This window comes from Kogia breviceps, chromosome 3 (assembly GCF_026419965.1).
Source record: "Kogia breviceps isolate mKogBre1 chromosome 3, mKogBre1 haplotype 1, whole genome shotgun sequence".
Taxonomy (NCBI): domain Eukaryota; kingdom Metazoa; phylum Chordata; class Mammalia; order Artiodactyla; family Physeteridae; genus Kogia; species Kogia breviceps.
In genome coordinates, this window is record NC_081312.1 from 22,100,710 (window position 1) to 22,677,425 (window position 576,716).

At 37.2% G+C, this 576,716-nt stretch overlaps 2 protein-coding genes across 2 annotated transcripts; one reads left to right on the forward strand and one right to left on the reverse strand.

The window, feature by feature from the left end:
* Nucleotides 1-12,216: 12,216 nt before the first annotated feature.
* CEP128 (centrosomal protein 128) lies at nucleotides 12,217-457,995 on the forward strand. The gene is made up of 27 exons (XM_067030654.1): nucleotides 12,217-12,364; nucleotides 14,199-14,353; nucleotides 38,912-39,073; nucleotides 40,751-40,837; nucleotides 68,791-68,917; nucleotides 69,989-70,107; nucleotides 72,619-72,710; nucleotides 76,442-76,514; nucleotides 89,893-90,009; nucleotides 121,944-122,030; nucleotides 130,190-130,264; nucleotides 131,851-131,983; nucleotides 138,186-138,337; nucleotides 164,752-165,102; nucleotides 173,001-173,651; nucleotides 180,119-180,283; nucleotides 199,180-199,356; nucleotides 203,881-203,940; nucleotides 219,027-219,219; nucleotides 379,090-379,139; nucleotides 401,024-401,047; nucleotides 423,970-424,062; nucleotides 432,161-432,238; nucleotides 435,689-435,802; nucleotides 448,573-448,681; nucleotides 456,851-456,974; nucleotides 457,249-457,995. The coding sequence occupies exons 3-27, from the start codon at nucleotides 38,927-38,929 to the stop codon at nucleotides 457,289-457,291; spliced, it is 3,441 nt and encodes a 1,146-aa protein (XP_066886755.1). The 5' UTR covers nucleotides 12,217-12,364; nucleotides 14,199-14,353; nucleotides 38,912-38,926; the 3' UTR covers nucleotides 457,292-457,995.
* On the reverse strand, nucleotides 225,623-227,747 carry LOC131752939 (protein SPT2 homolog). The gene is given in 5 exon segments (XM_067030653.1): nucleotides 225,623-225,798; nucleotides 225,801-226,294; nucleotides 226,355-227,622; nucleotides 227,624-227,642; nucleotides 227,644-227,747. Coding segments are annotated over 5 exon segments (2,022 nt in total). The 5' UTR covers nucleotides 227,709-227,747.
* Nucleotides 457,996-576,716: the final 118,721 nt, after the last annotated feature.

Below are 576,716 nucleotides of genomic sequence, written 5' to 3' on the forward strand. Positions count from 1 at the left end.
TCCTAGGGCTCTCTTCTCCGTTTCTTATGACAATTCCAGTCAGGAACAGCTTTTCTTTTGTGGGGACTTCTCTTGTTCATATTTGCTTCCAAATTCTTTCCCAAATTCTTATACCACAACTCCTTTCTGAAAGCAGGGCTGGCTTCATGCGTTTGTAATCTGTGTAACTGCACAGGGCCCTGCACTCAGAAAGACCTTGATCTTAGCTTAATGCTCTGCTGTTGCCATTTTGACATCCTTAATCAGTTTTGAACAGGGCCTCATGTTCTCACTTTGCACTGGGCCTCACAAATTATATAGCCAGTCTTATCTGAGGATCTCTAGGCTTAATGCTCAAGAGTCAGGAAGAAGCTACTCTTTTTCTTCTTTTTGTTCTCTTTCGCTTCCTCTCCCTTTCTGCTTCCTGTGGTCACATCCCTTCTCTGAGCCATAAGCACAGCACAGCTTAGCTGGCTGAAATGGAGGTGTGTGGGTGAGGGAGCCAAGGGGACAAGAAAATACTTGGGGAAAATTTGGTTAGTATTTCAAATATATTTTCTTGTCACATAGAAATAATCAGTTTTCTGCTATTATTTCACAGTAGTATGAGTTTGCAAGATATGGGTAGAAAAAACTTCTGCCCTTTCTACCTGAAATATCACTGCCTCTGTCTGCCACACAACAGCAGAGTTGGGTTGTGAGGTCCATGTCAATGCTTTCAGGCTAGCCTCATCCCACAACCTCTTCATTGATTAGCCCATCTAGATGTTTAATATTTGGTGTGGTTCAAAAGGGTTTTTGATGAAATTGCTCAAAAAAACTAGATGTGACATTAATACCTCAAATCCCACAGGCTGGACAGTTAGGCTTCACCAGTGTAATCTTAATCAAGGCTCTTTGAATTTTAGTCAGTAGAACTTATCTTAAGCTTCAAAAGGGAAATCATCACAAGGCAACATGGTCTATTCTTCATTCTAAGTACCTAAAACAAAGCAATAAACAAGGTCCCAATGTTCATGGAACTAACATTTTAGGATGCCATAGTGTATATCAGTGAAACTGGATCGACTGCTTACTATGGGCTAGGCACTGGGCTAAATCCTTCACACACATTAATTAATTTTATCCTCAAAACAACCCTACACATTATGTACTATTCTTAGCATCCACATTTTGCAGAGGCAGAATTGAAAGCACAGGGTGATTAAGTATGTGCTTGAGGTCACACAGTTGATAGGTATTATAGCTAAGATTTGAACCCGAGTGGTCTGCCTCCGAAGTCTGTGCATTTAACCACCTCCAGCTACCTCTAGTGTATCCTGGGTCACAAGTACAGGATATACAAGTGGGAATAACACTTTTAATTATACAAGTGGGATTGGAGCCAGGAACTTGGGAGTTGTCAGGAAGCAAGGCTCTCTTCTCTTTGGCTTATTTCCTCTGGGGCTACACAGTTTACTCCTGCTGCTTTACCCATTTGTTACTCTCTCTCTTTTTCTCTGGATTAGATTTTTGTTTCTCCTTGAACACAGTTGAAAATGGTCACCTCCCTACGACAACCTCAGCTTGTACCTATACATCAAGACTATTCACGTAACGAATTCAATGCTTGAGTCCCAGTTTTAAAGGATAAAGAGCATAATTGGCTTAAATTATTTCAAGTGTCTGTCCCTTGTCCAACCACCATGGTCAGAGAGATAGGGGCTTTGTATAATATAAACAAAGCTTCAGGAGCCCAATGCTATGGGTAGGAGCATTCCCAGTAAAGGGGAAATGTGGGTGAGGTATGTAAAAAATATCCAGCACATCTAATTTTATCAAGGTATTGTGTGGTGGGAGGATCACTGATGACACTAATCCTGAATAGGTACAATTTTGGAGAAATCATGTGTTATGCACTGAACTGTTGTCCCGCATCCTATATGTTGAAGCTCTAACCCTCAATGTTACCATATTTGAAGATAGGGCCTTTAAGGAGGTAATTAAGGTTTAATGAGGTCATAAGGGTGGGGCCTTATCCAACCTGATGGTGTCTTTATAAGAAGAGAGACTCCAGACAACTGCCCACACAGGGAAAAGGCCCCATGAGGACACACAGAGAGGAAAACCATCTCAGGCTGAGGAAAGAGGCCTCAGGAGGACCTGAACCTGCTGACGTCTTGATCTTGGACTTGCAGCTTCCAGAATTGTGAGAAATCAATTTCTGTTGTGTAAGCCACCCATTCAGTGGTATTTTATTATGACAGTCCTAACAAACCAAATACATCATGTAACCTCTCTGTGCCTCTATTAACATTGTTTGTGAAAAAAGACTATGCACTGCAGGTGGTAATCCTTGTGGGTTTCTGCACCTCTAAATTCAGGTGATTCATCTTGACTATGGTTTTGGAGTTGGATAATGTGTGCCCGCCATATCAGTTAAAAGCAGTTAAGGTCATTTGGTAGTTACAGGCACATTTTGTGTAAAATCTTTTTTTTTTTTAATTGGCTTTATTATTTTCTCTCTTTTGTTAAGAAGGAGAAAGAGGGAGCGGAGAGAAGATGGCGGCAGAGTAAGAGGCGGAGGTCACCTTCCTCCCCACAGATACATCAGAAATACATCTACACGTGGAACTGCTCCCGTAGAACACCCACCGAACGCTGGTAGAAGACCTCAGACCTCCCAAAAGGCAAGAAACTCCCCACGTACCTGGGTAGGGCAAAAGAAAAAAGAATAAACAGAGACAAAGAATAGGGACGGGACCCGCACCAGTGGGAGGGAGCTGTGAAGGAGGAAAGGTTTCCACACACTAGGAAACCCCTTTGCGGGCGGAGACTGCGGGTGGTGGAGGGGGAAGCTTCGGAGCCACGGAGGAGAGCGCAGCAACAGGGTGTGGAGGGCAAAGCGGAGAGATTCCCGCACAGAGGATCAGGGCTGACTAGCCCTCACCAGCCCGAGAGGCTTGTCTGCTCACCCTCCGGGGCAGGGAGGGGCCTGGGAGCTGAGGCTTGGGCTTCGATCGGATCGCAGGGAGAGGACTGGGGTTGGCGGCGTGAACACAGCCTGAAGGGGTCAGTGCACCACGGCTAGCCGGGAGGGAGTCCGGGAGAAGTCAAGAGGCAAGAGACTTTTTCTTCCCTCTTTGTTTCCTGGTGCGTGAGGAGAGGGGATTAAAAGCGCAGCTTAAAGGAGCTCCAGAAACGGGCGCGAGCCGCGGCTATCAGCACGGACCCCAGAGACAGGCATGAGACGCTAAGGCTGCTGCTGCCGCCACCAAGAGGCCTGTGTGTGAGCACCGGTCACTCTCCGCACCTCCCCTCTTGGGAGGGGCCTATGCAGCCCGCCACCGCCAGGGTCCCGGGATCCAGGGACAACTTCCCCGAGAGAACGCACACGCGCCTCAGGCTGGTGCAACGTCACGCTGGCCTCTGCCGCTGCAGGCTCGCCCCTCATCCGTGCCCCTCACACCCCGCCCCGGCCTGAGTGAGCCAGAGCCGCCAAATCAGTGGCTCCTTTAACTCCGTCTTGTCTGAGCAAAGAACAGATGCCCTCAGGTGACCTACATGAAGAGGCGGGGCCAAATCCAAAGCTGAACCCCTGGAGCTGTGCGAACAAAGGAGAGAAAGGGGACTCTCTCCCAGCAGACTCAAGAGCAGCACATTAAATCTCCTCAATCAACTTGATGTGCCCTGCATCTGTGGAACACCTGAATAGACAACGAATCATCCCAAATTGAGGAGGTGGACTTTGGGAGCAAGATATATTATTTTTTTCCCCTTTTTCTCGTTTTGTGAGTGTGTATGTGTATGCTTCTGTGTGAGATTTTGTCTGTATCGCTTTGCTTTCACCATTTGTCCTAGGGTTCTGACCATCCCGTATTTTTGTTTCTTTGTATTTTAAAAAAATATTTCGTCTTAATAATTATTTTTTATTTTAATAACTTTATTTTATTTTATCCTACTTAATTTTATCCCCTCCCTTCCTTCCTTCCTCCCTCCCTCCCTCTCTCTTTCTCTCTTTCTTTCTTTCTTTCTATATTTTCTCCCTTTTATTCTGAGCCGTGTGGATTAAAGGCTCTTGGTGCTCCTGGCAGGCATCAGGGCTGTGCCTCTAGGTGGGAGAACCAACTTCAGGACATTGGTCCACAAGAGACCTCCCAGCTTCATGTAATATCAAACGGCGAAAATCTCGAGGAGATCTCCATCTCAACACCAAGACCCAGCTTCACTCAATGACCAGCAAGCTACAGTGCTGGACACCCTATGCCAAACAACTAGCAAGACAGGAGCACAGCCCCATCCATTAGCAGAGAGGCTGCCTAAAATCATAATAAGGCTACAGACACCCCCAAACACACCACCAGACGTGGACCTGCCAACCAGAAAGACAAGATCCAGCCTCATCCACCAGAACACAGGCACTAGTCCCCCCAACCAGGAAACCTACTCAACCCACTGAACCAACCTTAGCCACTGGGGACAGACACCAAAAACAACGGGAACTATGAACCTGCACCCTGCGAAAAGGAGACTCCAAACACAGTAAGATAAGCAAAATGAAAAGACAGAAAAACACACAGCAGATGAAGGAGCAAGGTAAAAACCCACCAGACCTAACAAATGAGGAGGAAATAGGGAGTCTGCCTGAAAAAGAATTCATAATAATGATAGTAAAGATGATCCAAAATCATGGAAATAGAATAGAGACAATGCAAGAAACATTTAACAAGGACCTAGAAGAACTAAAGAGAAAGCAAGCAATGATGAACAACAAAATAAATGAAATTAAAAATACTCTAGGGCTTCCCGGGTGGTGCAGTGGTTGAGAGTCCGCCTGCTGATGCAGGGGACACTGGTTCGTGACACAGTCAGGGAGGATCCCACATGCCGTGGAGCAGCTGGGCCCATGAGCCATGGCCACTGGGCCTGCGCGTCCAGAGCCTGTGCTCTGCAATGGGAGAGGACACAACAGTGAGAGGCCCGCGTACCACACACACACACACACACACACAAACACACACACACACAACCTCTAGAAGGGATCAATTGCAGAATAACTGAGGTAGAAGAACGGATAAGTGACCTGGAAGGTAAAATAGTGAAATAACTACTGCAGAGCAGAATAAAGAAAAAAGAATGAAAAGAACTGAGGACAGTCTCAGAGACCTCTGGGACAACATTAAATGCACCAACATTCGAATTATAGAGGTCCCAGAAGAAGAAGAGAAAAAGAAAGGGACTGAGAAAATATTTCAAGAGATTATAGTTAAAAACTTCCCTAATATATGAAAGGAAACAGTCAATCAAGTCCAGGAAGCACAGAGAGTCCCATACAGGATAAATCCAAGGAAAAACACACTAAGACACATATTAATCAAACTATCAAAAATTAAATACAAAGAAAACATACTAAAAGCAGCAAGAGAAAAACAACAAATAACACACAAGGGAATCCCCATAAGGTTAACAGCTGATCTTTCAGCAGAAACTCTGAAAGCCAGAAGAGTGTGGCAGGACATATTTAAAGTGATGAAGGAGAAAAACCTACAACCAAGATTACTCTGCCCAGCAAGGATCTCATTGAGATTTGACGGAGAAATTAAAACCTTTACAGACAAGCAAAAGCTGAGAGTTCAGCACCACCAACCAGCTTTACAACAAATGCTAAAGGAACTTCTCTAGGCAAGAAACACAAGAGATGGAAAACACCTACAAAAACAAACCCGAAACAATTAAGTAAATGGTAATAGGAACATACGTATCGATAATTACCTTAAATGTAAATGGTTTAAATGCTCCCACCAAAAGACACAGACTGGCTGAATGGATACAAAAACAAGACCCATATATATGCTGTCTACAAGAGACCCACTTCAGACCTAGGGACACATACAGATTCAAAGTGAGGGGATGGAAAAAGATATTCCATGCAAATGGAAATCAGAAGAAAGCTGGAGTAGCAATTCTCATATCAGACAAAATAGACTTTAAAATAAAAACCATTACAAGAGACAAAGAAGGACACTACATAATGATCAAGGGATCGATCCATGAAGAAGATATAACAATTGTAAATATTTATGCACCCAACATAGGAGCACCTCAATACATAAGGCAAATACTAACAGCCATAAAAGGGGAAATCGACAGTAACACAATCATACTTGGGGACTTTAACACCCCACTTTCACCAATGGACAGATCATTCAAAATGAAAATAAATAAGGAAAAACAAGCTTTAAATGATACATTAAACAAGATGGACTCAACTGATATTTAGAGGACATTCCATTCAAAAACAACAGAATACACATTTTTCTCAAGTGCTCATGGAACATTCTCCAGGGTAGATCATATCTTAGGTCACAAATTTAGCATTGGTAAATTTAAGAAAATTGAAATCGTATCAAGTATCTTTTCCGACCACAACACTATGAGACTAGATATCAATTATAGGAAAAGATCTGTAAAAAATACAAACACATGGAGGCTAAACAATACACTACTTAATAATGAAGTGATCACTGAAGAAATCAAAGAGGAAATCAAAAAATACCTAGAAACAAATGACAATGGAGACACGACAACCCAAAACCTATGCAGCAAAAACAGTTCTAAGAGGGAAGTTTATAGCAATACAATCATACCTTAAGAAACAGGAAACATCTCGAATAAACAACCTAAATTTGCACCTAAAGCAATTAGAGAAAGAAGAACAAAACACCCTCAAAGTTAGCAGAAGGAAAGTAATCATAAAGATCAGATCAGAAATAAATGAAAAAGAAATGAAGGAAACAATAGCAAAGATCAATAAAACTAAAAGCTGGTTCTTTGTGAAGATAAACAAAATTGATAAACCATTTGTCAGACTCATCAAGAAAAAAAGGGAGAAGACTCAAATCAACAGAATTAGAAATGAAAAATGAGAAGTAACAACTGACACTGCAGAAATACAAAAGATTATGAGAGAATACTACAAGCAACTCTATACCAATAAAATGGACAGCTTGGAAGAAATGGACGAATTCTTAGAAATGCACAACGTGCCGAGACTGAACCAGGAAGAAATAGAAAATATGAATAGAACAGACCAATCACAAGCACTGAAATTGAAACTGTGATTAAAAATCTTCCAACAAACAAAAGCCCAGGACCAGATGGCTTCACAGGAGAATTCTATCAAACATTTAGAGAAGAGCTAACACCTATCCTTGTCAAACTCTTCCAAAATATAGCAGAGGAAGGAACACTCCCAAACTCATTTTATGAGGCCACCATCACCCTGATACCAAAACCAGACAAAGGTGTCACAAAGAAAGAACACTACAGGCCAATATCATTAATGAACATAGATGCAAAAATCCTCAACAAAATACTAGCAAATAGAATCCAACAGCACTTTAAAAGGATCATACACCATGATCAAGTGGGGTCTATTCCAGGAATGCAAGAATTCTTCAATATACTCAAATCAATCAATGTGATAAACCATATTAACAAACTGAAGGAGAAAAACCATATGATCATCTCAATAGATGCAGAGAAAGCTTTTGACAAAATTCAACACCCATTTATGATAAAAACCCTGCAGAAAGTAGGTATAGAGGTAACTTTCCTCAACATAATAAAGGCCATATATGACAAACCAACAGCCAACTTTGTCCTCAATGGTGAAATACTGAAACCATTTCCACTAAGATCAGGAAGAAGACAAGGTTGCACACTCTCACCACTCTTATTCAACATAGTTTTGGAAGTTCTAGCCACAGCAATCCGAGAAGAAAAAGAAATTAAAGGAATCCAAATTGGAAAACAAGAAGTAAAGCTGTCACTGTTTGCAGATGATATGATACTATACATAGAGAATCCTGAGGATGCCACCAGAAAACTATTAGAGCTAATCAATGAATTTGGTCAAGTAGCAGGATACAAACTAATGCACAGAAATCTCTGGCATTCTTATACACGAATGATGAAAAATCTGAGAGTGAAATTAAGAAAACACTCCCATTTACCATTGCAACAAAAAGAAAAAAATATCTAGGAATAAACCTACCTAAGGAGACAAAAGACTTGTATGCAGAAAACTATAAGACACTGATGAAAGAAATTAAAGATGATACAAACAGATGGAGAGATATACCATGTTCTTGGATTGGAAGAATCAACATTGTGAAAATGACTCTACTACCCAAAGCAATCTACAGATTCAATGCAATCCCTATCAAACTACCAGTCGCATTTTTTACAAAACCGGAACAAAAAATTTCACAATTTGTATGGAAACACAAAAGACCCCGAATAGCCATAGCAATCTTGAGAACGCAAAATGGAGCTGGAGGAATCAGGTTCCCTGACTTCAGACTATACTACAAAGCTACATTAATCAAGACAGTATGATACTGGCACAAAAACAGAAATATAGATCAATAGAACAGGATAGAAAGCCCAGAGATAAACCCACACACATATGGTCACCTTGTCTTTGATAAAGGAGGCAAGAATATACAGGAGAATACACAGCCTCTTCAATAAGTGGTGCTGGGAAAACTGGACAGCTAATGTAAAAGTATGAAATTAGAACACTCCCTAACACCATACACAAAAATAACCTCAAAATGAGTTAAAGACCTACATGTAAGGCCAGACACTATCAAACTCTTAGAGGAAAACATAGGCAGAACACTCTATGATATAAATCACAGCAAGATCCTTTTTGACCCATCTCCTAGAGAAATGGAAATAAAAACAAAAATAAACAAATGGGAAGTAATGAAGCGTAAAAGCTTTTGCACAGCAAAGGATACCATAAACAAGACCAAAAGACAACCCTTAGAATGGGAGAAAATATTTGCAAATGAAGCAACTGACAAAGGATTAATCTCCAAAATTTACAAGCAACTCATGCAGCTCAATAACAACAACAAAAAAAACCCCAATCCAAAAATGGGCAGAACTAAATAGACATTTCTCCAAAGAAGATACACAGATTGCCAACAAACACATGAAAGAATGCTCAACATCATTAATCATTAGAGAAATGCAAATCAAAACTACAATGAGGTATTATCTCACACAGGTCAGAATGGCCATCTTCAAAAAATCTAGAAACAATAAATGCTGGAGAGGGTGTGGAGAAAAGGAACACTCTTGCGCTGTTGGTGGGAATGTAAATTGATACAGCCACTATGGAGAACAGTATGGAGGTTCCTTAAAAAACTACAAATAGAACTACCATATGACCCAGCAATCCCACTACTGGGCATATACCCTGAGAAAACCATAATTCAAAAAGAGTCATGTACCAAAATATTCATTGCAGCTCTATTTACAATAGTCAGGACATGGAAGCCACCTACGTGTCCATCAACAGATGAATGGATAAAGAAGATGTGGCACATATATGCAATGGAATATTACTCAGCCATAAAAAGAAATGAAACTGAGTTATTTGTAGTGAGGTGGATGGACCTGGAGTCTGTCATACAGAGTGAAGTAAGTTGGAAGGAGAAAAACAAATACCGTATGCTAACATATATATATTGAATCTAAGAAAAAAAAAGTCATGAAGAGACTAGGGGTAGGATGGGAATAAAACATAGACCTACTAGAGCATGGACTTGAGGATATCAGGAGGGGGAAGGGTAAGCTGTGACGAAGTGAGAGAGTGGCATGGACATATATACACTACCAAACGTAGGGTGGATAGCTAGTGGGAAGCAGCCGCATGGCACAGAGAGATCAGCTAGGTGGTTTGTCACCACCTAAAGGGGTGGGATAGGGAGGGTGGGAGGGAGGGAGATGCAAGAGGGAAGAGATATGGGAACATATGTATATGTATAACTGATTCACTTTGTTGTAAAGCAGAAACTAACACACCATTGTAAAGCAATTATACTCCAATAAAGATGTTAAAAAAAAAAAGGAGAAAGTGTCTATGATCTGACTTCACTGTATTTTTTCTGGATATCATATCTGTGTATTGAGAGCTCACCATATGACAGAAAGCTGCTGTCAATTTAATCATGTATTTTAAAATTTCTTCATCATAGTGAACTCAAATCTGATTCTCTATCCATCAGTCCCAGTTGTATCCTCTGATTTTGCTTTTTTGTTGTTAATATCACTTTAAAAATGGGGTCCCTGGGCTTCCCTGGTGGTGCAGTGGTTGAGAGTCCTACCGATGTAGGGGACGCGGGTTCGTTCCCTGGTCCGGGAAGATCCCACATGCCGCAGAGCGGCTGGGCCCGTGAGCCACGGCCGCTGAGCCTGCGTGTGCGGAGCCTGTGCTCTGCAACCGGAGAGGCCACAACAGTGAGAGGCTCGCGTACTGCAAAAAATGGGGTCCCCAGAATTTAATACAATTTTCTAAATATGGTTGAACCAGGGAAGAGAGGTTGTGGAAAAATCAGGTTTTATTAATGCATCCCAAGATTACATTAGCTTTTTTTGGTAGTCATTCTTCCTGCAGTTAATCAGATATCATTTCCTCAGGAAGATTTTTTATGTCTATCTATAGAAACCTATGTGTTACTCTCACCTGGGTTTGTAATAATTTGTTTAATAATCTGTTTCCCTCACTTGACTCTGAGTAACATGAGGGCAGAGACTATGTTGTTTACCTCCTCATTTTTACTGCATCTTCAGTGTCTAATACAATGTCTGGATCATAGAAGGATTCAGCATACATTTGCTGAGTTAAATGAATGATACATTTGTTTTGAAAAATCAAAATGTGAAAAAATAAACGGAGTAATTATTATACTTCCACATGCATATGGAGCAAGTTTAAGGCTGTTCTGAATTACCTTAATTTCAGTATCAGGTGGAGCACATTCTTGAACACAACTTTTAGCAAATAGCTTGAAGATAGATGCAAGTACATAGGTAGATCTTTAGAAGAATTATTTTATATTGAAGCTGAATATAAAATAAACTTTATCTCAGTGTTGTCCAGAGAAAATATTTGAATAATTCTAATATACATTATTTATGATTTTGTGTGCATGCATGCCCCGGTGGGAGTGGGGGAGAGAGACAGAAAGAGAAAGAGAGAGAGAGAGAGAGAAATATGAAGGAAGAGTGTGAAGTGAGGAAAGGCTGAGAAGAGAAATAACAATTATAATAGGTTAAGATCCTAAACACAGGAGGGGCTTAGAATTTAGTGGAAGAGACCAACTGGGAAATGGATAATTATGGTACAGAATTATTAGAATAAGGAAACTGCATAGTTTAAAAATGTGATCTGGCTCTTCTTGAGGTAGCCAGGAAAGCTTTCACAGATAAAGTAAAATTTGATTTTAGACTTGAGGAGGAAAGAATCAATGGTCTTTTTGGCAGAGCAGAAGGGAACAAAGCTCCAGCTGAGTGATTTGACTTTCCCGTCTTCGTAGCTTTTCCAAAGTTCAATTTTTTTGTCGGGGTTTTTATCATCACCTTTTCATGACTGAAACTGACTTCTCTGAGTGGAATATGTCTCTCTCATGTTCTAGAACGACTGAGGTAGCAGCAGCCATGAAGTGACAGGCTCATCATATACCTTGGGTTTGCCATTAATGAACTGTGTGGTTTTAGGCGAGTCACTTACACTTTCCAGGCCTAAAAGGTTTAATTAGATAATCTTTCCTGTTCCCTTCCAATTCTAAGAATTTGTGAGCCTTTAGAAAAAGACATTGGGATTCTATACACTAATATGTATAGAATAGATAACTGATAAGAACCAGCTGTATACAAATAAATAAATAAAATTAAATTAAAAAAGAAAAAAATGAAAAAGACATTGGGCCCTGGTATTAAGGAGATTTTTTACATTTCAGTGCTGGTAATTATGCTTCCCTGTTCCCCAAGGAGTAAAAGAAACATAGTTTGTGTTAGTATTGCAGCTACTTTGACTTTTTCGTTATTTTTTACAAAGTAAATATTTTAGACACTTCTGATTATGCTAGAGTCAGGGCTAAAGCAGCTCTCAACTCATTATCTGGTGTTTGTCGCTTATAGGCGTTACTGGCCCTTTAAAAAAAAAAAGAACAGGGCAAGAGGGCGCGGCCGAGGGACTCAGGTGCCAGCTAATTCGGCTTCTTCCGGAAAAGTCACCCCAAGGCCAGTCGTATGGCATCCTGGGAAAAGCAGTTTCTTTTGGGCCGCTCTCCCCTAATAACTCCTTGCTTTCGAGCATGAGACGGACTACAACCCCCAGAGGGCCAAGTGGTAGCAGCGGGGCACTGTACACTTGCCGCGGCTGGGCGGCTAGTTCAAGTTGCCATAGCTGCGAGTCTGGGGAGAGCAGAGTCGGTTGCGTCGCTGCGTCCAGTCAGTTACACCTTCTGGGTCACTGGTGGCCGCGGGAGCCGGGTGGGGCCTCGGCAATGATCCGGCATTAAGGACCTGGGGTCCTCTTCTGTCTCAGGTACCTGCGCCCAACCGTCCCCTCGCGCTCTTTCTTTACCACTTCCCTATCTTATCGTAGACGTTTTAGGTCTCGCTTCCTCTCGTCCCATGGGTGGGGACGCCAGAGCCTCCCGGAGATCTGGGGTAGGGCCGTGGATGGGTGGTATACGTGCTAAAGTTGGGGGAGACGGCGTGCCGGGCACCCCAACGCGCCCCTCCCTCGGCGTGGGTGTCCACAGTCAGGTCCTGGTCAAGTTATGCAGTGAGTTTGAACTTCGTTGTTCTCTTTTTGAGAGCAGCTTGTCCTGCCACTAGCAGCTGTGAAGCTTGAGCTGTCAAGGAGTTTGGCCTCATTCTGGCGTGTCCTTGCCTGACCTGGGATATAACTGGACGTTTTGTACATGTTTTAGAGTCACAAAAATTTGCTAATCTTAGGAACGCTGTATCAAGACTTGTCTTTCCTCTGCCAACATGGGAGTTGCCCTAGTGTTAGCTGTTTAACAGCCCCTTACTTGAGTTATTTCGTAGGAACACCTGACATTGAATTCCAGCTGCATCCTTTATCGGTTTGATGGAGCTCAGTCACTGCCGCGGACATCTTGTAAAACTGCTTTGAAGCCTTGTGCCAAGTATTACGTAGAGTATCTATCTAACACAGGGCCTGGGCCATTTGGAGTGCTCAGTATTTGTTATTTATTTTTATTAACTATACAGAGCTGTGCTAATAGAAACATAGTGTGAACCACACTGCAAGGTGAAATTTTCTAGTAGTCACACTAAACAAGTGAAAAGGAGCTGGTGAAATTTCTTTAAGTAATTGGTTTGGTACAGTAGATCCAAAATGTTTTCATTTCCACCTGTAGTCAGTATGAAACTTGAGATATGTTACATCCTAAAAAACTTTAAAAAATGGTACTAAGTACTTCATCTAGTTTACATTTATAGCACATTAGCCACATATGGCTAGTGATTATTGTATTGGACAGCACAGATAGAAGATTAAAATTTTGGTAGTTTCATGTTGGCATAGAGAAATTTGAGGGTGTCTGTGACTCAGAATGAAGGTAGTAGCTGCTTTGTTAAAAGAGTTGAGCATGCATCATACCTGTGTCCTCTCTGCCATTGCATGACCTCTGGGTCAACTTGAACTCTCTCTTGACTGTATATTTTGATTAAGAGAATACCTTTTTTCTTGGGGTGGTTGATAATATATTCCCAGATCTACTTTTTCTGTGGACAGCCAGCAGTTCTGTGGATAATTTTCAGTGGATTCTTACAGACTACTTTGAAAGGCATCACAAAGAACTGAGAATATTTCTGTCTACAGCTCTTAAGACCAAAGGCATTTTACTTTTACTTATTTAATTGCAATACTAAATGTAGGAAGAGTTGGGCAGTTTATAAAATATTTCCTTTAGGAGTGCTAGCATGTAGTTCATTTACTGGCTTAGAAATACAGTCGGGCCATTAAATTCAGAAGTAACATGTTAATTTCATTACCTGCCTTAGTTAGTTTACCCACTGAGAGACATGCTTAGGGATAGTACCTTTGGTTAGACTTGGGCTACAGTTCACACTGCGACATGCTCTAGCCAGCCCAAGGCATGACCAGGTATGGGCGGAAGTCACCAGTGAGGAGTATGCTGGCTGGGCACTTGGGTGTGAAGAATTCCTGTGACTTCAGTGGGGCTTTTGCATGATCCAAGGAACATTTTCTCCGTTCTCTGACTTGATGTGATATATTCTCTGCTATGTACACAAACTGTACATAGGGTGAGCTTATTTTTATCTTTAATTGTTTAAAAAAATTAAGGTTGTGGGTGTGTTTTACTCCTTGTTTCATTTATCTGTAGGTGGTTTGGGGAAAGTGTAGGGGCAACCAAGATCATCCATTTGACTAGGCCTTTTGCCCTGAACCTCATGAAGAAATGATAGGAGGCAGACATACGTGCCTAAGAAGAGCACTGAGCTCAGAGGACAGCAACACAGAGTTTTGGGGGTGTGCTTTGTAAGTATGCTTCCTCCCTGAGTTTCTGAGATAACATATTTTTGCATATTTATAGTGGAAAATAATATGGCAACAAATAGGCTTTTAAGGAGCAAGAAACCCCTTTCTAACATGCAGTATCAAAATTAAATAGGATGGTTGTACATGCAGTATTACAAAAATTCAGGGGAACAAACTAGATACCTTAATAAAAGCAATAATAATGCACCTGCTTCTATTAGACAAATATTTGAGAACCTATTTTGTCTCAGGCCCTGTATTAGGCACCTTTTACATGTTGTATATAATACATTTATTATCCTTCTGTTCATTTTAGAAATGAGGCAGTTGAGGCTCAGATAGGTTATTTGATTTGTTTGGATTCTGGAGCCAAAAGAGTGGTCTTTATCCCCAGGTCTTCTGACTCTAAATCCCAGTCCTGCCCACTACACAGAGGCCACATTGTGGTCTCTGATTGCCCTCTAATAAGGTTTGATTTGCAGTTAGTATTTTTATATTGTGTACCATATAAGCCACGTTTCTTGTTATTCATCTCTTTAAATGTTCAAAGGGTTCTATTATCTTTCTTAGTTTTATTTTCAAGATGTCAATATAATGGTCTTTATGTTGTTGAGGTAAGAGGTAACTGTATCTGTGATTTCTATAAGTGTATGTATGCAACATAAATTGTCATTGATAATCAAGAGGATAGTGTTAACTCAGGTTTTACATCATAGATTTAAAATTCTGGACACTTTAGCATTTTCAAGTTGCATTTAGATAAAGGGCACTTAAAAATGTAGGGAAGACTGATTGGGGTCTTTTAATAACACTTTGTCTAAGATAAATTTGTAAAAGGTTCTTAGAATTAAAGAATATTAGAGCTGGAGGGGCCTGTTAGGGTAATTTAGTCCAGAAATTTTCAACTGCAGTCTTGACACATTTGGGAGTAATATAAAAATAACCTAGAGTAGATTCACTGTAATCCATGTAATAATGTCACTGGGTTGATTCTAATATGAAATGTTTCAATATATTCATACTATTCTATAGTGTTTTTCTTTCTTATAAGAATGTACATATAAAATTTTACCATGTCTCTTTTAACTGCTACATAGTATCCCAAATGACTAGATACATTTAATGGATCCCTTATCAGTGGATTTGTGGGTTTTTTTTTTTTTTTTTTAACTACTGTAAATCTGCAATGAAGCTCTTTTACCTACATCTACATCTAAGGGTATACATACATCTTATACATACAACTCCTTCTGTTTTCTTAGGGAAATAGTTATAGAAGTAGAATCTCTGGGTCAAAACATGTGCATATTACTTATTTTTACTTGCCAGATTGTTCTCTAGAAAAGCTATCCTAGTTAATACTCTTACAGCAAGGTGTGCCCTTGGTGGTAGAACTTTCTTTCACAGGTACAAAACAGATAAAAAAGAATATCATTATTTTAATTTGCAGTTCTTTAATTAGCGAAGTAGAATATATTACACATATTCTGTGAATTGCCTGTTTATCCTGTGCACCTTTTACTACTGGAATGTTCTTTTTTATATTTTTTTAAAGAGATGATGAATTCTTTGGTTTTCATATAATCTAAATATTTTTCTGAGTTTTTACTTTAGTTCTTTAACCTTGTTTCTGGTGTTTTATTAATACTTATGAATGATCCTAAGAGGCTTATCAGGTCTTTATCAGATATTAGCACCTCCCTGAAATTCATATAACCCTTGATGTATATCTGTACAATACCGTTACTTGGATCGTTTGAGAGATGGGAGTATTTGTGGTTAGATGAATCCATTTAGCTGATGAACATTTAAAATCTACTTTATGCATAGTGTTTGCCATGAAACAGGTACTCATGAATGAATGAGCTCACAGATGAATGAATAGGTGAATTAAGGCTAAGCCTGAACTAGGCTTTTAGTGAAGACAGACTTCTTGGAAGAAGTGAACTCTGATTATTTAAAAAAAAGAGGGACTTCCCTGGTGGCGCAGTGGTTAAGAATCGGCCTGCCAATGCAGGGGACACAGGTTCGAGTCCTGGTCCGGGAAGATCCCGCATGCCGCAGAGCAACTAAGTCCGTGCGCCACAACTACTGAGCCTGCGTTCTAGAGCCCACAAGCCAAAACGACTGAGGCCGCGTGCTGCAAATACTGAAGCCCACGCACCTAGAGCCCGTGCTCCACCACCGCAATGAGAAGGCCGCGCACCGCAAGGAAGAGTAGCCCCCACTCGCTGCAACTAGAGAAAGCCTGCGCGTAGCAACGAAGACCCAATGCAGCCGAAAATAAATAAATAAATTTATTTTTTTAAAAGTTAAATAAAAAAAGGAGATAATTTTATAGATTGTAGGAAGAAGGAAAAAGCTCGATGGTGGGAGAGTGAAGGCTTTAAAATGACGAAAATGGGTTAGCTTATGAGTGGCAATTGGTACATTAAAACAGTACTGAGAATGCACACAGTAAAGAGCCTAGGTAATCTGGAGTGTGTAGAGCTTTATAGTACCAATAAATAATTGAGGAATGTAGGTAGTTGCAAATAGCAATGAGAAGGTGATTTGTAATAATTCAAGCAAACCTAGGTTTGATTCAGTTATAAGTTTTAACACATTCAAATGAATTTGAAATGATTATCCTTGTTTACTCTAAAGACATATCAAGTATTCATATTTATACTATTTTGCAGTTCAATCCATATTGTCTGAGGACTTAAGATAATTTTTTTTAACATCTTTATTGGAGTATAACTGTTTTACAATGGTGTGTTAGTTTCGCTTTACAACAAAGTGAATCAGTTATACATATACATATGTTCCCATATCTCTTCCCTCTTGCATCTCCCACCCTCCCTATCCCACGCCTCTAGGTGGTCACAAACCACCTAGCTGATCTCCCTGTGCCATGCAGCTGCTTCCCACTAGCTATCCACCATACGTTTGGTGGTGTATATATGTCCATGCCACTCTCTCACTTCGTCACAGCTTACCCTTCCCCCTCCTGATATCCTCAAGTCCATGCTCTAGTAGGTCTGTGTTTTATTCCCGTCCTACCCCTAGGCTCTTCATGACATTATTTTTTCTTAGATTCCATATATATGTGTTAGTATACAGTATTTGTTTTTCTCCTTCTGACTTACTTCACTCTGTATGACAGACTCCAGATCTATCCACCTCACTACAAATAACTCAGTTTCATTTCTTTTTATGGCTGAGTAATATTCCATTGTATATATGTGCCACATCTTCTTTATCCATTCATCTGTTGATGGACACTTAGGTTGCTTCCATGTCCTGGCTATTGTAAATAGAGCTGCAATGAATATTTTGGTACATGACTCTTTTTGAATTATGGTTTTCTCAGGGTATATGCCCAGTAGTGGGATTGCTGGGCCATATGGTAGTTCTATTTGTAGTTTTTTAAGGAACCTCCATACTGTTCTCCATAGTGGCTGTATCAATTTACATTCCCACCAGCAGTGCAAGAGTGTTCCCTTTTCTCCACACCCTCTCCAGCATTTATTGTTTCTAGAGTTTTTGATGATGGCCAATCTGACTGGTGTGAGATGATATGTCATTGTAGTTTTGATTTGCATTTCTCTAATGATTAATGATGTTGAGCATTCTTTCATGTGTTTGTTGGCAATCTGTATATCTTCTTTGGAGAAATGTCTCTTTAGTTCTGCCCATTTTTGGATTGGGTTGTTTGTTTTTTTGTTATTGAGCTGCATGAGTTGCTTGTAAATTTTGGAGATTAATCCTTTGTCAGTTGCTTCATTTGCAAATATTTTCTCCCATTCTGAGGTTGTCTTTTGGTCTTGTTTATGGTATCCTTTGCTGTGCAAAAGCTTTTAAGTTTCATCAGGTCCCATTTGTTTATTTTTGTTTTTATTTCCATTTCTCTAGGAGATGGGTCAAAAAGGATCTTGCTGTGATTTATATCATAGAGTGTTCTGCCTATGTTTTCCTCTAAGAGTTTGATAGTGTCTGGCCTTACATGTAGGTCTTTAACTCATTTTGAGGTTATTTTTGTGTATGGTGTTAGGGAGTGTTCTAATTTCATACTTTTACATTAGCTGTCCAGTTTTCCCAGCACCACTTATTGAAGAGGCTGTGTATTCTCCACTGTATATTCTTGCCTCCTTTATCAAAGACAAGGTGACCATATGTGTGTGGGTTTATCTCTGGGCTTTCTATCCTGTTCTATTGATCTATATTTCTGTTTTTGTGCCAGTACCATACTGTCTTGATTAATGTAGCTTTGTAGTATACTCTGAAGTCAGGGAACCTGATTCCTCCAGCTCCATTTTGCATTCTCAAGATTGCTTTGGCTATTCGGGATCTTTTGTGTTTCCATACAAATTGTGAAATTTTTTGTTCCGGTTTTGTAAAAAATGCGACTGGTAGTTTGATAGGGATTGCATTGAATCTGTAGATTGCTTTGGGTAGTAGAGTCATTTTCACAATGTTGATTCTTCCAATCCAAGAACATGGTATATCTCTCCATCTGTTTGTATCATCTTTAATTTCTTTCATCAGTGTCTTATAGTTTTCTGCATACAGGTCTTTTGTCTAGTTAGGTAGGTTTATTCCTAGATATTTTTTTCTCTTTGTTGCAGTGGTAAATGGGAGTGTTTTCTTAATTTCATTCTCAGATTTTTCATCATTTGTGTATAAGAATGCGAGAGATTTCTGTGCATTAATTTTGTATCCTGCTACTTGACCAAATTCATTGATTAGCTCTAGTAGTTTTCTGGTAGCATCCTCAGGATTCTCTATGTATAGTATCATGTCATCTGCAAACAGTGACAGCTTTACTTCTTCTTTTCCGATTTGGACTCCTTCTATTTCTTTTTCTTCTCTGAGCTGTGGCTAGAACGTCCAAAACTATGTTGAATAAGAGTGGTGAGAGTGTGCAACCTTGTCTTCTTCCTGATCTTAGTGGAAATGGTTTCACTTTTTCACCACTGAGAACGATGCTGGCTGTTGGTTTGTCATATATGGCCTTTATTATGTTGAGGAAAGTTCCCTCTATGCCTACCTTCTGCAAGGTTTTTATCCTAAATGGGTGTTGAATTTTGTCAAAAGCTTTCTCTGCATCTATTGAGATGATCATATGGTTTTTCTCCTTCAGTTTGTTGATATGGTGTATCACGTTGGTTGATTTTCATATATTGAAGAATCCTTGCATGCTGGAATAAACCCTACTTGATCATGGTGTATGATCCTTTTAAAGTGCTGTTGGATTCTGTTTGCTAGTGTTTTGTTGAGGATTTTTGCATCTATGTTCATCAGTGATATTGGCCTGTAGTGTTCTTTCTTTGTGACGCCTTTGTCTGGTTTTGGTATCAGGGTGATGGTGGCCTCATAGAATGAGTTTGGGAGTGTTCCTCCCTCTGCTATCTTTTGGAAGAGTTTGACAAGGATAGGTGTTAGCTCTTCTCTAAATGTTTGATAGAATTCTCCTTTGAAGCCATCTGGTCCTGGGCTTTTGTTTGTTGGAAGATTTTTAATCACAGTTTCAATTTCAGTGCTTGTGATTGGTCTATTCTGTTCATATTTTCGATTTCTTCCTGGTTCAGTCTCGGCACGTTGTGCATTTCTAAGAATTCGTCCATTTCTTCCAAGCTGTCCATTTTATTCGTATAGAGTAGCTTGTAGTATTCTCTCATAATCTTTTGTATTTCTGCCGTGTCAGTTGTTACTTCTCATTTTTCATTTCTAATTCTGTTGATTTGAGTCTTCTCCCTTTTTTTCTTGATGAGTCTGGCTAATGGTTTATCAATTTTATTTATCTTCTCAAAGAACCAGCTTTTAGTTTTATTGATCTTTGCTATTGTTTTCTTCATTTCTTTTTCATTTATTTCTGATCTGTTCTTTATGATTTCTTTCTTTCTGCCAAATTTGGGGTTTTTTTGGTATTCCTTCTCTAATTGCTTTAGGTGCAAAGTTAGGTTGTTCATTCGAGATGTTTCCTGTGTCTTTTTTTTAATAAATTTATTTTTATTTATTTATTTTTTGGCTGTGTTGGGTCTTCATTTCTGTGCGAGGGCTTTCTCTAGTTGCGGTGAGCGGGGGCCACTCTTCATCGCGGTGCGTGGCCCTCTCACTGTCGTGGCCTCTCTTGTTGCGGAGCACAGGCTCCAGACACGCAGGCTCAGTAGTTGTGGCTCACGGGCCCAGTTGCCCCGTGGCATGTGGGATCTTCCCAGACCAGGTCTCGAACCCGTGTTCCCTTTATTGGCAGGCAGATTCTCAACCACTGCACTACCAGGGAAGCCCCCCTGTTTCTTAAGGTATGATTGTATTGCTATAAACTTCCCTCTTAGAACTGCTTTTGCTGCATTCCATAGGTTTTGGGTTGTCGTGTCTCCATTGTCATTTGTTTCTAATTATTTTTTTATTTCCTCTTTGATTTCTTCAGTGATCACTTCGTTATTAATTAGTGTATTGTTTAGCCTCCATGTGTTTGTAGTTTTTACAGAGATTTTCCTGTAATTGATATCTAGTCTCATAGCATTGTGGTCGGAAAAGATACTTGGTACGATTTCAATTTTCTTAAATTTACCATGGCTAGATTTGTGACCTAAGATATGATCTATCCTGGAGAATGTTCCATGAGCACTTGAGAAAAATGTTTATCTGTTGTTTTTGCATGGAATGTCCTCTAAATATCAATTAAGTCCATCTCATTTAATGTATCATTTAAAACTTGTGTTTCCTTATTTATTTTCATTTTGGATGATCTGTCCATTGATGAATGTGGGGTGTTTAAGTCCCCTAGTATGATTGTGTTACTGTCAATTTCCCCTTTTATGGCTGTTAGTATTTGCCTTATGTATTGAGGTGCTCCTATGTTGGGTGCACAAATATTTACAATTGTTATATCTTCTTCATGGATCGATCCCTTGATCATTATGTAGTGTCCTTCTTTGTCTCTTGTAATGGTTTTTATTTTAAAGTCTATTTTGTCTGATATGAGAATTGCTATTCCAGCTTTCTTCTGATTTCCATTTGCATGGAATATCTTTTTCCATCCCCTCACTTTGAATCTGTATGTGTCCCTAGGTCTGAAGTGGGTCTCTTGTAGACAGCATATATATGGGTCTTGTTTTTGTATCCATTCAGCCAGTCTGTGTGTTTTGGTGGGAGCATGTAATCCATTTACATTTAAGGTAATTATTGATATGTATGTTCCTATTACCATTTACTTAATTGTTTCGGGTTTGTTTTTGTAGGTGTTTTCCATCTCTTGTGTTTCTTGCCTAGAGAAGTTCCTTTAGCATTTGTTGTAAAGCTGGTTTGGTGGTGCTGAACTCTCAGCTTTTGCTTGTCTGTAAAGGTTTTAATTTCTCCATCAAATCTCAATGAGATCCTTGCTGGGTAGAGTAATCTTGGTTGTAGGTTTTTCTCCTTCATCACTTTAAATATGTCCTGCCACTTCCTTCTGGCTTTCAGAGTTTCTGCTGAAAGATCAACTGTTAACCTTATGGGGATTCCCTTGTGTGTTATTTGTTGTTTTTCTCTTGCTGCTTTTAATATGTTTTCTTTGTATTTAATTTTTGTGTGTGTGTATGTGTGGTATGCGGGCCTCTTACTGTTGTGGCTTCTCCTGTCGCGGAGCACAGGCTCCGGATGCACAGGGTCAGCGACCATGGCTCACGGGCCCCTGACGCTCAGTGGCATGTGGGATCTTCCCAGACCAGGGCACGAACCCGTGTCCCCTGCATCGGCAGGTGAATTCTCAACCACTGCGCCACCAGGAAAGCCCTGTATTTAATTTTTGATAGTTTGATTAATATGTGTCTTAGCGTGTTTTTCCTTGGATTTTTCATGTATGGGACTCTCTGTGCTTCCTGGACTTGATTGACTGTTTCCCTTCATATATTAGGGAAGTTTTTAACTATAATCTCTTGAAATATTTTCTCAGTCCCTTTCTTTTTCTCTTCTTCTTCTGTGACCCCTATAATTCGAATGTTGTTGCGTTTAATGTTGTCCCAGAGGTCTCTGAGGCTGTCCTCAGTTCTTTTCATTCTTTTTTCTTTATTCTGCTCTGCAGTAGTTATTTCCTCTATTTTATCTTTCAGGTCACTTATACATTCTTCTGCCTCAGTTATTCTGCCTTTGATCCCTTCTAGAGTATTTTTAATTTCATTTATTGTGTTGCTCATCATTGCTTGCTTCCTCTTTATTTCTTCTAGTTCCTTGTTAAATGTTTCTTGCATTTTGTCTATTCTATTTCCAAGATTTTGGATCATCGTTACTATCATTATTCTGAATTCTTTTTCAGGTAGATTGCCTATTTCCTCTTCATTTGTTAGGTCTGGTGGGTTTTTACCTTGCTCCTTCATCTGCTATGTGTTTTTCTGTCTTTTCATTTTGCTTACTGTGTTTGGGGTCTCCTTTTTGCAGGCTACAGGTTCGTAGTTCCTGTCGTTTTTGGTGTCTGTCCGTAGTGGCTAAGGTTGGCAGTGGGTTGAGTAGGTTTCCTGGTTGTGGGGACTAGTGCCTGTGTTCTGGTGGATGAGGCTGGATCTTGTCTTTCTGATGGGCAGGTCCACATCTGGTGGTGTGTTTTGGGATGTCTGTATCTTTATTATGATTTTAGGCAGCCTCTCTGCTAATGGATGGGACTGTGTTCCTGTCTTGCTATTTGTTGGGCATAGGGTGTCTAGAACTGTAGCTTGCTGGTCATTGAGTTAAGCTGTGTATTTGTGTTGAGATGGAGATCTCCGGGAGATTTTCACCATTTGATATTACGTGGAGCTGGGAGGTCTCTTGTGGACCAGTGTCCTGAAGCTGTTTCTCCCACCTCAGTGACACAGCCCTGACGCCTGGCTGGAGCACCAAGAGTCTTTAGTCCACACGGCTCAGAATAAAAGGGAGAAAAAATAGAAAGGAAAGAAAGGAAGGAAGGAAGGAAGAAAGCAAGGAAGGAAGGAAGAAAGCAAGGAAGGAAGGGAGGGAGGAAGGGAGAGAAGAAGGGAGGGAGGAAGAGAGAGAAGAAGGGAGGGAGGAAGGGAGCAAGAAAGGGAAGAAAGGAGGGGAGACGTGCCCCGGACGTCCCCGGGAGGGGACGTGTGGAGAGTGACCTGTGCTCGCACACAGGCCTCTTGGTGGCGGCAGCAGCGACCCAAGCGTCCCACACCTGTCTCTGGTGTCCATGCCGAGAGCTGCGGCTCGCACCCTTCTGTGGAGCTCCTTTACGCTGTGTGCTTAATCCCGTGTCCTCATGCACCAGGAAACAAAGAGGCAAGAAAAAGTCTCTTGTCTCTTCGGCAGGTCCATGCTCGTCTCTGGAGCTCCTTTACAGGGTGTGCTTAATCCCCTCTCCTCTTGCACCAGGCCGTAAGATAATTACTCTAGGCTATTTACTGCAAAAATTATTTCATCCAACAATTATTTAAGTAGAATCACCAGTTGCAAAGTCCTGTACTTGAAATTTGTCTCTGAATTAATCAGACAGTGTAATAAGGAGAATTTCATTGTAAATTCATTAAAAAATATTCCAGTTACACACCAGCCGCTATGCTCGGTGTTGAAATACAACCATGAACAAAGTAAATGGAGTCTATTGTGAGATTTAGAGACTAGAAGGGAGACAGATAAGTAAACAGCCAGTTACCTATGTCTGGGCTGTGAGGAGTTGGTTGTGGGGAAGGAAGGAAGGCTTTCTAGGGGAAGTTTCCTCTGAACTGAGACTTGAAGGACAAGTAAGAGTTAGCCAAAGGAAAAGGAGTGAAAAGAATGTTCTAGGTGGTGAGTCCAGCATAGGTATAATGGTGAGATGAGCATAACATATTTGTGAAATTGAAAAAAATTCTGTGGCAGGAATAATTACATATTATGGACATGTTTAATTATTGTCTTGCTATAAGTATGGAACTTATAAGTATGCAGACAGAGAAAAGATCACTTCTGGCTGGAGATGGAAGGCTTCGCTGAGATTGTATTATTTGACCTTTACCTGGAAAGATCGGTGGAATTTATATCGGTGGCAATGGTCGACAGCAGATGGCATTTCAGTCAGACCTAATGACATTAGTGAGGGATGGAAGTGGTAGGAGAATAGCTGGTGTAATAGCTAAATGTAGGCCTTATATTTTCTATGGATCTTTCATTAAGAGAAGGGTGGCTTGATTAGGGTCTTGAATTCCTGATTCAAGAATCTAGACTCAATCACATGGGCAGTTGAGTGTTAGTGAAGGTTGGAATGGATAGAAAAAGTCTCAGAGAAGCCATTATAGTGGCTAGTAATGAGTTAAGAGGAGTCCTGAATTATGAATGGTGCCAGTGGTAATGAGAGGGCATACATACACGGTTAGGAATATGGGCCTTGAAGAAAGGCTCACGACTCGGCTCTGCCGATGGAAGCTGTGCAACCTTGGGTACCTTACCTAGCTTCTTTAAGCCTCTTATCTACATATCGTGATGACCATGGTACTTACTTTGTAGGCTTATTGTCATAGAGCAAGCTGTGATGTTAGAGCATTAGCTATTCAGCATTATTATTTCAACTTTTGCTTTTTGAAAGTTTTTGAAATTGAGGTTCTTAACTGGAGTTTACATCCATGTACTTGCAGTAATTCAGTGTTTCAATGTAATTGGTTTTATATGATATTGAGCTGTGTTTTATTATAGTTGGATTCCTTTCTAATTCTATATCTTTAAAATTTTTATATATACATTTAAAAACATTAAAGGAAACAGTTCATGGTACAAAGAATTCCAATCACCTTTTAAAAAAAATTAGAAGTTTTTATTATATCTTGGAAAGAATATACACATTATTCTTTTTACGCACTTTAAAAATTAAGAATAAAAAATACCAAACTCTTGAGTAAGCATATTTCTAAGTACAGTAAAAAAGTATTCCAGTTCATTATTATAGAAGAGTTAAAGGGACATCTAAAGATATAAAGTAAAAGAAGAGTGGGGAAAGAAAGAAATATGGGGATTGAGAAAGAGTGGAGGAAAAATATTAATAATACTTTTTTTTTTAAGTTTAAGGCTTTAGGGCCTGATTTCAGGGAAAAAAAAAAGGGAATGCTTTTCGGCTTGAAAGAGGTTGTAAATATTCCTAATACGAGACAGGATTATTTAAAACTCATCTTAAAATAGCTGTAGAAAATTGGATGTATAGCAGATTTACATAGATAATACTTTACTATCTTATACTGTATTCATTATATAAACCTTTAGTTCTGAGTAAATGGGTACATATTGAATAGTTTGGCCTTAAATGCACTGGTTGTGTGTGTATAGTAGGGGGAATGGATCGGAAGAAATATGGTAGTGAAGGACAAAAAAAACCCCAGACATTTCAGTGATTGGGCAATGTATTTAGAATTTACACAGTTCTTTTGCATCTAAGAATGCTGTGGAAAAGGCACTGGCTTAGAGACACAAGATCTAGGTTCCAGTTCTGTTATTGTAACTTTTTATCAAAGCAATCATGGATAAGTATTTTACTTAAAACTTTATTTTCCTTTAGCAACAAAAGTAAAGGGTTGTAATTATACCAACTTTATAGGATTCAAGTGGAGATCAAAAAAGAAAATGCTAATGAAAATTATTTGTAAGCTATAAAGCAATATGCAAATTTAAGGTATAAATAGCAATAAGAAATATTTACCTTTCTTAAAATTTTTAATGTTTTGTTCACTAGGAAAGTCAAGAGGAGTTTCTGTTTCTACTTGAAAAACTAATAGGAAGAAAACAAATAAGCTTTATGATACACTTAAGAAATAGTATGTTTCTTTTGAAAACCTTAATGTTACAGGGAACAAATAAACAGCCCCAACTAATATTTATGATTACTTTCTCAAAAATTCGTGGCTTGTCACTTGTTATATCAATGGTTAATGCTTATTTTGTGCATCCTAATATGAACCTGTCCTTTTTTGCTTCGGTGGTTAGAAGAGTCTGAAACCAACCTGTTTTCTCAAGGAGAGCAGGCTTGAGAGGAAACGTCAGGAAATTAACCATCTTCTGAACCAAATCAAATGACTTACTAGTAAACTATATATATATCGGTTGGCCTTTACTGCATAATAAATAAAACCTTGCCAGTATACAACAGTACACTTTGTCTGCTTATCTAGGCTAGACTCGTCTGTTTGAGCTCAGCTGTCTGGTCTGCTGATCCAAGCTGGAAGCCAGTGGGGCAACCATGTTTCCCACACCTTCCAGTGGGATGCCGTGGGCATGTCCTCATGGTGATGGAAGAGTTGTGGGGGAGTAGGTTCCAGTGTGTAATCCCATTTCAAGCATCTGCTTATGCCATGTCAGCGAAAATCCACTTGGCCAAAGTAAGTCAAATAACTGAGTTCAGAGACAGGGGGTAACTCTACCTATGGTAGGAGGGCAGTGCATCTTGGGAGGGGTGAAGAATTGGAGCCAAATTATGCAAGGTACAACACTGTGTTCTGCATTTAATTTCTTCTATATACAATAGTGTGAGAACATTCTAAGTAGTTGGCTGAAAATCAAGTCCTTATGCCCGATGCTTGTGTCTTGTTCAGGTTTTACAGTGTATAGGCATGGCTAATATCGAAGCTATATCGAAGCTGTATTACTCAGTTTCCCTTCTGGTCTGTAGAGGAAAGCATTATCTTTTGAGCACTTAACCTTGATTACTTCTTCACAGTTGAGTTGCTCATTTTTAACTGGAGAATGAGGCTGATAAACTTCCTTTGTCTTGGTTCTTTATCCAAAATAGGGTTGCAAACTCAGCTGCTAATTGGGTAACGCACTGTTGAAGCAGGCCCAGTGGGGACTGCAAAGGGCAAAGGGCAAGAGGAAGGTACATGACTAACTCCAGGGCAGCCACTATTTACATCTGTGTTGCCATGGGAGAATTCATCCCCAGTGTTGCCAGATCTTTGGATTTTTCAAGAGAAACTGGAAATTAGATTTTTTATGTGAAGTCTCTTTGTTTTCAAATTAAGGTTTTAAGGTAACACAATGAGTGTTATTTTAAAGCACATATTGGTTGGCTGGATTTGGTCTATAGTTCTCCACTTTTCATCCTCTGATTTAAACAGAATGGTGTTAGCAACTTGGGGATCCTAGCTCTGTCTTTGCCCAGGCTGATCTCTTGCCCAATCTGAAACAGTTTGGACAATTATTAGGGGTTGCCTACACCCCTAGAGGACTGCATTATTGTCTGCTGTTTGGGGAATAGTGTAGTTTGTATTTATTTTTTATCTGTCAGCAAATAGAGAGAGTACAGTTCTAGGGCTTAACTACAAGTAAGAAATTCATCTTCTGTTTTCTTTTTTTTTTTTTTCCCTTGGGTTTTTGTTTTTTTTATCTTGACATGTTTTAATTTAATTTTTTAAACTGCCTCATTTATTTTAGAAGTATGTGTAGGTATAAGAGTCTAAAATATCTGTGAGACAGGGAAAGAGTTGTTAAGTAACTTTATTTTCTTTTAAAACTGCACTAATTTTTAACAACTGGCAGATATATAATCAAGCAGCTACTAGTTTTATCTCCATGTCTGAGTAAACAGTCATTTTGTATGCCACATAGCCTTTTCCAGAAATGCCCCTGGCCCCTGCTTGATGGGTCCTGGTCCATGTGACTTTGCCCTTTTAACTTCAGCAAGGGGAGCAAAATGGAGCCTTGGGGCTGAGTCCTCCTGGCATCATCCATGGAATAGAGGTATGTGTGTGTGAGAGAGACAGAGGAAGGGAGGGAGGGAGGAAGGAGGAGAGAGGAAGAGAGGAAATGGATGGCAACAACAGGAATAAGTGGAACATACAATAAAAAATCAAATCTAGTGTATTTGGAATATTAGTATATGTATGTTAGTATACATATATATTCTGTAAATCAGAAGGTCTCAGCTGGGAATGATTTTACTCACCCAACCCATCCCTGTCCCAGGGGATATTGAGGAATATCTGGAGACAGTTTTAAAGCCATGCCCTGGTAGAAGAATGGGAGAGCTCTTCTTATTTGTCTCTTCTCTAGTTCCTCTGAGACAGATGGTTTTTAACTGAATCTTGTTTCTTTGTCTCATCCATCTGTCAGACTTCTTCTCATCCTTCCAGATGGGTGGAAAGATCCTAACCTGACTCCCCTGGCATTTTGTCATATTACTTAGTTCACCATATACAGAACTTTTACAAGTCTTTCTCTCCCATCATGGACTGTGACTTATTTACTTTCATCTGTCATTTCTGATGTAGTGACAATTCAGTAAATGACAAATGCATGAATCTGTTGTATCTCTTTGATTCTGTTCCTGTGGCTTTTATTATCTCCTGACTTAACTGAAAACTAGCTACTGGACTGGACAGTTGACTTGGATCTTTTTTTGTGAGGAGACTAACAGTCCTCATTATGTTTAATTTTATTCCCCAACAAAAGGTAATAAATTCAAATTGTAACATTACAATAAAACATTTAATTATTCAGGAGCAGGGCAAGACACATTATAATTAGCTCCCTCTTATGTGTCCTCATATAAGTGGTAATAGATGCCGTTGAGTAGCCCAGGCAGTCTTAAGCTAAAGATTTGGCATGAGATCTCAACCTCTCTGTCACCTTGGAAAATGTCCCCGCTACATGGAGCTGGCCTTGGGTTGTGAGCAGGTGACGACTTGAGGTTTGGTGTTCCTGATTCACTCTCAGTCCAGCGGATCTCCGAGTGCCAGCTGTGTTAGAGTTCTGGGCCTTGTGGTGTCAACAGTGCATACGTAGAGTAAATGCTTCCCCTCATGGAACTTTCCTGAGGACTGGAACAAAATCCGCACTTCTCTCAGCCTTGAAGCTCTCCATGTGCTGTCCCCGGCCTGCTTCGCAGACTGCATCCCATGCCACCTTCCTCCTTGCTCTCTGTGCTCCTGCCTTTTGCTGTTTCTCAAACCTGCCAAACTCCTTCCTGCTTCATGTGCTCTGCATTTGCTCTTCCGCCTGTCTAGAATTCGGTTCCCCCCAGATGTCCGTGTGACTGGTTCCTTCTCATCATTAAGTTCTCTGATTAAGAGACCCCCTGTCCTGACCACTTTTCTCTAAAAAAGCTCTCCCAAACCCAGTTACTCTTAAATATTCTTTTTTCAATTTTAGTTTTACTGGAGTATAGTTGATTTATAATGTTGTGTTAGTTTCTGGTGTACAGCAAAGTGAGCCAGTTATACATATACATATATTCATTCTTTTTTAGATTCTCATATAGGTTATCACAGAATATTGAGTCAAGTTCCCTGTGCTATACAGTAGGTGCTTGTTGGTTATCTGTCTTATATATATTTGTGTGTGTGTGTGTGTGTGTGTGTGTGTGTGTGTGTGTGTGTGTGTGTGTTCATCCCAAGCTCCTGACTTATCCCTCCCTGCCATGTTTCCCCTTTGGTAACCATAAGTTTGTTTTCGATATCTGTAAGTCTGTTTCTGCTTTGTAAATAAGGTCATTTGTATCTTTTTAAGAAAAATGTGATGCCACATATGAGTGATATCATATATTTGTCTTTCTCTGTCTGACTTACTTCACCTAGTATGATAATCTCTAGGTCCATCCACATTGCTGAAAATGGCATTATTTCATTCTTTTTTATGGCCAAGTAATATTCCATTGTATATATGTACCACATCTTCTTTATCCATTCCTCTGGTGATGGACATTTCAGTTGCTTCCATGTCTTGGCTTTTGTAAATAGTGCTCCAGTGAACATTGGGATGCATGTATCCTTTTGGATTATGGTTTTCTCTGGATATGCGCAGGAATGGGATTGCTTGATCATAGGTAGTTCTATTTTTAGTTTTTTAAGGAACCTCCATACTGTTCTCCATAGCGGTTCTGCCAATTTGCATTCCCACCAACAGTGCAAGAGGGTTCCCTTTTCTCCACACCGTCTCCAGCATTTGTTGTTTGTAGACTTTTTGATGATAGCCATCCTGACCCATGTGAGGTGATACCTAATTGTCATTTTGATTTGCATTTCTCTGATAATTAGTGATGTTGAGCATCTTTTTTGTGTGCTTTTTGGCCCTTTTCTTTGGAGAAATGTCTATTTAGATCTTCTGCCTATTTTTTAATTGGGTTGTTTGTTTTTTTGACATAGAGCTGCATGAGACGTTTGTGTATCTTGGAGATTAATCCCTTGTTGGTCTCTTTGTTTGAAAATATTTTCTCCTATTCTGTGGGTTGTCTTTTCATTTTGTTTATGCTTTCTTTTGCTGTGTAGAAGCTTTTAAGTTTAATTAGGCCCCATTTGTTTATTTTTGTTTTTATTTTCATTACCCGAGGACAGTGGTCCCAACCTTTTTGGCACCAGGGATTGGTTTCATGGAAGACAATTTTTCTATGGACCAGGGCAGGGTGGGATGGTTTTGGGATGATTCAAGCTCATTACATTGATTTGCACTTTACTTCTATAATTATTACATTGTAATATATAATGAAATAATTATACAACTCACCATAATGCAGAATCAGTGGGAGCCCTGAGCTTGTTTTCACTTGCCACTCACTGATAGGGTTTTGAGATGAGTCTGCAAGCAGTTGATTTGTTATGGTCTCCATGCAGTCAAACCTCTCTGCTGACGATAATCTGTATTTGCAGCTGTTCCCCAGTGCTAGCATCACTGCCTCAGCTCTACCTCAGATCATCAGGCATTAGATTTTCATAAGGAGCATGCAATCTAGATCCCTCACATGTGCAGTTCACAGTAGGGTTCAAGCTCCTATGAGAATCTAATGCTGCCACTGATCTGACAGGAGGCAGAGCTCAGGCGGTAATGTGAGCAATGGGGAGTGGCCATAAATACAGACGAAGCTTCACTTACTTGCCCGACGCTCACCTCCTGCTGTGTGGCCTGGACCCCTGCTCTAGGATGTGGATCAAAAAAGATATTGCTGCGATTTATGTCAAAGAGTGTTTATGTTTTCCTCTAAGAGTTCTATAGTGTCCAGCCTTACATTTAGGGCTTTGATCCATTTTGAGTTTATTTTTTTGTATGGTGTTGGAGAATGTTCTAATTTCATTCTTTTATGTGTAGCTGTCTAGTTTTCCCAGCACCACTTATTGAAGAGACTGTCTTCTCCATTGTATATTCTTGCCTCCTTTGTTGTAGATTAATTGACCATTGGTGCGTGAGTTTATTTCTGGACTTTCTGTCCTGTTCCATTGATTTTTATTTCTGTTTTTGTGCCAGTACCAAACTGTTTTGATTACTGTAGCCTTATAGTATTGTCTGAATCCAGGGAGTTGGATTCCTCTAGCTCCATTTCTCTTTCTTAGGATAGCTTTGGTTATTTGGGGTCTTTTGTGTCTCCATATAAATTAAAATTTTTTTTTTCTAGTTCTGTGAAAAATGCCATTGGTAATTTGATAGGGATTGCATTGAATCTGTAGATTGCCTTGGGTAGTATAGTCATTTTGACAATATTGATTCTTCCAATCTAACTTTGATCTTATATAAATTTACCAAAAGGGTTTGAGGAGATTAAGTTACAGCGGAGGACTGACATAAAGAAGACAGATACAGGTGATAATTGTTTGTACATGGTAACCTCTGCTGGTTTGTTAACTTTTTCTCTTGAAGGATGCGTCAATCACATGTCCTACAGCTATTGAAACAGTGAGAAATGTAAAAATTTTGAACGTGGTTAGTGATTAGGCTTAAAATACACTCCCTAGCTCCCCTGACCTCCTTTAAATATCAGCATCATTACCTTGAATATGTTCTTTGAGGACAGCTGCCTTGGACAGGGACGTTTGAGGCACTTGGAGGCCACAGAGGCAATCACCTACTTAACATGCACTAGTCAGCCTTTGTGAAACATCACCCTTGATGCTGGTTGCTTATCTTTTATGGAACAGCTTGCAAATCCTAATTGTTTTAAACTGGCTCTGAGGAAAAGAGTCTTGAGAATCAATAAATTACAGCTCTCATACATACAAATGTGCATCATTATAATGAAGACAATCTGATGGCTCTTTAGGTCAAATAAAAAAAGAGGTGGAATTGAGTTTGTAAAGACTCACTGCAAGTCCTCTTATTAAAGGGTTGGAATTACAGGGCTGAATGCAGTTTTCCCCTCTTGCAGTGTTCAGGTTTGCATATGGGCATTTGTTTGTGATGGATAGATCCTCAGTGGGAGAGAGTTGATGAAGGGTTCATTACTTGCTCTGGTGGCCGTATGTCTTCGTTATAAGGTTCATTAAAGCAGAAACAACAATATTTATGCCTTTAAATACTGATGTGTTGGGAGCAGCTAAATAAACTATTCTAAGAATTGTACCATCTGTTTTCAGACCCAGAGCTTTCTCTAAGTCTCTGAGACTTTCACCCAAGGTCACCCATCTTAGTTCTCTAAGAAGCTCAGCATCTGAAAAGCAGACAGTGTAAACAGTACTGCTTTCCCATCAATGGTAAATTTTTTTGGTACCAGTAGGTGGTAGTAAGCTGCAGAGAGTATTTACTGCTTTTTCTCCAGTTAAAGGAAATACCTTTCTCACATTTAACCAGGATTTAGGTGATTCAGTTTCTTTACATTGTTCTTTAAGAGTTCTTTAATCATTCTTCAAATTTAGCAGTTCTTTCTTTTCTTTTGTCAAAAACATCATGCTGAAATTTCTTATGGTAATAAGAATGAATTCCTAATCCAACTGAACTTTTTTCTTTTAACGCTTTAAAAATAATGATGAAGATTTTTCTTGAGCATATAGGTGTTTTTCTACTAGTCTTAATAATTCTTTGGAATTCAAATTGTAGTAGTGATTAAATATCATTCATGAACCACTTTAAATTTGTTTTCCAAAGCAGAATTTGATTGCATAAGCCGTTCCAGTACACATTAATATATTTTCACATAGTCCTTCAATATTAAGTTCATTCCAGTATTTAGGATGTTTAAGAGAATCATTTTTTGAATCTAATGACTGTCGTTCAACAAAATTGCAAAGAAAGAATCATACATAATTTTAAAAAAATCATTCTTTTAGCTCACAATCTCATGATAAATGGTTTCTTTGGCCAGCCAGTACTCTTCAGTATGAAACATTAGAGATTGTCATTGAAATCCTGATTCTTTAGCTCATCAGTCGGTGAGAACTGGTGACACGACCCTACCTAGATAGATGTTAGGGGACTAGGAAGAATGGTCAGGTAAGTTGCCAGGAAGGAAAAGGAAACAGCTGCTAGGAAAAAGGGGGTTCTGAATGTATAGCTTTTATTTAAACACATTTTCCAGGTTATCAACTTATTAATCTGCTATCTCTGAAGGGGATCTTTATATTTGTTTTTCTTTCTTTTAACTATATATTATATTTTTCTTTCTGATTATTCAATCATTGTAGAAAATTCAGGAAGGATAGGAATGTTTAAAAAATAGAAATCGGCTGTAAACTCTACATGGTAAATATATATACTTTTATTTTCTTCCCCTTTGTCATCATCCTTTCCTGCTCCTCTAAATTGGTATGTGGGTAATTTGTATTCACATACAGACATATAATGTTTGTTACAGAATTGGGATTCATACTTTTATCCCTTGCATTGCTGTTCAATGTCTCCAGAAACAGGATTTTAATGTCTGTGTACTGTTCTATTACCTGTATGTACTGTGTTTTAACCATTCTCTTATAATTTGAAATATAAGTTGTTTTTATTTCCCCTATATTATCACTTCTCAGTAAATATTCTTATATATAAATTTCTATATGTATTTCAGATGATTTTGTTAGGGGAAATTTTGGAAGTGTAGTTGGTAGGTTAAATGTACAAACTGCTGACATAACAGACAATTTATATCAACTTACACATATCCAGTAGGAGAGGATAGGAATGTTCCTTCCCCTACAACCTGGCTAACATAGACATAATTATTTAAAGGAAAACAAGTTAATGGGCTAGAAAAGCATCTCACTGATAATTTATATTTCTTAGGTTATTAGATAGAACAGTTTTTCATGGCCATGCATATTTGTTTTTTTATGTGACTGCTCAGTATGCTTTTATCAACATGGAATGAATCTAATACTTTGGGTACGATTTCACTGGGGAGAAGATTTTCAGAGGCCTGAAAACCTTATTTTCATTAATGCCACTGATATTAGGATAAACAGTACTTTTTTAAAACTAATATTTTACTTGTAGTATAAAATAGTACATTCTTAATGGTCAGTGAAGAGTGTATAATTGGCACTGTTTTGTGCTTCTCTTCTTAATTATCCTAAGGGGCTCTTGGGAACTATCTTCATGGGCCAACTCTAGTGGCCACTCCTTTCTCATTTGTTTCTTTTTTCCTCCATCAACTCCATGTCTGGGGAGAGGAGGTGTTGGCTGACTGGCATCTTTTGGTAAGATTGGACCCCTGCCACCATATCTGCCTTCTGCTTTGTGACATTTAGGGTCAGGTGCTCTCTCTGTTACCTATGAGAGGTGTGTTTGACCTTTTGAATTGTCAGTAAGTTTTAGAAAGTGCTAAGTTTTATCAACAATGAAATATTAATCTAATTTCTATTTTTTATTATAATCAGATTCTTTAATGTCTTTAAAGTCCTTCAACCCTTATGACACATAATTGAAGTCCTTTCATATGATGTAAAAGTGAATGTTTCATAAGCTATTAAAAAAAACATGCAAAATTCTCAGATATATCTCACCTTAAAATCTTGATATTTCTACAGGAGTTCCATCAGATGCAGGAGTTTGAATATCTTTTATTGCTCAAAGTAATTGAATGTAAAAGCTGAAGACTTTGTGTGTGAATTAGTGAAATTCATGCTGGAAAGTGTAATTTTTTTTCTTATTAAAAGTATGTAATCCTTAATAGGGGTGAGAGGTTTTTTTTTTTAATGTGACAATTACAAATAATTTAGTTGATGCTGTTGTTAATTTTGTGTAATGCTGCTAAGATTTTCTGTTTTAAATTCAAATATTCCATGTCTTTACTTGCTAATATTTATCAATTGATTATAATGTGTTTTCCATTAGAAAGACTGCAAGGTACATGTACCTGTGGTAAAAGTATAGAAGTGTGGTGTGGAAAATTAAACACAAAATCATTCTGATAGTTATCGCAGTGGAGATGGGTCAGGAGTAGTACTGGGTGGAGTGTAGTGTGCGAGGGTACTAAGACTTTATTTATAGTGTTCTAAATATTTTATTAAAAATATTAGAAGCACAAGTGTCAGAATGGGAAATAACAATATTAAGAATATATTCTTGGGGCTTCCCTGGTGGCGCAGTGGTTGAGAGCCCACCTGCCGATGCAGGGCACATGGGTTCGTGCCCCAGTCCGGGAAGATCCCACATGCCACGGAGCAGCTGGGCCCGTGAGCCATGGCCGCTGAGCCTGCGCGTCCGGAGCCTGTGCTGCGCAAGGGAGAGGCCACAACAGTGAGAGGCCCACGTACCGAAAAAAAAAAAAAAAAAAGAATATACTCTTAAAAATAATAGGGAAATAAGGTGATAGAAATAGAATAAAGAAGACAGAAATAGAAAAGAATAATAATAACATTCTAGGTAGTAGATACATGCATGCTTGTTATATTAGTCTCTGTACTATTTTATATTTTAAATATTTTCCCAAATTTTAAAAATAACTATAAAATTTTCAGTTATCACTGTTTGTGGTCAAATTGAAACTCAGACTGTCTGCTCATTAGATGAGTCTGATACACCATTTTTGTCCATTGAAGTTGTGTGTAGATAACTGATTATTATTAAAAGTTTGGTACTCAAAAAAATCAGGTTGTCTCAAAGATGGTTATCTTGTTTCCTGCTCTTACCAGTAGCCCTTATAGGTAACATCCGGTTTTCAATGTTACCTTTTTATTCTGTGTGGTTGTATCCTAACTCCAATATAGTTTCCAGAATTTTGACTTATTAAAATGAAACTCATTATACTTTTAGATACAAAATTTTGACAGATCCAGGCATAATTAGTATTTTCCATTATACAAGAAGTGGAAGGAACAGGAAATAAAAACCCCTTTACTCTGAGGCCAATGGTTTGATTTGTTTTCAAAGCTCTTTATTATATGCAGCATAGATAAGTCACTTAGTTTTTTTCTTGGTGCCTAATACAGATTTCATATTGCTACTTGATTCCCAGCCTCCCTCATTTTGATATTTTTATGCTTAAATGAAATGAGAGGGGGTTGAAGAGGCTGTAGACAACATGTGAGCCATGGCCTGCAGCTGCCTTTAATGATTTTTACTAACTGTTAAGATTGTTTGTAAGTAGTGTTTAGGGGACAGCAGAGCAAAGTAGAATAAAGAGAATACTGAAGGTGGAGAAGCCTGGCTGAATCCCGGGTCTGCATCCTTGGTCTGCTACTTAAAATCATTATATGGTGTTGGACTTGTTACTTAACAGCTCCCCCTCAGCATCCTCGATAGATTAGGGGATAACTGCCCATTTTAATAAGTTATTATGAGAATTAAGTTGGATTGTCTGTGTGAGCATCTATGTAGTACTCAGCATTGTAGCAGGCTCTCAGAAAATGTTGATTTTTCCTGTTTTCACTAATGGAAGATGTTGGAAAGTACATTTACATAGAGCAAATGATTTTAGGTCATGTGGCATACATAGATTTATGGGTATACTCACATGAGTGCACACAGGCATGCAAAGACAGACAGACAGACACACATACACCCGTGATTTCCTAAGTATAAAGGTGAACTTTACATTTAAGATTTCTTCTTAAGTTTATTGTTTTGGATTTAAGCAGTTATGATCCTGCAAAATCGTAGCCAGACAATTGCTTCAGGCCTGTTTCTCGTTCGTGTTTTCTGACGTTAGAGAGCTACATCGTGGGCACTGTACCTTTGTACTTCTAGACAGGGGAAGGGGGCGAGAACCGGAGAAGAGAGGTGAGGAAGGAAGTTGAGAGGCCTGGGCAGAGGAGGGGCTCGAGTGTGACAGGTGTTTGCTAGCCCTGTCTCAGCCAGTTCGAAGAAGTTGGATGTTCCGTTGATTCTTTTCCTGGTGCTACAAGGACAGACTGTTTTTCACTTTGAAAAACCTAAACTCACAGCAAGCTTCCTTGCTTATCTTTTTATTGAGTTTTATTTTATTTAATATTTTAAAAACATGACTAATTTCATTAAATGCTCGAGAATCTATACATATTTAGCAAATTCCCTTTATCTTGGCTTTAGATGTATGGTCATGTACTTCCCAGATGCATTCAGAATAGAGATCCAAAAATTTCAGAATATTCTTGATTATTAAAGAGAGGTTTCATCATACTGTATTTAAAAGGCCAGAAAACTGGTCATATAGATTTTAGGAAGAATATAACAATTAATGTTAAAATAAAGATTATGTTAACCTTCTATTAAGCAGAAAATGAAATTATTGGAATACTAAAACTTTACTTTTGATAATTGAATTTTCTCTGATGCTTCTTTGTTACAAATATATTTCATTTCTTCAATTTCTATAAAAGGTATTCTGAAACTTTTGAGATCCTCTTGCGTGAAATAGTTTTCTTTTGCATTAGATTGAAAATTGAGATGAGGATGGGAGGAAAGCATATTTAGAGACTTTTCTACTGATGAGATTATATTCAGGATGTTTGGCTTTCTATTTTGGTGGAGATGTTGAAGATTCCATCTTCTCACACACTTGTTATTGTAGAGTTTGTACCTCTTTTACTGCATTTGTTTAATTCTACTATATTTTAAATTAAGGTGTATGAGAGTGTTCACTGTACAGTGAATGGAATTCTTTTATTTTAGGTCATTCTGTGTGTGTTGTATTTTTGTTTAAAGATACACATGTTCTCATAGCTTAGTAGGATGGACATCAGACTAGGGCTTCCCTGGCAGTGCAGTAGTTAAGAATCCACCTGCCTATGAAGGGGACGTGGGTTCGAGCCCTGGTCGGGGAAGATCCCACATGCCGCGGAGCAACTAAGCCCATGCTCCACAACTACCGAGCCTGTGCTCTAGAGCCTGTGAGCCACAACCACTGAGCCTGTGCACCACAGCTACTGAAGCCTGTGCACCTAGAGCCCATGCTCTGCAACAAGAGAAGCCACCGCAATGAGAAGCCTGCACACCGCAACAAAGAGTAGGTCTCGCTGGCTGCAACTAGAGAAAGCCTGTGCGCATCAACAAAGACCCAATGCAGCCAAAAATATAAAATAAATAAATTAAAGAAAAAAGAATGGACATCAGACTAATATTGAGACCTGCAGGTTCTAGCCTTAGAGAATATCTGTGTTTTTTTTTTTTTTCTTCATTGTAGAGATACCAATTTATGTTTCTCATAAACCTTACAGTGTTGTTGGTAGAGTTATGTGAGAGACTGTATGTGAAAGAGCTTATAAAATTCAGGAGCATTGCACAAAACTAAGTGATTTTTATTATTTAGAGTTGTAAATGTCTGAGGAATTGCTCATAAACCAGAAAAAACAAAGGAGGGAGAATTACATGTGGAAGTGACTTGTGTTTTCAAGCTATGTGTTTGAAATTATGATATGGCAAAGGGCTAATGTAATAAATACTTTAAAAGATCAAAAAGTAAATAGTTAAATTAATCTCTTATTTCTGTGCTCTTTACCATTTGATTGACCTTGACCTGGATTTATTTTTAAGGATTTTTGCACCTCAATGGCAGGATCCTCCAACGATTCAGACCACTTCCGCTCTCGTGACCGATTGGGTCGATGGGCTGCCAGTTCAATACACAGGGAGACTCGAAATCGTCCTACTGTGGATGTTACTGAGAAGGTCAACACTATAACAAGTACTTTACAGGTTAGTTTAGCAATGGTTGCACGTAATAGATTTTAACTAGGTTGAGCTAAGAAATGGTTTCGGTCAGTATATTAGTTTTTTATGCCACGGTAACAAATTTGCACAAAACTGATGTCTAAAAAACCCAGAAATTTATTTTCTTCCAGTTCTGTAGGTCAGAATCTGACCCTGGTTTCGTTGGACTAAAAGCAGGATGTCAGTAGGGCTGTATTCCTTTTTGGAGGCCCTAGGGAAATATCTGTTCCTTTTCCAGCTTCTAGAGGGTGCCCACATTCCTTGTTTTGTAGCCCCTTCCTTCCTCTTCAAAGCCAGGAAGCGTGGGTTGAGTACTTCTTACATCATATCACTCTGACTACTCTTCTGCTTCCCTCTTCCACTTTTAAGGATACTTGTGATTGAGTCCACCCAATAATCCAGGATAATCTCCTCATCTCAAGGTCCTTAACTTAATCATAGTTGCAAAATCCCTTTTGCCATATAAGGAAACATGTACATAGGTTCGAGGGATTAGGACTTGGACATCTTTGGGGGCATTATTCCGCCTAACACAGTCAGTAAAGATATTTGAAGTATATGCTGGGTTGTGGAAATGTTTTGGGATAAGGCAGTATTTCCAAATAATATACTGTGGGAGTGAAACCAATAGGAATTATTACCATAGTTTACCTTCTTGTGGACATTTGCCTTTAGAGAAGTTGTTCATATTTTGGGTAGGTAAATTATTCATGGATGAATGATACTGAGATGCCATTTTTATTTAGAGGCTAATTTTTGGCCGTGGAAGTTTGAGTGGCAGCAGTTTATATTCCCTCCATAGGAAGGGGCTTTGGAAAAGAGGTGGAGGAAGGGCAAAAAGAAAACTCAGACTTGTTTTCCTACCCTTTAATCTCTTACTTCCATTTTGCCTGGATAAACGGATTTTGGCTTTCAATTGCTTTGGGTTAGTATGCATAGATAAGAAGAGGCTAATTTCTGGTGGAGAAACCATAATTTGATTTAAAACTCAGGAGCCTTTTTCTTTCTAAAACTTATTTAAATTAACATAATATTGGATTTTTGCAGTACAAATTCTTGGACTTTCCCACTACTGAAACATATTAGTAAGTATATATTTTTGAAAGAAATGCCTCCATTTACCTCTCAGGTGAAACCTAGCATATTTAGGTGGAAACCATTTTTACTGTAATTACAAACAAATTTTATAGCTAAAAGTTAAAGGATACTTTGCTTTCTTTTCTCTTAATGGAGTTCTTGAGGTAAAGTAATAATTGAAATAACATTGATCCTAATGATTTGCTTGTCATGACCACAATCGACTAGATTTTTCTCAGGATTTCCCTTCTGTAAAGAGGGTCTGAATTAGTTGAGGTGCACAAATTGACGATGAGGATTCTTCTCCAATTTATGGTTTTGTTGCCAACTTATTATGGAACCTTGGATAAGGATTGAAATTTTGTGCTTCAGATTTCACACAAGTAAATTGCAGATGGATTTGAGTTTCTCTGTCAGTGCTGTTAATAAGATTTATTTGATATTTATGAAGTATATTGATACCCAACTTAATTATATAAATTGTACCTTTTGCAAACGGGTGACCTAGCTGTTTGATATGCCGCTAAGATTGATTGGGGAAAACATTGTTTGGAGCAATTAATAAGGTCCACTTTCTTTCTTTAGGACACCAGTCGGAACCTGCGGCAAGTCGACCAGATGCTTGGACAGTATCGAGAATATAGTAATGGACAGGCGGAGGCTATAGAACATGTAAGAATGTTTACAAATGTTTGCATTTTCTCTTACCCACCTTTTTGGAAATTTAGTTTTTGAGGAGTATGGATGTGAGATAAAGGGAGTAACAACTGTGAATAGCTTTAGCTTTTCAACTGCTTTATTATTTTATAGTTTAAATTTAGCTTGTCGGGTGGCTTGCGAGCTACTTTATATAGATTAGATTCTATTGAATTTGAAAGCTTTACTTTTTTCTTTTTGGCTGCGCCACATGGCTTGTGTGATTTTAGTTCCCTGACTAGGGATTGAACCCCGGGCCCTCGGCAGTGAGAGTGTGGAGTCCTAACCACTGGACCACCAGGGAATTCCCTAAAATGAATATTTTTTTATTAATATTTTGCTAATTCTGTCTCTTATTTCCTTTTGGAATTTGCTAACTCATCTTCTGTAAACTCTTAGAAAACCAATGAAATTTATTCCTTCATGTTTCTAATTATGAGTATACACTCTAATAAGATTAGTATTACATGTGTGCTATAATGATAGTTTTAGATATATCTGTGCTGTACTGAGATGTCACATAAGTCCCAAGTTTAATTGATTATTTGTTATTTTCTTTTTTTTTTTAACATCTTTATTGGAGTATAACTGTTTTACAATAGTGTGTTAGTTTCTCCTTTACAGCAAAGTGAATCAGTTATACATATACATATGTTCCCATATCTCTTCCCTCTTGTGTCACCCTCCCTCCCACTCTCCCTATCCCACACCCCTAGGTGGTCACAAAGCACAGAGGTGATCTCCCGGTGCTATGCGGCAGCTTCCCACTAGCTATCTAATTTACATTTGGTAGTGTATATATGTCCCTGCCACTCTCTCACTTCGTCACATCTTACCCTTCCCCCTCCCCATATCCTCAAGTCCATGCTCTAGTAGGTCTGTGTTTTATTCCCATCCTATCACTAATCTCTTCATGACATTTTTTTTCTTAGATTCCATATATATGTGTTAGCATACGGTATTTGTTTTTCTCCTTCTGACTTACTTCACTCTGTATGACAGACTCCAGGCCTTTCCACCTCATTACAAATAACTCAGTTTCATTTCTTTTTATGGCTGAGTAAAATTCTATTGTATATATGTGCCACATCTTCTTTATCCATTCATCTGTTGATGGACACTTAGGTTCCTTCCATGTCCTGACTATCGTAAATAGAGCTGCAATGAACATTTTGGTACATGACTCTTTTTGAATTATGGTTTTCTCAGGGTATAGTCCCAGTAGTGGGATTGCAGGGTCGTATGATAGTTCTATTTGTAGTTTTTTAAGGAACCTCCATACTATTCTCCATAGTGGCTGTATCAATTTACATTCCCACCAGCAGTGCAAGAGTGTTCCCTTTTCTCCACACCCTCTCCAGCATTTATTGTTTCTAGAGTTTTTGATGATGGCCAGTCTGACTGGTGTGAGATGATATGTCATTGTAGTTTTGATTTGCATTTCTCTAATGATTAATGATGTTGAGCATTCTTTCATGTGTTTGTTGGCAATCTGTATATCTTCTTTGGAGAAATGTCTGTTTAGTTCTGCCCATTTTTGGATTGGGTTGTTTTTTTGTTATTGAGCTGCATGAGTTGCTTGTACATTTTGGAGATTAATCCTTTGTCAGTTGCTTCATTTGCAAATATTTTCTCCCATTCTGAGGGTTGTCTTTTGGTCTTGTTTATGGTATCCTTTGCTGTGCAAAAGCTTTGAAGTTTCATTAGGTCCCATTTGTTTATTTTTGTTTTTATTTCCATTTCTCTAGGAGATGGGTCAAAAAGGATCTTGCTGTGATTTATATCATAGAGTGTTCTGCCTATGTTTTCCTCTAAGAGTTTGATAGTGTCTGGCCTTACATTTAAGTCTTTAACCTATTTTGAGTTTATTTTTGTGTATGGTGTTAGGGAGTGTTCTAATTTCATACTTTTACATTAGCTGTCCAGTTTTCCCAGCACCACTTATTGAAGAGGCTGTGTATTCTCCACTGTATATTCTTGCCTCCTTTATCAAAGACAAGGTGACCATATGTGTGTGGGTTTATCTCTGGGCTTTCTATCCCGTTCTATTGATCTATATTTCTGTTTTTGTGCCAGTACCATAGTGTCTTGATTAATGTAGCTTTGTAGTATACTCTGAAGTCAGGGAACCTGATTCCTCCAGCTCCATTTTTCGTTTTCACGATTGCTTTGGCTATTTGGGGTCTTTTGTGTTTCCATACAAATTGTCAAATATTTTGTTCTGGTTCTGTAAAACATATCACTGGTAGTTTGATAGGGATTGCATTGAATCTGTAGATTGCTTTGGGTAGTAGAGTCATTTTCACAATGTTGATTCTTCCAATCCAAGAACATGGTATATCTCTCCATCTGTTTGTATCATCTTTAATTTCTTTCATCAGTGTCTTATAGTTTTCTGCATACAGGTCTTTTGTCTAGTTAGGTAGGTTTATTCCTAGATATTTTTTTCTTTTTGTTGCAGTCGTAAATGGGAGTGTTTTCTTAATTTCATTTCAGATTTTTCATCATTAGTGTATAAGAATGCCAGTGATTTCTGTGCATTACTTTTGTATCCTGCTACTTGAGCAAATTCATTGATTAGCTCTAGTACTTTTCTGGTAGCATCCTTAGGATTCCGTATGTATAGTATCATGTCATCTGCAAACAGTGACAGCTTTACTTCTTCTTTTCCTATTTGGATTCCTTTTATTTCTTTTTTTCCTCTGATTGCTGTGGCTAGAACGTCCAAAACTGTTGAATAAGAGTGGTGAGAGTGGGCAACCTTGTCTTGTTCCTGATCTTAGTGGAAATGGTTTCAGTTTTTCACCATTGAGAACGATGCTGGCTGTTGGTTTGTCATATATGGCCTTTATTATGTTGAGGAAAGTTCCCTCTATGCCTACTTTCTGGAGAGTTTTTATCATAAATGGGTATTTAATTTTGTCAAAAGCTTTGTCTGCATCTATTGAGATGATCATATGGTTTTTCTCCTTCAGTTTGTTGATATGGTGTATCACGTTGATTGATTTGCATATATTGAAGAATCCTTGCATGCTGGAATAAACCCCACTTGATCATGGTGTATGATCCTTTTAAAGTGCTGTTGGATTCTGTTTGCTAGTATTTTGTTGAGGATTTTTGCATCTATGTTCATCAATGATATTCGCCTGTAGTTTTCTTAGTGACGTCTTTGTCTGGTTTTGGTATCAGGGTGATGGTGGCCTCATAGAATGAGTTTGGGAGTGTTCCTACCTCTGCTATCTTTTGGAAGAGTTTGACAAGAATAGGTGTTAGCTCTTCTCTAAATGTTTGATAGAATTCTCCTTTGAAGCCATCTGGTCCTGGGCTTTTGTTTGTTGGAAGATTTTTAATCACAGTTTCAATTTCAGTGCTTGTGATTGATCTGTTCATATTTTCTATTTCTTCCTGGTTCAGTCTCGGCACGTTGTGCATTTCTAAGAATTTGTCCATTTCTTCCAGGTTGTCCATTTTATTGGCATAGAGTTGCTTGTAGTAATCTCTAATAATCCTTTGTATTTCTGCAGTGTCAGTTGTTACATCTCCCTTTTCCTTTCTAATTCTGTTGATATGAGTCTTCTCCCTTTTTTTCTTGATAAGTCTGGCTAGTGGTTTATCAATTTTATTTTCTAAAAGAACCAGCTTTTAGTTTTATTGATCTTTGCTATTATTTCCTTCATTTCTTTTTCATTTATTTCTGATCTGATCTTTATGATTTCTTTCCTTCTGCCAAATTTGGGGTTTCTTTGTTCTTCTTTCTCTAATTGCTTTTGGTGCAAAGTTAGGTTGTTTATTCGAGATGTTTCCTGTTTCTTACGGTATGATTGTATTGCTATAAACTTCCCTCTTAGAACTGCTTTTGCTGTATCCCATAGGTTTTGGGTTGTCGTGTCTCCATTGTCATTTGTTTCTAGGTATTTTTTGATTTCCTCTTTGATTTCTTCAGTGATCACTTCGTTATTAAGTAGTGTATTGTTTAGCCTCCATGTGTTTGTATTTTTTACAGATCTTTTCCTGTAATTGATATCTAGTCTCATAGCCTTGTGGTCGGAAAAGATACTTGATACAATTTCAATTTTCTTAAATTTGCCAAGGCTAGATTTGTGACCCAAGATATGATCTATCCTGGAGAATGTTTCATGAGCACTTGAGAAAAATGTGTATTCTTTTTTTGGATGGAATGTCCTCTAAATATCAATTAAGTCCATCTTGTGTAATGTATCATTTAAAGCTTGTGTTTCCTTATTTATTTTCATTTTGAATGATCTGTCCATTGGTGAAAGTGGGGTGTTAAAGTCCCCTAGTATGATTGTGTTACTGTCGATTTCCCCTTTTATGGCTGTTAGTATTTGCCTTATGTATTGTGGTGCTCCTATGCTGGGTGCATAAATATTTACAATTGTTATATCTTCTCCATGGATTGATCCCTTGAGCATTATGTAGTGTCCTTCTTTGTCTCTTGTAATGGTTTTTATTTTAAAGTCTATTTTGTCTGATATGAGAATTGCTACTCCAGCTTTCTTCTGATTTCCATTTGCATGGAATATCTTTTTCCATCCCCTCACTTTGAATCTGTATGTGTCCCTAGGTCTGAAGTGGGTCTCTTGTAGACAGCATATATATAAGTCCTGTTTTTTCCATTCAGCGAGTCTGCGTCTTTTGGTGGGAGCATTTAATCCTTTTACATTTAAGGTAATTATTGATATGTATGTTCCTATTACCATTTACTTAATTGTTTCGGCTTGTTCTTGTATGTCTTTTCCTTGTCTTGTGTTTCTTGCCTAGAGAAGTTCCTTTAGCATTTGTTGTAAAGCTGGTTTGGTGGTGCTGAACTCTCAGCTTTTGCTTGTCTGTAAAGGTTTTAATTTCTCCATCAAATCTGAATGAGATCCTTGCTGGGTAGAGTAACCTTGGTTGTAGGTTTTTCTCCTTCATCACTTTAAATATGTCCTGCCACTCCCTTCTGGCTTGTATGGTTTCTGCTGAAAGATCAGCTGTTAACCTTATGGGGATTCCCTTGTGTGTTATTTGTTGTTTTTCCCTTGCTGCTTTTAACATGTTTTCTTTGTATTTAATTTTTGACAGTTTGATTATTATGTGTCTTGGCATGTTTATCCTTGGGTTTATCCTGTATGGGACTCTCTGTGCTTCGTGGACTTGATTAACTATTTCCTTTCCCATATTAGGGAAGTTTTCAACTACAATCTCTTCAAATATTTTCTCAGTCCCTTTCTTTTTCTCTTCTTCTTCTGGGACCCCTATAATTCAAATATTGGTGCGTTTAATGTTGTCCCAGAGGCCTCTGAGACTGTCATCAGTTCTTTTCATTCTTTTTTCTTTATTCTGTTCTGCAGTAGTTGTTTCCACTATTTTATCTTCCAGGTCACTTATCCGTCCTTCTGCCTCAGTTATTCTGCTATTGATCCCATCTAGAGTATTTTTAAGTTCATTTATTGTGTTGCTCATCATTGCTTGCTTCCACTTTATTTCTTCTAGGTCCTTGTTAACTGTTTCTTGCCATTTGTCTATTCTATTTCCACGATTTTGAATCATCTTTACTATCATTATTCTGAATTCTTTTTCAGGTAGATTGCCTATTTCCTCTTCATTTGTTAGGTCTGGTGGGTTTTTATCTTGCTCCTTCATCTGCTATGTGTTTTTCTGTGTTTTCATTTTGCTTACTATATTTGGGGTCTCCTTTTTGCAGGCTACAGGTTTGTAGTTCCTGTTGTTTTTGGTGGCTGTCCCCAATGGCTAAGGTTGGTTCAGTGGGTTGAGTAGGTTTCCTGGTTGGGGGGACTAGTTCCTCTGTTCTGGTGGATGAGGCTGGATCTTGTCTTTCTGGTGGGCAGGTCCACGTCTGGTGGTATGTTTGGGCATGTTGGTAGCCTTATTATGATTTTAGGCAGCCTCTCTGCTAATGGATGGGGCTGTAGACCTGTCTTGCTCTTTGTTGGGCATAGGGTGTCCAGCACTCTTCGTTGCTGGTCCTTGAGTGAAGCTGGGTCTTGGTGTTGAGATGGAGATCTCTGGGAGATTTTCGCCATTTGATATTGCATGGACCTGGGAGGTCTCTTGTGGACCAGTGTCCTGAGGTTAGTTCTCCCACCTCAGAGACACAGTCCTGACACCTGGCTGGATCGCCAAGAGCCTTTAATCCAGACGGCTCAAAATAAAAGGGAGAAAAAATAGAAAGGAAAGAAAGGAAGGAAGGAAGGAGGGAGGGAGGGAAGGAAGAAAGGATGGGAGGAAGGGAGGAAGGAAGAAAGCAAGGAAGAAATGTAGGAAGGAAGAAAGCAAGAAAGGAAGGAAGGAAGAAGGAGAGGAACAATTGGAGGAAGGAAGAGAGGAAGGAAGGGAGGAAGAAAGGGAGGAAGAAAGCAAGGAAGGAAGGGATGACGGGAAGAAAGGAAGGAAGAAAGGAAGAAAGGGAGAAGACAAAATAAAGTAGGAGAAAATATAGTTATTAAAATAAAAATAATTATTAAGAAGAAAAATTTCTATTAAAAAAACAAAGAAAACAACAACAACAAAAAAATGGGTCGGTCTAACCCTTGGACAAATGGTGCAGGGAAAGCTATACAGACAAAATCTCACACAGCGGAACACACATACACACTCACAAAAAGAAAAAAGGGGAAAATAATAGTATATCTTGCTCCCAAAGTCCACCTCCTCAACTTGGGATATTTCACTGTCTGTTCAGGTTTTCCACAGATGCAGGGCACTGCAGGTTGATTGTGCAGCTTTAATCCGCTGCTTCTGAGGCTGCTGGGAGAGACCTCCCTCTCTCCTCTTTGTTCGCACAGCTCCTGGTGTTCAGCTTTGGACTTGGCCCCGCCTCTGCGTGTAGGTCGTCCGAGGGCCTCTGCCCTTTGCTCAGACAGTACGGGGTTAAAGGAGCAGCTGATTGGGGGGCTCCGGCTCACTCAGGCTGGGGGGAGGGAGTGGCACGGGGGCGGGGCAAGTCCGCGGCGGCAGAGGGCGGCGTGATGATGCACAGGCCCGAGGTGCACCGCGCGTTCTCCCAGGTAAGCTGTCGCTGGATCCCGGGACCCCGGCAGTGGCGGGCTGCACAGGCTCCTGGAAGGGGTGGTGTGGAGAGTGACCTGTGCTCGCACACAGGCCTCTTGGTGGCGGCAGCAGCAATCCTAGCGTCCCACACCCGTCTCTACTGTCCGTGCTGACAGCCGCGGCTCGCGCCCGTTTCTGGAGCTCCTTTACGAGGTGCCCTTAACCCCCTCTCCTCGTGCCCCAGGAAGCAAAGAGGCAAGAAAAAGTCTCTGTCTCTTCGGCAGCTCCACGCCCGTTTCTGGAGCTCCTTTAAGTGGTGCGCTTAAACCCCTCTCCTCGCACACCAGGAAGCAAAGAGGGAAGAAAAGTTCTCTTGCCTCTTTGGCAGCTCCAGACTTCAACCAGACTCCCTCCCGGCTAGCCGTGGTGCACTAACCCCTTCAGGCTGTTTTCAGTCTGCCAACTCCAGACCTTTCCCTGGGATCCGACTGAAACCCGAGCCTCAGCTCCCGGCCCCTGCCTGCCCCGGCGGGTGAGCAGACAAGCCTCTCGGGCTGGTGAGGTCGGCACCGATCCTCTGCAGGAATCTCTGTTCTTTGCCCTCCGTACCCTGTTGCTGCGCTCTCCTTCACAGCTCCGTAGCTTCCCCCTCCGCCACTCGCAGTCTCTGCCCGCGAAGGGGCTTCTACTGTGTGGGAATCTTTCCTCCTTCACGGCTCCCTCCCACTGGTGTAGGTCCCGTCCCTATTCTTTGTCTCTGTTTATTGTTTTTTTCTTTTGCCCTACCCAGGTATGTAGGGATTTTCTTGCCTTTTGGGAGGTCTGAGGTCTTCTGCCAGCGTTTGGTGGGTGTTCTATAGGAGAAGTTCCATGTGTAGATGTATTTCTGATGTATGTGTGAGGAGGAATGTGATCTCCGCGTCTTACTCTTCCGCCATCTTCTCGCCTCTCTCTGTTATTTTCTTTTTACAAAGCAGAAGTATAGTCATCATTTGCTTGTAATCGGAAGCTAATTGCTTGAGCACTGGGAACATATTTTCTCTCGTAAGTTTTTTTACTACTTTCATTTAGAAAATAAACTTGGACTTTCTTGCATCTACCAAATTTTTATGATTTATGGTATATTTGCAGATCGGGCCATAGATTTTATATATTTGGGTAGCTCATGAAATGTTTTAGATTTAACTACCTTGTTAATAATGGAAGTTAATTCTTTGCTGTTTAATTTATTTGTAAAAAAATAAAAACATTTTTAACTGGTAGCAGAGAGAAACGTACTTTGTCAGGTTGAATATTAGATGAATTTCCCTTGAATTGAGCAATTGGGAAATAAAACTATGTATTAAGTAAAACTTCTGTACAGGTAAGCTTTTAAAACACAAAATGTGTTCTCCTAGAATTGGTAGGCCTAGAATTGAATAATGCTGAGCTCTGGGGGAGTAGTTTTATACATGGGAAGTAGATAAGCTCAACAGGTATTTCTTTCCCATATGAGGTTTAAGTACCTAGACTGCAAAGCCACTCATTTAAAATAGGACACAGGAAAATAAGATTCTTTCCTTTTACTTTAGACTGTTCCTTGTCTGGTCTAGTCTTCCCCTTAGTTTCCTCAAATTCTTGTTCTGTTAAAGTAGTTGTCTCTCAATGGTTTCTGCTCCCAGCATGCCGGAGGGGGATGTCACTCATTGCCCTATATTACACTCCCTCAATAGAGCAATGATTTCCACCCTACCACCTGTAAGTAACATGGGGGGGGGCACCTGCTGTAATCTATGGGAAGATGTGCAACTCAGAAAGAGTATTTCTCACAAGTAAATCTGATGGGCTGCACAGTGAAAATTGCTTTCTTAGCAGTAAAATAGTTACTGTTATGTAATATAGCAGTAAAATGGGCATACCGAAAAAGGAGTATATGTAATGTGCCAACTGTCATGTGATTTATCTGAATCTTTCTATTTGTATTCTTTAAGTCCTCTAAGTACATGATAGTATTAATCCTCTATTTAAAAAATTTTAATTATTGTGTGTTCTGTTTAGGGAGGGACCCTGGAGAGTGATTTGTTTGTTTCTTTCTTTTTGAGACTGTGCTCCAGCTCATGCAAGTTCTCTTGATGTAGAACCTGCTATTTTTTTTTCAACAGCCTGTAACAGATTAATCCATTTTCAAATTATTATTTTTATTATTATTTTATTGAGGTATAGTTGATTTACAATTTGTTAGTTTCTGGTGTACAGCAAAGTGATTCAGTTATACACACACGCTTATATATTTTAATATTCCTTTCCATTATGGTTTATTATAGGATATTGAATATAGTTCCCTGTGCTATAGAGTAGGACCTTGTTTATCTACTTTATATATAATAGTTTGTATCTGCTAATCTCAAATTCCTAATTTATCCCTCACCCACCCCCTTTCCCCTTTGGTAACCATAATTTTCTATGTCTGTGAGTCTGTTTTGTAAATAAGTTCATTTGTATTATATTTTAGTTTCCACATATAAGTGATATCATATGATACTTGTCTTCCTCTTTCTGACTTACTTCACTTAGTATTATAATCTCTAGGTTCATCCAATGTTGCTGCAAATGGCATTATTTCCATTTTTATGGCTGAGTAGTATTCCATTGTATATATGTATGTACCACATCTCCTTTATTCATTCATCTGTTGATGGACATTTAGGTTGTTTCCATGTCTTGGCTATTGTAAACACTGCTGCTATGAACATAGGGGTGCATGCATCTTTTTGAATTAGAGTTTGTTCTGGATATATGCCCAGGAGTGGGTTTGCTGGACCTTATGGCAATTCTATTTTTAGTTTTTTAAGGAACATCCATACCTTTTTCCATAGTGCTGCACCTGTTTACTTTCCCACCAACAGCGTAGGAGTGTTCCTTTTTCTTCACACTCTCATTAGCATTTATTATTTGCAGAGTTTTTAATGATGGCCATTCTGACTGGTGTGAGGTGATACTGCACTGCAGTTTTAATTTTCATCTCTCTAATAATTAGTGATGTTGAGCAACTTTTCATATGCCTGTTGGCCATCTGTATGTCTTCTTTGGAGAAATGTCTATTTAGGTCTTTTGCCCATTTTTTGATTGGATTTTTTGTTGTTGCTATTGTTACTGAGTTGTATGAGCTGTTTATTTTGGAAATTAATCCTTTGTTGCATTGTTTGCAGGTATTTTCTCCTATTCCATAGGTTGTCTTTTCATTTTGTTTATGGTTTCCTTTGCTGTGCAAAAGCTTATAAATTTGATTAGGTCCCATTTATTTCTTTTTGCTTTTATTTCTGTTGCCATGGGATACTGACCTAAGAAAACACTGCTACAATTTATGTTGGAGAATGTTTTGCCTATGTTCTCTTCTTGGAGCTTTATGGTGTCATGTCTTATATTTAAGTCTTTAAGCCATTTTGAGTTTATTTTTGTGTATGGTGTGAGGGAGTGTTCTAACTTCATTGATTTATATGCGACTTTCCAGCTTTCCCAACACCACTTACTGAAGAGACTGTCTTTTCTCCATCATGTATTCTTGCCTCCTTTGTTGTAGATTAATTGACCGTCTGTATGTGGGTTTATTTCTGAGCTCTCTATCCTGTTCCATTGATCTATATATCTGTTTTTGTGCCAATACCATGCTGTTTGAATTACTGTAGCTTTTTGTAGTATTGTCTGAAGTTTGGCAGGGTTATGCCGCCAGCTTTTTTCTTTTTCCTCAGTATAGCTTTGGCAATTCTGAATCTTTTATGGTTCCATATAAATTTTAGGATTTTTTGTTGTAGTTCTGTGAAAAATGTCATGGGTATTTTGATGGGGTTTGCATTAAATCTGTAGATTGCTTTGGGCTGTATTACCTTTTTAACTATATTAATTCTTCCAATCTAAGAACATGGGATATCTCTCCATTTCTTTGAGTCATCTTCAGTTTCTTTTATCAATGTTTTATAGTTCTCAGCATATAAGTCTTTCAAAACCTCTTTGGTTAGGTTTATTCCTAAGTATTTTTTTGTTTGTTTTTACATGCAATTTTAAAAGGGATTGTTTGTTTACATGCCTTTTCTGATATTTCATTGTTAGTGCAAAGAAATGCAACAGATTTCTGTATGCTAACCTTGTATCCTGCTACCTTGCTGAATTCGTTTATCAGTTCTAGTAGTTTCTGTGTTGTGTCTTTAGGGTTTTCTGTATATAGTATCATGTCATCTGCGTATAATGACAATTTTACCTCTTCCCTTCCAGTTTGGATACCTTTTACTTCTCTTTCTTTTCTGGCTGCTGTGGCTAGGACTTCCAATACTATGTTGAATAGGAGGGGTGAGAGGGCATCCTTGTCGTGTTCCAGATTTTAGTGGGAAGGCTTTCAGCTTTTCACCGTTGAGTATTATGTTGGCTGTGGGTTTGTCATAAATAGCTTTCATTATTATGAGATATGTTCCCCCTATACCCACTTTGGTAAGAGTTTTTATCATGAATGGATATTGAATTTTTGTTAATCCATTTTAATCAGTGTTCAACTGTTAAAAAATTTTCTCCATGTTAAATATCCATTGCCTAATTGAAATTAGCATTTCTCTTTTAAAATATAAGACATTTCCTAGGAAATGGGATCAGCCATTCTGCTCTAGGGAAGGCAAGAACTTTTATTATTTCTATTTATTTATTTATTTTTAAAATTTTTGAATTTTATTTTATTTATTTTTTTATACAGCAGGTTCTTATTAGTCATCCATTTTATACACATCAGTGTATACATGTCAATCCCAATCACCCAATTCATCACATCACCAACCCCACCCCCTGCAGCTTTCCCCTCTTGGTGTCCATACGTTTGTTCTCTATATCTGTGTCTCAATTTCTGCCCTGCAAACCGGTTCATCTGTACCATTTTTCTAGGTTCCACATATGTGCATTAATATATGATATTTGTTTTTCTCTTTCTGACTTACTTCACTCTTTATGACAGTCTCTAGATCCATACATGTCTCAACAAATGACCCAATTTCGTTTCTTTTTATGGCTGAGTAATGTTCCATTGTATATATGTACCATATCTTCTTTATCCATTGGTCTGTTGATGGGCATTTAGGTTGCTTCCATGACCTGGCTATTGTAAATAGTGCTGCAGTGAACATTGGGATGCATGTGTCTTTGAATTGTGGTTTTCTCTGGGTATATGCCCAGTAGTGGGATTGCTGGATCATATGGTAATTCTATTTTAGGTTTTTAAGGAACCTCCATACTGTTCTCCATAGTGGCTGTATCAGTTTACATTCCCACCAACAGTGCAAGAGGGTTCCCTTTTCTCCACACCCTCTCCAGCATTTGTTGTTTGTAGATTTTCTGATGATGCCCATTCTAAATTGTGTGAGGTGATACCTCATTGTAGTTTTGATTTGTATTTCTCTAATAATTAGTGATGCTGAGCAGCTTTTCATGTGCTTCTTGGCCATCTCTATGTCTTCTTTGGAGAAATGTCTATTTAGGTCGTCTGCCCATTTTTGGATTCAGTTGTTTGTTTCTTTAATATTGAGATGCATGAGCTGCTTATATATTTTGGAGATTAATCCTTTGTCCATTGATTTGTTTGCAAATATTTTCTCCCATTCTGAGGGTTGTCTTTTCGTCTTGTTTATGATTTCCTTTGCTGTGCAAAAGCTTTGAAGTTTCATTAGGTCCCATTTGTTTATTTTTTTTTTTTTTCGATTACTCTAGGAGCTGGATCAAAAAAGATCTTGCTGTGATTTATGTCAAAGAGTGTTCTTCCTGGGGCTTCCCAGGTGGCGCAGTGGTTGAGAGTCCGCCTGCCGATGCAGGGGACGCGGGTTCGTGCCCCGGTCTGGGAGGATCCCACATGCCGCGGAGTGGCTGGGCCCGTGAGCCATGGCTGCTGGGCCTGTGCGTCCGGAGCCTGTGCTCCGCAACGGGAGAGGCCACAACAGTGAGAGGCCCGCGTACCACAAAAAAAAAAAAACAAAACAAACAAAAAACAGTGTTCTTCCTATGTTTTCCTCTAAGAGTTTTATAGTGTCTGGTCTTACATTTAGGTCTCTAATTCATTTTGAGTTTATTTTTGTGTATGGTGCTAGGGAGTGTTCTAATTTCATTCTTTTACATGTAGCTGTCCAGTTTTCCCAGCACCACTTGTTGAAGAGACTGTCTTTTCTCCAGTGTATATCCTTGCCTCCGTTGTCATAGATTAGTTGACCATAGGTGCGTGGGTTTACCTCTGGGCTTTTTATCTTGTTTCATTGATCTATGTTTCTGTTTTTGTGCCAGTACCATATTGTCTTGATTACTGTAGCTTTGTAGTATAGTCTGAAGTCAGGGAGCCTGATTCCTCCAGCTCTGTTTTTCTTTCTCAAGATTGCTTTGGCTATTCGGGGTCTTTTGTGTTTCCATACAAGTTGTGAAATTTTTTGTTCTAGTTCCATAAAAAATGCCATTGGTAAATTGATAAGGATTGCGTTGAATCTGTAGATTGCTTTGGGTAGTATAGTCATTTTCACAAGATTGATTCTTCCAATCCAAGAACATGGTATATATCTCCATCTGTTGGTATCATCTTTAATTTCTTTCATCAGTGTCTTATAGTTTTCTGCATACAGGTCTTTTGTCTCCCTAGGAAGGTTTATTCCTAGGTATTTTATTCTTTTTGTTGCAGAGGTAAATGGGAGTGTTTCCTTAATTTCTCTTTCAGATTTTTCATCATTAGTGTATAGAAATGCAAGAGATTTCTGTGCATTAATTTTGTCTTCTGCAACTTTACCAAATTCATTGATTAACTCTAGTAGTTTTCTGGTGGCATCTTTAAGATTCTCTATGTATAGTATCATGTCATCTGCAGGCAGTGACAGTTTTACTTCTTCTTTTCCAATTTGTATTCCTTTTATTTTATTCTCTGATTGCCATGGCTAGGACTTCCAAAACTATGTTGAATAATAGCGGTGAGTGTGGACATCCTTGTCTTGTTCCTGATCTTAGAGGAAATGCTTTCAGTTTTTCACCGTTGAGAATGCTGTTTGCTGTGGGTTTGTCTCATATGGCCTTTATTATGTTGAAGTAGGTTCCATCTATGCCCACTTTCTGGGGAGTTTTTATCATAAGTGTGTGTTGCATTTTGTCAAAAGCTTTTTCTACATCTATTGAGATGATCATATGGTTTTTATTCTTCAGTTTGTTAATCTGGTGTATCACATCGATTGATTTGCATATATTGAAGAATCCTTGCATCCCTGGGATAAATCCCACTTGATCATGGTGTATGACCATTTTAATGTGTTGTTGGATTCTGTTTGCTAGTATTTTGTTGAGGATTTTTGCATCTATATTCATCAGTGATATTGGTCTCTAGTTTTCTTTTTTTCTAGTATCTTTGTCTGGTTTTGGTATCAGGGTGATGGTGGCCTTGTAGAATGAGTTGGGGAATTTACCTCCCTCTGCTATATTTTGTAAGAGTTTGAGAAGGATAGTTGTTATCTCTTCTCTAAATGATAGAATTTGCCTGTGAAAACATCTGGTCCTGGGCTTTTGTTTGTTGGAAGATTTTAATCACAGTCTTAATTTCAGTGCTTGTGATTGGTCTGTTTATATTTTCTGTTTCTTCCAGGTTCAGTCTCAGAAGGTTGTACTTTTCTAAGAATTTGTCCATTTCTTCCAGATTGTCCATTTTATTGGCATAGAGTTGCTTGTAGTAGTCTCTCATCATCCTTTGTATTTTTGCAGTGTCAGTTGTTTCTTCTCCTTTTTCATTTCTAATTCTATTGATTTGGGTCTTCTCCCTTTTTTTCTTGATGAGTCTGGGTAATGGCTTATCAATTTTGTTTACCTTCTGGAAGAACCAGCTTTTAGTTTTATTGATCTTTGCTATTGTTTTCTTTGTTTCTATTTCATTTAATTCTGCTCTGATCTTTATGATTTCTTTCCTTCTGCTAATTTTGGGGTTTTTTTGTTCTTCTTTCTCTAGTTCCTTTAGGTGTAATGTTAGATTTTTTATTTGAGATTTTTCTTGTTTCTTGAGTTAGGCTTGTATAAGTGTAAACTTCCCTCTTAGAACTGCTTTTGCTGCATCCCATAGGTTTTGGATTGTCATGTTTTCATTGTCATTTATCTCTAGGTATTTTTTGATTTCCTCTCTGATTTCTTCAGTGATCTCTTGGTTATTTAGTAACGTATTGTTTAGCCTCCATGTGTTTGTGTTTTTTACATTTTTCCCCTGTAATTGATTTCTACTCTCATTGCGTTGTGCTCAGAAAAGATGCTTGATATGATTTCAATTTTCTTAAGTTTACTGAGGCTTGATTTGTGACCCAAGATGGGATCTGTCCTGGAGAATGTTCTGTGCACACTTGAGAAGAAAGTGTAATCTGCTATTTTTGAATGGAATGTCCTATAAATATCATTTAAATCTATCCGGTCTGTTGTATCATTTAAAGCTTCTTTTTCTTTATTTATTTTCCTTTTGGATGATCTGTCCATTGGTGTAAGTGAGGTGTTAAAGTCCCCCACTATTATTGTGTTACTGTGGATTTCCTCTTATACACCTGTTAGCAGTTGCCTTATGTATTGAAGTGCTCCTATGTTGGGTGCATGTATATTTATAATTGTTATATCTTCTTCTTGGTTTGATCTGTTGATCATTATGTAGTGTCCTTCCTTGTCTCTTGTAACATTCTTTATTTTAATGTCTATTTTATCTGATGTGAGTATTGCTACTCCAGCTTTCTTTTGATTTCCATTTGCATGGAATATCTTTTTCCATCCCCTGTATGTGTCCCTAGGTCTGAAGTGGGTCTCTTGTAGACAGTATATATGTGGGTCTTGTTTTTGTATCTATTCAGCAAGCCTCTGTCTTTTGGTTGGAGCATTTACTCCATTCATGTTTAGTGTAATTATCAGTATGTAAGTTCCATGATCATTTTCTTAATTGTTTTTTGTTTGTTTTTGTAGGTCTTTTTTTTCGCTTGTGTTACCCACTTAGAGAAGTTCCTTTAGCATTTTTTGTAGAGCTCGTTTGGTGGTGCTGAATTCTCTTAGCTTTTGCTTCTCTGTAAAGCTTTTGATTTCTCCATCGCATCTGAATGAGATCCTTTCTGGGTAGAGTAATCTTGGTTGTAGGTTCTTCCCTTTCATCACTTTAAGTATATCTTGCCACTCCCTTCTGGCTTGTAGAGTTTCTGCTGAGAAATCAGCTGTTAACCTTACAGGAGTTCCCTTGTATGTTATTTGTTGTTTTTCCCTTGCTACTTTCAGTAATTTTTCTTTGTCTTTAATTTTTGCCAGTTTGATTACTATGTGTCTCGGCGTGTTTCTCCTTGGCTTTATCCTGTATGGGACTCTCTGTGCTTCTTGGACTTGGTGGCTATTTCCTTTCCCATGTTACGGAAGTTTTTGACTATAATCTCTGCAAATATTTTCTCTGGTCCTTTCTCTCTCTCTCTTCTCCTTCTGGGACCCCTATAATGTGAATGTTGTTGCGTTTATTGTTGTCCCAGAGGTCTCTTAGGCTGTCTTCATTTCTTTTCATTCTTTTTTCTTTATTCTGTTCTGCAGCAGTGAATTCCACCATTCTGTCTTCCAGGTCACTTATCTGTTCTGCCTCAGTTATTCTGCTATTGATTCCTTCTAGTGTGGTTTTCATTTCAGTTGTTGTATTGTTCATCTCTGTTTGTTTGTTTTTTAATTTTTCTAGGTCTTTGTTAAACAGTTTTTGCATCTTCTTGATCTTTGCCTCCATTTTTTTTCCGAGGTCCTGGATCATCTTCACTGTCATTATTCTGAATTCTTTTTTTGTAAGATTGCCTATCTCCACTTCATTTAGTTGTTTTTTGGGGGTTTTATCTTTTTTTTTTTTTTTGGCAGTATGCGGGTCTCTCACTGTTATGGCCTCTCCCATTGTGGAGCACAGGCTCCGGACGCGCAGGCTCAGCGGCCATGGCTCACGGGCCCAGCTGCTCCATGGCATGTGGAGTCTTCCCGGACCAGGTCATGAACCCGTGTCCCCTGCATCGGCAGGCGGACTCTCAACCACTGCACCACCAGAGAAGCCCTGGGTTTTTATCTTGTTCCTTCATCTGGTACATAGCCCTCTTCCTTTTCATCTTGTCTGTCTTTCTGTGAATGTGGTTTTTGTTCCACAGGCTGTGGGATTGTAGTTCGTCTTGCTTCTGCTGTCTGCTCTCTGGTGGATGAGGCTATCTCAAGAACTTTTATTTTTAACTTATATTTTAGAAATGATACTAATGCTAACCCTCAGGAAATGGATACCAGTGATACACAGTTTACCTTTGAACAACATGGGGTTTGGAGCTCTGGTCCTCCACACAGTTGAAAATTTGTGTATAACTTATAGTTGTCCCTTGGTATCTGAGGTTCCTCCCTCTCTGCAGATCCTCTGTATCTGTGGTTCTGTGTTCATGGATTCAGCGAACCTTGGATCATGTAGTACTCTGGTATTTACTACTGAAAATCATCCGCATGTGATCAGTGCCGTTCAAACCCATGTTGTTCAAGGGTCAACTGTGTATGAACTTACATATTTATTTTATGGAGGTTCAGTTTTGTGAACATAATTCACCAGTGAGTGAGGGGCTGTGTAAATATTCAGTGCTATGCTTTCCTCCTGAGACAATCTGCCCTAACAAGAGAAGTGTGAGAATTATTCCTGTTGGTTTTGTAAGGGTCAGGAGTCATGATGAGTCACTTTTTTGACTACCTTTTATTGAAATGTACATAATCTCAATGTTGTTTTCTTGATTCTTTATTCCAACTCTAAATTTATTTATTTGCTTGTAATATGTGAAAGCCTCTCTCTGTGAGAGTTGAGCAGTGTTAGAGGGTCAGCAATGGGGTATGTGGTGTTTCATAGAGAAGTAGCACCTACATTTTCATATTCTCTTTGGGAATATCTTCATAAGCTTAGTTTACAGGTACCTTTTTTTATTTTGTGATAACTCATTTAATTCTCTCAACAGTCCTATTAGGTAGATACTATTAGTATCCTCGTTTACAAGATTAAAAAACTAAGGCACAGAATGGGTACTAGCTTGCCCACAGTCTCACAGTTAGTCAGTGACAGAGCTAACGATAGGATATTATCCCAAAACCCAGCGTCAGGATTCATTCATATCATTGAGTTGTGCTTGCTCACATTTTAATGATGATATGAATTTAATTTTTTTGAAAATTGGGATTTTGGATTCAAAGTTTGAAGGGTTATATAATTTACATTTATAAACTAGATTCTGGAAATTATCTTAACTGATTGAAAAACCAAAGCCCATTGTCACACAAGTCATTAATATTACAGCTGGTGCAATGTCCAGAATGAGACTTAGGTGGAACAAATACAGAAACAAAATGGGAAGAAATCTGATGCTGAGCTAAGATTGGCATTGAAGGCTTGCCAAAGTTGGCTGTTCTAGCTGTCACTTAAGGCAGTATGGTGGATTCTGAAGGTTGCCTACACCAGCATTGGTTTACCCCTTCTTCCTAAGTAACAACCACTGATTTTTTTTTTTTTTTTTTTTTTTACAAGCCTTTCTTGTAGCTGGCCCAACCAATGAGCCATATTAAGTTGGATAGTATGACTTAGGATCTTTGGTCTTAGTGAACTTCATGATCTTAAGTAAGTGTCATCCTGCATTATTTCTCATGCTGTAAATTTCTTGGGAGGTCTGAGAACATTTGGTCCAAAGAGGACCTGTGGGGTTGGTTTTATATGAAAGTTTACTGGGAATATTTGGAACATATAGTCCTGTGTTAAGTAGTGCAATTGATTAGCTTAATGTTTAGAACATTTCTAGAGCTGTGTGTTCCTATTCATGAGAGAACAGGTCTGTCTTTATGTTAATGCCATAAAAATGGAATGCCCTCAAGAAGGAATATTCAACATAAAAAGTTAATACCTTCTGCAGTGGAAATTTGGACAGCAACTGATGAGGCTAAAGTAGTTAATATTTGGTATAAAAGAAAGATACAGTTCTTTTGATTCAAATCAGCAGATTCATTAAGTACATTTTTAAGGTAAAGAGTGGTTAAAATATAGTGAAATCAAATTAGAGCTTAGAGGCTTGCATTAGTAGGTAATTTTTCTTCTAATTAAGTACTCTGATTAAAATTTCCCTTTGGGAGTAATAGGACATTACCATCTGGCATATATGAACTTTAGAAGAATTTGTATGTTAAATAATAAAGTCCAGGTTTTTTTTCTTTTCAATGGATTTCAGTTGTCAAATATACATAGTGACAGCCCAGAAGCTTAATGTTAATGGTTTGGAGCCAGGCACAAGCCACTTGTGATATCCCACAGCTGAAGGTACCCATCCCTTTCTCTCTGGCTGAGTTCTACTAATTGTCCTAAAAGTGAGAACTGTTCCATCTTTTAACAACTTCAGTGCTAAGTAGTGAGAATCTATGGGTAAGAAATTGTAATGGAACAACTGAATTCTGTTAGGACCTTTTTTTTGTAAATATATTTCAGATCTTAGGAATTAGGTTCTTAGAGTCTTATGTTTAAAATTTTATTGCCAAGTTTCTCATGAAACTACTAGACAGAAGAATAATTTTTACAAAATTTTGCTTTGAGGCTAGTGGAAAAGTAGACTTTGGAGTTACTTAAAATTGAATCCTGATTTTTTTCCACTAGAAACCATTTCAGTGTCTTTGGGCAAGTTATTAAACCTTTCTTTTTTTTTTTTTTTTTTAAATTATTAATTTATTTATTTTTGGCTGTGTTGGGTCTTCGTTTCTGTGCGAGGGCTTTCTCTAGTTGTGGCGAGCGGGGGCCACTCTTCATCACGGTGCGCGGGCCTCTCACTGTCGCGGCCTCTCCCGTTGCAGAGCACGGGCTCCAGATGCGCAGGCTCAGCAGTTGTGGCTCACGGGCCCAGTTGCTCCGTGGCATGTGGGATCTTCCCGGACCAGGGCTCGAACCCGTGTCCCCTGCATCGGCAGGCAGATTCTCAACCACTGCGCCACCAGGGAAGCCCTATTAAACCTTTCTGAACTTGAGTTTAATCATCTGAAAAATGAACATAATTATATATGCCTTAGTATAACTAACATTTATTGAAGTAGTCACGCTGTTTTAGACACTTGATAAACATTTTTCTTGTTACTTCTTTAATTCATCCAGTAATCCCTATCTTCAAGTATTTGCTATGTTCTTAATATAGATTAAGTACTTGGTACATTATAGGCACTAAGTACTTCGTATGTTATAGGCACTCAGTACTCTTCCTTTCCTTTCCTTGAATTCATTGCGCCTAACTTTAGTTTCTTTTGTGTATTTTTGTGACTATAAACAACATAATGTGTTGTAACGTTCACAGTGATAGGTGTATCTGATTGTTTTGACTTCAAAGTATATGCTAGACAGCATACATAATGCTGCTTTTTCCCCCTTATGTTCATGATTATATTGTCTGTCCACCCAAAATACAATAATGTACTATTAAGAGCACATTCCATTTTCCATGCATGCTCATTTAAAAAAAATTTATTTATTTATTTGGCTGCACTGGGTCTTGGTTGAGGCATACAGGATCTTTAGTTATGGCATGTGGACTCTTAGTTGCAGCATGTGGGATCTAGTTCCCTGACTAGGGATTGAACCCATCCCCCCTGCATTGGGAGCTCAGAGTCTTAGCCACTGGACCACCAGGGAAGCCCCCATGTATGCTCATTTAATAACATTCAGAATATTATATGGAAATACTTTAAAAAAATTTAAAAATTGTTAGAATATGTATGCTATATGGGCTGTGAATATATGAGATCTCATTTAAAAATAAAATAGTCACATAAATAAATATGATGTATCATTTGAAAGGGAATTTCTAAATTTCAGAAGTATTAGTATAGACTTATATTTCCATAAATCAGCCTATGGAGAGAGGTTAGGGATAGCAGTCAGAGCTAATGATCTTTCTGGTAAATAAAAAATAAGATAGCAGCAACCATTTAAAAAATATATTTCAGCAGCAGATGGTGGGACCAGAAAAGTATGCAAACCATAAATTTGCACTCTAATTTTATAAAACTCTCCTCCTCCTCCACCTCTTCCACCTCCTTCTTTGTCCTCCTCCTTCTCTTTGTTCTAGTTTTAATAGACTGTAAGGAACCAAAATAGAGCTGATAAAATTAACTCTACAACCAATCTATTTTGCAGTGTATTGCCAGATCAAGCTTGGCATTCTGTGGAGAAACAGGCAGTGAAGGAAAGTCAAGCAGAAAGCACTTAATCAATGTGCCTACGGGTCACATTATTACCCAGGAAAAACTTTTTAAAATGACCTCTTTTATGCCTCTACTTTTGCCCTGGATTTTGCCAAGTTGACCCCTAACATTTGTAAATCAAAGTACTTGAATTTTTTTTTTTTGTTTCTAATGTCAACATTATAGGTATATCTAAACTTACTACACAAACTGTCTCCATAGTCACCAGTGCTATATACATTGTGAATGTTTGCTAAATACTGACTCTTTACTATCAGGTGAAAACAAAACGAAATGGTTAGATGAAATATTCAGAATTTTCCAATTTCTGCTCAACTATGCAGCTAAGTGAATGCAGTTACCTATACTTTGCATGCATTTCTGTATAATCTGTGTTATGTTAGGGGATATATTTTCTTAGTATGAAAAGAAGGGATACTTTGGAATAAGAAAGTATCTGGAGAAACTAAATAGGATCTTTAATGGTTTCCAGAATTTAAGCTGACTTTGTATTGCAGCATTTAGAATTTTTATCAAGGTTTTTGTTGGCTTCTTTTTTTTAAAGTTGTGTTTTTCATTTGTATGTAAGCTAATTATTTGAATATTTGGTAGCTACTGCATTTATGTGTGAGTAATCACTGTTCTTACTTTATTTTTATTATGGTCTCTTTGTGGAAGTAATGGTAGATATCTTTTAAGAATTTCCTAGTGACTAGTTTTAGTGTGATATTTTTTTCTCTTTCTCACAGTGAGCATAGTCAAGGACATGATTAGTTTTGTTGAGAATGTGAATACATGAGATACACTGGTTATTAGTATCAGTAACTGTAAATAGACCAAGGAAGTTTACCCATGTGGTTCTTTGCCTTTTTCATCTCGTCTTATTGAAGTCAAATTTTACTGAATATGATTTATTTCTTAGACATTTTTGATAGTGTGTGTGAAGTTGGTGCCTAGTTTCTTAGTTGTTTACAGTTGCTTGGAAACCTTACCTTCCCAGAAACTGGTCAAGAAGCTTGCTATTAATGAATTTTGGAAAGTCAATATTTTTTTACTTAAACAAACAAACCAGAGTTCTGGTCCCAGGTGAGGTGGAGTTGAGCATACTCTTCCACTGAATACAGCTATAAAACCTCTCTGAATGCATGGAGCAGCTATTTTAGGACTCTGAAAAGTAGACAGTTGGTCCTTGTTGCATGGTTTCAACGTGCATGAATTTCATTACCCCTATTTGGTCAAATAACACCAGTCTCCAAACAACACAATTCACATTTCAGCTAAGACAACAGTATATTAACGATGAGTAACTGCAAAAAAGGACAAACTTTGCTGCTGGCTCTTCAGTCCACACATATTGTATAAATAACAAATCGCTGCTTTTTAAGTCTGTTGATGATGGGTCACAGACAGTGAGAATTATAGTTGTGATACCTCCTTGCCTCCCAATGATAAACCTGCATGCTGTTTTACAAGAATAAATAATAATAATAAAGGAATTGGTCAAGAAGGTGAAAGTGTGGCAAAGAAATGAAAAGTGATAATGCTGGAATGAAATTTGAATTATATTATGGAGGAGTTAGATGTGGGCTTAAAAAGAAATAGCTGATAGTGAGAATATTGATATTTTTGCTGTTTAAGAGCCTGTAGATATACAACTCGAACAATTCAGTGAAGTCATTTTTAGGGAATGACATTCTTCTAAAGAGCCTCTCCAGATTAAAACATCCCATTTCTTCATTTACTTTTGCTCTTATATTCATTGTCTGTCATCATCACAGTAAAAACTACCATTTACTCAACAAACTAATCTTCCCTAGGCATTGCTCTAATTGTTTTATATACATTATCTTATTTCCTCCTCAAAATAAAATATTAGGGTGTGAAATATGTCAACAGGAACAGAAACAAAAGGAGTAGCACTGAGGAAAGTACTGCTAGGCTTTCCTCTGGTCCTTGTGAATTATGATGTTTTTAATGATCACACTTCTTATATGGAGTACCCATTGCTGCCTGGATGATCTCTTTTCATAGATTTGATGTGCAGTATAGTCAGTCTTTCTGAGTTGTATGTATTTTTCGATTCTCTAAGCTTGACTTATATTTTGTCTCAAATCAGACTTTCAAACAGAGATGTCACAGGGCTTTCAGAGACCTCTATGAGGATTTTAAAATTTGCTATGTTAATGTTAATCTAAAAGCGTATACAGTTTAAAATTTTTTTTTTTTTTTTTTTTTTTTTTTTTTTTTTTTGTGGTACGCGGGCCTCTCACTGTTGTGGCCTCTCCCATTGTGGAGCACAGGCTCCGGACGCCCAGGCTCAGCGGCCATGGCTCACGGGCCCAGCCGCTCAGCGGCATGTGGGATCTTCCCGGACCGGGGCACGAACCCGTGTCCCCTGCATCGGCAGGCGGACTCTCAACCACTGCGCCACCAGGGAAGCCCCTACAGTTTAAAATTTTTAAAATTTATTTACTAGTTTCCAAAATAATGAGTTATTTCCCTAGCATTCTCTGCTGGTGACCAGTGACTATTTTTTTCTCCTTGAGTATCATTAGCTCACAAATTTATTCATATTTGAACTGCTTTATTCCGTTGTAGTTAATATTTTTATTGATGCCCAAATTATTTCATCTTTGGCTATAGAGAGATTTCCCACTTGACTTCTATGTTTAAAAGCATGTCTTAACAATTTGGATAAACTACCTTGCAAACAAGTATTGCCATTCAATTTCAGTGCCCAAGTTTTATTTTTATTCTTACTGGTCCATTATAGTAATGCTTCATTTGTTTTAGTCTAATGTCAAATGAACAGAGATAAAAGACTAGACCTAATATGTAAATGGTACATTTATATCAAGTTGAGGTGAAAATATGTCATAACATGTTCTGTGATGCTGGTTTTGTGGTAGTTTATATAGGGGAAAATGGGGGAAATGGAATCAACACTTGATATGTGGTGACATATTCATGACCAACTTTTAGAATCTACACCATTGCAGTCAGTACCACAGTCTGTGTGGAACACTGATTTAGTTTCAGCAAAATAGCATTATCCATCATAGTATTATATATTAATATTAAATTGAATTTTATTAGTGTTGTTTTGTTTTTATGTAATTTCGAGTTTGGTTTGCTTTTGCACCTAATTAGAAGTTATAATACTAAAAAGTTTAAAACACATTTTATATCTTTTTATCTTTTGGTTTTTGTATTTTAGGAGTTATCAAATTGGTTTTGTACATCATGACTAGATTTTGTGCTGTGTCTGTTGTATTATTGCTACGTAAAGTGTAGTTTCTAATTTTATTACATGTTTAGGTTTGTATCTTAGGTGGAGGATCTGTTTTTGCTATGATGTTTGTAGGAGTGATTAAAATAAATCTTCATCTTACTCATTTACCTTTTACAGTTCATTTTTTTGGTCTTTATGTATTAGCCTGTTCATCTGTTCAATGGCTTATGATATATCTTTTGAGAGTTTTAAAATGAGGTTGCCAAATAGTTTGTCTAACTTTTTATCTTATTTCTGAAATGATCAATTTTCCAACATCTGTTATTCCTCCTAGATTTTGGGGGCAATGTATCATTTCTGTTGTTCTGCAATATTTTTCCATATGTTCCATGGTGAGTTTTTTATTGTTGTTAGCAGTGATATTGTGTGTGTGCATGTGTGTATAAAATTCATCTTCTTAATCAGCTTTTAGTTATAGCTCAGTATTTGTTAGCAAATAAGCCCACATAAAAAGGATGCTGGCAAGTTCTGCTTCTGGCATTGGTAGATAAGATTATTTGGGGTCAACTCTCCCATTCAGATCAACTGGAAAGGCAAAAAAAATGTAAAAAATAATATTATGAAACCATCAGAGAACTACCAAGGCAGAGAGGAATTTTATAGTCAAGATCTGGCAAAAATAGAAGTCCAGAAGGAAGAGTCCTACATTTGGGACTCTTTCTCTGTCAAGGCAGTAGCTGATTTCAAAAGAGGTGGCTTAGAAGCAGATAAGATTAGAGCTATCTGTAGACTCAAAGAGGCTAGAGGGACCAAAATTGGAGTTCAGGAACCCTCCAGCTTTTGATTGAGACCCCAAAGGGTGATAGCCTAGGAAAAATGGTGAATTGAAAATAAGAGCAGTGATAAATTGAAAATTGACCATTGCTGTTGGGGACAGAAGCCTAGCTTTGAATCATCTCAGTTCTAATGAATTAAGGTACATTGGGTTTCCTAGTGACTCTAGCCTGACTTCCTGATAGAAGCAAACCCAAATCCCTTCTGAAGCAGTGTCATCATCCAGAGCTTTAAATAACTCTACAGTTTTCATATACAGTGTCTATCACATGACAAAAATATTCAGGCATAAGAAAATACAAGAGTTGACTGAAAACCAAGGGAAAAAACAGACAACAGAAACTAGTAGGAGATTATAAAATAACTATGATTAACCTGTTCAAGAAATTAAAAGATTGAGAATTTTGACAAAGTATTGAAAACTCTAAAAAAAACAAACAAAAAAAACCAAAAAATGAAAATTAAAGAAACTGAAAAATATAACTAAAATAAGCAAACAAATAAATTAGAAAAAACCATCAACAGATGGATTAAGTAACAGCTTGTATACAATTGAAGAGAGAATTAATAAATTGAGAGATAGACCAGCATAATATATCAAAAAAGAAGAATGGAGGAATGAAAGGATGAACAGTACAGAAAAGAGCATAAATGACCCATGGGATTTGGTAAAAAAGATAAAACTTAAATCCAACTGGATTTCCAGGAGAGGAAAGAAAGAATGAGGCAGAAAGAATGAAGAGATGTGGCTGAAAATTTACAACACATGAAAGAGATTAAGCTATAGATTCCATGATCTCTATGAGTCAGAAATGGGATAACTACAGGTAAAGCTGTACGTAGTCATATCATTGTAAAACCATTGACACTCAAAGTCAAAGAGAAAATCTTAAACAGAGCCAGAGTTGTAAGGGTCAAATTACCTTCAGAAAGAAGCAATAATTAGAAATGTCAACTGACTTTACTTCCAAAAGGATAATCAACTTTACTTCAATTAAAAGAAAAACAACTATGAAAAAAGGGATACTGACATCAGGCTTAGCTTGAAAGAGGCAAATAATAAACACAGGAAAAGTTAGTAGAGCTGGTTCTGTCACTAACTTCTGTGATCTAAAGTCATTTTACCTTTCTAGTCCTTTTTTCATGTAACAGTTTGGATTTGAGCTTTTTAATTTTAACATTGTACAATTTTATTCTGACTCTTTGTCATAGATTACTGATATGCTATTTTGTGTTCACTGTGTAAGACCTCTTGACTACTTACATGTTAAACATAGTTTTTTATTTTACTTGTGTATAAATTACTCTCCAGGTAGACCTTAGTTTTCCCAGGCCTCATCTCTATGTTTCCTGGATTGATAGTCTAGGTCCTACAGCTGGTGAACACTCAGGCAGGATGGTATTGTACATATGCCAATTTAGAGAAGCAGGGAACAGAGGGTATGGAAATATTAGCTTTTTCTTTCTTTCTTTTTTTTTTTTTTCAGAAATGAGAGTGGTAATAGAGATAAATTGTTGAAATTCTAACTCTACTTCTTTTAATCCAGACTATTTTAACCTTGATTCTCCAGAACAGCTAAGTCCAAACAACCAAGTGAAAAAGAATTTGCTCATTTGTGACTCATATTCTGTTTCAGCTATGCTCTTCCTTCAGTTGAAGCTACTTTCTTTCTGCACAGTTCCCCAAGGAAACCAACTTATTCCCTCCATAAGTGGTGTTCTACCTTTTAATTCTGGCTGAATTTAGGAAGCCCTCTCTTTTCAATCAATTGTTTTGTTTTGACATTCTCTTTAAAGAGTTATAGATGACTTGTTTTCTGGATCCATACATTTATTTTTATTAATATTATTTTTTATTCATCCTTGGCTAAAATGTCTAGACCAGAAGTTTCTCAGCACTTCAGGGTATGTAGATTTTCCTAAGTTTTACTCATTGTTCCTTTGGGTTTTAGTTGAATCCTCTTTTCAGGTCGATAGTTCTGTACCGCTCTGGGTGATATTCTCAGTATTAAGCGTGATTTTACTTATTGTAGCTCTTTAGGTCTTAAAAGATGTTGTCTTATATTCCCTGCTGGCTAACTTCCTAATAACCTGAAGAGATCATTTGGACAACTGTGATCCTAGTTTGTACTAACAGTCCAACATCTGACCACATGGTTTTCCGGGATTTGAAATCTTTGAATGAATGAAAGCTACTCTGATACAGAATTGGGTGGTGCACTTTTTTTTCAAAGCAGAAGTCACTGTGACAGCTCTTCATTTTCCTGTTTATTATAGACCTGAGGTTTCTGAAGGAATGTTTAGAAGAGAGGAAGGCTTTCTCTTTTTCAGATGTGTTGGCCTTGTTATATTTCTAAGGATGGGTGGCACATCAATCTGATGGTAATAGAAAGATGGAATAGGTAATGACAGATGCTATTTAAAACCAGATGTTAGAATTGGGTCTTAAAATATTTATGTTTACTATTTTTATATTTCTATTAACATAACTTAATTCAAAATTTTCTCTGATATAAATTCTCTTTGGGAACCCAGATAGTTCATAAATAGCTTTAAAATCTCTAGACTATTTGTATCTGGAAGTTTTTTAAAGAGAATAAATCTCCTTTCATTGTATCCTTTAATCTAGTTAAAAGAAAACTTGGAACAATCAATAGGCCAACTGCGGAGTAAACGGTTATTGAGAAACTCAGGAGGGAGAAGTATTTCTGTTACAAGTCTGAGTACAAGTGACCTCGATGGTGGCACTGTGCCAGGTAAACTCTTCAGATGTTCTGAAAACCTTTTCTTTGTCTTAAAAATATTCCTGAAGTGCATATTGAATACATGTAGTATTTAGACAAATATAATCCATACATAAAATCATACAAATAAGGTATTAGAAGATGCAGTCAGGATTTTAGAGTGAATATTTTGAAGTATGTTCAATGGGACTTTGATATTCTGAGTCTGTTACTTTTGTTCTTCTCAGGCTCTGTGGACCATGTAGAGCTTCACCTGACAGAACCTTATTTAATTGTCTGCCTCCAGTCAAAACACACACAAATAGGATTTACTGTGGGTGTACTTTCTGGATTAGAAGTCTTGTCCTAGGTTCATAGTTTTTCAAAAGTCTCATTATGAAATATCCTGTGACATTTGTTAATAACAGGGGAATTTTATCCTTGGTGTGCAGCTCGATTTCAATGGCTACATAAAAGGTGACAACACTTAGTTTGCATATAATTATACTTTCCTACAGCACTGAGGTTCATGTTTGAATAGAAGAGACTTAGAAAAGTCTGCAGTGAAGACAGGTGATTTAGACAGTGAACATTAGTAGCTTGTGTTGTTAATATCGTTATTGGTCATGATAATAATGAGTAAAAGTCACAATCAGCTATATTTCTTTATGTAGTTTAGTTTATACTGATTTTTAAACACCATTCAGATTTTAGATAATTTGTTATTTGAAAAATTCTGTTTTATTAGTATTATTTTAGGGAGTCATAAGATTATTTTTTATCTTTAGCAACTTACTATTTTTATGTAAGAGAAAATACTATATTGCTTCTTTGAAAAGTACAGCCAATTAGAATTTTTGATGTGTTCTAGTTCCAGGTTGCTTCAGTTGTTCATTTTATCTGCTTTAAGAGCAAGATAAGTGCCAGTTTTGTGGAATTTTATGGCCACAGCAAGATATTTGTTTGTGATTGTCTGTGGGAAATAATCCAGGTTGAGGGCACATGTATGTATCCATGTCTGCTGTGTATTTCCTGAGTAAAATTTTAGATCGTTTCTTCTCATGTGGTGTTTTTAATCCTTTCCCTTTTCTTTCTTCTGTAAAGAGAGCCACCGTTTTCCACCTACCTCACCTCTGAAGGACTATGGGGATCAACAGGGTATTAAACGAAATAGGTCCAGAACTGGTGTCCGATTTGTTCGGGAGACTGATGACATGGGCCAGGTATTTTGTACCCATTCTGTAGTCTGGTTCCTTGCATTTCTATTTAAATCACTAACACTTGAATTTTATGGTTGTATTTTAACTAAGAGTTTTATCATCACTAACTTTGTAATGTTTTTTTTTAAGCCAAGTAAAGTATTTTATTTTCAATGTGTTGATCATCATCATACATTTATTTTGAATTTTGTTATGGAGGATTATATGTTGTAGAACATTTAAAAGTGAGTTTAGTTAGTTCTATAGCTATATTTCTTTTTCTGCTTCTTTAAACTTCTATGCAAGAGCTGAAAAAAATTTTTTGTTATTGCTTTGGGTAGCTAATAAGGACTAGGAGATGTTGCTGACTTTGACATCTTTGTTTTGGTAGTTTTAAGATTGAGGACTCAGAGTTTGTTAGGATACTCATCTGTAGCTTTCCCTTATTATAACAAGATAAAGAGATAACAGAACCAAGTGCATTAGAAGACGCCTTATAGAAACTTTCCTTTGACAGTGTTATTTTTTGGTAGGTGCAACTTGCTAGTGTGGATTATGTGATAAAGCCTAGAGCAGAGAACAATATCCTAATATTACTTACTCTTTCATTTTATTTATTTAGTGCCTTTGTCCTGGGACAGTGCTTGTGCTTGGAAACAGTGCTGAGCGAAAACCTTGCCTTTTCATGGAGCTTACAATTTAGAGGGGGAGCTAGATACTAATCAAAAAGTGTGTAAATACACCCATAATTATAAGCCGAGATGCATGCTCTAACGGAAGGAAGCATAGGGCTATAAGAGTGTTTATAGAGGGACCTGCCCCAGTTAGGGGAGGCTTCCCAAAGAAAGGCTGATTGAGCTGAGATCCGAAAGTTGAGTAAGAGTCATTTGAGTAGAACAAATACCTTGGCAGGAAGGAAGATAGCACTTATGAGTAATTTAAAGAAGGCCATGTGGCTAAACAAGTGTGAAACCCTGAGACCATGCACAGCCATGTAAGAGGGTGACAATTACTTTGAAATGATCACTCTGGCTCTAGTGTAGAAAATTGAGTCAGTGTGGGTAAACCAGTTAGAAGGATATTGCTGTGTTCCGGGTGTGAGCTGATGGCCACTTGGATTAGGATAAATGGAGTTGGAGAGAAAGTGGTAGATTTAAAAACTTATTTGGTGGATAAAATGAAAGGTCTTGAAGATGACCATTTGGGGAGGGTAGGAATGAGTGAAAAGGCGGTGTCAAAGACGAGTCCTAGGATTCTGCTTTGCAAAGCTGGAAAATCATCATGGCAAAACCTAAGTGAATGGTCTGTTGTTCATCTGCTGTATTACCTCCGCTCCTGTCTTTTTAATTGTTCTTCCTTGTTTTAGTCCATTTCTTACGATGACCTTTAGCTCCATATGACTGTGTACTTTCTTAATGCCCCAGTGCAGCATTTGTGGTTCTGTGTACATGTCTGTCTCCCATGACACTTGTTTCCCAGCACAGTTGCTGGCACTGGTTAGTTGCACAATGTGAATTTGTTGAAATGAATCAATTTGTTATTTCTTCAAGTTTGTATAACTTAGTTTTTTATTATAAATTATAGCCTACACATACATGTATAGCATACATATTTACCATTAAAAGTACAATATGAAAAATCCATGTAACTACCACTTAGACCAAGAAATAGAGGTTTATAATACACCCCAAACCTCTTTTACACTCCTCCTTTCCCCAAGGGCTATCAGCTATTTTGACTTCTATGTTAATCATTCTCTTGATTTTTAAAAATATTTTTACTATTTATATCTTGCTTAGTATTGCCTGTGTTAAACTTTATATAGATGGAATAATGCAGTGTGTATTTTGTAACTTTCCTTTTCCATTTAATGTTTTGTTTTCTGAGTGTAGGTAGGTTTGATCATTTCATTTTCACTGCTGTGTGATACTCTGCCGGAGGAATATATTGCAGTTTATCTCCATTTCATTCTTTATGGACTTTGGTTTGTTTTTAGTGTTCTCATCATGAAGAGTGCTGCTCCATACATTCTTGTTCATGGTTCCTCATGCATGTGGGCAAGGGTTTCTTGGCAGCATGGGTTGGCATGCTGAGGAATGTGGTCTAGTTGAATGAAGTTCCGTAACACAGCCATGCTCATTTGATTATGGCTACTTTTGTGCTATAATGGCAGAGTTGAGTAATTATGACACAGGCCATAGAGCTATAATGGCAGAGTTGAGTAATTATGACACAGGCCATAGAACCTGAAAGCCTGAAATATATTCTGTTGTACTGTTTACAGAAAAAGTTTCCAGATCTCTTTTCGAGAGTACCTATAAAGAGTGAAATACTGCACTATAGAGGATGTAATGGTTAATGTTACATATAGTTTTAAAAACTTTTCTTCGAGAGAAAAAATTTTATTAGGTCTTGATAACATTATAAAATATGGGTATTATTGCAAAGAGCAAGTTCTTATTCTTATCCTCAGTGAATATTCATGGAAGAATTCAACAGAATCCTAAATGGATAACTTTGTTTTGCTTTTATTAGTTTCATGCTTTTCATCAGTCCCTCCGAGACCTCAGCAGTGAACAAGTTCGCCTTGGAGATGATTTCAACCGGGAACTTGCCAGAAGAAGCCGGTAAAAGCTGAATATGATTTTTGTTGAGGGATGAATTATTAGAAGAATAAAATAGGTTCTATAATTGACATGTTTACATGAATTTCCAAAAAAATGTGCTATGTTTTTATACTAGTATTTTAAAGTATATTCATAGAACAGTTCAAAACCCTTTGAATTTACAATGTATCATGACTCAGTGTTAGACAAATTAATTTCATATTTTTAAGAACATTTTATTTCATGTTGACATTATGGAGAGATATGTTGCAAGACCTTAGTAAAGAGGTAGATTTGCAAATACATTGGAGAGAGAGACCCATTGATCGACATCGGAGCAAATAAAAGCATAATGTGGAATTCGTCAGTGGACATGAGCCATTGTCGAATCTGACATTTTATCTTTCAGTTGAAATCTTCAAAAGCTAGTTGTTTATGTCTGTCCAGTTTTTGCAATTTTGTCAGTTCTGGGTAGTTCCTAAGAGGTGTCACTTTATTTAAGATTTCTTCACTGTCTTCATTTTCATCATCAGTGGTGACAGGTGACTTTCATTTAGAGAGCATATTTTTCAAGGAACAAACATTTACACCATCTCAAAAGTAATAATCTATATACAGCAATGATTAGAGAACAAAAAAGGTGAATTGAAATTCGTTTACTAGGTTCACTTGCTAACTCGTACTCGAGCTAATGAAATCATTCCACATGACAGTTTTTTGTTGCTATAGCAAAAAAGAGTCAAAGCTATAAATGTTAAATCTGAATATCAACTATAGTCTGCATAACTTACCTGCTTCTGTATGAGGAAGGCAGGAAATTTAGTAATAAGAATAAAATACCTTACTGTTACCTTTATTACTACTACCACCAGTAAATATTATTGAACACTTATTTCATGTCAGGTAGAATTAGGTTTAATTCTTACAACAGTTCTAATGAAGTGGTAATTATTATTTTCCCCATTTTTTTTTGTTGTGGAAACGGGCACAGAGAGATGAAGTAACTCAGCTTGTTGGAGATCAAAGGAGGGATGTGGTGGAGTCAGAATTCAAATCTAGGCAGCAGGCCCTAGAGTGTCTGCTCTTTACCACTTATAGTACACTGTGGCTCAAGATCATTTTCACATATAGCTGATATGAATAAAGCATTTAAATTCCTGAATTTTAAACTATATTATTGAGCTGTGTTATTAATCTTTTAAACTGGCAAGGGTTAGTTAATTTAATACTTAGGTATTTATTTCTGACAACTTGTTAAACTCAACAGAATGGCATTAATATTCTAATACAGTATTTTCTTGGAATGGCTTTATTATGTAGCTTTTCCACATTTGAAGGAAGGGTATAAATTAAGCATTAGAAACATGAGTTTCAGGAAGTAGTTATCCTGTAGGATGATACAGGGGAAGTTGCAGGGCTGGTTTAATTGACTAGTTTAAATGGTCATTTGGACATGCAGTGGTGGACTGGGAATCTTCTTATCCATGGGCTGGTACCATCTGGTAATAGTTTGTGTGACCTAGGGGCATGTGTAAGGCAGAGAAATTTTATTAAAGCCAAAATAAGAGTCAGTTTTCTTCTGAATCTTGGTGGCTTAACTTTGTGGATGAGGAAGATTTAGGATCCAGTTCTGCTTTACTTAGACTACAATTCTTAATTCATGTTTATAAAAATTCTGCGTAGGAAGTTGTTAGGTTTAACTTCCTACATGATTCAGAAAGGTTGATATTCTCATCTACTTACTAATTTTTAATTTTTTTCATGACATTTATTGCAAAAGGTACAATAAATAATAAGAGCACTTATTATTTATAATAATAAGTGCTCTTATTATTATAAGTAAACTTTTAGAAAGCAAACTTTTAGAAAGGATTATATAAAGTTAACTGAGAACTCACCTATTTTGGATGCCATGTGAAAAATTGATTAGAGGAGGGCGAACTAGAAGACTGTTGCGTTAGCATGAGAGATGATGGCTTGACCAGGATTATGGCAAGGGAGAGATGAACAGGGATGTTTCAAGTTTTTTTTGAGATCAGAGAGCTAGGATTTGGCAATGGATTGGATATGAGGGGTAAGAGAGAATAAACCAAGGATGACTCAGATTTCTGACTTGAGTAACTGAATAGATGGTAAATCCACTTCCTGAAATATGGAAGACTGGTGGGGGTAGGTGAGACATAGAAATGAAGAGTTTGGCCTTGGATATGTTAAGTTTCAGATGCCAGTGAGACATCCAAGTGGGAATGTAAAATATGCAGCCAGATATTTACTCTGGAACTCAAAGGAGAAGTCTCCATTAGAGAGATAAGTTTAAGTGTGGTAAGCATATAGAAGTGGTATTTGGAACTATGGAAATGGATGATATCTAGAGAGAAACTGTACAGAGAACATCAAGGACAGGGCTGAGTGCCCAGGAGTTCCAATATTTAGAAGTCACATAAAAAGAGGAGCTGGCTTGAGAAGAAGGAGCTAGTGAGGTACAGGAAATCCAGCAGCACATGGAACCACAAAAGCCAGGAAAGAAGTAAAGACTTTCTCAGAGATCTAAAGACTTAGAAAGTCTACCGTTTAAGATAACTTCTTCCTGAGGAAATTACTAAGGACATATGAGTAAAATAAAATGGTAACCAAGAAAAAGGAAGATATAGGTTATAAGAAATAGTAAAACTAACCCGAGACTTCAGTGAAAGTAATTTCTAGCATGTTAGCCATATAGCAGGCCCAGAAAGTAATCACTGAATTCGAGCAGGAAGTAAGTGTCCTTTGAGAAGAATGTAGTCGAGAAGAATGGAGTAGACTCTTAGTAGATGATTCAGTAATAAGTGGGAGAAAAATACTAATGATGTGATAATAAGGCCTGTGTAAGGCCAAAAGGTAACGGAAGACTCTAGGAAAAAAAAAAGCACAGGAAAGTTAGTGATCCAACTAGGAAGCTGACTAAAATGTGAGCATGATAGAATGTAAGCAAAAAGCATTAATTCTCTATGATAGAGTAATTCGTAATAGGTATAAATGTATTAAGTTACACAGGTAACCAATAGAAGAACTGAAAATACTAATAAATTTATCTGAAATTGGAGAGGAGTGTGAGTTAAATATTTCAAAACAGAGTTGAAAATATCTAGAGTTTAAAATGATGGAGGTAGCCAGCAAAAGAATTGAGAACATATTAATTGAGCATGGTTGCCAGCAGGTGTTGGAACCAGATAAGTGTGAGAGAGAAAGGGCTTTGCTTATCTTTATACATTTTCCTGTACGATTTGATTATTTATCATGTGTGTCATTAATCTGATGGGAAAAAGGTAATGGGAGATAAATGAGTGAGGACAGAGTTTGTATAGCACACTCAGATGTAATTTGATTATGAATTCCTGGAGAGGATGTGAGATAAAGAGTTTTGTCCTCCTTACCTCTTTCATTCTTCTTAATTTAAAATGGGAGATATTGAAGTGTGTTTGTTTATTGAAGGTGATCTAGTATAGCATTGTTTCTCAAAGTGTAGTCCCCAGATTGTCAGTATCAGCATCACCTAGGAATTTGTAGGGATGTACGTTCTTGGGCTCCATTGCATATCTACTGATAGATACTGTTTGTAACAAGTCCTCCAGGTATTTCATAGGTTTGCTAATGTCTAAGAACCACTGCAGCAGAGTATTATGAAATAACATATGATGTTGTAAGTTTCACAAATTATATATATTTTCTCAAATAGCCAACTTAAAAATACTCTTTTTTTGTTATGTGCCTAGGTCCGATGCTGAAACAAAAAGGGCTTTGGAAGAACTGACTGAAAAACTTAATGAAAACCAAAATCAAGAAGTGGTGAGAACTCTTTATTTATAGAAAGTTTTATTTCAAACACAGGTGGTAGAGTGATTGAGCTGGTCGTAATCACAGTGAAGTTTACTAGATTTTAACTTTTTGGGTAGTATATGCCATTTTGTCTAAAAATATGTTCTTGCACCTCTTATAAAATATTCATGAATTTTAGGTATGAAGTTTGAAATATTTATAGTGGTAGTATATTAGAGATAGAATTAATTTTTAGAGTTATGGATATTTGAAAGAGATTTTAAATTTTATTGACTCAGTGAGATTGTGGTTTTTATTAAATGATATTTGAGTAATACAGAATTTTTTGGTAGTGACTGTAGCATTCCCCATTAAGTATTTTCAGGTCATTTCACAGAAGCGTGTAATCAGCATTGCTGCAAAGAGCTCCTTGCTCTCTGTTTTTTGTTTGACGTGGTGTTGATTGAAAAAAACCCCCAATTCTCGAGTTTTATTATCTCAAACTCAGATTGTTGACACTCATTATTAAGTGATTTCTTTTTATCAAATCACTATTCTTGATGGAATTAAAATTTAAAAATGAAGTACATACATTGTCCATTGCTTTGCATCATCAGGTTGTTTTTTTTCTTTTTTTTAGGAGAAAAATATCATTAGAAATTGTTACTAAACTGTTGCAAACTTATCCACTTCAGGAGCAATGTGTATTCATTCATTTACCACAAAAACGTTGTTTTTGTAAGACGGGATAGTAGCAGAATTTTCTTAACTTGTGTTATTAAAATTGAGAGTTTCCTAATAAAAGCAGGTAATTTTTCTCCATTTGTGATTTTTCTCCAGATGTTACTGTGTTTACAGTTTCTTACACAGATGTGCTGAATTTATTTTGGAGTTTGAATTTATTGGCTGCATGTGCTAAGAGATTGATATGCTCTATTTTCAAAGAGATCAACTTATTTTCTCTTATTTTTAATTTTAAAAGTTTGGAGGTACAATGTACTTATAGAAAAGTACATGTATTATTATATAGCTTGATGAATTATTACAAGGTGAGCACACCCATGAAACCACCACCCAGATCTAGAAATAGAACATTGCCAGTGCACAAGAAGCCTCCTTATTCCCCCTCCCAATCACTAATTTCTCCTTTTCTGACCACTATTTTGACTTTTAAACCTATAGATTAATTTTGCCTGTTTTGAACTTTATATATAAATGGAACCATGTAGGGCATTTTTTTTGTGTCTGACTTGTTTTGCTGATCACGATTGTGATATTTCTGGGTGATGTGTCATGTACTTGCAGTTTGTTCATTTTTTATTGCTCCTTAGTATTGCATCATATGGATATACTGCAATATATTTTAACATTTTATGATAGGTATTTGAATTATTTCAAATTGTGGGCTATTACGCATAATCTGCTGTTACCAATCTTATTGTTTTAGTGCACGTGTTTGCATTTCTTTTGGTATGTAACATGGAGTGCAATTGTTAGGTGCCTTCCAATTTAGTAGATACTGATAAACAGGTGGCCAAAGTGGCTTCACTAATTTACACTCTTACTAGCAGCATATGAGAAATTGTGTTGCTTTTCAAAGACTTGGTATTATTAGTCTTTCATTAGTAGCCATTATGTTAGGTGCTTACAGTATCTCAGCATGGTTTTATTGGCATTTTCATGATTACTAATGATGATGAGCATCTTTTCATATGTTTGTTGGCTATTGGCTATTTTCTTTTTTGAAATGCCAGTTTGCTTCTTTTGCCCACTTTTCTACTGGCTTGATTGTCTTTTTGTTATTGATTTGTGGGAGGTTTTTATATATTTAGTATACAAGCACTTTGTCAGTTACCCGTATTGCAAATATTGTCTCCTATTCTACAGCTGCTGCTTATTTTTAAAACTCTCTTAATGGAACCTTTTGTTAAAATTTAATTTAGTTCATTTTCCATCTTTTGTGGTTAGTGCTTTTTTGACTTATTTGAGAAATTGTTCCCTATCTTAAGATCATCAAAATATTCTCTTATATAATCTTCTAGAAGGATAGTGTTTTACCTTTCACATTAAGATCTAGTATGTACTTGGAATTGATATTTGTTTCTGGTGTGAAGTAGAGGTCATACATTTTATATGGGTATCCAATTGATTCAGTTTCATTTACCACACTTTCTCCACTACTTTACAGTCCTGTCTTGGTCATAAATCAGATGTTCATATGTGCGGGCATCTGTTACTGGACTCTTCATTCAGTCATCTAGTTAATACATCTATCCCAGTGCTCCTATCACAGTCTTGATCACTGTTGCTTTGTGATAAGTTGTAATATGGTAGAGTAAGTCCTTTTTGTTTTTCAAGCTTGTCTTGTTTGTTTTTTACTCTTTGCATTTCTGTATACATTTTAGAATCAATATGAAATTGTTTAAAAGCCTGCTGGGATCTTGATTGGATTACATTGTTTCTGTAGGTCAACTTGGAGAGAATACAAATATTTACATACTGAGTTTTCCAATTATGAACATAGCAAATCCCTCCAATAATTTTTTATAGTTTTTTATCCAGAGGTCTTATATTTAATACATTGTTTATAAGATTTATGCCTTGGAGTTGATATTTTTATGCTCTTTTATAGAGTATTATTTAACATTTAAAAAATATAATTATCCTTGTTTTTCATTTGGAGGATCTACCCTATTACATTTAATGTAAATATTGATTTAGTTTGTATAAATCTACCATCTTAACTATTTGCTTTCTGTTGGTTCCACCTCTGTTTTTTAAATGTTTTCTTCCGTCCTTTGGATTTATTAGTTTTCATTTTTCCATTTTTCATATTTATCATCTTGCTAATTGTACCTTCTATTTTATTCTTTTTATGGCTAATGTAGGGATTAGAACATGCATCCTTGATTTATTAAATCTAGTATAAATTAGCACTTTAAGCCCTACCTAGCAAGTGCAAGGATCTAAGAAACTCTAACTCCATTAACCTCATTCTCCACTTTTCTTTTACTATCATGTATTTTAATTCTGTTTAATCGAGGCACCCAAGACATGACTATTATTATGTTATACAGTAATTGTTCATTTAGATTTACCCTTATATTTATTCTTCTTTGTTTTGCATTTCTTTGTATGTTCTTTACTCCTTTCTACATCTCTGAGGTTCCATGTATGCCTTAGGAACATACTGTAAAATTTCCTTTAGAGTGAATCTGCATATACCTGATAGAATTCCATTTAGAATTTTATTTAGAGTGGGTCTTTTGGTGACAGATCCTCTCTCTATGTTCATTTTTTTTTTTTTTTTTTGTGGTACGCGGGCCTCTCACTGCCGTGGCCTCTTCCGTTGTGGAGCACAGGCTCCGGACGCGCAGGCTCAGCGGCTATGGCTCACGGGCCCAGCCGCTCCGCAGCATGTGGAATCTTCCCGAACTGGGGCATGAACCCGTGTTCCCTGCATCGGCAGGCAGACTCTCAACCACTGCGCCACCAGGGAAGCCCTCTATGTTCATTTTTATAATTTTTAAAATTTGTTTCTCCATTCTTCATTTGGAATGTTTTCTTTTGACCTTTCATTTAGTTCCTTTCTTCAGTGAATCAAATCTATTAAAACCACCCACTGATTTTTATTTTCAGTTATTACATATCTCGTTTCTAGAATTTTTATTTCTTTTCTTTTTACTTTGTAGTTCTAATCCTCAATCTGTGTATCTGTGTCTCATAACTCCATCATCTGGATCTTCTATAGGTCTGTTTCTATTATGTGTTATTTTCCTGGGATTTTGATCACATTGTTTTTGCTTTCTGTTTACTTTTGATTGTCTAGTTATTTTTGATGACAGAAACTATTTCATTCTCTTCAAAGTAAACTTGCATAGATAATTTGATAATGATTATGTATGAAAGGACATGTTTCCTTTTGGTTACAGATTAGATTAGGGGCCATAGCACTCATGAATTACCTTATCATTTATTGTTGAGATATTTCAGTGTTAAACTTTAGTGCCAGGTTTCAACTATTTCTGATTCATCCTTACTGCTAGTGTATAGTCCTTCAGGATTCCAGCCCAGAGGCTGGGATGTGGGGATGGAGAAGTTTAACCAGGGACCCCCTTCCTGGGAAGGGCTCTCAACTTGTTTTTCCTCTTTAACCCTACGTGTCTGTTGAAAAACGATTTGGCTTCTCAGTGTCTCTGCTGCCTTTTCTGAAATGGGCTGATATTTGAGAGAGAAGGGATAGACTGACTCTTTGGGTTTCTTTATTCTCTTGCATCTTGGTCTCATATGTCTTTATCTCTTTAGCTTTCCAGTGCCTTAAAACAGATATTTAAAGTATTATTTCTTGCTATTTAAGTTATTTTCAGTGGAAGGATTGGTCTCAATTATCTACTCTGTCATTTTTACAAGTGAAACTCCCTGAATCTTTTTATATCTATCAGATTCCATTACTATGTTTGTGATTCTTAATGCACTTGTATGAGGCTTCTATTACTTGCTACATAGGTATACAACTCATGAGCATGCTTGTATCGAGGGCTTTGATCCAAACTCAGATATCTTCAATGTTCTGCTGAGATCCTTATAGATCTGACTAGGCCGTGGACATATCCAGTGGTCATGCTGGTTTTTGACATTGTTAGATAGGTGGGATAGTTTGAGTTTGGCGAGTTTGAAATGCTAATTTGCATAATGCACATTACATTTTTTAAGTTTCACCTTTTGCCATTTTTATAAGAGAACCTGAGCTACTTCATTTATATTTCTTTCCTATAGCAAGTAAAATTAGCAAGTACTGTCTATATAGTCTAGAGTGTCAATGTGAGTCTAAAATATAACCACCGAGTTCAATCTTAGCATTACTGTGCATCAAGAGTTATCCCACATCAGATAAAAGTTATGATTGCACAGCTATTCCATAGATGTCACACCTCACTAGTGCTCAGTTCTTTGGTATAATTGGTTTATACAACTTGCCTGTTTACTCAACTGTCCAGTGGGCCCAGCTCATCAGGGCACATCTTTTTATATTGTCAAAACCTGGAAAATCATACACACCAAACTGTGCACTTGGTTGAATTGTTCATCTGCTAGTTCCTCGCATCAAGTTGTGATGTTACACCTTGTCTTGTGCTTTCTGTAATTTGCTTTCAAAGTAGAGTTGTCTCATAACCGTACAGAGAGCATCTCAAACCTCACATGGGTGTATGTCGTTCTGTTAAGAAACAATTGCCTAATGCAAAACTTAAAAATAATATTATGGAATTTTAGAAGGTCTTCTGAGGGCCACATGATGTTTACTTTCAATCTGTGCAAGGCTTAATATAGATTTTGTGACTCACTTATTCCAACTGAAGTCAACATTTACATTTTATACTTGTTTGACATATTGTGTTGTATTTGTGAATTCATGACAGCATGTTGTCAGGGAAGATGCAGTTTTGTTGTTTGAGCATTAAACTTCTCAGAGGCTGCAGCTGTGTTCCCCCCTCCAGGTTTAAGTTTAAAATAAAATTACCAAAGTGATGCACGTTCACTGTGGAAAACTTTTAAATATTGTACAAATATATAAAGAAAAATGAATGACTGCTCCTATCTCCTACCAATTTCACTTTCTTTTGTTAACTCCTGTTAATCAGATTTATTGTGCATTATTCTGAGATTGCAATTGTTTATCATGCATTTTCTCAGTAACTAAAATGCATCTTGAAAGTTTATAGAACACATTTTTCTTTGAGGGGCAAAAAGTATTCCTATCAAACACGCCAAGATTTAATTTGTTAATCCTTTGGGAATCATAATTTTGTTTTCTTTTTTCAAACTGCCCATTGGAAGGGAGATATTATTTATAGCATGATGCTATGGAAAATATTTTCTGTTAACACTTAATCGTGATAATAAACAATATTTTGTGCGCCTCATACCACAGGGGAAATTTTAGTCTATTAGTTGTCTAGGCTTTACCCGCTTGAGTGTGATATGAGTGCATATTAAGTTTGATTATTTATGGAAGAAAAAGACAATTTTATTTTGATTTCTGTAGGAGGATCACTATTTAAATTAAAAATGTAAACGTGGATCCAGCTACTTCTGGAAGAGTTGATCATTAATTGACTCTAAAAACTTTCTCAGCACTGTGTTTAGTCAGATAGTTATTGCACAGATTACAACAGCAGGATACGTAACAAATACTTACTGGAATGGATTTTAAACCAGCAGATATTATTAAAGATCTGAGGAATCAACATATTGAAAGCCAGAATACAATCCTATAAACAGAATGCTTTTGCTTTTGTTTCACCTTCTTTCATTAATGCTAACTTTAAGGTATTCTAATTTTTATGCTGTTATTTTGCTATTTTAATTAATTAATTTATTTAATATATTTATTTATTTATTTTTGGCTGTGTTGGGTCTCTGTTGCTGCATGCGGGGCTCTCTCCGGTTGTGGCGAGCAGGGACCATTCTTCGCTGCGGTGTGTGGGCCTCGCATTGTGGCCTCTCTCGTTGTGGAGCACGGGCTCTAGGCATGCAGCTTCAATAGTTGCCGCCCGTGGGCTCAGTAGTTGTGGCTTATGGGCTGCAGAGCTCAGGCCCCGGAGCTGTAGCGCATGGGCTTAGTTGCTCTGCGGCATGTGGTATCTTCCCGGGCCAGGGCTCGAACCCGTGTCCCCGGCATTGGGAGACGGATTCTCAGCTACTGTGTCTCCAGGGAAGTCCCTATTTTGCTATTTCTATAACTAAATTTAGAGATTCAGGACTTTTTGGTATCTTAGTAGAAAATTTGATTGACTGGTATGTACTCTGATAAAAATGAATTTTTTAGTATTGGGTGATGTTGTTAATATTTTTCCCTTAGGTCTTACAAATAGAAAGTAAATGTGAGGAGGCAATAATAAATGCAGTCCTTAAAATAATTTTTATTATTGGGAATTATCTTATCATTCAAAATATACAAATATATGCTGTGTCCTTAGGTACAAAGTCCATGCCATTCTGTTTAGAACTGTTTTTACTTGCTCTTGCTTTGGTCTTCCCTGTCTCAGGAAAGGGCATCACAGTCCGTCCAGTGGTCACCTAGGATTCACTCCACATCTTTTTCTACATACCACACTTCCGATCCATTATCAAATTTTGTCCTTTTCATTTCTGAAATCTTGCTCAATTCCATCTGTATCTGTCTAATACTTCTGTTCAGTCACTTCTTTTGAGTTCACTGCAGTAGACTGCATTGAACTTGGTCTCTTACCTCCTACAATTGCCCATATCTGTGCTGACAGTTACCAAGTGATTTTTATTTTTATTTTATTTTATTATTTTTCATTTTATTTTTTATGTTTTGGCCGCACCACACAGCCTGTGGGATTTTACTTCCCTGACCAGGGATTGAACCTGGGCCCTCAGCAGTGAGAGCGCAGAGTCCTAACCACTGGACTGCCAGGGAATTCCCCCAAGTGATTTTTAAAAATTGTCATCACAGTGAATTACTCCCATGCTTTTTAAAATCCTACCTGAGCTTTTTCTTTTTCAAATTCCTTAACATAGCCTATACTGCCTGCATTATCTGGCTTTTTCTGTGTTCCTTGAATTTGCCAAACTCATTCCTACCTTATGGTCTTTGCACTGGCTTCAGTTTTATTTCCCCAATTTTTTGCATGGCTAGCTCCCTTTTGTCATTCAAGGCTCCTGTTGAATGTCACTACCCTGAGCGAGGCCTCTCGTGCTCTCCCTTTTTTGTTATTTAATTGTTAGCAGTTAGCCTAATAAACACACTGTTCTATATATTGCCTTTTTCACTTAATATATTTTTGAGATTTGAGATTGTTCCATATTAGCCTCTCATGAGCTTCCTTTCTTTTAATATTTAAAGCATTCTATTGAATGAATGTCCCAAAATTTATTTAACCAGTCTTATATTGATGGGCATTTCGGTGGTTTAAATCTTTTCTTTTATACACAGCACTGCAATTATTGATCTTGTACATGTACCATTTTTCACATGGGAAAGTAAATTGGTAGAATACATTTCTAGAAGTGGATTTACAAGATTAAATAAAGTCTATGTGCATTTGTAATTTGTTACATACTGCTCAATTTTATAATTAGTATTTTAAATGTCTTCTTTTAATATTTTCATCTGAGAATTAGCATTTATCTTACTCTTTTCCAAAAAAGGAGGAAAGGTGGCTTACCTTAAAATTATAATATGTGTGTTGAAGTTATGTTAGTTCTCATCGGCCCATTGTACTGAGTTTCTTCTTCCTTTTAGTATCAGATCTGCATCTTCCTCCCCTTATCAGCCCTCTCCACACCCCTGGCAGTTTTACCTAGGCATGTGATTACTCAGGTAGAGATGACATGTCTCAGTTTTCCTGTGTGGCTAAGTCGTGACCATGTGACTAAGTGTGAGTAAAAGTGGTACATGCAACTTCTGGGTTGTCTCCTTGAAAACAAAGCCACTTGTCTGGGACTTTCTTTCTCTTTATGTGGGTTGAAATGGGGATGTAGCACTAACCCAGCTTAAACTGGGCAGGTGAGGATAACTAGGGGTGGTGGAACAAGAGATGGAAGGAACCCCGACCGCTGAATGACCTTAGGGAGCAGAGTGGCCTGCCAGCTTGTCCTTCTTTCTTCTGGGCTGTAAGATGAGAGAGCACGCATATAATACGAATCTTATTTGAGCTGATATATGTTTGATCTTTTTGAGAGAGCCTAGACTGTACCCTAACTGATACAGAATGTAATGTAGACATAGACGAGAAGGAATAGATAAAGAGAAAACTGGAGTAATAGAAATGTGTATTTTAGGTCCTTGGCTGTTGCTGACTTAGTTAGAGTTGGGTGAATCAGTGTATTAGCAGTAGAAAAATGAAAGTATTTTGAGCATATTCATCTGCCTGGATGATTGGGTCGATAAAGATACTTTGGTGGCCTACAGGCCACCCGATTATAATTCTACCACTGTTGAAATTCATAAAATACTTTCTGTGTTTATTCATTTTCACTCATGCTAGTTTGTGTATCTGTTTTATTTTTTCTCAATACTGACTAGCTATAGTGCCTATTCATTTTATTACCTATAATTTTCTTCAGGCTTGACTAAAACAGAGCAAGATATGACTATTTACCCATGTTCCGATGGTTGTATAAGGCAGTGGTTGTATAAGGCATTAGTTGTATTTGCTTAGCATTTTGCCTTCCACTAAGTGCTTCTCTTTGTCAGTTAAGATCAGTTTCAGCCGTAAATAACTGAAAACCCCAAATAATAGTGATTGGGGAAAAAAGACTAAGTTATTTCTCTCTTGTGGGAAAGTCTTAAGTAGGGAGTTCAGGGTTCCACGTGGTGTGTACCAATCTACAGTATGTAATAGTTTCTGGCTCTTTCTGTCATGCTCTTCTTGTTTTTCGTGCTGTTATGGTCTCAAATTTATGGTCAAAGATGGCAGCATCTGTGTACTAGGCAGCAAGACAGAGGAAGGAATGAGTATGAGAGCAAAAGGCGCCTATGCGCTATCCTTTATGGATAGTTTCTTGAAGTTGTCACAACACTTATGCATGTATCCCATTTACCAAAGTTTAAGTCACATGGCCAGCTAGCAGCTGAAGAGGCCAGAAAATGTATTGATTATATTTTGTAGCCACCTGTCTAGTTAAAATTCCTTTACCATGGAAGATATGGGAGGTTGTAATAGTTTGAAATGGAGAACAAAATTCTATGAAATGGATAGAAATTTTATGGATGGAGTGGAGAATATATATATATTTTTCTTCATCAGACTCTTTATTTCTTGGGTGAGGATTTATTTGAAAACCAATTTAAAATTGCATTAGTCATCTATGGCTGCATAACAAATCTACCCAAACTCAGTGGCTTAAAACTTTTATTGTTTCACTGTTTCTGTGGATTAGGCATGCAGGCATGGCTTAGCTGGGTTGTTTGGCTCTGGGTCTCTCACAGGCTGTAGTCATCTCAAGCCTTGACTAGAATGGATCTGCTTCCTCGCTCATTCAGTTCCTTGAAGGTTAATGGACTGAAGCATCAAGCATCATGACCTGTTGGTCAGAGGCCTCTTTTGTTTCTTTGACATGTGGTTTCTCAACAGAGCATCTCACAACATGGCAGCTTGTTTCATTAGAGCAAGTAAGTGAGAAGGCAAGAGAGAACATGCTAGCAGTATTGAAAGTTAGAATTTTTATAACCTAATCATGGAAGTAACATCTCATCACTGAGATGTTAATATTTAAAAGTAAATATTAATTGTTATCCCATTATCGACAGGGAATTATTTTAATCAATTACAGAGAACTATGCCTTTGCTAAAAATGAGGATGTAGATTTGTTGTCATGGAAAGTTGTCTGTGATCTGTGGAAAAAAAAAAAAAAAATATATATATAGAAATATATATGGACTTCCCTGGTGGTGCAGTGGTTGAGAATCCGCCTGCCGATGCAGGGGACACAGGTTCGTGCCCCGGTCCGGGAAGATCCCACATGCCGCGGAGCGGCTGGGCCCGTGAGCCATGGCTGCTGAGCCTGCGCGTCCGGAGCCTGTGCTCTGCAACGGGAGAGGCCACAACAGTGAGAGGCCTGCGTACCAGAAACAAAAAAAAAAAAAAAAAGAAAGAAATATGTATATATATATATATATATATATATATATATATATAAACTGAAAAAAATCTATAAAATGCTATGTATAACACCCAATTTTTGTTTAAAAATTTAAATGAAATGGATATGTGTTTGACTGGTCATACACATGCCCAGAAAAATTTCTGGAAGTGTACAACAAAGTACTTAGCATTATTTTTTTCGTGCTAGGTGGTATTAGCAGATTAAAAAATTTTTAATTCTGTATTATTTGTTTATTTTTAATTGTTGTGAAATACATGTAACCTAAAATTTACCATCTTATCCATTTTTAAGTGTTCAGTTTAGTAGTGTTATGTACCTTCACGTGATTGTGCAACCAAATACAGGACCCTTTTAATCTTACAAAACTGAAACTACACCCATTAAACAGCTACCTATTCCCCATTCCCCCAGCCCCTGGCAACTACCATTCTATTTTCTGTTTCTTATGGATATGACTATTTTACATACCTGATATAAGTGGAATGATACAGTATTTGTCTTTTTGTGATTGGCTTATCTCACTTAGCATAAGGCCCTCAAGATTCATTCATGTTGTAGCAAGTGTAAGGATGTCTTCCTTTTTAAGGCTGGATAATATTCCATTGTATGTATAAACCACATTTGGTTTATCCATTTATCTGTCAATGGACACTTGAGTTGCTTCCGCATTTTGGCTATATGGATGATGCTGCTTTGAACATGGGTGTGGGCATATATCTCTTTGAGATCCTGATTTCAGTTCCTTTGGGCATATGCCTAGAAATGGAATTGCTGGATCATATGGTACCTTTGTTTTTATTTTTTAAGGAACTACCTCACTCTTCTCCATAGCAGCTGCCCACTTTTACAAACCACCACCAGTGCACCAGGGTTTCAGTTCCCCTGCAGCCTCCCCAGCACTTGTCTTCTGTTTTTTGTTAATAGCCATCCTAATGTGCTTGAGGCGGTTCCCTGTTATTTATTTTTGATAAGTGTTGCTATTAATTACTTTTTATATTGAGTGAATGAGAAAGATATTTCCATTTTTACAAAATGGAATGAATTAACAACTTTTTATTTTTCAGTATTTATTTATAATATTGTTTTCTGTAACAGCAGGTGCTGCCTTTATTTCAGATGCAGTAGTGAATTGTTGGGATATTAAGGTTGATTGTTAGGATAAATTAGAAGCTTGATGCTGAAGGGTATTTTGACGTTTTAGTAAAGCACTGTGAATATCATAGTAAACATCTTAATTGTTTTTCAGCACTCGAAGTTGGAAACCCAAGACTTACCAATCTTAGTAAATGTTAACTGCTAATTTTTTGATGGAATATTTTTGCTCAGCCTTTATTGACTAATTAAACTTATGTTTACCAATGTCTTTTTTTTTTTTTTTTTTTTTTTTTTCCGGTACGCGGGCCTCTCACTGTTGTGGCCTCTCCCGTTGCGGAGCACAGGCTCCGGACGCGCAGGCTCAGCGGCCATGGCTCACGGGCCCAGCCGCTCCGCGGCATGTGGGATCTTCCCGTACCGGGGCACGACCCCGTGTCCCCTGTATCGGCAGGCGGACTCTTAACCACTGAGCCAACCAGGGAAGCCCTACCAATGTCTTTTTAAAAAACAACCTGACTTGAGGTGTAATTTACCATAAAATTAATCTACTTTAAGTGTGAAATTCAGTGATTTTTAGTGAAGTACTGGGTTGTGCAGCTATCACCATAATCCAGTTTAGAACATTCCTATTGCCCCAGTAAGATCCCTTGTGACCAGGACCTTTCATGACTCTATAGAATTTATGGCAAAAGATTTCTTGCTGTATTTATTGCTTCTCTTCTATCTACTGTACCTCCTCCCTGAAATATACACAAATAGTTAAATAGTGTGTATTTTATTTAGGGGGCTATATAGTGATGCTCCTGAAGTGTGTTTGAACTTGCACAACTTTTAGCAAGGAAGATCTCGCATCAGAGAGAAAATTCTTTCATGTTTATTTTAGAGAGTCCCAATTAAACACTTTGCAGTTTGACTTTAGTTTTTGATCTTTTACAGCTGGTTTATTTTTAGCAGATCGTAGTAGCAAAGATTGACAAGCCCTTTCAATTATTTGATGCATATAAACATCAAAACCTTCCTAGGCAGTTCACGCTTATAGATATTTAAAATGACAAAGAACTAAATAGATAGAACAGTTTATCATTAATAGAGTAATAAATGCAGTTGTAGGCAAAATTCGTATTTTTCTTCTAACTCACCAGAGGGCACTCTTTTCTAGTTTATTACTTTTTTTTTTTTTTTTTTTTTTTACGGTACCCGGGCCTCTCACTGTTGTGGCCTCTCCCATTGCCAAGCGCAGGCTCTGGATGCGCAGGCTCAGCGGCCATGGCTCACGGGCCTAGCCACTCCGCGGCATGTGGGATCTTCCCAGACCGGGGCACGAACCCGTGTCCCCTGCGTTGGCAGGTGGACTCTCAACCACTGCGCCACCAGGGAAGACCTAATTTATTACTTTTAACTGATCTTTTGACATATTATATTATACTTTGGAAATTTTAAGTCCTTTATTGGGATCCAGATTTGGATTAATTGGAGACTAATGACTGTTTACTATTGCAACTTTTGGTCAGTTTTTTGTGACCTGTTTTATGATAGTGTCATTAAAAAGGATTCTACAAATAAGCCAATCTTAAATGCTTTAGGCGATAGTGTATCTGGCGTAAAATATCTCTTCAGTTTTAGTCTTTTTTTGCCTAACAGTTCTGTAATCTCACTTTTCTCTTTATTCATGTTAAGGTTTCAGATCGGGTAGAGCGACGGCTTCAGGAAATAGAAAGAGAGATGCGTACAGAAAGAGAGCTGGTGGAAAGACGGCAGGATCAACTGGGACTTATTTCTTTGCAGCTACAGGAGGTTTGTGAAAAATACCTTCTCGGAATGTAAATCTTGAGTTTTGGTGGTTATTTACCTGTTGTTAAAATGGCTATAGTTCCTTAGTTGTTGCATGTGAAAGTATAGTTCAGTCTGTAGAAGTATAGCATATTGGTTATAGTTCATTGGATGAAGACAAGCCTACCTGGTTCAAACCCAGAGTCTACGCCTTACTGGCTGTGTGACCTTGGGCAAGTTCCTTCACTTCTCTAGGCCCATTTCCTCTGTGGAAAATGGAAATAATAATAGTATTTACTTGATCACATTGGTGCAGGGGTAAATAAGTTAATGTGGGTAAAGCACTTAACTTAGTGTCTAGCATGTCCTGAATACATGTTAACTGGAAGTATAATTATTTGGATTAATTTTCTTTGGTGTGAACTAGACCAGGGGTAAACAAACTGGCCTATGGGCTGAATCTGTCCCATTGCCAATTTTTATAAATAAAGTTTTATTGAAACGCAGCCACTTCCATTCATTTTCAGTTTGTCTGTGGGCGCTTTTGGGACACAATGGCAGAGTTGAGATGTTGTGACAAAGACCATATGGCCCACAAAGCTTAAAATTAGTATTGACTGGCCCTTTATAGAAAAAGTTTGCAGATACCTGGCCTAGACTATCATCAAACCAATTCAAAATGGAGGTTACTTACACTTTAGATAACATTTTTATTTCAAAATTTTAGACTTATGAAGTTGAATAATTAGAACAAAGGATTTCTGTATATCCTTTACCTTGATTCCCCCAGTATTCATATTTTATTAGACTTGCTTTATTGTTTTATATATGTATCTCCATATATATGTATACCTAAAAATTTTTTTTGAGCTAGTTGCTGACATGATGTAAATACTTTTAAATCTAAATAATATGGTGTGTACATTCTCTTCTGTAGTCACAGGAAATTAACATTGGATCAATACTATGATTTAACCTATAGGGTTTTTTTAATTTTTAAATTTATTTTACATCATTATTGGAGTATAATTGCTTTACAATGTTGTGTTAGTTTCTGCTGTATAACAGGGTGAATCAGCTATATGTATAAATATATCTCCATATCCCCTCCCTCTTGAGTCTTCCTCCCACCTTCCCTATCCTACTCCTCTAGGTGGTCACAAAGCACCGAGCTGATCTCCCTGTGCTATGTGGCTGCTTCCCGTTAGCTATCTGTTTTACATTTGGTAGTGTATATATCTCCATGCAGCTCTCTCACTTCATCCCATCTTACCCTTTCCCCTCCCCATATCCTCAAGTCCATTCTGTATGTCTGCGTCTTTATTCCTGTCCTGCCCCTAGGTTCATCAGAACCTTTTTTTTCCTTTTGTTTAGATTACACATATATGTGTTAGCATATGGTATTCGTTTTTCTCTTTCTGACTTACTTCACTCTGTATGAGAGACTCTATGTCCATCCACCTCACTACAAATAACTCAATTTTGTTTCTTTTTATGGACCAGTAATATTCCATTGTATATATGTGCCACATCTTTATCCATTTGTCTGTCGATGGACACTTAGGTTGCTTCCATGTCTTGGCTATTGTAAATAGTGCTGCAGTAAACATTGTGGTACATGTCTGTTTTTGAATTATGGTTTTTTCAGGGTATATGCCCAGTAGTGGGATTGCTGGGTCACATGATAGTTCTATTTTAATTTTTTTAAGGAACCTCCATACTGTTCTCCATAGTGGCTGTATCAATTTACATTCCCACCAACAGTGCAAGAGGGTTTGCTTTCCTATACACCCTCTCCAGGATTTACTGTTTGTAGATTTTTTTGATGATGGCCATTCTTACTGTTGTGAGGTGATACCTCATTGTGGCTTTGATGTTCATTTCTCTAATGATTAGTGATGTTGAGCATCCTTTCATGTGTTTGTTGGCAATTTGTATATCTTCTTTGGAGAAATGTCAGTTTAGGTCTTCCGCCCATTTTTGGATTGGGTTGTTTGATTTTTTTATCTTGAGCTGCATGAACTGCTTGTAAATTTTGGAGAATAATCCTGTCAGTTGCTTCGTTTGCAAATGTTTTCTCCCATTCTGAGGGTTGTCTTTTCATCTTGTTTATGGTTTCCTTTGCTGTGCAAAAGTGTGTAAGTTTCACTAGGTCCCATTTGTTTATTTATTTATTTATTTCCATTTGCCTAAGAGGTGGGTCAAAAAGGATCTTGCTGTGATTTATGTCATAGAGTGTTCTGCCTATGTTTTCCTCTATGAGTTTTATAATGTCTGGCCTTATATTTAGGTCTTTAAACATTTTTGAGCTTATTTTTGTGTGTGGTATTAGGATGTGTTCTAATTTCATTCTTTTACATATAGCTGTCCAGTTTTCCCAGCACCACTTATTGAAGAGGCTATCTTTTCTCCATTGTATATTCTTGCCTCCTTTCAAAGATAAGGTGACCATATGTGTGTTGGTTTATCTCTGGGCTTTCTATCCTGTTCCATTGATCTATGTTTCTGTTTCAGTGCCAGTACCATATTGTCTTGATTACTGTAGCTTTGTAGTAGTATAGTCTGAAGTCAGGGAGCCTGATTCCTCCAGCTCTGTTTTTCTTTCTCAAGATTGCTTTGGCTATTTGGGGTCTTTTGTGTTTCCATACATGTTGTGAAATTTTTTGTTCTAGTTCTGTGAGAACTGCCATTGGTAGTTTGATAGGGATTGCATTGAATCTGTAGAGTGCTTTGGGTAGTATGGTCATTTTCACAATGTTGATTTTTCCAATCTAAGAACATGGTATATCTCTCCATCTGTTGGTGTCATCTTTCATTTCTTTCATCAGTGTCTTAAAGTTTTCTGCATATAGGTCTTTTGTCTCCTTAGGTAGGTTTATTCCTAGGTATTTTATTCTTTTTGTTGCAGTGTTAAATGGGAGTATTTGCTTAATTTCTCTTTCAGATTTTTCATCATTAGTGTATAGGAATGCAAGAGATTTCTGTGTATTAATTTTGTATCCTGCTACTTTACCAAATTCATTGATTAGCTCTAGTAGTTTTCTGGTAGCATCTTTAGGATTCTCTATGTGTAGTATCATGTCATCTGCAAACCTTGACAGTAGTTTACTTCTTCTTTTCCCTTTTGGATTCCTTTTATTTCTTTTTTCTTCTATGACTGCTGTGGCTAAAACTTCTACAACTATGCTGAATAATAGTGGTAAGAGTGGGCAACCATGTCTTGTTCCTGATTTAAAGGAAATGGTTTCAGTTTTTCACCATTGAGAACAATGTTCGCTGTGGGTTTGTCATATATGGCCTTTATTGTGTTGAGGAAAGTTCCCTCTATGCCTACTTTCTGGAGAGTTTTTATCATAAATGGATGTTGAATTTTGTTGAGCTTTTTCTGCATCTATTGAGATGATCATATGGTTTTTCTCCTTCAGTTTGTTAATATGGTTTATCACATTGATTGATTTGCTTATATTGAAGAAACCTTGTATTCCTGGGTTAAACACCACTTGATCATGGTGTATGATCCTTTTAATGTACTGTTGTATTCTATTAGCTAGTATTTTGTTGAGGATTTTTGCATCTATGTTCATCAGTGATATTGGTCTGTAGTTTTCTTTTTTTGTGAGATCTTTGTGTGATTTTGGTATCAGGGTGATGGTGGCCCCATAGAATGAGTTTGGGAGTGTTTCTCCCTCTGCTATATTTCAGAAGAGTTTGAGAAGGATAGGTGTTAGCTCTTCTCTAAATGTTTGATAGAATTCACCTGTGAAGCCATCTGGTCCTGGGCTTTTGTTTGTTGGAAGAGTTTTAATCACAGTTTCAATTTCAGTTCTTGATTGGTCTGTTTATATTTTCTGTTTCTTCCTGGTTCAGTCTAGGAAGCTTGTGCTTTTCTAAGAACTTGTCTATTTCTTCCAGGTTGTCCATTTTATTGGCATATAGCTGCTTGTAGTAATCTCACACGATCATTTATATTTCTGCAGTGTCAGTTGTTACTTCTCCTTTTTCATTTCTAATTCTATTGATTTGAGTCTTCTCCCTTTTTTCTTAATGAGTCTGGCTAATGGTTTATCAATTTTGTTTATCTTCTCAAAAAACCAGCTTTTAGTTTTATTGATCTTTGCTATTGTTTCCTTCATTTCTTTTTCATTTATTTCTGATCTGATCTTTATGATTTGTTTCCTTCTGCTAATTTTGGGGTTTTTTTGTTCTCTCTCTAATTGCTTTAGGTATAAGTTTAGGTTGTTTATTTGAGATTTTTCTTGTTTCTTGTTTGGTGGGTTTTTACCTTGCTCCTTCTTCTGCTATGTGTTTCTCTGTCTTCTCATTTTGCTTAACTTAGTGTGTTTTGTGTCTTCTTTTCTCAGTCTACAGGTTCGTAGTTCCCTTTGCTTTTGGTTTCTGCCCCCAGTGAGTAAGGTTTGTTCAGGGGCTTGTGTAGGCTTCCTGGTGGAGGGGACTGGTGCCTGTGTTCTGTCGGGTGGGGCTCTATCTTGTCTTTGTGTTGGGCAGGGCCACATCTGGTGGTGTGTTTTGGGGTGTCTGTGAACTTGGTATGATTTTAGGCAGCCTCTCTGCTAATGGGTGGGGTTGTGCTCCTGTCTTGCTAGTTGTTTGGCATGGGGTGTCCAGCACTGGAGCTTGCTGGCTGTTGAGTAGAGCTGGGTCTTAGCGTTGAGATGGAGATCTCTGGGAGAGCTCTTGCCGATTGATATTACATGGGGTCTGGAGGTCTCTCATGGTCCAATGTCCTAAACTTGGCTTTCCCACCTCAGAGGCTCAGGCCTCACAGCAGGCTGGAGCACCAAGACCCTGTCAACCATATGGCTTAGAAGAAGAGGGAGAAAAACAGAAAGAAAAAAAAAATTTTTTTTTAAATTAAAGTAAAATAATTATTAACATAAAAAAATTAATAATAAGTAAAGAAAGAAGAAGAGAGCAACCAAACCAATAAACAAATCCACCAATGATATCAAGCGCTAAAAACTATACTAAGACAGACGTAAAAATCAGAAACAAGACAGTCAGAGACAGCAAACCCCAAGTCTACAGTTGCTCCCAAAGTCCACCGCCTCACTTTTGGGATGACTCATTGTCTATTCAGGTATTCCATGGATGCAGGTACATCAAGTTGACTCTGGGGATTTAATCCACTGCTCCTGAGGCTTCATGGAGACATTTCCCTTTCTCTTTTTGTTTGCACAGCTCCTGGGGTTCAGCTTTGGTTTTGGCCTCACCTCTGTGTGTAGGTTGCCTAAGGGTGTCTGTTCCCTGCCCACACAGGAGGGGGTTAAAGTAGCAGCTGATTAGGGGCCTCTGGATCACTTAGGCCGGGAGGAGGGAGAGGTACGGAATGCGGGGCGAGCCTGTGGCAGCAAAGGCTGGCATGATGTTGCAACAGCCTGGGGCATGTTCTGTGTTCTCCCAGGGAAGTTGTCCCTGGATCATGGGACCCTGGCAGTGGCGGGCTGCCCAGGCTCCCAGGAGGGGAGGTGTGGTTAGTGACCTGTGCTTGCACATAGGATTCGTGGTGGCTGCAGCAGCAGCGTTAGCATTTCATTCCTATCTCTGGTGTCTGCACTGATAGCCGCTGCTCGCGCCTGTCTCCGGAGCTCGTTTAAAAGGCGGTGCTCTGAATCCCCTTTCCTCGTGCACCCCGAAACAATGGTCTCTTGACTCTTAGACAGTTCCAGACTTTTTCCTGGACTCCCTCTCGGCTAGCTGTGGCGCACTAGCCCCCTAGCCACCTCCAGGCTGTGTTTACGCAGCCAACCTCAGTCCTGTCCTTGCGGTCTGACCTCGGAAGCCCGAGCCTCAGCTCCTAACCCCCACCCGCACCTGTGGGTGAACAGACAAGCCTCGGGCTGGTGGGTACTGGTCAGCACCAAACCTCTGTGTCGGAATCTCTCCCCTTTTCCCTCTGCACCCCTGTTGCTGTGCTATCCTCCGTGGCTCTGAAGCTCTCCCTCACCTGCCCACCCCCTGTCTCCGCCACTGAAGGGGCTTCCTAGTGTGTGGAAACTTTTCCTCCACAGCTGCCTCCCACTGGTGCAGGTGCCGTCCCTATTCTTTTGCCCTACCCAGGTATGTGGGGAGTTTCTTGCCTTTTGGGAGGTCTGAGGTCTTCTGCTAGTGTTCAGTAGGTGTTCTGTAGGAGTTGTTTCACGTGTAGATGTATTTTTGATGTATTTGTGGGGAGGAAGGTGATCTCCATGTCTTACTCCTCTGCCATCTTGAAGCACCCCCCAACCTATAGGTTTTATTCTAATTTTGCCACTTAAAGTTCTTTTCTGGTCCAAGATACAATACAGGATTACATATAGCATTTGACCATCATGTCTCTTTAGTCTCCTTTAATCTGGAACAGGTTTTCAGTTTTTCTTTGTCATTCATGACCTTGACAATTTTGCCGAGTACTAGCCAGTTATTTTGTAAAATGTCTTTTGTTTTAGGTTTGTTGATTTTTTTCCTCATGACTAGATTAGGTTATAGGCTTTTGGCAGGAAACCTGGAGAATTGTTGTTGCGTTTTTCCCAGGATATCATGTCAGGGGGCATGTAGTGTTGATTTGTCCCAATACTGGTAAAAACTGAACATTGGTTAAGGTGTTCCTTGCCAGGTTTCTCTACTGCGAAGTTACTATATTATGCCTTTTAAATGATTTGTCTTATGGGGAGGCTCTTTAAAACTTGAAAATTGCTTATTTCTCATCAAATTTTCACCTACAAATTTTAGCAGCTATTGATGATTCTTTTGTGAAACAGTTACTACTATAGGTGATACTAAACAGTGATTTTAAAAATACTCTGTCATTCCTTTCACATTTATTAGTTGGATTCCTACTGTCAGGAAGGGCTTGTCTTTTTCTCCACTCATTCATTTATTCATTCATTCATTATTATTGGTATAGGTTTGTGAAATCTCATTATATTGTTTATGTTTTATAACTGTCCTAGAAAACTTGTGAGATTACTTTTAAATGTTTCTTAGACTTATAAAGTGTAAAAAATTAGAAAAAACAAGAAAACCAAAAGATTTAAATACAAAAGGAACATTTTTTTCTTTTACAAAGTGGTTTTCTCTGAAAGTGATGTTCTATAGATGCACTTATGTATGCTTGAAAATCATTAACCCTTTTAAATTGACAGATGAAAAAATTTTTTAAGTATTAGGAGACATGCCAGTTGAAAATTAGGAACAAAAATTGCAAACCTGGGGCTTCCCTGGTGGCGCAGTGGTTGAGAGTCTGCCTGCCAATGCAGGGGATACGGGGTCGTGCCCCGGACCGGGAGGATCCCGCGTGTCGTGGGGTAGCTGGGCCCGTGGGCTGTGGCCACTGAGCCTGCGCGTCTGGAGCCTGTGCTCCACGGCAGGAGAGGCCACAGCAGTGAGAGGCCCGTGTACATAAAAAAAAAAAAAAAAAAAAAAAAAAAAAAAAGTTGCAAACCTGAAATTATAATGTAAGCTGACAGAAAACAAAAGCAGATCTTTCTAAAATTCCATTTTTCCTCCATTTCACAAAAGGAAGCATACCCTTGTTAGCTGGTAATTACTTTGAAGAGGATACTTTGTTGAATAATTAGATACAGCATGTGGGTAGCCTTTTTTTTAAACGTTGATTTTTGTACATTTGTTCTCAAAGCGCATTGCATCTGGTGAGCATAAGAATAGTACTGAAATGACAATTGTTCTTTTTTGCTAGAGAAAATTAGAGAAATTTTCCATGCTTATATTCTACTCTCTTTGCAGAACGCACAAACTTACAAAGAAAGAGGGAGAGGAAGATTTCTTCCCACCCTTATTCTTGAGAAACCAGAGCCTGAATATTTGCATTATAATTGTCAATTTGACTAAAAGCTTGAGCAATGATTTGGAATTCCATCTCTAACAGTACAATAGAGGATCACTATTGATAAGAAATGTTTAATTTCATATTTTGTCACTTTAATATAAGTGGTGACCTGTATGCTTTTAATAGGTGGTTTTGGATTAAACAGTGCGATGGAAACTGGAAAGGATTAATTTAGCCTGATGCGTTTTCCTACTCACAAGTTAAGTGGCTTAGACTGTTCTAGAAAGGTCACGTTTAAGGAGAGAAAATACTTTGCTTTCTTTTTGATATTAAAAAATACTTATGGCTATATCTATACTGTATAATAATAGTAATTTATATATTTTGTTTCTGGCTATGGTGAAAAATGGAATCTGTATGTGAGTAATTAGGCCTGTACTTTTAGCCACTATGTTCTCCTGCCTCCCTAAAATGCATATTCAATGTTAGTGAAAATTATGACATTCAAAAGTCATAATCTCTTAATTAGGAGTAATTAAAAATTCCAGAATGTTGGAGATTTCTAGGTATAATGTATTATAGGGTGGCAATCTGTGGTTTTGGCTAATAAAACTTGCTTCTTTTTAGTGATCTAATGAGGTTCTTAGGCCCTCAGAGCTTTATCTGTTCCCATTTAATAAAAATCACAGTATTAGTCATTGGAAATTGGTTGAGGGAAAGCCACTCTCCTTTTCTTGTTTAGAGTTTAGAGTTTTTAAAGAATTGTTCACTCTTTTCTGTTTGTTTTTTTTCTTCTTCTTTTCTTTCTTCCTGGTCTAAGCAAAAGGGCTAAGCACACGCTCTGGAATCCACTTCCTTTGGTGAAGCTCAACTACTTATGTGCTAGTGCTGGCACATGAATGTCAGATTTTCTTAACTTGGTTAGGGCCTTCTCTCGCCTTCAGAACTCATATATACATTGCATTTTGTTTGTTTATTTATTTTTTTTCGGTATGCGGGCCTCTCACTGCTGTGGCCTCTCCCGTTGCGGAGCGCAGGCTCTGGATGCGCAGGCTCAGCAGCCATGGCTCACGGGCCCAGCCTCTCCGCAGCAGGTGGGATCTTCCCAGACCGGGGCACGAACCCGCGTCCCCTGCATCGGCAGGTGGATTCTCAACCACTGCGCCACCAGGGAAGCCCCATTTATCGCATTTTAAACAACATTGTTTTCATTTTTCAGTAGAGGTCTCTTTAGAGAGATGAATGTTTATTAGTTGTGCCATAGTATTCTTTTCACGTAGCTTTTAAAAAATATCTCTCCCTATATATTTTTAACTAAGGTATAGTTGATTAACAATGTTTTTTTGTTGGTTTCTGGTGTACAGCAAAGTGATTCAGTTTTATATATATATATATATATATATATATATATATATATATATAAATATGTATTTTCTTAGATTATTTTCCATTATAGGTTATTACAAGATATTGAATATAGTTCCTTGTGCTATACAGCAGGACTTTGTTGTTTGTCTGTTTTATATATAGTACTGTGTATCTGTTAATCCAAAACTCCTAATTTATCCCTCCTCTACCCCCTTTCCCCTTTGGTAACCGTAATTTGTTTTCTATGTGAGTTTATTTTTGTTTTGTAAATAAGTTCGTTTGTATCATTTTTCTTTTTTAGATTCTACATATAAGTGATATCAGGTGATCTTTGTGTTTCTCAAACTTACTTCACTTAGTACGATAATCTTTAGTTCCATCCATGTTGCTGCAAATGGCATTATTTCATTCTTCTTTATGGTTAAGTAATATTCCATTGTATATATGTACCACATCTTCTTTATCCATTCCTCTATTGATGGACATTTAGGTTGCTTCCATGTCTTGGCTATTGTAAATAATGCTGCTTTGAACATTGGGGTGCATGTTATCTTTTCAAATTAGAATTTTTGTCTTTTCCAGATATATGGAAAGAGTGGCATTGCTGGACCGTGTGGTAATGCTACTTTTAGTTTTTTAAGGAACCTCCATATTGTTCTTCATAGTGGCTGTACCAATTTACATTCCCACCAACAATGTAGGAGGGTTCCCTTTTCTCCACATTCTATCCAGCATTTATTATTTGTAGACTTTTTGATGATGGCCAGTCTAACTGGGATGAGGTTATACCTCATTGTAGTTTTGATTTTCATTTCTCTAATAATTAGTGTTGTTGAGCATCTTTTCATGTGTCTGTAGGTAATCTGTTTGTCTTCCTTGGAGAAATGTCTCTTTAGGTCTTCTGCCCATATTTTGACTGGGTTGTTTGTTTTTTTGATATTGAGCTGTATGAGCAGTTTGTATATTTTGGAAAATAATCCCCTGTCAGTCGCATCCTTTGCAAATATTTTCTCCCATTCCATAGGTTATCTTTTTGTTTTGTTTATGCTTTCCTTTGTTGTGCAAAAGGTTTTAAGTTTAATTAGGTCCCATTAGTTTATTTTTGCTTTTATTTCCATTACTCTAGGAGGCAGATCCAAAAAAATATTGCTGTGATTTATGTGAAAGAGTGTACTGCCTAAGTTTTCCTCTAGGAATTTTAGAGTATCTCTTCCTATTGGGTTGACCAAACGGTTCCTTTTGTTTTTGTTTTTGTTTTTGTTTTTTCTGTAAGCGGACCTCCCACTGCCGTGGCCTCTCCTGCTGCGGAGCACAGCCTCTGGATGCGCAGGCCCAGCGGCCACAGCTTGCGGGCCCAGCTGCTCCGTGGCACGCGGGATCCTCCTGGACCAGGGCAAGAACCTGTGGACCCTGCATCGGCAGGCGGACTCTCAACAACTGAGCCACCAGGGAAGCCCTCCTTTGGTTTTTAAAGTAAAAATGAAAGACACATTTTTCATTTTCACCAAGAACTTTATTGAACAATGGATTCACCATTTTGTTCCATTACCTTCTGCCATTTTTTCAGGCAGCTTCATAATTCCATCTTCCTAAAATGTTTTATCTTTTTGAGCAAAGAACTGTTCCAGGTGCCTTTTACAGTCTTCCAGGAAATTGGCATTTTTCCATTAAGAGAATTCTGTAAAGACCGAAATAAATGGCAATCTGAAGGTGCAGTGTCTGGTGAATACGGCAGATGAATCAGAACTTCCCAGCCAAGCTGTAACAGTTTTTGCCTGGTCATCAAAGAAACATGTTGTCTTGTGGTATCCTGATGGAAGATTATGCGTTTTCTGTTGACTAATTCCAGACACTTTTCATCAAGTGCTGCTTTCAGTTGGTCTAATTGGGAGCAGTACTTGTCGGAATTAATCGTTTTGTTTTCCGGAAAAAGCTCATAATAGAGGACTCCCTTCCAATCCCACCATATACACAACATCACCTTCTTTGGATGAAGACCGGCCTTTGGTGTGGCTGGTGGTTGTTCATTTCACTTGCCCCACCATCTCTTCCGTTCCACATTGTTGTATAGTATCCACTTTTCATTGCCCGTCACAATTTTTTAAAAAATTGAACATGTTCGTTACGTCTCAGTACAGAATCGCATGTGGAAATATGGTCAAGAAGGTTTTTTTTGCCTAGCTTATGAGGAACCCAAACATCAAAGCAATTAACATAACCAAGCTGGTGCAAATGATTTTCAATGCTTGATTTGGATATTTTGAGTATGTGAGCTATCTTCCACGTGGTGTAATGTTGATTGTTCTCTATAAATGTCTCTATTTGATCACTATCAACTTCAACTGCTCTACCCGACCCTGGAGCATTGTCCAGTGAGAAATCTCCAGCATGAAACTTCGCAAACCACTTTGGACATGTTCGCTTAGTCACAGCACCTTGTCCATACACTGTACAAATCTTTTTCTGTGTTTCAGTTGTATTTTTACCTTTCTTTAAATAATACATCATAATAGGCTGAAAACGTTGCTTTTTTTCCTTCCATCTTCAATATTAAAGTGGCTACACAAAAATTCACCAGTTTTGGTAAGTTTGTTTTAAATCGCACACTGATATGACAGCTGTCACAATACAATCTAACAAAATTGTTTCGAATGAAGTTAAAGACAACTAAGTGCTACTGGAGCCATCTTACGGAAAAAAGCAAATGCACTTTTTGGTCAACCCAATACATTTAGGTCTTTAATCCATTTTGAGTTTATTTTTGTATATGGTGTTAGAGAATGTTCTAATTTCATTCCTTTACAGGTAGCTGTCCAATTTTCCCAGCACCGCTTATATAGCTCTTTTAAATTTTGAATGGTTGTTCTCTGAACTTTTACTAATTGCATTCAAATATTAAGCCTGTAACCATCAGTCCTTCCTTGTTGAACCAGTGTGAAAACAATAAAGTGTTTGTTTAGCATTAGGGTACCTTTGTCGTATTACAGATTCCTTTTGATCAGACACTTGATAGCAAGGTAACTTTGATTAGTTAAATTTAGTGGCATGAGGTAGGAACAGACGTGAAAGAGGTATTTATTAGATGGTAAGCCCAAATCAGAACTCTTTTGCAGGTACAGAATTTACATAAATCTTAGATAACATTTCTAACTCTTGACTATGGCATCTTGGGAATTCCTGACTTGTTTTTCTTATTAGCTGTTTCTTATAAATTGAATGTTATTTGTTCATGTTTAATTGAATTCTATAAAATGAAAAACATGAGATAAACGCTGGGTGTGTATTTGTATATGTTTTTCAGAGCATTTTGTAGCATATTAAAATGCTAGTTCCCTGATTTTCCCCCACCAAGAATATTCCTTGCTTGCATATCACCTAAAGTGAATCAGGTTCCTTAAGGTTTAAAACTGTTTCATGGAGAAACCCATGGGGCAGGCAGGGCATGGAATCTTAATAGAAGACAGTGAAGACTAAGTGAGGAATTCAGAGTAATGTGGGAGCTAGGCTCAGTGGTTTTCAGTCTGTGCTCTGATAGAAAACCAGATTATGTGGGTCTCGTCAATAAAATAAGGCCATATACAGAAAAATTAATTGATAGATTTTTTTTCCCCCAGTATTTTCCTTCATCTTTTGGCATCTATATCAATTGTGAAAAACCTAATGAACAAATAGCTATTCGTTCCTTCCCAGAAATGTCATTGTGGCTCCAGAGATGCTGACTGATATGGCTACTTCAACTAAGAAAAGCCTTGGGTACTGTTTATTAATGTATTTAGTTTGGACTCATTAAGGGAGAAGCTTCCATTGAAGCCAAGAATGTTTTCCTAATGTCCTCTTAATAGCTTTACCATCTCCCTTGAGACTTGTGAACCAGTTCAGAGGAGATCCTAGTCCACTAAATGTTTTAACATGGCCTCCTTAACCCTTTCTCCAGCTCTTCCTTTAGAGCCTTCCCTACTTGATTTGGAATTATGGAGGCCTTTCTGAGTCTGCTAGATTTTAGACTCCCTTCACTTACCTTTCCAAGGATGAATTGCAAAACTTTTGTAGGTGTGCCCCACATTTTCACATATTTACTTCATAGTATAAGCTTCCCTTTCCCCTTTGATATTATTAGATACTTCTTTTATAAGTACACATTAAATCACCCTCACATTGACCATACCAATAGCCTCCCTGGACGTTGAGAAGAAACAGTGGAATTTACAAGTAAAGGAGAGTTTAAAAATAAAACACAAGTTCTGTGGAAAGCACAAGGAAAGCTCGGAGGAGGCACCTCAGTTTTGCAGTTGTTGGGATATGAGCTGTAGAATTCAGTCCTTTGTCAGGCTTAGGTGACCAGGTGGAGTATAATAGTCAGGGGGTGACCCAGGCAGGGTGACACACAGGGCCCCAGACTAACAAGGGTCTGAAAGCACTGAGTATCACACCAGAACAACCACATATGTACTACTCTGTAGGAGAACGTGTGTAGCAAGGGAAAATTCAAAAACGTATGCTCTAGTGTTCGTTCTTTAGGGGGGTGAAACTGTGTGTGTAGAAGAAATTTGGGCCTTATTTTGAGTCACGATTTTTATTCTTTTAATGAACCTTAATCCCATTGACTATTTTTCTCCTTCTGCAAAGATGGCTTTTTTTCTTTTCACTGTTCAGTTTCTGGTAATATATACTATCTGAGGTGAGGTTTTTAGTCTCAGATTATTACTGTTAATTACCATTTCTTGATGTTTTGTCTCTTTTAATTGTACTTGTTTTGAGAATTTTTTATTTCTAGCCTTTCACATAGTAGGCTTTTAATAAATATTTGTTGAATTCTTTAAGTAGTGACCGTACTGATGCATTGGTTTTTAAAATAAATTTATTTATTTATTTAATTTTATTTTTGGCTGCGTTGGGTCTTCGTTGCTGCGCACGGGGTTTCTCTGGTTGCGGTGAGCAGGGGCTACTCTTCGTTGCGGTGCATGGTCTTCTCATTGTGGTGGCTTCTCTTGCTGCGGAGCACGGACTCTAGGTGCGTGGGCTTCAGTGGCTGTGGCATGCGGGCTCAGTAGTTGTGGCTCAAGGGCTCTAGAGTGCAGGCTCAGTAGTTGTGGCACACAGGCTTAATTGCTCCGCAGTATGTGGGATCTTCCTGGATCAGGGCTCAAACCTGTGTCCCCTGCAGTGGCAGGCGGATTGTTAACCACTGCACCACCAGGGAAGACCCTGATGCATTGTTTTGATCCAGTGTTTAACTAGTTTTGTTTCTCATATGGTTGTTTTCTTTTAACGTTTGCATTTAGTATAAAAAGTATTTTTATATTTAATTTAAATAAATGCATAACTAAATGTGTTCATATCATAGATGCTTGTACAAACAGCCTCTTTTTTTTGTGTGTGTGGTACGCGGGCCTCTCACTGTTGTGGCCTCTCCCGTTGCGGAGCACAGGCTCTGGACGCGCAGACTCAGCGGCCATGGCTCACGGGCCCAGCTGCTCCGTGGCATGTGGGATCTTCCTGGACCGGGGCACGAACCCGTGTTCCCTGCATTGGCAGGCAGATTCTCAACCACTGTGCCATCAGGGAAGCCCTGGCCTCTTTTTTTTAATGCAACTTTATTTATTTATTTGCTTGGCTCATTTTTTTCCTGTTTCTTCCCCTCTGTTCTTTTTACCACCAATCACTACCCCTACTCCCTAAAATAAAAAGAACTAGTGTAAACAGCCTGGGATATCCCTTTATATTTTTCTTTGTGCTCTTAATTATCCTGGACAGATATGTATAAACTATTAATATATACACCTTTGTATATACATATATATATATATATATATATATAGGGACTTTTTTTAGTATGTTTTTATTTTAATAAAAACTGATCACATTGTATATACATTTCTGCATCTTGCTTTCTTCTCTCATCAATACTCTCTGGAAATTCCTCCAACTAGCTGATGCTGTTCCAACTTAATCTTTCATTACCATGGACAGATCTTTTATTATAATAGATGTTAGCAGATTATTTTTCCAAATGGTTCTAACTCTCCACGTTTCTGTCAGCAAAATGGCTGAGAGTGGCCCTTTTCCCCACATTCCTACTGTTAATAGTGGTTATAATTCTTTTTAATTTTTGCCAAGCTGATGAGGATTGTTAACTCATTTTTATGTGTATTTGCATTTCCTATTAGTGAATTTGAACATCTTTTCACAGATTTGCTGGCAGTTTTCATCTGTGCCTATACAGATAACCTGTTTATAAATTTTGCTCATTTAAAAATACTGGATTATTTGATTTTTCTTCCAGGAATTTAACTTTTTTAATGGCAGGAGGAAGGAGTCTTAAGTTATTTCTTATGTGACTGATGAGTTGCCTCAGCATCCTTTCTGAATAATTTTTTCTTTTCACCCTCTGGTTTAAAGGCCACTTCTGCTTTACAGTGTTTCATGATATCTGTCTGAGTTCTATGTGCTTTGATCTGTCTATCCCTGAACTGATAACATGTTGTCTCCATTATTAGAGCTTTCATTATAATTTGGTAAATGATCATGAAAGTCTCTTGTCATGTTCCATGAAAAATTCTGTGGGCATTTTGATTGTAATTGTATTAGATATGTAGATTAATTTGAAGAGAAGGTGTTTTCTAATGTTCTTCAATAACGTTTTATAATTGTCTGTATAACAATCTCGTACATCTTAGACTTATTCCTTGGTACCTTATGGTTTTTCTTTTTAATTGTGTGGGGGGGATATTTTCTTTTATTGCAACTGTGATTGGTTACTTGTAGTATACAGGAGTGCAGTTGGTTTTATATGTGGCTCTTTTATCCAGCATTTTCGCTTAATGATCTTATTAGCTCTTATAATTTGTTAGTAGCTTTACTGACATATTGTCTACTGTGTAGCTAATCATATCATTTGAAATTAAAGGCAATTTAATTTCTTTCCTTATAATTCTCCTTTTGTTGTGGTTTTATTTCACTGGCTAGAAACTCAAATGCAATGTTGAATATAAGCAAAGATAGCAAGAATCCTTGTTTTACTCTGATATTTATAGAAATGCTTCTAAAGTGTTAACCTTATGGTTTGGTGTTTGCTCCTGGTTTTGAGTGCTATCCTTTATCAGATAGAGAATATTGCCTTCTATTTGTAGGTTGCCAAGAGAGGTTGATTTTTTTAAAAACCATGAATGGTTTGTGAAATTTATCAAATATTCTTGCTCCTGTCTTTCTCTTTTAATATTTAAATGCATTTGACTCTATCAGTAGATGCTGAGCTCTCCTTGCATTTCTGAGAACTTTATTTGGCCATAATATATTATTTTTTTGTACATTGCAGAATTAATTTCCTTGTCTTTTCTCTAGTATGTTTATATTTATGTTTATGATTGAGATCAGTTATATGTTCTTTGCATTACCTTTTTTGGTTTTGAAAGCAAGGTTACATTAATCTCATAAAAAGAATTAGATAGATTCCTTCTTTTTCTCTTCCCTGGCTGTTTAAGAGAAGGATTGTTTATTTCTTGAATGTTTGTTAAAATTCACTCATGTAATAATCATTGGTACCTGTTGTCTTTTTGGTGGCTGAGATTTTCAACTTCTTCAATGTTTTTTGGTTTATATCAATATAACCTTTTTATTTTTTAAGTCAGTTTGGTAGTTATTCCTGATTTTATAAGTTATCCATTTGGTTGTGTTTTGATATTTAAAGAAGCAGTCATAGCCCTGCTATATTATTTTTTCAATCTTGTACTGAAGCTGTATCCTTTCTCTTTAATATTATTTAGTTATTTTTTCTCTTTTTCTTTATTAGTCTTACTAGACATGATTATTTTATTAGTTTTCGTTTTGACTAGCTTTGTTTATTACTTCATCAACTTCCGCCTTTAACGCTATTACTTTTTTTCTGATTTTTCATTTTTAGGATTGCTGTTTTATTTTTCAGACTTGCAAGTTAAATAATTGACTTGTCTGTTTTTTAAAATAAATGCTGTAAATTTATGAACAAATTACCCTGTGTTTTGAGATGCTATTATTTTATGATAGTTTGTTTCTAAATTTCATAATTTCTATTATGCTTTCTTCTATAATTCAAGGCTTAGGAGTGCCTTTTGGAATTTTCAAATATGTATGTATGCTTAATTTTTAACTTTTTACTATTTATCTTTAAATTCCTTTGAAATTTGTTGAAACTTCCCATTTGGCTTAGTACCATTGTTGGTTATTTGGTATTTTATGAGTAAAAAAAATTAAACATTTTCTGTTTTTTTTTTAATGTTTGTTTGACGCTACAAATATTTCTACGAAATACATATTCCAGGCACAGTGATTTCCTCTCATTGTCTTATTCGACCATTTTTCTTCTGATTCTCAGTGTAACTTATCCTTTTTCATCCTTCAGGTTTAATTGCCACCTCTTCAGAGAAAACATTCCTTCCCCCTTTTCTAAAATAACACCTTTCTGCCCCGTTGTTCCTTGTCATTGTCATGTTACTTTATTTTTTAATAGTACTTTACATCACCTGTAGTTGTGATTTGTTTACTTATGTTATTGTGTGTCTTCTCATATAACATAACTACTTAGGTTACTGTATTGAATAGTTCTTCCTCCACTGGCAGGAACTTCATCCATCATGCCTCAGTTTCTGGGACTGTGGTATGGTGTTTATCACACCACACACATTCGTTGGAAAATGAGGGCTGCTTTCAAATGTAAATAACCATTTAGCTGCATATAACGTTCTTGGTAAAAAAAAAAAAAAAAAAAAGTTTTCTTTCAAAGGTTTGTATACATTTTTGTATTATTCTGTGGGTCTTATTCTTGCAGAGCAGAAAGTGCAAATCAACAAGTTTTAACTTCTTTGAAGTTTAATATGTAACAGTTTAAATGATTTAAACCAAATCCCACAAACATTCTTCAAGAATTCAGACAATCGCAATTAAGTTTTAAATATTTCAACTTTATAGAAACATTTTGATATAGTAGGTTACTGTTTTTCAGATTATGTCAGAAATTTAGGACAGCTGTATTTCTGCTCTCTTTGTGTCTAGCAAACAAAGTTAGAAAAAGAATTAGAGCTGCACAGATACATGAAATCTAAAAATAAGACCTCTTAAAATAATTATGGATTTCTGAAACCATGTTAATTCAGCTGTGTGGATGTAGATAAATGACACTTTATGGAATTTTCCCATTATGGGTCAACAGCAGGTGCTGATTGACTTGGGTTTGGGGACGTTGCAAATAATGGACAGAAAAGACTTTTTAAGAGACTTTGAAGATACAGTTTTTTCTTTTGTAATTTTCAAGACGTGTAAGGAAAGTTCTTTTAAGGTGTTTCACATAATTTGCATTACATGTTTCAAATTTTGATGATAAAAATCATAGGATAAATACTTAGTATGAATGAATTAGTACATGTTTTTGACCACTAGTCGTCAGTATTGAACCATCAATTATGACCCTGCAGGCATTGTTTATTAAAGTTGCTAAACTTTGTTGAAAAATGATTATAATATATACACATACCACATCTCCTAGGGCTCCCTGAAAATACACTTGGCACAGATATTGCAACTTGAAAAATCTAATTATTTAACTATTGCTATTTGAAAACTTAAATTTGAAATGGTGTTGCTTTCCACTGTTGAAAAATAAAATATGACATATGGAGTATTACATATTAAGACATCTGTTATATTTAACACTAAAACTGTCATTTCTATGCCTTTTTGTCAGAGTTTCTTTGAGGCTTTCTATTCAGGGTTATAATTCCTTTCTTCCTCTCTCTCTCCCTCCTGCTGAGGAAAAATCTTTTCATGTGTAGTAAAACAAAGACTACAATTTGGTACGAGAGTTTATTTCACTGGAATCATATAGTCTTATGCCATTTTCCACATTTCATATTTCTAAGCTATACAGAAGTATCCCAAAGATACATTCTCTAAATTTTTATGTTATATAGATCTAAAACACTTTTCCCTAATTATCATTTTCTTCTCCTTAATAATCATTGCCTTTGCACCCTGTTGTCTACTCACCCCAGTTATATTCATTTTCCACTGATGTTCTAATGCTGTTTGTTCTTCGTCTGGCTAATCTTGTTTGTTTTTCTTTACTTGTTAGAAAAACTTTTTTTTTAGCTATCATGACTCATTGCATTTCTAGTGAATTTACATTTTTATTCAGTACCCTGGATCCTTTTTTTCTTTCTTTCTTTTCTTCCTTCCTTCCTCCCTTCGTCTCTTCCTTCCTTCCTTCCTCTCTTCCTTCCTTTCTTCCTTCTTTTCTCTTTTCCTTTTTTTATACTGCAGCTGTAGTTTTATTTATTGCTCAAGAAATGAGAAACTGCTTGGGTTTTTCTAACATATCCTTGCCCATATTATGACCAGGTTATAACAGTGTTTGCAGCTGTAACCTTATTATGTAGTTGTTTGGTGGGCCTCATATGGCAGTGAGAAAAAATTACGCCTTTTCATGTTTATTTTCTGAGGTTAAGAATCTGAAGTGCTGCTCAACCAGTATCAGTTTTGGATGGGGTTCAAGTCAGAGTGATGCTGTGATTCAAAGCCACAAAGCCTGGGCAGACTTGGTCTCTGGAGCTCCATTTCCTGATCCTTCCCCTCCTGACTTGTGAACTTGTACAGAAGGTGCTAAACCTTACCTCTTTGTGTGGTTCATCTTAATAAGTAGCTCATATGATTTATTTCTTTTTTAAAGAGATGGCTACTTATCCTGATAGTAAAATAATTTTAGTTTTATATTAAAATTTTTTTGTGTTTGTTTTATGTCCTCACAGTCTCTGTTTCTCCCGTTCTTCACATCCAGTTCATCATTAAATCCTGTCAGCTCTATCTTGAAAATATTTTCTTAATTGGTAACAACTCACTCCTTTTATCACTTCGACTCTCATTTATCATCCTGTGACTCTTGTCTCCTGCCTGGGCTAGTGGAGTAGCCTCCTTGCTTCCATTCTTACCTCCCTGCAGTCTTTTCCCCATAGAATCAGATAATGCCACTTCTTTCTTCAAAACCCTTCAATGCTTTCTTTATCACATTCAGGATGAATCTAAAATCTTCAGCCTACAAGGCCTCTCTGAGGTGATCCCTGCCTGCCATCTTACTCTGATTCTATCATTCTTCCACCTGCCTACTCTAGGCCAACTACAATCACCTGGCTTTTCCATGGACATGTCAGGCACCCTCCTGCTTCTGGACATTTGTACTTTCCATTCCCAGAGCCAGGGATTTTCAACTCTGAAAACAGGTGCATTGCTTATGCCCTCCTATCACTCAGAGCTCTACTTCAGAAAGGCCTTATTAATTATCCTACATGATATACCCCTTCTTCACTCCTGAGCCCCTTACTCTGCTGTATTTTTTTTTTTTCTTTATAACACTTCTCCTTACTTGTCATCTATCTGCTATCTGTCCCCCTGAGCAGAATGAAGGCTTTATGAAGGTAGGCACTTAGTCTGTTTTGCTCATTGCTGTATCTCCAGCACCTAGAACAGTGCCTGGCATAGGTCTAGTAAGTGTTTCTTGAAGGAATGAATGTTATATGCTGTGTTGTCAGAACTATTCATAGTGAAATATTTATTTGGCCAATACTCTCATGGACCTACCACGTGCCTGGTGCTGTGCTGGGGACTAGGGATTTAAAAATTCTTAAAATGATGTATTGCTCTTTAGGGCTCCCAGTTTAGTTGGGAAAATAGAAATGTTAACAATCATTGTAATTCAATAAGTGTGTTATTTCAGCTTTGCATAGACTCTAGACTAGCCCGTACAGGAAATAGTTACCCTTTCTCTGCCCTTTGGAAAATTTGGGTGAAAGAGATTGTGCATTTTCAAATCATTTTTGGCAGTTCTTTTATGAATGTGATTCTACCCCGTGGCTTATTGCTACTTGATAAGCACTTTACCAATCTGTGGCTGAAATATTAATTTAAATTCTGACCCACTATACTTTTGATTCACAACATAGCTCTTTGTCTTATTTTATGCCATGCTAATTATTTTCTTCTCTTTTTTGTTACCTGTGGATTATTTTTTTCTTTGCAAGGTTAGAGTAAATACTTTTTTTCTGTAAGGTTGTGAAAAATCTATTAATGACAACATGCTGAAAGAAAGGAAGTAGATGGAAAAAAATGACTGGGTATTAGGGGATTTGTCTTCCACAGCTGGTTGAACACTATTTGGCACAGCTGGAAATGCGCAAGTCCCAGACCTATCGTGTTCTTTAGCCTTCTTCCTTAGTCTTTTCCTTGATTCCCCCCCTTGCCTCACATGCCCACCCACTTATTTAACATAAAGTCTATTTTATTAGGCTTTGATCATTTAGATGACACCAAAACACTTTATTCTCTGTGTGGAAAGTATTTTTTTCCCTGAACTTCTTATAGAAGTTGGAAGAGATCTTAGATGTTGTCTCTTTCAACCTTGTACTCATCCAGTACTTGCATTTCCATTCACAGAGCAAACTTCCTGCATGGTTTGTGGATATTAAGGACAAGTCTCCACAAGCCATGTTATCTTTTTCGTATTGGGAAATATTGAGAATAATAGCTAGCTGGATTAAAGAATGTTCCATTTTGATACTGTTTTTCAGGGACCTACTGTTTAATATTGATAAAACAAAAGCTGAACATTTAGAAATGTATTCCACATCAGAGAAGAGGTAACATGTCAACTGTTTAGCCTGTGGTTAAGGCCTTTGGATTCCTTTGAAGGGTGCAGTTCTGTGAGATGATGTGTGTATGTAAGTTGTCCTGAAATTCTTATAGTCTCATTTCTGTATAATGAACACTCATGTCATGTCTTGTTAGGCTTTTTACTTTATAAGAAAACATTACCTAAGGCTTTTAATTATTACATGCTTGTAATGTACTTTCTATCCTCTTTCACCTCCCCATTTCAACTTTCTCCAAAAGTCTCCCATGTATACTAACTTACATTTTCTTAATTAGTCAAGTGTTTTCGATTAGAGTGCATTTTTCAGGGTGTCTTTCTGGGTTGATCACTTTGCTTGTAGTTTCCTTGGTCCTACCCTCATTGAAGTTAGTCCTCATACAATTTTTTGTCTCTTTTTTTATTTTCCTGATTATTTGCTCTCTCAGTTCTCGAAGAGTTACTACTTATTCTATTAGGGCTATTATGGTCTCTGACTCATTTTTTGTTTCACCTGTTCTTTAAGCATATGCATAGGAGTTCTTATAAAGCATCTCGAATTCTCATTGGAAATAGTTGAGTTTTACATTATAGATACATTGCTGCTGTGAGTTGCATTTAAATCTGACACATATTTTATGTTCATACTACATATGATTAGATCTCAAAGTACTGTTTAATCACATTTCATTTCCTATATGTGCATATTTTTTCTTGCCAATATTGTCATTGTAAATTATAACAAATAAGGCTAGCATGAGTCTGTGTGAATCTCTTTGTGTAGGGACCGTATGCAAATAGACATTTAATTCTGTTAATGCTATGATGATGATGAAAAATGTTTGTGCTCTTGTTGACTGAACAGCTGTCTGACAATAGACTGAGATTTTCTGAGTGCAGGACTTGTTTAATTTCTACTTTATGCTTTTCTTGAAGAGTGGAATGTTTCTATGTTTTCAGCAAATTTATCCTAGACCATCTGTTTATAAAGCCCTATTTCCGTCATTATCAATTAATATTTATTGGGTAACTACTGAGTGCATAGTAATATTGTGCAAACAAAGATGACTTTGCTACAAATAGGCTTATTCATAGATTTGGTGCTGTTTTATTTTGATTAGAAAAAAGCAAAAGAAACAACCCCCTCTCCCCCAAAATCCAAAGGCGTAAAATAATACTCTCTAACTCTGAACAATGAAAGATGTTGTATATTTACAGGACATTCTGCTCAAATACATATAAAACTTGAGAAATTTTAAATTAAATTTCCATAATTATCTATGATCTTCTGTTTGTCAACAATTCTAACTCCGTGGTCCTGTATTTAGAAAGTCAAATGAAGTATCATATTGCTCTGGGATTTCTAATAAAACTATGAGTCTCTTTTTTGAGAGGAAACTACTCAGATAAAAACAGACCCTCCACTAAGAGTGGTTGCTTTTTGATTTTGAAGGAAATCCTGGAAAGTGTACTTGTTGGGCTCACATTTAACTTTACTTGCAAGATTTTTATTAAGTAAAAGATTGCATAAAAATACAATCCATTCCAGTAAAAGCAATGGCATTTAGGAGAATAATACTCATTACCATTGTTGCTTTTGAATTAAAAAAGTCAAAGGACTTACATGTCTTTTCAGCATACCAACTTTGTTGGCAATAATTAAGGTTTTGTTTTGCAGATTGGCAAATTTAATAACGTTTGAAGAACGAAATCCTGACACTAGTCAATAGGGGTTTTACTTTTGCGTGCTTTTTATAGTCATGGTAATGGATTTTCCCTGATTCATCCATGGTCTCTGGCCTGCTTAGTCTTCCGTGTGGCCTTTGGCTAAGGTTTAGGGTAACGGCTATGGCCATGGAAGAGAGCAAAGGGAATTGGTTCTCATGGTGATTGAACCCATGGCCTTGGTTGGCTTCATTGGCACAGGGTGCCCTAACCAGTCACAGACTCCATAAATATGGACGTAGTAGAACCAATAAGTTTATTTATTTATCAGGGAAAATAGGTCAGTAATATGTGCCCATCTGTTCTACCACAATAATTCCTATAAAGCTTTTTGGATTCCTGAAATAATAATCACCTTATCATAAGAAGAAGGAGAAAGAAAAAAAAAAAGAAAAAGACATCTAGGCCATTCTCAAAGAGAAGCTTTGAGTTTTATGTTTCAAAACCTCAGGTATCTTTAAAGAACATTATTTAGGATTACACTTACCATCAGAAGTAATACCAATGTACTTAACTACTGATAAATCTTACTTAACCACATGATACCTGATATCACTCTACCCTTTGCAAAACAGGATGGTTGCAACTTGTGACTCTACTCACTATGTGCTTACCACTTTCATCTGGAAAATACACATAGTTCAGCTGGCAGCGAGTCTTTAGAATCTCTCCCTTTGATATCCCCAAAATCTGTATGGTGTCGTAATGGTGATGATCAATATTGGATTCTCTTCGGACTTCTGTCACACAGTTCTACTTTCACTTATTAAAGTGTTTTAAAATTGTAGATGTTGGTATGGAATTTTTGTTCCTTGGTTATGCCTGAAAAATAAATTTCTTTGAATAATTTAAGTAACAATCACTTAGCTATTTCTGAGATATTGGTTCAGGGATTTAGAATATGAATGTATTGTTTTCTGCCTTGAAAAGGAACTTAATTTTTTGTTTTGTTTTGTTTTGGTTTTTGTTGGCACAGATAATCCCCAACTGGATGAACTTAAAGGCTAAAATTTTCCATGACTTTAGCTAGTTTTCATGTGGGAGGAATCTCTAACTTGATTTAGGAAAAAACAAAATTTAGAAATTCACAGAACTTGACAGAAATAAAATCTATGTTAATTTAAATGAATAGTACTAGTTATGAGCAATAAAATTCTGCTGTATTATACGTATATATTCCTTTTCAAAATACGTATTTTTCTATTGATGTTTGGTTTTGGAGCTGTGATTTAGGTTTACAGAAGAGAATTTTGGAAATGGACACCAGCTTTTTATACTTAAAAAAAATTCCAGTTAAGTCAGGTTCCAATTACAGTGTTTTATACATACTGAGTACTTAGTAATGTTTTTGCTTGATTTGAAATATAGCATGTCCTTAAGGCTATTTAATTTTTTAAAATACATAAACATAGACAACTTACAACTTCAATTTATAGCTTATGTGGTCTAATTTGGATTAGAATATCACTATATTGTGAAGCTTAAAATATTTGCTGATTTTTATTTTGTACCTACATGAAGAATGATTATAAAATAGATGACTGTGAAGTCATGAAAAGACATAGAGGAAGCTTAAAGGAGTATTACTAAGTGAAAGAACCTAATTTGAAAAGATCACATACTGTAGGATTTCGACTGCATGACATTCTGGAAAAAAAAATATGGAGATAGTAAAAACATCATTGGTTACCAGGAGATGGGGTAGGAAGGGGAGAGGTGAATAGGTGGAGCACAGAGGATTTTTAGGACAGTGAAAATACTCTGTATGATACTATAATGATGGATACATGTCATTACACATTTGTCCAAACCCATAGAATGTTCAACAGCAAGAGTGAACCCTGTGTAAACCATGGACTTTGGGTGCTTATGATGCATCAATTTAGGTTCATCACTTGTAACAAAGGTGGTGGTTTTGTTGGAGGATGTTGATAATGGGGGAGGTTATGCATGTGAACTGTCTGTACCTTCCTCTCAATTTTGCTGTGAACTTAAAACTGCTCTAAAAAAATAGTCTTAAAAATATATATATATGTATATACATATATATATTAAGAGCAACTATTTTTATAATTCTCAATAACATGACTATTTCACTTTTTATTGTTACTAGAAAAAATATGACTTAAAAGTTTGTATCTTTAATATATTACAGACCTATTGTTCAATATGAGCACAGACTTGTTTTTCTATAGTCCTGTTGGTTTACCAGTGAATCATCTACATATTCTTGCTCTTGTGACCAAAGGCATGCAATTGTAGTGCTGCTGAGTGATTAGGATAAGACAGGATAGCTTATGTTCATAATTTTTTTTGTTGTTTTGGAAATTTCAGTGGCCTGTGTGGGTGTTAACATGTGACCTTTATTTCATTCCAGCTCAATCATTCTTACCCAAGCTTGCTGGTCCATTTAAAGTAGACAAAGGGCCTTTAATTCCCTATTTGTTCTACATTTTTGAGTGTGTTATTTTTTAGAGCCTCTTGATAAACATGCCTATTGTCAAAGTTGTGGGAGTTTTTATGGTCAGATGAGAGGTCTACAAACATTTTCTTTTTCTCCTTTCCCCTACTCTTTAAAAGGAAAGGCTGTATTTTTTTTTTATTATATTTGTGAGAATTCCGAATCATCTACCTCTAAAGAACTGCAGTAGTACAATACTCAATGTTAATCTTTTTAATGGAAATAGGCACACTTAAGGAAAAGAAGAAAAATTGTTGTTATTAGAAATTTAAATGTGCTCCAGGGACCCTCTATTAAGGCTCAGTGTTGTTGCTGTGATCTTAAATGTGTAGAAGACAATCTGAATCCAGGAGCAGGGCACATGATAGCTTTATAGCTAAACTGCTTTTAAGAAAAAAACAAGCTTTAAAGAGCAAAATAACATAGTAATAGAAATTCATTGGCATGTGATTTTTTTCCTCTTTTTATAGTTGCTTTTATTGGGTCAGTTTTAATATAATTCTAAATTGTTTGATCTAAGTCAAATGGAAAAGAAATCCAGTGCAGCCTTACACACTTAAAAAAGGTAGTAAATGAGTTAAAATTTGTTATTAAGGTTTGAAGAAATGACTTGTAATTTTGATTTAGTTAATTTTGAAACTATTTCTCATTGACTGTTACCTGTGTTTCCGAAATTTAAAGTGCATTATATTTACTAGGTCTTAAGAGTTAGATTTTCTTTCTTTGTCTTTCATTTTAAACTAGATAATATAGAAAATAGGTTCAGTGTGCTGGGCTAGAATATTGCTTGTGTGTTATTTGTTTACTGGCTTATGTTGTATAGGTAGGTTTAAAATTAATAGGTGTGTTATAGTTTGTTTAAAGTTTATGACTCTTCTAAATGATAAGGTGGAAATATAGTAATTTGCTTTGGGCTGCTCCTCAGTACCTCACTTTTGTTCCTCTGCTGAAAACAATAGAATTCAAGTTCTCATTGCCTCAATTTTCCAAGACTTACTTATCCTTAGAGTATTAGTTACAGTAGAAGCATATATTATTTTGGAAAAGTGATATTATAAATAACTGGTCAGATGTACAAGGTGGAAAGTTCAGAGGAAAGGAAATTTTATCTCAAAATTTTAGATATCCAAGAGAATTAGAGGTTCTTTTATTCAACAGCTCATGCATGGAAATTCAAATTAAAAAAAAAAAAAGTTGACTTTCAGAAGAACTATGTTTTTATAGGGCATAATTCCATGTACTAGAAAACACAGTTTGATTAAAATTCAGCTTGTTTATTTTTATTCCTTTCACATCAAGTAAAATTACTAATATTTATACTAATTATAAGAAATGAAGATTAAATATCTATTAGTATGAGAATGAAAATAATTATTTCTCAACCGCCCTTTAAGGGGAATGGATCCTGGTAACAGGTCTTTTCTTTGTGTGGTGAGGAAAGTGGGGTATTGGGCATGGTAATCAGTGTCGACATTCAAAATTGAGAGCTGGAATAGAGGCACTGCTCGGAGTAACTCGGGGAGGGAGATTTAGAAGCCTGTTGGGAAGGTCCAGAAGCTGCAAAGAAACTAAACAATGAAGCTGAAGATGATGTAGGGGAACAGGGGAGAAGGAGAATTCCTAGTTAGTGGAGTAGCACAGGAGAGTTAGGATTACATAGAGACTTGATGAGTGTACTCCATCCACTGATACGGTCTTACGTAAATTCTACATCACTCATTAACGTTTTTGGCATAAGTAGGTTATCTGGAGGTGAATACGAAGGGGTTCAGCGTTCTACTTAGTGGTGAGCACTGGGCAATGAGTTAACTTACTAGGAATCTGGGTTGCATTAGGCATAAGGTTTGATGGGGGAAAAGTTTGTAAGCCAAAAAAGTACTGATAATGTTATGGTTGGTCTCATTTTGAGCTAAAATTGGTGGGTAAAACTTTAAGGATACTTGCATAGCCTCAAATTATCTACCAAAATATTTGTTCATTACTTTAGTGATTTTAGCATAGTTCCACATATTTGATATTCTCCCTCTGGGAGGTAGAACTTAATTCTTCTCCCTTTGAGTCTGGGCTGGACTTAATGACTTGCTTCTAACAGAGTTTGGAAAGGAAAGAATACTAAATTTATGGCAGGGAGATTTGGCACACACCACCTTACCGTAATCAAACTATCAAGGTTAACATCAATAGTCCTGAGTCATGTTGGTATCACGTACCCTCCAGTGTGATGCACTGAGAACAGTACTTACCTCTGTGGTATTCTGTTCCCAAATTTCTGAGCTTTGTCTAATCATGAGAAGACATCAGAAAAACCCAAATTGAGGGACAGTCTACAAAATACCTGACTTGAAGATACCTGAAGTATTTTCGAAAGTGTTGAAATTATAAAAGCAAGGAAAGATTGAGACACTTTCCCAGATTGGAGGAGACTAAAGAGACAAGCTGTTCTGAAGTATCTTGGAACAAAAAAGAACATTTGATAGTTGAGTAAAGTCTGTAGCTTTTGGTTTTGTAACAGTGTTAACATCTTAGTTTCAATAAACTTACCGTGGTTATGGAAGATGTTAACTTTTAGGGGAAGCTAGGTGAAAAGTATATGGGAACTCTGAGCTGTCTTTACAACTGTTCTGTAAATCTGAATTATTTAAAAAATAAAAAAACTTAAACCTATTCAGAGGATTTTTTTCTAAGGAAAAGACTAAAATGATGACTTGTGAAAACAGGAAAGGGTTATTAACTCTTTGACTTAAACCCCCAAGTAAATATTTATTTTCCAACATCACTACACCATAATAATTGTTTTTACAGAAAGAAAGACAGCCTGGTGCTTGAGAAAATATGGTGGTTAAGAAGGATGGGAGAAATCTGGAAAACTTTCATATATGTGAGGAACAGAATTGGCCAATTGCAAAGTGAAGTTGTTATTCAGGAATTATAAAGGGATATTTATTATCCATTCGATAACATGTGTTTACCACCTAAAATGTGCCAAGTATTGTGGTAGAGTTAAAATATGATCATGACAGATGAGGTCCCTGGCCTTCTGAAGCTTACACCTTAGTGACACCAAATCTTTTATTTACTCTTTGGAAATGTAAACCTCTAGATAAACAATGATTATTTGAATGTCTATCTAAGTAAAAATAAGCATATAAATGAATTAAGCACATTTTACTATTTTAATAGACTTAATCAAAATTAAGTATGTAAACACTTGGGAAATGTTAATATGTCTTTCTTGTTTTTTTGACGTAAAATGTAATAGGATTTTTAAAATGTAAGTTTTGGAACTCGTGAGAAAGGGACAGAAATGGATTAATTCCAGTTAGTAAAATGGAAAAATTTCTTCACTGGAGAATTTTGGGGGTTTAAATTCTTAGTAAGTTAAACTCCTAGAGTTGAAGCATGCAGTTAAGTCAAGTTGTAAAAGCTTAGCAGGTGACTCCTTCTGTTTCTCGTACCTCAGTAAGCAGAGGACACAGGTGGAAACAACTTGGAACACGAAGAGATGTACAGAATCACACTGGAAGGATCTTAGCAGCTACTGTTTGAAGGTTGCAGAGTCTTCCAAGGTAGATTTTGAATTTGGCTTTGGAAGTGAATGGCTCTTATATTTGGGACAAGCCCATCTTGTTCGAAGTTGCTTATGGCCTCAAGTGATGTCACCGGGTTTGGGTGAGCCTTCACTGCATACTCATTTGGAGTGGCTTCTGCCCAGGAGTTTGAATCCAGAATGGGAGGCTGACTATTTACAGTTTGATGAAACTTATCAACTGCCTGAGGAAGTCTTCCTCATAATCTCCTCTCTGTGGAAAAACCCAGGCTGGTTTTTAGTTCAATGAAAAAATATTGACTGAATCCATGAGCCTTGAAAAAAAATAGTATTTTGTTTGTTTAGAAAACAGCAGCATGCTTTCTACAGTAACTTACTTCTAGACTAGCACTAGATTAAGTTTTAGAGAACCTGCAAATGTATATTTGATATGAAAAATATACTTGGCAATAAAAGGTATATGACATAACTGGAAAAAAAATATTGAAAAGATAACCAGTTAAGTTTAACTCATTAAAGAAAAACAGGTGACGGGGTGAGGTTGAATGATGATGTTGAGGAATAAGATAGTTCAAATATTGTAAAATGAATTGATGAAAAATATAGCAACAATTCATATCTTTTTAAAAAATATTTCTCTCTCCTTCCCTCTCCCTCTTCCTTTCCTTCTCTCTCACAGAAACACACACACACACATATTAGGTGGAGTTAGACCGAGGAAGCATGGAAAAAATGAAGGTGCCAGCAGTCATTTTCAAGTTTCTAGGATAATTTTGTTCAGGAAAAATTTATAAACACATCCCACCAGCCAAAACTGACTAGATTATACATACCTAAGTAAATATTATTACAAATTCCACTTAGGCTACAGTAAAGAACAAATAATAAACATCAAAATCATTTGATAGCTACCTGAAAAGCATTATGATTTGTAATACTTTATCAGTTGTTAACAATTTAGTAATCATAATAGTCATCTTTTATTGTATATTTTAATGCTTTACAAGTATCAAATTATTTAGTCTTCATATCCACCCTGTAAGCTTGATATTATTGTTTCAACGTGGAGAAGCAGTGCCATTCAATGGTTAAGAGGCACACAGCCTGAGTCTATGTCCTGTCTCTGTCACGAGCTTGGTGAATGACCTTGGGCAAGTTATTCAACTCCGTGTAACCCCAACTTCCCTCTTAATAAAATGGACTTAATCATAACTCATGGAACCATCATAAAGATTAAATGTATATATTCAATATATGTAATGTGTTTATTTAATATATGTAAGAAGAAGAAGAATGCCTGGACAAAGTAAACACTATAAAAGTGTTGTTATATTACTTATACTCAAACCAAAATTATTTTTTATTTTGATGGTGTCTCTCCGCTTTTTTACTCAATTGTTTTTTATTAGTGAGAGCAGGAGCCATGCAGAGGGAGCTGTAATCTCATGGGTAGGGGGGACATTGTTATTTTATATATGCCTATATATGCACTTTGGAGATATATGTGGATATGTGAGTTAATGAAATTGGAATATGATTGATTATACTTGCATCAAAACAGTTTTAACATGTTTTGCTGTTTGCCTAAACATAGTTTTTCTATTGAGCATCATAGAACTTGTTGGAAAAGACTTGTGGAAATTTGGCTTTTCTCAATTTGGATGGCCTCTACACATACACCTTTTAAGTCTAAATGCTAAGTGTCGAATTTTTTTTTTTTAAACAAATGGAATGTCTTTTAAATGTTATGAAAGGTTGCTCTTAATATAATTTTTTTCCTTAAGTTTAATTTTGCTTTAACATAGAAACAAACCAAAACAAACACTTATGTGGTTAACTTTTGAAATTTGTATTTTCTTAAAGTTCCTTTTTTTCCAATTTATTAAAGAGGGAAAAAATGTAGAAAAGAATGATTTTCTTTGCTCTAAGGGAAAGTATGGTCGAAGAGCCAGTTATATGTTGTGATAAAATGTCATGTATGTAATAATGATGCAACAAGCATGTTTCTACCTTGATGTTTTTTCAGAATTTGAAAAACTAGTGAACTGGTTTTAGGTATTGTGTCAAAATTGTTGAACTGATAATATAACTTTTAAATACGATTATTTCGGCAGGCAGTACAATTTGTTTGTTTCCAAGAAAACTGTTAGCTGTCTAAGCTCTCTAAATGTGTTACAAAATTCCTAAAGATGGGAAAAAGTGAAACTAAGTGGAACTTGATTAGGTAGATCGGGAAGTTGTTTATATTTGACCCCCAATGAAGTGATCTTATGACTTCAGTGAATGAGCAGGTTGTAATTCCTGTGTATATTTTGTACAATTCATAATCATCTTCCTCAGCCTTTTCTTAATAGATCCTAGTAATGTCTTTCAGTTTTATATGTATTTTGGAATAATACTGATTTTCCCATGTCTTTCTTTCTAGGCATTGAAGAAACAAGAAGCTAAAGCAGAGGAGAATGAGGGAGTAATGAAAAATAAGCTAAGACAAAGTGAAACTGAAAAGAGTAAAGTAAGATTTTGAAAATTAACATTTTTTTTGAATTTTATTTAATTTATTTTTTTATACAGCAGGTTCTTATTACTTATCTATTTAATACATATTGGTGTATATATGTCAATCGCAATATCCCAGTTCATCCCACCACCACCACCATCCCTGCCACTTTCCCCCCTTAGTGTCCATACGTTTGTTCTCTACATCTGTGTCTCAATTTGTGCCCTGCAAACCGGTTCATCTGTACCATTTTTCTAGGTTCCACATGTATGCGTTAATATACGATATTTGTTTTTCTCTTTCTGACTTACTTCACTCTGTATGAAAGTCTCTAGATCCATCCACGTCTCTACAAATGACCCAATTTTGTTCCTTTCTATGGCTGAATAATATTCCATTGTATATAGGTACCACATCTTCTTTATCCATTCATCTGTCAATGGGCATTTAGGTTACTGCCATGACCTGGCTATCGTAAATAGTGCTGCAACGAACACTGTGGTGCATGTGTCTTTTTGAATTACGTTTTTCTCTGGGTATATGCCCAGTAGTGGGATTACTGGGTCATATGGTAATTCTATTTTTAGTTAATTTTAAGAAACCTCCATACTGTTCTCCATAGTGGCTGTATCAATTTACATTCCCATGAACAGTGCAAGAGGGCCCCCTTTCTTCACACCCTCTCCAGCATTTGTTGTTTGTAGATTTTCTATGATGCCCATTCTAACTGGTGTGAGGTGATACCTCATTGTAGTTTTGATTTCCATTTCTCTAATAATTAGTGATGTTGAGCAGCTTTTCACGTGCTTCTTGGCCATCTGTTTTTCTTCTTTGGAGAAATGTCTATTTAGGTCTTCTACCCATTTTTGGATTGGATTGTTTGTGTTTTTAATATTGAGCTGCATGAGCTGTTTATATATTTTGGAGGTTAATCCTTTGTCCATTGCTTCATTTGAAAATATTTTCTCCCATTCTGAGGTTTGTCTTTTCATCTTGTTTGTAGTTTCCTTTGATTTGCAAAAGCTTTTAAGTTTTATTAGGTCCCATTTGTTTATTTTTGTTTTTATTTCTATTACTCTGGGAAGTGGATCAAAAAAGATCTTGCTGTGATTTATGTCAGAGAGTGTTCTTCCTATGGTTTCCTCTAAGAGTTTTATAGTCTCTGGTCTTACATTTAGGTCTTTAATCCATTTTGAGTTTATTTTTGTGTATGGTGTTAGGGAATATTCTAATTTCATTCTTTTACATGCAGCTGTCCAGTTTTCACAGCACGACTTACTGAAGAGACTGTCTTTTCTCCATTGTATATCCTTGCCTCCTTTGTCATAGATTAGTTGACCATAGGTGCGTGGATTTATCTCTGGGCTTTCTATCCTGTTCCACTGAGCTATATTTCTGTTTTTGTGCTAGTACCATATTGTCTTGATTACTGTACCTCTGTAGTATAGTCTGAAGTCAGGGAGTATGACTCCTCCAGCTCCGTTTTTTTCCCTCAAGACTGCTTTGGTTATTCGGGGTCTTTTGTGTCTCCAAACAAATTTTAAGATTTTTTTGTTCTAGTTCTGTAAAAAATGCCACTGGTAATTTGATAGGGATTGCATTGAAACTGTAGATTGCTTTGGGTAGTATAGTCATTTTCACAAGATTGATTCTTCCAATCCAAAAACATGGTATACCTCTCCATCTGTTTGTGTCATGTTTGATTTCTTTCATCAGTGTCTTATAGTTTTCTGAGTACAGATCTTTTACCTCCTTAGGTAGGTTTATTCCTAGGTATTTTATTCTTTTTGTTGCAGTGGTGAATGGGATTGTTTCCTTAATTTCTCTTTCTGGTCTTTCATTGTTAGTGTATAGGAATGCAAGAGGTTTCTGTGCATTCATTTTTTATCCTGCAACTTTACCAAATTCATTGGTTAGCTCTAGTAGTTTTCTGGTGGCATCTTTAGGACTCTCTATGTATAGTATCATGTCATCTGCAAACAGTGACAGTTTTACTTCTTTTTTTCTGATTTGTATTCCTTTTATTTCGTTTTCTTCTCTGATTGCCATGGTGGCCAGGACTTCAAAAAGTATATTAAATAATAGTGGTGAGAGTGGACATTGTTGTCTTTTTCCTGATCCTAGAGGAAGTGCTTTCAGTTTTTCACCATTGAGGATGATATTTGCTATGGGTTTGTTGTATATGGCTTTTATTATGTTGAGGTAGGTTCCTTCTATGCCCACATTCTGGAGAGTTTTTGTCATAAATGGGTGTTGAAATCTGTCAGAAGCTTTTTCTGAATCTATTGAGATGATCGTATGGTTTTTATTCTTCAATTTGTTAATATGGTGTATCACATTGATTGATTTGTGTATATTGAAGAATCCTTGCATCCCTGGGATATATTCCAGTTGATCATTGTGTATGATCTTTCAATGTGTTTGTTAGTATTTTGTTGAGGATTTTTGCTTCTATGTTCATCAGTGATATTGGTCTGTAACTTTCTTTTTTTGTACTATCTTTGTTTGGTTTTGGTATCAGGGTGATGGTGGCCTCATAGAATGAGTTTGGGAGTGTGCCTTCCTCTGAAATTTTTTGGAAGAGTTTGAGAAGGATGGGTGTTAGCTCTTCTCTAAATGTTTGATAGAATTCACCTGTGAAGCCATCTGGTCCTGCACTTTTGTTTGCTGGAAGATTTTTTTTGGGGGGGAGTACCCTCTCACTGTTGTGGCCTCTCCCGTTGCGGAGCACAGGCTCTGTATGTGCAGGCTCAGCAGCCATGGCTCATGGGCCTAGCTGCTCCGCGGCATGTGGGATCTTCCCAGACCGGGGCATGAACCCATGTCCCCTGCATCAGCAGGTGGACTCTCAACTACTGTGCCACCAGGGAAGCCCCTGGAAGATTTTTATCACAGTTTCAATTTCATTACTTGTGATTGTTCTGTTCATATTTTCTATTTCTTCCTGGTTCAGTCTTGAAAGGTTATACCTTTCTAAGAATTTGTCCATTTCTTCCAGGCTGTCCAGTTTTTTGGCATAGAGTTGCTTGGAATAGTCTCTTATGATGCTTTGTATTTCTGCAATGTCTGTTGTAACTTCTCCTTTTTCATGTCTCATTTTATTGATTTGAGTCCTCTCCCTCTTTTTCTTGATAAGTCTGGTTAAAGGTTTGTCAGTTTTGTTTAACTTCTCAAAAAAACAGCTTTTAGTTTTATTGACCTTTGCTATTGTTTTCTTTGTTTCTATTTCATTTATTTCTGCAGTGATCTTTATGATTTCTTTCCTTCTACTAACTTTGGGTTTTGTTTGTTCGTCTGTCTCTAGTTCCTGTAGGTGTAAGGTTAGATTGTTTATTTGAGATGTTTCTTTTGTCTTGAGTTAGGCTTGTATAGGTGTAAACTTCCCTCTTAGAACTGCTTTTGCTGCATCCCATACGTTTTGGATTGTCATGTTTTCATTGTAATTTGTCTCTAGGTATTTTTCGCTTTCCTCTTTGACTTCTTCAGTGATCTCTTGATTATTTAGTATCGTATTGTTTAGCCTCCGTTTGTTTGTGTTTTCTATGTTTTTTTCCCCTGTAATTGATTTCTAATCTCATAGTGTTGTGGTCCGAAAAGGTGCTTGATATGATTTCAGTTTTCTTAAATTTACCAAGGCTTGATCTGTGACCCAAGATGTGATCTGTCTTGGAGAATGTTCAGTGTGCACTTGAGAAGAAAGTGTAATCTGCTGTTTTTGGATGGAATGTCCTATAAATATCAATTAAATTTATCAGGTCTATTGTGTCATTTAAAGCTTGTGTTTCCTTATGAATTTTCTGTCTGGATGACCTGTCCATTGGTGTAAGTGAGGGGTTAAAGTCCTCCACTGTTATTGTGTTACTGTCGATTTCCTCTTTTAGAGTTGTTAGCAGTTGCCTTATGTATTGAGGTGCTCCTATGTTGGGTGCATATATACTTATAATTATTATGTCTTCTTCTTGGATTGATCCCTTGATCATTATGTAGTGTCCTTCCTTGTCTCTTGTTACATTCTTTATTTAAAGTCTATTTTATCTGATGTGAGTATTGCTACTCCAGCTTTCTTTTGATTTCCATTTGCATGGAATATCTTTTTCCATTCCCTCACTTTCAGTCTGAATGTGTCCCTAAGTCTGAAGTGGGTCTCCTGTAGACAGCATATATATGGGTCTTGGTTTTGTATCCTTTCAGTGAACCTGTGTCTTTTGGTGGGAGCATTTAATCCATTCACATTTAAGGTAATTATCGATATGTATGTTCCTATTACCATTTTCTTAATTGTTATGGGTTTGTTTTTGTAGGTACTTTTCTTTTGTGTTTCCCACTTAGAGTAGTTCCTTTATCATTTGTTGTAGAGCTGGTTTGGTGGTGATGAATTCTCTTAGCTTTTGCTTGTCTGTAAAGCTTTTGATTTCTCCGTCGAATCTGAATGAGATCCTTGCTGGGTAGAGTAATCTTGGTTGTAGGTTCTTCCCTTTCTTCACTGTAAATATATCATGCCACTCCCTTCTGGCTTGTAGAGTTTCTTCTGAGAAATCAGCTGTTAGCCTTATGGGAGTTCCGTTGTATGTTGCCATTTTTCCCTTGTTGCTTTCAGTAATTTTTCTTTGTCTTTAATTTTTGTCAGTTTGATTACTATGTGTCTCAGCGTGTTTCTCCTTGGATTTATCCTGCCTGGGACTCTCTGCACTTCCTGGACTTGGGAGGCTATTTCCTTTCCCATGTTAGGGAAGTTTTCAACTGTAATCTCTTCAAATATTTTCTCGGGTCCTTTCTCTCTCTTCTCCTTCTGGGACCCCTATAATGCAAATGTTGTTGCATTTAATGTTGTCCCAGAGGTCTCTTAGGCTGTCTGCATTTCTTTTCATTCTTTTTTCTTTATTCTGTTCCATGGCAGTGAATTCTGCCATTCTGTCTTCCAGGTCACTTATCCATTCTTCTGCCTCAGTTATACTGCTATTGATTCCTTCTATTAGTAGTTTTCATTCAGTTATTGTGTTTTTCATCTCTGTTTGATTGTTCTTTAGTTCTTTTTGATCTTTGTTAAACATTTCTTGCATCTTCTTGATCTTTGCCTCCATTCTTTTTCCGAGGTCCTGGATCATCTTCACTATCATTATTCTGAATTCTTTTTCTGGAAGGTTGCTTATCTCCACTTCATTTAGTTGTTTTTCTGAGGTTTTATCTTGTTCCTTCATCTGGTACAAAGTACTCTGCCTTTTCATCTTGTCTGTCTTTCTGTGAATGTGGTTTTCCTTCCACAGGGTCAGAATTGTAGTTCTTCTTGCTCTGCTGTCTCCCCTTTGAAAATTAACTTTTAAAGAGTAATGCTGTTTGGGGCCAGTGATATTTGTTGAGTACCTTTGAAAGTGTCCCTGAGGTTATTTGTTAGAGTGCAGTGAAGTCTTTATGTTTTGATGTGGAGTCACTTGGCTGAGGGCTCTGCCACTCTCTGCTACTTGCTCTTGGAAACATACACAGGTAGTTCGCTACCTTGTCTCCTGGCCGTTCTTCTTTTCTAGAGGCAAATTAAACTTGACCATTCCTTGCTGGAGAACATTTAAAGAGGTTGACTTTACTGTAGGGTTGGAAAAGACCTGCTGTTTAAAGGTTGAGTATTTTGCATCTATTCATTTTTGTTATAGAAGATAGGAACAGTTACCAGCCTAGTTCTGAAAAATCCTCTATTCTCATTAAATATTAAGTATCTTTGATATGAATTCATGTCTGTGAGGCTATAGAGCGTAGCATTTTAGAGCTAGAAAGTAACTCAGAGGCAAAACAACTCTCTTCAATTTGAAAATGAGTAGATTAAAGGCCAAGCCCAAGGTAATGAATGATGAAGTAAAAATTTGCTTCTGATATAATGTTCTTTACTCCGTATTGCCTTTTCTATCTACCCTTACCTCCTTTATTTTATTTCACCAACCTATGTAAAGTTGCATGATGCATCCATGCTGCCTTTATGGTGGTAAGCAAGGTACATCAAGTCATCAAGTTTGCTCTTTGGGAGTTGTAAATGCTGATATTACCTAGGAAACATGACCAGTATGGGCCCTGGTAGATTTTGAAACCATGTTGCCTTCAGTGCAATTTCTTCCCTTTTTATTTATTTGTAGAAACAGGAGAACAGGTTAGATAATATTTTGTGTGGATTCTCTGCTTTCACATGTACTTTATAGTTGATTTACAGTTGGCCCTTGAACAATGTGGACTTAGGTGCCCTGACCCTCTGTGCAGTCAAAAATCCTAGTATAACATGTAGTCAGCTCTCCATATTTGCAGTTTCTCTCTAGCCATGGTTTTGCATATGTGAATTCAATCCTATAGTACTGTAGTATTTATGAGTGAAAAAAATCCATGTATAAGTGGACTTGTGCAGTTGAAACCCATGTTGTTCAAGGGTCACCTGTACTTTTAAAAATATGTGATAGTTATTTTCTGAGCTGCAGGCACACTTTTAAAAAACTTATATAACTGGATGAAAAAATTATTTTGAAATAATAATAGATTCATAGGTGTTACAAAACAAAATGTACCATGGGCCAGTTATTCTCAGTGATAACATTTTCTATAATTGCCATCCAACATCAAAACCGGGAAATTGACACTGTTGCAGTGCATAGAGCTTATGCAGATTTCACCAGCTTTATGTGTATACTCATTTGTGTGTCGAGTGTGTGTTTGTGTGTGTGTACTTCTATGCAGTTTTATCTCATGAATCTCAATCTTATTGCCGTGACAGTCAAAATACAGAACTGTTCCATCACCACAGTGTTCCCTCATGCTAATCCTTAATAGTCAAACCTTCCACATGTACAATTTCTGAAAGACTAATGTATAGATAGTAGTTTGTTCAAATGAAATGATAATTTAGGATAACTATTACAAATCAAAGCACTTAATAACATCTTAATATAAATTTGTGATTTCACAAAACAACCTTACCATTGCAAAGTGCAAACATGTCCAGCATATGTAAGCTCTGGATTTTTAACAAAAGTATCCTATCTGTAGGGGAGGAAAAATAATTTTCCCTTTACCCTTCTAGGTTCTTTGGCTGGTATAATAATTAAATTGACACAAAACAGATTAACAGGAGAAAAACAAGTTTAATTTTGTATGTATGGGAGCCCCATAAAAATATGAGACTTAAAGACAGCCAGGCAGTTGAGGCTTATCTACCATCCTGAACTAAGGCAAGGAATAGGGGCTTGGGGCTTCAAAGGGGAGGAACACAGTTCACAGGAAGATGAGAAGAGTATATGTATGGTAAACAAATGTTTGCCCTGCCGTGCAGAGAAGTCTTTCAGATATAGAAAGTTATCTTTGGTAACAGCTCTCTCTCTGGTACAGACCTCCTTTTTAAATTTTTAAATGCGATTTAGGGGAAGGTAAAAAGCTTTTCCTGAGTCTGTTGGGTTTTGATTGCCATCAGCTCAGAATAATACTTGTGCCAAAGAGGCATATTTTGGAGTGGCATATTCTTCTCCCCTTCACATCCTGTTATATTTTTCAGCTTGAGGTAAGCTAGGCACATTGACTTTGTAGGGTATTTAGTCACCTAACTGGCACATTTTCTGTGGATACTTATCTAATGCAATATTATTAGGGAAATTTAAAGTATCTTATTCTGATTAAAATTTTTAGAAATGTTAGGAATATTGGAACTATTAGGAATATAAGAATATTAAGAATATAAAAAATAACCAATTGGATGAAATATACTTTGAGTCATTGGGTCCCTGAAATTTTTATTCTAATTTAGTTCATATGATACTACATATAGTAATTTAAAGAAAAAACTGCTTTAGAATTTACATTAAAATGATTTAGAACTGAAGGGATCTCAGATTATCTATAATAAAATCCTTATTTTAGAAGTGACAGAAAGGAGGCCTAAGGAAAAGAGATTTAAACGGGGGTCATAATTGAGATGGAACTGACTAGAGCTAAGACCTCCTGCATTCTGGTCTGGTTCACTTTTTGTTATTTAATTACCATTATTTTAATGGGAGCATTGATATATGTTTATAGCAAAATATTTTTCCTTTTATGTTAACTGTAAAAATCTGAAAACTTTTTCACTTTTCTCCTCTTAAACTGAGCCTGTAATAGTTTAGTTATCTTCTGCTCCATTGGACATTTTTCCTTATTCTTTGTTGGAACTCTAGCTGGAACAGGAATTGGAGCTATCTCGAAGGTTATTGAATCAGTCCGAAGGCAGCAGAGAAACACTTTTGCATCAGGTAAGTCTATGCAAGCTATGATAATCTGCTTTTAAATTAAATCAGGATTGAGTCTCTTTCCCTATTAAATGTCTTTGTGAAAGGGAAAAAAACCTTAGATCTAGAAGTTTTTTTCCTTAAGGAATGTATATTAACACACATAAGCAAAAGATAAAATCCTTTCAGGAAGATTCAGAGAAAGCCAATATAAAACACCAGCCCAGGTTCCCACTGTGACAGTGTATCTTGCTGATTGCTTTTCCAGTTTAGGAATTATCTCTCTTAGCATAACCAGTGTAAAAGTGAGACTGGATGTGTAAGATAAAGTTTTCCCAGGAGCTTAATTTTATTCAAGGAGACGTTAGAGAGTGAAGGAGGAAGTAAAATACATAAAACAGACCTTGTGTGTTCAAGTTACTTTGAATGCATCACTGTCTTATATTCACATTTTCAAGATGCTACCTGCTTCCTTTTAACCAGAGATAAGGCTTAATTTTAAAGCATAACATTTTGCAGCCCATTAGCCCATAATAGGAGTTTGGTGCTTCTGATATTTAAAGTTCAGTAACTTGAAATAGCCATTTTATACACATTGGATAAAGGCATGTGGGTTTCTAACTACCTTTCTGCCTGTGTTTAATATAATTGCAATTGTAACTTCCTCTGTTTTGAGGTGTGGGTTACATAACTCACTACATAATATGCTAGGTAGGCAAAGTTGTCAGGCATCTTAGACGTTCAGAAGGAGTATTACGTTTTGACAGTTAATCCTGAAGCATCTGAAACACCGTAGCTCTTGTTTTACAAAATGTTTAAAAATGTGTAATGGCTTTGTTTTGCAACCAGTGGTCCAATGGAATTAATGTTGGCAGAGTTTAGACTTTCTTTTTTGGAAGTTTATATTTGTATTCATTTCCTTCTGATTTTTTTTTTTTGAACTCTGCCTTGTAATTTCTAATCTTATCTTTTGAAGTAAGAGATTTATGTGTTAGGGTTGTCATTGTGACTTTACCTAAGTCTTTCTGCCACTGCTGACTTGTTTAAAGGTCATTGTGGACATGCTTGCTAGTCTCCAGATATACGAAGATGAATAAAATGGTACCTTACCTCAAGGAGTTTATATTTTATTCAACAGCTTTTATTGCTTATTTATTTTCAGCAGTACTTTGATATCACAGTGCTAAATTTTGATCATTTCATTTGACTTTACCAACCAATAGACTATGTTCACATGAAAGAAAAGAAGTGAAAAATATAAAAATGTATAGTACTTAATTGGAGGTAGTTTGGGTTAATAACTGTAGAGTGGACTGAGGTGAAAATAGGGATTTTTAAAAAGTGTGGTCAAATTCTTTGTCACAGTAGACACAGAGAAGGGGAAAGAACATTCATTGTTTGTGGAAGGAATGGGAGGAATAAAGAAATGGAGCAAGAGACTGTTCCACTGTGCTTGGCATAACAAGGAGATTAACTTGGCTTCAACTTGTGCTTACAATAGCCCATTGGAAGTAAATTTTCTTTCCCTAGAAAAATAATTTGTAAGTTCGGTTATTCTCTTCCTGCTTTTAAAACTGATAAAAGTTTCATTTTTGACTATATGTATTTAGGTAGAAGAACTCCGTACACAACTTATGAAAGCAGAAGGTGATCAAAAAGGCTTAGTACATCAAGTATCTCAGATTTCCAAGCAACAGTCAAACCATCAGGATGAACAAGAAGATGACTGGAGGTTTAGAAGAGGTATAATTATGATTTGTAAATGTCTGGGGCTTTTTTGATCTTTCTTAAATATTTCCCATTTTCAGAATCACTTTCCTTATGTTATATTCTTTTCATCCTATTTCTTGATCTACTACAAGGTTTTCCAAGTTAATCATAATTTAGCATCCAATTTTTTAAAAACAGACTTAATTTTTAAATTTTATGTTTATAGCACTATTGAGCAGAAGGTACAGAGATTTCCCATGTACCCCTGCTCCCACATGTCACAGCTTCCCCCACTATCAACACCCCTCTCCACAGTGGTACAGTTGTTATAACTGATGAACCCTACATTGACACATCATTGTCATCCAAAGTCTGTATTTTACATTAGGGTTCACTCTTGTTGTGTGTTCTACAGGATTGGACAAACATAATGACATGTATCCACCATTATAGTATCATAGAGTAGTTTCACTGTCTTAAAAATCCTGTGTTTCACTGTTCATCCCTCTCTCCCCTAACTTCTGGCAAGTACTGATCTTTTTATTGTTTCCATAGTTTTGCCTTTTCCAGAACCTAATATGGTTGGAATCATACAGTGTGTAGCCTTTTCAGATTGGCTGCTTTTACTTAGTAATATGCCTCTTAGTTTCCTCCATGTCTTTTCATGGCTTGGTAGCTCTTTTGAAAAGTTTTTTTCTTAAAGCACTGCATAATATTTCATTGTTTGGATGCACCACTGTTTATTTATCTGTTCACATACAGAAGCCCATCTTGGTTGCTTCCAAGTTTTGGCGATTATGAATACAACTGTTGTAAACTAAATGTCTACATGCAGATTTTTGTGTGGATGTAAGTTTTCATCTCTTTTGGATAAATACCAAAGAGTATGATTGCTGGATTATGTGGCAAGAGTATGTTTAGTTTTGTAAGAATTTCCAAACTGTTTTGCAGAATGGCTATATCATTTTTCCCTCTACCAGCAGTGAATGAGATTTCCTGTTGTTCTGTATCCTTGTCAACATTTGAAGTTGTCAGTGTTCTGGATTTTGGCCATTCAGATAGGTTGGTAGTGGCATATCATTGTTGTTTTAATTTGCATTTCCCTGATAACATGTGGTGTGGAGCATCTATTCATATGCTTATTTGCCATATGTGTATCTTTTTTGGTGAGATATTCATTAAAGTCTTTGGCCCATTTCTTAGTATGGTTGTTTGTTTTCTTATTGTTAGTTTTAAGAGTCCTTTGTATATTTTGGATAGCAGTTCTTTATCAGATATGTCTTTGCAAATAATTTCTCACAGTCTGTGGCTGGTCTTTTCATTCTCTTGACAATGTCTTTCACAGAGCCAAAATTTTTAATGAAGTCCAGCTTGTCATTTCTTTCTTTCATGGACTGTGACTTTGGTCTTGGCATCTAAAAAGCCATCACCAAACCCCAAATCATTCTCTTATCTTCTAAGAGTTTTATAATTTTGCATTTTACATTGAAATCTGTGATCCATTTTGAATTAATTTTTGTGAAAGGTTTAAGATCTGTGTCTAGATTCATTTTTTTGCATGTAGGTCTTCAGTTCTAGCACCGTTTGTTGAAAAACTATCTTTTCTCCATTGTATTGCCTTTGCTCCTTTGGCAAAGATCAGTTGACTGTGTTTATGTGGACCTACTTCTGGACTCTCTATTCTGTCCCATGTATCCACATGACCATTTTTTTTTTTTTTTTCCAGTACCACACTGTTTTGTTGGATAGTGTCAGCCCTCTAATTCTTTTCTTCTCCTTCAATACTGCACTCGCTATTCTGGATTCTTTGCTATTCCATGTAACTTTAGAATCAGGTTGTCAATATACAAAAAATAACTTGCTGGGATTTTGATTGTGCCTGCATTGAATCTATTGATGAAGTTGGGAAGAACTGACATTTTGACAATATTGAATCTTTCTGTCCATGAACATGGAGTATTTCTCCATTTATTTTGTTAATCTTTGATTTCTTTCATCAGAGTTTGGTAGTTTTCATCATATAGATTTTGTTAGATTTATACCTAAGTATTTAATTTTTGTGGATGCTAATGTAAATGGTATTGTGTCTTTAATTTCAAATTTCACTTGTTTTTTGCTGATATTACATCCAATTTTAATGTCTTCTTTTCTTGATTTTTAAACCCATTCCTGTTGTCAGACCTGCTTATCTCATGAGTCTTTCTTTTAGAAATAGACAGCAAGCCAGTAGTGGAATTTTTTTCAGATTCATACATACACACACACACACATTTTTTTTTCCAATATATGCATACAATTAAGATTCTATCTTTTTGTTACTTGGAGATTGGTGACAAAATTTAATCACATTGTAGAAGTGGTTATGAACAATATGACTGGCTTTTTCTTATGTTGATTAGGAAGACTTTGTGTTTGAAAACTGTTAGAATGCTTTTTCAGTGGAGGTGTTGATTTAGGCTATGGAATTTAATTACTCTGGATGTATTTCTTTTTGAAAGTTTGTGTTTAACAGAAATGGTGATACTGAAATTTTATAATGGTTTCTAGTAGACTGTTTCAGACTATTTAAATATTAATGCTTCTTACTCAGATGCCTAAATTACTGTAGAAACTCTTGTAGGCATTTGATGTTACAAATTCCCCAGGTCCCTACACATAACTCAATATGTTTCCTAAGTTAGAACTTCCACATTGCCAGAAAATCTTCACTGGATGGCAAATTTTGACATACCTATCCTAATATATTTGCATGCCATTAAGTTCACTTGAGTTTCATGTGATGTTGTAATTTAATCATATTTTAACATCAAATACTTTAAATTTATTTTTTAAAGTAAAATATAAGGTATTAGATTATTCATCAAATTTTCATAAAGATGCACATAGGAACTCTCATTTTGTTTGGAAAAAGATTCTGTGGTACATTTGTTGTCTCATAAAATCTAGTTATTTTTGGTGTCTTTGAGGACTAGAAGAATCTCTCTTTTTTTTAACTACTTCCCAGGTTAAAAAAAACCCCTTAAAGTTCTCTTGTCATTGTGACAGTGGACTTCTTCACCTTCTTTTAACAATTCTAGAGTTTTCATCTTTATAGAATACTTGTATTATTTAAAAAAATTCTACATAAGAAATTACACTCATCACGCTCTGCCTGCTGCTTGTTCCTCTACCCGCTGCAAAATGACTTCCACTTCTGCTTCTAAAATTGACTTTGCTTAGTTTACTAGTGGTCTTCTCTGTCAAATTTAAAGGAATCTTTCCATTACTTGCCTTACTTGACTCCTGTTTGTTTCCTCTTAGAACCGTTCCACTCACTTCATTGTTCCTACTCTTTCCTGGTTTTTCTGTCTTAATTGTTTTCAGTCTTTGTATTTGAATCTTTTCCTTTTGTTTACAGTTTGCCTTTTAAATGCAGCTGTTGTCTAGAATCCTATTTATGGTTTTTCTCACTTAGTACCTCTCCCTAGGGGTTGTTATTTAATCTTATGCCTTAGCTATCACCTACAAACGATGATTCCCTAAATCTAGCTCATCTCACTCTCCTAACCTTCAACCCTCCAGATGGAGCTGTTCATTGGGCATCAATATATGCCTTACCAGAATGCTCAGTCAGCCGATTTACAACTGAATTCATCCTTTCCTCAAAATCTGTTTTTATTTCCTATCTTAATTGATCATATCATTCTTTATCCAGATAAGCCTAAAATACAAAGAACATCCAAACTTATTCCTTCTCCTCTCCATCTAATTAATCTCTACATCTTGTCTATTTGTAGATCCTGATGTCTCTTGAAGTTGCTTCTTTCTTATCCCCCCTAGCCCAGTTTAGGCATGCTTCATCTCATCTCTGTTACCCTCTTAACTTGTCTTACTCTGTTGAATAGCTTGTCTGTCATCTGTCTTCTGTACTGCTACTAAAGGGACCCTTCTAAGACACAAACCTTTCATGTTATTCTCTTGATTAAAACCTCTCATTATAATTTATTGAGTTCTTACAGGGCATTATGCTACTCATTTTACACTGTCTCCTTTAGTTCTTACAACTATTCTATGAGGGGGGAATATTCTTACTTCCATTTTAATGACTTAAAAAAATGACTAAATAACAAAGAAATTGAGTGCCTTGCTTAAAGTTACATTTGTTGGAAGTAGCAGACCAAATCTTTTTTCTACCCAAACTTGAGCTCTTAACTGCTATTCTGTACTGACCCATCATTGTTTGTAGCAAGAGTTCTTTAAATTGGAGCATATAAGCCGCTGGGTGTGGGAGGAGAGTGTTTGTAACACTACTATTTTATACTTTATGTTTTAAGTATTTTAATTTTGATAAATGTTTCATTATATATATGAGTATATGTGAGTATATATATGAGTATATGTGAGTATATCTATATATATATATCCACACTCATATTTTATATCTATATTATGAAACATATCAAAGTATTGTCATCACACCAAATACATATGTGTTTTATAAATATACATATATGTATATGTGTTTATACACATATTCATATGTATTATCTCCATAATTTATATAATATATTCATACTAATGTTAATTTGTATATGTGTGTGTATGCACTAATGTTATATATATCATGAAACATGTCTATGTCTATATGTAGATAGGTACTATAGAGAGATATATGTACACACATGCATATATAAATTTATAAAATAAAAAATGTATTTATAAGATGAATGAATGTATATATTTGCCAAATGAATAAGTACATTTACACATAAAAAATATGCATATTTTCACGTTGAAGACCTAGCAGTGGTCGGCAGAGTGTGGCCCATGGGCCAAATCCAGACCGCCTCCTGTTTTTGTAAAGAAACTTCATTGGACTAAAGTTACTCCCATTCATTTATGCATTGTCCAGGTCACTTTTGCAATATAATAGCAGAGATAAGTAGTTGTGACAGAGACCATATAGCTGAAATATTTACTATCTGACCCTTTACAGAAAATGTTTGTTAACTCCTGGTCTGTAGGCTAATTTCTAAGCTCCCTGGCAATGCATAACTCCCTGCTGACTCTCCTGTTTCCCTCCCTCAAACATATTAGCTATGTAGAACTCCTGTGTGTGCAGTTACGTGAATATGAAATCCAATATTGTTCCTCTATGCTTTATGCTGTTTCCTTTCCCTGAAATATCACCCCAACTTCATCTCCTTTGCTTGGTGAAATTTTGTATCTATTTTTTAGAACTACCATAGTAACCAGTTCTTCCTACCTCAGTTTCTCATTACAATAGAGTTAACATTCTATCCTTTGGACTATTTTTGTATAATAACCATTTATTATACAGAAATTATACAGATAGAGAACTGTTTGTCTAGTATCTATAAGTGCTTTTATCACACTATTAAAATACCTATGTATCTTTCATCCAAAATGTACAATTTTGACATTTTAATATTTCTAAAATTAGGATGTGTCTTACGAATGATCTATAAATTGGATTTGCTAGTGTTTCCTTCCTTCTTTCCTATTCTGGAAAGGAAGCTACTAAAAAAAAAGAGTAGTTTTAAATTGATAATATATGTTCCAATTTTTGACATCTTAAATTCATGGAAGTACTTTATTTATATGTTTTCTTTCTATTCTTGGAATACAAGCTCATTGAGAAAAGGATTTTTGTGTTATTTATCTTTGAAAAAGATGGTGTTAACAGTGCCCTGTTCATCGTATACCAAGTATTTCATGTTGAACTAAAAATAAATACTAAGTCAGTTTATATTGTTCAGTGATACAATTGTAGGTAGTAGTCTCCAGAATTAATAGATTAAAGGTCATAACACAATCAAGATTTAGCAGCATCATTAAAGTGTTTTGTTGTGTGAACTTCAGTAACTTCAGTTAGGTGGAGAAACTTAGTTGAAAATTCTTTCAGTATTTTAGAGTTTGGGGGTAATATAGGAATGTAAGGCAAATTAAAGAAAAAATACATAGAATTTTCTTGAAATAAATTGTACTAGAAATCAGATAACACTTTAAGTTTAGTATTGAAATGTGATAATATTGGATGACACAGCAATGTGTATACTTTAGAAAGCTGTGTGAGACTTGAAACAATAGAATGACAAATTCTGAAAAGTCTGTTGGGTGACAGTGACAGTTAATAAGTGGATTGTATTAGGTAGAATATTAAAACATACCATTCGAAAGTACATTATCCTGTGAGTAACAAACAACCATCAAGCTTTACATTTTCTCTTTTAAGGGGTTGAGCGGGAAAAAGAGGATCTGGAGAAGCAGATGTCAGATTGGAGAGTGCAGCTGAACTTCAGTGCAATGGCATCTGAGTTAGAGGAAATGAAGCAGTGCTTGGAGCGAAAAGACAAGGAGAGAGTACATTTGGCAGCACAAGTAGAGGTGACTTTGCTGTTTTTAAGCTGTATTCAAGGGACTTCAGTTCTGTTTCATAGAATTGCTTAATGAAATTTTAATATAAAGATTGTGATGTTTTATGAACTCTAGTTTGGATATAGATAAGGTAAAGTTATATTGATGACCGCTTTAATTACATATAAAAATTTCTATGAATTCATGTCTCTTCATTGGGACCTCAAAGCCAGGATACCTATCAAACTTGAAAATATTCTTGTTCCAGTAGCAACTGAGCCCATCCCTCAGACAGAGGGGCCTTTTTTCTTTGAAGGAACTGTTTTTTTGGGGGTGAAACTGGCAGAAGGCACAGCAAAAGTTAATACTGATATTTTTTCTTTGGAAACATAAAGGGTTTCAAATCTCCAGCTGTTTTCCATGAGGTCGAGTTGTGATGCCTCCATCAATTTAGAGTTGTGTAGTAGTCATGAATGATGTGGTAACCATGAATGAAGTGTAACTAGGCAGCTACCATTTCCAGGTTGCCTTTTATCTAGCACAGATGGCGTAAGTATCAGAAAATATGAAAAGTCAAAGGAAAGAACGTCATAAAAAGAAAATGGCTTAATTCCTATTTTAATTATGCAAATTAGATCAAACATGGAGGACACATTTAGAAATAGATATGTATCAGTCCTACTCTGTCTGTTCTTATTAGTGAAGTTGTGTTCTAATTGTAATAAGTTGCCACATTTAAAGAATCTCCTAAATAATAATGAAAGGTAGAAAATTGGTGTTAAAAGCATATAACTTTATATAATCCAAAGGAAATATTTAATGTTACTGCAGTCTAAGTTTCTCTTTCATCTTGTCTGTGCATCAATAGAAAATGTATTTTAATTAATTAATCAATTAATTAATTAACTTTAAGCTGATAGTTAATTTTAAACACAGTCTAAAATCTCTACATTTTTTATTCCCCCCCACCATGTTTTATGTTTTTGACATCAAATTTTACATCTTTTTGTGTATCCTTAACTGTTTATTGTAGTTACAGTTGATTTTCTGACTTGTCTTTTAACCTTCCACTAGCTTTTTAAGTGGTTGATTCACTGCCTTTACTATATATTTTCCTTTACCAATAAGGTTTTTTCCTTTCATATATTTTCCTACCTTTATAGGGCCTTTCCTTTTTCACCTAAAGAAGTTCCTTTAACATTTCTTGGAAGGCTGGTTTAGTGGTGTTAACCTCTTCTTAGTTTTTGCTTGTCTGGGAAACTCTTTATCTCTCCTTCAATTCTGAATAACTTTGCCACATGAGTATCCTTCGTTGTAGGTGTTTTTCCTCTCATCACTTTAAATAAAATATATCATGCCACTTCCTTCTGGCCTTCAAAGTTTCTGCTGAGAAATCAGGTGATAGCTTTATGGGGCTTCCCTTGTATGTGACTTGATTTTTTTTTTTTTTTTTTTTTTTGCTGCCTTTAAAATTCTCTCTTTACCTTATACAGTTTTAATTATGGTATGTCTTGGTGTAGATCTCTTTGGGTTCATCTTATTTGGGATTTCCTTTGCTTCCTGGACCTGGATATCTATTTATTCCAGCAGGTTAAATTTTCAGCTGTTATTTCATCAAATACATTTTCTACCCCTTTCTTTCTCCTCTCCTTCTGGGACCTCTATAATGTGAACATTACTATGCTTGATGTTATCTTAGAGGTCTGTTAAACTCTCCTCATTTTTAAAAATTCTTTTTTCTTTTTGCTGTTGTGATTTAGTGATTTCAACTATTTTGTCTTCCAGGTTGCTTACGTATTCTTCTGTATCACCTCATCTGCAGTTGATTGCCTCTAGTGTATTTTCATTTCAGTTATTGTATTCTTCACCTCTGATTCCTTCTTTTTTAATATTTTCTAATTCTTTTTCGAAGTTCTAATTGTTTTCTTCCGTTCTTCTCCCAAGTTCAGTGAGCATTTTTACAAGCATTGCTTTAAACTCTGTATCAGGTAAATTATTTACCTTCATTTCTTTAAAGTTTTGTGGTTTTTTTTCCTGGGCTTTTATTTTGTTCTTTTGTTTGGAACAGAGTCCTCAGTCTTCTCATTTTGCTTGACTTTCTGTGTTTGTCTCCATGAATTAAGAGAAACAGTTAACTCTCCATGTCTTGAAGATGTGTCCTTGTGTAGGAGTGTCTTTATACAGACTATGTATGTCCAGTGGCTTTTACGGAAGGGCTGGAGCCGAAGTGATCCTGGGCTTCTCCTGGGGTGTACTGGGGGCTGCTCCCTGGTGTTAGGGGTGCTGGAGCTGGAGCCGTGCGGGCTGGGGCTTTGCCCAAGGCCCATAGAGGGCCACCACCTTGGCAAGGGAGCTAGAGCCAGAGGGGCTAGAGTTGGAGCCCAGCATGAATCAAGGCTTCTCCAGGGGTGTGCCAGGGATTGCCGCCTTGGTGGGGGACTGCAGAGGGAGCTTTGTGTGGGCTGGGGGGGGGTCGGATGAGGCAGTTTTGGCAGGACAGTTAGGGTGTCAGGCATTTGTCACTCTGCTGCCTCTGTTCTGGGGCTTGGAGTAAGTTTGTGTTGCCAGTATTTAAGAGCAAAGTCTCAGTTTTCTACAGCCCTCCAGCTCTTCTGGCTATAAGCCCTGCTGGTTTTTCAAAACCAGTTAAGGGGACTTGTCTTCCATGTGCCAGTCTGCAGGCCTGGGGTACCCGAAGTTGGGACTGAACCACTTGCTCCTTAGGGAGGACCTCTGAGTTTGTGAGATCTCCTTTCTCTTTTGGGTCACCTGCTGGGGGTTGACCTGCTGGGTTCTGACTAAATTACTTCTCTTCCCCTTGTACTTATCTTGGTGTGGTTTTCTTTCTTTATATCCTTAATTGTGGAAGAGCTATTCTGCTAGTCTTCTGGTCATTCTTGGAGATAGTTGTTCTATAAGTAGTTGTAGTTTTCATGTGTCCTTGGGAGGAGGTGAGCTGAAGGTCTTCCTACTCTGCCATCTTGATCTTGCCTTCCTCTCTACATGTTTAATAAATTCTTACTAGTAATATTCTCAGCAGTTGTAATTGTAGGACTTTTAAAGGTTTTTTATGAGAATTATTTAACCTTTTATTCTGCTGACAAATGTGGTAAAATATATGATTATTTTGTCAAAGTTAAATATTAAAAAAAAAAAACTATGCTAATGATGCCAGAGGTAGAAAAATCTGTTTGCTGAGTTGTTTAAAACCACATGTTGGTCTGTCCTCCATCCCTCCTTCCTCTTCTCCCTTCCTTCCCATTGTTTCTTTTTATTTACCATTTATGGAATAAATTGAAAAAAATTATTCATTCAAAAATTATTTACAATGTAATAATGCTCTCATTGAAAGAGGCTGGCTTTCCCTTTGTCCTAAGTTAATAGTTCTTTTACATTTTCACATGTGTTACCAGAAGAGTTGGAATTCTCTTGGGTTAGTTGGGATAGGTTGTATAAATTTGGATATGAAACACAATTGGAGAGAAAGATTGAACATTTGCCAGGCACTGTTCTAGTTACTGGTGACATAGCAATGAACAAAAACCCCTCAGATTTCCCTGTTCTATGAAGATGATATTCTAAAATTGATATAGAATGTTCTTTGAATTTGTTGCAAGTATAATTGAAATTCCTTTTGGGGGCTGAAAGATTTTTTTCCTAATTTCCATTGAAAAGGATATCACAAAAAGACATTGTTCATCCTGGAAGAAATTACCATTTATCAGTTTTCCCTGATTTTTCTTCTTTTTAACAGTAAAATAATTAATTAAATTTGTATCAGTTGTTTTAGATTTAGTGACACTTCTGATTATGGCTTGTCTGTTTTTTATACTTGTGGAGGCCCTTTGAATATCTTTATTCCTAAGCTATTCTCAAAGTGACATCTAGTATAGACTTTGTGAGAGATATATATAGGTCATGGTTCACTCAACTTAATCTCTAACAGTGGAAAATTTATTGAAATTTAATTGAAAAACGTTTAGCCTCTGCTTTACTTTTGGTGGTATGGAACATTGCCTTATACATTCTATAAAAAAATGGAAATTAATCTCCTTTAGTTGCTTTTTTAGAAATCAAATATAAGTAAGAAAAGATGCATAAAATGAGATTATTGATGAGGCCCAAGAACATTTGAATAGTAACATTTCTTGTGGTTTGTTTGATCATTAATGTCTTTCTCTTTAACCTTGACCTAACACCTATCCTGCAGAAGCTTATACAGTCTTGTAGACTCATTTCTTCTTTATCTTCTGTCCTCATTTCCATCTTTTGTCTTTGTTCTAGTTGTTCAGTGTTTCCATAGTGTCCTCTTTTTGTGGAAATTCTAAAGCTTTTCCTCCCTGAAGCCTTCTTGGATTGTATCCATTGCAAGTGATAATCCTTCTTTCTGAACCATCCTTTTGCCTATGTCACTGAGGATCTTATGGCACCCATCTCACACTGTCTTAAAGTAACCTGGGTATGTTTCTTTAAAATTTCAAAGCAGGTTGAAATAAAGGAGAAATGGGGCTGCAGAAGAAAGCAGTCCTGTCACCAAGACAAATCTGACCTTGTTGTCCCTACCTTGGTAAAGATACCATTTTTCAGTGTCTTGCCCGCTGGACAAGACATCTGGAAACTTGAGTTTTCTGTGTCCTAGAATTAATGTGACCCAGGATGCTGGTTCATATTAATAGTGACACTTGCAAGAGAACACTATATAAAAGAGTGCCAGTTCATTGATGTACCCTGTGGGAATCCTGTGTGGATATTTATACACTATTCTCTTGTGCAGGGAACCAGTCTCCCAATTTTCTGTACCTACATTTTAGGAAGCTGAATTAGTAACAAAAAAGTTGTTGGTGAACACAGAATCAGAGAGTAATGATGTGTAAAGGACTGTTCATAGCTATGATAAGGCTCCCCCACCCTCTACCTCTCTTTAACAGCATTCTTGTACCCAGAGATCCTGTTTACTTTAGCAGATTCTGTCTTTATTCCTGGAGTATGTTGAACTGATTTCTTCTGTCTTTCTAGCAATCTCCTCTGCTTCCACCCTGATGCTTAACCTTCTGTTTACATTTTCTTTTGATATGTTGCTGTGCACAGATTTTGCTCTGGGCCATTTACCAGTATGCATTGATGTTATAATTCAAACTTGTGGCATTCTGGGAGCCACTTATGAATTAAAGACTTAGACCGAACCAGGTCTTATCTCAGTATCCTTTTATGCAACCCCTGCAAACAATGTCTCACCCATTTTAGGCACTCAGTTAATATTTGTTGACTGAAATAATATATTGTAGAAAAATTTTACGGTTAATTTTCAAAGCTAACGTTTGTTGTCCAGTCATTCCTTGAAAGCACATTAATTTCTGGAAGAGTTGTCAGTATTCAAGGGGACCTTTCCTTTGCTCTTTCTCACTAATTGCATTAGTTTTTGTTGATCCAGAATATATATTTTAAGCAGTTGTTCTACACTGGGGAAAAAAACAATGAAAATAGCTTGTGAAAAACCCAAATGAAAGCTACATTTGAGTTTGCATAATTTACTTTTCAAATTCTATCTAAGACCTTAAATCTGTATGTGCATAAAAAATACTAAGTGCGGTTTTTCTCTTCTTCTAAACTTGAGTTGAACCTCATTAACCTTGATAGGCTATTTGTATTCATAAGAATTCCAAGCATCCTTGATCAATGATTCCTCCTGATTTAATCTCAGCCTCCATGTTCCATCAACTTACTCTTCTTGGAAAAAAAAAGAAAATTTGACTTTTAAATTCAGCGAAGAACTTCAAAGAAAGAAAAGCAAGGTGCTGTACATAATATAGATTAAGTTTTGAAAGTGATAATTGAGTGACAACTGACATGATTATTCATTAGCAGGAACTTGGGACTGTAATGCCAGCATTTCCTTTTAAGAAGAGAGAAGATTGTGGAAAATAAATGATCAATAATAACATTTTCATGATTAGTACAGTAGAAACAGAAGGAAGATTGTTCCTTTCATGCATACTTTTAGGATAAACTTTTTTTTTTTTTTTTTTTTTTTTTTTTTGCGGTATGCGGGCCTCTCACTGCTGTGGCCCCTCCCGCTGCGGAGCACAGGCTCCGGACGCACAGGCCCAGCGGCCATGGCTCACGGGCTCAGCTGCTCCGCGGCATGTGGGATCCTCCCGGACCAGGGCACGAACCCGTGTCTCCTGCATCGGCAGGCGGACTCTCAACCACTGCGCCACCAGGGAAGCCCTAGGATAAACTTTTGATTTTTGCATTTTTTGTATAAAGCTGGCCACTTTCCTAGGCAGTAATGCCCACATCAATACTACTTTTAAAGCCTTCTTAGAGACCTACGGTCTTAGACATCTTAATAACCTTGTCTGTAATTTCCTATTTTACTTCTTTTTAAAAAATCTTAATTTCTTCCTTATCCAAGGGCATGTTATAAAATAAGGTATTACCTGAGCAATAAGTAATATTTAATATACAGGTTAGATTATAAAGAAAAATATTGGTAGCAAAACTTTATAGAGAAAGGGTAAAATTGTGGAATCTAGTAGAGATCAAGTCTGCCACTATTATTAACCAAATTAACTCTCACATTAGGACAATTGCTAAGACTGTAGATGCACTGTACTCCAAGTTCTTAAAAAAGATGATTATTGGCAGAGATGTTGTACAAGTAAAAACTCTAAAACTAAACAAACCTTTACACTTCCTGAAAGATTTAGCTTAATTCCAAGGTCTTTCATCTATATGGAAAAAATAGGAATTTTAGGAGGTGTGAAGAAAGGCCGTTTTTCTATTTTCTGTAACTGAGTTGCAACCAATATTTCCATAAAGCCAGAAAGCAGAAGTGGACTGAGCATTTTAATTTTTCTTTTAAACTATCACTAATATTTATTATAACTTATCATTTGAATGTGGTGAATAAAGAAATAATTTAGGAATAAAAATGTCCATTTTTCAAGTTCTTTGTTTTCTGAAATCATGATGATTTCTGCATCGTTTTTTACATATAAATTGAATATGTAGGCCTTTGTGATTCTTTGTGTGTATATGTGTGTGTGCTTGTTCATGTGTGTGCATGCATACTTGAGGTGGTGGTGAGAGAGGGAGAAACTTACATTCCTCACAAAATAATGATGTATTGAAAACATATATTAGCTATAGATTTAATATTTAAAGCAATTATAGAGATAAAATATAGCCTTGGGAATAATGATTGAAGGACTTGCTTTAGAAAAATGGGTGATATGAAACAAATGAGGTAATGTTCTTGCCTCAGTAACTGATGGTTATTCATTTCTTGACTACCACAAATGCCATTAAAAGGGGGATAAGTAGACTTTATAATAATCCAGTTTTAACTGTTCTTGCATTATACCTGTAGTCCTAATCATTACCTTATCATTAGAGTAATTTTAATTTGATAGCATATCATTTTAAGTGGAAAACTAAATTGTTTTTTAGGTGTTTGTTTTCAGGCAGCTTTCTACAAGTGGAAATGAGATTGTACTGAGCCTTAAACCACAAAAAAGTCAACACGTTCATTATACTCTTGGAAATGTTCAAATAGTATGAATTATCTTTGTAAGAAAATTAAACTAAATTATTCATATGCACTGAGAAAATGTTCTTTTAGTTTTTAATAAGTATCCATGGCTAACATAAAGGTTAATGTTAGCAAGTTTTTTCAAATCTATTAAATGCATTTAGTCTCTAGTACTTCACTGGGTGAAGTATGTGTTTATATTATGCAATCTTTCATTTTGGGGGAACCTGTAATTATAAAATGTTAGACTGTTCGCTCTTCCTTAAAGATTACAAATTAGGCAAACTTTTGGCAATTCTGATTAAAGAAGAGTACCTCCTACTAAGAAAAACTAGAAAAGCTGGGGAAGACATATATTTTAAAAAATCTGTTTGAAGTTATCAGAGAGTTATCTGGGGACAAGGACAAGAGGGATCAAGTAGTCTGTTAAGGAGTGGAATGCAAAGTGATGGGCCTGACACTTAGCATCATTTTCCTTTGTAATGGGTTCTGAATCGCAAATTGAGCAGAGTTTACAACAGAGCTTAGGCCCATTGAAGAGGAAGAGCCCGGTGAACATCTTGCAGTTTCAGTTGGGATACCAAGGGCTAACCTTCAGGAGTCTGGGTGAACTGAAAATACACTAACAGTCACAAAGACTGTAACATAGCTTTGAATCTGCTTTGATTTTATCTGTCCTTATCCTTACTGCCCATTTACACAAAAGTACAGTTGACTTTTGAACAACATTAGTTTGAATTGCATGGGTCCACTTATATGCGGATATTTTAAAATAGTAAATATTTCAGTACTATATGATCTGTGGTTGGTTGAATCCATGGACGTGGAGGAACCATGGATACGGAGGGCCAACTATAAATTATACTTGAATTAAACATCTGTGTTGTTCAAGGGTCAACTGTAAATCTTTTGGGGAAGAAGGTATGATCATCCTGAGCCCTGATGTTATTTCTATAATTTGTCATACAATGTCTAGCCTTTAATCAAAACTTAGCAGGCAGATCAGGAAACAAAACCACACTACTTTTTAGCAAGAGAAAAAAAAATCAAGAAATAGAAACCAGCAGATAGACTATTCAGATATAGGTGTTAACAGACATCAACTTTAAACGATGGTTATTAATATGTTAAGAAATTAGGTTATAAGATATTTAATCACAGCAGAGAATAGGACATTATGAAAAGAATCACTAGATGGGGCTTCCCTGGTGGTGCAGTGGTTGAGAGTCCGCCTGCCAATGCAGGGGACACGGGTTCATGCCCCGGTCCGGGAGGATCCCACGTGCCGCAGAACGGCTGGGCCTGTGAGCCATGGCCGCTGGGCCTGCGTGTCCGGAGCCTGTGCTCCGCAGCGGGAGAGGCCACAACAGTGAGAGGCCCACGTACAGGAAAAAAAAAAAAAAAAAAAAAAAGAATCACTAGAAATCTGAGAATTGAAATATATAATAATAACTAAATTAAGAGCTGGATAGGTAGGTAGAGTTTAACGGAAGATTAGACACATTTTTTTTTTCTTAATTCTCTAAAGAATTTTATGAGGCCTCCATCCATATATATGCTTAGGATGTATAATATAGTATGTGGTTTGGTTTCTGGTTTTGTGTTCTGTTTTTTCTATTTTCTAATTGGCAATGAGAGAAAAAACTTATGCAGTCGTTTCATCCAATAAATTTTGATTAAGGGCCTGTTAGGTGTTGGGTCTGGTGCTAGGATCTGGGTGTACACAAATGAAATCAACATTGCCCTCAATAAAGGCACAATCACTGAACTTGGATTTAGCACTGAAGTGTCAATCGCTAGAAAAACCAGGCCTCTTCAGTGTAGGTGGGCAGAATCACTGTGAGGCTTAAAATGGAGAACCAGGGGTTATGGGCTTGGGGCCTTGAATCTTTGGAAGTGGGCATGAGGCTCCTCCATCCGTACTGCACCAAGATGGCTCCTACCCTCTAAGGACAGAACAATATATATATTATATTGTTTATATATTATTATTATATATTATATATATTATATATATATAAAGGCAAAGAGTCATCAGAAGACAAAACAACAGAAATATCTTCAAATAGAAATTGGTATTTGGTGATTGAAAATCTGAAACAATGGTTTCATAGTTTTAGAGGTTTAGTGATTTCATTATTATGTCACATTCTTCATTTATACATGTAGCCTTGGGTATGTGCACAGCCTCCATGACCACCAGGGATGATTATTGTTTTAGCTGGACTCTCTTTGATTGTCTGTTTCCCTGCTCCTCCCATTCAGCTCTGGCTAGGCTGACTTTGTTATCTCAATTAGCTTTTAGCCTCTCCAGTAACTGCTAGCTGATTTTCTTTTTTGACAGTGCCCTTTGGTATAAATTGCTCCACAATCTGATTCAGTTAAAGTTGGGCCTCTTTGCAAGGGTAGGGTGTTGCCAGTCTTTGGGGCATTCTCTGGTCCCAAGAGAGCTCTCCTTAGCTCTCCTTTACTTGATTCTCTCTATTAAACTTCTATCTGATTTGTTGTTTCACTTGTTCCTACTAGTGATATGGAAACCACCAGCCTCTTAACTGCTCACACCCAAGATCACCATTGTTTTTGGCATCATCCTTAGAAATGAATTTTCTTATGCTGTTGAGCTTTCTGTTCATATGACCTCTCTGCTTCTCAGCAGAACCTCTGCATCACTGTGTTGGAGCTGAATTCAGAGACTATAATTTGTTTCCCTCTGGAGTGGTACACCAGCTCTTCAAGTATGGTGTTGGGTAGGGATGGTAGTCTCTGATCTTCGCAGTTTGCCCCTTCTGTTATGGACCCTTCACTGTATTGAGTGAACTTGGGCAGGGGCAATCTAGATGTACTATGCCTTTTGCCCTACAAGTGGGGGTTGGTTGGGGGAAAGGAGACTTGTCCTTTGGCTGTGCCTTCTTGGGATAGAGCTTCTGCAATTCTGATCTGGGGACCTGCCCCTCTGTGGGTGAATTTGTAGCCCTAGACTGGGAGCTGGGCATAGGGGAAGCCCTGTCTTCTTGGGTTATACTTGCCTGGAGTGTTGCTTCATTCACACTGAGCTAGGGAAGCATACATTGGAATAGATTGTGGCTGAGATACCACAGCCTCTCATTATTCTTACCAAGATTTAATAGATTTTCTTAAATAAATGTTTCTTTATTTGCTGTATGCCCTTAGGACAATTTCCAGATGTTTTAAATGGTTTTTATGTTTTAAAATAATTTTTACCAGTTAACTGGTTGTTTTGCTGGGAATAGGGTCTGCTAACCTCCTTACATTGCCATTTGGGAAGTCTTCCTCCTTGGGAGAAATAGTGTACCAATTAGGAAAAAAATATCCACTCTGAGTCACAGAGAGACAAATGATGGAAAATATGGAACCATTTATAACAGATATGTGGGACATAATGAGAAGTTCTGAAGTTCTAATGTATATATAATTGGAATCTTAAAAGCAGAAGAGAGAGGCAGAAGCAGTATTTGAAAAGACATCAGTTCCCATAATTAAGAAGTCCTAAGAATCCCAAGCCAGACAGATACTATGAAAATCACAACTAGACATGTCATAGTAAAATTAGTAAAATCAAAGAGAAAGAGATGCAGCTAGAGGGGAAAGAAGATGTATTACCATAAATGATCAAAATGGAAACCAGAAGAATAGGAAGATGTCTTCAAAGTACTGAAGTAAAATAATTGCCAGTCTAGATCCATGCCCAGTGAAAATATTCTTCTGAAGTGAAGGTGAAGTAAAGATATTTCTAGACAGCAAAAACTGATGAATTCAATTTTAGCAGAACTGATACGGTAAAGGTAATTTTTTGAAGAGGAAAGAAGAAAAATGCAGGGAATGAAGACCAATATATGGGGTAAAAATTTGGGAAAAGTCTAAATGAATATTGACTTAAAACCAGTCATCATAATATCTTATTTAAATTATTTATAAAATTAAAATTACATCAATAATACTGCTTAATTTGGGAATTGTACATTAAGTTGAAGTGTTTTTAAAGTCCTTGGTTCTAAGATGAAGAAAGTTGTAAAATTACTAATCTAAATGTTAATAAGTCAAGGATGCATATGGAAATCTCTAGGGTAACCACTAAAAGAAGAGTAATGGATAACTAATACAGGAGAAAAAAATGAAAGCATTCACAATATCGGATAAACAAATATTTCTTACTAGGACACCAAAAGCATGAATCATAAATGAAAAAATATATAAATTTGATTTTGACAGAGTTAAAAATTTCTGCTTTATGCTTGGTACCATTAGGACAATGAAAAAAACAAGCCACATTGGGAGGAAATATTTACAGTACATATATCCAACTTAGGACTTGTGTCATCTTTATATATCATTTGTGTATATTTGGTTTATTCCAGTAGTGACTGGTTGATTTAAATAACATTTGTAGAGTAACCATCATAAGAGAAAAAAACCATTATTACCTCAACAGATAAAGCATTTATGGAAATTCAACATCCATTAATTAGGGAAACTCTTAGTTAAAAGGAAGAGAGGGAAACTTCTTGATACTGAAGAGTACCTACTGAAAACCTATAGCAAACACTATGCTTAACAGTGAATTATTGGTTGTAAATGAGGCAAGCACTTCCCCTTCCCTCTTATTCAACAACATACTGGGACTCCTGGTCCAGGCAATAATGAAAGGAAAAAGAAATGTATCTCTTTGGAAAGGAATTAATTATGCTGTCTTTATTTCCAATTGATATTTTAAAAATCCAACAGGCTATATAGATACATTATTAACATTAAGAAGTGATATATTTCAGTTAAGACACAAAATCAAATGTCAAAATAAAATGAACTTTGACCAGAGCTTTCAAGCTAAACCAAAAACAAACAAAAGAACCCAGTGAATCATTTTCAGTCACATTGCTCCCACAAAACATATTGTCCTAATTATTTATTTTTATTGAGAACAAAAAAGTTTTTTGCACTCTTTAAGTAAAATTTATGCAATTTGTTTTAAACTTAGAAAAGAAAATATACATGATCAACATTAGAAACAAGGGCTCTACCTGTAGATATAAAGGATAAGAGAAATTAGAAAAAACATCAAATGGTTGCTCTAGGTTATCAGGGTCCAGTAGCCCTCCAGCAGTGATAGAGACGTCTTGTATCTGCACTGTCCACACAAGTTAGCCAGATGTACCTATTGAGCACTTGAAATGAGGTCACTGTGACTGAATTTTTTTTACTGAACTTTAAATGTCAGTGGAATTAACAGGTGGCAATGTGATTAGATGGTATGAAATTGACTTAGGAGCCATATCTTGAATTCTCATTGGTATAGAAAGCACACTGATTTTACTTTGATTGTCTGAATGTGGTCTGGCTGTGTGTGGGGAGGATCATATTCTTTGACTTTATTGAGGGGCTGATTATAGAAGCATTTCTCAAAGCCATCCCCTTCTATGTCCACCATAGTTAAAAAAGGGATTATTTTTATTTTTCCTTTTTTGTGGTAAAGTACACATAACGTAAAACTTAACTTCTTAACCATTTTTCAGTGAACCGCTCAGTGGTACTAAATACTTTCAGATTGTTGTGCAGCTGTCACATCATCCATCCCCATCACCACTGAAACTCTACACATATTAAAACAGTAACCCCCTATTCTCCCCTCCCCCCAGCATCTGGCAATGACCACTATTTCTGTCTATGATCTTGACTACTCTAAATATCAATACCTCATGTAAGCAGAGTCATATGGTATTTGTCTTTTTGCGATTGGCTATTTCACTTAGCATAATATCCTCGTATCCTCAAGGTTCATCCACATCAGTTGATGAATAGTTGGGTTGCTTCCACATTTTAGTTATTATAAATAATGCTGCTTTGAACATGGGTATCCAAACATCTCTTCAAGACCTGCTTCCAGTTCTTTGGGGTGCATACCCAGAAGAGGAATTGCTGGATCATATGGTAATTCTGTGTTTAATCTTTTGAGGAACCACCATACTGTTTACTAGAGCAGCTGTACCATTTTGTATTCCCATCAACAGTGCACAGGCGTCCAATTTCTCTACCACTTGTTTTCTGGTTTTGTTTTTGTTTTTTAAAGTAGTAGCCACCTGAATTGGTGTGAGGTGGTATCTCAAGGGATCATTAGTTTTGTTCAAAACACTATTTACTTTAAAAAAAGAAAATAGGCCTCTTTTATCTCATTTAGCTTTCCTTAGCTTCTCTTTTCTCCTCCTGTCTAAAATAGAAAAATTGATTTCTCCCAATTGCATAAGGTTATTGTATCATATAAGATAATGTGTCTGATCTGTTTCAAATAAATCGTAATGCTCTAGAGCATTACGATAGTATAATGATGTAGAGCAGTAATGTTGTGCTATGTTACACTTAGTTTCTCCTCTTCATACACTTAGTTTCTGCTCTTAATGATATGTCATGTAATTAGGAATAATATTTCTTTAGTTGAACTACGTAATTTATCTTCATCCTCTCAGCTGCCACATCAACACTGGAAAGTCACAGGTGAACATCTTTCTCCGATACCTGCTTTGGGCTGTTGCATTTCATAGCAAGTGTGTAACCACAGGTTGTTCCACCTCCAACAAGAGTTGTCCCAAATACCAATCTGCTTAAAGCAGAACAGTTTTATCCTATCTGTATTCAAATTTTCTTTTCCCAAAGTGCCTACTTTAGTTAAACATCAGAGTTGCAGAATTAAAATTATCAGTCTATAGAGTGTGAGAAAAATTAAGAAAATGCAAGTGTACTTTGAGATATGTGTGCCAGGGTCAGAATTCCCCTAGTGTGTTGCTGGGGCCTTAAATGATAATTATATGTCCCCCTGTGTTTTAAGTTAAACGCTCTGAAGAAATGTGTATTTAAAATGTTCCGTGTAGTGAACATCACTGCTAATGAAGCAGAAGTTAATATTTTATTTCTTCACAAAGAGATGAATGTATTTAATTAATTGAACATTATTTTGTGTACTTTGCTTAAGCTTAGTATCATGTTTCATTAAAAAGTACAAGGCAACTGTAATTGTATGAAGCAGATATGTTCTCATAGGACTTGTGGAGAAATAATTATTTTTTATCGCTGAGAAAGACTGAGGAACCTATTATTTGGAAGTAATATCCTTTATGTGTCTCTGCTTCATTGGGTGAAAAGAAAATGATAATAGTATATGTGATCAAAATTAGTATGATAGAAAAGATAGAAGGTTACGTTTTTAAAGGAAGAATATTTGTGACATGGTTACCATAATGGCCCCTGATGTTTTATGTGGCTGATCCCTCACTCATTAAGGGTTTGAATCAGTTTTTAAAGATTATTAATACGTGTTTTGCTTGAGTTAAAAATAATTGACTCATAGATTTTAAAAGTTTTAAATAGTATGATCCCAATGAGTGGTGGCCTATTTTAACTGCATGTAAGTATATTTTGGTGCTACCACACTTGTTTTGATTGATTTGAGTTCTTTTATTAAAAGAGACTTGCCTTAGTTCTTCCTACTATGGAAAATTGATTAGTTGTCCTCTCGGTATCTGTTCATAAAACACCTGAATTATGCTGAAATGAATGAGTTCATCAAGACATGTAAGAATATGTCAAGTTAATTTCCCAGTAGAGGTGATTGGGGCATGGCTTAATTGAGAATCTGAGAACTTCTGGTGAAATCCTATTAAATCTGTTAGTTCTTTTATTTACTCAGTCAAGGCAAAACTTTATAATATCAGTTAGGGTTTAGTGTGGGAAATAGAACTGCTTTAGGTATTTTATACAATAGTTGTTTATAATGTTGGCAGATGTGGCTCTGCCTAGGCTCCCAAGAAAGGATGGAGGCACAAAGGGGGAGATTCACTACAGAACAGAATAAATTTTATCTTTTCTGACCTTGCTGGCAAGAAGTAAAAAGCAAAATTAGCAAGTATATGGTTCCTGCCTCTCTTCCACATTCTAAATCTCTCTGCATTGCATCTGATTTGCCCCTGGAACCTAGCTCTAGGGAGTGCTGAGCATTTGGTTTTGTAGCCTCCATGGAATACAAGAGTGTATTAGGAAGTGGGGCTAGAGGCTGACTACTATTGGGTCATATACAATGGTGCAGTAATCAGGTTTTTCTTTCTGTTGAGAAACATGGCCTTGCCTTGTCTTTTTCATAGCTTTTGAGCCTAACCTTGTAGTACTCAGCAGACGCAGGTTGAATTCATGTTAGACCTAATATCACATTTACAAACACATATCCATGCATTAGTAATGTTATGTATTCAACCTGTAGTTTCTTTCCAGTTTTTTTTTTAAAGCTTCCTGTCCCTTTTAGTTGAAACTAAATCATCTATGAATGCAATTAACTGGTCACATGAAAACGAAAATGTTCCAACATGCTGGAAAAGAGTTTAATGTCAATAAAAACAAAAAATATAAAATTTTAATATTTTTTCCGGTTACTTGAGTTAATCACCTTCCTCACTGGGCTCTTTGCATCTCGTTTTGGATATAATGTTACTATTTTCTTCAGGCAGCATTTTCATCTTGTCCCTGCTTTAAGGAAGTCATATTTTGGGCTGGAATTAGTGAACAAATACATTGTTCACATAGTGTTAAAGATGATTAACTGAATTCTATTTCAAATGGTATTCTACTTGAGGCTTGCTATTTATTAGCTTTAATGTCACTGTTTTTTTTTCCTTGTAATGAAGTGAGCTTTATGCTTTAAACATCATTTTTGTTTCAGTGTATCATTTTGATACATTCAAACAGTTACTACTTTTGCTCTATTGGGTTTCTAGAAACTGTATTGTAAAACAGATTATTCTATTGTGGTTTGTGTGTTTTTAAATGGTAAATATTGTAATTAAGAGTTGTGTTTCCAACCAAGGGTTTTTAAACCAAAATATTTTATGCTTAAAATGAAGTTGTCATTGATGCCAAGATGTAAAAATTCTTAATCTCTATAATACTTAAAATTTTAAAATATTCTTTATTTTTGGTAAAATGAGTATAATACAAATACCACATAATTTTATAGTGCATGTGTTTAGCACACTAAAAAGTGTGTATGCATAGGTAGTACAACTATTGTATTTTTCATTAGTAAATAGAGTCTTTACAAATGATTGTATTTCCATTTGGCTTGCCCCTATTTTGGTATTTTTTCCAAACATTACATAATCAAATTATTTGAATTCTTACAGAAGACTTTATTTGTGAATATTTGGGAAAGGTGTCTTATTGATCAGATTTTCTTGTTAATCTTTTTCCTCTTCTCCATACTCCTTTCAATCCTATTTCCCCTACCAACACCAATGTTAAGGGCATGTCCATCTTGAAAGAAGGCATCAGAGGGAAACAGGGCAGGAGTGCTAGGCATGCTCTTGCCTTAGTGGTGTTGATTGTTTGAGTTCTGGGATTGGCTGGCATGAACATTCATTGTCTCTCTATCTCTGTTTCTGTCTCTCTCTTCCCCATCCTTCCCTCTCTTTCTCACTTTCTGTTTATTACTTTCAGCAGCAACCATTGAATTATCTTCTTTTTGTTCCCTTTGTCACTCCCTAATGTTGTTCGGGGCTCTTTTCTTTTGACAAATAATTATTGTTAGAAAACATTACATAATCAGATAAAGACATTGAAGAATAAAACATAAGTATAGATTTGGTCGCATAAATGGGGAAGAGGGAAAATTTGAAATAGAGAAGAAAGAATTGCTCATATTTATCACATTTATTCAAAATAACTTACATGTCTGTTTCCCCAACTAGGCTGTATGGTTCTCCAGAGGAGTAGAACATGGAACCATACTGTCTTATTCAGCTTTGTGTCTTGGCAGCTTGGTTGTTGCTGAATGCAGTAAGTGTTTATTGGACTGAATGGAAATATATCTGTATTTTCTTTAGGAAGACTGACAAGTGTCAATAGTGTTTTTTTTTTTTTTTCTTGTCTCTTAAATGCCACTGTTCCTTCTTTATTTTTTTTTTTGCTACGCGGGCCTCTCACTGTTGTGGCCTCTCCCGTTGTGGAGCACAGCCTCCGGACATGCAGGCTCAGCGGCCATGGCTCACGGGCCCAGCCGCTCCGCGGCATGTGGGATCTTCCCGGACTGGGGCATGAACCCGTGTCCCCTGCACCGGCAGGCGGCCTCTCAACCACTGTGCCACCAGGGAAGCCCCACTGTTCCTTCTTGTCTGTTGTAAACCAGCTCCATCGAATTTGATTTCTGAAATTGAACTTAGATGAGAGAAGAATTGGTTCTCAAAGTCCTTTCCTGCTTTAAAAGGATGGTCTTCAAGGGTTTTTAATGTTGCTATAATATTTTACTATCCTAGTGTTAGGATAATGTCCTTTGGTGATTAATCTTTCTCAAGCACATGTCTGATCATGTTACACCCTTGCTCAAAAACTGTTGAAAGCTTAAAATGGATTTTGGCATCCCCGCAACCTGATTTCTCAACTTACCTTCCAGTCTTTTTTAGCCCTCTTGAGCTATTACTCTTCATGAGCAGCCTCAGATGGCTCACCCACTCTGTGGCTCTTGCCCATGCTATCATTGGTCATGGATGCTCATCTCCTTTACATCAGTGACCCAGTCTTTTCTCTTCTTTACACTTTAGTTTGCCCATTGTGTCCTTATTTTGTCTCCTTCTTTATGAGGTCTTGCTGATCAGAATAGTTTCTCTTAAATTTACAAACGTAAATCCTGTTTCTAGTAGTTACCATTGATATTGCTTCCCTCCTGGTTGGGTCATATTTGCCCCACTCAGTATTTCTCATACAGTACTTTTCTGGTTTTGTTTTAACCCAAGTCAACCTTATCCTGTGGTTTTTCTCTCTGTTTCAGAAAAAGTTCTAGAAACTTCTATGCATCAGAGATTGTATAATTCCTATTTAGGATTTCCTTCTGTCTCAGGAAGGAACATGGCAACTTATTTAATTGTTAAAAAGGTTGGCTAGTATCCAAGTCAGTAATACAGTGATGTGAGATCAATATTGTTTTGAATATTAGGGACCTGTGGCTGAAAACTATCTCCCTTATCTTGGATTGATCACATTTTCTTCTGCTGCCTTCAGTTTCCTTATCTCTAGAATGTAGCCATTGGATTGCTTCTTTAATTCTAACATTGTTTCTAGTTAGTTATAACAAGCTATCATTGTTGAGTTCCTGAAATGTGCCAGTCACTCTTCCAGCTGTTTTATCTAAGTGATCTCATGTAGGCCATCGTTCTTCTGTGGTGTAAATGTTACTGAGTCCATTTTATAAATTCACTTGTTACTTTGGTTCACAGATAGTAAGCAGTTCTTCTAAGGTCATAGACCGGCAGAGCTGGTATTTGAACTCAAGCCGTGCTCTTTCCAGGGTATGCCACTGTCTCCCTATAGGTGTTACTTGTGAGTCTTTTAAGTCTAGCTGTTTTCTCATTACCATTACAAGTTTCCACATGAAGTACATAATACTGTATATGGAAATGTTTATTTAAAATAAATGCCATTCACTGTACCCTGGCTTATTTGGGGCCAGGTTTTCACTTTTATTTTTTAATATCTTTATTGGAGTATAATTGCCTTACAATGGTGTGTTAGTTTCTCCTTTATAACAAAGTGAATCAGCTATACATACACATATATCCCCATATCTCTTCCCTCTTGCATCTCCCTCCCTCCCACCCTCCCTATCTCACCCCTCTAGGTGTTCACAAAGCCCCGGGCTGGTCTCCCTGTGCTATGCGGCTGCTTCCCACTAGCTATCTGTTTTACATTTGGTAGTGTATATATGTCCATGCCACTCTCTCACTTTGTCCCAGCTTACCCTTCCCCCTCCCCGTGTCCTCAAGTCCATTCTCTAGTAGGTCTGTATCTTTATTCCCATCCTGCCCCTAGGTTCTTCATGACCTTTTTTTTTTTTTTTTAGATTCCATATATTTGTGTTAGCATATGGTATTTGTTTTTCTCTTTCTGACTTCACTCTGTATGACAGACTCTAGGTCCATCCACCTCACTACAGATAACTTAATTTTGTTTCTTTTTATGGCTGAGTAATATTCCATTGTATACATGTGCCACATCTTCTTTCAGGTTTTCACTTTTAAATGTTCACTAAGGTGCCTAATCTTTTGTGTGTGTTGACTGTCAATTAAGAATAGAGGAGAAATTGTATTTTGTTGTATTTTAGTTACATCGCTGAACAAATAATCATTGTTGCCACTTACACCATAGTCTACTTTTTGTCCCTTAATTAATTCCTCATGGAAAATGTTTTAAATGTAGGCTTAGCAATTCTTCTTCATGAATATGAGAAATGGGAAGAAGGTGGGTGGAAAGATTTTTGTATGCTAGACAGAGATGATTTCTTTATTTTGTAAACTTGCTCCATTATTCTCCTACCTTATCCAATTTTTCCACTTTTGTAGTTTCAACTTGATAAATATCCCTTGTAATCAAAATATGTAAAACTATGATCTTAGATGTGTGAACTGTTAATGCTAGAATTAATGGTGGGTCCTATCCACATTATTTTTTTAATAGAATATCTCTCTTTTTTTTTTCCTATTTGTGTTTTAATGCCTTATTCTTATGAGTAGGCCATTTGTAATTTTCTTAGAATTTGAATACAACCACTGCAGCTATTAAAAAGGGAGCCAATGGCAGCCAAAGCCAACCAATTTTAAAGGGAGAGGATTCTTTTCTATCAACTTCTAAATGCATTGTTTTACAGGTATTATTTATAGTTAATTGTTTTTTTAATTAAGAACTTATTAAGGACGTTATTATCTTTTTTCCTTTCTGTTCTTTGGCCATTTTACTACTGGCAAGAGAAGAGTTAACTTAATAGGCCTGAGACAGCTTTCCTCAGGAGGGCCTGCTTGCAAGGTAGACGCTTGTCTGGCATCTAGGAACTTGAGTGATAATCATTTCTCTACACTGATATGAAACCTCCCCTAAATGATAAGGGTAGCTCACTGTGACTGGACCTTTTGTACAAACAAAATGTGGTTTATGCTGAACACCTGCTTTCCTTCTGGGAGTCTGGAATTTTGGTACATACTAGGCAGACAGTGCCTAAGTGACTAGCCCCTAATTAAACCTATGGGCACTGAGTCTCCGATGAGCTTCCCTGGTAGACAGCACTTCACATGTGTTGTCAGAGATTCAGTGCTGGAAGAATTGAGCATGTCTTGTGTGTTTCCACTGGGAGGGAGAAGACTCTTGGAAGCTTGCACCTGTCTTCCACTGGTCTTCACTGCATGTCCTTTACCCTTTGCTGATTTTGCCTTGTTATTTTTTCACTCTAATAAATCTTACCATAAGTACAAGTATATGCTTCAATATGCTTCTAGTTCTGTGAATCCTTCTAGCTATCACCAAACCTGAGACCCTCAACACAACTACCCATTAATATATTTTCCCACCTGAAGAAGGAAAGAGAAAAGAAATCCGTTCAATTGCATGAAGTTTTAGTAAGTTGGAGCTTTTATAAATCTTTTGGTAATGTATTGTGAAGGGAATCAGAACATGCCACCTGAAAATATGCCACTTTGGCATATTGAGTACTTTCAGCCAAGGGCACTTGAGAACCAGTAGGTGCAAGAAGGGCTCTCTGACCTCCTGTTTCTACCTAAAAGCAGGTCAGTATTTCCCATGAGGAAGGTGCCCTCCCTGTACCAGGAAGAGAAGAACATTGTCGTCATTGAAGACTGGGAGTTGATGCCAAAATGGATCTGTACAAACAAACCTAAAATAACCCTTATCTTTCATTCCCCCATATATTTCCTAGTCACTTTCCCACTATTGAATCCCTTTTCCTTTGTCTTGTCATCTCTCCATAAATTCTTTGTTAAAAAGGTATATAAGCTCTCAGTCCCAACCACTTCTTTGCAACTTCTTTTTTCCTGTGAAGGCGCCTATGTATACATAAAATAAAATAAAATAAAATAAAATAAAATTCACGTTCTTTTCTCCTGTTAATCTGTCTTATGTTAAATTCTCAGGCCCAGCCACAGAAACTAAAAAGGTTCCCTTTAGGATTCTAAAGTTTTTTCCTCCCCTCCAACTGAAAGGAATTCTTGGTAAAAAGTGTGTTTCTGTGTTTTTGGATTGTTCTTATCTTTGATGGTTACTTACATAGTGAGAAATAAATAATGGGCTGAATTAAGTAATATGAAATTTGACCAGCTTTAGTAGGTGAGATAATTTCACACAATTTAAGTATAAAAAGTTCTTCAGGGTAGAAGATGCTTCCAAGAATGTATGACAGTAATGTTGGCATTGAAAATAATCATAATGGAATAAATAAGAAAATTGCCTTCCATTTAACGTTGCATGTAGTACATAGGAGGATACTAATATTTACTATACGTGCGTACCTTGAAAGCATTTATCCATGCATTAATGGTGTGTTTGTATGCTTCATGTGCTCTCTCTGTGTATATGTGTGTGATGTGTGTGTATGTATGTATGAGTGTGTGTGGTTTATTGGAGGAATTGTTATGAGGGTTCTATAGCATAATCTTTTGATTGATGGGGGAGAAGTGTTTATTACAATGAGATTATTCTGATTGGTTTTTTTTTTTTTTTTTTTTTTTTTGCGGTATGCGGGCCTCTCACTGTTGTGGCCTCTCCCGTTGTGGAGCACAGGCTCCGGACGCGCAGGCCTAGCGGCCATGGCTCACGGGCTTAGGTGCTCCGCGGCATGTGGGATCTTCCCGGACCAGGGCACGAACCCGTGTCTCCTGCATCGGCAGGCGGATTCTCAACCACTGCGCCACCAGGGAAGCCCTGATTGGTTTTTTGAGGGAGATGGATTAAAGAGAGTGTCAAAACAGTGACTGAATAGGACCTTCCTATTATGTTGTTAAGCTCTGGGCTTGCATATATTAATCCTGTGATTATTCTTGTGCTCTGTAATTACAGAAGGATAAATAATGCTGAACTTATTTTACTTCTGGATGCAAAAGAAATGCTGGAGAAATTCGAAGAATTTTGTATACTCTTGGGTCCATTAGAAATTTGAGACTGTCTAACTGTAACCTCATTTATGTTTGTCAGCTTTTAAACATTTATCTCTTGTTGATTTTCTCTTTTCCTACAGCAGTTATTTCCAGCTTTCTCACTGTATTTAAATACATAAGTCCACCTCCATTTTTATCCTTCCTCAGCAGAGAGCCTTTACTGCTATTTTAAAAAGACTATTTTTTTGTTAGGAGTTGGGCATCCAATAAATTCACTTTTTTGACGTGCTGAAATTAATATGCCCGTGGGATTACCAAGTGTAGAAAGTCGTTATGTAATTAGATATTTAAAGGTTTGGAGTTGAGAAGATCAGTCTGGCTCTGAATTAGGAATCACTTATATATCTCTGTTTACCTATATACTTACCACCAAAGGCATTGTCTAGATGGAGTGATGCTTAATACTAGAACCCTATACAGTTATCTCTATTTAAAAGCCAAATAGTTGAAGAGACCCAGGGAAGGAGACTGAAAAAACAGGAAGAAAAAGGAGAACTAGTGAAGAGTATATTATGAAAGTCAGGGAGAAGAGAGATTAGGAATGAGAAGAAGTACTTGGCAGGGCCACATTCAACAAGGATATTGGGAAAGATTTGTAGAGTCCATTGTGTTTGGCTGTAGGTTATCTTTGGGGATCTTGATGAGAGTTATTTTAATGTGTATTGGGATGGAAACCTGTACCAGTGAATCGAGAGGCGAATTGGAAATAAGATTGTGGGGCATCAAGTGTGGATTGCTCTTTGTGGGAGTTTAACAGGAAGTGAAGAGTACAGGATGCTGGTTAGAAGATCATGTCAGATTGATAAAGGTTTTTTTTGTTTGTTTCGTTCAAAAAAAAAAATACTGTGTTTTTTAAGGTGGGAGAAGTAGAGAAGAATCATCCAGTAGGGAAAGAGAGGTTCAGTACATGAAGGAGAGGACATAATTGGTATAGTGAATCCCTTGATGGATGTGGAAGGAAATAGCAAAGGTAGGCTAGTTTCTCTAAAAGATCCCTTTTCCTCAGAGCCTAGAGAGGAGAGACTAACCATTGGTAAGATTCAGAATGGTACATGTAGGAAATTAGGGGGGTTTCCTGCCTAATAGCCTCAATTTTATTTCTCACGGGGAAGCTATGTTATATCCTACAGTGAGTAAAAAGCTGTTAGGTTCAGAGATAGTACAGTGGACTGGGTGGGGGCCTGCAGAAGAATTTCTGGGCACTGAGGATGGCTTTCAGTGTCCCATCGCATCACCTGATACTCATGTGTGATTTTCCTTGGGAGACTGAGTAACCTGATATAGGAAATAGGAGATTTTTGTAGTTCCTCCAGAGTTGGTGGTTTTGCTGTTCAAGTTCAGTAGATGAACAGTTTTTAAAAGGAGTTTGAGATGTGAGCAAGGGAGTGGCTAAAGTGACATTAAGAAAATTATGTTAAAGAGCCTGGAATTTAAAATCAGCAAAAGGAATGTCAAGGGAATGGTCCTCTTGACAATGAGGAACAGATGTATGAGAAGAAAAGGAGAAGAAAAGGAACTGGGAAGATTGGTAGATAAAGCCTGAGGCCTGAGGGGGAGATAATGGGGAGGGGTGGGGTTGGACATACCTTTTGCTTCAAAGGTGACAGTTCTGAAAAAAACCCTAGGATAGGACTATGGGAGTGGGTGATGAAGAGGCATGGAGTTAGGGTCCACTGGGAATCTGAAAGCTTAGTAAAAAGTTGAAAACATGGGCTCTGGAGTCAGACTCTCTGTGTCTGAATCCTGTGCCCTCACTTGTTAGGCATGTGAACTTGGGCAAGTTCCAAGTGTTGGTTACCGTTCAGTAAAACCAAGGTAGTAAGAATGCCTTACTTTAGTTTTGTGGTGGCATTGAATGAGGTAATTCATATAAAGCATTTGCACTATCCCTTGCACAACTTAACTGCTTAATAAACTTTAGTAGTAGTAGTCGTAGTTGTTGTTATTATTGCCAGCTCCTTCTCATTTAGATCTCAGCTCATATGTCACCTCCTAAGAGAGACCCTCCCCAGCCACGCTGTAGAATATAGACCCGTTCAAGTAGCTGTCTATCATCACCTTGTACTATCCACTCTTGTAATTTAGCTGATAGTCTGAATATCTCCGCAGTTAGATTATTATCTTCTTTGATGTTGTAATCAGATCTTATTAACCTTTCTGTAAACTATCTGCCTAACACATAGCAAGTGTAACCACTCTCCCAAGTCTTTGTTGTGGGGAAAAAAATGGTGTCTCTCTGTTGATCTCGAAACCACTTGAATACTGCTTGTTAATAAAGTTGATTTCTGGCATAGTGGTAAAACTTTTAGATAAGGGCAAAGGGGTAAACCACCATCACTAGGGTTTTCTGATCTCATTTTAGAATTTTCCACACAAACAAGTGCACAGTTCTCAATTTACTGTTTTGTTTGGGTGGATAAAGGAGTGACTCATCTCTTCCAGGCTGCATTGAATTTAGCAAACTGAGCAAATGCAAACCTCTTGTTTTCGAGGCATAATTTTTATGTTATTGCCATAATGTCACACCATGATTTTAATCATGAGAGAAATTTAACTTTATTTGAGCCACAGTTCAGGGATGATGAATCTGGAACTGAACATTCTGCTGTTAGAGTCATAGGAGGTTTTTAAATATTTCCAGTCTCTGTTTGTAGGTGCTTCAGGACAGTGTCGATGATATTTATTGTTTGTCCAGCTTGCAGAGTCATCTTAGCCTTCTGAACCCAATCTTACTTGGACACATGACATTTTCATGTCACCGTTGTAACCACAGGTATTTGGAAACTAAGGCTTAGGAGGGACAGCTTATGGGATACATTGGAAGGAAGCACTTGTATTTGAACTTGTCACTCCCTTCCAGAGTTTTACAAGAGTGGCTTAATGTTAATGATTATATTCATTCTTTTATTTGTATAGAATGTTATATAATGTCCTCTCACTTTTGAAGTTAACAATCCATCTTTGCCCATTCTTCTCAGATTAAAAATATGTTTGAATCATGATGATTAAGTGTAAGTTCCAAATGTATTATTGACCACTTTTGGTTTGGGGAAGCTAGCTTTTAAGGGTTTAGGTTCTTTTCTTGATTAGGTATGTATTCCACATAAATTTAAGTTTATTTAAAAATCTATCCTGCAGTGATTTATATAAGCTCGAGGTAAGGTCATCAACTTACAACATTATGTTGATTTAGCTGGAAATAACCTATCTATAAATACTTTATTCAGAGTCTTTTTTTTTGCAGTATGTGGTCCTCTCACTGTTGTGGCCTCTCCTGTTGCAGAGCACAGGCTTTGGATGTGCAGGCTCAGCGGTCATGGCTCACGGGCCCAGCCGCTCCATGGCATGTGGGATCTTCCCGAACCTGGGCATGAACCCGTGTCCCCTGCATCGGCAGGCGGACTCTCAACCACTGCGCCACCAGGGAAGCCCGAGAGTCTTTTAAATGGACTTTCACATACAGTGTTATCACTGATATTTCTATCATCAATTTTTTGTTACAGATTTTTATTTTATTATAACACAATTTTAGGTGCTGCCAAAAAGTGAAGCGTTACGTATGATTGCATATAATTGCTCTGATATCAGACAGATTTTAAAACATTGATGTTTCTTCAGTTGTACAAAACACTAGGTTCTTACTAAAGTAATGCACATTGTTTTTCTCATCAGCAAGACCTTCTATTTTAGTGACAGTCAATTGGAAAAAAACATATTTTTCCTTTTTGGATAATGAAGTAGTCTAAAAAAGAAAATGTTTTTATAGAAAATTATTCTCAACTAATGTGATCATAAAATACATGGAAAAAGATTTTATTTTCTAGATTGATTGCTAATTTAGTGACATTAGTGATTCTTGTTTGATGATATGTTATGCATCTAATTTTGACAAGAACGTGTTCCTGATATCTCACATGCTTTCTTCCTAGAATTTAACATGTGAATTGGAGTACAGGGAGAAACAGCAACTAGAGATGTTGGATGAACTGAAGGAGATCCAGAATCACTTTGAGACATGTGACTCCAGACATAAGCGCGCTGACCTCCAGATCTCAAAGCTGACTCAGCATGCTGAGGATGCGACCAAGCAGGCCGAGCAGTACCTCCTTGAGTTCCAACAGTCGGAGGCCCTGAGGAAGGAGGCAGAGGAGAGGAGAGAAGAGCTGAAGCTGAAAGCTCAGGAGTCCATTAGGCAGTGGAAGCTTAAGCATAAGAAGTTAGAGCGAGCACTGGAGAAACAATCTGAAACTCTTGATCAGCTGACAGACAAGAATAATCAGGTATAAAAGCCAAATTCCTGAGGACTGATTTTTGCTGTGACCAACCATTCATTCATTTGTCCTTTGAACAAACACTTGAATGCTATGCTGTGCATATAACCTATCAAGATGTTCTTGATAGAAGTCATTTTTTTTTTTTTTTTTTTCCTTTTTGCGGTACGCGGGCCTCTCACTGTTGTGGCCTCTCCCGTTGAGGAGCACAGGCTCCGGACGCGCAGGCTCAGCGGCCATGGCTCACGGTCCTAGCTGCTCCGCAGCATGTGGGATCTTCCCGGACCGGGGCACGAACCCGTGTCCCCTGCATCGGCAGGCGGACTGTCAACCACTGCACCACCAGGGAAGCCCTTGATAGAAGTCTTTATGTCTAGACTATTTCAAGGTAAAAGGTAACTTAGTTTTTAAAACCTTTTTAAAGCCTTTGTAATCTTTTAACATTCTGTGGCTTTTCAGAGTTTACACTTAAAATAGATCCACTCTCCTCCTCTAGTATAGCTTTTAGTTCCCTAATTTGAAATTATTCTTTAATATCCAAATGGAAGAGAATCACAAAATATTTCTTAATATCACATGCCTTTTCCCCCAATGCATTTATTTTAAAATCTCATTTATTTGTTTATTTCAACTTAAGTATTGGTTAGAAAGAAGCATTTAAAATGCAGCCGTTACTACTGGAGCATTTTCTGGCAGCTTCTATAAGTTAAGTGAGTGACATTGATAATCTCACTGAGCGGTATTATCAGATCTCAAACCTCCTTAAGACTTTTGTGCCTCTTTGATAGCAACAAAAAGCATTTCATTGATCTGTGTATGCATTTTGCATCATCTTTTCTCTTGTATAATCATTTACTTTAAATGGATTTTATGCTCCTATGTTGATTCTCAACTGTATCTTTGCATTGAATTAAACCCAGATGTTTCTAAGGTAATAAGCAGGAAAGTCATGATTGATTTTTATCCATGTTTAGTCTTGGTTTATCACTTCTGCTTTGTCATTTGTCACTTGTCAAGAACTCTGAATGTTCCAGAAGAATAGTCATTGGGATAAGTCGACTTTCTTTCAGAAGAAAGCAAAATGTAGGGCAACTATATTTATAAAATCAATTGTCAGCACTTAAGAGTGACAGATGCTTATTTCATGACAGATGAGCTGTCATGGAAAAGATGCTTTCGTTTTCACCTATGAATTTCTTGGACATACAAAAGATGGAGGAAGTGATCACTTTGCACTCATTGTGGAGTGCTTTTCACTTTAAACCATCTGACACTTACTGGATGACTAGTTGCCCCAAGGTAAAGCAGCTCTAAGCCTTTCAGGCTTGAATCTGAATTGATTTGATCCCAGGAAATTGCTCTACCTTGATTATTCTGTTGTCAGCCTGGTTTGGCAACTGGTTCAATGAGACTGGCTATAAGGGAGGTAGCTATAGAGAAGAGCGGTGGGGGGGGATTGATTGATTGAGAACCATCTGGGGCTTTTACTTAATTAGAGGAAATTTAGAAGGGTCCATGCCATCAGACAGTATCCTAATCCATGGTACTGAGAGTTATCTAGATTGAGCTTTTGAGAATATTAAAAATTGTTAAACAGTCATTTCCCAGAATACTCTTGATATAATTATTTTTATCACTTAGCATTGCTAATGATAAGCAAAGAAGTAGTTTTAAAGTGATTGCCACAGTTAGGGTAGTATTACAATTATCACAGCAGGCATTGTAATTTCCACTTTAAAAGCCTTAAAAATTAATGCAGCATGTTGCAGTTAGAGCAATGGTTAATCAAGGAAGAAAGGGTAACAGATATTTCACTGCAAATTCAAGTGTCCAGTAAGTCTGTGATGTGGAAATACATTGTAAATAACTTTGGAAAAAGTATATTTTTAATATCTTACTGAATAATGCCTCTAAAGAGTATTTAATTTTTAATAAAATCACAGAGCCACCTTAGGGCAGTAGTAATATAGCCTACTCCTTTTTTGTTTTTTAGGACTAATTATTTTCCAAAAATGACTCCAGGGTATATTTGGAAGTGTATGTTAAAATAAAAATGGTACTGGTTTACAAATAAAACACATTATAGTTTAAAGAATGAGTTAATTGTTTAATAGGTAGCCTTGTTGAGCCATTTTATATGCTCAGAAGATGCAATTTTTGCATTTTAAAAATAGTTCTGTGCCTACTTCCGTTTTTCTTTTTCCAGCTTAATTTATTTTCTGCTTTAAGATGTGCCACTTAAAAATTCATTAGAAGGCCAAAGGCTTTTATTCTCTTAAAAATCGCTCTTATTTATTTTTTTCCTGCTTTTTACATTTTGGAATCTTGGTAAGATTATAAGATATATATCATATCACAAAACTGCTTCATTACTGAAGAATATGGAATATCAAACAAATAGCATATCATTGCAGAAAAAAAACAGAAAGGTAAGGTTGTATACTTTCCTTAAGAGAAAACCAAATACCGTATGCTAACACATATATATGGAATCTTTAAAAAAAAAAAAAAAAAAAAAAAGGTTCTGAAGAACCTGGGGCAGAACAGGAATAAAAGACGCAGATGTGGAGCGTGGACTTGAGGACATGGAGAGGGGGAGGGGTGGGCTGGGACGAGGTGAGAGAGTGACATGGACGTATATACACACGTATATACACACAGGGAGATCAGCTTGGTGCTTTGTGACCACCTAGAGGGGTGGGAGGGAGGGAGACGCAAGAGGGAGGAGATAAGGGGATACGTGTATATGTATGGCTGATTCACTTTGTTATACAGCAGAAGCTAACGCACTGTTATAGAGCAATTATACTCCAATAAAGTTGTTGGGGAAAAAAAAATACAATGACATGGATGTTTATATCAGGGAATCATGATATTCTTTAGAGATACGTAGATGAACGCATATTGGAAGGTCTAAAATTCTATTGATATAAATAATCATAAATTGTGATACTTTTGCCTTTTTCATTTAAAGTGCTTTTTGAAGTCATTGGTTTTTATATGTGCTTTGAAAATGATAAAGGAAAAATCTGAACTTGGATTTTGATCATACTCTATACTTTTCTGAATGTTTCCAAATCATGTTCTTTTTTATAACATGGATAATGGGAATGATCCCTAGGTTTGGTTTGGTTTTGTCTTGTTTTTCTTGTTGAATTGGCAGAATAATTGGCTTGCCCATGTATTGAGCTTTTTGCTTGATAGTATGTGACTTCAAGAATTAAATTGCCGTCTTTTCCTTCTGTGTATTGCCTTCATGCTGAGGGAAGTAAAAGAGCTATATGTAATATATACTGTCTTTTAAAATTTGAATTTCTTAATGGTTGAAAAGTAAGAAGGATCAGTGCTGAAGTGTATACATTTTAAATGTGTAATTGTTATAAGCAATTTAAGAAAGGCTAGAGCACTGATATGTTAGTATAATCCAGTTGTCTTTCTGCATGTTCCCTCACATGCAGAAAAATAACTTTTTTTTCTTTAAAAATTTTTCTTGTCTACCTTTTAGTTAATTCAAAAAACTGTATATACTGGGCAGTCAGACCTTTGAGGAATTGGTTCCTGTTCCTATAATCACCATGGTTTTAGGCCGTATCATTCTTTTGGCTTCACACCAGCCATTTTCAATCCTCCTCTCATAATCTTCCTTTACAGCTCTTCTTCTATGGAAGCAGTGTTTGGTTAGAACATTCCCTTCCCATTGTTCCTGACTGCTACTTATTTCTCCATTTCACCTCCACATTTCCCAAGGATTTTCACACCTGGCTTCCCCTCAGCCTGTTTCATTACAGGTAATTCTTGCCAGTATCTTCGGTGATTTCCAGGTTCAAGTCAGCAACCCATTGAACTCTGTATCCTTATACTTCACTAATTTCCTATTTTATAGTGACCTTCAGATCACTCAGCAGCTAATTGCAATGGCTAAGATTTGTCATCATCTGTAATTTCTCTGTGTTCAGATCTTTTCCTCTTTTAACTATTACTATCTGATTTTGATCTTTCCACATTCATTTGGTTGACCAGCTGTTTCCTGGAATCGGTTTTTTCCTGTCAGACTCGACTTCATGAAAAGCTACTCTCATGACATGTTCACCAGCATCTTCAATTTCTTGCATCCACCTCACACATTTTACTGATCTTCAATCTGGAATCAACCCAACTCTCTACTTTTTCTGTTCCTGCTCTTGAGTGGTACTAGCAAAACTTATGTAGGATATCAATTGGCTCCTATAGTGGTCTTGGTTACCTCCCTGACCACACCGCAATTCATTCCATTCCATTAAAAAATTAATGTAGGCCAGTTTCTAGGCACATAGCCCTCTTCTGATCAAGAACTATTCTTCTTCTGAAGAGTGAACTATGAAGTCTGTTGGGGAGCTTTGGGTAAACATTTACTCATTCCTCAAAAAGATAACACTAGAAGGAGATGTTCCTCTTCTCTGAATATTGTTATATTTGGCTGTGATGCCAGAAATGGCTGAAGCTATCTTGCTATGGTCCTGAGAATGAAGCCTCACTCCAAGGGAGGGTACTGCTGAGAGCAGTGCAGAGAGGTGGATCTAGAGCTTTGACATACTGTGGAGCAGTTCTGCCTGGAATGATAATAGATTACCTTGTAGTTTAAGCCAGCTTGAACTGGAGTTTTCTCTTACTCTCAGCAGAATAAATTCAAGCTTATGTGAAACATCAGTTCTAGGAGTAAGGAGCTATAAGTTTAAGAGCCTGAAATTTAGGATTGATTAAGTGGGGAAGTGGGGTGAGGACAGGGAGGATCGTACTTTTCTAAAGGAATAATTGGAAAACCTTGCCATGGTATTGATTGAACCATCAGAAGTCATACCTTGGGACCTTGATGCTGTGCTTCAGGGGATGGTATTAAGTGACCAGTAGAAAAACTATAGGATGTTGGAGTCTGTTGTGTACTTCTTGCAGCCTTCAGAAAAGTCCTGGAAAGGAAAGACAAGTATAGGTTGAAACTGATCTGTCTAAAAGCAGAGAGCAAGATTTGGGGGCATTGGGAGACTGAAAATCTGCAATCTATAATCCACATTTACTGAGTCTGATAATTTGGAGTCTTTTAGGGTTGGAAAAGCCAAATTGTTGATCCGTGCTGAAGTTAGTCCAAGCAAGAGAGGGAGGTAGGAAACTTAGCAGAAATTTAAATGAGGTAACAAACAAGCCTAATTTTTCAGGCCCCTTTCAAGTTCTCCTATTTAAGTACTTCTGGCCAGACAAAGGAGACCCAAGTCCATTGTTTTGAATTCTCTCAAGATAAAGGCTATTCAACTGAGGGCCCCTGGGAATGTCCAGGATATTGAGGTGGCAGTTAAGACACTGACATTTTCAGACTCAGAGTCAATGTCTAGACAAAATGTTGGGCTATGGCTACTAGCCAAGCATTAACCAAAAGAAATAGAACTTACTTAGCTTTTAGTATCTATATTGCCAAAGAAATTCTAAACTTGACCAACATAGTCTGAGACTGTCCACCCAAAGGCTGTCACTTTTGTCATGAATCGATGTAATATTTGGAACACTGAAGCTGAGGGCGAAACATGGAGAGTTGTAGAGTTGCAGAGCCTGAGCTTTGAAGGACTCTTCTTGAGCCACCCCATCTCTGGTCTTCCCATCATGTCAGAAAAATAAATATCCTTGCTGTTTAAATCAACTTATGGTATTTTGAAATCAAAGACATTTTACGTGCTAGGACCATCTTGGAAATATGATTTTTATCTTCCAGGCTACATGGAAGTCTCTTAACTCAGGGCCAGGGGCCTATGTTATCTCTTCCAAACATTAGTCACTATATTTATGTACCCTCCCCTCATTCTCACGTCCCTCCCACATTACCCTTTCAGCCAAGACTGGATTCTGTCAGTTTTTGTCTTCTCTTGTGTGGTATGTAGAGTGACCTCCCAAAGCTGTGTCATCCTAACTCCTGGAACCTATGAATAAGATGAAATATCACTCCCATGATTATGATATGTTACTTGGCAAGTTGATTTTAAGATAAGGAGATTATCTGGATGGACCTCATCTAATCACAGGAGTCCTTCAAAGCAGATAAATTTTTCTGGCTGTTGGGAGAAAGGAAAGTCAGAGGGATTCAAAACATGAGGAGGGTTCAGTGTGGTGTTACTGGCTGCAGAGACAGAGGAGTCCATGAGCCGAGGAGTGTGGGTGGCCTTCAGAAGCTCAGAAAAACCCTGGCCCAAAGCTAGCAAGGAAACACGTCCTAGGTCCACAGAACTAAATTTTTCCAACACCATGAATGAACTTGCAAGTGGATTCTCCCCGCAAAGCCTCCAGCTTTAAAAGACCAGGTTAGCTGACACACCTTGCTTTTAGCATTAGGAGACCGGAGGCAGAATACCTTGCCAGGATTTACGACCTCTGGAAAATAGTGAGATAATAAATGGGTGTTGTTTTAAGCCATGAAATTTGTTGGAATTTGTTACACTGCAATAGAAAAATAATACATCCACCCTTAGGCTTATCTATATTTCTAGCCATTTTTCCTGCGTTAAAATCTTTCTTCTAGAGTGAACTCTTTCATCTGTGTTCCAGACTCTTTTCAATCCAGGGACATTGCTTTATCAGTTATCCCCTCTCTTCACAACTTTGATCAATATCTTGCATAAGTACCTCCCTGAGATCCTGGTTTCTCCTGGAACTTAAATCCCACCCCCACTTTTTGTTTCTCCCTTCCCACTAGGCTTCATCACAAGCCTGTGACGTAGCTTTTCTTACTATCTTTATAAAGATAAATAATTTCTTTAAGGCCATAGAACTGCTTATGACTGGATTGAGAATCAAATTCAGTTCTCCTGGTCAGAGCTCAACTGCTTAATCCCCTCCTTTTGTTATTTCTCATGTTAGCTTCATGCTGATTCTCCCTGTTAAAAGGAGAGGGATTTGAAGAAACTATTTTTTTTGGAGTGATTGACTCGTTACATTTTATCATGAATTGTTTCACACTGCAGTGTAAAATGTCAAGGATAAAAATGCCTTGAAACTGTTTGCATCTTAACTCTATTTCTAATTCTAAAATGAATCTTAATTTTTTTTGTTTTTTTTCCGGGTTCAAGCCATGGTAGGCATCAGTAACCAGGTACAGAAATGGTCTTGGTGCCAGTGTTGGGGTGGAGGGGGCAGTTTCAGCCTCCTTAGCTGCTGGCTTTTTTGTTTGCATTGATGGATGGTGAGGATTAGCAGGTTAGTTCTTGGCTGCTGTCCCTCAATGTTAGCCCTAACCCCCTAAAAAGGCTGGCAGAAGACAATGGCCTTCTGGTCCTTTGACTTTTCTTGTGAGTCCTTTCCCAACCTCTCCTAATCTTAAACTCATTTCTACCTTCATGGGACTTGAAGACTCCCTGTTAACATACTGGTGTGTTTCTTGTCACTGTGGACATTATTTGATTAATAATGACTGATTGTACCAAAACCTTTCGTAGATTATATTTGCATGCTTCCGTATATTATCTTCCGAATCTGTTTTGTATCTGTTTTGAGGTTTCTCCTTTTAAAAAGTGTGCCATTGAAATGCAAATCATGTTACTTTAAGTAACACTATTATTTCAACCTCTGGTAAATTATAATTGGAGCCTTTTTTTCCCCCATTCTTTTGATCAATTTTATCTTACATTTAAATAATTATTTATGATCATGGATTGATATGTTTCGGTGATGAAAATCTGAAACATATCTCAGTGTGGTACTACTTCAGAGCAATTGTATTTTTCTTCCTTTTTCTAGCCTAAAAAGTATTTTTCATTAAAAACCAGAAAGAAATACAAAATATTATTTTATGAATTTTTCTTCTTCTTGTGGCTTAAACCTTATTTTTGTTTTCTGGCAGTGTATATGGTGAATTTTACAGTAATTTTTGCTTTCTGTTCCTAACCCGATAGATTCTAAAAGAAAAGGATGAATTGAAAAGCCAGCTTTATGCAGCGTTACAACAGATAGAGAATCTTCGAAAGGAATTGAATGATGTGCTAACTAGGCGTGCCCTTCAAGAGGAGGAGCTTCACTGTAAGGAGCAGAAACTAAGTGATGTTAAGTCTCATCAAGATGACCTTGAACTAGAAGTCAAGGATTCCCTGGATACCATCCATAGGCTAGAAAGTGAATTGGAAAAGCAGAGTAAGATTCAAAGCCAGATGAAAGCTGAGAAAGCGCACCTGGAGGAAGAAATTGCAGAGCTGAAGGAGAGCCAGGCCAAGGACCAAGCTCAGCTTCTTGAGATGCAAGAGGCCATCAAGGACTTGAGTGCCATCCGGGCAGATCTCGCCAATAAATTGGCAGAGGAACAGAGAGCCAGGAAAGAGGTACTCAAGAACCTTTCTGACCTCAAGACACAGGCAAAATCCAAAGACAAAGAAACAGCTACAATCATTACACAGTTAAAGCTAGAAAGAGATGTTCACCAGAGGGAGCTGGAAGATCTCACATCCTCATTGCAGAGTGTGAAAACTAAACATGAACGGAATATCCAGGAGCTGACGAAGCACTTCAAGAAAGAAAAGAGTGAGGCCGAGAATCATATTAGGACACTGAAGGTACCCACACTGAATTATCCTGATGATACTGGAGGAAATTTTCTGGTGGCTCATGAAGTTAATAAAGCGTAAACTTTTAGAGATCATTCTGTATTCCCGAGCACTGAAGGGAAGATAGAACTAACAATAAAGAGGCGTATTCATGCCTGTTCGGCCAGGTTGAAATGAGTTATAGCAGCCACCTGGGAGCACCTATTTCAGAGCACTGAAGCCCTTTAAAAAGGACATTTAGCTATTTGGGGAGTTCAGGAAAGGCAGAGGTGGCAGTAAGTCATGGACCTGAAACGTGCCCTCATTCAACATTTATGATCTCCTAAAATATAAAAGGCAAAGACTTGTCAAGGCCATAGAAGCTATAACCATGGTCCTTATTGGTATGGTAACTTCAGTGGGTCAGCTTATGGGTTTTGTAAACCCAAGGCTTTTGAGATTTACCCCTTCTTTTCCAAATCAAAGTTGCCTGGGTAAATGCATAATTGAGATCTTACATTTGGGGAAATATTGTAAGATCTAATGGTATTAGCATTTATCACCATGCAGGGGAATTCATTTCATAACATGATTGTCAGGAGTGTGATAAATCTGTCCCTCCTTCCTGCTTTAGTTTTTCTCCATAGCACTCATCATCATATGATATAGATTCCATATTTTTATTTTTTTAATCTCTGTTTATTAGTGTGAAAACTCCATGAGGACTGGGATTTGATCCTGTTTTGTTTACAGCTATATCCCCAGTGCCCAGTTCCTGGAACATTATAAATATCTGTTGAATGGGTGAATACATGGATAAATCTTCAAAGATTAATATATTTTTTCTCAAAATTTCTTGAAATGCCACTACCATAAAAATGCTTATGACAAAGATGAAATTATTAATTATAATTAAACTGCCATTCGTAGAATGCTTTTGGCTGTTTTATTAATTCTTCTCCAGTCCTGTATAGACTACTGGCAGTAGTGGATTTGGATTCATTTAAGTGGGGTGGGCACAGCAGAATGGAGACTGAAAGAATATGTAAGAGGCCTTTATTCTATTTCATGTAACCTAAGACACCATCAATTGTAAGATGGATCATTGTTGTGTGCTAAGAAAAAAAAAATACTGCCTATGAAAACATGACATGCTATCAACTGTAAGACAACATCCCAAGACAGAGAAGGTAAAATGTGAAAAAAAAAAAATACAAGTTTTGATATTGGTGAAATATGGCATAATAGTCTTTCAGAGTTGATATGAACATAAGAGTAGAATCAGAGATATGGAGAAGAGCTGATCATAAATATATATTGATTGATTGGCTGTGGCAAAAATATACTAGCAGACATTTTTTCAGCACTTAGTTTGTGCTGGTTTTATTACCATAAGAATCTTACATGTGTTACCCATTTAATACTCACATCATCCCTGAAGATTGTGTGGTGTTAATTTTTCTTTGATGAGGAAATTGAGACGTGGGAAGTTAAGTAACTTTCCCGAGGTCTTATAGCTGGAGAGGAGTAGAGACAGGATTTGAACTCAGGTAGTCAAATGCTTGAATTCTTAACTACATTGCTGTACTGGAAGAGGTTTAGAATCTAGATTGACTGGGTTTAGATTTGGGTGACTAGTTGGATAATGAGGCTGTTTGTCAAGACAGATAATATAGACAGAACAGCAGATTTGGAGAGAATAATGCCAAATCCAGCTTTTTAGCATGTTGAGTTAGGTAGAAGGGACCTTAAACCTAACCATGAAAGTCTGGGTAGAACAGTTTAGTACATAATGGGTAGGAAGTTGAGATTAAAGTTAGATATTTGGGAGCCAGTAATCCATTGTTGGTAGTTGAAATCATAGGATTTGAATGACATTATGCAAAGAGAAAGAAGAAGATGAAATTCTAGAACACCAGTGTTTAAAGCAAGAATTGAGAAAGAGTTTCTAGCAAATAAGAATGAAGAACGATATGGGAAACAGGATGAGAGCCAGAAGAGAATGGTATCTTGGAGACCCAAGCAGGACATTTTAGAAAGGTATAGTCAGGAGTGTCAATGTGGAAGACAGGCTAAAAGAAGAACTAAAAAAGTGTTCACTTGTCTCAGATGGGTGGAGAAGGTCCCTGAGGAGATGTGAGGGGTTGGATCAGAAACAGAGTGGATAGGATTCAGCAGGAGACAGGGCCTATCTTCCTCTGAAGGTTTTGAAAGAAAGAAGTAAGCTTGGGTAAGTTGATAGGAATGGACTAGGATTGTTGATATGACTCTTGACTGATGGTCTCTTTCTTCCCTCTGAAGGAGAGTAGTGCGGTGGTGCAGTAAGGAGTTTATGGTGGTGAAGACGTAGTGCTGTGAAGGCTGGTACAAGCTGCATGAGGCTAGTCTGGGAGCATGTAATGTGCTGCCATGGGGCTACCATTGAAGAAGTATCATGGGCAAAGGGATGAGAGAGTGGACGGAAAGGAATCTATGACCACAGGCTGCTTATTTGGTAGGAATTCTTAAGAGTTCAGAGTTAAGGTCCAGGGGGTGGTAATGCAGTGGGTTGCTGTTGTGGAATACAGGTGAAGGTGGTTGGAACAGAGCAAGTCAAATAACTTTGATGTTAGTTTGTTGGGTAGATATTTGGGTATTTATGATGCTGTTGTGAAGGCATTAATTGATCACATGGCAAAAACGTCATCGAAGAGGACGACTGGTCAGTCAACTGCTACCATCAAGGAAGGTGGAGTTGATGGGAAATGGCGTGAATCTCAAAGGAAGGCAGGGCTTTTGTATGAAGATGAGTGTGTCATGATTTGTTAGGCCATGGCTTGAGAAATGGTTCTTTCAAAGAAATTGCAGTTTTCTTGGGAATGTAGTTGAAACTACACTCTCCTTTTCTTCTCGCTGTTTCTGACATATTTCTGGCTTTCATCACCACTATTTAGGTTGTGTGATAAACACACATTTCAGCAGGAGCTGGTAGTGATTTAATAGGTTACTGAAGATTCAAGGTCATCTATATAAGAACATTCTCACATTGTAAGATGCTTTCTTGAGAAGGAGATGAAGTCAGGAGGTACAGCCTGCTTGACAGAAAGTGCATTTGCTCCTGGCCGCCTAGGCATATGAGCAATATATCACGCATCATAGTAGCAAGCAGGATGTGGGCAACCAATTTGGACTATGGAGACACGAGACACAGCTCTGAGTAGCCTCCCTACTTCCCCCTTAGTTCCTCTTTCTACCCCCAACTCCTCCCTTTCAACCTTTAGATACCACCTGTTGCCTTTTTCAAAACACTGATCAAAGTGCATCACTTCTTGCTCAGAAACCTTCAAAAACCATTACTGTCTCTGGAGCAAAGTCTCGAATCTAGTCCAGTCCTCCTCAATATGGTCCCACCTGAGCTGTTCACATTTGGAGCCTTTTATGCTCCCCAGCTGGCCTCATACGAATGTACAGCTCTCCTATACATACTTTTCACTGCTTGCTGTTCTTCTGGATTGTCTTCTCCCTCAATCTGCGGGAGGAAAAAGGCTGCCTAATCTTTCAAGGCCCAATTAATTTTTCACTTCTTTTATGGATTCACTGAAGATGGCATATATCTCAGCTGAGGTTGGGATAAATCTATTCTCTGTGTTTCCGTAGCTCTTTTTTGGAACTGCTAGTACAGCACATTTAGGCTGCCTTATATTATGGTGTGTTTGTTGTGTGTTCATACATCTCCAGAGGGGCAGGTAGCAGGTCTTAGCCATTTTTGTATCCTCTTATGGTGTCTAGCGTGATGTTTGAGACATATAGAACATGTTCCGTGGATGTTGGGTTAAAATGTTTGAAAAGCTAGAAATCAAAGGATTTGCTGCTGACTTGCTTTGTGATCTGTCTGGTTTGGCTCTTTCCCTGTAATGTGGTAAAATTGCTTTCCTCATCCAAAGGAAGTGCTTTGTATTTGTGTACAGTGAGGTGACAATAAAGCTTTAAGAAATTACCTGTATATAAAGAAGACGCCGTTTAGAACTATTCTGTAGATTCTCTGAAAACTTTAGATTTTTTTTTAAATTCAGAAGACTGAGGTGTGGAGGGATGTCGTAGTTACTCTATAATGTGGTACGAAAGAAGCATACGAGCCTAACAGGAGAACCAGAGATCGTGAGAGCCCAGTACTCTTCTCTTAAACCGAATAAGTTACCCATAGGAACACCCCCACCTCATGCTATTTATGAATATAATTCCGTACTTTTGACTCATTTATAGTAATTAACAGGAGTTGATAGCAATGGTCGTCATCGAAGATTTAATATACTGAGTTATGTTCAAGAGGGCTTTAGATAAATAGCTCTGTAAATGTTACATTTCTTTGTTTTTCGGCTTCACCTTAATCTATTACTTTTTCTGAGTCTAATAAATGAGATACAGTACCCATATTTTTTTCTCTGCAGAAGTTATATTTTCCCCATCTAGATCTACCCTTCTCATGCCTGTTTTTAAATATAAATGGAAAATATTTTTATGAAATACTCTAGCTGCTATTAATATTTGAAGGATGTTGGGTTATCTATCACCTTATTATGATTTCAACAAAAATAATTTTGTAGGATCCTTTATTGGAATCAGAAGACCAAGAGTGGAGTTCTGTATTTTTGCCATTTGCTGGCCATATGATCTTGGTCAAGTTACTTAACCTTTTTGTACTTCATCAGTAGAAACAGTAATTTCTTTCTCTATCATAGGGTTTCTGTGAGTGTTACATCACTTTGTAAACCCTAAAATGAAATGTAAGTATAATAATAAAACTACAACAAGAAGTAAGTTCTTAGTCAAACTTAGGCATTAGTGTGCTGGTAACTTTTAAAAATAGGTTCTCCGGGGGCAAAGAGGGGAACCCTGATTTGTAACATTTGCCAATTTCAGTGGTATAAAACCCCCCATTTGGCTGGTTTCAAGCTATCAAACAGCATCACTGGAGACAGAGTTGGGGAGAGATGAGCACAGTTGGTTCCTGAGTGTCTCTGTGAGCTGGTCCAGACACCACTGGCCTTGGGGGAAAACTGTCTATACCTACACTTTTTATAAGACACAAAGAAAAGCTAAGTATTCTACTGAAACTTAAAATAATAACCAAATAATTTTCCTGATGAGAGACTCTATTTTGTAAGTTTATTTTGGGGTAGTGAATACAGGATTCCTCATTAAAAACATCAGTTCTTTTGTTAACTCAAAGTGGCATCAAGTCTTAGCTGAATTTTGTGGGGTGAATAGATTCTTGTCTGAAACTCCCAAAACTTCTTCCTTTTGGGAAATTGCTTCCAGTGATTATGTTCCTATGTACCTGATTATATACATGTAATAAACTTATACAAAGGAAAGAAACAAATATATTTTAGGCATTGAAACATGTATTTTAAACAGATTCTATGTGGATGCTTACAGGCTGTCAGTAACTGGTAGGTGTAACTAGTTAACACTGCAGGTTGCACCCAGCTGGTTTTTAAAACCATATGATATATGTACCTTTTAAAGGCAGTGAGGCAGAGTAGCTGAAAACATGGACAGTAGAGAGAATTCCTGCGTTCAAATCCTGGCTCTGCTTTACTCACTACATACCCTTGGGCAAATGATTAGTGTTGTTCTGCTTCAGTTTCAAAACAGGAGACAATAACAGTGTCTCCCTAGTCAGGTTGTGGTGAGGATGGAATGGGGGACAGCTATACGAAAAGGTCTTAGAGCAGTGCCTGACATACAGTCAGTATTTACATTGTTGTTATTTTAAGTCTTTAACTTCACATGCCTGGCAAATCCTTATTGAATCTCATCCACAGATTGTTCCTATTGTTTTTTTTTAAAGCTGATTCTGGTTATATTCCAAATAATAAACAAAAATGAGGTACTTTATTGCACTATTGGTACTGAAATAATCACTGGTAAACTCTTTCATATTAAGTTATTTATAGTTTTTTGGCTACTCTGATCTGTAATCTTTTTAGCCCCACAGGAGTGGTATAAATAATTACATTGTGCAAAAAATACACAAGCCTTTCACAAAAATGAGAGTGTAGCTTGAATAGGAATATTGTTAAGCTCCTTTTATAGATGAGGAGACTGATCAGGTAGTAATATCCCATAGTATATCCTTATGGGGACATTTCTCTAATAACCCTTCCCCTCTCAGCAGTTAGTGTCCCTTCTTTGGGTTGCACGTATCTCTGCTTGCACCTTTATTAAGCACTTCTTGTTCATCGTTGTCAGAATTGACTGTTGTATCTGTCTCTTTTACGGTTCATGTCTGTTCAGCACCTAGTAGAATACCTGTCACTCAATTGGTTGCTCAGTGAATGCTAAGGAGAGATTGAACACATGCAAAGAATGTTTCCTTTGCATGTATGTTTATGTGTGAATGCTTAGAGGTAGCAAAATCTCGAAGTGTTTGCCCACTGATATAATGTGGAATTTGTTTTGTGTACAGCTTGGCTGTGGCCAGTGGACTTTCTCTTTTCTCCTTTTTCTCTCAGGCAGAAAGCTTAGAAGATAAGAATATGGCTAAAGTCCAGCGTTCTCAGCTAGAGAAGTTGAAATCACAGTATGACAGGCTGACAGAGGAATTAACTCAGAATGAAAATGAGAACAAAAAACTGAAGCTAAAATACCAGTGTTTGAAGGACCAACTAGAAGAAAAGGTAAAAATGTGAATGAATTCTAATTTAAAAGACTTATTTGAATTTCTTCTAGTGTTTCTTCTAGAACATAGTTTATGTACTACTAAATGCTAATTGTTAGGCTTTCATAGCAATTTGTATTGGTGCCAGAAAACGTCATAGAATTTTATTAGAATGCTGTGATTTTTATTCTTTCAACCAACTAGTAACCTTCTAATACTTTTGATTTTAAATTTCTTCCGGATCTTAAAATAGGCATTTAGAGGCAAGGTAGCAAAGAAAGGAATTATGGTTTATTGAAGACCTACTTTATGGCAAGTATTTATGCCAATTGATTTACATATGTGTACTCATTGAATTCTCATAACTCGTTGGGTTAGATTTTATTGATCCCTGTTAACCTATGAGGAAACTGAGGTTCAAAATAAAATATATAATAGATTAAGTGGTCACTGTGCACTAGGCACTTTTAATGCTCATAGTCATCTTATGAAATTGATACTATTGTGCTCATTTTTGCAGTTACAGAGACTGAAGCTTAAGAAGGTTGGCAACCGTGGAATATTCCCAGCAGGCTCACTGCTTTCTTATCAGTAGATGTGTAAAATTTGGGGGGTGTCTGCTATATACCAGGCATTGGGTAGAATACTAGGGACTTCTAGAGTCACTACTTTTGTGGCCAAAAGTCAACTAAGAATAGAAGACAGAATACTTAAACTTGTGTTCTGGGTCTTTACCAACTTCCTAAAAGGATTTGCATTGGAGTGTGATAGAAGTCAAATAGAAAAAAAGACTACTAACATATGGATAATAGGATAAGACAGGATAAACTGGGCCAGATGACTCCTGTTCTTGATAAGGGTTACTAACTAACATCTTTGTTGAGGGAAATATCACTGGGTGGGGTGTCATCAACTGCTAGAAGAAACATTCTTCATGCTTTGCTCATCTTTTCCTCTTTTTGTTGTTTCACTGTATTTCGTATGTATTTTTTACCTTTCTAGTAATTGTTAAAAGCAAGGAAATAAAATTTAAGTTAGTTTGGAGTTATGATTAAATGTGCTTAAGTTGCTAAATTTAGGCCTACAATCTTGACAATTGTAATTTAGTTCTTAGGTCATGCTTCGTTTTGACTAAGTCTAATGTTCACACATAATTAATGTATCTGTTGCCAGGGTGTAGTTGCTTTGAAGATAATACTAAATTTTCCAACTTTTCCATAATTAAAAGTTAGCCAGAAGATTGTATTAACATGTTTTGTGTTTAATTATTTGCTTTTAAGAAAGAGTGGGGGAAATTTTATGTTGAAAGTGTAAAGTTTACCTTGTTCTGCTTAAAATAAATGCTTCTCCACTATCTGTGATGTTCCAGGTATGTATGCATTGTCATACATTCATATAAATGGAACATTCACCTTAGAACAGAGTTTTAAAATTTAATGATTGTACAGTAGTCCCCCCTATTAGTGGTTTCCCTTTCCATTGTTTCAGTTACCTGCCATGATAACTGAAATTACCAAATTTGGACCAATTGCAGTCCAGAAAGATTAAATGGAAAATTCTAGAAATAATTCATAAGTTTTAAACTGCACATTGTTCTGAGTAGCGTAATGAAATCTTGAGCTATCCCACTGTCTAACACCCGTGATCCCCACCTATCTCAGTCTTCTGCTCCTGACATCCAACCATCTACATCATCATGGCTTGATGATCCAGGATCACCCAAAGCAGGTGATCCTCCTTCTGAGGTATTATCAGAAGGTCAGCAGTAGTTTAATGCTATGTCACAATGCCTACCTCATTTACTTCATATCATCGCATTTTATGTAGGCATTGTATTGTCTCTTATCATCACAAGAGGGGTGAATACAGTGCAGTAAGATATTTTGAGAGAGACTACATTCACATAACTTTAATTATAGTATATTGTTACAGTTGTTCTATTTCATTATTAGTTATTGTTGGTGATCTCTTACTGTGCCTGATTTCTAAACTAAACTATCATAGGTATGTAAGTATAATATGTATAGGGTTTGGTAATATCTTCAGTTTTAGGTATCCCCTGGGAGTCTTGGAACATATCCCTCGCAGATAATGGGGGGACTACTGTATTCCTTTGCTATGTACTAAGCATCTAATATGTGGCAGGCATTGTGCTGGATACTGGGGATGGGATATATCAATAGATAAGACACAGATCTGCAATTGAAAGCTTCTAGTGGGATCATTAAAAGCAAAATCCCTTTCAGTTGTTAAAACTATATAGTCAAGTCCTGATAATGGGTCCTAATGCAGAGAAAAGATGTCTCTGACATCTAAAATGGTAAATAATCTTCAGGATACATAGACACACACACATATATAAATATACACAGCTTATATGCTTGCTTTTCTTTAATATTTTTTGTGTACATGATTGCTATGTAGTTTTGATTGACTTAGCTGTTTGTGTTGAGCTGTTTTTTTAGTATAGTTAGCTATGAATCAAAGTTTCACTGGGTCCAGTCATCTACAGATAGGGCCTTTCTCTTCAGGAAGTAGTATAGCATTAGTGGCTATGGACAGAACTTTGAGTATAAATCATTTTCTTGCTGTGTGGCATTAGGCAAGTTGCTTAAAACTCAAAACCTCGAGAGGGAAGACAGCAGAAGCAAGAAGAACTACAGTCCTGCAGCCTGTGGAACAGAAACCACATTCACAGAAAGATAGACAAGATGAAAAGGCACAGAGCTATGTACCAGATGAAGGAACAAGATAAAATGCCAGAAAAATAACTAAATGAAGTGGAGATAGGCAACCTTCCAGAAGAAGAATTCAGAATAATTATAGTGAAGATGATCCAGGACCTCAGAAAAAGAATGGAGGCAAAGATCGAGAAGATGCAAGAAATGTTTAACAAAGATCTAGAAGAATTAAAGAACAAACAGAGATGAACAACACAATAACTGAAATGAAAACTACAATAGAAGGAATCACTAGCAGAATAACTGAGGCAGAAGAACAGACAAATGACCTGGAAGACAGAATGGTGGAATTCACTGCTGTGGATCAGAATAAAGAAAAAAGAATGAAAAGAAATGAAGACTGCCTAAGAGACCTCTGGGACAACATTAAATGCAACAATACGGTCATTACAGGGGTCCCAGAAGGAGAAAAGAGAGAGACAGGACCCAAGAAAATATTTGAAGAGATTATAGTCTAAAACTTCCCTAACATGGGAAAGGAAATAGCCACCCAAGTCCAGGACGGGCAGAGAGTCCCATACAGGATAAACCCAAGGAGAAACACGCTGAGACACACAGTAATCAAATTGGCAAAATTAAAGACAAAGAAGAATTTTTGAAAGCAGCAAGGGAAAAATGACAAATAACATACAAGGGAACTCCCATAAGGTTAACAGCTGATTTCTCAGCAGAAACTCTAGAAGCCAGAAAGGAGTGGCATGATACACTTAAAGTGATGAAGGGGTAGAACCTACAAGCAAGATTACTCTACCCGGCAAGGATCTCATTCAATTTTGATGGAGAAATCAAAAGCTTTACAGACAAGCAAAAGCTAGGACAATTCATCACCACCAAACCAGCTCTACAACAAATGCTAAAGGAACTTCTCTAGGTGGGAAACACAAGAGAAGAAAAGGACCTACAAAAACAAGCCCAAAACAATTAAGAAAATTGTAATAGGAACATACATATCGATAATTACCTTAAACGTGAATAGATTAAATGCTCCAACCAAAAGACACAGTCTTGCTGAATGGATACAAAAGCAAGACCCATATATATGCTGTCTACAAGAGACCCACTTCAGACCTAAGGACACATTCAGACTGAAAGTGAGAGGATGGAGAAAGATACTCCATGAAAAGGGAAATCAAAAGAAAGCTGGAGTAGCAATATTCATTTCAGATAAAATGGACTTTAAAATAAAGAATGTAACAAGAGACAAGGAAGGACACTACATAATGATCAAGGGATCAACCCAAGAAGAAGATATAACAATTATAAATATATATACACCCAACAGAGGAGCACCTCAATACATAAAGCAACTGCTAACAGCTCTAGAAGAGGAAGTCGACAGTAACACAGTAATAATGGGGGACTTTAACACCTCACTTACACCAATGGACAGATCATCCAAACAGAAAATTAATAAGGAAACACAAGCTTTAAATGACACAATAGACCAGATAGATTTAATTGACATTTATAGGACATTCCATCCCCAAACCGCAGATTACACTTTCTTCTCAAGTGTTCGTGGAACATCCTCCAGGATAGATCACATCATGGGTCACAAATCAAACCTAAATAAATTTAAGAAAATTGAAATCATATCAAGCATCTTTTCTGACCACAATGCTATGAGATTAGAAATCACAGGGAAAAAAACGTAAAAAGGACAAACACATGGAGGCTAAATAATATGTTATAATAATATGTTACCAAGAGAACCAAGAGATCACTGAAGAAATCAAAGAAGAAATCAAAAACAATACCTAGAGACAAATGACAATGAAAACACGACGATCCAAAACCTATGAGATGCAGCAAAAGCAGTTCTAAGAGGGAGGATTGTAGTTATACAAGCCTACCTCAAGAAACAAGAAAAATCTCAAGTAAACAATCTAATGTTACACCTAAGGGAACTAGAGAAAGAAGAACAAACAAAACCCAAGGTTACCAGAAGGAAAGAAATCATAAAGATCAGAGCAGAAATAAATGAATGAGAAACAAGGAAAACAGTAGCAAAGATCAATTAAACTAAAAGCTGGTTCTTTGAGAAGATAAAGAAAATTGATTAACCATTAGCAAGACTCATCAAGAAAAAGAGGGAGAGGACTCAAATCAATAAAATTAGAAATGAAAAAGGAGAAGTTACAAGAGACAGAACAGAAATACAAAGCATCCTAAGAGACTACTACCAGCAACACTATGACAATAAAATGGACAACCTGGAAGAAATGGAAAAATTCTTAGAAACGTATAGCCTTCCCAGACTGAACCAGGAAGAAATAGAAATATGAACGGACCAATCACAAGTAATGAAATTGAAACTGTGATTAAAAATCTTCCAACAAACAGAAGTCCAGGACCAGATGGCATCACAGGTGAATTCTATCAAACATTTAGAGAAGAGCTAACACCATCCTTCTCAACTCTTCCAAAAAATTTCAGAAGAAGGAACACTCTCAAACTCATTCTATGAGGCCACCATCACCCTGATACCAAAACCAGACAGAGATACTACAAACAAAGAAAATTACAGTCCAATATCATTGATGAATATAGATGTAAAAATCCTCAACAAAATACTAGTAAATAGAATCCAGCAACACATTAAAATGGTCATACACCATGATCAAGTGGGATTTATCCCAGGGATGCAAGAATTCTTCAGTGTACACAAATCAATCAATGTGATACACCACATTAACAAATTTAAGAATAAAACCCATATGATCATCTCAATAGATGCAGAAAAAGCTTTTGACAAAATTCAACACTCATTTATGATCAAAACTCTCTAGAAAGTGGGCATAGAGGGAACCTACCTCAACATAATAAAGACCATATATGACAAACCCACAGCAAACATCATGCTCAATGGTGAAAAACTGAAAGCGTTTCCTCTAAGATCAGGAACAAGACAAGGATGTCCACTCTCGCCACTGTTATTCAACATAATTTTGGAAGTCCTGACCACGGCAGTCAGAGAAGAAAAAGAAATAAAAGGAATGCAAATTGGAAAAGAAGAAGTAAAACTGTCACTGTTTGCAGATGATGTGATACTATACATAGAGAATCCTAGAGATGCCACCAGAAAACCTACTAGAGCTAATCAATGAATTTGGTAAAGTTACAGGATACAAAATCAAGGCACAGAAATCTCTTGCATTCCTATACACTAATGATGAAAAATCTGAAAGAGATATTAAGGAAACACTCGCATTTACCATTGCAACAAAAATAGTAAAATACCTAGGAATAAACCTACCTAGGGAGACAAAAGAACTATATGCAGAAAGTTATAAGACACTGTTGAAAGAAATTAAAGATGATACCAACAGATGGAGAGATATTGCATGTTTTTGGATTGGAAGAATCAATTTTGTGAAAATGACTATACTACCCAAAGCAATCTACAGATTCAATGCAATCCCTATCAAATTAACAATAGCATTTTTTACAGAACTAGAGCAAAAAATCTTAAAATCTGTATGGAGACACAAAAGACCCCGAATTGCCAAAGCAGTCTTGGGGGAAAACACAGAGCTGGAAGAATCAGACTCCCTGACTTTATACTACAAAGCTACAGTAATCAAGACAATATAGTATTAGCACAAAAAGAGAAATATAGCTCAGTGGAACAGGATAGAAAGCCCAGAGATAAACCCATGCACCTATGGTTAACTAATCTGTGACAGAGGAGGCAAGGATATACAATGGAGAAAAGAGAGTCTCTTCAGTAAGTCGTGCTGTGAAAACAGGACAGCTACATGTAAAAGAATGAAATTAGAACACTCCCTAACACCATACACAAAAATAAACTCAAAATGGATTCAAGACCTAAATTTAAGACCGGACACTATAAAACTCTTAGAGGAAAACATAGGAAGAACAGTCTTTGACATAAATCACAGCAATATCTTTTTTGATCCACCTCCTAGAGTAATGGAAATAAAAACAAAAAGAAACAAAAGGGACCTAATGAAACTCCAAAGCTTTTGCACAGCAAAGGAAACTACAAATGAGACGAAAAGACAACCCTCAGAATGGGAAAAAATATTTGCAAACGCATCAGCAGACAAAGGATGAATCTCCAAAATATATAAACAGCTCATGCAGCTCAATATTAAAAAAACAAACAACCCAATCCAAAAATGGGCAGAAGACCTAAATAGACAGTTCTCCAAAGAAGGCATACAGATGGCCAAGAAGCACATGAAAAGCTGCTCAATATCACTAATTATTAGAGAAATGCAAATCAAAATTACAACGAGGTATCACCTCACAGCAGTTAGAATGGGCATCATCAGAAAATCTACAAACAACAAATGCTGGAGAGGGTGTGGAGAAAAGGGAACTCTTTTACACTGTTGGTGGGAGTGTAAACTGATACAGCCACTATGGAGAACAGTATGGAGGTTCCTTAAAAATGTAAAAATAGAATTACCATACGACCCAGCAATCCCACTACTGGGCATATACCTTGAGAAAATCATAATTCCAAAAGACACATGCACCCCAATGTTCATTGCAGCACTATTTACAATAGCCAGGTCATGGAAGCAACCTAAATGCCCATCGATAGATGAATGGATAAAGAAGATGTGGTACATATATGCAATGGAATATTACTCAGCCATAAATAGAAATGAAATTGGGTCATTTGTAGATATGTGGATGAATCTAGAGACCCTAGAAAAATGGTACAGATGAACCGGTTTGCAGGGCAGAAATAGAGACATGGATGTAGAGAACAAATGTATGGACACCAAGGGGGGAAAGCGGTGGGAGGTGGGGGTGGTGTGATGAATTGGGAGATTGCGATTGACATGTATACACTGATGTGCATAAAATGGATGACTAATAAGAACCTGCTGTTTAAAAAAATAAAATAAAATTCAAAAAACGAAACAAAACTCAAAGCCTCAGTTATATCATCCTTAAAACAGGTGTAATAATAAACTCTATTATTGAATTAATGTGAAAATGTATATAAAGTGCTTGGCTGAATTTCTGATACCTGATAAGGTATCGATTAGCAACTGCCATTATTTTGTTATTGTTTTGTTATCAAATAGATGCCAATTAATGGTTCAGCCCAGCAATAAACCAATCAGCAAGCACTGATTAACTACCCTATAATGTGTCAGGTATTAAGGGCCAGGAAAGTGGGAGTAAGACTTACTGTGGAACTACGCTGATTGGAAGTTTACAGCCCGACTGTGTTGAATCACTTGAGATGATGGTCCACAAAGAGGCACCGATGTGAGAAGAGCTGGCAGTTCTATCAGCAAGTGATATTGCAGGCATGTTTGTTAAGCAAACCAAACAGGTGGGCAGGTTTGTAATTATGTTTGCTGTTTGAAGACAGGAACCAAGTCTTGGTTGTGTTTTTTATCTCCAAGACCAGGCCGAGAGCCTGACACATGGTAGGTAATTTATAAGTAAATTGTGGTTGAAGAGATATGTGTGTATACACACATGTACATACACATGTGTTTACATGTAGATAAAAAATATCAATAACCTATGGATATGTATGTACATTCATTCTCCCTCTGTCTCTCTCCCTCTCCCCCCCCCCCATTCCCCTTCCCTTTATGATTGTGTATGTGTTGACCAGATTGGGGGAAATAAAAACAAGGAAACTGGACAAAAATATGTTTTCAATGAAAAAAAGCCCATGACTTATATCCCAAAGATTCCTACTATTTAAGCAATAGAGTGAACTTGATAAATGGTACCTAATGGATTAAAGGAGTTTCTAATCAAAAGGGTTTCTGTAAGAGCCATTTCTGGTCAGTATGTAGATTATGTAGGCTCTCTGAGATGCTTAGCTAACTCAGTGAATACTTGCTTTTTTCCATAGTTAAACTTAAGTTTTTTTAGAAGACTTTCTTTCTCTCTCTTTTTTTTTTTTTTTTACTTTATTTTCTATTATTAGTTCTTTTGGGAGATGTGAATAGCTGCAGTGAAACAATTAGGAGACAAATTGTGAGACATCTAAGGCAGTTTCAGTTCACAGGAACCTAAGTGTTGAATCGATTAGGATTTGTAGAAATCTACTTTTCCTTCTCATGAAATTCTTTATTGAAATCATTTGTGAAGTGACACCTAGCAAAATATTTAAAGCTATGGCTATGTTGGCTGAAAACACTTAGGAAATAATTTTCTTATGCAAAATGTGGATCTTTAAAAAATGGTAATTATAATTCACATTTGCAAGTGTAATTATGATGCCCATTTTTTACAGATGGTGGAAACTGAGGGCGAGAGTATAGTATAGTGACTTGCCGAACATTGCATAGCTTGTGGTGGAAAACAGGATATGAGCATAAATTCCTAGTATTTTTCCCTTTATTTACTGCCAGTAAAATGACTCACATTTGTGTCTTTTCAATGAAATTTTAGTGTTGAATTTAAATTTAGGGTTATTATATTCAACACATTACCGTATCCTCTCATGTTTTTTAGCCTGACACAAATTTTGGAATAGAAGTCATCAATGATTTTGTTAGAAAAGTCTAATTAAAACCTGATATTTCCACATAAAAGTTATCTGTGACTGGAAAAAATGAATCAGTGTTGTTGAAATTTGTGTTTTGTTTCTAATTTGACCATCTGTTTAGGATTGCTCTTTCTTCCTCATGATGTGGAAAAATATATATGATTGTCAGATGTCTCTTTTATAAAGTATTCACTACTTTGCAAAAACCACAGTTTCACATATTTTACTAAGATAGTAGCAGGAAGAATTCTCTGATTTCCATTTTTTTTCCAAGTGCTAGAAAGAAATAGAAGCAAATGAGCTGTTGACTTCTAGCATTTACTTAATGGTTACACTTTATGCCATTTTTAGGCAGACTGTGCTCTTTCTTTGGTGCTTCGTCTATTTTAAATAGTGTGAGTAGAGTAAAGGTATAGCAAACTTAAACCAGATACGTTAAATAAACACTAAGATACTATGAGTAAGTTCCTGTCAGATTTCTCTCATTTAAAAACAACAACAATGAAGATAATAATAAAATGGTCAAATTGAAGGTAACATTATAAATTTTGCATTTGTCATTTATAAAGTGCTTTTAATTGAATCCCTGATAGTCATTAAGTCCAGAGTAGTCCTTACTTTCACGGAGAATTGACAGAAACACCAGTGTTTACCATGTATGAATCACTCTGCCAGGTGTTCAGAAACAAGTTTAGAATGCAAAGATGGAGTGATTGTGTAGTGCCGGGGGAGCCCAGTTATACATACAGCTGCGGTGGAGGGAGGGTCAAGACATAAAGATGTATAGGAGGACATCTGGTCTACTTTCCAGACTGGAACACAGGCGTGGAGAAGCCATTTCCAAACTCTCCTCCATTGGCAGTGACCTCTTTACCAACCATTTACAATCAAAGAGGTTGATTTTAAGTGAATTTAAGGAGTGAAGTCCAAGTTTGTGTCTTTATGACCCCCGATTTGGACTTGATTTCGAGGCATTTAATCTTCAGCTGAGTGGTTGATAACTATAAGGGCTTGAGAAGAAAGAAGTCCTTTTGGGCACTTGCCTTTAAAATCCTGTATTACTAGTTTGATGTCATTTCCTGTGAAACTGTGAGTGATACCCATCCTGTGGGTGTAGGAGTTAGGCTAAATAATAGTACCTACAGTTGCTTGTGGTGTGGAAAGCCAAAGGGAAGAGGCCACATGAAAGATTTCTGTTGCATCTGTGTCAGTGCTGTGCTGGATGTTGAGCAGACCTAGCTTGCGTTGGTAGACCCTAAAAGGGGACATAAGATGAATGTCCTGGATTGTTTGCATTGTGTTTCTTTTATCACCATTTAAAGCACCAATTGACTCAATCCATTTTATCATTTATCTTGAACAAGCAATGTTCTTTCAATTAATGAAAAACCAATAACTAGAAGGAGCTTATTGTATACACGAGTTTTATTATTTGGAGATTTGTTTTTAAACTTTTTTCCCCATATTCTTTCATAAGAATAAATGCATGCTTAAGCACCCTTTAAGGAAAAAAATAGAGGAGAGGAAGAAATTCTGATGGTTTCCAAAGACACCGTAAGCTTATAAACATTTCTCTAGAAATGAATGATGCACTTTTTTTCTTCTGAAAATTAAACATTGTTCGTTCCAAATGCATAATTTGAAACTCTAGTTGTTTGTTTCCTTGTTCGTATTTTGTTTCAGAAATAGAAATGCATCAAAAGTGGCTTTTAAATAACTAATGTTATTTCTGTTTCCAGGCATTGACTTAAGAGAAATACATCATAATTACAAAATGGTCCTAAAAGTTAATGAATGCATAAAATACCCTTTAGAGGCATTTTTGTTTCCAACTGTGAATATTAATTTCTAGGAATGTATCCAATACATATCCTAACATCGTTTTGATTGTGCTGCCAATGATCTTTGTATTGCTCAATATTCTCCTAGAAAAAGATACTAAAAAGCCTGAGGCAAGAATAATTTCCTTAAATGGGGTTAGAAGTTTAAATTTGAATTTCCATTTTTTGACTTCTGTTTTATGGATAACTTTCCTAGGCCTGCCTAAGACCAGGTTATAGATTGGAAAGTCTTCCACACTCAAGTTTTAACATGCATTGAATCAGCTATCCAGTTTTCTAATTATGCCATTACTTTTTTCAATTAACTCTACTGTTTTTCTAATGCTCTTACTTCTTACTCTTATATACTATTAATCATAATTTCTTTCCTCCTTTGAAGGAAATAGTATAAAGTATATACTTACAGAGGAGAAGGAAGTGTATACCTAACTCAAAAAATAGTAGCATTTTGATCTTAATCTTCTAGTAGGAATTACAATGTTCTTTTGCTTTGTAAATACATGTAAAGAACTCTCTTATTCTCTCACACATAGACCTATATGTAACTCATCAGCAAATCCTATTACCTTTATCCTCAAAATTTATTCTCATTTACTTACCACTGACAGAGCCTTCACTTTGTGACATCAGCTTATTTGATGGTTATAATAACCTGCTACTTACAAGATGCTTGCCCTCAATGATTTGACTAATTAATGTATTACAAAAACAAACTTACTGAAACACAAGAAGTTATTGAGTTTAGAGATTCTGGTGGTTTTTTTTTTTCTTCATTGTTGTGTAGTTAGGGACTACTATGCTTGGCACATAGAGAATACACTAAAAAAAAAAAAGAAACACTAATGGAATGAATGGAACATAAAGGGATATTTATGTTTCAGAAAGATTTATCGATTGCTATTTGAGATACTCTATTAGATGCTGGGATTTTTTTCTCTTGTTTTAAATTTACTTTTTATTGAGCTAACATTGGTTTATAACATTATATAAATTTCATGTGTACAACTCTCTACTTTTATATACACTGCAGCGTGCTCACCACCAAAAAGTTAGTTTCCATCTATTGCCATACAGTTGATTACCCTTTACCCGTTTTGCCCTCCCTACCAGTCTTCTCCCTCTGGTAACTATTACTCTGTGTCCTGTATCTATATGTTTGTTTTTGCTTGTTCACTTATTTTGTTTGTTTGTTTTTTATCTTCCACATATGAGTGAAATCATATGGTATTTGTCTTTTTCTGACTTGTTTCACTTAGCATAATACCTTCAGGTTCCATCTATGTTGTTGCAAATGGCAAGATTTCATCTTTTTTTATGTATGAGAAATATTTCATTTTGTGTCTGTGTGCACACACACACACACCACATCTTCTTTATCCATTTATCTGTTTATGGGCATGTAGGTTGTTTCCATATCATGGCTATTGTACATAATGCTACAATGAACATAGGAGTGCATATATCTTTTCTAATTAGTGTTTTTGTTTTCTTTGGATGATTACCTAGAAGTGGGATAGTTGGATCATATGGTAGTTCTATTCTTAATTTTTTGAGGAACCTCTATACTGTTTTCCATAGTGGCTGCACCAGTTTACATTTCCACCATCATTGTACGAGGGGTGCTGAGATATTTAAATGAAGAGGAATAAGATCTTTGCACTAGAGGAACTCACAGTCTATTGAGGTGACAGACATAAAAGACACACAGAGTAGTAAGTGCTACAGCAGAAGCTCCTACAAAGTGCCGCAGGAACATAGAGAAGGAGCACCTAGTATTCCTAAGAACTAAGGTTACTTGCTGTTGCTATCATAATCACGTGAGTGATGAAGTAGGTGCATGTTATTGGACTTTCATAACAAGTAAAAAATTAAGTTTATGACCTTCCCTTGTCCTCTTTATTCCAGAGTAGTGTTGGGTTCACAGAGGGCAAAGGATATACGGAGGTTGAATTCATGGGGACTCTTTCAAATTGATCTTAACTATTGATTTTAGAATTGTTGCTTTATTGTGGTTTTAGTTTTTTGATACGCATCTAAGTGTTTAATATATAGCCATAATTTTAAGAAATCCATACTCATGTACGATCTTCTGTTTTTAAGAAATGTTTGAAAAAAGTAGTTACATGTGACAGCAATTAATGCATTATTTATTTACTTGTTGGCTGTTTTGCCAGACAGGTTGAACTGCAGTATAGTAATTTTCCAGATTAAACTCTTTTCAAATTTCCTGTAATATCCATAGTAGGTACTTCTCTTTTAGTCATGCTGCAGTTTCTGCCTTGGTTGGCATTTCATATTGTATCTTAGCTTCCTTGCAGCTGAGTCAGCTCTGTTGGCAGAAGTAATGTGAGCCTTCTTTAGAGAGTCAGATAAATGGCTTCCAGACAGATCCAATTTTTGTTCAGGGTAGTTTCATAATTTGCCTTGTAATGCTAGTATTCTGGATTTAAGGCTTAGGCATGATAGTTATCTTGAGTTACAGAAATATTCTTCCTCAAAACTTTTTAGGTGATGTGTGCAGGACTATAGTTTCAATAAGCCATGCTTCCAGTAACTTTGAATTACATTGCATTAGTTTTAACTTCACCCCTTAACTTTGACTTCTCTCTTACTGCTTTCTCTGTCTCCCACCACCTGCTCATATATTGTAGATGGCCTTGGGGCTGAAATATTGCACACTTATTCAAGTTAGTTTTCAGTAAAGGAAAAAACATTAGCTTTGTAAATTAATGATCTATTTAGTGGTGTGAGTGTGCTTTATTTGCTATAATGTTTCTCTTAAGGTGTGTGAAGAACTGTTTTCACTTTATGTAATAACCGTATTGGAAATAAAGTGGCTTTTCTGGAATACTTGAGACATTGAAGGAATCTCATAAGCTTTTGCCAAGGAGATAACATTTTGGACATGCTCTAGTTTTATTGAATTTGTTCTATTTTCATTAAGATTGTGTCTCCTTGTAATCTTTATAGCCTCTGGGAGAGTGAATGTTCTAATTAGAGGAGCACTTCTTATCCTTTGAATTACAGGTTCATTGATTAAGTGTGTGTGTGTGTGTGTGTGTGTGCGTGCGCGCGTGCGTGTGTGTATGATGACATTGTAAGTAGTATGATTTTTGTTTCCTTTAGACACAAACATCAACAATGTAAGCCTTTCCTGTCTTGAAGTGGAAGCTTCATGAAACCTTTGCTGTCTTGACAGTGGAACCGTACCTTGTTCAGTGTGGTATTAGGTATACTTTTTAACTAAAATCTAGAGCAGATTTTATGTGTACACAGGTACATCTCCAGTGTAGAGGAGAGCAGTAGCCCCTAAAGGTTTAGGATATTGTGCATGCTTGATGCGTTTTTTTCCGGCTTTTTTGTGGTCTATTCTGAATTTGCCAGTATGTCATATATTTTCATTTGTAGTGATAAGGCTTATTCAGAAATAGTTTTTGAGTTATTCTCTGTACTTTATGACTATGTTAGCCCCTATATAACTTACTGTTTTGCCCAAAGACTTACTTTCAGCTTCAGGTTCAGAGGATTCACTGGTAAAATAACCACTCCACACTTTAATAAGCAAGCAATAAGGAAATTTATTATATTAGTAGTAAGTTACAGTATGAGGACAAGCAGTATATGTATATAGAGAGATACATGTACATACATCACCAAATTGGGTAAGCACCTACATCCAGATCCAAGCAACAGCAATCTGGAGTCCCAGTGTTACAGCATAAGGACAAGCAACATAGCAAGAGATAAATGTATATACATCACCAAATTGGGGAAGCAGCTACATCCAGATCCAAGAAGTGCTGGGAAATCCCTGGAACAGTGATCTGGAGTCCCAGTTGGAAGGTCCCGAGCAGTGTGTCCACCCCACGGCTGAGACTTCAGAGTACTGCTCAAAGGAGTCCTGCTTGTAACACCAAGCCGCAGCTGATAATCACCAGCTTACGCGCAAATACGCAGCTGTGGCTATTATCAGAAATGCTTTGCTCTCTATTCGTAAGTCTCGGAATGTTCGCTGAACTGGCCAGATTCCCAAGGCCCAGGAAGCTTTGTGACTTACTCCCTTCCTTATCTGTTGGTTTTCAGGCTTGCTAGCGCTGTTTCTGCTGACCTACATAAGTCCAGCAGTTTGGCACATAGCTCCGTTCAGGGTCTTTGGTCGAAGGCCTATTATTGCCTCTGAAGCCTGAACCCTAACACCTACTGACAACTTTTTTGAGTTTTTCACATTGGCTTTCTAAACTTCCGTTTTAAGAACTCAACCTTTATAGCATTTTAGTAGAGAGCACTAGTAAGGGAGCTGGGACTCATTTACAGGTTATTGGCTCTTTGACTTAAGTCAAGTTGCTTTGTCTGAACTTTGGTTTCCTCATTTCATAAAATTAAGGGTTGGGTTTGTTTTCTAAGGTTCTTTCTCAAACTCAGTCATGGTCTAGGACTGATATCCCTTTTCCTGGATCATATAGACTGTCATAGTCAGCTTCATCTATCCCCACCCCCCTACCTGCTGCAAAGAAACTTCTTATATTCCCCAGACCCAGGCATCTGTGTCCATTTATGCTGAAACATTGAAGTTGGACTATCTGTGTCTTCCGTATTTCTAAATAGTCTCTGAAATACCGTGTCTTACTTCTGGTTCTCTTGAAATATGGTAGCTTTTTGTTAATGTTGCTGTAGAATTACTGCAGTCTCTGATCTCACTGGAAGACTAGGGAATAGCCATAATAGTGCCTAAATATTATCATCTGCTTTTATTAATCTATATGCCCCCAATGAGATGGTTGATTGAATTAATGTCAGCCAGTTTAACTTCCTCCCATAGAGTTAGCTGTGCTTGCTCCATTGGTAGAGCTATTTCTGAAACATGAAAGTGGGAGAAACAGCTTATTCTTTGCGTGCCACAATTTGTGTTTAAATTGATATTCTCAAGCCAGAAGAATGGGACAAAAGTGTTGAAATTTCAAGGAGAAATTTGTTGGCTCTGTGAGAGCAAAAGCCTTATCTATCTCATTTACTCTGTCCCTAGCATCCTGAAGAGTGTATTGCCATACTAGGCCTTCCATAAAAATTTGTAGAATGAGTGAAGAAATCAAATTACAGTTGCTTAGGTACAGAATGGAAGAGCTTATTTAACTCTTAGATTTAGGGTCTTGAAGGACATGCAGAAAGGGTGGAGAACCAGTATGATGCAGTGTCTGATACTGAGTTAAATAAAAGAACCTGGACCGTTGCCTGGAACATCAGAAGATTTAGGGGTGGAGGATTCATTTATTTACTTTAATTTTTGAGTATAGCACTTAGACTAATGGAAGGATTTTGCGGCTTTGTCAATTACTCTTTTCCTTGAAACTTGAGTTGGTCGTGTAGGTAGGGGTTGGATGACCATCTGTCAGAAATGTCAAAGAAGGGGATCCTGAAAGAACAGGTAGTTGAACCCACTGCTCTCTAAGGTTTATGTGAGTTTACAGCTCTGTGAGTTTCACTTCTAAGGGAGATTGGACATGGTATGCTGTCTCACAGAGGATAGTGAAGTGGATAATGAAATTTGCAGTCTTTGTTAAAGTGATTTCAGGATTCTTAAGAATATCAAAATGTAGAAAGAATTTTGTCTTCTTTTTAATTAGGGAAGTAACAGAGAGCACAGAAAAGTGACAATGGAAAAAGAAAGATGGCTGTGAGGGAAGAGAGAAAAGAAAGATCAATTTGAACATCCTCGTGAATTGAGTGGATTTCAAATATGAACAGTTGTCCCCTAAGTATGTCAGTAACCCCTGATAGAGTATTTTCTTTATGAATATTACATCAGCGAGAGCACTGCAGGCCTATGTTTGTTTGGAGGCCTATGTATAGAGGAAACCTAGCACACCTCAGTGGCCTTTGAGTATATAGATCTGCATGGTAGTTGATGAAATGATCTTTACAGTATTGAATTTGTCTGCCAAAAATGTTTAAATCACTTATTTAGCAAAGTGGAGGAGTTTAAAGATGACTATAGGGCTTCCCTGTTGGCGCAGTGGTTGAGAGTCCGCCTCCCGATGCAGGGGACACGGGTTCGTGCCCCGGTCCAGGAAGATCCCACATGCCGCGGAGCGGCTAGGCCCGTGAGCCATGGCCGCTGAGCCTGCGCGTCTGGAGCCTGTGCCCCGCAATGGGAGAGGCCACAACAGTGAGAGGCCCGTGTACCGCAAACAAAAACAAAAACAAAAAAAGAACAACAAAAAAATAAAGATGACTATAAACATGTTTTGTGGTCTCCAGAAAGTATCAGTTTATTAAGGCAGACAGGTGCAAGACCAAATAATTATCTTATAGCTTAGTACATTTTTTAAGAAACTACATGATACATAATATACTGCGGAAACATTCTGCATTGGGGGATCAGGAAAGAAGGGAGACTGGGTCTTGAAGGATAAACTTTGAAGGATAAGATGTATAGGTGGGTAGGTACATAACAACAATACCTACATTCGGATCCATATGGCAGTTATGATTCTCATTGTAAACTAATGTAGTTAATTGAGTGGTATTCTAGTGTGTACATTTGTCTCTTACGATCTTAATGTACTCTACTGCTGAAACCTGACTCAAATCGTAGTACCAAAAAGAAAAGAAAATCCAGCTCCTAGGTTTACAAAGCTGAGCTCCAGATTGGGATGATGTACTCATGAAGGTAAATGCTGTCTCATGACTGCCAGTTTCATTTTGAAATAGTGCAATTTCAGAGTGAGTTGTTCAGGTGAGATGTGGGCAGAGGAGACATATGTAGACCTACTTGAGAGCTGAAAGTCGTTAAAGTATGAGAGAGTGGAAAGGAGGGAGATGAGGCTGGAGAGAATGGCTGAAGACAGGTTGTGAAAGGACTCTGTTCTTTTGCGCAGAGGGTGTTTCTTTCATTTCTTAAAGTAAGTTGAATTGCAAGGAAATATCATGTATGGTTATTCTGCTCGAATGCCATTCCACTTTGCATGATTACTTTTCATTGAAAAATTCTTTGTTATTTTAAATTCAAGCTGGTTTGTTGGCCATATCATCTTCCTGCTTGTGTTGTATTTACTAGGGTAGGTAAAGATGATTAGGCTACTAGGTAATGACCGAAGGCATAACTAGCCAGCCATCATGACTTTTTGGTCCACTGTTTATACTTAGAATTCTTGTGATTCTGTTATTTTCCTCCAAGCCTTGTGTAATACCACTTGAATTTCTCTAATAAATTTTTACTTAAATTGTGTAATCATAATGATTTAGAATTGTTTTGTCTAGGGGGGCCCTCAAGGCCTTGTAATCTCTTAAAGCAGTGGTCCCCAACCTTTTTGGCACCAGGGACCGGTTTCGTGCAAGATGTGGGGCAGGGGGAATGGTTCCGGCCGTAACGCGAGCAGCACTTGAAGTTTTGCTCACTCGCCCGCCGCTCACCTCCTGCTGTGCGGCCTGTTTGTAACAGGCCGTGGACCGGTACTGGCCTGGGGGTTGGGGACCCCTGTCTTAAAGGGTTCTTTAGAAACCCCTTTTCATTAAGTATATTTGCTTACTTGAAAAGTACCTCCATCTTCTATCAGATTTTCATGACTCAAAGCATTTATGCAGTGTGACTGCATTTGAAAACTTAGACATTTTAAAAACTGTTTTAATGAGATAAAGGTAGTAGTAACACTTTTTTTTTTTCTCCTGAAATGAAGAAGCACTGTCTTATTTGACATTTTGCCTTTTCTAGTGTTTTACTGGTATTTATTGAAAGCTGTTTTCTAATACTCTTCTTTGAGTTGGTTGTACAGATACTACATGTGTTTCTTGTCTCCACTTAATAATTAACTTCTGTTTTTATTTCTTATCAATGCCTTAGGAAAAACATATAAACAATGAAGAAGAGCACTCAAGGAGGATAGAAGAGGCCAGATTGCAGCTCAAGGATCAACTTCTTTGTCTGGAGACTGAACAGGAATCCATTCTTGGTGTGATAGGAAAGGAAATTGATGCAGCTTGTAAAACCTTCTCCAGGGACTCAATGGAGAAATTGAAAGTAATTATGAGTTCTCATTGTGCCTTTCAGTTAGTTTCCTAATATATAATTATAAGAAGATTTTAATGCATGGTTACATGGTAGTCACATTTTTATTCCAGAGAGTTTTATGAAACAAAATAATATCTTGCATTTTTTAGAATGAGCTATTTTATCTATTGCACATTCATGGTAAGAGATCGTATGCTGTTATTCCACTGAATTGCCTGTATCTCGCTCTGTAAAAGAAAATGCCTTACAAGGGAAGCAGCAGTTCTGACTAAAACAAAATTGTTCAAGTGAAGAAGCCTGGATTTTGAATTTTTTATTATCACTGGCCATTTTTGTTGTTAGTATATTACTGGCTAACGTCTTTTGAGTACTAGTTATATTACACATACCGTGTAAGTACGGTGTATGCATTCTCTCCCTTAATTGCTGAAACCACCCTATCATTTAGGTACTCAGATTAAATCCATTTTAGACAAGAGAAAGCAAGGCTTGGAAGGGTTAAGTAACTTGCCTCTGGCCACATATCTAGTCAAAAGCCAGAACTAGGACTTCAAACCTCGGGTGTCCAACCGGGGAGCTTAAACAAGTAACCACTATGCTATTTGCCTTCCCTATTTAAAAAAAATTACATGTACTTTCGTTTTCCTATCTCTAAAATGGATTATTGCTACTCAATATGTAGTCCTAGTGAAATGATAAATAGAAACATGTTAATCATGGATATTCTTAATTCCTTGAAGGTGAGCACCTCTTTTGACTTTAGGTTCTAGTACTGCTATGTTACATACAAAGAGCATTGCAGTGCTTTAATATGGTATAACCATAATACATTATAATTTAGCCCATCATTTACCCCATATTTATTTCATTTGATGATATGACAGCACTTGAATTATGGTATTATGCATAAAGGTTTTTTTAAACCTCTTCAAATGTTTCTTCTTATTATTTTGTTATTCATCTTTTTTCTCATATAAAATATTCTTCCCTTGGATTTTCCTGGTGGTGCAGTGGTTAATAATCCGCCTGCCAGTGCAGGGGATGCGGGTTTGAGCCCTGGTCCGGGAAGATCCCACATGCCGCGGAGCAGCTAAGCCCGTGTGCCGCAACTACTGAGCCTGTGCTCTAGAGCCTGCGAGACACAACTATTGAAGCCTGTGCGCCTAGAGCCCATGCTCTGCAATAAGAGAAGCCACCGCAGTGAGAAGCCCGTGCACCGCAACGAAGAGTAGCCCCGGCTCGCCGCAACTAGATAAAGCCTGCGCGTAGCAACGAAGATCTAATGCAGCCAAAATTAAATAAATAAATTTTTAAAAAAATTCTTCCCTAAACTACTTTACCCTCTTTCTTCCTGCTGTTCCTCTCTTCCTGCCCATCTTTTTTTTTTTCTTAAGTAATGTTTTAAAATCAAATGATAATTCTACACTTGTGCCTTAGGATTCAACTTTAAAGGAAATATTTCAACTGGTAGAATTTAGTGGAGTTGATGGAATTTATACAATATATATTTTTATATACATTTTTTAAAAAGCTCAGACGGCAATTTGAGAGGACCGTGAGCCAAGTATGAGAAGTAATTGGCTTTAGGGGAAAACCAACTTTCAGTCCTGTTATAATGCTGGTTTATTCTTTTCCCTGTCGAATGATGCTTTATTTAGGACTTATCTTGTTTACATATATTTAAAGCCTTGAAATCCTAATTTTATCTCAAAGATGCACAGATTAACAATGCAGTATTTATTCTGTATTTAAGAATTTGTGTCAGGATGGCTTGTTTTCAGTCAAGTAGTGATGTAAAAATGGAAACATTTGGAGTGTGTTATAAGATATATAAACCTTGTTATGGCCAATTAGAGGCTAAAACATAGTGTGCAGATAGCAGATGGCTTAAATATTTTATTTCTTTATGAGGTTCAAATTATCCTTCCAATATTCTGAAAAGTACCCTTTTCTTTAATAGGCTTTCAAGAATGCGGTGACTGTGGTAATAGGTCCTTATACCTCTTCCCCTAGAGAAAGACTAATTCAGTCTTAGTGATGGGTGGAAAGTAAATCTAAAACAATAGAAATTCTATTAAGATTTTTTTTAATAATTCTTTTTTTTTCATTGTGGGTCTCTTTCCATTAATAACTTCTGTTGTTTCATTCCTATAAAATTGAAAAAAAAAAAAGAGGAATACTCAAGAACATAACACTTGCTCTCACCTCACAGAAACCACCAAGGTGTTTGTTAAAATAAAATTGATTCTTTGCTTTATAGTTCAGAAATATAGGGGAGATCGGTGGTCCTTGTAAAATGTTTTCAAAAATGGAATAATTCCAATTATTCCTGGTCATTTGTTTGTTTTTGAAATATTGCTCATGAAATTTTCAGCCATTTTATGTAGAAAGTGACTGTCTATGGAATGAATTACATAATAGATATCCAGCAAATGAGTCTGAGAAAAGTCTTTGGGAATATTGGCATTATTTCTAATTATATTTTCTTTTTTCAGTACCATATTTATTACTTATTCCACATTAGTAAGTGCATGCAGTAATTGAAAACCTATGGTTAGACACTTAATAAACCACCACTACTATGAAGCAATTAGAAAAGTATCTGAATTAAAGATACAATATTTTCATTGACCAATCTTTGATAATTCCAGAGCTTTTCCCCTAACACTGGGTTTTAGCATTTATTTGTGGAGCATGAAGGAGATAGGCTTTGGACCAAGACAGATGTGGGTTCACATTGCTAATATATGACCTTGGATGAGTTATGTAATCTCTATTCCCTCTAAGAATTCATGTCCCATTTATAAGTTGGGTTATTGTGAAGATAAAGTAAAAATAGATACAGAAGGTACGCATCATAGTGTGAAGTATCTTGCACTTAGTAGATACTCAACTAATGATAGCTGTCATTATTATGTAGAGCTTTTTTTGTGGTATACTCATATCACCATGGACATGGCTTCTGTTTCTTTAATCTTTTCATGACAAATGCCTGTTACAGTGCTCTTGTCATAATAGACTTTGAAGTGTATTTATTGATGATTACATCTTGACATGCAGTTGTAGTGATAATGGTGTTCTGTATGCCTGACACTGTGCTAACACCCATTTTATTTAATTTATACCTTGGCCTGAGGAGGTAGTTTACACACTTTACAGATGATAACCTACAGCTTAGAGGAATTAAGTCACACCACTTATAAGTGATCAAGTGACTGTTCTTAAACACTAAACTATATATAAATTTGTAAAGCAAGTCACAAAATATGAACATTGTACTTATCTCAAATTATTTTGGTCTTTAATCTTGAGCACTATACCTTAGGTCACTGAAGACTTGAGACTATGACATAGATCAATGAAAAAAGAATAATAAAAACATCATAATCAATGACAAATTGATGTTTACAAATATTCAACATGGTACAGAGGTAGAAGAGGAAGAAAACACTATGGACTAGAGTGATTAAAGGAAATCTCCCCCAAAAGGCAGGCAAGGCACAAGAGTTGAGTGAGATGTAGATAATGAGAAACATGGATGAGGGAAAGGTTGGATATAAGAATATAACACTCTTGTATATGGCATGTGGTCAGCACTCATTATGCATTCATCATATGTCTAAATGAATTACCTAATGATATTCCTTAGGGGAATGATGTGCACACACATTAAGAAGTATAGAAGTATTTGAGAATAGGAATAGACATCTCTTGCAAAGGGATAGGATATTTTTAAGCAGAAAATTTCTAGGAAAAAGTAATGCAAAAATATCATAGGGAGCACAGAGTTCAAAGAAGGTAGGCATTGAGAAAAACTTGTGTATAAAATGAGGAAGTCATTGACAACATTTGAGTATAGTTTTATCAGTAATAAGGCAGAACCAGCGGACAAGGGATTTTATAAATGAGTTGGTGTGAAGGAAATCAGAGCAGCTGGTGTAGACAACCTATTTATTGTAGAATTTTGTTACCATCATGAATTACAAAGCGATGTTGGTATGAAGTCATATTGATTAGGTTCTGTCAGTTCTGCACAACCATTAATGAGACAAAATGGCCCGCATAGTATAAAATTAAAGAAGGAAAAATGAGACAAAGAATTAGGTTTCTATGTAATTACATCTAACTCACTGTGAAATACATTACCTGGAACAAAACTGAGGAAAAGAAACAAACACAAATGAAATAAATTGGTTTAAATGAGGCTGCTTGCCATGCAGAACTCCATGGAATCAGACTCAGGGATTCAAGTAGTAATAGCACTTGAAAGGTGATTCATGTCTCTCTACGTTAGCTAAATATTTACTGTCAATACATACATACATGGATACATATATACATGTTTACATAAATAGGCATGTTAAATAAATAATGGTTTGGAATTAGTTTTATACTTAGTATGAACTTTCTTCTTTTTAAACCCTTAAGTTTAGAGACTAAACTTTTGGATGTAATGGTGAAGAATTTTCATTTATGTAAGTTCACTTCAGAGAAAAATCTACTTCTAATAGACGATTTCCTGTTTTTTTGTAGGTTTTTTCATCTGGTCCTGATATTAATTATGACCCACATCGCTGGTTAGCAGAAAGCAAGGTAATTAATCTTTGAATCCTAAAGTTTTCATAATGTTTATGACCTTCAAGGCATCCTATTTGGGCTAGTCGTATATTTTGACATATAACTGAGCATATGAAAGCATAATACTTCATTGCTGGGAAAGATATTATTGTAATGCATTCCAGAAACTTCCATGTTCTTTTAGTTTAACATTTAAAAATTGGCTTAAATATATAGGCATGGAATGAGAGAATAAGTGACATTAAGTAAAACTGTTGAAATATCAAAATTAGACTGTTGGAGAGACAAATTCTTCTGCCTTTTCCTTGGGATAGGCCTTGTCTCCGGAGGTGCACAAAGGTCAGGGCAGCTGTAACCAACCTTCATTTACACATATATACTTATATTCTGATTCTGGAGGGTTAGCTCAAAGCCTGCGGAATCTTTTTGTGGCTCAAGCAAATCATTCATCTCTCTGGCTGTCTTGTTTTCTCATTTACAAAATGGGAGAGGTAAACTTTGTGTTCTGAAGATAACTTTACCGCTTCATGATTCTTTGGCCTTATGATTTAAATTTAATGGAAGGTAACCAAAAATAAATAAATTGAACAATTTGCTCATTTTAGCAAAAAAGATTATTCTACACTGTGGGATAGTTATCAGCTATCTTCATAGATCAAATCAACTTGGAAATTCACTAATTTAAATATATAGAGAGTTATGACCATATAAGATGTTGATACCTGTTTATTCAATTATCAATACTTAAGCACTTGCATTCCTTTTTAGAATAGTTTTTTTCAGCTTTAAGTTACTAAAATCTTCCATCCCATTTAAATTCTATAAGAAAACCAACTGTACTATAAACCTCACCAATTGTGGTGGTCCAACTTAGGATTTTACTGCAAAAAAGAACCTTTAAGTTTGTACAATATCCCTTTTTAAAAAATATGAGCAAAGTGAGGTTTCTGAGAAGGTACGTGACTCTCTCAGTGCCATATAAAGAGTGGGAAAATGTATTACATGCCATGTCAGATTCACAATTAACATTCTTATTATTATGTGTATTACCATTTAAAGTCTTTGTTCATTCAGCCAAGATTTGTTGATTGAGTACTTTTTTGTATACAGACATTGGGGATATTATAAGTGTTAGCAAGCTGTGAAAGTTAATAGGGGAAATGGAAACGAATTTTAGAAATCCTTAAAGTGTTTTATATTGTTACAGAAATATGTAAACATTGACAAAAGAACACAGAAGAAGGAAGAACTATGGTGTTCATGTTGGGAGGATGGGAGGGTATGATACTGCCAGCATGTCACAGAAGGCTTCTGCAAAAATACAATGTTTAAACTTAGTCATACAAAAAATATGTAGAAGTACTCTAATTGGCTAACAGTGGCAAGAAGATGAATATTTGAGTCAACACAGATAGGCCCTGAGATTTGTGAGTAAGGTACAGGTGGGAGGTGGTGCAAAGACAGAGTTCACTTTTGAAAACCAGATATTCATTAGAGAAGCCTCTTAAAAAAAAAAATTCTTAATAAGAAACTAACAGTATTATGATTGAACATTGAAATTTACTCAGCCTTATAAAATTTTCTCTCCTACTTTAAATACAGTGATCCCGTGCATACCTAACCATTTTTGATATGCAAACTTGTACAATGCAAACTTGTATTTATGCTACCTGTATAGTAAATTTAGAATAGACATATTTTTCTGTCTCAGAATTTTTTAGCTAGAAACTTGTTGTGTATTAAGAAAGCTTTTCTCTTTTTTTCCCAACTCCACAATTCTGACAACAGAGCAATGTACTTTGGAATTTTCTTTCAATTTAAAATCTTTATCATTTCTGAACAGAAAGCTTTCACTGCTGTTGTTCAGCTAAATTATGAGAGCCAGAGATGACTCTTAATCATAGCTCTTTAATTTGGGAGCGAGTGAGCCGTTTTCCCTTATCATTTAATGGGATTGAACTTCCGATCAGACAAGTTTTAATACTGCATGAGGCAACTGTTCCTCTACAGTGTAAAAGGGTCATGATAAGCAATATTACGCTGACCAACTGACTAAGAAGGAATTGACTCTATTTACTAGAAAGATGGCTTAGGTTATTGATGGGCTACAATACTGTAATTCCCGTGAACTATGACTGGACAGCTCTATAAGTATTGAAGATAAGATCTGAAATCAAAGGACAAAAACTATATGGAAAGTAGAATTGCTATTCAGCTAGTCCATGCTGACATCTTGCTGTATTAGAAGGACCTCTGATGGCATTTGGTAATTGTTTCAGTAAATCTGCCAAATGAATTTCTTCTTTTAGTGTTAATTCTAGAAGAACTAAGGGACTGGGTGGGAATCGTGTCACTGTTGCTTTGTTGGCATTGGTGACATAACATAAACATGAAGCCCAACTAAGAGTTGGACCAGGTTCATAGATAAAATGACCAATGAAGGGTAAGAATAATACACTGCAGGGAGGAAGAGGGTTGAGGTGGTCGTTAAGTTATGCAAGAGTTCCCATAGATAAAGGGTTTGTGTTTGTCATAAATCCTGACAAGGCATGTAGAGGCCAAATTTTATTCAGTTTAGCAGAGAATTTTCTAAGTAGCGACTATGCCCCAATGTTATATTGCATGCTATGGACATAATGTATGAATTAAGAAATGATCCTTCCTCTTGAGGAACATGTTTTCTCTAGAAAAGTCGTCACTTATGTAGATAATTTCAGCATTATATGTAAGAGCTGTAACAGAGGTATGTAAAAGCTGCCTTGGTGGCTGATGTCGCAGATAAATCTTGAAGCCACCCAGGTAAAGAGGAAAGAACATGCATACAGAGTAAACAATTGTAAGAATGGCCTGGAAGAGAAACAGCATGATAAATGCAAAAGAAACCCCAAGTGCTTTGGCAATACTACATACAGTATGAAAATGCGAGTCAGGGATGAGGCTCCAGAGGAGGTAGAGATTAGATCCATCAAGAAGAGCATTGTATGCCATTTTCAAAGGTTGGGTCAGCTCTGCATTTAGTGGGGAATCATGAAGGATTTTTGAACAGGAGAGTGAAATGTTCATCTTCATAGTTTAGAAGCGTCACTGATAGTGATGTGAAAGGTAGATTAAAGGTGGGAAGCCCAAATGCAGGAACACCAGTTAAGAGGTCTTCGGGTGAGACCCGGGACTCTGGTTGAGGTAGGGTGAAAGTTTGAGTTTAGGAAATTGTAGAGATTCAGAGGAAGGGACAGACTGAAGAAACATTTTGGTGACAATGTGCAAGTGATGTTTAATGTTATGTCAGAGGCTGATGGAGAAGGAGATGTCCAGGATTTTCCATTTAAACTAGAAGACTACAGTCAAAGGTTAGTATTGGAATAGACAGACATGCAGGGTCCTAGGTAGGCAAAAGAGCAGAAATATTGGAAGAGTTTCCACCACAGGGATTGATATCCAGGAAGTTCCATCTGGACAGGAATGCCTAAAGAGAAGCAGGGTCAAAGGCATAGAGCAGAGTTTAGGTTCAAATCATGGAGAGAAATGAGAAGTAGCAAAGACACTTACAGTGAGAAAGTAGGCACAAATCATCAAATCTAGAGCCATCAGGCACTCACTTTCAGGATGGAACCACAATACTAGCAAGCATCACTCTTGATCCCAGATCTTAACTTATCATTTTATGATAGTGAATAAAAAAGCTGGTGTCAACTGCTCTTCAGCACAATACAGGAGGCTCAGTACTCTTTTGTTTAGAGAGCACATTTAATTCTGGGAGTCTGGTATTAATTATTCTCTTAAGATGCACAAAGGTGTATCTTAGGAGAATTTATATGCTTCTTTGGCTCTGAAGATCTTTTCCTTCTTGGCCTTTATCCCACTGTATTGAAACTCCCATTTACTCTTCTCTTTCTTTAATCTGTAAGCGTTATGGGAAGACCTGTGTTTATCCTGTTCCTGTTGCATCTTTAGTGCTTACCACAGGCTTGGCTAAATGCTCAATAAATATTTTTTTTAGAGAGTAATTAGGCATGCTGCATTTTCCTACTCAGGTTACTTCCTCAGCTTAAATATCACCAATGAATAAATAACACGCAGATTATATTTCAGTAAATATGTCAGTTCTCAAATATTGGTTTTCTTTGATCAATACTGTAAATTTTAAGATTATATAAATAAGAAATATACTTCCAGGTTGTTTGGGGATTTTCTTATATTATCCTATTTGGTATCATCCCAAAGAGTCACACTTTTTATAGTATCAATATAACGTGTTTCACGCGTTGACAAGCATTTGCTTTTCCCTACTGTTTTTGAAATATTATAACTGAAGCAGCGTTAGAGATTGTGAAGTTTGACTTTCTCATTTTGTAGATGAGAAACGAGTCCTGGGAGTTTTGAGTTTTATCTAAGGACATAGCACTAGTTTCTGAGAAGGGTTTGGGAACCTGGATCTCTGAACTCTGTGCCATTGTTTTTTTTCTACTGATTGTGTGACCTACACTTGAATATAAACCTTACATTTATGAATATTGTCTTTTTAGTGATGTGGATTTTAAAAACACAGTTATTGTGTGAGAAGTGTTAGACCTACTGTATTTAATTCTTGTTGAAGGATGCAAATGACCATCTAGTATTTTATCATTCCAGTGTGGACATCAAAGTGTAATACAAATACTCAGGTATCTTCATTCACGTGGTGGAAATATCCTTAGATAGTATACAGGGAACACACTCAGCTTCATTGGAGGAAGCATTTTGTATTTTTTAATATGTACTATGATTATGGGTATATTTCTTCCAGATTATTTTCAAACCAAACAGAAAAGTGGAGAAAGTATTATTGAAAGAATTATATTTTAAGGTTGATTTAGATTTGAATTTTGCAGTTCTGGTTTAATTCTTGTTTTGGTGATCTAGCACATTTTTTTAAATTGCCATCCTCTTTATCTCTGGTTCTTACGCAGACATTTTCTCTCAAAATTGTTTTTAGAGTTTTGGTGAAGGAAGCATAGTAGTTAAAAGCAACAAAATTATGGTTCTTGGTATTATTGCTAACTCTATCAACTATAATCTTTTGTTTGAATTTTCTGTTTTCCTTGGTTTTTAGCTTTGAGTCATTCCTTAGTGACTTTCGGTATATTATTCCAGTGAATCGCATTAGAGGATTCTTACAGATTAAAAAGATCATTTTGATTGTTTTACTAGATACTTCAAAATATTCCCACCTAGTTGCAAGCTGTCAACTAAGAAGGTAAAAAACTACCTTATTTTAGAAGAATTTCTTTAGAAATTCTTCTTTAGAAGAACTTAAATTTCTTTAGAAATTTAGAAGAATTTCTTTCCCTATTTTGGTTTACTTAGCAATACTTGTTGATGTAGTTAAATAAATGAGCCTATTATGTAATCTATAAGATGCTCTTGTGAGTGGTTCATAGAATGGTGTTTGCAGTGTGATTAATAGCCTTGTCAGCTAATTATTGTTTGGAATTGGTAGAGTTATTCCTATATTGTGTTCCAAGCTGTTTCTCCAAGATACTTAATGAATGATAGATAATGTGTGTTTCTCTAACAGACTCTGATTCTCTTAATTGATTATTGGCTGATTAAATTTCCATAAGTTAATTTGTTAAGTAGGATTAATAATATATTCTGCATACTTATTCAATTCATATCAAGCATCTAACTATAACCTATTTTTAATTTTGTATGGCAATGGAATAAAGGCTCAATAGGAATTAACTGGAGCCATAGGTCATATTGTATTAGTTTGCTAGGGCTGCCATAACAAAACTGGGTAGCTTAAACAACAGGTATTTATTTTCTCACAGCTCTGGAGCCTAGAAGTCAAAGATCACGTTGCCAGGGTTGGTTTCTGGTGAGACTTCTCCTTGCCTTGTAGACGGCCACCTCTCATGTGGGGGCTGGCGGTATGGTTGGAGGAGTTGAAGGTTAGGAGTCAGAGAGTGTCTCTTCTTCTTGTAAGGACACTAGCCCTATAGGATTGGGGCCCTACCCTTATGGCCTCATTTAACCTTAATTACTTCCCTAAAGGCCCTGTATCCAAATTCAGTCACACTGAGAGTTAGGGCTTTAACATATGATTTTGAGAGGGATGTAATTTAGTTCATAACACAGATCAAACGTGATTAATGCTTTGTTGCAAATAATTTTTTGTTATTGTTTTTATCAGAACCAGTAGGATTATTGTTATGACAAAACAGAATTGTTTTTTTTTATTATCATCCCTTAGCAACAGTAGTGAACACGGGCCAAAGACTGGGATGGAATAAGTAGGAAAACATTATGAAAAAGAAATGTGAAGGTATTTTCTAAATTTGCCATTAAATCATTGGGAAAGAACAGATTAAACTTGATGATTGAAGCTGGTGATCCCCAGGGACTCATTTTGTTTGGACCACATGAGTTTTAAAAAATTGATTTGGTAATGACGATTAAAAAAAAATCAATTAATTGCATTATTGCAACATGAAATTGTTTTCCTTTTGAGATATCAGAGGATCTGATAACACTAGGGTTTCATTCTGTTGTGGTAGAAAACAGAGTTAAGAAGAAGAACCATGGACATGACACCACATTAGATGTGGTGCCCTTCTTGCCCTTCTTTTTTGTGGTTGCATTTTTATAATCGAAATTGATAATGTTCAGGTCCTAAATGTGTTACTTTTGACTGTTCATTAAGCTTTCTTAATACAGTTAGCTATCATTTGACATAATCACCATCATTTTCTGTTGACTCCCAATATCGAAGAAAAGTATTACTTGATTTTATCTTTAGGCTTGCACATTATTTTTTTGAAGTCGATTGAAGAGAAGTGGATTTATCTCTTGTATCCATGCGTGGTCCAAAATGGTAAATAGTAACATAGTAGCCTAAATTGAACTTTTCAAGAAAAACAAAAGAGAACATATTTTCTATGTACTTTTACAGATGTTTCTTATCTGGCACTTTTAGCATGTACATTTGATGTGTCTGATGTAAACCAATGAAATTAACTCCTATAATATTACCTAATAGTGACTTGGTCCTAGAACATGTTGGTCTTCCTGTAAATAAGAGGTTGAATAATCTGACTCCTTTTACTCTTTCCTCACAAGGATTTTTATGGTCAACTGTGAACCTCATACCTTTTATCAATCCATATTTTATTTTTTTTAAGTGCATTCATTCTGGTTAATCTGTTTCAGATTTCATCTTTCATGTATGTATTTCTTCTTTATGTCAAGGTTATTTCATTTAATTGTCTCCAACATACTAATACATCAATTTATATTCTAATACCTAGCCATCTGTGATAATATTAAATAATTATCTGATCTTAGACTAATCCTGAGGGGATTGGCATCTGAAAGCTGCTGTTTAGGACCATGCCTACATGGCATAGAGTTATCAGGGCTTTCGTATGTACATCCTTTCAGCCCTTCTTCTTTGTGATTTTTTTTTTTTTTTTTTTTTGCGGTACGCGGGGCTCTCACTGTTGTGGCCTTTCCCGTTGCGGAGCACAGGCTCCGGACGAGCAGGCTCAGCGGCCATGGCTCACGGGCCCAGCCGCTCCGCGGCACGTGAGATCTTCCCGGACCGGGGCACGAACCCATGTCCCCTGCATCGGCAGGCGGACTCTCAACCACTGCGCCACCAGGGAAGCCCTGTGATTGTATTTTTTATAATTCAAATTGATAGTGTTCAGGTCCTAAATGTGTTACTTTTGAATATTAATTAAGCTTTCTTAATATATTAAAACTAAAAGAACTTTGGATTTTTTTCTGTTTTCAAGATACCATTCTCTTTTTCTGTTTTATTACTTAGATGCAAGGTGCTACGTCTTTCCAAAAAAAATTAACAGTATCTAATTGTTCATTTAATTACATGTGTCATAGCCTCACTATGTGCAAAACTAGCTGTAATGTGCATGTGGGTGGGTGTGCGCATGCACGTATGTTGGTTGTTTTGGAAGCTCCCTAGGAGATTTTAATTGAAGAATATTATAAAATTCTTGAAAAATATGTTGAGGGTTTATTATATTAAATTCTTTAACATACAAGAATAAAGATGTGTATGTGTTTGAGGTGCCAAATAAACAGCAAAAAGACTTTGTTGAAAATATATCTTTTCCAGAAACTATACATCTAACCTTTCCCTCTTTTCTTTGCATCATACCAATAAGAATATTGTAGTCACCGGGGCTTTTCATTTTATTTATTTTTCTTGAGGAACTGGCAAAGATTGATGAGGTTAATAGTAGGTGTGGTCTACAGATTCAGATTGTAGTTTTAATATAGAAGCAGTGATAGCATAGGCTTTTCCTTATTTTGCCTAGTTAATATCAATTAATAAATTAATTACTTAAGTAGTAATGTTTTAGAATCATTTTCCAACTGACTTGTATCAAAGTTACTGAATAATTGTCTAGAATAATTTTTATTTAGTTCATTGAATACATTCTCATTTTGGAGATTGTAACTAACTGTACACACACACATATAGCCATACAACCTTAGTTAAAAAAATTTTTTTTAAGTGTAAATTGTAACAGCAATAACCTAAAATGTGAGGGGGAAGAGAAGTAAAAGTGTAAAGTTTATGAATTCTATTGAAGTTAAGTTGTTATCAGTTTAAAATAGGGTGATACACATTTAAGATATTTTATGTAAGCCTCATGGTAACCATAAGGGGAAATCCTATAATAATTACATAAAAACAACATGATAAAGAAGTCAAAGCATATTGATACCAGAAGACAACAAAACACAACCAAAAAAGACAGCAGGATAAGAATCAAAGAACAAGGAACCTACAAAACATCCAGGAAACAATTAACAAAATAGCAATAGTAAGCCCTTACCTATCAATAATTACTTTAAGTGTAAATGGGTTAAATTCTCTAATTAAAAGACATAGAATAGCCAAATGGATAGGAAAAAACAAGATCGAACAATATACTGCATATTAAAGACTTACTTTAGCATTAAAGGTACACATAGATTGAAAGTGAAGGGATGGAAAAAGACATTTCAGGCAAATGGTAACCCCCCCCCAAAAAAAAAAACAAAAAAAGCAGAGGTAGCTCTAGTTATATCAGACAAAATAGACTGTAAACAAAAAATGAGAAAAAGAGACAAAGAAGGTCATTATAATGGAATCAATACAAGAAGAGAGAACAATTGTAGATATGTGCCCAATGTTGGAGCACCTAAATATTTAAAGGAAAAACTAACATAGCTAAATGGAGAAATAAACAGTAACAAATATGCCAGTATTGAAAATAAAATTTCGATATTTACACTCATCTTTTGTAGGTAAAAGGCATAATCACCATAAACAGTTTGGTGTTCATGCTTTCAGTCCTATTTTGGTCTAATGGGCTGAGCTGCAGTTATTTTTGACAAAAATGTATATTTTTAGATATACCTGTCCCTTCCTTTTGAGTCTTTGACATTGAGGATATCCACCTTGTTGTTTTATTTTCTTCCTTTGGGGTTCTATCACCCCAGACTCTTGTATTTTCCTCCCAACTTTCTATCTACATCTCCATTTTATTTTGAAATTCTCTTGTGTTTATCTCTCTAAACCCTCTTCTGTTTTCTCTGTAGATATTCTTTATGAGCTATTTTATCTATTCCTATGCCGTTAACTTCCTTTAGGCTGTTGATTCTTTAGTTTGTATCTCTTGACCATATCTCTTGAGCTTTAGAGCTATATATATAATTGGATATCCAATTAGTCATCTATGCTTCTGTATATTTTGTTCCTAACAACTTCTGTATGTTTCATCCTAATGTTAACTTCTTAACCCCTAAATCGTTGCTTCTTCTGGGTTTCCTGTTTCCGTTTAAGCTAAAAATTGGCCATCAATACTGATTCCTTTCTCTTCCTTACCCCCCTCACATTTAAGTCCAAATACATACATTTTGGCTCAACCCTTACCATTTTCACTTGTCTGGAATATTGTAACAGCCTCCTGACTTCCAGCCTCCGATATTTGCTCCACTCTATATAGAGAGTATGCTTTCTAAAGAACAGTCCAATTCACATCCTTGTCTCTCATATTGTGGTTAGATGGGGATGATGGTATATCCCTCACCCTCACCCTGTTTTCTTCCTAAATGCATTAGTGGAATGTTTTAGTAGAAAGTGCTCCTTTAATCTGGCAGAATTGACCATGTTTTCTGTGCTATGGAAGTTTTTTTCTCTTTTTCTATTTGCAATAGTATTTCAAGGTAGATATTGGGAAATGAAGCAGACTTAATTAAATGTTTGTAGTCATAATTGCAAGTTCACATCCTAATTTAAGTTGAAGACTTCCTGTATTTATCTAGTAACATATAGACAAGACAGAGGCCTACCAATTGTATAGCAAGTAGTAAAGCCAGGTCAGCCAGGTCTCATCTCTGCAGGGAGGTTTAATTTTAGCTTTGTTGATCTATCCCATTTTACTTTCCCCTTCCTCCCTCCCTCCCTCCCTCCCTCCTTCCCTCCCCCCTCTCTTTCTTTTGTTAAATAACAGCTAAGTTGAGATATAATTCATGTACCATACATTTGACCTATTTAGAGTCACCATTCAGTAGTTTTTAGTATATTCACAGAGATGTGCACCCATCACTACATGAATTTTAGGTCATTTTTATCACCCCATAAAGACAATCTGGACTATTAGCCATCACATCCTTATCTGCCCATCCCACCCTTCCTGTAGCACTAGTCAATAGTTATCTGCTTTTATCTCTATAGATTTGTCTGTTCTGGACATTTCCTATGAATGGAATCATAAAATACGCAATCCTTTATGGTTGACTTCTCTCATTTAGCAGACTATTATCAAGGTTCATGTATGTTGTAGTATGTATCATTACTTTACTTCTTCTTGCTAAATAACTGTCCATTGTATGGATATACCACATTCATTTACCAGTTGATGTTCATTTCTATTATTTTTATTTCTTGGCTATCATGAATAGTGCTGCTATGAACATTTGAGTACAAGTTTTTTGCATGAACATGTGTTTTCATTTCTCATAGGTACATACCTAGGAGAGAATTGCTGGGTTATATGGTAATTATGTTTAAGCTTTTGAAGAAAGTCCAGATTGTTTTTCCAAGGTGACTACACCATTGTACATTCCTATTGTCAGTGTATGAGAATTTTAATTTCTCTGTATACACACTAACAGTTGTTACCATCTTTTTTTTTTTTTTTTTATTATAGCTATCCTGCTGGGTGTGAAATGGAATTCTATTGTGGTTTTGATTTGCATTTCCCTGATGGCTAGTGATGTTGAGCATCTTTTCATGTGGTTATTGGCCATTCATATATCTTCTTTGGAGAAATGTCTATTTTGATCTTTTGCTCAATCTGTTATCTTTTAATTTATTATTTGAGGTCTTTATGTATCCTAGATACAAGTCCTTTCTCAGATATGTGATGTATAAGTATTCTCTCCTGTTTAGTGAGTTGTCTTTTCACTTTGTTAATTGTGACCATTGAAGCATAATATTTTACATTTTGATTAAGTCCAGCTTACCAGCTTTTTTCTTTGGTTGCTTGTGCTTTTGGTGTAATGTCTAAGAAATGATTGCCAAACCAAACTCACAAAAGACTTCTGCCTATTTTCTTCTAGGAGTCTTATATTTTTATTTATTTTTTTAAAAAAATTTTATTTAGTTATTTATTTTCTTTTATTTTGTAGCCATATTTTTAGCAATTACACTTAAGTATTTGATCCATTTTGAGTTAATTTTTTTATGTGGTATGAGGTATGGGTTCAACTCTATTCTTTTACATGTGACTATTCAGTTGTCCCAGCACCACTGGTTGAATAGGCTATTCTTTCCTCATCAGATTGTTTTGGCAGCCTTGTTGAAAGTCAATTGACCCAATATGTATAGTTTTATTTTTGGACTCTCAATTCTATTTGAGATAGGCATGTATACATATCCTATATGGGACTATGCCAGTACCACACTATTTTGATTACAGTAGCTTTGTAGTAAGCTTTGAAATGGGTAAGAGTGAGTCCTTCAACTTTGTTCTTATTTTTCAACACTTCATTTGGCTATTCTGGGTCCGTTGAATGTCCATATGAAATTTAGGATCAACTTGTCAATTTCTCCAGAAAACCAGCTGGGATTTTGATTGGAATTGCATTGAATCTGTAGGATGTTTGGGGAGTATTTTTGTCTAAACTATATTAAGTCTTCTGATCTTTGTACATGGGATATAGTCCCATTTATTTAGGTATTTAAAAGTTTTTTTTAACAGTGTTTTGTAGAGTTATTTTTCTTTCAGATATTTTCAGAGTGTGTTTTGCAGTTCTTTTTAAAGGTGTATTATTAAGCATATTATCCTTTTGACACTATTGTACATACAGTTGACTTTTAACTTTATTTTTGGATTGATCAAGTATATAGAAATACAATTGATTTATGTATATTGACCTTATATACTACAACATTGCTGAACTATTTTATTAGTTCTAATATGTTTTTAGTGAAATCATTAAGATTTTCTTATACAGGGCCATGTTATCTGCAAATAGATGCAAATATATTTACTTCTTTTTTTTCAATGTGGACATATTTTGTTATATTTTCTGGCAAAATTGCCCTACCATGACCTCCTAATACAGTGTTGAATAGAAGTGGTGAGGGCAGATATTCTTTTCTTGTTTCTGATCTTAGGGAGAAAGCATTGTCTTTTACCATTAAGTATGATAGTAGCTGTGGATTTTTTATAGATGCCTTTTATCAGGTTGAGAAAGTTCCCTTCTATTCCTAGTTTGTTGAGTTGTCTCCATCTTGAATGGGTGTTGAATTTCATCATATGTATTTCTCTGCACCTTTTGATATGATCATGTGGCTTTATATCCCTAATTCTTACTAATATGGCATATTACATTAATTAATTTTCAGATATTAATGCAGCCTTGCATTCTTGGGATAAATCCCACTTGATTATGCTGTAAAAACCTTTTTATATGTTTCTGGATTCTGGATGCTAGTATTTTGTTGAAGATTTTAAAAAATATCTATTCATAAGTTATATTCATAACTGAAGCCTTATAAACAATCTGGGGAAACTACAGTTGAGACTTCAGTGTTCTTAGCTTGCTTTGTCTGCAGTAGAGTGACCACCCTATTAGTAGAGTTGGTGGAGGAGGGAGTTCCCAGTATTTCTGTTGCAGTTACCAAGAATTTAGCTTGTGCAAATCAGAGCTGTGAAGATGAAAAATCCTAGTGGTCTGCCCTTCCTGTGAAATACCTACTATTATGATCTGTTTCTGCCCACTACATTTTTGACTCCAAAAGTTTTTTTTCCACATCAAGTAATTTTTCAATTTTTTGCATTCACTAACTGGGTGCCCTACAACTTAATTACAGCTCTGACACTAACTACCCAGAGTTAGTGCAGATCCTGCTGTTTAAGGTCTCAGTCCCACAAGACTCCCCCTCCCCCACCTTCAGATGCCAGTCACAGGTATTGAGTCCCTAGGTTGCCTACACTTCTATCTGAGCTAGCTTCAAATTGGGGTTCCCATAGTACATTAATTTGCTATAATGGCTCACAGATTTCAGGGAAATACTTGACTTACTATTATTACTTTCTTATAAAGGATGCATATGAATAGCCATATGAAGAGGTATATAGGGCAAGGTCCCAAAGGGTCCTTAGTACTGGAACTTCTGTCTCCAGTTCCAAAATTCTATGGAATTTTGGGTGCATCACCCTTTTGGCATGTGGATGTATTCACCAACCTGGAAGCTCATCGTATCTCATTGTTCAGGAGTCTTTATAGAGTTTAATCTTCAGTCATCCCCCTTCTTAGAGGTTGATGAGTAAGATTGTAAGTTTCAACTCTCTAATGATCAGCCCCTTATGGAGGCTATCTGGGGGCCCCACCCCAAGCCACCTCATTAACATAAGCTCTGGTCTGATCAAAAGTGCTTTGTTATTAATAAATCATGCTTTTACAAGCATGATTTCCATTTTTATTCACCCAACATATTATACATTTGTTACCTTACAATATAAGTGTATAATTTATCCATAATTTGACTAATGATATTATTTTGATCTATGTCACCACCTGTTAGACCTTCTGACCAAAGGAACTGCCTTTTTTTTCATTTCTGGGGATGTTTGAAAGCTGATGTATGTGGGGAGACCCTGGTCTAAGGGCCATATCCCAGTTCTGCTTCATCATAGGCTAATTCTATCACAGCTACTTTTAATATACTGAGGCATGTCCTAAGAACCTTCTAGACTTCTAGAGGCCTAGAACATTCTTGCTTATGGATTCATGCTATTCAGGGAAATTGTCCCTTTGCTTAATCTCTTTTTCCCTTCTAGTTCACGACTTCCCCTATTTTGCTTCTTTGAGGTGAAGACTGTTTAGATTATTTAAAATCAACTAGAAATTGGATGGTAGTCTCACTTGGGAAGGTCCTAAGGCCCGACTGAAATTCTGTTCTATTGAAGGTGGAAGAAAGATTTCTTTTCTCATCCTTGTTTTAAATATCTAAGTATTAGAGTTGGTAAGTTAGAGTCCGTGGAAAAGAGAGTTGCTTTGATTGAATTTCCTAGTTTTAAATGTGGACAATTGCAGACTTTATCTGCCTCATGCCATATAGAATCTCTCTCTCTACCTGATTAGTTGGACCCTTGGGGATATGCATTTTTAGAAACAAAACTAGGAATTTTATCTTATTTTTTAATCTCTAAAATTCCCTTCATAACCAGTTTCTAGGTCTATTGTAGGGTGTTTTGGATTTTCAAATGCTTGTACCAGACTGCTTTATATATCAAATTAGGGGGTTAATTGTATTACACCTGGAAGTTTTGGAGGCCAAACTTTTCTGTAGTACTGCCTTTCCAAAGATGATAGAGTATACCAAATATTTTATAAAAATCCAAGGAAATCATTTCTGCACCAACTTTTAACTGATATACACCATTATGCAAATTAAAACATTATGGGTATTTTAAAATTTTGCTTAAATTTGTTAGTTATTGTCTAAATTCAGATTATCATGACTTCCTCATGTTTTGAAATGCTACTGTTTTCTAGATTTTTTAAAAAATTAGATATACATGTCATATTTTTAGACTAAACTTCAATGGCTCTGTGAGGAACTGAGAGAGAGAGAAAACAGAGAGAAAAGTCTACGGCACCAGCTGATGTTGTGCAGACAACAACTCGGGAACATGACCGAAAACAAGGAAGCTGAGCTTCAGTGTCTCTTTGAACAGATAGAAAGACAGGAGCAGCTTCTGGAAGAAATACATCAGGAGAAGAGAGGTGTGTTAACTGCTCTTACTCTTTTATTTTTCTTTGTTTATATTTGTGGAATCTTATGTTTGGGAAAAAAATTCTGTTTCTCTTGGCTCTGGTTTGAACTATAGAATTTCTAAATTCGTCTCCTTTCCTTGTCTCTTGTCTCCTTATCTTCATTTCTGGGTTTGGAAGAGAAAACTGTTTCTCCTTGAGAATTTCTCCTTCAGCTACTGTATCCCTCCTGTGTACATAGATAGCATTTGTGTCTGTTGTTCATTTGCAAGTGCTAATTTGCTGAGACATGCTTGTTCTTCCCTGGTAAAATGCCAAAATTTATATTTTACTTCAGTAAAATACCCATTAATTCATTCAACAGATATTTACTTTGTGTCTATTTTGTCTTCGGTACTATTAGAGGTGCTAAGGATATTATCAGTAAATGAGAAAAAGAAATCCTACTCTTTTTTTTTTGGCTGCGTTGGGTGGCCTTCGTTGCTGCATGCGGGCTTTCTCCAGTTGCGGCGAGCGGGGGCTACTCTTCATTGTGGCGTGTGGGCTTCTCATTGCGGGGGCTTCTCTTGTTGCGGAGCACAGGCTCTACGCATATGGGCTTCAGTTGCAGCATGCGAGCCCTAGAGCACATGGGCTTCAGTAGTTGTGGCATGTGGCCTCAGTAGCTGTGGCTCGCAGGCTCTAGAGCACAGGCTCAGTAGTTGTGGCTCACGGGCTTAGTTGCTCCATGGCATGTGGGATATTCCTGGACCAGGGATTGAACCTGTGTCCCCTGCATTGGAAGGCAGATTCTTAACCACTGCACCACCAGGAAAGTCCCCCAAATCCTACTCTAGTTTATCTTACATTATATTGAGTGGGGTGACAAAATAAATGTGATAAAAGTAAATTATGTAATATATGAGGTTATAAGCACATTGTTGAAAGCAGTAGAGTAAGGGAAAGCGAGTTTGGGAGAGCACGCACAGGGTTTAATATGTAGGCAATACTTAACTTTAAAAGTTAGGCAAGAGTCATGGAAAATTACCTTTCTGTTTGGTTCTACTAGGGATGGATATAATGGGAAGAAGAAAAATAGCATCAGGTATAGGAATCCTATGTGTATCTTATGTTGTGTTGGCCTTAGGCTTTTTTTTAAAAAAATTATTTATTTATGTATTTATTTTGGCTGTGTTGGGTCTTCATTGATGTACGTGGGCTTTCTCTAGTTGTGGTGAGCAGGGGCTACTCATTGTTGTGGTGCATGCCCGGACCAGGGATTGAATTTGTGTCCGCTGCGTTGGCAGATGTATTCTTAACCATTGCGCCACCAGGGAAGTCCAAGGCTTTTTCTCTTGTTGAACTTTATTAAGAAGCATAAAGAGGAGTCATATAGTGTCCCACTAAGAAAAACTAAACATTAACATATGATAATTCTTTTCAAAATAAATTTTTTTATTTTTATTTTAGTGATCAGGATTATTCTCTCTACACATACCACTTAAAAATTGTTTATTACTGTCCTGCAGTGATTCTCAAATTTTGGTATCAGAATCATTTTACATTCTTAAAATTTTTGAGAAGTCAAAGATCTTCTGTTAATGGACATTGTGTATATCAATATCTATCATATTAAAAATTAAAACTGTGTATTTGAAAATATTTATACCTTTAAAATAATAATTATAAATCCATTCATACTAACATAAAAATCAGTGAAATTGAACTGTTTTTCAATACAAAAAAATTAAAGAGTGACTTTGTTTTTTGAACGTTTGGAAATCTCTTTAATTGCTGTCTTAAAAGAAGATGGCTGCATTTTCACTTTTGCTTCTTCATCTAATCTGTTGTTATATTACCTGTCATGTAACCCCTGAAGTAACTGCGTTTTACATTCATGAGAAATTGAATGTGGAAAAGACAAGTAACATTTTAGTATTAAATTAAGGGGTCTTGGATGGTGCCCAAACACCCTTTGAGAATTGCTGGTCTAGTGCAATTGAAAGATGTAAATTGTGCCAATAGTAAAAGTTAGGGATGCCCTTTAATTTTTTTTTTTTTAATGACAGTACAATAGAATCTGTTATGGAACTTATAGATAAAACACTATATGATCTCTATAGATGTTATATGTCATAGCCTATCCACTAATTAACAGTAGATTACAATCCCATTTTTCTTTTAGTAAATATTTATCAGTATTGGCACCCTGTAAGTCATTTCTTTGCATAAGGAATATGCAATAGTCTATTTTAAAATCATAAAACTGTCATTGGGGAGAAATGCAAAAGAACCAAATATCTGTGCAGTTAGGTAATTATATCAAATGCCCAGCTTTTTCATAAAAGCTTCAGACGGTGAGGTATAAAGTTTGTAATCTCTCAAAGTAATTGCCTTTATTTCTACATTTTAAATTTAATAAAAATTTATTGCTCGTCTTATTATCTATGGAGCACTTGAATTCCTTTATACATCTTAGAATCAGTTCATCAGTTTTATAAAAGAACCTCCTGGTGTTTTGATAGGATTATGTTAAATGTATAGATTAATTTGAGAATGGATATCTTAATATTGATGATATTTTCCAATCTGTGAACATGGTGTATCTATCCATTAATTTAGGTTGTCTTCAACTTTTCTCATGATGTTTTGTAATTTTCAGCAAACAGGTCTTGCGCATCCTTTTTAGATTTATTCCTACTTTTAAAATTTATGATATATAAAATAACTTTAAAATTTGAATTTCCAACATTCTTTTCTAGTAGGTATAAATACAATTGATTTTTTTGTGTATTAAACTTGTATTTTGTAACCTTAAGCTCATTTATTAGTTGTAGTAGCTTTTAGTAGTTGTTGTTTATTCCTTGCATTTAGAGTTTTCCTTGTACATGATCATGTCCTCTGCAAATAAGGACATTTTTGCTTTCTTCTTTCTTTTCTATTTCCCTTGTCTTAATCAACTGGTTGGAAGCTTAAGTACATATTAAACTAACCTTGTTTTCCTGGGATAAACTCCAATTTGTCAAAACGTATTTCTCCTTTTACATATGGCTGGATTTGATTTAGTGATAGTTTGTTAAGAATTTTTGCATCTATGTGGGTGAGCAATATTGGTTTATAACTTCTTTTCTTGTAATGTCTTTATCAGATTTGAATGTTAGTATAACAGTGACTCTTAACATGAGTTGTGTTTCCCTTTTATTTTTGGGAAACATTTGTGTAAAGTTTGTATTATTTCTTTGCAAATGTAGGATAAAATTCATCAATAAAATCTTCTGCACCTGTAGTTTTTGTTTTGGGAAGGTTTTTAGTTTTAAACTTGAATTCTTTAATAGATGTATGGTTTTTCAGAATTTCTACTTCTTCTTGAGTCAGTTTTGTTAATGTGTGCCTTTTAAGATATTTTTCCATTTTATTGCAGTTGTCAAATTTATTGGCTTAAAGCTTTTTGTAATATCCCCTTTTTAATTCTTTTAGTTTCTGTAAGATCTGTGCTGATGTCTCTTATTATATTCCTGATTTGGTAATTTGTTTTCTCTCTTTTTTTCTTTATAAGTCTTGCTGAGGGTTTTATTACTATTTTTGAGGAAACAGCCTTCGAATTTAAATTTTTTTCTGTTGTTTGTCTTTTTAATGTTTTATTGATCTCTATTGTTATTTTTATTTCCTTTCTTTTACTTCCTTTTTGTATCATTTGTTATTCTCCTGGATTCCCAAGTTGAAAACTTTATTTTAATACTTCTCTTTCCTAATATAGTCATTTAAAGTTATAAATTTCCATCTTAGCAATACTTCAAATTTATTCCACAAATTCTGGTATCTTGTCTTTTTATTATCACTTAGTTTGAATTAGAAAATATTTCCTTTGTGATTTCTTCTCTGACCTATGTGGTTTTTTTAGAAGTGTACTACTTAATTTCCAGTTATGTAGTTTTCTAGATATTTTATCATCAGTTTCTAAATTTAGTACCCTTGCAGTCATAAAACGTACTCTTGATTCAATGATTTTGATCCTTTTCTGAGACTTGTTTTATGGCCCCAAATGTGGTCTATCTTAGTAAATTTTCCATGTGCACTTGAAAATAAGTTATGTTCTACATTTATTGTGAAATGTTCTGTAAAAGTTACTTATGCTAAATTGTTTCACACTGTTCTATGTCCCTGGTGATTCCTATATCCCTACTGATGTTGTTAATTTCTTTTTTTGAAATTGTTTATTTCTATCAATAACTGATAGAGGATTTTTTAAATATCCAGCTATTACTTTGTGTGTGTGATTTGTTTTTTTTCTCCAAATATTTTGAAACTCAGTTATTAGATCCCATCTTAGTATTAACTGTGGAAATGCATCTAGTTAGGAGCCTATTGTAACAGTCTCAGTAAAAGCGAAAGAGGGACTGACAGAGGACATTAGTAGTGGCAACAAATGCAAAAGATTTTGTGGAGGAATTAGTGCAGGATTGACCAGTGTAGGTGAATGAGAGAGAAGACTCACAGGATACTCTAAGGTCTTAGTGGTTTTTGCCATTGGGAGAAATAGCGAAGTTGGGAAGGAGGAGCTGATTTGGTAGGAAAACAAGAGGGATCCTGTTTTTATCTGTTTCTTAAAATCATATAAAAAGGTCTCAGGAAGACTCAAACTTTTGTGACAGAGATGATATGGTAATTTCTTGCCTTATGGGTATAAGATGTATTAGGTGTAAGATGTTTTAGGTGCTACCTGGTGATTCAGAAATAATGAGGACTTAATATGGGTAATGAAGACCAAGCAAAGGCTGTTGTAGCTGCATACTTATAAATGTATCTATTAGGAAGTAGGATGAAATAAATACATTATTAGAAATATAAGCACCATGTTCCTGGTGAAAAGGGAAGTACTGATTACTTCTGTTAAGGCCCATATAGGGAGGTTTTTTGTAGGACATGTCTTTTGATTTACATGTTGAAAAATGCAGCAGGATTTCTATAAGAAAGAGGAGGAGGAAAGCTTCTCTCCAGGGGTTATCTGCATAGTTATCTCTTGCGTATACATAGAAGAGGTGGAGGACAGCCAAACTGTTGATTAAATTTAGATATTTCTGAAGTATCAAAGTTAATTGTTGTAGAAATTTATATTTGATTCCCTTCACTATCTTACAAACTTGTCTGTTAGGTAGAACAATGTTAACCTATTTATAAGTGAAACATGACAGAAACTTCCTATTCATTGGAATAACCATTCTCTGCACTAATATTCTTAGTTTGATTTAGTGTCATATTAACTGACATGTGCTCAGGTTAACCTAGGCCCATGTACAAGGAGTTTCTATCAGTGAGTGCTGCCAGATTTGTAGATCTGAGTTGTTTTATGTTTCCTGAGCTATTTTAGGCCTGTAGGTTGGAGCTGGAGTGTTCCAGAAGGAGAGGAAACCTATTGAGAAGTTAATGTCATGGAACTCTTAGAAGTTTAATAGTTATTGACTTAGAATTTCTTTTCCTTTTCTTTTTTTTAATTGGTGTATAGTTGTTTTACAGTGTTGTGCTAGTTTCTACTGTACAGTGAAGTGGAGTTCCCTGTGCTATACAGCAGGTTCTCATTAGTTATCTTTGACTTAGAAATTCTTCATTGTTATGAAATAATATTTGACGATCATGCAACTTATATAAATGTTAGTCATTGTCTAGTCTAAAAACAAGGAAAACCAATTTTTTCTGTTGCCTATTGGAGTATAATTAAACATTCTAAATTTAGGGATAATCTCTAAGTGTCATGTAATTTATTTGGATTCTGGTTATTTTAGCACTGTATTTTACATTTCACCAGTTTGTTTGGAAGTTTAGTGATTTTTTTTTAATAATGCAGAATACAATTTATTCTAGTTTTTACTTCAAAGTCACAGAAATGACATCCATATAACTATAACAGCTACTCTACATTTTCAAGTTCTCAGTCCAAACATATAGGTTAGGACAGGTCACTTTATTGCTGGCAGCATTAATGGAAGGGCCAGTTTCCTCATCAAAAGACAAAATAAATTTGATTGGGAGCCAGGCAGTGTCGTACTCACACATCAGCAGAATTACGCAAGTAAAGGGGCAATCCTTTCTTTCTTCCTTTTAGAGTAGCAAAGGAATAACATACGATTGGCTGACTTGTGAGCGGCCCCACATGAGAGTGCATAGCTTATCAGGATCAAGGATGGCACCTGTGAACAGTTAGCTTCGTAAGAGCACTCACTGGGTGTTATGTCATCTGCATTACAGATTTCACCCTGGAAAGTATCTGAAAATACTTTATGCTCTAACAACAGCCTGCAGATAGATGACAGTATGCATTCCTTCTCCTTGAGTACCCAAGTAGAATTCTAAAATGATAAGGGGATTCTTCATTCTGAAGGCAGGACTTCCTTGCAGCAGACTGTTTTCAGAATTTCACAAAAATAAATAAAAGCAGCAGCTAACGCTTCTTCAGCTTCTTGGCCTTTCGACGTCTCATTTCTTCTTCACGTCTCATTTCGTCTAAATCTTCTTGTGTATCTAGTCTTAAAATCTTTGCTTCTTCCTTCTGCTGCTCTTTCCAGCTGCTCTCCATGTAATGTAAGGCATAATCGCTTTCATCTTTGTATTTTTTCGGTCATAGCCAAAGATTTCTCGAATGTGCTTGGATATTTCTTCCTGAGGTTCTCCTTCATCTTCAATAAAATCTTCCATTTCAAGGTCATATTCATCATCATCTTCCTCCTCTTCATATTCTCGCTGCCTTTTGTAACTACCAGGGAAGGGAAGCTTTTGAGGACCTTGGGCAGATCTGTAGCCAGATAAGGAAGGCTTCATTCCGTTCATCTGTCCATTGCTGGATCGGCTGATTATACTCTTGGAAGAAATCGTTTCTGAGACAACAGTGCATTTGGGCTTCAGAGAGGGACCTGAGGTACTAACTGCTCGCCCAGGTCCAAAGCTGCTCACTGGTCTACCAGGGCCTGAACTGCTGACAGTTCGTCCAGCTGGAACTACTGATCGGCCAGAGCCATTGACTGACTGCCTAGGGGCCCCTGAGCCACCCACTGGTCGTCGAAGGTCATGTGGACTGCTCACAGGCCGCCCAGGGCCACCAGAGCTGCCCACAGGCCTCCCAGGGCCACCAGAGCTGCCCACAGGCCACTCAGGGCCACCAGAGCTGCCCACAGGCCGCCCAGAACCACAGGAGCCACTGGTAGGTCACCCAGGGCAACCTGAGCTGCCTGCAGGTTGACCAAGGCCACTTGTACCACTGACTGTCCGTCCTGGGGGATTTAAGTCACTGGTTGGCTTCCTGGTCCCACTGACTGATCGCTCGGGTCCTGAGTTGGAGCTGCCATTCTGGCACCTGGGCATGGGGCCAGCACTGACTGTGGGCTGAGCAGTCCCTGTGCTAGGCCTCCCAGGGGCTGAGCTGGAGCTGCTGCCTGGCTGCCTGACACCTGGACTCTTGGCCTTATTGTGTGGGGTGACCATGGGTCCAGGCCTGGAATGGTTAGGATGAGGAGAGTTTTTGGTTTTGTGCTCAGTAGCAGATTTTGGAGTCCCTTTAGCAGAAGTCTTTGGGATACACGGTGAACAGGTGCTGGAGTGGGGCTTTCCAGCCCCATTGAAAACAGGTCTGTCACGGCCCTCACAAGGCAAGGGTTGGGCGCAGTTGCCAGATACTACTTTGGTCCTTTCTCCTGGCGTGGATTTGGATGAAGATAAACGCACGTGTTCCTCATTAGCTGTGCTGGGTCTGGATTTCTTCTCAGCATAAGGAAGGGGAGTACCCTTGGAAGAAGGATGCGTGTCTCCAGAACCTTTGCTAAGTTTTGTGCCCACACTTTCTTTCTGAGAGGGTACTTTTCTGGTTGGTGGTAATCTTGCATCTGGCTTAGGTTTCCTTTTCCTCCGCTTTTGTTCAAGGACTTCTCACTCCCTAAGTTCTTCTGCAGTCATAGGCCGCTCTTCTGTCTTCTTCACTACCTTTATCTCCACCGGTTCGTACTGCTTTTTCTCAGCCAGCAGATCATTGAAGTTCATGAGTGGTGGGGCACTTTTAAGCGGGACCTTTGGCTTGCTTTCAACTTTGGGAGGTTCTTGCTCTTCCTCATACTCTTGCTCTGACTCTGCTTGATTGTATTCTAAGAATTCATCCTCTTCCTCCATCTCAAACTCTTGATCTGTTCCCTGGCTAGTGTGGGTTTGCGTTGCCTGCCTCTTCTTTGACTTCTCCTCAACAGGAATCCCATTGTAACCGTGGAAATTATCCTTTGTCCTCTTGGCCATAGCTCTTGCTTTCTTGTCATGTTTTAGCTCAATTCGCTTTTTCACTAGTTCTTCTTTTCTCCTTTTCTCTTCCAAAGCTTTTTGTCTGAGCTCTTCTTCTTTTCTTCTGAGAAAAGCCTGGACAGCTGCCGACTGGACACCCTTAACTTTCGGGTCTTTTTTTGGGAGGCCCCACTGCCAAACTATCTTTTCAGCACGTTGTTGACACCTTGTGCTTTGGAAGCTATCAGGAGAATTTCCCTGAAGTCCATTCTGGCCAAGGCGGAGGACTGGGCCAGCCTCTCGGAGAAGAGTGAATCTGCGCCTTAGCGAGGCGACCAGCAACAGCCGAATGAACTGCCTGACCAGCCTCTCTCCAAGTTTAGTGATCTTGATCATTAGAGATAATGAAAGATTATTTTAATTGATTGAGGAAATTATTTGAACTCATTAAACTGTTATTTTGTTTAATGTGAAATTATGTCTTCCCTCATGTATTTTCAGGCTTCCTTCATAATTATTTTCAAAAACCAATTGAAAAACAGTGGTTTTTTAAAAAATTATGTCCACTATTTGAGTCAAATCAGAATTTCATTTTAATCTTAATCTGTGTTTTTGCTTATATATGTTTCATTACAATGATTTTACTTCTCATGTGTTTAGTGTTATGATTTTAAATCTAGCCAGGCCAACAGGGATTGAAATTAAACTCAATTGGCTAAATGTTCCTAGGACCAGTATTGAATAAATTAATGATATGCCTGGAGCTCCTGATAACTAGATCTGTGCAGGTGTCAACTTTGAATTATATAATCAGCATTCGTGTTGTTAGTGAGTAAACTGACAATAGAAAGTTATGGCTAATTATTCTTTAGTTAGGTATAAATATCTCCACCCACCTGCCCATGTGGGTAATGAGCCTGATGCTTGTACTACTTCTATTGGCTAAACTTAATTTTGGAGACAAACATTTTCAATATTTTAAGTAATATAGTCCATTAGCAACAGTGAAGTATTGATTGAATAGAGAGTTCAGATATTTAAAGTTTACATTTTTCCTCTCCTAAATTATTGGATGTATTTCTGTATTCTGGAATATATTCTGCAAAATCCAGAAATGTTAAATATACAAATGAATTCTTAGTTTTCTTCTTTGATCCTTTTATAGATTATTTGTATTATTTTCTGCTGTTTCCATACGACAGCAAAGCTGGTCTACTTAAATTTGAATCATGAGCATATTCAGGGAGAAAAATAAGATAAAGTTGCATGTGCTAAAAAAGATTTGATGTGAGTTTTTAGGTTAGTAATTAGCTTTTATTAAATTCAAAACATATCTTTGCTGTGTTTGAGTTCTTTTAAGCTAACGCTTCTTTTCTATTTTGATTTGTATATATTCGTTATCAATTGTAGTAGGCAGAATAATGCCAGCTCACCTCCCCCAAAGATATCTACATCCTAATCCCCAGAACCTTTTAATATGTTACATTATATGCCCAAAGAGATTTTGTAGCTATGTTCAAATAAGGGTTTAGAGGAGATGAAATTGTCCTGGATTATCTATTTAGGCCCACTGTAATCATAAGCATTCTTAGAAGTGAAAGAGGAAGCAGAAAAGGGAGTCAGATGATTCGATGTGAGAAAGACTCAATGTCCCATTCATTGATGGCCTTGAAGATAGAGGAAGATGACCAAAGCCAAGGAATGTGGCTGGTCTCTGAGAAGCTAGAAAAGTTAAGGAAATGGATTATTCTCTGGAACCTCTAGAAAGGAATGCAACCTTGCTGACACCACGATTTTAGCCTAGTGAGACCCATAAGGACTTCTAATGTATAGAATCGTAACATCATAAATTTGCATTGTTCTAAGGCAGAAAATCTGTGGTAATTTGTTACAGCGTACATGCAAACTAATACACCAATAAAATCATGAAGTTAGAGATTTGTAATAGTTTCTCTGTCTCTTGGTTCTCAGTTCTGTTTATGTCAAGTAATTCTTCAGCCTGCTTGAACCTCTTTGGGTACATGTGCTCATCTTTGGACATTTGTCAGAGAGTTAAGAATATATGTATATTACTTTCAGTCTACTAAAACGAACTTTGAAATGCACTGAGGCAGTTCTCAAAATGTGTGAAATGTGGTATTTTCAAAATGAATATAATTTCATTATATTCACCCATATAACATTTATTGCTGTGTGCCGGATACTGTTTACGTGCTTTAAGCAATTTATTATTTCAGTTATTCCCAAATAGGTACCATCATCCAACTTTCAAAATAAATAAAACAATCAGGGTTATTTTTCTTGGAAGAAATACTACAAAGTAACTAGATACACATTATGACTTTTATGGTCCCTTAGGCATTTTTCCCTTCATGGGTCCCTTCCTCCAAAGAAAATTAGATTGTTGACTACATGGGTATGAAGATGAATATAATCCAGGCTAGATTTATTGTTATATTCATTATTATATTTGTTTTTCTTCTGGCTTTATAATCAGTTAAGATGAAAACATTTTCATTGGCTGTAGACACTGTGCCTACTGTGCTTAGTGGAAAAGTGTAGGCTGGATGTAAGAGTATAGGCTCTGCTCTGAGGTCCTCTGGGGGCTCTAGCTGTGCAGTAAGTAGGTGGTGAGGGAGACACTGATAATGGGTTTCCTTAGGAAGTTACATATGGGGAACCTGAGTCTGAGTAGGCATGAGCTAGGCAAAGGATGATAGCAGAGCTGTCCTAGCAGAGGGAACCATGCGTGTGAAGGACTGAAGTGGGAAGGAGCTTGGCTGGAACATAATGAGATAAGGAAATTAAAGTGCAGACACAAAGATTGTGGTTGACCTAATGTTATACACCTACTAGATTTTAAAAAAATATTTGTCTCTACAGTGAACTCAATTTTCAGAGACTGGTACACCTTTGGTAGATATTAAGCTTCAATTTGTGGTTGCATTCTTGACTAAGTATTTGAAATTTGATTTTTCTTTATTGTTGATGGAGGAGTTGGGATCCATAATGCTTTAGATAACAGATGTGGTGGCTGAGAATAAACATGCGTGCCGTGAAATTTAAAATGGAAATATTTTAAAATAGTGGATGGCAACATATTGTATATAAAGCTTACATTGCCTTATAGCTATGAAATTTTAATTTGAAACTCCAAGGAAAATTTTCTTAATTTATTAATTTGAAAGCTTTCCTGAGAGCATTTAAAACCTACCCTTACACTTACAATTTGAAAGAAAGATTGCTTGCTTCTACTTCCTCGTCTCCTGCAACTAGTGACTTTACCAAGATATTTTTGGTGGTTTCTCACCTGTGTACTCCTCCCTCTGCATTTAGACTACTGTCTTACTTAGCTCCTTATTCCTTCATATCTTCTAAGGTTGCTGAAGCTTCTTATTTGCAGGGTCTTCCTAACTTCCAGTTGCTATCTTCTACTTGATTGGTCTTTACCTCTGAGCCTGCCAGAGACCCCAAGACAGATGACTTTCCCAAGCAGGCACACTCCTGTGGGTGTGTTCAAGTTCACACCATTCCCTGGGCCCCAGATATCCTCCATCTGTTTCTCTGCTATTTAATAAAGCATTTGGTAAACTGACATCTTTTCGGAATAACCTTGAATATGCTTAGATTACTACAAAAACAGGAAATCATCTTAAAACTGTGGTTTTGTATTTTTTATAATGAATTACTTGCAACACACTCCGCAGTTGACCTCCACCCAGTAGTGCTTCTTCATTGGAGAAAACACACCATGTGCACACACACCACTGCTGTTCTAATCAGTTCTGCCAGATGCATCTTCATTAAACACAGCTTAGAGCCCATGACTGCTCAGCTCAGATACCTTCTGTGGCTTTCTCACTGCTGAATAATTAATGTTCAGACTCTTACAGGTGCCTCATCATTTTTTCCCTCTCTTTCCTTGTTATCACCCTTGCTAGGAACATTTTTCCTTTTACTACCCTATTACTGTTAAAACTTTTGGATATTGCATGATTTGCCATTTACTGCCTTTTCCTCTGATTATCTGCATATATGTCTCTTTATATTTTTAATCTCTTGTTTTTAGACCCTTGTTTTCCCATTGCATCTGGCACCACGTTTTATATTGAAACAGGAAATAAACCTACTTACTGAATATTTGGGTATGTGGGCAGGTGGATGGATGGATGGATAGGTGGATAGATAAATGGATAGCACAGATTTAGCATCCTGCTTCTTTATCCCATTTATTATGGTGTCTTCATCAGAAGCTATATCCCCTTATCATATCTACTCTTAGACACTTAGGTCTGTTCTACCAATCAAAAAGAAAACAAACATCAGGGCTTCCCCGGTGGCACAGTGGTTGAGAGTCCGCCTGCCGGTGCAGGGGACGCGGGTTTGTGCCCCGGTCCGGAAGGGTCCCACGTGGAGCGGAGCAGCTGGGCTCGTGAGCCGTGGCCGCTGAGCCTGCGCGTCCGGAGCCTGTGCTCCGCAACGGGAGAGGCCACAACAGTGAGAGGCCCGCGTACCGCAAAACAAACAAACAAAAAACCAAACATCTGTTGATTTATTCTTATTTCTGCTTCTTCAAGACACGGGAATGAACATGAAGTAATAGACAACTTGGAATTATCCCACCAAACTACTCTGATGATGTCCTGTATTAACTAAGCTGTTTTCAATATAGCTTTTGAAACTAGGATAATTGGCAGTAAGAGAAACTTTCTGCTATTTATCTTTCCAGAGTCAAGTCCTTCAAGTTCTCCCTTATAGTATTTGGAAAGACTTTGATACACACATTCTCTTTCCTAGTTTAGATGAATAGTTCATCACATCAGCCATGAGAGATTACAGACTTGCTTTACTTCCTATTGAAACTATTGACTTTGTTCTCTAGTATTTAAAATTCATTTCTTAATCAGGATTTTATAGGTATCTTATTTCATATTTAAAACAACCATGAGAGGTTATTAATCTCATTTTACAGTCGGGCAGCTGAGTCTGGGAAGCAGTGGAGGTAGGTTGTTTCTCACAAGATGGGACAGTGAATTACAGATGGGAGAGGACTTTGTGAAACTCCAAGTTGTGTTCCTACTATCATATCACATGTCAGTATGAATCAGCACTCCACAGCCATCTTCAGTGGGCCTTGCAAATTGGAAACAACCTGTTCTTCCTCACTTTTTGGGGATCTGGTCCCTGAAGTTGTAAAGAGATCAAGTTTTTATTAAGAATGTTAGAAAGAAAATTGCTCTGTCGAAATATCTTTTTTGGCTACCATAACAACTAAACCACTAAAAATGCTTTTCTAGAAAAAAAATGGTCAGTTTTGCTGTTTGGATGTTAACTCCCTAGTTGTGATAGCTCTAATATTCCCAGAATTTTCTTTCATGTCATTTTAGCATGTGATAGTCTATCATTTCTTGGCTAGGAATAACAAGCCTTAGGCCCATTTAATGAAGTTAATTCTAAGATGGAATAGATACTTTCTCTCCTATAAATAGGGAACTAAGTTCAAACCATATACTTTTTTGGTCATGAGGAGTTTGGCTCTCTTCAAAGGTTTCAGAGTCCACTGGGGTCAGGACAGGTGTGTATCCAAATTATGATTCACAGTTTCTTCCTTCTTTCCTCCCCTAACATGGTCATATCTCCCCCCTAGAACCTCAGCTGAGTCTGGCAGTGTCATCAATAGTTGCCTTCAGGTTAACGTCCCTCTACCTTCTTCGGTTCTGACTGTACTGACTCAACACACCTTAACACAGAGCACTTTCATCTTGAGAAGAGGGATGTAAACTGCAGCTGAAGGATTTAGCTAAGATGTAAAGATATTTTGAAACTCTGAGGTTACTAGAAACTAAAATGTCTATGGCAGTTGGAAGGAGTTTTTTCTTCAGAAGGGGAGACATCTATGTAGTATGGTTTAGCAGCAGCGAAATGCTAATGATTATGAACAAGTAGAGGAGTTAGTTTTCTTATTCTTTCTTTAACTGAAATTGTAGACTCTCATTTAAACAAGGAACTGACCTTGCTTTCCAGGCACTTTGTGGTGATGGCTGTTTAATGTGAACATTTCACAGAGGTATATTTCTAGGTAACATGATCTCTTGTTCTTCCATATCAGTGAGGCCTCCGATGGGTTGACTTTAATATTTGTATCTTTGTTCATGGTGAGGTTAAAATAAAATGTTTTTTAGGGCAGCACAGGCAAGAGAAAATGGCAGCTGTGTGTGATACATCTTCAGAGATACTCTCTAAACACACAAATTCTCATAATATTTCACTAAATATGGTTATCATAATGGTGTTCATTAAGGGAGGAGAGGAAAGGCAAATGCAATTTCAATGAAATAACAAGTTTTCAAGCAAACATTCTTCATGTACAAGTTGTTCTCAAAAAATAAACTGTTAAAAGAGGAAAAATATAGCTAATTAATGTGTGTTTACATTCCAGTCGGAAATCAATGTAAAAACACAGGCCTACTGTACTCATACTGTTCCACAATATTGATATCTGCGTATATGTTTATACTAATTTTCTACTTAAAGCTAAAAGTTATCACTTTTTTTTTTTGCTCTTCTCTCAATCAAGGCAGAGAAATAATCTGTCATTTATTAAGAGATAATAAAAAAGCTTTGATTTAAATACGTTAGGAATACGAATTAAGAATTTGAGGGAATTCCCTGGAGGTACAGTGTTTAGGACTCTGCACTTTCATTGCAGGGGGCACAGGTTCGATCCCTGGCCGGGGAACTAAGATCCTGCATGCTGTGCAGTGTGCCAAAAAAAAAATAAAATAAAATAAAAAAGAATTTGAAATATCTTTCTGCTCTTCGGATTTGAATTCAATACTAACGCTTTCTATACAGTTGCCATAGAAATGTGTACCTGCACATCTTTTCCTCTTCTTTTGAAATCTGTGGAGCAAATATTTAAAATATACTTTCTGGCAGAGAGCTGCTTTAGGGTTTGCTTTCTCTGACATCTGGAATGAGCTGGGATGAATGTCTGTACTTCCTCCTGAGGCTTCTGCTTGCAAACCTTTTTTATTGATTGATTATTTTTTAAAGGTTACTGTAAATTGATCTTCATTCCATGTTAAACTAAAGTACCTTACTGTTGAACTTCTTTACAATCCCCCCTCCCCAGGTCAAATTGTAACCTTGTTTTTGTGTAAGTCTTGGTGTAAGGCTGGCGTTAGACAAGACATAAGTGTTGTTTGGCCTCCAATGTACGTCTCCATGTAAACCAATCTGAACTTTTTTACAGTGATTTTGTATTGGTCTTTCAATTTCCACGCTTCCATAACCATGTCCAGGTGACTAAGCATCTCATTACTTTTCCACAGCTCTAGCTCCATCTAATTTTCTAGTTTATTTTTCATTTGCAATTTTTTTTTACAGTCTTTCTTTAGTTCAGTGTTTCTCCATGAGCACCTTGAAATGTCTCCCTCCTTTTACATTTCTGGTTCTCAAATATTTTATTCACCTTTCAGCAGCTCAGTCCTGAAGTCCATTTTGTAAGAAATTGGTTTGTAGGAATTAGCTATGTTCACATTCCGCCCCTTCTCCTTGAAATATCCATCTATTCTTTTTTTTTAATTTAATTTTTTATTAAAAAATTTTTTTTGAAAGAAATATCCATTTATTCTTTTTTTTAACGTCTTTATTGGAGTGTAATTGCTTTACAAAGTTGTGTTAGTTTCTGCTGTGTAACAACGTGAATCAGCTGTACATATACATATTTCCCTATATCCCCTCCCTCTTGTGTCTTTGGTAGTGTATATATATCAGTTCCACTCGCTCACTTCATCCTAGCTTACCCTTCCCCCTCCCGGTGTCCTCAAGTCCATCTCTATTTCTGCATCTTTATTCCTGTCCTGCCCTAGGTTCTTCAGAACCTTTTTTTTTTTAGATTCCATATATGTGTGTTAGCATACGGTATTTGTTTTTCTCTATATGACTTAACTTCACTCCGTATGACAGACTGTAGGTCCATCCACCTCACTACAAATAACTCGAATTCGTTTCTTTTTATGGCTGAGTAATATTCCATTGTGTATATGTGCCACATCTTCTTGATCCATTCATCTGTCGATGGACACTTAGGTTGTTTAGGGTTGTTTCCATGTCCTGGCTATTGTAAATAGTGCTGCAATGAACATTGTTGTACATGACTCTTCTTGAATTATGGATTTCTCAGGATATATGCCCAGTAGTGGGATTGCTGGGTAATGTGGTAGTTCTATTTTCAGTTTTTTAAGGAACCTCCATACTGTTCTCCATAGTGGCTGTGTCAATTTACATTCCCACCCACAGTGTAAGAGGGTTCCCTTTTCTCCACACCCTCTCCAGCATTTATTGTTTGTAGATTTTTGATGATGGCCATTCTGACTGGTGTGAGGTGATACCTCATTGTAGTTTTCATTTGCATTACTCTAATGATTAGTGATGTTGAGCATCCTTTAATATGTTTCTTAGAAATCTGTATATCTTCTTTGGAGAAATGTCTATTTAGGTCTTCTGCCCATTTTTGGATTGTGTCATGATATTGAGCTGCATGAGCTGCTTGTATATTTTGGAGAATAATCCTTTGTCATTTGCTTCATTTACAAATATTTTCTCCCATTCTGAGGGTTATCTTTTCGTTTTGTTTATGGTTTCCTTTGCTCTGCAGGAGCTTTTATATTTCATTAGGTCCCATTTGTTAATTTTTGTTTTTATTTCCGTATCTCTAGGAGGTGGGTCAAAAAGGATCTTGCTGTGATTTATATCAAAGAGTGTTCTGCCTATGTTTTCCTCTAAGAGTTTTATAGTGTCTAGCCTTACATTTAGGTCTTTAATCCATTTTGAGTTTATTTTTGTGTATCTTGTTAGGGAGCGTTCTAATTTCATTCTTTTACATGCGGCTGTCCTGTTTTCACCGCACCACTTAGTGAAGAGGCTGTCTTTTCTCCATTGTATATTCTTGCCTCCTTTATCAAAGATAAGGTGACCATGTGTGCATGGGTTTATCTCTGGGCTTTCTATCCTGTTCCATTGATCTATGTTTCTCTTTTTGTGCCAGTACCATACTGCCTTGATTACTTTAGCTTTGTAGTATATAGTCTGAAGTTAGGGAGCCTGATTCCTCCAGCTCCGTTTTTCTTTCTCAACATTGCTTTGGTTATTCAGGGACTTTTGTACTTCCATACGAACTGTGAAATTTTTTGTTGTAGTTCTATGAAAATTTCCATTGGTAGTTTGATAGGGATTGCATAGAATCTGTAGTTTGCTTTGGATAGTACAGTCGTTTTCACAATGTTGATTCTTCCAATCCAAGAACATGATATATGTCTCCATCTGTTTGTATTATCCTTAATTTCTTTCATCAGTGTCTTACAGTTTTCTGCATACAGGTCTTTTGTCTGCTTAGGTAGGTTTATTCCTAGTTATTTTATTCTTTTTGTTGCAGTGGTAAATGGGAGTGTTTCCTTAATTTCACTCTCAGATTTTTCATCATCAGTCTATAGGAATGCAAGAGATTTCTGTGCATTAACCTTGTATCCTGCTACTTTACCAAATTTATTGATTAGCTTTAGAAGTTTTCTGGTAGCATCTTTAGGATTCTCTATGTATAGTATCATGTCATCTGCAAACAGTGACAGTTTTACTTCTTCTTTTCCAATTTGGATTCCTTTTATTTCCTTCCCTTCTCTGATTGCTGTGCCTAAAACTTCCAAAACTATGTTGAATAATAGTGGTGAGAGTGAGCAACCTTGTATTGTTCCTGATCTTAGGGGAAATGGTTTCAGTCTTTCACCATTGAGAATGATGTTGGCTGTGGGTTTGTCATATATGGCCTTTATTATGTTGAGGTAAATTCCCTTCTGTCTTTCTGGAGGGTTTTTATCATTAATGGGTGTTGAATTTTGTTGAAAGCTTTTTCTGCATCTATTGAGATGATCATTTGGTTTTTCTCCTTCTATTTGTTAATATGGTGTATCACATTGGTTGATTTGCATATATTGAAGAATCCTTGCATTCCTGGGATAAACGCCACTTGATCATGGTGTATGATCCTTTTAATTTGCTTTTGGGTTCTGTTAATTGGTATTTTGTTGAGGATTTTTGCATCTATGTTCATTAATGATATTGGCCTGTAGTTTTCTTTTTTTGTGACATGTTTTTCTGGTTTTGCTATCAGGGTGATGGTGCCCTCATAGAATGGGTTTGGGAGTGTTCCTCCCTCTGCTATATTTTGGAAGAGTTTGAGAAGGATAGGTGTTAGTTGTTCTCTAAATGTTTGATAGAATTTTCCTGTGAAGCCATCTGTTCCTGGGCTTTTGTTTGTTGGAAGATTTTTAATCACAGTCTCAATTTCACTGCTTGTGATTGGTCTGTTTATATTTTCTGTTTCTTCCTGGTTCAGTCTCAGAAGGTTGTGCTTTTCTAAGAACCAGTCCATTTCTTCCAAGTTGTCCATTTTATTGGCATATAGTTGCTTGTAGTAATCTCTCATGATCCTTTGTGTTTCTGCAGTGTCAGATGTTACTTCTCCTTTTTCATTTCTAATTCTGTTGATTTGAATCTTCTCCCTTTTTTTCTTGATGAGTCTGGCTAATGGTTTATCAATTTTGTTTATCTTCTCAAAGAACCAGCTTTTAGTTTTATTGATCTTTGGCATCATTTCCTTCATTTCTTTTTCATTTATTTGTGATCTGATCTTTATGATTTCTTCCTTCTGCTAACTTTGGAGATTTTTTGTTCTTCTTTCTCTAATTGCTTTTGGTGTAATGTTAGCTTGTTTAATTTAGATACTTCTTGTTTCTTGAGGTAGGATTGTATTGCTATAAACTTCCCTCTTAGAACTGCTTTTGCTGCACCCAGTAGGTTTGTGTTGTCATGTTTTCATTGTCATTCATTTCTAGGTATTTTTTGATTTCCATTTTGATTTCTTCAGTATTCTCTTGGTTATTTAGTAGTGTATTGTTTAGCCTCCATGTCTTTGTATTTTATACAGCTTTTTTCCTGTAATTGATATCTAGTCTCATAGCATTGTGGTCAGAAAAGATACTTGATATGATTTCAGTTTTCTTAATTTTCCCAAGGCTTGATTTGTGACGCAAGATGTGATCTATTTTGGAGAACAATGTGCACTTGAGAAGAAAGTGTATCCTTCTGCTTTTGGGCAAAATGTCCTAAAAATATCGATAAAGTCCATCTAATCTATTGTGTCATTTAAAGTTTGTGTTTCCTTATTTATTTTCTGTCTGGATGATCTTTCTGTTCGTGTAAGTGGGGTGTTAAAGCCCCCACTATTATTGTGTTACTGTCGATTTCTCATTTTATGGCTGTTAGTATTTGCCTTATGTATTGAGGTGCTCCTATGTTGGGTGCATAAATACTTATAATTGTTATTTTCTTCTTGGATTGATCCCTTGATCATTATTTAGTGTCCTTCCTTGTCTCTTGTAACAGCCTTTATTTTAAAGTCTATTTTATTTGATATGAGTATTGCTACTCCAGCGTTCTTGTGATTTCCATTTGCATGGAATAGCTTTTTCCATCCCCTCACTTTTTATCTGTGTGTGTCCCTAGGTCTGAAGTGGTGTCTTGTAGACAACATATATATGGGTCTTGTTTTCGTATCCATTCAGCCAGTGCATGTCTTTTGCTTGGAGCATTTAATGCATTTACATTCAAGGTGATTATTGATATGTATGTTCCTATTAACATTTTCTCAATTGATTTGGGATTGTTTTTGTAGGTATTTTGCTTCCCTTGTGTTTCCTGCTTAGAGAAGTTCCTTTAGCATTTGTTGTAAAGCTGGTTTGGTGGTACTGAATTCTCTTAGCTTTTGCTTGTCTGTAAAACTTTTGATTTCTCCATCAAGTCTGAATGAGATCCTTGCTGCATAGAGTAAGCCTGGTTGTAGCTTTTTCCCCTTCATCACTTTAAATATGTCCTGCCACTCCTTTCTGGCTTGCAGAGTTTCTGCTGAAAGATCAGCTGTTAACGTTATGGGGATTCCCTTGTATGTCATTTGTTGTTTTTCCCTTGCTGCTTTTAATATTTTTCTTTTTATTTATTTTTTGATAGTTTGATTAATATGTGTCTTGGCCTGTTTCTCCTTGGATTTACCCTTTATGGACTCTGCACTTCATGGACTTGATTGACTATTTCTTTTCCCATATTAGGGAACTTTTAAACTATAATCTCTTCAAATATTTTCTCAGTCCTTTTATTTTTATCTTCTTCTTCTGGGACCCCTGTAATTCGAATGTTGGTGCATATAATGTTGTCCCAGAGGTGTCTGAGACTGTCCTCAATTCTTTTCATTCTTTTTTCTTTATTCTGCTCTGTGATAGTTATTTCCATTCTTTTATCTTCCAGGTCACTTATCCATTCTTCTGCCTCAGTTATTCTGATATTGATTCCTTCTAGAAAATTTTAAATTTCATTTATTGTGTTGTTCATCATTGTTAGTGTGCTCTTTAGTTCTTCTAGTTCCTTGTTAAACGTTTCTTGTATTTGCTCCATTCTATCTCCAAGATTTTGGATCATCTTTACTATCATTACTCTGAATTCTTTTTCAGGTAGACTGCCTATTTCCTCTTTATTTGTTTGGTCTGGTGGGTTTTTACCTTGGTCCTTCATCTGCTGTGTGTTTCTCTTTCTTCTCATTTTGCTTAACTTACTGTTTGGGGTCTCCTTTTCTCAGGCTGCAGGTTTGTAGTTACCTTTGTTTTTGGTGTCTGCCCCCCCAGTGAGTAAGGTTGGTTTAGGGGCTTATGTAGGCTTCCTGGTGGAGGGAAGTGGTGCCTGTGTTCTGGTGGATGAGGCTGGATCTTGTCTTTCTGGTGGACAGGACCACATCTGGTGGTGTGTTTTGGGGTGTCTATGAACTTACTGTGATTTTAGTCAGCCTCTCTGCTAATGGGTGGGGTTGTGTTCCTGTCTTGCTAGTTGTTTGGCATGGAGTTTCCAGCAGTGGAGCTTGCTGGTCTTTGAGTGGAGCTGGGTCTTAGTGTTGAGATGGAGATCTCTGGGAGAGCTCTCACTGATTGATTTTACCTGTGTCCAGGAGGTCTCTTGTGGCCAATGTCCTGATCTGGGCTCTCCCACCTAAGAGGCTCAGGTGTGACACCCAGCTGGAGTACCAACACCCTGTCAGTTACATGGCTCAGAAGAAGAGGGAGAAAAAAAAAGAAAAAAAGAAAAAAATAATAAATATAAAATAAAATAAAATAAAAAATTATTAAAATAAAGAAATAAAAGCAATTATTAAAATTTAAAAAGTGATAAAAAAAGAGAGTAACCAAACCAATAAATAAATCCACAAATGATAACAAATGCTAAAAACTAAACTAAGATAGGCATAAAAATCAGAAACGAGTTAGTCCTGTACTGCAAACCCCAAGTCTACAGTTGCTCCCAAAGTCCACCTCCTCAATTTTGGGATGATTCATTGTCTATTCAGGTATTCCACAGATGCAGGGCACTTCATGTTGATTGTGGAGATTTCATCTGCTGCTCCTGAGGCTGCTGGGAGAAATTTCCCTTTCTCTTTGTTCGCACAGCTCCAGGGGTTCAGCTTTGGATTTGGCCCCGCCTGTGTATGTAGGTGGCCTGTGGTGTCAGCTCTTCACCCAGACAGGAGGGGGTTAATGGAGCAGCTAATTTGGGGGCTCTGGCTCACTCAGGTCGGGGGGAAGGAGGGGTATGGAACGTGGGGTGAGCCTACGGCGGCAGAGGCTGGCATGGTGTTGCAACAGCCTGAGGTGTGCCGTGTATTCTCCCGGGGAAGTTGTCCCTAGATCACGGGACCCTGGCAATGGTGGGCTGCACAGGCTCCCAGGAGTGGAGGTGTGGATTGTGACCTGTGCTTGCCCGCAGGATTCTTGGTGGCTGCGGTAGCAGCCTTAGCGTTTCATGCCTATCTCTGGTGTCTGTACTGATAGCTGTGGCTCGCGCCCATCTCTGAAGCTCATTTAGGCGGTGCTCTGAATCCCCTCTCCTCGCGCACCCCAAAACAATGGTCTCTCGTCTCTCTGGCATATCCACACTTTTTCCTGGACTCCCACCCGGCTAGCTGTGGTGCACTAGCCCCCTTCAGGCTGTGTTCACACAGCCAACCCCGGCCTCTCCTTGGGGTCTGACTTCCGAAGCCTGAGCCTCAGCTCCCAGCCCCCACCCATCCTGGTGGGTGAGCAGAGAAGCCTCTCGGGCTGGTGAGTGCTGGCCAGCACCTATCCACTGTGTGGGAATCTCTCCGCTTTGCCCTCTGCACCCCTCTTGTTGCACTCTCCTCCATGGCTCCGAAGCTTCCCCCACCCACCCACCCCCACCATGTCTGCCAGTGAAGGGCCTTCCTAGTGTGTGGAAACTTTTCCTCCTTCACAGCTCCCTCCCTGAGGTGCATGTCCTGTCCCTATTCATTTGTCTCTGTTTTTTGTCTTTTCTTTTGCTCTACCCAGGTATGTGGGGACTTTCTTGCCTTTTGGGAAGTCTGAGGCCTTCTGCCAGCATTCAGTAGGTGTTCTGTAGGAGTTGTTCCACATGTAGATAGATGTATTTTTGACATATTTGTGGGGAGGAAGGTGATCTCCACGTCTTACTCCTCCTCCATCTTGAAGGTCCTCCCCTCCATTTATTCTTATTACCACCTGGACAGAAGTGTTAAATGAGATTTATTGCTGCACATATTTGGCTGTATAGTTTACTTTGTATCTCCTTCAGTTCAATTTGTGCTAATGAAACTACTTTCCTTGCTTAGGCAAGCCATAGGAAAACCAAAATTGACTTATTTTCAGTGACTACCTATCCATGTCTTTGGAGTGTGTGTTGTTTCATTGGGTTCCATATATGAAAGAGACAGTATCTTTTAAATTTGAAATTCTAGTTCAGTGAAGGATTTACAGAAGAGTTTACATGTAAGACTATGAAAAGGATTATATAGTTGTGGATGTACGCTTCAAAAAAGCAAAAAGTTATTGATGGAGTGGGTCTGGTTGGTTCTAGAATTCTTCTTTCCACATAGGTTTGGTACTTCAGAAGAAGGAGCCACTGAGGGGATTGTTTCTTCTGTCTTCTATAACTATGAATTGCTGTATATTGCACTGAGGCAATATAAATTGTGTAGATCATGGTAAAACTCATAAAAAAAAACCTCAACTTCCATCTGTGACCCCAACACTTGGGATCCCAACACCCGGGACTACCTGTGGAGACTCACGCGGAACCCTCCTCTCAGCTGCGCCATCCCCCTGTCCCCGCGACCCCAGCCCTCTCCGTGGAGGGCGTGCCGCTCTCTCCACGCCCAGTCCTGGCGGAGGGAGCAATGGCCGTGGCTCCCGACGGGTGAGCCCGCCCGCCGCCCTGCCCGCTGCCGACCCCACGTCCCCGGTGGCCTGCGCACACCCTGACCAAAAAAAAAAAAAAAAACCTCATAAAAAGAGGTTTTTCTTTGTCATTTTGTTATTAGGAAATTTCCCTATTAGTCAGATGTTATTAACACTCGTTGCTTTGGTTAAATCAGATACGTCATAGCTAGCATGGTGATAGGAGATAGGAGATATCAGTTGGTTTCTAAGATACAAGGAAATGAAGGAAGTGCCTAGCTTTGGGGTATCTGGAGATTGGGAAAGAAAAGGGGAGACATGCTGATGTACTACAAAAAAGATCTTATAGGGGTTTTTATTTAGTTTTGTGCATGGTACCTTATATTGCTTCCTTTTTCTTATTCTAGGTGAAGGAACAGAATAGTTGAATGGTTAGAGCATTTATTGGGGAAGAGTTATTTAGGGGGGATAGTAGTTATTTTTTTAAGATGTCATGTGCCTGATTTGTAATTTCTAAAGATTTGCAAATATAGATGAAAAATACCAATGTGTTATGATTCCATGTAAGTTAATTAATTGGAATTAACACCATTTAGGATCTCCAGGGGTTTTTTTTCTTTGTTTTGAATTTTAAAATTTTATTTAATTTATTTTTTTTATACAGCAGGTTCTTATTAGTCATCCATTTTATACATATTAGTGTATACATGTCAATCCCAACCTCCCAATTCATCACATGCCGACCCCCCCACCTTTCCCCATTGGTGTCCATATGTTTGTTTTCTACATTTGTTTCTTTATTTCTGCTCTGCTAACTGGTTCATCTGTGCCATTTTTCTAGGTTCCACATATATGCGTTAATATACAATATTTGTTTTTCTCTTTCCAACTTACTTCACTCTGTATGACAGTCTCTAGATCCATCCACATCTCTAAAAATGACCCAATTTCATTCCTTTTTATGGCTAATATTCCATTGTATATATGTACCACATCTTTTTTATCCATTGGTTTGTCGATGGGCATTTAGGTTGCTTCCATGACCTGGCTATTGTAAATAGTGCTGCAATGAACATTGGGGTGCATGTGTCTTTTTGAATTATGAGTGGGATTGCTGGTCATATGGTAGTTCTATTTTTAGTTTTTTAAGGAACCTCCATACTATCCTCCATAGTGGCTGTATCAATTTACATTCCCACCCACAGTGCAAGAGGGTTCCTTTTTCTCTACACCCTCTCCAGCATTTGTTCTTTGTAGAGTTTCTGATATTGGCCATTCTGACTGGTGTGAGGTGATACCTCATTGTAGTTTTGATTTGCATTTTTCTAATAATTAGTGATGTTATGCAGCTTTTCATGTGCTTCTTGGCCATCGGTATGTCTTCTTTGGAGAAATATCTATTTAGGCCTTCTGCCCATTTTGGGACTGGGTTGTTTGTCCTTTTAATATTGAGCTGCACGAGCTGTTTATATATTTTGGAGATTAATCCTTTGTCCGTTGATTCGTTGGAAGATATTTTCTCCCATTTTGAGGGTTGTCTTTCTTTCTTGTTTGTAGTTTCCTTTGCTGTGCAGAAGCTTTTAAGTTTTATTAGGTCCCATTGTTTATTTTTGTTTTTATTTCCATTACTCTAGGAGGTGGATCAAAAAAGATCTTGCTGTGATTTATGTCAAAGAGTGTTCTTCCTCTGTTTTCCTCCAAGAGTTTTATAGTGTCCAGCCTTACATTTAGGTCTCTAATCCATTTTGAGTTTATTTTTGTTTATGGTGTTAGGGAGTGTTCTAATTTCATTCTTTGACATGTAGCTGTCCAGTTTTCCCAGCACCACCTATTGAAGAGACTGTCTTTTCTCCATTGTATATCTTTGCCTCCTTTGTCATAGATTAGTTGGCCATATGTGCATGGGTTTATCTCTGGGCTTTCTATCCTGTTCCATTGATCTATATTTCTTTTTTTCTGCCAGTACCATATTGTCTTGATTACTTTAGCTTTGTAGTATAGCCTGAAATCAGGGAATCTGATTCCTCCAGCTCCATTTTTTTTCCCTCAAGACTGCTTTGGCCATACAAATTTTAAGATTTTTTGTTCTAGTTCTGTAACAAATGCCATGGGCAATTTGATAGGGATTGCATTGAACCTGTAGATTGCTTTGGATAATACAGTCATTTTCACAAGATTTATTCTTCTAATCCAAGAATATGGTATATCTTTCCATCTATTTGTATCATCTTTAATTTCTTTCATCAGTGTCTTATAACTTTCTACATACAGGTCTTTTGTCTGCTTAGGTAGGTTTATTCCTAGGTATTTTATTTTAGTTGCAATGATAAATGGGAGTGTTTCCTTAATTTCTCTTTCAGGTTTTTCATGTTTAGTATATAGGAATGCAAGAGATTTCTGTGCATTAATTTTGTATCCTGCTACTTTACCAAATTCATTGATTAGCTCTAGTAGTTTTCTGGTAGTATCTTTAGGATTCTCTATGTATAGTATCATGTCATCTGCAAACAGTGACAGCTTTACTGCTTTTCCAATTTGTATTATTTTTATTTCTTTTTCTTCTCTGATTGCTGTGCCTAAGACTTCCAAAACTGTGTTGAATAATAGTGGTGAGAGTGGGCAACCTTGTCTTGTTCCTGATCTAGTGGAAACGGTTTCAGTGTTTCACCATTTAGAACAATGTTGGCTGTGGGTTTGTCATATATGGCCTTTATTATGTTGAGGTAAGTCCCTCTATGCCTATTTTCTGGAGAGTTTTTATCATAAATGGGTGTTGAATTTTGTTGAAAGCTTTTTCTGCATCTATTGAGATGATATGGTTTTTTCCTTCAGTTTGTTAATATGGTGTATCACATTGATTGCTTTGCATATATTGAAGAATCCTTTCATCCCTGGGATAAATCCCACTTGATCATGGTGTATGATCCTTCTAATGCGTTGTTGGATTCTGTTTGCTAGTATTTTGTTGAGGATTTTTGCATCTATATTTATCAGTGATATTGGTCTGTGATTTTCTTTTTTTGTAATAACTTTGGCTTTGGTATCAGGGTGATGGTGCCCTCATAGAATGGGTTTGCGAGTGTTCCTTCCTCTGCAATTATTTGGAAGGGTTTGAGTAGGATCGGTGTTAGCTCTTCTCTAAATATTTGATAGAATTCACCTGTGAAATCATCTGGTCCTGGACTTTTGTTTGTTGCAAGATTTTTTTTTTTTTATAATGTATTTATTTATGTTTGGCTGCATTGGGTCTTCGTTGCTGCACATGGGCTTTCTCTGGTTGCGGCGAGCGGGGGCTACTCTTCATTGCGGTGCGCGGGCTTCTCATTGTGGTGGCTTCTCTTGTTGCGGAGCGCAGGCTCTAGGTGCACGGGCTTCAGTAGTTGTGGCTCACAGGCTCCATAGTTGTGGCTCGTGGGATCTAGAGCGCAGGCTCAGTAGTTGTGGCGCACGGGCTTAGTTGCTCCATGGCATATGGGATCTTCCCAGACCGGGGCTTGAACCATGTTCATTGCATTGGCAGGCGGATTCTTAACCACGGCACCACCAGGGAAGCCCAATGTTGGAAGGTTTTTAATCACAGTTTCAATTTCATTACTTGTGATTGGTCTGTTCATATTTTCTGTTTCTTCCTTGTTCAGTCTGGAAAGGTTATACCTTTCTAAGACTTCGTGCATTTCTTCCTGGTTGTCTACTTTATTGGCATAGCGTTGCTTGGAGTAGTCTCTTATGATGCTTTGTATTTCTGTTGTGTCCATTGTAACTTTTCCTTTTTCATTTCTAATTTTATTGGTTTGAGTGCTCTCCCTCTTTTTCTTGATGAGTCTGGCTAATGGTTTATCAATTTTGTTTATCTTTTCAAAGAACCAGCTTTTAGTGTTATTGATCTTTGCTACTGTTTTCTTTGTTTCTATGTCATTTATTTCTGCTCTGATCTTTATGATTTCTTTCCTTCTACTAACTTTGGGTTTTGTTTGTTCTTCTTTCTCTAGTTCCTTTAGGTATAAGGTTAGGTTGTTTATTTGAGATGTTTCTTGTTTCTTGAGGTAGGCTTGTATTGCTATAAACTTCCCTGTTAGAACTGCTTTTGCTGCATCCCGTAGGTTTGGATCGTTGTGTTTTCATTATCATTTGTCTCTAGGTGTTTTTTGATTTCCTCTTTGATTTCTTCAGTGATCTCTTGGTTATTTAGTAGTGTATTGTTTAGCCTCCATGTGTTTGTGTTTTTATGTTTTTTCCCTGTAATTGATTTCTTGTTGGTTTTTTTTTTTTTTTTTTGCGATACGCGGGCCTCTCCCATTGCAGAGCACCGGTTCCAGATGCGCAGGCTCAGTGGCCATGGGTCACGGGCCTAGCTGCTCTGCGGCATGTGGGATCTTCCCGGACTGGGGCACGAACCCGTGTCCCCTACATTGGCAGGCGGACTCTCAACCACTGCGCCACCAGGGAAGCCCTGTAATTGATTTCTAATCTCATAGCGTTGTGGTTGGAAAAGATGCTTGATATGATTTCAATTTTCTTAAGTTTACTGAGGCTTGATATGTGACCTAAGATGTGATCTATCCTGGAGAATGTTCTGTGTGCACTTGAGAAGAAAGTGTAATCTGCTGTTTTTGGATGGAATGTCCTATAAATATCAATTAAATCTATCTGGTCTATTGTGTCATTTAAAACTGTGTTTCCTTATTTATTTTCTGTTTGGATGATCTGTCCATTGGTGTAAGTGAGGTGTTAAAGTCCCCAACTACTACTGTGTTACTGTGAATTTCCTCTTTTATAGCTGTTAGCAGTTGCCTTATGTATTGAGGTGCTCCTATTGTTGGATGCATATATATTTATAATTGTTATATCTTCTTCTTGGTTTGATCCCTTAATAAGATCTCCAGGTGTTTTTTTTTTTTTTAATGCTGCATATTTTCTCCAAGAGGTTTTTATTTTAGACTTTAATTTTGATTGTGAATTACAGTATCCCCTGATCAATGTGAACTTTCTCTTGTGCGAAATTCTAGCATATTTTAATTCTTGGAATTATAGAACTTTTCTTGCTTGTATATTCAGTTTTCATCACTTGTGCGTAATACCTATGGGCGATGATTCAAAAATGAAGGAACTTGTGTTCTACTATAGATAATAGAAATAACATAGTAAATTTTTGGTAGTTAAAGGCCCTGGGAAAATAATAATGAGATAGAATATACCTGAACTTAAGAATTGAATTCCAGTGGTTGATAGAGAAAAAAAATCAAACAAATAAACAAAAAACCTTGGTTATATAACAGGGGCAGGTGCAGGTAGAACTTGACAACAGGCACCTTGGTTTTTCTTGTTATTTATAGGAGCATATAGTAGCTACACAACAAATACTTGTTGAAGAAAGTAATGAGTGATTGGACAAAGGAGCAGACACCTAGGGTAGTAGTCCAGAGTAAATAATCAGAAAGTATTAATTGCATGGGGAGCTATCCTGAAAAAAAATTAAGCCTGTTACTATATTTTTTGTAACAGCAAAGTAAAACAGATTTATGAGCATTTTAGCATCTGATAGTATATGGATACCAGTAGTAAGTCTTCACTGTTATCAGCCCCCCCAAAGCATTAAAATATCATTTGATATCTTTTAAAAAAATTATGTGTCTTTATTGTTTTTGTGAACATAAAATGATTTAAAAGGTTTTTTAGGTTAATTCTGGACCTTTAACTTTTCTTTTTCATAGAGTCTTGAATTTCACTAATATAATTTGGTCTTCTTTGGTTTTGTTGGTTTGTTTTGGTAACCTGTCATCAGTGGTTAGAGTTGATGATGAAAGTATTAATTTACTTAAAATTATTCCAAATTGGATGTTTTTATAATGGTTGTATGTTTATGAATTATTAATTATTATTAGTTAGATAATAATGAACTGGTTGAGGGCCAAGATAATTTTATTCAATGTCTTAAGTGTCTTTTATCACATAACACACAACAAATGTTGGAAGGGTAAATGGATGGCTGGATGGATGGTGATTATTCAACTTCGCAAAGGTAAAAGTAGACTACAGGTCCAGTAGTACCAAATAAAACAAAAGTGTTAGTAAGTAACAACTCACTTGATTTGTGAGCACATGGTTCCTGGGACTTAGAGTTTATGAGATGATATAATTGAATATTTGATATCAACAACACACAGAACCAGCCAAGTACCCAGTTTCCAGAAAGCTTGCTTGGCTTGTTATGATATTCAATTATTAGGTGATGGTAACTGTTTCTGTTTTAATTGTTCTGTTTTTACAAGCTGACTTCAGCACCTTTGGGTTCTGTGTCATGATGGATGATTGTGTTCCATTCTCTGCTAAGTTACTATTTGGTAAAACTTCCCAGAACACTAAGATTTCAGCAATAGCTTCCAGTTAGCTCTTCATCTCTTCTCAAGTGACCTGGCAGTCTTGCCCTTCTCTGTGAAGTGGGCTTTGTATGGTCTCCCATTGCCTCAGCCAATTAAGACCTTAAAATTGGGCTTTGAGGAACCCTGCTCATGCTTCCAGGAACATAATAGTGCCACTTTTCATTGAAGGAGATGAGAAGTGTTTAAGTTTGGCCAATGAACAAAGCAAGGATAAAAACAAGTGCTAAAATCACAATTAGCCCTGAATATTTTAATGCAAAAGGGGTATCAGTTTTTGGACACTATTCCACCATTATGCTAGATTTCCCTCCATAATTTATGGTTCAAAGTTTTTCGCTTCTTATAGAGATAATTAAATTATGTAGTAATGCGTTTTGAAAAGGGTACTACACCCTTATTTTTGACGCAAATAGCTTTGCTACACTAGATGTAAGCATGGATTGAAATATTCCTGTTGCCTCAAGCCTGAATAAGATTCTAGAATGTCAGTTCTTCAAAGGATCTTTCTTTGATTTGTGTGGGAGAGATGAGCAGGTTTGACATCGAGGCATGACATTTTTATGGATTTCATACATACTTATAAGTTATTGTTATGAAATATGAATGCCTTAATTTCTATCTGTGGTAGTTTGAGTTGTTTCTCTTTTAATGATTCCAGCATTTTGTATTGAGTAGTACCTATCTTTTGTTCACCATACTATTCTAGATTAGCAGTATCCTTTCTAGTGGTTAAAAGGAATAAAGAGTGACCTCTCTGGCAAATGACGGAGAAGATTCTTCCCTCCCCCTCTCTCTGCTTATTTCTCAATTGGGAGTCAGGTCAGAATGGCAAGGATGGTATTCCTGCTCAGTGACAAAAATATTATTTGTAAGTTGGAAAAAGTTTTTTAAAGAAGTTATTTGCTTATATATGGAAATTCTGTTTTATAGCTACTAAATGTTTCAAGTAACCTATTTTTTTCTTAGATTGAGAATGGCAAAATATGTTACTGTTGACGCACCATATATATAAGTGTATGTGCCTGAGAAAACCGTAGTTCAAAAAGAGTCATGTGCCACAATGTTCATTGCAGCTCTGTTTACAATTGCCAGGACATGGATGCAACCTTAGTGTCCATCAACAGATGAATGGATAAAGAAGATGTGGCACATATATACAATGGAGTATTACTCAGCCATAAAAAGGAACGAAATTGAGTTATTTGTAGTGAGGTGGATAGACCTAGAGTCTGTCAAACAGAGTGAAGTAAGTCAGAAAGAGGAAAACAAATACTGTATGCTAACACATATATATGGAATCTGAAAAAAAAAAGGTCATGAAGAACCTAGGGACAGGACAGGAATAAAGATGCAGACCTACTAGAAAAAGGTCATGAAGAACCTAGGGACAGGACAGGAATAAAGATGCAGACCTACTAGAGAATGGACATGAGGACATGGGGAGGGGGAAGGGTAAGCTGGGACAAAGTGAGAGAGTGGCATGGACATATATACACCACCAAACGTAAAACCTATAGCTAGTGGGAAGCAGCCACATAGTATAAGGAGATCAGCTTGGTGCTTTGTGACCACCTAGACCGGTGGGATAGGGAGGGTGGGAGGGAGGGAGAAGCAAGAGGGAAGAGATATGGGGATATATGCATATGTATAGCTGATTCACTTTGTTATAAAGCAGAAACTAACACACCATTGTAAAACAGTTATACTCCAATAAAGATGTTAAAGAAAAACAAGTGTATGTGATACATTTATCTGTGTGTATGTATATTTATACACCGAAGAATAGAGATGCTTTTGTGTAATCTTATGACTGCACTCTTAGAATGGAGTCTCTGAGTATATTGCTCTGGAATCACCCCAATGTTCAGGAGCTAGCGTAGTTCAGGGGCACTATGAATATTTTGAATTGGACAGTTCTTTGTGGTACAGGATACTCCCACCCACTGAAGGACATTTGGTTATCCCACCCTCCAAACACTAAATACCAGTAGCACTATCCATTCTCTGAAACAAGAAAAAGGCCTCTACACATTTCTTTTAGAGCTCTAGATGCCTTTCACACGGCACCGGAAATTGTTTTGCACTTACTTGTTTTCTTGTTTGTATCCTTTCAGAAAACTATGAATCACACTAGAGCATAGACCTTGTCTTAAATATATTGATATTCCATGACTGATCACAGCGTGTGACCCATAAGCATTTAATTTAATACATGTTTATTCATCAGATGAAATGTAATACTAACTTTGACCTTTACCTAATTATTTGAATAGAATTTTCCTCAAACATTATTAAGCAATATTGTGAAATAATTTATCCAGAGATATGATGACCTTTTTTTTTTTTTTTTTTTTTGTGGTACGCAGGCCTCTCACTGCTGTGGCCTCTCCCGTTGCAGAGCACAGGCTCTGGGCGCTCAGGCTCAGCAGCCATGGCTCATGGGCCCAGCCGCTCCGCGGCATGTGGGATCTTCCTGGACCAGGGCACGAACCCATGTCTCCTGCATTGGCAGGCGGATTCTCAACCACTGCGCCACCAGGGAATCTCCATAAACTTTTTAAAAATATATATTTATTTATTTACTTTTGGCTGAGTTGGGTCTTCGCTGCTGCACATGGGCTCTCCCTAGTTGTGGTGAGTGGGGGGGCCACCCCCAGCCGCGGTGCGTGGGCACCTCACCGTAGTGGCCTGTCCTGCCACAGAGCACAGGCTCCAGGCATGTAAACCTCATCAATCGTGGCACTCGGGCTCAGTAGTTGTGGCTCATGGGCTCCAGAGCGTAGACTGAGCAGCCGTGACGCACGGGCCCAGTCACTCTGTGGCATGCGTGATCCCCACGGACTAGGGCTTGAACCTGCCTCCCCTGCATTGGCAGGTGGAGTCCCAACCACTGCGCCAGCAGGGAAGTCCCTCATAAACTTATTTATTCATCCACTTATTTATTTATTCATCTTCATGTCTTTATATCTGGCTTATAAAACAGATTTACCCTGAGTTGATTTAAATAAAAATATGCAACATTACAGAGTAATGCTGCCCCAAAGAAATGAGACACAAATATGAGCTACATATGTTACTTAAAAGTCACATTAAGAAAGGTAAAGACAATGTGAAGTTAACTTTTGTAATATATTTTATATAGCCTGTTATATTCTAAATATGATCATTTCAACACATAATCAACATAAAAAATTATTGAGTTAGCTTACATTCTTTTTTTCTGGAGCTTTCGAAACCTGCCATATATTTTACCCATACAGCACATCTCAGCCCCAGCCAGTCACATTTCAGATGCTCAGTAGCTGCATGTATGGTTCATGGCAATGTATGTGACAGCACAGCCTTAGAAGACCTTCTGTATTGACTGTTGTTTCATCTCATTGTTCCTTTGATGAGAGATTCGTCTGTAGTAGTAGGATTCCTAGGATTGTTGAGAACTCTTTAGGAAGTCCAAGGTGAAGAATGTTAACAGAAGCTCATATATTCTTATATTAATTCTATTTATGAAAAATTTTTATATGTGAAAAATGATGTAAGGCATCTTACAGTAAGGCTATACCAGAATACCAAAATATGTGAAGGAAAATTAAAGATGTATAGAAATAATTTACATAGGTTAGCTTACTTGAGTTTTCTAATTTTTTTTTTTTTTTTTTGTGGTATGCAGGCCTCTCACTGTTGTGGCCTCTCCCATTGCGGAGCACAGGCTCCGGACGCACAGGATCAGTGGCCATGGCTCACGGGCCCAGCCGTTCTGCGGCCCGTGGGATCTTCCCGGACCGGGGCACGAACCCGTGTCCCCTGCATCGGCAGGCGGATTCTCAACCACTGTGCCACCAGGGAAGCCCGAGTTTTCTAATTTTCTATACATCTGTTTCAAAAGAGATGGAAGTGAATAACACAATTATTTATGCTGGGCAGTAGACAAAGATAACTTTAGCAGGTCAGAAGGAAGGACATTTCAAGGAGGTTTATTTGCCTTCTTCACCTAGATTTTTCTGTGTGTTGAATAGATTTCAGTAAAGAATTTGGATAGTTCTTAAATAGTTCATTCTTTGGAGCATGCAGGGCATATTGTGTTTGGTTTAGAGTGTAGAACTTAGTAAATATTTTGCTCAGGTCAAGGTTATTTTCCATTCAGACTACAGAGTCTAAATTGCTTAGGCTCTGTTTCAACTGCCTAGACCAAGTTGTTTGGCTCCAGCTTTTTATTTTTCAAAAGTTAGCACCTTCTAATGAATTTGGAAGGGTTTTTATTAGTTACACAGGAAGTAAATGAAAAGGGACCTAATGTTTTCTGAGTATCTACCACATGCCAAGTTCTGTGTTAGACACATTACATAATTTCTCAGAGATAATCTTTCATTTGAGATAGGTATTTTTATTCCTGATTTATTACCAAGGAAATTGAAGCTCATGGAGGTTAAGTGACAGGCCTTTGGATCAGTGGATAATGTAAAAGAGATTCCTTCGTAAAATGTGGCTTGACTGGGAGTGCAGGAATTACTTCCTCTTTATTCTGTCACATCCAACTGTGACCCATACCTGTCATTCACCACTCAGCAGCCTGGAGTAGTTATTTTGCAACATAAATTATACCATCTTATTACCCTACCTCAACCCTTCAATAACTCATGTACTTAGGGGGAAAAAAGCCAAGTTCTTTACCATGATTTGCAATATCCCTCCCAATTTGGCTTCTGTCTACTCTCCAGCTTTGTCCATTTCCCCTCTCAACATGAGCATTAAGTTCTAGACACATTTTATACGGGCTTTATTTTATTTTATTGTTTTGCCTTTTTGTACCTGGATTGCCATAATTGCATCCTAAACTGTTTTTCCCAACTTCATTTTCTTACTTTTCTGTTTCATCTGCTAATGTTGCCAAATTGTAATAAATACCAATTGGTTTGACCTTCTAACTCCATATCCCTCTCTTTGTTCCAAAGTATCTGATTTCCTGACTCACATAGACAGCTATGTAGCCAGGCCTGAGCTGGCCTGGTAGCTCACTCCCCACCACCACAGGGATTGTTTCAAGAGATCCAGTCTAGTCCATTCTGAATCCTTCCTTGATTGAAAATTTCAAGCTCAAAATAGGAGAACCTCTTTTTATGCTTTGGACATGGTATTGAAAGGTTACAAAGCTCTCTGTCAGAGATCATATTCCATGTCAAGAGGAGAAAACTGTGATAGAGAAATTAGTCAACACTCAGAAAAAAACTAAAGACTTGAGACAAGGAATTGGCTTGCTTGTGTCAAGCCCTTATACCCATTTATCCTCATTCACACCTCTGCCTTTCTTGATAAGATGCTGCGTTTCATTTCTTCCCTTTTGGCTTAAAATAGTGAACCGTGGCTCTACCTCCCTTACAAGCAGAGTCTTCTCAGATCAACATTCCCAATCTCATTCCTAAATACACACAGCAAGGGATTATCAGAATCTATTTTGTTTTCTTGTGTTAAATTAAAAAATATTTCTCATCATCACTACAAGATCATGTTAAACTAATTTTATTTTTTATTTAGTTTGGATATGATGATTCCACTTTGCTGCTGTGTATTTTCTGTTCAGAATTTTTTCTAGTATTCCTTCAATTTCTGAAAACCTAGAGAGGTAAGAGATCTATGTGCAATATATACATATATATAAAATACAAAATGGTTATAGACTTGTAGACTGTATCATTTTATTGCTAAAATTATTGTGTTTTTGTGCCTTATAAATTTTGGGTCCATTGAAACTAGTTGTTTAATTTTTTTTGAGTCAGCCTTAGTTTTACTAAAATTTAGAAGTAAATACTATGAAACTTTGTTGAAAGTGATATAAATACCTATTAATGTGAAATTATCCCTATACTAGAATTAAGAATTGGCATTGATAATTTGTACAGACTTTTATTTATACTAGTCAAGTCATTGCTATTGAATTGTGTGACTTGTTCATATCATTCTAATTTAATTCACATGTTCAATTACGTGGGAAAATAACAGACTCACCATTCTGGCTTTGTTGTGTTGCATGGAAATGAGGATTAGGAGAGACAGGCTCTGCAAAGATGCATGTGAAATGGCATACTAAATGATCCATTTGACTCAATATTCTGATTCTGATAATGGCCCCATGTAGATGTTTTATTGGAAGCACAGTCCTTATGTTTCATTTGGTCATTTGAAGAGTATACTCTAAATATCTCTAATTTTTTTAAAAAAATTAACCTGTGTGGCTTAAAAAAATCTTTCTCAGTTGCTTTTATATTTTCAAGATACATAAACCTTCTTAGGGATGGTGCCCTACCGCACATGCCACCATGCTCATCTTCTGATGCTCATGGCAGACATTACTAAAGTTACTTTCCTCTGGGTCAGGCACAACTTCAGTATCCCTCCTAAAACATTGCTCTAGGTAGCCATTGCCAACTAATTTGAAATTGACCCATGTAGTGAAACTTAGTTGTTAATATGTGTAGGAAATAAGTTCTAAATGTTATAGCTTTCTATCTAAACTGAAGATAATAGTTCTTCCTTCTTGCTTCAAGCATTCTACTTTCATCTGCTTTTTAAAATATTTGACTTCCAATTCTGCTAGTCACTCTGCAAGGGACAAATACCATTCAAAGTGAATGAGAGCAGAGTTCTTGCCCTTAAGAGGTTACAAGTTTTGTGAACTATCATGACATGCTGGATTTGGCCATTATTTCTATCTCAAATAACCTTCTCTTTGCTTAAGGTATTTTGCTTTGTTCCTACAACTCAATGATGAAATGACAAATAACTCAATTAAAAAATGGGCAAAGGTCTGAATAGGCAGTTCTCCAAAGAAGGTACAAAATGACTAATGAACGCATGAAAAGCTGCTCAACATCATTAACCATCAGGGACATGCAAATCAAAACCACGACGTGATACCATTTCACACCCACCAGGATAGCTGTAATCAGAAAGACAGATAATGACTGTTGGAAAAGACGTAGAGATATTGGAACCCTCATACACTGCTGATGAGAATGTAAAATGGTGCAGCCAATTTGAAAAGTCTGGCAGTTACCTAAAACATTAAACATAGAGTTACCATAATCCTCAGCTTTTCTATTCCAAGGTGTATACCCAAAAGAAATGAAAACATATGTCCACGTAAAAACTTGTACATGAATATTCATAGCAGCCAAATGTTCATAATAGCCAAAAAGTAGAAGCAGCCCAAATGTCCATCAACTGGTGATTGGGTAAATAAAATGTGGTGTAGTTATACAATGGAATATTATTTAACAATAAGAAGAAACGCATTACTAATAAATTTTACAACATGGATGAACCTTGAAAACATTAAGCTAAGTGAAAGGAGTCAATCACAAAGAACTACATATTTTATGATCCCATTTATATCATATGTCCCCGATAGGCAACACAACATTGTAAATCAAGTATACCTCAATTAAAAAATTGAAAAAATTGTCCCCCGTAGGCAAATCTATAGAAACAGAAAACAGATTAGTGGTTGTCTAGGGCCAGGGTGGTGGAGGGAATGGGCGAATTGGGATGTGTCAACTAAGGTATACAGGGCTTCTTTTTGGGATAATGAAAATGTTCTAAAATTGTGGTGATGGTTATACGATTTTGTGAGCACACTTAAAACCATTGAACTGTACATGTTAAATCGTGATTCATATAGTGTATGAATTATATCTCAATCTGTTAAAAACTATGAGTGTTATTTAATTTCTATTCTTTCCTTCACTATGCATATCTAATTCTTTAAACAGTATTAGCAGCTCTACCTATAAACTATATTCCAAATCTGTCTCGTTATATAGTATTGGTTCAAAAGCAACTTTTGCCTGGATATCATTGCAGTGACCTCCTAGGTGGTTTATACCTGTCTATACTCTTGCATTCATGGAATTATTTGTTTCATCTACAGATATTTGCAGGCCAGGCAGAGTGAGTATTTTTAAACTGATGATGATATGGGTAATAATAATGCTAATGAAATAGCAGTGAAGTCATTTCACAATTACTGTGCCACGTAATATTCTAAGTATGAAAATGTTCACTCATTTAATCCTTACCACAGCTCTATACTGTAGTTGCTGTTACTGGTCCCCATTTTATAGATGAGGAAACTCAGGTACAGAGAGGTTAAGCATTTTGCCCGAGGCTATACAGCAAGTAAATGGCTGTTATATAAAGTAGATGAAGGCATTCCTTGGCTTAACATTCACTCAGTTTTTTTGCCCCTCTTTATTTTACTAATTTCTAGTCTGAGAGTCTCATTCTTTTCTTGGGCCATTTGTACTAGTTCCTTTCTCTCTCTTTTTTTTAAAGCTCTAACCCCAGACTTTTCCTTTTGCCTATCACCTCCACGGGAAAGCTAGCTTCAATAATTCCAACTTGCTTTCACATTTTCATATATTTTTTTCATTGCTTCTATCAGTGTTTGAAATGATATATTTTTAATTTTTAATCATATAAGCTTTGCCCCTGCCTAGTAGAATAATGCCCGAAAAACAGTAAGAGTTCAAAAATGATTTGTTTATTGACTTGTGGGAGGTTAGGATTTTGTTTTTCAAAATATGGCTGAGGCAAATTTTCAAAGGATGAAGCGCATGTGGGAAGACTATTTTATGCCCTAACGACTTGAAATAATATTTTTAGCTATTATTATAATTACTTTTTAAAAATAAAATAATCCTATGTAATTGATGCCTTTCCAAGTGTCATTTTGACCTTCAGTTGGTTTAAGTTGGGAGCTGGCCTTTTGATAATACAGTATTTGAGTGATTGGACAATACTGCTATTTTGAAGATGGTCCATGTTTTTTTTTTTTGCGGTATGCGGGCCTCTCACTGTTGTGGCCTCTCCCGTTGCGGAGCACAGGCTCCGGACGCACAGGCTCAGCGGCCATGGCTCACGGGCTTAGTTGCTCCGCGGCATGTGGGATCTTCCCGGACCAGGGCACGAACCCGTGTCTCCTGCATCGGCAGGCGGATTCTCAACCACTGCGCCACCAGGGAAGCCCGGTCCATGTTTTTTAAGGTATTAATGTGCTGCGTCTAGGATATGGTCTGATTTTCTTGGGTGGAGGTGTGAGTAGAAAGTGTGAAGGAGTGGGAAAAACACTTCTCAGCTCTTGGTTTTATGGGGGCTTTGAAGTGATGTAGCTACAGTCAGCATGGAGAAAATATGAGAGAGCTTGGGTAATTTTCTAGGTTGCTTCCTGTCTGATATTAGTTGATTCTATGTTAGCATTGAGAAACCTTGCTGTATCATGCCTTCTATTTAGTTGGGCCCACACACACTTATGTCCTCATGTGTGCTAATGCATACACACAGAAACACACCTTGTTCATATTTCTAATGAGAGAAATAGCCTTGTGTGTGTGTGTGTGTGTGTGTGTGCACGCGTGCACGTGTGTGTGCATATATTACTCCTTGAATGAGTGATGCAGCCATGGACACTCATGTGGAAGTTTAAAGATTCCAGTTGTACACACACATCCTAAAGAAAACATGGGCTTCTTGAGGAGAATTATGTTGTACAATTAGATGTCTGAGATTTACATTTTGATATTTTGCTGGCCTCTGCTATATTGAAAAAGAATACAATATTCAGTATATTCTTACAAGTAGCTTTATTTTTTCAGAATATTAAAATTGGATCCCATGTGCATAAATAATAGTCAGAATTGAATTTGCTAACTTTTCACTACTCAGCAGAGTGCGAGAGATAAACACTAGGTGCTAATAAATAAAATAGGAGACTGCAGCATTGAATGGCTAGGCTCCAGTTGCTTTTATATAGTTTCTAATAACCAAGATTTTCCATGCAGCTGACTCTTGATTCTTTGTGCGAATCGGCTGGTTGTAGGATGATGAATACAATCGACATAAAATTAGAAACAGAATCGCTATTATTATTTGCAAGCTTCTCTTTTTTCCAGTACCTGTAAGTGATGCTAAACAGAAGTTATTCTTATTTTAAAACTTTTTATGCTTTAAATACATACACAAAAATAAACCTACTATGTGCAAGGCTGGGGAGATTCTAAGAATAATAAGACCCTGACCCTCCCCTAGAGAAGGTTATAGCCCCATAGTCTAGATATTCACTTCAATTCGCCTTTGGATATATTGCTATAGATATGAAGAAGGTGCCGTATACACACATAATGAAAACACTATCTCTGCCTGGATGAGTTGCGGGAATGGAAAGCTATTTCAATTGGACTCTGAAGGTTAAATAGGAGTTTGCCAGCTGAAGAATTAGGCAACTGAAACAAACTATACAAGAGTCATAGACTTCTGAAAAGGCCATGCTTGCCTAGGAAATAGGAAGAAATTCAGGAAGCCAAGAATAGAAAATGGTTTCCTTAGATGAGGAGCAGGAGTAAATTTCAGCAGAGGAGAAGTGGGAGAGGAAGAAGGAAATAAAATGAGCTTGGAAATGTGGTTTGGTATCAGATTATCAAGAGTGTTTTATATTAACTACCAGATGTTTTTCTGGGAATGAGTGTGGTGATTCCTCTTACTTATTTGTAGAATGATGCCAGGACATCATTCTACAAAATGCTCTTCCTCTATAATGGCTTCTGTATAAAGTGCTTTTCTTGATAGCTATTCTATTAGTAGTAGTAATAATACTGTAGCTACTACTACAGTATTACTACTACCAATAAGAAGCTACAATATTGTTCAATTTTAGTATACCTGTGTCTACCTTGATTGCCCTGTGATATGATTAAATTTTGTATTCTTTCCAGATAGGGCATTATCTGGCAAAAGATGGAGTTCATTTAACCTTGAATTTTAGAGTTTAGAGTTTGTAGGTTATATGGCATTTGGAAGTAGACTGCTGGTCCAGCCTGACCTGGATCTAATGGGGAAATACAAGACTCAGGGAAAGTACACCCTTGCTACTGATTTGGTTATTTGTCATTTCAGGATATTCATGAATCAGGAATAGCTGATGTGTTTCTGATTGAGATAGGTTGATTGGCAGAACTTTTAAGAAGGCTTCTAGTTGAACAGCTTTGGTAGTCCTTGAGATCTTGTGATCTCGAGCTGCCTTTTGAGGGTACATCTGAATGCTTGCCTTGGGTTTTCTACTTCAGAGCGCCTTCTGTGGGATGAGAAATATATGGGGCCATGGATCCATGGCTACCCACTCATAAAGCCAGTATCTCCTTTTTCTAGACCATACTCTGCATACTAGACCCCAGAATTCTCTGACCAAACTGCCAGAGTCTACTTGGAGGAAAAGTTCAGGCCCTTTCCCTAGATCTGTCTTCGCAAGGACAGTGTGAATACCTCTAGGCTCAAGAGGCGCCTTAAGAGTAGCTGTCTGAGGGGTCAGCAGAGGTCAGATGTGTGCAGTGGTTTCTGCACTCATATGCCTGAGGCCCCTTAGGGTGCTAAATGGAATCTGGGGTGGGACGGGAAGGGCCCAGGCTCTAGAGCCTCCTTTTACATCCATGAAGATGTTAAGAAAAGCCTGCCTGGATCTGATAGGGTCAGTTGGAAGTGCAGAAGCTGAAATGATCAAGAGGCTTGTCATTTTGAGCTCTTTAGATAATGTGTACACTACTTTTCATTGGAGTTATCTGTCTCAAACCCCTTATTGTGTTGGAGGCAGATTTTAAGTCTAGTTTGTTTGTATTTTCAAACTTTTCTACCCTCTTATATTCAATTTTCCCCCCAAAGTTTCAAATTAAAAAGTTTCTTTCTAAAGACGATTATTGAATTATCCTATTTTGCACTAATTCCTTAAGATGGCTATGTGTAATCATTGGAATTAGACTAGAAGGAACAAATTACTTTCATGTACTTGCGTTTGTAGTAGAATAAGATAATAAAAAATGAACTGTCATGCAAAGAGTTAAATAAGGAAATACCATAAGGCCTGTAGAATTATTTTCACTCCATTTAAAAAAACAAATACACTACTACTGCAATTTCATGTATATTTTATGCTATAGCTTCTTGCTTATGTTTGAAGGGAAATTGTTTTATGTCTTATTTGATGCTATATTAGTATCATATTAGTGTGGTAAAAATATGTATGCACATATAGTTTATATATATATATATATACATATATATATACACTGTATGTAGTCTCATATGTCAATTTTCATACCATATTTTAAAGGGAATGTTGTTTTTCCTTCATTAGAAAGAAAAAGAACAAGTAATAAAGGACTGATTTAGAGTAATTACAGGGAAGGTGTCCTAAGTGGATTCATTGGTTTTATATTGCCTCAGTTCAACATTTACCTCAGTCTATATAAACAATGAAAATCATTTTTGGAGATCAGAAAACCAAACAGACAAAATTAGATACTTCTCCTGTAAGCCAAAAGAGCTCTTTTGTTTTTGGGTGCTATACTTTGTTTTCTAAAGGGCAGGATGTTTATTATATCTGGTGAGTTATCAAGATTTACTTTAATGCTCTGGAGTTAATGATTTTAGCCTGTAAGGTTTTTTTTTTGTCACTTTAAAGAAAACTATTGGACAATTTGAATATCCAATGGTTTATTTCACAATCATATTATGATCTTGCAATTGTTTTATGTAAATGTTTTGTTGGAGTTTGCACAGTGTCAGTTCTAGTTATTCTAAATCACTTGATTTTTTAAAAATTCTGCTCAAGAAAATATCCAATTAAAGTCAATGGAATGTGCATGCGGTAAAATATCTGACTAGTTATGGGGTGTTTGAGCTGGGTGATATGTAGATCCAACAACAAGGGGTTAATTAGATGATTTTTTTTTTTCAGAGGACTTTAAATTATAAGTGGCTTGCTTTATTTTGTATTCAGTTGTATAATCCTTAATGAGAGTATGTCAATAGAAATAGCTATTCCTTTAATATTTATGATGTCCTAGAATAACTTGAATAAAAGTCTGGGAAATTAGGTTTTATGATATGGACAAGTTATTGTTACTTTTACAACAATATATTTTTCACAATTATTATTTCAGTAGGTGGTACAGACTATATATACACACATACACACAAATACACACACACACACACATATATATGAATCCAGTAAACTGAAATAGATGGGAATAGATATATCTTGTTTCATAGTGTTTAATCAGTATTTCTTAACTTTTCTTCTATACTCAATATGTTATATTGATTTCATACTATAATTGTGGGATCTCCCATGAGAAAACAAAGTCAATAAGATCTGTTGCCTAGTAACAGATTATCAAAGAAGGCAGATGAGAAGAACACAAAAACTGTTTCAGTGTGTGTTTAAAACCCTTTGGAAATGGAGATTATGTTTGCACCAATTTACGACATGATTTCATCATTCTGAGACTGTACATATCTACACTTAACAAATAGCTGTGTTTTGCAAATAGCTATAGGTATAGAATATCTGTTTCTGCCTCCCCAAAGGTCAAGGTTCAAAAATAATTATTAGTCCAGAATTAATTGTTGTACTGGCTTTTTTTTTTTTTTTTTTTTTTTTTTTTGAGGTACGTGGGCCTCTCACTGTTGTGGCCTCTCCCATTGCGGAGCAGAGCACAGGCTCCGGACACGCAGGCTCAGCGGCCATGGCTCACGGGCCCAGCTGCTCCGCGGCATGTGGGATCTTCCTGGACCGGGGCACGAACCCGTGTTCCCTGCATCGGCAGGCGGATTCTCAAGCACTGCGCCACCAGGGAAGCCCTTTTTTTTTTTTTTAATAAGAGAATTCTTGTTATAGCCATTCTCTTACTCTTAGTTACTCTCCTAGTTTTTAGATATGCCACATTGCTCTGTAGTCGGAAATAGAAAGATGACAGTCTAATTGTGGCATTTGTGAATTGTTTATAGAGACAAACGTGAAATACATATTGACCCCATTACAGCTTTCTTACAGCTCCACATTATGCTTTACTTCTTAATGTCCTGTGTACAGTTAGACGATCCTACATTGATCAGCTGTTATCCGTAAGCCAGGCAGATGTTTCATTTGATATTTCACTTGTAAACTATCAAAATTGTTGGTAATAAGAAATTGAAGCATTCAGATAAAAATACAGTTGATGGAATGAAAGTGAAGACTCTGTTCATTTATCAACAAAAGAAAATAAAATACCCAGGTGTAACTAACCTTAACAAGACATGTGAAAACCCAGATGAGAAAAACTGTAAAACACACCTGAAAGACATGGAAGTATACTGGAAGAAGTAAGAGGCATGCCATTTTCTCGAATAAGAAGACTCAAATATCATAATGATATCATTTATTTCTAAATTAATTTATGACTTTAATGCAAACCCATATGCATATAATCTCTTTTTTTTTTCTTTTTTTTAAACTTGAGCTTGGAAAACTAATTATAAAATTCATTTGGAAGAAAGAAAAAGCATGAATATCCAGCAAAATCTGAAAAAGAAGAGCAAGGGAAAAAGGTAGTTCTAAAACCTATCTAAAAGAATAATTGACAGACCAATGGAACGAATAAAAAATCCAGAAATAAACCCAAATGCTTGAAGAAATTTAGTCTACAGTAAGGTTGGAATTTTAAATCAGTGCAGATATATAGACTTTTTAATAAGTGTACTGGGATAACTGGACATCTATATGGAAAAATATAAAATTAGATCCATTCCTGATGCCATCCACTGAATATTTTTTAAATGGATCAGATTTCAGTGTAAAAAATGAAATTATACAAATACTACAAAAAGCATGGGCAGTGCCTCTATAGTCTGGCAGTAGGCAAAAGTTACCTACTAGCTAAAATTCAAGGACAACGGGGATAAAACATTGATATATTTGATTTCATAGAAGGTTTTTTTGTTTTTGTTTTTTATGGCTGAACAGCCTCCACTATAAGCAAAATAAAGAGACAAATTACAGATTGGGAAAAATATTTGCAAGTCTTACCATATACAGGAGTTTATATCCCTATTATATAAACAGTGAGGCTGGGAACTGTGAGGAAACAGGCTCTTTTATACATTGCTTGTGGGAATGAAAAATGGTACCCTTTTGAAGGTGCCTTTGAATCTAGTTAATTTTCATAAGCACTTACTTTTGACTCCTCAATCCTACTTCTAGGAATCTGTGTCACAGATACAGGGGCAACGATACAAACGCCCACTGCATAATGCTGGTTTTTGCATCACTTTTTAATAGCGAAAGAAGAAATAACCCAGTGTCTATCAGTGTGGGACTGGTTGAAAAAAGAATGTATAGTAATGTGAAGCAGTGAAGAGAAATACCTCTTCAGTGTCTGGTATCTGGGCCGGGAGAATTCAGAGGCTAGGATTGCCTACAAGAGAATCTTTGCGTGGCTCCATTTCTCCACAGCATGGCAACCTCAGGACTCCTAGCACCAGTGTCCCCGGGGGGAATAGTGCAGAAGCTGCATTGCCTCTTCTAACCTAGCCCCAGAAGTCACACAGCATCACTTTCCTGCACGCTGTAGGTTACAAGCTACTCAAGCCTATTCAGATCCAAGGAGGGGGACATAGCCCTCCTCCCACTTCCCATGTTTCACCTTTCCGTGGGGGAAGTGGTGAAGATTTTCAGGTGTTTTCAAAACCACCATATGCTCTTTATTCTTTGTGAAGTAGTCTTGCTCCCTCTCTCACACACATATGCACAAAGTTGAATCTGAGTCTGATCGAGGTTCTAGATCTTATTACCAATGTATTGTAAATATGTAGGAATCATTTCAATCAGCAGACGTCAGACTGTGGAAAACTTTACAAGACAGAAGATCTGTTTTCTCAACAAAAAAATTATGAGGAGAATAAAAAGAGCTGGAGGGCTTCCCTGGTGGCGCAGTGGTTGAGAGTCTGCCTGCCGATTCAGGGAACACGGGTTCGTGCCCCGGTCTGGGAAGATCCCACATGCCGCGGAGCGGCTGGGCCCGTGAGCCATGGCCACTGAGCCTGCGCGTCCAGAGCCTGTGCTCCGCAACGGGAGAGGCCACAACAGAGAGGCCTGCGTACCGCAAAAAAAAAAAAAAACCAGAGCTGGAAGGCGAATCTGTAGGTTAAAAGAGATTTCAGAGGCCTATCACTCAACGCAGTGCATGAAATCGCATTGCATGATCCCCAAAACCATGAAAAAAAAAAGGACAAGGAAATAAGAACACTGCGTAATAGCATTCGTGATATGCTATTAAAGAATTTTTTAAAGGTGTGACTGAGGTGTTGTAGTTATGTTTTAAACAATAAGAATCATTTATTTTAGCCAAAAGAATGTTCAAAATAAATATTTACTGATGACGTGATATAGTCTGGTGTTTGCTGCAGAATATAATTGGAATGGGGTGATGCAGATGGCTTTGGTGTACGTGGAAAAGATTGTTCAGGTATTGATAAAAGTTGTAACTGGGTAATGTGTATGTCAGTTCATTATACTGATCTAGCTCTTTGCTTTTGAATAGGTTTGAAAGTTTCCATAATAAAAAGGTTTAAAAAGAAAGGAAGAAATGAGGCAAGGAAGGAAAGAAAGAAAGGGTTGGAAATATTGAGAAAAGGAAAGATGGAATTAATGTAGCTGAAATTTTGGTATAATTCAATATTGTTGCTGTCTTAATTTTATAGAAAATTATAGTCAACATACCTTTCCATTTTTCAAGCATAAAAATGTGGGCCTAAAATTCTTCTGTAGTTTTTTAGCTCATGAGGAATAGTCCTGAAAATCTCTATAATAGTATGTTGTTTGCATTTGTTGAAATACAGATGTGGTGGGAAAATATATGTACTTGCACTAGAGCCTCAGAATTCTAATGTATATATAATCGTCACACAATAATGTATCTGTATATAAAATATGAAAACATATGCATCTATCTGTGTGACATCTCATTTGTTTGACACCTATAAATAATTATTTTCAAGTAACAAAATCCTAAATTTTATTCAGTATATGGTACCTGTTTTTTTCCTCTTAGAAAATTTAATTTGAACATTCTTTTGGCTAAAATGTTAACTTATTGGCTGGAATGTTTGCTTGATGGTTTTCTTCATTCTCCAAATGAATACCGGCTGCTTAAATCCCAGTTTAATCTTAGTAAAATCTAATGATTTACAGCTACATATTGAAATTATATCCCAGAGATACTGTCATTCCTATATTTGATTCTGTGGTAAGGAACAAATAAAGGTGTTATTTTTAGTGTGTTTTCCCCTATTACATAAGCATCTGTCTTGCTAATCTAAAACAGTTTCTTAATTCTGGTAGTTTAAAGTTTTATCAATAATTATTTTGTGGGTTGAATCTAAATTAAGATGTTATTGCCCAGACAATTTTCTCTGGTTTTCTTTTATTGTGAAAGAAAATAGGGAAGGAGGGTGGTATCTGTGGCTGTAAAAGGGCAGGATGAGGGATCTTTGTGCAGGAACTTTCTGTATCATGACTGTGTTGGTGTTCACATGTATCTGCACATGTGATGAAGTGATAAAATTGCACAGAATTAAACACACACACCGAGTGCAGGTAAAAAGTGATGAAATCCAGTTAAAGTCTGTGGATTGTATCCATGTCACTTCCTGGTTGTGGTATTGAATGGCAGCTATGCAAACTGATACCGTCGGAGGAAAAGGGGAGAAGGTTATAAGTCATCTCTATTATTTTTTTATAGCTGCATGTGAGTCTCTTATTATCTCACAATAAAAAGGTGAAAAATAGATTACATTGTTTCTAATATTTTGAATTGGAAATGATTGATATAAGAAAATCAGACATCAAACCTAGTTAAAAGAGTGAACACATTTCTAATTTATTTTTTAGCTTTTGAATTTTTAAAAGTTTAAATTAGAATAGGACCTTAACAAGTTCTTAAAAACTAATACTGTTCAGTAAAAGGATCTTTAAATGTGCCATGACTAGTGTGAAAGTCAATGACTGAAGGCATGTTAACACACTGGGATGCTATAGAGAATGAAGACTCAATGTTAGATGCTAAAGAACTTATGTGCCCAACTTAATTTGGACTAGGAGATAATCATAGTTCTGAGAACTGGAAGGGTCCCTTTATACCTTATGTGTTTATAACTGTCTCTACTACAAACGGAGGAATGGACCCAGAAAGATTAAGTGATGTTTCTAAGGTTTTACTGTTTTAACAAAGCAGTGATTGATTTTGCCTACCTTTTATCTCTGGCCTTCTTTTTCCTGCATCATCTGTCAATCTGTATATTTTCACTCTCTATTTTAAGAACTTTTCCTTTAGTTCTCTTCTGTCCAGAGTTACCATAAGAATAGTAAAAACAAATAATCTTTTTATAGTGTACATTTTTGGGTGGTGACATTTATATGATTAAAAAACCCTGCTATATATGGATCTTTTGTGTAGTGTTTTGCTTTATGTATTTGTATTACTGTACCACTCAGAAATTTTTTTTGCTTGATTTTAAAGAAATAGCTCTTTTTATAGTGTAGTTCACAAAATAAGCAGGTAGTTGCCACAAGGTATCCAAGGGACCTTCGGAAGTGCAAGGGCTCTGAACTCCCACTGTCTAGGTGCATTCCTGATTCTACCGCATTTTTGACCTTGAGAAACTTTCCCAACCTCTCTATCCCTCAGTTGTCTCATTTGTTAGGTGGGGTTAATAATATTGTTTACCTGGAATGGTTGTTTTATCAAATGCACTGATGGAGGTAGATTGATTGGAACGTATTCAGTAAATGTTAACTGTTATTTTTATACTCGGCTCTTTGTTTTGGTTTTACTCTCATTAGACATTGCTTGGTCCAAAGGCTGTACTAGGGAATGGGCAAGGGTGATAATAAAAATATGGTCAGGAGTAGATACACAAGGAATCAATAAATCATCTTTGAGCACCTGTAATGTCAAGGGCAAATGGATATATAGGGAAATGTGATTTCCTTAATTCAGTATATAACTAATCTGATTTTCCTCTTGAATCTTGAACCTTTGGTTAATCATCCATTCAACCAATAGTTGTCAAGTGCCTACTGTAATGCTGGGCTCTATTCTTGGAAATAGAGATACAGCAGTGAATGAAATACACAGAAGTTCCTGCAGCTGTGTTGGTTATATTCTCTTGGCAGGAGACAGACAATAAAAAAAAAAACAAGTAAATTATAGAGTATTTTAGAATATAATAATTGCCATGGGGAGAAAACAAAGAAGGCAAGAGGAATGCCAGTAAAGGCAAAGTGTAATTTTAAATAAGACCATGAGAGTTGGCTTCATTGAGAAAGTGCCATTGGAACAAGGAATACAAGAGAAAAATTCACATGCATATCTGGGAGAAGAGCATCGCAAGTAGAGAGAAGCACTAGTGCAAAGGCCCTGAGGCAGCTCTGCGTCCTGCATGTTTGAGGAATGGCCAGGAAGCCAGTGTGGCTGGAGCAGAGTGAGCACAGGGGAGCATGGTTGTGGAGTTCGAGGAAAAAGGAGTCAAAGATGATGACAGCTTTTAGCCTAAACAGCTGAAACGATGGATTCTCCGTGTCTGAGGTGGGGAGGCCTGTGGTGGAGCAGCAAAGAAGACTAGTGGGAAAGAGAGAACTAAGTTCAGATCGGGTTTAACATTTAAAATAGTCCCTTCTCGTCTGTCTTGGGCCAAGAAAGCTTAGTCTCTCAGACAACCTCCTCTGCATCCTGGAAGAGGTCAGCTTATGCATGGTTGAGGCAGAAGCAATGTAGCTCCCCTGCCGCCCCAGTCACTGAGTGAAGTTCTCCATCCATCCGTCTGGTCGGTGCTTTTTTCACTGCCGGAGTCCGTAGCTGGTGTCGCTTGCTGCATTTCATCCTGGGCAGCGCTCCCTGTAGCAGTGGCTGACTTGATTTCACCTCTCCTCCTGCTGCTGCCTTCAGTTTCTCTCAGACCTGGACATGTGTCCGGTCTGATTCCACAGAACTGTCTGCTGTGCAGCCTGCCTACGTTAAGGCAGCCTCTCAGGTAGGTGCCCCAGCCAGGCTCCCAGCTGCTTCTGCTTCCCTTTGAGACCTCACGGGAACCAAAGGCTAATTCAACCTGGGCTCCTTCACTGACAGTGTCCTCTGTCCAAGGTGCTGGGGCTTTGCCATCTGGGACAGTCTATGGGGGCAGTTACTTTTCAGAGTCCTGAACAAGGCCTGTCCGGCTCCATAAATCGTATTTTGTGTGAAAGAAGCTGAATATTACATTGTTCTTTTTCTTTGAGTTCCTTAGGTCACGAAATCCTAAAGTAATCCTAATTCAAAACAAAAGCCTAAGTTACTAACTGTAACCTGTGCTCAGTCAGATAGATGCTTTGGAATGACTAGGGCAAAGCCCACATTTTCAGAAAGACAAAAGGAAAAAATAATAATTTGAAAATCTACAGCTACAATATATATGGTCTCTGACATATCGTTTTTTTTTAAAACAAATACAAGTACACAGTCCTGTGAATAGCTTTCTTTGGTCATGTTTGATGCCATAACGATATGTCTGAAAATGTTGAAGTATGTCTGGTTTTCAACTTTTGCCTTGACAACTCTTTGTTCAGTGAATCTTCTTGTACTACTCCCTAAACTCTTGTTTAATAAAATAAAACAAAGCACACTCAGAGTCTGATTTAACATATTTTCACATTTTGAGGTAAGCAAATAGAGCAGATGTTCCAGCGTTCCTCTATATTTCTATTTTAAAATGTTAGCCTATTTTCTATTCAGCATTTTCCAAGTAAGCCTGCATTATTAAAAACAAAATACAAGCGCAGACAGAAAAGGGCTGTGCCTTCTTGTTTTAAGAATAAAATCCATTAAATAAGGTTTTTCAACTTCGATTTTAATAGTAATAAGTTTAGAGAGGGAAAAATAGATCATTTAGATACTATTTCATTAGAAATCCCTAATCTCAGATATTTCAAGATGTGTTCGAAGATATTCATTTGAATGACTGTTAGATACATTTTGGGAGATATAATTATGGCATGAAAATAGAAAATCCATTAACTACTCCTAGCACCTCTAAATTCTTTTTATTGTTTAAGAAGAACAAGCATTATACTCCTAGTTCATCGATAAGATATGTTTTAGAGTAAAGCTAAAATAAGAGAAGGAAACCTTGTCTCTCTGAAAGGTCGCATTGATTTCCAGAGTTCCTTACTTTCAACGTTTAGAAAACTTTTCTGTTTCTTAAATTTCATTTGTTGGCATTTGGTAATTTGCTATGACCCAAGTTCAAAGAAACTGCTGGTATCAAGGTGTCATGTCTCAGATTTCATCCAGATAATGTGCACAGTCTGGTGATGGGGTTCCACTTGAAAACCACCTTCCGTCTTTGCTCTGAATCATGATCTCCTACCTCAGTTATCCTCACTGTCTTCTATATCTGTATACGCATGTCCTTACTGCTTCCTTTCCTGCAGTATGTTAATGTGCTCAAGTCTGTCCTGTTCAAACAAACAACCAACCCGCTCTGAACCTCATACAGCTCTAGGTACAGTTTTATTCTATTCCTAGTCAAAGGCCTCTGAAGAACCATCTTGTGCATTTTTTTTTTTCGCAGCTCCCCCCACCCTTTTTCTTCAGCCTACTGAAATGTGATTTCTCATCTTGCTGCTTTTGTGAAACCACTCTCACTAAGATCAGGGGTGGTATCCTAACTGTAAAATCCTCAGGCCACTTTTCAGTGTACTTGTTATTTCATCTCTCTCTAGCCCTTGACGTTGATAGCTGTTCTCTTCTCAGCAAACTCTCTTGTTTTTTTTATTAAAATAAAGTTATTTATTTATTTTTGTCTGCGTTGGGTCTTCATTGCTGTGCACGGGCTTTCTCTAGTTGCAGCGAATGGGGGCTATTCTTAGTTGCGGTGTATGGGCTTCTCATTGCGGTGGCTTCTCTTGTTGCAGAGCACGGGCTCTAGGCGCTTGGGCATCAGTAGTTGTGGCGTGAGGGCTCAGTAGTTGTGGCTTGCAGGCTCCAGAGTGCAGGCTCAGTAGTTGTGACGCATGGGCTTGGTTGCTCTGCGACATGTGGGATCTTCTCAGACCAAGGCTTGAGCCCTGCATTGTCCCCTGCATTGGCAGGTGGATTCTTAACCACTGTGCCACCAGGGAAGTCTCTCAGCAAACTCTCTTGACACCACTTTTCTCTGTTTACTAAGTGCATTCCTAAACATTTCCCAAGCTCCTCTATCAGCTCCTTTTACTCTACCCATTCCTTAAATTTTGGTGTTTCCTAAATATTGATTATAGATCCTCTTATATTTTCATACCTTATGTGCTCCTTGGGAGATTGAATCCACTTGCATGGTTTAAATATCCAAATGCTTATGAACTCTATCCACAACCTCTTCCTCAGGATTCAGATTCAGGTGTCTTACTGTCTCTCAAATATATCAGATTTGGGTCTCTTACTGTCTCTCAAATATGTTTGCTTGAATGTCCTACAAGTAGCTCAAATGCATTGTGTCTGAGTATTAGCTTACTATATTCTTTCACATACTACTTTTCTTCCTTTATTCCTTATTTACCCACTCAGCCAGTCTAGAAACCTCCAGGTCTTTCCGGTTTCCTCTTAATCCATTCTCCCCTTCCCCTCCCCCCTCCCCCCCCCCACCCATGCCTTAGCCCCATCCCAGTAACCAAGCTATCATTAAGTGGTCCTCATTTACCTTCTTCATAGCTTGCAAATTCATACTCCTCAACTCCTCCACCACTGCTTTCTCCTCCCCCGCACCCCGTTACTACTGAATTGTTGTTCAGACTTTCCACACACTACGCGTGGCACATTCCCTGTATCTAAGTCTTTCCACCATCCAGTCTGTTATTCTGTAATACCAATCTGCTTGATCCACAAAGAATCCTGAAGATGTTTACCCCTGCTTCAAACCTTTCCATAGTATTCTGTTATATAAGGGACACATTATATGGACCCTTTGAAAGTCTCTTTTTTTTGGGCGGGGGGAGTGGTCATGGCGAGTGGCAGGCAGCCAGCCACACCTAGTGGTGGTCACAGCAGAGAGCTGGCACAGTGTCTGTAAACCTGACAATGGCACTAGGGGTGGTCTTTTTCTTCCTGGTCCAGTGTTCTGTGCTCCCGCAGAGCTGTGACCCCAGAACCCAGGCGTCTCCAGCTCCGGCTACCTCAGAGTCTCTTAATACTCTTACTCTCCCAGACACTGCCTTCCAGCAACACCGGCTTTATTTGAACACATCCTGCCATTTCATATCATGACCCTTTGCAAATGCTTTTTCTCTGTTTCAAATTCCATCTTCAACTACTGGTGAACTAATTATTTCTCAGAGCTCAACATATATGTCACCCAGTTTCTGCAACAGTGCCTGGCCTTTGCCCAGCTTCTGTCAGGACCAGTGAAGAAATTTCTGAGCCCATGTTTCCCAAACCCTATTTTCTCCTTTATGAGGTAATGTATTTGTATGCTTTCCGATGCTTTTCTCCTGTCTTGCATTTCATGTTTTTCACAGTTAGGCAATCTCTTTCTCATTGGCCCAGATGCAACCCCTGCAACAAATGTTTTCTCTTTCTACTCCAAGTTTTGCTCTCAGCAACATCTCTACTCCCTTTCCTTTTTTTTTTTTTAAACTTTCCTATTCATAAACTGTTAATAATATGATTAGCTTAATAGTTTAAGCAACAAGTAATCCATAGTTATGGTTAATGTACAGAAATTATGCAAGTGAAATCTCCTGCCTTGAGGGAAAAAAATAAAACTTTGAACTGAAGAGTCTAAAGTACTTGTTGAAGAAAACACAGATATCCTGCTATATCCCTCTTTATCCTCAGATGTCCCTTTTGAAACATTAGCATCTAATGTAAATTGAAAATGATTTCTTATTTAATTGTAGTATTTTTCTTTTAAATTATTGCTGTTTTTCAGATGTATATTTATTTTGGCAATGCAAACAACAATGTTTCAACCAAATTATTAGTTGAGTAGGCATTATGATCTATCCTAGGGACAACAGAATTTTAAAGTGGGAAATTATGGTCTAAGTTTCACACAGCTGACTTATAGATACAGTTAAACATATTAGTAAGTCTAGAGCTGCCTTTTTGTATTTTTGAATTTTAGATGTCATAACTTAATATTGGACGCTTTCTTGTTCTCTCTGTTTTTTTATTTTAAATAAAGTATGGCCTCTCATTCTTGTTTTGTAGAGCACCTTTAAAATATTTGATGACTTTTTTTTTCTCTAACAGAAATAATGATACCAGTTTATTTTTAATGACCAAAAATTAATTCCATATAGAAAAAAAATGGATTTCAGTTGAGCTTTGGAAGAGTACTTTATGTCTCATTAGAGGATAAAGTCCGTTTTTTTGAAAATAAACTCCAACTGTCAATGCTATTGCTTCTGAAATAGAACATAGCTATTTACAACCTGTATTTTCTGAGAACTACTGCATAAGTAACACATAGATGTGGTTTTCTTTCCAACTGACTCGATTAAATTGTGGTCCTAAAGTGAAATATTAACAGTGGAATGGAAATTTGTATCTTTGTTACAGGGGACTTGAAAACAAATTGAACTTGTAAATAGGCCTTAGGTTTCATCTAAAATATGAATATTTCATTGAGCTATTGCTCTACAGATTTTAGGAAATCTAGTGTACGCTGCTGCTGCTTTTTTCAAAGCCACTGAGACCTCCAGAGTATCTCAGACCTTTGCAATTCAAAGTATGGTCCATGAACCAGCAGCATTTGCATTACCTGAGAGATTATTAGAAATATAGAATCTCATGCTCCAGCCTAGATCTCCTGAATTAGAGTCTGCATTTTGACGAGATCTCTTAAGTGTTTCAAATGCACATTGAAGTATGAGAAGCACTGCCTTAGACCAGTGGGGCTATTATCTATGTTCCCAAATTAGAGAAAGATAAGAGCCTCCTTGTAAAAATGGTTCTGGGCAATTCCACAGAACACGAGCAAACTCTCCATATCTGAGGAAAACTGGGGTAGAGACGAGTTGATGTGTGGAGGGAGGAGGTCCACGCAGAATCATGTTGTTTTAAATCTGGAAGGATCCGCAAAGATAATCTAACCCAACTCTATCTTTTCATAACCAGAAGTCTAAGCCCCCCCAAAATAAAATATTTATTGAATAAAATTTATTGTTGCCTGAGATCATAGTCTGCTTCATATAGTCTAGAATAATTAATACCACTTAATGACTAACTAGATGTATAGAAGGACATTCCATGCTTGGGCTTTTTAATTTTACCTGTGAAGTTTTCTCCAGTCTCCACGATTCAGTGTCACCAGGTCATGTGGACATTCTCCTAAGTCTGTTATGATAGCCAGTTTTCATGTGAATTGCACCTGTTTATACTTTTAACATTCAGAGTACATATCCTTTCTTTGGTATCATCATGATAGCCACATGACTAATTGAACTCAGTAGGTTGATTTTACTTTTCATGCAGAGTTTATCTGAGATTTGCCAATTTATTGATGACTAATGGAAGTTGATTTCTGGATGTGATTCAGAACCATGAACTTTTTACTCTTCCAAAATTTCTTAGCCAACCAAATTTCTTCTTATACCACTTTACTCATGTCACCAACTCTTATAGGTATTGTGTTATTCCTTTCCATTTCATAATATGCTGACTGATACCTCCTTGTGGCTGAATCTTGTGTCCTGGCCTTTCCTAACAACTAGCCTTAATTTCTTTGTTTCAACAAACTGTTGAAATCCAGTTTCCACCTTCTGTTCAAAACCCTTCTAAGTAGGCAATTAGTTATACAATTTATCTTTTGGGGCCCTTTTGCATCCACCCTGACCATGACCAAGATGCGATGGTCCTGTTTACTTTGTATGCATTGCATATTTTATTTGCCTTTCATCCTGTCAAATTTCTGACTTTACCTAATTCAATGGTTTAAAATTTTTATTACATACTTCTAGGTGTGGGATATTTTAAAATTATTATATCTTTACAATAAATTCAAGATATTAAAAACCTCATTTAGTAATGGTTATGAGGTTTCCTTTGAGAATTATGAAAGTTCTAAAATTAGAGGTGATAGTTGCACATTTCTGTAAATATACTAAAACCAACTGAATTGTACATTTTTAATGGGTGAATTGTATGGCATGTGAATTATCAATAAAGTTATTTTTACAAAAGAAAAAAAGACAAACCTCATTTAGGTTTAATTACCATATCCTAATTTTTAATCTTCCTGGAATTTAGATTGAATCGTTTATACCTACAGAACTGCAGTTTCACTTGGTTCAACTCTAGAGATGTACAGTTAGTTCATTAGCCCTTTATTTATGAAGATTTAATGAGTAGTTTACTTTTTTTTCCTTTGGGTAATATTTTTTCAGTTGGAATTTTATAAGTCTGGGAAGGTCTACCTTGTTTGTGAGAGAATAAACTAGTTTGCTCTTCTTTCTGCCTGCCAGGCAGTCAGCCCCAATCAACTGTTGATTAGTTGCTGAGGCCTGTGGGTAAGGTGACCATGTCCTAGGTCTCTCTGTCACTTGCCTGTGGTTAATCCTCCCCTGAGAGTCTGACCCCAGATAATGGGGAGAAGATTGTGGTTTAACTGTGATTTGGGATTACCTATGATATTCTCTTCTCCCCAGGTATCCGCATGACTGCTATTATTTCTTTAAACAGAGAATTGACTCCTGTGATTAATATCATTTGTCTTTTTCAGCTTGTAGTAAGTTTTAAAGTAAATTTCACCCCATTTAAAGAAGAAGAAAGATAGGGACTTCCCTGGTGGTCCAGTGGTTAAGACTTCGCCTTCCAATGCAGGGGGTGTGGGTTTGATCCCTGATCAGGGAGCTAAGATCCCACATACCTCTTGGTCAAAAAACCATAACATAAAATGGAAGCAGTATTGAAAAAAAAAAAAAGAAGAAAAATAAAGACACGTATTGGGAAGGCCAGGAATCTAGGAAAAGTTTGTATCTATATTTATTGGTATGTGGATTTTATTATTATTATTATTATTTTTGTGGTACACGGGCCTCTCACTGTTGTGGCCTCTCCCGTTGCGGAGCACAGGCTCCGGACGCAAGGCTCAGCGGCCATGGTTCACGGGCCCAGCCCCTCTGCGGCATGTGGGATCCTCCCGGACCAGGGCACAAACCCATGTCCCCTGCATTGGCAGGCGGACTCTCAACCACTGCACCACCAGGGAAGCCCCTGGTATGTGGATTTTAGTACAAAATTTCTGTGTTAATGTTTTAAAATGAGATGATACTACATGTACTTATAGGTCACAATACATGTTTTAATTGAACATACAAAAGTTTGTGGAGTTACTTAATACTGTACTGTTAGAGTAGATTTATGTTGTGATGGAGAATAGGAAAAGCATTACAATATTGTCCTTTTTCACAGCTTTTATTAAGAGTGTGTTGTGTTTTAAAATTCTGTGGCAACTATTTAAATTAAATTTATATTTCTAACATTGGTTACTTATTTTTAATGAATGAAAAAAATGCAAGAAAATAATCAGTATTTCAGTATACTATATAATGAAATTATTTTGCGTTCCAAAATAGATTTATTATAAAGAGACTTAAGTTCAGTAAAGGGATGTGGGAAAGCCATAAAACAGTAGTTATTTAAGTAAGGTATTAAATAGGATATTGATAGTTGAATTTGTTGTTAATAAATTCTTACATTAAAGTGAGTCTTTATACACTGGTTTGAAATTGCACACACATGAAAAGAAATATATTTTCTTGTCACTCAGGTGTATGTCCTGATGTAGGGTTTCATTTTTTTTTTTTTTAACACTTGTCTTAAAATGTCTTAGAGTGTGTTTGCAGTGATTTTATCTACACTTGAGCCAACCAATGTGAGAAATTCAATTTCCAGAAGACTGAAGCTACTTATCGTCAAACTCTCTTCCTGAGTAATGTAACTGAGAATATAAGTCTGCCAAACTATGTTTTCTGTCAATCATGAACATAAAGCAGTATAAAATAATGAACCTAATTTAAACATTACGCCCTTTACTTCAAAAGCTTGGAACAACTTACCAAAAAGACCACTTTACTAGTTCAAGTGGAAGGGGTTAGAATAGGATGGATGGTTGATATATTGAAGATTGCCATGCCTTGTATTCAGTATCATAGACCTACTCTCTTGCTTTGGTACATTTCTCCCTTTTCTTGTCCTTTTCCACAAGGTGTTATATGATTTTTTTTTTAAAGAGTATATAGTTCAGGAAGTCACTAAAATTTGACTCTGTGATTATATATAAATTAACTGACGGATGCATAAGTTAAGAATGCTTTTGGGCTTCCCTGGTGGCGCAGCGGTTGGGAGTCCACCTGCCGATGCAGGGGACACGGGTTCGTGCCCCGGTCCGGGAAGATCCCACATGCCACGGAGTGGCTGGGCCCGTGGGCCATGGCCGCTGGGCCTGTGCGTCCGGAGCCTGTGATCTGCAACGGGAGAGGCCACAGCAGTGAGAGGCCCGCGTACTGCAAAAAAAGAATGCTTTTACTTTAAAAGATTTTTATATATTAACCATTTTAGAAAAGAACTTCCTTGGCCTGTAATATAATAAGCCTGTTAGATTATGCACAAATTATATATATGTGTATATGTACATAAATGTATACGTTTCTCAAAGCCTAGTTCTTTGTATTCTAAGAGTCTAACTTATATTTTTTGCTTTTTAATGCTTGTATTTGAAGAGTCTAACATATATTCAGTAAATTTTTGAGCAATTTTTAATTTACATACAGTTGTAGCTCCTATATAAATTTGGGAATAATACTTAAATATGTAGCAGTTTGAGTAGCATAGAATTCTTGCCACTGTTCTTGCCCTCTTTAAGTCCAAGTCTGTTCTCTCTTACTGATGGTCCCTCTAAATTCATTTGCTCGTTTCATTTCAGTGCTGCCTCCAAATCGTAGATTGATATAGCTTGATCTCCTCCTACTTAGATTGTGAGCAACTTGGATAAGAAGTGTTTTGTATCTTCTTTGTACTTCTAGTGCTTGGTGTATTGTGAGGTACAATAACAGTTTCTTTTTTTTTTAAACAATATATTTCATTTTTATTGATATTTATTTAGTGCCTTATAAAGCTTGATTAGGTGATTCAGTTGGTTACTGAGAATTACAGTGTTGGTTACTTATTGTTTTATTTTTTCTCATTAGTTATCTATTTTATACATATTAGTGTATATATGTCAATCCCAATCTCCCAGTTCATCCCATCTCCCCTTCCCATCTTGGTGTCTATACATTTTTTCTCTACATCTGTGTGAAACCATAAACAAGACGAAAAGACAACCCTCAGAATGGGATAAAATATTTGCTAACGAATCAATGGACAAAGGATTAATTTCCAAAATATACAAACAACTCATGTAGCTCAATATCAAAAAAACAACCTAATCAAAACATGGGTGGAAGACCTAAATAGACGTTTCTCCAAAGAAGACATACAGTTGGCCAAAAGGCACATGAAAAGATGCTCAACATCACTAATTATTAGAGGGATGCAAATCAAAACTACAATGAAGTATCACCTCACACCAGTCAGAATGGCCATCATCAAAAAAATCTGCAAACAATAGATGCTGGAGAGGGTGTGGAGAAAAGAGAACCCTCTTGCACTGTAGATGGGAATGTAAATTGATACAGCCACTATGGAGAACTGTATGGAGGTTCCTTAAAAAACTACAAATAGAACTACCATATGACCCAGCAATCCCACTACTGGGCATATACCCAGAGAAGACCATAATTCAAAAAGACACATGAACCTGAGTGTTCATTGCAGTACTATTTACAATAGCCAGGTCATGGAAGCAACCTAAATGCCTGTCAACAGACGAATGGATAAAGAAGATGTGATATATATATATACAATGGAATATTACTCAGCCACAAAAAGGAATGACGTGGGGTCATTTGTAGAGACGTGGATGGACCTAGAGACTGTCATACAGAGTGAAATAAGTCAGAAAAACAAATATCGTATATTAATGCGTGTATGTGGAATCTAGAAAAATGGTACAGGTGAACCTGTTTGCAAGGCAGAAATACAGACCATTACAGCTTCTTGATGAATATTTTGGGATAATTATGCTTGCTGATAAAAATTCTACCTTATGATTCCTTCATCTTTAACTCTTGGTCTTTTTTTTTTTTTTTTTTTTTTTTTTTTGCACCCACCTAAAGTCTGCCCTCAAAAGGATTTGATATAATTCAGACTTATAATAAAGTATATTAAAATTATCTGATATAGTTTTTCCAAAACTTTATGAAGCAAGGATATTCTCACTTGTTTTCCTGCAGAAATAGAGATAGAATGATAATTCCATTATTGTTTCTAAACCACCATTGGGAAATATTTGTAACATTTTAATACTCTTCTCTATTTGCTGTCATCAACTAATAGGAAGTTGAATGGGAGATTAGGGATGGGTTCCCGTGAGCTTCCTGTGTGATGCCTTAATCTGATCTAACAATCAGGGAAACAAAATGAAACAAACATGAAAGTTTGTTCAGTACAGAAACATTAGTTTTCTGGGTTTAAGAACTATTATTACAGAGAGCCTCTTGCGAAAGTTGATGCTATTTGTTAAGTCGTAGTAGCGAGTGTTGATTTCATTTATTTTTGTTAATGGGTATAGAATAAATAGGCGAGTGAATAACTGAATTTATGCATTCTTTGTACTTGTTGGCAAGGCTATTTTTACAATGAGAACAACGTAGCAGCGAGCAGAGAATTAAGGTCAGTATGGAGTCTGGACTAGTCCAGGTGAAATCATTTAAGCATAAGGATTGGAAAAAATTAGAGACCTCAAGAAGTTACTGATCATCTAGAAACATTTTTTGTTTTAAATAAAGTTAATATAATATTTAATACTTGTTCTAATCATTGTAGAGTTTGGAGAAGCATGCATTTTGGTAGAGGGTAAATATTTAAGGATGAGGTTAAATTGAAATACTGGCAAGTCTGTATTTTATAAAAGCTCTGACAGACAACTAGACATAGATAATCAGAGACTTAATCTGTCTTGTCTGTCTATTAAAAAGTCAAGCCAGAATAAAGTAAAGCAACTATTAGAAAGAAAGAAAGGGGGCAAGTAATTGGTTTAAGGTTTTCATACAGCGATTTTTTAAAAATCTTATTAATTCCAAGTCTATATATATTATATCTGTCACCTGAAAAAATGTCTATTATGTATTTAGTTTTTTTAAAGAATGTGGTGTGTCATCAGGCATTCCATGGTCAGATATTCATTTTCAAGCATGAGTTAGAGTTTCATTTCTGGGGAGAGTTCACTCTTACTTTTTAGCTTCTAACTGGTTAACCTCATACTTATTTAGTCTTCCTTTTTTTTTTTTTTAGACTGTAGTTAGAACATTTTGGCTTAAGCATTGTAAAAGCGTTTTTGATATTTTTGATAGACGATCTTTTACATGAAAGTAGCATTTGAGTTATTTCCTTTCACAGCAGGATTACATATTATCCTCAATGATTGTATCCAAGAAAAAAGTGGAATAGAGTCTGAATCTACTGTATACATGCTGTTCTATTTTCGTTTTAATTGAAATGGGGCTCTCAGGTCAACTGTGGGACTCCATGCTAACTGATGGGCAGTTCTTCATGACTGCAGCTGCTGTGTAATTTTCCCTTAAGCATATATATCTCTTAAAGAGTAACTGTCCATGTTGAAAATAGAGGGTGGATAGCAGTTGACAAACAGCCTTAAGCCAAGAAAATCAGAAAAATATAGGTTAGCTCATCCTAGCTTTCTGTATTAGGGACTCTACTATATAATTCCAAAATGTATGAAAGATGTCTCTTAAAAACATTTGAGCAACCAAACATTTTCCTTGCTAAAGCTCATAAATTATTTGTTGTGTTAATGCCAGTCTAATACCCCAATTACAGTGAAGGTTTTGTGGTTTTAATCTATTGTGAGATTAATAATACTGCTCTGTTTTCCTTTTGATATATAGCTGTATCTTTCTCTTTATCTTTCCATTAGCCTCAGCCACACTTAAGCAAGTTATGCATTTCCTGTAGTGTAGATTGTTACCTGAGGAAGAATACTCTTTCCTTTAAATATGCAAAGGGTTCTATTTCGTGTAACTGAAGTGACTTCCTTAAATTGTTATTTTAGTTTTTTTGAGCTAAATAACATTACTTTCTTTCACTCTTTGTTGCCTACTTTTGGTTCAACTTACTTTCTTTAGATTAAAACCACCTGGGTGGGAGAATTGCTTTCTAGCTCTTTTTAAGGTTATATGTCTATAAATAAGGAACAGATTATCAACAGAGAAGATGCAGAAAAATACACACGAACACACACGTGCTCCAAGTTTGAAGAGAGGTTGAAATACACTCTTTATAGGTAATTTAATGTTAAAACTACTTCATATATAAAAGCCTTATCTTAGATATAGTGCTTTTTCAGTTTGGCTCCCAAAGGTCTCAGATATGAGGCCACTATCATTTTGATACAAAAGACAAAGAAGGAGTATAAGAAAGGAGTATTTTAGACTCATTTCACTCACAAATATAAATGTAAATACCTAATATTGTATGAAAAAGATAATATGTAATGGTCAAGTTAGCTTTGTCCCAGACTCCAAAAACAGTTTAATATTAGAAAATCTATAAATGCCACTTACCACATTAAAGGATTAAATGAGAAAAAACTACATGATCATTATCAGTAGTTGTAGGAAAAAAGTATTTGATTAAGTTTGATGCAGATTCATATTAAAAAATTTTCTTAGTAAATTAGAAGACTTTTAAAATCTGATATAAAATATCTACCAAAATATTCCTTAAAAACAACATTTAAAATAGGAAGATACTTAAAAAACAGGTGTAAGGAACTCATTATCACCACTTCCATACAACCTTTTATTAGTATGAGCTGCTAGCCAGTGCAATAAAATAAGGTAAAGAAATTATGCAGTTAGGATAGGAAAGTAGGAAATAAAGCTGTCATGATTTATAGATAATCTGTTAAAAGAAAAAGAATCTACAGAAAAATTATTACTAATGATAGAAATTAACAAGTGTCTGGATATAAAATTCAATATGTAGAATCAATTACATTTGTATTTACTAACAGTGAGCAATTAGAAAACATAGTTTTAAATATTCTGTTTACAAAAGCAGCACAATGATAATGTACTTTGGAATATATCTATGAAAAGATGTGTAAGATGTTCACATGCATATTATAAAACTGCTGAAATACTTTGAATGATAAATGATGAAATATATCATGTTCATGAATAGGAAAACTTTATATCATAAGTATCTTCAATCCTTTCCAAATTGACCTATAGGTTTGGCAATATTAATTCTAATTAAAATACCAAAGTGCTTTTTATATAACTTGATAAGTTTATACTAAAATGTTTAAGGACATGTAAGTGAACAAATGTAGCTTAGAGAAATTCTGAAGCAAACAAGTATGGGGTCTTATCCTAATACATGCCAAAGCTTAATGTGAAGCTATAGTAATCACGACTTGTGTGGTATCAGTTCAAGGATAGACTATTCAGTATCAATCTCAGCAACAAAGGAAAAAAAAATATATATATATATATGAAACTTTGAAATATGTCAGTTTACATGAAACTTTAGGGGGAAATGAAGGAGTATTCAGTAAATGTGATAGGGAAAAATGGTTGATCCACATAGTAAAAATTTTTAAAGTATCCCTTATTCATTGACAGTTTTGGCAGTCTTAATTACTTCTTTTCATCAAAGGATACTTTAAAAAAAAAGAAATAAACTACAGATTAAAAGATATAAGTTCTAGGGCTTCCCTGGTGGCACAGTAGTTGAGAATCTGCCTGCTAATGCAGGGGACACGGGTTCGAGCCCTGGTCTGGGAAGATCCCACATGCCGTGGAGCAACTAGGCCCGTGAGCCACAACTACTGAGCCTACACATCTGGAGCCTGTGCTCCGCAACAAGAGAGGCCACGATAGTGAGAAGCCCATGCACCAAGATGAAGAGTGGCCCCTGCTTGCCACAACTAGAGAAAGCCCTTGCACAAAAACGAAGACCAAACACAGCCAAAAAAAAAAAAAAGAAAACTGTACTGTCAATACATAACACACCACAAATTCTATCCTTTAAAAAAAAAAAAGGTATTCTAAAATTTAACTTACTAAGGATTAATATCAAGAATAAATGAACTAAAAATCAATAAGAAAAAGACAACTCAATCAAAATGGGCAAAAAACATGAATAAATATTTAATAGAAGAAAGATATAGGTTCAATAAACAGGAAGAAATAATGAGGTAATTGCAGGTTATAATTCAATAAAATCTCATTTAGCATACATTTATATCTAACAATATCAAAGGTTGGAAAGGATATGGGGTCACCAGTATCTTATGAATTGTTGGTGTAGTATAAGTTAGTATAACCTCTCAATAAAAATTTGTATTCTCTTATAAAGTTGAACAGTCACATACTGTGTGTTCTAGTAATATTACTCCAGAGTATTTACCCAAGAGAACCTCTTACATATGTATAACAAGTGGTATGTCTAAGAGTATGTTTAAGATCCTGTAAGGGAGCAGGAAAGAGTGAAAAGGAATAGGGAGTGATTATGAGATTATAGCAGAACGGCTGTAATTAATGGTTTCATTAAGCTAGGATGCAATTTCCATTTGAACCATACAACCGCTCTGTACTTTAAACAGGATGTAAGTATTATGCTACACATAGTAGTATCTTTATGGATTGAGAATTTGTATATTATTTTCATGCAATAGAACAAGGTGTCTGGGTCTCTTTATAGGGGAAAATATGAAATAAGGTTCTCTAGTGGTTAAGCCAATGTGACTGTTTTACCTTACTGTCTCCTCTGTAATAAAGGAAGCTCAGTGCCAGAATATATGGTTGAAATACAATAAAGCAAGTTAGTATGAACTGTACCCCTTTTATTCTATCTCTTTCACACATGTACTGTTATACATATGTATTCAGTATATCACACATACATTTTTGAGACATATTTTTTTCTTCATTTGAAACTGTAGAATTTTCCAAGACTCAATAAAGAAATTTTCTTATAAAGAGAAGAAAATTAAGCTCTTGAACATTTTCTTTTCCCTGTTCCAAAATACATTTTGCATTTGACTGAATATTTTCAGAACCTCCCGATCCATTTTATAGAAATAATGTGATATGTCACAGACTTTGAGTGCTGTAAGATCACTTCTTGATGAGCAGAAGTAGAAAATATTTATAAAGATATAATATCTAAAATATCTGTAATAATGATGATAATGATGATTGTGAATAATTACAGGAATAATTATTACTATAATAACATTATTCATGACTGCTGGCTATGCAGTAAGCATAGTATTAATTGCTTTTAGTAATCCTGTTAAATGTCCTTTGATTTAGGGACTTCCCTGGTGGACCAGTGGCTAAGACTCTATTCTTCCACTGTACACTGTAGGGGGCATGGGTTCCATCCCTGTGTCCGGGAGCTAAGATCCCACAAGCCATGTGGCATGGCCAAAAAAAAAGGTCCTTTGATTTAGATATTGTTATCCTTTTAAGTTCAGCTATCACACAATTGATATGGTTCAAAGCTAGGGCTGGAATCCAGGTTTTCTGATTAAAATCTTTTAGCCCTTTATCAGTTCTCTATACCAAAAACATATTCATTTAAAAAAGTGGAATAAAAAATAGAATGAATATTCAAGAAACTTTCTAAAAAATCTTTTGTCTGAAAAGAAAGGTAAATGCACTTCTTTTTCATAATCCTATTTATATAATTATTTGTTTTATTTTCTCTGCTGAGTTGCTTCAAAATTTGCCAGTCAGAAGCATTGTCCATTTCCTATAAAGGACAAGTGATTCAAAATCCTTTATTATTTTTGCTGTGAAGATAGCATTTTGTTGGATTTATTAATTAATTTTGGGGAGTTTATGGAAGCTTATCTTTTCTAGAGTTCTGATGCTTAAAAAGAAAAAAAAGGGAAAAAAAAAGTCATACATATCTTCTTCAGGAAAACCAAAGGTAGGCCAGGATTATATGTTGTAAGCAGTTTTACATTTCTATGTATATTATTCCTTTGCTTTAATGCATTTAAAAAATGCTTATCAGTTCATTAATGAAACAATAGTTTTAGTGAGACAAGAAATGCTGACATATTTCTTTTAATGAATATCCTGGCTTTCTTTGTGCAAACAACTACCACAAAGGGTTCCTTTATGATTTCAGAATGGAGGTGTTTTAAAATGATTTATAATTATGTAAATCTTTTACTAGAATGGTAATTTTAAAATTTTGCTAAGACTATAAATTTCCTTTTTATCGTTAATTGCGGGCCTAACATAGATTTCAGGGGAAAAAAATACCCTGAATATGAGACGTGCTGTTATATAGATGATACTATACATAAACGTTTGCCTGTCTTTTCTAAGATTTCTAACAATTACATATTGTTTTTTTTAAACCTTGAGTATCTTAGAGACAAAAGTTTAGAACCTTGAGCTTGAGAACAAATTATTTTGAGAGGATAAAGACAGGAATTAAGTTGCCACTGATAGCTTTCACTTAACTTACATTTACCAACTTCGGTGGAATAATTATTCAGAAAAGTGTTATCTTTTGATTTTGCTTAGTTTTCATGTGATATAGTATTCTTCCCAGTGCTATAGTATTTCTGAACTAGAAAATAACATTATTGAATTAGAAAGCATAAGCTGTTCTTGTGAAATGAAACTAATTGATTTCGAGGTCAAAGAAATTTTAGAAAAAAAAGGGAAAATAAACCATATTACAGATGGGCATTTGATGGGCACAAATACATATCTATAAATGACAATGAAAAACAAGAGGCCAAGGAAAGTATTAAAAACATTGGAGCTTGGTTCAAAATTATGGCTCCGCACATCCCCAAACCCCCTATGCTTTGTAGCTAAATACCTTACCTTAAAAATCTTAGCTATGTTGGATTTGTTTGTTTGATTGCTGGTTATCTTTGTAGTTCCTTTTTATAGAAACTAATTTCAAGAAGTATTTTAATATACTGACTAGAATTAGCAATTCTGTGACATTCGTTTTAAAAAGATTTTTCTGTTCATGTTTAGTACACTTTTGTTGCTTAATAAAGCATCTCAAAATTTAATACTGTCAAGTTAATTTCAGAGAACAAGAGACAATTACTATGCTTCTTGTGAAAATATTTTAAAGAATAGTTTTCCCTAGTGTAAATTTCTTTTTTATAATAAATTGTATAGATTTGTTAATTTTACAGCCAGTAACTAGCTTATATATATATTCTATTGATATTGCCAGAAAAATAGACCTAGAAATCTATAATTTATAATTGGCAGGCCACTGGCTCTCAAGGTCAGTTTATGTGTCATCTTTTTGGTGTAACTCTCTGTTTTTGCTTTTACTAAATTGGAATTGTGAAAGGTGCTTTTAAACATCAAGAACCTGTCAGTTTTGATATGTGAGGATAATTTTTGTAGATGTAAAATTCTCCCTAACCTGTCCCCTCTGCCCTTTCCCCAAAACGCAAGAAGGAGAAAACTGATTACTATATATAGACAATACAATAAGGATATCAGTGATTTGTGAACAGTAAACCATAAAGCAACATCCCCTATAATAAATCAGTCCTTCTCCATGGCTTATTAAAGTAAAGCATCCAATTTGCCCAGCTTGCAAAAAGAGTGGTGAATTTCAATTCTAACTATTCACATGTCTAAACTCTTTTTGGTTTGTTATCAGTCAATTCCCTGTTTAGTTCTCTTTATTCCCCATAACTTGTCTTTGTTACAGAAGGGATTTTATCTTATTTATAAGGTGTAGAAAAGGACTGTGCTTCCTGTTTTCACTGTAGAGGCAGTGATTGTGTTGTGTTGTGACTTAGCATGACACAAGGTTTGAGAATGACTGAAATGATCTTAGGTTTAGTTTGGATACTCTTCTCCGGAAGTCTGCCTTAAGATATTTTTATTAATGATGAACCATATGTAACTAACTGATGGAGAAGTCTGTCAAAGAATGTGGCATTTGTGACTATCTGATACCTGCAGTACTTTACCTGTAATCCAAGGCTGTTTAATTACAGAGCAGTGGTTTGTAGTTCTCATGTGTTATTTTAATTCAAAAACAATCAGCTTATAAATCTGTTTACCTTTATCTCCCTAGTGGAAATATTAAGCATTCTAACTTTCAGTGTGTTATATTTAATAACTTACCATCTGATACCATGCTGGGTGTCATCATCTATGACGAACTTCTCTTCTCCTTCTGGATCTCTGTTTGATCTGATTACCTACAGCATCCTAAGGAGCCACCAAATGCTTATAGTTATTACTCTGACAACCTCTTGCTTTAAGTAAGGATTCTTTGATTTAGTAGAATTTAAAAGTAAGAAGGGAAAAGCAACTGAATGTGATATGGCTCAAGATAACTTATGCCTCGAGATAACAATCATTGAATCAAATTTATATGAAAAGGCAAGTATAGAATCTTTCTCACATAAAAATCTCTGTAAATAATAATTTTAAGATTTATATTATTTTTTTAAATGGTGATGGATCTTTATAAAAATGAATTGAAAGTTGGAGGTGAGTTAGGTACCAGCAGCTGATAAATGAAGTGTGACGGCTTTAGGTTTTAAAAATGTTGATCTGTTATAATATCACTGAATATCTGGAATTTTAGTTCTGTCTCACATTTGCAGGTTAGAAATGCTGAAACATTTAGTCCTGTGCCCTTTTATTAACCTCTCAGTGAAACTGAATAATCATGTTGTGATATCCGTGTTCTTCTAAATTTTCTAACTCTTTCTTAACATACTTTTTATTAGTAGAAATCCAAGTGCCAGGAAGCAGTCAAAGCAGGAAGAACCTTGGGAGAGAGAGTAAACCAGAGTTATGTTCCTATATGTAAAAGCAGCATCAAAATGATTTCTTTTTCCTCAAAAAACTAAGCCTCCAACAATACAATACGAGTATTGTAGCACAGAATAGCAGAATACAGTTTCCAGTTTTTCTGGAGTGAGATCTATAAATATAATAGCATTGGCCACATTAATTAGATATACGTTTATTTTCAGTTGATTATTTCCAAATTCTTGCCTTTAAAAATTTCCTGATCTCCTCAGACTTCTAACAGATATCTAGAAAGTGTATGTTCGTCTAGTCTTAAGCTTCCAATTGCCACTTTGAAGATAATGTTTACCCTTAAAACTGTTTGTAACTCAGGGTACTTAGAAATATTAGTAATTTGTTGTGATAATTTCTTTTCATTATATTTAAGATACAATGAGCAGCCAGATTTTTTTCTGGATTTGTTTTTGTGTGTGTGTTGGAGCTAGTAAAGCTTTAATTTTTTAGATTTTTATTATAGTAAAGTTGGAACAAAATCAGTAATTGAACTCAATTGATCATCTCAGTCTTCACAAAATACATCCTGAATAAGCACCAGCCTTTAAATAATCAACAAATGTTATTCCACCAAAGATGTTGGTCAAGCCAGGGTTGCAGTTCTTTAGGGAAGGAGAGGTTTTTTAAAAAATTTATTTATTTATTTATTTATTTATTTATTATTTATTTTTGGCTGCGTTGGTTCTTCATTGCTGTATGCAGGCTTCCTCTAGTTGCAGCGAGCGGGGGCTACTCTTTGTTGTGGTGCACGAGCTTCTCATTGCAGTGGCTTCTCTAGGTGCTCGGGCTTCAGTAGTGGTGGCACGTGGGCTCAGTAGTTGTGGCTCGCGGGCTCTAGAGCACAGGCTCAGTAGTTGTGGCACACGGGCTTAGTTGTTCCACAGCATGTGGCATCTTCCCAGACCAGGGCTCGAACCCGTGTCCCCTGCACTGGCAGGTGGATTCTTAACCACTGTGCCACCAGGGAAGTCCCGGAGAGGTTTAAAATGAAGTTATAGTCACATCCTGTATTTTCTTCGTATATAAATGATACTTGATCCTCTCAGAACATTTTTCTTGTACTTTACTCAAGTACTATAAATTTTGCAAATATTTTAAAATGTGTTTGCCGTAAATCAAATGTCTTACCCTTTCAGGACATTTTTTAAAGGTCTGCCAAAATAAAATGACAATGTATTAGAGAACTCACAAGTGTTACAGTGACAGAAAAGCTTAACACACACTGTCTCAATTAATAAGGAACTTCCTTTGCACATGTGTATTAGTTTGCAACGGCTTCCATAACAAAGTACTGCAGACTAGGTGACTTAAACAATAGCAATTTATTTTATCACAGTTCTGGAGGCAAGAAGTCCAAGATTAAGGTGCCGACAGGGTTGGTTGGGTACATTCTGAGACGTTTCCCCTACTTGTGGAGGCCATATGCTCCCTATTCTCTCTCCTTCTGTCTTTATGCTTTTCCCTCTCTGTGTATACTAATCTCTTCTTTTACAGACACCAGTCATATTGGATTAGGACCCACCCTAGTGACCTCTTTTTACTTTAACCACCTCTTTTTATTTATTTATTTTGGTCAAGCCATGCGGCTTGTGGGATTTTAGTTCCTGGACCAGGGGTCAAGCTGAGCCCTTGGCAGTACTAACCCCTTGACCGCCAGGAAATTACCTACCTTAACCACCTCTTTAAAGGACCTATCTTCAAATTCACTTATGTTCTGAGGTACTGGGGGTTAACTTCATCATAATGAATTTGGGGGGGAACACAGTTCAGCTCATACCAGAAGGTATGGGACTTTCACAGATACTTAGGTCTCCTATCTTTCAATGTTGTTAAATTTGTCTGCTTTATTTTTTTTCCTTAATCAGACTTGACAAATAATTTTTCATTTTTTAGTCTTAAAAAAAAACAGCTTTGGGTTTTACTGATTTACTCTACTGTGACATTTAAAGAAGTTAGTTGATGCTTCTATAACTAATTACTAAACCTTCCCAAATCCACTGTTCTTTCTGAGAAGAGAGAACCTAGAGGTAACCACTATTTGAACTTGGTGTTTATCATTCCTAAACATATTATGTCCTTTTATTACTACATATTGTCTATCAACAAAATATATATATACTATTGATTATAGATTTTTAAGCTTTATATGGATTACTTTTTCCACATAATAATCAAATTTTTAATTTTTACTCTGTTGACCGTGTACTGTAGTTTTTTTAAAAAATTTAATTAATTAATTAATTTATTTTTGGCTGTGTTGGGTCTCTGTTGCTGCGTGCAGGCTTTCTCTAGTTGCGGCAAGCGGGGGCTACTCTTCGTTGCAGTGCGCAGCCTTCTCATTGTGGTAGCTTCTCTTGTTGCGGAGCACGGGCTCTAGGTGTGCAGGCTTCAGTAGGTGTGGCAGGCAGGCTCAGTAGTTATGGCTCGCGGGCTCTAGAGTACAGGCTCAGTAGTTGCGGCGCACAGGCTTAGTTGCTCCGCGGCATGTGGGATCTTCCCGGACCAGGGCTCGATCCCATGTCCCCTGCACTGGCAGGTGGATTCTTAACTGCTGTACCACCAGGGAAGTCCTATACTGTAGTTTTAATTCATTTTAACTGCAGTTATACCATCATTCATTTTTAGAGTTACTTCAGTAACCTTTGATTACTCACTTACTTCCTTCAATGATTATGCATTTATTGAGGCTTTCTATTTCTTTTTTAAGCCAATTATCATAAAGTTCGTTATAGTACTCTCGTAATAGTTTAAGAAACTCAACTGCATTTCTAACTGGCACATACTTTTTTTCTAACAATTTTTTTTATTTTTCTTTTTTACCATTATCAATTTCTGATCAGTTTATTAGCATTTTTCCCTTTCTGAGAGAAATTTTGGTACTCTTGTCCCTCTAATCTTTTTTCATTATCTGTATCATTAATTTCTGCCCTTATATTTATTATTTCACTCCTTTTCCCTTCTCAATATTTAGTCTGTTTTTTCTTTTTCTAGTTTCTTAAGGAGAATATTTAAACTAATTTATTTCCAATATTTTAAATTAATGGATTAAAGTAATACATTTATTTATGTTTAGTTGTATTCCCTGAGTTTTGATATATGGTGCTTTCATTGCTGTTCATTTATAAATATTTTACAATTTCCATTATGAGTTATATAGGAGTACAACTTGATTTTTCAATCCCTCAAATTTTTGTTTCTGTTTTTGTTTCACTACTTTCCAATGCCAATTTTAAATTTAATTGCAGTATTATCAGATAACTGGTGTTTTTAATATTTGTCCCTTGAAATTTATTACACTTCCTTTATATCCTAATGCCTGTCATACTTTTGTATTTCATGTATATTTTAAAAATATATATGCGTATATCATTTCTGTTTGTAGTGTAAGAATTTTGTATGTATCTAATGATTTAGCTTATTAATTTTGCTGTTAGAATCTTTTTTGTTTTTTTCTTAATCAATTCATTTATGATAGAGTATGTTAAAATTTCAAATAAAATCTTGGATAGGCATGCGGAATCTTATAATAGTAACAATTTTCCTGTTTTCCGTAGTGGCTGCACCAATTTGCATTCCTACCAACAATGCACAAGTGTTCCGTTTTCCCCACATCCTTGCCAACACTGTTGTTTCTAGTCTTTTAGATAATAGCCAGTCTAACAGGTATGAGTTGATATCTCATTGTGGTTTTGATCTGCACTTCCCTGATGATTACTGATGTTTAGCATCTTTTCATGTACCTATTGGCTATCTGTATGTCTTTTTAAAAAAATTTTTATCTTATATTGGGGTATAGTTGATTAACAGTGTTGTATTAATTGCAGGTGTGCAGCAAAGTGATTCAGTTATATATATACGTGGATCTATTCTTATTCAATTTCTTTTCCCATTTATGTTATTACGGAATATTGAGCTGAGTTCCCTGTGCTATACAGTAGGTCCTTGTTGGTTATCTATTTTAAATATAACAGTGTGTACAGATGAATGGATCAAGAAGATGTGGTACATATATGCAATGGAATATTACTCAGCCATTAAAAAGAATGAAATAATGCCATTTGCAGCAACATGGATGGACCTGGATATTATCATACTAAGTGAAGTAAGACAGAGAAAGACAAATATCATGTGATATTGTTTATATGCGGAATCTAAAAAAATGATACAAATGAACCTATTTACAAAACAGAAACAGTCTCATTGACTTAGAGAATGAGCTTATGGTTACCAGGGGGAAGAGTGGGGGGAGGGATAGATTGGGAGTTTAGGATTGACATGTACACACTGTTTGTCTTCTTTGGAAAACTGTCTGTTTAGATTTTCTGCTCATTTTAAAATTAGATTGTTTTTCTGATAGTCAGTTGTATGAATTATTTATATATTTTGGGTATTAGCCCCATATGAGATATATGATTTGCAAGTATTTTCTCCCATTCAGTAGGTTGCCTTTTCATTTTGTTGATGATTTCCTTTACTGTGCAGAAGCTTTTTAGTTTGATATCATTCCAGTTGTTTATTGTTGCTTTTGCTTTTAGTGTCATATTCAAAAAAATCATCACTAAGACCTATGTCAAGGAGCTTTCTGTCTGTGTTTTCTTGTAGGAATTTTATGGCTTCAGGTATTATATTTAAGCCTTAATCCATTTTGAGTTACTTTCTGTGTATTATGTAAGATAATGGACAAGTGCTTTTTGGTTGTTTATTTTATTTTGTTTTGCATATGGCGGTCCAGTTTTCCCCAAACCATTTATTGAAGAGACTGTCCTTCCCCCACTGTATATTCTTGTGTCCTTTGTCATAAATTATTTGACCATATGTGTAGTTTTATTTCTGGGGCTTCTATTCTGTTCTGTTGATCTTTGTGTCTATTTTTATGCCAATGCCTGCTGTTTTAATTACTGTAGTTTTGTAATACAGTTTGAAACTAGGGAGCATAATTTCATAAACAAGATGAAAAGACAACCCTGAGAATGGGAGAAAATATTTGCAAATGAAGCAACTGACAAAGGATTAATCTCCAAAATTCACAAGCAGCCCATGCAGCTCAATATCAAAAAAACAAACAACCCAATCCAAAAATGGGCAGAAGACCTAAATAGACATTTCCCCAAAGAAGATATACAGATAGCCAACAAACACATGAAAGAATGCTCAACATCACTAATCATTAGAGAAATGCAAATCAAAACTACAATGAGGTATCACCTCACATCAGTCAGAATGGCCATCATCAAAAAATCTACAAACAATAAATGCTGGAGAGGCTGTGGAGAAAAGGTAACCCTCTTGCACTGTTGGTGGGAATGTAAATTGATACAGCCACTATGGAGAACAGTATGGAGGTTCCTTAAAAAACTAAAAATAGAATTGCCATATGACCCAGCAATCCCACTACTGGGCATATACCCAGAGAAAACCAAAACTCAAAAAGACACATGCACCCCAGTGTTCATTGCAGCACTATTTACAATAGCCAGGTCATAGAAGCAACCTAAATGCCCATCGACAGACAAATAGATAAAGAAGATATGGTACATATATACAATGGAATATTACTCAGCCATAAAAAGAAACGAAATTGGGGGCTTCCCTGGTGGTGCAGTGGTTGAGAGTCTGCCTGCCGATGAAGGGGATGTGGGTTTGTGCCCCGGTCCGGGAAGATCCCACATGCTGCAGAGCAGCTAGGCCCGTGAGCCACGGCCGCTGAGCCTGCACATCCGGAGCCTGTGCTCCGCAATGGAAGAGGCCACAACAGTGAGAGGCCCATATACCAAAAAAAAAGAAACAAAATTGGGTCATTTGTAGAGACATAGATGCATCTAGAGACTGTCATACAGAGTGAAGTAAGTCAGAAAGAGAAAAACAAATATCGTATATTAACACATGTATGTGGAACCTAGAAAAATGGTACAGTTGAACTGGTTTGCAGGGCAGAAATTGAGACACAGATGTAGATAACAAATGTATGGACACCAAGGGGGGAAAGTGACAGGGGGTGGTGGTTCTGGTGTGATGAATTGGGAGATTGGGATTGACATGTATACACTGATGTGTATAAAATTGATGACTAATAAGAACCTGCTGTATAAAAAAATAAATTAAATAAAATTCAAAACTTATACAAAAAAGCACACCATTTTATGGTGAACTTAGTGGGAAAAGAAGCTGATATATTATCTGGAGACATGAAAGTAAAAGCTTGCTAATTATAATAATTAATAAGAACCTGCTGTGTATAAAAAGAAAATAAACGTCAAAAAAATGCTTCCAGCTTTTTTGTTTTTCTTTCTTGTGATTGATAAAAAGTATTGCTTCCCACTAGCTACTGGTTTACATTTGGTAGTGTATATAAGTCCATGCCATTCTCTCACTTTGTCCCAGCTTATCCTTCTCCCTCCCCATCTTCTCAAGTCCATTCTCTAGTAGGTCTGTGTCTTTATTCCCATCCTGCCCCTAGGTTCTTCATGACCATGTTTTTTGTTTGTTTTTAGATTCCATATATATGAGTTAGCATACGGTATTTGTTTTCCTCTTTCTGACTTACTTCACTCTGTATGGCAGACTCTAGATCCATCCACCTCACTACAAATAGCTCAATTTCGTTTCTTTTATGACCGAGTAATATTCCATTCTATATATGTACCACATCTTCTTTATCCATTCATCTATCAATGGACACTTAGGTTGCTTCCATGTCCTGGCTATTGTAAATAGAGCCACAGTGAAGACTGTGGTACATGACTCTTTTTGAATTATGGTTTTCTCAGGGTATATGCCCAGTAGTGAGATTTCTGGGTCGTATGGTAGTTCTATTTTTAGTTTTTTAAGGAACCTCCATACTGTTCTCCATAGTGGCTGTATCAATTTACATTCCCACCAACAGTGCAAGAGGGTTACCTTTTCTCCACAGCCTCTCCAGCATTTACTGTTTGTAGATTTTTTGATGATGGCCATTCTGACTGATGTGAGGTGTTACCTCATTGTAGTTTTGATTTGCATTTCTCTAACGATTAGTGATGTTGAGCATCCTTTCATGTGTTTGTTGTCAATCTGTATATCTTCTTTGGAGAAATGTCTTTTTAGGTCTTCTGCCTATTTTTGGATTGGGTTGTTTGTTTTTTGGATATTGAGCTGCATGAGCTGCTTGTAAATTTTGGAGATTAATCCTTTGTTAGTTGCTTCATTTGCAAATATTTTCTCCCATTCTCGGGGTTGTCTTTTCATCTTGTTTATGGTTTCTTTTGCTGTGCAAAAGCTTCTAAGTTTCATCAGGTCCCATTTCTTTATTTTTGTTTTTATTTTCATTATTCCAGGAGGTGGGTCCAAAACGATCTTGCTGTGGTTTATGTCAGAGTGTTATTCCTATGTTTTCCTCTAAGAGTTGTATAGTGTCCGGTCTTACATTTAGGTCTTTAATCCATTTTGAGTTTATTTTTGTGTATGGTGTTAGGAAGTGTTCTAATTTCATTCTTTTACATGTAGCTGTCCAGTTTTCCCAGCACCACTTATTGAAGAGGCTGTCTTTTCTCCATTGCATATTCTTGCCTCCTTTATCAAAGATAAGGTGACCATATGTGCGTGGGTTTATCTCTGGGCTTTCTATCCTGTTCCATTGATCTATATTTCTGTTTTTGTGCCAGTACCATACTGTCTTGATTACTGTAGATTTGTAGTATAGTCTGAAGTCAGGGAGCCTGATTCCTCCAGCTCCATTTTTCTTTCTCAAGATTGCTTGGCTATTCAGGGTCTTTTGTGTTTCCATACAAATTGTGAAATTTTTTGTCCTAGTTCTGTGACAAATGCCATTGGTAGTTTGATAGGGATTGCATTGAATCTGTAGATTGCTTTGGGTAGTAGAGTCATTTTCACAGTGTTGATTCTTCCAATCCAAGAACATGGTATATATTTCTATCTGTTTGTATCATCTTTAATTTTTTTCATCAGTATCTTATAGTTTTCTGCTTACAGGTCTTTTGTCTGCTTAGGTAGGTTTATTCCTAGTTATTTTATTCTTTTTGTTGCAGTCGTACATGGGAGTCTTTCCTCATTTTCTCTTCAGATTTTTCATCATTAGTGCATAGGAATTCAAGAGATTTCTGTGCATTAAATTTGTATCCTTCTATTTTACCACATTTATTGATTAGCTCTAGTAGTTTTCTGGTAGCATCTTTTGGATTCTCTTTGTATAGTATCATATTATCTGCAAACAGTGGCAGCATTACTTCTTTTCCGATTTGTGATAATCCATTTTGATTCTTACAATGACTGAGGTCACAGTCAATAATAATTCGTTAAAGATAACTGTTTTTTTAAAAAACTTTTTCATCGGTAATTAATTAGAAAATGTAGTAAAATAACCATCTCTAGAGACTGCAATATTATTTATGTTTTAGATATAAATTGAATTGTAGACTTTAAAATCTAATGTTTGAAACTATGCTTAATATTTTATATTCTAAACAGAAATAATTACCACTGTAAAACATGTAAGTCAGCCACCTTTCATGACATAAACTATTTAGAGTACCTTTCCTAAATATTTTAGTGCCCACAAATGATGTATATTTTCATTAATTAATTATTGAATGTTTCAACGAATGTTATCCTCTGTTGCTGGGGTCGTTTGAAATGTTACTGCTGTTTCTCATGTGTTCAGCTCAGATCAAGTTAATCATATCTAAAAATCCTGTAGTATTACCAATCTGGAAAAAGCATTTGTCTAAGCAGGCAGAAAGCTTCTCTCTCTGTTGATGGAAGATTTGATAGAAACTGAGTGATGTTGTTTCAGCCCAATGTATTCTTTTTTTTTTTTTTTTTTTTTTTTTTTTTTTTTTGTGATATGCAGGCCTCTCACTGTTGTGGCCTCTCCCGTTGCAGAGCACAGGCTCTGGATGCGCAGGCTCAGCGGCCATGGCTCACGGGCCCAGCTGCTCCGCGGCATGTGGGATCTTCCCGGACCGGGTCACGAACCCGTGTCCCCTGCATCAGCAGGCGGATTCTCAACCACTGCGCCACCAGGGAAGCCCCCCAATGTATTCTTTATAATTAAGCAATTGATGTCCTTTAGTCCATTAAGCAATTTCAGCCACCTTCCCCAACACTACTTTGAATTCATATTTTATTGGTTAATCTGATCACTTTAAATCTCATTAGTTGGAGTTGAGAGGCAACATTAGTGAAAAATATGAATTGCATAAAACATTCTGGAAAAATGTACTTATATTGCTTAATATATATAGTTATTTGAAGTCAAACTGTTCAGGAAATACCTTCTTTAATGAAAAGAAGAATTATAATTTCACAGTATCTTTTTAAGGGATAATGTTGGCCTGTATTTACAGTCTGTTTACATGTATCTACTTAACAAGCGCAACTGAAATTCTTGTAAACAGTTTGGTCTTTCAATTGTATAAATATTCCCCTTGAAAACAATTTGCACTATTTTTCTTGTTATTCTTAAGAGAGAGACTTCAGTTTAGCCCCTATCATAAGCAGAAACATATCTCCAATTAAAATAGATTCATGACCTTGAACCATTAGGGAGAAAGAACAATTTCCGACTTCGTCTGTCCAGGGCCTCTTGCACCTTTGAAGTATATTGATGGTGGTGGTAAGATGTAAGGTGATCCTAGCAATGACAAACATTAGCACAACAAACCATTATGCTCTAGTTTTAACCAGATGGAAGGAAATAAAGCCATAGCACTATTGGCAGTGGAGCAGAAGAGGAGGAAAGACTGGATGCTATTGGTTTGTCTGGTGGGGGAACACTTTTTATTTAATATTCTTTTTATAATACTTACTAGTTCTATTTATTTAACCCCATATTTCTGTTTCATTGGGTGACCAAGTCTGAGTTCAGGCAAATGAAGTTTCACTCAGCAGTTAAGCCTCCATTGAACCTTGGTGGTTAGCACTCTCCTGGTTTTTATAGGAGTCCTGGTCATTTTCACATCAAAATATTTTAGAGATGTGAATCTCCCTCCGTAACTTCATATTTCAAATGAATACCATCATTCTAAGATCTATTGTGCAAAATTCATAACTTGGTACACAATTTCTCCACTACCCAATACTGAATTTGTCATCAGCTTGACCCCAGGCAATTCATTTTTACCTGAGTCCATTTTTTTCTTCAGTTTCTGAAGAAACTGAATAATGATGGCACTAAGTTTTCCATGTTCCCAAAATGGAACCAGTATTATAAAAAGAGTACTAAATAAAAAGTGCTCCCCTACCAGGCAAACCAATAGCATCAGTCTTTCTTCTTCTGCTCCATGTTCAACGGTGCTTTTGAAAAAATTTTTTCAGAAGAAGTGTCCAAGAGGTGATGAGACGGGTCGTGGCAAGATAAAGAATGATCATCGGCAATAACAACCATGTTGTATCAGCCAGGTGCCATGTGGCAGTATGACACTATCCTGAGAGACATCCCTGGGCTCACATTTCCTAGTGGGCTGCCCAAAGAAATGAACCCCCTCAAATTAAGACCCTAACACAAAGGGATTCCAGAGACTACTGGGAAAGCAAGTGGCTTAGAAAAGTCCTGCTACTCTTATCAATATAGGGTTGTGGGGTGCGTTTATATGAATCTTGGTGCATGTGCTTTCTGTAGAAAGAGATGAGGAAGTCAGTGGATAAGAAAATGGATTTTAGTTTTTCCAACCAAAGAAATACTAAAGAATTTGGGTAGAACTTTTTTTTCAGGTAAAATGGTTAATTTAGATAAAACATCTCCGTATGTTTCAGGGTATACGTTTAAGGAAAATGTGCTATAGACACAGAATAGCCAAATGGCTAAAAAGTCAGCCTCTCCTTTACTACTTCTCATGTGACTTTGGCAGTGTTATATAACATTTCTGACCCTTGGTTTCCTCTCATGCATAAGTCGTGAGTAAAAATAATATTATATACCTCATAAGATTGTTGTGAAGATTAACTGTATTTAGCGTAGTACCTAAAAATAACAAACATTTAGTAAACGTTGCTGTTGAAGCATTCTAGTCAACATAACAGTGATCTGTTAATGCTTTTAAATTGCTATTTAGCATGTGTCTGTACCTAAGTCTGATGTAGGCTAAATTTATGTTTGTTATGGACTCTTCTAGATTCTCTGCAATAACAAAATCTGATAGAAGAAGTAATTTTATGTTCTGTATAATTGGCAAGTATGTCTAATGTAGAAAATGACATAACTTACTCAAGACTAACAGTTATTATGAGTGTCAGTTACCGCATTTGTATCTCTGAACTAATTGGTATGATACAATAAGCAAATGACGTTTTAACATATGATAAGTTGACATGTTAATTCAGGTGATATGTACACATTGAAGGGTTTTAATTTTACAATGACAAAATATAGACAAATTATTTGAAATGCTGTGAGCCCCATCCTGTTATTTAAACCTCTTTCTTCATATCTCAAAGCCATCTTCTATTCTGTCTTTGAGGGATTTCGAGTATATGGGTAAAGAAGAGGGGAAAATAAAGTACTGAGACAGTGAACATGTTACAGTTTTGATAATTCATGGTATCTTTGGTATACATCAAAGACCTACCCATCCATTTGTAAGTATTTGTCATATACCTCAAATTTGTGATCTCTGATAAACACAGCCTTTAGCATGCACTGTCTGGCTCTGGGAACATTGCAGTCAAAAGGGCCTGGATTCCGGGAAAGTTTAGGTTTGTACTTCAGTAAAAGGCCCCTCAAACCACCTGATAAGAGACATGGGTAGTCAAAATCCATCATCATAATTAAAGAGTCATAAGTACTCCTGATTTGTCATGTAATAATTGCACATCTGACTTGGAAAATGGGTGTCATTATTATTTAGAATAGTTTTACCTGAATTTTTAAAAAACAGATGCTGCTAATGGAATACATACCTGATTCAGTAGTTTCCATTGTAACAGACTGGTATTGGCCTGTTCTATTAGTTAAAATATAAATATTATCATCATGTTTCAGTGGTAGTGCCATAATTATTTAGATCAGCAAGTGCTTTTCATTATATTTAGTAGAATTTCAAATGTTTAAAGTGGCAGAGCTCTCAACTGGGTAAACTGGGGAATTATGGACATTGCTCGGGCTTGTTACGTGAAGGAAAGCCATAAATGATGGCAGTAAGGCGGGTATTGTCTACTTGCATACCAGTGCCTGCATATCCGCCTTCATTTAACAAATATTTATGGTGCACTTGTTATGTGTCGAGCCCCATGCCCTCAGGAAGCATACAGTCCAGTGAAAAAGACAGGCCCTTAAGCAGGTAATAATAATTAATTGCAAAGTAATGTTAAGATAAATTACTTTGATGCAGAGAGGGGCATTTTGGAACCTATATTTTTTTTCTTGACTCCTTTCCTGCGGTGGGACCAAATTATTACCAAATCTTTTGCCACTTTTCTCTCTAGAGCATCTTTTCCAATGACACTGTGACCTATTTGTACTTTATGACTTTTGTCTTAATTAGCAAAGCTTATTTTCATGTAAAAGATCTGCCATTTCCTTGACAGGAACAAAGATCTTCAATAGCTTTGTCCTGTGAAGTCATTTTAACACGTGTCACAGTACTCTGTCTTTCTAAAAATGGCTCTAAATTCATTTCCTCAAGTATTCACAGGCCATGTTTACACTTTATGTTCAGGTGGGTCAGTTAACATGGAGACAAGCTTTGTCGTACAGTCTGGTTGCTCCCTGACCTCTGTCAGCAGTCTCATTATGTAGCTTTAAGCGTTACTTTGGGAACTGAATCTTCATCTGTGGTGGCAGAAAATCTTTATAGTTAATATCATTTTGCCCATGGTGTTCCAATATAATAATAGCTCTTGATATACTGCATGAGCCAGGTTTTGTCAGTTGCTTGATCAACCATACCTATTCTACTCACAAAGGTACCACATCTGTTATACCTGTTCTCAGCTTTTAGGGAGGAATCTTCATCATTCTTATTTTAAGATGTTATAGACATTCTATATCTATAGAGATGTTTAAAAAAATTGCATTCCTTGTTGCTCTGAGCCTGCAAATCTCTACATGATTATCCTACTTTTGAAGTTTTGTCGTTGGAATATAGTAATAGATAATTTAAAATAGGTAAATATGCAAGCTGCTGGGTCCCAGTGACACACTCCTCTCTTGAAAAGAGGAAGCTGGCAGCTCTTCTAGAAATCAGATCATGTCACTGGGCCAAGAATTGGCTTTGATAAGTTCTTTATTCGTTGCGGACTGTGGATGAACAGCTGCCTTTTGAATGTAGCCAAAGGAAATTTGCTGACAAGCATAAATATGAATAGGGCAATAAAGCTTTCAAACAACAGCAACAAAAGACTGTTACACAAAACCTAAGAAGACTCAAAACCTATTTCCTCTATCTCTTTCTATATCCCTTACCATAATTCTTCTATACTTGCCATGCCCATAAGCATTGTCAGATCAAAAATGAAAAAATTACCTATTTAAACTTGTACTAGGTGAATTAAAAACCAATAAACTTTTAATTTTTTTCTCCATGTTCTTGGAAGATCTAAGTTATCAATCTGAAGCACTCTACTTTGGTGATAGCTTTTAAAAAGTTCAAGTATACACAGTAACAGGAGGCAGGATGTTCAGTGGCACTTTCAGCTGAAAAACGTGGTTTATTCAAGAGTTCTTGCCTCCAAAAAGGATTTTTAAAGGTCCATTTTATTGTCTTGCTTAACATCAGTACATGTCACCTGTTGGTTTTTGTTTTGTTTTGTTTCGTTACAAAAGATTTGTTCTTGCTCAAAGCTGACCTCTGGCTATCTTAATAAAAAGAGTTTCTTTCAAACTTCCCTTTTCCCCTCCCTTTCTTCCATCAAGTTTTTTACATGTTTGTTCTCTAGTATTAACGGGAATTGTATGTATAAATTACACATTAAGTGCAACTACTTCCTTGTGTCATTTCCCTGAAAATTTTAATCTCCATTTAATGGCCACCAAATATAAGACCAAAATAGACTTCTGCCTTTTGAGAAAAATGAGATGCCACCATTTAAAAAATAAAAAAAAAAAGTTCAATTTATTCTTAGAAAATGAATGGATTTCCCACTAGTCAAACCTTGCTGGGTGGTTTAGTGCTATTTACACCACATTAGGGTTAGGCCAGGACAGCTCGAAACAGGAAAGGTCTGTATGAGTGAGTTCAGGTGGACTCAGGGCCAGTAAAAAATGGGAACATGGATATTAGGGGATGACCAGAGGAGGGGAGTGTAGTAACATGCTGTAAATATTAATTCTGGTCTGTTTCTTCATGACCGAAAGTTAAATTTGGATTTGGTGTTCTTTTGATTTTGTTTTAAGTATGCTTATTCACAATTTTCTCATTAGATTCAGGTGGAATAGAACTTAATTTAATCTTCTCCAGAGGCATCTTAGAACTTGTCACCTTTAGTGTCTGACTCATTCCATGATTAAGAAGGCTAAGAACTTTCTAGCTGGAAAAAAGAAAAAGGAGTCCCATCTTTGCAGTCCTGTCTGTTTTCACGCAGTGCTCTAGGATGCCACCCTTGGCTGCATGCCCTCGCTTTCAACAAGATGGAGTAAATGCAACCTGTAACTCAAACTATAGGAAGAAGACGGTTGAAAGCAGGGGAGCTGTTGTCCTGACTGTGTTTTCTTTTATAAACTTGGATTTTTCAAGAAATACTTGAGAATCCTTCACATTTATATTGACCTCAGCCCCCACTCCCCCCGCCCCAACTCCCTTATTCATTAAATCTCAATGGAGAACTTTATCATAGAAAATTAACTGTGGATTTTGCCAAAGATGTAAAATTTCTCCTTAGGTTTTTGAAAGGCTCCGGTTTTCATCTGAGTGTGACTAAATTCATGGTATTTGGAGAGGAGAGACAGCAATGTGCAGCACAGAGGAAGGATGAGTAAAACAGATTAGAAGGTCAGTGAAGGCTTGCTGGAGTAGGTCTTATCAGTGGGATACTTTCAGTTGCAGCGAAAGGAAGATAGACTCAATCTGGCTTAAACAAAAGAAAAAAGATTTCCATTGACTCACGTAACCCAAAAGGCCAGCAAAGGTCTGTTGTCAGGAATCTGCTTTTGTCTCTTTTCCATTTTCTTTTGTGTTTCTCAGGCACATTTCTGCCAAGTGGTGGCAATGATAACCACCAATATCCCCCATCTGTCTGTCTACCAGCTGTACAATCCCAATGGTAAGACGCCTCTCTCCTAAAAGTCATAACAGAAGTTCCCTGGAGACTCCTCCTTAACTCAGTCAGCTGTAGTTCTGGGAGCCAGTCACTGTGGCCAAGAGGATGTTGTTTTATGAATGGCCAGGTCTGGGTCATGTACTTACCCCTGAGCCCCTTGGCAAGATGCCAGGCAGACAAAGAGGAGGAGCAGGAAGGGACAGAGTAGAATTATGAAGGACATATGTGATTATAGTGAACAGCATGTAGTGAGTGACTAGACTAGAAGTAGATACAGTAGCCACATTATGACCAATCTTTCATGTTAGCTAATGATTTTGCACATCATTGTAAATCTCTAATTGAAGGGTGTACAGGAATATGACATTACTAGATTTATATTTTAGTAAGATCACTCTGGCAATATGAAGAGGATAGGTAGGTAGGTAGGTAGGTAGATAAATAGATGGGTAGATAGATAGATAGTTAGGGGTAGGGTTATAAATATAGGGGTAGTGATATGGAAGTTATAATATTTTATTCCTCAGTTCCAAAATATAATCTTATGTACCTCCAAACCCACTACCTTTATTTGGCAATCAGGCCTAGATATGAAATATGAAATAATAATAGCATAAGCAGAGGTAGAAACAATATAAGTAGATTAAGGGATTGGATGTGAGTGTATATGAACAAAGAATCAACAGGAATTACTAACTCATTTAAGAGGGGGAAAGAGGAAAGTGACATTTATTTAGACTGTGACTATGAAAATTGTGGTGACATTTAGAGAAAAAAATAATTTTCCTGTCAAGTAGATGATTACTTATACAAATTGCATCCTCAAGACAATTAGAACATAAACTGAAATGGCAAAACTGGTTTAGAAGAGCAGTTGCTGTTTATAGAGGGTGATTTAGACCATGCGTATGGAGATTCAGTTCACACAGAATGGATGAAAGAAAAAAATGACTTACAAAGAGAAAAAAAAGATCAAGAATAAGACCTTGAAAAATACCAACATGTAGCAGTGGGGAGAAATAGGAAGAGACCAAAAAGACATGAAAATATTGATCTGAGAAGTAGGTAAACCTCGAGTAAAAAAATCCAAAGAAAGTGTTTTAAGAAAGAAAGGGTCGTTGTATAAAATACCTCACTAAAGTTAAAGATGAAGATTGAGGAAAAGGAAAGGACATTACATTTAGCAATTAGGTCACCACTGATATTTGAGAGACTATTTCAAGCCAAAGTACAGGAGTTAAATAGGTGTTAAGAAAGTGGAAATGTCACGTACTGTCTATTCTTTCGGGAAGTTTTCTGGTGAGAAGAAATCTCTAAAGCTCTGTCATTGGACTTCTTTCAAGAGACCTTATCTACTCCCATGATTTCAACCATGACAATTTTCACATCCTTCAGTCTAGCCCACAGTCTCTCCAAATCCATCCTATTACCTATCACCAAATTAATTTTCTTAGAATTCTTTTAGATAACATCACCTCTTTCTCAGGTATCCTCAGTGTCTTCCAATGAATAAATGTACAAAGCCAAGTGGTAAAGCCTGGATCCAAGTCATCTAACCAGAGCCAATCTAACTTTGAAATGTTAATTTCTCACCAATCCCCTGGGTGAACATTATGGTCTCCTACATGTTCCCAGTATTCCAGCCAAATTAAAATTCATGCCGTTTCCTGATTATGTCCTGTGCTCTCCAGTCCAACTAGTCGAGAATACATCCAGTGCTCTCTTTTTGGAAACTTTCATCCATTTATTTTTTCATCCTTTCAAGACTTATTCAAAGATAAGTAAGACACAGTTGCTGACAAGGTGAGACATTGTATTAGTATTTTTGTTCTTCCTTCACTACTAGATCTTGCTCTGTGGTCTGGCTTTACAATAAGTCCTGACATGGCATCTTCTATGTTATCTGTTTAACAAGGAAGGATATAGTATCCTCCCCAGAAATATCAATTTATTTCTCTTTCCTTTATTCACAGAAAAGGTGTTCCCTATACTTCCTTACCTTTATTCATGTGTTTGTACTCATATTTATGGCAATATACGTATATAGAAATAAGTATATAAGTATAATGGAACATATTGCTATTCCCTGACCCCTTCATTAGATTCGGTCTCTAAAATAATTCTTACTATTCCATCATCCCACTCCAGACGTGATTTTTGAGCCTAACTCTAAGACTTATTTCAGAATAAGCTATGTTTTGCAGAAAGCTTTCCCTAATTTCCCTCCCAAGTCTTTTCTTCTTTCTCTAAACTCCCACTGTAATTTATCTGCATCTTTTTGGATACCAATCATGTTCCATTAATATAATTTTATATATTTGGTGCCTCTTTTCCTAAAGTAGGACTTTGTTGGGGGTAAAGCCATTTCTTTCTTCTCTGAATAAGAGAAGAGACTGAGTATCTGTTGAATAAGTGAGTCTCATTGATAAGACTTATGACATAGTTTTTATCTCCATCTGTTCACCTCTGAAGTTCACAGTGCCCGTCACCAGTACTCTCCGTAATGATATGTAGATGTCCATGGCTATTTATATAGTCCTTTACCTTTCCATGGGTTACTTTCTCCTATAAAATATTTCGCTCACCCTGAACAGTGATGCACATAGTATCTGATTTGAAACTTTTTTTCCACTTACCCACATTTCAGGTCAAAATCCTCTGGCATTCTGATAAAAATCCCACCAAATTTTTCTTCCTAGTAATGATGAGATAAATTTCTTTCCCTGCCAGAAGCCCATTTTGGCTTCATGTCCTTAGTTTAGAAAATTAACTTCATTTTGTCCTATATCACCTATATAGCTATTTTTTCACTGCCCATATCCCCCTTTCTATTTAAACGTCCTGACCGTCAACTAAAAGAAGAAATGAAAACTCTGTCTGCCAAGGCCTTCAGCTTCCTATCTTGGGCTTTGGAGTCACTATACATATATTCCATTTTCTTCCTGACTATTTTATTCATGACCAAGGGAATCAGAAATAATAAATACCAGCCAGTGGTTTTGATAAGCCTTGTCAGGTCATATTTGCTACAGAAAGCAGTATACTTTCTAATTTGTCATGTCAAGCCTATATAGAAGAAAACCACCAATCACAAATACCCAACTCTTCTTCCTGAGGTCAAGTGCTGAATTCCTCAAACCTGCTCTTGCCTATGAATGTCCCTTATTGCTCTGTAAAACAATGTCTTTTCCAATTTTTTTGACCATGACCTTCCATAAGAAATGCACTTTTTGTCACTACCTGGTACACGTGTGTAGTGGACACACACAGATACATTGCACACGTGTTTATGACTGAAACAAAAGTTCTGTGAAGCAATACTTTCCTTATGCCAGGATGTAATTTTTTTTTTTTTCAATACTCTTCCGTGCTTCTGTGTCATTATGGAGAAACTTACTGAACAGAGTAAATTGATATAATGATCCACTTAGGGGTCACATCTCACAATGTAAAAAATGTCAGATGAGATTTGGAAGATTGCTTTTAAATTGAAAGAACTAGATTCTTCCTCCATTCCAGTGGTTCCCCAAAGTTAATATGCATAAATATTTGGAGGGACTTTGTAAAAATATAGATTTTTTGAGCCCCATTCCTCGAAGATTCTGATTTTGGAATTGCAAAATGAGGCCCTAAAATCAGCTGTTTAACCCATGTACACCCCATCCAAGTGGCCTGGAGACCAGATCTCGGGAAGCTTTGCATCATTTTTTCCTGAGGTTGCAGAGGCTCAGAGGTCCTGCTTCTTCCCCTTCATCTTTTTGTTTCATTCATCTGCCCTCCATTCTTTCCACCAGGCTCGCATTTTCTCCACTGCAGCAGCATCTTTATTTCTTTTGAGTTTTATTTTTTAGGTACTTAATTCTTTCATGCTCTCTAGATGTCACATCCTTTGTCATAAACCAGAAACTAGAGACATGCTCTTCAGGCTTTTTTTTCTTTCTTTTTACGTCCACCAGCAGATTCGTATCAAGTAGGACAAGTAAGATTAAGGGTGGCCTCGGAAGACAGAGGTAGCACCTGCCCCGTCTTTGTGTACTATCTGTCAGTTGCAGGGGTGGGGGTGGGGAGGAAGGGAAATTGGAGAGTGCAGTTTGAACCACAGGCAAGTCCTTCGTATTTGCCTTTGGTGCCCGTTCACCTCCCTCACCCACCGCATTTCTGTCTCCCTACCTCTGTACACGTTCAGGAAACAAATGCAGGATCTTATCTGCTTGCCAGACCTCTTCTTCCACAAGTTCATATGAACGTTATGGTTAAGTTTTCCTACTTCTCATTTGTTGCTGCTAACATGCTTCATGTCAGTATTTGACACTTCCTTAAATCGTCTAGATTCGTCTAGCCTCCATTGATCCAAACACACTTTCAAACCCTTTCATAGAAATTCTTAGCCATGTTGGAAACCCACTTGATACTATCTGTACTTTACTGTGAACCAGCTTATATTTTACTTTATCATTGTTTCCTATTTGCTGAAATTAGATCTTAACCTTTCTCCTTCCAAAAATCATAAGGTCCCAGAGGCAAGTAGTATGTTGTTCATTTTCCTTTGATCCATTAATGTTTAATACAATTTCATGTTTAAACTAATATTTAATACCTGAATGAAAGAAAGAATGAGTAAACAGATGAATGTCTACAACTCTGGTTTATTATTATTATTTTTAAAGTTTACAGATATGTAGATACTCTTTTACAGACGTCCTTTATTAATTGGTATTTTCCTTAGCATACTTTTATTTTTTATTTATTTATTTATTTTTGCTGTACGCGGGCCTCTCACTGCTGTGGCCTCTCCCGTTGCGGAGCACAGGCTCCGGACGCGCAGGCTCAGCGGCCATGGCTCACGGGCCCAGCCGTTCTGCGGCATGTGGGATCTTCCCGGACCGGGGCACGAACCCGCATCGCCTGCATGGGCAGGCGGACTCTCAACCACTGCGCCACCAGGGCAGCTCTACTTTTATTTTTATGTACCCATCTTATGATCTCTTTTAGGAAAAGTTTGAAATAGATGTTAGTTTAATAATGTAGGTAAAGAATAGCAAGGAAAGATTAGTAATATTAGTTTAGTTTGGTGCATATATTGTTGTTGATAACTGAAATTCATAGTTTAGACTTTAATTCATAATTGTGTATTAGCTGCCACCTCTAATGAAGACTATTCCAACATCCCACCAAAACATCTATTAAGCTATTTACCAAGACAAAAACTATCAGTAATACTAAAAACCAAGACTAACAGATAACCTAATACAGAAATCTAGAATTAAATTCCATAGACACATGGCAGGTAAAACTGAATTGAGGAAAATTGAATCAGACTTTACTTCCTTAATTAAAGACCCTCTGAAAAGAGGTGGGGAGACACTTTTGCTTATCTGCCACCTTTTCTCATGACTCAGAGACCCAGATTCTGCAGTAACCATGAACCACCTAACTCTCACTCTCACTGATTTTTTCGGTAGCCATATTTCTGTGTCCGTTGAGAAGCAATAACTTCGAGAAATTCATCAGGACATACGGGGTGGATGGGTACATGCATATTTTGACCTATATTCTCTATAGTAAAGCCTGGAAACATACTGGAGTTAATTAAATTTGGCAAATAGGGAAATATAATTTTCCATATACCCTGCTAGTTTAGAGGGTCTGAGAACCAAGCAGTGAGATTAAGAGCAATATCCACCTTGGTAAAACTACATGATGTTAATGAATGCCTGCAAAATATTGTGAATTAGATCCAAAGCAGTGAATATAAACTGGTTTTTTAACAGAAAGGTGCTCAACCTCAGCACCATAGATATTTTGGACTGTATAATTCTTTGTTTTGGGAGCCTGTGCTACGCATTACAGGCTGCTTAGCCACATTCCTGACCTTTACTGTAGCTGCCAGTAGCACACCCACTCTCCCCAGTCTCAACAATTTAAAAAAAAGTGTTTCAGACATTGCCCAATGTCCCTTGGGAGCAAAATTGCCCCCAGTTGAGGACCACTGCAACAGTAGGTCTCAAAGGGGGCATGATTGAGTCTTGACAGCTATTGCCCTATTTAAGGATCAGTAAAGGAGAAGAAATCAATGTAGAGTCTATTTTTAAAATACTGTAGTTCAAGGGAAAGAAAATATGACCCAAAGACTCAGAGAAAAAGCACAGCTTTGAAAATGATGTAGTTCAAGTTCCAGGAAAAAAAATAATTCTTAGATTATTCAATGTACTCAACAGAATGCAAGGCCTCCAAATGAAGGGTGTTGGAAAATGGGATAAGTCGTGCAGAGAAAACAAAACAGCAAAATGTCGTGAAAAGATAGAAGGAGATAGATAAAATCTCCTTGTGTGGAAATTTTTGGCAGATTTTGTTTTAAACTTATGGTACATAGTGTTGGTAAGAGGTAGTGATGTAAGTGTTCTTAAACATTTCATACAATCTTTCTAGAGTGAAATTTTCATTCATATATATATATATATATATATATATATATATATTAAGCCTTATAAATGAAAGTACTCTTTGACCTACTTCTAAGAAATTGCTCTTAGAAAAGTGAAAAAACCTGTGAAAAATTTATATACATGTATGTTCATCTCAGTGCTATGATAATAAACAAATGAAATCAACATAATTGGCCAAAGTAGAGAATGCTAAATAAATTCTCATATCTGAAATGTGCCTGGACACAGTAGGAACTCAGTAATATTTGTTGATTACATTCATGAATATATTTAGTGGACTACTACACATCTGTTTTGAATGAAGTATGTATGTACACGCATATATCATATATATGATATATATATATGTAGAGATGTATGTTTCCTAAGTGTATGTGCGTTTTACATTTAATATGTATTCCTTAAAGATAAATTATTCATTAAAGATCAATTCTATTACTCATGTGTGTTTTGAACAATCTGAATGTCACCTGAACCCTTAATAGCCACTGTGCTCTTCTCACTTCATGCCTTTGTTTATATTTTTATGTTTGCTTGGAATGTATTGTCCTCCAAGTGCTTCCACTAATTTTTGCTTTTTAAAAAGTAGACTTTATTTTTTAGAGCAGTTTTAGGCTCATAGCAGAAGTGAGTGAAAAGTACGTAGAGTTCCCCTATACACCCTGCTTCCACACACCCGCAGCCACCCCCATTATCAGCATCCCCCACCAGAGTGGTGCACTTGTTATATTTGATGAACCTGCATTGACACATCATAGTCACCCAAGATCCATAGTTCACATTAGGGGTCACTCTTGGTGCTATACATTCTATGGGTTTTTACAGTGGAAATGTAGCTACCATTATAGTGTCATAAAGAGTATTTTCACTGCCCTAAAAATTCTCTGTACTCTCCCAGTTCAGCCTCTCTCTTCTGAACCCCTGGCAATCACTGATCTTCTTACTGTTGTCTTAGTCTTGCCTTTTCCAGAATGTCATAGAGTTGGAATCATACAGTATGCAGTCTTTAGAGATTGGCTGCTTTCACTTTGTAATAGACATTTAAGGTTCCTCCATGTCTTTTCATGGCTTGATCATTTCTTTTTAGCACTGAATAATATTCCATTGTCTGGGTGTAGCACAGTTTATTTATCCATCCACCTACTGACAGGCATCTTGTTTACTTTCAAAATTTGGCAATTATGAATAAAGCTGCTCTTAACATCACCACGCAGCTTTTTATGTGGACATAGGTTTGCAGTTTATTTTGGGTCAATACTAAAGAGCACAACTGCTGGATTTTACCACTTATTTAGACTTACTGTGTGCTGCTCATTTCTTGCCTAATTTTTCCTATTAGAATATTAACTCTTTGATGACAGCAGCCATTTTTTATGCAAGGTACAATACTTTAATGCATTTCTGTAAAATATAAACTAACATTTATTGAATAAAAGAATTGGGGTTATATTTTCATATATGAAAATCATTTTCAAAAGGAAAACCACTTAGAAATATACCCATAGTATATCTCAACTGCTTCATTTTTGTTGAGAAGCGGGTAAAATAGTGTTATGTTTATATATGGTTCATAGAGCGATGGCTTGTTAGAGTGAAAAGTAACCTCATTAGCTTTCTAACTTAACTGATGAGGAATCTAGGATGCAGAGTGTTTTGATAATTCAGCCCATGTCGCATAGGTAGAATTCTATGTCTCATTTATCACCCTTTGTAGTCTTTCCTCAAAACTGTACTATTGCTCTCTCATTTTTACTGAATGAAATAGGATATGTTTTGTTCCATGAAAATGGATTATTTTTCTAGAAAATGCAAATTGGTAATTTAAGAATATATTATTGAAAATGTTCTGTTTCATTAAAATAACACTGTGAACTATATATGTTACTGTGCCTCTTTTTGTATCTTTATTATCTAATTAATTAATTCATGAGACATTAACTAAAGTCCAGTTGTCATGACTCACATCCTTTCATTTTCTAGTGAACTTAATTTTGCAGAAATAAGGAGTGGTTAAATGATTACCTTGAAAGAAGGGTTTTATATTAATACTATTTTGTGTTGTTTCCTTGAGTTGAATATTAACAAAAGAGGCTAATATTAGTAATGGTCATTACTAATTGCTCCTTTGATATTTGAGCTTTGATTTCTCATTTTTTGTGTGTCAGTGAGATTTCTGAGAAGGACAATATCTTCTTTTTGAAACAACCGAAACAAGCGGTGGTTAAAAAAATACTGCAGATAAAACAAAGTGGACTGTATTTCTCTTGACAGTGTAACACCCCCGGTTTACTAGCTCTTGTCCTTACTTGCTTTTGCAGGCCTCACCCTCACAGCAAAGTCTTTTCTCCTGTTGCTGCAAGTATTTTGAGGAGTCTGTTTGTCTAATTGGTAACACATGCTCTATTGATTTCCCAGAGTTACCGTAACAAAGTACCACAAACTGGGTAGCTCAAAATGACAGAAATCTATTCTCTCATAGTCCTGGAGGCTAGAAGTCAGAAATCAAGGTATTGCCTGGGCCATGCTCCCTCTGAAGGCTCTAGGGAATAATCCTTTCTTGCCTCTTCCAGCTTCTGGTGGCGACTGGAAATCTTTGGCATTACTTGGCTTATAGCTTATAACAGCACTCATCAATTTCCACCTCTGTCATCTCATAGCCTTCTTCCCTGTGTGTCTGTGTTTCTGCATCCAAATCTCCTTCTCCTTTCTCTTACAAAGATAACAGTCATTGGATTTAGGACCCGGGATGATTTCTTCTCGAGATCCTTAATTAACCTGATGCCCAAATAAAGTCACATTCTGGGGTTTCAAGTGGACATGCATTTGGGCAGATCACCATTCAACTTACTACACTTGGTCTGAGCCAAGCACTCCACCCGCTTGGCTGGGATTGTGTTTAGTTCTGCCATATGCTACTTCTCCTACCAGGCTTTGCTGCCTCTGTTGGATACCAGCGCCCCTTTGGCTGCACGTGGCTGTGCATTTCATATATCACCCTCACTGGTAAGCCTCATTGCCTAAGCTCGGGTGTGCACCACACTGCTGAGGCCTCCCGACTATCCCTGCTGATTGCCATGGTGCCTGCCGTGTGCTGGCCAGTGGCACCGCTGCTGATGCCTGGGAAACTTGTGGAACCTAACAGCATTCTTACACAGTTAACGTAGGTTCGAAAGCAATAAATCCTAATTATACACCCCGTGTTGTATTAAGAATGACTGTTTCCATTAATGCTAAACTTTATTACTGTACAAAGTTTGACTCCCTCTTTTCTTAGGATGAGGTCTTTCCAGGAGACTCTTCCATCTTTCATGTGAAGTGGTTCCTGGCAAGCCCTTCTGTACTTACTGCTCAAATATCTCTGGGCTGATGTGAATCCCAGAAGTCTGCAGGTTAAGTTCAAGGTAGGGCCATCTCCCTATTTCTTTGTATCTTCCCCATCCCACACATGTAGTACTAAATTGAATTATATTGCTAAGTTGTTCTGACATGGCTATTTTAATTATTTCCAAGAGAGCTTTCTTTCACTGTTGAGATAAATACTCTTGAGTAGGGAAAAAAATATCCTTTTTGAACCTTTTGACAGTCATTCACATTAAACCCGGAAAGCACTCTTCAGCAGCTATCAATATTTTAAAACTTGCTTTTAATCTATTTTAATTCAACAAGTGTTGATATTTATTCTGTGCACACTTTATACCAGGTAGTGTATCAGACTCTAGGAAAAAGGTGGAAGGATGGGCTCATAACCCAAAGCTAGAGAAACAGTGAAGAAATGACAGCACATCAATAGTTTGTGACTGAAGCTTAAGGTACTAGGAAAATCGACACTTGATAGAACTGTAAAGGTATATGGAGGCCAAGTGGAAAAGGTGCTTGGACCCCATGCTAAGAATAAAAAACATTAGCTTTTGTAAAACAAGGAGCCATGGTATTTTTTATGTTTAGAGCAATAGTGTAAAGGTTCAGTTAGAAGCATGGATGTGAGTGTACAGTTGCAATAGAGAATGATGAGGATTTAATCTAAAATGAGTGTAGTTATAGAGAAGGGGGCAAATGCTGGAGATACACAGATGGTAGACAGTTCAGAGACTATTGCTAATCAGTTATGGATGCTGGGAGAGAGAGAGATGTCCAGGATGAGTCTCAGGTTTCTGCCTTGCTGTCTGGGTGGGCAAGGTACCTTTAACTGAGATAGAGACTACAGGGAAATAGAATGAAACTTGGAAATTTGTGTTTACCGGTTTAATTTAATTCTCATAATAACAGCCCTTCACAGTAGCTAGGAATCAATTCTCAAAGAAGGTAAATAAGTTAATACAAACAAGTTTAAGTAGGCAGTGACAAAACTGGGTGTTTTCTCCTGGTATTTCACTCATGCTTTTAGAGTTTAGGAGGACAGTAGTGGATAACAAGTTCAGACTTAGATGCGGTGTTTGAGGCGCCCTTAAATATCAAGTCGGCTAATAGACGATTGGAATTTGGAACTTAAGCTCCGAAAAAAGGATAGGTCTTTTGAGAGGGCCAGTTTGGGAGCTGTTTACATATGGGCACTTGTCAAAGCCACATTTCATATTTGTGATTGTCCAGAGGCCAAGTCAAGAGTGAGAAAAGAGGAAGGCTCTAGATGGAACCCTGGAGGGCATCAACATTTAAAGGATGGTAAAAGAAGCAGGAGATCCAGGAAAGCATACAGAGAAGTGAGGATTCAGGAGATAAAGGGAGAGAATGTTGTGGGAAAAAAAAAAATTTGAGGAAATTGTCCATAGTGTTCAGGGCAACATATAGGTCAAGTTAGGTAAGTAATCTAAAATGTCTGTTGGACTCAACATTAGCGGAGAATTGGTAGTGGCTTTAAAAAGAGGTGAGAGCCCCTTTATAGTAACTTGAGGAACTAGTAGATGAGATAATAAAAAATAATATGAATATACTGTCCTTCCATATGTCATTGTAGTAGTCTTTAGCCTTTACTAATAGGTCCTGAAATTTGTTTTTTTAGCAATAATCATGGTGGATTAAAAAAAAGTTTATCCTCTATCTCTAGTTTGATCCCACCTATCATGAATGACATACTTTGTAATTTAGACAAGAAAGATGAGGGTACCTCCCATACACCTGAATTAGACTTACTTGCACTATGATCTCACCAGTTGAACTGACTAATCACAGATCTATCACTTTTGAAATGAAAATGTGTTACTGTCAATACCCTTTCGGAGTAGAACAAAGATGTTTCCATATTCCAAAGGACAGCGGTTAGAAGCAATGCTTTTGTTATTGAGGTTTTTATAAATTTCATGCAGTGAATGCTTTTGTTGGTCTCAGTCCATGGAAAAGTCAATTTCTATAAGAAAGAATTTGATTATGTGTTATTTGCCTTTGTAGTCAGAGAGATTGAGTTAAACTTTGTTGTTTATTCCTTGGTTCTGCCAGCCTGTGATAATTACTGTCAGCTCTTCTTACCAGCTCCAGTCTAAGAACACAACTGTCCATCAAAACAAGCCATGGCTCCAAGAAAGGTTATGATTCTACGCAAAGGAGTGGGGAAGTTTGCATTACCTCTTAACTCCTCTTTTTTACCCCACAAGGTAAAGACCACTTATTATTGAAAGATGGTAATCAGCTGTTTCTAAGACATACAAAGAGTATTATTTCCAGTAATATGTTAATTTTAGACCAGTTGTATTAGAATAAAAAGATTTGGGTGGTCCACAGATTTTCATTATAAGCAATCTAACAAATGTCAACCATAAATATATTTAAGAAGGGCACAGAATCCGTCATTGTCTTTCAGTTATAACGGAGACAGTGAGTTTACCTCAGGCACACATTTGCTGGGGAGAGTTCCAGTTCTCCAGGAAACTTGTATTTTACTCTTCTCCCACAGTCTTCATTTGAATCATATGTAACTACCCTTCATGCTCTCAGTGAACACACTGGTGTTTTTTGCTTCAGCAGTTCTCTTGGTAACTTATCTCAGATGTTTGGTAGCCTTTGCATAAAATTGTTTTGTCTGAACTCAGCTTCTGAACCATATCTTGTATCTGTCTGCCAGAATGAGTACTATATGACTTAATTTTGTACACTTAACTTCATAATCAGAAACTTTTTGGTTATTTGAAGGTAAGATAAGTTTAAATCTCATTTGCAGAAGTAGATAAACAAGTATGGTTTTAATATAGGTTAGTTCTTTGGTTCAATACCATCTTTTAACATAGTACACTCCACTGACAAATGGTCAATTTGTCATTGCTGGACGTTGTACATAGATTATAACCAAGCATCCATGCGATACAGAGTTGGGGGCCTGCATTCCATGTTTTTTTCTTCTCATGTCACCTTTAAGAGCTTCCTATAATGGAATGAAAAGAAGAGAAAAGGACTGTATTTTTTTAAATCTCTAGGTGCTTTTGTAGTGGGTTATTGACTTTAGAAGAAACTAAACTGAATAAAGGGACTCCTAGAGTTGAAATACTGGGCCTTGGTTGAGTTCAGAGATAGATTTTCAAATACTAGGAGCTATCATTTCAGTCACCTATGTTCAGACTACTTAGCCTCATAAAGCTAATAAAAATATTAATATTTGGCATTTCCTTACATGCAGCCATTCATTCAGTAAACATTTATTCATTTCCTACTATGTGCTAATCACTGTCCCTACCCTTTTGGAGCTCACTCTCTTATTGTGGAAGGGGAAGAGACATCATAAACAAGAATTATATCAGGTGGTATGAAAAGTGTTACAGAGAAAAATAAAGTAGGGTAAGGAGGTAGAAAGATATGGAAACGATATTATTTTAGATTGGATGGTCAGGTCTTGGTCTTGAGGAGACAGCAGTGAGCAGTGGCTTGAAGTGGGATCTTAGTTCCCTGCCCAGAAATTGGAGCTGCGTAGCCTGGGGGAAAACCAGGAGTCCTAGCTGCTAGTCCACCAGGGCCTAGAGGCTGGAAGCAAAGTTTCCCTGGCTCTTGCCCCGACTGAAAAATGAATTTCTCAAGGAGGCTAAAATTGTAAAAACAGGTACAAAGTTTATTGTTAGAAAAACAGCACAACAAGTGGGAGAGCACACAGAGAAACAGTTTGTTCAGTTAAGACAGAAGCAAGGCAGAGATACACACCTGGAGAGAAAGGATGTGGGCATCCTCCCTAATGAGGAGGAGCGCACCAGAGAGGTGATTCAGATCACTTATATAGGGCAGTTCTTCCGGGTCTTTGCTTATCTTTGGCCAATTATTTCATTTCTTTTCCCACACCTGACCTGTTCTAGGACTCTCTCCAATACACGTACGCATCTTTGGACAAAATGGATTCCAGCGCAGAGGCCTATGGGAAGGTTGACATCGCCTATTTGGGGGTGGCACCTCCTTTTTTGACAAGGAGCCTTCCTGTGCATGTGTAGTCGGGGAGGTCTCCTTGACCTCAAGAATGAGAAATATGTGGTCTCCTTAACTTTTATCCAAGCAGGACTCAACTCCTCCTTGCTCCTGCCATTATCTTTATCGTGTAGTGTCTGTCCACAGGGGATGGATTCCAGCTGCTCAGCCTGAGGCCCATCCATCTCCTCCCTCAGTCTGGCCTCTCTGATAAGAAGATGACCGTGGAGCAAACATCTGAGAGAAGAGAGGCATGAAGCCCTGTGGGCATCTGGGAAGAAAGCACTCCAGGCCCGTTGTGCCCCTAAAGAGAGCTTTGTGCACAATCTGAGGGACACCAGAAAAAATTAAACACTGAATTGCTTCTATGGGATAATTAGAAAAATATGCCAGTGGGTATACATAAGCCCCAGATTATAAAATTCTATAGAAATTATTGTCTCTATACACAGATGAGGTAGATTTACATGGCTGGAAATATTCAGAGAATACTTTATGGAAGAAAGAACACTTGAAGGAATGTATGATTTGGCTCTTCATTGTTGTTTATGTACTGAATATTGTTGACACATGAGAAGGAAGAAAGGCATTTCAGAAAGGATATGATCAGAAGTCCAAAGGAAGGGTATATTAGTCCCTGTGGATGCTGTAACAAATTACCATAAAGCTGTTGGCTTAAAGTAACAGAAATTTATTCTCTCTTAGTTTTGGAGGCCAGAAATCTGAAATCAGTTTTACTGATTCAAAATCAAGATGTCAACAGGGCCTCATTCCCTCTGGGAGGGAATCAGAGCTCTGATAGAGAATCTGTTCCTTACCTCCTCCAGCTTCTGATGGCTGCTGGCATTTTTTGATTTGTGCCTGCATCCCTATAATTTCTATCTATATTGTTACATTGTCTCCTCTTCTTCCGTGTGTCTCATTTCCTTTCTTTTATAAGGACATTGGTGATGATATTTAGGGCCCACTTGGATAATCCAGGATAATTTCCTCATCTCAAGATCTTTCACTCAGTTACATCTGGGTAATCCAGTATATTCTCCTCGTTGCAAAATCCTTGACTTAATCACATCTGCAAAAAATGTTCCCATATAAGGTAACATTCACATATTCCAGGGAATAGGTCTTGATATCTTTTGGTGGCTGGCCACCATTCAGCCCACAATAAGGAAGATAAGAATATTACACAGTACAGAGACTGATCTGATAAAAATGTGAGTGTCTACTTGGAATATTTTCTTCAATTGTTTAGCACATATTTATTGATTGTCTTCATGCATTTAGAAAATATTTTCTGAATGTCTGCAGTGGACACTGTGTAGGACACAATGGGAGGCACAAAAGCAAACACAGCCCTTGACCTTATAGAATTTATAAATGAGGGGAAGGTAGGGATAGAAAACAGAGAGCCTATAATGTAAGGATTGGATACTATCGAGTCATGTATTCCTTGTCCAGATCCCCAACTTCCACAAGATTATTGTGACCTAAGAGTGAAGAACCTGAAGCCCAGAGGGGTTAACTAAGTCGTCTAAATCCACTTACCTCAGCAAAGAAGTAGCAAAAGGAGGAATTGCGGTGTGCTACACTTATGTCCATCTCTCTACGTGACCTTGATCCATGAACCGGTACTGAGACATGGTGAACTCCTAAACAGGAATTATGTGCTTGGTAGATTAGGAGACTCTGTGCAGGGTTGGTATAGTGAATGTATCAGAGAAGAGAAATACTGGAGCAGAAGTCCACTAGAGGGTTGTAATCGAGGGTCCAGTGGTACATATATGCTGGATGCATTCATTCAACAAATATTTATTTAACCTACTTTCTGTCAAGCTCTGGGGTGAAAGCTTGGGACAGGATGGTGAACAAAATGGAGATACTATCTCTACTATGGTAAACTGAGTTTACCATCAGTTAGAGGCATGGTATTATTAATCCAAGGATTACACAGACAGGTGTAACAAATCCTTGCAGGCCCTGTGTCAGCGGAGAGCATGGCACCTCTGAGGAAGGAGAGGGCCTAGACCAGAAGTGTTAGGTGGCATGTTAGTTTCCTATTAATGCTATCCTAAATTACCACAAACTTAGTTGCTTAAACAATACAAATTTCTTTCTGTAAATTTCAGTTCTGGAGGTTAGAAGCCCAAAGTGAGCTAAAATCAAGGTGTCGACAGGGCTGCATTCTTTATTTATTTGTTTGTCTGTTTATTTTTTATACATCTTTATTGGAGTATAATTGCTTCACAATGCTTGTGTTAGTTTCTGCTGTATAACAAAGTGAATCAGCTATATGCATACACGTATCCCCATATCCCCTCCCTCTTGAGCCTCCCTCCCACCCTCCTTAACCCACCCCTGCAGGTGGTCACAAAGCACCGAGCTGATCTCCCTGTGCTATGCGGCTGCTTCCCACTAGCTATCTATTTTACATTTGGTAGTGTATATATGTCCATGCCACTCTCACGTTGCCCCAGCTTCCCCTCCCCACCCCACCATGTCCTCAAGTGCATTCTTTATGTCAGCGTCTTTATTCCTGCCCTTCCACTAGGTTCATCAGTACCATTTTTGTCAGATGTCATATATATGTGTTAGCATACCGTACTTGTTTTTCTCTTTCTGACTCATTTAACTCTGTATGACAGACTCTAGTCCATCCACCTCACTACAAATAACTCAGTTTCATTTCTTTTTATGGCTGAGTAATATTCCATTGTATATATGTGCCACATCTTCTTTATCCATTCATCTATCGATAGACACTTAGGTTGCTTCCATGTCCTGGCTATTGTAAATGGAGCTGCAATAAACGTTGTGGTACATGACTCTTTTTGAATTATGGTTTTCTCAGAGTATATGGCCAGTAGTAGTGGGATTGCTGGGTCGTATGGTAGTTCTATTTTTAGTTTTTTAAGGAACCTCCATACTGTTCTCCGTAGTGGTTGTGTCAATTTACATTCCCACCAACAGTGCACACGGAATATTCTCCAGGATAGATCACATCTTGGGTCACAAAATCAAGCCTCGGAAATTTTAAGAAAATTGAAATCGTTATCAAGCATCTTTTCTGACCACAATGCTATGAGATTGGAAATCAATTCAGAAAAAAAAAAAAAACTGTGAAAACCACAAATACATGGAGGCTAAACAGTGTGCTACTAAATAACCAAGAGATCACTGAAGAAATCAAAGAAGAAATTTTTTAAATACATAGAAACAAATGACAACAAAACCAAAATGACCCAAACACTACGGGACACAGCAAAAGCAATTCTAAGAGGGAAGTTTATAGCCATTCAATCTCACCTCAAGAAACAAGGGCTGCATTCGTTTCTGGAGGCTGTAGGGAGAGTCTGCCCACATTCCTTGGCTTGTGGCCCTAAGGGTGGGTTGAATCTTCGTCAGATCACATCACTCTGACAACCTTGCTGTTGTCCTCTTACCTCCTTCTCTCACTCTTCTGCCTCCCACTTCTACTTTTAAGGACCTTCTGATACCATTGGGTCGTGAGTCACCCAGGCTAATGTTCTTATTTTAACATCAGCTAATTAACAATATTAATTCCATTTGCAACCTTAATTCCATCTTGCCATGTAACCACACATAGTCCTAGGTTCCTGGGATTAGGGTGTGAGCATCTTTGGGAGGCCATTATTCTGCTTACCACAAGTAGTATAGACCATGTCAATCATTTTTGGTTTATGCTAACAGCACTGATAGTGCATTGCTAGATTTTAATCAGGCTGGAGTTATATGGTCAGATTTGTGTTTTGAAAGGATAATCCTGACTAAATATGGGCAAGAGCTGGGAGCAAAAATGGAAGTGGGGAGGCCACTTGAGAGACTATTCTAGTACCAGAGAGAATATATTATCAGCTTGGCATAGCGGTCACGGAAACAGCGAGATGCAGCTAAATTTGAGAGAGAGCTTAAATCAGAAGGACCCTGTGATAGATTAGGATGAGAGGTACATTTCTGGCATGCAGACCCAAAGGACTATGTACTGCTACTCACTGGCAGAGAGAACACTAGAAGAACAGGTTTGGGGGAAGGAAAATTGTTGTATTTCTGCAAATATTAAAGAGGACATTTGTGGTACTTCCTGTCATGGACGTACATACCCAGAGACGACTCCTTGACCCAAGGGGCTCTGTAGGTAGCCCTTGACCTTTGTAAATTCACCATGGTCTAGGATCTGATCCTTAGACTTATGGATTCAGATTTTTTTTCATGCCAAGAATGGTTACCTCTCATAAGGAGCAGATTTATTTTAACTAGGACTATATAATCATCCATTTAAATATTTATTGAGGAGCTAACCTGAACCAGACAGTGAGCTTAACAAAGGAGTGCAGTGGTGAATGAGGTAGATGTGATCCTCAACTTCTTAAAACCTGTAGTTCAGCCAGTTGGTGGGAGCACATAGTGGGATGTTCTGTTTGTCCTGGGTGTGGGAGCAGGGGGTGTGAGAGGCAGAGGCTTACTGATTGTTCAGCTTGGAAGTTTCACTGGAGGAACTGGAAGAGGTTCAGTTTGTCACCAGCATTCATGAGAGGCAGAGGAAGAAAGAGTGGTGACAGAAGAGGCTGGAGAAGCAGGCAGGAAGTAGCAGCAGAGCTAGGAGAACTTCTGAGGCGTGCATGGAGTCTTGGCTTGAACATACGTCCCCTGTGATGTCTTTTATGCTTTAAGCAAGGAGGGACGTGAGTAGATTTGTATCTTAATATTGCTGTGAGACTTTACAATGAAACTTTCACAGTGAAAAATATACTATTAATAAAGCAGACCTCTCATGCCAATATTATTATCCCTCTGGAGGAAAGTCATAAAGGAAACCATTTGCTTCCTTCCTGTCTTTCTTTTTTAGATTAGCAAACCTTAAAATATTTTAAAATATGTAATAACATATGAGAATGAGAGCAATAGAACTTTCGTTCACTTTTAGGACATATTTATAACCCCAGTTTATAAATATGAGAATGAAAAATAACTCAGTGTTGTTTTATAAAGTTGAATGTGTGTTTGCCACATGACTGAGCAATTCCACTCCTGGGTATACACCCAAGAGAAACTCTTCTGCGCCTAAACCAGGAGATTACACACATAAATATTCGCTGTTTGTAATGGCAAAACAAAATGAAAAAAAAAAACCCGACATACCCACCCATACAAGAATTTAAAAACTGGTATAGCCGTACAACAGGATACTTTAAAATTTTTAAATGAATGCATTATACATATCAACTCACCAACATAGTAGTTTCAGAAGTATGAAGTTGAGTGAAAATAGCAAGTCACAGAAAGCACATTCAGTATAATTATATTTATAAAATGTTAAAAGGAAACAATGTTATTTAGGGTTATGTACATATATAGAAAACTATAAAGAACAATCTCGAATAATAGTGGTCATTGTATCTATTCTTGCTATTTTTCTGACATTTCTGTGTAATTATTATGTAGTGTTCCTGCTGTTGTGTTTGAAATGTATAACTTACACATTTTAGAAGAAGCCACCTTTTATTCAGAAGCTTGGTAAAGAGTCAATAATCGCGAGCCAAATAACATGTTGGCTAAGAATATGGAGTTTGGAGTCAGACAAACCTTGGTTCAAATTTTGCCTCTTTCTTTTACTAATCATGAAATTTTTCTAGGTGCTTAGGATATATCACTGAGCAAAACAGGCAAAAATTCCTGTCTTTATGCAGGTTACATTCTAGCCGTTAGAAATAAATTTTTATGATAATTCTCCTTAAAATGGTGAGCTCCCTGCAATATAGGCTCTGTATTTTACTCCTCTTTGTATAACTGGCACCTAAATTTGACACATAGTAGGTGAGTTTATGGAATTGAATTGCCTGAGTAAATGAACATTGTACTTTGTACTTCTGTGGAACAAGAGAAATACAAATTGCTTCAGGTTTTGTCATTCACAGTTAATACAACTCAAATCAAAGATCAGCTTTCTTGGAGCTTCATTCATTGATCTTAGCAGCTACTGAATCATATATAGAAACTGATATTGTAGTGTTATCTTTGAATATGAATAATAGAAATGAGTAAAAAATGTTTTAGCCTTCAATTTTTGAATTTTATTTTTTCTCTCTCTAGACCATTCATTTTCATTTCAGTAGTAAGTGTACTGCATTTTTTCACTTCTCTGAAAACTTCGCATTCTCTTTCTTCCATCATCCTAAAAGTTATTCCTATACATTATGAAATTGTTATTAACTCCTTTAATAGTTTCAAAGTTAGTTGACAGTGTAGTTTTTATATCATGTTCAGTGTGTGTGTGTGTGTGTGTGTGTGTGTGCACCTGCATGCATGTGTGTGTTATAGAAGCAAAACAAATGTATACAGTTGACCCTTAAACAATAGTGTTTAAACTGTGCCGGTCCACTTATACCTGGAATTTCTTCACGAGTAAATACTACAGTACTGCATGATCTGTGCTTGATTGAATCCTTGGATGTGGAAGAACCAAGGGTATGGAGGGTTGACTATAAATTATACACAGATTGACCTCCATGTTGTTAAGGGGTCAACTGTATATTTCTTCCTTAGGGTTCATCAGCTTCTTAAAGGAAGTGATATCTAATCTATTTCCAGACGTTAGGTCCTTTAGAAAATGTGGTTATTATAAGTAACAAGAGAATGATAATCTTTGTATGTAATTCTGTATGTTTCTGATTATTTGTTTAAGTGGAATTATTGGATCAAAAAAGTATGAATGTTTTTAAGTGTCTTGGTATAAAGGTAAAAATTATTCTTCAGAAAGTTGACATTGCAGACTTGCTTTTACTTTTGCCCATAAGTAAAAAATAGAAGCCTAAATAAGACATGTTATGGAGAATTGACATTGTAAGATTATGTCTCTTGTAATCTTAATGTTACCTTCTCTCCACATTATATTAGTTGTGCCCTGATAGTACTTTCGTGATTCTAAATTATTGCAGAGTTATTTGTCTTTTTCCATCTAGATTGATTAACTTATTTTCATTGTATTGATTAGTCCTTACAAAATAAAAACTTGCTTAGATTCTGCCATGAGACCAAGTAATGAAAATTTAATATAAATACTTGTTTATTGGCTTAGAGAGCTGGAGTTTTTTTTAATGTGTGTATTATTGTAGCAAGTCAACTGCTATGGTAACTTGTAGTTTTTGCCATGACTTAATTTCTTACAAAGGCAGATTTGGGATGTTTCTTAAGAGTTTCTTTTTTATATGCTAAAGAATCTTTCATAATGCTAACCCTTAAATTGACTACCCACAAAGTACTATCCTAATGAATTCACATCTAAGTGTAAACTCTAAACCCTATAGAAAATTTTAATATTAAATATTATGTCACATTGCCATACTACTTAATCTCAATAACAAGTATTTAGTTTTAGTTGCTTATAGAATTCTATGATTTCTGAAATATAACAGGTTAGATAATTTACAATAAATTGCTTTGAGCTTATAGAATGTATTTTTATTCATAATCTAATGCCACGTAAGAGAAGTATCCAACATAGTTTGTAGAAGTATGCGAATATTTAAGAGTAATAGTTGATTATTAGTTTTTAGACCGCCAATGAAACTGGAGTATGTCTATACTGACCACTCCTAAAGAAACATTAAACAAAGCAGAAGGGACTCTTCTATACCTAATAGCACAGATTGTTTTTTTCTTTTAACAGTATGTAATAGCAATTTGGAAATATCATCTAGATTGGGTTTCAAAGGTAAAAGAAAAATTTAAATATTCTAAATTTTTATGCTAGCTGATGTGGCTTTAGAAATTTACAAGTTTCTTGAATTCATTATGGAGTTCTTTAACTGGGTCAATGAATAGCAAACTACATGGTTAAAACATATTAAATTCACTCTTAAATAGATTTGTCTACCTAAAACCAGCTCAAAATGTTTTGTTACCAGGATACCTAATTCTCATGTTGTTAGAACTATAGTATCTCAGTAATGTGTGACTCAAAGTTTGCAGACACTCAGATTGAGAGAGTCACTTACAGAAAAGAAAAACAAAAGCCAAAAAAAAAGCCTCACGCCAGTTAAAATCAACAAGCAATGAAAATCACGAAGAAAAACTTCTGCACAAACCCTAGGCCTGCCTTGACTATACCTCATGTTGATGTACGTTACTAAGGCTTTTGCTTGTGTGAAACAATTTTACTAGGTCATTTATTAATGACCTATTTCTAGAATATTATTTAGTTCCCCAAGACAGGGTGTTCTTACCTTTAAAAAATTGTTTCTTCTTTTTTCACCATACATACCTTTTATTAAACTTCATAAACAGCAGAATTATTGTTGTTCATTTCCTCTAGCACCCCTACGGCCACAAACCTGATTCAAATTATTGTCCTGATTTTTAAATTTATTTTACTTATTTATTTTTATCTTTTTATTGAAACATAGTTGATTTTAAAAGAAAGTTTCTTATTGGTGTGTTAAGGATTAATTACCTTTGTCTTTTGCATTTGAGAACCCCTTCTCAGAGGAAACTTTGTCATTCCACTTATGAAATATAAAAAATATAAAGATAAATATATAAAAGTCCTATTTCTCCAAAAAGGGAAAGGAAATTCAATTTGCCAAGTTTCCTCTGTGCTGGACACACTGTAAACTTAATCTTCACCACAACCCTGCAAGGTACATACTCTGTGTATTTTACAGACAAAGAAACCAGCCACAGAGGACATAGATGGTCAAAGACCACACAGCTTACATTGTTGAACCTAGGATTAGAACTCAGGCTTCACTGAGAAGACAAAGCGCAACTCTTTCTATTGTTGCAAAATAGTAAAATCTCAAAGTTATTTGAGGAAAAATAATTGTAGGAGCTATTGTCTTAGTCAGGAAAATTGGTTGAAGTGACATTAAGCCTGGTTAAGAAAAAAAAAATGGCTTAAGCAAAAAGGAAAAAAAAAAAAAAGGAAAAAAGAAAGGCAAAGGAAGAGTTGGGGTTATTTACTGACTTAGGCTACATTTGTAGTTTTAGCCCCTATCTTGAGCACAAGAAAATTCATTTGTGGCATCCAAAAATCTTACTCCATTGACCTGTCAGCATTTTAAAATTTAAAGTTTCCCTTTGTGTTAACTTCATTCTCAGTCTGGCTTTCACTAAGTAGCAGCACCCTGGCCCCAGTAGCTATAGGCTTCTTACATCTTTCACAAGGAAAGCCTTGCTTCCCAGTAGTTCCAGGAAAAGATGCTCATGCTCTGACGCTCCTTGACATTGATTCACCTGATCACGTATGCTACCCTTAAACTATTCCCAGTTGTGTACTCTCATTGACCAGGTTTCAGTCACTTGTCCAAAGCTAAAACCAGACAGTGGGGTTAGCCCTGCTAGAGCTTTATAGGTTGAGTGTGGGGAGGGGTGTTTGCCAAAGCAAATTCTGGGCACCCTCTTTAGGGAAAGGGAGAAAATGGAGGCTGGACAGACAAAGAGGATACACATCCATTGTAGCTGTTCTTTAGGTCGGGAATTTAGCCTATTAATTAAAGCGATGTCATATTTTGAAATTGGTTTAAATAAGTTGAAAGAAATTCACTTCTCTTTAGCTTCATTACATATAGCCATTTTTGCAGTGTGCTTTTCCTAAGTTGATAACTTGATGCTGTGTCTAAAGACATGCAATCAAACTGAAGGAAATGTACATTCTTTTGATAAGATAAGAGGGTACTAATAAACATATCTATAGTGCTCCCAAATGAGGGACAGGAAAATCTTTCTTGCCAACATTCACTACTTAGGATAACAGAAGCATTAATCTATGCTTCTAAATAAAACCTCAGGCACATGTCCATAATCATCTACTTACTATTCAAAAGGCAAGTTCCCTTTGGAGGTTAGTGTGATCTGTCAAACCACCATATGGGTCTCTAACAGTATAAAGTTGTCTGAATTTTCTGCCCTTGCAGTCTAAGCTTTTTCACAAGTGTGCTTACTCCTGGGAACTAAACTGCCTTCAGTAGGGTTGTGCTGAGGAGATTTTGAACATGATTTAAACACACACACAGCCTGAGCAAGATAAATGTGTTAGGTTACTTGAAAAACTCTTAAGGGAAATCAAATGCAATCTCTGATATGGGACTTTCATTTTAGAGCCTAGTGGGGTATTGCTTTAGTTCTATTATGTCTAACACCAACAAAACTTAGTGAGCACTCTTTTTACTTTATTAAAGCTTTTTTTTCCTGAATTTTTGAACTTTATTTATTTTTTATGCAGCAGGTTCTTATTAGTCATCCATTTTAAACACATCAGTGTATACATGTCAATCCCAATCTCCCAATTCATCGCACCCCCACCCCAACCCCCGCCGCTTTCCCACCTTAGTGTCCATACGTTTGTTCTCTGCATCTGTGTCTCAATGTCTGCCCTACAAACCAGTTCATCTGTAACATTTTTCTAGGTTCCACATATATGTGTTAATATATGATATTTGTTTTTCTCTTTCTGACTTACTTCACTCTATGTGACAGTCTCTAGATGCATCCATGTCTCTACAAATGAGCCAATTTCATTCCTTTTTACAGCTGAGTAATATTCCATTGTATATATGTACCACATCTTCTTTATCCATTCGTCTGTCGATGGGCATTTAGGTTGCTTCCATGACCTGGCTATTGTAAATACTGCAGCAATGAACATTGGAGTGCATGTGTCTTTTTGAATTATGGTTTTCTCTGGGTATATGCCTAGTGGTGGGATTGCTGGGTCATATGGCAATTCTATTTTTAGTTTTTTAAGGAACCTCCATACTGTTCTCCATAGTGGCTGTATCAATTTTCATTCCCACCAACAGTGCAAGAGGGTTGCCTTTTCTCCACAGCCTCTCCAGCATTTGTTGTTTGTAGATTTTCTGATGATGCCCATTCTAAGTGGTATGAGGTGATACTTCATTGCAGTTTTTTGGTTTTTTGTTTTTGTGGTATGCGGGCCTCTCACTGTTGTGGCCTCTCCCGTTGCGGAGCACAGGCTCCGGACGCACAGGCTCAGCGGCCATGGCTCACGGGCCCAGCCGCTCCACAGCCTATGGGATCTTCCCGGACCGGGGCACGAACCCATGTTGCCTGCATCAGCAGGCAGATTTTCAACCACTGCGCCACCAGGGAAGCCTCTTCATTGTAGTTTTGATTTGCATTTCTCTAATAATGTTATAGTAATAGTGATGTAATAGTGATGTGATGTAATAGTGATGTTGAGCAGCTTTTCATGTGCTTCCTGGCCATCTGTAAGTCTTCTTCGGAGAAATGTCTATTTAGGTCTTCTGCCCATTTTTGGATTGGGTTGTTTGTTTTTTTAATATTGATCTGCATAAGCTATTTATATATTTTGGAGATTAATCCTTTGTCCATTGCTTCATTTGCAAATATTTTCTCCCATTCTGAGGTTGATCTTTTCGTCTTGTTTGTAGTTTCCTTTGCTGTACAAAAGCTTTTAAGTTTCATTAAGTCCCATTTGTTTATTTTTGTTTTTATTTCCATTTCTCTAGGAGGTGGGTCAAAAAGGATCTTGCTGTGATTTATGTCATAGAGTGTTCTGCCTGTGTTTTCCTCTTAGAGTTTTATAGTGTCCGGTCTTACATTTAGGTTTTTGATCCATTTTGAGTTTATTTTTATGTATGGTGTTAGGGAGTGTTCTAATTTCATTCTTTTTACATGTAGCTATCCAGTTTTCCCAGCACCACTTATTGAAGAGGCTGTCTTTTCTCCATTGTATATCCTTGCCACCCCTGTCATAGATTAGTTGACCATAGGTGTGTGGGTTTATCTCTGGGCTTTCTATCCTGTTCCATTGCTCTATATTTCTGTTTTTGTGCCAGTACCATATTGTCTTGATTACTGTAGCTTTGTAGAATAGTCTGAAGTCAAGGAGTTTGATTCCTCCAGCTCCATTTTTTTCCCCTCAAGACTGCTTTGGCTATTTGGGGTCTTTTGTGTTTCCATACAAATTGTGAAATTTTTTGTTCTAGTTCTGTAAAAAATGCCACTGGTAATTTGATAGGGATTGCATTGAATCTGTATGTTGCTTTGGGTAGTATAGTCATTTTCACAATATTGATTCTTCCAGTCCAAGAACATGGTATATCTATCTGTTTGTGTCATCTTTGATTTCTTTCATCAGTGTCTTATAGTTATCTGATAACAGGTCTTTTACCTCCTTAAGTAGGTTTATTCCTAGGTATTTTATTCTTTTTGTTGCAATGGTGACTGGGATTGTTTCCTTACTTTCTCTTTCTGATCTTTTGAATCAGAAATTTATGTGATTAATTGAGATTTCTGTGCATTAATTTTGTATCCTGCAACTATACCAAGTTCATTGGTTAGCTCTAGTAGTTTTCTGGTAGCATTTTTAGGATTCTCTATGTATAGTATAGTGTTGTCTCTAAACAGTGACAGTTTTACTTCTTTTCTAATTTGTATTCCTTTTATTTCTTTTTCTTCTCTGACTGCCATGGCTAGGACTTCCAAAACTATGTTGAATAATAGTGGTAAGAGTTGACATCCTTGTCTTGTCCCTGATCACAGTGGAAATGCTTTCAGTTTTTCACCATTGAGAATGATGTTTGCTGTGGGTGTGTCATATATGGCCTTTATTATGTTGAGGTAGGTTCCCTCTGTCCCCACTTTCTGGAGAGTTTTTATCATAAATGGGTATTGAATTTTGTCAAAAGCTTTCCTGCATCTATTGAGATCATCATATGGTTTTTATTCTTCTATTGGTTAATATAGTTTATCACATTTATGGAAGAATCCTTGCATCCCTGGGATAAATCCCACTTGATCATGTTGTATGATCCTTGTAATGTGTTGTTGGATTCTGTTTGCTAGTATTTTGTTGAGGGTATTTGCATCTATATTCATCAGTGATATTGGTCTGTAATTTGTTTTTTTTTTGTAGTATCTTCATCTGGTTTTGGTTGCGAGTGTTCCTCTACAATGGTTTGGGAGTGGTTGAGAAGGATAGGTGTTAGCTCTTCTCTAAATATTTGGTAGAATTCACCTGTGAAGCCATCTGGTCCTGGACTTTTGTTTGTTGGAAGATTTTTAATCACAGTTTCAATTTCATTACTTGTGATTGGTCTGTTCATATTTTCTCTTTCTTCTTGGTTCAGTCTGGAAAAGTTATACCTTTCTAAGAATTTGTCCATTTCTTGCAGGTTGTCCATTTTATTGGCATAGAGTTGCCTGTAGTAGTTTCTTATGATGCTTTGTATCTCTGTCATGTCTGTTGTGACTTCTCCTTTTTCATTTCTAATTTTACTGATTTGAGTCCTTTCTCTCTTTTTCTTGATGAGTTTGGCTAAAAGTTTATCAATTTTGTTTATCTTCTCAAAGAACCAGGTTAGTTTAATTCATCTTTGCTATTGTTTTCTTTGTTTATAATTCATTTCTTTCTTTTTTTTTTTTTTTTTTTTTTGTGGTACGCGGGCCTCTCACTGCTGTGGCCTCTCCCCTTACGGAGCGCAGGCTCCGGACGCGCAGGCTCAGTGGCCATGGCCCACGGGCCCAACCGCTCCGCGGCATATGGGATCTTCCCAGACCGGGGCACGAACCCGCGTCCCCTGCATCAGCAGGCGGACTCTCAACCACTGCGCCACCAGGGAAGCCCAATTCATTTATTTCTGATCTCATCTTTATGATTTCTTTATTTCTGCTAACTTTAGGTTTTGTTTGTTCTTCTTTCTCTAGTTCCTTTAGGTGTAACCTTAGATTGTATTTTTCTTGTTTCTTGAGGTAGGCTTGTGTAGCTATAAACTTCCCTCTTAGAACTGATTTTGCTGCATCCCATAGGTTTTAGATCGTTGTCTTTTCGTTGTAATTTGTCTCTAGGTATTTTTTGATTTCCTCTTTGATTTCTTCAGGGATCTCTTTGTTATTTAGTAATGTATTGTTTATCCTCCATGTGTTTGTGTTTTTTACGTTTTGTTCCCTGTAATTGTTTTCTAATCTCATAGCATTGTGTTTAGAAAAGATGCTTGATATGATTTTAACTTTCTTAAATTTACCAAGGCTTGATTTGTGACCCAAGACGTGCTCTATCCTGGAGTATGTTCTGTGTGCGCTTGAGAAGAAAGTGTAATCTGCTGTTTTGGGGTGGAATGTCCTATAAATATCAAATAAATCTATCTAGTCTATGGTGTCATTTAAACCTTTTGTTTCCTTATTAATTTTCTGTCTGGATGATCTGTCCATTGGTGTAAGTGAGGTGTTGAAGCCCCCACTATTATTGTGTTACTGTCAATTTCCTCTTTTGTAGCTGTTAGCAGTTGCCTTATGTATTGAGGTGCTCCTATGTTGGGTGCATATATATTTATAATGTATCTTTTTTGGATAGATCCCTTGATCATTATGTAGTGTCCTTCCTCGTCTCTTGTAACATTCTTTATTTTAAAGTCTTTTATCTGATATGAGTATTGCTACTCCAGCTTTCTTTTGATTTCCATTTGCATGGAATATCTTTTTCCATCCCCTCACTTTCAGTCTGTATGTGTCCCTCAGTCTGAAGTGGGTCTCTTGTAGACAGCATATATACAGGTCTTGTTTTATATCCATTCAGCCAGTCTATGTCTTTTGGTTGGAGCATTTAATCCACTTGCATATAAGGTAATTATCTCTATGTATGTTCCTATTACCATTTTCTTAATTGTTTGGGGTTTATTTTGTAGGTCCTTTTCTTCTCTTGTGCTTCCCACTTAGAGAAGTTCCATTAGCATTTGTTGTAGAGCTGGTTTGGTGGTGCTGAATTCTCTTAGCTTTTGCCTGCCTGTAAAGGTTTTAATTTCTCCATTGAATCTGAATCAGATCCTTACTGGGTAGAGTTCTTGGTTGTAGATTCTTCCCTTTCTTCACTATTTTTTTTTTTTTTTTTTGCGGTCCGCGAGCCTCTCACTGCTGTAGCCTCTCCTGTTGTGGAGTACAGGCTCCAGATGCGCAGGCTCAGTGGCCATGGCTCGTGGGCCTAGCTGCTCCACGGCATGTGGGATCTTCCTGGACTGGGGCATGAACCCGTGTTCCCTGCATCGGCAGGTGGACTCAACCACTGCACCACCAGGAAAGCCTCCCTTTCTTCACTTTAAATATGTCCTGCCACTCCCTTCTGGCTTGTAGAGTTTCTGGTGAGAAATCAGCTGTTAACCTTATGGGAGTTCCCTTGTATGTTATTTGTCGTTTTTCCCTTGTTACTTTCAGTAATTTTTCTTTGTCTTTAATTTTTGTCAATTTGATTACTATGTGTCTCGGCATGTTTCTCCTTGGGTTTATCCTGCCTGGGACTCTCTGTACTTCCTGGACTTGGGTGGCTATTTCCTTTCCCATGTTAGGGAATTTTTCGACTATAATCTCTTCAAACATTTTCTCAGGTCCTTTCTTTTTCTCTTGTCCTTCTGGGACCCTTATAGTGTGAATATGTTGGGTTTAATGTTGTCCCAGAGGTCTTTTAGGCTGTCTGCATTTCTTTTCATTCTTTTTTCTTTATTCTGTTCTGTGACAGTGAATTCCACCATTCTGTTTTCCAGGTCACTTTTCCATTCTTCCACCTCAGTTATTCTGCTATTGATTCCTTCTAGTGTATTTTCCATTTCATTTATTTTATTGTTCATCTCTCCTTGTTTGTTCTTTAATTCTTTTAGGTGTTTGTTCTTTAATTCTTCTATTTCTTTGTTAAACATTTCTTGCATCTTCTTGATATTTCCCTCCACTTTTTTTCGAGGTCCTTGATCATCTTCACTGTTATTATTCTGAATTCTTTTTCTGGAAGGTTGCTTATCTCCACTTCATTTAGTTGTTTTTCTGGGGTTTTACCTTGTTCCTTCATCTGGTACATAGTCCTCTGCCTTTTCATTTTGTCTATCTTTCTGTGAATGTGGTTTTCCTTCCACATGCTGCAGAATTGTAGTTCTTGCTTCTGCTGTCTGATCTCTGGTGGATGAGGCTATCTAAGATGCTTGTGCAAGCTTCCTGATGGAAGGGACTGATGGTGGGTAGAGCTGGGTGTTGCTCTAGTGGGCAGAGCTCAGTAAAACTTTAATTCACTTGTCTGCTGATGTATGGGGCTGGGTTCCCTCCTTATTGATTGTTTGGCCTGAGACGACCCAGCACTGGAGCCTATCCGGCTCTCTTGTGGGACTAATGGCGGACTCTGGGAGGGCTCACGCCAAGGAGTACTTCCCTGAACTTCTGCTGGCAGTGTCCTTGTCCCCACAGTGAGCCACAGCCACCCTCTGCCTCTGCAGGAGACCCACCAATACCAGCAGGTAGTTCCAGTTTAGTCTCCCATGGGGTCACTGCTCCTTCCCCTGGGTCCCCATGTGCACACTATTCTGTGTGTGCCCTCCAAGAGTGGAGTCTCTGTTTCCCCCAGTCCTGTCAAAGTCCTGCAATCAAATCCCACTAGCCTTCAAAGTCTGATTCTCTAGGAATTCCTCCTCCTGTTGCCAGACCCCCAGGTTGGGAAGCCTGATGTGGGGCTCAGAACTTTCACTCCAGTGGGTGGACTTCTGTGGTATAAGTGTTCTCCAGTTTGTGAGTCACCGACCCAGCAGTTATGGGATTTGATTTTATTGTGATTGCACCCCTCTTATCATCTCATTTTGGCTTCTCCTTTGTCTTTGGATGTGGGATATCTTTTTTGGTGAGTTCCAGTGTCTTCGTATCGATTGTTAGTTTTGATTCCAGTGCTCTCACAAGAGGGAGTGAGAGCACGTCCTTCTACTCCGCCATCTTGAACCAATCTCTGCTTATTAAAGTTTTTTTGAAATGGACTTCAAATTATTTTTCTAAGTGTTTTCTTTTCTCTAATTTTCTTCTTTTTTTCCAAAACTACTCTTGAAAGAGATAGTTTCTGAATATTTCTATTAACTAAAATTGAAATAAATATATAATTTATTACACCTGTTATCAGCACATCCTCAACAAATGATATTCATTTAATGCACTATTTATTCACAGATCTACCCATCAAATGTTAATTGAACATCTACAGTGTCCTGCCAGCAACATTAGTAATGAAATGCTGTACACAGATAAATGTTTCAGTACTTGACACTTACTTGCTTAAGCTTGAATATTTGTTTTAATTGCATCTGAGAGTCTTTTGATAAGATCCTTACACCTTCTTGTTTTTCCCTTACATTCTTTTTTTTTTTTTTTTTTTTTTGCGGTATGCGGGCCTCTCACTGTCTCACTGTTGTGGCCTCTCCCGTTGCGGAGCACAGGCTCCGGACGCACAGGCTCAGCGGCCATGGCTCACGGGCTTAGTTGCTCCGCGGCATGTGGGATCTTCCCGGACCAGGGCACGAACCCGTGTCTCCTCCATCGGCAGGCGGATTCTCAACCACTGCGCCACCAGGGAAGCCCCCCTTACATTCTTAAGCAGAATATGCTGAACATATTTTTAAGGACTTGGGTCCATTGTTGCCAACCTTGATGATTATACTGTAACAAAATAATTGTACTCAGCATCAACAGAGAATAAATATAGCACTACTTGCTCTCGTACCATGCTCTAACATTTCCTTTGTCTCTTTGTTTTCTAATTCTGAAATGCTGCTTCATCCAGTGATCCCAATGTGTTCTGTTACTATTTCCCTGGAATCTCTATATGCCTGAGTATGGTTGACTTCTTTAAATATACTTTGGCCTAAAAAATTACTTGGATGGGATTTTATGGAGTATAAAAGTCATTACACTCTGAAAAAAACCTTGAGGATTCTACCTGTGAAAAAAATGTATGATTTTTTGGATGCATGGATTTTAGGGCAGCTGTTTTATCTACTTATATTGTTCCCCTGTCCCTCAATTTCATGTGCATACCTGTGATGGGGGGAAGGTAAAGTGGGATGTCTTTGGGGAGATGATATTGCTTTCTTTTCATGACTGCCCTCAAAATGTTGAGACCACTAGGTATTTAGAGAAGGCATATGGTATTCTAATAATTTCTAAAATTTTCTTTTTCAGATGAGTATTTTCAGTATAAAAATTGGAGACATAACTTACATGAAGGTTCTCAATAGTTATTCTACAAATGCATTCATAGGATTTGCTTTAGGGAGAAAAAAGTTGGCTAGATTTAGACCCTTACTACCTGTCGTTTTGGTTTGTATATTTCTCTAATTGTGGAACACATAAACATAAAATTCAAAATCAAATTGTTCATATCTTGATTTCTCAGAAGCCAGATATTAAACTCAATAAAAATTAAGGTGAAAAGGTACAGGACCAGTTAGTACCTACTGATGGAAGCAGAATTAATAGTTTCTGCATTAGTTTGTTAATGGCTATAACAAACTACCACAAGGTTGTTACCTAAAACAACACAAATTTATTCTCTTACAGTTCTGGAGGTCAGAAGTCTGAAATCGGTTTCATTGGCTTAAAGTTAAGGTGTCCACAGGGCCTGTTCCTTCTGGAAGGAGAATCCATTTTCCTGCCTTTTGCAGCTTCTAGTGGTTGTCTGTATTCCTTGGCTTGTGGTCCTTCTTCCATCTTTAAAGTACATCACTCCAGTCTGTGCTTCCATCATCACACTGGCTTTTCCTCTCCTGTAGACAAATCTCTCTCTGCCTGCTTCTTAATAAAGATAATTGTGGTTACATTTAAGGCCCATCTAGATAATCCAAGGTAGCATCTTCATCTCAAGATCCTTATAACCTACAAAGTCCTTTTTACCATGTAAAGTAATGTATTCACAGGTTCTAGGAAATAGGACCTAGATATCTTTAGGTGCCATTTATTCAGCCTACTACAGTTCCTATTTAGTATTTTGTGGCTTTGAAGAGTAATATGGGTACCCTTGATTTTGATAGGAATGAGAGAACTAATCTGGTACCTTAAAAAGAGCTTCTAGAAGGAAATTATTTTTTAATATGTGTTTCTTTAATACTAAATAGAATATCAAGCTTTTAGATATTTTCTGATATTTCTTTTGGATATTGAAGATTCAAAGGAATAGTAATTGAACCTATTAGGTAATCAATTCCCATCTGCTAGATTACTGGGTTTTGAACCCACTGACCCCTTGAAAATCTGATGAAAGCTCCAGAATCCACAGAAAAATGCACATATAAACCAATATTTACAACTTCAAAATCAAGAATTCAGGGAACCCCTAAAGACTAGCCATTGATTCTAAGGATAGATGTATAGGTCCCAGATTCAGAATTCCTGCCTTAGATGTAGCATTAGGTTTCTATTGTTATAAAATTCAGCTCAAATCAGTGTATCTTTGTTTTCAAGATATGTGTTCCTTTCAGCCTGCAGGTATGTGAATCAAAGGTTACTAGCCTCTTATGAAACTACTCAAAAAGAAAAATACATATGTAATTGTGTCTACACTTAAAATGAGCCAGTGGTTTTAAGTATTTTGCTCATGCTTTCAGTTGTTGTACACATTTATTATGCTGTACAATTTAATCCTTTATATTCCACATGTAATTTTGAAGAATAAGATCAGTTAGATGGCTTATGAAGTCACTAAACTCTGTTTCTGGGTTAAGTAAACTATGATCTGCAGGCCAGTTCTGGCTCTCTGCCTGTTTCTGTATGGCCCATGAGTAAGAATAGTGGTTGCATTTTTAAAGGTCAAAAAAAATCAAAAGAAGGGAATTCCCTGGCAGTCCAGTGGTTAGGACTCTGCACTTCCACTGCAGAGGGGGGCTAGGGTTCAATCTCTAGTCAGGGAACTAAGATCCTGCAAGCCATGTGGCATGGCAAAAAAAAAATCAAAAGTAGAAAAGTCTTTTGTCGCTTTCAAAAAATTTGAAATTCAAATTTCAGAGTTGATAAATAAAGTTTTACTGCATAATAAAATTATGCTCATTTGTGTATGTATTGTCTAAGGCTGCTTTCCCACTACAATAGCAGAGTTAAGTATTTGAAAAAGAGACTATACAGCCAGCAAATTTTAAATAGTTGTTATCTGATCATTTATAGAAGCTTATTGACCTCTGCTCTAGTTCAGCATCAAGTTCACCAAATGTTTATTGAGTACCTCCTGTGTGTTAGAGTCATGTGACATTCCAGTTTCCTATTCTTCTGCTTCATGACATTGGCAAATATATTTTGTTTTGTTATATAAAATATAAATGTACGTTATGACATTTTATATTTCTGACCAGAGCTGATGAAACCTGAAACAGACAGTGCTTTAAACCTTAATATATGAGATTAGCAAGGAAAAGGAGCGGTTCATTTCAATGAAAAGGAAGTATTTTGAAGATGCCATCTTTGTCTACAGGTAAAAACAAAAGACAAAAACAAAAAACCCAAAACAAGACCAAAAAACACTCCAATATAGATACCTATTTTTAGCTGCATAAATAATACCATAAACAGCTCCCTAAACTCTATCACCACATCTGTGTGCACATGTTTTTCCTTTACCCCATTGTACCTGTCAACTTTAATTTTAAAAGCTAGTCAGAGAGGGCTTCTCTGGTGGCACAATGGTTGAGAGTCCGCCTGCTGATGCAGGGCACACGGGTTCGTGCCCCAGTCTGGGAGATCCCACATGCCGTGGAGTGGCTGGGCCCGTGAGCCATGGCCACTGAGCCTGTGCGTCCAGAGCCTGTGCGTCCAGAGCCTGTGCTCCGCAACCAGAGAGGCCACAACAGTGAGAGGCCTGCATACCGCAAAAAAAAAAAAAAAAAAAAAAAAAGCTAGTCAGGGAATTACATTTTTCTGACTTCTGCCCTTCTGCTGCTGCCTTATAAGAAATAAACAGCCAGAGATGGGAAAGGTCAAGCATGCACATACCTGCCCATGAAAGAAGTGGAAGTCAAAAGGTCTAATTTTAGCCTTCATTCTCCTGGGGATATAATAACAGTCACTAACAGGAATTGTTTTGGAATTAATGAACAGCATACTGTAAATATGAGTCATTAAAGAAAAAAGAATCATGAGTTTTATATAATGTTGAGTGGAAAAAAAAAAAAACACCCATACAAGTAGCAGAAAGATTGAGTTATCACTGAAAAATGCTGAGATTGGAGATCCACTGAAGCAAAAAAATATATCACAGCAGATTTGGAGCTTGACATTTGAAAAATAAGAAAACTAATACATTTCAAAGACTAATCTAGAATGCAGACTGTTTTTAGCCTTTCTGATTTTATTATGTGTATGTTTTAAGCTGGTTATTATAGTACTATTGTCCTTCAAACAGTTTTACAAAATTTTGCTTGATTTGTATAATTTGCTTTAAATCACGTCTAATATCATCTCTTATTCATTCATCTCCACTTCTGATCACTGATGGAAACACGACTTTTTGGTATATATATTTTTCATGATAAGCTCTTCTATAATCAAAGACTCGTAGACAAAGCAAATAGATAGAGATTCAAGAGGAGAGAGAATATATATTAGACATTTTAAAACCTGCTTTTCATCGGGCCTGCCACCCAATTAATTTAGCCCACTGTGAATTCTTTTGGGAAATAAATATGAACTTTATCTAACTAAGCCTTTCTTATTATGATGGCTTAGGTAAACTTCTTTGCTTTCTTCACCTAACAAAAAAATCCATCCTGAAATATTTCAAACGCATAGTAGACAGAAATCAAAATGATGGAAGTTCATGTACCCACAACCTGGATTTAGCAGATGGTAACACTTTGCCATATTTACATGAAAATGTTGCTGTCTATTGTTAGGATCCTAAACACATATTCCTTTCCCTTCTTTCAGTCTGTAGTTGTGACCACTATCCTGAACTCAGTTACATATCATTCTTGTGTGTATATTTATACTTTTACTGTTTATGTACGTATCCTTAACTTGTTTCAGTTTTCTTTACATTTTTTCATCTCTACATGTTTGGAAGTATTGCCTCCTATTTCTATTATTTTAGTACACTCCTTTGAAACTATAACATGACTCCTTGACATAAATATACAGTCACTCAGTATCTTTATCCTCAAACATTAAAAGGACCTTAGAATACTTTTAATCTCTTCACTCACCCCATTTTACATATTAGAATTACCTAGTTTTAGTTCCATCTTGTTTTTAAGCCTTCTTAAATTAGTTATTGTTGTTAATCATGATGCTTATTTAGACTTACCCATATGTTTATGATTTTCATTGCTCATGATTGTTCCTGTGACCTAGTCTTTTCTTCTGGGCTCACTTTCCTTTTTACTGAAAAGTACCATTTACTGGTTCTTTCAATTAGTGGTAAATTCTCTGTCTTGGAAATGTCTTTTATCTTGCCTTAATTATTATTATTATTTTTAACATCTTTATTGGAGTATTATTTCTTTATAATGTTGTGTTTCTGCTTTATAACAAAGTGAATCAGCTATACATATACATGTATCCCCACAGCTCCTCCCTCTTGCGTCTCCCTCCCACCCTCCCTATCCCACCCCTCTTGGTGGTCAGAGAGCACTGAGCTGATCTCCCTGTGCTATGCATCTGCTTCCCACTAGCTATCTGTTTTACATCTGGTAATGTATATATATCCATGCCATTCCCTCACTTTGTCCTCAAGTCCATTCTCTACATGTGTGTCTTTATTCCTGTCCTGCCCCTAGGTTCTTCATATCCTTTTTTTTTTTTTTTTTTAGATTCCATATATATGTGTTAGCATACGGTATTTGTTTTTCTCTTTCTGACTCACTTCACTCTGTATGACAGACTCTAGTCCATCCACCTCACTACAAATAACTCAGTTTTGTTTCTTTTTATGGCTGAGTAATACTCCATTGTATATATATGTGTCACATCTTCTTTATCCATTCATCTGTTGATGGAAACTTAGGTTGATTCCATGTCCTGGCTATTATAAATAGAGCTGTAGTGAGCATTGTGGTACATGACACTTTTTGAATTGCGGTTTTCTCAGGGTATATGCCCAGTAGTGGGATTGCTGGGATGTATGGTAGTTCTATTTTCAGTCTTTTAAGGAACCTCCGTACTGTTCTCCATAGTGGCTGTATCGATTTACATTCCCACCAACAGTGCAAGCTCCACAGCCTCTCCAGCATTTATTGTTTGTATATTTTTTAATAATGGCCGTTCTGACCGGTGTGAGGTGATACCTCATTGTAGTTTTGATTTTCATTTCTCTAATGATTAGTGATGTTGAGCATCCTTTCATGTGTTTTGTGGCTATCTGTATATCTTCTTTAGAGAAATAACTGTTTAGGTTTTCTGCCTGTTTTAGGATTGGGTGTTTTGTTGTTTTGATATTGAGCTGCATGAGCTGCTTGTAAATTTTGGAGATTAATCCTTTGTCAGTTGCTTCATTTGCAAATATTTTCTCTCATTCTCAGGGTTGTCTTTTCCTCTTGTTTATGGTTTCGTTTGCTATGCAAAAGCTTTTAAGTTTCATTAGGTCCCATTTGTTTATTTTTGTTTTTATTTCTGTTACTCTAGGAGGTGGGTCAAAAAGGATCTTGCTGTAATTTATGTCATAGAGTGTTCTGCCTGTGTTTTCCTAGAAGAGTTTTATAGTGTCTGGCCTTACATTTAGGTCTTTAATCCATTTTGAGTTTATTTTTGTGTGTGGTGTTAGGGAGTGTTCTAATTTCATCCTTTTACATGTAGCTGTCCAGTTTTCCCAGCATCACTTATTGAAGAGGCTGTCTTTTCTCCATTGCATATTCTTGCCTCCTTTGTCATAGATTAGTTGACCATAGGTGTGTGGGTTTACCTCTGGGCTTTCTGTCCTGTTCCATTGATGTACATTTCTGTTTTTGTGCCGTACCATATTGTCTTGATTACTGTACCTTTGTAGTATAGTCTGAAGTCATGGAGCCTGATTCCTTCAGCTCCGTTTTTCTTTCTCAAGATTGCTTTGGCTATTCGGCATCTTTTGTGTTTCCATACAAATTGTGAAATTTTTTGTCCTAGTTCTGTGAAAAATGCCATTGGTAGTTTGATAGGGATTGCATTGAATCTGTAGATTGCTTTGGGTAGTATAGCCATTTTCACAATATTGATTTTTCCAGTCCAAGAACATGATACATGTCTCCATCTGTTTGTATCATCTTTAATTTCTTTCATCAGTGTCTTATAGTTTTCTGCATACAGGTCTTTTGTCTGCTTAGGTAGGTTTATTCCTACTTATTTTATTCTTTTGGTTGCAGTGGTAAATGGGAGTGTTTTCTTATTTTCTTATTTTTCTTTCAGATTTTTCGTCATTAGTGTATAGGAATGCAAGAGGTTTCTGTGTATTAATTTTATATACTGCTGTTTTACCAAATTCATTGGTTAGCCCTATTAGTTTTCTGGTGGCATCTTTAGGAATCTCTATGTATAGTATCATGTCTTGTGCGAACAGTGACAGCGTTACTTCTTCTTTTCTGATTTGGATTCCTTTTATTTCTTTTTCTTCTCTGATTGCTGTTGCTGAAACTTCCAAAACTATGTTGAATAATGGTGGTGGGAGTGGGCAACCTTGTCTTGTTCCTGACCTTAGTGGAAGTGGTTAAGTCTTTCACCATTGAGAACGATGTTGGCTGTGGGTTTGTCCTATATGGCCTTTATTATGTTGAGGTAAGTTCCCTCTGTGCCTACTTTCTGGAGGGTTATTATCATAAATCAGTGTTGAATGCTTTTTCTGCATATATTGAGATGATCATATGGTTTTTCTCCTTCAATTTGTTAACATGGTGTATCACATTGATCGATTTGCATATATCGAAGAATCCTTGCATCCCTGTGATAAATCCCACTTGATCATGGTGTATGATCCTTTTAATGTGTTGTTGGATTCTGTTTGCTAGTGTTTTGTTGAGGATTTTTTCATCGATATTCATCAGTGATATTGGCCTGTAGTTTTTTTTCCTTGTGACATCTTTGTCTGGTTTTGGTATCAGGGTGATGGTGGAGTGAGTGAGTGATTGTAGAGTGAGTTTAGGAATGTTCCTCCCTCTGCTATATTTTGGAAGAGTCTGAGAAGCATAGGTGTTAGCTCTTCTCTAAATGTTTGATAAAATTCACATGTGAAGCCATCTGGTCCTGGGCTTTTGTTTGTTGGAAGATTTTTAATCACAGTCTCAATTTCAGTGCTTGTTTTCTATTTCTTCGTGGTTCAGTCTTGGAAAGTTGTGCTTTTCTAAGAATTTGTCCATTTCTTCCAGGTTCTCCATTTTATTGGCGTAGAGTTGCTTTGTAGTAATCTTTCATGATCCTTTGTATTTCTGCAGTGTCAGTTGTTACTTCTTCTTTTTCATTTCTAATTGTATTAATCTGAGTGTTCTCCCTTTTTTTTCTTGATGCGTCTGCCTAATGGTTCATCAATTTTGTTTATCTTCTCAACGAACCAGCTTTTAGTTTTATTGATCTTTGCTATCATTTCTTTTTCAATGATTTCGGATCAGATCTTTATGATTTCTTTCCTTCTGCTAACTTTGGGGGGTTTTTGTTCTTCTTTGTCTAATTGCTTTAGGTGTAAGGTTAGGTTGTTTATTCGAGGTGTTTCTTGTTTCTGGAGGTAGGATTGTATTGATATAAACTTCCCTCTTAGAACTGCTTTTGCTGCATCCCATAGGTTTTTGGTCATCATGTCTCCATTGTCATTTGTTTCTAAGTATTTTTTGATTCCCTCTTTGATTTCTTCAGTGATCTTTTGGTCATTAAGTAGTGTATTGTTTAGCCTCCATGTATTTGTATTTCTTACAGATTTTTTCCTATAATTGATATCTAGTCTCATAGCCTTGTGGTCAGAAAAGATACTTGATGTGATTTCAGTTTTCTTAAATTTACCAAGGCTTGATTTGTGACCCAAGATATGATCTATCCTGGAGAATGTTCTGTGAGCACTTGAGAAGAAAGTGTATTTGTTGTTTTTAGATGGAATGTCCTATAAGTATCAATTAAGTCCATTTTGTTTAATGTATCATTTAAAGCTTGTGTTTCCTTATGTATTTTCATTTTGGATGATCTGTCCATTGGTGGAAGTGGGGCTTTATAGTCCCCTACTATGATTGTGTTACTGTCAATTTCCCCTTTTGTGGCTGTTAGCATTTGCCTTGTGTATTGAGGTCCTCTTATGTTGGCTGCATAAATATTTACAACTGTTATTTCTTCTTCTTGGATTGATCCCTTGATCCTTATGTAGTATCTTTCTTTGTCTCTTGTAGTAGTCTTTATTTTAGAGTCTATTTTGTCTGATATGAGAACTGCTACTCCAGCTTTCTTTTGATTTCCATTTGCATGGAATATCTTTTTCCATCCCCTGACTTTCAGTCTGTATCTGTCCCTAGGTCTGAAGTGGGTCTTTGTAGACAGCATATATATGGGTCTTGTTTTTGTATTTATTCAACCAGTCTATGTCTTTTGGTTGGAGCATTTAATCCATTTACATTTAAGGTAATTATCGATATGTATGTTCCTGTTACCGTATTCTCAATTGTTTTGTGTTTGTTATCGTAGGTCTTTTCCTTCTCTTGTTTTTCCTGCCTAGAGATGTTCCTTTAGCATTTGTTGTAGAGCTGGTTTGGTGGTGCTGAATTCTCTTAGCTTTTGCTTGTTTGTAAAGGTTTTAATTTCTCTGTCAAATCTGAATGATATCCTTGCTGGGTTGAGTAATCTTGGTTGTAGGTTCTTCCCTTTTGTCACTTTAAATATGTCCTACCACTCCCTTCTGGCTTGCAGAGTTTCTGCTGTAAGATCAGCTTTTAACCTTATGCGGATTCCCTTGTATGTTATTTGTTGCTTTTCCCTTGCTTTTCTTAATTTTTCTTTGTATATAATTTTTGATAGTTTGATTAATATGTGTCTTGGCATCTTTCTTCTTGGATTTATCCTGTATGGGACTCTCTGTGGTTCATGGGCTTGATTAACTCTTTCCTATCCCATACTAGGGAAGTTTTCAACTATAATCTCTTCAAATATTTTCTCAGTCCCTATCTTTTTCTCTTCTTCTTCTGGGACCCCTATAGTTCGAATTCTGGTGCATGTAATGTTGTCCCAGAAGTCTCTGAGACTTTCCTCAATTCTTTTCATTCTTTAATCTTTATTCTGCTCTGCAGTAGTTATTTCCACTGTTTTATCTTCCAGGTCACTTATCTATTCTTCTGCCTTAGTTATTCTGCTCTTGATTCCTTCTAGAGAATTTTTAATTTCACTTATTGTGTTGTTCATCATTGTTTTTTTTCTCTTTAGTTCTTCTCGGTGTTTGTTCAACATTTCTTGTTTTCCCTCCATTCTATTTCCAAGATTTTAGATCATCTTTACTATCATTACTCTGAATTCTTTTTCACGTAGACTACGTGTTTCCTTTTCATTTGTTTGGTCTGGTGAATTTTTACCTTGCTCCTTCATCTGTTGTGTGTTTCTCTGTCATCTCATTTTGCTTAACTTGCTGTCTTTGGGGTCTCCTTTTCACAGGCTGCAGGTTTGTAGTTCCCATTGTTTTTGGTGTCTGTCCCCAGTGTCTAAAATTGGTTCAATGGGTTGTGTAGGCTTCCTGGTGGAGGGGACTAGTTGCTGTGTTCTGGAGCATGAGGTTGGATCTTGTCTTTCTGGTGCCCAGGTCCACGTCTGGTGGTGTGTTTTGGGGTGTCTGTGACCTTATTATGATTTTAGGCAGCCTTTCTTCTAATTGGTGGGGTCGTGTTCCTGTCTTGCTAGTTGTTTCACATGTCGTGTCTAGCACTGGAGTGTGCTGGTCATTGAGTGGAGCTGGGTCTTAGTGTTGAGATGGAGATCTTTGGGAGAGCTTTCACTGTTTGATATTACATGCAGCCAGGAGGTCTCTGGTGGACCAGTGTGCTGAACTCGGCTCTCCCACCTCAGAGACACAGGCCTAACACCTGGCCAGAGTACCAAGACCCTGTCAGCCACATGGCTCAGAAGAATAGGAAGGCAGGGAGGGAGGGAGAAGGAAGGAAAATAAAGTTATTGAATTAAAAATCTTTAAAAATTATATAAAAATTAAAAAATTTAAAAATTATTAAAAAAAGAAAGGAGAGAGCAACCAAACCAAAAAAACAAATCTACCTATGATAACACATGCTAAAAACTATACTAAAAAACAAACCAGACAGAACCCTAGGAGAAATGGTAAAAGCAAAGCTCTACAGACAAAATCACAGAAAGAAGCATATACATACATGCTCACAAAAAGAGGAAAAAAAAAAAAAATATATATATATATATATATATATGTATATATATATATATATCATTGCTACCAAAGTCCACCACCTCAATTTTGGGATGTTTCATTTTCTATTCAGGTATTCCACAGATGCAGGGTACATCATGTTGATTGTGGAGATTTAATCCGCTGCTCCTGAGGCTGCTGGGAGAGATTTCCCTTTCTCTTCTTTGTTCGCATAGCTCCTGGGATTCAGCTTTGGATTTGGGCCCACTTCTGCGTGTAGGTCACCTGAGGGCCTCTGTTCTTTGCTCAGACAGGACGGGGTTAAAGGAGCAGCTGATTAGGGGGCTCTGGCTCAGGCCCGGGAGAGGGAGGGGTACGGCATGCAGGGCGAGCCTGTGGTGGCAGAGGCTGGTGTAACGTTGCAACAGCCTCAGGCCCATCATGTGTTCTCCCAGGGAAGCTGTCCCTGGATCACGGCACCCTGGCCGCAGTGGGCTGGAGTTGCAGGCTGCACAGGCTCCCGGGAGGGGAGGTGTGGATAGTGACCTGTGCTTGCACACAGGCTTCTTGGTGGCTGCAGTAGCAGCCTTAGCATTTCATGTCTGTCTCTGGTGTTCGTGCTGATAGCCGTGGCTCATGCCCGTCTCTGGAGCTCATTTAGGCTGTGCTCTGAATCCTCTCTCCTTGCGCACCCTGAAACAATGGTTTATTGCCTCTTAGGCAGGTCCAGACTTTTTCCTGGACTCCCTCCCTGCCAGCTGTGGCGCACTAGCCCCCTTCAGTCTGTTCACGCAGCCAACCCCAGTCCTCTCCCTGGAGTCTGACCTCCCGAAGCCTGAACCTCAGTTCCCAGCCCCCACCCGCCCCAGCAGGTGAGCAGACAAGCCTCTAGGGCTGGTGAGTGCTGGCTGGCAATGATCCTCTGTGTGGGAATCTCTCCACTTTGCCCTGTGCACCCCTGTTGCTGTACTCTCCTCTGTGGCTCCAAAGCTTCCCCTCTGCTACCCACTGTCTCTGCCAGTGAAGGGACTTCCTAGTGTGTGGGAACTTTTCCTCCTTCACAGCTCCCTCCCAGTGGTGCAGGTCCCATCCCTATTCTTTTTTCTCTGTTTTTTCTTTTTTCGTTTGCCCTACCCAGGTACGTGGGGAGTTTCTTGACTTTTGGGAAGTCTGAGGTCTTTTGCCAGCGTTCAGTAGGTGTTCTGTAGGAGTTGTTGTGTATGTAGATGTATTTGTGGGGAGGAAGGCAATCTCCACGTCTCACTCCTCCACCATCTTGAAGGTTTCCCCTATTTTTCCTTAACTATTAAATGATTGTATACCTGAGTAAAGATTTCTAGGCTGACAGTTATGTTCTCTCAACACTTGAAAGATATCTTACTGTCTTCCAATTTCTGTTTTGCTATTGTTATCTATCTTCTGTCAGCCAAATTGTAATTTCTTTGCAAAGAGTTGTCTTATCTTTTTCATCCCTCTAAGATACATTTTGCCAATGTATTCTGCAGTGTTACCATTTTATTTATTTAGTATAAGCTTATTTTTATTTATTTTGCTTTGTTCTCTCTATGATTCTTTAATCCTAGAATTCCAGTTCTAGAAGATTCCTAACTATTCTAAAATTACTTCTCTCTATTTTTGTCCAACTAATAAAACTCCCATTAGCCACATGTCAGAATTTCTCATCCTACCCTTAGTATACTTTTACTGCTCTCTGGTATCTTTTATCTTTTTATCCCCTGTGCTGTATTCTGTGTAATTTCTTTAGATAGTTCTTCTGATTTACCAGTTCTTTCTTCACCAATGTCTAAAACCTATCTATGGAAATTTTAATTGCATGGCTATTATTTTTCATTACTAGAAGTTACTTTTTTATGTTTTCTATCCCTTCATGTGTCTTTAAATAATTGAAAACTTATTTTATAGGTTTTTCAACTGTTCTATTATCTTAAGTTTTGGGGGTGCCAATCTTCCTGTTTTTTTATTTTTGTACACTTTTGTTCGTGGTAAACATTTCCTTGTATGTTTTGTAATTAATGGATGTGAGTTATTTAAATAGGAATTTTATGTAATCTGGCTGTGAAAGTTTCTCTACAGAGCCGTCTTATGTTTACTTCTTGCATATGCCTCAGTAGAATCCCCAACCCAGCACTAATTTTTTAATGTTAATTTCTTAGGTGTAGCACTCATATACCATGTAGGCAGTGTATATTTTTACTCCAAACCAGTGTACAGCATAGGAGCACTATTCGGAGATAAGCTTTCTTATTATTTTTCTGGGTCAGGAAGGATCATTTTTTGGATCTTTTTCACTGATGATGCAGCTTTTAGAGCAGTGCTTATTCAAAATGTGTTCAGTGGAGCCAGAAGCATCAGCATTACCTAGGAGCTTGGATAGAGATGCAAATTCCTGGACCTGCTGAGTCAGAATTTCTGGAGATAGATTGAGATTTTAATAAGCTCTCCAGGTGAGTCTTCTGGATGCTAAAATTTGGCAAGTATGGCCTTAAAGAGGATTTCAGCTTCATGCAGGAATCTGAGTTCCAACTTCCTGTCTCATTCAGGATGGATCCAAGACTTACCTTCCTGTCACTTAATAGGTGTTAAAATTCAGAACTCTAGCTTTTGGGGCCTCCCCCCAAAACTTCAGGGTCTGCTACAGCAACAACTTATTTTTACCTCCCAGGTTTTCATTTAACTCTTTGTGCATCTGGGGACTTCTCTTTGTTTTCTTGTGTATTTGTCTTATTCAGAATTTCAAGATGTGTGCAGTAAGAAGACTTCTAGCTTAGAGCCATCTTCTTGCCAAAGGCCTTAGCTAAATTGTCCATGTTGTATATTGATATTATTTTGAATGGTAAATACGCATTGTGATTTATTTTAAGTTTGGATATTGAGAATGGATATTTGGCCTTCAGTTTTCTCTATTTTATACTAGATTCTTTGTAGCATCTACTGTATTTACATGATGACCACATTTAAGTTTTACCAAAAAATATGATTTGGGAATAAAAATTGAAGCAAAGTTATTCACAGAGCACCTTTTAGAGAGTAAAAGTAAATGGGTGTATTGAACTTATATTTCTTGCATATTACAGAATGGAATCAAGAACACTTATTATGTCTTAGGATATGAGCTAAGTGCTTTACTGTGCATCTAATTAAATCCTTAGAAACAGTCCGTTCCCATTTTATGTGTTAGAAAGCCAAAATAGAGAGAGGGTAAGTATCTTGCCCAAATCACGTGGCTATTATGTGAAGTGGAATTTGAACCCATGCCACTCAACTACACAGCTGATGCTTTAACCAATACACCACAATTTCATTTTAGGAAAGGAAAACAGCATTTGAACAAACATGTTTTATGTGTCATACTAGGTGCTTTCTCCTATTTCCTCTTTAATGCTTACAGTAATCCTATGAATAGTTATTACTAGTCACTCCACCCTTTTATGTTTCTTAAGAGATAATTTTTACATAGATTAAATATTTTGCCCTAGTGAATCAGAGTTGAATTTGAACCCAGGTCTATTTGCTGCCCAAGCATCTTTCATATGTTAACTAGGCCGACTTACTTAGCTTGAAATCTTTTCCTCTGTGGTTATACTATGATTTATTGATTGCAAAATTGCCAGCCCAACTATTGGAAGTTTTTTGTATAGGGGGCTGAGTAATTTTTACTGGGGCCCTGTGATTAACAGAATCATTGGACTATATTCTAAGAAATATGTAGTCTTTGTTCTATACAGACTAGACTGTGGGGGCCATTACTTATGTCACCTCTTCTCCCTGGGTTTCAGTTTTCTCTTTTTTTGTTTTTAAACTTCGTCGTCTCTAAATGTCCTTGTAGCTCTGACATTCTAATTCAATACCAGTAGTTATAATAAGTTAGGTTTTAAAACTACAGATTGTTAGTTCTTGATGATTCAATCTAATTTTTCTGCTCTTTCCTCAGTGAGACTCCATATAGTTCTTTGTGATCTATAGTGATGTGAATTTGAACCATTCATAAATGATTGGGTGAACTAAAGTAAACGTGGACTTTTTTTTTTTTTTTTTGTGGTACGCGGGCCTCTCACTTTTGTGGCCTCTCCTGTTGCGGAGCACAGGCTCCGGACGCGCAGGCTCAGCGGCCATGGCTCACGGGCCCAGCCACTCTGCCGCATGTGGGATCTTCCCAGACCAGGGCACGAACCCGTGTCCCCTGCATCGGCAAGCGGATTCTCAACCACTGCGCCACCAGGGAAGCCCAACTTGGACATCTTATATGACCCTTCTGTTTTCTTCCTAAGAATCCCATTAGCCTCATCATGATTAGAAATGTGACCACTTGATTTTGTAAATACTTTTATCACAGAAAGAAATCATTTGAATTTGGGTGATTTTACATAACAGAGAATAGTGCAGGTTCTAAGTCCATTCTGAATTAGATATCCAGTTTTGCTAATTCCCAGTCGTGAAGGTTAGTTTCTCTCTCAACCTGTCTCCTTCTCTGTAAAATGGGAAAAGTGATCGTCTCTACATAATTGGCTAGGGATTAAATGAAAAAATGCATGAACACCTTTAGTACAGTATCTGGACCACAGTGAGCACTCGTAAATTTTAGCTATTATTATGGTCATTGTCACTATGATGATTCCCATTAAGCATCTTTCCTTTGTATTATAGCTCTCACCGAATGAACTATCAGGGAAGTAAAAATGCAATACTGAAATTGAATGCAAATTTTTAAGTTCTGTTCAATAATTTTTTGAGTCTGGCAGGGACACTGTTCATATCAGCAAGAGTGAAATTGAACAGGCCACCGGAAACCTTTAGCCCTTTCTAGGTGAAGTACATCTGTAGTTAGTCCCATTGGTTAGAATCTGTTGCTATTGCTTATGTAGCCTTTCTGTATTTAAGCTTCTGCTGTTTAGCCTCCCAGGCTATAGACTGTTGTGACGTAAATTGAGACAGTTTATCTCTCAGTCCTGTACACCAGTGTGGGCCTGTCTGCTGCTGTCCCTTCCATACATTTGACTCATGGAGTTGTGCTCTCCACGTCCCTCGGACATGTCTCCTGCCTACCTTGCTTAGTCTTCCACGTCCACTCATCATGATGCAGATGGATAGCTGTTCTGTTTCATCAGTCCTTTTGACATGTCTAGTGCTAAGAAGCTAAGTTGCTTAGCTGTTGGTAGAATGCCCATCTTTTCTTTTTACTTTTTAGAGATCTCATATAGCTATTCTCTCCTGGAACTGGCTAGCTCAGATCATGTGCTGACAAAAGTAATAATTGTTGGACCCTGATCTTTCCATGAGTATTGATGCCAAGCTCCCTGTATTTTCGGTTTCATGGCAAAGTTGTTACTTAACATCGTATTTGTTGAATTGTGAACTTAAGTTTTATACTGTTGCTAGTTTACATGACTGTAGTGTTTTCCCATTGTAAATGATATTTAATCTTTATATCTAAAAATCTAATTTTTGAATCATAGCACTGGGATGATTTTTTTTTGGAATGATTCATATACTCCAAACCTGATTAATGTCATTTGTTACTATTTATCATATATTTATTAAGTGTTTTTTATATACTAATCACTGAGGATGCAAATTGAAAATCATATTTTAATACGATCTTTCTGGGAGTAGTTATACACCTGGTGATAATTAATTGAACTGTGCATTTGATAACCTTTGCTCTCTACATTTTATACTTCTTAGTAAAAAAATGAAAAAATAAAAGTTGTGACCTCATAGTCTAGTAGGAAAGGAGATGTGTGAATTAGTGATTTTTAAGTAGTGATGAATGCTATTATTACATGAGAAGATATCTGTGGAAGCACCAAAAAGAAGTTATCATATTCTAGGGTTTTTTGAGAAAATTCTTAGAGGAAATGACACTATACCTGAGTTTTAAAGGTTAAGTAGAAGTTATCCAAGCAAAGAAAGTCATTCAGAAGAAAGGAGCAGCATTATGAAACAAGATCTCATGAAACAGCCTGCCTGGATGGGACAGGGTTCTGTATGGTTAGAGGTGGGTCATGGTATCTGAAGCTAGACTAGTTGTTTTCTGGAATCAGATCTTCAGAGACCCTGGATGTTAACCTGACGAGTTTAAGAACAGACCTCGTTAATTAATAATATTTAAGGTTTAGCCATGGGAAGGTGACTGCTCAAAAGATACTCAAAAGAAAGAGTGACAAAAGGATAGGAGAGATCTCTGGAGAGCATTGTCGTGTGAGCCAAGGAAGGGGTGAGTCTCCAGCACAGGAATGTCGTCAGCAGTGTTAAATGCTTCAAAGAGCTCAAATAAGATAGGGATAGAAAAATGTCCATTGGCTGAAGCAGTATGGAGGTTATATAATGATAATATAATTCTGTAAGCAAAAGAAACTGTATTATTCCTAAGTCATTTTGTCATTTGGAAGTCATTGCCCTCTTTTTTTCATCCTTTTTTTAACCACCTCAGTTTTTTCCTTCCCATTTTATTTATATTTTATGTATCTTGCTCGTTAATTCTATATCTATCATTCCCTCTTCCGTGACTATTCCCCGCCTATCATTTAAAAACCTTGTCTTGTCAAATATAGAAGATGATTTTATTATAGAAAATTATATATAAAATATTTTCTCTAATCACCTTTTCTTTATTAAATGAGATTAGCTTTTTATGTAAACAATTAAGTGTTTTCCTTTCTACTTTCCTTATTATGATGATGAAGAGGTGTATTTGGATTTGTACATATCTCAACTTTTCCATCATAAAGAACTCTATTTCCTGAAAGACCTTTTTACTACAGTTTTCTGCCCAGTGTTCCACTCTAGTGCTCTTACTGGGTAGCTTCCTATCTTAATTCAAAATGACTTTTCATCAAAATAAATTGAAGCCAGTTAAAATTTATATATATATATGGAGACGGAGGGGTTGGGGAGAGATGAGGAGAGAAACATGGGCCATTTCTGGTAAAGGGTTGTTTGGATAATGATTTTGGAAAATACTTTAAAAAAATGCATTCTGTTATTTCGGAATAGTTTTGAGGCAGACTGCAGTTACTGTATATAGTTTGTGCTACATATAACTATGAGATCACAACCATCGTTACCTAGCAGGCACTTTTATTTTTAAGCTTTTCAGAACAATGTTTCTGGCTTCTCTGATCTTTAAGGATTTTAGAAATTACTCTCAAAATGTAATCAGATCTATTGGAGCTTTCCTGGATTCAGTTGAATTCCATATTGTCAACAGTAAATCTGGATGTATTGTTATTTTAATTTTCACTAATATTATTAAGGTATCTAAATTTTACTAGGTCCGTTTTTCCTCTTCAGATTGGTTTTCATTACTAGTTTGATACCAGTTTGCTTTCAGTTTCCAAGATACAGTATCATGGACTCTCAAAGAATATGATTATCCTTTTATATTATATTTATATTTTGTTTTACTGATTTATTTTATTTAGGTATAGCTGATTTACAATATTATATTAGTTTCAGGTGTCCAGCATAGTGATTTAGTAATTTTATAGGTTTTACTCCTTTAAAAGTTATTACAAAATAATGGCTGTAATTCCCTCTGCTGTACAATATATCTTTCTTGCTTACATTTTATACATAGTTGTTTGTGTCTCTTAATCCCATACCCTTATCTTGCCCCTTCCCCTTTCCCTCTCCCCATTGGTAACCACTAGTTCATGTTCTATATCTGTGAGTGTGTTTCTGTTTTGCTATATATATTTGTTAGTTTTATTCTTTAAATTTACTTATAAGTGATATTATTCAGTATGTTTTTCCCTGACTTATTTCAGTAAGCATAGTATTCTCTAGGTCCATCCACATTGCTGCAAATGACAGAATTTCATTCTTTTTTATGACTAATATTCCATTGTTTGTGTTTATTCATATATATACATATATACATACACACACACGCGCGTGCACGCACACCCCACATCTTCCTTATCCACTTGTCTGTCGATGGGCACTTGCGTTGCTTCCATATCTTGGTTTTGTAAATGAGAACTCAAAGACGAGGCTCAGTGGTCTCATGTGTGAAAAGAGCACCAAGATCCTTGGGCAGGACTTGAAGAGAAAACACTAGAGGAGCAGAAGGAAGACAGAGGAAGAGCACCCAGGCCCTGTGGTGATCAGGTGGTGGTTGATTGAAAGATCAGGGAAAGGAGTAAAGTACCTGAGCCCAGCTAGACCCTTACGTAGGATGATCTTTGGGATCTTTCTGATTCATATTGTGTCCTTTGATATTTTTTAAATGGCAATTCTGGTTAATTTTCAAATTAAAGTATATGGCACTTTTTAAAGTGAATACGAATCGTAATATTCTAGTCACCAAGGATGCTATACATAACAAGAGAAGTACATTGTTCAAATTAATATGATCATTCTGTTTGTCCATACTATTCCTAACCTTAGAATTGAAAATTCTTCCTTTTTATTCTCTCATTATATACGTATGCATAACTCTCTATTTCCTTCTTTTACCCTTTCACTCATTTTGAGATATCAGAGGTGATTTTAACACAATTTTATCAGAGACAAAAGAACTCTGAAATCTATCAAAACAGTTCTGGACAAAAATGCTTACCATTGTTTCAGAATATTAAAAGGCAGACTACACTTCCGTGGCTTGTACAGCATAAAACAGCAAGATCATAGCCATTATTATGCTAATAGGTACCTTTATATCTAAGTTGTTAAGAACAATATTTACTGATTTCTCTTATTTAAAATATTTAATATTGTTATATCATTTAACTTTGAGGAATACTTGAAATTAAGCAGTAATTTTATCAAGATGTTTTTACTTTAAAAGAACCGTAATGTAAGATGCTATGACATTTGTGTGAAACTGAATTACCTGTATCTCTCATTGAGGTATTTTCACGAGAATTCACTGCTGATTTACTTGGCCATAATTTATAAGATACATTCCGTCTCATTCCAAACTAAAGTTTACTTTAGACAAAAATTTTTCATGATTTTTGGTTACTTGATGCTAGTATCCAGCTCACTTTTGTTTTTCCCTCAATAATTCATGGCAATGTTAGGTTCTTAATATTTTCTCTTTAGTCTTTTAATGTTTAACCAAGGTGGATTGAATAATTTAATAACAAAAGTGAAAACTCCATATCATATAGTTCTTGGAACATTGTAGATTCTCAATAAATACTTTATGTTTAATTGGTTCCAAGGTTTAAAACTAAAATGATACATTAAAAGATTTATTGAAAAATCTTATTCCCAGTCCTATTCCTTTTCCACACATTTGCTCACTCCTATTTTCTTATGTATCCTGCCAGGAATAACCTAGCATATACTAGCAAATAAAAATACATATTCTTTTTCTATTGATTTTTACCCAGATGGTGGCACACTACACACTATTCAACATTATGCTATTTCCTTAACATTTTTTTGGAGATCTTTCCACATTAATGTATAAGGTACTTCCCCATTTTTTAGCAACTCTGTAGAAATTGTGTGAAAATGCTTTAATTTATTCAACAAGTTTCCCTACTGATATGGATTTAAGATATTCTCAGCTTTTGCTGTAACACTGCAGTGAATAGCAATATACATTTGTCATTTGCACAAGTATGGCTGTGGAATAAATTCCCAGAAGTAGAGTTGGTAAAGCAAAAGTTATGTAGATTGATCATTTTGGTAAAGCTTGCATAATTTCCTTCCATAAGGTTATACTGATTTACACTCCCACTAGGAATGAATGAAAATACGAGTTTGCTCATACTGTTTTACTTGAATGTTAAACTAAAGGTTTTATCCCTAATTTATGTAAAAATACATAAGATTCAGGATTGATGAGAGTACCCCCATGAATTATAGTTTCTAATATTCATAACATAATACCACATTTAGCAGTCTATGTCACCTAAGTTGTTAGGTGATACGTGATACGTTGTTAGATTCTTATACCTCTTCTGAGTTAACAAAACCATAAAGCATAGTTAAATCAATGGTAGTAACAAATAACTATGCAAAACAGGTTATAAGAGCAGTAGTATTTCCAGAGATATGTTCATATACATACAGAGATTAGTTCCCAATAAGGTTTCGTTTCAAATACATAGAGAAAAGATTGGTAATTCTGTAAGTGGTTTTGAGCCAACTAGACATTTATCTTGAAAAACTGATAAAGTGTGATCTATATTCCTTTCAGCAAAATTAATCCAGATGGATCAAAGATTTACACATGAAACAAACATCAGGTACATAACTTGCTACCATTTGTTAAAGAGAACTGTGCATATGCACACACATATCACATACACACATACAGATACACTGAGCTAGAAATAAAATTTAGAAAGTAGTAATAGATATTGACTCTTGAAGATAACTAAAGGATGGGGAGTCAATATTTGATTGCTGGGGAATGAAGCTTACTTTGAAAAAAAATTTTTAAGACTTTATTTTTTAAAGCAGTTTTAAGTTCTTAGCAAAATTGATAGCAAGACACAGAGATTTCCCATATACTCCCCACCCCCTGACATGAATAGCCTGCCCCATTATCAGTCTCCCCCACCAGAGTGGTACATTTGTTACGTTTGCTGAACCTACATTGACAAATCATAATCACCCAAATTCCATAGTTTACATAAGGGTTCACTCTTGGTATTGTACATTCTATGAGTTTACACAAATATATAACAACATGTATCCATCATTATAATACCATACCCAGTATTTTCACTGCTCTAAAAAACCCTCCGTGCTCTGCCTTTTCATTTCTCCCCAACCCCAACCTCCTGGCACTACTGATCTTTTTACTGTGTCCATGGTTTTGCCTTTTCCAGAATGTCAAATAATTGGGACCATACAGTATGCAGTCTTTTCATATTAGGTTCTTTAACTTTTTATTATATATTTAAGGTTCCTCAATGTCTTTTAATGGCTTCATAGCTCATTTCTTTTTAGTGCTGAATAATACTCAATTGTCTGCATGTCTCATAGTTTATTTATCCATTCTACTGAAGGCCATCTTTATTGCTTCCACGTTTTGGTAATAATGAATAAAGCTGCTGTAAACATGCCTGTGCAGGTTTTGTGTGAACAGAAGTTTCAGCTCTTTTAGGTAAATACCAAGGACTGCAGTTCCTGGATCTTATAGTAAGAATATGTTTAGTTTTGTCAGAGATCACCAAACTGTCATCCAAAGTGGCTGTACCATTTTACATTCCCACCAGCAATGTATGAGCATTCCTTTTGCTCCACATCCTTGCTAGCATATGTTGATTTCAGTGTTCCAGATTTGGGCCATTTCAATAGGTATATACTGGTATATTATTGTTGTTTTAATTTGTATTTCCCTGACGACCTATTATGTGGAGCATCTGTTCATATCCTTATTTGCTATCTGTATATCTACTTCGGTGAGGTATCTGTTAAGGTCTTTGGCCCATTTTATAATCATGTTGTTTATTTTCTTACTGTTGAGTTGTAAGGATTCTTAGTATATTTTGGATAACCATCGTTTGTCAGATATGTCTTTTGCAAACATTCTCTCCCAGTCTTTGGCTTGTCTTCTAATTCTCTTGATATTGTCTGTCATAGAGAAGTTTTTAATTTTAATGAAGTCCAGCTCATCAATTTTTTCGTTCATGGATTGTCTTTGGTGGTGTTTCTAAAAAGACATCACCGTACCCGAGGTCATCTAAGTTTTCTCCTATGTTATTTTCTAGGACTTTCATAGTTTTGCATTTTACACTTGGGTCCATGATCCATTTTTAGTTGATTCTTGTGAATAGTGTAAGGTCTGGGTCTAGATTCTTTTTTTTGCATGTGGGTGCCCAGTTGTTCCAGCACCATTTGTTGAAAAGACTGTCTTTGCTCCATTGTATTGCCTTTGCTCCTTTGTCAAGAATCAGTTTGCTGTGTTTATGTGGGTGTGTTTCTGGGCTCTCTATTCTGGTCCATTGATCTATTCTTATACTAGTGCCACACTGTTTTGATTGCTGTAGCTTTACAGTAAGTCTTGAAGTTAGGTAGTATCAGTCTCCTCCAACTTTTTTCTTCCCCTTCAATATTGTATAGACTATTCTGGGCCTTTTGCCTCTTCATGTAAACTTTTGGGTCAATATATCAATATCCATAACTTTCTGGGATTTTGATTGAGATTGCATTGAATCGGTAGGTCAAATTGAGAAGAACTGACATGTTGACAATATTGAGTCTTCATATCCATGAACATGGTATATATCTCCATTTATTTCATTCTTTGATTTTGTTCATCAGAGTTTTGTAGTTTTCCTTAAATAGACCTTGTAAATATTTTGTTAGATTTATACCTAAGCGTTTCATTTTGGGGGTGCTAATGTAATGGGATTGTGTTTTTAATTTCAAATACCACTTGTTCTGTGCAAGTATATAGGAAAACAATTACTTTTGTATATTAACCTCATACCCTACAGCCTTGCTGTATTTGCTTACTAGTTGCAGTATTTTTTTGGTCAATTATTTCAGATTTGGTACATAGCTGATTATTTCCTCTGTGAACAAAGGCAGTTTGATTACTTCCTTTCTGATCTATATACCTTTCATTTTATTTTCTTGCCTCATGGCATTAGCAAGGGTGTCTAGTAGGGTGTGGAAAAGAAATGGTAAGAGGGAACATCCTTGCCTTCCTTGTACCTGATCTTAGTGGGAAAACGTCAAGTTTCTCACCATTAAGTAGGAAATTTGCTGTAGGTTTTTTGTAGATTTTTTTAATCAAGTTGAGATAGTTCCCCTTTGTTCCTAATTTACTCAGAGATTTTTATCATGAATATGTGCTGGATTTTGTCAAGCCCTTTTTGTACATCTATTGATATGATCATGTGATTTTTCTTTTTTAACATATTGATATGGCTTACATTAATTGATTTTCTAAGGTTGAACCATCCTTCCATATCCAGGATGAATCCCACTTGGTTGTGATGTATAATTATTTTTATACATTGTCATATTCAATTTGTTATTATTTTGTTGAGAATTTTTGCATCTTCATTTTTGAGAAATATTGATCTTTAGTTTTCTTGTAATGTCTTGGCCTTGTTTTGCTACTAGGGTAATTCTGGTTTCATAAAATGATTTGGGAAGTACTCCCTCTGCTTCTATCCTCTGGAAGAGATTATAGAGAAATTGTATAATTTCTTCCATAAATGTTTGGTAGAATTCACCAATGAACTCATCGGAGCCTGGTGCTTTCTGTTTTGGAAGGTTATTAATTATTGATTCACTTTCTTTAATAGATTTAGGCCTATTTAGATTGTCTGTTTCTTTTTTATGTGAGTTTAAGCAGATTGCATTGTTCAAGGAACTGGTTTGTTTCATCTAGGTTATCAAATTTGAGAGCATAGAGTTGTGCATAGTATTCCTTTATGATCCTTTTGATTTCCATGGGTACTGTAGTGATGTGCCCTCCTTTATTTCTGATATTCTAGTCATTTGTGTCATCTCTCTTTTTGTGATAGTTAACCTGGCTATAGGCTTATTGCTTTTATTGGTCTTTACTAAGAACCAGATTTTAGTTTTGTTGGTAGAAAATCTGTTGTTTTCAGTTTCATTGATTTCTGTTTTAATTTTTATTGTTTCTTCTGTTTACTTTGGATTTAATTTCCTCTTTTTCTAAATTCCTAAGGTAGAAACTTAGATTATTGATTTTTGATTGTTCTTTGTTTCTAATATATGCATTCAGTATTACAGATTTCCCTTTAAGCAATAATTTCATGGCATCTGACAAATTTTGGTAAGTTGTGTTTTCATTTCCATTTAGTTCAAAATAATTCTTACTTTCTCTTTATATTTCTTCTTCAACCCATGAGTTATTTAGAAGTGTGTTGATTAATCTCCATATATTTGGGAATTTTTAGTTATTTATATTATTGATTTCTAATTTAATTCCATTGTGGTCTGAGAACAGACATTGTATGTCTTTTTCTTTTCAATTTGTCAGGGTGTGTTTTATGGCTCAGAATGTAGTCTATCTTGGTGAATGTTCCATGTGATCTTGAGAAGAGTTATATCTTCTGCTGTTGCTGGATGAAGTCTCTAGGTGTTGATTATATTCAGTTGATTGATGGGTGTTGTTGAGTTCAGCTACATCCTTACTGATTTCTGCCTACTGATTTTGTTCATTTTTGATAGAGATTGTTGAAGTATCCAATTATGATAGTGGATACATCTATTTCTCCTTTTGATTCTATCAGTTTTTGCCTGACAAGTTTGCTGCTCTATTGATAGATTCATACACATTAATAGTTGTTATATCTTCCTGGAGAATTGACCCCTTCGTTATTATGTCATGCCCTTTTATCTCTAATAACTTCCTTTGCTCAAAGTCTGATCTGACTGAAATTAGTATAGCTATTCCTGCTTTCTTTTAATTTGTGTTAGCATGGTTTATTTTCCTCTATCCAGTTACTTATAATCCATATGTGTCTTTATATTTAAAGTGGATTTCTTATTGACAACATATAGTTGGGTCATAGTGTTTTTTAATTCACTCTGACAATTTCTGCATGCATTTAGCACATTGACATTCAAAGAGATTATTTATGTGGTTGGATTAACATCAAGCATATTTATTACTGTTTTCTATTTGTTATTCTTTGTTTATGTTTTCCCTTCCACCATTTTCATGCCTTTTATGGTTTTATTTGAGGATTTTATATGATTCTATCTTCTCTCTTTCTTAGCATATGTTTTCCTTTTTATTTTTTACTTTTTATTTTTTTACTTTTTTTAGTGGTTGCCCTAGAGTTTGCAATATACATTTACAACTAATACAAGTCTACTTTCAAATGACACTGTACCACTTCATGAGTAGTGTGAGTACTTTATAATAAGAATAATTTTAATTCTTCCCTCCTGTATCATATTGATATATCATTACTGTCATTCATTTCACTTACATATGAGCATATATAAGCATATATATATAAAGATATATGCATAAGCCGTATATAATCAAATACATTGTTGCTATTATTATTTTAAACAAACTGTTATTTGTTAGAACATTTGAGAATAAGAAAAATGAAAGTTTTTATTTTACCTTCACGTATTCCTTCTTCAGTGCTCTTCTTCTCTTTATGTAGATTGGTGAAGTTTACTTTTCATCGTAAACATTTTTTTCAACTGTTTGAAATGTTTTTACTCATGTACATATGTAATCTTAAAAAGTCAATAACTTTGCCCTCTTTTGGCCCAAAAAATATGAGTTCAGGTGTTTCCTTCTTATTGCATTCTTTCCAAAGGAACTGATTTCTCCAAAAGATGGAGTGTTGTGCTATTTTTGCCTGTTATTTACATTGAGGTTAACTCTGTTGGTTAGAGTGTACTGGTAATGACACCAATGACATGGGTTTTATTTCCATGTGGTTCAGTTAACTTTGGTTTTCCACTGTCACAGACTGCTCCCATAATTACATCTAAAATGTGTTCTTGGCCCAGTGAAGACCTGATGGAGCAAAGTGCAAATCTATCACCATGTGGGAAAATGGACACCCAAAAGCTCACCCAGCAGACAGTGGGGGGGACTATCATAATGGAATCTTTAAATTGATATCTTAAACAAAACTCATGCTATTTATGCTGTCCAAGATATATGATTTAATGTTTTGGTTTTAAAGGGTTCAAAGTCAGTTACAGGGAAGGAATTTCCATTTATAGGTAAATCTTGAAATATTAACCAAGGTAACTTTGGGGAAAAAAAATGAGTCATGCTTAGCCCTTCCCAATTACATAATATTTACTTATCCAGATGTTTTACCAAGTTTAAAATATCTCAGCCTTATGTTTGAAATTACATATAACAAATATTTGATTATGTAGTTTTTTTTTAAATGAAGGCTCTCATGTAGAAATTTGTGATTTGTGATCTTACAGTCTTTGCAGTATTATAATATGTCACCAGTATTCTCAAGTCATGATTCAGAAATCTCTCAAATCTCAAAACCTGGAATAATTTAGTTTTTAATATAAATTTATCATATACATTCATTTAGTCAATATTCATTACTTGTTTACTGGGTTCCAGGTACTGTATTGAATAAGTGCAAAGAGACCCTTTGCAGTTCCTGAAGTCTTCATGAAATGGGGGAGGAGGAACAGATAAATAAGGAGACCATTATTATTTTTAAAAATAGTGTGGAAGTGCCATATTAAAGCAAAGCACAGGGAGTGATTGTGAGAGCAATTACTAAGGGTATCTAACCCCAAATGGGAAAGCTTTGCTGGATTCTGAAAGACAACTAGGAGTTAGCTAGGGTAAATGGAATAGGTAGTGTACTCCAGGCAGAAGAAATAGAGTAGGATTTAGAGGTTGAAGGGAGAATCCTACATTTTAGAACTGCAAATACTTTTAGTATGACCAGAATTTAGAATACAAAAATGAGTGGTGAAAGATAAAACTGGAAAATTAAACGAAGAACAGTTCATAAAGGGAATGTGGATTATATTCTTAAACCACTGGGAAATGATTAAGGTATTTTAAGCAACATTAGGTTGGTGTTAGAGGAAAATGAAGATGTGAAATGAGATGTAATCTGTGCTATATAATAAAGTTCAATTTTATGTTAGTAGGAAAGCTAGAATTAGATTCAGTTCTTCAACAAGTTATTTACTGAGTACCTACTATGTGCCTGGCTCTAGGTGCTTGAGATAATTCAGTGACCTGAACAAACAAAATCACTCTTTTCGTGGTGCTTGCCTTCTCGTGGAGGGAAAAAGGCAACAGTTAAACAAATATACAAATAATGTTCCACGTGTCAAAAAGTACTAAGAAAATAAAAGCAGCATAAGTTAGACAGAATGGATGTGTGTACCCTTTTATATCTTTTTAGTTCAGGGAAGTCCTTTCTGGTATGGTGATATTTGAGCAGGGACTTAAATGCAATCAAGGAGTGAATGGGAAGTTTGTTCTAGGCGGAAGACTCAGTCTTGGTGAAGACACTGCGGCAGTGACAATGGCATATTCCCAGAAGAGCAGGGAAGCAAGTAGGACTAGACCCGAGACTGCAATGAAGAGAGTTGCAATAGATAAGAGCAGCAAGAGAACCGATGGAGGTGGTGACAGGATGGTCACGTATGTGCAGACAGAATTGAAAACTGAAATCTAGTTTAGGAAAATCAGGGAAAAGCTACTGGAATAGTAGTCCTCCCCATGTATCTTTTCTTTTGTTCCTCACTCTATCTCCTTACTCTTTGTTCTCTAATTTTGTGTTACTTTGGTTAACCTGGTCATACTTACTATGCAGCTTCAATCTTTTCTTAGTATATACTTATTTTCTTTAGGGTACACATTTATTTTGAAAGTGAGATGTATGTTTGTCTTTAGATACATAGCCTTTGATGTTCATAAATGTATATAAAATGTGCACATATTTTGTATATAGTATATATATCAATATCAAATCAAGGTAGGAGTATAGAGAGGACTGTTTTAGATTTTCTCTTAGACCAGGGAAGTTCTCTCTGATAAGGTGATATTTGAACAGAGGTCATATATATGTAATAACATGGTGTTCAAGAGCCAGCCTCTCCTGTTCTCTGCACATATTTATAAATGAAAGTACTGGGGAAAAAGAGGCCATTTTTTGAGTAGAACCCTTGAGGTTTGTTATAAACTCGTAGACCTGCCTAACCCCTAGGGATTAGACTACAAATGCAGTACATTCTGTTTCCCAAACAAAGATAACAGTCTCTATTTTAGGGAATCTGAACAATGAACATTTTCCTTTCCTTTCCCTGTTTTATAAGTCTAAACTCCCTCTAGCCTGTCAGTTATGATTGTACTGTTCCCAGATAATGAAAATAAGAGAAGCTGCTGATGGAAAGAGAAATTTTAAAGACTCTTCCAGAAGTATTGTGGCAACATGAAATTAATTCAGTCAGGTTGCTGGTGGAATTCACAGAGCCTGGCTTTTTGACTATATCTGTAAGTTACCACCACCATCCAATTTCGGATCCACATTTTTTGCATTTTATGGACCTCTTTTTCAGTCAAGATGCTGCAGATCCAGAAGCAAAAGAGACAGAATGCCTCTTTTACTGTTTAATGATCAACCCTAGTGGGAAAGGAAAAGCTGATTAAAATCTATGAAAATGAAATGAGTAACCTTTAAAGATACGCAGTACAGTGTGGCCAGTGTTAATACGACGATTTGTTAATGGGCTAGACAGTTGTAATCAGTATTAAAAATTACTTGAGACTCTTTATATTTAGCAAAAGTTACAAATTAAAGGAAGCAATGACCAGTGAGATTATCCATGAAAACCATTTGCCATCTGAACATAACAACTAAGAAAACACTCATTTAAGATTTTTCTTTTCATGCCATAACCTTACATTGGCAACTGTATTGGTTTACTTTCATTTTTCTATTGCTAGTTATTTGGGTATTTGTTGAATCCCTTTGTTTAAATGGGACACACGTTTTTCATTCTCATGAATGGGAAGGGACTAAAACCACTAAAATCCTAATTCTCCCTATTCATGAACTAGATTTGGTATACCTGACTACCCTTTAGAAGATCTGTATAATGCCTGGTTTGGGAGAAAGCTGTCCTTTCACAGTCTTTTTTGTTTGTTTGTTTGTTTTTGCCGTGTCACTGACAAGAAAAGAAACTTATACGACAACTGAAAATATTTGTGTTATATAGTTCCTTTGTATAAAAATCCATTTTGTGAGATTTTTCTACTTCCAGATAAAACAGTTGGTTTAATTTATTTATTAGAATTTAAAAGAACTCTGAATAAGAAGATAGAGAAGAATTATTGTAATTGTGAGGATTTGAAGAACCAAAAGGGAAGATTTGTAATTATCTAAAAGTGTGTTTACCCTGGGTATAAAAGAAAACAAATATATATTAGAGGTGAATGAGAATGAATTTGTCATGTGTCCTTATTATCTATAAACAGTCCTAACAATAAGAATAATTACTTAAACTAAGTGAAGAATCTCTTTGGGTTTCTAAAAAGTTTTGAGGGGATGATTGTCATCCATGTTGATTCTGAATAATTGTTACTCATCCAGATTGAGGCACTCAACTAAGAGACAACAGCGAACATTTAGAGACCATGCAACAATCTACTAAAGTACATCGCTTAAACTTTCAGTGCTAGAGAGCTCTTTGCAATAATCTAGTCCACTCCCATTATTTGATTGACATGATCACTGTGGCCAAGAAAGATTAAGTGACCATTCTTACAAATCTAATTAGCTAACTAATAGCAGAGGAAGAGCTAGAACCCAGGTCTCCTGACTCTCTCATTCTAATATTTTTTCATCATACTGAGTAAACCATGCCTCCTTTGGATGGGCTTGGTCAGAACTTAGCCATGGTCCTCAACATTACTGATTGGCCTCTATTATCATGGGTTTTGCTATTGTCCTAATTTTCAAGTTATCCTGATTTCAGGTCTGACTAGATTCTTCTGACTTTTGCCAGAAGATACCTACTTTTGGAATAGGAAGCCCCAATTGTTTCAGGAGGATTAGAAGAGATAAAATATAGAGGAATAACATAAAATGTAATGAAGTAAATTGTAGTTATAACTTCAGAATAATTATTTTGCAATTACTATAATAGAATAAATAATAAAAGTAGAAACAAAGTACTTTGGGATACAGAAGCTAAAGCAATATCTCCAAGAATATGAGTGGGTATGGGATAGTTGGTGAAAGTCAACAGAGGATATTTGTTTTAGCTGGGATTTGAAGAATGGTTAGATATTTTCTAATTAGTGAAGTCCAGGAAGGGCATTACAGATAATGCAAGGAGATATTGCAGTGATGAGAGAAGGCAATGGTCTTGGAAGTAAATTTGTAGACATATCCTTTATAAAGGACATATTAATGAGTTTGGACTTTATGTGTCTCAGCATGGGAAATACTAGATGTCTACATTTCATTATTCCCCCCACCCCATATCCATGGAGGACATCAAAACTGAATTTAAGAAACTTCTTTCTACTGAGCTTAGGCATATTGTTAGAATACTTGACTGTACATGCTACAGGAAGCCATGACCAAGCACTTTCAGCAGCACAAATAGAATCCAATACTATTAACAGTTCAGTACATTTTTGAATGGAGGGTGACATGGCATCTCTGTTTTAGATTCATAATTTGGAACAGTGTAGGGGCAGATTGAGTAAGAGGAGATTGGGGCTAGGGAACACAGGTAGGATGCTGTTGTAGTAATTCAGGTGAGAATTTCAAGATATGTTTTTGAAATGGAATATATAGAACTTGAAGATATCATAGCTTTTCTGAAAACTTTTGTACTAATTTCCCCCCATAGCATCCATTTTGGATTTAGTAAAACCTCAATTGCATGTTTCAGAACATTCCACTATATTGATTTCCATTATATTGATTCCCACAAATTCCACTATGTTGGCTCCCACAAATTCAAATCAGTAAGAAAGGACTTAATTTCTAGTTTATAAGATATAGTGAAAGGGAGGCAGTAATGTTGTTGAGTCTCAGTCTTCAGAACAGAATACAATATTCAAGAGAATATTGATGTTTTTTATCCCATCAATGTGGAGTTTTATCCAGTTATTTTCTTTCTTGCAAAAGCAGGGCTCTCTAATCATCAACACAATTTAATTCATAATTAATAGTAACAATAATTATGATATTTTATACAGGTGTGATGAAAGAATTATGATGTTGATAATTACTATTACAGTTATGCCTTGAGCAATGTGGGTGTTAGGGGTGCCAGCCTTCCACACAGTCAAAAATCTGCATATAACTTTACATTCCACCCTCCATATCTGCGGTTCTGCATCCATGGATTTAACCAACCATGGATTGTGTAGTACTGTAGTACTGATACATGTTTCTTGAAAAAAAAAATCTGTGTGTAAGTGGACCCGCACAGTTCAAACCTGTGTAGTTTAAGGGTTAAATGTAATTGAAAAGTTATGTATATTTCTTCTATAATCATTATAACAATCCTAGAATGTTGGCATTTTTGCCCCCATTTTAGAGTGGAGGAAAGAAGAGTAGATGGATAAGATTATATATCCAAGTGGCTGACACCAAAGCTTATACCCTATAGCCCTCAGCATGTCCAACGTTTTTTTTTTCTTTCTTTTAGTAATAGTAGAGTTCAAACATACACTTTGCTCTAGAAATATGTGTAATTGTAGTTGCCTAGAAAAGAGAAGATGGCTGTCTGGACTAGGGCAGTTGCTATGAGGATGGATAGATGGTAAAGGTCATGTTGAAGTACTGACCTCAAAACATAATTAGTTAATTAACTTTTAATATCCATTTTCTGTCATTTTATCTAAAGCCCTTCTGAATTTTTTAATTAAACTTTTTATTTCAAGGATAATTTTCTATTCACATGAAGTTGTGAGAAGTAATACCAAGAGATCCCATAATACATAAAGATCCCCTTACTCATTTTCCCCAAATAGAAATACCTTACAAAACTATTATATAGTATAACAACCAAAATAGTGACATTGATACAGTCAGTATACAGAACATTTCCATCAACACCAAGATCCTTCATGTTGCCTTTTATAGCTACACCCACTTCTATCCCCACTTTATCCTTAACTTCTGGCCACCACTAATCTGTTCTCCATTTCTATAATCAGGTTCTCTATCTGTTCCATTGATCTATGTGTATATACTTCTATCGAGACCACACAGTCTTGATTACTGTAGCTCTGTAACAAGTCTAGAACTTGAATAAACTGATTTCAACCAGTTCGCTCATTTGTTTAAGCTGCTCTAGTTCCTTTACCTTTCCATACAGATTTTAGAATAACCTTGCCTTTAGCTACAAAAAAAATATTGCTGGGACTGTTTTAGAAATTCTATTGAATTTTATATCAATTTGGAGAGAATTGATATCTTTACAATGTGAGTCTTCCAGTCCATGAACACGGTATTTCTCACCATTGTTTTGCATATAAGTCCTTTATATGTTTTGTTAAATTTACACTTAAGTATTTCGCTTGGGAGGGGGCGGTCTTTTAAGTTGGTATTTTAATTTTGGTTTCCGCCTGTTCATTCCAAGTATATTGAAATATAATCCATTTTTGTATTTTTATCTTGTATCCTGTGACTTTGCTGAGCTCACATTGATTTCAGGAGCTAGTTTTTATCTGTTTGGATTTTTGTTGTTAGAGTCTTTGGGATTTTCTATGAAGACAATCGTGTTATCTGCAGATAGGGACACATTTCTTTTTTTCCAATCTGTATACTTTTCATTTCCTTTTCTTGCTTTATTGCATTGAAAAGATATTCCAATATAATGGTGAATAAGAATTGTGAGACAGAGCATTCTTGCCATATTTCTGATCTTACAGGGAAAACATTTCATCTTTTACCATTAAATGTGTTAGTTGTAGGTTTTTTATAGATGATCTCTATCAAGTTGAGGAAGTTCTATTTTTTTCCTGAAGTGTTTTTTAATCATGACTATATGATGAATTTTGTCAGATAATTTTTATGCATCAATTGATAGAATTATGTGATTTTTTTTCTTCTTTAGCCTGTTAAAATGATGGATTACATTGATTGATTTTTGAATATTGAACCAACCTTGCATCCCTAGAATAAACCCAACTTGGTCATGATATGTAATTCTTTTTATATATTGTTAAATTTTATTTTCTAATATTTTGTTAGGGATATTTGCATCTGTATTTAGGAGGGCGCTGCAGTTTTCTATTTCTTTTTTTAATTGTATATTTTTGGTAGCAGGGTGATACTAGTTTGATAAAATGAATTAAAAAGTATTCCTTTTTTTCTGTTTTCTGGGAGAGGTTGTGTAAAATTGGTGCTAATTCTTTTTTAAACATTTAGTTGAATTCACCAGTGAAACCTTCTGGCCTGGAGATTTCTTTCTTTTTTTTTTTTTTTTAAACATCTTTATTAGAGTATAACTGTTTTACAATGGTGTGTTAGTTTCTACTTTACAACAAAGTGAATCAGTTATACACATACATATGTTCCCATATCTCTTCCCTCTTGCATCTCCCTCCCTCCCACCCTCCCTATCCCACCCCTCTAGCTGGTCACAAAGCACCAAGCTGATCTCCCTGTGCTATGCAGCTGCTTCCCACTAGCTATCTATTTTATGTTTGGTAGTGTATATATGTTGGCCTGGAGATTTGTTTTCTGGGAATTTTTGTATTACAAATATAATTTCCTTAATACTTACAAGGCTATTCAAATTAGTTATTTCATATTGAGTAAGTTATGGTACCTTATATGTTTTAAGGAAGTGGTCCATTTCATCTGAGTTGTCAAATTTATATGTGAAGAGTTGCTCATAATCTTCCTTTAATATCCTTTTTATATCTGCAAGTTCTGTAGTGAAATCTCCTGTTTCATTACTGATGTCACATGCTCTTTCTCTCCTCAGTCTTGCTAAAGGTTTGTCAATTCTATTGAACTATGTAAGGAGCACCTCTTTGTTTCATTGATTTTTCTCTCTTTTTTTCCTATTCTCAATTTCATTGATTTCTGTTGTTATGTTAATATTTTTTTCCTTTCACTGCATGGGATTTATTTTGTAATTTTTTAGGTTCTTGAGGTGGGAGCATACAGTATTTATTCAAGATTTTTCCTCTTTTCTAATGTATGCATTGTGTCTAAGATTTCCTCCTCTGCACTGCTTTGGCTGTGTTCCACAATCTTTGACATGTTGTGTTTTCATTTTATTCAATTTATAATATTTTTATCTCCCTTGAGACATTCTCTTTGACCCATGCTTTAGTTAGAAGTGTTTAGTTTCCATGTGTTTAGAGTTTTCCCTGTTATATTTATGCTTATATATATCCTTGACATATGCTTACATATATATCTTTGATGATCTTCTGTCTGATTGTAATACCAATTGTTGAGAGAAGAGTGTTGAGGTCTCCAATTCTAATTTTGAATTTTTCTATTGTTCCTTTTAGTTATATCAGTTGGTAGATTAACCCTTTTTATCATTATATAATGTTCTTTTCTGTTTCTGATCATTTTCTTTGCTCTGGAATCTACTTTATCTTATATTAATATAATAATTCCTGCCTTTTTTCATTAATATTTACATGATGTGTCTTCTTCCATTTTTTACTTTCATCCTGCCTGTATCATTATATTTGAAGTGACTTTCTTACAGACAGCATATAGTTGGGTCTATGGGCAATGTCATGGATTAATAGCCAAGTGGTCATTAATCCAGTCTGCCAATTTCTATCTTTTAAATGGTACATTTAGACCATTTTTATGTAATATAATTATTGATATTATGACTTAATGTCTGCCATTTTTGTTTGTTTTCTGTGTTTTTTATTTCTCTGCCTTTTTTCTGTTTTCCTATGGGTTATTTGAGCATTTTTTAGAATTCCAATTTGATTTATCAATTCTGTTTTTGAGTGCATCTCTTTGTATAGCTTTTTCAGTGGTTGTTCTAAACACTACACTACATATACATGGCTGTCAAAGTCTACTGGTATTGTCATTTTATCAGTTTGAATTGTAGAAAACTTTCTTCTTTCATGTTCTTTTGTCCTTCCTATTTATAATTTAATTGTCTTACATATTCCTCTATGCATTTAGAATCACATCATATCATGTTACATTTTTTGTGTCAACTATCGAACATTATTTTAAAAGCTAAATAGGAGAAGGAAAATCTATTGGATTTATCCATATATTTGATTACTGTGCTCTTTCTTCCTGATCTTCCTGATCATTTCTTCTCTTTTTAGAGACTTTTCTTTAGTTGTTTTTTTAGTGTAGGTCTGCTGACAACTAATTATCTTAATTTTTCTTCCTGAGAATGTCTTGAGTCCACCTACATTCTAGAAAGATATTTTCACTGCATACAGGACTCTGAGTTGTCATTTCTTTTTTTCAGCATTTAAAAATGTTATGACCTCCATGGATTATAATGAGAAATTAGCTAGCATTCTATTTCCCCCCTATAACTATGGTATCGTTTATCTCTCATTGCTGTCAAGATTTGTTCTTTATGTTTGGTTTTCAGAGCTTGGTCTGTATTTAGAATAGATTTAGGGTAGACCCAGGAGTCTGAAAGGCCTAGGAAGCTAGATCTAATTTACTAGTAGGTGCATCAAGAAACCAGCACAAACGTTTATAGTTTCTGTAAACAGAAGATGATCAATGAACAAGTCAAATACCCAGAATTTCTATAGGCCCCAAAATACATACCCACTTGCACCTTATGAGTTTAAAACCTGAACAAAGTCCAAGATAAAGGAATTTAAATAAAAGCCAAAGTTTCCATTAGGTGATTGTAATTTAGAGATATTGTATGTAGGAAGGAACATGATTTTGTTCCTGGATTTGAGCATATGAAACTTATTCTTGAAGTGGTGTTTATAATAGATCATAAATGTCTCTTGCTCATTTTGCTAATTGTCACATGCAGTCCTTTTGACCAAGATAGGCCTTAGACTGATTTAAGACAGGTTACTTGTTTCTTAATGAATATGTCCTTTTCCTGCTCTTGTTGCTAGTAGAAATGTTAAAAATCTTAATAGTTGATTGAATCAGAACTTTCAATCTGTATCTTGTTGTTTCTTCATGCCAGAGCCAAGAATTAGGCAGAATGGGATAGATTATTTTGTTGTTTTCTGTAGTGTAGCAATTTTGTGGAGAAGATGTTTTAAATCTCTATAAAGTTGTCAAGATGGAAAGAACTGACATCAAATAAAACATGAGTACCTGTATTTGGATGTTTTACCACATACCTAAGACAGACAGTGGATTATAAACCTTTCGTTTATTAGACCATTTGGGCTCCATCTGTAGACCAGCGTGTTGTTTCAGAGTCTGAGACAAACCACAGAGGATAGCCATACTTTTTGAATGTTATTCTTCATTTCAACCTGTGTGTTTTCCATGGTCAGACCTTATGAGAAAGCTCTTAACTCATTGTGGTATATCCAGATATGAACCAGTGGGTGGCAGTAGATATGGCAGAGTTCTAAGTAATGTAGCTACCAATTATGGATGGAATCTAAAAGCAGGATGCTTGAGGGCTTTTTTTGCTTATTTGTTTTAAAATGCAGGTGATTATTTTTCACACAGTTTTCTGATTTTAGCAGGCATACTGAAGGGTAATTTTTTTAAAAAAAACATATATATATATATATAAACTCTTACTAAGTACCAGACACTATTTTAAGTGTTTTACTTATGTTAATTTTAAACCAACACATTTTATTGTTTTTTGAGGTATTTCGTCTACTATAGAGTCATAGTGTTATTCATTTATCCTATTTACATTTACTAGTACAATAAAATAGGAAAAACATTTACTGGCAAATGTTATATTAAGCTGAGAAACTATTCAACTGTCACCCATTCATTTAAACAGATTTTTGTTGTTGTTGTTTTATGTTGTGAGATATTCTGTATGTTGTAAGTTGAATACATCTTGCTAAAAACAACTGCTTTTTCAAGTGTCTAGGTGTTTGCTTTCCATCAAAGCCACATCTTTTTTTTTTTTTTTTTTGCGGTATGCGGGCTTCTCACCGCTGTGGCCTCTCCCGCCGCGGAGCACAGGCTCCGGACGCGCAGGCCCAGCGACCATGGCTCACGGGCCCAGCCGCTCCGCGGCATGTGGGATCCTCCCGGACCAGGGCACGAACCCGTGTCTCCTGCATCGGCAGGCGGACTCCCAACCACTGCGCCACCAGGGAAGCCCCCAAAGCCACATCTTTTGATGTTATCTCCCAGAGTTGAGGAATTTTATTATGCACAGCTGTTAACTGTAGGTCTTCTCATAGATTGCTGATGTTACACAAGTGCTTTCGCAAAGTTTACTTTTAGTTTGGGGAGGCATTGGAAAATGTATAGGCATTCACGGTAGGGCTTGAAATACTATGTCGTTTCAGTAGAAATCTTGAAAGGCAAAGGAAGGTAGTCACTGTTTTATGAAACAAAGTATCAGACCCTGGTCCAGTTCAGAAGCCCTAGGCTCAGGTTCACATACTTCTATCTACTAGCTATGTGATGTTGCCAGAGGCTTTTAATCTCTCGGAACTCAGTCCTCATCTACAGGATGTGAGAAGGTGGGATTAGATCAGTGGTTTTCAGTCAGCACAGTGTGGAGCTTTATTGCCCCACCACGCCACCACAGGGGTTGACCCCAGGATAGGAGGGAAGGCCAGCCGTGTGGCCTCCAGGCCCTTCACTTCTGCTTCCAGCAAAGCCGCTTTCTTAATTGTTTATTCATAATATACACTTGAAAGTGTGTGTGATTTCACTCGTAAGGCAGAATTCTACTTCTTTTTCACTTTTTACTTTTTTTTTTACTTTTACTTTTTTACTTCTTTTTTAAAAAAATAACTGAAAACCTTGGCATTAGGTTATTTCAGCAGTCCCTTCTGGTCCTAAAATGTCAGTAATCCTAAATAACTAGAGAGCCAGGAAGGGAAAAGAGAAATCAACCATTGTCTTCAGCATGTAGATAGAATCTGGAGTATCTAGTATGTAACTGTGGGAGGCTAGGTCCATGTTTATGACCTTTTAAGGGTTGTACTGTGCTCTTTAATTTGGTTAATTGCATTATATTGCTACTGCCACCCACAAAGAGGAATGGCACAAATTTACTTTTTAAAAAGTATTGCAGGGCTTCCCTGGTGGCGCAGTGGTTGAGAATCCACCTGCCGATGCAGTGGACACGGGTTCGTGCCCCGGTCCGGGAAGATCCCACATGCCGTGGAGCGGCTGGGCCCGTGAGCCATGGCCGCTGAGCCTGTGCGTCCGGAGCCTGCGCTCTGCAGCGGGAGAGGCCACAACAGGGACACATAGAGTAGCATTGAAAAGGAGCACTGAATTACTAAGTGAGATACAGGAGCCAGAGACTAAATGCTTTACCCTAAACCTCAGTCACTAATTCACCATATTCTTCTGCCAGTGCTACTGTGTCCGGTGCTGTTGTTATAAATGTTGCTGAGTCTGAAACCCTTGTTTCTATAACTTTCTCTTCATTACCAGCTGGGCTGAGTTATAATAAGGATGAGATATTTTATAGTAGAAGTTAGAGAAGAAAAAAAAAAAACACTACTTTCTAAACTTGATTGTCAACCTTTCTGTGAAGGGTCAAGTTGCTAGATGAGTGTATTGGTTATGCCCACCTGAACATGATTCTCCTTTTAAAAGCAAATAAACAAACAACCTATCTGTTTCCTTGGCTACTAGGAACCAGAATCAACATAAAAAGTGTCAAACCTCCTTAAATAGCCAGACCACTAGTTGCGAAGGAAGTGGTAGAGACAGTCTTAGCCAAAAACATGATCATGATGTATTACCCTGTATGTGCCAGAGAAATGCAACGTGGAACAAAACAAAACAAAACAACAGGATTCTCCAGTTCTCATCCATGATGTCCTGCTTTTTTAAGTGGGACTTTTTCCCTCCTCTAATAACCATATGTCATAATGAGTTAGTATCAGCTCTTTTAAACTGGCTAGAGCCTGTCCAAGGAAAATACACAGAATGGCTGCCCTTTTCACCAAAAATATCTTTCATTTACTAATGTTGATGGAAGCACATTTAGCCACAGCAATTTGCATGGCAGTTGAATTCTGTTTGTATAGAACAGCAAACCAGAGAATAATAAAGCAAAACATGAACATGCCAGTGGTGAACAAGGGAGCAGAGCAGCCCTTCAGCTTTTTCCATGCCGATCATTTGTTCTGATGCTGGAAGAACAAACAGCAAATTTACTCATTATATCCAGGCTCACTCATCACACTCAGGTGTCACAGCGTGATGTAACATCAGCTGTCCAGAGGTCTAACCTGTGGACAGGTTCTCTCTTCCTGTGTCTGTTTGCAGTAGATTAGTCACTCCTCAGTGATGCCCAGTAGCCATATTTCATCAGCACAGGTTGATAACCTTGTTTATCATCCCCAATGCATGTAATTGAACAATGCACTTAACAAGTGAGCAATTGCATAGAGAAGTGATGTAGGCAGAGAAAGGTATCTGGGGGGATCTAAGTTAAGTAGCAAAGGTAGATAAGCAGTGGTTAGGGAGGCTATGGGTATAAAGACATCAAAACCCTGGTTGTTGACATCAGTGAACTCCTAAGGTAAGTGAGAGTAATAGAAATGTGTGCATTTAAAAAATAACCATATGAAGAAAGGTACAATAAGTACTGAGTGGTACCAAAGAGAGCGTGATATGATAGATGGGCTAGGAAAACAGGAGAGCAAAGCTCTAGTTGTGTCTCTAGCACTAACTAGGTAATTGCAGGCAAACCATTTGCCTTCTTTGAGCTTCATGTCTTCATCTATTTATTGCAGAATGAAATGTTTCACTGTGGAATAGAAAGTTTTTGCTAACTCTAAGTTCTCCAAGTTTCCGCATAGAGATAAGAAGGTTCAATACAGCCACATCCCCAGAGACTTTTAGAAATGACAGCAATTCAACTACCGCTTCTAAAGAAAAAATATAGTGTTAGAAGTTCAGGAGTTACGTGGACTTCACATAAGGGTGGATCTGTCTTCAACCAGCTCTCTGTTTCTTGGCTCTGCTTTCTTCTTTACCAGCTTCATTGTTGTACAAGTTCCTTTGACATAGTAGAAAATAGAGCCTTGAAAGCTCCATGCTCATATAAGCTTGCAGCTTCAGAAGGAGATATTCTTTCCTGGTATCCATATCGCTGCTGGCCTTGCTTAGCTTATATGCGCAGGGAGGTAGGGTACTCTAACTGGCCAGTCTGGGTCATGACCTACTTTTGTGGCCAAAGAAGTTAACCCCTTGACTGAAAGTTCCCAGGAATCACATGGAAAAGAAGAACATGAAGTTCCCCAAGGGGAGGGATGTGACATGGAGACAAAAACAAAAGCAGGTGTCTACTTATACTCTTGATATAAGCTGGGATGAGAGTCAGTGGGGGTGAACAGAAGGGGAGTTTTGTATTTTAAATGTCAGTTATAAGAAATCCTTGGCAGTTTTTGCTGAGCCATTCAAAATCAAGCATCACTATTGGTATCAGCTTTTTGGAAGAGCAGCATGACCTTTATGTATTTGAAGAAAACTGAGAACATGATTTTTAAATTGCAGTAATTCTGTGAAGCCCTGAGCGTAGACTGAACTCATTTACATATATATTTTATCAAATGTGTGAGTTGAGTTTGGCTGTATAAGAGTTCCAGTACCCATTATTTATCCAGTTAAGTTTTAGCTAAGGGGTTTGGTGTTTGCCATACCAAGTTGACTCTGGAGGAACAAGATCAGTTTTCTTTAATGGTTGATAGACCCCGCTATCCACCATTCCAGCTCCACTGTATCATTAAGCAATGTAATTCATTACAAGGGGCTCAGCTCTGAGAACCTCCTAATATCCATAGTGGAGCAAAATGGCCATGTCCACATAGAGATGCAGTAGTGATCTTGTATCTCACAAGTACTTATTTTTTAATTTACATTTTTTAAATTGGAATTTAATTGACATAGAATATTATATTATTTTCTGGTGTACAACTTAGTGATTTGACATTTATATACGTTACAAATTGATCACCACTATAAGTCTAGTAAACATCTGTCATCATGCAAAGCTATTGTAATTTTATTGACAGTATTCCCTATACAGTACATTACATCCCTGTGACTTGCATGTTTTATAACTGGAATTTTGTGCCTCTTAATCCTCTTTACCTATTTCACCCAACCCCATCCCCCTATCCCCAGGGACCACCAGTTTGTTCTCTGTATTGATGAGTCTGTTTCTGTTTTGTTTCATTTTTGGGGGTGTGTTTTTGTTTTGTTTTTTAGACTCCACATATAAGTGAAATAATACAGTATTTGTCTTCCTCTCTCTGACTTATTTCACTTAACATAATACCCTCTAGGTCCATCTGTGTAGTTACAAATGGCAAGATTTCATTCTTTATGGCTGAGTAATGTTTCATTGTATATATGTGCCACATCTTCTTTATTCATTCATGGACACTTTCTTACACCATATATAAAAATAAACTCAAAATAGATTAAAGACTTTATAAGACCTGAAACCATAAGACTCCTAGAAGAAAACATAGTCAGTAAGCTCTTTGACATCAGTCTTAGCGATATTTGTTGGATCTTTCTCCTCAGGCAAGGGCAACAAAAGCAAAAATAAACAAAATGGGACTACATCCAACTGAAAAGCTTTTGCGCAGCAAAGGAAACCATCAACAAAACAAAAAGGCAACCCCCTGTGCGGGAGAAGACATTTGCAAATGATATGTCCAATAAGGAGTTAATATCCAAATAATATAAAGAACTCACACAACTCAATTTCAAAAAAACAAAGTCTGATTAAAAAATGGGCAGTGGAGCTGAATAGACATTTTTCCAAGGGAGACATACAGATGGCCAACGTACACATAAAAAGATGCTCAACATCACTAATCATCAGGGAAATGCAAATCAAAACCATAATGAGATATCACCTCACACCTGTTAGAATGGATATTATCAAGAAGACAACAAAAACGAATGTTGGCGAGGATGTGGAGAAAAGGGAACGCTTGTGTACTGTTGGTGGGAATGTAAGTTGGTGCAGCCATTGTGGAAAATAGTTTGGAGGTTCCTCAAAAAATTAAAACTAGAACTACCACATGATCCAGCAATTCCCCTTCTGGGTATTTATCTGAAGAAAATGAAAACACTAAATTCAAAAAGATATATGCACCCCCATGTTTACTGAAGCATTATTTACAATAGCCAAGATATTGAAGTAATTTATGTCTCACAAATATTGAAAAGAGTTGTACTGAAGGTAGGATTACTAAAACTGGCTGTTGTTTTGGCCTGTCTGATATCCATACCTCCTCCTTTTGTTAATAGTACCCTGATGTTTGGAAATGGTCTTTTCTATTCTTCATCCAATCCTTTTGGGATTATCAGTGAAAGTGCTTCATACTTTCCCCTGGCCAAGCAGTAGGCAAAAGATCTAAGCTAGTCTCATTAGCTCTTCTGTTTATGGAATTTCATTTTGAGTGGAGTAATGCACAGATTAGTGCTACCCAGTATAAAACGCCCATTAGTTCACGCCACTTACAGCCCTACACCCCCAGACCAGCTGTTACTCTCTCCAGAGTCTGGATCCACTTTTCTGTTATCTATTGTTACTAGATGTATTGTATTGATAAGTTACTCTTACATCCTTCTAATAAAGTCTGAATGCTTGCTATTCAGTTAGCAAGTGCTGTGTACCAAAGCATCCCCCAATTCCATTTATTCCATAGGTCATGATTCTCTGAGTTGAAGTCGGTACTGGGCTCAGCTGGGCAGTTTGACTGGTCTCAGTTGGGCTCCCATCTGAGTCATCCATGCTTCTGGGCATTTGCAGGCTACCAGTTGGGGCAACCTGCAGGGTTTCAGGGGTGGAAAGAATGCTGGACCATATGTCTCTTGTCATCTGGCAGGCTGGCCTGGGCTTGTTCAAATGGTAGTGAAAGAGTTCCAAGTGGAAAAGTGAAAATGCATGAGGCCTTTTGGAACCCTTAATGCAGATTGGCACAGAATTGCTTCTGCTGTATTCTATTTACCAAATCAAGTCAGGAGGCAAGCCTAGATGCAAGATACATGTGACCTCTTGATGGAAGTAGTTACAATGTCACAATGCAATTCAGTAAGGATGCAGAAAGAGGAATGATTGAGGGCACTTAATTTACCACACCCCAAGTTGGTTTCTGTACCATATAGCTAAAAATCCTGATGTGCCAACAAAAAACCCTTTAGAAATACACCCTAATATATTGGCATGCTCCTGTAACTTTCTTGATGTAACTCTGATTATGGGTGTTTTGGGAGCCAATATCAGCCGTCTACAGATACAGAGCAAAAACTAACTTTCATCCTTAATCCCAGTACACTGTGTCTTGAGGGGATTGCTTGCCACTCCTCTGTATTTCTCTTAGCTGTGCAATCTCAAAGGGCCATCACCATCAATTATATCATCTATCAGGTCTCCTGAAGTTTCAGGATATTGCCTGCCCAGTTATGACAAATACCAGCGTGACTTAGTTACCCACTATATTACTGCTTCCCGCTCCATCTAGTAGCACTTGCTAAAAACATTTGCATTTGCCTTTCTGGGGTACATATTGAATTTTCTGTACGTTATATTTTCCTTTTATGCAGCACAGCCTCTTGGTAAGCTATATCAATCACAGAGTAAGGCAAATGCTAATGTTAATGTGCGCTTCTGTAGGTATTTCTTGCCGATTTTCATCCAGGTTCTAACTCAGCCCAGCCCTCTTTAGGTTTGTGAGATCTAATAAGATCATAGCACAAGGTGGTATAGTTGCAGGCAGAAAATTCTGCTTGCTAAATTCATTTTCCTTTATAGCAAGTTCATAAATTAGTCTAGGGCACTGAGATACCATGGTTATATGCATGCATTTAGACAGAGCTCTCTTCCAGCCACTAATTTCTCTGAGATGGTGCCAGACGTTTGGTCAGATGTAGCATCAATGCTTCCCACCCTCTCAGTGTGAAATGATAATTAATATGAGTTTACAGTTAAAGTGGTGTTCTACTTCCATTAATAACACCCATTTTTCCAGGGTGTTTTAATTTGGTTGTGAAAATTGACTCTGGAGGTGGAACTTGGCTTGGGACCTTATTTTAAGAGCAAATGGTTTGTTTCTATTTTTTTCTTTCAAAAGAAAAAAGTATTTTTATGTGTTTTTGTTTTGTTTTTTTAAAGAAAATTTTGTGTTGCTTTTGAGTTACATAAGCATTAGACCAGATTTCTAAAACATTGGTATGATTTTGGATTTGTAATTGAGTTGGTCTCATTTTCTGGTATCGCCACCAGACCTAGGACCTCCCAGGGCTTCTTAGCTAGCTTAGGTTTGGCAAAATCCAGATCTCTACTGCATCTCACCAGTTGGGATCAGAGGGCATTTCTTTCATGTTGCTTATTACACTTAAAAACATCAAATTCTCTTTCCAGACAACGGTTTATACAAGCTACTGACTGAATCGAGTTTGAAAGTAAGAGGCAATGCATTTTGACATTGTATTTTGATGGATATTTTACTTTCTTATTATAGATCTGCTGGAGGAGACTCACAGAAAAGATGAAGAAATGGAATCTCTGCAGGTAAAGTAAATTCTCCAATAAGGCGGGTATCTTCGGTTTAAACATTTGTTTTTACTCTGTTAGCCTTCATTATTGTCACATTCAGACCACTATGGCAAATGGAGTAAAAAAATAAATAAATAAAAAGATCTTTGAAACCCAAGTTGGAATTTGCTTCATTTTGGAAGTGTTTGAGAACATTTATAATCTCTGAAAGCAGGAAGCCAACTCAGTCTCTATGCTACTCTTGAAAGGAACCTTTCTTCCTTGGTATAGCTTAGTAGGAACTGTAGCATTAGGAAATGTAGGCAACTTCTTTACAAAGTCCTTTCCCCCAAAGCAGGGCTAATGAATGAGGATGAATTCATGGAATCTACATTTTCAAGTGAAGATCAAAAGTATTCTGACTCCATGAATATCATCTACTAATGACCAACCAACAATATTAACACATATATTGAGCTTATCCTTGTATGTCTCTCCGTTCACTATGGATGTATACACATTTTTTGGACTGGAAAATTGTGTTTGAAAGATTGCACTAGAGTTTTAATTGACATTTCCATTGTATGAGCAATTGATGTTAACTTGACATCTGACAGAAATTCTCTCTTCCTTTTACATTGGGCTAGCTTACAAATGGGTAACTCGAGTGTCTATCTTTATTAGGGGAAACAAAATCAGTTATACTCACATGACAGACCAATTCACTTAACATCACATTGGGGGTTAAGAACAGTAAATACTTTGGACATTTGAAGTTCTTCCTGGGCCTGGAGCTGCAAGGGAAGACTGGAGAGTGATAAAATGAGCTGGCTTATGTGCTTTAGAGGTAGAGATGTTTGCTTCTGGTGAACAAAGGATGGGTTAAGCAAAGCTCAAAGAGGAAGAGAACTGTTCTTTACTTGGGGATTCTTCTATCTGATGTTGTATCTGGTGAGAGAAAATTGTATAATTGAACTGAAAAATGATTAAGAGGAGTGTAGCTCTGCATACCTAATAAAAGTAGCAAGTGTTAGCCACAATTTGTACAGGTTAAATTCTTTTAACATCTTGTGCTGTATTCAGGTATAAAAAGAAAGTTCAGTCTGGGGTTAGGAAAAAAATCTCAAGTGGATACTTGCCCTGTCTATCTCTGAGAAATTAATGTCAGCAGTGCTTATTGTTACAAAGAGCAAAGGTATATATGTGTACTAATTGTATATGGTGAGAAGGTGATAAAGGCTTTATGATGCATTTTGCTTATGCATTATGTTTACCATTGGCCCCAGAATACCACAATGAGAATAAGCATATTTATTGAGTACTTAGTACATATCTGGCCTTTTGAAATGGCATCATAAACCTTTTTTTAGTTTATTTCTCTCACAGTATGAATGTTGGAACCAGAAATCCTGTTAAATTTAATAGCCTATGTTTTTTCTTGAATATTTATTAAGTACTCGCAGCATTTTCTACCAAAATGTCCACTGAGTGCACTAGAATGTACCAGCCAACTAACTATGGACGTATAAACATATAGAGTATCCAACACGATGACCAACAGCAGAAGAGTTCAATGTTGGCACTTTGTCGTGGCAATTAGTGCCTAATACTAACACTGTTAAGAACAAAGAAGGACCTTAATACCTCTCAGAGTGTACAAGCGTGCAGGGACACATCACACAAAGCCTTGTATTTTAAAGACTAGAGGAAAATCCATCGAAAAGTGCCTCCATTCCTGAGTTTCCATATTCAAATATAAATATTACAGGTGATATTTTTGAGAAGATTATTAAAGTATATATGTAGAAGTCTTACAATCACAAAATAGAACTTTGGGGAGAAAAAGAAAAAATAGTTTTTTAAAAATTATAACACTAAGTACTGGATATTGACCACTTTGAGTTTTAAGTCTTGGCTCTGCTTATGATTCACTAGGTAACCTTAAGTAACTTTGCTGTGCCTATTTTCTCATCTGTAATATAAAATCATAAAACTGTCTTGCAGAAGTGTTTAGTGTGGATTAGATTAGCCCGGAAGGGAGAGCTAAATATTTCATTCCAATTTACAGTGTTAGCAAATCCCCATGTATCCAAATTGAAGTCGATTTTATTTACTCATTATCATCATATAATTATGTATAACAGCCATTCTACATTTAATGTTATCCTCCTTAAGGGTAGGAGGTGTTTATTTATCTCTAAACACTTCCCAGTTCCCTGTAAATTTAAAGTGCTCCATTTACTCATTGAACAAATATTTATTGAGTACCAGTTCTGTGCAAGTCACTGTACTGGACAAGTTACTTATGCTAGATAGTTCATTGCCCTTTATACCAGAATTAATGAAAAAGAATTTTTTTTTTTTTTTTTTTTTTTGTGGTATGCGGGCCTCTCACTGTTGTGGCCTCTCCCGTTGCGGGGCACAGGCTCCGGATGCGCAGGCCCAGCGGCCATGGCTCACGGGCCCAGCCACTCCGCGGCATGTGGGATCTTCCCGGACCGGGGCACGAACCCGTATCCCCTGCATCGGCAGGCGGATTCTCAACCACTGCGCCACCAGGGAAGCCCTGAAAAAGAATTTTAAATAGATGTTTGTAATGAAATATTAAAAAATGATATTAGAGAGGTTGTATACTATACATCATTGTGGGAACATATAACAAATAGCACCTCTCTTTAGCAGAGATGCAGGTAGGTTGGGTGCAATTATAGGGGGTTGAAGGTGGGTATAGGATGAGCAGGGGTGGAGTGGCAATGCAAGTAGGCTTCCCAAAGGAAGCCAATATTTAAATGATAATCAGGAGTTAGCATTGGTGGGTTTGGAGCAAAGGTAAGTTTTAGGCAGTGCGAAGGATATGGGAACGCCCGAGGTAAAAGCATCAATTTCATGTTTAAGGAACTGAAAGACTTTCAGTGTGGTGGAGTATAGTGTCTGAGAGAGGAGAGGCAAGGCAAGAGTTTGTAAGGTAAACAGAGGTCTAAAGGATCTCGTAAAGGAGTTGGAATTTTACCTTTAGTATATGGGAAGCCAGTAAAGGGTTTGAAACAAGAGAACAATGTGATCAGATTTTCATTTTTAACAATTAACTGGCTATAAAGTCTGAAACCATTGGGGGCAGGCAAGATTGAAACCAGGGAGACCAATTAAGCAAGCGTTCCTGAGAATGTTGCCAAGAGATGGCAGTGACTTGGATTGGGTGGTAGCAGAGTGTGTGAAGAGGAATGGGTAGTTTCTTAGTATAATTTAGGATATAAAAATTTAGGGAACTTTTAGATCGTTAGGAAGTATAAAGAAAGGAGTTAAGAATGACTCTTAGGTTTCCTGATTGGGCAACTTCATGGATGGCTGTGCTAGGCCATGAGATAAGGGGAAATTGGTTAGTTCAATTTTATGGTATTCTGAGTTTGGGTGCGTTGAAACATCCAGGTGGCAATGTCCTATATTGAACTGGACATGCAGAATTTGGTGTCATCAGATCTGGTCTCTGTATTATATAGAGATGATACTAAAAGTCATAGGAGTGGGACTTCCCTGGTGGTCCAGTGGCAAAGAATCCACCTTTCGATGCAGGGGACAGGGGTTCCATCCCTGATCAGGGAACTATAGATCCCACATGCCACGGGGCAACTGAGCTCACGTGCCTCAACGAGAGAGCCCACATGCTGCAAACTGCAGAGCCCACACGCCCTGGAGCCCACACACCACAGCTAGAGAGAAGCCCATGCACCACGATGAAGAGCCTGCATGCCTCAGCAAAGATCCCAAGTGCCACAACTAAGGTCCGACACAGTCAAAAATAAATAATAAATAAATCTTTAAAAAAAAATAAATAAAAGTCATAGGAGCAATGAGAACTCCCAGGGAAGTATGTAGAATAAAGAAATGAAAACTTAACCCTGTGGAACACCGACACTTAAATAACAGGCTAAGGATTAAAATCCTGCAAAGGAGTCTAAGACCTAAAGAAAATAAATTCTAGAGAGCAGAGTGTCATGAAGCTTAAAAAATAATATTTCAAAGGGAAAATAATCCGTAAAGCTGAATAAATATTTGTTTAATCCTTGAATCCACTTAGCTAAGGGGTTTAGGTTTTAAAATAAATATTTATTTTAAAATAAAAAATTGTAATTTCCTATCATATTTATGAAACAAACCATTCACTTTTGTAAATATCCACTAGGTAGCATAATGCCTTTCCATAGTAGGTACTCATTAAATTTCTGTTGACTAAATAAACAAATGAATACCACCCTGCAGGTCTCTTATTTACACAGCACCTATTCCTGCTTCTCTTTAAGGTCTACCCATTAAAAACAACCACCTGGGCTTCCCTGGTGGCGCAGTGGTTGAGAATCCCCCTGTCGATGCAGGGGGCACGGGTTCGTGCCCTGGTCCAGGAGGATCCCACATGCTGCGGAGCGGCTGGGCCCGTGAGCCATGGCCACTGAGCCTGCGCGTCCGGAGCCTGTGCTCCGCAACCGGAGAGGCCACAACAGTGAGAGGCCCGTGTAGCACAAAAAAAAAAAAAAAAAAAACAACCACCATCCCTGTCCTAGAGTTCATTTCTGTTTAAAAAACTGGGGGGCGACTTCCAAGTTCTATCATTCTTGTACACATACATACACACACACACAAACACACACATACAGTTACTTTCACTCTCCCTCCTTCTCTCTATCCTGTTCTGCTCTCCCTCCCTCCATGAATGTAGTATTGAAACAAAAGGTCAGTAAGTGAGTAATTTGTCACAAGTGGTAGGAATCGGTGGGGACAGAAAAGGATAAAATGGCGAGGGTGGGGACAGCAGCAGAGAGGAGAGTGTTTTCAATCTTCAGAGGAGTCACAAACAATGGAGACAAACATATTGAGTGATTTTTACAGTATAGCTGGTAATTACCAAAATTCTTCACGGGAGCTTAACATTATCTGGCGCGTGTGTGTGTGTGTGTGTGTGTGTGTGTGTGTGTGTGTGTGTGTGTGACATTCATTTGCAGTTACATTGTGTGCTGCTCTTCTTATAAACAAAGTATTGTCTTTGACTATAAATGTGTAGCACAGTATCACAGTCCTATTTGCATATGGGTTTGAGGTACATTGAAACAAGCAAATCCCTTCTTTAATCCGCTGCAGATCAGCTGAAACATTTTAAATAGACACAAAAGGTAATCCATTTTTCCTCACTTTAGTTGAAAAGTATTCAGTGACTGACACCTTGCTTGTGATGGCTGCTAGTGGTAGGGTTGCTGTTGTTTTTGTTTTTATTGTTTAAATTTCTAGCCTACCTGGCTCACCTTTCATCAATTTCTTGCTTTCCTTCCCCCGTGTCACTTTGTGAACACCAGAATGCAAAGCACCCCAAAAGAGTATCATGCTTCGTTATGAAAAGCTTCGAAGTGCTACCTATGACGGTCACTTAACAGAGTGTCTGCAATATACAGGTGTCCCTCGTCTTCTGCTAATTTACCGTAATCTGGCTTTTGGTTTTATTTTAAATGAGATAAAAATAGATGATTATGAACACGATTTTTCCTATTCATTTTCCTCTTTTACTAGGACATCTTTAGGTCATTTCCAGGCAGTATTCATATATATAAATTGAGGACAATAATATTGCTGACTTCATAAGACTGTTCAGAGGATTAACTATGATTAGAAATGTATAAACCTTGGTGTCTGGCAGGTCCTCCATAAATATGAATTTCATACGCGGACTGTTTATTTGCACCTACTATGTACCAGGCATGCTGCATGCTGGGCATTGAAACAGTAAACATCCTTGCCTTCATGAGACCTGCCCTCGTGCAGCCACTCCCTCACCATCTCCTTTCCTCCCCTTTCCCCTCCTCTCTTCCTCTCTCTTCCACTAGGCAACCATGATTTTGCTAAAGGAAATGTTACATCTTCGGATAGCTACTAAATATAATGAAAAAGTGAAAAAAGTCACAATATGGCAGTAATGAAATTGACTATGTGGGCTACATGTGAATATCAGTCTCATTATTTTAAGAGGAAAAAGGGAACATTTTAATTGTAGTATCTATAATCTAAAAGTATCTCTGGACACTTTCTTCAGTATCAGTACTTTCATTTAAAATGAGGTGAATCCTTCATTTAATTTTTTAAAATTGGGTTTATGTTCTTTAAAAAAGTAATTTCTTTTTGGAGGCATTTCAGAAGCTATGCCCTTGAAGGACATTAAGTGGCACTGTCGACTTGGTGTTTTTCAGATGACCTGTAATTATGTTTAATTTCTGTCCTAGACAGCTTTTAAAAAAAAATATTCTGAGATCTTCCATTTGAAGGATTTTAGTTTTTTAGAAATGTTTTGGGAGTGGAGGGGCAGGTGTTTGATTTTTGTTTTTGTCATTTAAATAGTGCTTAGGCACAAGCATCTGAAATGAGCTGGAAGGAGAAGATAATCTTTTCCTCAGTCACTACTTCATTTCAGCTACTTGTAGAGTAGCCTATGGCAGTGTGGTGTTTTGAAGAAAAAAATAGAACTCGAATTTCTTAGTTCTTTTAGAACAAGTCTAATAAATATTAATATAGGTGTATCACAGTATGGAAAAGAATTCCAGTGTAGAGTTGGCAGTCACATCGTTGGAGATAAACTAGGCAAGAAAAACCACCAAAGACAGAAAACTGACATGGGCAAATAGAGGCCGACAGTATAGAACATTCACTTCTCAGTAATCCCGGTAGATGGCCAGTCCTCCCCTAGTAAGCAACCATGGGATAAAGTGGGCTAGTGACAGACCAACTGGGTAGTCTCTGTGGCTTTGCTGTCAGTAATTTCTGCCTGACTATAGAATGTCCCAACCTGAATTTTCAAACTAGGTAGTGGTTTGGGGAATTTAGAGATTGTGGGTAGAAAGCAAGGATGGGGTAGCTAAGAGTCCCTGAGTTACTTTAGAAGGGAAAGTGAGGGTGATGTGGGATGCTGTGTCCTAACACTGGATCTCCAGAAGAGTTGAAGGATTAGTAAAAGAGATTCTTAAATTTCCCCAGAAATTCTCATTAGCTTGGGAGATACTAAAGTATGTTTTTAGAAGTCCCAATTTGAATAAATTGATGAACTGGGACTGACTCTTTAAGGCTTTATTAAACTGGAAGGTAAATGCAATATCCTGCTCATCCCTCGGCTAACTCCTGAGAGTTATAATGGAACTTCTATAATTCCAGAAGCAAACTGTAATGCATATGTACTTATTCTTCCCAAGATGCGGTCTTTAAAATGTAGGCAAATCTCTTTGTCTGATGTATGATTAAAAAATAACGGTCCTAAGCAATGACTTAAAACATGGGCGATTATAGGGGATGGAGGCTTGGGCAACACTTTGCCCCTTTCAGGGCTATGTGACTTAATGGCTCATTAAAATCTCTATTTTCTCAAAAGGTGAAGAGGCTCACCAAGCCTTAAATTTGGTATGAGTTCTCAGCAGAGATAAAACGTTAGCAATCTGTATTAGGGTCAAGCAGGGTCTCAGCCAATTAGATCTGCACACTTCAATTTACTATGTCAAGAGGCCTCAGGAGAGCAGAGAACCAAGATCAGTAAAATAGATTCCACTTGAAATTTTAGTGATCATTAAATTTTATCACCCTCTTTCACCTGAAATTTGCAACTTAATTTTAATTCCAAATTTATGACAATAAAAATGGAAAATAGAATACCCTGAGAGCGAAGTATTCTTGTATCTGAGTGTATGGAAGTTGATTGACTAGATTGTTTTCTTTTGAGAATAAAGAATAGAAAGGCTGGTTTTGTTTATCCAAAGGGATGCAAAGCAGAAGTCCTAAAGATTCAGCAGTCTCCTTGAACCAAGCTTCTTAAAAAGCTTCTAAAAGACAGATGCCATTTGGAAACATTTTAAAAATGCAAAGACACAGTGTAGTCTTTGAACTCGAAAGCCCAGATTTCACCCTGTGACAGAAGGTTTACTAAAAACTCAGTAGTGAAAATGAACTAAGTATGTGTTACAGATTTTGTAACACATTTTGTAATAAATTCCCCCACAAGGGGGGAATTTTATTTTATCTGTCTCCATACACCATCCCTTTTGCAGTTGACACCATAAAAAGCAACACTTCCAGAAAACATCCCTTGGTACCTTCATCAGGGTCCAAGCTCTGGTTTCCTTGGGCACTGGGCCTGATGTAAAGAACAACTTGCGTTTTCTTGTGAAAAATGAAAACCATCTAAGCATGTTATGACGTTTTCCAAGTGTTGAGCTTGTCTGGGAGTTTTTGCCATGTTTCCAGAGTCACCTGTCGCCTTACGGTTGGGGCGATTTCATTTGGGTTGCAGTTTGAGTGATCATTTCAATACCATGCTCCATAACGTGTATATGCTTGTTCATCTCCTGTCACACCCCTAAATGGGCCTCAAACTTTGGACAACTAACCATGTGTCTTAGTCCCTTTGGGCTGCTATAACAAAAATACCAGAGACTGAGTGGTTTAAACTAGAAACATTTGTTTCTCACAGTTCTTTTTTTATAAATTTATTTATTTTACTTATTTTGCTCTGCATTGGGTCTTCGTTGCTGCACTTGGGCTTTCTCTAGTTGCGGTGAGCAGGGGCTACTCTTCGTTGTGGTGCACGGGCTTCTCATTGCAGTGGCTTCTTTTGTTGCGGAGCACGGGCTCTGGGTGCATGGGCTTCGGTAGTTGTGGCTCACGGGCTCTAGAGTGCAGGCTCAGTAGTTGTGGCACACAGGCTTTGTTGCTCCGTGGCATGTGGGAATCTTCCCGGACCAGGGCTTGAGCCCATGTCCCCTGCATTGGCAGGAGGATTCTTAACCACTGCGCCACCAGGGAAGCCCCATTTCTCACAGTTCTGAAGGCTGGGAAGCCTAAGATCAAGGCAGATTCACCACCTGTATTCAGTATTTATGTTGGCAGATTCAGATTCAGTATCCAACCTGCTTCCTGGTTCACAGCAGACAGAGAGCGCTCTGGAGTCTCTTTTATAAGGGCATGATCCTTTCATGAGGACTCCACCTCACCTCTGACCTAATCCCTTCCCAAAGGCCCCGCCTCCTAAAATCATCGCATTGGAGATTAGGATTTCAATCTATGAATTTTGGGGAGACACAAACATTTAGGCCATAACATTGTGTTCTCTATATTGTCTTCCATCTCCTGATAACAGTGACAGTTGTGAAAAGCAATATTTTAAGTAATGACTGATGTACAACAGATTTGGAAACAAGTGCTCAGCAGTAATATATCTCTGAGTGAAACAATTTCTGCTGACTCATAAAACAAATCTCTGAGGTTCAAAGTATTAATAGGAGATCAATGAAAGAAACTGTAGTTCTCACTTCAAGGGCTATCTCCAATTCCCATCCTTGGCTGATCTTCCAGAATATAAAGAAACAGAGGATTTCCCCAGTCTGGGATCTTGGAAACTCACTAATGTTATGTTTCAATCTATTAACAAATACTTATTTAGCATTTGTTAATTCCTGTCAAGATTGTGCTAAATCAACCCCAAAGGGTGATGCTCTGTACATTAGAGAAGAAAAAAAATCACCCTCTGTCTTGTTAATGAATGATATTAATAGCTACCAGACAATTCTTTTGTGTCATACACTGCTAAAACTTCTAAATGTATGTCATTTATTCCTTGCAACAATTCTATAAGATAGATACTTTTATTCTCATCTTCCAGATAAAAAAGCTAAGGCACGTAGCTTGCTCAGCCAGTTAGTGGCCAAGCTGGTACTTGTGTTAGAATTCGCTTGTCTTCTGTGCTACTGTGCTTAAATGCCTCGTGAGTTTATGGAGAACAGAATTTCTTCAATTTTTTTTGTTTGTTTGTTCAGGTTCCTGGCATTTCTTTAAATGTTCCTTTAAATTTCTTCCATTTTTTTCTATGAGAATGATTTTTAGTAAATATATTAAGCATTTAGTGTGGTAAAATACTAACTGACCTCCTACTTCCTCAAGAAAAAGACTATAAGAAGCTAAACAATTTTGAGAGAGCCCATTAAATAAGTCAGGCGACACTGGGGTCTTAATAGTAGTGAAACTTCTTCCTGCCTTTCTATAACTTTAAAACTACTTATAAACCCTTAGGATCTAAGCTCACATGTATATGGTGACTGGACAGTGTTATATGTATATTTAGCTATTGGCATGTGAGAAAGATTTTAATTCCTGGTGCAAGATTATGAACAATCCAGTAATCTTGAACACTTCTAGGAAGGAGAAGGGATCATTTTTCTTTTTCAGTTCTGCACCTTTTCTTTTTGCTTATTCATCATGTTTTAAATAAACAGACTGAAGAAAGTTGTTATTAAAGCCCTCCTTGGGCTTCTTCAATTTCAGTTTTAAACCAGGTTCAAAATATTCTGGCAAAAATTAAAGGCAACATTGAAAACGTTTGCATAAATTTTAAATTGTGCAAAAGGTGATAAAACTAAACTGAGCTGAAAGAATGACTAATAAGCATCTCCTCTTATATCTTTGTCTTTTTATCATACTCAGTGATTATTTTGGTTTTAAAAAATTATTTCTGAAGTGCATTCCTTTTCCCGAGTATCTGCATTACACTTCGGATTCTGAGTTTAATCTGTTAGAAGTTTAATGTTTACTTTTAAAAGTGTGAAGGCTTATTAGCATGCTAATAAATAACATTTAATGTCTGTTAACAATGTTTCTATATTTGCCCATAAAATGAAATAGAAAAATACTACCTGCAAGGGACTCCATGCCTTTGCTACATTCTGGTGGTAATTGAAATCCCTGGTTCTCATTTCATTGTTAGAAAGAACTAATAAATTTGTCAGGAATGGAACAGGGGTGGAGGAAAGAGGCCATTTATGAGCTCAGTGATGAAACTAATCTCCTGCAGCTCAGATCTAAAAGAACTGGGAGACCAGCACAATAGAGGTGCCATTTAACTGCATAACATCACCGCTAATTAAGTGTAGATCTTTGCTCTCCTTTATCCTTTTTTCTGCTCTTTCCCCAGTGGTATTGACTGTGTGTGTTTCAGCTGGCCTAATGTCAGACCCAGAAGTCAGAGGGAGTTGCAACTTACTTAAGAAAGGCATATGCCAAAAATATAATCTTTTTTTATTATATACTCAAATAAATATAAAAATGTGTACAAATACTGGATTTTATTTGAACATTAAATTTTGTTGTGATATAGTATGTGTTTTGTTACACTGTCACATGACATCTGTTAAAAATAAGGTTTTGGAATGCTCTTCTGGCATGTGTAATTTTGAGAAAAGGCTGCAGAACAGTTTTCCAGTATATCCTCTAACCTCTACCACACACATAAAAATAGCCCTGGTGGTAATATTGGCATTTATTGGCTATTTGCTCATAAAACTGCTCTGTCAGTGTAAGGTATTTCCACTACTCCATTTTGTCAACATATTAAATAAACAAACACACATTTTTTTTAATGTGACCTTTTATTTGTCTTTCAGAGTTAATGTAGACTCCTTTGAGTCAGGTGGACCTGGATTACAGTCTAACTGCCAACATTTAATCACAATGTACAATTCAATACATATATCTTTGAAGTCTGTTTCTCTGACTTAAATGAATGAAGTTAGTAATTTTCACCTGTTGAGAGTTTTTGTGAGCATTAAATGAGAACATATGTGAGAAGCACCCAATACAATTTTTGCAAATAATAAGCTTTTAATAAATGGTGTTGATTTTTATGATACTGGTAATTTAAAAGAATGTTTTCATTAACAACCAGAACACACAAACCACTGTTCCTTTTGTTCCTTAAACTAAGCAAATTCTTTCCTGTCCCAGGACCTTTGCCCTTGCCACTCCCTCTCTCTGTAATGCTTTTTCCCTTAACTCTTTCGGTGACAGCTCTTTTTCATCCTTTAGATTTCAGCTCAAATGTTCACCTCTTTGTGAGAACTTAACCTGCTCAACCTGTCTGAAGCAAACCTCTGCCCTTACCCCCCATCATAGTTCCTGGGTGTCTGCTTTATTTATGTCCTTGTCTTCTCCTTTAGAATGTAAGCTCCATGAAGGCAGAGAGACCTTATCTTTCTTGTTAATAACTGTGTACACCCAGGGTCTATCATAGTGTCTGTGTCAGTAAACGTGGATGAATTAATTAAATGAGCAAATGAGTGGGAGGGAGGAGAAAGAAAGGAAGGAAGCAATGATGTAGGGAAAGAAATTGGAAGGAAAGAAAAAATAATGGATAAAAGGAATAAAGGACAAAAGGAAGAAACATATATGGCCTGAGGAATGGTTTATATTCTGGGCTTATGTATTTATGCACATACAACTTTTAAATTTTGCTTTAAAGTTTAAAAGTTGGGTGAAAATTTTCTGGTTCTTATTTTATTTTCTTATCCCTGGTCAGTGTGTCTCACCTTATCCTCTGCTTCCAGAAACGCACAGGGTTTCCTACAGGGTGACCTCTGTGAGGCCAGAAGTAATTCTTATAGGACACCAATATCTTAGAAAAGGGGGTTACCAAACTTCCTGTAAAGGACCAGTATCTAAATATTTTCACTTTTACAGGCCATATGCTCTCACCCAACAACTCATCTCTAACGTCATAGAATGAAAACAACCATAGACAATGTGTAAAGAAATGAGTGGGCTGTGTTCCAATAATAATTTATTTATGGAAAGTGAAATTTGAATTTCATGTAATTTTCACGTCATGAAGTATTATTCTTACTTTGACTTTTTTTTTTCAACCACATAAAAATGTAAAAACCATTCTTAGCTGGCGGACCTATAAAAACAGGCAGCAGGTTGAAGTGACCTACTGTCGTACTTCGCTGAACCCTGCCTTGGAACGAACTACAGTTTAATGGTTATCTGTCTCAAGAATGTCTTTTGAAAGATGAACTGGAGTGGGGAGAGTCAAAGAGTAAATTTTTGAGCTCTTCCTCAAAGAATAAATTTCTGTTGGTAGAATTTTTAATAATTTTGCAAATAGAAGGAAACTATAATTTTGGGTAATCCGTCAGACCTTCCTGAACTCCTAAAAATCACACTCCATTAGTGGGCCATTATCCACAGGTAAGATTGTGTGTGTTAAAGGTAGCTTTTATTACTGGCTAAAACTGCCCAGGTGCATCTGTTAACAAGCTCACATCGTATTTATTCCTTCCTTCATAGACTTTGGAATTTAGGATAAGTTACTTCCTGGGATGATTTTGAAAGCCAGACAATTGGAGATATTTTGAAATGAATCACTATCCTTTATTTATAATCCTGAAGAGTATTTTACATTTCAAATAATGATTTCCCTAAAATTTGTGACCTTAGTTGGGTAAACAGTTATTTGGAGGAACATTTTAAAGGTCCTTTAAAAATCATTAGAAATTATTATGGTCCTATTGGTGTTATTTGTATAGCTATTGCTATTTATAGTGCTTTAAGTAGACAATAGAGCTTTCCAACTCTTTTTCTTTACTCACATCTCTCTTAAACAGCCAAAGCTACTATTTAAAATGCCACCTTCAGAAGATGCTAGTCAGACTGCAATGAGAAATCAGAATGAAGCTCAATTTGAAGAAAAAGCAGTTAAGTATTTCATAGGTAAAATATTTAGGATATTTGGAACTGAATAGTTAAAATACATCTGCTTTATTTCAGGACATACAGGGTAAGTCAGCCTTCAGGTATGCTTCCCAGAAGTTCAACTGAAAACTAAGTCGCTGTTGTTTTTTCCCTCAGTTTTTGTAGATACTAAGAATAGTGCACCATTGATTATCAGAGTACATATAATCTGAGGCTAGTTTTAAATTCTTTAATCACCTTTCCCTTTCTACCTGTACTTGTATGTTACAAAATGGAGGTTAATAATAGTTCTAAGCTGAGTCAAACTGAATTAGGAAGCAAGAAAAGCCTGAGTTATGTCAGCCAAATACGTTATTTTAAAACAATCTGTTTATGTCTTGATTATTCATTCTGAGCAGCAGCCTCTCTCTTTGTGTAGAACAGTGAGAGATAACTGTACACAGTAGCCTGCAGCAGGAATATGGGAATGAGGGTGAAAAGGAGAGTATCTAATATAATGTTCCTTATGTTTTAATTCCTGAAAAGAATTGAGTAAATGACTTTCCATGTAAATTAGGATGTGGATTATCGGAATTTACAATTTAATTCCCAAGGTGGACTGTTTGCTTTTGCCCTTTAATGACTCAGCCATGTGACATGCACAACAGTCAACAATCAAGTGTTGCAATTCAAATATTCAAGAGGAAGGAGCTTGGGACAAAGGGTTCTGTGATTATATGGGTTTCCTTGTGAACATGCTTCACTTGGAAACCCAAGAGATGTGTACACTTGAGGGAAACAAAGGAGAGGTTAGCCTCAGGGTGTCTCATTAGATCAGCTATGTTTGGTGGCAGTCAGATACACACCCTGAAAAAAAAAAAAAAGCATACCCAATTGTTTTCCACAAGTTATGCATGACACAAAACCTACTCATAAATTATGCCATAATCACCACTGCATTATGATTTGCATAAGAGTTTAGAGCATATTCAGCTGATAGGGGCCAGGCCTCACAACTGGAGACATGTACTTTATTTCTTAAGGTATAAATCCTTGAAAAAAAAATATGGTGTGTTGGTTTCTGGGTTGTTAGCTTGTCCCCCTGCTACTCAACTCCTGTTCTTGCATCTCTTTGGGGGACAATCGTTGAAATTACATTGGTTATCATTTGCATTACCCCTAACTACGATCATAGCCTTTATATTATCTGCAAATAACTTGTAGGTGTTCTCCAGTCTAGATGTCATTCACTGAACTTTTTTTTTTTTCTTTTTTTCTTTTTTTTTTTTTTTTTTGCGGTACGCGGGCCTTTCACTGCTGTGGCCTCTCCCGTCGCGGAGCACAGGCTCCGGACGTGCAGGCTCAGAGGCCATGGCTCACGGGCCCAGCCGCTCCGTGGCATGTGGGATCTTCCCGGACCGGGGCACGAACCCGCGTCCCCTTCATCGGCAGGCGGACTCTCAACCACTGCGCCACCAGGGAAGCCCTCGCTGAACTTTTGTTACCTGTTACTAGCAGTTTCACTGTGGAACTGAGCAGTACCAGCAGAAAGATAATTCTGGCTTTTGCCCTTCGTTTGTTTTGCAGTCTTATCCTGTAGGCGCACACCTATGCACCGTATTACATTGTGCCTTAAAGAAGAAACTTACAGTGATTCTTCATTTTAAAGGGGGGAAGGGGGAAGGCATCTCATTGCCTTGCTTTGTGTTCTAAAATATAAAGGGTAAATCTGAGATTTTTTTTTTTTTTTTTTTTTTTGGTATTAGTTTCGTAATGTTGACTAGAAATGCTTACAGGGATTTTAAGCAAAACCCTTACCTAGCCTTTCTGGCTGCATTTTCCAGTGTGAAATCTGTTGAAACAAACCAACAGAGCCCCATTTCCATGCTTTCTCTTCATTTTCCTCCTTCACCCCACTTGTATTCCCTGCTCCACAAACCCATGTACACATCCCACTTCGGTGTAAGTGCAACCTCAGCCTTTCCTGAATAGTACTGAATGGAAGTGCAGTAGTCAGCAACGGCCTCGTAACAATACTGCACACCAAACCCCCAGCCTGAGAATACAGCAGAAGAAAGCTACAGAAGCACAACTGGCTGCCTCAGGTCCCTATCTGGCAATGGTAGTGGATGAGAGAACAGATCAGAAATGTGGAGCACACACTTCGGCTTTGTTCTGAAATTTTGTCATTGTTTCTGCTTCTGATTTTCCAGTCCCCAAGCGAAAGGTAGATAACAAGGATCATTACTAGGCTAGGAAATAATACGTACCTTTAAACTGGCTTTTCTTGATAAGTCAAATGCTGGGTTTTCTTACTGACGGCTTTTTAGGTAAAATCCTGATGCCTTGTTGTGGTTTTCTTTTCAGCATTTCTGTTTTGTTATTTTGAACCCTGAGGTAGATTATTTGAAAAAGGCACATAAGCAGCTAGTGAAATGAGTTAACAAAGATTGACCAGAAGTATCTAATGATGGCTAATTTGAACACCAGATGATGGGAAACCACTGCATGCTGCCCTAATGTCATTCATTCTAAAGTTTTTTAAAATATAGAGTAACTTTGACTTTTAATAGATAACATGCAATTTTATGTGCAGATCTTTGACTTATGTGTGTATTTAAAGCCAACTTACGCTATATTTTAAAACTTTTTTTGGTGTTGCAACATTGAGGTTGTTTACGATTTTTATCTATTTTGTTTTAATTTTTTAGAATGACTCTGTGAAACACTGATCTTTTTTTGTGGTAGTTAATAAAAGCCTTTTCCTTTTCTTTCATTTTAATATCTTGAAGTGTGGAAAAGAATACATTTGAAATTATTTCTCACTCTTTGAATTATTTAAAAAAAAATGATTGACAATTTGTTAAATGTAATGGGTTGTCATGTGGAAATGCATAGAGGAAAAATGCATTTCATTTTATGACCTTCATGTATGAAGCAGCAGGTAAAGTGTGAGTGTTGATTAAACCAAGATAACATTGACAGGAAAAATGCCCTGCAGTGGTCTCTCTGGGTGAAGCTGAGTGGATTTTTCTTCCGGAAAACAGGCTTTGTGCATTTAGAACAGTGATGAGAGGGAGTCCTCACTGTGGGTTTTCTTTTTGAAAATTATATGTTCATCATGGCCCTTCAGTACAGAGAAGTTTCCAGAATTAGTCTATGCTTGTAATGTATCTTAGACTCAGAATCAATAGAGACTTTCATTATATTTTTACGCCAGTATTGTGCGCTTTTTTGTATGCTAATGGATGTATTTAAAGCATTCTTGGAAAATGCTGCATTATTGTGATAAAGTCAGGAGACCTGTACAGCTCTACTTCTCAGGGGGAGAGAACTCTTGAGTATTCAGACCTGTGAGCCTCTATTTAATCTCTTAGATGGGATGGATGAGTCAATGTGGCTAGTTGATTGGATCAGCTGAGTCAAGTAAACTGTTAATGACCAAGGATTCAGATACCAACTCTCCACTTAGCGTTCATTTCCTAAGAGCCTCCAAATATGTTCCCGTCTCCAATGACACTAATGAATTTGCTTTGGTTTATTCATAAACTCTAATGTATGTCCCATTGTGACCAAGTAGCAAAGGAATATATACAGCTCAAGACAGGTTACTAACCTCATGATAAAAAGTTAAAATACATCTTTTTTTTTATAGTGCATGTGCTATTGTCCTTCCCAAAAATATAACTCACCTTACTCGATCTGTCAAGCCCAGAATAAATTAAAATGTGATTTCTAGCATTATTGTTTTCATTTAGAAATGGTATGTAATATTCACACTGATAATAACAGCTAGTACTCTTCATTGTAACTCAAGGACTATGCAGTGACTCTATGTATAATCCTTAAGAGTAAACATTAAAATAATTGTTGCCATTTTAGGTTTTTCTTAGACTTTCCCCATCTTAAATAGCACTAAAAAATAGTGGGAAAGGGACTCTCCAATCACAAAAAAACTGGTAACGATAAAACATATTTTTTCCCTAAGAGTTTTTTTCTTCAAAACATTTGAAGGAAATTTCTCCTCCGATTTTTAACCTTCCACTCCCCATTGTTTCTTTCCTTGTTATCTAGAAATATTTCATACAGGAGAAATAAATAGATTTGGTCTAATAAAATAGTTTATTTGGCCTAATAAAATAATTTATTTAAAATAAATTATTTGGTCTAATAAAATAATTCTTACATCTTATTTCAAGTGTTTTTATTTGGAGTAAAAGCACTTGGAGGCCCATGGGTGGGTTTCAGATGGTCTGCAATTCCCCTAAAAGTATATACAAAATTCTGTGTGTTGTGTATAGTGTACATTTTCCTGGGGAAAGGATTCTCAAAGTCCATGGCTATAAAAAGAACCACTGATTTACTAAAACCACCTGAAATCTCATGATTATACTGAGAGTGTCTTCATTACTTCACTACTTCTGTCTTCCCCCTCTACTCCTCTCACCTACTCTCCCCCCTTTCAATATCCTAGCAATTCTTTTCTTTTGGGGATCTAACCTTAGGAGTGTGTATGTGGTGGGAGAGGAGGGAGAGTACTGAACCTGCAGGCCGAGCTTGAAGATAAAATCTGTTGAAATGGGGCTTTACTGGTGGCTCAGTGGTTGAGAGTCCGCCTGCCGATGCAGGGGACACTGGTTCGTGCCCCCTGGGAGGATCCCACATGCCACGGAGCGGCTGGGCCCGTGAGCCATGGCCGCTGAGCCTGCGGTCCGGAGCCTGTGCTCCAAAGGGGGAGACTCCATAGCAGTGAGAGGCCCACGTACCGCAAAAAAAACCAAAACAAAACAAACAAACAAAAAAAACTGTTGAAATGAAAATTGAAGATTAAACATCAACAACAAAACACTACAGTTGCAGTTATAGTAAGAGTGGGAGAGGATAGGGAGAATATATTTTGGTATAATTATATATTCATTCCAGGACGTATACTGGCATGTGTTTTCATAGACTGTATCAGTGCCACAATATTGGCTTCAGTTATTGGCTATTTTAATGGTAAGAACATGAGTAGAAGTATGCAGATATTTTGTTTGAGAATAGGGCTTTGCAGTAGCCTAATTCTTTTATATACAGAATTATAATAACTAATCTTGTCTGCCAAAAAAGAAGTCAACTTCAACCATTTAAATTTCACAATACATTTCTTAAATTGATACAGCCACTATGGAGAACAGTATGGAGCTTCCTTAAAAAACTAAAAATAGAACTACCATACGACCCAGCAATCCCACTACTGGGTATATAACCTGAGAAAACCGTAATTCAAAAAGAGTCATGTACCAAAATGTTCACTGCCTCACTATTTACAATAGCCAGGACATGGAAGCAACCTAAGTGTCCATCGACAGATAAATGGATAAAGATGTGGCACATACATACAATAGACTATTACTCAGCCATAAAAAGACATGAAATTGAGTTATTTGTAGTGAGATGGATGGACCTGGAGTCTGTCATACGAGTGAAGTAACTCAGAAAGAGAAAAACAAATACCGTATGCTAACACATATATATGGAATCTAAAAAAAAAAAAAAAAAAGTTCTGAAGAACCTAGGGGCAGGACAGGAATAAAGACACAAACGTAGAGAATGGACTAGAGGACATGGGGAGGGGGAAGGGTAAGCTGGGACGAAGTGAGAAAGTAGCATTGACATATATACACCACCAAATGTAAAATAGATAGCTAGTGGGAAGCAGCCACATAGCACAGGGGGGTCAGCTGGGTGCTTTGTGACCACCTAGAGGGGTGGGATAGGGAGGGTGGGAGAGAGACACAAGAGGGAAGGATATGGGGATGTATGTATACGTATAGCTGATTCACTTTGTTATACTTCAGAAACTAACACACCATTGTAAAGCAATTATACTCCAATAAAGATGTTAAAAGAAAAAAAAGCAAGTTAGTAAGTTCATAAAGATTAGGAGTAGTTTCTTTTTATTTATGGCCTAAAATTAAGGCCAAAAAAACTGCGATTTAGACAGAGCTCACTAATTGGCAACAATGACTGGTATCTTATTAGCTGTTGTTGATGGGCAAATTGAATTATTTAAATTCAGGCTAATGAACTGAATTTCTTGTTCCCCTAATTTTCTCATTTTCTTAACATATATATTTTTCATTGAAAGCTATCTCAGTACCATTTTGGAATGAAGTCGATTATACACAGACATAAGTAAATTGTATTGAAATAGATTATTGGTCTTTATATTTTAACAAAATTGAGGTTTTTTGACCATTTGCGTTTTAGCCTTATAGACTAGGCATATGTTTCAGTCAGCTGGGACTGCTATAACAAATTATTGTAGCCTGGGTGGCTTAAACAGCAAACATTTATTTCTCACGGTTCTGGAGGCTGGCAAGTCCAAGGTCGAGGTGCTGGCAGATTCGGTTCTTGGTAAGGGACCTCTTCCTGGCTTGTAGATGGCTATCTTCTCCTTACTCCCTTACCTGGCAGAGAGCAGAAAGAGAAGCAAGCATTCTTGTGTCTCTTCTTATAAGGGCAATAATCCCATGAGGGCTCGATCCTCATGACCTGGTCAGCTCCCAAAGTCCACATCTCCAAATGCCATCACATTAGGAATTGAGGTTTCAATGCATGAATTCTGAGTACACAAACATGTAGTCCATCACAGTGCATATTTTAAAATCCTGTAACAAATATTTAAGTAAAATGAAGGCACTAATACATTAATTATATCAGTTTATCTTTACCAAACAGTGAGCTATGAATTAAAATGGAATTTAATTCAGTTGTACTATTTTGGTATCATATGATATCACGGATTTCAAACCAGCTGTATGTGTGCTTTTAAAATATGCTAATTCTAAATAATATGAGCCCTGTAGGTACATGGTGTGGGGAAAACTTAAGGCCCAAATAGTGGCTGTAAATATTTTCAGCCTTCCAAGATGGTTCATATAAATGCGATACTGCCCAAAGACTGTCTAATGAGGTTCTGTTCAGTCTGCAAGTGATGATAACGCTTTGCTGAATGATTTTGTCCCAGATGCACTGTGAATAAGATGCCTGGTAAGAACAGATCAAAGCCCCTTTGAGGCATTATATGCATTTATTACGAGCTACTCAAATGTGACAGTACACAAGTCACCAATAAAATAGCAGTTATTTTATGAAAATTATGGGGGCGAGGGTGAGGTTCTCTCAAGTATGCCAACAAAATGTAATTAAACAGATTATTTTGCTAAAAGCAGTCTGCTTTGGGCTGATTTTGCATAATATATTCATTTAACTTGTGTCCACATAGCCAAATATTTAAAGGGGCAGAAATATTCAACCCAGTTTCGCAGTCTGAGGGTTGAAGGCTGGGTTGCAGAAGTCCTCAAAGGCAAGGCCTCTGTTTGTTAGGTGAAGCTGGGAGAGCACAGGGAAGAGCCAAGTTTATGCTCCTAAGTGTCGTGGGTCTCTGTCAGTCTCTGTACGGTCACAGAGATCTGAGCTGAGTGGCCCTCTGCGCCATTTTCCTTCCTTTCCCTCTTAGCGCAAACAATTTAATTTTTAAAAATCCAGATTTTATATATCTCCTCCAACTACTTAAAATGAAAGAATAGAAAGAAAAATGGCCTGACCCTCGTAAAAAGGATGGCTTTTGCACTTCCTTGAATTTTCAGTCTCCTCTCTTTCAAAGTCAGCTTTTTTTTTTTTTTTTTTTGGTAAAAACTTTTAGTACGTAGCTGTTAGCCCTGGGAAGAGTTGAGAACACAGCTGTTGGATTGAGAATGAAACCATTCTTAATCATTTAGCTTTTAAAGCGATATTATCAGTGACTCTTTTTAAAACCAGTACTTCTATGAAACCTTCTAAGATATTGTAGGTAATGGAGACCTATCTGGGTTCAGGATTGGCTGCATGTAACATATCTTTCTCATTTACTTTTCCTGCCTTGTTTCAATTAACAGTGTACTTATTAATTTTAATTGGTGAAGTCATTCTTATGTCTGAACTTTACTTCCTGTGAGAGCATACTTTGTGCTGTATACCTAATTGAGAGCTTGTATATGTGCTAAATTCCTTTTTTAAATCACTACTATTGTCTAGTGGTTCATATATTCAGATCTAATAGTTATATTTCACTAAATAGATAAATAAGTTTACCAATGCAAAAGTGATCAAATCTATTCCACTTAGTGACTATGTCTGAATTTATGGTATTTACTATTAAATTAAGCCTTGTAGTCCTAACACTAGTTGAGATGAGAAAAGTTATTCTTTTATGACTATTTTTCTATTGGAGAGATTATCTTGAGTAGGAGTTTTCATTTTTTACATTTTAAAAATGTTATTGTTAATAGAAGATAAATAGAAAATCTAAAAATTAAGTAAACTTGAAATGATTTTTTATAGCTTTGTTTTAATAATTATGTATTATGCTTTATTTGCAGGACCGTGTACATGAGTTAGAAACGGTAAGTTGGGGCATTTTCTTTCTCCTATCAGAATTACTGCTGTGTCCTGATGTGGATTTCAGAGCACTCCCCAAAGGAAGCAGTTCTGGAAAGCATTTCTAAATGCTTTGAATCTAAGATTCAAAGGGGAAAGTAAGCTAAACTATACCAGAAAAGTATGTAGATACAAACATTTAAAATGAAAAAAAACAAAAGAATTAAGAAAAAAAATGTGTGTATTTAAGTGGTCACTGCTCTCTCAAGACAGGTGATGCCCTTATGCACTAATTTATGGAAAACATAATTAGCTTAAATGTAATTATGCTTATTTGTTTCTGTATTTCCCAATCACTAAAAGGACTAGTTGATAAGAAACTGAGATCAATTGCTATTTATACTTTGAAGGGCAGACAGTCAACTTTTTAAAAATTTTTTTTCAATATCCAAATAATGATAAAAGCTGGTTAGCCTTTTTTTCAATAATCTTACTTGCAGGAATCTGGTATTAGGAAATCATTTTTTTAAGTGCAAATATATAAAGATTACATGCTTGTAATATTTATTGGAAAATGATATACATTTTTAAAGAAAAAAAGGGGAGATGACTTATTGTTCGGCAATAAAGTAATGGTTAGATAAAGTGTGAAATTTCCACCCAGCATGACACAATGATTTTGGAAAAGGTTTATTATATAATGTTAAATGGAAACAAATTCAAGATATAAAATTACGTGTACTTTAATGATAACGTATGATGATAGGTGTATAAAAAAAAATAGAAGCAAGCAAATCTTGTAATAGTGACTTGTTAGATAAGAATTAGGGCTGTGATATCATTCCTTTCTCTGTTTCTCAAGTTTTAAAAAACATGGTTAGATTACTTTATAAATAAACATTTTTATAATAAAAAAGCACATGAATTGAAAGAATGGTAAAATAAATTATGGTACCGCCTTACGATGAAATATTATTCAGCCATTAAAGGTCATATTTTCAAAAAGAAAATATTGACATGCTGTTATATACAGGGGGAGGTATTTAAAGCTATATGGAGAGTATGATGCAAATATTGAATATGAATATTTTGTGTTTAAAACTTTTGAAAATGCAAAATATTGAGTGACTTGGGTCTAGGGGTGATTTTTTGTTGTTGTTTTTAATGAGCAGGTGAAAAATAAGAAACTTTTAAACAATAAGGCTAATTAAGAATAAAATATTTATATTTTGAGTGTGAGGAAAGGAAAGATGCTAATAGAGAGTTATTTTGGTCCTGTGTAAGCAAGTGATTTTGATCGACAGTGTGCAGACCCTAGCTGTGAAATAATCTATTCCTTAGATTTAACCAGGCCATTGGGAAAGTACACTGACTTTCTCGGTTTCAGCATGATGATATCGTAAGTGAATAAAATGTTTAGTGTTCCTCCACATATATTTTACTTATCCTTAGAAAGTATCTTGCCAACAGTATTTGGCTTATAAATTAAATGCTCTTTTTAAAAGTATGAACCAAAACAGGAATGTTGAGTTTGAGGACCTGGGCTCAGTATACAAAATGCCAATTCAACATTTAGTAAATCGCTTGTTTCTTGATTCCTTCATCTGTAAAAATGAATATAATTAAACATATTTTATCACACTGTTGTGAAAATTAAGAGAGAAAATATATGTGAAAATATTTAGGACCAAACAAATGTTAGATTATCATTATCATTACGTGATTGCTTATTATTTCTTATTTAATCATTTTGATTATACTAGTATGTCATGCGAAGCTGAAAATTATCAATAACAATAAGAAGCCTATAACTTTTATTAGTATTTGTTGGCCTTTTTATATACATAATCTCTTTACTAACATAGTACTATGGTATAAAATCTTAAATGCCTTATTCTAAGGGTTCCTCTAAGAATAAAGGTAAAAAATAAAAAATCATCATGAGAAAAATAAAACTGGTTAAATGAACTAGGTTTTTTACAGTGGCAGTTTTCTCAAGATGGTTTTAATTTGAAATAATTATCATAAGTAAAACATCAGTAATAATGAATGAAAAATGAAAATGCTCAGTAATAATGTTAATGCTCAAATGTTATAAAATCCTTTGACTTCATATGGCATTATAAAGAGTGGATTTAATATACTTGGTAGACTATTCAGCTGGTAAAGTATTTTATAGTTCATAAAATCAAATATGCTGGAAGCAGTCTCAAGACCATTTATTAGTCTCTCACAACTTAGCACTTAAACCATAGAAAAATGCTGGTGGTCTCTCATTTGGTTTAGGTGGTATTAGGGTATGTAAGGCTTTGAATGTAGGGTATGCATCCTGGTGATACAGATCTGCAAAATTTGAAATTTCATTATTCCATTAGGAGTATTTACAATAGATTAATTTTAAAGGTTTAGTAGTTATAATACCTGAAAATAAGAAGGTCTTTTTTGTCATAATGAGCAACTTGATTTGGCTTGTCACCAATTATCTATATGCTTAGGTCACAGTTGTGTCTTTCCCTTCTCTTAATACTTCTCTCTCCTTCTTCACTAGCGGTAAGCTTCTTGGAATAGAAATTACATTTTGTTTACAAATGCATCCCCAGGGCCTGCAAAAAATTTCTAACATATAGTTGACAATCAATAAACATTTGTAGAATCAAAGAATGAATGTTGAACTGAATGTATATAATCCTCACATAGACTATTCTTAAAAATATAGGTAAACACAGTACTGATAGTTGAGGGAAAAAAGTACCCAGAAGCATATCAATTTATTCTTTTTTCCCTAGCCTTCCTGATCAGTGTTACACTTTATATGGTGTTTCACAGAAGCTCCCATGATCTTCATTAAAGTTTTGTGTGAATTCTCCTAGGAAGGAACCACCTTTGGCCAAAACATAGTAGGTTGATTCCCCAAATAAAGCTAAGTGATTACCTGAAAAAAAATCTTGGTTGAGAGCCCCAGTTCATGGGCCATGGATGGGACTCAGAGTGGTTATTTATTGGGCACTAAGGTACTACGTAGACAGTGAAGAAGAGAAAAGGAAAAGGAATTGTGATCATTTCTCTCAAGGAACTTGCACTTTAATTGAGGAGAGAAGTTGCTTACATATAAATGAATTAATGATGTAAGATAAATATGCACTGTCTACAACATGTGAATGAAACAGTGCATTTTGTAGAAGGCATTACAAAGAAACAATAATTGTAAAATAAATGAACATCATTGCAGTCTAGGTTCATCATGGAAAAGCATGGCTTTTGTAGTTTGAGGACATGATGGAGGAGATTAGTTTCCTCTCTGAAATGGGAAGAATCAGTGGTGTCAGGTAGAAAGAGCCAGAGAAGACATTCTATATTGGGGATGTAATAAAAGTTTAAAGGCAATAATGAAAAAAGAGTTAGCTAAAAGGATATTTACAAAAAAAAAATTAAGGCAAAATCATGAAATCATGACTCTCATACAAATATAAAATGAACTCATGACAGGTGAGTTTCACTCATTAATTAATCAGAATGAGCAAGATGTTACAACTCACTTAAAGGAACATTCAAAGAGCAATAGAGGACTGAAGTGAATTTAAAATAGAGGCAAAACTGGCTTCTTCCATAGTGGAGGAAGGAAATCAATTGAACCGCCCCGGACAAAATTTATTTCATGTCTATGTACAAGAATCATTTGCATAGCAATCAGTCATCTATAACTCACAGAGTTATAAATAGCTCAAAGACAATGACTGATACAGAGATCCTGTAGAATCAAAAAACCCAGAGGCGTCCGCGAGGCAAAAAACTAGTTTTTCATTGAAGATACCCAGTAAGTTTTTGTTCCATTTCAAAGGCTTTCACCACATCTTTTTTTTTTTTTTTTTTTTTTCTTATAGGCTCATTGTCTGTAAAACTTTGAGAGAGTAATAGACACTTCGGAGTTTTGAAATACAAACCAAGGAATTTAGATTTGATCTTTTATATCAGGGATACAAGTGGGTTTCTTCCTGAGTGCCAGTTCCTACTGGTCAGTACTGGCTTTGGAAACATTCTTTTGGGAAGGATTCTGGGCTGCTCTTTTGGAGAGCACTGCTGTGATTGCTTTGCATTCTCTGTTGTGTCCATTGCGAGGTTGAGAGGTGAAAGGCGGTAGCATGGCTATTTAGCCAATAAGTAGTCATTAATGGTTTTCAATCAGGGGTTGTGGCGTGGTGAATGTGGTGTGCAGGAGTACAGCTGGAGTGGTGGTGTGCAACGTGGAGTAGAGTGGTGAGAGCCTGCAAGTAGGAAGAGGGAAAGCGTATGTGGAGGTAATACAACTTTAGGACTGTGCTTGGAAAATTAGGAATTGGGACAGTTTGGTGCCAGAAAGGCAGGGTTAGAGTGATTACCCTTGTTTACAGAAAGGCACTAGTGAACTTAGTAAGTGGGAGGTCAAAGGAGAAGAGGAGATAGAGGCAGTACAGTAAGAAGTCAGGGTCATTTTAGGAAATGAAAGGGAAGGGAAGGCTGTTCAGCTTGGAGATACAAATTCTGTTTGTCATATCGCACCTCAGATCTGTCTTTATTTTCATTTCCATAAATGCCATGATAATTTAGATTCTCAATACCTTTGTATTAGTTAGAGTTAGCATGACCTCAGTTAAGAGATATCCAAAAAGAATTGTGGGTTAAGTCAGATAGAAATTAGTTTCACTCTTGTTTAACAATCCAAATATATGGTGCCCATGGCAGGTATGGTGTCAGAAACCCAGGCTTCTTTTATTATTTTGCTCTACCATCTTCAATATACTGCTTCTGCCTCCTGATCTAAGATGCCTGTCCACTCCAGCCCTTAGATTAATATTGTAACTAGACAAAAGAAAGAAAGGGAGAGAATGTATGTAACTTGCCTTTAGTGAAAACTAGAATTTGCACATATCATTTCTGTTCATTTCCATGGACCGGCATTTAGTGACATGATTATAACTAGCTTTAAGATTCAAAAAGAACCAAATAAGCCATAGACTTTTGGAAATGTCAAAGTAAACTTCTAAGCAACTCACAGGTTAAAAAATAAAAGAAAGGACATGCCCAACTCATTAGGAATTGGCATAACCTTTGAGACAAAACCAGACGGAATGTATAAATAAGGGAAATTAAGGAACGTCTCACATATTAACATGGATACAAAAATATTATACACAAAATATTAGCAAAATAAATCCTGTAAGGTATAAGAAGGAAAATTACTCATGAACACTGACAAATTACCAATTCATCAATTGAGCGTATTCCAGGAATTGAGCTGTTGTGTTTTTTTTTTTTTTTTTTTTTTTTTTTTTGTGGTACGCGGGCCTCTCACTGTTGTGGCCTCTCCCGTTGCGGAGCACAGGCTCCGGACGCGCAGGCTCAGTGGCCATGGCTCACGGGCCCAGCCGCACCGCGGCACGTGGGATCCTCCCAGACCAGGGCACAAACCCGCGTCCCCTGCATCGGCAGGCGGATTCCCAACCACTGCGCCACCAGGGAAGCCCATGAGCTGGTTTAAAATTTAAAAATCAGTCAGTGTAATTCACGATAGTGACAGATTGAGGAGAAGTAAATTTAATAAGGTCATCCCAATAGATGAATAAGAAGATTTATTCCTATGATATAATTATCATCCTCATAAACCTTTTAGACAACTAAGAATAGAAGAGAACTTCCTTAATCTGGTAAAGGTCATGTGAAAAAAAAAAAATCTCTGGCAAACCTCACCTTAGCATTTTGAAAGTCTCTCTTTAAGACCAGGAATAAGCAAAGGATGCCCCATTCTACAGTTTCTGTTAGACACTGTGTTGGTGGTATTAACCAGAGCAGTAAAACTATCATTATTTGCAAGTAATATTATTGTTTGTATAAAACGCTCTAGGAATTCATAGTTAAATTATGAAAAATAGTTTAACAAGTTTGATAGAAAACAGTATATGAAAGTCCCTTTTCCTTCTAACTCCAGCAACAATCGCTGAGAAAATGTAAAGTTACATCAATACAAAAGTAACAAAGAATACAAAGTATACAGTTCAAGCCTTTATAGAGAAGACACTCTGGAATAGTCAAGATACTTCTGAAGAAAAGGAAGTGGGGAGAGTTTTCCTAACATACATATAACCTTATTAAAGCTATTGAAATTGAGATAACATAGTCTTGACACAGGAATATATAAATAGGTTCATGTAATCAAACAGAGAATCCAGAAACAAATATTGTAATAGAAACTTGATGTCTGACATACCTGGCGTCACATATCAGAGGAGTAAGGATGGACTTTTTTTTTTTTTTTGGGCTACGCGGGCCTCTCACTGTTGTGGCCTCTCCCATTGCGGAGCACAGGCTCCGGACGCGCAGGCTCAGCGGCCATGGCTCACGGGCCCAGCCACTCCGCGGCACGTGGGATCCTCCTGGACCGGGGCACGAACCTGTGTCCCCTGCATCAGCAGGCGGATTCTCAACCACTGCGCCACCAGGGAAGCCCCAGGATGGACTTTTTAATAGAGGGTATGAAAAAAATGAAATTGAACCCCTATCTCAGATGCAAAAGTGGGTGAAAGCCTAAGTGTGAATGATGAAACCATAAGGCTTTAAAACAAAATATAGTTTAGTATCATCATGACCTTGGGACTTTGGAGGATTTCTAGGGGTGAGGGGAGGGGCACTGAAAACATAGGTCATAAAGGAAATGACTGATTGGACCACATCAGTATTAAGAACTTCCATAAATCAAAAGACAACATAAAAAGAATGAAAAGAAAAGGCACACTTGGAACACATTTGTAGCAGAAGATATAACTGACTAGCAGTTTGTATCCAAATCAGTTTGTATCCAAATCTTATTGCCAACAAAGCAATTAGAAAAAGATAAACAATGCAGATTTAAAAAAAAAAAAGGAAAAGAAAAAAGAAAAAGGATAAAAGGCATAAGCAGGCATTTCAGTTGAAGAAGAAACATGTAATAATATATTCAGCTTCATTCATAATCAGGGAAATGATTACTAAAACCACAAAAATTGTCATTTTCTTTATATATATGTTTTATGTACTCATTTGTATGTATGACACATTTTACCAAAAAGCAAAGGGAATTGAAACATGTTAGCAGCACTTTTTTTTTTTTTTTTAATTTAACAACAAAATGATTACTGCTGTCCCTGACAGTAAGGTTCAAAGAGAACTGGTGAGGTACAGCACAGTCTTCCAGTAGTGTACCTCCAGGAGTACACAGAGATCTTCCAAGGGTCAGTCAAGACACAAGTAGGTTTAAGAGAATCCATTTTTATATCCTCAGCTACTACCTGCACATTCTCTTAAAATAGCTCTGCTTGAAGAGGCCCCTCTTACTTTTCATAATCAGCCTCCTCCGACTTTGCAGAAGAAAGGCCTCCTTCTCACCCATCCAGGGTCCCATGATGGCAGATTCCCCCAGGCACTTCAGGGTGCCAAACAAGGGGCAGTTTATGATTTGGGTGCCTTCATGTCCTCCTTTAATCAGGTCACTAAGGTAAGGCTTCTTGTCCTTCTTAGTCATCCATATATTTTTGATAAGAACAGAGGGTTGTATTAGATATATGGGGTGTTGAGAATGGGTTGTTCTGAAGTCGACATGTATTGTTGATGGATGTCGAGGAGGCGTAAAGACAGTTCTATTTAATGACCTCACCTCTTCCACCACCTACTATAATCGGAGAATGTATAGCTCCAGAAAACAAAGGTAAAATGTGTTGGAAAGAAATCATTGAAAGCTGCAGTGTCTTATTTCATCCAGGTGACAAACTCTGGTCCGGCTCCATGCCTTATCTATTTATCTGTCTTAGAATTATGATTCAAAAGTGAGATGGTTGTCACGAGGACACGTCAACACATTATATAGAATTGAAAAATGAAGTCAGACTTTTTTCTGCCAGAAAGTACTGCTGATTTGGCTGATTGGTTTGACAATGAGGACTGGCTTTGCCAGTCTGTAGCTCTAAGTTTTGGATGCAGATACATTTAATGCTGAGATAAAATAAATACATTAAAATTTTATACTGTTAGAATGGTATTGAAATTGATAAGATTTTTATTTTTTGCATGTGTTAAGTTCAATGAAATATCTCTAAGTGAAAAAAGAACAGTTGTAGTCATTTAAGTCTTGGTGAGTAAAGCCTTTTGGGTTTACCTTCCAGAAATGGAAAGTGAATGACTTTAATAACTACATTACAATCCTTTGGCAAGTCAAGTGGTTTCTAATTCTTTGCTTTCAACAAAATTGAAAGAGGACCTAATCGAGCTGGTAGATCATTTAAATTAATTTTTGATGACAGATCACTGTGTAATCTTTGCTATAAAACTAGGAAGGCATTCAAGAAATTGAGTGACATTGTTATAACAGAACTAATTTCATTCTCATGTACTTTTTTATGTGAACAAGACTTCTCAGTGTGTAAATCTATAGAAGCAAAAAATAGAAATAGAAATGGAACCCTGTCTTATTGAAACAAAATTAGCATTTACCCATGGATACATGAGCTAATTGAGTACAGGAGAAGAGGAAGCTATATCCATCCCAGCAAGAGATATACATTTGGAAGCCTTGAGGGTTTTTGACATTTCACATTTAATTTTTTCTCAAAAATTTTAATATACCTAATATTAATTATATGATAATTCAATCCATAATAATGTTTAACACTTAGAGCGTTGTGGTCACAGAGAGTTTTAAAAATCAGTTCTTCTCTCTGTATATGTATACATTTTTGTTACAGAGAAGGATGAAATATGATAGGATAACCAATAAATAGGCCTGCAAGCATAAGTATATTTTATATTAGGATAGAAATTGGTGAGGGAAAACATTTGAAATAAATTCAAAGGGAAAAGGAATCATATAAAATCTGTCTTTTAAAGAGGATGGTATTTAGTTATTTGGGAAGTAGATAAAATGGTGGTAACAAATTAACGAGATTTAAAGTTCACTGGATAAGTTTATATGAGTAATATAAAAGTTTTATTTGAAAATGACAATATTTACTACATTCCAGAATTTTCATCCTTTGCAACTACCTAAACTTATGATGAAAACATTCCGACAACTTAAAAATGTGTGTATGGAAGGGGGGAGAGTGAGGGTGATACACAGTTTAAAAATTATTTAGGGAGGATGTAATCAAAATTTTGAAAAGTGTTGACTGAGAGCAAATGTGTAACTGTGTAGTTGCAATTTGTCAGTGTTTAATCAACTTCTCAAACCAAAGTTGCTTAAAACAATCTAAGCTTCCTGTATTTTTAGGATATACTTACAGACATAACATAATTTACAGGATAAATCCTAACCTGCAGCGATATGGAGAGAAAAACATGCACAAATTTGCCTATCTGAGAAAAATTACAAGACACAGGAAAACTGTTAGAAATATGATTTCTATTTGTAAAAAACTGCTAGAGGCTTAAGCACATCTCTAAAGGATTCATTCAGCTAATATTAGTGGTACCAGACTTGAAGTATGCATACCAGTTGATCTTCAAGATCTTGACATCCACGAGTACAGGAGTATGCCAGTATGTCTCTGGAAATTACTAGGTGATGCTGTGTATTCTGATTCCACCTGTCTACTGTTGGACAATGATTGTTGGGAATTTACTTTCAACTTCCTCCCCTTCCCACTATGGATCTAACACGAATTGTGCTTCACCCTACTACGTGTGCAAGCCAGTCTACAGGCACATAAGTTGTTGAAGGAGGACCATTATTCTTTGTTAGGACACCAGAATCTGCTCTGGGGCACTTAGGAGTATATGGACCCAATAGTGTTAATGTATTTAACTAAAGTGTCCTGGTTTAGCTGAGGAAATAACTGACTTGAGTATGTAAATGTGGCCAAATAACAGTTAATTATCTGCAGTGCCTCTTCTAAGTATTTGTAAGAATCTTGAAGCTGGGTAAAACTTGCCTTTATCTCTTTATAAAGCCAGAACTTGCTGTTTCAAAACCAAAGATCAAGCCAGGTTCATTTTTGGCCTTGCCAAGGCTATAAGCCTCTCATTGAAGTTGCCTGAAAGGTTCAGTCAAATTGGCTTTACACCAAATAAAACGCAGTGTGCTCTGTACGGTTTTGACCCAGAATCAGGTGAATCTCAGCAGTTTTGGCTGAGCTGCATTGTAAAATTTTGGATTTGTTCGAACTTGACACTTCCTGGGAACCCATTCAAACTGAAACCGGAAAAAGGTTTTGCACAAACCCTGTCCTAGCCCGTTCTGCCAAGTTTCCCACTGCTCTAATGTTAGTCTACCTTCTGTATATTCGCATCGAGGGCAAACGGAAATATCCTCATGAATCTCTCATGAGGGATCTTGGTTAAAACAATCTAGACATTCTCCTTTCGCCACCTTGTCCCAAAATACAGAGTCTGTATTCTGTGTTAGTCAGTATTAAAATGTGTATATTTTCCAATAATGGGGTCATCTTCAAAGGGTTAAATTGCAAAAACATGACTGTGCGTATGTTAAAATGAAGAAAATGGTGTTGAAACCAGTGGGCTGTTTATACAGAGTTGCAGCCTTGTGGCAAAAGGTGATGACCAACTTAAAAGTGTAAGACTTCCTTCAGCCTGCAAAGATCGTTTCTCACAGCGCTGTCAGATTTTTCATAAATGCGGTGACATAGGGAAAGTATCATTGAGAAATTACATAATGAATGCAGCTTCACCAGCAGATGAATTTAGTATCATTGAACTCCTTAGTGTTTGGAGGTCAGTCTGACAGCTTCATAGTTGATGCTGATAAGTAGTCAGACTGCCTTGCTTGATAATGTGTTTTATAGTCCTGTTCCAAACACTATCAATAACAGTGCATTCTATGGGTAAAAAGCGCTTGTTTTGTATTGTGAAGATAATATGAGTGTATATATTACAAAACACTTTCTGAAGTATCTTTCTGAAAAATATAATACATATAAGACATGCTTTCTGTTCTCTTTAAGAGAGCATATCTGGGTGAAATCTCAGAGGAATAATGTATTACATATTTTTAAGATCCTAATCTAACTATAAAATGAAATATTGGTATTACACCCTTAATATATAGTTGGTGGGAGTAGTGTCTGTTACACACATTTTGAAGTAGCCTTTACATAGAAAGCTAATTTGGGAATTTTTCATTTTGTGCACCTAATTTTAACCACTGCATACAGGTTTCAGCTGAAAATTATTATATGCCTAGTTTTAAATGATGGAAATTGATCTAGTGCAACAGTATCCGATTCAGAGTCAGAAATGGTGGGTTCTGGTCATATCCTCCCCGATAACCAGGCACATGACTCTGGGCACATTGTTTAACCTCTCTACATTTCAGTTTTTTAATTTCTTTTTTAATGATTGTGCTGGACTGGGTCATATTTTAAAAGTCTTTTACTTAGTAGACTCTAATCTAGGAGGAATTTTAAAAAAAATTATCTTCATTAAAAAATTTCCACCCTATGAATAGTTGCTTTCAAACAGTTTACTCTGATCTAATCATGTAATTGTATACAACAGATACTTGTTGAATCCCTGCCATATCTCGACAGTGTCCTCGGGCATATAGCAGACTGGGTCCCTGCTGCCGTAGATCTCACATTTTAGGTGATGTTACAAATGGAAGGACTCTTAGAGACCCTTGTCGAAACCCCTCACCCTATAAATAAGAAGTCTGGAGGACAGAGGAATTTATGAATAGCCAAATATGGCAAATGGAGGCCTAGAATTCAATTGTCCTGATTAGTGACTCCGTGTTCTTTCCGTTCCACATACTCCACTTGTGAATGTTGAGAGTAATGAAGACATGAGTAAGGAATGCTTTATAAGTAAGTACCTAGTGAATGATACTAAGTGAAGAGGAAGAAAATTACCAACGAGATCCCATATTTACCTTGAGCAGGGCAAGAAGTAGAGTCATAAACAGGACACTGAATTCTTGAATCATATTTAGAATTGTCAAAATATGCCCTCGACCTATTGGTACATGGAGTTTAATAAAGCAACTTTGATCTAGTTTTCTTCCTTGTGAATATTGAAGAAGAGTGTTGGCGTGCCCCTTGGTTGCATTACTAGTTGTGTCTTGAGCTTGCTCAGTGATATTAAATGCCTCAGTCGATCTTTTTTTAATTATATACTCTAATTCCACTTACACAACTGTTTATAAAGTTTGTTTAGGGCTTTTAACAAACTTTGATCTCAGATGAAAGGCCGGAGAGAGTATACTGTCACTATTAGCACTATTAATATAAATATCCAAAGTGGTCTTGTGTTAATTATTTAACATTAGTGAACGATTTTATCCTATCATTGCCCCCAAATACATTATACTTGAACATCAAACAGTGAAAGGCCATCAAAGTAGCCCTTCCCTCATTATCGTCTTTAGGCTCTGTTCTTAATTATTTCGCATAGTTCGTGCTCTATAAATGATTTTCTGGAGCTTCTTCAATGTTTTTCTCTACTAGCATCTCACTCTCTACCTATGTCCATAGCAAAGGCCAATAGAACACATCCTGACTTGTTTGTTTCATTGTCATCAGACATTAGCCAGATAGTCTAAAGCATATTAAATATAGACTCGCTGACTTAAAGCACCTAGATTCTGTGAAGTACTCCCTTTATATCTTGTCAGAGAACGTACTGTTTTCAGCTTTTATCCCTATCATTTCTAACTCAGAACTTGTTTTGCTTTGTAATACCCCAGAACTCCACATTAGACATTAGTTTTTCCTTGAAGAAGTGTGTATTTGTTCCCAGACATGAAGGAGTTGACTGAGAGGGTAAGGCAAAAGCCAAGTGATCTCCACATTTCTTAGAGAATGATTAGGATTTGGTGCCCTGAGAGTTCGAAGACCTGGTTGTGAGTCCTGGCTCTTTCACATGGATAACTCACTTAACCCCTCTGATCCTAATTTCTATTATCTGTGAAATGGGCCCATTACTTGTCCTATTTGTGTCACAGATTTGCTGAGAAGATCAAACGAGGTAATGGATGGAAAGTCCTTTTCTAATTTAAAACAAATATTCCTCCCTTATGTGTGCACTGCCTTACCCTGTCACAGGAGCAGTACGTGGACTAGAGAGATTTGGCTCACTAATCAGGACATTTGCATTCTGGTCCTAGTTTTGTCACACTGGTTATGAGTCTTGGCACTCTATGTTATATACATTTTACCTCCAAAATTCAATTTAATTTTTTCAAATTTAGGGTCTGAGAAATTTAGATTTACAGTTCTTATTTAATAATGCTACTAATTTTAGTTCAACACCTTCCTGCCTCCAGATTCAGTTGACCTGGGATAGGACCCAGTAGTTTCTAAAGTTCCTCAGATGATTCTAACGTTGCAGTCATGGGTGGGAATCACTGATTTGAGCCATCTTCTTTGTGGCCTTTAAGAATGTGCCTTTACAGTCCATCCCCTAGAGCCTGGTGTTACTCTGCCTTCATGTCTGTTGGATGTAGTCCTATTAATTTCCACTGAGTTAATTTCATGCCTTTTCTACTGATGCCATCATGTATTCTGTGCCTACAACATATCATTTCCAATCTACCAACACAACAGTCATAAGATTCTTTCTCAAACATTATTTTTTTTAAAATTTCCAGGAATCTAGTGTGCTTACTTGTAGCTTCTTGCTAAAATTTAACCTTGTTGGGCCTAACTTCAAGGGCAAATTTACCCAGTCATGAGCTCACCAAATGATTAATTCTCTGATTTTAATAAACCTTAACGAATTGTCCAATTTACAAACTAGTATTTCTGGCAACCATTTAAAGAGTTTAAAAAACAAATATGTTGTTTTGTAAATCAGTATACTGAGCAAATTGGCTATTCAATCAGTTTTCTTTTGACTAAGATATGTAAATTACCTGCCTCACTCATCTCTCTTCTTGTTTCTCCTCTTTTCTACTTTTGTGTTAGTTCCCCCCTCTGTGACATCACACTCATTTCTCCACTCATTTCTTTCATTCATTTCTCTATTCAACAAATGACCACAAACTAACCCATGTAAAGGACTGAGTATAAAGCATGGTTTATCTTGCAAAGCAGCATAGGACAAGTACTTCATGAACTACCAGACTTCATATCAGACTCCACAGAAGTGGTTTACAAAGGCTCCCAGGAAGGAGAAATTAGGTACTAAAGGATGAACAGGATCTGAGAGGTGATGATAAAAGGCAAAGAGTTTTTCAGGGGTGGTTTAATCTTTATTATACCATCAGGGTCATTTGGACCCAATCTTGGTCTATTAATTTCTTTTGGTAAGGGCTGATTTTTTAAAAATTCTTTCTTTTCTTTTTAAATTTTTAGTTCTTACGAAGAGCAAAGAAAAATTTTCCTCACTTTTAAGATAGAAAAAATTCATTCTGTGTTGCAAACACCATGAGTCTATTGAAGCCTATTATAAATCTGAGATGTATAATGAATCTTGGTGATCTTATTTTCTTGAAACATTTTCCTATTTCATCATCCTAGAAATTATTTTATTGGTACTTGTCAGTTGTTCCCAAATATGCTAGAAGAGACCAAAATCATATGAAGATGGAGGGATAAGGGGATCACACAGAAGGATGTTGCAATAAGTGACCTAAATCATCACTGTTACATAACATTTCAATTTTCTTATTGTGTTGTCCAAAGTGTATCAAGAACTGAAGAGTCTGAGAATTTTACCCTTCTCACCAGTTACCAAGTTAGCCTGCCATACTTTTATGGATGCTGGAAAAAGACATGAGACAAAGGACTTTATTAGTCACAGCACAGCTGGCCCCATGAGCTGCATGTTTGTGTCATTTCCCTTTGCCTCCCAAGTTCCTCAGGGGCAATATGGAGCCGGGTCCGGGTGGGCGTTGCACATGCAGTGAATTTGTGTTATAGCTGAGGAACCCTGAACTTATGTAACCCCAATCTTATAAAGGGAGCTACAAGAAATTCTACCGAACCTTTGCCTAAGAGGAAGATGGTGTATTTCCAAGTCTGTTTGCTATACAAACATTCTTGAAAAGCTATCCTGGGATAAAAGCCATCATAAGACATGTAGCAATGCCACGGAGAAGTACCTTCCATCAAAATATTGTATTATCTTTCAAGAAGTTTTATAGTCTTTTTCTTTATTATTATTACTTTCATTGGATGCAGGTTGATAATTCAGAATTTCTCATTTTCTCCCATAATGACAAAGAGAAGGAAACTGACAGAGGAAGACATTTCATACTTATTAGATGAATCAGAAGATAAATATAAAGAGACAGACAGTGGCATTCTAGATACTAATGATGATGGTGAAATTGATTGTATAAGCAAAAGTCAGATTATGAGTCTTCAAATTATAATATTGTAGATGAATTTTTTGCAAATTCAGAAATCAATGAATGAACAATCTATTTCTGAGGACAAAGAAGAAATAGGGTGCTCTCTTCCAGTTACTTATTCAACAAGAAGGACTTCATCATGCAATATTTGGCAACAAGAACCTGGAGCAATGCATTTGCTGAAAGAATGTGTGACAGTACTCTTTCATCTTTAGTTATGTTTATGCACCATAATTTACTTCATATGGTTCATAAATGGGCAAACTCTGAAAGCAGGTTGTATAAAAATATGATTGAAAGGAAAAGATAATATAGAAATGAAAATTTTTGTTGGACTGACCATTCTAATTTATACTTACAAATCTAAAAAATGAAAAAAAAATCTGCAATTCTGTAGTAAAGTAGACTGCATTATCAATTTTTTAAAAATTAGAAGAAGGGCTTCCCTGGTGGCACAGTAGTTAAGAATCTGCCTGCCAGTGCAGGGGACACAGGTTCAAGCCCTGGTCTGGGAAGATCCCACATGCCGCAGAGCAACTAAGCCCGTGCGCCACAACTACTGAGCCTGCACCCTAGAGCCCATAAGCCACAACTACTGAGCCAACATGTGTGCAGCTAGAGCCCGTGCTCCACAGCAAGAGAAGCCACCACAATGAGAAGCCTGCGCACCGCAACAAAGAGTAGCACCCGCTTACGACAGCTAGAGAAAGCCTGTGCACAACAATGAAGACCCAACGCAGCCACAAATAAATAAATAAATAAATTTATATTTAAAAAAAATTAGAAGCTGTCACATTTTTAGAGGTATTGTGTTTTGAAGAAGCAAGTGCGAGAGAACAAGCCAGAAGTAATGATAAAATAGAACTCATTAGAAATATATTTGACATTTCTAATCAGTATTTACAAGATGGGTATTTTCCAGAATCATGGATGACAGTTATTCAGTAGTCTGTTGCATACATACCTTCTAAATCAAGAGAATATATAACATGCTTAACTTCTTACTAATATTTCTAATGACATTTTTTTTTACTAACTCTTTATAGTCTTTAAGTTATTTATCAAGTAGCTAAAATATTTTTTTAAAACTTCACCCGTTGGGGACTTCCTGGATGGCACAGTGGTTAAGAATCAGCCTGCCGATTCCGGGGGCACGGGTTTGACCCCTGGTTTAGGAAGATCCCACATGCTGCAGAGCAACTAAGCCTGTGCACTACAACTACTGAGCCTGCACTCTACAGCTCATGAGCTGCAACTACTGAGCCCACACACCACAACTACTGAAGCCCGTGTGCTCTAGGGCCCACATGCCACAATTACTGAGCCCGCGTGCTGCAAGTACTGTGCCAAGAACCCGTGCTGTGCAACAAGAGAAGGCTCCGCAACAAGAGAAGCCACCGCAATGAGAAGCCCGTGGACCGCAGCGAAGAGTAGACCCCACTCACCGCAACTAGAGAAAGCCTGTGAACAGCAACGAAGACCCAACGCAACCAAAAAATAAGTTAAATTAAATTAAATTAAATTTTTTAAAAAATCTTTAAAAAAAAAATAAAAGAAACTTCACCCGTTGGACCTGAATAGTAAATGGTGATGACTAATTATTACCGATACACTCAAGATTAAGCAAAAGTATGTTGTTGTGTTCCAGGATCTGGGAACAAACTGCCATTCTGTATTCCCATCTCCTTGTTTCTTTGTCTTCTGTTTGCTTGTTTGTTTTTGTTATGAATGAATCTCCTGTAGTTCCCACAGTGTTCAAATTGCAACTGACTTCAAGCAGTATTACCTATTACCATAAATTTGATAGACCCAGTTTTCATTATCAATAGGCATCTTGTTTGCATCCCAGAAAGTTCCTTTAAAGCACTGGATTCCCTCTAAGTTTAAGAGGAAGAGACCATATATATATTTAAAGTTTGAGCTCTGCATGACTGTGATATGTACCTATATCTGTACCTTCTTAGAAATAATATAGAGCAAAGCTCTTACCTTTGGCCTCCAACTAAAGTTGGGTGGGAGGGAAGGAAGGACAGGGAAAGCAATATTATATAATACTTCAGATTTACTCTTCCTAACTGGTATTCCTCATGGGTATCATGTCCTAGAATATCTCAAGAAAATTTAGGGAGCAGGAGTCCTCAAAGAAAAAGTGGAGTACCTGTCTCATGTAATTGGTGTTACTGTTGCAACTTCATTATATAGAGTGTATCCCAGAACTCCTGACACACCCATATTCACTTGACAGGATATGGAATTATTCCCTAATCAAATATAAATTATCTAATCTTTCACATTAGCAAATTTTAAAAATATTGTTGCATATATGTAGTTACTGGATGACTGATAAGCAATTATAGCACCAAATTCAATAAATATTTATTGAGTAGCTATTATGTATTAACACCATAGATTTAAAAAATAGTAAGTAAGGCTTAATCCCTATACTTAAAATTTTCCAATTTAATGGGAAAAGGCAGTTAACAAAAACTTATAAATATTTCTCTCTATTGCCCTAATAACTTATTTTCATTCAGGAACCAAAAGAATATGCTTGAACTAACTCTAGTCAACTTTAGCAGAATGAAGTCTGATGTAGTGATGTTATAGTTTGATTTGTACATAGTAGGTACTTAGTAAATGCTGTTGGATAAAGGGAAGGCCAGATGTCCTATCCAGTTTCTGGATAATAAATGCTGTGAAATCCTGACTAATTTCCAAAGTATTGCATGTTTTCTAAGTTTTTATAAAATACTTTAAATGTCCAAAGTCATGTGGTTTTGGCTACTTGGGGGGGTTTGTCGGTTGATTTTTGTTTAGTTTCTTTTTTTTTTTTTTTTTTTTTAATGTGTCTAGTAAGGGCTACAGAACTCGTTCATTTTAGTTGAGTATGTTAAAAAAGAAGTGGGGGAAGGGAGACTAAGTTCAAAATTTCAAATTGTTTTGGCAAAACCAACTCCTTTTCATACTAACCACCAGGCCACAAAGCTTCATTGTTGTCCAGTTGAATGAATACATGGCTTTCATTTGGAAAAAAGAAAAAAACCTTTCTAGCAATTGAAGTTTCAGGAAGACGATTGTTTGTGGCAAATGTCAGATGAATTTGTTCATCAAATAATATTGTCAGTTGTATAATGCCCAGTGGCTTTCATGGTCCATCTTTCTCAGCCAGGGCTTACAAATTCAGAAACTAGATGAATTTTTTTAAAAATATATACTTTTGCTCACATATACTTCATCTATCCTCTCTTGCCCTTCTGTTGAGCCATTCAGGACATACCTTAACAGAGCCTCTCAAACATACTTAGAATCCACCTTTAACATTACTTGTTTAGGTGGGCTGTCTTCCAAAATGTATTGCTATAACTTCAAATTACTGGTGCTTTGAACTAAGTATGGCCTTAAGAGATAGTTCAGTTGAATTTTTCAATAGTTTTGAAGGATTCTAGATAGTCTCTGCTTCTGTCTGCTTTGGCAGCAGTCGGCCAGGGAAATGCTTTGTACAGGATCCAAAAGAGTGTTTCTAAGTGTTCAAAAAAGGATTAATTATGAAAGCAAACTTTAAAAGCATAGTCAGAGTTGGTCTCAGTTATTTTTGAATTAAGTCTCAAAGCCACAATGATAAAAATAAAATACCTTTTGCCTGATTTCTATTTAGATCTCATCTGCCTGTCACCAGAAACTCATCCATATACAGGCAGATGAACTGTTCACATACTCAGCACCCAAGTGCTGTGTGCAGCTGGGGGTGGGGGGGGTAACAGAAAATGATTCATTTGTTTTATCGTTCCTTTTTAGAACACAGGACAACTCTTTAAAAGAAAATAACCTTTTACTTTGAGAACTGAGAAGATTAATTATGTTCACCTCACCAAGGAGCTTTTAAGTAAATTAGCCTGGACCCTACCTCAGCCAGAACAATTATCATTCTTTATCAGTGTTCCATATCAGGACCCTCTGTTCCATGTTAAATATGGAAGAGGCATATGTGATTGCCTACTTCGTATCTTGAGGGCTTGGGGCAAGGGCTTTGCAGTGTTCAGGGAAATGATTAGCATTTCTCAGTATCTGCCCTGGGACCAGTGTCTTCGTGGCCTCAAGTGGCCAAGCCCCTGTCAGCTCATCCACAGGAGACAGTTTGCTGTTCACATCCCACATTTCCTTATTAGGACCTTATTAGGTCCACAAAAGATTTTATTCTCATCTTCCTCTCTTTTCCTCTGTCTGGACCATTCAACTCAACTTTACTGTCCCTCGTTTTCTTCCATTGGTTTATTTATTTATTTAATTTTGAGTGTTTAAAAACATTCACTGTCCCTCAAAGTCAGGTTGTAAATTGTACTGTTAGAAAACAATGTGTGCTACATATATGTTTCTACAACATTTATAAGTTCTAAATGAGTATTTATTGATCTTTGCGTTGAGAAGGTTTTTTGTTGTTGTTTTTTTCCCCCCATAAAACTAAAATCTATTGTGTATAGTAGTAAGTACTCAGCCCTGGAAATTAAGGAAGAATATAGTCCTGCCTTTAAGAAATTTGCTGTCTACTGAAAGGGACAAACAGGAAGCAATTAGACAGGTGATAGGAGGCATGTGTGTGCATGGGAAGCGCTGAGGACGGGTACCCAACACACACTTTAGGAGAGATGTTCACAGAATAATAACTGGTATTATCGTTGTAACAATAGCTAGTGTTTATTGAGTGCTTACTACTGCCCTTCCCCATTCTGAGTACTTTACATATGTTAATTTTTATTTATTTATTTATTTTTGCGGTTCGCGGGCCTCTCACTGTTGTGGCCTCTCCCGTTGCAGAGCACAGGCTCCGGATGCGCAGGTTCAGCGGCCATGGCTCACGGGCCCAGCCGCTCCGCGGCATGTGGGATCTTCCCAGACCGGGGCACGAACCCGTGTCCCCTGCATCAGCAGGCAGACTCTCAACCACTGCGCCACCAGGGAAGCCCATGTTAATATATTTGATCCTTAAAATAGTTCTACGCTATGGGTGTTATTATCATTCCTATTTATAGGTGAAGAAACTGAGTCCCAGTGCAGAAGGCTCAGGAACTTCCGTAGGCACACATGGCCAGTAGGAAACTAAATCAGGGTTTTAGCTCGGACCACTCAAGAGGCCATGATTTTAACTGCCATGTTAGAGGAGGTAGTAACCAAGCCAAGTCTTGCAGGACAGTCAGTGGGCTAATTTAAGCAGCGTGTAGAGGGTATTCCAGACAGATGGGCCTTCACGTTGTTGACTGCAGAAAACAAACAAAACAAACAAACAAAAAAGCACAACCTAAAACTCGAGAATTATGTTTTCTTTGGTAATCTTACTGAGGACTATATTATCGGGATATAGCCTCTCAGATAGCTCTGAGGAACTGTTTCAAAGAGGTAAGGAAGGAGCCAAGATATATAGGAGTTTTTGCTGGGGAAAAAAAAAAAGAAAAAGTCAAACATCGAAAGATTGCTGCTACTCACAAAAAACAGACATTTCAAGTTAATGATTTTAGTGTTTTTCTATGTATGGGAAGACGAATGAGTCCAGGTTCATTGAAATTATTGCTTAGATATGCATCTTAACTACCTAGGGCCAGTATCCTGTTTATCTCCATCCTGAATTCCCCTCAGGGCACATCATTGGAGGTGGCTGCATTGGCTGGTGGATTGCTGGCAGGCTACATTTGTTGTTTACCAGAATGGCAGCAACATTTGTTTGGTCCACAGTGTGCAAAAGTCATGATGGCACAGAAACTTTGACAGAAGCAAAAATATGGAATAACATTTATGGTAATAGAACCAGAAGCTAATTAGCAGCATCTAGATGAGGGCAAAACTGTAAAATCTTTTTTCTGTTTTAATTTTTTTTAATTAGGACAGTTATAAAATGAAAAAAAAAAAAAAAAGAAAAGCAAGTTCTTTGTCTGCTTTTGGAAGTATCTGTTCGAAAAATACAAAATGACAAATACTTGGAGTTAGTAATTTGATAGGGCAAATACCCAAGATGACAGAAATATCTTTCTTCCTGTTTTCCTTATGCAATCATTAACTTTGCTTTCTGCCACAGAAGAATGAAGGTTTTTCCACCCCACAGGTGTTCTTGAATAAATAGTAATCCCTAAATGGTTTTCTCCTTATTTTACTTTCTCTTTATAGAAAGCCATTTTTCTTACTCTTTCCAACCTTTCAAGCTCCCAACCTACTCTGGGAAGAAGTTAAAGCTACAGCAGACTAAATCTAGAGCCAGAAGGGCTCTTAAGAGATTTTTAGATCCTTCTTTCCCATTTTCCTGATTTGGAAACTGAGATCCATGAGTTAAATCATTTTCCCAGGTTCATATAACTGGTAATGGCAAACCTGAGATATAATTTTTTATCTCCTGATTGCTACTCAGTGATCTTTTCCACAGTACCTTGCTGCCTCAAATATATCTTGATGTCCTTAAACAGAAGGCTACCACAAATAAAAGTATTATCTGAGTAATCTAAATAACCTGTCATTATCAGAGAAACTATTTTGTGGACATTTAAGACATTTTCAGAAGTTTATGGTCAGAATGACTATTCTTGAGATGTAAGAGTATTTGGGGTAAATCAAGAGCTTTAGGTGTGGCACCATTGCCCTTCTGGGGATTCAGTACATTCTCCCAATAAATTTCTCAGGGAACTCCACCCAGATGGCACCCCTGACATGGGTCTCAGAGTTTCCACTGCTCAGCAGGTCCCCAACCTGGGAGCAAGATGCCTTGCCCCCTTCTCACAACACTCCCAAACTCCACCCATTCTTCCCTTGCTTGGGGCTCAGAGGCCAGCAGTCTGAAAACAGCATCAGAGGTTCTTTTAGAGCGTGTCACTCCTCTGCGGAAAACCCTCAGAAGACCTTCTGTCTCATTCAGAATTAAATACACTTACTTCACTGTGGCCTAAAGGCTCTGTAAGATCTTACCAAAGACAGCTTCAGCCTCATCTTTGGCCCTTCCTCAGCTCACCTGTAGAACAGTGTCTGCTATAGAGTAGGTGTTTAGTAAATGCTTGCAGATTGACCAAATGGATAAACCCCTCCCCTTCATTGAGTAAGATGCGTTCGTTCACTCAAGAAGCAGTTACTGGATACCTTTTCCGTGGAAACACCGGGTGGACTGTGGGTACAGTGCAGAGCAAAGACAGACATTCCCCACCTGGAGGATGCTTACTGCCCAGTGTCAACACAAGCATTAATTAAATAACTGCACAAATAAGTGTAACACTGGTACTCTAATACTTGTTGCAAAGGAGAGGCTCATGACTTAACTGAGAGCTTATTTGATAGAAATCAGTGAAGGCATGGGTGCCTTCCCTGAGGAAGTGATGAAAGATAATAAAAATTAACCAGTTCACTTAAGATTTATACATTTCATTACAAATTAATGTAAATTTTACATTAAACATAGTCAAGTGGAATTAATGGTATGCATGCTGAAGTCTTTAGGGTAAAGTTTACTAATGTACACAGTTTACTTTGTAATGCATCCAAAAAATAAGTTGGGTTAATGGATAGACGTGGGGATGGATAGATAAATATGTGATAAAGCAAATATAACAAAATGTTAATAGTAGAATTTAGGTGGTGGGTATTTGTGTGATCTCCGTAAATTTCTTTCAGATTTCCTGTATGCTTGAAAATGCTCATAATGTTGGGGGGAAAAGTTTTAACCAGATAAGGAGACTGCAGGGAACATTCTCCACCGAGGGCACAGTATGTACAAAAGCAATTTGTGTGCCATTACATTTCTATTACTTTTATGTTTTGGATGATGTCTGTAGAACAGTAATGTATTTCTAAATATTGGATATACCTTTAATTAAGTTTGCCTTGTTTCTGCTTTGTACTCTGTTGACTAATTTTTATTAGTAATTTTAGATTGTAAAATTTAGATTGTCACTGACCTCCTTTTCTCCATTTGAGAATCCTTGAGCTGACAGTACTTCACAGAATCAGGTTTTTTTTTAATACTATTTGGAAAGTACTTGACAGTTCTCAATGTACTTTCACATTCACTCTTACTCGATAATCACGGTTACTCTATGAGCATGGGATAATAAAGACCATCATTATTTATCCCCATCTTGCAAATAAAAGACTGAAGCTTAGAAGGGCAGGGGAAAGTGATACTCTCCAAACCACACAATACAATTAATGTTGCTGGAACTGTGCAGCTCCACAAATGAGACAGGCTGACTTCTGGTTCAGCATCCCTTCCACCTCACCACTGTCCTCCATCAGCCAGCTTGAAACACGTGACTGGGACCAGTAAATCCCACAAACATAGTTTCTTTATCTGCCACCATAAGCAGAAATTGCTAAACTCTGTCTCTTTCAGCAAACACTTGCTTATACTGTTTGCCCGTTATTAACATGCAAATCACATTTTGGGGGCAAAAGTTCTTAAATTTTTTTCCTTTGTTGAGTACATTTAGTTTTCAATTTTAAGAAATGAAGTGATTTCACAGAAATTAAAGCGTGGATCTCAAGACCCTCCTCCTTATAAACTGGTTGTAAGGGCCAACTTCGTTATCTAGCATACAGAGAACACTAAACTAGTCCTTTTTATTCTTTATGTGTTATTTTTCCTTTATATCAGGAAAAATATTTAAAGAGGGGATCTCAAGGGGAAGAGATATGTTTCTTTATTCCTTCTGTCTTCCTTTATCCTTCAACTCATTCTTGGTGTTCTCTTATTGAAAAAAAAAAATCCCCAAATTAAGCTTATAATAAGATCATGGGTTGACTATAACTCAATTTGGTTACATCTAGAAACAAGAAAGCAATAATCTGGAATGACAGATTCTGTAGGTTTTTGATAGTTCTTCACTGAAAAAAGTTACTGTGAATGAGAGTTGGAAAACACCTAGAAAGCCTTCTTTTTTTTTTTTTTTTGCGGTATGCGGGCCTCTCACTGCTGCGGCCTCTCCCGTTGCGGAGCACAGGCTCCGGACGCACAGGCCTAGCGGCCATGGCTCACGGGCCTAGCCGCTCCGCGGCATGTGGGATCCTCCCGGACCAGGGCACGAACCCGTGTCTCCTGCATCGGCAGGAGGACTCTCAACCACTGCGCCACCAGGGAAGCCCTAGAAAGCCTTCTTTATTCAAATTTTCTAGTGAAGATATTCTACCTATTCTCAAATTTCATAAATTTGTGTTTTTTAAAGGAAATCTTCTACCACGTTTGATTTAGAATGGTATTATATGAAGACAAATAGAATTTGTTATTGACCAAAGTTCTGGATTTTAGATCAAATAGAGTCACTGATGCCATAATGCCACATTAACTGGTGTCTTTTTTGCTTGTCTTTTTAACAAGCCTTGTGTACCCTCCTACCCTGAGATACATGTAAACACTTCTAAGTGGCTGTCTGATTTTTAAAACTCTCTTAAAGTGAAGCCAAATCCGGCCTCGGTACCCTGACACCAAATTCAATCTTGGAGACAAGAGTTCTGGGTGAAGTAGAAAAGAACAGCTTTACTGCTTTGCCAGGCAAAGGGGCCACAGCAGGCTTGTGCCTCAAAAACTGTGTGTCTCAACATGGAGGCGATAGTGAGAAGTTTCATGGTAATGGTTCAGAGGGTGTGATCAGCTCGCAGACACTCTTCTGATTGGTTGCTGGTGAGGTAAGTGGGAGTTAACATCGTCAGCCTTCTAGTTCCAACCCGTCTGGGGTCTGCCTGCTTGAGAGCAGCATACCATTAATTTCTCCCACCTTGTGAGGCTTTCAGTATCTGCAGAACAGCTCAGATATTGTTATATACGTATATCCCTTAATGGGGAACCAGGACCCTGCCTCGAGGCTGCATTTTTGTTTCTCTTGACTGTTCCTCCCTTGTCTCCACATCCCCTCCCTTCCCTAATTAGCAACTGTTTGAACCTTCTCTCTGGAACTCAGGCAAGGTCATGGAGGCTGAATGAAGCCTATTTCCTGTTATCGAGACATGGGGCACACAGAAAGGCTTTTGTGCCCAGGAGCCCCACAGGGTCCTGCTCGGTATCAAAAGTACACAATCTAGAAATAGAGGACTCCTCTGATATTCCAAGAAATCCACACAACTTTGAGCTCTGAGGCTCTTTGAAGGATGTGTGTCTACGAAATGACTTTGCCAGCCCAGTCTCTGCTACTTTTTCACTTGGTTCCAGCAAGTGGCTTATACAGTTTGGATGAAAAGAGGACCCTATGAAGCCAATATAGCTGTGCTGGACCTAGTCACCTCAAGTGAAAAGGCAGACAGTCTCTCTTTTTCATGATCTCACTCTTCCTCTCCTTCAAACTTGTTTACTCAGGTCCTTTTACCATCTTTCAGCCATTTGTCAAAAACGTTTTGAAGTGGATCTCTTTCCAAATGAAGTGGAATTGCATTTTTGAACCCAAATAAACTGCTTCATAACCTCATGTATTTAATATCTATATAGTGCCAAAAATGCACACACATTTTTAAAATAAAAATATAGACACCATATCCTTTATTTATCATCCAAACCTCAAAACATATGATTTCAATAGCACTATAAGAAAATGGTGGTTGTTATATGTTAATAAGAAAATAACATGTACATTTTTACAAAGAAAAGTATATTCTGTTTCGTAAGCTTTCTCTACAGGAGACAGGAATCTAAGAATTGCAGTGAAGCCCCTTCTAATTCCTAATAGCAGCTACTTATGTTGTCATACTATATTATTCAATTTCCCTCAAGTCTGAAGCAAAGGAACACCTAAAGAAAAATATACTGTGGACCAGTACAAACTGTTCAACCCCATAGCAGTTTGGTGTGTGTTGAAGATTTTGGAATAGTAAAATTGCCAGCTGATTCATTGCCCCTTCCAACAGACATCTAAACACACCTGTAGGTACAAAAGCCGTAAGTCCTAACAGACAGGATTTCTGAATTTCACTGTTGTTTCCGCCACTGGATCTTGCCCTTAGTCTAGAGAAAATAAATGAAATAGCAAACTTTTGCTTCTAGGTTTTTCATACAGAGACCAAGATTCAATGGGTTGATTAGAACATGGTAACTCTGCTTTTGTCTTTATGTGGCCAACATTTGTTGAAGCACCTCTTGTGGACAGATAGTGTGCTATCCTAGTGCTAAATGTTACAAAAAAAGAAAAGGGGGTATTATTATCAGAAAACTCAATCTCATACCTAACATCCTCTAATCCACAGAAATACTGTCCTGACCCCTTGTGTGTGTATATATATTGGATGCATGGTCTTGAGCCCAGACCCTTCAAGCACTGGCAAGATGAAATTCTTCCTGGGTTCATCTTAAGACTTCTTTTTCCAGAAACAAGCTCATCAAGGACATATCTTCAAAATTCTAGCTGCTAAGAGTTGATAGCTAACAAGGGATTAGGAATTTACCTAAAGCATGCACTATTACAGCTACTGGTTGCTGTCCTTTTCAATTGGTGATTTGCCATGAAAATATTTATATAATAACACTGACATTTCTGCGTTCAGACTGCTTGGGTTTGCATACCAGTTTTGCCACCACATGACTGTGAGGAAGTTATTTACACTTTGGTCCTCAGTTGTCTCATCTGTAAAATGGGGATAACCTTAGTATCTACATTATACAGTGGAATGAGGATTAAGAATTGTATTCAGAATTGAATTACATTTTTATAGTTAGTCTTTCATTGTCCTAGTAAACAAGATTAGGAGTAATTGATCATTTGCTTCCTAGGCCAGTGGAAGTCCAGCTCCTTAAGCCTCTGAGATAAAGCAAGTACTATAATCAGTGTATTGTATCAGTTCTTTATGAAATGGAATCTTAATTGTGAATTTCTCTGTTTTCAAATTAGATATGAAGTTTATTATCTTGTAACATTTTCAAAAGAGAAACACTCTTTAAACCCCTATGTAAATGTCCAATTTAGTTCTTCTAGAAAATTGATTTAAGAAAATTAAAGACAGGTTAATCACCTGTCATTTCCTGGTGCCATTATTCATAAACTTGAGAAATTGTTCCCTTAATTCTACCAGTGGAGACTTATATGTGCCCTTTAATGCATTCGACCATGTAAGTCAGAAGTAATTAATCACCTTAAAAAATAAAAAGTTTCCCTGATTCTGCATGAGATATTTTGCCCTAGGAACTAGCATGCTATAGGTCCTCATGGCACCTTTAAAATCCAAGCAACTTCCCTATTTAGACTTCCCATCTGCTATTAGTTCTTGTCTCTCTAGCACAGTTAGCTTTTGGGGAAAAGTGAACTTGAAATGCCATGTAATGTGACAAGGCTCTAAGCACAGAATCCTAGCCAGTCTCACATTAAAAAACAAAAAAACGGAGTTTGAACGTGCATATGCATACTTTTAAGTCTATATGACAACGTGGTAGGTTTAAGCATGCTAACATGCATATAGAGGGAGAGAAGGCCAGAAAATAAATGTACTCCCCAAATACCACTTAATCATGAAATTATGAGACCTGAGGTGACTGCAGGCCTGAACTCATTATCTTCATTACTTTATGTCTTATTGTTGCAGATGCCTTAGAAATCTCAGCATCTGTACATGTAATTTCCTTAAAATAAATGCAATTAACTTTTTTCTTTGTATAATTCTTTACATATGCATATTCTCCCTCCAGTAAATTAAAAGTTCCTGCAGAAGAGAAAGTGTGCCATCTACGTCTTCTGGATCTTTCTGTGGTATCTAGATATACATTTGGTGTTACTTAACTGACTAGAATATAAGGATGAAGAGAAGGACATGTGTACCAGAAAGTATTTCTGATATTGAGAAACAATCCATAAATGGAATATAAAATAATCACAACTACAATAGATGAAGAGAAAGTATAAAGATGTTAATGGAGACGCGGGGGGTTAGGGGAGGGAAGTAGAAAATAACCGGTTAAGAAAGAAGAAGCCAAGCAAATTTTTAAGGTTGAAGTTTTACTCAAAAAAAAGTAGCCATTTGAATATGTACCCCCAAAACATAATCAAATAAAATAAACCAGTATGTGTAAACATGCTAGGAACAAACCTTTTTAATGCATCACCTGATCGATTGAAAATTTTAAGCAAAAATATTTTCATAACCTGCTAGCTTTACAGTAGGGAAAGAGATCATTTGCTTATTTTAAGATCAAAATGAGTATAACATATTTAACCCAGGTTCAGAGGGTCACTTATGAATGAAAGAAATTATGGGATGAATAAAAAGGAAATAAAGTTTTAAAACTACAAGTTGTACTGAAACCATTGTTTATGAAGAAGATTTTATCCAATGCGTAGAATTTTGCTTTAAAGTCACCATGGCATTGATTTGGATTTTACTATTCAAGGGCCAATATAATTCTTGAGGAAAGCTATAATTTTACTATTTAAATGAATATAGCATATATGGTGACTAAAACTACTAGTTCTCCTAAATCTACACATTAGGGCCTATGTTAAGAAACATGTCATTTCTTTAATTGAAGTATAGTTGATTTACAATGTTGTGTTAATTTCTGCTGTATAGCAGTGACTCAGTTATACATATATATACACATTCTTTTTTATATTCTTTTCCATTATGGTATATCTCAGGATACTGAATATAGTTCCCTGTGCTATACAGTAGGACCTTGTTGTTTATCCATTCTATGTATAAATAGTTTGCAACTACTGACCCCGACTTCCCAGTTCATCCCTCCCCAACCCCCACCCCATTCCCGCAACCCCCGGCAACCACAAGCCTGTTCTCTATGTCTCTGAGTCTGTCTCTAAGAAACATGTTATTTTGATTAATCTTTCCTATTCATGAAATAATTAAATAAAGCTATTTAAAATGCATGGCAGTTTGAGTTGAGCACATGCCACAAAAAAGACTAACAATGTAAGTGTTAAGCGGAAGGAACAAAATACTTGGAAGGAACAAAATACTAAGTCTTTTAAATGGAACTCAAAAAGGAAGTTTAAGTGGAACTTGAAAAGTTATGAATGTGAAGAAACAGCATGTACAACTTCCAATTTCAAAATAGCCAAAGTAAGGATGTTTCTACTACTCTCTCAAAAATCACATTAGAAGAATACAAATATGAAGAGATAGAACCAGTGGTTTACATGTTGACAACTAGAAGACATCTATAACGCCAAGTCAAAGAACATCGAAAGAAAATGGGTAAAATGCCTCATAACAGAGGTGAAACCCAAATGTCTGTCAAGGGGATAGCTATGGAAAGCAAATTTTATTCACCCTGTAGAATTTCTGAAAGGCTTTTGAGCTAGTGGTACCCTTTTATTGCAGAAGGAGAGGGTGGAAATGAGTACATTGAAAGTGTCTTCAGGGAAGAGTTAGACCCTCCACTGTCTGTCTCCATCCCTGCTCCTCCACAAACCCTGCAGGAGATATAAGGCTATGCTCTGGAGAAGCTCTGGATGGGAGGTGAAGAAGAAAACAGCATTAGGGTGAGATAGGGATAGGAAGAGTAAACGAAAGGGAGTATACCAGATGATGAGAACACTAGTTCCTAACCAATGCTAGTTCCAAAAAAATTGAACTCCCCTGAGAAAAAACCCCTGACACACATATAATTTGGAGCCTCCTCCCACCAAAAAAAAAAAGAAAAAAAAAGCCACTTAACCACCTGATTAACCTATTATTAAATTACATAATTCTCAGGTATTATTTGCAATAAATTCTATGCTATGCATTGGTAGCTAACAAACCATGAAATCTTATGGCTTAGCACCATAAAAGTTGATTTTTTCACTCACATTAAGTCCAATATGGTGGGCAGCTCTCCTCTATCCCGTAGCTCTGCCATCCGGAATATGTGGCCTCCAGGGTCCTTATGGCAGGGTCTGAGGTGGAAAAGGGAACACACAGACTCTTAACTGTCTCAGTCCAGAAGTGACACATGTCACTTTCACTCATAATCTATCATGCAGAACTGTTCACGTGGGAGATGTAGGGGAGTGCGTGGAATAGTGGGTGGTCACTAACTTCTTGACAGCTCTGTGCAAACTTATGTCCAGGTTCTTGCAGGACACTCTCTCCCCATGCACAGCCCTCGGGTTTATTTTTTATTTCATTGAATAATTACAATTCGTTTTAAATGTAAAAGCTAATATCTGTGTGCCTACCCTTGAGACAGGACTAAGAATACAGAGGTGTATATGGTACAGCCTCTGGTCTCAAGGTTATTCTACCATTTAACCTCTTAGTTCAACATTTGCTTTGAAATAATTTTCAGAGCATTCCCTCTTAGTGGTTATATCAGTACGTGTAAATCAGTGACTAGCTAATCAAAGACTGTAGAAGTTATTGATTTGTAATCAACAGGACCTTGTGTGCCTGTCACACATATTTAATTTCAGATTATTTCTTCCAAGTCTTTTGAGAACTACTTTTTTCCTTTTTAACTAAAATAATTGTTGAGAGCTCTTTTCTTCTGTATAACGGCAACATGTGAGGATCTCTAATATGCTCCATAGATAAGTAACTGCAAATTCATCTATTTCTCAGTATTACCTTATGATTTATTTCTGATGTTCACTGAAGCAGGTTTGTAAATTAATATGAAATTCTCTATAGAAAGTTTGATAGTATATCTGTTGCAAGCAGTTATCTAGGAGGGGCTTTATATTCAAATCAGTCTTGCAAATGCATCTCATATTCTTCTTGAAAAAATTTTTTCTGATTTAGAAAGATACATTTATCTTAGACATACTATTTGTTATTTGACTCTCTAAATCTACAGCTTGAACTGCTTATACCAATGGTACAACTGATTTTTAGTACTTGGATTCTGAAAGTATTAATCAATTTCTCATAATGTTTGCTTGCCTTGTGTTTTCTTTTCTAGAGTACCCGAGTGGCCTTAGACCATCTGGAGTCTGTGCCTGAGAAACTGAGCCTACTAGAAGATTTCAGAGGCTTCAGAGTGAGAAAGAGTTGGCTTTTCTCTTTCAGTATTTTTATCTGAGTGAGAACACTTGACATCTTCCTGATGTGCAAAGAAAATTGTAGGGAGGGAGGAAAGACCAAAAACCATTGGGGCCTCTTAACACTCAATCTTATCAGAGCTTAGTGACATTTCTGAAGCCAGCAATGAAAAAAATGGAACTTACATATTAGCACAATATAGGAAAATAGAGGCTTTTACCCTATTACCAGAAGCTCATTTGGCCCCCTAAAGCTTTAACTGTAATTTAGAAAAACCTAAGAATTAAAAGGAATTACACATTCCTTTTAATTCTTTTAAAAGAATTAAATGACATTTTTGATAAACAATTTTAATTTATGAATTATATTCTTTTTTTAAATTCTAAATTTCCAGAGTACTGTTTGTCTTAGAGATACAGTAATGCACAGGTTATCCCTGTACTACAATATATGAATTCAGATCCACATAGAATTTTAGACTTTATATCCAGTGTTATTTATTGATAGAACTCTAACCACAAAGGATTTTATTATCAAGCCAGTTAATTACATGTCAGAATTTACCTACTGTAAATATTACCCTGCCACCCAGTACTGTCAGACAAGGTCCAGGCCAGACAGCACATGTCCCCGTAGGGATGCATATGTAATGGAGAGTTTTAGTGATTTGTAATTTCTTGACGCTGTATGAACAAAGATGAGAGTTTCTCTTTGAAAACCATTTAACTGTTTATTTCACGTTAGCTTTAAAATATAACCTATATAGATTCTGCTTAACTCTAACATATTATTTGAGGATATAGTGAGTAAGAAATATAACCAGATCATGCCATGTTGATTTATTAGAGGTACTGATATGATGTAACTTTCAAGGTCTACACTATCTTAAAACTTCATTAAGTGTATTTTGCAAGTTCGGTAACTAAACATTTTTGAGTGGGATCTAGGGTTGAGCTGACACATCTAGAAATCTAGAATATCACTTACAGAATAAAACCAAGTGCTTCTAGTATATTTTACTAAAGTTTTAATTCTTTCTCATGATTTAATTGCATATTTGCAGTCTAAATCTCTATCAAAGAATTATGAAACCAGTGTTCAAGAAGATGTAATTTCTTTTCACCCTTATATGACCCGATGTGGAAAGCAGACAATACGTTACACCCATGTCCTTTCCAAGTTTTTCTTCTTTAGCTAATAGAAGTTATCTAAGTGAATGAAGGGTTGGCACCAGAAGTTATTAGAAACAAGTGGCATTTGCCATTGAAAAACTAATGCCTGTCTTATACCAGCATAAAAAAAATAAAGTTTAACCTCCAGTGACAGCTCATTTTTCCCCCAGTGGTCTACATTAAACAGAATGTTCATAAGGGTAATTTAAAAGTTGTGTTCTCTACTATTGCCAAAAATTTTTTTATTATTTTTCATCTTATAGGCTAGTGATTATCTACAAATCTAGCTTATATGTGCGCACACTCACATAGGAAGGTGCCTATATAGTGAAATTTTTAGGGACAGTGTTTTTCAAAATTCAGAATTGTACTTTCCAGTATTAGTCATTAAAATTGAAACCTTTACCTTTAAAAGGGAAAGGAGTTCGTTAGCAAGTATTATACACTGCTATGTGGCAGGCAGTAGCTAAGTACTTTACATTTCTTCAAATCCTCAGAGACACCCTATACCTTGGCATTATTTTCCCCCATTTTACAGCTCAGGAAACTGAGGTTGGGGGTATGTAAATTAGAGAAATCTATGATCTACTTCTCCGTGTTTACAGCAAAGCCCATCTGCTTTGCCCTGCTGCCAGTAGCTTGAAACCCATTCTGTATGTACTCTAAAGCCATCTGTATGATTAAAAAGAGGTCATGTAATCAATTTAATGAAAACAACTAAACATAGCCATAAATAAAAATACGTGAAGCCTTTAGGTTATTAGACATAGATTATATTTTTCAAAACCCCTAAAACTTTCTAAAATTCAGTACACTGTTAAGAAGAGTTCAAAGACTTAAGTTCTGGTCTATGCTTATGCACCAGACAGAATCACTTAATATCTCAGGGAACATTTCCTCATCCATAAACTATGAGACTTGACCAATATTATCTCTGTTGCTCCTCCTCACACCGGCATCACTAGCATGTATGTGAAAATGCATTTCACGTATTTTCTTGGCAATAGTGTAGTCTACGACTCTTAAGAATGAATACATGGCTTCCCTGGTGGCGCAGTGGTTGAGAGTCCGCCTGCCGATGCAGGGGACGCGGGTTCGTGCCCCGGTCCGGGAAGATCCCACATGCAGCGGAGCGGCTGGGCCCATGAGCCATGGCCGCTGAGCCTGCGCGTCCGGAGCCTGTGCTCCGCAACGGGAGAGGCCACAACAGTGAGAGGCCCGCATAACGCAAAAAAAAAAAAAAAAAAAAAAAAAAGAATGAATACAAACCTCAACTTATTTAGATGGTCTTGACTTTTTTCTTATTTAAAGGTGTCATGGTCTCTCTCTCTCATTTTTTTTTCCCCTTTTTGAAAGAAGCGATTCAACTCCACAATTCTACATTTAAACATTACATATTTGATATGGAGGAGAGGGAATAGCATTGGGTTCGAAGCCCAGCCTGCCACAAATTGCCTAGCCTTGGACAGGTCATTCTTAACTTACCTGGGCTGTAACTTTTTTTTTTTTAAATAAAAATGAGAACTTTGGAATTCTAATACCCCTTCCAGTTTGAACATTCAAAAAGTCTTTGGGGTTATTTGGTGAACTAAATCCCATAGATGATTTTTCTGACATATGAAAATCAGTTGCCCTAATTATATTCTAATTTCTCCTTAATTCATAATAGAAATGGCTAAATAACTGTCTGTGGTGACTTATTTGCTGTGTTCTATCCTCTCTACCCAGAATGAAGGAAAAATAGAAAGGAAGGAAGGCAGGCCCTGGAAATCTTTTCTGTCTTAATTTATTACCTGAACTTTTTTATGCTTTTGAGGGCAGATGAGCTATCCTTAGGTTTAAAAATCTACGTGATGTAATAGTTAAAAGTCAGAATGTTGAACAAAGAGAATATTTTGATGCCAGGTACTGTTCCAAGGGATAGTATATAACATCCAAAAGTGGCATGGTATCATTAAGTTCCATCTTTGGACAACTCACTGTTATTGAAACCTTTTTCCCTTCCTTCAACTAAAAGAAGGAAGTGATTTCAGATTGGCATGGGGACTAGCAGTGAAAAGAAATGCAAATAACCAATGTGGGACCCTGTTTTTATTTTTATGATAGCATCCAAAGTGATCGTTTTCTTCTTTATCCTTGGGAACCTATGATTCCTCTATATATCTCTCTAAATGGCTATAATGATTAATCATCTACATATCAAAACTTTCTTATTTTAATTTCAAGCACTGGTTTTTCTTTCATCTACCAGTTTAGACCCTTTGTTGTTTTTGCAGGGTTCGCGCAGTTTATCTGACAGAATTGACGGGAGATATTCTGAGTACAGAGTTCACAGAGAGTCTCTTCAGCAGCGCCTGGATGATACCAAGTACAGAATCCAAAGCTTCAAAGTAATGCCCTTTATATACACTTTCAGTCTTTGGGCGTTATTCATGTTTATGGCTACAGCTTTCTAAGCAGCTGCTGCAGGTTTTGTGTAAGGGTACTACTTATAAAAGAAATTTCTCGATGTAGGAGATAGATTTTCAATTCTGTAGAAGTAGAGAATAAAAATCCAAAGACTGTGCTTATAACTTTTTACCTGAGAACTCATCTTTAAGTTTATGCCATTGTTGCTTAATATGTTGTTTGTCTATGGGAATTGATGCTGCTTAAGAAATCCTGAGCCAGGAAACCTCTGGTCTCTTGATTGGTCAGAGGCTTAGTGTGGATGGTGGCCCCCCTCAATATGTAAGTTCAACTACTCTTGGTGCTGAAGTCCCCAGGAGGTGAAGTAACATAGAGTATTTCATAGCGTTGGCATTTATAGTCATTCCTTTCCTAAGAATAAGAACTCCATATTACTTCTTCAGCCTGTGGTTCACTAGCGTGGAACCAACATAGGAGACTGGGAAGATCTGACCATATTGACAAAAAGCCTCCCATTCCCCAGAGTCTGTCCAAGATCCATGTGGGGCATGGGTGACTTTAAACTCATTTGACCCTGAACAGTTAGTAGCCTAGAGCAGGGCTTCTTTTTTTTTTTTTTTTTTAACATCTTTATTGGAGTATAATTGTTTTACAATAGTGTGTTAGTTTTTCCTTTACAACAAACTGAATCAGTTATACATATACATATGTTCCCATATCTCTTCCCTCTTGCATCACCCTTAGAGCAGGGCTTCTCAACCCCAGCGTTAGTGACATTTGTGCCAGGTAATTCTTCGCTGTAGAGGCTGTCCTATGCATTGTAGGATGTTTAGCAGCATCCCTAAGAAGCCACTTACTAGATACCAGTAGCATTCCCCATCCCAAGTCGTGGCATCTAAATGTGTCTCCAGATATTGCCAAACAGCCCCTAGAGCAGCGGTCCCCAAACTTTTTGGCACCAGGGACCAGTTTCGTGGAAGGCAGTTTTTCCACGGACAGGGCAGGGGATGTGGGGGGAGTGAGGGATGGTTCAGGCCGTAATGCGAGCGATGGGGAACAGCAAATGAAGCTTCACTCGCTCGCCAGCCGCTCCCCTCCTGCTGTGCGGCCCGGTTCCTAACAGACCATGGACGGGTACCAGTCCACAGCCCAGGGGGTGGGGACTCCTGCCTTAGAGGGCAAAATTGCCCCCCATCGAGAACACTGACCTAGAGAGAATCCATCTATATTCTAATGTACACTCCAAGTCGATTTAGAACATAAAAAAAAACTAAAGGTTCTTTTGGCTTTTTTATATTCTTACAAACTTCAATATATATGAATATTCATTACACTGTATATATTCACTTATTTTAGCCAAATATAATTATTTTTAAGATGCTTCTTGCCTCCTCTGAATGTAATTGGATAGAATGCTCAGTGGATATAAAGACAGTATTCATTTACATAAGTCCTCCCTAGCATGCTTAAAATGAGCACTTCACTTCTCCATCTCAAACAAAAATTTAACACAATCATGCCATGTTACTTATACCCTTATTGTAAAGAGGGCATCCTGTGGCTTTGTGCTTTTTTACTTTTGCTTTGTATATTGGTATTATTTACTATAGTAGTGACCTTGTTGCCTCATATGGTGAATTTTAAATTGTCTTCCAACATTTTCATCAGGTCCCATATACTCAAGCATTCCTCCACCACGGAGAGGAGTGCCACTAACTTTAAACAGAAGTGAAAGGCTTAGGTAACAAGAGCTAATAATAATGACGACTCATTATTGAGCATATATTAGAACAAACTACATAAAATTGCTCTTTTTGTATGTGTCTCATGCTTTATGTGCATTACCTCATTTAATCCTCACAGCAACCCTGTGAGTTGGCACCATTATTTTTCCTTTTTTTACCATTGAAGAAAACAAAGTTATAGAGCAGTTAAGTGGTTGAATCAGGGTTCAAACCTAAATGTGCCTGGCTTCAAGAATCTATATCCTTGAGCACCAGGCTATTATAGTATAAATTTGTACCTGATATTCCTTAATTGTTTTAGAAGTCACCAAATGTAGGGACTGTATCTTTAATAAATAAAAGTCAGTTGTCTCCAAAAGTACATAAACACATGATATGCCTCTTAATTCAACAGAGGTCTGGATGTAAATGAAGCATTTAAAACATTATTTCCCAATACAGTTAGATCCAGTATTAGGTAAGTCAGTGCTGTCTAGTGGCACCCAAATTGCTATAAATCAGTGCAATTTCCATAACAGCATATGTCAAAGCTATGAATGTTTAACACATTCAGCAAGTAATCTCATTGGAGTTCTCCTTAAAATTACATTTGCAGCTGAAGAGGAAATCAAGCCTGGTTTGTGAGGCCAACACTTAGCAAAATGAGAGATAAGGTTGAAAATTTTACAAATAGGCAGTACAAATATAAGGAAGAGCCACAAAGCACATTTTGTGGTGACATTGTCCCACATTAATATTAAACATCTTACAATGTTAATCCATTTTACTGATGAATATGTAGGTTACTATCATGTGTAGCAGATGTCTGGCCTGAAATAATGTAGTGATCTAACGCAAAACTCATGAGACTATCACATCTTTTGTAGTCATTGTTGAGAAAAATGTGAGAGTGCATTTTTGTGAATTGTAGATACCAATGATCATTTGCTTATATGCTTTTTTTTTTTGCTTATATGCTTTTTATGAAAATAAGTTATTTATCAAGAATGAGAGGGGAGGCATGGATAATCAGAAAAGCTACCTCCGATTAACTGTTGACATCTTGAAGAAAATAATAAGAGGCATTGAGACTCTTTCTATCAAGGGATAAGGTGTCCCATTTACTACATCAGTTTCATAAGATGTTATTTCAGCAGCTCTTAACTTCTGTCGTATTTTGCTAGGACAGAGTTCAAAGAAAAGGCTCTTGAGTTCACTGGTTCTACTATAAACTGTGGTTCCAGGAAATCAGTTAGTGTAGGATTCAGCTTAATGCAACAGACATAGACTATACAGATACTATATTGCAAAAGCACTGCACTACCTGTTGGATGCGGAAGTGTCAGGATGTATAAACATGCAGAAGGCGTGGTCTTCAAGTAGGGAATAGTAATCTAGTCATCTTAATCCTTGTAGATAATTCTTGCACAGTTGTTTTAGAGCACAGTTTGGCAAACTACCACCATGGGCCAAATCTTGCCTGCTGACTGCTTTTGTAAGTAAAGTTTTATTGGAATACAGCCACATTTATTTATTCACATATTGTCTGTGACTGCTTTCATACTCAGTGGCAGAGTTGAGTAGTTGCAACAGAAACTGTATGGCCCACAAAACCTAATATGTTTACCGCAAAACAAACAAACAAACAAACAAACACAAAAACCTAATATGTTTATTATCAAGCCCTGTACGGGAAAAGTTTGCCAATTCCTGGTCTAGAGAAAGGAGAAATTGCCAATCTACTCTTACTTCCTTTACACATTATGTAAAATATTCTCTTTTCTTTATTTACCAAAACATACTACCCAAGCTCTTTATAAAGTCATAACACTATCCATTCATTCAACAAATATTTATTGAGTTTCAGCTATGTGGCAGGAACTTTCTAGGCCCCTGGGACTCACGTCTGTGAACAAAACAAAGATCCCTGCCTTTTAGAGCTTCTGTCCTAATTGTGAGATGCTCAAGTTTGTTCTTGTTGCTGTCAAATACAACATTCAACAAACCTTTACTGAGTTTACATTGTGTATAAAGCGCTGTGCTGGAAGCCGGAGAGGATGATGGCATAGTAAGAAGAGCCATTACCAGTCCTTAGGAACTCAGAGTCTTCACACAGACAAATGTAGTACAAAGGAGAAAGGGGTACATGCTGTAAGGGTGACCCCAAAAAAACTGCAGTGGGAGTTCAGAGAAGAAAGATGCTCTCAAGTCTTGAAAAGAGGCTTGTGATGACAAGGTACAGGGAAAGGGATCACTATTAGCATTACAGTTATAGACCCCTGACTGTATTACTGTTGGCAAACAAATAACTGTTGCACTAGCAGAACTATATTGGCAGCTGGCTGCTCTCATGTTGTTGCTGATGTCAGAAGGCAGTGAGACATCCAATATGGCCGCACTGCTGGTGGAGGGGAAGTGTATCAGAAAGTGTACAAGTCAGGTTCTCTTTCAATCCAGAAAGAGAACCATCTCCTGCTGTTTACTCCCATGGCAATCACCAGGACCAAATGATCAGATTTCTAGAAACCTATTGAGAGGTTTAGCAGGACCAATGTCCACAACTGCTGAGAGCATAATGTAATATTGTACTAAGCTTACCAAGTTAACTGGTCAAAGCCTGATCTAAAAGTTTAAATTTAGAATTCAATTCAAAGCTGAATCTGACCCAAATTGTCTCTGTGTAGACAACAAAAACATTTCACAGCTTCTCGTTCATGAGGCCCAACTGGGTTTCTGTAGGACATACAGACTTCCTTGCTGTACCAGCTGTTTCAAATAGAACAGAATGTTCAAAAGTCATCCAGTAACACAGCATTGCTAATCTGAATTCACGAAAGAGCATGGTTTTGTCCAAGATATTCCCATATGTTACCTGCCCTTTTTGCTCTCTACACATGCTAAATATATGGTTTTAATTAGCAGTGGATTTTTCAGTAAAATCACAAAAGGCATATTTTGTTCCCATCCTTCCTCCTCCTGAAGAGAAAATCATGATTTTCAATTTCTAGTAGAAGAGTTCGTGTGCAATTTCTTTTTAAAGAAGCAGATGTTTTACAGGATAAGATGAGGTAGGTGAGGAAGTGTTGATAATGGCTTTCAGCACAGGTAATGAAGGCAGAGTTTGCCGAAGCCCTTTGTCATATTTGTTCAATGTAAGCATGTGTATGCTATAAGAATGTGCTTTGCTTCTGGAAGCTATTTCTCCCTCCTTGAATCTCTCCGTGGTTTGTTTATGCTTTGCTCATAGCAATTAATGGCTGTTAGCACTTTCTTTCTAAGGTCAGCTATTTCTGTACATATCTTAAATCTTCTACAATTGTAGCTTCTGAAGCACGCAGTGCATAACTCCTCGTGCAATTCAAGGCTGTAGGTGATTTTTATTTAATGACTACTAAAATATATCACCAGTGTATTATTCAGATAATTTTACAAATATTGCTTGGGAACAGTAGTAGCAATCATGGGGGAATTTGAGGGACCTTTAACCCCACAATACCTCAGTTATCTCATTTATAACCACCTCTCTCCATGCTTTGTTAAGAAATCCCATGTAATCTCCTACGTAAATATAACTCCATTGCTTCCCCCAACCCCAAGCAATTTTGCCATCCTTTAAGCCTCTCCTCTATAGAGATTTAGGGTGCAAGGCTAATCTTTAAGTTAACATAAAAGAAATAGTAAGATAACTATAGGTAAATACTGAAATCTGGGAAAGGCTATTCTACTGGATTGTATGATTTTTGAGGGTAGACACTGTCTGCCTTATCTTCGACTCCACAATACACAATTCATGCTAAATTGGTGATTAAACTTTCTTTTTTCCAACTTTAGCCTTTTATGGAATTCTAACAAAAATTTAATTGCTATTTTTCCAGTAATGCTTAGATGACACATCTGAAACCTCGTAGGCAATCAAATCATGCTGAACTCTGAAGCAATTTTTATGCTTTTGAAGTGATCCAGCCATAATATTTATAACTAGTTGATTACATCTTGCTCTTTAAAAGTTAAACAAAAGGTTGCCAAATTAGTTGGTATTTTTCTTTGGTATAAAACCTGAAAATAGCAATGGATCAAAAGTGCTTATTTAGGAATCAACATGGCTACTTAGATGAACACATTTTTTTAACTCTACCAAACCCAGTTCCCCTAACAAGCCACTTGCTTTCTTCACCTTTCCCAATAATTTACTCAACAAGAACATTAAGAAAGGAAAGATTACGAAGGAGGTTAACTATAAAGATACCATTGTTAATCATGTCGAATTCAAAATTCTAGATATGAATACTAGATACATAAGGAATACCAATTAAATGTCTTATTAGTTTTTAAATAAACATGCTATAACATATTCATCCAAACAATCACTGTTTCCTTTGAAATAGTCACCTTAATAGAGGAAGCACTGATTCCAGTGAGGCACCATCATTATAAAATATCTCTGCATCTTTGCTTTTGTTTCTTAAGTCAGTGACATCTTTTTGAATATCCTTGTTTATGGCAAATTTCTACCCATTACTAATATATTCAGTTTCTGAAAATGGATTAAAGTCATGTAGAGCCAAGTCCAAAATGAGTAAAAAAACAAAACAAAACAAAAACAGTATGATATTTTTCATTAGTGAGTCACTAGTAATATTAAATTTTATACCATAAAATAATCAATTGCATAAAGGTAAATTTATCAAATTGTCTGATTTAACACGGTATTTTCATGAGTCTGTTCATGAGCGTGGCTTCATGTTTATAGTATTATGGTAGAAATTTGGAAAAGATAGTTTGCATAGTTAGATGTACTGGTTGTTCAGTGGTTCTGCTTGGGTAGATTAGAATTAGAAAACGTTAGTGCTGAGAAATCTTAGGAGATGATCTGGTCCAGCGCCCTCATTTCCTTATATGAGAATGTGAGAGTGACAGTCTCCTTCTTCCCAACTTCCACATAGCAAACTTTCATTTCTGTACTTTGGTCAAGAATAATTATATATGATCATTATTGAGTTTCTTAATGCAAATGGCACTGTGCTAAATTGTGGAATATTGGGATGGGTAGGTAGAAAGAGGTGATCAAAGCCCCACCCTCATGGAGGTAAAATGCTATATAATAGCAGCCATGCAGATTGAGTTATGGAGGGCAGACTTTAAGTAAACTGTCTGTCCAGATTGAAGTTTCAAATAGGAATAAAGTTTACTGAGGAAGAGGTTAAGCTTTTTCAAGCACTGATGGAGAATTGGGAATTAAGAGTGGGGAACAGTGCATTGTTAAGCTAGAGACAAATTCAGGAAAACATTTCTGCCACAGATTCAGAAACACATAAGTGCTTTTTCCTTTTCTCTGGGGGAAGAGTTGGGTAAATTAAAATTTTAAAAAAATTAAATGCATCACTTGTCTTATAAACTTTGAACTTACAGTATTTCTGAGAGAAAAATACCTGGTGGGCATCATTAAATATTAATCATTAGAGATCAGTTTAGCAAAAAGATTTAGTTGGGTTGGAACAACTTTTAAGAAACCAATTACAATGTGGGTTATGAAAGAGAAGTGGAAGAAACCCAGGGAAAATATTAGAAAATGCAAGTTCCTTCACCCAGTGGAATTTTTGCAGGGAATTCTGGCTAAATAGCTTGTTGAGACTTAAGACAGAAATAAAAATAGGTCCCTGTGCTAAGGATATAAGAGTTGGAAAAAAGCAAAAGCTAGGATTATTAAAATTGCAAAGAATCTTCCTTTTTAACCAGTACTTCCTTTTTAATATTTAAGTATTTAACTGAAAAACAGGTAGGAATTAGAAAGAAACAGTCATCTTATGGTCACCCTGTAAACGTTACTTAGATAGAAATTCTACAAGTTAAATATCAATGTATAATTGGAGAATATGAAGATATTGTTTTCACATTCGGATATGTTGATTGTTCAAAGGGATCGTGAAATATTTTTCTTTTACTATGTTCTTTCACGGTTCATTTCATTAGTTATCTTTCAAGGTAGCATTGGGGATTCTGACAGTCTTTTGAAGACTTAGAAAATTTGGGAACTTAAAGACAAACAGCTGACCCTTGAACAGCTCGGGAGTTAGGAGCACCGACCCTCCATGCAGTGGAAAATCCGACTTGTAGTCAGCCCTTCGCATCCACAATTCCGCATCCACATTTCCACATCCTTGGGTTCAACCAGTAGCAGATCATGTAGGACTATAGTATTTACGATTGCAAAACAATCTGTGTTTAAGTAGACACACGCAGTTCAAACCTGTGTCGTTCAAGGGTCAACTGTTCATTGAGTCCCAGGTGTATTCCAACAGCTACTTTAGAATGAGTTGACATGGGCCAACTAGAGGCAGAGCCGTGGATCTGGCTATTACAGTTCAGATGTGCCATACTAAAGGCCTGGGTGGAGCTGGAAGATACACAGATAGAAAGGAGAATTATGCTTTCAATCAATGCTAGAAATCTCCACTTAGTCGTGGTTCCTTTATAAAATGTGAAAGAGAAAAGCGTAATATATGGTTTCCTGCTAAGAGATGCTTAGTTGATTATGGGCCAGTAAGAGAAAGGAAAAAAATAAGGAAAAGCAAACACTCACATTTTGCCCATTGACACCTGGGCTGAGAAAGACAGTGAGAAAGGACAGGAGTGGAGGTGTAAGTCTGGGCGTCTTGCTGAATGAAGCAGATGGCGCAATGACAGCCTCAAAATGTACCTCCCAGAGGAAGGATGAAGTACACAGGATAGTCAAATCCTATTCGCTCTTCCCGAGGTATGGTTTTAAATTTCTAAAACAAAATCAACTGGCATCAAAGCATAGATTATATCTTTTCTTTTACCAGAAAAAGGACCACTTATATTTTTAATTATACAACCAGCTTCTTGGCATATGACAGTTAAAAATACAGCATATTGGGCTTCCCTGGTGGCGCAGTGGTTGAGAGCCCGCCTGCCGATGCAGGGGACGCGGGTTCGTGCCCCGGTCTGGGAGGAGCCCACGTGCCGCGGAGAGGCTGGGGCCGTGGGCCGTGACCGCTGAGCCTGCGCGTCCGGAGCCTGTGCTCCGCAACGGGAGAGGCCACAACAGTGAGAGGCCCGCATACCGCAAAAAAAAAAAAAAAAAATACAGCATATTTAGGAAATACAGAAAAAATTAACAAGAAAATAAATAATCCAACAAATATTTTTAAAAACCTATTTGTGTAATTTAAGGGTGTATGTTTCCCAGCTCTTACTTATAAATATCTTTTTATATTGAAATCACCATTTGTTGATAATTTTATTTCCTCCTTTTTTCATGTAACATTGTGTATATGTGGCAATTTTCTCTATCATCATCATTATTATCATTATGGTTCTACCATACTTTACTTTCCTGATCTCCTATTGTTGGAAATTTAAGGTTAATTTCAGCTTTTTTCTATTATAAGTAGTCACTTGATGAACATCTTGGTATAAAAATCTTTGTCTGTATTTCTAATTTATTAACCTAATATAAATGCCTAGAACTATACTGGATGACACATTTTAAGGCTGTTTATTTGTACCTGTTTTATCTAAGTTGTCTAATACATTGGCAGAGTTGTTCAGAATATTTCCTAATTACCTTCTTAATGTCTATAGACGTTCTAGTAATATTCCTCTTTCATTCTTAATATTGGCAATTTATATCTTCCCTCTTCAGTAGAGGTTTTTAAATTTTATTGATCTTAAAAAGAATAACAGTATGGGTTTCATTTTTGCACTACTTTTCTGCTTTCTATTTAATTGATCTTTGCTCTTATCTTTATTATTTCCTTCCTTTTACTTAATGTAGGTTTAATTTGCTCTTTTTTTTCTAGTTTCTTAAGGTGGAAATTTGGATTATCAATTTGAGACGTTTCCTCTTTTGTAATATACACGTTTAATGTTATACATTTCCCTCCAAACTGTTTTAACTGATTTGCACAAATTTTGATAAATTATGCTTTTCTTTTCATATAGTTAAAATATTTTCTCATTTTTCTTTTGATCTCTACCTTGACTCCCCCATGAGTTATTTAGAAGTATGTTCTTTAATTTCTAAATTTGGGGGAATTTTTCAGATATCCTTCTGTTGTTGATTTCTTCTTTCACCCCATGTGGTTAGATGGCATCCTTTGTATAATTTCAGTCATCTTAAACTTATTGAGATTTGTTTTATCACCCAGCATGTAGTCTGTTTTGGAGAATGTTGGATGTGTGCTTGAAAAATACTTGTAATCAGCTGTTTTGGGGTAGAGTATTCTATAAATGTCAATTAGGTCTAGCTGGCCAGTAGTAGTGTTGTTCAAGTCTTCTTTATGTTTACTGGTTTTCTGCCTACTGTTTTATCAGTTACTGAGAGAGGAATGTTGAAATATCCAACTATAATTATGGTTTTGTCTATTTTTTCCTTATAGTTCTATCAGTTTTGCTTCATATATTTTTGGCACTGTGTTAATATGTACATACAATTTAGGACTGTTATCCCCTTCCCTTAAAATTGTTGACTTATTCAACCACTCACATTTCTTTTTTTTCACATATAGAGAATGAGGAAGTTTAATACAGTCGACCTTTGAACAACACAGGTTTGAACTGCATATGTCCACTTACATGCAGATTTTTTTTTCAATAGTAAATACTACAGTACTACAAAATCCACAGTTGGTTGACTCCATAGTTGCAGAACCGTGGATACAGAGGGCCAACTATAAGCTATACGTGGATTTTTGACTGCACAGAGGGTCAGTGCTCCTAACCCCTGCGTTGTTCAAGCGTCAACTGCATATCCTTTCCTTTCCAGGAATCCTATAATGAATGACTTCCAGTTTCTTATAAAATTCTCATAATTAGTGAAAACTACAAATGACTTGGTTAAAAACCACAGGGCCTTCATCCTAAATGAAGCTAAACTCCCTTTTGGTACATGAAAACTGATGATCTTAAGTCATTTTAGGATTATGTCCATGCTTTTAGCTCAGAATAAATGTGTCTTTTACAGCCGTGTGTGTGAGTTTGCATGTGTGTGTGCACATATACACACACACACTTGTTCTTTTTTGGCCTTTCTTTTGCGTTTGCATACATATATATGTGAGGAAGAAATAAAATATAAACTTGGTACTTAGTGCAGAGAACGAAAACTAATTCATCGGATAGTCATGCTACATGAGGCCTCACTGTTTTGAAGAATCTGTTTAGGCCACCTAACCAGCAGTTGTTTCATCTAGAATCTTTGGCACCATTCTTTTTTTTTTGTGTGTGTGTGTGTGTGTGTTACGCGGGCCTCTCACTGTTGTGGCCTCTCCGCTGCAGAGCGCAGGCTCCGGACTCGCAGGCTCAGCGGCCATGGCTCAAGGGCCCAGCCGCTCCGCGGCATGTGGGATCTTCCCGGACCGGGGCACGAACCCGTGTCCCCTGCATCGGCAGGCGGATTCTCATCCGCTGCGCCACCAGGGAAGCCCTTTGGCACCATTCTTGATCCCTTCCTCTCCCTTGACCCCGCAGTCATCCTCAATCACAGTCTTTTAACTGGTATTCCCACTTCCACATTTGTGCTGTTTCAGCCTGTTTTCCACAGAGAGGCCAGAGTAATCTTTGAGAAATACAAATCAAAGCATGTCATTCCTCTCCTCAAAACCCTTGATTGCCTTCCGATTGTACTTAAGTAAAAAAAAAAACCCACATCCAAACCCCACCTCTGGATCTCATTGTAACCACTTACCCAGGCTCAGTGTGCCTAAGCCAGAGGCTTTCCTTCAGTTCTTCAAACACACCAAACTCTTTCTTACCTTATTAGCACCTTCACGTGAGTCTAGAGCACCACACCCTGACCACCCTCCTGCTCCCCCTTACCTCCCACTTTTCCGTCCTCCACCTATGAGTTTCCACCTGGCTAATCCATTGATTCATACTCAGCATTCAAATTATTGCCTTAAATATCACCTACCAGAGGAAACTTCTCTGGACCCCAAATCTAAATGTAGTTCTGCCTATTATTTTCCATTCTTCTTCTTATAGCTCTTACCATAGTTTTTAACTATATTGTGTTTTGTATAGTTTGTTGAATGCCTTTCTCTCCTGCAATCCTGGAGATTTCATGATCATATGCACCAATGTTTTATTTGCTCTTTGACCAGCAATATAGTAGGTGCCAAATAAACGATTGTTGAATGAATGAATGAGTGCAAGAAAGAAAAACTGAAGTGAAGTAAATAATTAGAAAACATTTAAGAGAAAAAAAATTGCAATTTTTTATCAAGTACATGTATCTTAAAGAACCTGTTTTTTAACCTTTAGTAAAATTATTCAAAGATATAATTCCCTAATTCCCTTTTTCAGGTAAGATTTGGGGAAAAGGACACATTCATACAGTCCATGAGGAGAGGGACCTTTTCTGTATTCATTTTGGTTTGTGTATTAAATATTTGTTGAATGAGCATTTGTATAATCATTATAGAAAGCAGTCTAGGTAAATGTATTTTAAAACATCAAATTGTTTTTATTGACCCCGTATTTCCACCCAAGAACTTGTCATAAGGAATAGACCTAAATATGGGAAAGGTTATATATTTAAAGGTATTTCTCATAGTGTTATTTATAAGAGTAAAACATTGGAAACCACCTAAATGCCCAGAAGAGTAATACCTGAGTAAAGCATGATATATTCACTAGACAGTATATGAGTAACATAAAGCTAAATGTTAATGACTTTTAAAATGTTTATATTATTAAATGTAAATAAATAACACAGAGTTTTACAACAATATTTACAAATCTTATCCACAGGAAAAAAAAAGACTGGAAAGAAATATGTCATGCTGTTTTGGCTACAGATGATTTCCTTCTCTCTCTCTTTTTTTTTTTCATATTTTCTTTAACATCCACGTATTTTATTTTTTACAAGGATTATAATTATATTAAATTGTGGTGTAACATAGCTGGTATCTTGAGGTTCAATTTTATTTTCAGTACATTTAACTGAATCCCAAGCCTTACATTTTTCAGTGATTTGAACTGGAATGCTGTGCTTTCTTTTTTAGGATGACAGAAACTTTGCTGAGAGTTCCCAGGCTCATGGGTTAGATCAGTCATCCTCTTGGCAGGATCACAGTTGCTTCCTGTCTAGTCCACAGTTTTCACACTTGCACTGTAAGTAATGATGTCCTGTACCAGTTTTTAAATTGGATTTAAGAAAATGCAACTCATGGAAAGATGAAAGCACAAGGCCAGTACATGATAGTAATATTCATGTTGTAAGTTTGAAAAAATTTTCATTATGAATCATACAAATAATACCCAAGTACATTTATAATATTACACAACTTACTAAAAATATACAGAATCGCTTCTTTTTAGACCTTACACTTCTCATAAAAATTGAAAATTGAGCTTCCCTGGTGGCGCAATGGTTGAGAGTCTGCCTGCCAATGCAGGGGACATGGGTTCGTGCCCCGGTCCGGGAAGATCCCACATGCCGCAGAGCGGCTGGGCCCGTGAGCCATGGCCGCTAAGCCTGCGTGTCTGGAGCCTGTGCTCCGCAATGGGAGAGGCCACGACAGTGAGTGGCCCGCATACTACAAAAAAAAAAAAAAAAAAAAAAAAAAAAACTGAAAATGAATTACCCAAGGTAATAATCTTAATTAAGCAACTTTTTTTTTGGTCTGGAGATTGCTAGTAAGTATGGATGAGTGGGTAAGGAAGTTAGATACTATTGTAATAAAATTCAAGTCATCAAAAAGTAGAAAATCTTTGCATAGAACTGTTCAAAAATATCTAATTTTGTGCACAAAATAAGGATATGAAAACTATTACCATCTGATTTCATTCTGTGAATAATACAGTGTAAATGTTGATAAAATGTCACACACATTAACAAAGTGTGAGTCTGTTGACCCAGGATACTATCTCCAACCACTTATGCTTCACCTTGGATGTAATGTCCTTAAAGAAGCCTTCAGAACTCACAGTTTTAAGTATGGTTTCTGTTATGAGTGCCCACAAAGCATTACAATTTTCCTTTAAAACCTTTCTCATACTAATTATGGAATTATTTGCTATTTGAGTGACATTTTGTTCACTGATTCTTCTCTTCACTGAAGAGTAAACTCCATGATGTTAGGAGTGATGTCTGTTTTATGCACCACTGTTTCCTCAGCATCCTATATAGAACTTGGCACATAGTAAAGGCTCAATTAATATTAGATGAATGAGTGTATGAGTTTTTTATTTCAAGTCCACTTTTATCCAATCCATTTGGGACTCAAATGTTAATAGATTCTTAGTTAGATAACCATTTAGCTCTTCAGTTTTCCATGGACATAGAGTTTGTACATTCAATTCGACAATGCTGTCATTTAAAAAAACTAGGTTGCTATAAAATAAAATATCAAAATTAGCCACAAGGAAGTAGGTCAAATCCAAAAATGATAACTCTCATTTTTGCTGATTTATATTCATAAATTCATCAAATAAATATTTCTTGGTTTCTGATAAATGGTTTGGCTTCCATTATATCATAATTATTTTATTGCAAAAGCTAAGCATTTTCCCTTTCCTGTCCTAACCATTTTACCAAGTGATTCTATATATTTTCATAAACCCTCTGCTATTCTAATCTGGCAGTCACCCTTCAATTTGGATCATATCTCAGGTTGGTTACTGTACCTCAGAATGTGATATACACATAGGACAAAATTTTTATTTTTCATGTTAAGCAATGGAAAAATTTCCTCAGGTCTGTTTGATGTATGTAAGCATGGAAGAGAAGGAGGGTGGGGACAGAGCACCATCAAACATCATGGTATCCCATCCATTAAGACATTTAAGAGCCTGGAAATAAACAGCACCATGATATGAGCACAGAGGTCATTGTTCTACTGGTGTTTAATTTTGCCATTATGACTTTCATAAGGCTCCCTAGAAAGGTACCTAGAAGAAAGTGGTTAGAAGACATTAAGGGGAAAACATGAAATTTTTTAGAATTTTATTTAATATTGTGACAGGCAATAAAAGAAACTGTATTCAGCTTTTCATTCAGTAACATTTCATGACTCGCCCTGGTCATTTCTCTAAGATACAGTACTTACAGGCTGCCATAGGTTTCTATATAAATATACTGGCTCAAAAAGAAATAAAGTTAAATAAGAACAGGAAAAAATATCATTGAGAACATAATTTGGATAAGAAAATACTTATTATAGTCTATATTGTATAATCTGACTGAAAATTTACCTTAGAAAGTAAACCTCTTTATTAATTTATTGATAAATTATTTATTTATTTTCACACAGTTTTACTGTTCTTTTTTTTTCTTTATTGGAGTATAATTGCTTTACAATGGTGTGTTAGTTTCTGCTTTACAACAAAGTGGATCAGTTATACATATACACGTTCCCATATCTCTTCCCTCCTGCGTCTCCCTCCCTCCCACCCTCCCTATCCCACCCCTCTAGGTGGTCACAAACCACCTACCTGATCTCTCTGTGCCATGCGGTTGCTTCCCACTAGCTATCCACCCTACGTTTGGTAGTGTATATATGTCCATGCCACTCTCTCACTTCGTCACAGCTTACCCTTACCCTTCCCCATATCCTCAAGTCCATGCTCTAGTAGGTCTGTGTTTTATTCCCGTCCTACCCCTAGGCTCTTCATGACATTTTTTTTCTTAGATTCCATATATATATGTGTTAGCATACAATATTTGTTTTTCTCCTTCTGACTTACTTCACTCTGTATGACAGACTCCAGGTCCATCCACCTCACTACAAATAATCATCTCACACCAGTCAGAATGGCCATCATCAAAAAATCTAGAAACAATAGATGCTGGAGAGGGTGTGGAGAAAAGGGAACCCTCTTGCACTGTTGGTGGGAATGTAAATTGATACAGCCACTATGGAGAACAGTATGGAGGTTCCTTAAAAAACTACAAATAGAACTACCATACGACCCAGCAATCCCACTACTGGGCATATACCCTGAGACAACCATAATTCAAAAAGAGTCATGTACCAAAATGTTCATTGCAGTTCTATTTACAATAGCCAGGACATGGAAGCAACCTAGGTGTCCATCAACAGATGAATGGATAAAGAAGATGTGGCACATATATACAATGGAATATTACTCAGCCATAAAAAGAAATGAAGTTGAGTTATTTGTAGTGAGGTGGATGGACCTGGAGTCTGTCATACAGAGTGAAGTAAGTCAGAAGGAGAAAAACAAATACTGTTCTTTTTGACAAGTTTGTTTTACGATTTTCCTCCCATACCTACCTCCATGTTTTTAAGGATACTTTAAAAAGTTTAATCATGGGTACCTACTGTTAATCATTCTAAGTGATTTAATAAACTTATTTCTAGAAATAATGTTTATTCTTATTTGCTTTTCTGATGAACCTTGAATTTTCTATATCTTTTTCATGATGTAGTATTTTTGGAAGTGAATTAGAATCACCCTGAATACTTCTCCACTTTTGTAGCACAAACAATTTCAGCTTAGTTATAGAAACTGTCCTGTAATTTTTCTTGAACCTTCAAAATTATAAAGGAGATCTGTCAAGATCAACAAAGAGAAAAATGGAGCCTACAGTAATTCGATAACACAGGGAATGGAAGAGATCTTAAAAATATCATTAATGCCCTCAGAGAAATGAGAAAACAGTACATTTAGTAAAAATATGAGCAAGATGCTATTAAAAAGGAACACAGGATAAGAGGTCTCAGAAATTTAAAATATAAACTAGAAAGGTGGAAAACAAAGTTGAAAAACCTACAAACAAAGTAGAAGGTAAGGAAAAAGAAAGAATGAGACAATAGGAGAGAAAAGATAAGATATTCAGAAAATCAATACAAGAAGGACAATACCTGATTAGTGAGAGTCCTGGGATGAGAGAACAAAGAAAACAGAACAAAGGCCAGAAGCAGGGCGGATGATGAGGGCTCACCCAGCAAACAGCTGTTGCACATCTTTTGTGGGAGCACATCCAAGAAAGGGAGGTAAATATTTTCCGTTTTTGTATTTCTGAGAATGGGTTTCTTCCATTCACACTTGATTGAGACTTTGGCTGCCTATAAAATTCTAGGTTAAAAAGGACTTTTCTTCTGAAGTCATTGCACAGTCATCTTCCAAAATCCAGTGTTGCTGTTGAAAAACCTTATGTCTTTTTGTTTTGACTCCCATTCCTTTGACATGATCATTTTCACCACCACTGCCCACCCTCACCCCTGGCCCAGCAACTTTTAGGATTGTCTCTTTAACCGCAGTGAGTTTTGTGATGATATGCCTCCCTGTGGGTCTTGTTTTATTGAGTTTTCTAACTATTTGCTGGGGCAGAGTTGGTGGGGGAGCTTTTAATCTGGATACTCGTATTCTTTAGTTCTCTCATAGTGAAGGAAGAAAGAAAAGATTCCATCAGGAGAATCTTTAGGAAATAAACAAAAAACTGATAGATTATTTGATTCATTTGAGTGCTTAGAAAAACTACTAATAGACATATGATTATCATAGGTATAACTGAGCTATAGAAACAATTGAGAATGGTTATAAAGAGTAAATAAAAAACAAAAACAAAAATTAAAATTAATTTATTAATGAATTTTAATAAATAATCAATGAATAACTCCAGGGAAAAATGAGCAAGAAAAGAAACGTTGTCATAGTAGACCTACTAGGTTTGTGTGAGCCATATTTACATAGTCATAATAATGTAAATACTGTTGACATAACTGCAAGTCCAGATGTAACTATATAGGGAGGATGGGATGAGGGAAAGTGGATGGGTGTGGATAAGTCTAAAAATGATAAATCAGAAAATAGCAATATCAGCTTTTTCTTTCAAAAATTGAAGCAAATACAGAAAATAATGCTAAAAGGGTTGATTGTGGTTGAATGGGGAGCAGGAGTGTAGGACTGGGAGGGATGGGGCAAGAGCCTACTGTCTTTCTATGTAGCCCTTTGGTGCTATTTGATATGTGTATGTATGTACACTGTGGCTAACAAGGAATCTTACAAAAATAAAATGCTACAGAGAAAACCCCAGCTTTTATGTCTGACTAGCGAGTACTGGATTTTCTTAACCTCTGAATGAAGCATGAAAGCTGGGGGTTGGAGTTTAGAGCAGCTGAGACCTGTATGGAGACCTGGGGAGTAACTGAGGTGCTGAGGCAGCCATGAGTTTATGAGCCCACAGAACAGGCTCCTTCTTACTCAGGTTGGGATTGGTACTGGATGAGGCCCTTTTGTCTGTGTTGTTGACGCTAAGGCACTCATTCTGCTGACTTAGGTGCCCTGTCAAAACTGTGACCAAACGAAAGCGTAGAATCACTGACCATGGAAAAAACAAAGGAAATGGGAAAATACTGCATAATTTGTGGTCTCTGAAATGATCCAGCATTAATGAAAGTTTGTTTTAAGTAGTAATTTCTGTCAGCTTTGTGTAGTTCAGGTCAATTCAAGAAAAGGTAGATTCCTCCTGCCAGGAAGAAGGGAAGAAATATATAAATTGTAAGTTTATATTACCATTGGAAATAGGAACACAGACATCCATTATTTAGAGCCATGATTACTACCAATTTATCCTGGCTGCCTGGAAGCTATGGCCATGATTCAGGACACTCTTTCAGGAGGCTTGGATTCCATTACCTGCAGCCTGTAGACAGTGGGGGCTTAGTAAGAGAGACTCATAATGCCAGCTTTTGAAACTGTCATTTTTACTTTTTATAAGTAGTGACTGACCACCGGTCTCCATGTATAGCTCCTTTTAGGCTAAAAGAACACAACTCAGGACAGGGCCTTCACTCCTGGGGCCTGGACCAGACTGGGTTTGAATGAAGTCTGGAGTAAACTGATGACTCCTCAAAATCTCAAGTTCTTTGAGATTCAAACGCTAAATGTTTGTGGAGTTGGTATCTATAAACTCAATTTTAAAAATAAACGCAGATTGCAATTTTTCCATAATTCTAACATTGTGGTAAATAATGTTTATTTAAATAAATAAATAAATAAATAAATAATCCCAAAAAGAAAGGACCGTGATTTTTCATGGGGGGGCAAATGTTATCTGAAGACTACTTCAGGAGCTGGAAGTGAATCTTACATATTAATTTAACTTGATATTCTTAGAAAAGCAAGTCAATAAAAGTTCCTAACAAGTACTTTTTTTCACTTCCTTCAGACTATGTTGCTATAAAAAGAAAATATAGTATTCTTAATTTGTTTTCTGACGTTCCTTTAGTGGAGGTTTAAGTACCTCAGATGGGACTTATCCACAGCAAGAACAGCAATACTTTTCACTTCTGTGTTGTACTTCAGGATTTCCCTGGCTAACCAAACGGATGCTTCATGTACAGTCTGTCCTCAAACCTGTAAAATAAAGTGCCAAAGATTTGTAGCAATAAAAATGTTGGGGTACTGCTAATGTAAAAAATTATTTCTTGTCCTTTATAGGATTTATTTATTTCATGAAAGCACAGTCTTTCTACCTCTCCATCTTATAGGTTCATTGCCTGTGATAGTGCTTTTTTATTTATTTTTTTGGTGATTATCTTTTCACTGACCAATTCGGTGCCAGATATTTTTAAATAACTGAGTTCTGATTATTGCGATTTGACAAGGTATGTACTCTATAAATGCTTTCTAGAAAGCAGCTAGAAACTCCCCAGTTGACTATCATTTTGAAATCCCTTAAAATATATTCACGTGTTCAAACAACATTTACCAAGAGACTATGCATGAAGCTCTGTGTTTGGTTCTGGGGGAATACAGGAGTGACTAAGACAGAAAAGGTCACCTCATCTCATGGAAGAAACAGGTAGTAAGCAATAAACAAGCAAAATGGTGACTGGTGCTATAAAGGGGAAATGATAGAAGGTACCAGGACCAGAACTTTATATCAGTGATCAGAAGGTTACAACTGAGCTGAAACCTGAATGGCAAGAAGCAGCAGCTGAGTTAAAATTGGGTGGGAAGAGTTTTCCCAATAGAGGGAGCAGTAAGTGCAAAGGCCCCAGAGAAGAAAGGGGCATGGTCTTCTAGAGAGATGGAACACTGAAGGAGAGAGAGAGAGAGGGAGGGAGAGAAGGAGGGAGAGTGAGAAGGAGTGATGGAGAGAGGGATTGGGAGAGAGAGTGTTAGGAGCTGAGGTCCTGATGGAGCCTTTTCAGCTACCATCAGGTGTTTGGATTTTATTCTAATTTCGCCGGGAGGTTGGGGGGGCGGCGGGGGGAGGGAAGGGTTACTGCAGTAGAGTGACATAATCTGATTTACCTTTTTTTTAAAAAAATCTAGTTTCTTTTTTTTTTTTTTAACTTAATGGCTTTCTTTCTTTTTTAAATTTGTTGGGTCTCCGTTGCTGTGCATGGGCTTTCTCTAGTTGCAGTGAGCGGGGGCTGCTCTTCGTTGTGGTGCGTGGGCTTCTCATTGCAGTGGCTTCTCGTTGCGGAGCACAGGCCCTAGGCGTGTAGGCTTCAGTAGTTGTGGCACATGGGCTCAGTAGTTGTGGTGCACGGGCTTAGTTGCTCCGCGGCATGTGGGATCTTCCCAGACCAGGGCTCGAACCCGTGTCCCCTGCATCGGCAGGCAGACTCTCAACCACTGCGCCACCAGGGAAGCCCCTGATTTACGTTTTAGAAAGATAATTCTGGTGTGTGGAGAAGGAGGCAAGATGAAAACGGAGAGAAAATGGTGGCTTGGGCCGGGCTGATGGTAACGGAGGTGGTATGAAGCAGAGGGACGCCGGGAGAATCCTCGGAATTTACTCTTAAGTTGGGTGGGTCGAGCAGGCAGGCCAAAGGAAAGAAGGAGCCGGGGTTTGAGAAACTGGGTGGACGAGTGTATCATTTTCTAAGATGAAGAAGAACAAGGGATGGGCAGACATCAGAGATTATAAGTCAGGTGGGAGTATTTGATGTAGACATTTGGATATAGGCATCTGGAGCTCAGAAGAGAGGTAAGAGGTAGTAGAAAAACAGTAAACCTCGTTTCCAGATCTAGTGTTTCCTTCGGTGTCAAAAAGAGGACTCTATGAAAAGGAGGCCCTTAAGATTTTGCCCTCTAAAATTCTGCATGCTTTAATATCACTATTTACTGAACAAACACATCTTCCACCCTCACTCTTCAAATCTAAACCAAACAAAATTAAATCCCATGAATATGTGTTTTTAAAAATGTAGTAAACTATTTTATTCCTACATCGAAGATTTGTTAGTCCATGTAGAGTTTACAGAAAACTAGATCGAATGCAGTGATTACTTACAATTTTGTCAGCCCAGGGATTCTATTCACCTAGGTTTATTTTTCTCTTTTCTCCTACCTTGCCAGCATTTATCCAAAGAACAGTTGCTCCAGATTCACCTTCAATCAAGGAACATCCTACAAGTTTACTGATGGATGGAACAAGTCCACAGTCCAAAAAGGAGGAATACGAAAGCAAAAACAGCAAAATGTAATCAGTTGCTTTACCTGAGTGTTTTATAAATAATAGCATACGTATCCTTGCCACAGTTTGGCCCAGATTATCTAGCAGACATACCTGTAGCTTCTGCTCCTCAGCGCTGCCAACCACTGACTGAAATAACAGTGCAGTTGGTCTTTGTGGATGATATAAGTTAAACCAATCCAAATGATATCAGCTCGTGAATGACATGAAACTAACTTACCGGCCACTTATACCAGCAGAGAAAGAGTAATATTTTTCACCTTGCCTTTTTCTTTTTCAGGTGTCGTCAGTCACATTTTTCCGACCAAAATTTGGATTTCTAATTGAGGTGTTTCAAAAACGACTGGCTAAAAAGGAGGAAAATGAGTACCCCTGGAGGCAGAAGTTGCCAGCACTTGAAATTCAGGGAGTGTTTATATACAATTGATTTTATTTTGATGCTTTCTCCCTCATAAATTATCATGTGTTTTAACATGTCATGGAGATATGCATATATAATGATAGGCAGTCCACTTTATAAATCCTCAGGATTGTTACATCCGTCATCTCAGCAGTCTGCTACTACGTGCAGTATCTTAAAATTTTTTTCCAATCACCCATTTTTTATAGCAATAAAGAATTTACAAATGATATTTGAATTGTAGAGCTCTAAAGGATTCATTCATAGCACAATTTATTTATTTGCCTTTTTGTGGCCAAATATCCCACTGTGATCACTGCAGTCATATCCTGGACCATCTTTGGTTTACTCTGACCAAAATTACAGCACCAAACTCCTGTGTCCATGACATTTACTTGCCAAGAGTTCTAGTATAATTTGGTACTATCTATCTGCTTTCAGCATCTTGGCCTTTCTCAACATCAAAGTGTTTTAAGAACCTATCCCCTTTACATGCTCATCTACCAGTGGAGAAAGATTTCTATTAAATGCTAAATAAGAGTAAACATCCAGGAACTAAATCCCACTGAGTCATAATGGAAAGATTCTGAACAGAGACAAGGACAATAAAGAGAGATCTTTGTACTGTGCCTTACATTTTGTGTTTGTTAACATCTACTCGTTTTTTAGATTTCTCATATTTCATGAAGACGCTTCTTTTTCTACTCAAGATATGTTTTCTTCCTGACTTACCACATTTGAATGTGCAGAAGAAATGGCATTCTCCATGAACTCGAACTCAGTGGTCCCTACGGAAGACAGAGATATTTTATTTCAAAATTTACCAGTACAATCTACATAACCTCTGATAGTACAGCCTTGCATTTTATCGTTTATTCATTCCAAAAACCTTTTACTGAGTTATTACTATAGGCCAGTCATGGTGTTAAGAAGGAAAAAAGAGACGTAAATACAGGTGTGCATGTCCCAAAGTTTGTTTGGCACTAGGAATTATGTGAGAAAGGAGTGATGTGTTCAGGCTGGCTGGAGAAATTCTGGAGTAGACACCACTAAGCAGGTTTGATTTGTTTGTATGTAACCTTAAGACTTGGAGCCATTGATGTGCTAATGAGCGCCAGAGGTTTTAGTGGGAGCGGTATCACTCTATAGTAATATCTGGGGTATTGAAAAATTATGTCAGTATTTTTTCCTTGATGTTTTGACCAGTACCATAATATTGATATTTTATCTCCTTGGATCTAAATGACTAACTGGGAAGGAAATAAGGGAGAAAATTAACAGGTTTTATTTAACTCCTACAGATAATGGTTAGATAGCTTTTCACTTAATGTGTTAGGAGGAACTTCATGTGGTCCATTCTTTTTAATAGAAACTGATCTAAAGCATTATTAGCACATCTGTGGTCATTAAAAAAAAAAAATTACATCAGGCCAGTTAGGCCTGAAAAGTGAAGGTAATTCAGAATGTGTACTTGGCAAATCCTTGAAAACATGTTAGCTGATGATTTTATAACAGGGATCTTATGAAAGACCTTTTTTAATCTAAAAAAAAATAAAGCATTATATCGTATTATTGAAGGCCGCATGCTATGGTTGCATGAATAAAGGTGTCTGACTTTAAGTATGGAACACACGAGAACTTCAAAGGCAAAGTTAGCTTTTTGTGAGGAACAACTTTGTCAAAATTCCTTGGCCCTCTGTTTATATGGAATTAAATCCAAGGATGTGCCTCCTCTGAGGATTTTTCCTATCTCTTGCAGTCACCAGAAGCTTGAGTTGGAAATTAAAAGGAATGTTAAAGAAACACTAATAGATTGATTTGTACATTTCAAAGCCAGCAACTGTTTTTCCTTTACTCACCCCTTTGGCAAGATAATGTGTGATACCAGCCGCATTGAGTGGTTGGTCAGCCATATTGCTTGTAGTACTAGGACATTGGAAGGGATAAACCTTATTCTTGACATGATCGTGGTCCAAGGCTTAATTTGAAGATTGACTTTTTTGGTTTAATAATTTTGATTCTTCTGGCCATCTTTCTCCCTAAACATACTAAACTTCCATTGAAGTTACTGAAGGCCGCAGAGGGGAGAAACACAGCTGGGAGAAATCTGGCTTGATGTTTTTCCCATTGGCTAAGGTCATTATTATTTCCTTGACTAATGTCTGATTTGAAGGCTGGAAACCAGTTGGTTATATAACATCTTATGCTGTTTCCCAGAATCACATTAACAAGAATTTTCCTTCTTGTTATAGTTTACATATTTTTACTAGCAAAGAGATAAAATCTATAGCTTAACATAATAGTACACATAAGGCATTTGGATTTAAAGGTTATGTGGATAAAAAATGCCTACCTACTTAGCTAAGAAAACAAGCCTATTTTTCTTCGTTCTCCTCCTTTCAACTGTGGTAAATGCATGAGGCTCAAGTCAGAGGTATGTAAAGCGTACTTAGAATCACAGTGTTTAGTACATTTTCTCTAATCTGTATTGAATCTTACAGTTAAAAAAAATAATTGTTTTATGTGGGACTAAATTCTTACATATAATTAGGTGGTATATTTACTTAGCAAACCCTTTTTTAGGAAAGGGTAAATATCTCAAATTGTTTTACTCAGTATTTGTACTATAAGCCCGGCTACACATCATATGGTGGCCAAAAATGTGAATTATCATTGAGGAAGTTATTCCTTTTCCAAGATTCTTATACCCCTCCTCAAACAAACTGTCCCAGTATTTTCTCTCAGTTTAAAACAACAGAAAATTTGTGATTTTCATGGCTTTCAAATGAGGAAGCTGTCCTCACAAAAGCGTCTGATTTTCTTGGGTCAAAACTCTAAACCATGAACCTTAAGCTGGAAAGTAAATTTGGGAAAGTTTGTATGTAAAGGCATTTCATGCTCTGAAGTATGCTATAAAAATAGTTACATCTTTCAACTTTAAGTTCTCAGATGTTTAGCAGTAAAAACGTATCAGCTTATCCCTATTTGAAAAAAGAAATTTAAACCATGAAAGATTCCGTCTAGTTTCATTTCCGTACAAACCACGACACATCTAGGTTAAGGCTAGGAGAAATGCTTACATCTAGAAGCAGACCTTTAGATTCCAAGCCCCCAAACACATTTCAGAGAAGTCTCCCTTGCTTTTGATAAATAACAAAGTAAACGAATCTGCTCTGCTCTGGTAAAACCAGCTGAACCTTTAAGTTTTAACCTCATCGGTCCCCATCTTAGCCTCTCCTGCTCTATCCTATGCCCACATCCTACCCAAATCCAAACCCAACCCAAGTCACTCTGAGTGTTTTACCAAGTCAGCCCTTACTGTTGACCTCTGGTGTCTGATACCTCAAAAATCTACAGTGAAGCGGCTGGCTGACTGGGGTTTGTAGCACCTTCATGTCTTTCAGAGCCAGCCAATTAAGAAAGGGATTTGAATGTCACGTGTCCTTGACTACTCTCATGGTTGAAAGCCCAGGAATACTTCTGTGGCTAGGTACCTTTTCTTCCATAACACAGCTTGACTCTGAAGTGGTCCAAAGCCATGAGACAGCTGTGGATGTGAACTTCCCACGTTGCTCTCTACAGGAGTATATTGGATTTCTAAACATAGCAGCATGTTAGATCCCTTTCAGGAGAATAGAATAGTTAAAGCAACATATAATCTGATGACCTCCACCTTTCAAAATGTAAAACCTTATGCTTTTGAGCATATAGGTGGGAATATGGAAAAAAAAATGCTGCTGTAGTCAAAATAGAGCCATACATTTATCACCTGTAATTCTAAAAATACCTTGCTATGTTTTAAGGCATTGACATTGCATACTTTCCATTCCCTGGAATGAATGCTCTGTTTTTCTCAAACTGGCAGACGCTGGACGTTCACGCTCAGACTGTCTTCTATCCTCTCTCCAAAAATCCTCACAACTTGACACCCTCTCGTTTGTTATTCTTTGGTAAAGCATTTTTGACCGGCATTATTCACATAAAAACAAAAATTACTATTTATCCTTAAATACAGGAGCTCTGTGTCATCTTAGCTGTATACTCGACTGGAAATAAAAGATCAGAATACTAGCTTGAAGCAGTATATTTTTAAACAACAGTAGTGGATATTAAACTACCAACCGTTCAGATGTTATAATTTAAGAGAAAATATCTCATTCTGAGGAAAAGTAGGATAATATTATATGTTCATTTGTCACTAATTGACAGTCTCCTTTAAATCCTGACTTAATATTTTCTTAACATCATACCTTTCTTTTTTAAGTGTTACGAATCCTCCAGAGTCAGTCCCCAGCAAGGGTCCTTCCGCCCAGTGTTGATCAAGCCAATAGAACAAGACCAAGTTTGGTTCAGAAGCAAAGACAAGCTTCATTCTGTGATCAGAGAATGGAGAGGCGAGAGCTCTAGAGCACGTGATCTCCCGATTGGCCGTGGGCCAGCCTGCTTTATAGGGATCTTGGCAGAGGCGAGGGAGGTGGAGTTGTTGCAAGGCAGGTGCAGCTGCGCTGCTCTGTCCCGTGTGCAGAGTCTCTGCACACGGCCCGCATCCGCCATCTTGAATCGCAGTGTCGTGAGCAGCCTTTTTGCGCATAGGACGCCGAGCTGAGGTGTCCGGGCAGGCATTTCTCACGGGGAGCTCTGGTCTGAAACGCTGGATTGGAGGCCTCTGCGAGCGGCACCCTACGGGCAAGTGGAACTAGACTAACAACCAAGGGGAAAAAAGGTTAGACTTTATTTTATTACCCGGATTCTATTTTTATTTCCTGGGAATTGTTTATGGGCTTTTCCTGTGACAACAGGACACGTCTAATGTTTTAAGTATCAGGTTTTCCGTCAAATTAGTTTCCTTTTGTTTTTCCTTACAAATGTTTCAATTTAGAGTCAGGTGGATTTCTGAATCATTTGAAGCCACGGAGAATTCAACTGGCTTTTAAAAGAAAAAAACGTGGGGCTTCCCTGGTGGCGCAGTGGCTGAGAGTCCGCCTGCCGATGCAAGGGACACGGGTTCGTGCCACGGAGCGGCTGGGCCCGTGAGCCATGGCCGCTGGGCCTGCGCGTCCGGAGCCTGTGCTCCGCAATGGGAGAGGCCGCAGCGGTGAGAGGTGCGTGTACCACCAAAAAAAAAAAAAAGGAAACGTGGCCAGTAGTGTGAAAATTTGTACTTCAGGATAGTGCTTTTTTTTTTTTTTTTTTTTTACTGTAAAAATCAGTTTTATTCACAGTGTCCCATAAAAAGTTATCAAACTTTAAAGAAAGGCTAAATCCACGTTATATTCTTTGACACCTGAGGCAGCCTCTCTTTGTTCTTGACATGCTGTATTTCAATTGGAAATATTTTTCCCTCCCACTGTCTCTCATTTCTTTCCTGGGGATCCATAGTCATTTCCTCAAGGATCTTTGGAAGGAGCTTTATGTCCTTGACTTGGGCAAGCCTGTGGACTGGAGTCATGCTCGCTTGTCCTGTGCCTGCCTTTCAAGACATCGCGATAATGGCATCATAAAGAGCTAGTGAGCGATGAACACATGAAACACTTACGTTTTTTTCTAATGATGTGGGCTGATCTGTTAACCAGGTATGAAAGGCTTCTCTTGGTAAAACAAGATGGTTTCTCTTCGTCCTTGTGTGATGATGCACAGCTATTTTTTAAAGCAGTATTTATATGTATTTCATATATCAGAACCTATTTCTACCACTTTTTTTGTTTTTTTACCTTAAAGCCAAAATAGCAATTCCCTAAATGTGTGTCATGTTGCACATAGGATTTAAAATCTAAATGTCTAGTATATCCCCTTTACAAGACATTTTTTTCCTTTTCAACTCTTGAAGCCAGCTATTATCAGGTCATACTGCATACCTCTCATTCAGTGTTATCCCTAGCTTAGTGGTAATGCTAGTTTAGGTTTTGTTTGTCCATTATTGCTGAGCACTTGATGGAATAAGGGAATGAAGAATGGCAGGAGTTCTGTAAAATGATATGAACACGGAAGCTGTGTCGTCATCAACAACATACTTTTTTTTTTTTTGCGGTATGCGGGCCTCTCACTGTTGTGGCCTCTCCCGTTGTGGAGCACAGGCTCCGGACGCACAGGCTCAGCGGCCATGGCTCACGGGCTTAGTTGCTCCGCGGCATGTGGGATCTTCCCGGACCGGGGCACGAACCCGTGTCTCCTGCATTGGCAGGCGGATTCTCAACCACTGCGCCACCAGGGAAGCCCAACAACATACATTTTAAACCGTTTACTTGAAAGAAAACACGGTGGTCGCGCTCCATTCTTTATCTGATGCAGGGTCCTGGAAAGCAGCATTGTGAGAAGTCCTGTTGAATTTGATGTGCTCTATGAAGTCCTATTTCTGATGAAAGTTACACTATTCGTTAATGTTCTTTATGGACTGCTTGCTGGCAGTTTGGATCAGGATGCAAAGTGGCCTTATTTCAGATATTTTTCGGTCTCAGTGCCCTGTGCTTGTCTGTCATTTTGGATTTTCATTTTATTTATGCTGTCAGTAAGCCCACCATGAGTGAAGATATAGGTGTGATTTATGGCTTGGCATCACCCCGAACCTCGAGCTGTCACTTACCAGAAGTCAAGCAGCCATGGCAGCAAAGCTATCTAACATGGTGGCTTTGGGGAAGTCAGGCAGTCAAAAGAAGTTTGGAGAAGCCTAGAGACTCTTGCCTCTTTTTCTTCTTTTCCCTCGGAGCTGAATAAAATAGAAGCCTCAGTTCTAAGGAGGAACTTCCTGCCCAGTGTCACTGGCAGAGCAGCTTCCTCCCAACAGCTGCAAGCTTGAGAGACCTCATGCTGCTGGCCAAGGTTCATTCTGTGCTTTGACTGAGACCACAGCCAGTAAAGCCAGTGTGTACCGTGGAAAGAGTTTCCTACTTTTTCCATTGGAGAAGGCTTTTGTGAGGTTAGTTTGCCTGTTCCAAATTAACGGTAGTGGTCATTACTCATTTTTTTTTAATTTTAACTGCATGTAAACCTTCTGATTAGATTCCATTGAGGGCAAATCATAGTTTTCTGTGAGGAAGATACATATCCTTTTATTCAGTATTCCTTAAAGCGCTGGTTTTCAAAGTGTGATCCCCAAACCTGCAGCACCAGCGCCCCAACAGCTCCTGAGAGCTCGTTAGAACTACAGATTCTCCGACCGTCTCCAGACCTAGGAATTCAGAAACCCTGGGGATGGGGCCAGCAATCTGTGCTCTGACAAGTCTTCTAGGTGATTCTGATGAATGCTGAAGTTCAAGGGCCATGCCTTAAAGGTTCATTTGATTATAGCCTTCTCTGAGTTTTAGTCTCTATCCCAAAACCAAAAAAAAAAAAAAAAAAAATTTGTTTCCAGGTGTTGTGCAAGGGTTATTTGGTTTCTAATAATATATATTCTCCCAGGTATCCAAACTGTGACTCCAGGCCTGCGGGTCCCTAGGTTAAGGACATAAAGCAGCTTCCAAAGATGCTTGATTTACTACTAGAGGTCACTTCTCCACCTGCTTCTCCTAGCGGGCTTCTATTAACCAGAACCCTTCAACCATTCACCAGGATTGTCATGAAGGCATCCGGTTAAATCAGGACCTACAGGTGTAGCTCTTTTCTCTGGTTTGAAGCGCAAGCTAGTATTTGATTATCAAAAGGGTGTGAACTTCGTCAGGGCTGAATTTTTATCCTGTTTCCTTCCCTCCGAGGAATTTGGGGGCAGTCCGATTTGGGGCATTGGTTCTGCATTATCATTTCACATGGGGTTTCAGCTATTCGTGTCTATGCCAGTGGCTCACGGTCATCCACTGTGTTTTAGAGTCACATTTCCAGCCTCTGACATTGTTCCCTTAAGAAAGATTTTGATTTAATGACTGTTGAACATTTAAGTCTCTTCCAACTGTTCCTCCCTGTCTGCAACTGAGATCAGGGATTTATTATGTCATTCCATCTCATTGTCCTCTGATAATTAATGGCCATATATAATTTGTCTTGGCCTTTTACCTTACATCTTGTGCCGTCCATTATGTATCACTGATAATTTGAACTGTTTGAAATTAAGTTGCTTCCTCTTCCCCTTATTTACTTAGGAATGGACTAAATCAAAAGCTATTCAGAATTTTCCAGTTCTAATGTATCTTAACTAAATCTTTTCAGGAACTTCTTTCAGTTTCTGAACACTTGATTTAAATATTATACTATGCCATACATCAAAGAAAGTGTGTTTTTTGGAAGAGTGCTTGTTTCGTGAGCAACTACACTGTGACAGGCCCCTTCAGAGTCTTTGCTAAGGAGCCCCCCACCCCCAGCTAGCCAACTGCAGCAATAAAAGTACTGAAATGTACAGGTCTTGCATAAATAACAAAACCAAGTAAGTTGAGCAAATAGCATAACCCCTCAACTGTGTTTAAAATGTCTTCGGTTATTTTATGGTTTGAAATTTGTACCAAGTGGTTATATAGATAATTTTTCATAAAAACAGACTGAATATACAGATGCATTTTATTATACCTGCTGCTATATGCCTTGGAAAGTCTTCCCACTGTTGAATGGGGACTGTGCCAACCACATACTTAGGTTCATAAGTTACTCAGGACTAGTGGTCTTCCACCCAAGAAAGCATCATTTCCATTAATTCAATCATCTATCCATTTCTACACCATTATTAATTAGTGTGACTCTATTATGTCTTGTTTAATTGGCTAAAAAAGAGTCTTCTGTATGTATTACCAGTCTTAACCTTGTAATTGTAAACAATTTAAGTATAATTTCTTCGCTTAGTGCACTGATAAAGTTGATTAGCTGGACATGTATTTTTAAATATGCTCATACTTCTTAATTCCTGCTTACCAATTAGAATAGTTATACACAGTTTGAAATTGATACAACTAGACTTGCATGTGCTAACCTTTCATGCCCATTTTGCTGATTATTGCTCTTAGAAAAGAGAATGAAACTGAACTTTTGAAAAGTAAGCAAAAAGTTATATATATTCAGGTAGTATCCAATAATACAGGAAGACAGCCCAAACCCTTACATTACCCTTGATAACCTTTTGAGTGTAAACACTAAAGGTGAAGGATCAGTTTGGACACAGCCATACAACCCCAAAATGATCCTTCTAGTTTTAATATTTTGCTTCTGGGTAACATTTACTTTCCAGAAACAAGGATATTGTGTATATGTGAAAATGTATTATTTGTTGGGCACTACATGAAGCTTTCATTCAAATTGTTAGAATTGTTAACGGAAGATGGGCTGAGCTTCTCATAGACAGATCTCATGTGAGAACAATCCATTTCTGGACCACAGAGATCCAGATGTCCAACTGAACAGCTGCCATCCTCTGCAGTAACCTCGAGATCACTGCTTTTGAGTTGTGACCATGTGTTATGCATTTCTTATCCTGACGCCCATGATTGAGGTCAGATGTTCTCTACCCTTAATTTTGTCCTTTGGGACTCTTTCTATTTCTCAGTGGGATGTACGGTCACAGACACTGGTACCACAGAGCAGCTAAAGAAAAAACTTTCCCATGTGATGTTCATGCAAGTAGATGTTCAGGCTAAATTTTCATTACCCTTAAATATTTAGTGCTTATTGCTCTTCTCAGAGAATAATTATAAGTGAACTGGAAACAAAGTAGGCATCTAAAGAAGAAAAACTTAAAATCTTCTGGTGTCTTGTAACTCGGGTGTTACATGTTGAAAGCATGGATGTGTAAGGAATCTTCTTTGTCCTTCCACATGTGCAGATAACACATTTGAAACCTACAAACTTTCCTAATATGATATATGTTCATCAAAGTGACAAACACCAGATTGAGATCCATATTTATTTTGGTACTGGTCTCAACACCATAACTTTATACAAATGTTTGATCAATTTTACAAAAGTAATACTGTTACCAACAGAATTACCTACCTTTTGCTGGTAGCATCATGGGAGCTAATTCCCAAGTTACCCATAACTTGTGTGAAGAGACATTTATTAATATTTGAAATCCAGGTAGGACTTGGGAAGGTCAGACCAAAGTAAATCATCACCAGTTTAATATTTGTAGTGCATTTTTGTAATTATGAGCCAAAGGTCTGGCGTATAGAAAAATGTGTGTAATAGGAACCAAGACTTAGGTTTTTATTATAGTTTTGATATCATCATAGATTGAAAGGTTTTTATTATAGTTTTGATATCATCATAGATTGAACATCTTCTTAACTCTTTCAATCATTATTGTATTGAGAATCAGAATCTTTGAAAGCTATGTAGAAAATTGCTGAATGCAATCAATGGTACCTAGAAAGCATCTTTAATTGATGACTTATGTATATATGCTCTAAATATAATTACTATATTTCTAAATTACAAGATGCTTCACTAGACAGTAAGCTCTTTAAATAAAGGCATCGTGTTTTATCTAGCACAGTGGATGGCATATTTTCAGTCTTCCGAATGCATTTGATAACTGAACTAACCACACCTACGCTGTCAACCATCCTTCCCTGCTACAGTGAGCAAATGGTGTTTATTAACTGATCTTGATAGCCAGATTTGCAGAGTCTTTCAGCACTTTACAGACCAGTTGCCTGATTGTATTCATGAGAATTCAAATCATAGTGTTCTTAGAATTTCCACTTAACGGTTTAAATTATGCCTTCAGTGCTATGATGGCAGGAAAACCACACCAATCAGATAACACCCTTACATCACCAATATTAATTTACTGAGCATGAAATGTGCTGAATGTTCCATAATGGATATCCATTAAGTATCTGTGTTATCATTGCATGCACCATCTCTCGTGTTTCTATAAGTGTATAACTGAGGCCTGAGTATGTGTTGCCATGATATTTGTGGATTTTTGTAGAGATTCCTATCATCATCACATAGTTTGCCAGAACGTTTCCACTGGATGGATAATGTAGAACAGAATCCTTGAGATTGTAACGTCAGTCCCTTAAATCCCAAGTTAATTTTGCTGGTACTTTAGGGAAAGTGGAGAGACCCATGTGATGAATTAAGATCAATTGCTCCATGATTGTTGACTTTTCAGTATCATCTGCAGGAAGATGCTTCACCCTTTTCACGATAAGGCAGGTAAACCTTTGCTAGGCCTTATAGGCCTGCCCATATCCAGCAAATTTGTGGCTAATTGTGGTTTCGTTGCTTATTCAGCCCACCAGAATTCCTTTATTTCAGGATGTTTGGCTTTAGAAACTCACTTAGTTCATATGACAACTGCTTGTCAGTTAACAATTTATTTGCTGACCTGGCTAAGTGTCTGCCATAAAAATCACTTAGAATTGTGTACTTCCATCCTTCTTTGTCTTTACCTTTAGTACTTCCTTTCTCTCCACATTGCTGTTGCAATCCAAAACCCTTTCTACCAAAGTAATGTTTTGCATATTTTGAAGTTTAGGTCAAAAAGTTTGAGCTTCCCAAGGTCTGGCATTTTTAGCTTTCTTCTTATGTTTGTAATAATGCACTATTGCTGAAACAATGGATAATGTGCTTTTCATCTGTCTTTTATAACCTGCATTAACAAAGCTTGGCCCTATGATAGAACTGTGTACTATGACATAATTAGATAGTGCATTTTTTTCAGTATGGCTACCATCACATAGCCTGATAGTTGCCAGCCTAAGAGACAGTACATGCACGTGTAAAACTTTGGACTGTACATTACTGATGATATTATAACTAAGAAAGTGCATATCATGCTGCATGGTTCAGGGCAACACAAGCATTGGAATAGTCAAGAGCTGTGTCCTTCCTTCACCTCTGTAGGAGGATATAAATAGTAGCTGACATAACCTCAGTGACTTTTGTCCTGAAGTCAATATAATATACTGAACATAGGAGAAGGTACCGCCAATTAATCAATGACTACCAAAAGCCCAGCACTGTAATGAGTGCTGTGAAATATGCAAGAAAAGTAGAACTCCTGCTGTTATAGCTGTTTGACGTTCAGTAAACATTTGGTGAATGAATGCAGTACAGCAACAACAACAAAAAGTTAAAGATCTTTTTAATTCCTCTCTGTATAAAGAAGAGCTATACTTTCCCTTAAAGGGCTCTTCTACCTAGACAATATTTAATTTTTGTTCTTGTTAGATAAAATACAACAATCCCAGAATTTTAGTCAGTTTGTAAAAAGAAGATTCTAGATCATAGAAGCTTATTTTCACTAGAGAATATTCTTATTATTTATTATATCTTCCCAAAGAATTTTAAGAATCACTCTAATATTCTTTTTAGGTTTAAATGCTAAAGTAGGAGTTGGGGTATTTAAAATGAACTAGAATTTACATGCATCCAAATGGATGGATTTAAAACCATGGTGTCCCAGTTGGCTATCCTGCATGCTGCAAGGGGAGGAATGTTGGGTCCAGTAGAATCCTGGCTACTTCAGCCACTAATCACCTGTATGACATTGAGCCTGCCATTTCACCTCTTGTGTCTGTTAGGTGTTAACGGAGGAGGTTGGACTAAATGGTCTTCTGGGTCGCTTTCTATCTCTGATGGTCTGTGAGTCTGCTGTTGAAATACACAATGGCATTCTTTCTTCACTGGATTAAAACTGAACAGTGTGTAGTCTGAATCTCGACCTTGAAGATAATTCTGACAGATACCAAACCATATCTGGATTATAAACAAACCTTGTCAATGATCTCTTCAATAATGACATTTTCATAAAATCATTTTACTTGCACAGTCTACCTTCCTCCTTTTTCCATGTTATGTTTGGTTTTAAAATGGTGTAGGATTAGAATCCTACCTCTACCCCTGACTTACTAGCTGGGGTAAGTGTGATTTGGGGTAGTTAACATTTCTGAGCTCATTTATCTCATCTGCACAGGGAAACTAATTGTGTCTCCTTCAGAAGAACTGTTTGGAGACTTACATGTAATGGCACATGAAAAATGCCAGGCTCAGAACATGGCACACATTGGTTCTCCATAAAAGTTTCTAACTTTTCTTTAACATCTAGGCCCGATGCCCTTAATCTGTAAAATTCTCCAGTGAGCTCAGATTCTTGTTTCCTTTTACTAAGCAGCAACAGATCACTCAAACTATACAACAATCAGAGGTGAAACTATTTGGAATCTAGAATTAGCATATTTATTCTGTTAGAGTGTATAAATTCATCAGATATTTCTTGAGTGCCAACTCTATGCTGAAATACTTTCCATAGTTTTAACTCATTTACTCCTAACAAAAGCCTATGAGGTTGGTACCTCACAGGTACCAACCTCATTTTCATTCAGAAATATATCTCACATGAGGAAATTGAGGCACAGAGAGGTTGAATAACTTATTCAAGATCATACATTCATAAGTATGGAGCCCACATTTGAATGCATGTATTTTGTCACTCGGCCACATTTCCAAACAGCCATTTTAATGATTTTTATTTTAAAATGCAAAATTCAGATGTTTAAAATACAGGAGAATTAATGGCATTAAAGGAGTTTCTTTTTTTCCAGCAAGTCTTTTAAATAGCATTTCTAGGAAAAAAAAAAAAAAAAAAGAGAGGCAACAACCGTTAACTCCAATGACCTTGCTTAAATCTTACTAAGCCTTGGTAATACATTAGGTTTTTATACATCCTTCCTGCAGTCCAGGAGAGGGGAGAAAGAGCAGTCAGGTGGGGTTAGAGCCTAGGGGACTGAGCAGACTCCATTTTCTGTCTCTACACTCTAGCCACTGCCAACCAATTTTTTTAAACTTAAATCCTTGTTTGCCCTAATAAATACAAAATGTACTCTGCCTAAAGAAGAGCCTCTGCTAATAAAAGTGGCTTCTGGTTCAGTAGGAAAGAAAAAAGAAAAACAGAGTGGGTGTCAGAAGAAGCTGAGGGGAAGTGTGAAGAGAGGCCAGGGGGAATGGCGAGCTTTTCTCCTGCCTGTCCTAGTAATGTGTGAGTGGAAGTCGGGAGTGAATTTCATGAGAAAATATGGAATTTTGCCACCAAATTCTTTCCTCCAGAGCTAATATTCTCATGGGATATTAATATTAATGCAAGGAAGAAGGCCCTGGTTGAAGAAAATCATTTTCCTTTTTCAGGGGCAGAGTGAAGTTTGAGTGTCAGAAAGTGGTAGTAGAATACTAAGCATTTTATCATGAGCAAACAGGAGAACAGACTACAACCTGTAGGAGGCTCTTTGGAAAGTTGAAAAAAGGAACCTAGTAATACCAGCCTAGTCAAGAACCCTTTTCCCTACCTAAAGCCCTCTAAGCTTTCCAGGGTGTGTGGGCCTTTTGATCCTGATCATTATTCTGGACTAAGGTCATCAGAATAGAAATCTGGTAAATGTGGATGTTGTGACTGCATCATGCTTTAGATACATAGATAACACATTAAGTGGGAAGGGCATTTATATTTTCTGAAGTTCATCATTTCATTATTATGAATTAATCTTTTTATGATTTCTCTGAATCATTCTTTTGGAGCATTCTGAAAGAGCTAAAAAAAAAAAAAAAAAAGCTTTTTTTTCAAGCAACTGACTTAATGGATAGCTGAATGTCCAGTTTCAAAAGCTGTTACTTATAAAAGGCCAAAAAATGTTAATATGGCCTTATAACTGTAACATAATTTTTCCAAGGTGGGAAAGGCAATAAATTACAAAATACCACACTAATGAAATATATGGTTTGTAATAAGAGCAGCTGTTATTTCACTAAGGTATATAATGTTTTAAGTCTTGGTTTTCTGTTTTGGAAGTATGTTAATTAGTTCAGTTGTTCTACTTAATTTATTACCATTCTCTGTGTGTTTGTGATTCTTAATTGTATGATGTGGTTTATATTCACTGCTTTTATGTGATGGGAATGCCACAATGTGCCTTTGATATTTTTATGCTTAAAAAATAAAAAAGTGAAATCACGAGGACTGCTCACAAACAGTTGTATATCCTTGACTAGATTCTTTAGCCATGTGTGTGCATAATGGTTTGCATGTGGGCAATTATCTGATCACTTACCGTGGGATAGTTTCCTGAACTGAGCTTCAATTTCAGTTATACTGGATGCAAATGAGCAATACTAAAAGTATAAATAGGCCCCAAAATGAAAACTTTCCTTTTGAAAATGCTAAGCCAGGAACATATATCAATTAAAAAATAAGCTTCCATTATATGAGACTTGCCACATATTGGGAAATAAATACCAGAAAGAACGTACCTTCAGGTGTATTTTAGGACAACCCTGTAACTCTTCTGATAATAAAGTAAATCTTCAGATGCTTTGAATATTAGAAACTTGAGGGGTTGCCATTAATTGCATTTTTGGGTTAAATTAGGATGAATGAGAAATGCTTTCCGACCTCAACTCTTCTAGTTGGAAAACTTTCTGAAATATATGAGTAGATTTTCTTAACCAGCAAGACAGTGAATTTTGTCAATGTATTTTTTTATGATTTAGACCTAGCATGCCACAGGGACATAATTCTAATATCAGTCATCATTGTACAATACAATAAATAGGTAGAAATGAAGGAGATGAGACCATCTGTATTGCTGGACTCAAAGTAGCAGATAGTCAGTCACCACAGGACTCTTACAGACCAGCCCTGTGCAAATTGCTGAAGGGGGATAAAAATATAATTCTTTGCTTTAGGGGGTGTTTTATACATTTGGGGATGTTTAGCAGTAGGCAGTTCTGGCCTCTTTTTAGAGGGGCAGAAATAATAACAGACATACTTCCTGTGAGTGTAATAGGAATTCAGAAAATGGAAAAATAACCCAGGTCAAGGGAGATGTTGTAGAGGAAGTGGGTTGTTATTAGCAAGATCTTGAAGGATATATAGTGTTGGCATGTCAGGTTAAAGAACTTGATGACTAAGGGGTTACTGTTTTTTAAGCAAAAGGAGGTCATCGGTGACCTCGATGAGAAAAAATTCAGTAAGCTACATTACAACTATTGGATGAATCATAAGAAGTTTTAAAGACAAATTCCTCTTCTGACCCAGGCCTGGGCATAGGCTTAATACCTACCATACTGATAGAAGTGGACTTTAGGGGCTATGTGAACTTCTCCCCAGTATGATTCACACATGACCTGTACCATTCAGTGAGTTATTTCTCCTCCACTTTTTTCCTGATTCTTCTTTCTTTTCCTCCTCCTCCTCTTATCTCTTGCTTGCTTCTTAATTTCTTAATCTTTCTTTTTCTTTTTCTTCCACCTCCTTTTTCCCTTAGGTTAGGCTAATAGAGGTCTGTGAAAAGAGAATCCACAGTCATGATGAGTATATTCATTTCCTGTTGTTGCTGAAACAAATTACCACAAACCAGTGGCTTAAAACAACATAAATGTATTGTCTCACAGTTCTTGAAGCCGGAAGTCCAAAATCCTTTTCACTGGACGGCAATCAAGGGCTGCACTTGCTTCAGAGGCTCAAAGGGAGAATCCATTCCTTGACCCTTCCAAGTTCTGGAGGCTGCCAGCATTCCTTGGCTTGTGGCTACATCCCTCCAATCTCTGCCTCATGGTCACATGACCTTCTCCTCTTCCCAGTATATCAGATCTTTCTCTGCCTTTCTCTTATAAGAAATCTCATCTATGAAAACGCTAGTTTGAAAAGGTACATGCACCTCAATGTTCATAACAGCATTATTTACAATAGCCAAGATATGGAACCAGCATAAGTATCCATCAACAGATTAATGGATAAAGAAGATGTGTGATAGATATATAATGGAATATTATTCAGCCATAAAAAAGAACGAAATTCTGCCATTTGCAACAACGTGGATAGACCTAGGGAGTATTAGGCTTAGTGAAATAAGGCAGAAAAAGAAAAAGACAAATACTCTGTTATCACTTATATATGGAATCTAAAAAGTAAAACAAAACAGAAGAGAAACAGACTCACGGATACAGAGAACAAACTAGTGGTTACCAGTGGGGAGAGGGAGGAGGGGAGGGGCAAGATGGGGTATGGGATTAAGAGATACAAACTACCATGTATAAAATGGATAAGCAACAAGGATATATTGTACAGCACAGGGAAATATAGCTATTTTTAATAATAACTTTACATGCAGCATAATCTATAAAAATAGTGAACCACTATGTTGTACACCTAACCCTAATATAATATTGTAAATCACTATACTTCAGGGAAATAAAATGACACTCATGATTATATTTAAGGCCTATTCAGATAATCCAAGATAAACTTCTCACCTCAAGATCCTGCAAAGGATCACATCTGCAAAGACCCTTTTTCCAAATAAGGTAATATTTACAGGTTCCAGGGATTAGGACCTGATATATTTGGGCACCATTATTCAACCCACTGTAATCAGGCTATTACAAGGAGTCCTCCCTTGACATATGGCAGGCAACATTAAGTCCATCCTAAACACACATGAGCCTCTCTGGTGGATTTCACTTGCAAGCGTGAGAAAGGAGTCATACCTCTTCATGTGTCTTGTGTTCGCTGGAACAGTGCTCTGTGTTTGAGCAATACCTCCCTGCTAATGACTGAAGAAGGAAAAGAGACCTCACTGTAACTTTCCAGTTACCTGAGTACCAACCATTAAGTCCCAAATAATGAAGTTCAGGACCAAGGGTGTGTTCGTCATGGAGAGCTCCCTATTTTCTTCCTCAGATTTGGAAGCCTATTTTTTGTTTTTGGTAAGGAAAAGCCATCCCCTGGGCTTACTGGTTTCTGGTTCAAGTTGCCAACATACTCTCTTCAACTCAGGCTGGAGGAGTAGTAGAGAAACACGCAGAGAGGATTGATAAGGAATTCTCCCAGCTAGAGATCCTGCTAAATTCACCTGAGACATTGAGACTGTGAGAAAAGAGATGCTTTGAGTCCTTCACATTTAGCTTTCTTTAATTCCATCACCCACAAAGTATCTGGGCGAGGATGAGGAGGGTGAAAATATAAATAAGGAGCATGAAAATTCGTGCCCACTTTCTTTCCTACCCGGTATCCATTATTGGCAGACCATTTTCACTTGCAAGGTCCTACAGCAGAGGGAATCCAGATAAATTTGCCAACATTAATTTTTATGGTGTGGTCTCTAAAGCCCTTATGCATCCTTGTTCATTCACTCTCAGAATTCTTATTCAGTGAATTTTAGAATAGTGATTCTAATGAGGAATATTACTCTTTTAAAAGAGCATTTTAAAATAACTCTTTTAAGACCTGCTGTTACAGTCCCATACAGTCAATAATTATTTTTACTTTTTCCAGTGTTAGCTTACTGGATATTAAATGGGTTGTAGTTTCTGTAGGGATATTTTTGGTTTTCCAGCAATCTTTGCTTAGTGACCTCTTATGCCCCACGGGGAAATATCTCAGGATCTCTGTTGACCAGGGATGATTTTTCTCAGCTCAGTATTTCTCAACCTTGGCACTATTGATATTTTAGACTGGATAATTCTTTGTCATGGGGGTTGTCTTGTGTATATTAGAATGTTTAGCAGAATCCTGGCCTCTGCCCTCTAGATGCCATTTCCTTGCTGAGTTGTAACAACCAAAAATCTTCAACATTACCAAATGTTCCCTGGGGCTCAGAATCACCCGGTTGAGAATTAGTGTTCTAACTCTATTATTTGCTTGGTTAATAATTATAGCTAGCATTTATGGAGCACTTACTAAATGCCAGTCACTGTAATAAGCACTTCACTTGCATTAATAAATTCATACCTTACAAAATCTCACAAGGTAAGTTCCACATTAACTCTATTTTACAGATAAGGAAACCGAGGCACAGAAGTGTTGAGCAACTGTGCTAAGATTACACAACGTTTAAAGAGTAGAGCCAGGATATTAACCAGAAGTTTAGGATTTAGAATTCATGCTTAGGCATGATGGTACACCTGTGGTCCAGTGCTCATGAGAATATGTTGTTACAGATTTAAAAGCCTCTTCCTTTGCATCTATTTAAAGTTTGTAAATAAACTATAACAATGGATGAAAGGACTAGGAAGGACCATTTATTAAAATCATGCTATGAGTGGGGCATGCATCTTGAGACTTTCACATAAGTTATTTAATCTTCACTGTAGCCGATGGAGTAGATATTATCATATTTTTTCTATGAGAGAACTTGGCACCAAAGAAGTAAGTAATTTTACCCAAGCTAGTATAACTGGCAGAAACTGAATTTGACCCAGTGCCTTCTGACTTCTAAGTCCATGTTCATTCTATTTTACTCTGATACTTTCCTTGGGTTTCAAAAAGATGGAGGGAGGGGCATTTTTAGGTTTTCCATATATATTTTCTGGTCCAACCTCTCTTCCTGTACAAATTCCACATTACGTGGAGCTGATACTTGGAGATTTTGAGCTCTCACTTATCCTTCCCCAAAGCCTTCTGACAGAGTGTAATAAAAATCTGCAGGCACAGGTGAGTGGACACGAGCATCCATAGACCTGGTGTGAGTCCTGGCTCTCCCACTTCACTGCTGCCTGACCCTGGGCAAATCCTGACCCTGGGCAAATCCTGTAACAACTGGGAGCTTCAGCATCCTTATTCGTAAACATGGGGCTAATAATAATGCCAACTCTGCAGGGTAAAGATTAGAAATAAGGTATCAAAACACTACTTTAGTTGGTACAATTTTGCTCCTTAAAATTACAAGTTATCTATTTTGCCACTTTTCTTTTTTTCTCCCTTTCAGAGCACTTGCAGTGTTTCCACCCCAGTTCCCCACTACCCCCATCAAGGGTATCTGGAGACCTCCTATTTAGAAATTCACTAAGACTCATTCTTGATTAAAATGAAGGTATCTTGGGAGTAGACAGAACATTTGAAGTCTTTGTTAGCTAAACATACTTCTGAAGACTAGTGTGGGTACCTGGAATGGGGAGATGAAGACAAGGAGAAAGCGACTTCACAAATTTTTTTCAGAGAGACCGTATGAAAAAGATTATTATGAAAGATAGCATACCCTGACCTGTATCCACAGAGAGCAATGTTAAGAGCTTAATGAAAATTTTCATTTTTTATTGAAAACTTTATTTTTATTGAGGTATAATATATAACACTATTCATTTCAAGTGTACAACATAATGATTCCATATTTGTATATATTGAGAAATGATCACTACAGTAAGTCTACCTCTCACCACATCTGTTTCCATCTAACCTTGCAAGGTGACCAGTTATTCCCCATATATAATTATAAAAATTGTTTTCCTCGTGATAAGGACGTTTAAGATCTACTCTCTTAGCAACTTGCAAATATACAATATAGGATTGTTAACTATAGTCACCATGCTATACATTACATCCCTATGACTTTTTTTCTGGAATTTTTCTTAGCAACATTCTTCTAAATAATCCTAAGTATATATCTCAGTGATGCCTCTTCTTTTTTAAAAAATGTTCAACTTTTTATACAATTTTTAAAGGTTACACCCCATGTACAATTATTACAAAATATTGACTATATTCCCCGTGTTGTACAATGCATCCTTGTAGCCTATCTTACACCCAATAGTTTGGTTTTATAATAGTTTTATAACTTATTTTATAACTGGAAATTTATACCTTTCTACCCCCTTTTAAAAAATTTATTTTATCAAAGCCTAAATTGTGGGTTAGATAGGTGGGACTTAATGTAGAACTTATATTTTTAACTATAGATGTATGAGAACACGCATGCATACACACACACACACACACACACACTTCCCTTGCTACCCTAAAATAGAGCATTCTTATGAAACCTTTAATAAACCGAAATGGCATAAAGCAAAGAAACAGTAACATACCTTTTTTCATAAAAGCGAAAATCCTATTTGGATTTCTTCTGGTTAGGGAAAACAGGTACTAATGTAGGTCTTTTGTAAAAGCAGAGTTGCATAAAGCAAACTTTCCAAAAGCAGGTGGTATTTGTATATGTACAATTGGGGTGGAGGATGGAAGAAAGTACAAGAAATATTGAGGAATGTAATTCTCTAGGAAAATATTGTGAATTTCGCAGCTCAAGTATGTGGGGAGATATTAGCAAACTTCTTGTTACTTCTAAGTTGAGGAAAAAAAAGAAATTCCTACAGTTCATTGGAATAGTAACACATGTACTCAACTCGATGGATTGAGACCTTGCAAGGTGACCAGTTACTCAAGGGAGATGTCATTCCATTATTTTAAAAAAAGGTGTTCGTATCTAGTTGCCTTGCTGAGAATGTCGGTCACAGTCTAAAGAGATTCCAAAGGTAATGTGATAATATGACAGGTCTACTCAAGGGCAACCAGTGGAAATGTTCTGAATCAAAAATAACATTTGAGAATTCTGAGAGGACATTCAGTACCTCTCCATGTAGAGGAATTGGGGGGGAGGGATGCGTTAGTTTGTTTCAAGATTTCAAGAGATTAAATTTAGTATGTTATAATTTATTGTTGGAAATGTTAAATCTCATTACTAATTGAATTTCACTGAAATAAAGACTTGAGGGAAAGCTGATATTTATCTATATGGCAGAAATCTGTTAAATTCAATTATACATGATTTTTTAAAATGTTTTCACAGTCACCGTGTAGACCAAAGCTGTAAAATTCAATTACATGTAGGTGATCATGCTGTCACATTCTGGTTATCAGAAATGGTCATAATGAAATTCAAAAATGGTATATTGGATATCTGCCCTTTCAGCAAATACCATTAGAAGAGCAAAGACAATGCATAGCTGAATGATTCCTAAGCTTCTCTTTTGCTTTCACTCATTGATGGGTGTAATAAAATTTCATTCTAAGAAACGAACTTGGAAACTCCCTTGTCCCATTACCACAGAATATGACCTGAATATTCATTTTCTCAGTTAAGAAATGAAGATGGAATGACAAGCAAAGTTATTCCAGTTATTGCTCTTTGGAAGTCACATGTGTTCATTCTATAGTATGGTGTGTGAAGCTAGGGATAAAGATTTTTTTCTTTTTTCAGAAAAATAACCCATAGCTTCAACTTTGTTAGAAGAAACTTTATAAAGAAAGCTTTGTAAAGAAGAAAAATGAAAATAAAACATATTAGGAAAGAAAATACTGTTAATCTGAGTAGGAATGACAAAGAGAAAAGCAGTAATGGGTTCATAATTTTTTGGAGGTGCTTGATTTGGAAGGCGAGCTAGGGGTTCAAATATGGAACCTGAGTTTTTTTTCTAGCAGTGATATGCCAGCCACGCTGATCATTCTTCTAAAACAGAACCACGTTGTATTTTATACCCTGTGGGTGAAAAGAGTAGATAACCTCCCTCAGCGTTTTAGAAGAGCCAAGACAAGCAGTGCAAAGGAGAGACAAGTCTCCAGGAAAAGGAGTTACAAGAAGCTGCTTCCCACTAACTGTCACTTTGGGTCACTGGAAATACACATGCGTGCCCAGGACATGCGTAGATGCTTTGGAGAAGTTGGAGACAATTAACCTTGAGTGTTGCTGAGTGGAGAATACTTCAAAGGCTAGGGGCAGTGAGAGAACCAGAAGCCAATCAGAGTGAAGAGGATGTTTGAACAGAAACGGGGGGTGCATATAAAGACTAAGTGTTTGGGGCTCCTCTCGCTCTCCACTGTCTCTGTTCTAGCAGACACCTGCCAATCTGGGCAGGTATTTACGACTCCAAGAGGGACAAGAGGAGTCAGGTGAGTCCGAGATCAACTAGACTGTGTTTGCTTGCATACATTTTGTCCCTTTGCAGTTGCTCCCCGAGACTGGTTAAATTTTGAATCACAATGACTAGCATTCCTAACGTATTCTATTTGTTTACTCTGAACCTGCTTAAGGAGTCTGCCATTGACATGGGAGCTCACAAATGCACATTCAAGAAATGAGGAGAATATATGGCTGTCACTGCTTCCCCTCGTTTTCTCTGCATGGGGAGAGGCTGGAATGACACTCAGGCCTCCATTTGTCAGACGGGGTTGGCGCTCTCTGCGGCCTATTTTGCAGGTACACCATGATACTAAATGAGACTGCATTTGGAGGCCTCCTTTGGAAGAAAGGCATATTACTGTTCAGTTCTAAGGTGGCAAACATTGAATATATTGCTGCAGAGTTCTTCTTTAGGAACTTTTTTTCTTGTAAGTATCAGAAAATAGAAATATTAGACTGGAGAAGAAATTCCAAATTATTTTTTATACATAATTGTTTAAAATATTTTTACTCTAGTATGCATTTTTATTTACACAGTGATCAAATATTTTGAAGTGATGAAAGGAGCCTGTAATAGTGGAATTTCAGGCATCAGCCACAAGACTGGGGGTACGGGAAATATTTTTTTTAAGTTAATTTTTATTGGAGTATAGTTGCTTTACAGTGTTGTATTGGTTTCTGCTGTACAGCAAAGTGAATCAGTTATACATATACATATTCCTTCCCATTTAGGTCACCACAGAGCATTGAGTAGAGGTCCCCGTGCTATACAGTAGGTTCTCATTAGTTATCTATTTTATACATAGTAGTGTATGTATGTCAATCCCAATCTCCCAGTTCATCCCACCCAGAAATTCCAACTTCTGAAAGACCTATATCCCAGTTGTGAGCATTTTTTAATGCCTGTAAACCCTTTTGGAGTGATGCTTTGGTTAAGCAGTGAGGCCAAGCACACAAGTAGAACAAAGTATGAAGGTGATAGTCAATGACCAGCTCTTGCTTATTTGTTTCCATGCCATCTGTGCAGAGATTTCTAACCCATTTTATTATATGTTATCATTTCTTAAAAGACTGGGGCATGGGGAGAGAATCTCCAATGCCATTCTTTGCTAGTTCCAATGTTAACCTAGTGATTTTACTCTGAGACTTTCAGTTTGAGTTAGATGACTCAATAATAATCTGTCCAATAAAAATACAGTCTAATATATTCATTGGTCGTGTTAAGGACTAAGGCCATAAGACGCAGTGCTTTACTTTTGCATGTTTTTTAAAAAGATCAAAGGGAATTGATGGATGGTTTCAAATAGAATGGTATTGCCTGAGCTGGTGAATCAAAGTTGTTTGTATTACCCTCCACCACACAATGAAATTAATTCCTAATTTATTTACCTGTATATAAAAAGGAATGTAGCTCACTTAAAACTAACAGGTAGTGTGGGACTAGGAAAAGGAAAGATTAGTCGTTCTTATTCTTATCATCTCACGATTCAAGATGACCACTAAGGAAAAAAGTTCAAAAGAATGTTATAATAACAGTCCTGCTGAATTTAGGGTATAAGCTAATGTGTGCCTTGTATTCCACTATGGGAACTTGACACCTCTCAGATGTTACTTCCAGAGAACTCTGGCGGAGTTGGCTTATTAACTTTATCACCCAGGGAGACAGTGACAGAGTAATGGGATATGGGTGACATTGTATGGTTAGGTGTAGGTCATTATTAAGATTCTGACTTTTATTTGCGGGGGGCAGTTCACAAGTATTCAATAAACTATTAGTAATCTGTTATTACTAATAAGGGAACAGAAGTCCCCTTATCTGCTTTGCTTTTAGCCATCAGTGAAGAGCAGGAGGGCTCCACTAAGAAATGCTTCTCAGATGTCATCTGCATGGACTTTGTTTTGTTTTAAAGCGTCTCATTGCACCTTTGCATTGTGTGTTAACCTATAACTGCCTTGACTCGTTTTAGAAGCAGCGGGAAATAAATCCTAAATAGTAAAACTTTTCAATTTAGCTTATGTGTGTATATCTTTATAAACATATGTGTATATATGTGTTAATATGTATATATATGAACACATTTATAGGTGGCTTTATATTGTTAATGATGCTTTCCTTACATAACACACACATACATACATACATATGTGTATATATATATATATACTATTGTGTATTTGTATAAAGATTTTTATTTTCCAGAATGTTTCTTATAGATTATCTTTTTCTGAACTTCATAATTACCCTGCACACAGGTTAAATGACCTGCCCAAATTCACACTTAGTAAGTAGGAAAGCCAGGGCTAACAATGAAGTTTCCTGATTCCTAGCCAAGGGTTCTTTCCACTACAGCAGCTGTCACTGGTTATTGGGAAGCCAAGGGGAAGAAACTGATTTAACTTCTCTGAAGTTGAGAATTATTGATAGTGACTGAAATATCAGCAGTGCAGTTACTTTCCAAAGTCAGTTGATCTAAGACAGTCCTACGTGTGATTGAGTTAAGTTATGTAAGTGGCTGTGTATGATAATTTTGATGCATTCTGGCTATATTATGCTATATTCCACCATCACGTGGTGCTCTAATTCTTTTATGTTAACTATCTTTTTATTAACTTTATTTTTGACAAATAAACCGTCTCATAGCAATTCATTACACTAGTAATAAAAATACTGATGCAAGATACCCTCTTACTGAAGGTATACAAAACTAGAATCTTGAATCATACAATAAAATTCTATTTCCAATATTGTCCTTTAGTCAACAAAAATTTTTTAATGGAAATCAGTGATTATGGTATACAAAATTGACACTTATTTCAAGGTTAAAATTTGATGAACCATTTTTTTTAGATACTCTCTTTTGAGACACCCATTCTTTTATCTAATTTATGGTTAAGCTTCATAGAGATAGGGCAAGTTGAAAGGTCTTTAGTTTTTTCAACCGGCACTTGCTGGCAGGATTAGTAAAAGAAATGGGAAACCGCTACTTCATTACAGACAACAGCATACTCATAATCAAAAACAACCAAATTGACAAGTATTCCCCATTAGAACTCAAAATACTGTTACCAAATAAGGAGTGATGGAAAAGCCCTTGTAGTAACCTTGGTGTAATAATGAGTATTCAGAAAGTTCAGCCTGACACTTCGGTCTTTTATATTTAAAAATCTGTTTGTCCCATAAATTCTTAAGGGCAATTTTCACAATTGAAACAGTTTTTTTTCTTGTAAAACCCTGCATTTCATGGGATAGAGGTTGAGATGCTCTAACCCTCCCTCCCAAAAATGTTTTAAAAACAAACAAAACCCAAATGTAGTGGCTTACGTAGATAGAAATATATTTCTCACATTACAGTCCCTCTGGTCCAGGTGGTGAAGGTCATCAAACAACACAGGTTTCTTTCTGCTGCATCACCATTCCCTGATGTGCTCATCAGCATTACCAAAGCTGGGTTTCTACCACGTCTGTGCTACAGCCCGTAGAAGAAGGGAATAGGAGAGAGTCCAGGGCAAGTGTCTTCAAGGAGGTGACCCAGAAATGAAAGATATCAATTCTCCTCTCTCATTGCCCAGAACTTTAGCACATGAACTTACTTAGCTTCAAGGGATGCTGGGAAATGTAGTCTGTAGCTGGGAGACCATGTTTCTGAAAGATGGGATGGAGGAGGAAGGGTGGAGGGGTGGTCTCATTTATTAAAGGAAGGTGGAGAAGGAAAGGTACTGGAGCAAATATACCAGTATCTGTCACAGCCACAATATACAAGGTAAAATGCATGTATTCAAGCAGGAATAGTATCCACAGTGAATCGCCAGAGGCATTCAAACAATTAAAAAATGAATTAATGCCGGTAGTACTTGTGTTATTTAAAAATAGTGGTTCTCAAGTTTTCTCGGTCTAGTACCACTTCTTTGGAGTGAAAGTTACGCAGGTCACCTACACTCTGCACAAAGACTTAGCTGTGTACATGGCTTTGTTTCTAATGAGAAGATATGAAGGTAGTTTCTAGTTTTTAAATAACACAATTATATTAGAGAGGCATGCCATTTTTTAACATTATTGAAGAATGAACTTTTCTAAGTTAACTTGCCAAATAATGGAAGCTTACCATTTTAAATTTAATGTGAAACAAACGTAAGATCCTCTTTTGTGTGTATTTGTCTGAGTGTGAATGTAAATATTTACTAAACTGAGGTAGTTTTCTATCTCCTTAAAACAGGTATACTGAGCACAGTTGAATGAATTTATGCCTTCATTTAACGCATTTATTCAGCACCGATTAAGTGCCAGTGACTACATCAGGCTCTGCATAGGATTTCAGATTTAATCTTCCCAACAAGCCAGTGAGGTAGAACAGATTTTCCCTGTTTCACATATGAGGAAACTGAGTGTCATCAAGGTTAGGCAACATGCTCAAGGTCACATAATCAAGCCTCATTTAAAACGCTGGTCTCTCTGTTCACTCTACTTCAGTCAGTTTCCTTCATTCAACAGATATTTATCAAGCACCTTCTCTGTCCATGCAGTATGCTCAATGCTTTTATGTTTTACTACTATTTAACCTATTTATGACAATCCCATCAAGTAGATATTATTTTTCCATTTTATAGATGATGCAGCTGTAGTTCAGAAAAGTGAAATACCTTACCCGAATTGCAGAGAAGTGGGTAGGACAGGATTTACGTCTAGATTGCTCTTTCTACTCAGAACCTGCCTTTCCTCCTATCTTATGAAGTCATAAAAGTCCCATTCGACTCCCAGCTTAGACACAATGCAGACCTGGTTTACCCTGCTCTCCTCTATATTTCCCATCCACCGGCTCGGCATATCCTGTCAACTCTTGCAGAAACACCTCTTCAGTCCATCCTCCAGCCTAGCTGAGCCTTTATCCTGTTGGGCCTGGAACTAACTGTTTCCTAACTGGTCTTTCTGTAATCAAGTTATCTTTATTTATTCCAGTCTCCACATTGTCATGAGGTGGTCACCCTCAAATAAATAAAAGTATCCAATCACAGTTCTTTCATTCTTAAAATGTTCCATTTGTTGCTCGACCTCCATAGAATAATATCTCAGTTTATTACTTTGTCATAAAAAGCTCTTCTCAGCTCAGCTGTGGCCTCATCTCTCATCACTCAGCTCCCACCCAACCTAAATTCTGTGCATTCTTAATGCTTTGCTAATCTCCAAACCCATCTGCTTTTTCATGCCGATGTACTTTTTTTTTTTTTTTTTTAACATCTTCATTGCAGTATAATTGCTTTACAGTGGTGGGTTAGTTTCTTTTGTACAAGATGTTCTTGTGACCTAGACTAGCCTTTCCAGTTTTTCCTGCCTGAAAAATTTCTACACTTTAGTGATCCAATTATAATATAGAATTACAAAGTCACCTCTCCAAATGAACTTGGTCACTCTTCTTTGCTCTCGCAGTACTCTTGTGTATCTTAAGTGCTATCATAATTATGTGTATACATGCCTGTCTCATCCAGACTATACTCTCCTTGACAGCCAGGACCACATTGGCCTTGCACAACGCCTGGCACATAATAGCCATTCAGCAAATGTTTGGGAACAGTGGATGAAAGACTCAGCTGCTAGACATAGCACAAAGGCAGTTGTGATGAAGTGACCATTTAACAAAAGAGAAAACAATCAACTGCTTATTGAAAACTCACTCTAGAAAAGCTCTGTCTCTTAGTACTATAAAGGGATCAAGAAAGACTAAAATAATCCTCACCTTTAACTCTTTGTCCTAGCTTAAAATTTAATTAAGCATCTAAAACTGATACATTGGAATTAGAGCATTCATGTACCTTCTTAGTTGTTACTATTTTGTTCTTATTAGATTGTACAGTCCAAGAAGCTGGGTCCTGTTTTCATCCTTGTATTCCCAGCTCTGGTCATTGTTCACATAGTAAGGGTTCAGAAATCTTCGTTGAAATATGAGTGGATAACAAGTTTTCAAAAATACACAGAATGACTATATTTAAATTACAAAGTAAGAAGCATAGCCTCTGTAGCCGTTATCGGAGATGACATAAAGATATAGGAACTGAAAGAACATTTGGGTCAATCTGAGACATAGGAAGGATTTAAGAAGATTGAGAAAGTGTTGAAGTCATGTCAAGGACATAGAAAAATTATGAGAAAGTATAAGAAAGTGCATTATATTAATCAGCTAGTGCCACATAAATACTGCCTAATAAAACTACCCCCAAACTCAGTGTCTTATATCAGCACTTATTTTCACACTTACAGGTCTGCTGATTTAGGCTGGATTAGCCAAGTAGCTCTGTTTCAGGTTGCAGGTCGCCCAAGTTGGAGTTGGCTCTAGGCTGGGGTTGGGTTTAGTTCTGCTCCACAAGTCTCCATCCTTGTGGTGTTACTTGGGGAGGGCTTAAGTGTAATTTGGGTATGAGAGGGACATGAATATTTGCGACCAAAGGATGGGATTTTGTCAGTTGGTTCATTCATTGTTCACAATTATCCACACCTTCCCTTTGTTGGAATTACACACTTAACACCCTTCACCATATGACTTTGCAATACCTTCCACGAGAGTGAATGGAGTATATTTCCCAGCCTCACTGATGTTGAGATTGACCGTGTGGCTTGCTTTGGCCAGTGCAAAGTGGGAAGAAGTCACGATATGCCAGTTTCGGGCTAAGAACTCATGAGAGACTGTGCTTTTCTTATTCACCCGCTTGTACTCCTGCCCTTTGCCACAGGAAGTACATGCCCCAAATAGCTGCTGGTCTAAGAATGATGAGAGATACGTGATATAAATTTGTTCCTGATCCAAAGTCTCGAGCCCAGCCAACTACAGACTGAAGCACATCTGCCTCTGCTGACCATCAAAGAGTGAACAAGAAAAATATACCTTTAATGTTGTAAGACCCTAGGTTTGCAGGAATAGCTGACCAATACAGGTGTGGAAGTGGGCAAAGAGAGGAAGTATTTAGAACTTATTTTGGAGAAAAGTCTAAGAATTCATTGAATGGAGGCACAAATAGGATGTGGGAATTGACAGGATAAAGAGGCAATAAAGGAGAAGGGGTTAAAGTTTCCTGGGTGGTCAGGTCCAGGTTGGAGTTGAATGAGATCTTGAAATTATGTTGGAAATTGCAGTCTCCAGGGCAGAATTTGTCTGTAGAGTGGTTTTGTTTGGCCCATCTAGATTTTTTAAAATTTGAATCTATTAGGTAGGTCATCTACTTTCCAGTTCCTTACCTTCCCTACCTCTCCTTTTTCACACTCCATTTCTTGGAATGCATATATGTCCCCTGTTAATCCCGTCACCACTTATTGCCATGCCCATTGAGTTTAATGAGACAATGTGAATTGTAATGATGATGAAAGCGGGTGTGAATTGAACACATTATGGGTTCAGTGCTTTTTCTAAGCTTTATATGTCTTATCTCATGAATTCCCATTTCATACATAGGGCAAAAGTAAGTTAAGTAACTTGCCCGAGGTCAACAGCTGCAAGTGAACAGGCCAGAATTTGAAAATTCCAGTTTATTGAATAGGTCAGCTCCAACATGTAACAGGAATTATTTTTGTTTAAAACACTTTCCTCAGTGTCCTGTCTTGCATCCCCCCTTCCTTTCCTGGTTGTAAATTCTTTAGCCACATCTTGGGCAGATTTATATCTTCCCAGTCACTTTTGGTATTAAAAGACTATCCGATTTACAACTCCAGTCTTAACTCTAGTTCAGACCTTTCGCTCCCTGATCAACAGCTACATCTAGGGCTCAAGGGACCTGAGGGGAAGAGTGGTGGTTTCCCCTCAGTCCTCTCCCACTCCTGGCCCTGGCACCGTGTGGCGTGTGTGGGTGTATTCCGGTTGAGACTTGGGGTCATGATCTGGTTCCCTCGTTCTCTTTTCAAGGTCTGTGACCTCTGGTGTTGAGGGAGGGTTGGGATAAACAGTAGAGGAATTGGCACATGTTTCTTGACTCAGTTGCCCAGGTTATCCTCTTTCTGTAGGTTGTCTTTGCTTCTCTGGCCAACACAACTGGCCTGTGGTACTATTGGTATAATAGGTGTCCAAATACTGATGCTACAGTAAGTCACAAGTATAAGTTATTTGGAAATACGTTTCATGGTTAAACACATCTTAAGAAATTACATTTTATGGTTTTACTCCCTTGAGCTAAAGGAAATTTTGAGTTTTGCTCTCTCTTTGTCTTCTCACTTTGCCTCCTCAGAAACTGACCAGAGGGATTAGGTGACATCCCTAGTGAAAGGGTAAATTACTCTTTCTTTCATGAAAGAAAATTTAGTTTTCTTTTGCAAATCTTAAAAATTTAGCCTATTGAGGTATAATTTACATACAATAACATTTGCCAATCTTAAATGAGCAATTTGATGAGATTGGATAAATGTACCCAGTTGTATAAATACCACATAATCATGATACAGAATATTTCCATCACATCAGAAAGTTCTTTTTCCTTTTGCAGTTAATCCTTCCCCCACGCCAACAAACTCCAGACCTTAAAGCCTAAGGGTCTGCTTTATATCACTGTAGTTTTGACTTTTCTAGAATTTCATATAAATGGAATCATACGGTCTTCTGTATTTGATGTCTTTTATTTAGCATTATGTTTTTGAGGACATTTGATTTGTTTCCAGTTCTTGGCTATTATGGACAAAGTTTCTGTGAATATTCCTGTACAGTTTTTTATGTGGACATGAATATGTTTTCATTTCTTTGGATAGTTAGAATGGAACTGCTGGGTCATATGGTGAGTATATGTTTTAGTTTATAAGAGACTGCAGAACTGCCGTGCCTGTACCATTTTTGCATTCCCATAGGCAATGTGTGAGAGTTTTGTTATTTCCACATCTTACCAGCACTTTGTATTGTATTTTTAATTTTAGCCATTACACATTGTAACTGTAGAGTGTCTATTTGTGGTTTAATTTTTTAAAAAATTTTTATTGGAGTATAGTTGATTTAAAATATTTAGTTTCAGATGTATGTAGTTTAATTTTATATTCTTCTGATAACTAATAATTTTATGAGAAATTGTTTTATATTAACATAATTTTAAAACATTTTAATAATTATATTAATTTAGTATTATTTTAAATTAATGTGTTAATTTAATAATATAAGATTAATACTATATCTACTTTTTTTCAGCAAATATTAGTTTACTTTCTATTACGGTTTAAAATATACAGGTCTTACACATATTTTATAAATTCATTCTTAAGTATTACATTGTTATTATAAATGATACTTTTTACATAGTACTTTCCAATTGATTATTTCTCATATATAGAAATAAAATTGATTTTTGTGCATTGGCCAGGCATCCTGCAACTTTGCTAAATTCGTATCAGCCAGTAATTTTGTAGAATTTTTCTTCAGATTTTCAACAAAATTCTGTGGCCTGAAAATAAATGTGGCTTTACTTTTTCTGTCCCAGAAGCAACACTTAAATCTCAAGTGAAATTTTACCTCATATAAGTATGTTCATTTAGCAGTGCTTCATTATAGCTCCTGAAAAATTAAATCACATTGTGGACAACTTTCTTTTTTTTTCAGAATAACATCTTTTTTTACCCAAAATCACAATAAATAAATACACAATTAATGGTGATATTTTGACATTATACCCCAGCTAATTTTCTTGGCACAGTGCTTTCTAGTCAAGGACTACTCTATGGAAACAAATAAAAATTGTGTGCCCATTTGGATAAACCCAAAATATTTTGCTTGCATATATGTGCAGGCAAACAGACGTTTTGCTTTCAGATATGTGCGCAAAGTAAGAGGGACGAAAAAGTAATGTCTTCTACCACACTTTTGTCTATATTGGATGTGTGCTATTTTCACTTGTTTTTAGGATATTGGCCTTTGTTTTTCCCTAACAGGGAATTGCTATGCTATAACTTTAAAGTGTAGTTTGATTTCAAGATAAGAATGAGCCCCGAAGTATTACAAATTATTACCGTAAGATTCCTGTTTGATTCCTATCTATTCTTATTCCTGTAACCATCTGCCTTGCAGTACTGTTTACCTTGGAAGCAGCAGTCCCTTTCAAAAACAGCAGCTGAATCCAGTTTTAATTTTTCCCATACTAGTAGAAACATCCTCATCACCCCCCACCTCATTGCCCCAGCCCAGCACAAAAAGATACCTGCACCAGCTAAGCAGAGCCACGTTGTCATTGGAAGTCTGACTTCCAGCACCACAGGCCCTCCTTCCAGCTTCTAGGGTTTAAAATTTCCAACCTCTCCCCCTTGTCTCCCACCCCCAGCCCTAAGGGTGGTAACTGTTTCCTTCAGTTGCTACCTCTGTGACACCTTCATGTTTTCTCCCTCTTTCTCTCTAGCGCTAGCTCTTTTTGTTTCTCTGTTACATAAAATACAACTTTAGACATAATTAGTAATTCATTCCAGTAAATCAATTCATTTCAAAACATGGATATGCTTTGCTTTTGAGGGATCCTGACTGATAAAGATTTTGGCACTAGGAGTAGTCCTATGAAACATACCATCAAACATAGTACTTCGGGGTTAATTTGGTCATTTTGTGGGCTTGCAGTGAGTGTTGTTCATGGGAAATGCATTGTTAGTGATCTATGACATGAACTGACACACGATCAATCAAAGCATCACTTGTGATTGATGGTAAAATGCTGACTGAAGCAGGTCCTTAGAAAACCAAAGGGTTACTGTCCTTCAGCACTGTGTCAAGGAAGGTAACAAGGACTATGGTGACGGATAGAGTCTGTGTGCATTGGAACATTTACAGAGAGAAAATGAGGAATATTGTGAATGGATTCTAAGGGTGTTTGCCCAAGGAGGAAGGAACAGAATTCCAGAAAGAACCAAGCTTATTGATGTTGATGGTTTTATGAGTGTTTCTGGATTGAATGTGTTCATTGGAAGTGGTTCTAATAGTTTATTTTGAATGAGTGACATCTGACTCTTTGATTGCCTGCATTTAATGAGATTGAGATGCCAAAACACCCCTGGGAAAATGTAGAAAAGCAGATCCAAAAGGCTTGGGGAGAAAAGAATGTTAGAGACATTTATCACCTGTGACCTACAGTCCCACCCCTCCGTTACCTTTAACCCACACTGCATTCACTGAGAAGGCTCCAGGGACACCCCATTTACATTGGTGAGGGGAGAACCTGAATCTTGGGAAAGCTCTCTGGTTGCTGTTATTTATAAGTACAAAAGTGGGTGATACTGCCATTGAAATGTGCTCTCTGATTTTCTGCATTTGCAGAGGCTTAACTGACACTTAACCAAGTATCAGTGCTTAACTGACAATGTGGATGTATTTACTATAATGGCCAGAAGGAATAAACTGGTAATCAGTATGTTTTGAGTTGCAAATATCTTTGGCAGTGGAAAATTGTTTACAGTGTCTCTAGGGATGAAATATATGACGGGTTGCTAAAATGTTACTTGATCTATAAAATAAAAACAATTCAAATGTCTGAGAGAAACTAGGTGTGGACTGACACAATGCAGTGTCATAACCTCTCACCCAGTTTCTGTAGATAAGCCTAGAACCTCTTGATTGAAGGGGAGAGGTTAAGTTCATTTGAAGGTAGAGCCTGCTACCCTGCCATACATATATACTATGAATCTTCCTTCAAGCCTTTTCCAAAGGAAACTGTAGGCATTTATTAGTATGAATGTGCTCTGGGAAAAAGAAATACCCAGATCTTTTGGGAACTATGAGGCACTGGCTTTGAACTGGTTCTGACTTCTAGGAACCCTAAATGCCACTTGGCCCGCCAGTCATATTGGGGGTTTATGGTGGTCATGCAGCAAATGGAGTTAACAGTGGTGTGCTGGAGAAACACGTGAGATGGAGATATAATTTTGGAGTCATTAGAATATAGATGAATATTTAGGAGCCATGATACAGGATGACGTCACCAAACAGTGGTGTAGATAGAGAAATGAAGTCCAAGGATTAAGCCATGAGCTACTTCAAATTTTAGATATTGATAATATGAGAAGGAACCAGCAAAAGAGATTGAGAGGCAGTAGCCAGAAATAGATTAGGGATAGCAGGCGAGTGTGGTGTGCTGGAAGCCAAGGGAAGAAAAGAGAATAAGCAACTGTGTCAAATGCTACTAATCAGGCAAATAAGAAAAGGACCAAGAGATTGCAACTGACTTTTAGCAATACTGATGACCTGGAGAAAAGGAGTTTCATAGCAGTGGCTGGTGCAGAGGCCTGAGTAGAGTGGGTTCAAGAAAAAAAATGAGAGGATACATTGGAAACAGCAAGTACAGACAACTTTTTAAAGGAGTTTTGCTGTAGAGGAAAAGAGAAATAGGGCAGCATCTGGAAGTAATGAGGTCAGGAGAACATTGATGTTGTTGTTGTAAGTTGAAGAAATAATAGTATATTTTATGTTGATGGAAATGTTCCAATAATAAGGGGGGGAATATGATGATGCAGGGAAAGAAATGAGAATTGTCAGACCAATGTTTCTGAGTAGGAGAAGGGAATGAAATTTAATGCACAAATGAAGGGGTTAGACTTAGCTTTTTTTTTTTTTTTTTTTTTTTTGCGGTACGCGGGCCTCTCACTGTTGTGGCCTCTCCCGTTGCGGAGCACAGGCTCCGGACGCGCAGGCTCAGCGGCCATGGCTCACGGGCCCAGCCGCTCCACAGCACGTGGGATCCTCCCGGACCAGGGCACGAACCCGCGTCCCCTGCATCGGCAGGCGGACTCTCAACCACTGCGCCACCAGGGAAGCCCTAGACTTAGCTTTGAGCACAGATAATCTGTTCACAGTAATAGGAGAGAAGGTAAAAAATATTAGTACAGATTTGGGACATAAAATAGAAATAATCTGCAAATTTAAAAGTTGGTTCTTATAAACTTATAAGCCTTTAAATAAGTTAAAAGTTCTTATAAACATAAAATTGACAAAACAATGACAAGGTTTATCAGGAAAAAAAGAATGCTTTCACAGGCAAAATTAGGAATAAAATAGAAATCATAACTAAAGATATAAATGAATATCATGACCAACTTTATGGCAATGGATTTGAAAACAAATTCTAGGAAAATGTAACTTAGTAAAATTGACTAATGAAGGAACAGAAAATAGTCCTATAACTGTTTTAAAAATTGAATCAATGGTTTAAAACAAAGTAAACTCATATTTAATGATGAACTATTAAAATCATTTCCTTTAAGATTAGGAATAGGGTAAGAAAAAATAATCTATTACCATTTATATTCATGACTGTATTGGAGAACCTAGCCAAAGCAATAAGGCAAGAGAAAGAAGTAAAAGTTTTGAGAATCAGAAAGGAAGTATAAATCTTGATATTTGCAGATGCCATGACTGTCTACATAAAATAACCTAAAAGAATCAACAAAATCTAAATAATTATTAAAAGGTAACTGGATTGGGGCTTCCCTGGTGGCTCAGTTGTTGAGAGTCCGCCTGCCGATGCAAGGGACGCAGGTTCATGCCCCGGTCCGGGAAGATCCCACGTGCCACGGAGCGGCTGGGCCCGTGAGCCATGGCCGCTGAGCCTGTGCGTCTGGAGCCTGTGCTCTGCCACGGGAGAGGCCACAACAGTGAGAGGCCTGCATACTGCAAAAAAAAAAAAAAAAAAAAGTAACTGGATTAAAAATCATTATTTAAAAATCATTTGTATTTTTATAAACTTTCAACAGGAATTTTATTTTTAAAAAGAATCATTTCAATAGTAATAAAATCATAGATACCTAGAAATGTACAAGACCTATATAAAGAAAATTGTAAAACTCTTGAAAGACATTAAAGAAGACCTGCATAAATGGAGATATACCATATTTGTGGTTTATAACAATCAATATCATAAAAATGTCTTTTATTCCAAAATTAATGTATAGTTTCAGTGCAGTTCATCAAAATCTTAGCAGGTTTTTGTGTATGTGTATCTGTGTGTCGGGGGCTGGGGTGCAACCATGCATGTATAAGTGAATAAGTAAAACCTGAAAGCTAATTCTAACTTCAGTAAAGAAGTTCAAGTTTATAAGAAAACCCCCAATTGTCTTAACGAATAAGAGTAAGAATTGACAATATCTTTGAAGGAAAATATTATAAAAGTTACAGTTTATAAAAAGAATTTTCTAAAGTATCCTGTGAAAGTTTTAAAATAGCTTTATTGAGGTATAATTGAAGTACAATAAACTGCACATGTTTAAAGTGTACAATTGGATATGTTTTGTCATATGTATACACCTGTGAAATCATCAGCCTCCAAAAGTTTCTGTATGTTCCTTTGCAATGCTTCCCTCCACATCCCTGCCCATTTCCAGGCAACCAGTGATCTACTTTGTGTCACTATTGTTTCTTTTATTAGAATTTTATATAAATGAAATCATACAGAATGTCCTCTTTTTGTCTCATTTCTTTCACTGGGCATAATTATTTTAAAACTCATTGACACAGTAGCTTGGATCAATAGGTCCTTCCTTTTTGTTGCTGAGTCTTATTCCCAAGTGAGATTTAAAATGGCAACTTCCTGAAAACATGGGAAAGTGAAGACCAAGTGGGTGACCTCACATTCTAGAAATCCTCACACCAATGGACCTTCACAAATTTTCTTATGTTGGCCCTGATTTTGCTCCCATATTTTAGAAAGCTGTAGTTTTAAGGAACCAAAGTCTTCTCAAAGAGCCTGTTGCTGAACACCATCTTTCCTTTTCACAGATTTTTTTTAGCTGAATACAGTATATTACATGTTTGTAGTTAGGAATATGGTTTCCCTGTGGGCTCCTTAGGCTTCACTTTATTCTGTTTCTACAAACTGTAGCACAGGGCTACAGTTTATTGTTAGCTTTTGATCCCAAGAAAGAGTTTATGGTTAGGTCAGCCCTGTTCAAGCTACTGCAAGAAAAGCAGTTCAAAGAGCAAGTTGATTGATTATCAGGAGAGACAACACACGTAGCAAAACTTCTAATGGATACATCATTTACTCTAGTGCAGTCATGCAAGTAGCATTTACTTGAGTATATTCTATGTACTTGTATTATTATCAGAGTTTTACATGTATTGTCTCATTTAATCCTTAAATCCCAATGAGACTGATGCAATTAATTATTTTATACAGAGGAAACTGAGGCATGGAGATAGTAGGGTAACAGGAAATGGCAGAATACAGCAGAGCATGGAGTCTAGAGACAGATACACCTGGGTGTATTCCAGTCATGACATTTTAGTAGTGCCTAGCTTCCTTGCTGGTTAAATAGACTTCTGTAAAATAAATACCATAAAATAACAGTACCAGCTCATAAGGGTGTTGTATGGCTTAAATGATACAACACTTCCAAAGTGCTTATCAGAGTGCCTGGTACCAAGTGAGTTATAAATGGTAGCTATAATAATTTTATTATCATTATTATTACCATGACCAACAGTAATACTTTCAGTATTACCTTGAGCCAATTATTTGAAAGTAAAATATATCCAAACCTCCTAATCAAAAATGAGATGTGTCACTTCTAAATACTGGACATGTAAGATGCGTGGGAGATTAATATTAATTAAAATGCATTATAATTTTCCACAAAAAGTGTTGATTTATACTGTCACTAGTCATGTTTCCTTACAACATTTTGAGACAACTAATTTTTAAACACATTCAGAGAGAAACACCACTAATATTTTGATCCTGTGACAATTATCTTCACCACATGGGTATTATTTGAGAGTTAGCAATTTGACTCCTTAATCAACAATCCCTGCTTTACTTGGTTCATTTCAGCCAACTCCCATTTCTTTTACTTTTCTTAGCACATAATGTGATAAATGTTGCTGCTGCAACGTGATTCACAGAGTAAGTGTGAGGTTGCCAAGGCACAGACACAAAGTCTCACCAGGAGATGAGGAGAATAATATACCAAGGCTGCCATGGCATTTGGAGATTCTTTATGGCTAGGGAAAGCTTGAGGGCTTGCTCTTGAATACATCCTCCTGGTAATTGTTAGTGTTAAGTGTTTCCTTCCTCATACACAGGATCACAACCAAGGGTTATGGGCTCTTAACTTAGATAAGGCGGAGACCATCAGCTTGCCACATGCCCTTGCATGCCACATGACAAAATTAGCCTTGCCAGTTACATCCCTCTCTACCCCCATTCCAGCTCAGGATTAGTGCAATGACCTTTTCTAATTAGATGGCACAAATTCTTGTCAGGGCTCTTACTCTGAATTGTAGGTACCAGTCGTATGACTGTAATAAAATACTCCAAGCTGTTAGCACCAGGCAGTTGGAGGAGGAAACCAAGGTAGGAACCCTTGTTCTACAAAGCCGGCTTTGGCTCGCTCTTTATAATAGAACAGAACTGGAAACACTGTCTAGTATTGTGGGAAAATAAACAGGCATTTGGCTATTGTCACTCATAGCCACCCAGTCCTTCTCTAATTTCCGCTACTGCTTGGAAACTAGAAAGAGTTGGAAGCAATCATAGCCTAAACCCACCACCTCTTCAGTTTAGGTTTATTGCTCCAGTCATCTGCATTTTGGTTCCATCACATCACATGTCCATGTCTCCCTCAAAAATAGCCCCTCCTGCACACATAAACATTGAGCCCTCCATACCATCCAGCAATACTGTGATGTCTCTTTTGTTGACCTACTCTTGCATTTGTCATAAGTAGTATGCCCAACTCTCAACTCTCCTTAAATACCCAGCCTCCCCCACTTACCTATTCCTTTCCAGCAAGGAAACAAACACTACAGCAAACAGCAAACCTTCACCAACAGCAAACCTAAAAGGTATGTGCATCAGTGTATCTTGCATCCTTCCACAATGAGGAATGAATGATCTCTTTATTTAAGAGGATAATCCCTCTGGGTGTACTATGGATCCTCTAATAGTCTTGCCTTCTTAAGAACCTAATCCTATGGATTCAGATAGGATTAACTCATCTTCATCCTTCTTTTCTCTGTGGCCTCTTTTAAAAATACTTTGTTGACTCTAATATATCTAAAATATTATTTCAACATATAATCAGTACAACAAATGAGTAATGTTATATTTTACATTCTCATATCAAGTCTTTGAAACCTAGTGTATACATTTTTACCATCTTAATTGTTCTTTTTTCCCTTTTATTTATATATTTTTATTGAGGTATATTTGATTTACTCTCTGTGGCCTCTTTGCCATCAACATTTAAACATTCTCAAGTTTCTCTTCTCTTAAAAAGAAAAAAAAACTTTTTTCAACTGTATTTCCCCCACCAGCTACTCACCAGCTATTCACAGTCACTATGTCTATTTTAGCCCCTTTCTCTGTTATATTAGCTCCCTAGAATCTTGTCCTCCATCCTACCACAAATCCCCTGAAACAGTTCTTGCCAAGGTCACCAAAGACCTTGATGTCATCAAATTTAATTGGTCTAGCTGTGTCTACCTGACATCTCTATGGTATTTTACACACTCCTTCCTGTTTAAACATTCTCTACTCTTGGTTTCAGGACACAGCAATCTCCTGTTTCCTCCTCTAGTTGATATCTCTACTTTTTCTCAACTTCCCCAACTCATCCTGCCCTACCTCTCCAGTAAATGATGGAATTTCCCAAAACTTAGTTCTAGGCTCTATTCTCATGTAAAACTATAAATTCTCCCTAGATGACTCCAACTGCTCTGCACATTTTAATTTACCATTAATATGCTAATTAGGCCAAATTAACTTTGTTGCTAGCCTTCTATGAGGTCCATATCTATACACTTAGCTATATATTCATCCTTGTTCACACATTTCAAAGATATCTTAAAGCTAACCTGTCCAAACCAATCTCAATATATTCTCCCAAAAGTGGCTCTTCTGAATCTTCCCGCATCTACTAGTATTACTGTGTATCCAATTGCTCACACAAGAAACTGTGGAATTATTCTTGATACTTTCTTCTCCTTAACTGTCATATCTAGTCAATCACCAGGTTCTCTAATAGAAAGAATCCCTATTTTCCTCTGGTCATGTTGCCTGAAAGGAACTTTTTGGTCCTAGGAAAGAATTGTGTTGAAACACTTCCAGGGACTTCCCTGATGGCACAGTGGTTAAGAATCCACCTGCTAATGCAGGGGACACAGGTTCGAGCCCTGGTTTGGGAAGATCCCACATGCCGCGGAGCAACTAAGCTGGTGTGCCACAACTATTGAGCCTGTGTTCTAGAGCCCACGAGCCACAACTACTGAGCCTGCATGCTGCAACTACTGAAGCCTGTGTGCCTAGAGCCCGTGCTGCACAACAAGAGACGCCACCTCAATGAGAAGCCTGCACACTGCAGCAAAGTGTAGCCCCCGCTTGCAGCAATGAAGACCCAACACAGCCAAAAGTAAATAAATAAATAAATTTATTTATTTAAAAAAAAAGAAATAACACTTCCAGTTCTCTTTCTATCCTTCCTCTCCCCACTTTCATCTTTTCTTGTCAGAGAAGAAATGAATTGCCTTATTGGTGAGTTTAGGTAAAGGAGCCAGACCATTCTGCATTTCCCTCTTTTGGCTTTTTATGCTGCAACGGTGGGTGCATTTTAAAACATGTGGAAATAAACTTAACCAAAAAAGTGCAAGACTTGCACATTGTAAACTACAAAACATTGTTGAAAGACGTTAAATAAGATCCAAATAAACATCCCATACTCATAGATCAGAAGATTTAATTTTGTTAAGATTTGCCCCCAAATGATCTACAAGTTCCCTGGAAATCCTATCAATATCCTGGCTGGCTTCTTTGCAGAAATTGACAGCTGATACTAAAATTTATATGAAAATGTGGAGACAGAATAGTCAAAACATTCTTGAGAAAGAAAAACAAAAAGTTGGAAGACTCAGGCTTCCCAATTTCAAAACATTAAAAAGCTACAGTAATCAGGATGGTACTGGCACAAGGAGAGACAAATAAATCAATGGAATATATTAATTCTAATTAAGAATTCATAAATAAAACCTTACATTTATGGTCAATTGATTTTCAACAAAGGTGCCAAAATAATGCAATAGAAGAATAGTCTTTCTGACACATGGTTCTGGGACAACTGGATGTTTGCATGCAAAATAATGAAGTTGAACACCTACCTCACATCATGTGTAAAAATTAGTTCAAAGTGGATCAGAGACCTAAATGTTATAAACAACCTAAAATAGGTTTTAAAAACTATAAAACTCTTAGAAGAAACAAAGGAATACATGTCTGTGACCTGGCTTAGCAATGATTTATTAGATATTACTCTAAAAGCACAAGCAGCAAAAGGAAAATTGGACTTCACAAACAAAAAACTCACACTTTCAAAGGACACTATCAAGAAAGTAAAAAAGACAACCCACAGAATGGGGGAAAGTATTTGCAAATCATATATATTACAAGGGACTTTCATCTAGAAAATACAGTCTCTTACAACTCAACAATAAAAAGTAAATAACCCAATTTAAAAATAGGATAAGAATCTGACTAGCTTTCCATATAAACTACTCAAATAGCTAATAAGCACATGAAAAGATGCTGAACATCATTAGTCATCAGGGAAACACAAATAAAAATCATGATATGATACTGCTTCACATCCACTAGGATGAATAAAATTTAAAAAGACAACAAGTGATGGTGACGATGTGGAAAAATTGAAGCCCTCATATATTGCTGGTAGAAATATAAAACAGTGCAGCCACATTGAAGAACCATCTGGTAGCTCCTAAAATGTTAAACATAGAGTTATATGGTCCAGAAATTCCACTCCTTAGTTATATCCAAGAGAATAGAAAACCTATGTCCACACAAAAACTTGCACATGGATATTAAAAGCAGTATTCATAATAACCCCAAAGTAGAAATAACCCAAATGCTCATCAACTGATGAATGGATAAACAAATGTGGTACATCCATACAGTGGAATACTATTCAGCAATAAATAGGAATGAAGTACTACTAATACATGCTACAACATGGATAACCCTCAAAAACATTAGATTAAGTCACACATAAAGTCTCATCACAATCACAAAAGACTACATATTGTATCACTTCATTTATATTAAAAGTTCAGAACAGGCAAATCTATAGGGACACAATTATAGCATATGTAATCATGCTAAAAACCACTGAATTTTTCACTTTGTTGTTGTTGTTGTTGTTTTGGCTGCACTGCACAGCTTGCGGGATCTTAGTTCCCCCAGCAGGGATTGGACCCAGGCCACGGCAGTGAAAGTGCCAAGTCCTAACCACTGGACCGCCAGGGAATTTCCTGAATTTTTCACTTTAAACAGATGACTTTTACGGTATGTATATTACTTTCTTACCCATCTTCAAAGTTAGCAAAGTCACATTCTCTGACCCTTAATACAATGTTAAATCTTTCTAACCCAGCCAGTAACCCAGATTCCTAGTAGGAGTTTTTTTATTTAATAAATATTTACCCATTTTTCAGTTGTTTGGGAAAATTTTAGCTAGGATATTTCAGTCTACTTGTCTTTAGAGTAGTTTTGAAGGACTTTCTAAAATACAGAATTAAGGGCTTCCCTGGTGGCGCAGTGGGTGAGAGTCCGCCTGCCAATGCAGGGGACACGGGTTCGTGCCCCGGTCCGGGAAGATCCCACATGCCGCGGAGCGGCTGGGTCCATGAACCATGGCCGCTGAGCCTGCGCGTCCGGAGCCTGTGCTCCGCAACGGGAGAGGCCCGTGTACTGCCAAAAAAAATAAAATAAAATAAAATACAGAATTAAAACTCTAGATAATGAAGCTGCAGAGCTACCTGCAGAAAGGCTAAACCTTAGGAAATTTGAAAAAGACTACTCAGGGCTATTGTGGAACATAGCTTGTATAAACTGTTGGAAAGCGAGCTGGCAATAACATAATAAAAATCTTTAAATATTTACACCTTCCAACTTGCATAATAATCCACAGTAAAAGTCATTATGAACAAAGACGTTCATCTTAATTTTAATGACTGAAACTTAGAAAAATCCTAAAAATCCAAAAATAAAGAAAATCAACACACACACTCTACATATACAGTCACAGGATAGAATATTCAAGAAACACTAAAATGTTCATAAAGCTTTTTAGTTGCATTATATCATAGACATTTTCTCATTTATTATATTCTAAACCAGTGGTCAGCAAACTATGATAGCAAACTATGAGCTAAACATATTTTGCCACCTGTCTTTGTACAGCCCATGAGCTAAGAAATAATTTTTACCTTTTTTAATGATTGGAAAAAATCTAAAGAAAAATAATATTTTGTTATACAGGAAATACATGAAATTCAAATTCCAGTGCCCATAAATAAAGTTTTATTGGAACACAGCCAAGCTCATATGGTTATGTATTGTTCATGGTTTATTTGACATAACTGTAGAGTTGAATAGATGTGAAAGAAATTTTGTGGTTCACAGAGCCTAAAACATTTATTATGTGGCTCTTTACAATAAAAATTTTGCCAAACTCTGTTCTAGGAAACAGTGCTATTTCAGGCTGGTCTGATTCCAAAGCTCCTTCCTCCATGCCATGCTGCCCCAACACGTGCATATGAGGTAGAGGCAACACATCAATATGGTAACAGTGGAAAATTATCTTTGCAAGAACAGCATCTGGCCCATGATAGACACTTGATATTTTTTGAATGAATGAATGTGTGTATGAATACTAATGGATACAGAAAGATTCACATGGAATAAATATTCTTGAGAAGTCCTATGTCAGTCTGTCTCTCAGCATTATCTACAGAGAAGTAGCCACTCAATAAAGAAGCCAACAATTGCTTGAAGGGGCCGTTGTGTTCCTTACTGTGAGAGGATGCCCTGCTTTAAGAACTTCTAGAGTCATGGAATAATGGAGAGAGAATTTTCTCCCACTGAAGTCTGATTTCGGAGAGGGCTCTTCTGACCCAACTGAGTTCGACAAGCCAGCATGGCTATAGGAATTAATCCTACTTAGGCCAGAAGCAATGAAATAGAAACTTCTGGTATGTTAATTTGTCTCTAGACCTGGGCCACTAGCACCATGTGGCTATTTAAATTTATATACAAATTAACTAAAATTAAATAAGATTGATATTTTAGTTCCTCAGTGACACTAGCCACCGTTTAATTGCTCATTCACAGCTAGTGGCTTTTGTTTTGGATGTTTAAGAAGAGAACATTTCCCATCATCAAAGAAAGTTCTATGGAACAGTGCTGCTGTAGACAACAGGACAGATCTTTCATGCAATTGATAGTATTGCGTAGAGTTGAGCATTTTTGCCCTAAGTCATTTGTGTGATTTGTTAAACTAAGCTTCTGTTCGCAGTATTTTCCATGATGACACATCTCTAAATTTAGAAATCATGGGCAGAGATTTGCCTTCCAAAATTCTGTTTTCCAAATTTCAAGAATCTATGTGTATCTCTCTTACTTTATGCTTGAGATCCAAAGATTAGATGTGGCTCTCCATCTACATTAGGAAGACAAAGGCTGACTTTTCACAGAGTGTAATTCTTCTTATGCAATTATGAAATATCAAGGTCTGTGGATGCACATTGGCAGTCATTCCTTTCCCTTCTGTACTTCTCCATGATCTGTGTAAATCCTTGTGGACTGTAAATCAAGTAATTGTTGAATGCGTACTGGCTTGCAACTTAACACTTTTCTCTAATCCCAAGGCCTTTTATCCAAACTTTGGAGAGTACTTTATATTTCTGTACTCACTAGAACATCTCATTCTCCTGGGTAGGTGACAGGGATTAAAATCTGCTCACAGATGGAGAGACCAAGGGAAAGAGAACTACAAGGTCACTGTGTGACATTGACCATTCTAAGAATTGAATCCATTAAACCAACAATAAATGACCTTGTGCTGATAGTGGTGATTTGACCTCTAAAGAATATTTCTCATCCAAAGTTTCTTTAAAGGCATTTTTAATTTCTGGAACTACTTTCTGCATCTGTGGAAAAGGGCAACTCTTTTTTCTTTCTTTCATTTCCTTCTTTTTAGTAATTGTAAAAGTAGTGAACATTCATTTTTTTAAAATTTAGCAAGTATAAAGGAGAAAAAATATCCAAAAATCAATTGTTAATTAATACACTTTTTTTATTCAAGAAATATTTATCAGATGCTTATTACATGCCACATACCTTTTTACTTAGAGACAACTTTCCACGTTACCGCTTCGTGTTTACGTTTTTCCCTTTATATACATCTGGGAGATAGCATGGTGTAGCGGAAAGAGTATGGTCTTTAGCATCAGACCAACGTGTGTGTCTGAATTCTGACTCCAGTACTAACTGTGTGAAGTTGAGTAAGTCATTTAAATGCTCTGAGTTCTGTTTCCTTATATGTAAACTCTGTATTAATGGAGCAATGCAGGCTTTCTAAGGATTTCAGTAATTTCTGCTCTGTTGGGCAGTAGCTAGGCTGTGTGGGACAGAAGCCCATTAGCCCCACCCAGATCTTTATTCTACACCAACCTGGAGCAGGATTTTTTTTTTTTTTAATCATAAAAAGATGGCTGGAGTAGGGAATCAGGGGATATGGGCCACTGGGATAGTGGCCAAGTTTTTCCAAGATTCAGAGAGGGAGGACAGATTTTTTTTCCTGGGCCAAGCTTGCAAATTCCCAAGTGTATCACCAACTACAAAGCACTCCATGTTAACACACCATTCAGGGCAATGATTGCTAGGTTCTCAAGCAAAGTTGTAGACTCAACACAGAAGAGGATGTATGCAGGGCAAGTAGGGCTGTGTAATCTTAAATTATAGTGAGTTAAATGGGAGCCTTTGAGAAATGATTAGGTTTATCCATAGTATTTGCAGGTCTCTCTTGCCAGCTCACATACTGCTGCCACAATGGGAATGAAGGAATCATGGAACCTTCCATACAGCCTTGCCAATTCTCTTTTTTAGTAGGAAGCTGATTATTCAGTTTGGAAATTAACCCAGATTCCTTGTTTCTCTTTCTGCCTACTTTCCTCCACTGTTTTCTGATCTGTTCACTTATTAGAAGCTCTGCCAGAGGGTAGAAAGGAACACGTTCAGGAAGCATTGAGTCAATGTTTCATTGTTTTCTGGTAACACAGATAAAAGTTATTTGGGAGACTATACTCTAAGATTGTCCTTTACTCCTGATTATGCAAATGACAGATCAATCAAAGCCCTGGAAGAATTATCTTGTTTTCTACACCAATACTCCATTCTTTAGAACTGGACATTCAGGAGCTACCATCTCCTTCTTCCCTCATTACCATGGACAAATTGAAATCTGGGTGTACCAAAACTCTCCCAGAAGTTTTATATTTATTTTTAGCTCTACACATTGGTCCAAAGCTAGTTTAGAAAAAAACAAAGTGAATTTCATCTTTGAACTGATGAGAACAATTTACAACATATTGAATAACTTAGGGAGTTTCCAATATATAATAAGCCAACAGTTGATACAAGTTTAGTTTCCTGCCTTATAACTTGATTTTATGACAAGTATAGCTAGCTGTTCAGGAAAATTTTAAGAACATTATTTTCTAACCACCTTGCCACTGTGCAATATTTATTGTTACTGCGGAGATTTTTTTCCCCCTTAACCTCAGCTTGAGATCATTTTATACCCTAAAGCACATCACAGTATGTCCTGAAGCATATCCTGGGAATCAGAAGTGAATCTTTAAATCACCTAATTTCACATCCTAGCAGCTATGATTTGGTCAATATCTGTGCAGAGTATACACTGAGGCAAAGATTAAAAACACAAAGACAAAAACCCCAAACTGAGTGGAATAAATAACTTGCCTTCAGGTGGAAAGAGTCTGTATTTTTGTCGACTTTGCTTTCATAATACCCATTACATAAAAGATTTAACATCTCAACATCCACAAGAAAACCCTCCCACCTAAGGATTTTTTAAAATAATTAGGCACTGCCTTTATAACAGGTGAGTTGCCCAACAGAAAGAGATATGACTCTGGAGTCTGCTTCTAGGTGATATATATCACTTCTGACCTTTATTTGTTCAAATTTGAAGATTATTGCTTTTCATATTGCCTGTGAGCCCTTGGAAGCTAAAAATGAGATCCAGCTATCAAAAGATCTAGGCAAGCTATCTATTCAGAATCCTGAAAAAAAGGCTCAAGCATTCAGACTCGAGTATAGCCATACATATTCTTTTATTTTATTCTTAAAATTATAGAAGAACGTACATGGACTTTGGAGGATGGTAAAAATTGCTGTGTGACCTTCATCAATTTAATTAGACCCAGCTTTTTGTTCTGCAAAATGGATTTAGAAATACGTACTTCATAAGATGTTTGTAAAGTCTAACACAGTTCTCATTTGTAAACTTCCCCGAGTATTACCTGTCATATAAGAGACTTTCAAATATTCACTCTCTTTATAAGCAAACTTGAAAAGTTAGTTGAATATCTTCTTGTATGTTACAAGGAGGACAACACAATTTGGAAAGAGAAATGTCAGGGGAATATCGTTTTTTCTGAAGTGTCCAAAGTAGGAGGGTTGCTTTGTTTGTTTGGTTTTGGTTTACTTTTGTTTGAGGTCCTGCTATATACACACAGTTGGCTAGCCACTCATTATTTATTTCTCTCTGGACTAGAGCAGCAGAGGCTGACTCCCTATTTTCCATTCCAACCCCAAAGTATTAGCCCAAGTAAATACTAATAATTCCATAACTTCTGTCAGTGAAAGGTTCAGGAGTAACCAAAGAGGTATGAGGCAAATTTAGAAGAGAGGACACTTGCTAAGAGATTGCCGCATGATATACTAATTTCTCTCCTACCTCTGGACTTGGTGATTTGGGAGCCTAACTCTCAGAGGCATAACAGCTATTTTGTGGCTAACGTGAGAATGAAACAAAATCCAGGGATGGCAGAGGGGTGTCCTTGATGACATCATGGAGTTTCTGAAGCAACCAACCCTGGAGTTCACCCTGCAACTGGACTTCTTATATATGAAATGAAACATGTCCTTGTGTAAGTCAGTCTGTGTCACTTGGATTTAACAAATCAAAATACCTTTCTAACTAAAAAGAGTAGAGCCTCCAACTGATCCCCTGCTTCTCCTCTTTCCCCTCACAGTTTATTCTCAACATGCTAGCCAAAGTGATCTTCTCATTCCCTGGCTTAAAATCAGCTGGTGGCCTCCTTAGAATAAAATCCAAAATCAGTACCAAGACTTCTATAAGTTGTCTTCTATAAGCAACTCTACAGGGGCCTCCAGTAAGATGGACAACAGCATCCGGTGTGCCCTGACCCCTGTCCACTCCTCCAACCTCAGCTCCTATCCACCTTACCCTCTTTACACTATGGCCACAGTAGCCTTCTTATTTCTTGAACAGTCCTTTCTCACCTCAAGGCCTTCATTCTTATTGTTCCCGTTACGTAGAATGCTCTTTTCCCAGTTCTTATGTCATTGTCTTCTCAGCTCAAAGTCACCTTCTAGAGAGGCCTTAATCATCCTATTAAAAAGTATAGCTTACATATTCAACTAAACCTAGCTCTCTACTTCATTATGCTACCTTATTTTCGTCACCACGTATGTCATTATTTGAAATCATATTATTCATTTATATGTCTTCCACACTAAAATGAACTCTCCATAAGAACAGAGACCCTGTCTGCCATGTTTGCCCTTGTATTTCCAAGTCCTTGGTCAGTGCCTAGCATATAGTAGGCATTCAATAAATATCTGTTGAATAAATGAAAGGGAGAACTATTGTAGGGATAGTAGCAACTCAACCTGAGATAAATGGACAACTCAGAAAGAGGAATCAAAGGAGATGGGGGGAAAATATTCAAAAGAAGTCTTGATAGAGTAATTAAATGTTAAAAAGTACAGATAGAAACATGTAACACAAAAGAAATAGCTATAAATACCAATGGCTAGAAGCCTGGCTCTGAGAGAAGAAAAAGAAGTAGAGGTTGCTTTAATACAACAACAAATCTGAATACGCAGAGGAAGACATGGTACCCAGATTCCAAGGGCGAGGTAAGCCCCACCAGCCCAAGAAGTCAAAAGGACCTGAAATCTAAATTGGAAGACCCCACAAATGTAAATTTAATTGTAACTGATCAAAGACAAAAAGTCTGGAACTGCATAGTCCTTCCCTTCTTTCCAGGGGAAAAAATACAAAAGATTGGAAGGAAAGAGATAAGGAGCCTAATGAAATGTTGAGTTATCTTCTCCATTCACACAACAGTATAGTAAAAAATCAGTTTCCCAAAGCTTAGAAATCAGACAGTTATACAACCCAAACGAAAAGTGTTAGATATACCAGGAAGTAGTGAAAACATGCTTGAAGGGAGGAGCAAGATGCAAGAACTTTGTAACATAAATTTAAAATACATACAGAAAATGTGTCAATGAAGAGGTAAACCCAAAAGCTTTAAAACACTGAGAGATTCCCATCCACATAAGTGGCTGGAAACAGAGACAAAAAAAGCATAATTGTCATGAACTTCAAAGCAGTATGGAAAAACTAAAGTTGGTTTAAGAAAATGTACAATGGTCTCTCTGAATGGTTTGGCCCCAACCAGAGCTCATCACCTATGACTCTGTAGTTAGGTAAAAGTCAACCATTAAGTCAAGGATAGCAGTGTGATTATAAATAGATCAAGGGAAAAAAATGTATTAAGAAGAGTAGTCTTCAAAAACAAACAAAAACCTTAGAAAAATGATGTTTACCTAGCAGACACAAGAAGAGAGGAAAATAATAAAGTCATCTATGCTGACCAAAGGTACATTAACTCAGTCACTTGGAGTAGGGTTCTTGGTTATCCTGGTTATCCACAGGACTGGAGACTAAATTGTAAAAGGAGGATAAGGAAGGCACTGCCAAAGCTTGTGTAGTCTTAAAAATTCGCATGTCTTTCTACGATGTAAGACAGGAGGTTATTTTGCCTAAAATAATAGTAAAAGCTAACAGTTTTGAATATCTACTGGCTGCCAGATACTACTCTAAGCATTTTATAGGTAGTGTCTCATCTGTCATCACAACATTACAAAGAAGGAAGGAGAGCAAGCAATAGAGAGATAGAGAGGGAAAGAAGGAAGAAGAGAGGAGGAAGATGGGAGAGATGATTCTGAAACAATTGGTAATAACAAAGATCAAACAACATTAAGTCAAACCAAAAGACCATTAACAGAAGAAGATGAAGGTCTTCAGATCTCAAGAAGACCCTTCAGAAAGACAACAAAATAATAACAGGAATAATTGCATAAATGCACTGGAAATCTCCAGCAGCTATAACAATGTCTAACATGCCAGAGAGGATGTAAAATCTGATGGTATGCTGCATATACCTTGGGCATAGTTTCGACAAACAAGAGAAGTAATTTAGTCTACCAGAGAAGATGGGAATTCTTTCTGTCAAGGTAAATAAAATTTAAAAAGGAAAAGGTGGGGAAGGTTGGAAGGAAGGAAGGAAGGGAGGAAGAGAGGGAGAGGGAGGGAGAGAGGGAGGGAGATGAAAGGAAGAAAGACTAACAAACTTATATTTACATTGTCTACTGGGACCTGGATATTCCACAGTATGCAATTCTACTATGAAGGAAGTGCCAAAAATAAAGGTAAATCTAAACATACTGAAGCATGCTTTTCTCTACTAATAGAAAGTTGTATGAAAATTAACAAGAAATATAGCCTATTTTGTGCATACATGCTTGTTCTGGAAGAAAGGATCACCATTTTTATCAGGATTTTGGTCTAATGAAGCAAGTTTTTTTTTTTAACATCTTTATTGGAGTATAATTGCTTTACAATGGTGTGTTAGTTTCTGCTTTATAACAAAGGGAACCAGCTATACATATACATATATCCCCATATCCCCTCCCTCTTGCGTCTTCCTTCCACCCTCCCAATCCCACCCTTTAGGTGGTCACAAAGCACCGAGCTGATCTCCCTGTGCTCTGCGGCTGCTTCCCACTAGCTATCTATTTTACACTTGGTAGTGTATATATGTCCATGCCACTCTCTCGCTTTGTCCCAGCTTACCCTTCCCGCTCCCCATATCCTCAAGTCCATTCTCTATGTCTGCGTCTTCATTCCTGTCCTGCCCCTAGGTTCTTCAGAACAATTTTTTTTTTTTAGATTCCATATATATATGTGTTAGCATATGGTATTTGTTTTTCTCTTTCTGAGTTACTTCACTCTGTATGACAGACTCTAGGTCCATCCACCTCACTACAAATGACTCAATTTCGTTTCTTTTTATGGCTGAGTAATATTCCATTGTATATATGTGCCACATCTTCTTTATCCATTCATCTGTCGATGGACACTTAGGTTGCTTAATGAAGCACCTCTTCATTGCAGAGTGGGAAGGCTGAAAAACCAAGATATCCTCCAGTGGGGTACAGAAGAACAGTAAACAGGGTACCATAAGCTTCCACACTGCTACAAGGTGAAAAGAGTAGTCAGGGAGCAACTGGAGGATCACACCTCTGAGAACTTGGTAATGAGTTGAAAAGACAGTTTTTAAGACCATGATGAAAGAAAATATTTAGAATAGCACAAAGAATATGAGAGGCACTCAGAAGGTTGTTGGAGAATGGCACAGTGATGCCTACCTCTCCATGCATAGGAGTGATCCGCCTGAAACTAGAACTGGACTGAGGTCTGACACAGGTTAGTGAAAAAAGACCATCTCACATTCAAGATATCTATTGTCTAGTACCATTTCTATTACCAACCTGCTGTGTGAACTTGGGTCACTTACATAGTCTCTAGATTCAGTTTTCTCATCTATATGAGGCAGGAATTATATTGGTTGATCAGAGATATTGCTTCCAATTCAGAAAGTAATTCTTATCCCGTTATCCACACACCCCCCCCTTTTTCTGGATAAGAAACTGAGGCGAAGAAAGGCTAAGTGACTTATTCCAGCTCGCACAGCCATTAACTGGTAGAGCTGGGATATGAACAAGATCTGTGTCTCTGGCTTCAAAGTCCATGTTCTTTTTATCCCAGCACACAGTGCGTCCAAAATTAAGGAAGTGAAGGATGAAGGGGAGAGAAGAAGAAAATGCACTGCTCTGGGAAATAGTAAAAATCTGTGAGCTTCAGAACATAAACTGCTTCTTAGAACAAACGTGGGAGTTCTGAGACTTACCCCCAAGCATTCTGAGTCCCAGGAAATACCAGTGCTTGTGCAATGCCGATTATATTAGGCTCTTTGAGGATAAACCAAGGATTGATATATATGTATAGGTATGTATGGGTCTGTGCATATATGTACACACACACCGTGTTAGTCTGCTTAGCCGGCTATAACAAAATACCATAAACTGGGTGGCGTAAACAACAACATTTATTTTTCACGGTTCTGGAGCCTGGAAGTCAAAGATAAGGGTGCCAGAATGGTTGGGTTCTAGTGAGGACCTTCTCCCTGGGTTGCAGATAGCCCACCTTCTCTCTGTGTTCTCACCTGGTGGTGGGGGATGATGGAGAGGGAAAGGAGAAGGTGGGGGGAGGAAGAGAAGGAGAGAGGGGGAGAGAAGACAAGAGAGGGAGAGAGAGAGAGAAGGGTCTAGTCTTTCAGTATCTTCCTATAAGGACACTAATGCCATCATGAGAACAGGCTCCACCCTCATGAATTCATCTAAACCAAATTATCTCCCAAGGACTCTGCCTTCAGATATCATCACATTGGAGATTAGGGCTTGAGCATATTAATTTTGGGCAGATACAAATATTCAGTCAATAATACACACACACACACACACACACACACACACACACACACACACACTCACAAACACACCAGGTGATTTTAATGTTCAGCCAATTTTGCAAACCATTGCTTTAGAACAGTTGCTTTGGGCTTCCCTGGCGGTGCAGTGGTTGAGAATCTGCCTGCCAATGCAGGGGACGTGGGTTCGAGCACTGGTCCAAGAAGATCCCACATGTCGTGGAGCAACTAAGCCTGTGCGCCACAACTACTGAGCCTGTGCTCTAGAGCCCGCAAGCCACAACTACTGAAGCCCACGCACCCAGAGCCCATGCTTCGCAACGAGAAGCCACCGCAGTGAGAAGCCCATGAGCCGCATCAGAGTAGCCCCTGCTCACCACAACTAGAGAAAGCCTGCACGCAGTAACGCAGACTCAACGCAGCCAAAAATAAAATAAATTTATTTATATATACATATATGTAAAGAACAGTTGCTTTCAAACTTTATTGTACTTCAAATCCACCTGGAGAACTTGCTATAATAAATGTATGGATGGGCACCACCTCTAGAGTTTCTAACTCTCTAGGTCTGGGATGGGGCTCCATAATTTGCATTTCTAACAAGTATCCAGGTGATGCTTATGCTGGGACCTCACTTTGAGAAGTGTTTTAGAAGTTGCTGACTTCTGATGTGTACAAACTAGTAGAAATTAATTGTAACTAATTTTAATCAACTCTTGATTTCAGGAATTCAGTCCACAGAAATTCTCTTATTCAATCACATGTATTTATTGAGTGCCAAGTAAAGGCTAGTCACCCTATTAGGCTCAGGGGATATACTGGAGATAAACTTAAGAGGAAACCCTGCTCTCGTGAGGCTTCTCTTCTCTTGGAATCCAAGACCGAGTGAGTCACTCCTTTGTATTTCTGTTGTGCTATGCACTTTTGTTTTATAAGTATTTGTCTGTATATCTCCCTACTTATGGTGGGGTTTCCTTGAGGCACTGTATTATCTGTAATTCATTCATTCATTCATCAGTTTACCAGAGAGTGTGTTTGCAAGTAAGATACAGAGGAAAAAAACTACAATTCTTGTGCTCAGGAAATTCCTTGTGTAGCAGTGAAGACAACAAATAGACAATTGCAAGGTAGAGCAATAAATGTGAAAGAGTCTGTGGAAGATGATATTGTTGCCATATATCCACTCCCTGGCCGTTAGACCCTTTCCTCAGCTGCTGCCGATGCTAAGCTAATGCCGTATACCTGCCAGAAAAGGTGAATGAAAACCACCTGCCCTGGAGATTACTGAGAAGTTACCACCTACCCACTTACTTCTTGGAGTAAGAATCACTTCAGCCAGGGAAAGAAAACGGTGAAAGAAAGCAATAAAGTCAGAGGAATCTGTTCAAAAGATCCTGTTTGCTCTGGGGTATGAGCCTGGATGGTGCAGAGGATGAATGTTTTTCAATGACACAGGAAGCCATTTGATGCTATCCTCAGGCTCCAGGGATTTTAAGTAGGTGATTAGCATGATCAGATTTCCATTTTAAAATCATGACTGTGGCAGTGGCCTGAAGGAAAGTTTGGAGGAGAATGAGAGTGGAGGTGATTTTGGAGACAGAGGGGTAGTGGTTAACTGCCATGGTTCTGGAGCTGGATTTCCTGGGCTTGAATTCCTGATCTTCCTCTTACTAGCTGTTATATACTTAGCATAAAATATATAATTTCTCAGTGCCGTCACTTTCCTTGTCTATACAATGGGCATAAAAGTGGAACTTACTCTTTAAGGTTGTGTGAGGAGCCTTAAATTAATCAAATCATGTTATGCGCTGGATCATAGAAAGTGCTCAATAAATATTGGCTCTTATTACTATAGCACTATTAGTAGTAGTTGTAGTAGCAGTAGTAGCACAAGGAGGGAGAGGAGAAATAGCAGTAAAAGTAGTAGTATGTTTAGATGAGAGATGATCGGAAGCTAAACCAAGGAAGTAGCAGTGGGGATGGAGCCGGGGAAGAATTGTGTATGATATTTAGGTTTTAAGTCTTCGTAACAGTTTGATTTAGAAGTGGGTGAGGAGATAGCCTGGATACCTGGCTAGATAAACAATGGTGCCATTTCCTGAGATGAGGATCATAGGAGGATGCTGATTTTAATGGAAAAGTTAGAGTCTGGTTTTGAAAGTATTGAGTCTGAGGTACAATTGCTACATCCCCAAGGAGATTTCCATATGTAGCAGGAGAGGTTATATAGTTCTGACATCAGGGAGACAGACAGACTTAGCCTTGAGATAAATATCTGGTAGTCAGGAGTATATTTATAACTCTAGTGTCTTTGGGGCACCCACATTTTAAAAAAATTAATGATTGAGAAAATAACTAGAAATAATGAGAGCCAAAAATAGCTTTAAAAAGATTTTAAGCAGAAGAGCAGAATGGATGTCTCAGGACAACTCAGAAAATAACTGTAGAAAATGCAGCCTTGGGAAGAGAACACGGTACATCAGAAATCTCAGGTAGAACCAATAATGCCCACTATGTCTATAAAACTACAAAGGTAGATTCACATTGTCCAGGCAATGTCTGCACTTCCCAGACCACAGAGGGAATAGAGAGTATAAAAGGAGGAATTTTTACCTTTAAAGTCACAGATGACATTCCACTACAAGGTGAGAGAAACATCACACTTGAAACCCATGTCCCCTTTGATAAATTTCCTTTGAACACTGGGGCCCAGGCTAAAGTAGTTCCACAGTGTGTAATGCTAGCTCTGTAAGAAAATCTGACTTATTTTAGATGTGTTTTTTAAAACCAAGAGCATACAGTTATCACAGAAGGCTACAGTCATCTAGAAATTAAATGTACAAATTAGAAAAAAATAAAAGGAAGGCATAAGGATAATTGTTCTGGGATCAGAGCTTCCTGTTTCTTTTATTAGGTAAAAATAAAAACTACATAAGAGATTTAAATTGTATTTTACAAAGCTAAGTGTGCAAGGCATATAATATTACTTTATTCCCTTTAAATCAAACCAAATTAAATCTGACCCTAAGTTTTGATACCACAGAGATAGTGGTAAATTCATGCTGGGTTATTATTGGGACTCCGTCCTTATTTACAGGTGTTATGCAAGGCCAACTAGGCTTTCAGAGGTGTGGGCTTCACTGATTACCACTGAAAAGTCTGTGATCCTGTAAAATTTAGGGGTGCAGTTGCTCTTTCCCATGCAACTCTCAGGTCCTAGGAATCTGAATTGCCAATTCAAAATTGCATACCTAGAGAAAACACACTTCCAGAATGAAGGGAGACACCAAGACATTTTAAAATGAAGGAAAACTAAGAGAATTTGTTGCCGTCAAATCTACCCTAAATGAAAGACTAAAGGAAGTTTTCTAAGCAGAAGTTGTTTGATGATTGAAACAAAATTATAACACTGTCTGATATGGCTTTAAGTATATGTAGAGGAAATATTTATTACAGTTATAAGTGAGGGAGGATAAAGATGTAAATCCCGGTAAGGTTTCTATATATCACTTAAACTAGTAGAATAATACTACGTAGACTGTGATAAGTTACGTATATACAATGTAATACCTAGAGCAACCATTAACAAATCTGAACAAAGAAACTAAAAAATGCTACAGATAAATTAAAATGGGTTTCTAAAAACTGTTACAGAAACCCACAAGAACACAAGAAAAAGGAAACGGAAATAAAAAACAGAAAACAAACAGAAAGCTAACCAAAAAATGGCACATTTCCCATTTATCTATTTTTGTTGTTGCTGCTGCTTATGCTTTTGGTGTCATATCTATGAAACCATTGCCTAATCTAAGTGCATGAAGATTTACTCCTATCTTCTAAGAGTTTTATAGTTTAGGCTTTTACATGTAGATCTTTGATTCATTTTGCATTAATTTTTGTGTATAGTGTGATGTATTGATATATGTATATATGGTCCAACCCTTGGCACTCTTACTAAAAATCAATTGATCATAAATATAAGGGTTTATTTCAGGATTCTTGATTCTATTCCATTTGTCTATGCTTACAACAGTACCACATTGTCTTGATTAATGTATGTTTGTAATAGGTTTTGAAATTGGGAAATGTGAGTCCTCTAATTTTGTTTTTCTTTTCTTTTTGGCTATGTTGGGTCTTTGTTGCTGCATGCAGACTTTCTCTAGTTGTGGTGAGCAGGGGCTACTCTTCATTGTGGTGCACAGGCTTCTCATTGCGGTGACTTCTCTTGTGGAGCAAGAGAAGTAATTATCTAGGCATGTGGGCTTCAGTAGTTACAGCACGCAGGCTCAGTAGTTGCAGCACGTGGACCCTAGAGCGCGCGGGCTTCAGTAGTGGTGCCGCATGAGCTTAGTTGCTCCACGGGATCTTCCCAGACCAGGGATCAAACCCGTGTTCCCTGCATTGACAGGTGGATTCTTAACCACTGTGCCACCAGGGAAGTCCCTTGTTTTTCTTTTTCAAGATTGTTTTGACTATTCTGCATGCCTTGCATTTCCATATGAATTTGAGGATTAGCTTGTCCATTTCTGCAAAGAATTCCGTTGGTATTTTGATAGGGATTGCATTAAACTTGTAGATCGATTTGGGGAGTATTGCCACTGTAACAATAAATATTGTCCATGAAAACAAATGTCTTCCTATTGATTAAGGTCTTTAAGTTCTTTCAATGATTTTTTGTAATTTTTAGAGTGTAAGTTTTGCACTTCCTTTGTTAAATTTATTCCTAAATTTTATTTTTTTGATGCTATTTTAAATGGAATTATTTTCTTGACTTCATTTTTGATTTGGTCATTGCTACTGTATAGAAATACAAATAATATTCATATTTTGATATATCTTGCAACCTTGCTGAACTTATTGATTAGCTCTAATAGTTTTTTAGTGGATTCCTAGAGGATTTTCTATTTACAAGATTAAGTCATTGGCAGATAGAAATAGCTTTATTTTTTCCTTTCCCATCTGGATCCTTTTATTTAGTTTTCTTATCTAATTGCCTTGGCTAGGACCTCAACTACAATGCTGCAGAGAAGTGGAAAGTGCAGATACCCTCGTCTAGTTTCTAATTTCATTAACACTGTTAAATATGATGTTAGTTGTGGGTTTTATGTAGATGACTTTTTGTATATTTTTCACACCAAGGGGATCATATCAGGTTTGATCATTTTTAGCCTGATTTTCCACCCAACATACCACAAACAGTTCTCTGTCATTAAGTCGTCTTTTGTATACCACTGTAGTCGCTACATGCCATTTTATTGCATGTGGCCACCTTTTAAAATTATCTTGTCATTTATCCAAGATTAGTTATTCTAAAAATTATTCTATAAACCCATATGGTTTTATACATCATTGTTTATTTGGGCCAAAATCTGAGAAATAACGTATCTGGGTCAAAAGTTATGCACCTGTGATAGACTTTTCTAATTTAATTTAATATTTATTCTATTTGTTTTTTCTCTCCAACTGAATTGTCAGATTGTTTTAGAGAAGAGCCTACTACTGGGTATCTCCATAGGCTACCCAGGATACTTACAACAGGACCATTCACCTGAAGGTGATGAGGGAAAATATTTAAATGACTGGATATCTCTTTGCAACAAAGTATTCATTCTTTAACTTCCCTGATATATCTAAGATGATATGATTATTTTCCTTCTATATCCTTTATTATATAAAACTACTATATACACACATTTTGATAACATTAAATTTTTTTGTATATTCTCTTTATCCAACTCTATTTTACATTTATTACTTCTAATTATCAAAGATATTTCAAGCCATCTTTTTTTTTTCCTTTCTAGTCCAGGCAGAGAAGGGCATATCAGGAACTTGGCCCTTAAGAATACATTGTTTAAATAGCGCAGGGTTGGTAAGCAAATGTAGTTGGTAAAATTTTAGTTTCTTGTAAGTTTATAGGTGGATTGAATGAATATCTTTTGCTTGTCTAAACAGTCATCACAGGTAGTAACAAAATCTTGCAACTAGATACACACAAATTGAGAAATTGGGTGTGTTTAGTAGACAGTTTTCAGAGGTAGGATACTATGAGGAACAAGCTGATTTAAAGAATGGGAGGAGAGGAACCATCTGAAAGACTAGGTAGAGAAAATTCATGAAAATCTATGCCTGGTGGATCAAACAGGAAAAGATAATGGTTATTAACTGTGAACAGTCTGAGATTAGAGTGTACAATATTATAAATTACTGTTTGGGGATTGCTGTGCTAAAGAATAAATGACATTTTGTTTTAAAAAAAGAGAAAAGCATCTTCAGATTGGGTTCTGTTTTACGTTACAGTTATTTTCCAAGGAATACTGTAGGAGCTTTTTCAAAATGTGACATTTCAAATCCTGAGGGTTTGTGCCTATATACAATTTATCTCTTAGCACATATTAAAGAGAAGGATGCTCTTATGAAATTTTACTCACCTGTTAGTAAATCCATGCCTTTTAAAGTTTAGAAATTCTAGAGTTTCTTATCAAGACGTCTACTTCTGCATCTCTAGCTCCTTAGCAAGAAATGTAAACATGCAAAAGGTTAGCGTGTTTACTTTCACTTATTGAGATGCAAAATGGCAACACTGTCCCGGGACCTAGGCAGCACAAGGCCCCCCGTGCTTGGAGATTTTAGATTCCAAGTAGCGAAATAAAAATAGAATAGGGCTTCCCTGGTGGCGCAGTGGTTAAGAATCTGCCTGCCAATGCAGGGGACACGGGTTTGATCCCTGGTCCGCGAAGATCCCACATGCCATGGAGCAGCTAAGCCCGTGTGCCACAACTACTGAGCCTGTGCTCTAGAGCCCGCCAGCCACAACTACTGAGACTGTGTGCCACAACTACTGAAGCCCAAGTGCTTAGAGCCCGTGCTCTGCAGCAAGAGAAGCCACCGCAATGAAAAGCCCGCGCACAGCAAGGAAGAGTAGCCCCTGCTCGCTGCAGCCAAAGAAAGCCTGCGTGGAACAATGAAGACCCAACACAGCCAAAAATAAATTAAATAAATAAATAAAAAATAGACTAAAACAAGCTTGTAATGATATAGTATAAAAATGTATTGCACAGCCTTATATAACTAAACTGCTTAAGACCAAGACCAAACCAGAACATTGAGTACCTATATAATATGTGGAGATACTTTAGAAGAGGTATGAGGGTAGTGACTAGAAAAGTCAGGTAAGACAAGAATGTATCCTGTTGTGCAAAGAGCCAGATGTTCTGGATGAGATGGGGGTTTGAGAAGAAAGCATTAAGGGATCAGCTATGGTCTCCTGTGTCCCTTGTTTTCCATCAAATCATAAAGCAGGAAGGATAATCATTCCCTCGGTTTAGGGGAAAGAAAGGAAGATTTCTAGGAGTTATTAGGATCTATAAACACCGTGTGGGGAAACACTGAAAAAAAGACTAAAAGCTGTGCATCAGCATGATCAGTATGACCCTCAAAAGAGTTCATTGTCGTCCTCCAGGGGCACGGTGCCATCTTTGGATCCTGGAGCTATCGACATATGAGGCTGGGAAGGGACATGGTAAGGCTGATGGACTAGAAGGGGACCCAGGGTGCTGAGAAACATGCTATCAAAGCAATTAACTAGTGGTGTGTAGCTTCCGCTGTGACCTCAATTTCTGGATTCCAAGAGTCTTACTCTTTATTCTCATGGCTACTACTCTAGTAGGATTATTACCTACGTATGCCTGGGCCACTAGAGTAGACCCCTGTTTGACACCCCTTACAAGGCCTGCCCTCTTTTTGTTTAACTATTCTTTGTACTGATGATCAATCTTTTCAAAACCCCAATTTCTGCATGTGTGATCCTGCCTACTTGAAGTTCCTGCTTCAAGTTCATACTTAACCATTTTCGAGTGCTTCCATTAACTGTTATGAACCTTATTTCACGCAGTTCTTTTCGCAAATCATAAGCCTTTGCTCACTTAAGTCAGAATTTTTATTTTTGCTTCTGTGCTTTTTGCTCAGCTGTTTCCTCAGCTCCACTTGCCTTGGTTTAGATTCTACTTATCCTTCAAGGCCTGGTCTAAATCATATTTTTAATTTAAAACCTTGGGCAACATACTTTAGCTCATGAATGTTTCTTCATTTTATCTTTGCCAAGATATAAGCCTATTAACTAGGATGCTGGGAAAGAAATGACCTCATTTAACATTCGGTTGAATCCAGTATTTTCATATGTTTCCATCCTGCTTTCCAAACCGTGTAGTAAACATTTTGACAATGGGAGCCATTCCGAGAATCCTATAGTACCTCATGCAATGCTGGGCACCGAGCAGTTAGCACAGCCTCTGATTGTGACTGAGGAAGAAACCATATTAAAAAAGAAAAATGTCACAGTGATGCAAGGTATAGGGAAGTGATCAAGCCTTGAATGATACTAATCAGAGATAGTTTCAAGAAGGTAATATAATTTTGCAAAGGTTTTATTTTTTTCTTTCTTCAAAGACACAACATGAGAGATAGAAAAAAAAGATTCCAAATATCACATGGTCTGCTGTGTTGTTTGGTGCAAACATCCTTGGGAAAATTGGAATCTGGAATATTTGATGGACCCTCCAACCGTGGCATGTCAACCTGGAGTGTACTTTATTTTCTTTTCTTCCTCAGAATCCCTATGATTTTTAATAGTGGAGATTATCCTAGGGCAAAAAATGTGTGGTCCTTTTGACCAGAGACTAGTTTCCGTAAAGAAATTAGCTAACTAATTATCATCTCTCTGTCTCCAGTTCATTTCTGCCACCCATAGCAATGAAGGACTCCATTTAAAAACATTACTATTTTATTAAAAATGCTCAATTAATTTAGTATTCTTTTTAATTTCCCAGTAGATTTTGAATAGATTATGGTACCATCTGTGTATGCCCAGAAGTGGTAATTATAATAGCAGGAGAAGCAGCCTCAGCTTTGGTGCCTTCTTCTTCTTTAAAAGTGACCTGAATAGAGTCATTGCCTTTACTGATTATAGTTCTTTCTCTTCTTTCAAATTGGTAACAAGGGAGACAATACTTCTCAATACTCTTTTGGTAAAAATGAATCTTTACTGAGGTAAAGAGTTCAGGTAGACTACTTAATGGGCTTATTCAGTAATCAGAGTTCATGTAAAAGTTGAGCCAGTTCATTCTGAACTGGTTTTTATATACTGAATATCCTTTAGCAGTCTGTGAAACTTATAAACCAACTCCTGTGCCAGGTATAAGCTATCGTTTCTTAGCTCCAAGCCCACTCTTCTAAACTCCACTTTGTGATGGTGAAGCTAAGACTTTCCAAACCACATTTCAGCATGTCACTTGGCTCCCTGCTAGGCTATACCAAAGGAGGCCACTAGAGGGAGATGGCAAGGCGGGGGGAGGGAGAAGGGATTTTTTTCCTTCCTGTCTGTTGTATACGGGCTTCCTGTTTATTTCTTATGATTGTGCCATACTTCTTCACCTTTGCATCAGCATTATCTTCCCATAGCAACAGCTGAATTCATTTTGCAGATTTTCCAACGCTGGCAGAGTTGGGTTATGGCACCACCTCAGAGATAGCGGCACCAGCTAGCACCTTCTCAGAAGTCTGAATTTCATCTCCACTGGGTGTCTCCTCTAGATCCAGGATTTAAAAAATTCCAGCCTCTCCTATTTGTTCTGCTAGGCGAAGGTGTGTGGCTGCCTCCTGCTGCAGATACTTCCGTGATCCCTTAATGCAGTGGCAGGCAAACGTGTGGTTTGTGTTATCTACGGCCGCTTTATAAGAGTCAAGTGCTTGCAATGGAGACCATGTGACTGAAAATGTTTACTCTCTGGCTCTTTGCGCAACACGTTTACTGAACCTTGCCACAGTGTTCTAGTCTCGCCTTTTTAGTTAAGTTTACAATAAGATTTTTAAAAGTTTTATATTAAATTCTCTCTGTTCATATAACTGATGTGGTTTCTAGATCCTGCTTTGGACACTGACTGATACAAATATTGGTTCCACATGTGGTCCTGGGAAATGGACACTCCAGATGGGGATTTGAGGATTGGTTTGGTCACGTTTTTGTACTTGAATACAATGCTGAAATTAGGTACTAGTAATCCATGGCGTGCAGTCACATCTCATTTAATCAGATTATCACGAATGTTGATTGTGATGAAATGCCTGCTCACAGACCATTATGATGGTCATGACGACTACAAGGCCTTTGTGTGGGGTAGATTTGCTGATTGTTCTGAAGTTCTTACAGAAAGAAAACAACAAACCCAGTGACTCAGGGACCTTTACTGTAGCCCTAAAATAACATTTTTTATAGCCACTGGGCTATCATTGCTGAGAATCAAATACAAAATTTAATTGGGCATAAGGCACAATTACAGCAAACGTTAAATTCATAGCTTTCACAAGTCTCTCATGTACAAGTACTGAGTCTGACCTGGGAAGAAATGCACCCCTATTAGTTTGGTGAAATCTGTGAACCCTTTCTCAGACTATTGCTTTTAGATGCATAAAATGAAATATATAGAATCACAAAGGAAGCCAATTATATTGAAATGCAGCAGTCAAAACGTTAAAAAAAAAAAGTTCTTTAAAATAAATACTTTAAAAACAATATCTAGCAGTAGTCATTAAGTGCCGCAATTTTGAACACTTTTTTGATACATCTGCATCATCTTGTAGAGTAATATGAAATACCTATGACTTCTATTGTTACCAAAGTCATGCGTGATGATAAAACTACTGAGGGTTTTTTTTGGCTCATATTTATTATTGAAGAAAATGCTAAATTTCAGTTAGAGGCTGATGAAAATAAAGATGTATTTTTTCTTCTCCAAATTCATTAATCTTCTGGATTACATCTATGTACCTCAAATTAAGAATCCCTGTTTTAGTGGTATAGGTACCCTTGAGAAATTAGTGGTGTATATATATATATGAGAAGTTTTGAAATAATTACTCAGTATTAATTAGATGAGGGCCAAGGCTGTGGGGTTCATTTAGTCTCCTTTTAACTTTTTCTACTTACAACCTATCCTCATATCATTCTTCATTTCTTACCTCAGGAATCTCTCCCTCTAGGAGGCTGGGTGAGGTACATCTTCTCTGTGCATCTATATGTTGCCCAGGACTTCTGCTATTGAAGCACTTATGATACTGTAGTGTTCAGGTACTTTACTGTACTGTGTTTTCCCCATCAGGGATTATGATATTATTCTGCCTGTTTGCCTTTATGTATTCTCCCCACTCAACTATAAGCTTTCTGATATTAGAGACCATGTCTGACCTGTTCTTGTTATATCTCTAATACAGGGCCCATCACCTAGTAGATGCTCAAACTACATTTGTGAATAAACAAGTGAATGAATGGATGAGTTCTAAGGTGTGAATGGTTTTCTTCTCGTATTCATGGCCAAAGGTCTCGACTAGGTATTTTGTACAAGTGTTGCCATGAGTGGGGACAGAAGAGAGAATATGAGTGAACGTGTCAGTAAATCTGCCCACCACTGGAAATGCAACTCAGTGCTCAACGCTACTACCAGTGGTGCAATAGACATGCCACCTCTGGGGTGGACACTGTTCCATTTTTCTCCATTGCAAAGAGAATTATGATTTGTTTTGCAGCATCAGTATGACATGTGCAGCATGGGAGACTGGATTTCCCCTTCGCTGTGGGGGTAGCAGATGAGCCTCGATTAAGCGAATCCAGTCGTAGTAGTTCCCTTTGACACTGTTTGGTTTAGGCATGGGCCTGTGATGCAATTGTGGGCAAGGAAATGTTATGGCAAGCCTGCTGCGGGGTGTCCAGAAAAGGATAAAAGGATATGCATGAAAGGCAACATTCCTGTTTCTCTCCCTTTGGATGTGGTTATATGAGGGGGTGATGCTGGAGCTCATGCAAACAAAGTGTGACAGTGAGGGGAGCAGCTGGCATACTGAGAGTGGCAGTGTGGAAAAATGGAAAGTGGATCATTGTGGACGTTGTTGAAGTGCTGTAGGAATCAACTGCTCTACTTGATATACAACAGCAGTGTTTCTTGTTTAAGCCATTTTTTGATTGGCTTTTTTGTTATTTGCATTCCAAAGTGTCATAACCTTCTTAAGTGAAGGACAGCTTTACTAATGGTCATGCACAGATGTGATAGGGATTCCAGTCTGCCTGAGATCTTAATGCTTGAGAGTAACAGAAATCTGCCATTGTATGCAGGAATTCTTTTAGAGCTAATTAAAAAGTGGATAGGGTGCCAGCCATTTCTGAAACTCATCAAATGAGAACATTTAAAGCTGGCTGATAAGAATTTGTAGGTGAACGAACCCCAAACACCCTTTTGAAAGCCAAGTGTGCTATGGTGAGGCATTCTTGTGCAGCATGTTATGTGTTAACCGTGTTATGAAACTGGCTTTGACATTTGGATGTCTACCACTTGGTGAGTGGTTAGTTATGAAATGCTATTGGTTCAACAGATTATACTTCTGGAAAAAAGCCTGGACTTCTGGGATCTTTTTAGTGGCTGGTTTATTTGTATTTCCAAGGCCATTTTCCCAGTAAGCCAACACAATCAAATTACATGCAGCTTTGAAGACATTCTATCTTACAGTTCGACATTTTAATTAGGACTTTAAAGAGATAATAATCACTGCCCACAACTTCCCTAATGTTACCTAGAAATGGGCCAGTTAATTAGGATCCCAGAAAAACCACTGCATACATTTCTTTTTAATTGTTTTTCCAAAACTTCCATCACCACATCTCTTGGCTTCAACTCAGACCAAATCAAATAAACAGCAGGGAAGGGTTCAATCTCTTTGGCCTTCCGAAAACTCTAAGGGTGCAAATAAGGAAGTCAGTCTGTGTCCATCATCTAAAAATGTATGTTTCAGCCTGCCTAAGATATTTTTCTTTCATTTCAAGATTGCTTTTGAAAGGAAAACCATGCCAGAGCATTTCATTAGGTCATTCTCTATGAAAGCTATTAGAATCTGGTTCACCTGATCTCTTTGATTCTTGTATCTATACTTCATTTTTCTTTATCTCTTCTAGGGTAACATTATTAATGGGTGGTCCCACTAAGGAATTTTTTTTAATGCTCTCTGACTGCCTTAAATTTCTTCTAAGTGGATTTTACAAGGTGGAGGGAAAAATGAGTCTGTTATTGAGAAACAAAGGGGCCCAGGGTGTGATAGCAATTCAAGAAATGAATTCTGCACTGTTGGGAGGATTATGTGTAACAGGATGCTCACTGCCTCACCAAACCTTGCTCCTCCCTATCCCTTGGGTCAATATACAAGAATGGAAATGTGGTAAACGTCTGAGTTGTTTGTCTAACGCTCTGATGTGTTTTGACACATTCAGGCGGAGAGGTGGTTGCTGCTTCCCAGAAGGGGTTTAAGGAGTGTAACAATAAGCCACTCTGTCGTTCTGCCAGTCAAGTACCTTTACCCTCACTTTTGAACCTGATTACACGTGCCTCAGTCTCCAGCTGGATCATCAGTTGCAACATTTATCTCAGTTCCCAAGATCTACTGGTTATAAAGTTCATTTTGTTAAGTTGATGGGCTGCAAGTGGTTAATTTGAAGGATATCCTCCCTCCACTTACAACTTCATTGATGACTACTTTTTCAACATTCTGCTGAATGTACTCCCTGCACTAGTGTTCATTGTGAGAGGCAGTGAATCCAATGAGACTCAAGCTTTAAGACCTCCTCACACAAACCCCTTCCAAGTCTCTGGCGAGAGCTCTTACAGTGTGTTCACATGATCACATGTATTTGTAAATTTTGAAAAAATAAGATAATCTAACAACAACTAGTTACAACCACTGTGTGCTTTCACAAACAATTTTGTATTCACAATTTTGTGGTTTTTAAAAAAAGAAGGACCCCCGAATTACATAAACTTTAGGCCTAACAAACCTGGATCTGCCCCTGCTCATTATGTAAGTACTTTTTAAATTGGTTTATAACATTATGTAAGTTTCATGTGTACAGTATTTTATTTCTACTTCTGTGTGCACCTCAGTACACTCACCACCACCAAAAGTTTACTTTCCATCCATCACCATACTGTTGACCCCCTTTACCCATTTTGCCTTCTCCCCACTCCCTTCCCTTCCAGTAGCCACTACTCTGTTCTCTGTATCTATGCATTTGTTTTGGCTCTTGTTTGTTTTGTTTGTTTGCTTTTTAATTTATTTAGTATTTCACATATTAAAAATATGTATAAACATATAGTTTTTTTGTTACTCTTTGACTTATTTCACTTAGTATAATACCCTTCAAAATAGTATATAAAGAACTCATACAACTCAATAACAACAAAAACGACAAAACAACCCAATTAACAAATGGGCAGAGGAGCTGAATAGACATTTTTTCCAAAGAAGACCTACAGATGGCCAACAGACACATGGAAAAATGTTTAACAGCACTAATTATTAGGGAAATGCAAATCAAAACCACAATGAGATATCCCCTCATATCCATTAGAATGGCTATTATAAGCACTTTTTTTAAGGTTGTAAGTCCTAGATTAGAAGCCTGTGATGTGTCCAGATAATCACAAGGTGACTTTTCAAGGTAGCTCTCTAAAAGGAATGTCCTTGAAGTAGACAAAGTTTGTTTGGCAAGTCTTAGTTTCCCTGTCACCATGATTCCCTGAGATTTCTCCAAATTTGAGACACTTCTCTGACCTAGGGAGTTTAAATCAGATAAGATATGTGTGATACTTAGGACAGTGAGTGGGCACCATTAAGTCCTCAGTGAAGGCTAGCTTTAATAATTATTGTTATATTAAAGTCCTTAAAATTGTGCAGCCTTGTGTATACCTTTTTTCTACCACTCTTCTCTAAAGAGACCAATTCTATTACTATCACCATGATAAATGCCCCATTCCCCAGATGTATCACTTGATTTTTTTTCTCTGCTATTAAAAATGTTTCTCTCATAGATAAACAACAAGATCCTACTGTATGGCCCAGGGAACTATATTCAATATCTTTTAATAACCTATAATGGAAAAGAATCTGAAAAAGTATATATATATTTTAAAAAGTATAAATATATATATAAAAAACTGAAGCATTTTGCTGTACACCAGAAACTAAAACAACATTGTAAATCAACTGTACTTCAATAAAAAATATTTCTCATAATTTTCAGCTATCTTGAAGTATAATATAGTAAAATTCTGTATGATAGACCACCAAAAGTGATAATGGCTTAATACAGTGACTCAGGGTGGCGTAGTGGAAGAACATAGGGGCTAAATATTGGCTTCAGTACTTATTAGCTAGGTGACCACTCTACCTTCACTTCCTTCATCTGGGAAAAGATTTCATTTTACAGGGATGTTTTGGGGAATAAGTCTGTAAAGCACTTGGCACAGTGTCTAGAATGGACTAGGCACTCAATGAATGGGCCACCCTTGTAATTGTAATTATAATCAGGCCACCCTTGATGACTCAGTGTCTGAACCCAAAAGAAGCCACCTTTTTTTTTTTTTTTTTTTTTTTTTCAGTACGTGGGCCTCTCACTGTTGTGGCCTCTCCCATTGCGGAGCACAGGCTCCGGACGCGCAGGCCCAGCGGCCATGGCTCACGGGTTCAGTCGCTCCGTGGCATGTGGGATCTTCCCGGACCAGGGCACGAACCCGTGTCTCCTGCATCGGCAGGCAGACTCTCAACCACTGCGCCACCAGGGAAGCCCAAGAAGCCACCTTTAATGGAGAAATTAGATGATTTTCTGTAGGTTGGGGAAATATTCAGAGGCATGTTGGTTTGTCTAGTGTTTCTTAAATCTGATGTAGTTAAAATTTCTATACCTATGAACAGCTCTATGCTTCCTAAGATACAGAATGGAGAACAGTAAAAAGATAATATTCTGACATACTTAGGAATGCTGATAAGCTCACTTTATAGGGTTTCATAGCACTTAGATTAGAATTCTAAATCTAACTAATGGACTTTAAGGCCTACTAGAATTTCATTTAAAAAGTTATCAGAATGAAATCTGAATTTATTTGCCTAATTGATCTAACCTTATACTGGACTTCTGCACAAATATAAGTAATAATTGGTAATTGTTAAGGATTAGTGAGAAATAACCTGTTGGCAAATATATTCCTCAAATCTCATTTGAATTTCATTCCAATTGTATTCACAATCAGGGATTTGAATTATTGATTTCTATCTTATCTGGAAATTTTAAGAAAAATATCTATAGTATTTCCTTAATTTGCTTGAATAAACTATTAATGTTTTGTTTTTATGCTAAATATATAGATTGTCTCAACCTCTTTGTTTAATGGGGCCAAAATTCATAAAATATTCTTCTGCACTTGAAGATGTCTTTAGTTTTTTAAAAATAAATTTATTTATTTATTTATTTTTGGCTGTGTTGGGTCTTCGTTGTTGCGCACGGGCTTTCTCTAGGTGCGGCGAGCGGGGGCTACTCTTCGTTGTGGTGTGTGGACTTCTCATTGCAGTGGCTTCTCTTGTTGTGGAGCACAGGCTCTAGACGTGTAGGCTTCAGTAGTTGTGGCATGCGGGCTCAGTAGTTGTGGTATACGGGCTTAGTTGCTCCGTGGCATTGTGAGATCTTACCAGACCAGAACTCAAACCCACGTCCGTTGCATTGGCAGGTGGATTCTCAATCACTGGCCACCAGGAAAGTCTAATGTCTTTAGTTTTAAGTGTGCTAGACCAAGTTGGGCGTATTTGCACTGATGCACATAAACAAAATGGATGATGTGCCACATAAGAGTATATACATCCTCTTTAAAAATAAATATGTATCAAATATAAAACATATAAGATTCTAGACTATGAACTTCTTAAGGGCAGTGTCTAGCAGAATATCTAGAACATAGGTAGATGTGCAATATTTATTTGTTAAATGACTAAATGAATGAGTTTACCTGAATTAAATGGTGTAGCTTGAACTTGATAGGGAAGGTTCATGAAATATCCTGAAGAATGCGACTCTTTGAGCTTCTTAGAGGAGAATCAGATTTGGGGGCTTAGAAAGGAATTTAGTGACAACATAGGCCAACAGCCTCATTTTATACAAGGGAGATATAATTATTTATATAAACTAGTAATGGAACCAGGAGACGATATGGAGGGCAAAGTGAGGTGTACATGAAAACATTCCTGTGTATTGCACCTCCAAGTAAATCAGTAAATAATACTCAGAACTTATGGAATGGTATCAGTATTACGAAAATGAGTGCTCCACATCACGGAAGCAACCTAAATGCCCATCGACAGACAAATGGATAAAGAAGATGTGGTACATATATACAATGGAAAAATGCTATAGATGATCTTATTTGCAAAGCAGAAAGAGAGACACAGATGTAGAGAACAAATGTATGGATACCAAGGGGGAAAGGGGTGGGGTGGGAGGAATTGGGAGACTGGGATTGACATATATACACTAACTAATAGGTATGAATAGATAAATAATGAGAACCTAATGTATAGCACAGGGAACTCCACTTTGCTGTACAGTAGAAACTAACATAACATTGTAAAACAACTATACCACAATTTTTAAAAAAGAAAATGAGTGCTATGTCAATGGCAAGACTTAGTTTCTTCTCAGATTATTTGTTTACTTCTAGTTATTAATTTCTTTCAGACTAATTCTCAAGGACTGTCCAGATAATTTTGTTATAGGGAAACTTATTGTATTGTGTATTATCTGAAAAAATAAATAATACTCATGACTGAGAAGTTTGGGATGTCTGTCTTTCAAAGGTTTCTATTGTAATGAGATTCAACATATACCATGTATACAGTAAAAGTGCAAATTTAGAGGAAAGTGAAGAAAGGAAAGTAAGTTTTATATAATTGACAAAATCTGAAGCACAACAATCCATGTGGCTCCAATTACTTTCAAACCCCATTTAGTTGATCATGGAAAGAAGAGGGAACAAAACAAAAGAGGACTGTGCCTCTGAGGTTGAGAAATACCCCACCACTGGAATTTGAGTTCCTAGATGCTGTGTGTGTGTGCGTGTGTGTGTGTGTGTGTGTGTGTGTGTGTGTGTGTTAGAGAGAGAGAGAGAGAGAGAGAGAGAGTCTTGATTCATTAGATATGAGGTTTTTGGCTTTCTCAATCACATGAAAGCTACTTGCCTAGGGAGTCTAACAAAAAGATCATAGTAAAGCTGGCTATGAATCAGTTCAAATAACTGGTCAGCTTTTTAAGTCCCAAAGGATATTTAGCCAGGTCAAACTTATGAATTCCTTTGAGCAACTCTCTGGACTGATCTCATCAGTAGCTGTCATGGGATCTGTAGTATCTAGACTGTAATTCCCTTTCCATCTTAGCTTTGAAGACCACTAGTGAACAAGCTAAACTAGAGCTTTGGCTGATGATCCATAGAGTCGGTATGGCACCCCAGATTAAAGTTGCATTGTCTTAAAACAAGAGATGAACAATTAGCATATTCTTGGCGGTGAGTAAAAGACAGTAGGGAAAGTTAAAAATTCAGGTACATCAAAAGCATCATACGAGTCTTGCCAGCATGAGACCAGTAAGTACTAAAGAAGCGTTATATCTACAGGTGGAAAATATTAAATTACTATTCTTGTACTTTTCTTTCTTGTGCCCTCTAAAGTTTTGGCAGAGATATGACTATAGGCTGCTGCCCTTGCTGTACAAAAAAAGAGAGAGAGATGAATTTAGGAGAAAAATCAGGACCTGGGCTCAAAGAGTTGGGACTGGCTAAGCAAATGTTAGTTTTTCAGTGAAACAACTTCTTCTACAAGCTGGAATTAAATTGATTTGATGGCTCTGAAGCTAACACCTTTGGGTGATCATTTTAAAGGATCTTTTGAAATGTGTATTTGTGGTAGAGATATGAGGTTCACAGTAGTATTTGAAAAAAAATTTAGGCATATCAAAGAAGAAATTTCATTAGACTATTTCCAGCCTTTTAAAAATTAATCTCGCATCACCTTCCATTATGGGGGAACACTAAATAAAGTGTTTCTCAACCATCCAACTTAAGTGCTAGTTAAGACTTTTGCCAAAACATCCATTTATGTTCCTAGCCTGGGGGAACTGAACTAGCAAATGGATGTCACTTTTAAGCACACAAGTGTCTTTTTGGTGTATGCTAAATGAAAGAGTTTAAAAGAAAAAGAAACTTCCATTCACATAAAACTCTTTCTTGCTAATATCCCAGAGCTAAGAGTTGCTTGTAAGTTTGGGGGAGGTGAGGAGGGTGGAGAAATATCTCTGGCATTCAGCTTTAGGTTGGACAAGCCACATTAACTCTACGATTTTATTATATCATATCTTTTCTTTCCTGGATTTACAATCCCTTCAACATTTGCTGTGACCAGTGACCTCCGCTAGGGATTTCCCCAGGTGTGTATAATAATTTGGAAGACTACACAGTTAAGAAGTCTTCTGTGTTTCTTATCTGTATGTCATTTGCTTGTACTGGCCTACCCATGTTATGATCAGAGGAGATTGTATTTTGCCAACCTCAAAGAATGTGTTTTATTAATTCCTTTTCAAATTCTTCTCACTCAGTGAACGTTTCAGAAGGAAAATGCTCAGATTCAGGAGAAGGCAGTCATACCAAATACTTGCCAGACCACAGAAACTTCAGCTGCCTGGGCTTAAGGCTGGTTTCAGTCACGAAGGAATCTGGGGATGAAAACACCGTTTGTAGTGAACTTGAAGAAATTCTGCAAATGTCACAAGGACAGGGATCAGGTCTGTCACCCATTCAGCTGAAGAGCCATTTAACTAACTGTCTACTTTAATGACTTTTTCATCTCTTTTTCACGATGGTTTACACTGTTAGGCCCCCTAATAATTTACACACTCCAGGATTAGAGTTCTTTTCCTGGAGTCATTAAAGTTCTGCACTGATAATGGGCTTAGGGGAAAATGATTTGCTCTGTTTTGTTTTTCTCTTAAATGTGCTTTGGTCTTCATGCCCTAACTCAGTGGTTTTCAAAGGTGAGTATGCATCAGAATCACCGGGTTATGGCATCCCCTCCTCCCCCACTTCTCTCTCTCTCTCTCTCTTTCTCTCTCTCTCTCTCTCTCTCTCTCTCTCTCTCTCTCTCTCTCTCTCTCTCACACACACACACACACACACACACACACACACACACACACACACACACACACACACACACACACAGTTTCTGACTCGGTAGGTCTAGGGAGGGGCCTGCTAATTTGTGTTTCCACATAGTTCCCAGGTGTTGCTGTTGCTGGTGGTCCCAGGACCACATTTTGAGAGCCATTGCTCTAACCAGCCATCAATTCCCATTCCCAGAACATTCCGTGTTTTGTTGTTCACAGGCAGTGTATTTCTCTTCTCTTTTTTCTCTTTTGACACCATTTTCAAATCTGATGCTAAATATGCCAAACATACTTACATAATAACATTCAAAATAGTTTTCCTTTCACATTATTCACCTGGGCATTGTAGTGATGCAACTAGTTACCTAAGGATGGTTTGACATCTTCACCTATCACAACCACACTTTGGAATTATGCAAACTCAGACAAGGGTGAATCAAGGGTCATGGTAGAATTCTGTGCTGGGCTACCAGCTTATTTCTGTCCCATGATGGAGTTCCTTGCCCCCACTGGTATTGTTTGCTCATTAACCCAGCCCCCATCTATCATATATCCCTGAATACTTATCTTGGAAAACAGAAGTGTATGTTTTCATACAGTGATGGATTTATTGTTTTAAAGGTATGTTCAAATCAGTTACGCCTAGGTTGTTTGGGAGATCTCAAAGTAGACCATCCAAGTTGGTCATCACCAAGAGGCAAGAGGTGTAAATACAACCCATGCTAAGTGTAATATAAATGCCAAGGAAGCAGTTTATCTTGTTAAATTCCACCAAGGGCAAGTGACACAGTGGCTGCAGACCTGTCCACAGTGGCCTGGGGAGACCTGCTGGCACTTTGAGGATCCTGACTCTATCCCCACCCATGGGAAAACCTTGCATGTGATCAAAGCTACAATTATAATGGGACTTGACAAAGTAATTGAGAGAGGCAGCCGCTGTTGCAATGTTCAGGACGAATTCAATGGATTTTCTTCCCTGTCTTCAGCAGCATTCGGCAGCTTCTTTGGTGACCAGCTACGTCGTTTGGCAGCAGCCTCAAGTGCTCACAACTGCACAGAGCAAGGAGCATGCTGAACAGGGATGTTCCAGTTTAAAAAGACAGAGCTTCAAACAAAGGTAGGCTTTTATCTCGGGTAAGATCCTTTCAACTGCACAAAATTTCATGCCTGACCACATGCCGTTCACCACTGCCACACTCACAGTGCTGGGCATATGTCCTCGCTCCCTTGTTCTTGAATCCTGGGGGTGGGGTGGGGGAGCCGGGGGGACTGGATGTCAGCATTTTGTCCTGAGTTTTCTATTTATTTAACTCTCTCCATGTCCTATTTGCCACTTTGCTTCTCTTTACCACTTTTCAGCACCTATCCCCTCCTTCGCTTTGGGCCCATGTTTTATTAAGATGATTATTTTTGGCGGATGGTTTGGTTCTCTGAATGTAATATTCAGTGTTTTCTTTTCATGGGAGAAAACTCATAGTATTGCAGGCTTCACATGGAATACAGAGTATGCCTAGCTCTGCCTCCCCTGTCTGTCCGCAGTTCCTCGGGAAAGTAGCTGCGTACAAAGTGTGGTGATACTTCTCTTTCATTGCACTTGTCATGGTTAATAGTTGTATATGTTTGAGTGATTGTTTGATTGATATCTGTCTTCCTCACTGCACATAGGCCACTGTGAAGACAATGACGACCTGTTTTGACCACTATTGTGTCTCTAATGCCTTTCATAGTGACTGGTATGTAGCAGATACACAGTAGTATTTATCGTGGGACCGGAAAGAATATATATCAAGTGTACTAGCTGAGTCATGGGCAGTCCTTAGCTGGTCTTAACTATACTTTGGAAATGGTACTCTGCTTTGGAAAGAATTGTGCAGAGAGACCTAAGTTTTATTAATGAGCTTGTGGTTTGGTTTGTTGTTTTAGTTTATTTTGAGACATTCAAGTGATGGTATTGTTGGGTAGAAATAGACAAACAGTGTATCGCAATAAGGAGAAATATTGATCATGATGAATTCTATAAACCTTCTATTTTAGCAGCTAGTTACTGGAATGTACATATTGCTAGAGCTTTGTATTCAGTTTCTCAAAACTTTGTGCTAGTTTTTTGAGGGTTGCCGTAACAAAGTACTGCAAACTGGGCGACTTGAACAGCAGAAATTTATTATCTGGAGTCTAGAAGTCCGAGATCAAGGTGTCCACACGGTTGGTTCCTTCAGGGGGCTAGGAGGGAGAAATCTCTTCCATGCCTCTCTCCTAGTTTCTGGTGGTTCCTGACAATCTTTGGCATTCCTTGGCTTGTAGAGGCATCACCTTGATCTCTGTCTTCATGTTCGCATGGTGTTCGCCCTGTGTATCTGCGTCTTCTTATAGGGATAGCAGTTACGTTGGATTGGGGCCCATCCTATTTCAGTATGACCTCATCTGAACTAATGACATCTGTAACATCCCTGTTTCTAAATAAGATCACTTTCTGAGATACTGGGGTTATACGACTTTAATATAGGACTTTTTTGGTGGACTCAATTAAACCATAACATGATCCAGTAAGATATAGCTAGTGAGCAAAAGATGCATCTGCTCAGCCGGAATCATTGCACCCAGAAGCACCTCTCCATGCTCCCTGCCACCTCTTTTTCAGTGGCAGGATTTCGACCTTCTTTCCAATGCAGGGTCAGGATAATCTTGGCTTGGCCATTAACTTCGATTTAACTAGTTGAACCTGTTGCAGAGTGCCAGCCAGCAGGTGGGTTGCCGGCTGGCCCTCCTCTCTGTGCCATCTCCAGTGGTAGTTAGGGACACTGCCTGAGACAGTATGAGAAGACTTCTGATGTCAGCAAAAAGTTCAAAAACCCCTCTCTTCCTCACTGTCAATTGTGAAGCAGTCCCCTCTGCTCCCCCAGTGGTGTGAAGAAGGCAAGAGAAGCATCTAGGGCAGTCTCTGGTATTGGCTATTGAGGACCCTGGCATCAGTTGATGAGCAGCACTGGTCTGTTCTGACAGAAGAGTTCCTATGCAAAAAGGAAAGGAAAAATCAAATCTAGGGTGATGAAATACACTGAAACCATCAGGCACAAATATTTTACTTCACCGTAGTAAAGGGGGAAGGTAATGTTTGACTTCTGGCTGAATGTCCATGAGAAAGACCAATATTTAATCTTGCCTCTGGCTTGTTAGCAAGTGAACATGTTACATCACTTGTAGCTTCCAGGTGTTTAAAAAAGGAACTGGCTGAGATACAAGGGCTTCCCAAATTGTAAAATTCACAGCAAGTCAGTTGTCCCTGTTGGATGCAGCCTATGCTCTAGGGTTCGTCCATCAGCAGTGCAGTCATTGCCCTTGTTTTGGGACGAACCAGAGAGAGAGAGAGGCCGCTGAGCAAAGTTACAGCAAGGGGCCAGCACCATGGCAGTTTGCCCCACAATACGTTAGTGGCAGGGGGGGAACTTGAATGTGGATTTCTTACCAAATGGGCCAGAATGCTCTTTAATGAAAAATATCATTTCATGAAGAAAGTGAGAAAAGAAGGTCAGGGATAAAACAAAATAGGAAACAAAAAATCCTAAGTGGTATAAGTGACAAGCCTGACAGAGAGTCACAAAATGTGGCCCTGCTTCTGGTCCTGACTACCTTTGTGATCTAAACCGGTCTCCCCAATACAACAGGCCTCATTTTTTCTCACTTGGTAGTGGGGATAATGGCATAGTTCATTTCTAAGGGAGTTTTAGGATAAAAATTCCATAAAATTGTCATTTCGAGCCAATCTAGAGTCTAGATTCCCTATATCTTTAGTTTGCTGGCTCTATCGCCATAGTCTTATTATTTTATATATTTAGTTTAAACCTCCATCTAGTTGGTTATTGTCCTTTTGTGTATAATATTTTTAAATTTCCTTTACTTCCATGGTTTTAGGGTATCAGTGCCAAAAGGTATACCCTAAAACTATTTTGTAAAAAACAAACGACCAAAATTTTAAAAAATTATTTTGCCATGTTTCTGAAGATAAGTACCCTAAAAAGATAAGCCTTAATGGCATAAAGCAAAATTGAACCCCCTCCCACAAACAATAACAACAGTAAAAATCAGAACATTCTAAAATGAGGCCCTTGCAGGATATATAAGATCCTGTCTCCAGCTCTGAAAATTATAGTTCTGAGGATGATGGGACATAAGCATATAAGGAGAGAGGAAGCTCCAGTGAAAGATGGGCTTTAAGCCATATTCTCTGCATTTAAATCCACAGTATATGGATTTGATGGCATTTGGAAGAACAGTAAGATCCTACCCAGTGAGTGTCTGATTGCTTCGAGGCCATTTTGGCCTAGCGATCCGTGTGGCAGGAACTTAGCTCAAGAGGGAAATTGCTCCCACACTGAAGGCTATCATAAGAGTTCTAGTGAGCAGCATCCACAATGCTCTTGTGCTGGTGCTGCTTTGTGATGCCGAGTTAATCGATTATCACTGCGATGGTGGGAAGCCGTGTTGGATGGTGGTGAGGCCTCTCGAAGGGCAGTGGTTGTTCTAAAATACTATTTCCATTTCGCACAGCCGTGTGACCCCGGGATAGTTTTTTAATATTCCAAAGTCTCAGTTTCCTTACCCGTAAATTGTGATGGATCTCAGTACTTATTTCAGTTTTCTTTTGCATGTGAGGATTACACGAGACAATAAATGTAAAGTGCTCAGTGAGGGGCACACAGTAAGTACTTAATGGATATTAATCATGATCATTTTTATACTCATTTTGATGTCCTCCCTTTTGGGGAAACTGACTTCATTACAATAATGGATTCAGAACTGTGTGACTTGCCATCACTGTGGAACAATTTTCTCCTTAATTGGTGACTGATCACAAAGTTCCAAGTATACAAGGACCTAGCATCGTCCTATAGATACAAATCTGAAGGAAAAGCAAACAGACAACGCCTGAGGTAACACATGGGTGTGGTGGTGGTGGTGCTGTCTTAGGGGCACCCAGTCCATTACAAGTCTGAACAATGTGATCCTTGCTCTGGGCAGAAAACACACAGCAAGGAAATGTCTGTTTCGTAAGAAGACAATTCAGACTTGTTTTTCAGGGTCTTCCTTAATCCCAAATTTCTTAGCTGCTGCTGCAGCAGCAAGAATTATTGAACATGGCACCCAGATATTGTGGGAAAACAAAAAGAAAAGGCAGTTTGCAGCCACGAGGCGAATAATTAGAAACATGGTAGGAAAAGAACACAAGACATGGAAAAAACGTGAATGAATGTAAGGATATATCCCTAAGATGTGGGAATATGGAAGTGACTTCGAAAGGCCACCCCATCTGAGTAAATGTCTCACCCCTCCTTGTCCATCTCCGATAATAGGGCACTCCATGTCTTCTGAAGTATCCCACCCACCCTCTCTAGGGACTAGCTGGGTGTAACTTCGTAGAGGCAATAGTGAGGAGAAAAAAACCCCAAGGCTTTCTTTACTCCAACCTTAGTTTGCGTCCTGGCTCCCTTGTTTCACTTTTCTAAACTTCAGATGTAAAATAAGGACAATGTATAAATGATCATCATAAGAGTACCTACTTCATGGGGTCTTGTAGAGGTTTCATGAGACAATACATATAACTCATATAGCACAATGTCTGGCATATAACAAACAGTAATGGAACCAATTGAGTATTCAATTAATTTTATTGTGATTATTGAGCAGACTCTCTGGCTCCAACATTCTAATCTTGAACAATTGACTTTGTTTCTCTGTACTTGTATTGTCTCCCCTGCAAATGAGGATTTTAGGAGCATTTATCTCATGACATTGTTGAGAAGAATTAGGTGACTGGACATAAGTAAAGCTCTTAGAAGAGTGCCTGGCACATACAGGGGATCATTCAGTGTTAGTCATTATTGACGAAAGAGTGCTACCAGTTCTGACCAGTTGCTACTTCTTTTTTCATCTTTTTGTTTAATGAGTATTTCTCTCAAGCAGAACTCCTCTGCCCTTCCTAGCCCTCCCTCTTCACGAGAACTCTTTTAGAGTAGGATCTAATTGAAGCCAAAAGAGTAGGTTTAAACTTTTCGGGGCCACCAGGGCTCACACTTCTCCTGTGACTTCCAGGACTAAGAGTGGATGAGAATAAATTCATTTCCAGGGACAGCTGAAGGAACAAGCCACAGAGAAGGCCTGAGGGAGAGGTAGGTCAGTATTTTCAGCATGGCACGTGGAGAACTTGAAGTACTTGGAGAAGTGGAGGCCCAGGATGGGGATGAGACAAAGTGGGCTGTTTGGGAGCCTGGCAGCGTGGCAGATATGTGAATGGCTCCGGAAGTGGAGAGCTGGCTCTGCCAGGTGCTCCTTGCCTTTCATAAGCATGAAATCCACTTAGGTAACACTCGTTCCATACCCTTCTGAATCCACAGCTTGTTCTTTACAAGTTTTTGGCAAAACGTGGTGTTCGCTGGTCATACCCAACCTATTCTGTATTTATTCTGAGTGCACAGGACTAATGAGATAATTATACCCTGGGGCTTAACTGGTTGAAATCTGTAAATCTCCTAAAAGTGTAATTATCTAGTCTTAATCCTTTTTTTCCAATATTGCGTAAATCTCATTAGTACATATTTTTAAAATTATTCACGTTATGGAAAAATTGCTTTTTTGCCATTGAAAGAAGAGTTGGCAGGGAGAGGCTGAGATGTTGTGTTTGAGCTACTTGGTTTTATCTCCTTGATGAAATAAAGGAATGCGCCCCCAAGTGTAGGAGATTCTCTTAGCAGTCGGTTCTGTTCGTTCAGTCTTTTGCTTTTACAGCAAGGACGGTCTGTGAAGGGCTGCCGCACTGGTGTGAGGCTGGAAAACCGCAGGGTGAGGACTCAGCCAGTCTTGATCTTGACTCTTATCTAGGAATGGTTCCTAGAAATTGTGGACCCATGCGCCATCATAGGAATGGGAACCCTGCAGAGAGCTAAATTAAGTCTCATGCAGGCTCTGCAGACAACGCCGTGGCCCTTTGCCTGAAACATCAATCTAGACTGGACAGCAACCACATAAGATTCATATGTTTATATACTAAGAATTGTGGTGACTGAAGATTATGAAAATGGTTTTTTTTTTCCAGAATTTACTTAATCTAGTGATTTTTCTAGGCAGAGATAACATGAGCACTAATGGAACTTTCTGGACGTTCCCAGTTTATTTAATCGGTTTTTTGATTCATGACACACGGTACAGTTTCATAGCATATGAAGTGGTCCTATACATTTCTCTGAAGTTTCCAAAGTACTTTCTTTTGGTTGCTGCAAATAAAATTGCTTGAAACTGCGATCCCTAACTACAACGTGGGATGGGGCAGGACAGTGTTTATTACCTGTTTTGTGTGTGTGTGTATATCTATGTGTGACCCGCACTCCTTCCTGCACGTTCCATTTAAGGTAGTGTAGAAAAGAGCCCTATCAGAGAGGCAGAAGATCAGGATTCTCCTTCTGTCACTGCCACCAACCAGTATGCTGTGGTGCGTGGGCCACTTAACTTCTCTGAGCCTTAGAACAGAGAGGTACAGACCTCATGACCTCTGGATTATATGTGAGCTGTCTGTGGACAGCAGCAAACCATGGCCTCAGCCTTGAGAGGACTACTAGAGCCATGGCCTGCTTGGCTAAGCAGTCAAGGGGGTTGAGAAGCAAGGCAGTGGAGAGGGGAACTTTCCAATGGGGTAAAGAAGGAGAGAAGCTGGGGGTAAGGAGGCAGGGTTTGTCCTTTGCTCTCCGAATGTCCTAACCTCCCCATTCTAAGGAGTAGGGCTAACGCTAGAGAAGCTGGCTTTGCCTTTCCTACTTCTACTCCGTCTCAGCTCCTTCAGGAAATGGGATGCAAGCTCTCTGTAACTCCCTATATGATTCACCCTTAAAAGGCATCACTCTGAGGGAGTTTTATTCTAAAGGACCAAATACATTTGGATCAAGTCTGAATCTGCATTTTTTATTCATGTCATATCTTCATATGTTAGACACGTAGATAAAAATTATAGTCTCCCAAACTCTGTAAGTTTCTAAAACCTTGAAGTCTTGCAAGCTAAATCTGGATAACAATTTAAAATTTCACTTTTTATTTGACAACTTGGGTCAATAGGTGTAACCTTCTTAGATCCAGCCTTTATTCAGTGACACGTTAGTAGTGTATAACAAGTCTTAGCTGACTTAAAAACATTTTCCCTATAACACTTTGTCTGTAATGATCTTAATGTGATTTAGACTTTCTGCCTTAATGTACTGCAAGTACTAAATGAAGTGTGCTCATCTCCATCGGTTGCAGACGGAAGGCATCTTTATTTTCCACTCCCCGAATCCTCCTCCATTCTTTAAACCCATTGTCTCTCTACGTAGCCTCTTTGTAAAGGACCTTAAATAACTCTAGGATGGCTCTTTCTCATGTGCTGCAGACCACATGTAGTACTTGGGAACCTTGTATGCGTCCTTGGTTCTGCCATCAGTGGAAGAACAGTTTGCGCTCAATACAGCCTTCAAATCACACCATAGGCAGCTTTAGTCAGCTTCTTGCCTAGAGATTTTTTTGAGTATGGGTCTTGCATCAGACCCTGTACCTCCAAAACTCTAAAGGGATACAGGCCAAGCTCCCTAAGTAGTTCTCTTGAAATGTCTTTAATTTGACTTGAAGTGAAGAGGGAGTACGACGCTCCATTGGCAGGGGAGGGGCGTGTGCAGAGGGAAAGGCACAAAATACCAACAGATCCCCCAAAGTAATTATCTCTCTCCTTTCCTCTTTAACCACAATCCTTGTATTCTCTTGAGGAGCTGGTGGGGCTAAGATTGCAAAATCACCTTCTGTCCCTGTCCCTCTCTTTTGCAAGTACTGTATAGGTGGTCTGACACCTCGACTTGTGCATATTTATTTTATTTTGTATAAATATGTATTACATACTATTATTTAGGCCTGCAAACTCCTTAGAGGCTTTTGTTATGCATTCCTATACTCTTTATAATACCTGACGCAGGCCCCGTGAAGCAGGTGCCAGTATCTGTGTGCTGAGTGAATGCGTGAATGAGGGCTGCCTGCTTCGTGAAGAGCGACCAGTTTCTGTTAAACTGCACACTTTCAAGTTACCCATTCTGTTTCTCATGTAAGTACTGTTATTAAACTTCTAAATACTTAACAGAAGGCTGTTTTTTGGCAGTGAATGAACTCCTTTTGTCTTCTGTCCCGTGAATATCCTAACCACTTTGTCACTTTGATCTAGGGGGCATTTCATCCTCAGAAATGCAAAGGAGTTGGCGACTGCACAAAATGTGTCCTATTTCCTATTGCTGTAAAATCCACTGCTCTTGAGCCTTTGCCCGCCCCCTTTCATGATAATGTGTAAGCCACTAAATTGCAGTTACTGGCTGTGGCCATGGCCATCAAAAATCGTGAATGCCATGTAGATTTGAGGCTTGCTCCACTAAAGAGTCCACAATGGCTTTACTGTAACTGGGTTAACTAGAACTTGGCAAACAGCAATCCAAGGAGGGTGATACCAAGCCCCCTCCCCCTTCCAGGATGCTGGCCTGATCTTCTTGTATTTGTGCAACTGGCCCATCCAGAGACCCACTAAAGCTGGGAAGAGGGCCCCGGTGAGGGCGAATCTCTCTGGGTCAGGTTGTCCTTTTGCAGCTCTTTTCACACAGCTTCTCTTCCTGCAATGCGAAGTAGGTTAGAGGATAGCTTGTTTTCTTTTGCTATTTGAAATACAGCATTTAGGGTCATGCTCTGAATAATTTGTGCTTGTTAGAAATGACTGTCATCCTCTTGAAGCAATAACAAAGAACTACATTTAAATTAAATTTAGCCAAGCAAGAGGCTCTCCACAAAATCAGTGGAGCCAGGCAAAGAGTTATTTTGATTTTTTAAAATCTGTAATATTGTAGGGCATAAATCAGCAAAGATATCCCAGAATCTAAAAAGAGCTGGGCCATAGTTCATAATGCTTTAAAAGTATTTGGTAATATTTGGGATGGCAGGAAAAGGTAAGATAAAATAATAGATGCAATCATCTTTAATATCACTTATTTTTATATTTGGCAAACTTTGTTCTTCCTCAATATCCTAGTTTAAAATTTCAAGGGTGGATTTTTGAAAGATACCTTTATTTATTTATTAAGTCTGGAAGACTTAAAGAGACCAAAGCCATGTCAAGTATAGTTTCTAAAAGTTAATTTACATAAATGTATTCCTATACCCTACACTGTTGTGGTCTTCTTACCACTATGGCATCAGTAGTGACCAGCAATTTGGTGGCCTCATGTGCTAGGCAGAGGACTTGTTATGTCAATACACAGAAGCATATCTATTTTTTTTTTAAGATCTGTTGTTTTCAAAACAGTTTTGGGTTCATAGCAAAACTGATAGGAAGGTGCAGAAACGTCTCATATGCCCCTGAGCCCACACGTGCGTAGTCTCCCTCATTATCAACATCCCCCACCAGATAAAATATGTATTTAAAAAATATTCTTTCTTGCCAGCATCTGTATCAAACCCTACTTCAGTACTCAGAGTATCCAGTCTTTCCTTGAATATCTCAAAGCGGTTACACTCTCCAGTTCTTCAAGACCAAAACTTCTCCGTTCTTTTCTCATACTAGACATATAAATATCTGGGGCTGCCAAGCTTTATCTTTTAAAGTCAAGAAAGAAATTTCCATCTGTTATTTGATAATTTGCCTTGTGGTTGCTCTGCTGCAATTAGGGACTAGTCCTATCTAATAAACCGAATGGGTAGGTTAATTATTAATACACACTGAGAAATTAAACTCCTCATATAGTTTCACCTTGTCTGTATGATAGACAACATCATTGTAGAAACATGTGCTGCTTTGTTTCTGCTTTCAAAACAAAGGATGTTCTTAATTTTAGTCAGTATGGCTACTCTGAGCAAAGTCATTCTACCTGGATTTTGCCTCACCCTGAGCAGAGTATCTGTTTTATGCTTGCTGTTTTCTTGAAGAATTCTTTCTGTGTGGCTTTTGGCATTGGTGTCACAAAACGCGCAATAGACACCCACTCCTTAGCTATTTGCTTTATGGCCACAAAGGCAATCCATCTTATTTCTATTAGATTATCCCTCTTTCCCTTACTTCTTTCCTTATACCCCGTAATGACCTCTCCCAGACCATGACTCCTCTAGCGACTTTGACCGTAAGGATCCTTGCTCTAAGTTAAGGGTGTTGTCTTCTACCAATTTTTGCTCTATTCCTTCAGCCTCTGAAGTGTGTGTGAGCTAAGACCCCTTTTCATGACCCAAGAAGATGACATATGCTATTTTTATTTACGCTCAGTTCAAGCTTCCTGAATCTTTTCTCTCTGCCAAAGTCAGTTACTTTCTACCAATACCAGCTTCACCCCTGGAGCTCCCTTCTGTCTTGCTATTAATACTTTCCAGACTTTAATATTTTCGAGTCAGCAAGGTTAACTTCCTGAAGCCCATCTCCCAAAAATATAGCCATCCTGATCCCATCTTCAGAATTCTGATTGACTCAGTTGGTCTCAGATGGCACTTGGGAACCATTTCATAAACATGATTCTGAAGTGGTTACACTTTGACAGACACTCGTCCAGTTTGCCTTCTGGTTTCTGTCCTCTCTGTGGCAGTGCCACACTTGTTGCCTCACTATGGGTTAAGAGACACTGCTTGTTGCTGCTTCAGCAAAACTATGAGTGGGGAGGGGAGAGTGGATGGAGAGGGTAATTGAGAGACAAATTTTCTAACAAACGTTTGGATTCTGGAGAAGTTTCCCATATTACTGTCTTTCAGAAGATGAGTAGGATTTTTTTACAAAAAGATGCAATAGTGATGAGATGAAGCTGATTTATTTCATTCTCGAGCCATGATTAGATACCTGTCCCCATCCCGCACCCTTGTAATATTCTATCCAGAGTGACTCTGGCATGGTCAGGGAGGTTGTGATCTGTGGACCCATGTGCATGCCATTTGCTGCCAAAATACCTCAACCCTGACCTCAAAAACCCCATCTTCAATTGATAAGGCCACTGCTATTGAATTATCTCTTTGATATTTGTTCTTGGCACCCACAATTTAGGAATAACTTTTCTTTTGAATACTATAAAATTTATTGAATAAAATCCTGTTTTTGCATGTTCAAATGTTTGAATTTAATCCAGTGGAATAATTACAACATAGCCATTACTTCAGTGTCAAAAGAGTGGAAAGTTCTAATACCCATTCACTTAGATAATGCCAAATTTCCAAGACAGAATGTTGTAAACTTTGGGAAAGCATCAGTAATTGAGCTTATTTAAGGGATTCTTGAGTTTTGATTGGTAATCTCATCTGGGTTTCTGCCTGTGTCTGTAGGCATGGGTTATATTCGAGAAGGACATTTTGAGCTCAAAGAGACAGCCTGACCAGGAGGATTAGACACCAGCAAAATGAATTCACCTCTAAACCTCAGCCTCTCAGGTGGATGGTTGGGCAGGTGGGGAGTTAGTATTTTAGAACTATTCTAAACAGATGTGGAAGATGCCCAGCCAAGCAAGGGAATGTGCTATTTATAGCACTTGACAATTAAGCTGCCAATCAGTGTTAAAGTGGTCCAGCAAAGTAGGATCTTGGCAAGAGTTATGGGGCACCAGCTGAATGATGGCGATTTGGTCAGTATGACTCCAGCCTTCAATGGGCTAGAAAAATTAAGGGAGGAATCCCATATTTAAAAGTATTGCCTGGAGGATCTGAGAGTCATATCTTTCTTTCTTTGGCCTCCTAATGACTTCTAAACCAATAGCAAATTAGAGTCTCCACTAACCCAATATATTTTAGACCTTTTTTCCAAGCAAGATGATGTTAAGATTCATCAATTCTGCAAAAGTTAGGTTGAAAATTTTCTGCTTTATATATCAGTTCGCACTCAAGAATGGAATGGGCATTAAACCAGTACAATTTTGAGCCTATCCTAAATTTCTTTATGTCTTGAGCATTTAGTAGCAGTTAAATATTTTCTGGGTGATTCTCTGAACTTTCATATTATCCTCTCCATTACCTTTTTTGGAATATCAAGTTACACAAACTATTTGTAAAGGTACAAGATGTGAACCTTGTATCAGGGTATAAGAGAAAAGCTCATGAACCAAACACAGGACATAAGGTCATAGTAGGGCTAACTAGAAGGCTAAATTAGTGATGAGTTGTATGAGTTACTGAAATAAAATTCCTTATATTCCCCTAAAGATGGATTGGTTCTCTTCTCTGGACTTAAAACCCTCCCATGTCTTCCCATTGCAAACTGTTTACCATGTTCGATGAGTTCCTGCATGCCCTGGCCCTGACAGTCCTCTAACCTCAGCTTCTCCCACTTTCTCAGACACGCTGGCTTTCCCTCTCTTCCTTGAACATGCTGAACTCCTTCCAGCCTCAAGGTCTTTGCACTTGCAGGTCCCTCTGCCTTCCCCAGATCTTTAATTAGCTCTTTCTTGATGATCAACTGTTGGCGTAAATGCTTTTTCCTCCAAGAGGCTTTCTTTGACCACCCTTTGAGAGTCATACCTCTCTTTCAGTTACTTTCTATCATATCAGCCTCTTCTTAATTCCCACATAGCACATTGCATGACTCACACATTTCATAGTATATACTTACATTTATCTTATTCCTTTGTTTATTGTCTGTCTTGTCCCCCTGACTGCTAGCTCCATCTGTGCAGGGGCCTTTTCCATGTTTTGTTACTGTTTTTCACTACTGTATCCATAGAACACAAATAATGCCTAGCACTTGGTAGGTACCCAATAAATATTTGCTGAATAATAAATTGAAAGCCATCTAAACTCAAAGGAGAGCTGGCTGGAAGTTGTGCACAGGGGTAGGAAAAGGGAGGAAGTTGAGAAAAGCATCTCATTGACATTTTCAATAATTCAGAATTTTCAGCTATGAAATGTATACATTACAACTGATTCATTTTGCAATGTTACACTATTCATTCAAGAATAAGTATTTTGTAGATTCAGAATTCCTGAGTAAAGATTATAAGACTTGATATCCCAGAAAGATGTGATGGAAGGGATAATATGAAAGTTCAGAGAATTACCTAGGAAATATATAACATACTAAATGCTAGTGATATAAAGACATTTAGAACAGGTTCATAGTTGTACGAGTTTAATGTCCATTTCAATCTTGAGTTCAAGTGATCGATCTATCTGTCTATTTATCTGTCTGTCTCTCATGTTCAACTTTACTTTTGCAGAATTTGAGAACCTTATCATCATCGTGCTTGGAAAAAAGGGTTTAAAATTTATTGAGCCAGTGGAGACTCTAACTTGCTATTGGTCTAGAGATCATTAGGAGGCCAAAGACAAGAAGAGAAAAATCCAATTTCTTTTTTTAGTTTTTGTTTTGAAAATTATAATTCTGTTTCCTCAAAACATTCATAAATCAACACTGTCACATTATGGTGGTTTCTATAACACAAAGAGTTCTAGTACATTGGATTTTATAAATGAATGATCTCTACTGCTGGATTTTACTCTTGTATATTACTAGAATTTTTATTAATGTTCAATTAATGACATGGAATTAAAACTTACTACAATGCATCTGAACCTGAAACAGAGCAGGGCCCTGTGGTCCTTACCCCTCACACCACCTCCTCAGCCTGTCTTTTGTCTGTGGAAAAACTTTAGCCAAAGAATAAGTTTAATCAGAGAAGTGAGAAAATGCAGAAACAAAGGAAAACAGTCATAGGAGACCAAATATTGATAGCTTAGTCATTAAGCATAGTCAAGAACCTTTAGTTCCTCCTTAAGGGCTATAGAGAATATTCTGAGCGGTATCCTGTGAGCTGTCTTATAGAGGATGAAACCCCCAGCAGGTGGAAGAAGTTAACTACATGATGACCAGGCTGTAGCCATGACATAGGCTGCCACAATTCTGAGAACTGGCCTCAAGGAAATGGAAACAAACCGACCCTGGAAGTGAAGATTAACTGTACCTAAAATAATCGAGATGCTGCTGATCAGACCACTGATGACCAATTTCAAGATGACTGTCAGAGCAGACTGTACTGTTTCTGCATGTAGCCCCTCCCTCTGTCTATAAAAGCTCTTGCTTCCTGATTGTCGGGGGTCGGGGTGGGAGTCAGCCTTTGGACAGGCATCCGCCCTCCAAAATAAAGCAAACTTTCCTTTTTACCAACCTGGCCTCTTTATTGGCTTTGGAGTGGTGAGCAGACACACCCCACTTTCAGTTACAAGCCCATGCATAATTTCCATAATAAAACTAATAACCCCTCCCAAAAAAGGGTGAGTTCCCTTCTCGCTCTCTCCCTGCCTCACAGTTATTTTGATTTAATCTGTAATCATGAGAGCTTCATGAAAGTTTTACTGTATTGTGAATAAAGCTGAAGCTTATTACTCTTCAGCCCAGCACTCTCTGGTTTATTGAAAGCTTGGCATCAACAGGATTCTACCTGAGAACATCTAGTTCCTCCCACTCATGCTGTTGTTCTTTGTATTTATCAAAAAATCAGCTGAATCATATGCCTGAGCCTGTATGGTTCTAATTCCTCAGAACTGTAATCTGATTCATTGCTTCCCAAATACGAGACTAGGGATCAGTACTGGTCCATGGCTAAGTGAAACATATAAGGACAGGGCAATGAGCTTTTTATGAAGCTGTTTTTTTCCCCGATTAAAATAACTTCCTTTATATAAAGATGGTATTGCCCCTACTATTTGGTGTAAACCATTCTTTTATGAAATTATAATTATAATAGATGGTAGTCTTTTTAAAATATGGTCTTACTTGGCAGCCTAAAATATTGGCAATTCTGAGTATCGGTTTCCCCCATTAAATTTTTTCCAATATATTAAAAAAAGTCAGACAGTAGTATAATGAACTCATATGTACTCTGCAATTAATACAAATTTTGGTGGTTAAAAAATCCCAAGTAAAATTGAAACAGGTTCCACAGAGGATGTTCAATTCCCTCACAATGCTGGTGAGACAATGGAAACCTAAGAAAGGAAAACACCTTAACACTGGTAACTGCTGGACCTGACATTTTAGCTTTGGCATTTTGCTTCTAAGACAAATGATTGTTTATGATACCATATAGACAAACAAACATATAGCTGGAGGAATCCATAATTCAAAAAGATACATGCACCCCAATGTTCATTGAAGCACTATTTACAATATCCAGGATATGGAAGCAACCTAAATGTCCATCAGCAGAGGAATGAATAAAGAAGATATGGTATATAAATGCAATGGAATATTACTCAGCCATGAAAAGGAATGAAACAGTGCCATTTGCAGAGACGTGGATGGACTTAGAGACTGTCATACAGAGTGAAGTAAGTCAGAGAGAGAAAAACAAATATAATATCACTTATATGTGGAATCTAGAAAAATGGTACAGATGAACTTATTTGCAAAGCAGAAATAGAGAAACAGATGTAGAGAACAAACTTATGGATACCAAGGTTGGGATGAATTGGGAGACTGAGTTTGACATATATACACCACTATGTATAAAATAGATAAATAATGAGAGCCTACTGTATAGCACAGGGGACTCTACTCAGTGCTCTGTGGTGACCTAAAGGGGAAAGAAATCTAAAAAAGAGGGGATATATGTATACGTATAACTGACTCACTTTGCTGTACAGCAGAAACTAACACAACATTGTAGAGTAACTATACTCCAATAAAAATTAACTTAAAAAATTAAAATAAAAAAACTGTATTGTAGAGGACCCCTACCTAACACCATACACAAAAATGCACTCAAAATGGATCAGAGACCTAATTGTAAGAGCTAAAATTACAAAACTCTTGGAAAAAAACAGGTGTAAATCTTTGTGACCTTAAAGGGATATTCTGGAATTGGATAGTAGTGATAGTTGCACAACTTTGTGAATATACTAAAACCAATCAATTGTAGACTTGTCATTTTATGGCATGTGAGTTACGTCTCAATATATAGAGGTGAGCATGCTTCTATCCTCAAAAGTTATTGCTGTCTTCATTTTAGTTATTTTCTTCATTTGTCTACCTTTCACTGTGTTTTCCTAAAGGAGGTTTCTATAGTAGTAAACTAAAGTCATAAATGAAAAAAATGTTAAAAAACAGGAATTATTTTTGCTTTTTCACTGTTAAGGATAATCTTTTTAGTTTAGAGTGATTTTAGATTTACAGAAAAGTTGCAGAGATAATACAGAGAAATCCTGTATATCTTTTACTCGGTTTCCCCTAATGTCAGCGTCTTACACAGCCTTTGAAACAAGACTCAAAACTAAGAAATTAACACTGATATTACCATTAAATAAACTTTAGACTTTATTCAGATTTTACAACTTTTTTTCCACTGATGTCCTTTCTCTGTACCAGGATCCAATCCAGGATACACTTTGCGTTTAGTTTTAGTTTCCTCTGATCTGTGACTGTCTCATTCTATCCTTGTTTTTCATGACCTTGACACTTTTGGAGAAAATTGTTCAGGTATTTTATAAAATGTTCCTTGGTTTAGGCTTGTCTGATATTTGTCTTATGATTAGATTGGAGTTGTGTGCTTGGGGGACAATATCAGAGGTAATACCCTTTTCTTATGACACGTGTGGAGGAGTACGTGGTATCAATATGACTTAACACCAGGAATAGTGATCTTGATCACTTGCTTAAATTAGAGTTTGCCAGGTTTCTCCACTCTAAGTTTATCTTTCCATACTCTATTCTTTGGAAATAAGTCATAAATCCAGTTCACATCCAGAGCAGGGTATCGGGGAGATTAATCTCTACCTTTGGGAAGGGTGTCCTAGTCTGTTTGGGCTGCTATAACATAATACCACAGACTGAGTGGTTTACAAACAACAGAAATTTATTTCTCGCAGTTCTGGAGGCTGGAAAGTCCAGCACCAGATCAAGGTGCTGTCAGATTAGGTGTCTAGTGAGAGCTCAATTCCTGGTTCATAGACAGCTATTTTCCTATTGTATCCTCACATGGCAGAGAGCAAGGAGAGCTCTCTGGAATCTCTTTTATAAGGGCACTATCACACTCATGAAGGCTCCAATTAATCACCTCCCAAAAGCCCCACCTCCTATTACCATCACATTGGGGGCTAAGATTTCAACATATGAATTTTGAGGGGATACAAATATTTAGTCCATAACAAAGGGGTGAGTATTTACATACATTATTTGTAATTTTCTGTATGAAACATTTGTCTCTTCTCCTACATGTATTTGATCATTTATTTATATCAATATGGACGCATGTATGTTTATTTTATACTTTGTCTTATAATCCAATTCTATGTTTTTTATTTTGTTGCTCAAATTGTCCCAGATTTGGCCACCAGAGCTCTTTCAGGTTGGTTCCTTTGTTTCTTTGACAGGCTTCATCCTTTAAAAAAAATTTTTTTTCTTTGAGTACTTCTTTACTTTCTGGCACTTCAAGATGCTCCAGGCTCATCTTGTGTACCCCCTGTCCCAGACCTAGAATCTGCCCCAGTTTTTGTTTTTTCATTGGTGAATGGTATTAGAAACCAGGATCTAGGTGCTAGGTGTGAAAGCAGTAAGGTTTGGGTGTAAAAGAGGTAATGTTTGCATAGTGGGACCATGTCAGCTTCAGGGAAAGGAAGGGATCAGCTGTCAAGTGGAATAAAGAGGAGAAAAGAACCAAGGAAGTGGGTTCCATGATAGCTGAGGATTGAACGCTGTGTTGAAGCTGGAGGTAAAGCCAGGCACCTACTGGGTACCCACGTGAAGCTCTGTGCATGAATAGGCATGGCCACTCAACACAAGCATGTAAAATTGATTATGAGACCCTGAGGTAAATCTATAACAAGCCACCCTTGAAATGGAGTATGATATGCCATTCTACCAGAAAAATTCATAGCTGACCTTTCAAGCCCACGTTCATTTGGATTTTCAAAACCGAATGCTGCTTGATATTTCTATCTTTGCACTGAGTGTTCTCTCTTTTTATGAAGTCAACTGAAATAGTCACTTAAAATATAAATGGAGGTAATAATGATAATGAAAACCAGAGAGTGCAATTGGTTGGGATTCCAAAACTCCTGTCTGCGTTTTATTGTTATGACTTTTTGTTTTGTCCGAGGCAGAGAAAGACTGGATACCAAGTACGCGAATAGCTGTAGTGGAGAGATTGGAAGGAGAGAAAGGTGGTAAAGTCACGGTACAGCAGGCCAGGAACACATTGCAATTCTGTTCTCTCTAAACTTGAAGTGCAGAGGCTGGCTCTGTGGGAGATTGTAAAGGGAAGTCTGCTTAATAGGAGAGCAACGAGGTGGACAATCTTTGCTATACTTATATTAACATATGTGCACCTCACAGAATATATTTTGAAAATGCTGGCAGACAGTTTTTTTTAGAATAAAAACTGGAGAGTGCAGTTTTTTAACAGCTGAATATTTTGAACTGTACTATAGATTAGCTAGAAGTTACAAAAAGCCTTTCCTGTGTCAGCTAAATGCTGAAATGAGGTTTCCCAAAGTGGGTTTAGCACTGGTGGGTAGCATAACAACTCCGGAATCGTTGATTCAGTCCATTTAGGGGATGGAACAAATGTTTTGATTCCGCCTACTTTTTTGCCAGGGGTGCCTGAGGGGCCTGCCGTAATCAACAAAACATTGTTGTGCTTGTAGAGTCCCTTTTATCTCAGAAACCTATGATCCTGGAGGAAAAAGATCTCACAGTTCTCCTTAAACAAAAGTAGATGGGATCTTTCATTTGATCTGTAAAACTGTATTTTCCTACTTAGCACTCTTGGATGCAGCATGGCTGTGTCACGCTGGGCGAAAGCTGGGATTTACCCTCTGCCTCGACTCTTCACATGCTGTGTGACGGTCTGCTTATTGTGCTTTGCTATGGGCTCAACTGTGCCCCCTCTATACCCAGCACCTGCCACGCACACACAGATGCCCATGTTGAAGTCCTAGCCCTTAGTGCCTCAGAATGTAACTGTGTTTGGAGATATGGTCTTTAAAGAGATAATTCAATTAAAATGAGGTTATTAGGGTGGTCCCTAATCCAATAAAACGGGTATCCTTAGAAGAAGAGGAAATTAAGGCAGATAATATGAGAATACAGGGGGAAAAAACGGCTGTTTACAAGCTAACCAGAGAGGCCCGGGACAGATCTTTCTCTCACGTCCTCAGAAAGAACCAACCCTGTGGACACCTTCATTTCTTACTTCCTAGTCTCCAGAGCTGTGAGAAAGTACATTTCTATTTTTTAAGCCAGCCTGTGGTACTTTGTTCCAGTAGCTATAACGAACTAATATAGTACTATATGGAAACATCACAGGAATCTTTAAGGGGAAAGAGAAACATTATTTGTTGAGAGTCACTGGATAAAGAAATATAAGGATCTCCCTTAATCCATCACATCTACCCTTTAGATGGGCATTAACTTCATTATATTGATGAAGAAATGGGCACTTGAAGAGATTGAGTAATTTGTGTAAAGCCGCAGAACTGGTGGTGGAATTGATTTAAACTCATGTCTCTCCCACTTCTAGCCCTATGCCCTTTTCATTTTGTGTCACTGGGAAAGAAACTATTTACAATAGGTAACCCAAGCCCAACCCTTGGAGTACTTCTACAATGACTTCAATGAAAGATACACTTGCTTATTTAGGAGTAAACCCAAGGAAGCTTTAATCTGGAAATAATCCAAACCTCTTGATGAAACAAACTCTCAGGATGACAAACAACCCTCTTAATAAACCATGAGTTACTTTGATCTCCCACTAGATGGTGCTAGAACCTATTTCCATGTCATGAAGCAGTATGGTGCCAGGAGCTCAATCCAGTATTACTTTTCGTGATTTGGCCACAGTCTGTTTTGGTTTAACATTTCTTTCCTATCGTTGTTCTTGTTTCTCTGCTTAAAATTGAGAAGGGAATCCTTGAAAGTGCCAGACTGAGAGAGTCATCCACCATATTAGCATGGCAGGAAATACATGCCATGACCATAGTGTGAGTAATACCTACCCAATGAGCACAGGACACTTTTTATTTATGGAGAAGTCTTTAATACACTAATTCGTGGTTGAATGCATAAAGAACAAGGGACTTAAAATTGTTCTATCTTTAGTTCTTCTAGTGATTGATTCACTCTGGAGAGAGGCATATAACTGCTCCCTGCTCTAGTTTTTCCACTTATAAAATAGAAATAAAATATGGGACACTTACTTCAAAGGGCACTCAGAAGATGAATGAAGTAGTGACTCTTAAAATATGCTGTGGTTGTTGGAGAAAGAGAGTTATATGTGTAAGAACGATGAGGCCTACAACTTGACTTTGACCCATCAATGCTTATTTGAATCTTTTAACCCCACTCGGTCACAGATTATCCCCAAGTATTTTCACTGCTGTTTTCCTCAGTAAGATAAAAGGGCATCAGTATGATGGAAACTGCCATCTGGAGTATGGATTTATAGGAGGCTTTCAGTTTTTGAATGGAGGAATTGGTTCTGCCCTTCAGAAGTCATTTCATCTCTATTTTTCTCCAAGCGCAAATACTTTGCTAAGGGTAATATTTGGGGTAAGATTTCAGGATAGTCTCTTTATTCATAGTCAGTGGGGAAGGTTTGCACTGTACTTTGTTTTCAACTTATTTTTCAGATGTGTTTAGAAGAGCCTATAGAAAGGTACATGGGGAATGAAAGACCATGGATATTTCAGACTAAATCAGATTTTGTAGGCTTGAATATGCTATATAATAAATGGTGTCTCCCCAGAATGCATATGTTGAAGCTGTAACCCACAGTGTGGCTGTATGTAGAGGTAGGGCCTATAAAGAGGTAATTAAGGTTAAAGAAAGTAATAAGGTGGGGCCCTGATAGGATGGGATTGTTGTCATTAAGAGAAGAGTCATCAGAGATGCTCCAGCTCACTCTCCCTGCCCCCCCTTCCCCAGTCATGTGAGCTCACAATGAAATGGCAGCCTTCTGTAAGCCAGGAAGAAAACTCTCAGCAGAAACCCACCCTGCTGGCACCCGACTTCCAACCTCCACAACTGTGAGAAAATGAATGCCTGTTGTTTAAGCCACTCAGTCTGTGGTGTTTCGTTACAGCAGCCTGAGCTGCCTAAGGCAGAATACTTACCTCAAAGCTCTAAGAACGGGGTTGGCACACTTTGGCTGTAAAGGGCCATAGAGTAAGTATTTTAGGCTTTGCAGGTCATACAGTCTTTTGCAACTACTCAACTCTGCTCTTGTGGCACAAAAGCAGCCATAAACAGTAAATTAAAAAATGAATGAGGCTGTGACTTTATTTACAAAAACAGACAGTGGGCCATATTTGGTCACAGGCCGTATTTTGCTGGACCTTACTCTAAGAAAACACAAAAATAACAAGCGGTTATATTCAGGTTTTTTTTCCTGAAGGCAGATTTCCATTATTACTAAACAAACACAAAATAAAGACAATTACTTATCTTCTCCATTTTTGAAAGTTCCAATATATGATTCCCATGGTTACTTTTAGGCAAAAGGCACATGGGTTAATGCTGATTTTTATGGCTAAGCCATATAAACTCTGGATCTCCTAATTTTTTATTTCTCCTAATCCAATGAAAATTTTCTCTTTAATGTCTTTTTTTTTTTTTTCTATGTGAAACATTCACTTATGGTCAAAATATAAGTAGCATGTCTTTGTTATACATAGCAAGTTTGTTGTTGTCAAGCTCTTTTTGTTTTTACACGTGCCAATTCTGACAGTCACCTTTTCCCCCACTTCTTCCCAGCGTTGCCAGGCACTTAGCCAGGTTTCTCCTTTTCCTACGCATGGGCTATAATTATTTGAAAATGTCGCCTCATTGGCCCCTATGACTAGTGTGACTGCCAAAGTTTTCTACTCAATTGTTTAGGTACAACCACAGCCACCATTTATAAGATGCTAATTATGACCCAGGCCCTAGGCCAATTATCTTCCAAATATAATCTCATTTAATTGTTATAACAGTTCTATAAGATAGGTATGATTATGTCCATTTTGTAAATGAGGACGCTGAGGTACTGAGTAGCTAAGCGAAGGGCCCATAATTGAATAACCAGCAAGTAAGCCGCATTACTCGGTTTGGAACCCAAGAGTGTCGGAATCCTGAACTTGTGTTTCTATTCACTCCTCCCTATTGGCTCTCTGTAATGCATACACTTAGAAACTAAGAAGACTTTCTCTTTCCTTATACCCTCATAATACCAAAAAATATAATCCGTACATAATGACTACCCCTCAAATAAGTTGAAGCACTGGAGATGAGATTTATTGTATGTCATCTTAACAAAGAAAATCTGGGTGTTTCATTTTTGTGAAGTCTAATTTCTTGTAAAAGGCTGATTTTTGAGATCCATGCATGTATCATCTTAGTGCATTGTTCTCCACTGAGTTAAATATGGGTTAGTCAACTCTGTGTTAATATGCTCTTGTCTAAGTCTTTTGTTAAGACTATCAACTTAGGACTTAGCCTTTTATTTATTTATTTTTTTAAGGATATATTTATTTATTTATTTATTTTGGCTGCATTGGGTCTTTGTTGCTGCGCGCAGGCTTTCCCTACTGGCGACAGGCAAGGGCTACTGTTTGTGGCAGCGCACCAGTTTCTCATTGTGGTGGCTTCTCTTGTTGCGGAGCACGGGCTCCAGCTGCTCAGGCTTCAGTAGTTGTGACACGTGGGCTCAGTAGTTGTGGTGCACGGGCTCTAGAGCACTGGCTTAGTAGTTGCTCCATGGCATGTGGGATCTTCCCGGACCAGTGATCAAACCCATGTTCCCTGCATTGGCAGGCGAATTCTTAACCACTGCGCCACCAGGGAAGTCCTGACTTAGCCTTCCTTACCTATAGGAAAACATACTACCATCTGGGAAAATGGGAAGACCGTGGGCTTCTGTGTTAGGCAGAACTTGTGCTAGCCTCTCATTTGCTTCACGTGTTACATAACCCCTTGAGACTTTAGTACCATTATCTATTACGTAGGTTAATAATATGTCCCCACCAGGTGACTGAGGTTACAACTAATGTTTGTAAAGTACATAGCCTAGTGCTTGGCATGTAATAGGCTCTTAATAAATGTTAAACTGCTGACAGTGTTGATCAGATGACAAGTAACTTCAGAAAGAATATAAACTGATCAGCTGACAATAGGTTATTACTGCTTCCATCAGATACGAGTTGAAACCATATGTACGTAGCTTTGAGATTGAATGTTGTTATGTGTTTAGAAAAAAATGTAGTTTTCTCATTTGGAATAAAAAAGACATTCTAGAAGTCCTTGATATGACAGTGAGCTCTTTCACAACAGTTTGCTGTTAGAGGAAGAAGTGAGACACATGGCTTAGATTTATCTTTGAAATACACAATTTAACTTTTAAATGAAGGGGAAAATGCTTGGGGCAAAATGTGTTTTGCGGTTTTTTTTAAAGGCTGAACACCAGGAACTTCTCCTGCTCTTTCCCATTTGCACTTAGTATATATTTGGATTAACAGATCAGGGCGGGATTGCATAAATTAACTGAGCCCTTATTTCATTGTATTTATTATATAAGCCATCGTGTTGGGTCAGCAGCTGTGAGTGCCGGGAGTTGCTGACCTCCAGGCAGTCCTCTGAGACCAGATGAGGAGGATGCAACCCAGATTTTCTTGCCTAAACTGCCCCTTGTGTATCAGCCAATCAGCGGGGATTAAATGTGCTTGCGATCATCGCTCCTTATTTGCTTTGTCGATTACTTGAGGCAAAATTAAAATATGAGGCATTTTCTTCTCCTCCCTGCCATTTCTATAGACTTTATCTGCCATTAATTAGAAGAAATGTTAATGTCTATTGAAGCCACACATAAGTAAAGAAGCAAATCTAGAAAGAAATCCTAGACTGCATTAAGACAAACATGTGATTTAGGGTTTATCGGCTATTGGGAGACTTCTGTACCAACAGAGCTTATGAATATTTCTCAACCTGGGCCTCAGGTAGTCGTGACTGTGGAACAGGGTTATGAACTAACTGCTGCACGATGAAGAGTAGAAGGATGGGAAGGAGAAAGTCCATCAGCTGCCCGGTCCCTGGATACATTGCCAGATTTAGCAAAATAACAACAGTAAAAACCAAACCAAACCAAAACCAGTATGCCCATTCAAATTTGAATATCAGATAAACATGAGTGTCTTTTTAGCATAAATAAATGTGTTCCAACTATTATTATTTTAAAAATTTTATTGAAGTAGAGTTGATTTACAATGTTGTGTTAATTTCTGCTGTACAGCAAAATGATTGTTATATATATATTATTTTATGTATATTCTTTTTCATATTCTTTTCCATTATGGTTTATCACAGGACATGGAATATAGTTCCCTGTGCTATACAGTAGGAGATTGTTGTTTACCCATTCTATATAGAATAGTTTGCAACTGCTAATCTCAAACTCCCAATCCTTCCCTCCCCCATCCCTCCTCCCCCTTGGCAACCACAAGTCTGTTCTCTATGTCTGTGAGTCTGCTTCTGTTTCATTTGTGTCATATTTTAGATTCCACATATAAGTAATATCAATATGGTATTTGTCTTTCTCTTTCTGACTGACTTCACTTAGTATGATAATCTCTAGGTCCATCTATGTTGCTGCAAATGGCATTATTTCATTCTTTTTAAAGGCTGAGTAATATTCCATTGTGTATATATACCACATCTTCTTTATCCATTCTTCTGTTGGTGGACATTTAGGTTGTTTCCATGTCTTGACTGCTGTAAATAGTGCTGCTATAAACAGGGGTGCATAGTTTTGTCCAGGTATATGCCCAGGAGTGGGATTGCTGGATTGTATGGCAACTCTATTTTTAGTTTTTTGAGGATCCTCCATACTGTTTCCCATAGCAGCTGTACAAATTTATATTCCCACCAACAGTGTAGGTAGATCCCCTTTTCTCCACACCCTTTACAGCATTTGTTATTTGTAGACTTTTAATGATGGCCATTCTGACCAGTGTGAGGTGGTACCTCATTGTAGTTTTGATTTGAATTTTTCTAATAATTAGTGATGATGAGCATTTTTCATGTTCCTATTGGCCATCTGTATGTCTTCTTTGGAGGAATGTCTATTTAGATCTTCTGCCCATTTTTCAATTGAGTTGTTTGTCTTTTTGTTATTGAGTTGTATGAGCTGTTTGTATATTGTTCCAATTATTGAACAGGACATATCTATACTAAATAAATACATATTGTTTATTGGAAATTCAAGTTTAACTAGACATTCTGAATTTTATCTATTAGAGTATGACATAATTTTATTATTTATGTGACATAATTTGTACTTATATGACAGAATTTTACCTAGAGAGTGTGACACAGGTAGATGTCAAGGTAGAGTCATGGGTCCAAGGCAGGCAAATTGAGGGGCAAGGAGAAACATACACAATGAATTGGGGTTTAAGAGGATCTTGAAAATTAGGAGAAACCTGTTTCGGTATAGGGAAGCTCTTAGAGCTCCTGGTTGTAACAGGGATCAGGAATTTTGACTTTTTAGAGTGTGTCCTCTTCAGGTCTTACTGACATTGCTCTATCCACCATCTCACCACAGGATGCACAAGCTGGCAGATCCTTGGGATTAAATACTGTGAAGTGGTACAGTGGGGAATGCCCTGGGATGTGAAATGGTAAGACCTGTGATGGAACCTTGTTTCTGCCACTAATTAGTAGCATAACTAGTTAAATAAACTAATCTCTCTGAGCTCTAGGATCCTTGTATCTAAAATGGAGAGGCATTGAACGGGATCACTCATGTTTATACTCGTTACTGGTTGAGTATCTAAAATTTATAAGAATCCCTCTCCTTCACGTGTCTTCCATCCTTCCCTCTCTACTTCTTTCTCTATACCCAAACCTCTTTTAGTCTACTGAGTTTACCTAAATAAATCACTAAGTAAGTGTCTTAAACTTCATATCCTCTCTTCCTCCCACTATTGACATATCTCTTTCCAAACATCTTGAAAGAATAATCTGCACTGCTTGTATCTCTTTGTTGTCTCCACTTCGCCTTCTACTGTGGTCTGGTTAAGATTACTAACAACCCCTTAACAGCTAAATCAAATGGCTGCTTTGCAGGATGTTTCACCCGTGACTTTTCTCTAGCATTTGGCAGCACTGGTGCACCCCTCCTCATCCATGTACTCTATACACTCATTTCCTTTGGCTTCTGAGACAGCCTGCCAGCCTTCCCAGACTCTTCTTGTTCTGCATGCTTTTTATATCTGAATACTTTGGAGGGTTTTCTCTTGGCTCTTCACTCAGCCTGAAAATTATCTTTTCACTGGTGTATGCATTGCCATGGCTTCAGTTGACATTATTATGTTGATGAACTACAATTGCAAATCTCCAGCCAGATTTTTCTTCTGAGCTCCACCCGGGTATTTCCAATGATAGACTCCCTGATGTTGATATCCTATGGCCACCTCATATTCAGTATAGCCTAAACCCCTGTGGCTCCTATACCAGCAGAGTACAAAAAGAATGCCATTTATTTTTTCTGACAACCAAGAAGATGATAAAGAAGCAAGATTGAACTCCTTTTAAAACTCCTATTCCTCAAGTAAATGTTCTCTGGATGCAGACAGTAGCGTTTTTGTAATTAGAATGATTTGCTTTTGAAAGGTAAATATGCTGGTTATGGCTGAAGTTTTCCAGTATCCTTTTTGTCTGGCCATGTGCCTTTACAAGAGGTGTTCCCACAGTCTTAGTTGTTTCTTCATTGTCCCAGAGATGTATCCTGTTGATAACATTCTAAATACTCTTTTGGTTGTAGAGAATTTTTGACATACTTCTATATTTTATCACACGCAAAGTCACTGCTGTGGTAGTGCTTGACATAGTTTGGGCTTATGAGGCAGAGTGTCCCTAGAGGCATGTGGTGATAGCATATTCTTTCCTTGTGCATCTTCTGCCAACTAACCAAGGGACATTTATCAGAGGCTTCAGTTAAATCTACATACACTAGAGTGCTGATGCCCATTGTGGGTGTACATCAATTTGGTTATGCTTCTCAAGGATCACTCTGAGCACAGTTTGGAAAGGAAATCACACTTTCCTACTGATTTGCGTGATAATTTCAAGGATGTGTGCCCTCATTAAAAATGTTGGCACTAAGGCAAATTAACATCATTCTTTAATGTGAAAAACCCTGTAATAATGTATTTATTATGAAAGAGGGACCTCTGAAAAATTACCCACAAGATACCAGAAATAAGTGAAATACCTTGCTGGAACTTCTTTAATTTCATAAAATTTCAAGATAAGAAGTTACCCTAGACACAAACAATAAAATAATATTCAGCTTTTTTATGGTTTTGTTTATATTATTTTGTTTTGTTTTGAGAAAAGAAGAAATTCTCTTGGGGTTGGTTGGGTGAAGATTATTGAAAGGGAGTCTGCACAGGCTGCTATAACAAGATACCATAGACTGGGTGGCTTAAACAATAGATATTTATTTCCCACAGTTCTGAAGGCTGACAGTCTGAGATCAGGGTGCTAGCATGCTAGGGTTCTTCTGGTGAAGGCCCTCTTCCTAGCTTGCACATGGCTGTCCCTTGCTATATCTTCATATGGCAGAGAGAACAAGAGTAAAGCTCTCTAGTCTTTTCTTAATAAGGGCACTAATCCCATCATGAGGACCCCACTATCATAACCTCATCTAAACCTAATTACCCACCCCCAAAGCTTTATATCCTAATACCATCATATTGGGGGGTTAGGACTTCAACATATGAATTTTGGGGGAACACAGCATTCAGTCTATAAGAGGAATAGTCTACCTGCCAGGAAAATGCTGTGTATATCTATAAGTTGGTAGCAAATTTTTCTGTTTTGAGATGAATAGCATATAGCTGAGTACTTCTTAGAATACTTATTTAAACTGGGAATCAAGTCTAAATAGATTTGTTGTTCTGTTTGCCTCGAGAATTCTGTGGCATTGAATGAGTTCATGCCAGAGAAGTTTTAATTGTGTTATTTAGACAGTTTACACTTGGAAGAAAAAAGTACATAACCCTTGATAAAGGCTACCTTTTCTAGCATTTTGAGTTGACCTTGTGTCATTTCTCTCAGTACACTGACCTTGACATAGAATGAGTAAGAGTTAGGTAAAGAATTCAGCAGAGTGAAATGAATCAGGTCCAGCTTTTCATTCTTTTAAAATCTTGCTGGTGTTACTGTTTTCTGTGGGTTTTGACCATTCCAGTAGAATTATGACATTTAGAAAAAATCCCAATTTTGAGGGGAGAAAGATTATTGTGATTTTTAGTGAAAACATATCCACACAAAGACAAGACATGTATATTAATAGTCATAGTAACATTATTCATCATAGCCCAAAACTGGAAATAATTCAAATGACCATCAATTGGTGAATGAAGAAACATACAACAGAATACTACTCAGTAATAAAGAGGAGTATACTACTATATGTACTACAGCATAATTGAACCTCAAAAGAATTTTGCTCAGTGAAATAATCCCAATGCATAAGACTATGCATAATATTTCATGTATATGAAACATTGAGAAGAGACAGATTTTATGGAGAAAGAAATCAGATCAGTCGTTGCTGGGGGCTGGGATGGGAGTAGGATTACCTGCAAATGAGGGCACAAGGGCACTTTTGGAGGTGATGGAAATGTTCTAAAACTGTATTGCCATGATAGGTGCACAATTCTAAATTTTCTAAAAACCACTGAATTGTACACTCACAGTGGGTGAACTAATACTGTGTAAATTATACCTCCATAAAGCTGTTAAAAAGATACACTTCTAATAAAGCTGTGTGTTCTTCCTTAATGTAAAACTGTTGAAAACCTATATCCTAGGGAATTGTCTTTGTTCTGGTCCAGCCTAGATTTCTCTTCTTTTAGAATATGCTGATCTTAGTACCCTGACCTTTCCACAAGTCTTTTGGAGTCCATTCAGAAACATTACTGGCCAAGTGGACACCAACTTTCTTTCAGAGGGTTACTGTGACCACAGACTTATCTGTGACATGCAGGTACAAGCTGCTTAGCCGAATGACAGGAATTGTAAACATATTAATTGGGAGGTACTGGGTGAGGACCTCTGTCTTTTCTGGTACTGTCAGCCCGAGTAAAGTGAAGTGTGGCAAAAGCAAATCAATCTAATAGCTGCATTTGATTCCCATTACGAGCCACGGGGGTACAGTTCCTGACATATCAAAATTCTTGAATAACATCCATCAGCACTTTGCTATCGATGTACTGCACATTGAGTGTATTCTTGCTTGAGGGACACTCTGCCTGTCCCTAGATCGGAATCTTTGGAGAAAGTGCAGAGCACTGTTGAAAAGCAGATAATAAACAGTCATGGAGCAAGAACGGGGCCATGTTAGTGCTGTTAGTCACAGTAAATGCATCTGATATTTGCTCCTTAATCTATAACTCTCACCATTCCTCCTTTAGGCAGGGAGCAAATGGTGTTTATATACTTTCTTTCACAAGATTTTCCACATACTAATTCGTTTAATAAAGTCAAATGCCTAAGTTTAGTTCACAAAGGGAACATAACATCAAAATTCAATTCTTGCTGTCTGTTCTGTAGTCACGTAAAAGATGGGAAATAGTGTCTAATTTTCTACAGCTGACATGAAAGTCATACTGATTGGATCATTATGGATGGTATGGATGGGGCACTGAATTATTCTTTGATTCGAGACCTAATACAAACAGAAGGGATACTGTCATGTAGGAGGTCCCATTAAAACACTGCTGAAAAGGGATGCAACTGGGCTCCTCATAAAAAGCTAAACATCTTACATGATACTTCACTTGTGCACAGTTTTAAGAGGATATGAATAGGCTGTGGAAAATCCAAATCTATAAAAGGCCAAGTCATTCTATAATGTCAACCTTTAGACAAACAGAATCACAACATTAAAAGTTGTAAGATAAAAAGTAAAAAAAAATTAAGGCCCCAAACTTAAAGACATTGAATTGGATTTCAGAGGTAAAGTATACTCATTCTAAGAAAAACTAAATCATTAAAACATTATGAGTGCCAAGATAAACAAAATAGTCCATGCTTTCTGAGAGAGTTGAATGTTGGTTGGAAAAGTTAAGAAAAACCTCAGGAGGAGGTGGTACTACAGGTCTATCTTAAATTTGGTGAAACCTGGTCAGCTAGGGAAAAAAATCGGAGCATGCCAGGAAGTGATGAATTTGGAGGTGAAAATGCTAAAGTATGTTTTGTGAACTGTGAGGAGAGTGGTCTGGCTAGAGCAGAAAACATATATTGGAGAGTTATAGGAGATAAGGTTGAGAAGTATCTTATACTTTGTGGGCTGTTTTTTTTTTTTTTTTTTTTTTTTGTGGTACACGGGCCTCTCGCTATTGTGGCCTCTCCCGTTGCGGAGCACAGGCTCCAGACTCGCAGGCTCAGCGGCCATGGCTCACGGGCCCAGCCGCTCCGCGGCACGCGGGATCCTCCCGGACCGGGGCACGAACCCGTGTCCCCTGCATCGGCAGGCGGACTCTCAACCACTGCGCCACCAGGGAAGCCCTGTGGGCTGTTTTGAATGCTTGAATAATAGGTTTAGATTTTATTCCATAGATAGTGGAGGACCAATGAAGGTTTTGAACAGGGATGTGACATCATGTGGATGATATTCTAAAAATAATGTGCCAACCATATACAGAGTGAATTGAAATGAGAAGACCCTGACTGCAAGGGGGTCAGTTAAAAAATGATAGGAAAGAACAGATACGAAATTTAAAAATGGATAGTTGTGGAGTGGAAACTAAAGTCCTCTCTTGTACTTCCTTCTAATATTCAAGTTAATCCCACAGTTACACATCTGAATGAATAGGAGAGTGAGTATAGTACTGACAAAAAATATTAAGAAAGAGTGCAAGTAGAACAGCAAATGATGAGTTTTAATTAATGAATGTCGAATGCAGTGTGCAGAGCAGACATCTAAGGAGGTTGCTCATTGGCAGCCAGTTCTGAAGGTACTGTATCTGCACTGACTGCTTTGTGTTCTGTTGCTTGTGGAAAGATCTGTATACAGTAAGTGCCCTATACATATTAGGGGAATGACTCGAAATAAATAAATATATAATAATGGAGAACTCGTTAAACATTAGGATCACAGATTTGGAAGTCCTCTGCACAGAGATCATAGTTCAAAATGTAATAAATGTTAAGTTTTTAAAAGGAGTGTCACAAAAGAAAGAAAAGAAAGGAAGGAAGGAAGGATAAGAAAATGACCAAGAACCAAGTCTTGGGAAAGTCTTCTAGTGTGGAAGTGTAACAAGATAAGGGACCCACAAAAGTGGTATCAATTAGATAGTAGCTTTAATGCATAACATTTCTACAATTTAAAAATGTTAGGTAAAGACAACATTTCAGTGGTAGTTTCAGAAGAAAAATCTACCTCTAATCATCTAAATAATAATTTTAAAATTTGATTATGTGAGAATTGAGTATGCTTGCTTGCTTTACACTTTTCTAGGGTAGGTTATGTGAAAAATGAAGGATATTATAGTGTGCTTAAATATTAAATCAATTGTACAGTTATTTTTCTTGCTGACCAAAAGTGAAGAAAATGTGTGTCATGTCTAGGTTGATGAACATCGAATAGTGACAAGCAAAGCCTGTTTACTTCCTCTAGGGTGATATTTTATTCCACTCATGATTATATAAAAATTAATTTTGGAAACTGTATTAAGCATAATTTTAAAAATATTCAGAGTTAGTTGTATATGGTCCAATCCTACAAAAAATTTCTTGTGAGTTTCCAAAAGGGATTTTTGCCATGACATCAAGAAAATACCATCCACATTTTTCTTACAGTAGGAGTAGATGAGACTCAATTTTCCCTCCTTAAGAATCACTTTTAAGATATTGTCCTTGAAATATTCACCAAGTAGAGACAATAATTAGATTTTTTTAGCATTAATATGCTGTATCCATATCTGGGTTTTGGCTATAAATGCTTAAAATTTATTATAATGAGAAATGAGGTTGGAAATTTTCTCTTGAAATTTCAGATTCAGTATACTCAATGCCTAAAGTATATATGCCAAACAGCCAAGATCCACTGACAGTTATAATTTTTTCAGGTTTGACACAGTTGATCTTTTCTTTGGTGTTCCAAAAATAGGCCACTTGGTCTTTCAGCTCATAAATTTAACCAAGAATATTTCCTTTTGGGAATCAAAGAACGTAAGCATTTTTTAACCCAAATATGTATCTTCACAAAGCAAAGGAGAAGATCTGGTGTTTCATATATTGTTATTCCCATAATTGATTATCTTGATAGTGAGGCGAATTCTTCTTTATAAGATCTTGGCAGCATTTAGACACTCATTGCTTGGGGGCACATGGTATAAGGCATCTAAACCAATGATTTTTCTTTCACCCCCAATTTTGTTTTGCTAGCATTCTAGATTGTCAACCGATATTTCTAGAACAGTAAAAGCATATACTACAATCCTCCTCCTCCCTAATTCTGCTCCTTTATTTAGAAAAACTTTGACAGAACCATGAAGATAATTCATCTTTTTGGTAGTTGCCAAGGCTTGAAAAAAGAGCGTTTTTTATTCCATAGAATATTTAGCTAAATATTCAGAATAAACTAATAGTTGAATTGACTCTCCCACTGGTAGAATCATAACAAGTCAAACAAAGAAAATAAAAGGTAATGATTGCTTTTTTGACAAACTTGAATTGTGGTATTCTCTTCTGAGTTATCTGTTTAAAGACTGATTACAGGATTAACACAAAGAAACACCATAGTGTTCTTTGATATAGAACACTACTTTCCCCACTAACACTAGTGTTAGTCTGTCATCAGTGATGTCAATGTTGGGGCTGGCTGCTTCAGATATGCATGATCTCCAATAAGCAATATTTTAGAGAATTTTCCATATATAGCTACCCATGTAGACCCATTTAAATGTTCCTAGGACCAGATCCAAATGGTCTTATTTTTAAATCTGTGTTCTAGCTTGCATAGAGCATGAACTATAGCTTGATGGGAAAGGAAATGGGAGATGCATCATAAAGAACCTTCATGAGAAACATAGCCCCCCTTTTTGACATTATGGTAGATTCAAATATTATAAAACACTAAATGTTTGGTATTTTTAATAAGCAATAAGCTTAACAACATAAAATGTATCACACACATAAGCTACATGGAACATAATTAAGAAATAATTACTATGTGTTACATTAAAAGTAGTGCTTAATATGAATGTATTCTGATGCTGTTTCTGCATACCCCCCAAACTTAGAAGTATTTGTTTTGATGTCAGTTTTTTTGTATTTCATATTATGAAAGCTACCTGTATATATATTTTTTATTTTGCAAGTTTGAAGTTCTCTTATTAAATATATTTCTTTAAAGAGTACCTTGCCTGACTTATCTACCAGATTTACATCTGAACTTCTGAGGGAATATCTTGCTTTCTGCCTCTTCTTCCCCAGAATGCTGTTAAATGTAAGCAAAGGGAGCAGAGAGTTTGGACTGGGTGGTTACTGGTAGGCCAAATGCAATGGAGGTCGAGCAGAATGATGAGTACAAATGAAGTCTTTGAGATTTGGCAAGAATGTGATGATTAGATACGCATGGAGAGAACAGTTTTATAGCTAAATGAGGGTGGAAACCAGATTGGAAAGCAATGATAAGGTACCTTTAAATCATTAGACACTATAAAATGTAAAAAGGTGACAATACCAATTACTGCAAGGCTGTGGAGGAAGCCTCCTACATTAACAGTGGAAGAGCCCACTGAAACAACTATTTTGGAGAGGCAACTGATGCTATCCACGGTATGTAGTGAAGATGAAAACGCACATGGCATAAGTTCCAGATATTTCACATCTGGTTAAGTACCTTAGAGAAACTTTCCCCATGTCCGCAAAGAGACATGAACTAAAATGTCCACTCTGACATTATATTCGGTAGTGAACAATTAATGTAAATGTCCATCAGTAAGGGAAAGATAAATAATTTGTGCTTTATTTATATGATAAATAGTACTTACCAGGTAAAATGAATGAATTGAAACTGTATGAATCAATAATATGGATACATCTCAAGTATGTAATATATAAAATATATTTAAAGAACAAATTTCGGAATGAAACATATAGTGTGATATAATGTACTTTAAAAACAAAAGGACCAAAAGGATACTGTTTAAAAAACTATGTATGCATTTAGTAAAGCTACATAATAAAACCCATACCTATGTAACAACAGCATAAAAAAATGAATGGTAAGGATTCAGGGTGGTGGTTACTTGGTGGGGGGAAGGGTTGGCAGAGTTGTTAGGTAAGAATGGGTTCAAGGAGAGCTACAAAGAAAACTTTAAACTGGAAATGTTTTATTTTTTTAAATTTTTTTAAAGTCTGAATTGAGTAAGATGAAACACTAACATGTTCACTAAGGTGGTGGATGACTTGCTATTTTCCTTTTTTTATACATGTTTGAAATATTTTATTAAAACATGAAAGTGAAGACTGTTTTTCAGTTTGGGGAGGCATAATTATATCTGAAGTTAGCGGATGCTAAGAAAGGTGGAGAATGTTGAGACTGAAGAAATGGGGGATACGGCATGGGCCTCTTGAAAATGAGGCATCCAGGGTCTCAAGATTGAAGAGAGGAGTAGACTTCGAGGTCCATACTGCATCTTACTCTTTGTATATTTTATGCCACCACCTATTATCATACCTCTGTGTCTTGTTCATCTTTGTATTTCTGGTGCACAGATAGGGCCTGGTAGTCAATCAGTGTCTGTAGGAAGGAAGAACGATTGAAAAATATGAAAGGAAAAAAGAAAAATTGGGGACTATAAAAGAAGGGAAGAAAAGGAAGTTAGAGAAAGACAGTGAAGAACCATGAGGAAGAACTGAAGGAGAGAATAAATCAGACATAAAGACAAAAGATGATGGCATTTGTTCTCTATAACCAAGATGAAGGTACATTTTTCCTTCTGAGAATGAAAAGGCTTGAAAAGCTAGGAATTTTCTTCTTTTTGGAACACTTGAATCATGTTCTCTTGGTACTGGAGCATAGCTAGATCCCTGAAATTTAAATTCTATTAAGCTGTCAGGGAGAAATGACAGTTTGGGAAAAGTATTGAATAATTGTCTGATCTACTGAACAGTAAGAGAGAACTTGCACTGGCATGTTAGGGGAAAGCAGGCACAAATGGAATTTTGTGAAGCTTCGGATAAGTCACAGAGTTGGCAGATACTTGTTGATTAATTAATCGATAGGGTTGAACTAGTTTAGACAGCTCTTTAGCAGTCACCTTATTTTGCGTTAATATGAAGAATTGAAGCCATACACGTTGAACAACTTAACACACATACAAACAGCCACCCCAACAATAGCTAGTGTTGCCTTAAACTATGAATCACACTGTGTGGATAATGGGAACAGCTACATTAAAACTCCTACTACAACTGTCTCCAGGGCTTTCAAATGAAGTTAACCTTGATTCTTTGGATTTATCCATTTAATTCTATCACTGATATCAGAGGGCTAAGGGCAAGGCAGGTGTTGACTACTGCTCATTCGTAATTGTGTTACTGCACAGGATAAATCATCAGTTAGTTCTGAGATACTTCTCAGCTGAATCAATAACACCAAATAATTCTGAGATAATTTCTGTCCGCTGGAAAACAAATCTCAGGGTTTTATGACACTACACAATATTTCAGTGTCAAAAAGTTGGCAATTGACAGGTAGTCATATTGTTTGGGACTTTTAAATTTTCTACAGTGTGTTTTCTTCATGGACTGTAAGATCTATAAACACCAAGTAAATGGAATGTTAGCATATTAGAAAAGGTGAACTTCTATTAATATTTCACAAAATTCAGTAATGTACATCTGGTACCCATTGTATATAACTGTAAACAATTTTTATTGTTTTTATTAGGTATTCAATCTATAAGTATAATTAAGTGATGTATTTATATTCTGGAAACACATAAAATAGTATAACTATGGAGTGGGCAACTAGGACCCTCCTGGCAGTCCCATCCCACCACCTGTTTTTGTCTGGATGTGAGGTAGGAATTGTTTTTTGTTTTTTTTTTTTAATTAATTTATTTTTAACATCTTTATTGGAGTATAACTGTTTTACAATAGTGTGTTAGTTTTTCCTTTACAACAAAGTGAATCAATTATACATATACATATGTTCCCATATCTCTTCCCTCCTGCGTCACCCTCTCTCTCTCCCACCCTCCCTATCCCACCCCTCTAGGTGGTCACAAAGCACAGAGGTGATCTCCCTGTGCTATGTGGCAGCTTCCCACTAGCTATCTAATTTACATTTAGTAGTGTGTATATGTCCCTGCCACTCTCTCACTTCGTCCCAGCTTACCCTTCCCCCTCCCCATATCCTCAAGCCCATGCTCTAGTAAGTCTGTGTTTTATTCCCATCCTACCACTAATATCTTCATGACATTTTTTTTTTCTTAGAGTCCATATATATGTGTTAGCATACGGTATTTGTTTTACTCCTTCTGACTTACTTCACTCTGTATGACAGACTCCAGGTCTATCCACCTCATTACAAATAACTCAGTTTCATTTCCTTTAATGGCTGAGTAATATTCCATTGTATATTTGTGCCACATCTTCTTTATCCATTCATCTGTTGATGGACACTTAGGTTGCTTCCATCTCCTGGCTATCATAAATAGAGCTGCAATAAACATTTTGGTACATGACTTTTTGAATTATGGTTTTCTCAGGGTATATGCCTAGTAGTGGGATTGCTGGGTCGTATGGTAGTTCTATTTGTAGTTTTTTAAGGAACCTCCATACTGTTCTCCATAGTGGCTGTATCAATTTACATTCCTACCAGCAGTGCAAGAGTGTTCCCTTTTCTCCACACCCTCTCCAGCATTTATTGTTTCTAGAGTTTTTGATGATGGCCAATCTGACCGGTGTGAGGTGATATCCCATTGTAGTTTTGATTTGCATTTCTCTAATGATTAATGATGTTGAGCATTCTTTCATGTGTTTGTTGGCAATCACGGATTGTTTTTTATAATACATTTTTAAGAAGGAGATCTAAATAAGAGTAATATTTTCTGACACAAGAAAATTGTAAGAAATTCAAATTTTTGTCCACAAATAAAGATTTATTGGAACATAGCCCCACTCCTTCATTTACATATCATCTATGGCTACACTACAATCAGACTTGAGTAGCTGCGACAAAGACCACATGGCCCTGAAATCTGAAAATATTTACTCTATGGCCCTTTACAGAAAAAGTTTGCTGACCCCTCGTCTAAATATGTCATTTTGTAATTATGTGGTACTTTTCCTCCCTGAGATTGGCGTAAACAACTCTTTGGGTCACTTGACAGTCTTGGGGTTTGGCTGGTCATCAACCATCACATCAGTAGTCCTCCCAAGGCCACAAGACAGGGCATAGATAATTATATAATAGTCGTCTACCTAGGAAATAATGGCAATAATCATGCAGAATTTCCTGGGAACAGTAAGAGGAGCTACTGAAAGCACACTTCCATTAGAGGTCTTTCACCTCTTGCTAGAAAAGAGATCTTATTTAACCAACTTGTTGAGAATGCTTTACAAATAATATTGGTAGTCCTTGACAAAGCAAATAGAGTTGGTATTTCCTTAGAACCCAGAACAGAAGTTGCTAGATGAATATTCACTTTTTTCTTATTCATTATTTGGATATCAGTTTGTTTAGCTGAACTTTGTCCTGTGTATTCAACTCTTTTTTATGTTTAATAGCTCAATTTTTAAAAAAAGAATTCTTACATATGAAACTAGCAGTGGAAGTGTATGCACAGCTTTGCTGTGCTTGTGTGTGCTTGTTTAATTGCCTGGCCACTTTGGTTCTCTCACTACTGTTTTTTACTGTGAATTCTACACCAGGTTGGTCTGTGTGTTTTTGTTTCAATGCGCTGATGCTGGTCTGTGTCCCTGGGCATTGAACATGGGGTGAAATGTCTCCACATACTCTAAAGGAGCCACAGAACCATTAAGGACATAGGAAAAAAATCTCGTTGGGATTTGACCATGTCAGAGTTATTTCTCTGCCTTGCTGAGGGAAAATCCAGAAATGATGTTTTCCTAATAAAACTTATTTTCAATTACTGAATTTTATTGGAAATGTCTAACATTGCTATTGGCCTGCCCATCTCTTTCAAACAGATGTGATTTTGTGTTTTCTTAATTGTTGGACTCAGAAATACCTACGTGAAGTAAAGACTTTTTTTTTTTTTTTTTTTTAACATCATGGTTGTGGAGTCGTGCAGCTTTCGCTTCCTTTGACGGCATTAAAGGCTGTTTTAAGCAGCCAGGGAACCAGTGAAGCTCAAAAAGGCTGAAATAGCTGAATGGAAGCGGCATTTCTCTATTGCTTCTGGAGAACTTCAAGAGAAGTTTTATACCACCATGCTTGTCCATTAGTCTAATTTTCAATACAGAATTCTATATTTGTCTAAAAAAGGTTTTCTTCTTCACAGTTTACTGCCCTTCTCCCCTCCCTTCCCTTCCTTCCTTCTGTCCTTTTTCTCCCTTTCTTACATCTTTTCATCTCTTCTAATCTCTCTTTTTTCCTCTACTCTTCCTAATGTGTGCAAAAAGCACACTGTATCCCTTCCATTTTTAAATTACATGATCTTTTCCTAGATAATCAACCGAGTGTGATTTTGGTTTAACTGTACAGAGTGTTATGTGCTTCAAGTCAGATCCACTGTCACCACTCCATACAAACAGGAGGGCAGTCAAAGAAACAAATGTAAGCATGTTTTAGCTCTGACCAAGTAGAAATACTTTAGGATAACTTCATATATCTTATCTCCTTCTGTCTTTATTCTTTCCTCGCTTCTTTCTTTTGATAGTGCCCTGTCCTCTCAGTTTTTACCTGTTTTTTTTTTTTTTTTTCCTCTGCTTTCGCTATTCCTTTCCTTACCACAAGGTGATAATGTCTTAGTTTTCTGTTGCTGCATAACATATTACTGCAAATTTAGTAGCTTAGAACAGCACCCTTTATATCACATGGTTCCATAGGTCAGTGTCCAGGTGGGTGTCTTGATTGGGTTCTCCGCTTAGGGTCTCAAAATGTTGGGTTATCTGGAGAAAAATCCACTTCCAAGGTTATTCCGATTGTTGCGAGGCTTTAGTGCCTTGCACTTACTTGTAGGACTGAGGCCCCTGCTTTCCTGCTGGCTGTTGGCCAGATTCCTCTCTCAACTCTTAGAGGCCACCCTCAGGTCCTTGCCCCCATGGTGCCTCCCCTGCCCCAACTTTGCAATGGAGAACCTCCCTCACAAGAATCCCCCTCACACTTTGAATCTGTCTGACGTTCTCTTCACCTATGAGTTGGGGGAAAATTCTGCTTTTAGAGGGTGCATGTGATTGTTTAGGCCCACCATAGGGAGAATCTCCCTATGATAAAGTCAATTTGTGGGTAATCTTAATTACAACGGCAGAATTCCTTTTGCCATACAAAGTAACCTTCACAGAGCTGACACAAGGAGGTGTAGATCACAGGGGTCATTGTAGAATTCTGCCTACCAAAAATAATAATACTTTTGGGACAGTTTGAGACATTATTAATCATGAAAGTTGACTCTGCTCTTCATGTATGAGGAAACTCATTGATACCCTCAATAAGATTAGCTGAATCAGATATTATCAGATATGTGAGACTAAGCCAGGCCTTTATGACTCCTGCTAGAGTGTTTTCTTGGCTGCACCATATGGTGCTTTTCTTAGGAAAGTTGTAGAGTTCAGAATTTTATTTTTCAACCCCAGCACTTACCAAAGACAAATAATCATTAAAGGCTAAAAGGTGGAGTCTTTGAGAAGAGCTTTTTGTTTATTCCTTTCTTTTTTTTTTTTTTTTTTTTGTGGTACGTGGGCCTCTCACTGTTGTGGCCTCTCCCATTGTGGAGCATAGGCTCCGGACGCACAGGCTCAGCGGCCATGGCTCACGGGCTTAGTCGCTCCGCAGCATGTGGGATCTTCCCGGACCGGGGCACGAACCCGTGTCCCCTGCATCGGCAGGCGGATTCTCAACCACTGCGCCACCAGGGAAACCCTATTCCTTTCTTAAGAGTTGTTATGAGTTGCACTGTGTCACACACACACCCCAAATTCATATGTTGAAGAACTAATGCCCCAGTACCTCAGAATGTGACCTTATTGGAAATTAAGTCATTGTAGATGTAATTAGTTAGAGCAAGGTCCTACAGAAGTAGGCATAGGCCCCTATTCCAATATGACTGGTATCCTTATTAAAAAGGAGAAATTAGGACACAGGCACACAGGTAAAATGCCGTATGAAGATGAAGGCAGTGGGGTGATGCTTCTGCAAGCCAAGGAAGGGCAAACGTTGCCAGCAAACCACAGAAGCTAAGGGAGAGGAATAGAACAGATTCTTCTTCTCAGACCTTAGAGGGAACCAAATTTGCAGACACCTTGATCTTAGACTTCTAGCTCCAGAACTGTGGGGCAATAAATTCTGTTATTTAAGCCACCCACTTCGTGGTACTTTGCTAGGACAGCCCTAGGAAACTAATACAAGAGTCTATTAAAGTGATGCAGATTTTAAAACTGTAGCCTACTGTATACAAAAGTTACATTTTGAGTAGGTGCCATCTGAGTTCTGAGAGGCAATTGCTAAGTAGTCCAGTAAGAACTGTTTCAGAAATTAAAGCTACGCAGCTTTGGTAAAAATATGTTCCATTTTTTTGCATATTGAATTATCAGTAAGTGGTATGATATTAAATAATACAAACATAAAAATCTGTTAACAACTTGAAGGAAACAATGAAGGTGCATCCTCCCTTCCCAGCCCTGGCACAGTGCCCAGTTTATAGCTGGTACTCAATAAATGGTTGTGGAATGAATGAAAGAATGCAAAAGGGGAAAACTGGTTAATATAAAGTGTCATAGTATCAGTTCACAGGAGTCTCTAAAGAAATAAATTGAACAAAAACAAAGCATTGTTAATTGGAAAGTGCATGTCTTAAGTGTATGGGCCCTTAGGGGAAATCCTAAATTCATCAAATTATTCAGTCAGCCAATATGATTATAAATCTCCAACCTGCCAGGTACAGTACTGGGAAGTGAAGGTAGTGTGGTGATTGAGAGAGACGAAGAGCCCAGCCTCTTGAAGCTTACAATTGTTTGGAGAAGGTTTGAAACAAGTACACACTGACAGATATTAAAATTACAAATTCTCTTAAATGCTATGAAGGAAAGAAGGTCTTCCATTCTTGCATCCCATCTTTGATAAAAATAAATAATAAAAATATGTTGCAGCTTCAATTGCAATAATAAAGTACCATAGACTGGGTGGCTCAAACAACAAAAATCTATTTGCTAACAGTTTTGGAGGCTGGAAGTCTGAGATCAGGGTGCCAGCATGGTTAGGTTCTGGCCTCCTTTTTGGTGTGTGTTCTCATGGCCTTTCTTTGGTGCCTGTGTGCAAAGAGAAAGAGCCCTGGCTCTCTTCCTCTTCTTATAAGGGCACCAGCCTTATCAGATTAGGGACTCACCCTTATGACCTCATTAACTTTATGACCTCCTCACAGGCCCTTTCTCCAAGGATGAACCCCCTGGAGGGTTAGGGCTTCAACATATGGATTGTGGGTGGAGGGAACACAAACATTCATTCCATAACTCTCTCCTTCAAATTATTCCCCCCCAAGGAGCAACTGGAGTGATCCTTTTATAATGCAAGGAAGATCTTATCACCCTCCATTCAAAAGCTTCCTAGGCCTTTCCATTTCAGTCAAAGTAAAAGCCAAAGAACCGCACTGTGACACCCAAGGCTCTACTCTATCTGACTCTATGGTTACTTCTCCAGCCTCATCTCTTAAACTGTCCCCCACCTCAGTTCACTTTCACCAGTTCAGCTCTTTGCTTTCTTCAGACAATTCAGGCACTGTCCTGCCTCAGGGCCTTTGCCTCTGATGCTCTCTAGGCCCGGAACACTCTTTCCTTGGAGGGTAGTAAGGCTTACCCCCGACCCCGGCTGTCCTTTCTCGCATGTCACCTTCTCAGTAAAACTTTCTCCAGCCTATATCTAAAAGAAAACTAAGTATCTAAATGTTTACTTATTTATTTTGCTCGTTTTCTGCTTCTCTGACTAAAATGTTAGCTTCACGAAGGCACAGATTTTTTGTCTGTTTTGTTTACTGTTGTAACCACAGTGCTTAAAACAGTTTTTGGCACATACTAGTACACAAAATAATTTTGTTAAATGAATGAAAAAATAAACGAGATGTTCTGATAGGGAAGAGTAGGTGAGATCTGCCTAGGTTAATAAAGAAAGGCCTGTCTCAGGAGGGACATTAAAGTTCAAACCTGAAAAATAAGATGCCATTCACGGGAAGAGTCAGAGGGAGGGCAGTCATCTGGAAGAGGGAATTAAAAGAGGAAAGATGTGTTCTTTCCTTGGATTAACCAATCCAAGGAAAAGTTTGTGCTCTGACTTAGGGAATGGTTTGGCATGGCTCAGGAAGTTAAAGGTAGTGAATACAGTTGCTGCTTCGTATCCAAGGGGGACTGGTTCCAGGATCCTCCCTTTGGATACCCAAATCTATGGGTGCTCAAGTCCCTTATATAAAGTGACATAGCGTTTGTACGTAACCTACACACATCCTCCTGCATACCTTAAATCATCTCTAGATAACACATAACACCTATTACTATGCAAATGCTACGTAAATAGTTGCTTGTGCAGGGCAAATTCAAATTTTGCTTTTTGGAATTTTCCTTTTTTTTGTGTGACTACTGTATTTTCCATCGCAGTTGGTTGAATCTGCAGATTTGGAACCCATGGATATGGAGGGCTGACCGTGTTATTGGAACATATGAGAGAAGGGATAAAGGGCTGAAAATGACATTGCAGAGGTTGGCAGGGGCTGCTTATAGTGTCTTGTAGCCCATGCTAAGGAATTAGCATTTTTTTTCTTCATGTAATGGGATTCCATTAAAAGTCTTAAGTAGGACGGGAGTATTATCTGATATGGTATTTGTAAAAATAATCCTGGTCTATATGAAGAGAAAGAATTGGGGTAGGCAAGAATGGTGGCAGAGAAAGTATTACAATCATCCAGGTAAGAGATGATGATAACTTGGACTAATGTTACCCTCCCCTGTCTTTATTTCCTGGTGCTGATTTTCTAGCTGGTTCCTGTGAAGGGCATATAGCTATAAGAGGGGCAGAAATCCCTCTGGACCAGTCACCACTCCTTGGGTGCACCACTAGGGTATTTGAAGCTTAATGACAAATGTAGAGTTCTACAGTCTTTATCTTACTGCAAATACTGTTCCCAGGTATTAAGATACCGTAATGGGATCTGAGGGTGAGGATGATTTTTGAATTGGCACTCATGGCATGACATGGGTTCTACCTGTGCTGCATGATTTTCTGGAATACTGGCTATGTGAATAGAGAAGAACCAATCAGAAACCCATTTTCTCCATTTGCCAAGTGGGGATGCTCCTTGTTTTTAAGGATCATAGTCTCCTCTGAATTAAGAGACAGAAGGGAGGATGAATGAATTAGCAGGGGCAGCTCTAGAGATGAAGGGTGATAAGCAACATTCAAAGTATTCCAAGGACTAAGAACTTTTCAACTGAGGCTCTCAAAGAAATTTACCAGTTCTCCATTCCTGATCATGACTGTTTTCAGCTCAGGAGAGAGGTAGTTTGCAACCTTAAAGATCCCAGGAGTAACAAAGTTGAGTTCCCCAAAGTGCTTGGCCTGTTTTCCAACTTTTAATAAATATGTAATCCAATCTGCCTATTCTAGGACAGAAACTAACATTTTATTTGGATGCAATACAGTGTACAATTGCAGTAGTTTAAAAACATTCACTTAGACAGGAGTTACTGAGTCCTGCTATTGTACAGAAAATAGAAAATGGATGCCACTGCTGAATCCTAACATCTAGGAATAATCAATCCAAGGGCAAGAAATCAAAATGGGGAGCTGATTAACCAGCTCATGCACTGATATAAAAATATGTGTGAGAAAAATTCCTAAAGGCAGTAACGTGGTGTATGACAACACCGACAAGACCTACTGGTGCACAGGCAGGTGCACAGGCCTGGGCCCAGAACACAATCTGAAGGGAAGGTTCTGTATTCCCATGTTGCTTGCTGTCTTCAGTAATCGTTGCACTTTCTCTCAATGGCTGTCATGCTCGAGTTTATTTGTAAGCAAAGATTATTGAGGGAGGAATTGATAGAAGTTCAGGTAGGAGGCTTTAGGGAGCTCTGACTATGCTTCCCAATTGTCCAGTTGCTACCTGTAGGTCTGCCCCGTTGGCAGGAAATTTGGAAAGTGGGTTGAAGAAGCCCTCAATAACAATGACGGTAGAAATGGGATTACTGCTGAGACCTCACGACAGGCAACATTTCCTTTGGGAATTATATGTTTGACAATGTGGTCAATTTTTGCCCCACTTCCTCAGCTTGGCACATGGATCCTTGGTGTATTTGTGATTTAAGTAGAATTTGCCTATAGGGTACTGTGCCTCTGCCAGTAGACTTCATGCTCTTGGTGCAGCGCCTCCCCAGGTACACAGCTGTATTTCCACCAGTGGGAAAAATGTATTAACTACAAAGTAATATAAAAATACTGCTATGATGGTACCTGTAATAGGCAGGTGGAACTAGTGTGTCCTGTGGGGCATTTAACATAGTGGTTAAGAACTCTGGAGTCCACCCATCTGGGTTCCAATATCCACTGCAACGCTTGCTACCTCTGTGACCTTTGCTGTTATTTGATTCCATGTACCTCAGTTTCCTCATCTGTAAATTGAAGATGATAATGGTAATTTCCATATAAGGAATACATATATCATAGAGTTATATTAAATAAACAGCTTCATTTAAAGTACTTAGAAACATGCTGAGTACATAGTAAGCTCTCAATAAATATCACTTCTTTATGATGTAGCACTGGGTATAACAGGACCTGCATGAGGTCAGAGGCCTGAGTAACATCATGTCAGTGTGAATGAAAG

What these genes read in the sequence shown, in the direction of transcription:
- CEP128 (XM_067030654.1), top strand. Translation starts at nt 38,927, where the DNA reads ATGGCAGGATCCTCCAACGATTCAGACCACTTCCGCTCTCGTGACCGA. An exon ending in GAACTTGCCAGAAGAAGCCG is followed by an intron (nt 72,711 to 76,441) that starts GTAAAAGCTGAA and finishes TTATGTGCCTAG; the next exon opens with GTCCGATGCTGAAACAAAAA. An exon ending in ACTCAATGGAGAAATTGAAA is followed by an intron (nt 199,357 to 203,880) that starts GTAATTATGAGT and finishes GTTTTTTTGTAG; the next exon opens with GTTTTTTCATCTGGTCCTGA.